Source organism: Candoia aspera, chromosome 9, assembly GCF_035149785.1.
Source record: "Candoia aspera isolate rCanAsp1 chromosome 9, rCanAsp1.hap2, whole genome shotgun sequence".
Taxonomy (NCBI): domain Eukaryota; kingdom Metazoa; phylum Chordata; class Lepidosauria; order Squamata; family Boidae; genus Candoia; species Candoia aspera.
Window position 1 is genome coordinate 11,288,178 of NC_086161.1, and position 446,820 is coordinate 11,734,997.

Genomic DNA, 446,820 nt, shown 5'->3' on the forward strand with positions numbered 1-446,820 from the left:
GGGAAAACCAACTGGCTGGAGATGGACCTGAACCTGGGTCTCCCTGCCAGTCCAACATTTTAACTTGTAGACTATACTAATTCTCAGTGCTGAAGAAATCTTAACTTGGGAAACTGCCTTATGCAAGAATAAGCATCCATGAAGTGGTCAGGAGTTCTGCTCCAGGGAAGGGCAGTGTTTTTTCCTAAGTAATCTGTGAGAAGCTAACTATCAATGGTGAGTGGAGCTCAACCAACCGTTGGGCAGCCAGAACCAAAATGGGTGGGACCGCCTGTTTTTTTTTCCTGCGTTCTTTTTTTCTTCCAGACACCCCCTTTTCCCTTCGCCTTTCAGTGTATCAACCATTTTCACAGTAACTTGTTGAACCCAGCCCTTGAGATTCGTCAACATGGTTTATGGATTAAAGAGGTAGATAATCTCAGCTAATTGTGGGTTATTGATAGACTAAAGGTAAAGGTTTCCCTTGACATTAAGTCCAGTCGTGTCCAACTCTAGGGGGTGGTGCTCATCTCCGTTTCAAAGCTGAAGAGCCGGCGTTTGTCCGTAGACACTTCCGTGGTCATGTGGCTGGTATGACTAAACGGATTGCCGTTACCTGCCCGCCGAAGCGGTACCAATTAATCTACTCACATTGGCATGTTTTCGAACTGCTAGGTTGGCAGGAGCTGGGACTAGCAACGGGAGCTCGCCCCGTCACACGGATTCGAACCTCCGACCTTTCGATCGGCAAGCTCAGCAGCTCAGTGGTTTAACCCGCAGTGCCATCACATCCCATTAATAGACTACGATTACACAAATCATAGCTTTGGGCAGAAGCAGTCTTTATTACTCTTTACTGCTCTTAACAGAAGAGGTGTAGCGGAGAAGCTTGGAAATTAGGCCAAACAATGCCCGTGGCCCCGTGGCTGCAGCTTCTATCTACACTTTTGACCTAGTCTGTTTTGTTGTGGCTGACAAAGTTTCCCTGGGGCCTGGTAGGTTTTCCCCTCAGTGGTTACTCAGTTCATCTTCAGTGATGAGGCCATGAAGTCAGTTCAGAGTTTTGCAGGTGAAACGGGTGCTGAGGTTCTGGCTCTTGATATTTCTCCCTCCATCCAATAACTCCCCAAACCACCAGCTGTTTATTTCACTGTGTGCTAGGTATTATACTGACTTTTTTTTTTTTTTTTTTGGAAGGAGTAGAGTTAAGGATAAAAATGCATCCTTCAGTTACTGGCAAAGGGGACCTTTAGAGTTAAGTTCTACACTAATTTCTCTCTTGAGGATTGCCTTTTCCTACACTTTATTATGTGGCCACATGCTGTAAAGAGCTGCACTCCTGTGGGCTGTGAAATAATTGCAAAGGCTTTTAGGGCACCTATAAGATAGGCCAATGGGGGCCTGGGAGAAGCAATCTCAGTAAGTAATCCCACTGCAGGAAGTACAAATAAAAGTACTTACACACATACACACACACAGACTAACCAGAAAGCCACAAGACTTCCAGTTTTCCTCTTGTGAACACACTGGTAGAGATCATTTCCATCCACTTTGTTTCAGAAAGCGAGCATGGAGTGACGCTCATGGCATCCCATGCCTTCATCTTCTTCCTGTTGAATTCTGGCACAACGCAGCTGTTTGCAAGATGGAAATCTTTGGTTTTCACTTGATATGTAGGCAGATGGAGTTGAATATAGGGTGCTACCTCATGTCTTCAGATTCCCATTGCCTGCTGTGAGTGGCAGGAACTTTCTGGGGTTTTGAGCAGAGGTATTTCCTATCTCCTTATGGTCAACATGCAGTCTGTTTGCTTAGAAATACATCTTGATGCCACATCTTGTCTATTCTGTGTAGCTAGGAGAATCCTATAATGAGTTGCCAGTGGGTACAACTTCTATAGTGAGTTGATGCCATTGGCTCTGCTGGCTTGAGTTAATGGGATTTGATGCCAAATACCTAGGGAGAGCAGCAGCTTGCCTATCCTGCTCTACTTGATGCCAGTTGACTTATGCTGCCCAGGTTTGCTTTCACCTCCTGCTTAGTACTTACAGCAAGGGTGGAAATGTGAGATCTCCAGATATTGATGAGTCTCAACTCCCAGCTGACATAGGCAGTGGTGAGGGAGGTTGGGAACTGTTTCATCAATAAGGAGGCAACGGAATCAACATACGGCAGTCCCCAGATTGCTGAAGTACTGTTGCAGTGCACTTTCTCCTTTAAAAATATGAACTCTGTTCACAAAAGCTGGATGGCTAAGATAGTCTTCAATAGGAAATTGTACTATACACGGGGTGCTTTAGCAAACTGGAACCAAAATAAAACTGTGGAGTTTGAATTCATGCTCCTTTACTGGTAAAACACTTAGAGAAAAATTTTGTGTGAATGATACATATTTAATATATGCATTTTCCTTTCTCTAGAAGTTTGGCATCTGCAGTATTTTAAGTTAATGGGTTTCCTTATTTATTTTCCCTTGATTTGCATGGCAGCCATTTCCCACCAAAGAAAACTTAGTGTTCAATAGGGCTATCGGATCGAGGCTGCAAAAATCCTGATCACCACTTTGTCTCTTTGCTATCATCTAGTTCTTCAGATTTGTGCAGATCTGATAGGGTAACCCTAGCTCAAAATACTTGAGAACAGTGTGGGGCAGTGCTTAAGGTGCTGAACAGATAGCCGGGTTTAAGTCCACCTCCCAGCCATCACAACTCACCAGGTGACTCACTGTCTCAGCCCAAACCACTTTGGTTGTTGTGGGGAGAAGTCGAAAGAGGGAGTGTATGCATGACAAAGCGTTCCTGGAGGAAATGCAAGATAGAATTCCAAGAAATAAACCTGTTTTATATTATGAAAGAAAAATGCACATTGCAATTTTATGCATACTTGTGTTTGGATCCTGGCAAGCTGTAGTTCAGCAGCACATGGAGAGCTGCAGGTTCCCAAGCTATCTTCTAATGTCATGGTCTCCTCCTGTGAATAGCACTGAAGTAGGCTGACCATACGTCCGGTTTTGAATGGGACAGTCCCATTTTTTTAACATTTCCAGACCGTCCCATCGTTTTAATATAAATGTCCATTTTGTCCCGTTTTCTTAAAAACCTTACTTAAAAATTTGAAAGTTCCTGCGAACCTGTCAGAATGCAGTCTGACTTTGAGTGGAAGGAGGGGGAGCTCAGCAGAAATGGCAGGAAAAAAGCCACAGAGCTCAACCCAGTGGGAAACCTAAAAAGAAAAAAACAGGATCAGCTGATAGGCAGTGATCAAAGGGCGAACCGATTGGCTTCTGCCTTGAAACAGTGGGAAGAAAAGAACATAAAAGCACGGCCAGAGGAGGAATGGCTTGTTGCGGACAACCGTTCACTAGGCTCTCCAGCCCAGCCTTGCCTCTTGCAAATGAAGGAATCTGAAGATTCCCACCCCGAGAAACCCAGAGATGTTCCTGACTGCTGATCCAGCCTGTCACCCAGCCCTGCCCCATTTTGCCATCCCAATGTCCCGCTTTTAACCCTGTCCCGTTTTCCCATCCCAGTGTCCCATTTTGTCTCAAGGAAATATTATGCTACACTGAAGTGGCATAAGAGGCAGAGTCCTTTACACCCCCTAATAAAACAGATGCTGTTCTCAGAGTGCGGAGTCCATATAGCATTTTCTAATGATAAAACTAGCTTGCCATCTAGCCCAGCTTATGTGAAAGTCAGTGTATTATCTAGGCTGACCCAGCTGTCTAAGGTCATTTTGCATCTGAATTTGAGAGCTCTACCTACTCTTGGAGAATTTCAGTAGAAAATGTGATAGATGTAAGGAGAGATGGATGAGGGGTGTGTGTGTGTGTGCATGGGAAAGGGGGTGGGTGGGTGGAGAAGAAAGCTCAACAGCATCTAAAGCCAACACAGAGCCTCTCTGCTAAATTGGTCTTCCCTCTAGAGAGCCCAGGTTACCATCCGCTCCAGGCTTCCTTCCCTTTTTACAACAGCACATGAGTGAAATGCGCAGTATATTTGCAAGCGTGTTTTGGCGACCTTTGAGAATACGTGACAGCACAGCTTTGCTAGCTGACTGCAACCTCTGACCCTGAGTCATGGATTAAATTTGTGACATATCTATTATTTCACTGGGGAAATATGTAAAGGTCAAACGACAAATAAAGAGATTTTTCTCTTCCTCCCTCCCACCTTCACAGCTCATTAAGGTGATAACCTGTCAGGCAGCTGAGATGGATCATGTAAGTTTTTGCACCTACCCAGGGTTTAACAAGGTTGTCCCTGGAACTTTCAGGGTGGCAGCAATAGAAGGGCTTTGCCCTCTGCCAATGGACCTTGTTAAGGCTGCTTCCCTGCTGTGTGCTACAGCTTCTAAATGGCACATGCCGTGCTCTGGAGCACCCCCCTCCTTCAGACTATGGCTTCTGTGAACGGCCATAAAAAAACCTGAATCTCTCTTTTCTTGGCAGTAAAACTGAGCTCACCAGGGCACCTGCCTAAAAACCTTGGGAATAGACACATACCCTTGTTATCTCTGAAAGGGGGAGCTGAAATGTAATGGGGCAGCATGGATTCCACTTCAGATGGGCTCTAGATGGAGTCATTGACCACCGCTCTGGGGTCCACAGGGCAACCCAAATATATTTACTCAGAAACAGATCCCACAGATGCCAATGAGACTCTTCTAGTGACATATGGCAATGTAAACATCTGAATTATTCTCCTGGATAGCTGCTGCTCTTTTTATGAAGTTCTGATCTTTGAAGCAGAAGTCTGGATTGGAACCTTGGGGGTAAGTGAAAACATGCTTATGTATCTGTAGACTACATATGATACAGGAGATATAATAGGTAAGGCTGTGCATGCTTTAAAAATACTTGAAGAGCATCAGATCTCACACAAGTACAGCTCCTCTCATTAATATGAGTTAAATGGACCTTCTAAAGCCACAGCATTATTTTTTCAGGCTCATGTGGAAGCCTGAAAAAAACTCAGTCTCCATTAATGAGTAGCAGAGAGATTCACTGTTCATGTGGGGTCTGAAGAACTTCTTCTGAATCATTTTGGGAGAGTGTGGAGCCTTAAATCATTGGCTTCCATGGTTTTGTTTTATCTTGCTGTTAAGAAGGGATTCGGGTTTAAGCTTTGTGGCCAGCTATTCAAGAGACATAGGGCTGCATGCATTGTCTACATTATTTAGCATTCAGAAACATTTTGGATCCCTTGAAGAAGGCACATTAGTTTTAAATGGGGTGTAGGCAAACTTCTAGAGGATGTGAAGCCTATTAATGAGTACTACTATGCTAAACTTGACCTCAGCGCATAAGTAAACAAATTTCCCCAAGCCAGTCAAGGCCAGCAGCAACTGCAGCAAACCACAATGATGCCAAAAAGACATGTATGATGATGTCATCACATAAATGTTACCATGGTGTATTTGTCTTTTTATACAAGTTGCGTATACAGGATGATGTCATCATGCGCCTGTCATCATGTAGCCCCGCCCCCACCCCCTTGCACAATCCCATGGACAAGGCTAGACTCTGCTGTTTGGGCTTCTGAGAGATGTCTCAGCAGAGAGATGAGATTGTTGGAAACCCAGGCCAAGCCTGTTCTCTGGTTACCCTTTTTCATTGTAAGAACTGGTAGTAACTGTTACTGCTGTCTTAAATGGTCCTTGCCCCATTCTGCAAATGTGTGGGTAAGAATGATGGGGAATGTTATTGCGGGCTCTTTTTCTGACCCCCAGACAAAAATGCCACATCTTTATAGAGAAGATAAGTAGATGGGATATCTATGTGCATGTGCTATATAGAGGTTACAAAATGTCTCCTATCTATGACTGGTCAAGAACTTGATCGATCTACCCCCAGTGTGACTATACACAGTACGTAATGTGCTGTAGCCTTTTATCCGTTCCCACTTTCTAAAATCTCATTTGGATTCTGACTGCCTTAACTTTCCCCTTTTTGCAAAAACCATGTCAGTGTTTTTACATTTCCCAGCATGTTCCATGCAGTTTATATTTCTGCTCTCTGTTCCCTGTTCCTTCTTAACCTCCAGGCTCAATTCCTTTTCGTACAAATTATACATCTTTTCCCAAGCCCTAAACCATTTTTATCATTTAAATTCTCTTATTTTTAAGAAAGGATGATAATGTCTTTTCAGTTCTTTTCTACGGAAATAAAGAAGTACCATTCTTCATAGAGTGGCATGGCCCCAGTTTTTAGCATTTCTTACGATCTTCTCAAAACTGTTTCCATTTTAAACTCTTTTTGCAACCTTAGCAATGGCTTGAATTAAAACATGCTCCATGAGCTTTATTCAGTCTCTGATTTCAGATCAGAAAACAGAGCCAAGATAAACCGCAATTGTCTGCATCATTACCCGAGATTACATTCCATTAGGCTAAGTGGAACTTGTTTCTGACTATAATAGGTTCAACTTGCAAAACAGATTGAGTTTTCATAGATCTTCATCCAGATTAATTGCAAGGAACCTAACAAATACGAATTAGTATTATCATTTCAGCAAGTGGCATAAAATAGAAGAAAAAGATAGAAGGAAGAAAGATATCTGTCTTCTGCTTGATGATGATGATGATTAACTTGATACAGCTCTGTGGATCTTTCACTCTTCTGCATTTTCACTCCACTCCAGTCCCAGACAAGTTCTTAGTGGTATGGGGATACCAAGTCATCTTGTCTGCCTCCTGAAGAATCTGTATAACGACCAAGTAGCAACAGTAAGAACAGACCACGGAACAACTGACTGGTTTAGGATTGGGAAAGGAGTACGGCAGGGCTGTATACTCTCACCCTACCTATTCAACTTGTATGCAGAACACATCATGCGACAAGCTGGGCTTGAGGAATCCAAGGCTGGAGTTAAAATCACTGGAAGAAACATTAACAATCTCAGATATGCAGATGATACCACTTTGATGGCTGAAAGCGAAGAGGAACTGAGGAGCCTTATGATGAAGGTGAAAGAAGAAAGTGCAAAAGCTGGCTTGCAGCTAAACCTCAAAAAAACCAAGATTATGGCAACCAGCTTGATTGTTAACTGGCAAATAGAGGGAGAAAATGTAGAAGCAGTGAAAGACTTTGTATTTCTAAGTGCGAAGATTACTGCGGATGCTGACTGCAGCCAGGAAATCAGAAGACGCTTAATCCTTGGGAGAAGAGCAATGACAAATCTTGATAAAATAGTTAAGAGCAGGGACATCACACTGACAACAAAGGCCTGCATAGTTAAAGCAATGGTGTTCCCTGTAGTAACATATGGCTGCGAGAGCTGGACCATAAGGAAGGCTGAGCGAAGGAAGATTGATGCTTTTGAACTGTGGTGTTGGAGGAAAATTCTGAGAGTGCCTTGGACTGCAAGAAGATCAAACCAGTCCATCCTCCAGGAAATAAAGCCAGACTGCTCACTTGAGGGAATGATATTAAAGGCAAAACTGAAATACTTTGGCCACATAATGAGAAGACAGGACACCCTGGAGAAGATGCTGATGCTAGGGAGAGTGGAAGGCAAAAGGAAGAGGGGCCGACCAAGGGCAAGGTGGATGGATGATATTCTAGAGGTGACGGACTCGTCCCTGGGGGAGCTGGGGGTGTTGACGACCAACAGGAAGCTCTGGCGTGGGCTGGTCCATGAAGTCACGAAGAGTCGGAAGCGACTAAACGAATAAACAACAACCAGTCCCAGACAGTAGACTGAGAGCTTCCATCAAACTATTGGCCAATTTCTGAAGGGAATACCTTAGACTCATGGATTGCTGGGATTCTTGCAAAAAGGAAAAAGAAAAAAGCAGAACTACATGGGTCTGGGTCAGATTTCAAAAGTGCTGCTTAAGTTTTTAAGCAAAGGTGCCTGCTCAAGATCATTTTGGAGTTGAGATGTGTCCAAACTATCATGATCTGACTTGTATGTGTAAAATACATTAGCTGACATGAGAACAAGCATTTTGCCAAGAGTCAAACCCAACTCAAGAGGACTTACTTCAATAGAAATTTTAAAATTTAATCCCACAAACTTGAAGTTAGCCTTCACTTCACACTGACCTTGATTCCTTTCCTAGGCACCTTTAAAAGTTATAGCTGCAGATAGTGATGCATGGGCAATAGGCTGGGCTGGCACCTAGTGCAATATTCAGAAGGGATTGATAACAACTACATTGGTGCACAAATGAAAACCTTGTGATTAATTCAGCTGTCAGCATTCCACGCCCACTCATCTATCCACCCCTGCTACTTTGACATAATTTCTCAAGCTCTTGTCATTTTGGAAGGAAAACATCAACCTACAGCTGACAGGTATTGCAAGTTTAACTCAGTTGGGTTTCAGGAGCCTTGCCTTTTGTTCTTGGTTTAATCTTTTTTGTATGGGTTCGGTCAGGTTCTGGCTGAACCACCTTCTGGCTTTAGGGTCCATGCTACACTTGGATTGAGAGCTATGGATTTTGGTTTCTCTGTCTCGCACCCTTCTTCTCTCTTGCGTTCATAAATTTGCTTCATCCAATCCTCATGCTATTCTGAGGATATTATGAAGAAAGATACCCTCAAAATAAAGTGTGAGTGTTTGTGCACGTTTCTGTAAATATACGCCCCTTTCTTTGCAATGTTACCTAAGGTATGCATTTTTGCAAGACGCTTTGCCTAGCTTAATGCATGTTTCTCCATCACTTTCATGGACATAAGCATTTTCGTAGACTTTTTTCCCCCCTGGTAGATCCAAACATTATTTTCACAATGATTGAAGGATGATATTTGAATGATTACCCCGCCCCCCCTTTTTTTTAATCCATTCAATTGTGTCCAGTTCTTGTAGACTGCCTGGACATGTCCCTAAAGACTTTTTGGCAAGGTTTGCAGAAGTGGCTTGCCATTGCGTCCTTCCTAGGGTTGAGAGAAAGTGACTAGCCCAAGGTCACAGATCTGGCTTTGTGCCTAAGGTGGGACTAGAACTCACGGTCTCCTGGTTTCTAGCCTGCTCCAACCTGGGTCTTGGAATGATGCCTACGTGTGGATAAAGACATGGTAATCACAGGGTTAAAGCATCAACGTAACAGTAGGGAAACCTAGTTATTAAATATCAGCTCCATTGGGAAATTGAATAAGTAACTATATCCCTATTCAAGTATTCCCTTCTTGTGTAAGCTCTACCCTCTGTCTTTTTAATAGAAGTTTGCAAGAATTGTCTGTATATAGATACATGCTTTACCCCTGAGCTATGGGTTTAATTTGTACAAATATGTATTCAATTAATGAAATTGCATGCATGAAATGTGGATAATTTCTGTAGAGAACATCACTTTGCCACATGCACTTCTACACATCTAAGGAAACATAACTTGGAATCAAAGGTATTGATGAATATTAGCACATCCATCCGGAAGTCAGTACTGCTGTGAGCATTTTGTGTGGGTACAAAATACTAAATTTCTTAATATGCAGTTTTTGTATTTCTGCTTCCTTGAATATGGTCAACTGGGAGGGGAAGGCTAAATGTTAAACAATGGTTGTCTTTTTGCACAATACATCCCTCCCTTAGTTGATAAGAATCAATACCATTTAGAGATCGTGATCTCGAGCCTGTTGGTGGGGTTTTGGCATTGAGTGTTTTGATTATCTGTAATTCTGCTGGCATGAAAGCTGGGGACTGTGGGAGAAATTTCTGTGGCTCACATTTGAATACAAAACAACCTAATTTTCATTTTCTGAGCTAATATGCAAATTGGAATGCAATTACCTTCCTTCTTCTTCTGTTTTTTGTTTTTTGTTTTCAGTTCTGTGAATTCTGTGATCAAAAACTGCATACCAACAGGCATATATTAGGGGAAAGTACTTAGAAAAAATGTATTATGGAGAAATGAATCCAAAGATATGTTGTAATTCTTCATGCATATAGGAATGTATACCCAATTTTGTGCAGATTTTAAATATAATTGCAAAGTGAAATAGAAATGAACTTTTACTTGAAATAGCACAAACAGTATATAGACTGTCCCTAGCAGAAATATTCAAATAAATGTTTTAGCAATAGATTATCTTCCTAGCTTTTCCAAATACCTGGCCTCTAATGTATCATGTTACAGTTCTTTAAATATGTGGCCTCTTTGGTCATAAAATATCAACTACACTTTTAACCTTACAGTAAAGGTATGAATCATTAATGACCTGTATTCTCATTTAATTTACAATATACTAGCAGATGTGACCTCAGAGATATCTCTGGACATCAGAAAACATTGTCAACTTCAGTATAATCAAGTTTAGATCAAACTGAGGTTAAGTGGGGATAAAGTCAACAGTGCAGAAAAAGCTCACACCTTTTCCCTCTTTCAGTTCTGTTAAGATGGTAGTCAAGTTGTTTGTTATATGAGCTGTGAGCCAAACAATTAGATCAATTTCAGTTCATTAAGGAACTGAAGTCATTCCTGAATTGGTTCATTGGTTTTGCTCAACAGTACTGTGGAAGGTCCCAAAAAGGCAAACAAAATCTCAAAAGAAGTCAAATTTCAGTGATGCTAGAAAGAGAACCATACAATTCAATTATGTCCTATTGCTAGGATACCTCTGATATGAACCATTATAAGAATGGTTCTATGGTATTATTGCAAAGGTAATGAAGAATGGTCTTCATTACCTTTGCAATAAGCGGGCTAATGTAATGATGTAACGATTTAACAATATATAATAGAGGACATGGACAATAGTGCCTAATGCCAAAGGGGTACAATATTTTTCTGCCCATTAGCCACACGTGGTTTTTGAGGACCAAGTTCGAGATGTCTATTACAAGCCACCATGACACCAAAATGCCATTCAGTGCATCATGATCCAAAGTCATGCAATTATGTAGTTCATGACATTGCTTCCCTCCCAGTTTTCCCCTGCACGATTAGTGGAACGCATGCTCCCCAAAATAAGTAGGACTGGATTTAAGATGCATTTCAGGTAATTAAATATCCCTAATTGGATTGTTTCATGGGTATCTAATCATTTCCCATTTCTGCCACTTTAATAATTAGTTTGGGGGCACACTTGGGAAGGGTTCTGGGTGAGCGTGTTCTCCTGTCCTATTGAGTCTGGTTATATTACGGTCAGTGGAGCAGCCAGGGCCACAACTAGGGTCTGTGTCACCCGGGACAAACATGGATTCCACGCCCATTTTGGCGCCTCCCCAGCACTCATTTTGGCACCCCCCCAGCGCAGCGCCCGGGGCACATGCCCCGCTTGCCCCCCCCCCAGTTGTGGCCATGGGGGCAGCTCAGGCCAGATCTCTGAGTGAAGGTCCCAGCCCTGCAGCAGGTAACAGGAACATCTGCCCACAAGACTAGCCCAGCCTAAGAATGCTGATTTCCCTGTATGTTTGGGCAGCAGCAGAAGCAAAATTCCTTTTCCTGGAAATCGGTTTCATTTTTACTTACTCTGTCAGGAAGATAGAAGCACTTGTTCAGTGGAGAATGGCAGTGGGGGAAAGGAAAAGAGACATTAGTCGTGTGCTTTGCAATGGCCACCTTGAGGAATAGGAAACCGTCCCCTTGTTGAGAGTGGGATCAAACATTTTCCAGTACTACCACTGGTGCCTTGCAATGACTTTTCTGCCTTATGCCTTCTTGATACAAGGTGCTGGGGACTGAACGCAGAATCTGTGTTCTGCTAATGGCCTATAGGCCCCCTAGTGCCTTTTGAAGACTCAGAATGTTAACCATATACATACTGCATACCACATCAAATACTTCTGTGCCTTTTTTGGGTGTTGTTCAGCACTGTTCTTTCTTTCCAGTGTCCCCTACTCCTGCCTTCTTCAACCAGATGACCTCCTTATGTTGGATAACAGAAATCTCAGTCTCTCTAAAGCAGTGTTTTTAAACCTTGGCAGCTTTAAGATGTGTGCACTTCAACTCCCAGAATTCCCCAGCCAGCCATGCTGGCTGGGGAATTCTGGGAGTTGAAGTGCACACATCTTAAAGCTGCCAAGGTTTAAAAACACTGCTCTAAAGGCTGAAGCTGGCAAGGTGGGAACCAAAGGTTCTCAGGCCAGACAGAATTGTTATATAAATGCTGGATAGGTGTCTCTAATTCTGAAAGCCAGGTGAAACAAGGCCTCAGGTCAATTGATTTGAACAGGAAGGAGAAGGAGTATTAGGTGTCAAGCCCTGGGGCTAGCAGGCTGGCTGGCAGATGGACAAACAAATAGTCATACCTGTATATATGTATATGTATATGCATATGCATATGCATATGCTTGGTTCCTGTACTCTACAACAGGCAGACCCTCTGCATGTATATGAATTGTTTCTTGTCTGCAATAAAGAAAATTGCCTCTCTATGTTGAGTCAGTGAAGCTTCTGCTATTAGTTAGTTGCTGAATGTAGAGTTGAGTTCCTAATAAATTGAAAAGCCTGATAATCTCCCATCTTAATATTCCCAACTGTCTTCTAACTATATGATTCAATCAATCAACTCTTCTGAGCTATTAAATCAACCATCATTACAGCAAAGGACTGGCACAGGCAGTAGCAAAAACAGTAGGCTTAGTAGTTTCCCAATGTGCATACCAAGTGTTGAATTATCCCCACCTCCAAGATATTTCCTCCTCTGGGGCAGATGTTTTTTTTTTTATTACAATGAGAGAAGCATCTAAAAGTACAATCTGACCTCACTGGGGTGACAGCTGGCTTGAGATTTGCTCTCCAGGCATATGGGTCATACAGGAGACACTTGGTTTGTGCTGTCATTTAAAAGATACCTTTGGAGAAACTAGCTTACTTTCAATAGGTTTACCGGAGGAATCACAAGATATATTCCTTAACCATGGCAGGACTAGAACTCCCAGTCTCCTGGTTTCTAGCCTGATGCCTTAACTACTATACCACATTGGTTCTCTAAGAACTTGTTATTCGGGTGTAAATGGAAACTAGACAAATCCAACATGGTTGTTAGCTATAACCATTAAGTAGGAATGTCAGGGGTAACACTGTATATCACTGAATTCCAATTTCTAATGGTAGGAAGATGTAGTAGTTAGAGTGGCAGATTCTGACCAGATAGAGCCCTGTTTAAATCTTTACTTAGCCATGACATTTTACTGGGCAGTCTTAAGCCAATCATGATTTCTCAGCCTAACCTATTTTGCAGAGTTGTTATAGAGAGAGAACAAGGAACACTTTTTGCTCAAAAGGCAAAACTGTTAGGTACATGAAGAGGAAGCATAGGACAATGTCTGCATTCTCAAAGAACCTAGGAGGGTTCTGCAGAAGTAATGTTGAAAAAGCCTTTGGAATACCAACTATATACTAAAGCTTTTGCCATCTGTCCTTGGACAATCTGAGAACAGGAAAAAATGCAGTCTTAATGGCATTATGCATTTATTCACTCGACTCAGGCAGACAGTACTGAATGCAATGGAGAGGATATCCATCTGTTACTCGCTACATTAAAAATATGCTGTTAGCTAGATAGTGCAGTTGGATCTCATTATCATATTTTACAATATTACCTTCAGCTATGGCTTTGTCAGCTCCACCTATGAAAGCAAGGATAGAGTGTTTGTTATTTAAAACATCTGCATTCTGCCTTTCCCCACAAGAGCTCAGAGGTAGCTAACACAGGCAAAAGGCATATACAAAACCTTGCTTATCAACACAAAGTTTTTCCTCCTTCATTATACTAGAACTTGGAGTTGTGCAACAAAGTTGAATGGCAGTAGACTCAGCCCAGAGAAGCAATTTCTTTATATAGTGGAAAACTAATGGATGAATGCTACTACAAAATGTAATAATGGGTGCCAGTATGGATGGCATTAAATGGAATGTTGAACAATTCAGGGAGAATAAAGTTATCAGAAACAATTGATTATGCCAATGATACATTACTTCCAGTATGCCACTGAAATTCATTTGTTGACATTACCGTACACATGCCCTGTGGCACTGACAGAAGGTTGGACTAGATTCCAATTTCTGTAAAATTCTAATATTCTAGTCACTGCCCCCACAAAGCATTCCTAAACCAGTGTTTTTTCAAACTTGGCAACTTTAAGATGCATGGACTTCAGCTCTCAGAATTCTCCAGCCAGCATGCTTAAAGTTGCCAAGTTTGAAGAACACTGCTCTAAACTAATGAATTTTGAAGGAAAATAGTGACAGGAGCAGCAGGTAGAGTACAGTATGTATGATGAATTCCAAAGTGAAGCAGTTAAGAGACTGATGGGATGCAACAACTACATAGGTCTGGCCTTAGCAGTGATTAAAAATACATTTCCCAAAAGGCCATACAAGCAAGCAAATCAGGATAGCACTTTGTCAGGGATAGGTCCACAAGTGAATGCTTGTCCCTGGCTTGGCAGAGACAATTGGAACCTGGCTTGCCTTGTGTAAGGAATGCCTAAGACCAAATAAAAGACTCAGACTCTAAATCAAGTTTAAGCTCTGGCTTTTATTTAGAATAGAATGCACACCAGTAAAAAGCTGAGAGTGAGGGAAGCGCGCCAAAAGTTGAATTAAATAGTCTTGCGCCAAACAGCGCTCCACCCCCACACTCCCCGGGTGTGCCCCACGAGTTCCACGGAGTGACAGGTCATCAAGACTTGATAGGTGAGAGGTCGTCCAGCCCCATTCGCCCCGGGCATCGCCCTGTTTATCTTCCTGCGAGGTAATGGTCCATTACCGGGCGATTAGACCTCGATATTCCTCGAAAGCCCGGATGCGCCCTTCCGAACCTCGCCCTGATCATTTCTTTGACAATGTCGATTACCGGGTGATGAGACCTTGTTGTTCAATAGATCTCCCAAACCCATTACCTTCTTTGTCTGGTTTATCACCCGCACCTCTCCAGTCATTGACATACATCCGCGCTTTGTCATGCAAGCCATTACGATGTCGCAAACATCGCAACGGCGATCATGACATACCGCCCCCCTGAAGAAAATCAAGCTGAGCGCTTGGAGGGATATGGAACATGGAAGTTGCAGACTAGCTCAGGGGCCTGATTGTCGCGGGCAGTGACCCACTCAGGGTGGGGAAAGTGTTTCCAGCGCACTAAGTATTGGAGAGAGCCACGAAGCTTGCGGGAGTCGAGAACCTCCTTGACTTCGAAATGCTGCTGTCTGTCGATCATGACGGGTGGAGGGGGGGAGTGCATGGAAGCCACCGGGAAGGGTCACTGGCCGGCTTGAGTAAGCTGCAGTGGAACACAGGGTGCAGCCGCTTCAAATTATGAGGTAGATCCAAACACACCGTGACTGGGTTCACAATTTGTGTAACCTGAAAGGGGCCAATAAATTTGGGGGCCAGTTTCTTGGAAGGCTGAGGTGACTTGATAAATTTAGTGGAGAGATAAACCAGGTCCCCTACTCGAAAAGGCGGCTATTGGCACCTGTGCTTGTCAGCCTGAAGTTTGTATGAGGTCTGAGCCTCATTGAGAGCATCCTTAATGATGGGCCAGGAGTCTGCAAGTTTAGAACCCCAATCACAGGCCGCCACTACTGGAGACGGGGGCTGTGGGAGCTCGGGAATGGGGACGAAGTCCCGACCCGACACCACCCCGAAGGGGGTTTGTCCCATGCTTTGATGCACAGCGTTATTGTATGCAACCTCCGCGAAAGGAAGCAAATCCACCCAGTCGTCCTGGTGGTAATTGATGTAGGAGCGGAGGAATTGTTCAAGGGTGGCATTGAGGATCTCAGTAGATCCGTCAGTCTGGGGATGCCAGGAGGTTGACAATTAATTTCAAAAAAGCCCGCCAAAACCGTGAGGTAAATTGTGTGCCCCTATCAGTCACCAAGCAAGAGGGGCAGCTGTGAAGGCGGTACACGTGCACCAAAAAGAGCTTCGCCAGCTGTTGCGCTGACAGGATAGAGGCACAGGGGACAAAATGAGCTTGTTTGGAAAAGTAGTCTTTGACTACCCAAATGACTGTTTTCTTTTGACTGGGCGGTAAATCCACGATGAAATCCATAGAGATTTCATCCCAAGGACGTGAAGGGTTAGCCACGGGCTGCAGCAGCCCCTGGGGTTTACCGGATGGTCGCTTAGACATTGCGCAAACAGGGCAGGATGCCACATACATTTTGACATCCTTCCTCAGCGAGGGCCACCAAAATTGGTGTCGGGTCAAGTGGAGGGATTTGAGGAACCCGAAATGACCAGCCTGTTTGCTGTCATGAGACCGGCTGAGGATAGTTGATCGTTGCGAGTCAGGGACGTATAAACGACCCTCCACCCAGGTGAGGTCTTGTTCCATGGAAACCTTGTCAGGGTTAGCAAGGAGCCAGGGATCAGACTTTAATGCGAGGGCAAAATCTGCACACAACCCACCCAGCATCTGTGGTTGCCTGCGGCCCGGAGCGGGCTGCGCCAGAGTTGTTCACAAGGGGGGGGAGGCTGTTCCCGAGCGTGGCTCCGGGTGACAGTGGCCAAACCCAATTGAGACTCAGAGAGCACAGTCCCCATGATGTCGGAGACAGGCTCCGCGTCCTGGGGCAGTCGGGAAAGTGCATCTGCCAAAAAATTCTTCCCCGGAATAAACTTCAGCTGAAAGTTAAAACGGCTGAAAAATTGAGCCCAGCGAATCTGCTTAGGGCTGAGGCACCTGGGCATGCGGAGCACTTTGAGGTTGCGGTGGTCTGTCCAGACCTCAAAAGGGCAAGTTGCCCCTTCTAAAAGGTGACGCCAAGCCTCCAGTGCCGCTTTCACTGCAAATGCCTCTTTTTCCCAGACATGCCAGCGCCTTTCCATCTCGGAAAATTTCCGGGAGAGATAGGCACAGGGCTTCAAGAGTCCGGCAGAATCCTTTTGTAATAGGATAGCCCCAATTGAAAAATCAGAGGCATCAGCCTGAACGACAAAAGGCCATTCGGGGTCAGGATGGGATAAAATTGGCTCCGCTGTAAAGAGAGCTTTCAGCTGGTCAAAAGCAGCCTGACAGGCGGGAGTCCAATTGAGCACGGCCCCTGGGTTTTTTATCTTGCACGTCTCCCCGATGCCTTTGGTCCGCAAGAAATCAGTCAAGGGCAGGGCAATCTCTGCGAACCCTTTTGCGAAGGATCTGTAGAAATTTGCAAATCCCAGGAAACTTTGGAGCTGGCGCTGGGTACGCGGGCGCTCCCAGCTCAAAACAGCCTGAACCTTTGCAGGATCCATTTCGATGCCCTTATCTGAAATCTTGTAGCCTAAGTAATCCAGGCGCGACTTATGGAATTTGCACTTGGAAAGCTTAGCATAAAGTTTAGTGTGCCGGAGCTTGGTGAGAACCTGTCTTACCAATCTTTCATGTTCTCTCTCAGTTTTGGAGAATATCAGGACATCGTCCAGATAAACCAGTACTCCTTTAAACAAATGGTCATGCAGAACCTCATTAATTAGTTGCATGAAAACCCCCGGGGCCCCTGCAAGACCAAAAGGCAGTACCTTATACTGGAAGGAGCCCAAGGGACAGTTAAAAGCTGTTTTCCATTTGTCCCCCTCCCTGATGCAAATGCAGTAATACACCTTGCGGAGGTCAAGTTTGGAAAAAACCTTTCCAGTCGACAAGTGTGCCGACATATCTTTGATGAGGGGGAGGGGGTACTTGTTTGACAAGGAGGCTGAATTTAACCCACGATAGTCTGTACACAGTCTTAGGGTACCGTCCTTCTTCTCGCGGAACAGAACAGGCGCTCCAACTGGCGAGTTTGCTGGTTCGATGAAGCTCCGAGCGAGGTTTTTATCGAGGAAGTCCTGCAATGCCGCCAATTCCTTTTGTGTCATTGGGTAAATTTTTGACTTAGGCAATGGGACATGAGGGAGCAGTTCAATGGCACAGTCCATCTTGCGATGGGGTAACTGGCCCGCCTGCTCCTCACCGAAGACGTCAGTGAAGTCTGCGTATTGTTCCGGCAACCCCTCCATGGGGGAAGCGTGAACTTGAGGGTCGACAATCTCAGCCCTCCCTACAGTCAAAGTGAGGGATTTCCCTTTAGCAGGTGCCTGGTAGAACCCATCCTCAAACGTTATTGTATGGGTCCTCCAGTTAATGTAGGGATTGTGGCGAGTTAGCCAGGGGATTTCCAGAACCACTATAGGCTTGCCCACCAGGGTGACCATGAATTCTATGGTTTCCCTGTGCGTGCCTATTTGTAGGGTAACATTCCCTGTACCCTGGGTGGCCGCCCCCCCCCCCACCGTGGAACCATCGAGTTGCTGGAAGATCAGCGGCTTCAGGAGAGGGAAACAGGGTAAATTTAGCGCAGCGACTAGGTTGGGGTGGATCAGGCATCTGGAACACCCGGAGTCCACCAAAGCCCCGACTTCGATGGTCTTGGAGCAGTAGCTCAGTTCAATTTTTACGGCCAGGATGGGACAGTCTGCACTCACCCTGGTGGTATCGCGCCCATTCTCCACCACCTGCCCAGTGGCGCTGTTTAGGACAGGTGGAAGGCGTTTTCCACCGGCTGCTCCGGGGCGGCCAACCCGTCCCCCACGAGGTAGATGTCCTCTTCTTCGTCCGGGGTCGCTAGTGCCCCTGTCAGCCATTGGGGAGGGTTGGGTGGTTTCTGCGGAGCCTTCTGCGTCAGTCTACGTGGGCGATCTGCTGTCCTAGCCTTGTGGCATTCTGCCGCACGGTGACCTGCCTTACCGCACTTGATGCATTGCCCACGGGCAAAGCGACGTTGTCTTTCGGCGTCCCATGTTGGGCCCGACTGTGGCACTGGCCCTTTCCCACTGGGAGGAAGCCTGTCTCTCTTAGCCACCAGCATGAAGGTGCGCTGGGCATGTTCAGCCTTCCTGGCAAGACAGATCCAGTCATGCAGTGAGTCCGGATTGTCTCTGTACAGTGCCCATTGCAACACCTCTTGATTGAGGCCATCCTTAAACATATCGATCAGGGTGGCCTCTGACCATTCAGGGACCTTCCCTGCCAAGACCTTAAATTCTAGGGCATAATCTGCGACTGATTTCTGCCCCTGATTAAGTTCTTTCAGAGCGCCTTTAGCCCTCTCTTTCGCCAGGCGGTCTTCAAAGTACCACTTTAAGGTGGTCAGGAAGGTGTGAAAGGTAGCCAGGGCTGGGGCTCCGGACTCTGACATTTGTATGTACCAGTCCACGGCTCTGCCCTTAAGTTTTGTGTCAATAGCCGAGATTTTAGCCCCTTCCGATGCAAAACAATGTCCGTATAGCTGGATGTAGTTTGTTGCATTAGTTAAAAAGAATGACAGGTTCGTGGGGTCGCCATCAAATTTTACTGGAAAGTCTTTAGCGATCCCACCAACTGGAGAAACCCCAACCTGTGAGTGAGTAGGGGTAATCCCCACCGGAATAAAACCATGGGGCCCTGGGAAAAAGTCCTGCACCTGGCCCCTTCCTCCCGGGGCCGGCAATAGGGTGGGTGGGATGCTGAGACCCCTCCCTGCGCCCTGCGCAGCAGCACTCTTTGTGAGCTCACTCACCACAGTTGACATGGATCGCAGCATGTGTTCTAATGATTGCACCTTGGACTCCAGAGCCCTGATCCTGTCCGGTGTGACGGGATCATCCATCCTCGGTGCTGCCGGTTGTTGCCCGATCGGCAGTCCTGTGAATTCCCTCTCAGGCGTCTGGGGGCATTGGAGTCTCCAAGTGGTGTGGGATGTCCCCGGCCGGGGGTCCACTACGCCGTCCCACCTGAAGTGTTGTTGACTCATGACTCCCTCTTCCATCGGGGCCCTCCACTCTGGGCTGGGGCTCCAGGCTCCAAACTGGGGTGCGGTGTGGGTAGGGAGGGGGCTCGTGTCCCATCTCAGGAACGCCGATTCCAGAAGCTGTCTGGTCGCCTCCCCCACTCGCGTTGAGTCCTTCGCGTCTCTGCTCTGAAGCACCGACTCTAGGATCGTCCCCGGTTCAGTCATCGCTAGTTGCTTCTCTTGCAAAAAAAAATTTCCTAGTAGAGGCTAGCGAGGTTCGTTCTTAAAAGACTCTCAGCTTTATGTAAGGAATGCCTAAGACCAAATAAAAGACTCAGACTCTAAATCAAGTTTAAGCTCTGGCTTTTATTTAGAATAGAATGCACACCAGTAAAAAGCTGAGAGTGAGGGAAGCGCGCCAAAAGTTGAATTAAATAGTCTCGCGCCAAACAGCGCTCCACCCCCACACTCCCCGGGTGTGCCCCACGAGTTCCATGGAGTGACAGGTCATCAAGACTTGATAGGTGAGAGGTCGTCCAGCCCCATTCGCCCCGGGCATTGCCCTGTTTATCTTCCTGCGAGGTAATGGTCCATTACCAGGCGATTAGACCTCGATATTCCTCGAAAGCCCAGACGCGCCCTTCCGAACCTCACCCTGATCATTTCTTTGACAATGGTGTCAATGGTCGATTACTGGGCGATGAGACCTTGTTGTTCAATAGATCTCCCAAACCCATTACCTTCTTTGTCTGGTTTATCACCCGCACCTCTCCAGTCATTGACATGCATCCGCGCTTTGTCATGCGAGCCGTTACGATGTCGCAAACATTGCAATGGCGATCATGACACCTTGCAGCTATGCTACAGTCTTTTCAGATGTCACCCTCAGAAGATTTCAGGCAAATTGCATAGCACAGAGGCAAACCATCTTTTATATTATGTTTTGGGTGGCACAGCAGGCAAGCTACCACTGAAACAGACAGGGATGACCCTTCTGCTTTTGGGGATTAATGGTTGGTTGTCCTGTTATTTTACAGGTGGAAAAACCAACAACAGACTTTTGATGTGGTTTCGCAGGTCACATGTGGCTCACGGGCTGCAGATTGCTCTTTCCTGATACAATATGACAACCTTCCAGAACAACCTGAAGATACTACTGATTTTCTTGTTCGTTCATTTGTCTGAAATTTTCATAACCTGGCTTGTTTTCCTGTCTGGCTGTCACTGAAGATCCCTGCACCCAGCATGAGTTTTTCTGAGCAATAGCAATAGCAATAGCAACAGCAGGATCACTACCTAATTTCATTCCCAAGCATTTGATTTGCTTTCCTGTACTTCAGGATTCTGTTCATTCCCTCTGGAAAGGCCTTTGGTGGCTGTGTTCTCCTTTGCCTGTTTGCTATTTTCCTGCAAGGTTAAATGCTGTTCTGATTTGGCTCAGAACCCTTGCTGAATATCAAACTGCTGTTATTTGAACAACTGCATATTTATTATCCTGCCAAGACAGCACACATGGGAGGAAGGGAGTCTGTTGCAGGATTTCCTAGAGAGAGGACAGAGGGTCATGAGGAAGAACCAGGATTGTGGACATCCAACAAAACCATCTGCAGGAAATGTGATGGGTGGGGAACTTGGGTGCGCCCCCCCTTGATATATGGGGCTATAGACTGTGTCCTTATCACCTGGAGAGCAACAGAGGTGAATTGTAGCTCAGGAGCAAAAATCTCAGCTTGCCTTGCATTCAACCAGCCATTGCTGATGCTTCTCTTTTGCATGCAGAAAACAGCCTTTTCCCCCTTATTCTTTTGCACACCATACATTGCCAATGCATACTATAAGAGACCAGCTCAGTACATAGCAAAGTTATGTGACCAGATAGATAGCTTGGTTCAGTTTCTATTTTATAAGCACAAATTGTCCCAAATGATAGTGCCACACTGCTGTAGTATAGATGTCAGGAAAAATCTGTGCTTCCTCTTCTAATGAAGTTGGTGCAGAGTGAGTTTGCCCAGACTTCTAAGGAGGCTCTGCGTGTGTGTGTGTGTGTGTGTGTTTTCTTTTGCTAGCAAATATCCCTATAAATAAAAAGCATACCTTGAGGGTTTATTATTCCACGTATAAAAAGCCTAAAAGGAAAAGGAAGTTGACATAAAGCAATTATCTTCACTATTAAAGGGATTTATTTCAATGTGTAAATATTTTCTACCAGTGTTAACAACTCTCCCGGGAAAGGTTTGTGGGGACGCTGGAATCACTGCCAAGTTCTTGCTTACTGATAATAATTCAGATATTTATCTCAAGGCTAGATCATGAATCCTAGATGAGGCTATCAAAATCTCATTTGTTATGTGCCCATAACCCCTTGCTTTCCATTCACTTTGTGGGGTACTCATGCTGATTCATCCACAAAAGCAATTTGCATCGTTTCACAAAGTTACTGGTTGCCTGCAGGCATCTGGCTGACAAACCCAAGGATTAAAATGTGTGGGGTGAGCACTCGCATGCAAAACTGAGCCCCCCAAACCTTTGCAGCTGGTGCCTCTTTAGATCTGTGCCAGAGAATATCAATGTCTGCAGAGAAGTTGCATGAATCCAGATGATATTTTGAACTCCCTTGCTTCGGGTTCTGCTTGTAAGGCATACTGCCCATTGACCAAATAGCCCCAAAATTGTATGAATGGATGAGAAACTTAACTCCTCAGACATGGACCATGGAACTGGAGTCAGTGACTAGAAAAAAATAGAATTAATAATCTCCAGCTCACTTGCATGTACAAGTCCTGGCATTATTCTGAAATGCTGAAAGTTGTTTTGATTCTTCTGTATATGTTCATTCCTTCTTCCTTCTCTTTCTCCTATTGTTGCTGCTGGCATACAGATTTACTATTTTTTTTAAAATAAAATAATACAAAACCTTGTCATACCTGTTTTCCAGGGAAACTTGAGGGATTCAGACTTGGTAAAGTCTGATGCCAGCTGACTGATTGCCAGTTGACTGCAATGTGGGTAACCTCTACAGCTACAGGAGATGCACCAAAACATCTAGAAATCAGTTAAAAATGGAAACAAATGTATTTACATTTTTCCTTGCATTATTTTTTTAAAACAAATGTTTAGTACGGAGATTCAGCAGAATGGACTAAAGTGAATATATGTAAATGTGAGCAAGGACTGAAAACAGATTGATTTTGCTCTCTATTACTGTTTTACTAAGAGCCAAAGAAGGCTGACTAGCAGCAGCTTGTTTTTGTCAAACTACCTTCAACTCTGGAGGAAAAATTCCCTCTACTAGGAGCTTCAACTGCATCATCTGTGTACTTAACGTAAGTCTTCCCAACCTGGTGCCCTTTAGGAATATTGGATGGCATCAGGTGGAGAAAGCTGGTCTACATATTCTCTCCTCGACTCCCCCTTCCCTTCCTGGAGCTTATCTCATAATAAGAAGCCTTTTCACTTATGAAATAGCTTGGAGGCACCAGAATGAATGAAATATATATTCTTTTCTAAAGTGGCAAGCTGAGAGTGTTTTATCTCCACAGTCCAGGAAACATAGCTGTGAATGTACTAAATTAAAGGGATAGCATTTGCAGGAAGCATTGCCCAGAACCAAGCCAGATGCCCTACTGGGAGCAGGGCAAAAACTGGCAATTTTTGGCAAAATCCATCAAAATTATAAACGCAGGGAGCTTTGGTGGATGAGGGTATGCTGCTGACTATACTCAGCAAGTCCTTCTTGAGATTAGATGGTAGGCAAATGAAGTGAAGGGTACTCTATCCTATCATCTATTTATTTTAAGAGTCCACATTTTCTTTAGCACGTCTATGGGCCGTTCAGGTTATCAATAATAATTAACAGTGGCTTAAGCTGGTTTATCTGTTTGGGTTTGTATGAAAGCAGCACTGACCTCCAGTTCATAGGGATAAAATGATAGGAGCTCTTAGGAGATGGTTGCTGGGGAAAAAAAATCTATTGGATTTCGTAAATTCCATTTGGTGGCTTTTGGCAGAACCCTTTAGAAAGCTTTAAGCCTACCGTTGAGTGGTCCCCATTGTTTTGCCTCTTTATGAAGTCTTATCTGTGTACCTTTTGGTCCAGCTCCTCCATCTAAAAGTTCTGCTTTTTTCTTTCATACTTGCACTTCATCAATCTCCATCCCAGCCGCCACAGTAGATTTGCTCTGTTGTCAGCAGCTGTTGTTGCATTATCACTTCCAAGGCTAAAATCCTTTTGTTTAACCCTATTTTAGGCAAGGTTGGAATTAAAACAAACAAAAAACCCGCTCCCTGTTTTTTGAAGGATAGTCTCTGATCTGACCCTCTTTCTTCTTGCTTTCAGAGGTTGAAGTGTGAGCAACGTCACTAGTTTTATTATTTATTTACAGAGTTTCTGATTGTTCGGGAGCAAAGCTGGGTGGATTGCCTGAACATGGTAAAGCCATAAGATATATAAAAGTATAACTAAACCACAGAGCATCCATAATTTGTTCTGTTATGTATTAGGATGGTGTGCATTAGGCAGAAGCTTTCGCCTTGATTCCTAAGTATCTCTTGCTCCCCTTGAATCTTGGCTTGCATCTCCAGAACCCCATTCATTTAGTATGAGCTGGACGTTGTTGGCATTTGTATTCCCACTATCTTGCTTTTTCATCAGACCAATTATTTAGGAATCCTGATTTCCATTTCACACATCGGGGTACAGGTTTCTTTCCCCTCCTCCCCTCCCAAAACCATTTACACAAAGGAATTTTGGAACTGGTCTGAGACTATTAACAGCCAATAATTGGACTGCTTTATCATATGGCTGCTGAAAACTGAATTACCTTTCTTGGTGGTGTGTATATATAGTGGTGGAGCGAGGGAGTTGAAGCCTCTGGGTGGATAATTGATTTTGCTTCTGGGCTGTGCAGTTCACTTGTTGATATGCTACCATAGACCCTGGAGTATTTTGCAATATTATTCTCCAATCCCTATTAAGAGCTACACCTGCAGACCGAGCAAGAGAGAGAAAATTTCTCTTTCCAGAAGGATTCATAAAGAAATTCTTGTACTTGCTTCCTTTGAAGGAAAAATAACATTCCTTACATAAAAGTCCTTATAGCCTAAGGAAAAAAAGGGAATGGAATTATAAGACTGGCCTCTCAGAACTTTCAGATTTCTGAAATTGATCCTTCTATGTATTTCTCTTGGACCATGCACTCTTCGTATTTAATTGGAGCTACATATTGCCCTCTTGGTGATTCTGCCTACAACAAGCTTGGGGGAATCTGTCATCCTGGGATCAGAAGATTGTCATGAGAGGCAGCCAGGAGCCAACAATGCTTTACCTGTACAACATGGAAGGCAGAACTGCCCCTCCAGAGTCCTCTGAGGAAGCAGAGGACAGAAAGATAGTGGTATTTTGACCTGTGTGGGGTCATCCTGAGAAACAGAGTGGAGAAAACCCTTAAGTTCTTTCAGAAGGAAAAGGACTGGAAATAGCACCTGGAAAACAGGATTGCTTGAATACTCATTTGAATCCTGGTCATTCTTGGTGCAATACACTTCCAGGACCATCTGATTTCTTCCAGTTTCACAGTGAGCTGGCCATGGTTCTGTATTCTTTATAATCCAACTATGGAGCCTCACCAAAAGCTCCTGGGTCTTGGCCTGACACTGGTGATACCTTTGGACTTCAGGACTCAAGTCCTGCATCACCTACCACCACCAGTTGCTTTCCTCCAGTTGATCTACCTAAAATCTTTTCTCAGCTCTCCCTAGAATAGCCTCACTGTGCTATTTTCAGACCTCACTTTCCTTCTGACTTCTTCATATTATTATTATTGTTATTGTTATTTGTCTTGGCTGATGTTCATCTCTTGTATGTCACCCTATTAATATCTGACATTCATTCATATTCCCTTTCCTTCTTCCACCACACCTTTAATGCAGAAATTAAATCAGGTCTGTCCAAACACTAATCTCAGAGCTTCTGTCACATAAATGTTTCGCATCTACCCACCCCACTCCTGCCCCAGCCTCCCTCAGTCCAATCCAAGTTTCTACTTTGCCATTGCCTTTTAGGTGATTTTCAATCCATATTTGCTGCTCTCTGAGCCAATTACACTTTTAGTTACAATTTTAATGAGGCACCGTATCAGGTGCTTTAGTAAGGCCAAAATATAACACAGGCACAGCATTCCTCGTGCCACTTAACTTCATGCTTCATTCCAAAATCTCAATTATATTGTTCTGACAAGACAATCCTTCATAAGAATCCTTGGATGGACCTTTTTCCCCCCTCCCAAGGAGTTTAAAGTGGTTTGAGAAAGAAAATGCTGCTCATGGTGCATACATTTATCACACTTTCACCTCTGTGTTAGGCAAGTCTGGTCCCCCAAAATGGTAAAATGTCTTTCATCAGAAGAGTGAACTGAACAAAACCACAACATCCACACTCCATGAAAACCAAAATCACCTAAGATGTGCCTTGCTGCTTGGTCAAACTGGAAGCCTATCAAGTTTAGCATCTTCTCTTTTTTTACAGCAGCAGAAGTAGAATCCTTCCCATGTTTGCTGCTATCTTCATAATTATTTGCCCTCCTTCCTGCTAATGCACTTAAAACTATTCTGTGCTATAGTTAGATTTCCACTTGCTAACTCTAAGCCACAGTTTACAAGCCATAATGGCCAAACTAGAAGCCAACAAGCCACGCTGTGGCTTAAAAGCTTGGATGAACCAGGCTATCACATTAAGCCACAGCACAGTTTGAACATGATGTGTTCATCATCATAAAGGGTTTAGGAAGTTCATGAGTGCAAAAATGCTACAGCTATTTAGCTCTTAGAATGGTCATCATAAGTTCAGCTACAACGTGTTTTCTTTCTTCAGATGAAGGTAAGGAATGGTGAGCATGCCTCCACAAGATGGCCAGACCCCAAAGAGGAAATCCACTTAGATTTCCCGTGCTCTGTCCTCAGAGAAGAATCTGGCACTGAGTATGATGTATTTGTGTGGTTCCTTTCTGGGTATGGGTTGGCAAACTTTGTAGGATGAGGCTGTGTTTAATTCATAAGGGGGCCTGGCCAAGAGAGGGCTTGGCCTCCTGTAGGCAGCAGGAAGAAACAAACTATAGCCAAAAAACCACATCAGTTGCTTGGCAGAAAGCAGATGGTGTGAGAAATGACTTGGGCTTCTTGATGCCAACTGAAAGCCAGAGGGCTGTTAGGATAGGAGCAGAGGGCAGAAGTCTGCACCACCCTTCAGCAGCATAAGGAGGAAAGCTCCCAAATGTAGCAGGGAAAGCTGTGAACTTGGCAAAATAGTGCATATCATTATATAAGGAAGGAGAAGCAAGAAGTCTCACAGCTGAAAGCAAATCTAGGCTTGGCCTCACAGCAATTCTATAAGCACAGGAACCACAAAAGAAAGGAAGTGTGACCGAGGGAAGCAGGTGAACTTTCCTTTCCTACCCTAATATAGGCATTTTTTTACCTCCCCCCCCAAAAAAAAAGAAAAGAAAAAAAAGAATGCCCATGTTTTTGAACCAGAAATAGGATCATCACATCGGAAGAAATGAGGACTCTGAAGAATGAATTGTCGGATGGAAACGGAAGCCCAGCAGATGCAAATGACATCTGTTTGCTTAAATATAGAGCTCACAAAATTCCAAGGTGACCCCAGAGGAATCTCCCAGGTGTCTTCTCTTAGGCCCCTCTTCCTCCTCATTCATCAGCCATTTGCTTTGGAAATAGATGCGCCTTTGATCCTGAAGAGCTTAGGGTCAAAAGAGACACCGTTGATCCTCTATGTTGCAAGGCATTCATACTATAGCTACCGTGTTTTCCACATGCTTGATTGCCTGCAACAGGCAGACTTTGGACCATGGAAGAGAAGCTACAGGCCGAAACACTGATGCTGCTGCTCTGACTCCCCACCTCCATGGAAATGCGGCAAGCAGGCAGGGAGTTGGACCAGGGATCGCATTACTTCCTACTGCTCTGGAATCCTGAATTGCAGCTTTTAAAATTGTCTCCCCCTCCCCCACCAATCCCTCCGGTCCAAAGGCCGTTTCTCCTTCCGGGTCACAGTTGGGAAGACAAAGGCTGCTTTTCACCAGATTACATCAGTCCGTATCGATTGTCCCACTGCTTTATTACCTCATAACTCACCAGGGAGAAAATTACTTTGCTGCAGATTATGCAGCACTTCAAATTCCTGTGTGTGGGGAGTGGAATATAAATGCTGCTTCTGGCAGCACATGGCTGCATGGGGGATAAGCCGAGTAGCCATCCTTGGAGCTGGCGGACAGGTGGTTTTCCATCAGCCGCTGTTGCCCTCAGGCAACTCCCTACAGCAGTGTCAGTCAAACACCAGGTGCCGCATGAGAGCAGGTGGGGACTGGCCTGTCCAGGCCAGGTTAAATACAAGAAGCCGCCTTGCAGCAGCTCAAGTCGAGCAAATTTGCCCATTTAATTTAGCATGACCCAGCTCTCTGGAAAAGGCTCTAATGCTGGGAAAGGTGGAAGGAAGGAGAAGGGGATGACCAACAGCAAGGGGGATGGGCTCGGTTACAGTGGCTATGGGTGCACCATTGGAAGACCTGAAAGACCAGGTTAGGGGTAGATTGTCATGGAGAAAATCTATGTCATCACTGAAAGTGGACCCCAACTTAATGGCAATCAATCAATCAATGCCAGGACAGGCAGTCTTTTGAAACTGGAAGCTGCCTTTTTAACAAATGAAGTTTTCAACACCCACCAGCTGCAGGGAACATTAATGGAGATGCACTAGCATCATTGTGAAGTGTTGTGGATCTGGAATGTCTAACCCATTTTTAGTGATTTGCTTTTATGCATATCCACAGGGAGGGAGTTGGGTGATGTTTAAACCTATTGGAAGTTCAACGCACCTACTTCTTTTTATTTTCCATCGAAGAGTGGCCAGAAATCACAGCATCATAACTCACTTGTTTGTTTCTGAATTTGATGAGTGCTATCTTAGGGGAGGCTGAGGGATTAGCGAGAGACAGAGAGAGAGAAGGGCTGCCGATGGGCCTCCAGTTACGGATCATCAAGCCCTGATCTGCAGTGACTGGTAGTGGCTTTCCACAATCCATCCTCAGCTACTCTTAAAAAGAAAGAAAATGGTGAAGATGCCAAGGACTGAACCTGTTGTAACCATGGTTTGAAGGTTTCTCTGCCTTCTCTACCTAACAGAACTGCAGGAAGTGTTAGGATCAGCCAACTGGCAGCAGATTGTCTGTGCAGGTATGCATACAGTCCACGGGTTCGGAGTGTGTGTACATGTCCAACACATATATAAACATGCACATTCTCAGCATTTGCGTCACTCATCATTTTGGCCATGTTGCATTTTCTTTGCTTGTTCCTAACCCCCTGACAGAGCCACTTCTTTCCCCAAACTCAGGGCACCCATCATTTTCTGACACTGCTTAGTTTGGTTGAGCTGCCTGAATAGGGAATAGGCAGCCTTGCGGTCTTACCCCAAAAAAGTAGCATAATAATAAATGAGACTATTAAAGCTATCTGATAAGCTGGCAGGCTTCTTAAGTATCTAATAAATCTTTGCTGGAGAAACAAAGGTGAGCAAGCAGGGAGAAGGTCACTGTTGTGGGGTAGGTGTTTTCAGCTGTACTATGGTTTTGGAATTTAAAACAGGAGCTGAAGGAGGAGAGCCAAATTGTTTGGGATAGGACCCAAAGACAGACTAGGGTCATAGCAAGACTGTAATGCAACCTAAACCATGGGTAGGCCATCTGTTTTCTGTCTGCCTTCCTTTGGGAATCATCTGTTGGGGAGGATGTATGTCAGCCTTGTGCAGTAGTCCAGACAGGAAGCACGCCCAGGTAAGCTAATTCTACTTTATTGTAAGATTACATTAACAGAATCTTGCAAGTCTGAAAGTAAATACTGTCCATGAGAGGGAAGGTGAGAATTGAACATGGTTCCTGCTCTTTGGAACATCATCCCCCTAGAGACCAGATTAGCCCCAGCCCCATTGGCCTTTCATAAGACCTTGAAGACATGGTTACATCACTGGGCAGGAGGGGTTGGAATATATGGCAGAGCCCATAAGATGATTATGTTAATATCAGGTTTTGAGGTTTGTTTCTAGTTTTATCCTGGATGCTGATCGTGTATTTGTTGTTAGGCCATTTAGGCTATATTTTTCCATTGTTGTTAGCTGCTCAGAGTCCCAACAATGAGATGGGTGGCCATATAAATTGAAATAAGCAAAGAAAGAAAGAAAGAAAGAACCATCATTCTTGCATGCAGCTGAGCACATCACTGTTTCTAGGTAGAACTCCACTGATCATGTGCCTCCACAGATGCAGCTGTGTGGTGCTTTAGTATTCAAACAGACGTGACCCCACGGACAGGTTGGATCTCTGTGCAAGCAGCTCATCCTGAATAGAGGCAGTAACTTTCTTTTGGCAGCTCTTGATGCTTCTTTCTCCTTTTCATTTAATACAGGTAAGGATGATAAATCAGTGCCCAGAGAGCGACAATAAACTGAAGCTCAGCCCAGACAAGGTGACCCAGTTCCCAATAATTCACTTGTCCCAAGGGTAAACTGTGGTGCTGAAATAACATAATCATAGATTTAGTTTGGGCAAATCCTGCTTTTGCTAAACACAAGGCTTGGGTTCTTCTGTTGAAAAGCACGTTATTTTGATTCAGTTCTGACAGGAACCCCACATGAATGGGCCGTAGCCTAGACTGAAAGAGCCAGAGACAAAAGGCAGATGGAGTTACAGATGTGGCATTTGTTCTTACATTGGGAAGGAAGAAGGACTTCACCAACTTGCATAAGCTTTGCTCCATCTTGTTGGCAAGGTGGGAGGGTTTCGCAGAACAAGTTGAAAACCTTAATAATAGTACATAGTGTGTTCGTAAAAGAGGAATGGGCCCCTGTAAAGTCTGAAAAAGAGAACTGAATGTTGTGGAAATCTTTATTTGGTCCACAGATAACTTGGCTAAAAGTTGGCCAGCTGTAGCTCTACTAGACTTCTGTTACAGATTCTGAGATTTGACTTCTGGAAACTCTCATGGAAGGAACCAAGCCTGAGCTATTTTAAAACTCACACTAAAGTAATTGTAGCAAAGTTATGTATGAAATACTGTTAACCTATTCATTGTTTCAGCCATTTGTTTTACCAATGTAGAACATGACATTAAAGCTTGGCTGCCTAGGTGAATGCAACATATGATGTGAGGGTGAGGACATTTTGAATGAAAAAGAGGCACTTCTGTGAGATCGACAGCTATATAAGATGGATGGATGGATGGATGGATGGATGGATGGATGGATGGATGGAGGACTTGAACCAAGGCATGAAAAGGGAAGAATTCAGTGTAACTTAAGATAGAACATCATAATGCTAAATGCTGGTCAACAGTGGAAAAGACTGTTCTGCAGACTCTCCTTCTCTGTAGCTACTTCCAAGGATGCTGTAGCTGCCTTAGTCCAGGGGTTAGGCTAAACGACTCTCAGTTTATCCCAACTCCAAAAGATTATAAAAATAAAAACAATCAGAGAAAGACAACCCATTGACATGCAGCCATCCAAAGTTGTTTATCTCTTGCTGCTTCTACAAAATATACCCTTGGGGGTGGGGGGGGAATGTGGAGAGAAAATAGGATAACTCCAAGGATTGGATCAGCTGCTGTGTGTCTGACTGTGTGTGTGTGTGTAAAACATGCAAACAATTCTGCACTCTTTCAGTGTTGTTTTGAAGATTAGGCTGCTGCTATGTCATTACTTTGATTTAGCATGCATTCAGAGGTCTCCAGGTGATATAGTGAAATGATTTGACACTCAAAAGTACCAACATCTGCTTTGTTTGACCTTGCTACTGCAGTTAATTAACTTGTTTTGAGATAAGGCGAGCTGCAGCTCTGCTAGTAAAGGCAGACTTACCGTATTTCTCCACTATATGTGGGGTGAGGGGATGACACTTCGGCTGCAATCCAATAAATGCAAAGAATCCCCACAGGGTTCAGTCAACTTAGATTCAAACAGGATTCTCCTGTCAGCAAGGTGAAGGGTCTGCATATTGACATTGCTCTGCTGAGTTCACACCTTACATTAAGCCAACGATTTGTTTGATCCATATTTTGTTGACTAAGCCATCATGTCTGGGTTTAAACATTGCACAATGCCATAAACTATGGTTTACAAAACTGCAGTGCTTCGGTTCATACAGTGCACCATGTACAAATCAAGTGAACTCTATTACGATGTAGGTGTCATGGGTGAATGCAACCAGACGGTATTGCTCGGATATGATTACTCCCCCAATATTTAATAATTTACCAAGTCATCTTGTATGCCTCCTGAGGAATCTGTATAATGACCAAGTAGCAACAGTAAGAACAGACCACGGAACAACGGACTGGTTTAAGATTGGGAAAGGAGTGCGGCAGGGCTGTATACTCTCACCCTACCTATTCAACTTGTACGCAGAACACATCATGCGACATGCTGGGCTTGAGGAATCCAAGGCTGGAGTTAAAATCGCTGGAAGAAACATTAACAATCTCAGATATGCAGATGATACCACTTTGATGGCTGAAAGCGAGGAGGAACTGAGGAGCCTTATGATGAAAGTGAAAGAAGGAAGTGCAAAAGCTGGCTTGCAGCTAAACCTCAAAAAACCAAGATTATGGCAACCAGCTTGATTGATATCTGGCAAATAGAGGGAGAAAACATAGAGGCAGTGAAAGACTTTGTATTTCTAAGTGCAAAGATTACTGCAGATGCTGACTGCAGTCAGGAAATCAGAAGACGCTTAATCCTTGGGAGAAGAGCAATGACAAACCTCAATAAAATAGTCAAGAGCAGAGACATCACACTGACAACAAAGGCCCGCATAGTTAAAGCAATGGTGTTCCCTGTAGTAACATATGGCTGCGAGAGCTGGACCATAAGGAAAGCTGAGCGAAGGAAGATCGATGCTTTTGAACTGTGGTGTTGGAGGAGAATTCTGAGAGTGCCTTGGACTGCAAGAAGATCCAACCAGTCCATCCTCCAGGAAATAAGGCCAGACTGCTCACTTGAGGGAATGATATTAAAGGCAAAACTGAAGGACTTTGGCCACATAATGAGAAAGAAGACAGGATACCCTGGAGAAGATGCTAATGCTAGGAAGAGTGGAAGGCAAAAGGAAGAGGGGCCGACCAAGGGCAAGGTGGATGGATGACATTCTAGAGGTGATGGACTCGTCCCTGGGGGAGCTGGGGGTGTTGACGACCGACAGGAAGCTCTGACATGGGCTGGTCCATGAAGTCACGAAGAGTTGGAAGAGATTGAACGAATAAACAACATTTAATAATTGTCCTGTTCCATTATGGAATGGCAATTTTTGTACAGGATGTGGGAGCTTCAAGTTGCACACTCTTGCAGTAGGTAAAACTTGACTTGCAGGACACTGTTTATTCCTGAAACCTTCTTCTTTAATGTGTATCTTGCTTGAGTTTTTGCTGAAACTCAGATATTTAACCCCTTTGGATTAAAGCTTTTGGGTACCTGCAGCTCCTCAGTTTGGACACAGAGGGCAGTCTCCACTTGATGGTCTTTCAGTTGACCCTAAATTCCACTCACATCTCTCTTCCCTTCCCACTCCCCTTTTTGCATTTGGAGAAATGCAGTTAATTCTCCATGGGAACAAGAATCTGGTGAAGACAGATTATTGATCAGAGCCAGCCGGCTCAGCTTGCCTCAGGGACTCAACTAGAAATTGGGGTTGTGTGCATTCCCTGTCTTCTTTCACAACTATCTCTATGGAGGATACACAAATCCTGAACTCCAAGTCTATGGTTAACTAGAGACAAATAAAAAAGAAATATGGAAAGCAAATGTTTTAGCAAAGAATTTGGCTCCAAGGCCGATTGGCTACATCTCAAACAGAGAAGTTAAAACAAAAATCAGAAGTCCAAAGATCATGAGGTAGCTTAGAAGAACCAAAGAAGTCTTTTGGGGAAATGTTCAGATGAAGGATTCTTATTTTGTGTTTGAATTTTTAATAAATATATCCAAGAACAGAAACCATACAACCATGGCTGTTTTGAATTTAGGTAAATACTTTTGCAAACTATTTTTTTAAATGCTGGGTTTCTTGTAATTTATGTGTACCTTCTTGGAAGTAAGTCTCACTGATTCCAATATTAATTTCACATAATTTAGAGTGAAAATATATTTTTATATATAGTTCTGTGTCATCCTTGTTGCCATTTTTCAGAAAGACTAGAATTATTTGCCAAGTCTTGACCTAGGTGGGAATTAATTTAACAATCTTGAAATTAAACCTCTTGTGTTGATTTCAGTCTTGCATCCTCTCTCTTTTTAAACTAGTCTGATAGGGCCAGGCAATGTGTTTTATATTTATATAGCAAGAGCCTACACATAAAGCATAATTAATATGGAATACTGAATTTCACTTTTCCTTAAGAACATCAAAATAGAAGTGTCTTGCTGGATCATCAAAAGCTAAATCTTTCGTAAGAATTCCAGAAATTTTGGAGGATACCGGGGGATCCCTCAGTGGACAGTGTTCAACCTTCATTCTTCATATTGGCATGCATATCATAGGAAAAAAAAGCCATACTGTTTTTTGTTTTGTTTTAATCTTTTAGAACTAATTTTGGAAAGCTCTACAAAGACTTTTGCCAAATCTTTCTGCTCTTGGATCTGTTTCAAGCTGCCACTGCTGCCAAGTCTTGTACATTTTATTTGCAAGCCTGAAATAATTCATTTTTCTTCTTTTTCCATTTTTTTCTTTTTCTTAATATTCACTGGGTTGTGTTATTTCAAACCATTTCATATTTCATATTTTCCAAGGTAATGTTTAAGCCTCCTAGCTACATAAAAAATAAATCTTTCAACAGGAACCAAAAAATGCAATCTGAGAAAAACCCAGGGCTAAACAGAATATTTGTTTCAGAAATGTGTCCATGTACGTGTATGTATGTGGATGCACATACAGAGAAAACTACTATATAAGCCAATTCTGTGAACATTTCTGGCATTGACTCACTATTTGCAATGCTAAGTTATCAGCAAGGCCGATTCTCTCGAGATAGTTAGGCAGGGGATTTTTCCTGTTCAGCCTTTTCTTTCATCCTCTTCTTTTAGAAAAGCAAATCAGCAATTATGTCATGTAGCCCAAATCTACACACATAGAAGTAAATTTCATGGGCTGTTAGAATTATTCCTATTGTGGTGTGAATTTTTTTTTAATTTATTAAATTTATACCCTCCTGTTCCCTAGGGGCATAGGAAACCACATCCAAGTTATTCCACAATAATTTGATCAGGAGATTCAGGGTGTCCACAGGATATGGTTAAAAAACAAAACAAAACAAAAATCAATATGGTGCCCAGAATGGTGCAATTGAAATTCTGCCCATTTTCAGATGCATTGCACTAAGACATTCTGTGCATGATGGTGCATACTCCATGGAACGGTGCATAGAATGGGAGGTACAAACCATTTTAATAGTTTAAGCAGGAGAAGTCAGTCCAGCAAGGGCACCAGCTTCTGATGGAGAAAGGTTAAAACTAGCCAGACCACAAATCTCTGTTCCAGAATGATTGGACATTAAATTAAAATCTCAGGAGCTCCACCTGAAACCTATTTTTGTAGTGGATTGCTAGAAGCCCCAGCAAAGATTTAGAAGTTTTTATCTGAGAATTATCAGTCTGCAAACAGAAGTCAGTTACCAGGAACTTGGAAGCTAATGCTGGATATAAGCACTCTGATTCTTTCATAATCTGTTCTGCTTCCCACGGTTCTGATGGTCTATTACAGTGTTTCTCAACGTTGGCAACTTTGAGATGTCTGGACTTCAACTGGAGTTTGTTTTTTTATTTATTTATTCAATTTATATAGCTGCCCATCTCAAACCAGTGACTCTGGGCAGCTAACAATAAAGTTGAAGTCCAGACATCTCAAAGTTGCCAACGTTGAGAAACACTGGTCTATTAAATGGAGAAGAAGGTGGGTACAGTTAATATGAAAAAGTTGGTGGGATTTACTAGCAGGGGAGAAGAATGGGTTTGGGAATGGATGAAGCATTTGCATGAGATGACTGGGATCTAAAAAGAAAGTTGTGGGACCAGACTGCTGCCACTTTTCTGGATAAAGTACAACATGGCTGTTCAGTTTATGCATCCTGTTGCTGGCAAATAGCAGCTGCTTATCAGCACATAAGCTGCTGTGAAGTCTAGTTATTTTCACCCTTTTTATAAAAGTACTTGCTAGGAAGGTAAAGAACAACACTAATTACAAACAAAGGGCTTTCCTTTTTTATTTGGGGGTTCTTAGTGTTCTTTGAGCTTACTTGTTTTCCTGCAGATATTTCATTACCAAGCTAAGTAACATCATCAGTGCATTAGAGGGTGCAGTTGCTGGTAGATATATAGTAGATATATAGTAGCTGTCATGATCACTGTTGCGATGCTTGTGACATCGCAACGGCTCGCATGACAATACAGGGAAATGGGTCCCTGGCGGATTAAGGCAAAAGGCAACCATGAAACAAAAAAAAAGCAACAGGTGCTGGAAACTAAGTAACAACCAAAGCCGGCGGTGCGGAAGACAAAGATACAAAGTTGCCAAAAGGTAATTGACAAAACAACAGGAGAGGTGTGCCCAGGCTGTCAAAGGGATTAAGAGCCTGATCTCCCGGCAATGAATCATTACCGTTCAGGAAGGCGATCAAGGCGACGCCCGGGGCACAGGGGGGCTAAACGACCTCTCACCTGACAAGGACGAAACCGGTGGGACTCGTGGGAAGCACCTGGAATAAGGTGGGGTGGAGCGCTGACCAGCACGGGCTATTTAAATCCCGTTCCGGCGCGCTCCCCTCACTCTCAGCTTTTTAAAGGCATGCACTCTGTTTTCTCAATAAAGCCAGAACCTAAGCCTACGCTAGCATCTGTGTCTTTACTGGTTAGCAGGCAGAGCCTGACATAAAGCTGAGAGTCACAAAAACGAACCTCACCAGTCTCCACTGGGGAAAAATTTTTTCCCTGGGAGAAAAACACCGTCGATGACGGAACCGGGGAAGACCATGGAGTCGGCGCTTCACACCGGAGGTGCGAAGGACGCCACACAAGAGGGGGAGATGACCCAACAGCTGCTAGAGTCGGCGGACCCGAGATGGGACACGGGCTCCCTCCCTGCTCACACCGCACCCCAGTTCCAGACCTGGAGCTCCAGCCCAGATTGGAGAGCCCCGATGGAAGACGAAGTCGGGGGCCAACAACTCTTCACATGGGACGGCGGAGCAGGACCCTGGACGGGGACATCCTACACCACCTGGAGACTCCACTACCCCCAAATGCCCAAGCAAGGAGTCGCAGGACTGCCGATCAGGCAGCAACAGGCAGCACCGAGGACGGACGACCCTGGCATACCGGACAGGGTCAGCACCCTGGAAGCCAAGGTATGAGCCCTGGAACACATGCTCCAGTCCATGGCATCGGTGGTGAGCGAGCTCACAAAGACTGCTGCTGCACAGGGGGCAAGAGGGGATCGGGGCACCCTACCCACCCCATTGACAACCACAAGAGGAAGGGGCCAAGCACGGGACTCTTTTGCAGGGCTTCATGGTCCCAGCCTGGTGGGAGTCATCCCTAACCACCCACAGGTGGGGGTCTTGCAAGTTGGGGGATTTGCCAAGGACTTCCCTGTAAAGTTTGACGGAGACCCCACGAACCTGTCATTCTTCCTCACGAACACCAGGAACTACATGGCCCAGTACGGACATTGCTTCGGGACGGAAGCATCCAAAATCTTGGCAGTGGCCACAAAACTCAAAGGCAGGGCTGCGGACTGGTACGTCCAGATGTCCGAGTCCGGAGCCCCAGCCCTGGCCACTTTTCACGACTTCCTGGCCACGCTGAAACAATACTTCGAGGACCCCCTGGCAAAGGAAAGGGCCAAGAGTACCCTCAAAGGACTTCGCCAAGGGAAAAAAGCAGTGGCTGACTTGAGTTCAAGGTCCTAGCAGGCAAAATCCCGGAATGGTCTGAGGCCACCTTGATCGACATGTTCAAGGATGGCCTCAACTGCGAGGTGCTACAATGGGCACTCTATAGGGATGACCCAGACTCCCTACATGGGTGGATTTGTCTGGCCAGAAAGGCAGAGCACGCCCAGCGCACTTTCATGCTAGCAACCGCAAACGACAGGACCCCTCCCAGCATGAGAGGACCAGTCCCACAGTTGGGCCCGACCTGGGATGCAGAGCGACAATGGAGGTTTGCCCGTGGGCAATGTGCCAGGTGTGGGAAGACAGGCCACCAGGCAGCGGACTGCTTCAAAGACAGGACGACGGATCGCCCGCCCAGACCAACACAGATGGTGCCGCACAAGCCACCCAACCCTCCCAGATGGCTGACAGGAGCGCTAGTGACCCCGGACGAGGAAGTGGACACCTACCTCACAGGGGACATGGTTGACGCCCAGGAGCAGCCAGCGGGAAACGCCTCCCACCTGCCCTAAGCAGCACCACCGGGCAGGTGGTAAAGAAGGGGCGCGACAACCCCAGGGTGAGTGAAGATTGCTCCATCCTGGCAGGGCAAATAGAACTCACTTATGGCTCTAGAGCCATCATGGTCGAAGCTCTGGTGGACTCTGGGTGCTCCAGAAATCTGATCCACCCAGACATTGTCGCCGCACTCAAACTGCCCTGCTCCCCCCTCCCTAAACCGCTGGTGTTCCAACAACTCGATGGCTCTACAGCGGGGGGGGGGGGACCGGCCACCCAGGGTACAAGAAAGGTCACCCTGAAAATGGGCACCCACAGGGAGTCCATAGACTTTGTGGTAACCCCGGTGGGGAAGCCCATCGTGGTGCTGGGGATCCCCTGGCTAGCACGCCACAACCCCTGCATAAATTGGAGGACCCGCTCTATCACGTTCGAAGACGGGGTCTACCAAGCACCAACAAAGGAGAAATCCTCCGCTCTGACCGTGGGGAGGGCAGAGACCGTCAACCAACCCCCCCCCCCCCCCCAGAAGGACTGCCGGAGCAATACTTGGACTTCGCAAACGTCTTCGGAGAAGAGGAGGTGGACCAATTACCCCCCCCACCGCAAGACAGACTGTGCAATCGAACTGCTCCTGGACGTCCCATTACCCAAACCCAAAATCTACCCCATGACCCAGAGGGAATTGGCGCTGCGAGAATTTTTGGACAAAATCCTCTCCAGGGGCTTCATCGAACTGGCAAACTCACCGGTTGGAGTGCCCATCCTATTCCGAGAAAAGAAGGATGGCACCCTGAGACTATGCACAGATTACCGCAGATTAAATTCCGCCTCCCTATCCAACAAATACCCCCTTCCCCTTGTAAAAGACATGCTGGCACACCTGTCAAAGGGAAGGGTGTTTTCCAAACTCGACCTCTGCGAGGCGTACTACAGAATTCGCATCAGGGAGGGGGATGAGTGGAAAACAGTGTTCAACTGTCCCTTGGGCTCCTTCCAGTACAAGGTACTGCCTTTCGGTCTTGCGGGGGCCCTGGGGGTCTTCATGCAACTCATCAACGAGGTACTGCATGAGCATCTGTTCAAGGGCGTACTAGTTTACCTGGACGATGTCCTAATCTACACAAGGACTCAGAGGGAACACGAGAGATTAGTGAGACAGGTTCTCACTAAGCTCTGGGAAGCCAAACTCTACGCTAAGCTGTCCAAGTGCGAATTCCACAAGTCATGCTTGGACTACTTAGGGTACAGAATCTCTGACAAGGGCATAGAGATGGACCCCGCGAAGGTTCAGGCAGTTTTGAGCTGGGAACGCCCACGCACCAGGCGCCAGCTTCAAAGCTTCCTTGGGTTCACGAACTTCTATAGGTCCTTTGCGAGGGGGTTCGCGGAAATTGCCCTGCCCTTAACCGATTTACTAAAGACCAAAGGCATCGGGGAGATGCGCAAGGTCAAAAACCCAGGGGCCATGCTTAATTGGACTCCCGCCTGTCAAACCGCTTTTGACAGGTTAAAAGCGCTGTTCACAGCAGAGCCCATTCTATCCCACCCGGACCCCGAACGGCCTTTTGTGGTGCAGGTGGACGCCTCTGACTTCTCAGTTGGGGCCATCCTGCTGCAAAAGGATTCCACAGGAATCCTGAAGCCATGCGCCTATCTCTCTAGGAAATTCTCAGAGACAGAGAGGCGCTGGCACATGTGGGAAAAGGAAGCCTTTGCGGTTAAAGCAGCACTGGAGGCTTGGTGTCACCTTTTGGAAGGGGCGACTTGCCTGTTCGAGGTCTGGACAGACCACCACAATCTCGAGGCACTCTGTACGCCCCGGCACCTCAGCCCCAAACAGATATGCTGGGCTCAGTTCTTCAGCCAGTTCAAATTCCAGCTGAAGTTCATCCCAGGGAAAAAGAATTTCCTGGCAGACGCACTCTCCCGACTACCCCAGGATGCGGAGCCTATCTCCAACATCGTAGGGACTGTGCTCTCTGATTCCCAGCTGGGTCTGGCAGCTGTCACCCAGGGACGTGCTTGGGGACAGCCTGCCCCCCCCTTACAAGCAACTCCAGTGCAACCCGCCCCCAGGCGCAGGCAACCCCAAATGCCAGGTGGGTTATGGGCAGATTTTATAACAGCGATAAAATCTGACCCCTGGCTCCTCGCCAACCCTAACAAAGTCACTATGGAACAGGACCTCACATGGGCGGAGGGAAGGTTATACGTCCCTGACTCACAAAGGCAGACGATCCTCAGCAGATCGCATGACAGCAAACAGGCTGGTCACTTCAGGTTCCTGAAAGCCCTACACCTAACTCGGAGACAGTTTTGGTGGCCCTCGCTGAGGAAGGACGTCAAAACGTATGTGGCGTCCTGCCCGGTGTGCACAATGGCCAAGCGACCGGCTGGCAAACCCCAGGGGCTGCTGCAACCCGTGGCTGAACTCTCCCACCCTTGGGATGAAATCTCAATGGATTTCATTGTAGACTTACTGCCTAGCCAAAAGAAAATGGTCATTTGGGTAGTCAAAGACTACTTCTCCAAACAAGCCCATTTCATCCCCTGCTCCTCGATCCCGCCAGCACAACAGCTGGCGAAACTGTTCCTAGTACACGTGTACCGCCTACACAGCTGCCCCTCCCGCTTGGTGACTGATAGAGGCACACAATTTACCTCGAGGTTTTGGCGGGCTTTTTTGAAACTGATAGGTACCCAGCAAGCCCTGTCAACCTCCTGGCATCCCCAGATGGATGGATCTACAGAGATCCTTAATGCCACACTGGAGCAATTCCTCCGCTCCTACATAAACTACCACCAGGGCGACTGGGTGGACCTACTCCCGTTTGCAGAGGTCGCATACAACAACGCGATACACCAAAGCACGGGACAAACCCCCTTTGGGGTGGTGTCAGGTTGGGAGTTCATCCCCATCCCTGAACTACCTCAGCCCCTGTCCCCAGCAGTGGCTGCCTGTGATTGGGGTGCGAAACTCGCAGATCCCTGGCCGGTCATCAAGGACGCACTTAAAGAGGCACAAACCTCATACAAACTGCAAGTGGACAAACACCGGTGCCAACAACCAATGTTTCGGGTAGGGGACCTGGTCTACCTATCCACCAGATTCATCAAATCACCGCAACCATCTAAGAAACTGGCCCCCAAATTTATTGGGCCATTCCAGGTGACACAAATCGTGAACCCAGTCATGGTGCGCTTGGACCTGCCCCATAATTTAAAGAGGCTGCACCCAGTGTTCCACTGCAGCTTACTCAAGCCGGCAAGTGACCCCTCCCGGTGGCACCCACGCACGCCCCCCCCCCCCCAGTGATGATAGACGGACAGCAACACTTCAAAGTGAAGGAGGTACTTGACTCCCACAAGCTGCGGGGCTCCTTCCAATACCTAGTCAAATGGAAACACTTCCCACACCCTGAGTGGGTTGCTGCCCGTGACATCCAGGCTCCCGACCTGGTCCGCAACTTCCATACCGCCTATCCCTCCAAACCCGCGGCTTGACTTTCCAAAGGGGGGCAGTATGTCATGATCACCGTTGCGATGCTTGTGACATCGCAACGGCTCGCATGACAATACAGGGAAATGGGTCCCTGGCGGATTAAGGCAAAAGGCAACCATGAAACAAAAAGAAAGCAACAGGTGCTGGAAACTAAGTAACAACCAAAGCCGGCAGCGCAGAAGACAAAGATACAAAGTTGCCAAAAGGTAATTGACAAAACAACAGGAGAGGCACGCCCGGGCTGTCAAAGGGATTAAGAGCCTGATCTCCCGGCAATGAATCATTACCGTTCAGGAAGGCGATCGAGGCGACGCCCGGGGCACAGGGGGGCTAAACAACCTCTCACCTGACAAGGACGAAACCGGTGGGACTCATGGGATGCACCTGGAATAAGTTGGGGTGGAGCGCTGGCCGGCATGGGCTATTTAAATCCCATTCCGGCGCACTCCCCTCACTCTCAGCTTTTTAAAGGCATGCACTCTGTTTTCTCAATAAAGCCAGAACCTAAGCCTATGCTAGCGTCTGTGTCTTTACTGGTTAGCAGGCAGAGCCTGACAGTAGCTTGCTTTGCCAGTCTTGGTTGGGGTGTGGTTTCTTCGCTGATAGTTCCTTGGTTGGGTATTGTTTCTGCCCTGATTGTTTATCTGGTGCTGTTTCCTGTTTAACTGGGTGTTGGTTGCTAGGGACAATGCAAGATTATGGCACAAATGTGGTTGGATTTGTCCATGTGCTTAGATGTGTCTGTTCCTTAATCTCTCAACACATAGACAAATCCAACCACACTTTCAACTGGGAAACTGTTGATATTCTAGACCAAGCCAAATCCAAAAATGCTAAGGAATTCTTGGAAGCTGGGTGTTCAGACAAATCAGCCATAATAGATACATAAAGATAAATCCCATCCACATACCATTTAAAAGATGCAACCAAAATTTCAAGAGAGGAAACAAACAGTCCAGAACCATCCTCTCTACTACCCAACACCCAGATGAGCAAGACACACAGGCAAACTCCATTCCCCCATACACTGATGATGTTACCTAGTCTGGTAATGAAACATCTGCATGGAAACAAGCAAGCCCAGAGAACAGGAAAAACCCAACAGTTTAACCCAGAGCTACATATATTTTCTACTATTGGAAATTTTTATTTTGCATTTAATTGACCAGATTGGCAGTTTGATTGTAGCCTTTTAGCATTTTAGGATTAGAGAGTGATATTGACTGTAGACATAAGCAAGATAGATATAGGCTTGGAAGATGGATGGTTTTAATGGTACCTATTTGACTATTAGAATCTAATTTGACTTTGCAGTTATAATTCACCCTGGGTTTAAAATCTACCTAAGAGAGATGTTTAGCAAAGCAGCCAGTTGGCATTGCCAGGAATAGAATAAATAAGTAAAAAAAATCTTCCAATAGAGAAGAGAAAAGCATTGCAATCTATAGTTTCCTATTTTCTTTGCCGTGATCTTCAAATCACTTTTGGACTGAAGCCGGGGTCATTGATGGGACCGCTCCAGGACCAAAGCTATGCATTTTTGGCAGTGTGCTGAAATAGAGAAAGCAATCTTTTTGCATATTACATTTTTCAATCTTTTCCATGACAAGAAGCTTCAGATTCTGCTGCTGTTTGTCAGCACGGTGGGTTATCACTTTTTCTTATTTTCCCCATCCTGAATATTGTTAGAGATATTATAGAGGTATAGGGTCAAATGGTATTATCCTAAGAAGCTTGGAAAGGAAATCCAGTAAACCACCATCACTTGTCTAATCCTACAAAAATCCTTGGTGCTTACTCACTGCTAGTGGCTGGTTGAAACTAACCCCTTTATAAATCCATGCCAGACCATGGTTTATAAACCATGTAGAAGGGGTAGGCATTTTTGTTTTCTTTCCTGAAAAAAGAGGCAGGTGGTTGGTATCCTGAACTTCGGCTCACACCATAGCTTTCCCTGTATCTAATCTTGGTGTCCTCACCAAATAAAAGAATGAAGGAGGCCAAGAAAGATTGGCTCAGCTTTCTCAAGCAAAGGCGGGGGTGAAAGCGTTGCTTGTCAGATGGGAAGGAATGGAAACAGCAGGAAGAGACAGCGTATCTCCAGGCTTTCAGGAGACGATTGCAATCAAGGGAAAATGTGTCGTGTTTGACAGTTTCCCTTTAAAATGGCTCAATTAAGGAAGAATCTGGAAAGACCTCTGGATGCCTCTTCTATAATTAGAGAAGTATTACCCCCCTCCCCCTAGAACATTAGGCTTGTCATCTTGAGTTCTGAAGGGCCAGCTGCAATGGAGGGAGTACAAGGGGTGCTGAGTAAGAACGCAAAGTAAAGAAGCACAGCATGAAGATTCACCTCATTAGTTCCGGTTGTTTTCCATCTGCAGTAAGTGTTTGGCTCACAAATGGTGCGAAGTCATGGTTTGTTTAACTATGTTTTTGTGACTCAGTGGCAATTGACTGGTTTTGCCCAACAGGCTAAAAGCAATGAAAGTGGATTAGGCTTGGCCTTTTTTTTTGTCTGAGCCCAGCTTGTAGATTTGGGTCGCACAGCAATGATGAGTCTGAATTGAGTACGGAAAAGCAAGGACGTCAGCCTGGCAGCTAAATGCAGATTAGTCTGCGCTATCATGTTTCCCATAGCTACCTATGGTTGTGAAATTTGGACCATGAAAAAACTAGATAGGAAAATCTACTTGGTCAAGCTGTGGTGTTGGAGAAGGCTCCTGCGCATTCCTTGGTCAGCAAGGGTGACAAATAAGTATTAGAGCATATAAAACCAGACATATCGCTGGTGGGCAAAATCACAAAACTCCGCCTTACTTATTTCAGCCATGTCATGCAATCAAACTTGCTGGAAAAGGCAGTTATGCTCAAATGGTCAGCGGTAAAAGGAAGCGAGGTTGCCAGAAAACATGATGGCTAGACACCATCAAAGTCGACACCAGCCAGAGCATTAAACAACTAAAAGAAGCTATACAAGATTGGAAAAAAGTAGAGGGAACTGGACCATGGAATCGCCGAGAATCGGCACAATTGAACAGATAGCATCATCATCAGTCTGCCCCAGGGAACTACCAGGAACTTTTTAAAAGTTATATATTTACTGTTGTTGTTGATAGTACCTGAAATCCACCCTGCCAACAGCTGCCTCTGCACCTAATGCTAAGCTATTGCTTGCTTTAACTATGATTTGCTAAATTAGTTACGTTGGTTACTTTTGTACTAATCCCAAATCCCACAAATGGCACTGATTGGGTTCACATAGGCTCTGGACTCACACAACACACTAAGTGACAATGTGCTTTCTTTGCTTAGGCCTTAATGGATTATGTGGACCCTGCCAATGAGGTTTTTAAACCAGGACTTGTAGTTGAGTATGTTAGTTGAACCAGGCACTGCCAATCCTGCCATGGAGCAACAGCTTGCCCGAGAACTGTAGCAAAGCTCCAGGCTCTCTCACCTCTGTGATTCTAAGGACATCACTGTTTGTTCTTCACGCCTACCCATATCGCTGCTCCATATACATTCCGACAAAGATGCCACATTCGGTTCTCTATGGTGAAATCCATAGAGATTCTCCTTAGTTCAAAAACTGTCACAGCAGTGAATGGGCCTTTATGGATTCTCTCCCTGATAAAATACATCACCTCAACAGCATTTGCAGGGGTGTGGAAAAGCAGACGGGTGGTCCTTTATGAATAGCCGGGGAACCATTGGAACCAGCAAAACCTTCCAGTAATCGTAGCTTAAGTACAATCTTCAGGAGGGATTGTCTAAACTGCACCCATGTTATTTGGCTCATGCCAAGAAAGCTTTAAATTAAATTCAGGTGGAGCTGAATTGAAAAGTCCAGTACAGTTTCCACTCATCTCAAACAAGCCAAGTAGTGACATCATGCTGCAGCAATTTTTTTTTAAAGAAAAAGAGGGGAGGAGTTAATCTAAAAGGGGATATTAATTTACCTACACTTCTCTACAGAATGGCAGAAAGAGCTAAAGAAGTGAAGCTCAGAGAGGGGATGATGAGGATCTACTGAGCATAACTGTTTGGAGTCCCATAATTAGAATGTCAAAAATCGATGGCTGAGATTTACACCGGCTGATGCAGCAGAGGAGTAGCAGAGCAGGGTGCTGTTTCAATGGAATGAGCTAAGGCAGCGATATATTTTCATTCTGAAGATGATGCAAAACAATCGGGCACATAGAACTTGGATCTAAGGAGGAAATTATAGACGGGACCATCTCCAGACCCCGTTGACTGAGGATGAGTGATGAGGCGGAAATTTCCCAAGACAGCTAAGTGAGGAATTCAGAAATCACTCAATGCTTGTTCTCACAAGTGTCTTTAATTGGCTTGAAATGAACCAAAATATGCAAAATCAAAAGAGTTTGAAAGAGCTGAGATAAAAAGGCAGTGTGTATGTTCAGAATGTAGAAAACCCACCTGGATGAGAAATTGTCCTGCTGAAGGAGGGATGGCATTTAAAAATCTGGTTTGCTGGCACTAAGTTCACAAACTAGCAGACCCTTGACCCTTCTTGAAGTTGGGGGGAGCGGTTCTCCAGTGTGCTATCGGAGGAAAACACCCTCTAGAGTGCATAATGAGTGCTTGCACCAACAGAACAGATGTGGATCTGTTGTGAGGGGAAACCACCATATCAAAACGGCAGCTTGAGAGATCTGCTGTCTGCAGAATTAGAACATTGCTTGATGCCCCCAAACCTGGGCAAATGGAGTAGTTTTGATAGTTGTAGATGGACAGATGTGACTATTTGAATTAAAATGAAATCTCTCCAAAGTGATCACAAAGGTTAAGAAGAAAGGAGTACTCACATGGCGATTTCACTAAGCATCTCTATTCAGATTCCACCTTGTGGCGGGTAGCTGTTTGGCAGTTAGCTCTATTAACACGCAGTACCTTGTGGTAGCCCATTTAGTGGAAAAACCTGAATATTATCAGCCTGCAAACTCTTACTGTGTACAAACCTCCCTCAACCAGCTTTATCCTAACTTTGTTTCTTTTGCGTTCCTATCCTCAAACTTCTGGGAAGCTCAAGAAAGGTTGCATTATCTTGCTCTAAATAACTAATATTCCTTCTCAGAGTGCTAGATACAGACAACCTCTGGCTGGTGATTTCTCTAAATCTCCATTCTTTTTCATAGGAACTTTCATTTCATACTAGAAGGGCAGTGCTGATCCAATCTGACAGACAGAAACTTTATTTCGGTCATTGACCAATAAAAATACATTCAGTAAAACAAACAGAGCAAAGTCTGTCAGTCTGATTCAATCTGTATATGGGTGTGTGGGGTATTGTATGCCCAATTACATCTCCATTGGATATACTGCTTTTCCCTCATGCCCTAATTCACTTACACAGAGGAAGAAGACAAGGCAGGTACCTGCAGGGGTATCTGCACGGTATGGTAAAAAAGTCAAGGTGGTGGCCATGGCGACACGAAGAGCCATCATGGCCACCATCCTGATTTTTTTTTATCATACCAAGTAGACGCCCCTGCAGATACCTCTGCTTCTGTAGACAACCGTTCAGGCAGACTGGATGAGAACACAAACTTTGCAAACTGATCTGCAAACGAAAACCTTAGCAGGCTTGCTCAATTTTGCTTCATACTTATTTATTACCAAATTTAAATATTATCACTGTGAGGGTCTTGGGTAGCCTTCACAGCAAACCATATTGCTGGTTTATTATTATTGGCTGCTGTTTTAATTTTATTTTAATATTTACTGCTTACTGAATGAACTATATCTTAGACCAGTGTTTCTCAATCTTGGCCACTTCAAGATGGGTGGACTTCAATTGAAGTCCACCCAACTTGAAGTGGCCAAGATTGAGAAACACTGTATTAGACAGTTGACTTCTGACTTTAAAAACAGTGAATTGACAAGGCGTTGGGTGGTTAGAGGACCTTACCTTTGATTTCCCCAACATTAGCTCAGAGCAAGTCTTCAGCTGGAGAGTAAGAGAGCAGTGGTTAAGAGGAGCAATGAAACTGACATTATTTGGGGCAATGTCAGTTCCAGGGAATCTCAGTAAAGCAGCTTCTGGGGATCCTGTCCCTTCACAGTATTGTCTGTTGTGTATTTCAAAGAACAATCTCCTATATAGTCTGAAAATGTGATGTTCCTTTTCTAGTTAATAAAGAATGGGAGCAGTCAGGAGGGAAAGGCTTCATAACTGAAAAAAGCAACTTTAATCAGTCAACATTAGCAGGAGGTAGTATGTCACATTATTGCCTTGTGAGAGCACCACCAAAATCAGACTAACTAATACAACATAATCTGAAGGCTACCCATGAATTCTGAAAACAGAATTTGCTTAGAAAGGCAGTCTGGGATTTGTTTTTAACAATAGAGAGTGTGTTAGAGATGTTATTATTACATAAAAAGTGTATATATTAAATTGAGTTAATGCATCTTGATGTATTTTAATTAAGTGTTGTTTTATTTGGATATAACATGACATGTATATTAAAGTCATACAATCTGCTTGGCACCAGAGCAAGCTTGCAACATTGTCAACACTACTGTACAGACATCTGGGCCTAGACATCCATTTGGATGTTTTACAACTACCTGGAGTGACACTGCTCAGAGCACTGAGGTGGGAGGAATAAATTAAGCAGCTCTGTTAGAATGGGGAGGTCCAACCATTCCCTAAGATGCAGATTCCAGCCATGCATTCTTTGCAGTCTCTCACTGGATCCTGGATCTAAGGAGATGCCAAGTGATGCTGACCTTACTGAGGCCAACCAGCATGAGCCACCACAAAGATGATGAGACAAGGTTCATGACGATGTCAAGATCATGAGAATCAACATTTTTTTTCTACAAGTATCTACACTGGGGGTGGGGGTGGGGAATGATTTGCTCTGACAATAGACCCATAGACAAAGTCAGAGCAATCTCTATGCTATTGGTAGGGAGAGCAGGAAGCTCCTAGAAATGAGAATGACAGTGGAGTGCAGACCTTGTTTATCATCTAATGTTGGAAATGGAGTAAGGCTATTAAATTCAGAACATAAAATTAACTGCACTATTATCTCAATTGCTCTTTCCAAAGAGGGATAATAATGCATTGTACTACAATGATGGGGTGTCTGTGGCCCTCCAACTTCCAGCATCTTTCCCATTAGCCATGCAGCTTGGTGGTGCTGGAAACTGCTGCATGGTCCTTATTCCTGTTTACAGTGTGAGGATGCATGTGCCCTGCTCTTAATCTTCCCAGTTTTTTTTCTAATAGCTCATTAATAGGTCATCAGTTGAGTATTGGGGAGCAGATCCATTAACAGGAGCAACCTAGACTTTTGATGAAGCTGATTGAAAAACTTCTTCCCTGAGGTCCTGGGATGCAATCATTAGTCAATGCAGACTCTACCAAATGAGATGGATACCTATTCTGACCTGGCATAAGGTGGCTTCCTGTGATTCCATCTCCTTAGAGATGTAACAGCAGCAAAAAATTATGGTGCCTTGCTGTCTGCAAATGGGAAGTTAATGGCAAATCTTCCCATAACACAGTGTGATTCTAATAAGAGCTAGAGAGGTTAAGAAGAACTATATAGCCTTTGAGGAAGGACAGCTGGTTAAGTAACATTCTTCTTGGAACCCAACTCACATTATGTTTCTTTTGAATACTGTGATTTGCTTCATTTTTGTTGCAAGAAGAGAGAAAATAAACTTCAACAGCAGGGGGCAGTTTAGGTTATTTTATCTGCATTAACATAAACAGATATAGTTCAGGTTCAAATCATAGTTTGTTGAATGAAGCACCATGGCTAGGTTTCATCCTGAATTTCTGATGCTCAAGATTTTAGGATTGTTTCTAGGATCTTCACTGGTGAGATTATCTGCCGTTTCCTCTCCTGCTCAAAGCTTCTTGTCTGAACTCTGGTCTCAGTTTTATTCAATTGACCGCAAGGGGTTCATTTTTGGCACTGCTCCCTGGCCATTCCTGGAAGAGAAGGAAGCTGTTGCCAGCTATCCCTCTTAGGTGAGGAATGTGAGGTGTGGGACAAGTCGACAGGGAGAAAATATTTCCCATTACATACAACAATATTTGGGATCCTTCAGTGTAATTCCCCAACAAGTAAAAAGAGTGACATGGACATAATATAAGCTTCCTCAACTTGATGCCTTCTGATTGTATTGAATTGCACCTCCCATTCACTCCAGATTATCAAGGGGGCATCTGGCTGGGAAGGGATAGATAATTTGCTCCCCCAAAAGGTGGTGCCATTTACTATGTCAGGAAGGACTTCTAAACATTCTCCATCTTATTTGTGGGCAGAGAAGCTTCTCCTGAGTGGAATTTAGAAGTGGATTATCCCCACCATTGTTTTTTTTAGATAAAGACAACATGTTTATACTTGTGTTTCATGTAAAAGAGTATTTATAACCAAGTGTGTACCTAAGTCTCCCTCTTCTGATTATAACATATTGTTTAAAAAAATTAAAAGTAAAAGTTGCTATAGCGTACAGGGTCAGTCCATCAGGATCCATCAGGATGGCTCTGTAGAGCCATGTGAATCCAAGTTATGACCTTGGGTGAGATGTTTTCTGGATTTTTACATGAAAACCCTTTGATCTGCTCTAGATGGACTTCCATCTCAGTTACCCCACTGACTCTGAAGACCCAGGAAGTATTTTTTTCATTCTTTACCAGTGCAACAAGATCTAGTATTGTCCCAGGAGATGGGAATGTGTTGTAAAGACTCCTTTTATTTGGAAAGGTGTGTCAGGTAACAAAAAGACAAAATCTCAGAACATAGAAAAATGCTTTCTGGGAAATTCAGCTCAGCTCTAATTTAGGGGGCTTTCAACTTTTAGACAAGCTAAAGCATGCTGATGATAGAAATGAGCTTACTTTTTCTTTTCCATCTCCAAGAAAATCTTGGTGGATTCTCCACCCATGTTAAGATCAGTTGGAAGATAATGATGGGATAACCTCAATATCCTTGCTGTTAGCATTTCTTATGAACAAGTCTCTGACTTTCATTCATTTGGAGATTTGAACAAGTGAGGCCCCTAGATTTTAATGCTGAAATCATTCCTCCTTCCAACTTGGGGTTGGTGCTCTTGGTTAATTTAGTAAAATATTTGCATTTTTATCACTTTCTCAGCTTAACTGATGCACATTAATTCTGTGCAAGTTTCCCCCCCCCAATTGTCTGAATAGTTTATAATTATTTGGCCAAAAGCCTTCTGCTGAGAGAACCTTGTATTATGAAAAAGACCATTTCCGCCTTGATCTATTTTAGTCCTTCCCAGAGGAAAAAGAGAAAAAGAAAAATTGCTTCCTGGAGGAGCTTGTGGCTTGTGACTCAGTGGCAGAATTAGAAGAATGGGTGAAGAATCTGTCTGATTTCTTCAGCTGACAAATACTCAAGTCTGTGGACATTGCAACAGATTTTGCCTTTGCCACTTTTCATTCACAGCTATTCTGTTCCTGACTGTTTCATTTAGAACTGGAATGGCAAGCAGCGAAGAACTTAGGCAGAAATAGTTCTTCTTATCACAGTTTCAGAAACTGGAAATCTGTATGATTAGTATTTATCAGTGGGTGGCAATCTAAGTCTGTGTTAGACCCTGTTATAAAAAGAGGCATGAAAGATGGATGTGTCACTTTGCAGAAGAAAGGACCAAGCCTGCTGAGCCTCTTCCGAGGGGTGAAAGGTCATGAAGAGGTGGTGACATGTTTAAAAAGTGATAGCATTGGTTTAAAAAGGATCAATCAAGTGTATCCTGCCCCCTTCTTTCTATTTTGAAAGATGATATCTACGCAAATGCTGATCTGATTTCAATAAGACTACAGTTTGAAGAGAATGAGGTTGAGATGGAAAAGAGAAGAGCAATCTTTAGACCATTACTCTACAATCTAGCTCTTTCCAGTGAAATGGACTACAGATCCTATTTCTCTCAGCCAACGCTTCCCTTGCCTCTAATAGTTGAGGCAATATAGGAACTGATGTTCAACCAATCTGCAGGACTGCCTGTCTCCCATTATTTTTGCCTGTCCCATAAGATCTGACAGGATTAGCATGCTCTGGATGTCCTCAATTAAACAGTGCCATCTGATGGGACTCAAGAACTGTCCCTCCTGTTCATTGCACCTGGCCTGTGGAACAGAATACCTGAAATTTGGATGATCACAAACCTGATGGCCTTCCATAAGGCATTACAAATAGGCTTTTCATCTGGGCATTGGGCTACGAAGTTAAGTGAGCCCATTTGGGGGTTACTGATGAGATTACTTGTACTCATCCAACTGTGATCATTTCTGGGTTCTGGTTGTTTTTATTGTTGTTTTCATTTGTTGTTTGTTGCTCAGAGTTGTATGCTGGCGGGCAGCCATATAAATTAAATAACTAAATCCATAAACCTGGGGACACAACAGGTATACGAAAGCCTCCATAGCAGACTCTCACAAAAAGGACCTGAGCCAACCATAATCTCTGCAGAATCATGTGACAGATTGTGTCATTTTGGGGAACTCAAGGAAGGGAATTGCATTTCTGGATATCTCCTCCTAGATGTACACAGAAAACTAGGCAACTTGTTAAAATGAGCCACTTTCATGATTTTCAGCATGCAGTGAGATGTTTATATTCAAACATGCAATTGCCTTCCTACTCTTTGGAGTGGCCCAGCTCAGCAAGTCATCAATTCTACCAATCATATGACCTTGCCTTCAACTGATGAATGGGAAAACATGAGTGATTTACTCTTTATTTAGAGCAGTATGAAAGACAACATCATTCATTGATGGATGTACAGCCTAGTCCTGTGTGCATCTGCTCCCAAATAAGTCCCACTTAGTTCAGGAGGGATTTCCTCCCTTTTAAAAACTCACCAGTACATTTTTTTGCATGTTCTTTCAAAATAAAGTACTATTATGGGACTGGTTCCCAGGAAGGTGTGAATACTTATATACACTCATTTGAGAATAAACATGTAATGGATTTCTGGGTAGCTATCCCTCTGATTACATTGGTGAAATGCATATTGGCAAGTTTCTAGGATAGCAGTGTCAATCTGCTAATAAGTACCAGTTACTCACTTCCTCCTATTTGCACACCCAGTCAAGTCAATTAAATTGACAGGCAGACATTTTTGGTTTGGTTTGGTTTTGCATTTGTTTAGTGGATGTTTCTCAGATTATTGCAGGTGGCAGAGTACAAGGAAGAAAAAGAATGACTGTTTTGCATTCCTTGAAGCTCCCTCTGCTCTCAATTTAGGACAATGGTACAAAATTAGCTACCAGCTATGTTACCTGGATTCTGATGAGAGTCTAGAATGCATCTATTGGGAATACTAATAGGAGAGATTTCTTTCAAATCAAGCAGACATTTTACTCTTGTGTGATTCCCCCCACCCTCATGATTTCTATCTCTTTCCATTTTTCCTAGTATTATGGTCTGACAGTTGAGCTTTAGGGGGTGGGTGAGTGGGTGAGTGTGTGCGCGCATGTTTAATTTGTGTATGTCCACGGCATGGCACTGCCACATTTATTATGTTAAAAGGGGGTCTTGTTTATTGATATGCAAATGTCAAGTGTGACGAGGGAGAAGGCAGCTGCTATTGCTTTTTAATTACCTAGGTGGTGAAGGGTGTGGGGTCCTAGGCTTGCCATTAATGAGCTGTGACAGAAGTTTGCAGATGACGACGCCTACCATTTCACCAGCTTTTCCTCAACTAGCAAATGAGCAGCTTTGCTCTGGTTTCATTTCGTTTTTTTAAAGCACAAAATGGTTTTGGATCAGGGTTAGGACATCAATGCTTACTCTGGAAGTATGCCAGCACAGAGAGTGGGCAGGGCCAAAAGTAGCAATAAGTGGAGCCAGAAACATGGACAAGGACACACCCACTTGGGGAAGAATAGATGGTTCTTGGCTAGAGTTCTGGCCTGATTTATGCAAGATAATGCATGGGGGACATATGTAAAACAAAAATAAAAAGGCAGGGCTTCAATTGTGTGCAGTGCATCAATCATGGCTACCATCTTTTTTTTTTTTTTTAACACACACACACTCACCAGTACATTTTTTTGCATGTTCTTTCAAAATAAAGTACTATTATGGGACTGGTTCCCAGGAAGGTGTGCATGCTTATAGACACTCATTTGAGAATAAACATGTCGTGGATTTCTGGGTAGCTATCCCTCTGATTACATTGGTGAAATGCATCTTGGCAAGTTTCTAGGATAGAAACACACACACAGTGGAGATCCCTGATGGAAGATTTTTGGAATTAGACTATACACACAACTCTAGACCTGGAAGTTGTGCATCTCTAGTGTAGGTAATTGTTGCACTAAGATCTTCCCAATTATTGAAATAGGTTCAGAAAGCAGTAAAGTAAGCTTTCCCCTTAGAGAAGCAAAGACTGGGATGTGTGCGTGAGTCATGCTTGTTTGCTCAAGCCACAGCCAAGTGAAAACGCAAGCCATATTGTTTTGTACAACGAATGCCCGAAGCTGCATTACAGCATGCCTTTCTAGTAGTCTAGGTCAATGCTGGTCTGTCCTGCAAGAGTAGTACCCTGTCAGGGAGTCAATGTAATGGTATGTGGGAATGACCTTGGGAGATGGGGTGAAGAGATGCTGCCTAGGGAATGGTCAGATAAGAGACAGCATAGCCTGCAGCTGCATAGTGGGAAGAGTGAGAGGCTCAGAAGGGACCTTCCTTAAGTTCTCGGGCTGTAAAGGTGAAGGTGGAAGAATTATACTTTCAGACTTGCAAGATTCTGTTAATCTGCAATAAAGTAGAATTAGTCTATCTGGTCTTTTACAATAAAGTAGAATTATCTGGTCGCATTTCCTGTCTGGTCTATCTGGTAAGGCTGACAGTCAGGGAGAGACATCTCCCAGCCCTGAGACAGAGATGCTTTTTTGCAAGGATAGTCAAGGGAGATTTAGTGGATGGAAAGATACCATGAAACAAGGGCACCCAGGTAACACCTCTTTTAATCTGTCCTGCCTCTGAGCAAGAGGGAATGCCAACAATTCAAGATCTTGTTGACTCATTACTTTAGAGGTGGAAGATCTGCCTTTCTCCAGAAGCTGATCATCAATAACTCTCAGCAGGCCTTCAACAAAGCACTGTTGGAATAGCCTACGCCCTACTGCAGGTGGTATCCCTTCACTCAGGCCAGGTTCTGTAAGCATCCTGTGGTCTCTGGAGCAATGTGGCATCTGGTTGGTGATCTCCTTCAGTAGGGCAACACCTCTTCCTGATCCTTCTTCAGGGTCTGGAGTCTGTTAACACTTGCATGGATTGCATGAAAAAGAAAGTGGATTCCTGGCACGCCTGTTGAATTCCTGCTTCCACTTTTGTCAGAGATCCCAAGAGTCCCAAGATGGCATTTTTCAAACACAATGTCCTGTTTCCCTCAAGGATCTCCGTCTTGCTCTGCGGGCTACACCAGCCATTCCCTCCTCTCTGTTGACCAGCACAACAATGTCCAATACAAGGGACAGTCGGGGGCTCCCGGACCTCCCAATGTGCAAGAGGGTGTGTGTGTGCGTGCATGTGTGTGTCTCTGTGTGTTGGGTAGTTCGCTGAAGTCCACGTAGGTGGGCCGGCGCAAGGCTTTCAAACGCGACAACGTACCCTGCGTGGAGAGCCAGCTTGCGTGGAAGATGCCGAGAGGACAAGACAAGCCTCAGACGATGGGCCTCGGCGTTATAATCGGAACCGGAGAATGCCGGTTGCCAATCGCCACCTGCATCCGACCGAGAGTTGCACTGCGAAGTTCCTCGGTGGGAACTCTTGCTGCTGGCTGCCCACGGGGACCGAGGAAAAAACTCAAAGCGCGCCGCCGCGGTTTGGCAACCAAACCCAGCCAGCCTTTTACCCTGCCGTCCCCCGCCCACCCACCCCCCCGGGCTGGCGCCAACTCCTCCCCGTGCCCGGCCTCCAGCCGAGGCAAGTCGGTGTCTCTTTAAGCTGGAGAGAGGGAGAGGGGAGGGAGGAAGGGACCAGCCGGCTGACAATGGGCCGGGGCAGCTGAGTTGGAGCAAATTCCGTGGCGACCGCGGCTTCCCAGCGCCAGCAGCTCCGAGCGAGCGGGTTGGCACCTCCGCTCGAGCGTCGCCTCGGCGGGACTTGCTCCCGGCGTGCGCTCGGAGATGAAGGCGCGCTGGCGCTGAGTTAAGCGGCGAGCCTGCCGGGAGCGCGGCTCTGGGAAGCTTCGCTCTCCTCCCTCCTGGAAGCCGAGCGAGCGCCGCCGCCGCCTCTCGCGCTCCTGCCGCCACGACTGGGGTCTCGGAGGCAGGACCTGGGAGCCAGCCCAGCCCAGCCGCCGCCCCGCGCCCTCCGCCCGCTGCGAAGAAGTGGATCCTGTTTTCCCTCTGCCGGATGCGTCCCTGGCGGAGCCATGCGGCGGAGGCTCCCGCTTTGGCTCCGGAGCTTGCTGTGCCTCTGGCCGGTTTTGGTGGGACCCACTGCAGGTAAGAGGCGGCTTCTCCCCCGGCTCGCCTGCTCCCGCGCCCATCCCCTTTCCCCCGGAGAAGCCCTGGGGCGCAGGGAGGCTGTTTGCTGGCCTTTCGGGACCGAGCTGGGCGGGGAAGCGCGCACCGCCTCTGGGCGCAGCGGGCGGAGGGTGCGGGGTGGGGGGCCTTGCGGGGCATCCTTTGAGGAGGGAGCCCGAACCCGGGGGAGCAAGAGTTGCGGAGTTTGGTGGCTCTTTCAGGGATTGCGTCGGAGCGAGCGAAGTCTTTGGCGAAGCACGCCGGATCTGTGCGGAGCTGAGCGAATGGTGGGAGGCTGCCTCGCGGGTCCCACCGCGTGTTGCAAAGGTTGTGGCGGTTTCCCAGGGGGAGAGCATCCAACAAAAGGAGATATTATCTTGTATGCGTGCAAGGGGAGCGCCCTCGCTTTGCTTCCGCCGCTCTCTCCGTTCCACCTTAGCCTTGGCCGGCTCGAGCGCAGCTCAGGACCTCCTTCAACCCCGATCCAAGCACAGGGGGGCTTGCTTCGCGAGTTGCCCCCCCAGCCCCTCTACGGCTCGCTATGCTGCAGCTTGACAAGTAACACGTGTCTAAATAACCCGGAAGGGGGGGAGGCGGGAGGTGGGCAATGCCATACTGTATGCAGTTGGTCTCCAGCACGAACGCGGTGCATGCCGCGAACCCAGGCAGCTCGTGGCTGGCCTGGCGGTCTCGCTCCTCGCCTGAAGCGGGCATCGTGCGAGAGGGGCCCGATCCTTTGGGGAAAGGTCCCGCGGGGCAGCTGCTGACCCCTCCCCCTGGCCTTTCACCCTGAGCCAAGCACCTGGCCCCCATTCGCAGGGTCCTCCCAGCCTCAGCCAGAGGCTCTTCTGCTTTGCCGTCTTCGTGACGGGAACAGATGGGCCCGAGAGGGATGAGAAAAGGGAACATGGGGGTGGGGTGGGGGTTGCCTGGGAGAAGCTAGTTGCAGAGGCGAGCCAGTCAGCAGGAAGGAAACTGACCCTTCGGGCCGCTGACAACGGAAGACTACGGGCCTCCCTCGGCCTGTGTGTTCATCCAGCCCCTCTCCGTGAGTTTAAGAGCGCTTTCTGGTTCTTAGACAAGTGCGCGCCTTATAATTGTCCGGGTATGTTCTTAATTTGCTTCCCTCCTCCTGAATGATCTCAGCAGCCGTTTCAGCAGGAAGTCAAACTCCGCACGACAGGCCCGCTAAAAATCTGGCCGCTAGAGGAGGCAGGAGGATGCTCTTCAGAAAAGGATGCGGCAGAAGCCGTTAAAGGTCTGCTCTCAAGGGCTGGAGATGGAAGACAATTGCGGGTGTGTTGTTGCGAGCAAAAAAGAGCGTAGAAGGCGCAGCACTGGGTCAAGTAAAAATAGAAGTAGTTCCTCCTACGTGAGGAGCTGTGAGCTAAAGAAAACCAAAGGGCTTTGACTGGTGGTGGTTGTGAGTGTTGGGTTTTTTGGTGACTTTCTGGGCGGGAGGGGGAGCGCTCTGCTGTTTTGAATTTGGGCACATGTTTTGGGAGGATTCCTTCCAGATTTTGGGAAGGATCAAATGGAGTTCCAGCTTTCCAACTCAGTCTGATCAATCTGGGGTTTATCACCAAGAATCTGTTTCGAGGGAGAGGTTTTTTCTTTTTCTTTTGGCTGGGCTGCAACCTGAATGTCACAGGCCATTTGGCTGGGTGGGGAAAATTCATGAGGTTTTAGAATGTTATATTTGCAGGATATTCCCCCCCCCCCCTTTTCCATTTTAACTGAAATAGTCCTACCTTAATGGAAAGGTAAAGTGCAGCAGCGATTGCTGTCTTGGTAGGAGTGGTGTAGCCTGAGTGCACAGCAGTGCCATTAGGGACAGAGGTCCTGATCAAGGGGTATGATACTGTACTGTGTGGTGAATCAGCAAGTATTGTACACCTCTTGCTGTTTTCCCTGCCAGTGCTCTGCCTTTTTTGGTGCATTGAGCTTTGGAAGAATGTTTTCACCTGAACGTGGCTGTTGGAGAATTAGAGCAACAGGGAAGCAGGATAGATGCACTTTGGAAGTGTGCGGGGAGTAATGAGGCTGATGTTTCATAGCATGCTGACAGCAAGTGCCCTGAATAGGATTTGAGGGGACCCAGAGGTCAGGAATAGCATTGCTGAGTAGCCAGGAGCGTGTACCAGTCACCCAGGTCCACACATAATCACCGAAGGGGTTACCACCCTGAAATGGACATAGTTTTCCTTCTTTTCTTTAGTTGAATTAAAGCCTATTCAGAAAAAAAATTCAGAGACTGATGCAAAGTTTAACGTACTTCTGCAAAGCCAAAAACATCCATCCATCTGACTTTCTGTAAGAAGATAGCCTTGGAAACAAGATTTACAGGCAACGTTCTGGCTTTGAGAGAACATAGAAGATACTAACTTGGGGGCATTAGAAACTCGAGCTGCAAGCTTATTTATTCATGAGGTGTGCAGCCCACTTTTCCTCTAGGAGCTCAGGATGATAACATATCCTCCAGTAGTGTTTCCCTGCACAAGCTTGTTCTGCAGCACACTAGCTTCCCAGTTATGTATTTTTAATCAAAGCGGGGGACAGAGACAGAAAGACAGAGAGAGAAGAGGGACTCAAAGGCTCGCAGTCCCACTTAGAAGTATCAGCAGGCTGATTGGTTCACATGCACATCAGGCAGTCCATTCCTGAAGAAGAGGCCTCCAATGGGAGGAGATGGGCGGGGATAAATTAGATAGATAAATAAATAAAATAAAATGGTAACCTGAGGTTTCAAAATCTTCAGTCAGTCCTAGTTCCTGATTGTCAGCCAAGCATCCTAATAAGGAATGTGTAGTTACAAATCCAGAATGTGTTGTAGGAACATGCGTTTAAATACGCACTTAAAAGAGGACCCTACTTAAATTGTGACATACAAAGAGGCTCTCCAAGGGATGTTCTTCATGCATTTGTTCTTGACTTGTGGCCTGCTGCATCACTTTATTAGGGGAATTATGAGATGAGTTTATGGAGAAGAGACCTCCCAACACCTATCTGTCATGACCGCTGTCTTTGAACACTGAGATTTAGTTTAACTATCTCTGAATACCAGTTGCTAAGTAGGGTAAAAAGTGTGATGGTGCATGTGCCTGCATGTACACAGGACCTGTTACTGATATAACCGGTGGGTGCTTGCTAGGAAATTCTGGAAGTTGAAGTCCATACATCTTAAAGTTACCAAGTTAAAAAACCCCACTGTTTTAGACTTTATGGAGGCATTTGCTGGTCCACTGCTGGAGAGGGGAGAAGAAACAGTCTTCCCCAGTCTTGGCACATGCAGATTAGCTGGACTCCAGCTCCCCTCAGCCCCTGACAATCTGATCAACATACTGATGATTGGTGTTTTGTGCTGTTTCTAACCTAATCAGATTGTGGTACCCTGTTTGAGAAGTTTGCCTGGCATTTGAAATATTTAATTATGATTATCATTTTTGGTGGGAGAGAGATGGAAGGGCTGAGTTTAGATGAGGTAGTATCTACAGAGCTTTTGTTAAGCACAAGTATCCTCCCCAAGATCTGTATGGTTCCCACCTTGATGAGGTTCTGAAAGTCCCTGAAAACCTGGCAGTTCTCCCAGGCCTTGGGGTTGGGTGGTGGTTGAGCTAAGTAAGTTTTATTCAGTGTTGTGCCATGCTGGTGACAGATAGTCTGGCTTCCCAGCTCATTTTTTCCAAGCGTGTGTGTGTATATACACACTTACACTTAAACAAACACATTGATCCATCTATATCCAAGTTAGGCTGATCCAAATCTCTAGAGGTTTGACTGCATCTGTACACTTTTTTAATTTTGCCAGAGGTGGCAATATCAGCGGTCTCTGACAAATCCACTCTATTTGTAAAATGGGAAGATTGCTTTTTTAGAAGCTGCCCTGAGAGGAGAAGAATAATAGAAAGGCAGAGAAGAAAGGAAGGTGTTGAAGAGAGAATATGAAACATGAGAGGATATTGAGAGAGGAATACTTGAAGTGTGTCTCCAGCTGACAGCCCTACGGCCTTTGTCCCCTCCCCTCCCCAATTTTGCACATAAGGATTTGGGCCATTCTGAAACGGATGTTGAGTGTGTGTACAACACACTGAGTCACACATCTTTTGGCCTAGCAGGTTGTGCAAACTGAGCCCATATGTTTGGTGGCACAGTGTGTGATGCAAACTCAGAAAACAGGACTCATTTGAATAAACCATTGACAAGTTAATCATTAGTGAGCCTGTTTATGTGTCTGCAGAGAAACAGAAAAACGGAATGGCGTGTTTTCGTCATACCCTGTTCAGGCACCTCTGTGGTTTGGTTTGCTTGTTATCTGAACACTGAATCTCCAAGTTGCTGGAGCAAATATCTTTTCATCCTTCCCAAATACTTCAGCCTATCCACCTCCTTTCCCTGTGAAACTGCTGAGACAATTAAGGGCAGACAGTGCTTGACTTGTTACCCACTAAGCTGGTATGTCCCCTCACCCCCACTTTTTTTTTATTTTTGCATCTCAGTTTTTGGCAGAGACTTTGCTTTTCAATTTCACATGGCAGCAGATGATGCTGGTGGGAGGTGAGGAGGAGGAAAGAAATGGCACCAGTGGAAACCTTGAGAGTTGCTGGCTGCTCCTGTTGGCATCACATCCTTGGAGAATGCTGTGATCCTTGTAAGGACAAATTCTAGGTCAGTTCCTGCCAACCAAAGAAGGGCTGGGACCATCGAAACAGGGCTCACTCATGCTGGCACCTGGGGAACTGCTGCACTTTAAGGTAGTGCTTGCAGAAACATCTTCTTGAGTCCCTTTTGTCTCAATGAGTTTGATGAAGGAGATGTTGCTTTTGAACTTTCAAAGGACAAGAGGACTTCAGTGGGTGGCTTGGGTAAGAAGAAGACATTCTCATAGATAGAAGGTCACGGTCTTACATTGTTTAAGTAGTGACGTGGGCAATGGAAACATGGGGATGCCATGTCTTCCATGTCTCAGTCCTCTCTCCAACAGTCCAAAGCCTCCCTACCCTCCTACCCTTCCATTGAACCCCAAGGACACTCTTACAGGGAGCTCCTCTTCCCATGGCGCTTTTTCAGATGGGAAAGCTTGGCAGCTGAGAAGGCTTCAAAGTGAAGGAAAAACATATAACAGAAAACAGCACCAGCAGTAGCTCCTTCCATTGCCTCCAGCCACAAAGTCAGTATCTCCAAGAACAATTTGAAATGAATTATCAAGCACCCTAAGAATTAGGTAACAGAGCAGAAACTTCTTTTTCAGGGGAAGAGAACTGGGATTGCAGTTGATGACTTACATTTATTGGATGAAACCTATGTATTTAGAACTATTAAACAGAGACGTTTGGATTTAGAATATCATAAATTTAGACCTGCTCAACTCCGTGTTTGTTCACCTGCTATGTTAGGAATAGAAAATCATCTGGGTAAGATGGTACATTATTTGCATGATCTTAAGGCCCCATCTCAGCGTAGGGCCTTCTTTTTGGCTAGAGTAAACTCTTTTCCTTCCGAGGTACTTTTCGGAAGGTACAAACACATTCCCAATCATGAAAGGCTCTGTTCCTGCGGCAGTTCTGATATAATTCATCACATAATTTTTGACTGCCATTTAATTGAGTTCCTTCATTATGATTTACTTTTAAAACCTTTAACAGGTAAATATCTCCTAAATATTGTATTTTCCTGTCAATATCTACTGAGAGATGTGGTACCTGAAACTACCAGAATTGTTGCTAAATTCTTGGATGAAGTACCTAAAAGTAAACATAAACAAATCTCTCAATGAGTATGGCTTTCCCTTTGGTTAATATCATGATATGTCAATGTGTTTTGTATTTTTTCATTCCTTTTAATGCCAATAAAGGTTTTGTATTGTATTGGGAAGAAAATTTCTGAGAAATTGCAAGGCAGATTTTGGCATTGCATTTCTTTGTTGCCATAGGCATTAAATTGGGTATACAAAATATACTCCACCCATGTATGCAGTAGGCAAATCTCTCAAGTATGCACTGTCAGTCTTTTACAGCATTCATGCAAATGGGTTGAATGAGTTTGAAAGGTAGAAGTCCCAAAAACTTTCTAAGGGCTTCCCAGAGCCCTTCCAAAAATTGCTATCGAATGGTCATTTTTAATATGACAGAAGGGCAAGATGATAAACTACATGGAGAGTAATCATATTCACCAAGCTTGTTTGGTTCTGGGCTAGGAACCAGGAGTCTGTGAGTTCTAGTCCCGCCTTAGGCTTGAAAGCCGGCTGGGTGACCTTGGGCCAGTTACTCTCTCTCAGCCCAACTCGGTGCAATATAGACTAGCCTCCTCGTGGTGCACCCCGGGCAATGTGACTTGTCACGGATAAATAGTCTACACACCTGGCCGCTGGACCTCACAAGGATTTCCCAGCAAGAAAAAAAGCAGCATGAACACCAAACTGCTATGCCATAAGATTAAAAAAAAAAAAGTTCGTTCAGAAAGAAAAAATCAAACGTAGATCTTTTCTGGCTGTGCCCACTCCTTCACTGTGGCCCAGTTTACTGATTGAAGAGTGGCATGCCATTTAAAGACCAGGAAATTGCCATCCTAAGAAAGTTCTGTCCGACTACTGCAGAAGAACAAGCCAGGGCTCAAGATTCTTCGTAGACGTTCTGGCCTCCACCTTCTCTGAAGAAGCGCTTTACTCAGCAGAGCTGCAGAAGTCTGGTAAAGCTTAATCCCTGCCCTTCTTCCATGTTTTGCCATCAGCTTTACTTGCAGGAAGATACCATCATGATATCCCATTCACTGAGTGCATCTGTTGCTGTGGAGTGGGCAAGGTTGGGGCATGTCTTCTTACACTGCCTGTATTACAGAGATCCTTGTTTCACTCTTATTATTACATGTATTTTTTTAATGAAAACACCAGAACGCTCTGGTGAATTTTAAGTATCATTCCTTTTATAAAATCAGAAACTTGGCTAAGTTTTGTGTTGTTGTTTGTAGACTGCATGAAGAGTGGTTCAACAGTTCAGAGTTAGTACTATGGAATTGTACTTTTTTTTTTTTAATGACTGATGCTGAAACAGTGGCTGTGCTCTCACACGTTCTGCTAACCCAGGATTTGTTAAAGCATTTGTTGGTTCACACGTCAAGCAGCATTATCATGGATGAGTTCACACATCGCGATAACCTGAAACCAAACAAAACTCATGTTCCACCCTCACACCCTGCTTGGTGTAGCAACAGGTCTTGCTTGGAGCCTGCCAAGCGTTAAACTGAGGAAGTTTTTCATGTGAACGTGTTGAAAGGTTCCAATCCCTGTTCCGCCATGCAAGAGGGCAGCCTTGGATGCAACGTCTTCTTCAGTCTTGCATGTTTAGCTTGGTGAGATAAGAACTGTAACATAGTTTGTACTCCAGAGAGTTATAAAAATAGCAGTTCTGGAATGTCCATGGGGTTATGTCATGAAAAACAAATGTGTTTTGTTTCCTCTAAGGCGAAAGATCTGTAGCACTTTGTCTTTGTCCCTCCAAATAAGGTTCCTGGATTGACTGATTGATTGCAGTGTCCTTAATTGATCTTGAATTTTGGAGCAGGGACACAACCGTCCTTTTCTCCCTGTCCATCATATAAAGAAGTCTTGTCACCTGGGTGCTGAGCTAGTCATCTGTGTACCAGGCTCAGTGGAAATTTGCAAAGATGAGATGCGTGATACAGAAGAATGACAAAAATAACGGTTTGGACATTGCTTCAGAAAGACTACTTACTCATCCACTTAGGAAAGCTTTAATTCCCTGCATAGATATTCCTTGCATACACATACAGATTTTGGGAATGGCTTAAGGTATGGAGCAATTATCTAACAGTTTTTTTTTTTATTTATAAGGCCACTCAACTCTATAATGATTCAGGGTAGTGTGCAGTAAGATCAGTCCTAAAATGCAATGAAAAACCCAAATGTCCAGATGAAAAGCTGTCATTAAAAGACAGTCAAATATGTAGGACCTTCCACCCACTTTAACCCAAGGCCTGGGGAAAAGCCAGGTTTTCAGAGTTCTTTTGAACATGGCTAGGGTGGGGGGTCAAATGTATCTTGGGAGGGAGATGATGTTCCAGAGGGCAGGTGCTGCAACAGAAGTAGCACACTTCCTAGGTCCCATTAGGTGGTATTGCTTAATGGATAGGACCTGGAGCACACCAACGATGTCCAGGAAAAGCTGTGCAAAACAGATGGTCCTTTCGATAAGCAGTTGAGAAAGCTGTGGCAGACTTTTGGCTCTTGATGAGTTGTTTAAAGGCTCAGCCTTACAGTCTTGTTTGTTGATGGCATCTCCACTTTATTTCACTTTCACCCCAAGTCCTCAAGGCAGCATCCATCCTTAACCCACCCACTGGTATAATCTCCCTGAAACCCTGGGAGACAAGGCTACACAAAAAGAGAAAAGAAAAGGAGGCTTAGAAATGATTCCTGTTTGCACGGTCATATTTTTAGCTGCTATTTGTAAGGTAGTGATTTTAAACACAATCTTCATAAGCCACTCCCTGGAACCTTGTTTTGAAGGACAGCCTGTAAAACGTAAAAAAGTAATCAAATAAAGATAAATTATTGTGACTGGTTCAAAATAATCCAGTGAGTGTAGATCTGAACCTGGTCTCTGTGTTCCTAGTGAACACCTATGTCCCTAAGGATTTCCTTTTAGGGAACCTCCATTTCATTTGTTCTTTGAGAAAGAAATGAGGGCAATGGCATTTTTTGCTCACCCCATAGATCAAACGTCTTGGGGAGGGGACAGATTTTTTTGGCATCCTGTTGCAGCAGGAGCATCTTTCTTTCTTTAATTTCCCCAGAATGCTCTGAAAGCATTCTATAGGCATGGCAATTTTAGGAAAGAGAATGGTGGTAGGAAGAAGATCATTAGCCATAATATTGCAGGAAATAGACTAGGGAAACAAGTGAAAAGCAGCTGGAAGATAGTAAAAAAGCAAACATCACAACAGTAATGAAAAGAAAGCTGAGTTCCAAACGAGAAGAGATGTTCACAAATAAAGGGATAAAAGATGTCTTCAATAATAATCATGAATAGAATAAGGTGCCTCTTTCTCTCTGCTCCTCCTGTCCCCTTTTTTCTTTGACTTATCCTTGTTTTCTACTCCTTTGCTGGGCAGGGAAGACAGCCATCAGATATACACCTTACACTAAACCATAATGTAGTTTGGTTCAGGTTCAGTTGTTGGAGAAGCTCGACCGTTCAAGATCATAAACTATAGCTTAGCCTGTCAATTGAGGTTCATTTAATAAATCACGTTTAAGCAAACTATGGTTTAGCAGGCTATGTTAAATCAGCCTGAGACTTAAGAACTAGGTGCTTTGGGGTGTTCAGATGGGAAACCGAAAGAAGACCCAGAAATATTTGCAAAATTTGTCCCTTGGACTAGCAATCTGTTTGTAGCCTTCATTCTTGGGGTGGTGGGAATGTCTGTAAATCAGGCATTGAACCAGCTCCATTCTGCATGTGTGAGCTTTACGTTCTCTCTGAATGTGTTCAGTGTAAGTTTTCTGCACAGATACAGTAGTTTGAAGAATAGATTCCCCCGTTTGAGATAAGTCTTCCCATGTGTAATATAAGTTTATATTCTGCTAGTTGGCAAAAATTGGTCCTTGTCTTAAATCTAGGGCTTTCTTTTCTTTTTGAAAGAATTTTTAAAAATACAATAATAAACATGAGTTTTTTTTATCCTGCCTTTATTATTTTTATAAATAACGCAAGGTGGGGAATACTCCTTGGAAATATTCAGCCTCTCTTTCCATCTACTACCTTCCTTCTACTACCTTTCTTCCATATGTCTGTACCTGGTAGGAGAACCTTGCCTTGGATAAGAATGGTAGTACCTGGGGAAGGATGTAAAATGAAACAAAACCCCCACAGGCACTGTTCTTATCTTGAGATAAGTATTTATAAATTATTCTTAGCCCCATATTAAACAGATGGCAACTCCTGATCTTGGCTGATCTTGAAAAAGCTACACAGGGTTGGGGTTCAGTCTGTTCTTATTCCAGTCTATTCTTATCAAGTTATCTGCAGCTTCCATTCAACATGCAATACACTCTTCTAGCTTTTTTTTTTTTTAATTTCTGGGGCCAGAACATATCCCATCCCATTCTGCTGTTGAAGAACAGTTCTGCCTAGTCACCATTCATTTTATTTACACACACACACACACACACACTGTATATATATGAATAATCTATATGAATAAGTATATAAATGAAACCATGGCTTTGACAACTGATGGATTAGCTAAAAAAGGCACGGCAAGCAAACTGATTTGGTCTTAATTCAATTTTGATCAACAATTCAAGTTTTGCTGTTACAGCCGATCAGCATCTTTCTTCTATCAGGCCAAGGGGGGGATTCACCAAGGCTGTGGGCTAATCTTAGTCACCTCTCTGACCTGCAGAGGTGGTTGATCAAGGGAAGGGCTCCATTTGGGTTTGGGGAAGGTGTTTATTTCTTTGTTCCACCATGTGGGAAGTGGCTGCCATTGTCAACCTCCTTTCTTTTCTCCTGCGGGTAAATCTGAGAAGGATAAATTTGCAACTGAATTCCCAAGCCCTGTTAGGAGACCCCCAAAAAGTGGTTTATTGTCTCTATTTTTGTTTTACTTTTTTTCCCCAAAACCAAAGGAGAATACCACTCCTTCTTTGCCTTGGGAGGCTCAAGACAGATTAGCTGTTTTGTTTTATTTTTTTAAGGGGGTCCTTTTGAGACTGCCATCTATAGCAACAGTGGGAGGCACAATCAGAATGTCAAATGTCAGAGAAGGGGGATCCGGAATGCTGAAGCCCCCAAATAAATGGCAATTTACGTGAGGGACCCTAAACATGGGGGAAAACAGCGGACAATGAGTAATTGGGTGCTTCCTTTGTGGTGAAATAAGCTGCTAGGATTCCATTCCTGAGTTTAACATGAAATGTTGAAAGGGCAGATGGGATTTTTAGTGTCTTCACAGAGTGCAGTTCTTCTCTCTCTCTCTTTCTTGAAAAACCATGCATGTTGTCTTTTTGCTCAGCCCAGCCATCAGTTCTGCTTTCTGTAAGATACAGATACACTCTTGCTTAAAATACTTAACTGAATCACACAGTCTGATCAAGCAAAATGTAAAAGCAGTGTCAGCAGGAAATAGAGCCAGTGGCTTGGCCAGGAGCTAGAGGAGGAGAATAAAAATGACTTTGCAATAATTGGAGTGGTATAACGTGAACAGCTTTTTACTTGCAAACTGCCTAGGCCTTCAGTGTGAAGCAGTGCCCATTTCCAGGTGCAGTTTTTATTTGCAGACAGAATCAGCCATGGCCAGTCAAGGGGTGAATGTTCAAGTGCCTGTGATACATTTTTATAAACATCTTCTAAAAATAACATTTGGATTTCAACCCATTCATGAGGGATAAGCATGTTCTTGACTGATAATGTTTATTTCATTTTGGAACGAATCAGCGAAGGATAACTGGCCACACTGAGAAGAGATGCAGACATCTCTCAGGGTTAGTGAGTGTTTGGGGACCCAAATACTTTTAAATTGAGGCTGGTTGCAGCATTAAATCTGTGCAGAGAAAGCAGACAGCTGCAGAACCCTTGAAATTATTCCTCCTGGAGAGTTGATGGAACTTGGGAAGAAAGGTTTTTCAAAATATGCTGGGATAATAGCAGGGGAAGAGAAAAAACTCATCTGACCAGATCAGAAAATGTCCAGTTTAAATTTAGCTGTTAACCATCACACTGTAACTTGGGGATGATGTCTCACAGGTAGCGTGTCTGTGACAGTAGCCAGGAACCCAGTGATCCAGCTAACCAATTCTACAAAGAATCAGTAAACAGGTTACAAGCAAAACCTATGCTACCCAATACAGTAGAGTTCCTCTACAGTAGAGGTTATAGTAAAGGATGCCTCTGAGAACAAGCAGAGGGCTTTGCTATCATCACTGAGAAGTTTTTAGAAAGCCTAAGAGGGCAGCTTTCTAATGTGGAATCAGCACTTAACACTTACTAAGCCGTTTCTCTTGCTCATACAAGCATGACCTGACAATATCCTGACAGAGTCATACTTCACCTCTTCTCTGACTTCTGGGACTCCACAGACACTCCATTCCCACTTACAAACCAATTGTCATGCTGTCCAGAAGGCTGCCTCTTAAAAACAAATAAATAAAATGAGTTGAGTCAAAGCCCAGTTACTTTATTTCGGTCATTGGCCAGCTTTACATGACAGAACACATAGGAATAAAATCAACTAAAACAGAAATAAAAACAAAACGAAATTCTATCTATCTATCTATCTATCTATCTATCTATCTATCTATCTATCTATCTATCTATCATCTATCTAGAGAGAGAGAGAGAGAATGAGAATTCAGCCAGCACAGGTGAAACATTCTTAGCTCAGATAAACCACTTTGAACCCAGAGACTACAAGCATTAGGGCTTCAATGAAGAACCGTCATAAATATAGCTAGAGACGGATAGACAGGAGGGTTAACAGTTACTGTTATTACAACACTTGGAACAAGTTCAATCAAGTCAAAGCTGTTCTTAGAGAGGTCCTGTTGAATCTTGCTGGGTATTAAACAAAACCTGGTGACTTTATAGGAGAGTGCTTCACTCTGATCAGCGAAAATATAATTGAGATAAAAAAAAGTCAGCACAGTCTGGATATTGAGTAATTGAAAAAGAATCAGGTGATAGTCTCAGGATTCGGCATATTGTACTACCCTTGTGAGATACAATTGAACCCTGACTGCAGCCTTCACTTCTTGTGTCCTCTCAGTTCTTCTTCCTTTTATAGATTCCATGCTACTTGAGCCTAGTCTTCATACTGTTGTCTTTGCAATACCTAATACATTGATGGCTGGCATATAAACATCAAATGGTGATGCAGAAATGCTTGTGCTACCCCTAGGCTTTGGGATACATTCTTCCAAGAGTTGTGTTGGTCCCCTGGAGTCTTTTCTTTTAGAAGAGCAGCCAAGATGCATCACTTTCACCAAGTTCTTAATGGTGAATTAAGAGAGGGATTGATTTTAATGTGTTTTTGGATTTTTAAAATTTTTTGGCACTCTTATGTTTTATTGATTGGCGGGAGCCAGTTGGTATAGTGCAGTGTTTCTCAACCTTGGCAACTTGAAGATGTGTGAATTCGGGGAGTTGAATTCCACACGTCTTCAAGTTGCCAAGGTTGAGAAGCACTGGTGTAGCGGTTAAGGCATCAGGCTAGAAACCAGGAGACCGTGAGTTCTAGGCCCACCTTAGGTACAAAGCCAGCTGGGTGACCTTGGGCCAGTCCTTCTCTTTCAGCCCTAGGAAGGAGGCAAGGGCAAACCACTTCCGAAAAACCTTCCCAAGAAAACAGGGACTTGTCCAGGCAGTCGGCAGGAGTCAAAAATTGACTCGAAGGCACGCACACTCAAATTGTATTGATTGCTGGCTGCCTTGAGTGCTCACATTGAATAGAAAAGTGCAATAGAAGTAATATACAATAAAATAGGTCCATATCTAGGTTCTAAGACACCTTCGTCTGCCCAGAACAAAATGCAGAATGTGGCTGGGTTTACATTATCATACTAAGCCATAATGGTGCTCGCTTGATTTAGACTTGGGTTTATTTATTTGTTACTTCAATTTATGTGGCCACCCATCTCAAATTCATGACCCTGCTAACAATAATTTACACACACACATTTTAAAAATGCAAACCCAATCAGCAGCTGACTATGATTTAGCTTTTATTCAGTAGACCATGGATAAGGAAGCTATGACTTATCATAATATATAAAGCCATCTCATAGCACTGGGTGAAGAATTTGGCATTATGAGGATCTCAGGAATTTTTTTTCCCATAAGAAAAGTATCAATTTCCTAAGAAAAATATCAGCAGCATAGGTATGGAAATGCAGCAGAAATATTTGGTGCACTTTCATAAAACCATTTCTGGGGGTGGGGTTCCAATTCTGTCTATGTCTACTCAGAAAGTGGTTCCCTTGAGATCAGGGGGGCTTTCCTTCAAGTGAGTCATTATAGGACTGCAATCTGAATTAGACTTTCAGAAGATGCAACTTCAGTGTCTAGTTTCTCTCTCTCTCTCTCTCTCTCTCTCCCCTGCCCCAATTAGGCAGTGTGGAATAAATTATGCAGAAGGTGCAAATGAACTCAATTTCCATAATTTATACAACTTGCAGACAATGACAGCCAAAGATGTTTGGGTGCCTGAAGCAAGAAATCAAGCACTGCATACCCTCTGAACCCCTATATACATAAATAATGTATTAATAATAGGGCTAATCGATCAATTAATTGATTCCCTTAGTGCACTGATTTATACTGGGCACGATTAAAAATGAGAATTGTTCCACTACAAAGGCCGCTATATTTGTTTTCATATGGTGCACCTCTGTGTTTAGCAGGCATCTTCAGTGTAAATGAAAATACTACTACTTAGGATAAGCAGTTCTTTCTCCAGAGAAAAGATGGGATGACCAAGTAGGGGCAGGATTCTCCTATGGAGAAACTTCTCTGCCTTAGGCTTTGTTCACACACCATTCAAAGTCAGGACTTATTTTAAGTATGCTTCATAGAATGTACTCTAATGGTCTGATTAATATATCACACTAACTTCAAAAAATGATTTAAACAAGGCTCAACTAACTCAAATAAATAAATATGATGGCTTAGGGTAATGCATAAATCTTATTTTTTGTTCTAACTCAGCATTACCCTGTTCTTGTAATGATTGCCTATCCCAACAGACTCAGTCTCACCAGCGGTTTCTGAATAAAACTGATTTATTGAAAGGATAGTATGCATATACAAAGAAAGCTGAGAATAGGCAAAAGCGTGCCAAATACAAACTAAAAACCCTCGCCTCTAACCCGATCCCGCCCCTTACCCCAGCATCGCAACCACCCCCTCCCAAGTGTTGATAAACGTCACACATCGGCCTGGGAAAGCAACCTTGAATACATGTCATAACCCAAACACACATTCCTTCAGAGCAGCACAGAGATAACAGCCTGGCAGGGCTGAAATTCCCCACCCCGCGGATGATAGACACGGATCAGAAACATGACATGCGAAACGTTACGATGTATGCAAACCATTGGAACGATGAACATGACATACCGCCCCCCTTAAAGAAACTAAGCAAAATTAAGGAGCAGGCTTATCAGGATAAGCAGCATGGAAATGGGTAACCAGAATAGGGGAGTGAACATCGTGGGCAGCAACCCACTCAGGATGAGGGAAATGCTTCCAGCGAACAAGGTATTGTAAAACAGAACGACATTGTCGGGAATCAAGGATTTCTCTGACTTCAAAGTGTTGCTGACCATCAATCATGATAGGTGCAGGAGGGGAAGGTTGTGGATGCCAGCGGGTTGATTCGTTGAAAGGCTTAAGCAGGCTGCAATGAAACACAGGGTGCAAACGTTTAAGATTTTTAGGCAAATCTAATTTAAAAGTAACAGGATTAATTTGAGCAACGATAGAAAAAGGACCAATAAATTTAGGTGCCAACTTTTTGGAAGGCTGTGTGGATTTGATGAATTTGGTGGAAAGATAGACTTTATCACCAACTCGAAAAGATGGTAGGGATGACCGCTTAGAATCGGCATGACGTTTATAAGTGGCTTGGGCATCTGTAAGTGCTTGTTGTATTTTCGGCCAGGAGTCTCCCAGGCGTGCTGCCCAATCAGCAGGTGAAGAGGGAGGGGATGTTGGTTGAGGCAGCTCCGGGATCGGAACAAAGTCACGGCCAAAAACTGTATGGAAAGGCACTTGGCCAGTGCTTTGATGAACAGCATTGTTGTACGCAACTTCTGCAAAAGGTAGAAGGTCAACCCAATTATCTTGTTGATAATTAACAAAAGCACGCAAATACTGTTCAAGTGTAGAATTAACTGCTTCCGTATTTCCATCAGTCTCCGGATGCGACGCCGTAGACAATGCCTGTTTAGTGCCCAGTAATTTCATAAATTTCCTCCAAAATCGGGACGTGAATTGTGTGCCCCTGTCAGTCACCAAACAGGAGGGGCATCTGTGAATTTTGTACACGTGTACAATGAAGAGGCGGGCCAGCTGCTGCGCAGATGGGATGGAGGTACACGGGATGAAATGGGCTTGCTTAGAGAAAAAATCTTTTACCACCCAAATTACAGTTTTTCTCTGGCTAGGAGGTAAATCAATGATGAAGTCCATAGAAATTTCCTCCCAGGGGCGGGAGGGATTAGCCACAGGTTGCAACAAGCCCTGGGGCTTTCCCACTTTTCGTCTAGAAGCAGCACATACTGGGCAGGAACTAATATAGTCTTTAATGTTGCGCCTGAGCATTGGCCACCAAAACTGGCGTCTAACCAAATGAAGGGTCTTCAAAAACCCAAAATGCCCAGCCAATTTGTCGTCATGGGATTGTGAGAGGATGGTTTTGCGTAAAGCCTCAGGCACATAGAGACGATCATGTTTCCATGCAAAACCCTGTTTAAAAGTAACATCGTTAAGGTTTGCTTGCAACCAAGTGTCAGATTTCAGTTCGGAAAGAAACTGTTGTTGCAAGTCTGAGGGAACAGGCAAGCGCTTTGTGCGAGGTGAAATTGAAGCGTCTGTTTGCTGCGCACGAGTTTGGCTGCGAGTCACAGCTAGCAGACTCATTTGGGGCTCTGTCCAGAGAGTTCCCACTATGTCGGGCACAGCAGTGGCATCCTGAGGCTGGCGCGATAGTGCATCAGCCAGAAAGTTTTTTTTTTCCTGGAATAAATTTTAGTTTAAAGTCAAAACGACTAAAGAACTGAGCCCATCTAATTTGCTTTGGGTTGAGTTTATGAGACGCAGTCAGTGCTTCAAGGTTTTTATGATCAGTCCAAACCTCGAAAGGGTGGGCAGCCCCCTCCAATAAGTGACGCCAGCTTTCCAAAGCAGTTTTAACAGCAAAAGCCTATTTTCCCCAAACGTGCCACCTCCTTTCTGTCTCTGAGAATTTACGGGAGAGGTAGGCACATGGCTTTAACCATCCGAACTTGTCCTTTTGTAATAACAGAGCTCCAATAGAGAAATCAGAAGCATCCACCTGCACTACAAATGGTTTGTCAAGATCAGGATGCTGTAGAATAGGTTCGGACGTAAATAGTTGTTTAAGGGTTTCAAAAGCCATTTGGCATGCGGGTGTCCATTTTAGTAGCGCTCCCGGATTTTTCGCCCTCTGTGTATCCCCCAAACCTTTTGTTTTGAGTAACTCAGTGAGGGGTAGCGCTATTTCCGCGAACCCCTGGATGAACGGCCGATAGAAATTCGCGAATCCAAGGAGACTTTGTAGCTGCCTACGCATGCGTGGTGGCTCCCATGCCAACATGGCTTCAATTTTAGCGGGATCCATTTCAATTCCTTTATCTGAAATTCTATAGCCCAAATAATCAATTTGCGATTTATGAAATGCACATTTAGACAGTTTAGCATACAATTCCGCATTTCTCAGTTTGCTCAGTACTTGTCTGACTAGATTAACATGCTCTTCCATAGTTTCGGTATATATTAAAACATCATCCAAATACACCAACACCCCTTTAAATAGGTGGTCATGCAAGACCTCATTGATCAGTTGCATAAAAACTCCTGGTGCTCCCGCCAATCCAAATGGTAGTACTTTATATTGAAAAGCACCCAAAGGACAATTAAAAGCAGTTTTCCATTCATCCCCCTCCCGTATGCGAATACGGAAATACGCCTCCCTCAAGTCCAACTTAGAGAATATTTTTCCCTTTGCCAGATGTGTTAGCATATCTTTTATTAGGGGCAAAGGATATTTATTTAATATTGATACTGCATTGAGCCCACGGAAATCTGTACACAGTCTCAAAGTGCCATCTTTCTTTGGTCGAAACAATACAGGTGCGCCCACCGGAGAGCTGGCTGGTTCAATAAAACCTCTAGCTAGATTTTTGTCAATGAACTCTCGTAGTGTTGCCAGCTCCTTCTGGGTCATAGAATAAATTTTGGGACTAGGCAATTTCACATTAGGAACAAATTCTATGGCACAGTCAGTTTTGCGATGAGGCGGCAGCCGGTCCGCCTCCTTTTCACCAAACACATCTGCAAAGTCCTGGTATTGCTCTGACAGCCCTTCCAGCGGCTCGAGGACCTGCAGAGAAGTTGTTGCTGCCCGTCCCACCTTGCTGTCATCTAGTTGGTCCTTATTAGGGGCTTTATAAAATCCATCTGCAAACGTCACCATTCTATGCACCCAGTTTATAAGGGGATTTTGCTGTACAAACCAAGGCATCCCTAAGATGACCAAAGGTCCCCCTACCGGTGCCACAATAAACGGTAATTTTTCCCAATGGCTGCCCATTTGCAATGCAACCATCCCTGTAGAGTGGGTAACTGGTTTCCCCCCTGCCGTGGTCCCATCCAACTGGGTAAAGATCATCGGCCGCTTTAAAGGAAATGTGGGTAACTCCAACGCAGTTACCACGTCGGGGTGCATCAAGGACCGTGAACACCCTGAATCGATCATGGCCCACAATTCTATAGTTCTGGTGCTGGACCCCAACTTCACTTTAACGGTCAGGGTAGGGAAATTCCCACTCACCGAAACATGGTCGCGCCCATCTTCTTCTTCTTCCACCTGCCCCATGGCGCCCTTCAAAGCAGGTGGCTGGCGTTTTCCGCCGGCTCCTCGATCTCCAGTCCCCTCTCTTCTCCAAAGAAGGGGATGCCTTCAAGCTCCACCTCAGCCAGTACGGCTTTCATCTTCCTTGGTAGGGATGGTGACTTCCCAGCTGGTTTAGCTGGGCGATCCTCGGTTCTTCTTTTTGGGCACGCCGCCACTCGGTGTCCTTCCTTCCCGCAGCGCAGACATTGCCCCTTGGCAAAGCGACGTTCCCTCTCCTCCTCCCATGAACGCTGGCTGGGTCGTCCTGAAGAGATTGGGGCGTGGGTGCTTTTGATTGTTTTGCCTTGTTTTACTGCCTTGCAATGCGCGAAGGTTTCCAGAGCATTTTCAGTACTGCCTGCTAGTTGAATCCACCCATACAAAGTCTTTGGGTCATCACGCCCCAGAGCCCACCGAAGAACCTCAGTTTCCAACCCATCTTTAAACATCTCCACTAGGGTAGACTGGGACCAATCCTCAACTTTTCCGGCCAGTGCTTTGAATTCTAACGTGTAATCTGCCACTGAAAGTGACCCTTGGGCAAGATTCTTCAGAGCCCGTTTCGCTCTTTCTTGTGCCAAAGGGTCTTCAAAGTGTTGTTTTAGCGCCCACAGGAACTCCTCGAAGTCTTCTAACTCTGGGGCCTCTGCTTGGCACAGCTGGATGTACCAATCCGCCGCCCTCCCCTTTAGCTTATTTGCAATGGCATTGATTTTCCCCCTTTCAGAGCGAAAGCTCTGCTCCCAGTCCTCCATATAGCTATTAGCATTGGTAAGGAAGAAAGACAGCTTTGTAGGGTCGCCATCTGTCATGAGTAAGGATGGCGAGCAGGGGGCTCCCTTCCAGACTGTTAAGCGCATGCGTAGCACTGAGGAATTGGTGAGCCATTCCAAGAGGCACAGATTGGGACCGCCTTAACCTGCGGGGTTTATATGGCTGGGTTTTTCCCACGCTTGTTCAGTTTGTTAGGATTACTGTTATGTACTAGCAATAAACATTAGAGAACAGTTCCTTATCTCAGAGTGTTTCCTGGGAGTCAGGACACCATCAAACTTCACTGAAAAAGGGGGTGGGGGTCTCGCCGCCTCCAGAGGTTCAGATTTTTCAGTAAAGTCTAGGGTTCTCCTCCCTTTTGCTGACTGTCGGAACCGGGCTCTACTTCTTTTCCGCGGAGATGGGGGTGGTGACTCAGGGTTGGCACTCTGGTCCCTAGCGTCTCTTCATCTTCCCTCAGCAGACCCCGACTTTCTACGGCTTTCCTTTAGCATAACCACTAAGGATTCCAGTTTCTCCTCTAAAGCCTTCATACGCGCGGGGGTGACCGATTCTTCGGGCTCACCGGTTACCACTACCACTGTGGGTGACAACGGAGGTCCTGGTTTCCAGACCTCTTCTGCCTCCCCTACAGCGGAGTCCTCGTCCCCAGTTCTATAGTCGGCCCCTGAAGTGCCCGTCATTTCCGACGTTACCAGCTGCTCGCCAGTTTGTAGACCCAGCTGTTCTCGGCGCGCCGCCCTCTCTGCGCGGGAGCTCCGGGCCACCTTCGCTGCCATGGTGTCCGGCTCCTCTTCAATCCACTCGGCTTCTCGTAGTAAAGACATCGCTAGCGCTCCCTGTCACAGGTAACCTGGTTAGGGGCTAGCAGGTTAAGTTTTTGATGATTCTCAGCTTTATGTAATGATTGCCTATCCCAACAGACTCAGTCTCACCAGCGGTTTCTGAATAAAACTGATTTATTGAAAGAATAGTATGCATATACAAAGAAAGCTGAGAATAGGCAAAAGCGTGCCAAATACAAACTAAAAACCCTCGCCTCTAACCCGATCCCGCCCCTTACCCCAGCATCGCAACCACCCCCTCCCAAGTGTTGGTAAACGTCACACATCGGCCTGGGAAAGCAACCTTGAATACATGTCATAACCCAAACACACATTCCTTCAGAGCAGCACAGAGATAACAGCCTGGCAGGGCTGAAATTCCCCACCCCGCGGATGATAGACACGGATCAGAAACATGACATGCGAAACGTTACGATGTATGCAAACCATTGGAATGATGAACATGACAGTTCTGCTTAATAGTAGCTCTTCAAGGATGCATTCAAAGCCAGAACCCTTGCATTACTTCCTACCTGTTTGCTGCCCCTGTGATACAGTGTCTCTGTTAATTCTTTTGTTTTAAGAGGCCATTTTAATGAATAAAGCAGAATGCTGAGATTGAGTTTGTGTCAGTTCCAAAGTATTTCTTCCAAATCATTTTTCAAGCTCTAAAAGTAATCCCCTATCTAGGTATCTAACTAGTCTGGCTTTGGTTGAGTGATTATTGCTTTGGTTACCATTGTTTCTGGGCACTGAATTTCTCAAGGTACATTTGGTTGGCCAGATAGTGAGTGAGATGTATAAATCTGAGAGAGACTCCTTTGCCTCTTACAACTACCAGATGTCTGAAGGATTCTTTAAAAAAAAGAATCTTGTTTTCTTCCAGTAGCTAGAGGGAAGGGAGGATATTGGATTTCTCATACCTGTGGAAAATAAAGATTCTCAGATTGGGGTTCAACAATGTCTCTTCCCTAGAAGGTAATTTAATAGTTTGAAGAAGTAGAGAGACATCTTTTTTATTTCCCTCCCATATATGATGGGTGGGTCTCTGTGGTATTAACATATCCAGACTTCATTGTTGACACTTGAGACTTTGTTTTTTTTTAAGCTTGCAAGTGAGGAGATGCATCACCCAACCAACATTGCGAACCATTAGCAGCCATGTACATCATCTGTCACAATGCTGAATAGCATCTTGAATCTGGATTAGAACTCTGTAGAATTATGAATCAGACTGAGTTGGGTAGAGGTGAAATTAGTTGAATGTGGTTTCAGTCATCAGTGAAGCTGATATTTAAATTATACCTAATGCCCCAATTGTCACAATCCTCAACAAAATATCTTGGGCAGGATGCTAAATTAGAAAATACATATGCCAGATTTGAACTGAGAAGCAGGCTTTGCAGCTATGACCCCAGCACTCTGCCAACTAATGAAAGTCCTGTTACATAGTGATGGAGAAAATGCTTTGCATGCAGGAGATCCTGGGTGTAATCTAGGGAATGGATCTTAGGCAGTAAGAAAGACCTCTGTCTTAGAACATGGAAATAGACAAGGTTAGGCTAGACCAGATGCATTTAAGTAATTTTTTAATGTTTTTAGTGCATAAGTAGCTTTAGCACCCCAGTCACCTCAAAAGAGCATCAGTGATGAAGTCTTGTGTTAAGACTGCTCTTCTCAGTTAGACTGTAGCAAAGCATCTGAGTAAGATACTTCCAGTGGTCTCCCATCCATGTACTCCATTTTGCTGCTTATTTCTTACACTCAACTTCAGGAGAAGCAGCATTGCCAAAGGCTTCCAGGAATTGATGGTTGGATGCCCTGTTGAGACATGGGCCTTGGCAAGTGCCTGATGAAGGTCAATGGTTGACACTACCCCAGGTGTCTGTTTTATTGGAAGCCAGCTGAGTGCCTCTCAAGAGCCTTGTTTTAGCACAGCTTTTGTTGTTTACAATGGTAGGGCTTCCATTAATCTTCCTTAAAAATGTTCCAAACCTCTGCAGGTGCTTGTGTCAACCAAACAGGGATCCTGCTAATTTGCTCATGTGTGGCTAATTTAAACCTTGCCCTGTCATCTCTCTCTGTGGTGTTGGAAAATAAATGTTGGGATGCTTGTCTGCAAAGAGCCAATGGGCTGCAGAGTTTAAACAAACAGGCACCACCAAGTTCCTCATTTTAGCTTTGAGCTCTCCTTTCAACTCTCCTTTTTGTGGTGACTGCTGTGTTATTTCAGCCGGGGGCATCTCATGATGAGTAGAAACTGCTAGTTTTGCACACCAGTTGTATGAATTTGCCTGAAGACAGCACATTGCAGCTAACATGGAAGCCCACAGCTCTTTAGACCTCCCATATAAAATCCAGTTTTGCATTTGTGCAAAACAGCATCAAGACTACTGTTAGAATATGGAGTATAGACCTAGCATTGAATCTTCTTTTGGTGTGGGGGAAGGGAGAATAAATGCCACCCAAACTGGATGCTACTGAGAAAAAGTTAAATCAAGCTCACAAACTGAGGGCCTGCCAGTCAGTGTTTTCCCCCATCCCCAAGGCCATCATCAGGAATGATGGGAATTGTAACTCAAGACATTGGAAGAGCTGTGTTTTCCCTGCCTTGAGCTAAAAGAGTGAGTTTGAAGTCTGGAAAACAGAAAGTGCCAGATTTCCCCCCCCCCAAAACAGCCTCATCCTATTTATAGCTTTCACAATCTGGATGTCTTGGTTCAAAGCGTGAGATAGAAAATTTAGGTGCCAAAACTGTTTCTTGGGAAATAAGCTTGTGTACACTTCAAAACACCTTACACAGGTTAACTGTTGTAACTCCAAAGCATGTTATTCATAAAATGGGGGTGGGGTAGAGAAAGCAAAGGAATAAGGAGGATATCTCTAAGAATAAAAAGAGAATGATGGGAAGGAGTAAATAGCATTGTGCCAACTACATGTGGCTTTTTACAATTAAAACTGAGGGCTCCTTTTAAGAAAAAATCTGTATAGGCAATGAAGCAAGTGCACCTCCTGCTGAACCAGGAAGCTACTATATTAAGTGATTTGCATGTTCCATTTTTCTCTTGCTGCCCAAGATATTTTCTCCCTCTCTTATTCATATGTACCCCCTGGTTATAACATGCTGTGGAATGACGGCCACCAGGTTTCTACAACAGGCTGCACAATGGAAGCAATTTCCCGCAATCCAGAACAACTCCACCAATGAATGTGCATTCTCTCAGCTGCTGCACCACAGATTCTTGGAAAACAAAGTGATGCTCTGCGGGGAAATTGTTCTTTTCTGCTGTGATAACTCTGGCTGATTTGCAGGGCCAGACATGACAAGCCTGCCAGATGTCTATCGCCTGAGACAGAGTGCTGAGATCTGCTTAAAAGCAGCCCAGGGAACCCTATATCAGAGGCAGTGCCTTTTTGGAAAGGGATTTTCTAGGAGCAGAGAAAAGGCTAGATCAGGAGCTGCCCCACATATATTTTCTGGGTCAATTACTCTGAAGTGTCACAGGCTCTTTTTGAGGAAGGAAGGAAGGAAGGAAGGAAGGAAGGAAGGAAGGAAGGAAGGAAGGAAGGAAGGAAGGAAGGAAGGAAGGAAGGAAGGAAGGAAGGAAGGAAGGAAGGAAGGAAGGAAGGAAGGAAGGAAGGAAGGAAGGAAGGAAGGAAGGAAGGAAGGAAGGAAGGAAGGAATCCTAGATTCTTTGATTCTTCTTTGTAGTCAACTCAAGAAGAAAGCATCTGCAGATTGATATAGCCACCCAGAGTCACTGTGTGTGAATTGGGCAGCCATATAAATTTTAATCATCATCATCATCATCATCATCATCATCATCATCATCATCAACAACAACAACATCCCAAGCTTTTCAGAAGTATAAAATATGTGTGGTGGGTACTGAAACAGCAACCGAGCATGACCAGTAAACCCCAAATGCTGGTTGACTATTGACGCTCAGTTGTGTCTTCCAACGCCTTGTTTTCACTTTGAAGAATCTGCTGCCAGAGGCAGCTATGTTATGGTGCAGAATAAAGTCATCTTTGATGAAGTTGGCAGCAGCAAAATGGTGGGGGGGGGGGAGGGCAAAGTCTGATAAGGGAGTGGTAGGCATCCTGCCAAATGCTTACAAGGAAGAGGCCTGTGTTCCCATGATCTCTCAGGGCATTTCCCTCTTTGACAAGGGAGACATTTTCATTTTTTCTGCTGTTTGGGAAGATGCAGTTTATTCCCATAGTTTCTGTCTCGTCCATGGCATTTACCCACTTTTTACAAATCTTAATCCTGCTTTGTTCAGACATAAATCTGCTGTTCGTAATTATACTTAGAGAGGTGGAAGCCTTTCGCCCCTCCTTCCACCACTTTCCTCCCTAATTCTCCATGTTTTTCTTTTTATCCTGGGAGTCATGGAATGTTTCTTGTAGCAAGAAATGAACTGTGTTGTGAATACTTTGGATATCATTGAAATTAACGGCTGCTTACGTGTACGTCTCAGAAAGACCTATGGCAGATATTTCTAATAAGATGTTGCACATCTGCATTGCATCTTTGGAGCTCTCAGAGAACATGCTGGTGGTTTAAGGCTGGGTTTGCAAGAGTTTTGAAGACAGTGTGGTAGGGAAGCCACCAGCATCCTCATGAAAATCTTGTTTCAGCATGTGCAAGGAGGATGTCTGTTGGGTTTTCAGGCGTGAAATAACTTTGCTCAGTCTTCAATGAAGAGGCAAGCTTGTTGGCATCTTAAGAGGGGGAGTGAGCCAGCCAGCTAGAATGTACTAAAAAAAACATCTGGAGGTGTAAGGAAGGGATGCATGGGAGCGGATGAGAAAATAATGAAATCCAAGCATTAGGCTTGGATATCACCGATATCTACACCCACTGCACTTGTTGAGCAGAGCTAAGTCACCAGCATTCATACATGTTCTTTACTGATCTTGTACGTTAGCTAAATGCAAGAATTCTGTATCTCACCAAAACAAATGTTATTGAGATATTCTCCTTTGGGTAAAAAAAATCAGCCAAATCATTTCCATCAAATTGAAAGAGAATGACTTTGAAAATGCAGAAGAAACTTAGCTCAGCACTAACTTGAACCTGGAGGCTTTGTTTCCATTTCTTCTTGGGCCTCTCACCCCATCTCGCAGAAGGACGGAGTGCGCTGTTTTAGCAGCTTCACAGTGGAAGGGAAAAAAATGCTTTGAGTAAATATTTAGTCTTGTCCCCAAAACTAATATCACAAACGCAAAGGCTATGCTTAGGAGAGTTGTTGCTGCCCACCCCCGAGCTTTCCAGCTGGAGGCTCGCATGTATCTTCTGCCCTTGAGAAGGCGTAGCAACAGGCAGCGTCTGCTCCTGCCAGCTGGGATTCTTCTCCCTGATGGCTCTTGAGATGCAATGCCTGGCGAGGTTTGGCAGTCTGACCTGCATGTCAAAGAAGCTGGCTTGGTTTCTTAACATGGGGACAGTTGAATCCATTAACTTCAATGTCTCATTTTCCCCCATATTCAGTTTATTCTGTCCCGTGGCTATATCTGTTTGCACCTTTTTTCCTTTTACAGGCAACCCAGATATTTAGATGTGGTTTTCAGATATGGCTTTCTACATCCCATTTTCTTAATATATGCACTTCCATACCAAAGTTTGCCTTACATAAATATTTTTCCAAGCAGTTTTTGCTTAATCCAATGTTGTTTTATGCTGTTTTATGCCATGTGTGCATTTTTTGCATTCTTTCCTTCCAATTTATATACATTTTCCCCCTTTTAGATTGCTGAATATGCTTCAGAAGGATAACTGGACATGGTGCATTGACTGAGGAAGTGAGACCTTGATGACAGGAGCAAAATGCAAACTGAACAAAATTTTCCAGATGCAACTGCAATTCTTTCCAGGGCATGCCCAAGACATTTTTGTGGTCTAGCAAAGATGTGGTTCTTCATGGTTCTCTTTACATAAGTTGACTGATAGTTGGGGCAACTGGCTACTTTGCAGGGCAGGGAGGAGCAGGACTAGACAGGCTACATGACATCAACAGAAAGGATTGGCTGTGAGTTCAGGACAGATGTCCCTATCATCTTTATCCTTGTTACCCCAGGGGTACTATAGCTGGTCATTTCATTTAGCCCAGGGGTAGAGCTAGCCCTATTATTTTTCATAGGGGAGACATTGTAGCTCAGGAGCTAAATTCATGCTTTGTATGCAGAAAGTCTCATCTTCAGTCCTGAAATGCACATACAGTATTTTATATATACTGCCTGAGACTCTGGAAATCGGCTGCAGGTCAAAGTAGACAACTTGAAGTTAGACAAACAAATAGACTGAGCAGATGTAAAAGAGCTTTGTTTTTCCTCATAATGATCTATATATGACCCTAGAGCCTATGTACTGTAGAATATAGGAATGAAAATATCTATCATCTATCCCTACCTACCTACCTACCTACCTACCTACCTACCTACCTACCTACTGGCATTTTCTCCATACTGTTTTGAGTTGACAAACTATTGACAAACTAATTCTTGTCCTGGCTTTGGGATTCAGAGACATGTTAACAGAACAGTTCTGTCTGGCATGAGAATCTTTGCTTCCTATCTTTGCTTCCTATTCTTGCCGTTCCTACATACATTCATACCTGAATGAAAATACATAAACAAATACAAGAAAGAACATGAAAAAAGAGTAAAAGAATATAATACAGATAAATGAACCAGAGATTTAAAATGTCATGATGGTTATAGCTTTCAGTTATGAATAATTAGATATATTCTATCTAATTATATGCAGATATATGTCCTGTTAGCAGATTAAAAATCACTATTGAATTTAAGCTAAAAATGAATACTGTAGCCAAGACCAAAGTCAGGAAGGGTATTCCCATAGCTTAGTTAGCCATTCATCCATTGAAGTTATATATTTTAAGGCTCATAAGTTAAGCAATTAGAATCAATTTATCCTATTTTTGAACAAGGGCCTGGAAAGGATTAAGGCTTATAACAATAGTTTTGTCTCTTAAACACCCCACAAACCAAAAAAGGGGTCTGAAAATATTGTCTCCTGCCTCAATGTGGACATGTCCCTGTTCATGCCTTCTGTGCACCTCCCAGGCTAAAAACAGCTGCTCACACCTGGTGCCCAGAACAAATGTCCAGGATTCTTTTCTGCATAAGCAAGCAACAATTAAAAGGGAGGTCATCATGCTGTCCTGGTGGGAGGATCTTGAGATGTGTGAGATCACTGTTATGATAGGTAAACTAATCAATACTCATAGCCCTTATCAGAGTTTAGGATTTCAGGGCTATTGATCACTTGAGCCTGCAGATAACACTTCTCCCTTATGTCTCAAATGAGGGCCTCTTTTGTCTGTGTGTGTATGTCTATCCCAGGCTCAGCTGGGATTCTGGCTTTTAAGCTTTGGCTAGGGTCAAGGGGTTTCTCTTCTTTCTGCACAAATTAGGCATTAAATCTTGGATTAATGGCAAATGGAAACGTATGCTCCTTCCCAGATCATTTATGGGAATAAAGATACTCAGTATTCAAAGTTTGGCCTAGTACCTCACTGGTGGCATGTTTGGGATCTTTGGCACAATTTTATTTTGTTGATTGAGTGATTCATATGGTTTCTCTGGCAGATGTACAAAATAAAAAACAAATATGATCAACAAATTAAGGCATACCAACTATAAAATCCTGGCTTTAAAATAGATTTCTGTGAGACTTTCTCTTTGCCTTCTCTTTGTTCAACATAATAACATAGAGCGGGATTGTCCTAGCATATTAAGGAAATGGCGTGGTGGGTTTCTTCTTTTTTGTGAAGTTTTAATGTCTATTAATTGTTTTGATGTAAATTAGTCTATATCATGTATCACCCTTTAGTCAGGGGAAGGGGAAAAGTGATGATTTTCCCATAGCTGTAACCAGTAAAAATTGGGATGTAAGATGATGATGGTCCTAAGGCCAAATGTGAAGTCATTTGGAAATGGGAGATCTATGTGAAAATTAAAGCTCCAGGTTGTGGGTGGTATGCATCCACATTGCAGCAGATAGACCAAGATAAAGAGTAGCAAAATATCAGTGTGTTTTCCCATTCACAGCCTAGGCAGCCTGACCCCAAATTTCCCTTTCCTTTTGCTAAGATGTTGGTATTTCATCTACCAATCAATAGATTGGATAAATGAATTAATTTTTGAATTAATTTCTTTCAAAAGGTGCAAAACTTAGGGCAGAAGTTGTTGCTGTTGTTGTTGATGTTAAAGCCTCTTGGTGCCTGCTGTGAAGCATCAGTTTTCATCTAGAAATATGCTTTCCCTTTCCCCTGAAAGTGAGGTATCATTTCCCATTGATCAGTCAGAACAGTGAGTTGGCAAGATGTCTTTAATAAAGACATGATCTTTAGGATCTTTATCATAGCCTTTGTGAAAGATTTATGATCTTTATCTTTATTATCACTTCTTGCCCTGATTTTCACTTTGTAAGTCCTGGGAAAATTCTGTTTGTCTTTCTGAGGCTAGATTCACTGACCTTGAGGAGTTTAATGGGTCAAAATATGTGGAACCTCAGCTTCAAAGTCATAGGTCAAATCACATCTTTTCTTGGTGGTCAATGAGGACATAAAATTGCCAGAGCAGATCTCAAATAGACAGCTAAAGTCCATGCCTCTTAATCTTGTGATTGGCCAGGTCTTAACATTCTAACTGTGTTAAGATAGGAGAATGGATTTGTATAAAACCTTCAGGGCCAAGAAGGATTCAGAAATAAAAATATCCATTAGTGATTTGGTATCAAGTCAACAGAAATCTGTGTCTATTTATAATAATGCTAGAAGCATGTTTTCTTTTGTCCTTTAAAAAAGACTTGGAATATCTTGGATAGTTCTCATGTTTTAAGAGACCCCCAAAGTATTAAGTTATGTCAATAATACAGGCATCTGTTTCTGAAAGATGATCAAACTTGAAATCTTCACCCCACCCAAGCCTAATGCCAGGCAGAAACCGAATATCTCAGCCACCACTGCTGCTTTGCAGAGTACTTATAAACTGAATTCCCCAGTTATTTCAATTTGGATAATTCAGTAATTCAGTTGAGTCACTTTCAGATGGATTCTCTGAAGTGAATATTTGCACAACTCTGCTCTTTTATCAATTTCAGAAATAGCGACAACAAAAGGAAGGTAAACAGCAACCACATACATTCAGAATTCCATATTCAGACCATTTTTCATGACTTATTTCTGAAATTAACTTTCTGGAAGTGCCAAAAAGCCTTTCAGGCCCTGAAAGGCATTCTCTTTGGTAAAACATACATTTTACAGTATATCTATATGTAGACACTGTAATATAGAAACATGCGAAAAAGGGAGCTTGTTCATTGTACAGTACTGTTGACCCTTTTGTGATTTTATAACTCTTTAGATATGGGGGTGGGGTTGTTCCAATATAAGATTTGTGTGGTTAATTTCCCTGCCCCCTCCTTATGCTGGCTAGATGTTATAGGACTTGAAGAAGGACTTCTTTTGGGTTTGGGTGTAGACAACCCAAGAGAAGTGTTGGGATTCATGGCAGTTGGTGCAGGAATGAAAATGACTGCTCACAGCTGCACAGGCTTGATCTAGCCGTTTCTGGAGAACATTCACAGAAGGTTGGTGAAGGACCACCAGGTTAGGAAAAGCTGGGATCAGCCAATGGGGCCATTAGCATGACCTTTTCATTATTCCCTTTGAGTTCGGCGTAGGTATCTCAGTAAACACACACACACACAACACACACACAGCAGCAACAACAGTTGGGCTAATTCATTATATAGTTTGATTGATTTGGATTTAGCATATTAAGTGAACCCAGCCACAAACATCAAGACAATCCTTGTATGGGAGTGGGGAAGTACTGTCATCCAAATACTGCTTGGTACAGTAAATTCAAAACTAGAACTTTTGCCTGCAGGTGCCTTTCCAATCTCTGTCTGAAGAGTCCACAACCAATCTAGAAGACTGTTTCATTACCAAATTACTCCTATGTTCAGGAATTCTTGTACTATTTAGTCAAAATGTATTATCCGGTAAGTTAAGCCCATAAGATCTTCACCTATTCTCAGATGTAGCAAATAGTAAGTGTTTGCTTTTCTATGTCATGGGTCTTTAGATATTTGAAGAAGGATGTCATGTTTACTCTCAATCTTCTCCAGGCTAAAAATAGTCCAATTGAAACATTCTTTATAGAACTCTTTTTCCACACCATTGAGCATTGTCATTGCTCTTTTATACAGCTGTATCCTATCTTGTTCCTATATATTAGATTTGCACGTGTGTGCCTGTTCGAAGGCCATCATGTTTATCCTTCCTGCATTTCATACCATGAGCTTGGGGCTGGTTTTCCACCTTCTCAAGATCATTTGGAATGTTATCAAGTAATAATTTACCTACATTTGCTTATAGCTAGGACAATTGATAAGTGAATCTTGTAAATTGAAAGAAGTGAAAGATGGAATCTGACCAGGTGTGGGGGAGGAGAAACTGCACAGCTCTGGCATTTAAGACCATGATTCCTCAGTTGGTTCCCTAATAACTTGCCCTTCCTTGTTTTAAGCCCTTCCTGCTTTTGCCCTGAGTTAATCGTTTCTTTTTCTACTTTTTGAACCTCAGGTTCTCGTCCTCGCCTTGAGGATTCATCTCCACGGATAATAGAGCATCCGTCTGACCTCATTGTATCCAAGGGAGAGCCAGCAACACTCAACTGCAAAGCCGAAGGGCGCCCCACTCCCATCATTGAGTGGTACAAAGATGGTGAACGAGTGGAGACAGACAAAGAAGATCCCCGGTCTCATCGCATGCTGCTGCCCAGCGGCTCACTCTTCTTCCTGCGTATCGTGCATGGACGAAGGAGTAAACCAGATGAAGGAGTATATGTCTGTGTTGCTAGAAACTACCTGGGTGAGGCTGTCAGCAGGAATGCCTCCCTGGAGGTAGCCAGTAAGTAGAATTTTGAGCTGGGGCTGTCTGAAAATGATGGCCAGAAGTTTGATTTATTTGACGTCCTGCTTTGCTAACCTGTCATGGACAAGGAGCTGTGTGGCTAGTGAGGAATTATCTTGAACTTGGGTGTGCACCTGATCTGGATTTTGAGATGAATAATCTTGTGGCAGTATTCACCCATATTTAGTAGGTTACTTAGTTGCAGCATTGCTATTTCCCATTTCATTAGAAGGAAGCCACATAATATATCAGGCTGTTACAACAGAGCATTTTGGGAACTGGGTGAATTTTTGTTTTAAAAAAAAGTTAAGTTGCAAATGTTCACTATAGTGGAGCAGATAGCCATTGAAGAGGTCTAGGCTTTGAAAAATGCATTTGTAGAAATTTACTCATGTGCAAAAATACAAGAGGGATCTATAAAATGTTGCACGTAGTCTCACCCAGCAGGAGAATTACTCTTCAATTTTTCTGGCAGTCGGTCAATATTCTTCTATAGCAAACATCTTCTTCTCCCCTTCTCTTTTCTGTTTTCTCCCAGAAGTGTCACTCAACATTCCATAGCTGTTTAATCTTCACTGAACCATTCAGCTCTCGTGGGTTGGTGTTAGAAAGATATAAATATAAAAATTTTCAAATATCTTTCTATCTTTCTATCTAGCCTGCAAACCTTGAAGCTGAGCTTGACAGTATCTCTTTGTGTTTCAATGCCACGTGAACCCATCATATGCATTTTTTATATTTATTTCTGGTTTGACATGGGATTTGCTGTAGCGTCTAAGGGTTTGATCTGGTCTACTGTTGTGTAGTTTCAGCAGTAATATAGCTTTGGGTACTCCCAGACTACTCACTGGGCCTGGGACCTCAGCAACCTGGAAATTACCTTTTAAACATTAGCACAGCCCAACAGCAGATCAAAGGTTAAACCATGACCATCTAATTATAATCTTTGCACAGGTTGCTTGAAATACAATAGCATCCTTCTCTAGCATGGATATCCTTCAGATGTCTGGACTTTAGTTTCCAGATTTTCCAGTCATTGCTGAGAATTTGGAAATGGAAATCTATGAATCCAAAGGGCACCAAGGTTGGGAAGAATAATCAAGTCTTGAAAAGTTCAATCTTGGTATCAGGACTAACATTGGTGCCTGCCTTTATTTAGTTTTACTTCAGTTTGGCTTGACTCCTTTCTGTCTGCTTAGCTCATGTACAGTATTTACATGCTATCCAATGGTCTCCTCCCCAAATATGTATCCTCTAGATAGGTTGGGATTACAGATCCTGGTATTCCCAGGCTGCCTGTAATTGCAACATAGGTGCAAGGTACAGGCCCGCAACTAGGGTCTGTGTCACCCAGGAAAAACATGGATTCTGCACCCATTTTGGCACCCCTGTGCTCATTATGGCGCCCCCCCAGCACGGCGCCCGGGGCCACTTGCTCCCCCCTAGTTGCGGCCCTGGGAAGGCACTAAGTTGGGGCTATTTTCCGTTCTTGAGGATCATGTAATGCTGTTGCCTTTCAGTAGAAGTTTGAATCTGTTGCTATCTTGCTTGCATGAGTTTTGGACAGGGAACGAAGGAAAGATGTTAGCTTGGTCTAGCCAAAATCAGAGTCTCCCCTCTGCCACGAGGCAATTTTCATCTATCTTCCGGATGCGTTTCTTTACTGATTTATTGTTAGAGGGCTATATGGAAGTTTGACGGCCTGGGAGGCAAGATGTTCTAGTATTGCTAGGTGCTTATTGGCTTTGTTCTTGGTGACGGTATTAGGGTTTTTTTCTTGTGTTTCATTGATATTGTATTTCACACTGTTTTTCAAGTGTTGTTAGCTGCCTGGGAACAACCTGCGAGGCGAACAGTCATATTAGACAGTTTAGTTAATTAATGTTGCTTGTGCACCTTCTATGTGATAGCTTACTTGGACCTGTACTTTGATGAGTTGCTGAGATTCAGTCCTAGTGTCTCTCCTTCCTCGCTGAAACTCAGCTGAACTGAAAATAAGGAACTGAAAGCTCAGGACAATTCGTTGGAGTCTGTTGTGTGCCATAAAGAAGCATGCCTTTTCTTTTTTTAAAAAGGAGCTTTGCCCAAGATGGGGCAGCCTGTGGCTAGCATGCATCCCAAGCTCCCTTTCCATGGCCTGTGGTACCCCTCCTCCCTGAGATAACATCTCTGAAATCGAGTGGCAAAGAGCTGCGTCCTACCAGCATGATTTTCTGCAATTTTTAGCAAAAAGAAGATAAAATGCATTAACTCTAAAAAAATGAGGATAAAGGGCTGAAAATTTCACCAGCCCCCTCCAGAGATAATACCATGATGCTATCATGATTATGCTAGCTCTCAGACACTCCAAAAATTGATTCTTAGTGGGGAAAAAAATCAGTGCAGCCCCTGGCTACAAAAACTTCATTCTGCAGTTCTTCCTGCCGCTGTGGGTATGTGGGGGAAGAACCATGTCTGGGAGGACTAGCTCCCCATCCTTTTCAAAATAGTTTTCTTTTCAGTTGTGTGCTATAAAACATCTGGCTAGAGATGCGTGAGTGACTGTGTTTTCTGTTCCACTATTCATCTCTCTTTTGTTCTCTTCTCTTGCTCCAGTTTCCTTCAAACACCCCCTCCCCCACAGGCTGCACCAATCCACGTTGATTAAAACTAAGAAGGCCCAAACTACAAAGAAAACAGAAGTGTTTCCACTAATCTCATTCATTGTGGGGATTTGGAGCTGTTTGCTTAGCAATATGAGTTAAACAAACGGTCAGATGAGAAATAAGATGAAACCAGATACAAATTCAGTCCACCTTGCACTGCCTCTTTTCCTTCTTCATGGACCACTTTGACCTGGATGGATTTGGGGTAGATACTCCAGTTGATTTCCTTCCTATCATGATGCCCCAGTTTGTTGCCTTGAAATTGCAACTACTAAGATGTTTCCCTTCCAATCTGCATATCCTGTGGAGGCTTTATGATTTTGTCTGCACCTTTCCAGATGGTTTGAACTCCTGCTCCCAGAATTCTTTTGCATTTGCAAGCTGGCTAGGACTGCGGGTTCCAAACATCCAGAAGACATCAAGTATTATATCTCAGATGTAGCCTTTTTCCCCCTCAAGTAATTAAAGTTTATAATTACAATTGTAAAACTAATACAAACTAAAAGAAAGAAAAATAGAAAGAAAGAGTGCAAAGGAAAAAAATAAGAAAGAGAAAGAAGAGAAAGAAAGGGGAAAAAGTAAGAATAATGTAAAGAAAAAGAAAGGAAATATATGAAGTGACTCCCAACCTTCATCACAACAAGTATAAACAATTTTAGTAGCTTTGTACCTCCTTTTAAATTATAACAAATGATCTCTTCTTCCCATATCTCATCTCTTAATTGTAAACAAATCCATAAAGCATCATCATTTCAGTCCTGGTGTCAGCAAAAGTCCATTAAGGGTTACCAGAAATAACAACATACCTATTTTAATCTTGGTCAAATAAACCAACTTTATATTCCTTCCTTCTACTTCTAAGAATCTTAATCTTTAGTCCATTCAAATAACGTTGTAGAACTTGATTTCTTTTCATATCTTCTTTGTCCCATCTCATGAGATTTTTCAAAGCTTTAACAAGTCTCTTTTGTAAGTCCAATACAGAAAAATTATCCAGGTCACTCTGTTGGTTTATTGTTTGTATGTCCCTTTTAATTATTTAAACAACAGCCAGTTTCTTTTGTATATCCAGTGTAGCATCTTTTTCCATGTCATTCTTGTAGCCTGTCATTTGTAAATCCACTTTCCACTCAGTCTCTGTCTTCTTGGGGAAGGTTGCTGTAAAGTATGGGTTATTCCTGGTCAGAAGGGACATTAGGTAAAGGTAAAGGTTTCCCTTGACGTAAAGTCCAGTCGAGTCCGACTCTAGGGGGCGGTGCTCATCTCCGTTTCTAAGCCTTGGAGCCGGCGTTGTCATAGACACTTCCGGGTCATGTGGCCAGCATGACGACACGGAACACCATTACCTTCCCGCCGAAGCGGTACCTATTGATCTACCCACATTTGCATGTTTTCGAACTGCTAGGTGAGCAGGAGCTGGGATTAACAACGGGAGCTCACCCAGCCGCGCGGTTTTGAACCGCCGACCTTCCGATCGACAGCTCAGCGGTTTAACCCGCAGCGCCACCGCGTCCCTAGAAGGGATATTAACATGGGCAAAATATATGCTTCTAAGAGTTTTGTTTGAATGTTAGAAAAATAAATCTAAGAAAATAAGATGAGCCCTGTTGCCTTAGCACAAAGGCCTCTCTTGACAGGCATCCTGATTTCTTACAGTGGTTAAGCAGATGCATCTAGGAAAACGCCATGCAAGACCTCAGGACCATAGACCCCTCCTGCTGCTGATTCCAGTAACTGATATTGAGATACATCTTGAAGTCGTATGTAGCAGGGCTGGCCTGGTAGGTTGGAGTTGTCTTGTGGGCATCTGGACACCAGTGGTACCCTGCTACCCACAGCTGCTACACTGCCAACTCCTGGCATATAACCATCATGGTTAATAGCCTCTGGGAGCTTCACTTGCTATCGATTTGTCCAATCCTGTTTTGAACCTTGTTAAGTTGCCAGCCATCGTTACATCTTGCAATACCTATTTTATACTTTGGCTATGTACTGTGTAGAAAAATTCTTCCTCTTGCCTTCCCTTTTAGTTTTACTGGATGGCACCACTCTGCCCCAATCCTAGTTTGAGGTAAGAGTTAGAGAATATTTCATTTAACCCTGGAAATGTTTTAGGACAAAAGTGCAATGAGAATCAACACTGTGCACCTTAACCAGGTCTTTGGTGCATCCTGCAGCACTGGCTCCGCTTCCCAAAAGTGGTCCACTAGGCATCTTGCATGGGTTGCCCAGTACTATACCAGCAAGCGAAGGTTTTTCATTTTGTTCTGGTCACATTCTAACAAATGTAAACTGAGAACAAACACTCAGTTCAGAAGTCCATTCAGTTCTTCTTATAAACTCTTTCTGGCAACTTGTCCAACTGCATTCCTAGCCAGCTTCTTCAGCATGTATGGGTGCCTTAGGGATGGGGGTAAAATCCAGGTTTGTTATTTATCTGCCCTGACCTCAAAACCCATCTCCGGCAAGGCTATCCAAGGTGCTCTCAGCCCATTGTCTTGCTAATGGTTTTATGGAGACAAAGATCTACAAACAAACCTTGTGAAAAGCATTCAGGCCTGCTGAAAGTGACACAAGAAGAATGATGGCCTCGTCGGAGACAAGGCCAAATGCCACAAGCAAGGGAAATGAAAGGCTAGTTCTGCCAAGCGCTTGGAGTCACTAATATTTACAGGCATCTCCTGAGCTGAACTTAGCATATGGCCAAGCTACAAAAGGTGTGCATGTGTGTCTACGTGTGTGTTTCTGTGCTGGAGGAACCTTAGGCTGCAAACTGTCAGTGGGGTTGATAAAAGGTTACGGCCAAAATAAAGCTATAAATGCTGTGAACAGTTTTCTGTTGGGTAATGTACGGTAGAAAAGAGGGACAGGTTTTCCAAAGGTTAAGGTGGGGCCTCTCAAACTTTGTAGAATTTTCTAACATGTTGCAAGTGTGAAAAGCAGCCAGTCTCTGAGAAAATGTTCTCATTCAAAATTTCAACTTGCTTCACATTGAATGAAACAGTCATTCAGATTGGCAGATAGAGGATGCAGTGGACTATGAGAAGGTGACAGGAAGAAATCTTTGGCTGGATTTGCATGTTGGGCTCAGATCAAATATGTATGGATTTTGTAGATTCTCAGTTTTGCAAATCCAATCGTAGTTTATTCAACACACCCTGCTTCATCAAACCATGTTTTAGCATGGTGTCTAAATTTAGTCTTTCAGGTATTCTGAGTCTGCATAAGGATGAGATGAACACATGCAAGGGAGCACAGTCCAGTTCCCTCTTTATACATTTGCACAAAAGACCGAACGGGAATTTTGTATCGGTGCTCTGCACTTGCCAATGGCAACAGATTGTTGACATGTAAAGGACAAATTCTTCTATTCTATATAACTAAGGAAGTAGGTTACTTACAGAAGGTCATATGGTGAAACTGGGTGACTGTTATTCTCAGCGACAATCCTGCCTCTTTGAACACTGACTGTGGATTGTGTGTTTCCATATTTGGAAAGATCTGCTTTATCTTTATGGAGCTGTCCCTGTCATACAGGTTGTCTCACAATCTGGAGAAGTTGCTTAGTCTTAAAATGGCTTTCACAGTAGGTACAGCAAATCACCGAACATTTATTAACTAAAAACCATCTCATCCTCCATTCTGCAGCACAATTTATTCTTAGCTTTTTCATGTTCCTGAGTACTCCACAAAAATTTCATTATTCCTCTGGACCATGCTGATCTGGCCATTCTGAGGGTGGCTGGTCTGGGAGTAAATCTTGGAAGATTTGCTGTCGCACCTCTACTGAATGGCCAGATCAGCATGCTCTGGAAGAAAAGTAGAACACTTTGAAGTTTTGGGGAATGTTCTGTTCCTGGCCTAGAACAATTTGCACATCCCTACTTGGACAAATAACAGACAAGCGATTATTTCCAAATAGCATTCTCTATGCTTTATCTAACAGACTTTCTAGGATGGAAAAATTGCTTTGAGCAAAAAGCCTGCATAATTCGATAGCTCTTCCCTTACTATGCCTGGCAGTATCCATTGATTGAAAACCCTGATCTGATCTGTTATGGTGTAGAATGCAAAGCTTTAGGATCCACTTGTTCTGCTATGAAGGCCACACTGGAAATCAATAGAAATTGGGTTGCTTGACCCTCTTGATACATAACTATTTGCATAAAGTTTCCTTTGCTGTGCATTAACTTTGCAAATGCTCCATGACCACAGCTTAGACTATTACATCTTAGCAGCTGGGTGGTAGCTGCACAGAAAAATCATCTGTCTTTAGCATTTTTCAAGTGGGTGCTGAGCTCTCCAACAGCTCATTTTGCACCCTGAGGGGTCCAGCCAACATGTTTGCTGATATATCATATTTGCTTGAATGTCTGTAGAATTCTGGCAGACAACATCTCTGCTGCTGGGCTGACCCAGCTCTTGGAAGGCAGCTCTGCAGGCATGCAGTGAAAATTCCAAGGGGTTGTTCTGCACATTCCTTGCATCCAGCAGATTTTCTTGTTCATCAGGCAGGTGTTCGTCTTCCATTTCTACTCCAAGAAATGAGCAAGGGGGCTCCTGAGCTAAAGAACGGCTATGAAATAATCACACGCAACAAAAGTAGTTGCTAGTAGCCACACTTAGCATTTGTTCAGGTAGATTACAAAAGGCTAAGAGAGGGGAGGTATGAAGTGGACTGAGTGGAGGCCCAGTATGCATAGGGACTGCTCCAGGATTTTCAAGGGTGATGTAATGGTATGTGGGAATGACCTTGGGAGACTGGGCCCAGAGATGCTGCCTAGGGAACAGTCATCTGAGACTGCATAGCTGACAGCTGGATAGTGGGTGGGTCAAGAGACTCAAAAAAGACCCTCCCTAATTTCTCAAGGATAAAGGAGATGGCAGGAGAATTGTACTGCAAGACTTGCAAGATTCTGTTAATGCAACCTTACAATAAAGTAGAATTAGCTGATCTGGTCATGTTTCCTGTCTGGTCTACCTGGTAAGACTGAAACGTAGGCAATGGGGAAGGTACTTAGGGGTAAAATTTTATTTATTTAGTTTTTTAACTCTATCAGTCTTATTTTAGGGTTTAATCACGCTTTCCCCATGTCCTCATTTCAAAATGGCAGGAAACTATGCTGCCTATTTTGATTTCTTTTAATAATTTTTTTTGGAGTGTGTTATCCTACGTAATAAAAAATCTTAGAGCAGTGCGCACAGTTAAAATAAAGGCAAAAGAAGTATTAAGATACAGGCTGATAGAATTACTCTAAATGGAAGCCCCACAATATAAAAGCATAGTTATTAAAAAAGAAGAGAGGGGGAGGAACACTGAATATTCATACCTAGCGCTTACTCCATGGAGGGCCTGGGTGAAGGGATGGGGTCTTCAACTTTTAAGAGTGGGCACCTCCTGTGTTTGGAAGCTCCTGGCAACATTTGGCAGGGCACTCAGAAAGAGCTCTGGAGACCAAGAAAAAAAGACCAGAAGTCACCTGCAGTTACCTCTTTAATCCATTCCTGATATAAATCGGTTCCTGATTTAAAGAAATATCAATTAACTTTTCAAATCAAATTAAAAAAACAGGATCTGGGTCACAGCTCCACAATTTGGGCATGGCCATGGACAAGACTCTCTGATGGCTAAATTAAAATCTGGTGATTACATTGGGTTGAACTCTAGGTGCCCAAGGCTTGGATGCAAGGACACCATGTTGTTGCTTACCAAAGCAGAGGACTGTCCCTTGTAAAATACATCTTATTGAATCACGGAGTTTTCATGGAGATGCTCAAGGAGTAGCTGAGCTTTGCAGGTAAAAAGGCAAGAGGCTGAAAAATCTCCAATTACTTATTTTGGTTTAAATGCCTAACAGTGGAGCATGCTGTTAACCCAATGCTGCTTCCGTGCTTGGAGCCTCCCCATCTTTTAGTTGCATCATAGCTGTTGCTTTTAATGAAAGACTCTGAAGCATCACGTTGTGTTCATGTGAGGGATTTAAAGGAGGCAAGGTCAAAGAGGAGCTCCCCGTGGGGGGGAACGGGCCTTTAAATCAAGAGAAGAAGAGGTTGAGCGAGCAGCATCTTGAAGGTGGAGTTGAGGGACGTGAACAGAATGGCCTTTTGTTGGTGTCTGAGGTGGATTATTGGCAATGGTTAAAAGCTTCATCTCCCTTTGCTTTCCCCCCATTCCTCCTGTTTGTGTACTTCAGAAAAGGGAGGGAGAACAGTTTGGCTTGTAGCAATTAGTAAGCAGCCTGACCTCTGTCTTCCCCTCCTATCCTATCCTTCTTCTGGCCCCAATGGATTTTCTGCTACTTTTCCATTAAATGATGGATTCAGCTCCAGGTAAATAGTGAAAGCATCCTCCATTAGAAAGGAGGGAGCAGGTTTTCTGCTGGGCTGCAGGTAGCATCCTAAGGTGATGGTGATGAATGGAATGGGCCCATTTTCAGAATTTGCTGAATGGTTTTGCTGGCATGAATTAAAGACTAATGCCCAGTTGAAATGCCATAAGTGGCAGCTAGAACAGGCCATGAGTATTTTTAGGCCCAGAGGGAGAGGGCAATGTGACCAGATTTGCTGCAGCAATCTACTCAAAAGCTGTGTTGCTGTAACATTGCTTTCCTTGTGTTGAGCAGTTTAGGACTAGGATCACTCTTACTATCATCAAGGTCCCCCCCCCCCCCCAGGCTTTGAATGTGAAAATTAAGAGCAGTATTCCAGGAAAGCCATGGCTGCAATGACTTTTATAGATCCATGATTTAACTCTATTTTAATGGATTCCTTTAATGGGAAAATAAAGCAGGTGTGGTGGCACCCTTGTCTGGTGGGAGACTTCAGGAGGTCATCAGATATGGTGCTGCTGTGTGCTGCCATCATCAGGTCCCACCCCTGTATTTCTACTGCCCTACCCTGTGTACTTTTCTATCAAAACAAATACAAGAACTGATATTCAGAAGTGGCCTCATTCATGGGATTGGCACTGCTGGGGAAGACCCTTTGGAGCTCATGGTTCCTTGGCAGCTTCCCAGCCATGCAGCCTGTTAACCTTCCCAGGTAGACCAGACAGGAAACACAACCAGATGAGCTAATTCTACCTTATTGTAAGTCTGCATTAACAGAATCTTGCAAGTATGAAAGTACAAATCTCCACCATCTCCTTTACAGCCCAAGAAGTTAGAGAGGGTCCCTTCTGAGCCTCTTCACCCATTATGCAGCTGCGGGCTATGCCCTCTCTTATCTGACTGTTCCCTAGGCAGCATCTCTTCGCCCCATCTCTCAAGGTCTTTTTCACATACTATTACATTGCCTCAGTATGCCTCCATCAGGAGAAAGCTCCAAGAAGAAAATAGCATTTGTCAGAACCACTTGGGTGTCTCCTGTCCTATACCTTGTTTCCAGAAGCTTGTCTACTTCATAGAATCAAAGAATTGCAGAATTGGAAGGAACTATTGTGTCTAACCCCCTACTGTTCAGTGCCTGAATTTCAATTAAAGCACAAGTGGCTATATCCAGCCTCTGCTTGAACACATCCACTAAAGGGAAGTTCAACATCTCTTTCAATAATTGGTTCCAGTGTCAAATTGCTCTTACTGTAAGGGAGTTTTTCTTAACAATCAGCAGGAATCTGCTTTCTGGTAAGTTCTGTATCCTGCACTTTTTGTGGGAGAGGGGAGGTGCCTTCAAGTCCTTGGAGACTGGACTAGTCCCTGCAGTTTTTTTGGCAAGATTTTGGAAGTGGTTTGCCCTTGCCACCTCCTTCCTAGGGCTGAGAGAGAGTAACCCAGCTGGCTTCATGCCTAAGACAGGACTAGAACTCACAGTCTCCCAGTTTCTAGCCTGGTATCTTAATCACTACACCAAACTGGCTCTCATCCTGAACTTTAGGACAACAGAAAAAAGAGTGTTCACCTTTTTGTGGGTGACATCCCATCAAATATTTGAAGAATGATATTACATCCCCTTGACGCTTCTCTTGTTAATGCTGAGTATACTTCCCTCGATTTCCCCTCATAGAATTTCATTTCCAGTCCCATGATCATTCCTCTTGTCCTTCTCTGGAGCATTCCCATTTGTCTGCATCCTTCTTAAACTGATGCCCAGAACTGGCCCCTGCCTAATCACACTATTTCCAGGAGAGGACCCAAGCAACCCGTAATACAAGAACAGCATTTTGCTTCTAATTAGAGCTTCAGTCTTGGGTATGCTTTCCTCAAATCTTTGAGGAGCAACTGCTTTCATAGATGAGACTGGGGTTGAGACCATCACTCTTGGAGGTCTTCTGGAGACAGAAATATGTCCAAGGCTCTGAAAACTGACTGACAGCTCCGTTTAGAGCCAAGCTGCAGCACGGGTAACATCTTGGAACATTAGTCAGCCACCTCTAAACTGGAATTATTTATTGATTTTTGTGTCACTTCTCAGTCCATTACCCAGACAGGATGCATTTATGTGATTTGGAAAAGGGGGCAGCTGCTGGATAAACAAACTGGTAACATATTTCTTGCCAGCCTGTAGTTCCTAGTTCTCAACACGGAGCTATGCCAGAAGCTGAAATGATGAGAGAGGGGCTTTCATATAATGATCCGTGGACACCTCTCATTTCTTTGCCACAGTGTAGGCCAAAATGAACTTCCCATCCCAAGCTGGGTGAGGCTGAAGATTCTTGTTCGGCACCTTGGATGGCTTTCCGCCCTGGGGGAGTTTGGATGCTCCTTTGAGGAAACACGGAGAGCCCTGTATTTATGGGATAAGTTTAGCATCCAGCGGACTTCATGTCTGTCAAGCTTGTGGGTCTGGAATGTTGGTGTGGGGAGCTGCCTGAAAAACAACAATCCTCAAGTAAACATGCCATCTCTCTTGTTCCTCCATTTGCAAGAGAACATTTTGGCAAGAATGCCTGTCTAGTAGAGGCGTTTATCTGAGTCTTGTAATCAGTCTGGCTTCCTTGCTTAGGAGTGATTGTCTCCCTTTTTGTGGAGAGTGATGGGTTGTTTCTTCTCCTTACCTTCCAGTTATGGTGACCCCCCTCCCCAGAGATAAAGTGCACCCCCTCCAAAGAAGGAAGTCATGCGATTGTCATTTGTGGGTTCTCCCTCCCTCCGACTTGGTCTCTGTAAGCCATGTAGAGAATAGGAAGATAAACCTTTTGTCCAGGTTAGAGCCATTCAAACCTAGGAAACCAGTGATATCTAAGAGGGGAAATTAAGTCATTTTCTAAGTAATGGGAGTCATTTGGCATTACCCTTTCAATTTTTTCTTGGTTCTGGTGGGAAGTTAAATGGAATGACATTTCTTTTAATTTGGGAAAAGATTGGTTTGATTTTGAAGGGGGAGATCAAGTTGCAAAAAAAAAATTTTTTTTTTCCTTGCAGGCCCCAAGTGAAAAGAAGGAGAAGGGGGGGGGGGGGGAATGAGCTTTTGTGTGAATTTTGACTTCTGGTCTTTAAGGCTTCCTCTTTGGGTGTTTTTCTGTATTTGAGATTTGTGGTCAAAATCTATCATCCTCGTCTCAGGATTTGTTTGTTGGTTTAAAAAGAAACCTGTGTAAATAAAATGAAATGTAGGTTCTGCACACCAAGCAGTTCGAAAACATGCAAATGTGAGTAGATTAATTGGTACCGCTTCGGCGGGAAGGTAACGGCGTTCCGTGAGTCATGCTGGCCACATGACCCGGAAGTGTCCTATGGACAACGCCGGCTCCAAGGCTTAGAAACGGAGATGAGCACTGCCCCCTAGAGTCGGACACGACTGGACTTTACGTCAAGGGAAACCTTTACCTTTACCTTAGGTTCTTCACACACAGATTTTTTTTTAATTCACCTTTTCTAGCAAGGTGGAAAAAAATCCCAAAATATGAAAGATGGTATCTTGGAAATAACTGACATTTGAGGAGTTTAAAATCCATTTTTAGGTGCTGGGGGGGGGGGCAGGGGGAAGGAGCTATTTCAAGTACAAAGATAGTTTATCCACCCAGGATAGCTTTGACTTTGTGGCTTTTAGTGAGTCTCACATTCAGGGTGAAAGAAGATTCTTTGCCAGGGTGGAGGAGTTGGGGAGGGACACAACAGTTTGGTCACAAGCTGGAAGTTTATATTCCTCTTCTCTTCACCTTCCAGATTGCAGAGAGGGACAATCAAGTCTTTTAGAGACAAAAAACCCTCCCAAATTTTCTTCTGCAGAAGATCAGTGGGGAAGAGGAATATGGAACTTTGTGGGGTTTTTTTTTTAAAAAAACAACAACATAAAGCTATTTTGCCATGGTCCTGGATAGATGCAAATAATGACTTGTTTTAAAAGATCCTTACCTTGGAATTTCATGACACATGGAAAGCTGGAGAGAAAACTAGGAGGGAAAACTTCATGGCATGAAGTTAGACTTATAGCTAAGTATGCATATTGCACTAAGCTGTGGTTTATTTTAAAAGTAGTACACTAAAAAAAAACCCCAATCATGCAAAGTCATAAGTCATGATTTGCAAACCACAATAGCAGGGTTTCTACAGCACACAAAGCTCAAAATAACAAATCCCCTTTTGCCTTAAGGCAATCTATGGACCAAATCATGGAGTGGAGTTCACATCTAGTGTAAGGCAAGTTTTTAAATCTGGTTTGTTCAGCAAATCATCATGGCCTCATTTGTTCAGAATACTATCGTGGTATGGTGGATTCACACACCATGCTAAGCCAAAACCAAGACACAATATGGTTTAGTGAGATGCATAAATAGTCATAGAGGGAAGGCACTTTGTAAACAACCTAAAGAACCTTGTGAATGCAAGCTATTTCTGGGATCTTCGTGCTTTCAAATAAGCCAGAAGATCTCTTTCCTGCTGCTGTGTATACTCTGACGTAGCATCACCACATGGGATTCTCAGAAGTGAGAGGCCATCTGAATCGGGATGGAGGTTGATATTTGATGCTTTCAAAGAAGGTCTGAAGGTTTGCCTCATCTCGGTTTCCCTACCTTTTTCCAATCTTTTCAGATTACGGCAGGGGTGGAAACGCAGAGAATCACCACTTTTGTCTTTCCAAGCATAGGCAGAACACCTGTTTCTCAGATAAAAACACAAGCAGCAATAAAGATAAAGCAACTGGCAAACCAGGCTTGGCAAAAAAACTTGACAGTTTTTATGAGGTGGTTTTCAATAGCCTAAGATTTAAGCACAGTTCATACGAGCTTCATCTGACTTTTGATGTGCCTACTGATTCTTTTTTTTTTTGCTTCTAGCACAAAACAACTACTTCTGTTTAAAGAGAGTATATACTAGAAAGGCATCCTTCAAACACACACAGGGGCCAGTGAATATTTTTTTAAACTATGAATGTTTTAAAAGGGGCTGATCTGTCCCTATCATACTTTTAAATATGGAATCTAAAAGTCTAGCCACTTTTGTTAAGTGGGTGTGCTTGTATAGAGGCATATGTGTGTATCTTTGTACAGTATGTGTCCACTTATAAATACATGAGATCTTTTGTTATTCTATTCAGTGTATTTTTGCTTAGTTGAAGAAATCTTTAAAAAGATGCTTTACAATAAACTTGCCTTGTTTGTTTGTTTTTAACTGTCCATCCTTGGCTAAATGATGACAACGGCAAGGCCTAAAGGGTCTCCTGGAGCCTTTGTCACCATATTTTGGAAGGCAGCGTTGACTGTCCTTGAGGAGTAAGTCTGGCAGACTGGTGACCTGGTTTTTGAGGAGACAACTGAAATAGGGGATTTTTCTCTGTCTCGTGTATTTCTTTTTTTAAACTCTATCAGTCTACGCTTTCAGGTCAGCCCTAGCAATTGGTAGTAACTCTTGAGCAAAGCAGCTAACTTACTTTTTCTGAACATATCGCCCAGCTCCTTTTTGGATCTGCCACCCTGCCGCCTTTGGGCATGTTCCTGGAAGACGTTAAAGCATTTCTGAGTCCCACTGATTTCCATGGGACGGATTTACGTATTTTCTTATTCAGTAGAGTTGCCTTTCCAAATCTATTGTCCCCAAGAAATGGTGCAATCACAAATCCCAACACTCCAGCAAGAGTTAGCACAACTCCTGGTCTTTTGGTCCCTTCCCGTCTGGAGAAAAAGCAGTTTGGGGAACGTTGCGGTAGGATGAGGCAACCTGCTTGATGGTACCATGAAAAATGAGAATAAACAAACTTAGGGACTAGTATCCAGATGGTGCTAGTCTGAAACCTTATTGTCAGCCTTACCAGGTAGATGAGACAGGAAACACGACCAGATAAGCTGATTCTACTTTATTGTAAAGCTACATTAACAGAAGTCTGAAAGTACAATTCTCCCGCCATCTCCTTTACAGCCCAAGAAACTAGGAAGGGTCCTTTCTGAGCCTCTTGCCCACCCACTATCTAGCTGTGGGCTATGCTGTCCCTTATCTGACCATTCCCTTGGCAGTGTCTCTTTGCCCAGTCTCCCAAGGTCTTTCCCACATGCCATTACACCTATGGAGCACTTGTATGAATAAGGATCTGGTATGCCAAAAAGATCCAGAAGAGATTTAAACTTGTATCTTCATTACCAACTTCTTGCCTTCCTAGTCATTTGGTGGAAGATTGTAGCTGGTCCTTCTCTTCCTGAATAGTCTCCTGGAAACAAAGCCTCCTGTCAGCTGTACAACTATTCTCCAGAAACTCTGGATTATTAGTTGGGTCTGCTGATCTATTTGCTTCTGAAATCCTAAAGTGAATCAAAATAGTGGTTCAAAATATGGTTGAAGAGATCATTGATAGAAGGAAGCTTAGACATATTAAAGGAGGGTCTGCAGTAGATTTCTGAATCATTCTCCATTGTACTAGGACTGTCCATGCTTCCAAGTCTCTTTTTTCAGATGTCTCCCTGGGAATCCAGATTAGATATATTTTATAGCACAATGATAGGGAATCTGCCCCTCCAGATTTTGATGAACTGCAGTTCCCAGCACCCAGCACCATGGCCGCTTGGGTTGGTCTGCTCCAGCTGCAATTCAGCAACATCTGGAGGGGCACAAGTTCCCCACTTTTCAGTGGGAACTTGATTTGTCTGTTGTACAAATCATGCTTGCTAAATAGAGGTGCTAATTTAATCAAACAATACCTTGGCATGTCAGGCAGGCATATGGTTAGTAAACAGTTATCCACACTGCCCTATTAAGTGTCCCAAATAATTTGATAAGACATCTGTACTCAATTACAGTAGAATGCAAGTGGTGGTATTTAATTTTTCTCCCTCTAATTGGGAAATACATTGAAGATTGCTGGTTTTCTGCATGGTTGCAAATGTATACTATGATGTGCACATCACAGAAAAGCACTACTCTGTAGCTACATTTATAAAAAAATAAAGCCTTCAAGTAGCTAAAACTTAAATGATGTGCCTGCAAGACAGATGGGTAGACACATTAAACTTTTTAAAACACTTCAAACGGGCGTGCTGGATTTTGGATCCCACACTGCCATAGCGAGGGAGCCATGCATATAAAACAAATGTATCAGTTTTCATAACCCGGCAGGTTTCATTGCTGTGGGCTGTTCTCTATTCCCCCCAGCTGCTTTGCGGATGCCATGTTCTCCAAGTGGGAAGATTGCCTCGGGCTTCCATGTGCTGTGTCAAATTGACATGGAACTGCTTGTATCTTACTGTTTGCTCTGATTCCAGATGCTTCCTGCCCCCGCTCTCCTGTGGCTCTTAACAAGGTAGAAATGCTCCTAGGCTTGATACGCACATCATACAGATTCTGTGATGTGTTGTGGGACCTTCTAAAATTGCTGGCTGCAGCGCATCCTCCTCTCTTCTCACGGCACAAAAGCCACTAATAAAATCCTTCTGACCTTTTTGGGTTCTTCCTGCATGTGCTACTAATTAGATTCAAGCACAAGGCCTGGCTGGTATAGCCTTTGTTTTCCCTTGATGGTTAAGTGCTGTTTTATAGGCACAGAGCAGTGGAAGATTCCAGTTCCAAGCATGATATTGAGGTTGCTTCTTAAGTATGCAACAGAGTCAACATTCTGCTGTTTGGGCTGATTGCCTCCTCTGCTTCTAAATGAAAAGCCAGACATTTAATTTACCCCTGACAAGTTGCACCGCTGTTGGGTAACGTCTGCCTCATTGAAGCAATGTTTTCAATTATTTGTCCCAGCTGTGGCCCCATGTGTGGCAGGTGGGGAGAGATATCACACAGTGGGACCATGTTTATTGGCCGAAGCGTGGAGAACCAGTCCATGCCAATGGGATGGCACTTCTGTTGGTGCATTTAATTTCTCCTTTCCAAAGCTGGCAGGGCTTCTAAGGTAAGCACTGAGATGCTTTCCCTTTGTTGCAGACGAGCTGCTGGATTTTCCTTTTACGTAGTCATTATCCCAGGCAAATTAGTGAGCTGTGACCCAACAGATGAAAGCTGCAGGGCCCAAGTGGAGAGCTATAGTGAGACATATGAGCTTGCAGGGCCTGGTGTAGCCTATTGAGCATCTTGACACATCTTCCAATTGCTGGTTCATCATCAGGACAATGATGGAAGAGGCCTGGATGGTCCAGCTCTGTCCCGTGAGATGGAAGATGGCTGGTGCTATATGATTTGTCTTCTGCTGTGTCTTTTTGTTAGCAGTCCTGCTCTGGGGCTTCCACTGTTACATCCCCATCTCACCTTGGGAGACAATTCCACAGTCTAATGCACTTTGCTGTCAAGAATTTTTCACTCACATTCAGCATAATTTTCCCATTTCCTAGGTGATGCTTTATGTCACTGTCTCTACTTTCCATTTCATGTCCCTCTGAATCTGTCTCACTGTCATGGCAGGTTCATCTTTCTATTATTTCTTTTCTCCCCTCTTTGAGAATCAGCCTTCTGCAATTCATACTACTTTTACTGTTGGAGACATTCTCCCCTGTGCAATTAATACTTCCACCACTACCATTTCTTTTTCTTCCAGTAATGGTGGACATGTTTTGAAACAGGCATGTCAACATAACACATTTGCCTCCTGAACATGAGATTGGGGAAAGTGGTCATTTAAAAGAAGACAAGCAATTTGTCATATGCTAAAGAATGTACAAAGGGAAAGGAGAAGAAAAAATAAAAATCTACTTTTTCTAGGATGGAGATCACAAGTAATCTTTGTTGTTGTTGTTCAGTCGTTAAGTCATGTGCGACTCTTCGTGGCCCCATGGACCACAGCACGCCAGGCCTTCCTGTCCTCCACTGTCTCCTGGAGTTTACTCAAATTCATGTTCATTGCATCGGTGATGCCATCTAACCACCTCATCCTCTGCCATCCCCTTCTCCTTTTGCCTTCAGTCTTTCCCAGCACCAGGGTCTTTTCCAGTGAGTCCTCTCTTCGCATTAGATGGCCAAAGTATTTGAGCTTCAGCTTCAGCGTCTGTCCTTCCAATGAGCAGTCAGGGTTGATTTCCTGTAGGATTGACTGGTTTGACCTCCTTGCAGTCCAAGGGACTCTTAAGAGTCTTCTCCAGCAGCACAGTTCAAAAACATCAATTCTTCGGCGCTCAGCCTTCCTTACGGTCCAGCTCTCACAGCCATATATCACTACTGGGAAATCCATAGCTTTGATTATATGGGCCTTTGTCAGCAAGGTGATGTCTCTGCTTTTTAATATGCTGTCTAGGTTTTCCATAGCTTTCCTCTCAAGGAGCAAGCATCTTTTAATTTCATGGCTGCAGTCACCGTCTGCGGCGATCTTGTCATATGCTAAAGAATGTACAATGGGAGAGGAGAACAACAACAAAGAAATCTACTTTTTCCAGGATGGAGGTCACAAGTGATCTTATAAGGCAGCAACAGTTCCATGAGATCTATTTCCATCTGCAAATTCCAAAGAAGAGAAGTTGCATGGTTCTGCCTGTCTTAGTAACATCCAGGCAAAATTACATCAGATGCAATTACTCTTTCTCTTAATTCTTCCCTGTTCCCATCAGGCCTCTGAGGCATCAGGCTTCTTCCATACCCTCCATCAAACGGACGCTCATTTATACATTACTGAGAACATGATGGTTGTAATCGCTTCTCTTTTCCAAGGTTGTCTCCATAGCATTGTGAGAAATATCAATATTTTTAGCAAAAGCTGCCTTGCTAGAAGATGTCACCAACACATATTAACCATATGGACAGAAACAGTATAATTGACTCATGTCACTCTGAGTTCAGTCACAGAGATGCAGCTAGTGTTGTGTCAACTGTTCTACTTTAGGTAACATGAGAGCCGGTCTGGTCTAGTGGTTGAGGCGCTGGACGAGAAACCAGGAGACCGAGAGTTCTAGTCCTGCCTTAGGCATGGAAGCCGGCTGGGTGGCCTTGGGCCAGTTCCTCTCTCTCAGCCCAAGAGCCAATCAGGCATAGTAGGAGAGTCCTAGTCCTGCCTTGGGCATGAAAGCCGGCTGGGTGACCCTGGCCCATCCCTCTCTTTCAGCCCAACCCAGCTCACAGGGTTGCTGTTGTGGGGAAAATAGGAGGAGGAGGGAGTACTAGGTATGTTTGCCACCCTGAGTTATTTATTTAAAAAGGCGGGATAGAAAATATAAACAAACAAACAAACAAATAACATGTAAATATAGCCTACATATTTGATCTTTTTTTTAAAAAAAGAAAATCATATTCTATATAAACAAGAAAAAAAAAATTCCTTCCCTTCCACTTTCTACAAAGGGAAGTGCTAGAACAGGGATGGGCAATCCATGGACCACATAAAGCCATGCCACTTTTTTTTTCTTTAGTGGTCCCCAGAACCTTCTGAAATTGTGCTCTGAAATTTGATTGCAGACTGCTGAAAAACAGAGATGCAAGTTCTCTGGTAGAAAACAAAACTAAGTGGGTACAGCTTTCGAAAGATTTAATGAAAGTACATTAAAAAACCAAAGTAACTCTTCCCAAATACCTCTCCTAACAATTATGGCCCCACCCTTCTCTGTGACCTCCTCACATCATTGTCCTACGCATTCTGGGCTTGGATGCCTCCCCCCAAAATTGCTTGACTCTGCCGTAAAGGAAAGGCTGTTGTGCAGTGATAGCACAATCTTTGCAGGTAGAAGATGGAAAGGAGCTTGATCACACAGAGCATCACTATCAGATAAAAGTGATGCCTGGAAACTGTACAAATGGTTAAGAACTTATGAAGGATAAGGTTTTCATTAAATATTAGTCATGATGGCTGTATATTAAGTTTTGATTCAGAAGCAGTGGAATGGTCCGGTTGCAATCATGCCCTGTGTCCAGATTTCCCATCAGTATCTGGTTGGCCACAATAGGAATGGAATGCCAGACTGGATAGGTTTTCACTCTGATCCAGCATGTCTTCCCTTAAATTCTCAACCTAGTGAATCGCTAATCTATGATTCTTCTGAGTGCCTTATTTCTCCAACAGGCCTTCAAGCTCTGGAGCAGCCATTATCTAAGCAATTAGAGTATCAGTTTAATGAGCTCACTGATGCAATTCCCAGAACATTCAGTGAGGACCAAGGTCTGATTTGGCAAAACCCTTAGAGGCATAAAAGAAATAAGCCAGACCTAGCATTGCAAAGATGTCTGGTCTGTTCTTCCTTCTGTGATATCCAGGTCTGTCAGCTTCTGGAGGATCAAAGCAACTGGATAGATGTCAGTTACCATCATGTTAGCTGGCAGCATCCTAAAGTAGCATTTTTGGTTTGGAGTGGATTTTAAAAGTTTTTTTTTAATGGTAAATTGTAACAGGCTTGGAAAATTCTATTAGATTAGCTAGGAAAGGGAAGGAGAAACATTAAATTTTCTTTGGATATCTCCAAATGGCAGATACGGAGCACAGTCCTAAAGTAAATCCCACTGATTTTCCACAGTATTCACTCCAGAAAGAGTATTCACCTGGGACGAGGTGCCATGGTGTGTTGTGCAAAAGCTTACTTTTGAGTGGATATATGCAGATTTTGCAAAAGCAATGTGGTTTAACAATCATGCTTAAAAAGAATCTGGGAATAAAACTTCAGAACAGGGTGATAGTTATGAAGCTCTAAAATTAGCCCTTCACCTTCCTAAGCTACAAAATCCTTGGATTCTTAGGAGAAAGCTGTAAGCTTTGATCTTTATAAATAGAGTTGGTGTCTCTGTTTATGTATGTATATGTATGTTTTTCACAACACAACAGTTAAAGACTCAGTGGCTTCTACTAAGTTTGGTTAGCTAGAATGTTCGTTTGTTGTAGCTTGTGAACCCAGACTATTTTCTTTATGATGTGGTGTATCAGGGGAAACCAGAAAATGAATTAATTCAGTAACCAAGTTAGGCATGTTATCTGAAACTAGCTTTGCAGTGCAGTTTAGGATTTGTTAGGTAACTGGCTTGCTGAATGATATGAACTGATTTTCTCTCCCTACCCTCTATGTCTGCTGGTTCTAAATTCATCCTGTGTGCTGGTTGTAAGAAAGATTTCAGCTACATGTGGCAACAGTAGATGATAGATCCAAAGCACAAAGCATTGGGATAAAGAAGTGGGGTAAATATTCACAGAGCGCCAGTTGGATCTAGCCAGGAGCCCAACCTTTTTTGGCAGTGAATCCAACAAGTCCTCTGCCTCTCCTATGGCATACTTAACTCGAAATCCCTAAACATTGGAGGGCCTTTACTCTGGCACAGTGTCATGCCCTCCCCTCAGCTGTACTTGAAGACCGATTGTAATGGTATGTGAGGAAGACCTTGAGAGACAGGGTGAAGAGATGCTGCCTAGGGAATGGTCAGATAAGAGAGGGCATAGCCCACAGCTGCATAATGGGTGGAGAAAGAGGCTCAGAAGGGACCTCCCTGGCTTCCCAGGCTGTAAAGGAGATGGTGGGAGATTTGTACTTTCAGACTTGCAAGATTCTGTTAATGTAGCCTTACAATAAAGTAGAATTATCTCATCTGGCTGTGTTTCCTGTCCGGTCTACTTGGGAAAGCTGACACTGATACAGGAAGATTCCTCACCCAGAGACACAATGCCCCTGTGACTCTGGACACACAGAAACAACAGAACTTGTCTTCTCCAGTGCCTGTATTACAGAGACGTTCGTACTAGCCTTATCTCACCATTACTGCGTAAATACCCAGGGCGCGCAGGACAATTCTACAACTCCCTGCTGCTTTCAGATACCAGCTCTGCTACAACATACAATGTTGCCAGGTTCTGCCCAGCAGTGCTTAAAATTTGTCAGATGATGACCTGTGCCATAAACTAGACTTAATGAGCATCTAGTTCACCACCCTAGTGCTCTGTAATTAGATATGGTCTTCCACATACTAACCTTTATACTCCCCTACACCCTATACCACTCCTACCCCTCCTTTTAGATTCTTTTAGACTCTTATTTTTATATATACTATCTGTTGGAATACATATGTTTTTATATCTTTTAGCTTTCAATAATTGTTTTAAAATTTTCTTTAGACTCTCATGTATCTTCTGTGCTTTTTAATTGACTGTACGCCACCCTGCTTATGCTAGTCCATGGCCATAATTAAGGTTTGATTTGACTTGGGATAAATATTGTTAATTGTTACAAATGATACGTTGTTTTGGAGCAAAAAAGAGGAGTACAAAGACAGCCAGGTTATTTGCTTAGTAGGTGGGAAAAAACCAACGATGTGAATTTTGGTTAGGTTAAGGGCTGATCCAACTGGAACGTCTTGCTTTCAGTTCCATGTTAGTTAAGGAATTCTGGCTATTGTGCTCCTGGATTATCTGGAAAGCTGTGCTGGACTAAGCAGTTAAGGTTTATTTACCTTCCTGGACTGAGGTCACCTAGCATCCCACATCAAATTAATGCAAATGAAACTTTCCAGATTTGGTCTCCATCACATTAATAAGGTTGTGGTTTAAGGCAAAAAGGGAGTAAGTGTGGCTTTCTCTTTGCAAATATGAAGGGAATCTTTCCTGCCATTAGAGCACTTCAAGCTAGTTTCAAATTATGCTAAGTCTGTTACTTTCCTTTGCAATGACAGAAAAAAAGGCTCATCTTGTGCATTGTTAAAATTTGGGCGGGCAAATATTCCCTTAAGACCACTTGGAGCTGCGAGGCTCAAAGAAATGGGTTGTAAAATGTAACAGAAGGAACGCTGCACACGGTGGTATTCAGCGGTGGCCCAAGCACCAGTTTTAGCTCTCGTGTGCTGGTATAAATGTGTATCTGCTCTCTGGGGAGGATAAGCTTTTCTGATTAAAAGCATTGTCCTTCCCTAATGGTGCTTTTCTTGGTAAGAAGATTTGCTAAGATGGCAGTCGATTATTTTGTGCAATTTGAGATTGGGCAACTTTTGGGTTGCTGATATATGACTGTTTTTGTTTTTTTTACTCTTGCTATTTGTTCTGGCCACTGAGAGCCACAGGGGAAATAGCAGGGATGTTTGGTCTATTTCCTTGTGACTTCTTTTCGAAAAGGCAGAAATCACACTGCGGATAATTAACAGCTTGCTATTAAATTTTGGCAGCAGGATCGCAGGAAAGCCTAGGTTTTTGGCCAAAAGTAAAAGAAAAAAAAAGAGGGGAGGGGGAAGCTAGGGGCTGCAGGTGATTGGCATTTGAAATTCATTTCTAGACCTGAGGACAGGGAAGTCAAGCAGCATCTTTCTGGATCAGCACAGGTTAGAGAACATATATTTGTTTCTGAGCCACTTAAGTACCCTTTTTGCATCCCATTTAGGTCATTTTTAAAGTGAAAAGCATTCCTGAAGAGCAAATAATAGAATGATAACATTGGAAGAGACTTGGGACTTATTTAGTTCAACTCCTTACTTCATGCAGCATTTCATAAGGATCTGTGGCCACAGGTCGTAATAGATAGTGGTCTCTGGAACATTCCAGTCTCCTCCAGAACCATGCTGATCTGGTTGCTCCTAGGGTGGTCCGGCAAGTTTCCAGAAGTCAGTCTTCTGAACTGGAAGCAATTTGTGATGGATGTATCCGGAACACAAACCGCTTTGGTTCAGAAGATTAACTTCTGGGAACCTGTCAGACCACCCCGGAACAGCTAGATCAGCATTGTCTATAGGAGGAACAGAAAGTTCCAGAGTCTTCTATCCTTTTCCTGGAACGGTTTTGTTTGCACACGCCTAGTCTATAAGCTTTCTGAGAGAGAGGGAGGGAGGGAGGGAGGGAGGGGGAGAGAGAGAGAGAGATTTTCTCAGGAATTATGTATCTTTTCTGTTCTCCTGGGCAATAGTTTACAAGCATCCCCAAATGTTTTAAGATGAATTGGCTAGTGACATCTTGAAGGCATATTTTTCTAGGGAACAAGTGAACATCTGTCATATACTTAGTTTTAGGTCACCATGTGAAAATTTCAACCAAGATTATCACTAAAGCCCTAAGAAATGATTGTCTTGTAACCATTCAGGATTCCCCGTGAAGACTTATTAGATCAGAAGGGCACAGCCTGAAGCCTCTGAGTCAAAAGTGGCTGTTGAAAGCCCTCAGTGGTGTTCCCATAGACTCCAGAAGCAATTGCCAAATTGTACTCTTTAGCCTGTCAGAAAAGGGAACGAATTAAACACATCAATTATATTTAATTTGAATTAAATTTGAATGTAGCTGAAATTAAATCCAAGTTAGTTTCAGTCTTGGCCTACTCACTACTTTTTGGAATCAGTTCCCGCTGAAAAACCAAATGTGGATCTCAGTTCAGAAAAAGCTTATGGCTGCATTTGCTGATTCAAAGGAAGCTGGCCATGGAAACAAACTTTTAGGAGCAGAGTACCCTGCTTTAGAAGAATTTTGCAAAGCATGTCAGTCTCTTAATCTAGTCCTCACAGTTGGAAATCTGAATAAACTGCAAACTCTTGCATTGTAGTTCTCACAATTAGGGAGATGGCAAACATCTTGCAGAGGAAAGGGCAAAATATCTTTTAACTCATGGAATCTGACTGTTCCCCATCCAAAGCTTCTAAAATAACGATATGAACATAATTTTTATAACTTCATCTGAAGCGGTTACAATAGCACTTAAGCTGCAATGTTGTCATTTTTCTGAGCCTGGTGGAGCGAAACCAGCCCCTGCATTACTGCTGGCTTACTCTCTCAATGAGATTATCTAAAGAGACTCCATATTCCTATCTAATTCCCTAACAAACAATACAAAGTGGTATGAGTCTGGTTGCCGCAGCTGGGACTCCAGCTACGAAGACTTTGCCCAGCTTAGAAAGTGCGTTTGGCAAGAAGGACTTCTGTAACTGATGTCAAAAGGCAGGTTCAAGTTAGTGACCTTGTTATCAGCTCTGCCTGTAATTGCAGTTAAATGCAGCAGTGATCTGGCAAACGGTAGCCAATGGTCTCAGCAGCAACCCTTGCTGGTGCCAGAAATTGATGTTGAGTGTCTGTTTACTTACACATGTCTTTAATTTCTCATGCAATCTTGCTCCAAGGCAGCTTAGGGCAGTAGAGTACATGATGGGGGCACATCATCCTTTTTTATTTTCTCAACAAGTCTGTGAGACTGTTTAGTCTGAATTGAACAATTGGCCTAAGAGAATTTCAGGCTAAGGGGGATTTGAGCTTCAGTCTCTACAATCTTAAACTGAATATATGCATCACACTAAGCCATAATGAGATGTGGCTTGCTCCTGCTTATTGTGTGATGTGAGCCAAGCGAGTATTGGTTTGGATTATGATTTAGCATATTGTATGGACCCAGCCAATTGTGGATTGTACAATAAACTATAGTTAGACAAACCATGGCTCAATATGATCTATTAATCCTGTCTTAATACAGTCCTTTAAAACAGTCTTCTCCAACCTAGAGCTTTGCAGATATGTTGACTTCAACTCTCAGAATTCCCAACCAGGATATATAACCTCACACATCACCGCATTGGAAATGAACAAATCTGTCCATTTCAGTTTAATTCAGTTTCTTATTTTCCCATCCCTAAACTCATTCCCTCCTCTGTATCAGTTTGTGACTTTAAAAAGAAAGGTATATGATCATTTCTCTGTACATTCTTAATATGAACATCCTTCTCTGAAATATTTTTTTGCAAATGATTTCCTTAAATAAGATCCCTTTTTGTCGTAATGTTCATGAATGTATACTTTTGGAGATGGACTTTGTCTCAATTTCTGCATTTTATAGATTTTTTTTTTTAATTGAAGATTCACATCACAGAAGTGTGGTGTGACTGTGCTTTGATTCAAGGAGTGTACATTAGATAAATTCAGATGGCATTATAGTCCAAAATGCCTGGTAAAGTAATTATGGATAATATAGAGAGAAGACTTTATATTACGCAGGTGTTGACATCTCTGAAAAACACAGAACTCTCCTAACTGTTTGTGTAAGAGAGAACAATAAGTTTGAGGTTTCCAAATTATCTTTTTTCTGAACCTTTTGATTTGCTTTTGGAAGAAAAACCAACCATTTTTAAACTCACATGGAGAGAAGAGCACAAAATTAAGGAAGCCCATTCTTACCCATAGCATAGGTAAGAACCTTACATTTTATCTTGGAAATGTTGAGTGTGTTCAAGGCACAAAGAAAATTCTGAGCTTGGAGACATATTGCACATGTGTGTCAAGGGTGCCCTTGTCCAAGCACTAGTTAGCTGGGGAAAGACAGAAGAAATTAGTGTGGCAGTTCACAGACTGTGGCCTTTTCATAATTTAAGGCCCTAATGAAGGGGAAATTGTTCTTTACTGTTTAGGAACAAAGGAGGTGTTCTAATATCACAGGAAGGCATTGCCTAAGGACTCTGGACTACTTGTGAACCCCAGAAGCGATGCCTATGTCCTTTATTAGAGTGCCTTTAGAAGTTGCCACCAACTTAGTCAACCTTACCTTTTGCCATAGCCTGGCTTGAAGTTTGCAGTATAGCTTCCAGTGTGCCAATCAAAATTCAACCTTAAATCTGGGAAGTACTGCATACCATTGCTACCCAAATCAAACTGTTGGGTCATTCAACTCAATATTGTCTGTAATGTTTCCAGGAGCTGTCATGGATTGCATTTGGGTCTTTCTGAATGAAAGGCAGGAGCATCCTCTCTTTTCTAAAGAAATGCATTCACAGGCTGTCTTCCCCACCCCATCCCCATTCAGAGGAAAGCGATTTGTGCAGTGTATCTCATGATCCCTGAGGGAAGGGATGTCCTGGGACAGAGGGTTTTTCCAGGCCGAGTAATTCCAGAAGATCCATGGCCCCTCCCCTACCTTGGGAGCATTTGCACCTCCGGTGCCAATGCCGGAGAGATGGCAAGCAAACTATTGCCAGCTTGGGTCTGGCAAGTTTCCAGATGCAGAGCTAATGCCTTTTGCAGCTGGTGGCTGCTCTTCTTAAGTACCCATCCAGCAAACATCCCTGTCCCTGATGCATTGTCCATCTTGGACCTATCCCCTATTCTTTCCATTCCATCTTAGGCTTGCAGCCTTTCTGGCCTTTTGGGAAGGGCCACTGGCCAACTGCAAGCCTTTTCTTCTCAGAAACATCTGGTCAGATTGATAACACAGCAGAGCTGCTCCTATTGATGGTCTGTAGCCCTCCTTTCCAAATCCCTTGCAGTAGGTCAGGATGTTTGGGTGGGAGAGGCACCAATCTCAGCTTAGAGTGGATCACAGGCTCTTGCTCAAGGTCATTAGGAAGCTGCCAGGAGCATTTGCACATGATATGTAGGAGAATCCATTTCTCTTTCAGCATCTCTCCTACAATGGAAAAAGGGTTTTGTTGTAGGGTAGCATTTGCCAGTTTTCCTCTGGGCTCAGAAATTATCAGGTCACCTCCAGAAGGATGCCACCTTCCTAGCACCTGCTGACCTTTTTCTGAAATGAGCTGTGCAGACCAAATGGAGGTGGAACATGACTCTTTTCAGAACAATTCTTTCATTGCAATAACCCAAGCACACTATGGGCAAAAAGGAGGTTGTCCCAGAAGCACTACCTTTGCTTCTGCTGATGCTTTCGCTGTGACAGTTTTTTGAGAGGTGGTGCCACTTTATCTGAAATCCTTGGTTGAATTATTCCCAATATCTGTGTTGTGGATGCAGAAGCAGCTGCAGGGATAACCTGGTGGGACATGGACTGTCTAGTGTTTGACTGCTGAAATTGTTTTGCTATGAAATATCAAATACATTTAGTCAAGGACCTTCTGGATCCTGCTAAACATCTGTATCTATAGATGGTAACTAATGTTAATGCTTAACTTGCTGCTGAACTCATTTGATGTGTGCATTGATGTATTATCTTAGATAAATGTTACAACTAGCAAAACTAATTAAACAAAAAAACAAACAAGCCAGGCTATTAAATACACCACATGTGTGAATTAAACAAATTTCAGCCCAGTAAACTAGCTGTCTCCAGATGTTCAGACAGCAGGATTGCATCTATATGAGTGTGCATGTGCATGTTGATGGATGCATAGATGGCTGTTGTTTCTCCCTGGGCATCTCTATGCTTTATATAGGCCATGTTCCGCAGCTAGGAAAGCTTTGCTATGTCCTGTGTCCACTTTATTGGACTGGACATTGGGGAAGATACATCTCGGTAACCAACATTTCCGTTACACATGTCTTCAAAATCAGTTGTCCGTTTTAAAAAAGTAGTTTGATAACAAAACTAAGATGCATAGTTTGGTCTAAATTTGTGTGGTCCTTGGATTAATTCCAAAGCTCCACGTCAGGAGAGGACTTCAGACTTCTAACATGTCTGACTGGACAGTACAATGATAGAAAGTGGGTAGAGCTACTGCTTTCCTAAGTATTGGAGGGAGGTCTTAGTTTTTTTCAAATTGTTAGGTTTTTTTGTAGGACTTGCGCTGTACATTCAGCATTTTCCTTGCCTCAAAATGACAAGGAGTTGTGCTACCAGTTTGCAGCAGTAGCAATCAGTGGAGGCTCCAGGGCTTCATAGAGGCAGGATGGTCTTCCGGTTGCACATCCATGGTTTAAAACATCAGAAGTCCTTTACTAGATTAGATGAAAGGCCCATCTAGTCCAGTATTCACTGTGGCTATAGGGAAGCTCATTAGGGCATGCTGGATTGTCATCCTGGCACTGTAGTTCCAACACCTCTGCAGGGCATGAGGTTGGCTTGTGTTAAAACAGCAGGCAGATTCCTCCCCTTATTTTGAAATGAAAAATGCAGCTAATTGAAGTATTGTCCTTCCAGGCATCAGGTGAGCTGGATTTTCCCACGTATTTCTAATATTTGTTCATCGGAATAATTCAGGTCTGTTCCTGCCTCTGGTTAATTGGAATATTGATTTTCTTCCCCCACCCCTAAAAATAACACTTGCTAATCTTCCTCCTCCTCCTCCTCCCATTTTCCCATTATTGCAGGGTCTGCTTTTCGGATCCTGAAACGCCACTTTGCCCGATTGTCTGCATCCTCAGGGCACAGACCCTTGATTTGCATGTCCTTATTGATGGTGTCTTGCCATCTCTGTTTTGGTCACCCACATGGCCGCCAGCCATCGATTTTAAGATGGCAAACTATTTTGGCGACAGTGGAAGATTCCGCTCTAAGGACATGTCCATACCAATGAAGCCGGCTTTCTCTCATCTTCTCTGTAATTAATGACACGCCTAGTTGTTGTCAGATGGCATCATTTGTGACGTGATCGAGCAGGGAGATGCCTGATATCCAAGGGAGCTATGCATTTCCATAACATGGAGGTGGCTCTCTATACCCTTTGTTGCTGCCCAACACTTGGTTCCATACGGTGCCACAGGGCAAACGATGGTCTTATAGATCTTAGATTTGAGACAGCTTGGTATTTGTTTGTCACAAAGCACACCGGTGAGTTCTCACCAGCGCAACCAGCTTAACCAACTTGCTAATCATGAGAATTTAATCATATTCAGGCTTGAGGACAGGAGGGTGCTCAGACCCAGCAGCCAGACAGGAGCACATGGGAGACACAGCCCAGCCTTTGTCTTGAAATCTGTCACAGGAAAGCATTTACTTCTGCAACATCAGCAGTCCCTTCCTGGAGTCATCACCTCCTCTTTCAAAAGCTTGGGTTGCCTCCCACACTTATGGCAAAGCAATTATGGCCAGTTGGAAGCTAATAATATCACAAGGCAGATGCTTTCAGGATCTGATAGAATCCAGCCTTGTCAGTAAGCCCACAGAAGTTACTAGCTAGTCCATGTAAATAAATGCATAAAGAAATAAAACATTTCCCCAGTTTTGACTGAGTAGTAGATTTTTTTTTACTGAGCAGAAATGTAATTTCTGTGCATACTTCAGAGCAAATCTGAAGAAGAGGGGGGCGGCAGTGAAGTGATTATGTCCTCAGGGGTAGGACGGACTGAAACGTTCGCTCCTTTCTTTTTGAGAAAGAGATTGGGGGAGTTAGAAGCTAAAAGGGGGGAAGTGCTGCTGAGAATTGGTGGGTTAGCTGCAGAATTTTGGCTGTGCAATCTTCAGTTGCCACATTAGAAGGGCAAGAAAAATGGGTAACCCTGATCAGGGAATAAAAAGGCAGGATAGAATATCTCTCATTTTTTGCTGATGGGGAGATAAACTAAAAAAAAAAAATCTTCCCCAATCTTCCCAGGTTCAATTGAAAACTTGAACTGGAGTAGACTGCAGTCTGTAGGGCCCTGTCTCTTAGTCTGGTGCTTCACCAGACATACAGGTAGTCCTCACTTAACAGCCATTCATTTAGTGATGGTTTGGACTTATGACAGTGCTGGAAAAAATGACTTATAACCAGTCCCCATGCTTAGGACCATCACAACATCCCCACGGCCATGTGATCACGGTTTGGGTGCTTGGTAACTGGTTTGCACTTATGACCATCGCAGCATCCCATGCTCACATGATCGCCATTGTCAACCTTCCCGGCTGGCTTCTGGCAAGCAAAATCAATGGGGAACTGTGTGATTTGCTCAATGACCACGTGGTTTGCTTAATGCCTGCAGTGATTCACTTAACAACAACTGCAAAAAAGGTTGTAAAGTTGGGTCAGATTTGCTTAATGACCGCTTTGCTTAGCAGCTGAAATTCCAGTCCCAATTGTGGTTGTTAAGTGAGGAGAACCTATCATCTGCATTTTCATTTCTTGAACATTAAGGCTTCTTCCGCTTTGCACAGAAAGGGCTACTTGCCCCTGCATGGGAGGGGCCCCTGGTTGCCAACTTCCTCTCCACTGTGCTGCTGACAGATTTCAGTAGAGTTAAACATACTCTGTGTTTTGAACACCCTCTTCTGAATCCAGCTCCAGCAGCTTGTCCTCCAGTTGGTTAGCTCTAAAGGAATGCCACTGTTTGTGTGCAGCGTATTGATGGCCATGGCTGCTAATTAAAGGGTTGTTTCCCTCAAGGAAGTGAGCTGAGTTTCTGTCTTTTTTTAGCAAAGGCATGCAGAGTTCCCTTGGGGCAAAGGTTCCATCTGCTGAAGCTCCACACTAATGAAGCCCTATTTCTGTAACAGTATTACATATTGATCTGTATGTAATATTTGTGCATCAGGTGACCTTTGTTTGACAGCCTACCTTCTGCCTGCCCCAAGCAGGAACCCACTGACAAAGGGCCCTTTCTAGACAGCAGGGCAAAAGGGGTTTCAGACAGGACTCTGAGTGTTGCCCCTAGGCAGGAGGGAAATGCCACTGATTGTGCTAGCACAGTACTGGCACATCACCCTTCCAGATGTCTCTTCAGGCGCTATGCTATGCAAACTCTGACGCTGCCTGTTTGCAGCTGGAGTTTGATGAACAAATAGGTATCATCATGAAAAAGCATTGTGTTTGAGAGACAGTTAAATGTGTGTTACTTCGAAATTGAGCTGTGACTAGAATCTCTTGGAGTATGTGCAGAAAACCACTTTTAGTCAAGAACAGCTGGGAATACTGAATGAAACAGATTGTAGGAACAGTGCAAGATGAGTCTCCTTTTTCTGTTGCCCATTTTGCCCCGCAGAATGTCTCTGGAGAGCTACCTCTGTTGCATCCTTCCAAGTGCAGCTTTCCTATAAATAACTTGCTCCAGGAACAAAATGTTAGGCCTTTGAAATGTTGCTGAGCTGCAACCTAGCATTCCTCCTTATTTGTCACTGGCTAGGCCTGCTGGGAATTGTAGCTGGAAGGCCAGGCATTGTTCTGTCTGCCTCCATAACTAAACTTGTAACCAAATCTAATTGAACCAGAGGGGCATAGAAATGGACGGATCACTGTAGATTACTGGTGCATCTCCCTCAGCCTTGTTGACTCAATATATCAAAAGAAGAAAGCAACTGTGTATGTACTATATTAGCATAAAACAAGTAACATTTGAAAGTGGGAATAAACATCTTAAGTGCCACGCTCATGAAAATTCCATGGTCTTTAACTGTAGTAAAAAAAATCTAGTTAAAAATGTAGTCTCAAAGAGAATCTACTGACATATGCATGTGCATTGGAGGTCTATAATCCATATGACATTTGCAGGGCCACACAAGTGTGCTAGCCCTGGATCACGAACTCAGAAACAAGTTGGGGTGATAAATAAATCTTCCAAGTTGGGGTGATAAATAGTTCCAGGTGTCTCTCAGTTTAAGCTCTGCATTTGGACTGTCACATAAATTCCATTGCTGATGACTCTGAGAAGTAGACTTTGGGCTTCAGCAGAGAAAATGGAGGCACCAAATGAGCCTTCTTCTCCAGCCAGCTATTCAGTCCTCAGATGTTTAACTTCCAGAAGACTGCAGTGATTGCAGAAAAGAGTGGCAGTTTTTTATGAGAGATGGAGTGCCCAAAAAATCTGTTTGTCAAGTTTGAAACTCTGGTACAGCTGTTTGTCCTGTTTGTACCAGGATAACCAATATCCTAGTTTAGCGGTGGTTGACAGATATAGTTCTGAATCCAAGCCAAAAATCTGGATCAGAACCTGTAATTGTTGGCATGGAGCTGACAGATTTCCACAATATTAGAAAAGACAGAATATTCTTCTCTAATATTGAAATTGTTGCTGAATCAGAAGCTAAATGTGCCACAACTTTGCCATCCCTTTTTACCTTGAATCCTCTTCTCAAGCACATTGATGGTATCAAGAAAGTTTAAGTGTTGCCCCACCTACCCTGCTTCCCCAAGTGATGGACCTTCAAGAAGAGCCATCTCTGCCTTATTCTCCTAATTCATCAGCGTATTTACAGATGAAGGGGCAAAGTCTTGCCTGCAATATGACAGTCTTGGGAAGTCTTGTTGAATGTAGTAAAGAAATTTTCATTATTTTTCATTAGTTCTCCAGCTGTATTTGTTAGATACCCATGAAAATTACTCCACCTTATTTAGACTGTACTTCTGATGACCCCATTTTTTAGATTGTAATTCTTTAGAAGAACATCAGGAAGAGTAGGTTAAGCATCTCTTTCCTCTGCCCCATTCCATTCCCCTAGAGTGTGCCAGTTCCTTTCCTTTTTCTCCAATCAGTTCAGTGGTGCATCCCATAATTGAAAGCTAGTGTCCATTGAGGAAGACACCTGGCACTCAGTCAGGTTTGAAGCGATTAAATGGAGCTATGAGGCAGAGGAAGCCTGCTGAGTGAAGCCGGGCTGCCACGATAGCTAGAGATAGACATTTGTCGACATGTCTGTCCACAGGGATCACTTTGTGAAACATCAAAGGTGAAACTGGAAATCATTAGCACTGGGGTCATATCCTCCACAGTGGGGGAGGAAAGCAAGGGAGGTCATAGAGACTCATTTAAGAGAAAAGAATTAGGGGGTGGGGAAAGAGTCCTGCAAGAATGCAGTCAGACTTTCAAGAAAGATAGAAGGGAAATGCTCTCAGTTCATGAGCTGGGCCAGGAATCTTTCGATGTACTGGTCTAATTTCTCATTTGGACATTGTTCCAATATATGAAGGTGTCACCCATTCCCCTACCCTGTTTCCAAAAGAATGGATGTGGTGATTTAATGAGGGGTGGGGGTTCACATGTGCAGCTATTCTTATCTGGACCAGCTGACCAAGAAACACAAACCAATGAACATCAGGTGTCTTAAGTGAAAAAATAATGGGAACTGCAAAGAGGAGAAAGGGGTGACCCAAGCTACTGTCTTCTGTCTTTCAAATGCCTCTGGGTCCTGGGTTGCTACACTGGGACATCATTTAGGGAGGGACAGTCATGGTGGTAGCTGCAGCCACTCTGCTTAGAGCTTCTCCTTTGAAGTCCTGGTCCTTAGATTTTATGTAGAAGTTCAGTCCTGGGTTCAATCCCAGTTGGTCCCAGCATCTGTCTAGCCATGCTGGATGTGGATGACAAGGATATCTGTTGAAGATCCTGAAATGCTGCTGTCAGATTTTTTTTTTATCATATGGCATAGCAATTTGGTGTCCATGCTGCTTTTTCTTGCTGGGAAATGCTTGTGAGGTCCAGCAGCCAGATGTGTAGACTATTTAGACATGACAAGTCACGTTGCCCGGGGTGCACCACGAGGAGGCTACTCTCCATTGCACCGAGTTGGGCTGAGGGAAAGTGACTGGCCCAAAGTCACCCAGCCGGCTTTCATGCCTAAGGTGGGACTAGAATTCACAGACTCCTGGTTTCTAGCCCAGAACATTAACCACTAGACCAAACTGGCTCTGGCTGCTGTCAGTCGCTGGCTGTATCAGTGGTAGGCAACTTGGGGCCCCTAAACTCTCTCTAAACATAGTAAAAAAATTCAGCTGTACTATTGTTGGAAATTAGTGGTGCATTTTCCCCAAAATACACAAATCCTCCAGGGTCAGCCACACCGCCCACCCCCAAGAACCTAGGGGAAATCTTAGCAAAATGCCAGCTCAGCCACTGGACATAATACCGGTGTGGATCTGGTAAATGGGGTAGAGTAACAATGCAAAGAAATTCCTGGTGCATTCCTTCCTCCTCTGGCTCCTATGACTTGTTTACCAAGGGAACTCATCTGTTTAACCACCTCCCTTTTTTTTTTAATTTTTGTATTTAGTAGAAAAAAGAACCTTTGGGACGCCATGTCATGAGTGGTTAAAATCATCGTAATGTACCCAGAGTTGCAAGGCCTTGTGGGTAATTGGCAGGGCCCAATTAGGAACAGGGATAATGCATTTTTAATGAGAAGAGCAAAGGTGACACTGAAGGAAGTACAGGATTCTTTCCTGCCTGATGCACTTCTTGCCGGCTAGGCAAAACCCAATTCATTCATAGCACTATATATTTTGGATTGTGTAGAATTTACTGGAGATCGTTTGAGAGACAGCTTTTTGCCAAACAGCCATTGGTTTATAAGGCCATTTTCAGCATGTTTACTGTGATAATAAACCATTCTTTGAAGGTGCCATTTGAATCCTGTTTCTAAAGCATGCAGGAACTACTTTAGATGCTGGAGTAAACCCTAATGTGAATTTGTTTGGTTTTGATTCATGTAATGTATGAATCCAACCTTTGCAGTCTCCAAACCATGCTTTATGGCTTAGGGTGTCATGCAAATGCAACCCATTGTGGTTTATTCAGTACACTATGGTTAAGCAACCCATAGAATAGGGCAGGGATGGGCAAATGCTCTGTATCAAGGGCTGCATTTGAGATGGGGGTGCTAAGGATGACAATGTGAGTTGGCTGGTTTGGGGGGAGAATTAAGGAATTCTCTAATTAATCTGTGTTAGGCCTTACAGCACAGCTCCATCAGTTTCTTCATCTCGGAATGGTATTAAAAGCCATACTCACGGAGTGCTTATCAGTGGGTTCTCGTAAAAATAGAGTGAAGTACCAAGTGGGGCATCTCCGAGTTTGGTCCTGGGGTCCAGCATTTTTCAACATTTTCATTAATGACCTAGATGAGGAGGTGGAGGGAACGCTTACCAGATTTGCAAGTGAGACAGCCTTGGGTGGAACAGCTAATACTCTAGAAAACTGTACAACATTCAGAATGATCTTGATAGTTGAGCAAAATGGACAGAAATTAAGAGAAGGGAGTTTAATAGGTAAAGATGCCCTCCAGTTGAGCTCAGTTCCTGCTAACTCTAAGAAGACAACTATCCAATCTTCCGGCAACAGTAAGTTGCCTGCTATTGCCTTCTTCCAGGATGATGAGTCCCCAGTCTGGCCTACAGCCCTGAAATTCCTTTGTGGTCTCATCCCAGTATGAAAGAGACCTGTTTCTGCTTAGCTTCTGAGAGCTTCAGATGCTGTCACCTATTAAAACAATTTAACATAGACGAATGGAAAGTTCTCCTCTTAGGAAAGATAAATTACAGTAGATTCATAGGGATAGGGTGGGGGCTGATGTGCAATATCATGTGAACAAATGATCTTGCTCTTGTAGTTCACCACAAATCTTAAACCACCACAGATCTTAAACCACACAAATCAGTGTGACCTGGCTTTAAAAAGGCAGAAGCTATTTCAGGCTGTCAGTAGAAATATCATTTCGAAACCATGGAAAGTAACAGTTCCATTATCTGATCAGTCTCATCCTACATGGAACATTGTGTCCCATCCTGGGCCTCACATTGTTAAAAAGATTCCTATAAAACAGAAACCTGTACAAAAAATGGTAATAAGAAGGTCAGGAGACTGGAAACTCAGTTTTTTGAAGAGGCGTTAAGAACAACTGGCTTAGCTGTGAGAAAAGACTTGTTTTTATTTATTTTATTTATTTATCTAATTTATCCCTGCCCATCTCCTCTTATCGGAGGCCTCTGGGTGGTTTTTAAGTATCTGAAGGGGTTTTACCCAGAAGATTCCTAAGGTATTGGGAATTTTCCTAGAAACTGGAAACTACATTCTGTAAGGAGACATTGAGACATGTCTTGAGGAAAAATGACTGTAAAATTGGATGTGAAAGCACTTTTAAGTGGTGGCACAGAGAAAGTCAAGATCTCTTCTCTCTTGTCCCACAATGTAGGACAAGGAATAATGGTCTTCCTTGTCCTACATTGGTCCTAATGTAATAATGGTTGCAAATAGACAGGTTCTGGTTGAATGTTATGAAAAGCTCCCTAACTATAAGAGCAAGTTGGTATGGGAATCCATGATTAAAAGAGATTATGAACTTCCCTTCATTGGATTATTCAAGTGGAAGCTTGAGAGTCATCAGCCAGGGATGCTTTAAATTAGGTAAGTAAGGGGCTGAACTCTATGATCTCAACGTCCCCTTCCAACTCTGTGATGCTTTGATACTATGCTGTTTTCAGCACTCATGATCAGAGGAGAATCCAAGGGCCACAAAAGGGGAGTTGGCCACTCTCAATCCTGGCAACACAGATTGTCCACCCTGGCTTAATGCCCAGTGTGAATCAAGAGTCTTCTCTTTTTGTCATTCTTCTTTAAAAATCAGAGTTTGTTTTTGTTCCTAGAAAGTGCCAATGCACTCTTCATCTCCCCCCCCCCAATTTCCACTCCCATTCCCCTCTCCCAAGCACTCTGTCATCAAAGAAACATGAGCAGAAAAATCACCCCTTCCCTGAAAGGCCAGCTGGCCAATCACTTTCTGAAAAGAGACTCTGAATAGGCTTGATTACAAGAGCCAAGAAGCATTTCCCCCTTCTCTAAAAACAAGCAAAACAAAACGAAATGAAACAAAGGACATCATTACCAAGAAGCCCAACAAGGCTAATCGATATTTTACATACATTTTACTGCAGCTCAGGGATCCGTGCTGTGACTCTCCTGTATCCGACATCTTCACTCCAAAGAGCTTTTGTGCATGCTTGAAGAGCTTGGTGACATGGACTAAGCATGCTGACAATGGCATGCCAATTCAATTGTCCTTTTCCCCAACGTATATGCCCAGTGAGACTATGTAGGCCTATTGGTTTCCCTCTTGGGCATAATGTTCTTTGTATTACCTTTCTAACACTGTTCCTGAGAAGCCTCCATATACTGACTCCTAGAAGAATGGATTTGTTTCTTTAAGATTTGAATTGTCTTGATGATTTGGGAAGATCACCTAGCCACTTGTAATTTAAAAGCTACCATCTCCTTCATACCCTTCATCGATCCATTCATTTAATCATTTTTACCTTACTTTCTTTCCATGATGAGAATTCAGTGCAGTATACCTTGGGTATCCAGACTCAGATCCACTTAATTTCAGCGAAGTGGTTAATCAGGGCAGTTGCACTGATGACTTATGCATGACTTGCTAATACTGCAAATCTGTGACCACAGATCAACATAGCAGACCATTAATATAAAATAGAAGGATCATTAAAGAAACTAGAGAGCAACACCAGCTTGGTTTCCAACCTCCACATCTTAGGTACTGATGTTTGTAGGGAGGGAATGATAACACTTAAGATGTGGATGGCCCAGGGAAAATCATGTGACCTTGAGTGCTAGATCAGTAATGAAGATCAGCAAATTCCTTTAATTATACACTGAATATGACATGTAAAAGGGAAAGCTTTATTAGTTTAACCTCTTTTCAGTTAGCAGAGTGCATAAATATATGTACACAACCCTGTTTGCCTTTTGAGGCTCTGTCTTCCTTCTACCTAGGAAGTTTGCAGGTAGAGTTCTGAAGATCACAGCAACCAGACTGGCTCAGGTTAAATGTTGCTTCCTCTGCACAACTCACTTCCTAGTTGCAAGCTGGGCTCATAGCAAAGCTTGGTCATATTGCAAATGCCATGAGACCCCCAGTAACCAACTCCCACCCCCCATTAGATCATCCCATTGAGTCAGGACAGCATCTATTTCAACAGCCAATTAGCAAGCTTGTGCTAATCACTTGGGGGCCTTGTTAGGAAATTTGATTAGTACTTCACATAATTGACCCTATTACAAATGAAGAAAGAAAACCTCCTTTCACATACCCTTTCATTAAGCGGAGCAGCAGCTTTGTGTAGAATTTAGTTCTGCTTATCACTGCCAGTCAGATCCCAGAACAAAAGCATCCTGATTCATCATATTGAGAGGGGGAGGTGGGAAACAGATATGTTGAATCTTCATTCCTTAAAGTCTGCATCTGGAAAAGTAAGGTTCATTTCATCACAATATAGCCCTGGAGAAAGCTTGAGCTTCCCAGATTGCAAGCATACTGTATATCATAATATTATATGCCTTTCTCACTCTTCCATCAAGAAACTTAAACGTTTAGAGCCTCCTCTACTGTGATTTGCTCTAAAACTCACCCTGTCAGGTAAGCTAGTTTGAGAGACAGTGGCTGTGTTTGTGTATTGTGCTAAGCCATAGTTTGTTAAATAAGCTGTAGGTCCACATAATGCTAAGCCATAAATCATGGTTTATAAGCTGTAATGATAGGGTTCCCACATCATTCTAAGCCCAAAGCTGAGCCAAGTGCCATATGTGAATTTAGCCAGTGGAGCAATACATCGTACTTCTCAGGTTTAATCTCATGATTGCCATTAGGTAGCTTTATCTGTTTTCCTAATCTCTTGGCCTCAGTCTTCTTCCGCTGCACTTCTGAATTGGGGGGAGGGATAATAATGCTTATTTTAGAAGATTATGTACAGCTTGCAAGAAGATGAAGGGTATGAAGCCCATGAAAGGCTCAACAATTAAATAAATGCTAAATTAACAATTTAATTCCTCTTGTCCTACTCTGTATTCTCTCATTTCAGGCTATGCCCCATAATGGTTGAGCTGCCTGAAAAAAATAACCACAAGGGCAAGCGAACCTCCAAGTGATTGTCTTAAAAGAATGTGTTTAGCTCTAATTGCCTGACTGGTTTTCTCTTTGGAGGGGCTTCATTCAACTGCAAAGAGGCATTATTCACCTGAAACTCTTTGGAAGCACCTTCTGATATAGAGCAATAACATTTTTTAAAATTGTGTTGGGCATTCAGCTGTCTCCTTAGCATTTCCCCTTCCTTTCTTGCTTGTTTTTTTTAATCTGTTGCTTATGAAATTATTCCTCATGCAATTTATAATGGAAATAATGCTCTCAGAGCCTAGCAGTGATGACCAACGTCAGTAATTCAAAAGAGGGAGAGAGAAAAAAATAGGACAAACTACAATGGTGCCATTACTGTCTCAAAAGACAGGGGAACTCTTCTGTAACTTTCCCAAGTAGGGTATAAGTGGGGTCCATATAGGTAGTCTCGCTTAACGACCACAATTGAGACCGGAATTTTGGTTGCTAAGCAAAGTGGTCATTAAGTGAATCTGACTCGATTTTACGACCTTTTTGTGGCAGTCATTAAGTGAATCACTGCAGTCGATAAGCGAATCACGCAGTTCCCCATTGATTGTGCTTGTCAGAAGCCAGCCAGGAAGGTCAAAAATGGCAATCACGTGACCACAGGATGCTGCGACAGTCATAAATGTGAACCAGTTGCCAAGTGCCCAAATCATGATCACATGACCGCGGGGATGCTACAACAGTCATAAGTGTGAGCACTGGTTGTAAGTTGGTTTTTTCAGCACTGTTGTAAGTCTGATTCATCACTAAACAAATAGTCATTAAGTGAGGACCACCTGTATGCATGGTCCTCAGTTACAGCCATCAAGTGTTCTCCCAAATACCTAAAGAAGGCTAATCAGGCAGCATGTAATGATTTATTTGGCATAAGTGTAAAATAGGGCTTCCACATTATGAAGCAGAATATTAGAGAAGGAGACATTATTAGTTCTGTGTTCTGATTTTGCCTTTGGTACACGCATCTAATGGGCTACATGGGGAAAGAACAGCTCAGCCTCTTTCCAGCCATGTCAGCTCTGTTCCTTCCCAAATCTATTTTGCCCTGTTTCTCCATCAGTGAACAATTTTTTAACAGTTGCATAAAAATAGTATAGTCTGCTTTCTCATAAGAAAAGTATTCATAAATGCATTTTACCTAAATGTGTATCTCTCACACCTGCACACGTACATGAAATTTGGGTCACATACCTGCCTTGTGAAATTTTTGAAAGGGCGATAACCCAGTGATCTTCCAATCTCCTGATTCGTCATGTGGGAAGGTGGGTATGGACATTTCACAGCAGAATTGGCCAAAATCCAGGAATCACTATGGAACGGGAATGCTTTGGTCTATCGGGAAGAGTTCACCTTTGGATCCAGGTTGCTGATTTTTCCTTTAACTCCTAGGTCAGCTTTCCATCAAGCCCAACAGCAGAATCAGGGCAGACCAAGAGGCAGGAAAATAAATGCAATGCACACTGTCTCTCTATCGCTCTTCGTCATGTTCTACAATGTTCTCAGGAGTCTTTTGATTCATTCAGCAGAAGCCACATGAGCATTAATCATGGTGGAAAGGTCTTTCTTTTTGCTGTGACACTGAAGTGATGCTAGCCCTTGAGATCATTGGTAATTTGGGGTAATGAACAATTATAACTTGACAGGGAAAATTTTACTGTCATAGGATAACCGTATGGATTGCTCATGTTTTGAATAATACCACTGTCATTCGTAGTTCACCACAGAGCTAGATAGGATGGCAATTTAGCGGGATGTTCAAAGAAGTCAAACAAGGGACCATGCAGTACAGATACCAAGTGGATGTATTTTTCTAAAAATGCACACTCTCCTGCTAGTGAGTTATATAGGTAAAATGCTAGGAGTTATATAACTGAAGGGGCAAGATTGTGGAGCTACTTTGCTGCTTGTTGATTTGTATATAGGCATTTTTCACTGCCTATATCAGGATCAAGGAGTGTTTTATTTATTTGTTTGCTTATTTTAAATTTATTAAATTTATACACAGCCCATCTCACTATAAAAAGTGAATCTGCGCGGCTTACAAATAAAAGCTGTAAAACCATTATAAAAATAGAAAAAGTACAAAAAATAGAAGAAGATAAAAGAGAGCGTCTTAAGCCACCAACCACCCCAGGGCTGCCCATCACTCTTGGACCCCCAAGCTACTGTAGTTGGCAGAGCCAGGTCTTGACGCTCTTCCTGAAGGCCAGAAGAGTGGGGGCCAACCTCACCTCTGGGGGCAAGATGTTCTACAGGATGGGGGCAACAGCAGAAAAGGCTCTCCTCCTTGACTCTGCAAGTCGGAATTCTTTAGCCGACGGGGTCCACAACATGCCCTTCCTGAAGCTTAAATCTTGTTACAAAGGCAGGAACAAAATTTGCGAGGAGCTACCAGCAAAAAGTAGTTTGATTGGAATTGGCACAAGGCACTGTAGTCTAGAAAAGGTCATTCACAGATTCCCTTTTATTGTTATTTCAAAATAGCATGGGAATTAATTTTTAATGGGTCAGAAATGTTGTGCTGTACAACCCTCTTGACCTTTAATATGCAAAGTGTAAGGTGTGAAATCCTGCTTTTCAGAACCTCCTAATCCTTGCTGGATGATGAAGGAGAACAAGTTTTATTCTCTTGAATGTATTCTAGGAGGATATTGTAATTTTCAGTGCTGGGTATTATAATGCTAAGGTCACTGCCATTCTTCTACAAAATGCTGAGGATGTAAATCCATAAATGAAGAACTTTGTGTCATACTACTCAGAAGGAAAACAGGTTAAGCCTGCATTTTTATAAACCTTTTCTAAAATTATGTTCCATTCTATTTAATAGAACAGTGAATAGAATAGAATTGATCTCCATGAAATTGCTCTGCAGAGTGGTGGGTTAAAATATGTACTAGCCATGGCAAGCTGCCAAGAGCATGTGTGGACTTCTGAATGTTAGGCAGAATACAAACAACACATTTCAGAACAAAATACTGTCCTTTGGCTATGCAGTCCCTTCTGAAGCATATTGAGATGTTTCTCCAAACTCAAAGATGTCTGCGTGGCCAACGTTGCCTAAAATGACCTCAGTCAGAGAAATAGTAACCAGAAGGTCACTCTAGGCATTGCCACCACTGGGAAAAAAAAGGTTAATAAATCAGTAAAAATCCTGGTATAGGTAGTATAAAAATGCACACAGTCTAGTAGCATGGAAAGCAGATTTCTCCTGCATCCCTAATCTGCCAAGGATTAGACAAAGCTGAAATCTGTTAGTGGATGGTTATATAGAAGCCCCATTTTCTGGGGCACTTATCACTGAATTTCGGTTACTGGATGACAGCACAGGATAGCTACCACTTTCCTGCACCGCTTTCTGGAGGTCTCTTTTTGGCCATTACACTGTACAGGATAATAGACTAGATTAGCTCTGTTAACCTGGAATCTACCAGATGTTTTAGATTGCCAATCCTATCCACTCCAGTCATCTCATGCGTGGGACAAGGCATTATGGAACAGCTGAAAACATCTGGATATATTTAGTGGACATTTGGTCAGATCCAACAGAATTCACCTTTTATTCATCCTCTGCATCAATTAGTGGGTTGCCACTAAATATTAGTGGTGTTATTTGAGGGAAATAACACCACTAATGTCACAAAGGACCTGTGTGCTGTATACGGTCCACCAGCCCAGCCAGTTATATGGAACTGAATATGTAGAATAGGGAGTAAGATTTGATCTGAGCAGATCCAAGTTAAAATGAGGTTTCATGGACTGATGACTTCCCCTGCCACTAGTGTGGCCATTCTGAGAAAAAAAGTGGATTCATGAAGCCAAGTCCTCCATGGATGACTGCCCTTTGTGGGGGACACTGCAGCAGCATCAATCTTCATTCTTCCTGCCTTGAATGTAATTGGCAAATGCTGATCATGAGCAGATGGAGCTAGCGGCATCTCTCATAATTCTGAATCCCACCCCCCATCCTCTCTTCACCCAAGAAGAGTCTCATCATTAAGGAAGCCTGCAACCCATTCACATCTTAAGATGCACCCACACCATCATATATGTGAATTTGCTAATTCATAAATCTATGTTGACACCCATGCTGCCGCACTGATTCTTGATTAACTGGAGAAGAACTGACTTGATGAAATCTGAGCTGCTGATTATGAGCACTGGAGACTTTCAAGCAATGTCATTGCTTCTGCGCTATAATCCAGAAGGATTATTCCAGAGCGATGGTCTCAGTTGTCATGTGCATTTCTTTGGAACACAGTTTGCCTAAATTTAGACTAAAATAGAGTTTCCAGATAAGCCACTGTTGTGATTTCTATCCCAAATAATTTTTCCTGAATGGTAGAAAAGTAAAAGGTTGCAAAGAAGAAAGAAATCCCCTTTTGCAGAAAATATGAAAAGTCATGTTATCTACTGGAACTTGGTGCTGTAGAGGCAATACTGTGGTAAGTTTTCATGGCCTGAATTTAGACTACCTGAAAGCATCTGCACTAAGCAGGAGTTGAACTCAATGGCCTAAATGGCCACTTTGGACTCTAATTTTCTACCTACCTGGATGGATGGATGGATGGATGGATGGATGGGTGGATGGATAGACGGACAGACGGATGGACTGGTTATGTGCCAACAAGTCATTTTCAACTCCTAGCAACCACATAGGTAGATTTTCTCCATGACAATCTACCCCTAACCTTGTCTTCCAATAGTGCACTCATCACCAATGTAACTGTGTCCATCCAGCTTGCTGCTGGTTGTCCTTTTTTCCAATTTCCTTCCAACTTTCCCAGAATTAGAGCCTTCTCCAGAGAGCTAGGTCTTCGCATACTGTGTCCAAAGTAGGATCATTTGAGCCTGTCATTTGTGTCTTGAGTGAGAACTCTGGATTGATTTGTTCAATGATGCATTGGTTTGTTTTCATGGCTGTCCACAGTATTCTCAAGAATCTTCTCCAACACCAAAGTTCAAAAGTGTTAATATACTTCCTATCCTGCTTCTTCAAAGTCCAACTTTCACTTCCATCATTACCAGGAACCTTTGGCTAAATCCAACAGGATCTCTTAGAGATCTGAAATATAGAAGGACTTTTACAACAGAACCAGCTATATCACAGGAAGGAAAGTTTGAAGGCTATTGGGCAGAAAGCAAAAAAGATTCTATTTAAACCATGGGTGCATAACTCATGACCCCAGGACCATAGACCATACTCAAATCCTTGACAGCCCACAAGGCCCTCCAAAAGTCACCACCAAATTGTCACAAATTAATGTGACAGAACAGAAGAATCATGAAACACAGAGAAGCATTACAGTTGCCCAAATCTGTTTTATTTCAGTTAGGTCACACTTGATTGATGAATGATTGATTATGTGCCATCAAGTCATTTTTGACTTCTAGCGACCACAGAGATAGATTTTCTCCATGAAGGTCCCATTTAGTCCTTGAATTATATTTTGTTCTAATACCACCTATTCATTGGAATGTGGCCCTTGGCCTGAAAAGATTGTGTACCCACCACTGAGGCTATTTTTTTTAGAAAAAGAAAAGGTTTCACCACCACTGCCCATTTCCCAAATCTGTAATAGCTGGTCAGTGCCATAACTGGTTCAGCTCCCACCCTTCCTGGATTACAAGTGTGATTTGATGTGATAGAAGGTTCTTCCAATCATGTACAGCACACCTACCCTGCACACAGAGGGACACGGATTCTAGGCCTAATTCCTTCAGCCTAATTCCAAATCTTCTCATGTCAGGGGGTTGGGAGGAGAAAACCCCCACCTGCAGCCTGAAGCTGTACAATCACCCCTTTACTGCCTCATCTGTTACTATTACAGTATGAATGCCAATAGTTGGTTTCCCTCAACATCCCTTTCATCTGAGGGCCTTCAGTACAATCAACTGCGGTAATTACCCCTTCACCCACAATCCCTCCCTGGGTGGCAAGTGGATCCTTTTGTACTCAGTGCAAAGCAGTTGTTTGAAAAAGGGTAATGGTGCCTATTTACTGGGGACAGTTCCCTGAGAAGAACAAAGACTTGCCTCTAGTGGCCTATGGCAGATGTTGCAGGGTCCACATGAGGCCAGCAGTCACCTGACCTCTGCTGAGGAGAAGCTGTAAACTAGCCCATGGAGATGGAGGGGGAGATCCAGCCCCTTAGCCACCCTGCTTTCCAAAGAACTCGATCTGTTTTTTTAAAATGCAAAGTCAAAATACGAGTTGAAAAGTAGGCAATTAATTGCTCCCAAGTGTCACCCACTCGTTCTCCACTGCAACGCTCTGGATCACATCATTAACTTGTCAGCACTTCCAAACTGTGAATTTTCCACATGCAGTAGAATTCAAAAAGCCAGTCTGTATGTGCCTGACAAAACATGCCTGATTTCTTTCAATATAAGATGAAGGGTGAACAGACAGGAAGAGGTGAGGAAGAGATGAGAGCAGGGGGCAGCAAAAGAACAGAGGGAGGGAGGGAGGGAGGGCATTGCTGGCTTGCACTGAAGGAAATTACTACAAAAAGAGGTTTTTTGTTTTTTTTTTAAGCTTTTTCAGAGGATTTTGAGAAACCTGATTCTAGTAGCTCTGCAGAATGAAAAGCCCCACCAACACTGTGGGTATACTCATACCTCAAGAAAAATTAAGCCTGTGTTTTGAACTCTGAGTTCTGCTGAAGCTTTAGGCGGTTGACCTCCCAGTTTAAGTTATAAAGGTTGGAGTAAAGACTATTTTAGCTTTGCAAGAGCAACTGGGATCAACTGCCATGTAAAGAGTCCTTCCATTTTGGAGTATCTCCTCACTTTCTTGTTACAATAAAAGAAGGATGGACGGGTTGTGCTCCATTTCCCGTTCTGTCTCCCCCACCCCCACCCGCACTACTGGCTTCAGACTGAATGCAGCTTTGAGAGCCCCATCTAGGCTGCCTTCAAGCTCAGCCAGCTGACTTCAAGGCCATTCTCTATGCACCAGGTCTGACAGGCTGGAGGAGCCCCAAACCAGTAGCCCGAGCTTCTGTTGCTTTAAAAGAGGGGGCGGCTGCCTTTCCCCACTGCTGCCTGTCTGTCTGTCTTCCTGCCTCTGCCAGTATTCTTCCCCTTGGGAAGAATTAGGGCAAAGAGGGACACAGGAGGGGGTGGTGCTTTCAGACCCGCCAAAAGCATGGTGCCCAAAAGTCCTCTCACTCATGGCAATGTAACTAGAGGGAACAGTAGCAGAGGCTTAGTGAACTCTTGTTGAGATTTATGTACTGCAAGTGTCTACAAGAAATGCTCATATTTGTGCATGTCCAATAGACCAGTCCCAAGATTTTAAATCTTTTGGGGTGAGCAGCAGTACATTTGCACAATACCCAGTTGAAGCAGAAGCTGCAGACTTGGGCACAAGTGCGACAGTTGAATGGATTATCTAATAAATATGGAGGTTATTTGGATAATTCACCTTGATATCCTTTCACGCTTTCCTGTAAGCGCGCACTCCTTAAATAACGGGCACGATAGCATTATTTATGTAGCTCCACATTGCTTTACCGACTGATATAATGGCAAGTTTGCCCTACAGGGTTCTGCCTTCTAAATGCCAGCAATCAATTTGACAGGCTAAAAGGTAGGCAGAAGTCTGGGACAGCGACAGGAGATGGGTGATCTATGGCAAAAGGCATCCAATGGCTTAATCACACCCTGTTGCTTTGGGGAAAGCTGCTTACGCTGCAGAAGGAAGGAGGTTGTGCAAAATGTAGATAAGGAAAACTGGGAAGGGAACTTGCTATTGGTAGAATCTGGATGGAGAACCTCACTTGAACAGCGATGCATGTGTAATGTGTTAATGTAGAGGCGATGTGCTAGTATGAACCACATTGATCGTTCATGGGCCATCTGCATCATTTGCATAGAAGATGGAATGGGATCTCATTTACCAACACAAAATGGGGCAGAGAGGACAGAAAAGGCCCACCATGTTATCCTGAGGGGGCAGGGGCAATATTTTCCACCTTGAGAGCCAGCATAGAGTCTGCATGTGCACTTACACAAACATTCATGTGCACGTGGACATATATCCTTGCTGTCACACAGATGTTCAGGTGCAGTTAAGATCATTCCCTTCCTGTACTACAGAGCAAGGTCACTGGGAGGAAATAGGAAGCAATGAGGTATCTGTACTGTAGGCTACTGGTTTCCCACATCTCTTTGGGGTCTACTAGGCTCCCCATCCTCCTGTTTTTTCTGAGTCATCATCATGATCACCATCATTATCATCATCAGCTTCCAACATTTTCGTTTTCCAAGAACACCACTGAACTTCACAAAGCTCCCCTCTTGGCCATTTTTCAAAATTAAAGATGGGGAATTTTTGTGCCAGCAGCGCAGGAAATTAGTGGCTCTAAACTTGTGAGATTCTCTTCTCTGAAAATGTTAAAGAGAACTTTTTTTAAATGACTTTCTTTTAAAAGATGCTGCTGGTTTCTTCACTGCTGTCTGATGCCATTTGCTTTTAAGATGGTGTAATGTGGTTTTCATGGGGGAATTATCCTGTTAGTGCAGTGGCATTTTCTAAAAAAATTTACACGGTCTTGAAGGGACAATTGTGCTTTACAAGGTGGGATGTAAATCTGGTGATAAAATAAAATAAATGCTGGGTCACTGTCTGCATTTGATTGCCTCTCCAAGTATCACTGACGCCACAGCAATTCAAGAAAATTGGCAAGGGGTTATTGACGACAGCGAGTGAAAGATTCAGCTGTGCAATTTCTATTTTAATTCTCCCCCTCTTTCACCATGAATTTGAATGTTAGCATTCACTTCTTTCTTCCCAACTGTCAGAAGCTTTTAGAATTGCTGCTGGCACAAAAGCTTTTTCCTTAATTACTGCCTCTGGATTTAGCTCTTTGCCTTAACATATAATCAGATGTGTTAAAGGTAATTTTATTTCACTAATATTAAAATAATTTCAAAATGCAGTTTTTATGCATGCTGATGTACGGTTTCTCCATTCGAATTCTAGCTGCCTAGAAACCGTGGTTTAAAAGTTTTAATTATTCAAGGAAATAAAATGCATTTTCAACCTGAAAGAAAGGAAACAAAAAGAGAGATAAATACATGCAAATGTATGAAGGATATATAGTGGCTTAAGTAGGTAGTGTATCATCTTCCCTTGGTTAGTGACAAATATATACCCTGGTGGCTACATTCAGTTTGTTACTAGCCAAATTGGCCAGTTTTGAAAGGCTGTTCCATTCCCAAGGGAGCCCCTCATTTTTTCTTTTGAAAATGGAGCTTAATTCAGTGGGCCAGATTCAAACAAAGTAAAGAAGCTTTTCTATTGCCATCACTGCTATTAAGGTGTTAGACCAGGCTTCCCCAGCCTGGCATCCTTCAATGTGTTGAACTGAAACACCTGTGGTACCCGGGGATTAAGGATGTCCTAATCTAACACATTCAGAAGGAGGAATGAAAACAAGTTGGGGAAGTGTGCATTAACAGCTGGTTCGCTCCATGCTTGGATAGGCAAAACTTAATTCACTGGATAATCAACTGCACAGTGAACAAATAATACAGAACCAGGAATGGCACAAGGGTTTGCAACAGTTGTTTGCAACAACTTGAGGCCCCAAGATCCCAGATTCATTTTTTATGACCTGTACAGCCAAGGATGTCCACGGGGGAGGTTAAAAAAGAGTCAACCTAGCACCCATGCAGAGCCCTATGCCCTTCTTAGGTATGTCACACAAAAACAGATGAGCTTCAACCACACCATTGCAGCCACCATCTTAACATTTTTGACCCCTGCAGGTGCCCTTGCCCAAAGATCAGTGTCAGGTTTCCTATCAGTGTGAGGTGAAAAGACACGCAACATTGGTATAACGTTCCCTTATAAATGAATGTATGTATAATGGCCCCATTTCTTGGCTATACTAACATCTATGCACTGTTGACTTGGCAACCATATATATTTATTTTGTACCGTTTAATTGTTTTTAATTGTTTTAACTGTTTTATGGTTTTTATGATTGTAAGCTGCCCAGAGTCATTTGTTGAGATGGGTGGCTATAGAAATTAAATAAATAAACAAACAAATCCTTGAATATGCTCCTCATAGTTAAAAGAAACCAAGGCAACTCACACTTCTCCACACAACTCAAGGAAACCACACAGATTCCTCTCCCAGACTATTGTGTCCACTGTGGTCCTTAGTGTCTCACAGTCTGTCTGGGGTGATCCTCAGTTTAGGTTTAGTTTAGGGATACCTCGTTATCTTCAGATGGCTGCATGCATTTTAGGATTTCATAGATTTTAGGATTTCAATTCTGATAGCCCAGTGGTGAGGTTTGGTTTGGTTTGATTTGATTGTTAACCATTTGGAAGGAATCTCTTAGGAAAATAAACTAACAGAAGCTATGCAGAGACAAATAAATTGTATTTTTAAAGGATGGGATGGTTAAGACACGGTGAAAAGAGACATAGCTGCTTGATCAGTTCAGGAGAGAAAAGCAAGTTTTGTGCTCTCTCACCCTCTCTCTCTCTGAACTTAGTGCAAAGGATGTTCTAAGTCTAACGTAGGTTTAATGCACTAAATCAGAGCCTTTGCTGGTGCAGTGATATAGCATTATGGGCTTGCCCTCATTAAGCAACCAGTCCCTTTGTGCCCTACTGCAGTTTGCAGGAGCTACAGATATCCCTTCTCTAATGCTGTCCACTTGCTAAGGCACCCAGGGACATGTTCAGAAAAAATGTGTCTGTAGTTCTGAATTTTCTCCCCTTGGCAGGCTGGTGAAGCTGAAGCAGTTTACAGGAACTGGGCCAGATTGTTTTATGCGAGAGATGGGTGCCAGGCAAAGGAGTTAATCTAACCAAGGACAATTTCTTCTTTGCTTTTGTTGTTTGAAAGTTGCTACATTGTTTTCTTTGAAAGTCCACACTTCAAACAAGTCAAAGTCAAACACAACTTGCTTTAGGGGGGAAAAACCTTGGGGTTTGTGTGTAGCTTGAAACATTCGGTATGGGAAAATGGCCAAAGAGGGGTTTGGAAAAACTTTCAGGCTTCATGAATGAAAGTATGAATGAACATCCAAAAGATCACCAATTTTCATCAGATTCTGGCAATTTCTCACCCTTGAGATTTCAGGTTCTCTTGCCCGAAATCTCATCAGATTGGCAGGTTTTTGAGATTTCCACCTTGCAACTTTTAAGAATTTCATTTGGAGCATTCTGAGATGCCTTCTAGGGTATCCCTGGCATCCTAAAACCTATGGGTGCTATCTTACTAACCTCTGCAGTAACCTGGAGAACAGTTATTGCATTCTTCATGTTCCCTTGCAAGAACGCAATCATTTTTGTTATTAGAATAACCATATGGGATTTATTTGCCCATTAATTCTGACAGGGCTCACCAGCATCAACGACAAATTATCTGGTTCTTGACATCAAGGCCTGAACAAGTATTTCATATGCAAAGCTCTCCCCTGAAGCCAACATCTTGGTACTATCTTCACTGAACAAAATTAGCTTTGCTATTGGACAGACATGTCTAGGCTTGTTTGTGACACTGCAACACTACAGGCCACGTATGTATAAGTTACAGTGGAAGACCCACCATCAAGAACTGAACTTGGCTTGCTAAATCTCTGGATCAGAACAGTACTAGGCCCAGAGCTGTGTGCATGTTCTGCTTGAAGCTAATCTCTACATCCTGCTCTGAATCAACTGATACTCCAAGTAAAGATGCAACATTTTTTTTATTAGCAGTGATGAAATCACGATCTACTTGTCTAATCAAGCAGAATATAGTTGAATGTACAGGGGATGCATTTAGCAATCTTTTAAAACTATCTGAGTTTATATTTCAGGACTGTAGTTCTTCATCTCTATCGTTCCCTTGAGGAATTTTGTAATCTCAACTTCTGTAAAACATTAGTAACAATTGAAAACAATAATCCTGAGGCTAACCCTGGTAAGCCTTGACATTTATCTAACTGTCCTGAACGCTGGCGCCAGGCTTGGAATGCAGGAGAAACCATATCAGAATGAGAAAAAGGTGCTGTGTACAAAGCAGAAATTGACGCTGTATTCTTTGCATTTAACACAGAAAATATTTGGCATTGTGTATTACTGTGCAGTGGGAATATCCTTCCCTGTCACTGTGTGTGCCTTTTGGAACAGCAGGATCCATGTGGCCCTGATCCTGCAATCCTTTAGGAGGGCCTTCTTCTTCCCTTAGGTGCTCGGCCAGGATGATGTGTGAACCTGCTCTCTGTTGTGTAGTATTCTGAATCTTTTTCCCCAGGGTGATTTCTTTTACTGTTGTGATATTTATATTTGTCACTATCTCTTGTTTTTAACTCTCTGTGAGCTGCCCAGGATCATTTGGCAAGCGGGTGGCCTTAGAAATTGAATAAATAAATAGAAATGGATGAAATGGTAAATAAAAGAAGTCCCAGATGACTTTGTTTCCCCTTGGTTGATGTGTGAACAAGGGTCCCATTTTGAATAGGGATCTCCCACTAGCCCAGATGGTCCATTCATCTGTCTTCCTTCTGGCTGCTTCTACTCCAGCCTCATCAGTCTCCTGAATAATCTTATTCCACTCTGGGGCAGGAGAGGGACTAAATCTATCACCAAACAGCCTTCGGGAGACTTGTGCTATAGGGAGACAGACCCAATTTAACACTTCATTAAGAATTTGCCAGCCATTGATCTAGATTATCAGGGTTACTGCCAGTTAATTGCATCTTCCTATACTTATTAATTATATTTGGAGAGCAAGAGAGAGGTGCTCAGCGCCTGGCTGCTATATTTAGAAAAATCTCCAGTGGGGATCTAATTATGGAACAAAGCATCCATTGGTGCTGGCTTAACCATGAACTCTTCGTCTTTTTTTTTTCTTTGAAACAAGGGTTAACCACTAAGAAAACTCCACTCTTGTGTGTTTGTGTGTGTGTGTGTTTGTGTGTGTGTGTGTGCACGTGCACCTTTGAGTCAGTGTTGACTAGTGGCAACTGCCTGGACAAAGTCCCTGCAGTTTTCTTGGCAAGAATTGGGAAGTGATTTGCCCTTGCCTCCTTCCTAGGGCTGAGAGGGAGTGGCTGGCCCAAGGTCACCCAGCTGGCTTTGTGCCTACAGCAGGACTAGAACTCCCGGTCTCCTTGTTTCTAGCCTGGTGCCTTCACCACTACCCTAGACCGGCTCTCAGAAAACTCCGCTACTGTTCAAGAAAGCACAGCAATAAGCTACTGAGAAATAGCTGCACACTTTTTCAGTAGCTTATTTTTGTTTTCTCACAATTTTTGTTTTCAGTAGAAAACATCAAAGACAGAAAAATTGGCAGGAAGTCTCAGTGTATTAATTGTCCCCCCAAAATATCAAACCCTAAAATAAAAAAAGCAGACATAATTCTGAAATCTTTTCCCTGACTCTTCTGAAGGTATCACTGTACCACCAGTCTACCCCCTGAAGGCCACAGTAGGTAGGTAGGTAGGTATGTCAGCCTTGGTCACCAAAGGTCATCCTGCATTGGCAGTCCTAACCAGCACTTTGAGTTATGCCAACAAACAGACCAGCCTCCTAAATCCACAGTTGGGCTATAGTATTTTTGGCCAGCTGGAGTTTTTGAAAACTTTTCAGAAGTAGCCTTGCACCAGGAGCACTGCAGCTGTTCCATTGTGAAGTTCCCTATTCAGACATTGGAAAACACTGCAAGCAATTTACTATACGCAGATTCTTAATCTGTTGAAGTTTATTCCTGTTAGGACTAACTGGTGGTTGCCACCATTTACTACTGTTTCAAGGTTGCAACGTTTAGGTATCACAGGAACAGACAAAATGAAGGTATAAATCAGGGACTGACAACTGAGCAGTGAAAAGAAGGCTAGAAGATTTTCTGCAGAAGAATAAAGCCGTTTCGTTTGCTTATCTATGAGCTGTGGGAAATTCCAGGCAGCCTTCGTTAATTATTTTTGGTTCTGTGTTGAGATCACCCAAATCGTCCAGGTTTCCTATAAACGGCTTTTAAAGAAAAAGTAATATGACCAGAATAGGAAGTGCGAAAACCAAGAAAGTTAAGTAATCTGCCTCTAAAATCAGAATTTTTCTCTAAAACTGGGGCTTTAAGCTGTCTCTCACATAAAATGAAAAGCTAGCTACAAGAGAAACCAAAGAGGAACTAGAAATGAGTTCTACAGTTGTACAGTTGTTGTGAACTTATTATTGCATTCCGGATCTAGAATTGTGGATATATTTTTTAAAGAAGTTAATTTCTAGTATTGGACAAGCATGCAAAGTGACATTTTGTTCCTCTGTGATTAAGTAAAACCAAGTAGGGAAGGAAGGAGGGAATGTTACCTAAATAGATAATGCCTCCAAGTCAGGCTCAACTCTCGGTGATTTCATGAATATATCTTTGTAATTTTTATGGCTTTCATATGCAAATGGTTTGCCATTGCTTTCTTCCAGGATGCATTTGAATTGTCCCATCTAGTCTACAGCCCTGGAAACTGCTGGTTGAATTCTGTCAAAATACTAATCAGGTCCAACCCTGCTTAGCTTCAAATCTGGAAAAGGTCATCCAGGTGCTGTGATTTGCTCAGATCTGTGATATATGGCTCTTAGCAGAATTGCCACCCTTCTTATTTGACTTCCCTGTCCAATGTGTTAATCATTCTCAGACAGGTAATCAGAGTGGCCATGCCAGTTGGGGGAACTTGTGACCATAGGCTGAATGCACCCTAGAGTAGTAGTAGCTTCTGCTTCTGATGCTAATTCCTCTGTCTGTGATGAGGTTCTTCTCTCTTTAAATTCTCTCTGACATGGGAAGGGAGACAGAGGTATGTTCAGTTTTGACAAAGTGAACTGGCTGAAAATTAACAACGCATCCCCAGTTGATTGGACCAAACTAAAGTGCATCTTCCTCTAGCCCAGTTTTGCCAAGTATAATGGACAGCAGTTCTCTGGGACTTTCACATGTCTGGTGACAGAGAGGGACTAAAGTGCTACAGCACCTGCACTGCATTCAGGGTGTGATTGATCCAGTCGGTTATGTCTCTGATTAAAAGGATTGCCTGTGACAGGAAAGGCCTTGAAGGTTTTTTGCCAATTAAAGTAAATCATGGGTAAGCAACCTGGCATCTTACAGAAGATTGGATTTTAACAGACATCAACCCTGGTCAGTATAGCCAGGGCTTTGGGGAGTTAAATTTTGAAACATCCTGGAGAAAAGAGTACTTGGCCAGATGAACCAATTATCTGATTGAGAATAGTGTAGTTTATCAGTTCAGCAGTCAGATCTTGGCTGAATTCTTAAACCCAACTCTGGTTCCTTATGTCGGTTTTGGCTCCAGGGAGAATCCACACTTTCTCCCTTCTGAACAGTTCCCTGGCACTGTTTTCTGCTAGGAAAGAAGGTTGACCAATGATTGGACCCATTCCTATTCTAAAGACCACTTAGTAGTAATGATGGCAGTGTAAGTGGTAACTAATTGCTGGCACATGGTACCTCTGTTGCCATGCAGGATCTGGGAACTATGACCTCAAGGGACAGGTTGCTTAACTAATATTGTAAGCATTTTACTATGTCACTGCGTCCAGTTCCCTCCAAAGGCATCCATTTTGACAAAGCTCTTGGGTTGTAGGCATAAATATTTAATAAGCAATATATCTGTATTTTATTGCTCATTACCAGCAAGATTATTTCAGTATATTACACTTAGGTATGAATATTTATGGTGTATTACTCGGCTCAAAGTTAAATGGCTTATTGACACTCCATTAATGCCGAGTAAGCATACTCTCTTTTTTCCTCCCCCTCCTTATGCTTCCCTCCCTCCTCCTTCTCTCCTTCTTCTAAAGTGTTGAAAGATGGAGCATATGTTTCAGAAAGTAGACAAGATCCAGACACTTCTCTCTCTCTTTCTCCCTCTCTCTCTGATGGCAGAGTTGGGATGAAGCAAAGGCCAATGTAGGGCATTTACCTGAGAAATAGAGAGATTTGAGGATTATCCCAAAGGGATATGAAGATTTTGTCAAATGTTCAGGTTCAGGTTTAGCATCACAGGTTACTCTGAGCAAGCATGCCTCTTTTTTGGGGTATCTGTTTCAGCCTTAATAGCATGGCACAGAAGGCAAATTGGTGTTCCAAAAAATACAAAGACAGGCCAGAATCGGCTTCTCACAGTAACCCAATCCAGTGCTTCCAGAAAGCCAATCGATGTAGCCTGAAAACCAAGGGCTTCCTGCATGGAAACCAATATTTTTTGTTGCACTGCCCTTGAATGTGGAAGTTTCATTTATTTATTTGGCTAATAGCTTTGGCTAGGTCTCTCCCCCATGAATTTATGTAACCTCCTTTCAAAAGCTATCTAAACTATGAATCCCACCACATATCTTGTTGTAGAGAAATGCTTAAGATACATTTTCTTTTATTGATTCCAAATCTTTGGCCTGCCATTCCTTGGGTGATCTGTAAACCTGGCCATTAGAAATTGTGTTCAGTTACATACAACATCCCAAGAGGAAAATTTCTTCTGCCGTTCCATTTTGCATGATGGTATGCCCCATTTCTCCTCTTTTTTCTCAGTTGAATTGAACAAAGTGAATCCCAGATAGTGCAGGCTTTGGCTAGGCCTTTTGTTCATGTTTATCTTTTGCAGCTATCAGGCTAATGATGTTTCATTTTGAAAACAATGCTTGGGAGATAGAGTGCAATGCCAGAAGTCAATTTCATACTTGACATCCTAGTTGTGGTCAGGCACCCTCATTCTGATCAGCTCAAGGTACCTCTTTTAAACAGGAAGCTATTTCATTTTCATCTCTATAGGATGGACTGAGGGACGTGGTGGCGCTGCGGGTTAAACCGCTGAGCTGCTGAGCTTGCCAATCGGAAGGTCGGCGGTTCAAATCCGCGTGATGGGGTGAGCTCCCGTTGCTAGTCCCAGCTCCTGCCAACCTAGCAGTTCAAAAACATGCAAATGTGAGTAGATTAATAGGTACCACTTTGGCGGGCAGGTAACGGCGTTCCATTTAATCATACCGGCCACATGACCACGGAAGTGTCTACGGACAAACGCCGGCTCTTTGGCTTTGAAACGGAGATGAGCACTGCCCCCTAGAGTCAGACATGACTGGACTTAGTGTCAAGGGAAACCTTTACCTTTAGGATGGACTGAGCTTGCTTTCTCACAGCCCATCCTCCAAGTACATAGATAATTCTGCACTGGGTGTATTATTAAAATGTCATCTTGCTCATCTATTCAGGGAATGCAAGGGTCACACCTCTAGCAGATGTGAAGAGTTATACCCGTTGCTCCTTTTCCAGACAAGAACCATGACTGGCCACAATCATTCTCATATGAACTTTGATTTCTGTACATCTCATTCAGGTGTCAACTAGACACATGGGCACAACATATGTGTCTGGACCACAACTCTGCTATGTAGTGGAGAAACGCTGCACACACAAACTCACGCATTCTTTCATTGCTGTCAGGGGGAGGGGAGGGATCATTTAACACCAACCTCTGATATAAAGACAAGAGATTTCTTCTAAACACTGTAAAAGTAAGCTTACTGCAGAATATTCCCAAAATATTCATTGAAAGAGTAGACTTGTATCTTAGCTAAAGCTAAAAACAAAGTTCTAAAGTAGTTTATTTAGTTCAGAATGGTGCATTGGAGAACTAGGAAAGGTTTCATAAAAAAATCTTTCCTACCTCACCTTTTTTGCTGCCACTGACACCTGAATGAGATGTACAGATATAAAATTTCATATGAGAATGATCTTGGCAAGTCATGGCCCCTTATTTGTGATTCAGGCAGAATTATGTTCTCTGATATTGTTGGTGACATCATTAAGTCCTTTACCTTTTGTTTTACCCCAGTTCTCCAGTGCCCAGTTTAACAGCTTGATGTTCTAACCACACTATTTAGCCAATAAAATGTTGCAGTGTAATAATATCTCAGGTCAAATGACTGTATGGGTAAGGAGTTGCAGGTAGCACCTAACAGCACTTTGAGAGAGGGCTTAACACTGACAAAGCTTAGAAGGGTCTTTAAAAATAAGTACTCCTCTTCTACTTTGCATCCCATAGTCAAGGTGACATTGTGCTTCAGCCATACAGTAGCTTAAAATGGAATCTTTCATGTTTCAGCTTTCTAATTGGTTATGGGCTCTTTAGTGTCAACTCTAAGCTCTTGGTTATGGGCTCTTTAGTGTCAACTCTTAGCAACCACATGGAAAGATTTCCTCAAGGAGGATCCTGTCCCCAACCTGGTCCTTCAGGTCTTCCAATGGTGCCCCTATCGCCCCTGTAATTGAGTCCGTCCTTTAGACAGTTGCTGCTAATTCAAACCAACTGGCTTTGCTTCCACCCTTTTCCTGTTTTCAGGGGATCACTTCCCCAGGGGCCTCGGGATCAGTACATGGATGAATAGTCATGTGTCCAAAGCACAAGGCAAACCCTCTGGAATCATAAAGTCAGGCGAAATGAAATGTTGTTTCTGCTGTTGCTCTTTTGCTGGCTGCAGCTACTCTGGTGTGTTTTACAAGTCGAGGAAATCTCTGCAATGCCATAAATAGCCTCTGACAGGCAGTTGTGCAATAAAACCCTGACATTTCCCTGTAATGGTTATAAAATGCTGAATTATTTTGGCAAGCAGCGGCTGATTAGGGAACAACTCTGAGAAGGAATAATTAGTCATGCAGTGGTAAATACATGAGGCAGCCTAAGGGGTGGTGGATTTGCAGGGTCCTTAATAATTCAGATGAGGCAGAAAGAGGCTGAGCAAAAAAGCCCAGATTTCACCTGTGAAAAGGCACAAGCCTGTCTGGCTTTGTTTTATCCGCAGGTTGTCATGAGATGCTGGTCCTTCTAAATCTTGATGCTGGTGCTTTGCTTTTTTAATGTCTTCCATATCTCTTTCATTGCCTTCCAAAGCAACCAATTCACAATACAGGATTTTGGGATTTTGTTTTGGGAATTGTTTTAGAGGAAAGATGCTGGCAGCCCTTACTTGGTTTACAAGGGGGCTCAGTGATCATCTCAAGAGGAGGTGAATTTTAGAAGGCCCCCTATTCTTTCCTCTCTCATTGCTGCTGGGGAGCTAAAACTCTGACACCCATGGGAGACTCTTTTATAGAAGGTCTCCAGCAGACATGCTTTTTATCCAACAAACTCTTGTGTGTGTGTGTGTGTCAGCCCCTTCTGCAATACAGTGACAAAACTTCTCTTGCTTTGCGTGTTTCTTTCTTATCCCCCTGGCCAAGGAAAAGTTCACGAATGGAGATTGTTTTGGAAATATACAGAGCTATTTCCTCATTTGGGAGAAAATAATACAGCATCTCCTGTTCCTTTGGTCTAAGAAACACCAATCAAATACTCTTACCCTTAACTTTGACACCACTATTTTATTAATGTTCCATTAATAATAAAATTAATCTGCATGGGAACTATATCCCATCAGTGTATTGACAGTCCCATTCCTGGAACACTCAATATACACTCCAACTGGTCCCACTGATACGATTTTCTCTTTTTTACAATCTGGGTTCCCCCCACCTTCTTTTCTGCAGTGCCAAGTATAGTATGTTTCAAACTTGTGGTATTTTCAGCTTCAAGTGTGAAACGTTGCTAGGGGAAGATGCACACTACTTATATAAGTGGCTTTTGATAGAGATTGAAACAGGCTAAAAGGGATTAAGATGGGGTCATCAGCTTGTGAAACTGACAATGGAATAGCAAAGACAACTAACATTGACAATAGAATTGATTGAATTCATAAATTCAATTGAGAATTGATAAATTGAAATTGACAATAGACTAGAATAGAAAAGGCAACTAACCAGGGGTTGAGGGTGGGGGGAGACGTCCTGATATCTGCTTCCCCCAAGAGATTGGCAATCAGGAAAGAATTTCTTTCTTTTCTTGAATTGTGTCACATCGTTATTAGATGGCAGGGCTGAATGGATCAAGTTGTGAGCCTATGCATATTCCCAGACAGACCATTGGATTTCACATCCCTTCCTACTTTCCCTGCAGTAATGAAATGTGTGCCTTGAGTTTATTAAGTTATAACCAATGCAGATTTTTCCTTTTCTCTTTCCCACGTACTTATTGGGCAGCAATTGAGATTTGGAACCCCATGTGCCAAAAAGCTTCCAGAGTAGACCTTCTTGCCCAGGCATGCAAGTTTGCCCTGGGGAAGGCAATTGTCAGGCTCTATTCAGGTTTTTTGCAAGCCACATTGCTTTGGAAAAAGTGTCCAAAGAGATTAGGCTTGCTTAGGAAAATTGCCATATTGCACTTGGCAAAGGTGAGGCGTATTTTGCTTGCAAACTCTCATGCATCCCTCTAGGCCATATGGCAAAGCTGGCCCTATTGGGGCATATACCGGATAGCAGAGGGAGCAGCTGTTAAGTTGAGTGCTGTTTCCAGCGTGGGAGTTGTTAGTTCCTGCTGCCCTTAAAGCTGGGTCCAGATAGCAGTGAGGAAATGAGGTGGAGGGAGGTATGAAATAAATACCACAGTGATGGAAAGCAGTGGGGTCAGTTCTTTGCAATAGGGCAGGAAGGCCTGTTTTGGTGAAGAGATTTGGAAAACGGGCATTTCAATGAGATCCAGATCCTGTTTTCTCAAAATTTATAATTTGCTAGCTTTCTGGGTTAGCCAAGATGCCTGTGTACTTCTTTTCCACCATACAGTATTTTTTAAAGAATGCTTCATGCTGTCTTTTATGGGCAAAAGAGCTTCTTGGAGGATGCAAAGCAGGAATATTTGTTTGTTTGTTTGTTTCATTTGTCCCTGCCCATCTCCATGTGTTTCCTTGGCTCCTACCTCAATCTCTCTGCTGCTAGTCTCATCCCTTGTTCACGGCCTTCCTTTTTCTTGCAGTCTTAAGAGATGACTTCCGGCAGGCTCCCAGTGATGTGGTGGTAGCGGCTGGTGAGCCAGCAGTGATGGAGTGCATCCCGCCAAGAGGCCATCCGGAGCCCACCATTTCCTGGAAGAAGAACAGCATCCGCATCAGTGACAAGGAAGAGCGCATCACGGTGAGATTGAGAATCTCTGCTTTTTGTACACACATTGCATATCAGGATTGAAAAACTTAGGAAAATGCCTTGGGTCAATGGGCCAAGCTGAGATTATTTATCTTCTGGTCCATGACACCATTCCTGAGCTCTCACTCCTCCTAATCAACTAACTTCCCACCAGCAGTGTTATGTAAACTGCTTATTGGAGGATTAACCAGGCTTCCAACACCCACATATGAGATTAAGAAACAGGTCCCATGAAAACAACGCTTCCCTAGGCAGTTGCTGTGTGGTATTTTATCCTCAGAAGGGAACAGTAAAAGAGGAACAAATGGACAGGTATGGGTAGGCGAAGCCTCAACCTGCCCTGGAGGCATTACCCCAAGTTGTCCCATCATAGGGTTGTTTTTTTTTAATATTCCCTTTGGATGGGAAAAAAAATTAAAAGCAGAAGGAAGTCACTACGTCCCAGCCTGCTTTGTGGCAACTGGGAGATCTAAAAGCATGGCCACAGGATGACTACCTCTTTCCCACCTAGCATGCTCTGGTCCTTTCCATTAACCAATGTCATCTTGTTGGATCCTAGAGTTGTGCCTTCTTGGTGGCAGTGCCTGCCCTATGGAACAGCTTCCCCTTGGAAATCCAGATAGCCCCTACACTGTTAGGCTTTTGCAGCACTTCGAAGACCTGGCCATTTCCCTAGGCATTTGGGCCAGGAGGTTAGGTGAACTCTGCTGTTGCTGATGTGTTTTCTTTTTGTGGGAGTTACTGTTGTGGCACCCAAGGGTGAGTTTGATCACTAGTAGAAGGGCTGACTAGGTCACTCATGACACGCAAGCAAGGCCAGAGTGCCAGTCGCTATCAAAATATCGGCCTAGAACAGGCCTGTGGATGGAGACCTTAGAGCCTTTTCTTGGCCTTCTTTTTTTAGATCCGAGGTGGGAAGTTGATGATGTCCAACACCAGAAAGAGTGATGCTGGAATGTACATCTGTGTGGCCACCAATATGGTAGGCGAACGGGATAGCGAACCTGCAGAACTGGTGGTTTTTGGTACGTAGAAGCAGGGTTCTGGTGGATTCTACTGGAGCAGAGGAACAAGCTGAGTTTCCTTGGGTCCAACTAGAAGAAGTTCTTCCATGGGAGAACTGTATTTTTTTTTTAAGTTTAGAAGTTGTAGGGTAGAAATGAGGGAAATGGAAGAAGTTAATTCTTTTCACTTAACTTGGGGAAGAGAGAGGTTGAAAACTGTATTATCTTAGAGCAAACTGTTTGAGGAGGTGCCTGCTGGCAGTGTGTAGGACTAACAGGTAGGGCTATCACCAAAATTGGATTGAGCTACTTTTCCAATCTTTTTGCAAGTTTCTTTTTTCCTGGACTTTCCATTTTCTTTTCTACCTATTGGACCACAGGAGAAGAGTCAGATTGCTCTTTGCAAGATAACTGAGCTGAGTACTGGGACTGTGCAAAGATTTGTGCAGGCAATTCACTCAAATCACCCTCTTGATCAAATTGGCAAATCTGGTTGATCTGTTGAATCAGGTGCTTTGAGATCAATTTGATGCGCATTTGTGCAAGTCCAAGTGCATCTCTTTTTTTCCAAATTGAATGAATGATTGAAATCAATTTGATTCAGTGCCCCAGAGTGATGGCTTGGATTGAATTGACTCAACTCATCCCACTGTATTAACAATTTGAATCCAATCTTGGGTGGTTCACATGCCACTACAGATTGCTTGCAGCAGGATTAGGAAATTAAGTTGAGGTAGCCCCAGGGCCATTAGTCATTCACTGTCTCCTACTCAAAATCTTTTTTCCCAGTACCGCAAACATGCTTTAGTCATCCCTCTTTCTTTCCCCTAGTCTCAATCGCATCTGCTTTAATTATAATGGAGAAGGCCAAGCCAAGCTTCTGAGATCTCAGCAGTAGTTCTAAAATAGCAGATGGCTCCATACCCTGTTCTTGTCCTTTGCCTTTGAAACACTTTATGATCCTGACAGAACGGCCCACTTTCATCAAGAGGCCCATAAATCAGGTGGTCCTCGCCGAAGACACCGTGAATTTCCACTGTGAGGTGCAGGGGGACCCAGTACCAACATCCCGGTGGCGAAAAGAGGAAGGAGAACTTCCTCGAGGGAGGTAAGTGGCAACTGGAAGTTCTCAGCCCATAGTTAGGATTCTTCCTGTGCTGAAATCTGCCTTGTAATTTTCTTCCCCTGAAAAGAGCATCCTGTTTTTCTACCTTATTATCACACTGCTTAAGCATTTCTTTCTGATTTTTCTGGATGGCTTTTTGAGCAGAGCTGATTGTTGGGAGTAGTGGATGGGGCTACTGTTGTTTGTTTTGCCTTGTTATCAATCTTTCTGTCACTTGAAGCCTCCCTGGCTGAATGTAACGTTCAGTGAGAATGGCTATGGGAGACAGGACAAAGAACCGCAGACTAGACTGCCATCATGCAAAAGGTATCTCAGCCCACAGAAGGAAAAGGGCAATGGGAAGCATCTCAGAAGGAATCCTCCCTAGTTTTCTGGAAACTAAAAGGAAAGGAGGGGAGAAATGCTTTCAGTCTTGCAAGATTCTTTTACTGTAACCTTACAATAAAGGTAGTGTTAGTACTCGTGGTTCTTGTCTGATCTACCTTGAAGATCTGACCCTGCCTGCCCTTCCCTGTCTGAAAAAGACATGGGAGGAATTCCTTCACAATGTCTTTCCTAGGAGAAGTCAGGGAGGCTGTGGACTGCAGGAGAGAAGATCGTACAGGGCACCAGAGGTTCCTCAGGCACACCTCTTGGCACCATGTAACTCAGCAAAATTCAGGAACACCTTCAACTAGAACGATCCGACTGCTTTTTTCTTTAAAAAAAAAATCAGAAGCAAATTCATCAACCTGAATAGGAATTGGGAGAAAAAAATGTGGGAGAACTTGTAAGGATTGCAGTTGATGGCCTTTTCCTTAGCACTTACCAAACGGCGTCATTGGCATCATTCGTTTTCCCAGTTGTACAAGGAGAGCCATCAGGCCCTTTGCATTTTAAAATGACAAGCGCAAGAAATGACAAGCAGTAACAATAATAGCTGACAACAATTTCCAGATTCAAATGAAGGAGTCTTTTGCCATGCTACAGAGCCTGCAAAGGTCAGTCGATTACTGTCAAAGCGTTAGTGTTGAAATGGGACCATTGTTCAGATACCCTTGTCTTGATTTCAGGGTGACAAAGAGCTTAATCCCCTGGATAATCGTGCATGAGGCACAACAGAGCTGACAGTAAATATCATTACAGGCAATTGCACTAGTTGCTGTGCAGTTAGACAGACCTCTTTTTCCCCCCTTCTGAATGTACTAATAAGAAAACAGAACACATTTTTGGAGACAGGGAATGGAGAATAAGTTTACTAATGAGAAGAAAGACTAGGTTTCCTGTATTGGTAACCATAGAAAGTCACTTAACATGATTAAATTAGATAACACAACATGGGGACAGCTTGATTTTTCATGCAACCAAGAATCCAAGGGAAGGTGGTAGTTGATAAGAATAATTGTTTGGATTTTGCTCTCTAGTTCTTTTTTTCTGTTTCTTTTTTTGGTTGCTGGAAGCAGTAGAATATGTAGCTCACATGCATGAGAAGGAACACATTCAAGCTCTTTGCTCAATAGAAGAGTTCACCATTCATATGTACCAGACCTAGCTTGCAGATAGTCTTCCAGAACTGACATGCAGAGCTATAGCTTGGAAGAAACTTTATAGAGTTGGGTTTTACATGCACAAAGTCCAAGGTTCAATGTCTGGTGTATTTATTTTAAAGGATCTTACGTAACTTGGGTTTTAGGAATGAACTGGGCTGAGATCTTGAGGAATCAGTTCCAGTCAGTGACAGTCACTCTTAGAAATACAGAAAAGTTGGTCGCTGCAGTCATTACAAGTGCAAGCCATTGTTTTTAGAAGCTATCATTTGTCCCAAGCAATGGAAGGGAGAAGGTACAAAAAGATTTCTCATGTACAAAAAGAGAGAAGAGAGAATTTCATTGTTCAAAATCCATGAAGTCTTGTTCTCCAAACATCAGACAATAGTTTAGTGCTATACTTCTGTCAATCCAGGGAGATTTAGTTGTCTTTTCTGCAAGTGGTTTTCTCAGGGCAAGGTCAGTTCCAGAACCGTTCCAGTTAAGAAAGGTTTGTTCTACTGCTGAGAGTATTTTGCTCCTGGGGAAAAAACAACAACAAAAAGGAATCCACTTGCCAGACAGAACCAGTTTTTTTTAATCTAGAGTTCTTGAGCCCTCATCTCAGATGCCCGGGAGACCACTGCGGTTATCCTGTGGTGAGGGGGGAAGGCATTCAGGCAGCCACCCTCCTAAGCGACACTGTGTTATATTGACTGATGCCGTTGCTTCTGTAATGAGTTTAAAATGTGAGTGTAATGGAAATGAAATGTTTGTGACATTATGTTGAAAAATGAATTTGATACTAGGCTGTTTATCGTAATGATAGCTGCTGTGGGATCATCTGTATACAAAAAAATATATACAGTACCGCCTCTACGACAACCCCGACTGCTACTGGTTTTACATGCTGAAGCCTCAAATTTAAAACTGGTTTGAGGGACAACTTCCTGCTAAGCCAGCCTGTTACCCTTTTTTTAAAAAAATTAAATTAGTACTGAAAAAAATTTACAGAATAAAAACATTTAAAGGAAAAATAAAATAAAGGAAAGTAAAAGAAGAGTGGTGAGAAAAGAATAAAGAATGGAAAGAGAAAGAGAAAGAGAAAGAAAGACAAAATATAAAGAAATGGCTTCTGATCTTCTTTAGAGTTGTTAAAAATGCCAATTTTATCCTGTCTCTAAGGTTACATCATAACTCCCTTCTTTCCATAATTACCTTTCTAATCATTAAACCTAAAAATCACAAATACATTTTTTTTCCATTTTCAACAAAAAGTCCATAAAGTGTTTCCAGTCATTGACAAATGCAGTTGTTGTCTTTTCTCTAATTAACCAAGTCAATTTTGCTATCTCTGCAAATTCTGTCATCTTCACCACCATTCCTCCATTGTGGGTATTTCAGTCTTTCCACCTTTGGGCATATAATAATCTTGCTGCAGTTACCAGGTACAAAAACAACTGTCCAGCCAGCCTGTTATCCTAATATAAACCTCTTAATCCATGTTTTCTCAGTTATCCAGCCTGGATTTTGAGTTCCTTGGAAGGAAGGACAACCTGTGTTCACACAATATACTTAATCAGATCAGTTGAAGAGGTAGCAGATGCATTTGCATAATCTGCTGGACTTGCTTTGGTTGAGGTTGGAGAGGGGTGTGTGTGTGTGGTTTAGCTTATTGTGCAAACCACCCCTTTTGGTTTATAGTTCAGGGTAGATCTCATAAAATGGGTCAGTTCAGAACCCAGATCAGACATGGGGTCTGGAATGTAGCAAGTCTGTACTATTGGGTAGATTCAGGCACTGTTCTGAGTTATAATGTAAGTTGGTGAGTTTTGTTTTATTACTTATTTACTTATTCAATGTATATACGTGACTTCAGAAAGTCACACAAACCAAGCTGTTGAGATTTCTAAATGATGGTTCATGGTTAAGGCCATTGTGTGAGCCCAACCCATGGTGGCTTATTCCAGAAACTTAACACAGCCATTGACATCCTTTTTTCCTTCAAACCAAGATCCGAGGTCCAGAATGATAATACCTTGCACATCAGCCGAGTGAATGCAGAAGATGAGGGTACTTATACTTGTGTGGCTGAGAACAGCGTGGGCAAATCTGAGGCTTCGGGATCCCTCAGTGTGCATGGTAAGTAGGTGTGAGCAGACTGCAGAGTCTGGCTGCTGAAGAACTATGGACAAAGCAGATCAACGTGGGGATGGGTCATGCGGTCCTTGGTGTAGCCAAGGCAGCTTTGTTTGGCTTGATGCTTAGCAGTTCTGATCAATCAAGGCAGATACCAAGAGCTGATGGCAACAGAAAGATTGTAAAGCAGGGATGGGTGTTCACATGCACTCCAGACATCTGGGACTACAGCTTCCAAGCTGTAGTCAGAAGAAATGGTGTTGTAGTCTAAACATCCAGAAAGCATCCAGTTAATGACAGTTCCAGAAGTGGACACAGGAACACGTTGCATATATTTCTTGTAGAGCGTCCCCTTTTTTTCCTCCATCCAAAATAAATTATATGTTTCTTTTGGGGCCCAGCTCTTTTTCCCCCCAACTACAGAGCTGTGTTAAGATTATGCCCCTAAAATTTGACAACAGACTGCAAAATAACAAGGTTAGAATGTTCCAGGCTTTTTTTTTAAATAAATAAAACAGCTGCATTCAGCTTCTGATAAACACAGAGTAAAGTTTGCTTTACAAAACAACAACAACAACAACAACCTGGGAGCAGGAGTTAAATATTCTGGGCCCTTCTCATCCTAAGACATCACCTTATCACTGAAATGCCCCCTAGAACAGCTGGGAAAGCCCACACACAAAGCCCAGCCATAAAAAGATGGTCTGCCTCTGCATCTTGGTTAAAGAAATATGCAGCTGCTTAGAAAGGTGGTCTACGGTCACACCGTTCACTTATTTAATAGAAACAAGCCACCATGTTATTAAAAACCAAACTAAACCTTTAAAATATATGCACAACAAAATTCCTGGCCAATTGCTAAAGATTGAAAGTAAACCTAAAGAGTCAGCTCCTTTTCTTAGTAATAACTCTGACCTCAAAAACTCACCCTAAACAGGGAGGTGTTGTGATAGTAGTAAGGGAGTCTCAAGGTCTGCTTATCTCCAAGAAGAAGGGACTCTGTGACCTTAAAATGCTTTGAGCACATCTATCCTTTCTCATTTATTGCAACAATTTGTATGCCATAGCTTGCAACATCCAAGCATACGTTGCATATTATAAAATCAGAAAAAATGCCTAGCTCACTCTGCTAGGGTCAACTACTGAGGTCTGAAGGCCATGCAGAAAAAGGTTGTTTTTGCCCCATTCTTAAATGACCATATGGGTACCATCTTGCAGGGCCGCAACTGGGGAGGGGCAAGCGGGGCATGTGCCCCTGGTGCCACACGGGGGGGGGGGGGGCAAAATGACAAATAGTATTTGTTTCCTGAATGTTTGTCGCGGGGTGGGGGGCACGGAATCCAAGTTTGCCCCAGGTGACACAGACCCTAGTTGCCACACTGCCATCTTGACCTTGGTAGGCAAAGTATTCCACAGTGAAGGGGCTGCTAGTGAGAGGGCCAGCTTATGGGTCCCTGTCCTCTGAATCTCTCATGGGTTGGACAGCTACCCTATCCTTCTCGGTTAGATGGCATTGGATGGGCACATTCCCCCTGGAGCAAGTGGTCCTGAAGGTAATGAGGACGCAAGCTCTCAAGGGTTTTGTGGGTGAGCACTGGCACCTTGAATTGGGGACTTTCTATTGATTTGACAACCAGAAGAGTGCCAGTCTGGCTTCTGATACCTTTATCCTCTAATTCTTTAAGCATTCATGTCAGCCTTATTTAATCAAACGCATCTCATACTTTTTTTATTTTTGTTTTTCTCATATGTTCTCTTTGGTCCAGTTGGCCCATTCTGTAAGTATCCATTTCATCACATATCATTGCTGCATGCTGGTATGGGTTAGGGTACATGATCAGGTTTTTGCATGCTTCTTTTCCTTTCAAGCCACAGTGGGAACAGATTGATTTTTATGGATGACGAGGTGGGCCCCAAATTATCTTTCCTGCTGTCCAGATGAACTAATTGACTCATAATCTTTGAAGCAAATTAGAAAATAAGATATTGTGGGTACAATCCAGTACATATTCTTTCAAAAGTTTGGGTTCTGAACATGTGGGAGATTTACTCTCAGGTAATGGCACATAAAATCACAGCCTGATCATGCAATCAATTGTCTCTACTCACTGAGTAGTCCCATGATTTCAAGGAGACATTCAAGTAAGTGTGTATAATATTGCAGTCACAGTTTCTTAATTTCTTTGGGATGCCAGAGTTCAACCATAATCTTACCTAGATCATATTTTCATCATTCTGTTTCTTAAAGTGTTTGTGCTTTGTGGGTTTACAAATAAAGGACATGGAATGGCTTCTTCTTATGGATGATGGAAAAAGAGATGCATGATCAGGCCTGTTTTGTAGGGCTAATATTGAAATTTGTCTAGAGGCACTAACCTGAAGTGATACCTAGCAATGATACAAGTATTTATGATGGTCAAGATCCTAGCTTACAAAGGAGCAAAGAGAGGAACTTGTAAGTTAACAACATTTCCCTCTGTTTCCCTCCAGAGGGAAAGCACAGAAATAGAATTCACAGAACAACTTTGCTTCCAAAGCAAACAACAACTGCACTGATAAATAATCCCATGCATTAAGCTAATCAAACGTTTACATTGTTACTGTTCTATCTTCCATGAATATTAGCTTACCTTCTTGGATTTTTCCATAGCCAGCAGATCAGGACCAAAAGGTCGCATTATATCAAGCTGATGTCAACCGTATAATCTGCTAAGTCATTTTGGCATCAATGGGGACGTGTGTGTTTGAATAGGCAAAGATTGAAGGAGGGTGACTGCTACTTCCCCACTATCACTTCGATCTGAATTCTCAGTGAAAAAACTGTGCAAACCATTCTCAGTTTTCTATTGATCATTGTGGCCGTTAAAAGAAAACTAGAAAGCCATTAGGACAACAAGGTGCAGTTTATTGGCCTATGTTGTGGCAATCGATTTAAGAGAGAATGCGCCAAGGGAAGTTTCAGCTCATATTTAACTTCATTATTCAATGTAAAAAGATTCACAACAAGATTCTCCTTTATTCTTCTTCACCTTATTCTTCCAATTTGCTACCTAACTCTAAGCACTACATTTTTCACTCTCAATTTCCCTCAACTCTAATGTTCATGTTTCAGCCTTTCCTTTGGAGGACGGGGGTCTTAACATACTGCCCAACTATCTATCCCAATGTTTTTCAAACTTGGCAACTTTAAGATGCATGGACTTCAAGAATTCCCAGAATTCCCCATCCAGCATGCTTTAAGATGTGTGGACTTCAACTCCCAGAATTCCCCACCCAGCGTGCTGACTAGGGGAATCTGAGAGTTGAAGTCCACAAATCATAAAGTTGCCAAGTTTGAAAAACACTGATCTATCCTAACCTTATCCCAAGTAGCAGCCATTGCATTACAACAGGGTTTCTCAATCAGGGTTCCATGGAAGCCTAGGGTTCTGCGAGCGGTCACTAGGGGTTCCCTGGGAGATCACGATTTATTTAAAAAATTATTTCAAATTCAGGCAACTTCATATTAAAGTTTCGTTCTTTATTTTTAGTTTAAGAACACTGTTAACGTATATTCAGGCCTACACATGAAACAAATACAATAATTTTGTAACTTCTAGCCTATATTTGAGCCTGAATTTGCAGGGGTTCCCTGAGGCCTGAAAGGTATTTCAAGGGTTCCTCCAGGGTCAAAAAGTTGAGAAAGGCTGCATTACAAGCTCATCTTGTAAATAAGTTAGAAAAGGAGAATCAGGTACATAAGTAAACATATATCCTTCCCTCACATTAAGTTCTTTAAGCACAGACTTAGACCTAACATGTCAGCCAAACCCAGATGAACCAGCATTTGGGGTGTATAGAAGCTAGCATTTATCATCAGCAACAAGTCATGGTTTTTGGAATAGTGGCTGCTCTAAGTTTCAACATAAGCCAATGACTTTGGCTAAAGATCAATGCATGATAGACAGGGCTTGTAAAATAACAACATGTATGCATTTATTAATCAGCCCTGTGACTTAGCATGTTCTGCAAACAGCTTATAAACATTCAGTAATATGCACATGGGGAATTCAACACAGTTTGCAAACTTAACTGTCTTCTCAAGAAATCTTCCAGTATACATTGCAGCTGCACATTTATATCTAGAATTGAACAATACTGCCTCTGTTGCTCAATTCTTCTCTCCAAGGTATTTTCATGAAGCATATTATTCAGAAAGTTTACAGATTGCATTTCAACAAAAGATTCTCCCAGCAGTGTGGGTAATTTAAAAAAGCAGCAGCAGCTAACCAATCCATTTCAGTGACTTTCTAATATAACATGGGGTGGGCTTTCACAGATGGATATTCCATCCTGAATTATGGATCAGCTGTTCAGTGCAAGTTTTGATGCTTTGGAGGAGGCACAATAACATCAATGACCAGGCCAAGAGAACAAGATTGTACCTGTAATATAGACCTAATAAAAGCATCGCTTCCTCCTGTCTTTTCTCCTCCCTGTTTCTTCTGTGTTGAATATGAGATTGTAAACCCCTCAAGACAGGAACTTGCTTACTGACAGACTTGTAAAAATGGTTACTTTTATTGCACGGTTCAATTTTTCTCAGAAACCAAGCACTTAGCTGAAAAAGGTTTCAACAGGCTTGTAGAAATCTCTTTGGTGAAATTGCACAAGGAAGAACGTGTTTGCTGTCAAATGAAACTGTTGCACTGGGGCTTAAGATGGGCCTGCCAGCCTCCCATGTATCTGTGGCTTGCAGATCCCTAACAGGCTAAGTAGAAGCTGGGTCTTCTGTTGCTTCTGATGGCTGGCTGATGGTTGGCAAGCCTCCTCATCAGGTGCCTATTGTTTGGAGCTAATAAATCACCCCACAAGAAAGCAGGATTCGTTCTTGTAGCCATGCAGATAAGGAGCTGAAAGGTGAACAAGAAATGCTGGAGGAAGAATATCCCCCCCACCATATCTTTGGCTGTGTACCCAGCAAGGCCGTTCAATTTCCTGCTTTGGGGAGGGAGACAGCAGGAAGGGGGAGGTCTTGTTTTGCCATTGTCTCTTATCTCCATGCTGGATTTGTGGGCAACAGGAACATTTCCTCAGGCACACAAGGTCAATCTTGCCCTTGTTTTATCTTTCCTCTTTGAAGCAAGGAAGTATCAAGGAAGACAAGGCAGAGGCAGTGCTGGGGGGCAGTAATGAATTTCCTGAGTCACCATATCCCTTCCATCATCCAGCCTTGACTAGGCTTTGAAGTAACTGGGGCGGCTGTGTCTTGCTGCATGTATAATTTGGGAAGGGGGCTTTCCCAGCAATCATTAACCAAAGAGCCAAATTAACAAAAGCCCCCCCCTTCCCTCCCATTTGCATTTTGATTTGATTATACAGCAGGTGGCACCAGCAAGCTATTGCTCTGAAAGGTCAGAGGTCCCTTAACTTGCATCCAGGCACATGTTAGAGCAAATGGCCCTTGACCAGCCATCCCTTGCTGCAGCATCCTGAGACCGTTGATCTCTGCTGTGCTAACAGAATGACCCTCAGCTGAGCTACCAATAGAAAGGGTCCGCCTAGTTTCACAAATACATCCTCGTGCACTGATTGCTTGAGCATGGCTGTTGGGGACAAAGGCTGACCTTCAGCAAAGCGATGGGACTGCTGAAAAGGCTGGAGCATTCTTTGCATTGCCACCCACCCTCTCCAAGATTTATGACTGTCAAGACAAGAGGCTGCTTCCAAACGCAGTGAGGAGCGAAATACGACCCAGAGGCTCAAGTTATAAAACTGTAGACAGTTGCATCGGTGGGCCTTGACCCCAGGCTTTGATGGTTTGGAGACGATTGGGTTACCTGCATGATCCTGCCAGGCATTCAGATGTCAGGATGATAAAATCAAGACAGGAAATATCCCAAACATCTGGTTGCTCCAAAGCTCTAATAAAATCTTATGTTGGCATCTTGGAATTATAATTTACTTTTTCCTACTCCAGGTTTGTGGAATAAGATGTCAAAAAACTGCTAATTAGTGAAGGATACTGCATTATTAAAAAGTGAAATAGTAAAAGAAAAATGTGATTGGCAGTGTCTTGAGCTGCTTTACCACTGAAGTGGGATGGCTGAGATCTTACTCTTACACACACATGAGTACACAGAGATTTAAAAATAGAAAGCCCTTCTGTAGAATTCTCTTGGAATATTCCCCACCATCTCTTTTCCCATTTTGCTACATCCAGATCAGTGTTTCTCAGCCTTGGCTACTTTAAGCTGTGTGGGCTTCAACTTCCAGAATTCCCCAGCCAGCATTTCTGGCTGGGGAATTTTGGAAGCTGAAGTCCACACAGCTCAAAGTTGCTAAGGTTGAGAAACACTGATCTAGGGACTTGAGAAAAAAATAAGATTTTCCCTTGAAGTCCTATAATATATGGTAGAGAAAGAGATGTCACCTGTCTATGCTGAATTAGAATTCCCATAGTCTTTCCATTGGCCATGCTGACTGAGGCTATCAGGGGATGCAGACAGAAACTAGCCCTACTTCAGCTCTAACCATAACAAAGTAAGTAATAGACAAGCTGTTCTGGAGAGGAAATGCTTAAAGCAGGATGCTATCACCCCAAAGGCCAAGTCTGCTAACCACCTGGCTGCTTTGGGGACATGTGTTGAGTTCTTCCAAAAAAGAATTCCACTGGATGACTTCACTATAAGATGAGTTGATCAGGGGTCCTGTGTTTCTTCAGATACTCATGTCTTTGATTGGGTAGTTGTTTGATCCCTATGGTCACTTACACCAGTATTTCTGAAATAGAGTAATTTCTCTTTTTTTCTTGCCTAGGATCAAACACACCACAAAGCTTAGTTTAAGGGAACTAGTTGAAGAGATGAAAGCAACCCAGCCCTTCAGCCTTACTTCCCATTTAAATTCTATCTGCACATATTCCATTCTACCTCCCTGCCAAACATTTCTCCTGTCAATCAATAACTATTAACTATCAGCAGGGTTTTCCCCCACCCCTTTTCTTTCTATGGAAGTTGTCCAAGGGAAGATGACTGTGGACAAGGAGGGGACCAACCAAGCATACTGTTTCTCTGATGCTCACACATCTCTCCTGATTAACGTGTGGATAGCCTAGCAATCTATAACTTCATTAAGGAGAGGCTTGCAGTGCTCAGCATGACAATGGCACACCTGAAGGTGGTGGGGGGTTTTTTAGTAGCATCTAATGCCCCATAAATACTTTATGGCTCTGCAAGAGGGGATAAGAACCTTCTGTCTTCCACTTCTTGGTAGTATGGGGGGGGGGGAGGAGAGAGGTGGTAAGGCAAGTGATTAGCATTTGTAAAACCTGACTGTCATTTGTCTTGCACTGAGAGCTGAGATGGGGGAAGGTTTGAAAAGAGCCAGAAGTGCTCAGAAAGAGAGGCATTTACATCCGAGACATTATTCATGGTTGGGTGGTTGATTTAGCTGACTTGTTCCTTTCTTGGCCTCCCTCAGTCTCCTTAAATGCCTTCTTCTACTGCAAATTGATATTCTTTGCATGCATGTATAGGATGGTTATTTTAAAAAAGAAAATCTCAGTGTTCTCTAAAAGTGTTCTCCTTTGTTTGGCCTTCTTTTTTTCCCCCTTTAAACTCTCTTTGGTACCTCCCAATGCTTTGAATCACCCCCTTTTCTTCCCTTGTAAATGCCTCTAGCTGTTTTCCTGGGATGCGCATAGCTGCTGGTTGTCAGACCATTGATCCTGCTACTTTAGGATTATCAGCATCTGGAATGGGCAAAATGGAGAGAGGGATTAGCCCAGACAGGTTCTCAGAATACTGAGTTCCCATGACAAAGGAAATAATTCAGTGTTAGAGCCATGGCTTCACAAAAAGGAAGTCCAGGTTCAATCCTCAGTATCTCTAGATACATCTAGGAAAGAATCTAGCCTGGATTTGACTGTATTGGGACTATAGCTCTGAGAATTCTGGATCTGCCCTCCCAGCACATCTGGAGGACTTTTGGCTGATGTTGACTACATTGAGCTAGTCCATGTAGGTCACTAATGAGCCAGTGGTTGGATTTGATATAAGGGAGCTTTCAGTGTTCCTAAGCAAAAAAGGCTACCTCAATCCTTCACTGCCCCCTCAGGGTTTTTTGATTTGCCTTGTTAGCTTTTCAGTGCAAACATTGCTAAATAGATGTCACTCTAACTGACCCATTTTTAATTCTTTCTTCCACCTCTTTTTTTTGTCTATAGTCCCACCTCAGTTAGTGACCCGTCCTCGGGACCAGATTGTGACCCAAGGCCGCACTGTGACTTTTCAGTGTGAAACCAAAGGAAACCCACCACCAGCTGTGTTCTGGCAGAAGGAAGGGAGCCAGGTGAGTTCATGGTGTGGGTTTGGGTATATAGGTGTGAGAGAGTGTACATGTGACTGCATTTTGACCCTGTTCACACATCATACTTAACAGGATCATGTGGGGGGGCATGAAGTTGTGCAAGCTTCAAAATACAGTTAATTGACCCAACCAGTTTTGGGGGAGTAAATTAAATCACCCAGTTAACTAATTTGATATTTGAATTTTAAACTGTTTTATTGTGGACTGCCCAGGGTACCCCATGTGAGGGAGATGGGCAGTGATAAAAATATGATAAATAAATAAAATAAATAATTCTCTGCTTCCAGTATAGTGTGAACTACCTGAAGGTTAAATGTCCCTTCTAATAGCTGTGATCAAGTTGAAATTGTAGAAAGGGTTTAATGAAAATGGGCCTCTGTAGACATTTGATTCCTGTGGTTTTTCAGTTTTCCTCCCCCTGGGGCCACAAGGGGAGTACTAAAGGGTCATATAGTCTTCTAACCCTATCTGTGGGGATGCTGGTCCTGAGTATAACAGGATCAAAAAACAAAACAAGCCAGAAAATGGGATGGGAAATGACACTCCTACAGTTGCCTTTGTGGCAGTTGGGATGACCAAAACTGTGGCCACCACTTGACCACTCAGAACCTCCCAGTTGCATGATGCTGATACCCAGAGTTGAGATAATTCATGGGGAATGGGGACCGGGGCTTTGTTAGCGTGCCTTAATGTTGTTTGTTTATTAAATTTATTTCTTACATTTCCTCCTGTAGCTCAAGTTAGCAGTCAGTCCTCCCACTATTTTCCACAATTCCTCTATTGGGAAAATTGGACCAAGAAATAATGACATGCCTAAAATTATCCAGTGAGCTTCCATGACCAAGGGTAGATTTTCATACAGAACTAAGATGCAGTACAGTAGGAAAAATTCTGGAGTCAGATGCAGGAAAGTTGAATGGATCATCTGAGACGAGTAAGGCAACTAGAAGATGGGAGACTTGGGACCCAAAGTTCACATGCAGTTCTTAGTTTAATTTCATATTTCCCCAAAAGTCATGCTACCTATTGAGATGGATCAGCATAGAGAGGAAGAGAGAATGTTGAAGTGTTATGAATTCCTGCAGTGTTGCAAACTCGTTGGTTTTTGTCTCTCACTCCATTATTGCCAGCATGCATCCGTGATAGGTTGTCCCTAATGGATGTGGCCCTTAAGCAAAAACAATTCCTTGTCTTGACTCTAAAGTCCACAGCAGTGTTTCTCCATGACAGAAATAGCTTGGGTAGCATTAGCTGATGTTTGCATCTTTATGGAAATGAAGACAAAGAAGATTGTTTTTACATGAACTATGGATTGTAGAAATATTTTGTGGGCTAGAAAAAAGAAATTCAGAAAAAGTACATACTCTAGGTTGTAGGATCTATGTGGTCTAGAATCCCAAATTTCACTGGTATAAAATAGTGGCAGGTGGGGTGAGTTGAGCAGTACTAAAAACAAAACCATTTACTTCCAGTATGCCTTGAGCCATATTCTGGGATGTGCTATGAGATAAACTATAAAATCCAGCCTGCACCTCAGGATCAGATTAGGTAGTACATTACATACACACTTGTATTTAACATGTTTAGTTTGTCACCAATCACATCTGCAGTGGCTGCTTGTAACTGTACATGCCGTATTAAACATTGGGAGCCAGAAATCCATGTCAACAGACCATGTCGCAACCAGCTGTCTTCCAGTCTACAATCTTCTACCTATCTTTTTCTAAAGGATTTGAATGTCTTCCCATTTCTTTTGGCATCAGGATTGTTGACAAGAATAGTCCAGAGAAGTAAACAGCACGATCTTATGCAGGTCTTCTCAGAGAGTTGGCTTACCGGAAACCATAATAGCTACCGTATCCATTTTATTTTGGTAAAAAATTGGTGTTACAGTTTTCTTAACTCAGTGAGTTTTGCATTGATTGATACTGCCCAGATTTTAGGTAAAATAACAGAAGCAGAGGATTTGAGAAGAAATGCTTAATAATTCCTAAAATGGTGGTGTTTCTTTTGTATCCTGGGCTGCCAATAGGAGCTAAGATTTTGCCTTACTTTTATTTGTAGCAAGCCAAAGTTGCTCATGTCATCCAGATGTATGGGATGACACACCTCTTGGGAGATCCAGTCTCTTGGAATGAACAATTGGAGTTTCTAAGATGCCTTTAAATAGCGCTGAGCTATTACTGTGTCAGTTACTTGCATCCTAAGAGTATTAGTGATAGAAAGGAAGGGGGAAGGAAAAGCAAGAAACGGTAGTGCCATCAGGGAGGGGAGTGAATTGTTTGCTATAGAGCAGGGGTTGAAACTCATTCAGCAAAGCAAATGTCATATTCACAGAATCATAGCATTTTAGCATTAGGGGGATTTCTTTGCTGGTCTTGGAGATCATCTGGTGAGTTCAGTGTTGGAATCCCTGACAGAAAGCTAACCACTTGGACTCTTTTTCTGCCCCGTATAGAGAATGGGTGGGCTTACAGTAGCTCTTCCCTGGCAAAACACAACCTCCTAGGTTAGAACCTAAGTAAAAGTGGGAGGAGACATTGGGAAGCCTCTGAATGCTGGTTGTTTCTCTGGCAAGTTCTCCAACTTGACACGTTTAGGCCTGCTTGCTCTGTGTAGGCAACAGTGGGAGTGGAGGAGAATTATGAATGCCATGTCACATGCCTAAGCATTGTAGTGCACTTCAAACCTGTTAAGCAGCCATGATTTCCTACCCTAGGAATGAGGCACAACAAGTCTTAACCTCATGAACTCTGTCTCCATCTCAGTCTTCATGCCTGCAAAGAAGTTGTCAAACTTTTCCCTTCCCGTTTTAAACAAGCTACACTTCCTTGTGGCATCCATTCTCAAGGAACAGTAGTTTGTTTAAATAAGAGGCAGTGAGAACAAGTGAAGATTCCCCCCCCCATAGTTTTAGGCCCTGATTTGTTCTTAAACAAGATACAGCTCGCTGTATTTAGGCAACTTGGATATCTATGCTTGGTTCCAAAAGCGATACTTCTTGTCTGTTCTTGTGAGAGGAGAGAAGACAGAACGTGCAAGTTCAAGGCCATAGTTTCCTCTTCTGCCTGAACTGATGAGGGGGAAATGTTGATGTAGGAATTCAATTTGCAGCAGCTTCCTAGCAGTGACTATAATTCCCAAAGAAGAATAGGTCTCAGGTTGGGCTGCCCACTTTCAAAAACTGTTAAAATGCAATTTCTTCAGTACCTCTTGAGATTGACTTCTTATTTATGCTTGGTCCCATTACAGTCTCAGTAGAGGATGGATTAGAATTAAAAGGATGCTCAAAGAAAGTTATATTGGAATACTGTGATAACTCCCAGCCATTTCTCTTATGTGGAACCTTCCTTTTTCTGCTCCTTTGGTGCAGGTCCTTCTTTTTCCCAGCCAGCCCCCTCAACCTACAGGCCGCTTTTCTGTAGCTCCAAGTGGTGAGATGACAATTGTGGATGTGCAGACCTCAGATTCAGGCTACTACATGTGCCAGGCCATTAGTGTGGCAGGAAGCATCCTTGCCAAAGCGCTCCTGGAGGTGGAAGATGGTAAGTGTCCTAGGAATGCGAAGCTGTATTATTTTCTTTTCTGTCAAGAAGGAGGGACAATATATAAGTTACTCCAGTCACAGAGAAGCTCCAGAAAATGTTTTCTTAACAGTAGTGGAGGGATTAGACAGGGCAGGCAATTCTTAGAAATTGCAATATGCTCCATATTAAGGATGTAAGGAACAGTCTCAAGGAACTTGGGTTAGATGATGTCCCAAGGTCCCTTTCTAATCAAAAGTTTGATGGTACTTCATGGCCCTGTTCACACAAGAAACTCAGCAGATCAATGTGTTGTGTGAACCCTAACCCAACTCAGTTAATTAATCCCAACAATTAACCTAGAAGGGGATAGTTTTAGCCCAAACAGCTCCAGAGATTTTTGGGGCTAAACCAGCCTTCTCCAGTCAACCATATTGTACAAATTATTTACTGGAGGTAGAGCTTCCCTTCCAGCTTTTAAGATAGGAACGATGCCAAAACTGAAGCTGGGAAAATGGAGTTTCTTTGGGTACTCCATCCCTGTCTCCTACTACTCCCTCTTCACAGGAGTGGGTGGAAAGAGGGAAAGGGACATCCTCCCTTGACTGCCCTTTGCAACAGCTGGGAGGATTCAGAAAATAGCTGCTTTCCAGCTAAGTGGCTTGCAATCAGGCACTATCGGTATAAGGGGTAAGTCACTTACCCAGGGGAGCAGAAGACTTGGTCAGCCATGTCTACCAAACATGGCCTATCTCTTCTGGGTGGCAAGTAATTTAGCAATGCTTTGATCCCATTTCTTTTACCTTTCAGCAGGCAGGAAAAAGTGACACCTCCCCCCCACACACACACACACACCCTAAAGAGAATTGTGCATATGTGTGTGACAAGGAGAGGCTGGAAGAAGGGGCTGATGGATAAACCACAAATATTACAAATAGTTTGTAAATGATCCCCCAAATGACAGATAGGAAACTGATGCCCTCCAGATGTTTTGGATTTATTTCCCGTCACTGCCAATAGCATTGCGTATAATTTCAACCCTGCCTGAAGAACTCCAGGCCAGGAAGAAACTAGATGGTGGGCATTTTCCGTCCAGTGAAAAATGGGGCGGCTATTTCTCCAGTCTTGCACATTCTTCCTGGTGGCATTTCATTTCATGGGCTGCAGGGAATTGTTAATGTTTTCTCCCCAAACCCCAGAAGGATCTTTCTTCCGCCTCCCCTCCTTCAGCTTTCTGCAGTTAATTTTATATTGTGAGAGTTTCCTTGGCAATGTTCAGATGCCAGGAAAAACAAGCTGGTCTGGATCAGAGAACCTCTCACTTTTATTGCTAGAAATAAAACTACCGGAAAGAAAGATGGGGGAGGATGAGAGAGATAAGAGCTGAATAGGCAGGTTTCTTTCTGTCACCGCTCTCTCTGGCAATTGCTGTTTTTTTCAGAGCTGCTTTCATAACCCCATTTCTGCTGCCCACCTTCCAAGCAGGTTGGAGTCCAAAGCAAAGGAGTCACTAGTGAAATGTTGTCAAGCTACAAGTCATGTTCACGAGAGGAGGAAGAGAGGCACCTCAGTTCCCTAGCTATTTTTGTAAATAGCACCAAGTGTTCAGAAATAACAGTCTAAATCATATTATGGCTAGGCAGCAAAGGTGAGAAGACAGCATGACACACTTCAAGGCACCAATCGAAGCAAATATTTGTAGCTCAGGGTTGAACTGTGGAGTCCTTGGTGCTCTCTGAGCCTTGTTGTTTTCTTGCAGACGTTTCATTGCCAGACTAGGCAGCATCTTCAGTGTGAAGAGGGAGTGGGAGCAAGGCCCGCTCCCTCTTTGCACTGAAGATGTTGCCTAGTCTGGCAATGAAACGTCTGCAAGAAAACAACAAGGCTCAGAGAGCACCGAGGACTCCACACTTCAAGGGATCACAAGGTTCCATCTAGTCCCTGTTCCCAACCATTGTCCAACCAGAGAACTCCAGAAGCTCACAATGCTACAGTACTTCTGAAACACCTGGATCTGGCTGATGTTGGGAGATGTTGGGTGCTATCATGGCCCAGAGGATCTGTTGCTCCAGCTGGTACCTACTTTATCCATTCCAGCTGCAAACAGGCTTGGCTGAACTATTACCCTGCTGAACCAATGATCTGGAAATGAAAGGTTTCGTACTCACTGTCTTCCCTAGGGCTTCCCTCTCTATACCGATTCTTTATCCTGATCAGAGGCCTCCCTCCGTCCCCCTTTTTTAAAAATGGCAACACCTGACCCATTGGTGGCAGACAATTGGAAGAGATTAAGAAGACAAAGGAGTGGGTAACCTGAAATTCTCATTTAGTTGCAGCATCACCAGCTGGGTTTCTAAGGCAACCGAAAGAGACATATTCCTCCCAAACTGCTCCAGCCCACTATGCAGGAGATGTGGCTCTTTTGTGACACTTGTAAACAAAAAACAACCCCCCCCCCCCACAAAGCAATACTCTCTTTTTTAAAAAGTGTTGAGTGCCCAGAGGCATTCGCGAGTCAACTGAGCCAAGCAGCCAACCAACTCCCTTACCCTTTTCTGTCCCTAGCAAGTGGGGCTGAAGGCTTCAGAATCTGGGCTTGTGCTCGGTCTTGCTGACTGCACCCACACATGTCACCAAATACGTCAAGCAGATTCTCTCCTGCATGGGAGATTTGGCAGGGCAGCCACAGAGAGGGGACCAATGATGAGTCCCCTTCATGCACCACGGGTGCAAGTCCCTCAAGCTGAAAGCTTGGCAGGTGCAACAGATGATGACTGTCCAAAGCCAGCTCCTTTGCCATGATTGATTTTTCTGCCCCCTTCCTTCCTCCCCTTGCGCGCGCTTTCACTGCTGATTGTGACTGGGAAATTCAATTGTGTGTGAACTTTTCGTCGCCCTTTGTCCGTTTGCTGTTTCCTAGTCGATCGAGAGTAATTAGGGCTGTAAATAATGGGCAGAGCAGGTAGTGCGCTGGGCTGGTGGAGTTTGGCCACTTCCTCGGTTGAGTTTCTGGGGAATAGAAAGACACATCTTTATGAAAGCTGGCATGATAAGCTAACTCCAATGTTTTTTTTTTCCTTGAGACCTGCTTCTAAGGAGGGCAGTAGGTCAAGCAAGCTGTTTATGTATTGAGGCAGAGGTTGGCAATATTTTCAAGCCCCAGGTACCAGCATGCAATGTAAGATGATAGCTCTGGTCTCCCCCCCAAATCTGAAATCTCACGAGTTTGCCAGAATTTGCATGATTAAAATCATTGCCCTCGAGATCTCGTGTGAGAAGCCATCATCCCCTAAGACTTGACAATCTCAGAAGATTTCAACTTTTCAATTATTTGGGGGGGCAGCTGTGGGGTATTTTAGGGTACAGTGTGCAACCTGGGACCAAGTAGAAGGGTGTTGTCATACTTCAATCAGAATGAAGGCTTCGGAGGTATAAATATTTACTCATCTTTGCAATTTAGGAAATCATCAGGTTGGGAGGGGGGAAAGCTGCTTAATCTGGTCTTTTATGTTTTCTTTAGTGGCAGGGAATCAAAGCTAAGCCTACCTCTTAATTGTGGCATTAATCACAATGACAGCAAAGTATAAGGACTGCCACATCAAAAGAGGGCATTTGCTTTTGAACTTCCCCCTTCACAAGATTACTTTCCAGCCCACACTGGAATGAAAGTGGGCCTGAATGAGAATCACTTTATCTGTCCAGGAAAAGTTTGGCTCAAATTCAAAGGCAAATAATATCTAGTTTCATTCAGTTTGTAAGCTACCTTAGCAATCCTTTAGGGAGCAATAGATGACTTTTAAGTACACAGGATAAATAATTACTATATGATATGGATTTGAGGGCTGTCCGCTGATCTTAAAGCTCTAAGTTTCCCATCTTATTTATTTACTTATTGTTCAAATTTCTATCACCACCCATCTCCTCCAAACAGGTTAATCAATCATCCCCATCTAGTTAATCAATCAATTAAGAGAGAGCCCCCCTCCCCGATAAATGCAAATACACATTTTTCAAGTCACCTTGAAAAACATTGGTAGCCTGATGTAAAAGAGCCATTCCCTGCTGGTTAAGAAACACTTCTAAAACTTTATTACACCAGATGTAATAGTATTTACTTTTCTACTAGTTGTTAGGTAGACTTGGTGCTTTGCAGAGGTATCAATTTACAAGCGAACGTGTTGTAATCCCAGATAATTCATCAACCTCAGACCAGAGGAAAATGTTTATTTATACATATGGTACATACATACATATATGAAACCTAAGACAAACAACATAAGGAATTCAAAGAGCATAAACCCAACACCACATGAAATCCTGCACTAGCCAGATTCCTAGAAGGGGAAGGAGAGAACAGTGTCCCCTCTTCCTGCACAATTTCCCATTAGCATCAGGATAAAGCAGGGCACCATCAGTGCACTAAAGAGCATTATCAGCAGATTGGGAGAAGCCCAGAGCCTGCCAGTTTAGGGGGGTGGGGGAAAGCTGGGGGTGGGGGGAAGGGGGGATCCTAAAGTAGCTCAGTGGAGGCTGAATGTGCTCAGCGGCCATGGAAAACATGCTTGAGGGGGCGGGAATGGGAAATCAGGAAGGGGTGGTATGGAGGAGTGTATGGGTGGCTGAAAGTCTGAGCGTGATCATTCCACATGACTGCATTTTATTTCTGGTCCCATTTCATTTTTCTTTTCCAATCCTGCAGTTCTCGCTCTCTTTAACACTACCCCATCCTTACCATTTACTCCCAGCAAATGTTTGTGTCTGTATGCTGGCCGAAGGAAGTAGGATAATATTTCAGCTTCGATTAATGGCTGTTTCTCTGAGGACAGAGATGCCCTTTTAATCCTTCATGGTCTGGCCAGTAACCCCTTCCTGCCCACCCCAGCTCTCATGTCCCTCCCCTCTCTCTGCCTGCTTGCTTCGGTTCTGCCTGTGTTCAATAGGGTTGTTATTTAGTGTCATTTCTCATACTGTCAGAGCAAGCTCCCTCCAGCACGACTGATCAATGACATTGATCCACCATAAAATTGGCACCGACACCAAGTGCTTGGAGAAGAATGAAGCACTTCTCAACTGGGGCATGGGGGGCTTATTTGGTTAGCCCAGCTGCTGGCTTTCTCCAGTTCATAAGAAGTTCGTTTGCGTCTAAAGTCGTATTTGGTTAAATAGCGCTGGGTCCGTTCTGCCATCAACATCAATTCAGTTGGTGATGACCTCTGGTCAAGTGTTAGCAGTTGGGTTAATACATCAAGCTAAGTCATGACCTGTTTTAACCATAGTCTATCAAGCAAACCATAGTGGGCACTTCACACTGAGCCATAAACCATGGTTTATGATCCACAATGGTTGGGAACATGCTAAGCCAAAGCAACCACATTATGGCTTAACACGAGGTGTGAACCTAGCCAGTAAATGAGGAATCCCCATGGAGAGCGCATGCGGAGAAGAGAAAGCACAATCATGACCAATAGTTTCTTTCCATTTAAACAAAGAGCAGCACATAGCCTGTCTACATGATCTGAGAACTTGTGAGGACCAGCATCCCTGACACCTAGAAACGGCCTGTGCTAAAAGGAGGGAGCAAGTCCAACAGATATGGGTATTTAAGAAGCTGGATTATACTGATTGTAGGCATAGAGACCAGCACTGTTGGCCACAACGTATCTCCCAGGTCTCAAGCAGTGATTTTCTCAGCCTTGCCTGGAGATGCAATACATTGAACCTGGATTTTTTTTTTTTTTGCATGGAAAACATGTACTCTTCCAGCAAGCCATGCATCCAGTGAACACAGATCTGAATATGGCTAATTAAGTGTATTAATTTACCTCTACTGCTAGAAGAGCTGGGTTGTGGGTGACAGCAAAGACTGTGTATCATCCATTGGAGCTAGTATAGTGTAGTGATTAAGGTATTGGACTGGGACCAGGAAGATCCCCACTTGGTCATAAAGTGCTCCAGGTGACTTTGAGCCAGTTGCTCTCTCTCAGTACAAGCCATCTCCCTGGGTTAATTTGGGGGGGAGGGTTAAAAAAAAGGAATGTCCCCATGTATGCCATCTTGATTCTCAGAAAAGATGAAATACAAATGTAACAATGCAGAAGCTGTCCTAATCTGGATTATGATAATATTTTTAATTTTTATTGCTTTCCTGCAGCTTGGGAGAGAGAGAACAGGTTGTCAGAAAGAAACAGGCAGTATTAGATGGATCCTCCCCATCCATGTTTGCCTCTAGCATGTCTTATAGCTTGTTTTAGTCCTGTCCACCAGATCGCCCAACTGATAACCCTTAAGCGAAGAAAGTCCTCAATTGAAAGAAAAGGGGGTTGTCTACTCCGGTGCCGGTTTTCATGAAATCTGGAATCCTTGGAGAATGAAGTGTGAAGGGGACTTAAGAAATGCTTTAATCTGGTGGTGACTAGACAGAATGATGATGACAGAAGGCAAGTTTGATTCTTCTGTTTGATCAGCTTTCAGTACATCACAGTACATGATTAAACAGCTAGGAATATTGCACAAACTTATGTAGCAAAATTAAAAGAGCATGAGAATGTATGTATGTACGTGTATGCACACACACACACAGTATATACTGTATATATATATACACACATACATACATACACAGAGAGAGAGAGAGAGACATACTAATAAAATTCCCTTCTCACCCCTATGTGTGGTATGTCTTCCTTAACCTCAGGTCCTCTACCAGAGGCCTGGGAGTTTGAGGGTTCTGCGCAGTATCTTAGCTGTTCCTAGCACTGCACTCTTCTGGACAGAGAGCTCTGATGTTGCTACTGGGATCTGTTGGAGCCACTCTCCCAGCTTGGGAGTCATGGCCCTGAGTGCTCCTACCACCACTGGGACCACTTTGGCCTTCACTTTCCACGCCAGGAAGGTTGCCTATCTGGTTGAGGCATGGGCTTTGACAAGAATTTAGCAATGCCTGCAATGGTGCCAGGTGTGTTGTAGGTAGGTGGGTCAGAAGAAAGGAAGGACCAGCCAAGAGAAAACCCCAGAAGTGAAAAGAGGATTAGCAGATAAAGTTATGCCTTTTAGGGCTGGAGGCACCCAACTTTGTTTTGAAATGCCACAACCTGACACACACAAATACATTGTTCATACTTGTGTTGTTCATGACATAAGCAATATAGTAAAGTCATAAGAGGGCTCAATATAAACACACCACACAGAGAGAGAGGATCACTCCAACTATATTGGAATGTAGTGTTTAAGATGTTGGAGGGGCACAGGACAAATCCAGGCTCAAGTCGACCTTCAGCCACAGAAGCTGCTGGATGACTTTGGGCTAGTCACACACACACACTCAGCTTTTCTCACAGGTTGGTTGTTGTAGGGCAGAGTTGGAAGAGGGAAAGCTATGCACTCCATTTTCAACTTCTGAAGGAAAGACAGATACAAATCTAATAGAATAAGAGTTCAGTTTTTGTTCGTGTCTGTGCCAAGGTAGTGTGAGAACTGATTCACAGTTCCCATCAGTAATAGGCAGCAAATAAGGACATCCTGGGCCATGTCAGAAGGGTGATTCCTTGATGGACAGACGGCTCAGCTTCTACAGTTCTCTGAAGGCAGAAGCAGACTCCCACTCCACATAGAAAGATCACATAAGAAATGAATGACAAACCAGAAACAAATGTATTTGTATTAGCCCCTGTACCAACATTATGCTGTTTTGGTTTTGTCTTGCATGAAGTAACAACTGATCGCATTCCACCAATCATTCGCCGGGGGCCCACGAATCAAACACTCGCCCTAGACTCTACTGCACTGCTCCAGTGTCATGTAACTGGGAATCCTCTCCCCAGCATCCAGTGGCTGAAAGATGGACAGAGGATTGTGGGCAGCGATCCAAGAATGAGCCTGTTAGACAATGGAACGCTACAGATAACAAATCTGCAGGTACAATACCCTTCCACCTTAGGTAAAATGTGCAGTGTCCTTCCTTCTCCCTTGCAGCAGATCTACCAGAATTTTCTTTGCCTTTTCCCACAGTTTCCCAGCCATGCATGTAAAATGGCTGATGGAAGGACCTCGTTGCATTTTCTCTTTTATCGCAAGGGTGTTTGACTTGAGAAGATTCAGCTTTGCACAGGGGTAACCAATAAGGAAAGGGAAAATGTCCAGGTCACCTCTTCCAGATGCTTTTAACTGGGCTTTGGAAATATAGGGATCTTCTGATGAATGTATAGGATAACAGCCCATTTGTTTCTCTGCAGTGAGATAAAGTCAGTGGGGTGAAATCTGTTCCTTTCAGTTACATACAGGGACATTCCACAAGTACTGTATAGTTGCTTGCTGTTTGGTTTGAGGAGCATAGCTACAAGCACCCTTCTGTTTTTTTCTTCTTCTGATATTTTGCATGTGTAAAAGTAGAGCAAATGGTACTACACTGTGACTTCTACATGGTTATGAGGGCAAAAGGAAATTGTGTAAGAAAGGATCTTAGATGCTGCAACATTTTCTCAAAAACTAAGACTCCATGTCAGTAACTTGAACTTTTCATTCCCCACTGTGGCTCCCCGCCATAAAAAATGGTTGTGAAATCAGCTCCTGTCACGTGGTGACTCAACTTAGGACTGCAGTGACTTACAATGGAAATTCAGGTCCCAATTTTGGTTGTAAGTCAAGGGCTACCTGTAGTGGATTTATAAGTTCCTTCCATATATCCCAAGAGACAGTGCAATATAGAAGAACATGTGTCATGATTTCCAAGGCACCAGAGTCATGGGTCAAATACCATTGGATGATGCCCTGCCCTGCCCTGCCCTGCCCTGCCCTGCCCTGCCCTGCCCTGCCCTGCCCTGGTTCTTTTTGCTTCCATTTCCTTCTGGCTTCCCTTCGTCTCTTGCTTTGCCTCCACTTCTCCTCACCTGCTTCCACTCTTACCTTTAAGAAGTTGATCTCACCAGTAGAAGACTAACTGTCAGGATTCATTCATTGGGCTGTCATAATTTGCTTTATCATGGTTTGCAGAATCAACCAGAATTGACTGGAAAACTCAGTAAGCCAAATCCCCATTCTAGTTCATACAACATGCTAAACCAAATCCAAACCAAAGGAATTACAACTTAGGTACTGTGTAACCCCTGTCTTATGGATGATCTTGATGGATTTCCCACTGGATTCATCCCGCAATCTTCCCAGTGAACCTTCTGACATAACCATGTTGATGCATACAAATCAATATGAGGTTATGCTACTCCCCTTCCCTCCCCCAATTCTAGTATTTTGGAATTAATTTTTTGAATGCTCTGATCTTCCTTCCAGCTCATGACTTGTTATATCTGGGAGAATTCAATCCCTCTAGTGAACAAGCAGCCAGCTAGTAATTGAATGCCACGACCTAGCTAGGAATCAAATTGCTTGCTTTCATAATTGTGCTAAATAGCTTAGTAATGAAATTACTCAATAAAAGAGAGACTGTAATTGCATGGTTCAGAAGTTGAAAAGGAATTCTTAAATACTCCTGAAAGCCAACACAGAGAATGGACCCATAAGCTACTGTGTACTTATTAAGAAATTAATGTAGTTAACAGGCAATAAGCAATATCTTTGTTTTACTGGCTAAAAACAGCTGAATGCAATTTTCTTATCCTTAACAAAGTGAATATCAATAAACAAAGAGCAAAGCCTGCCAAATCAGTCCCTTTGCAATGCAGCTGAATCTGAAAACCACTTTGTAGCTAATTCCATTATGAGCGAAGTTATGACATAACTTTCTGCCAAGCACTCACTTGTAATTAACTCTTTTTAACCAAAGTTCTCCAGCCAGAGTTATTTACTGGCCAGTCACTTTAATCTTTTTGGAAAACCATAATTGTCTCAGGGCAATGATAGTTAAAATCAAACCAATTATATTATTGTTTGTGGTTGATGTTCAAAGCTGAGTTTCTAAACTAGGTATATCCTAGTTCAAAGGGGGACAATGTTTTGCTTCCAGGATTGATTTTTAGGGATGTGGCTTTTTTAAAGAAACAAAATACGTTCTTTGAATAGGCTTAATATGCCTATTTTAAGTGTTAAAGAAAAATCACATTGCAGAAAACTGTGCTTTTGCTGCTGAATTTCAGTAGCGTGTTCCTAAGGAGCTCAGGAAGCTTCAGCAAGAGCTCCCTATAGCCATGAGCCATGACTTGCTCATCCCTATCCTAGATGTTAACAGGGTTTCTAGTTTATAATGCAGGTCATAAACCCTATTCTGTTTTTTTCCAACTATGTTTTAATGCAATGTATGAATCCAGCTGCTGTGGCATTTTAGGCCCAATCAGCAGAAAATCAGGAGAGCCACAATGTAATAATCTGTGTTTGAGCTTGACTCTACCTAGTATATCAGTGATGACATTTAAATAGTTTTGCAAAGAGGGATTCAATTTGTTTTTTGTTTACTTTTGACCCCAAAGTCTTATTAGGCACTTTTCATTGTGGGTCTAATGTTCTTGGGTTGGGACTCAACATTGGTTGCCCTGCTGAATAAAGTATTGGCTAAAATAAGCCTCCTTTGATAGTTCTTTCACCCAGTAGTCCTAACTGATAAATTTACTTCTTGGGAAAAAAAACCATAACCTTGGAGCTGAATTACTGAGCCCTGTTAACACAAATGCTGATGTTGTGAGGACCTTGGAGAGCCATTCTGGAAATAAAACAAAGAGACCTGGACCTGGACCTGGACCTGGACCTGGACCAGCAGGAAGATAGGAGCAAAGCCCCTTATTACTGTTCATGGCAACCATCGTGGTGGACCTTTCTGCTAATTAGTCTTTATTATATTTTTCTCTGTCCTGTGCAGAAGAGCATGCTCATTAACCAGACTCAACACCCTGTCATCTATATACACACCTTCACCAACATGCTGCCCTGCAGACCTGTTGGGAGTGTTAGTCGCTAAATCTTGTAGATACCCTCCCAATACATGTGGAAAGCTGTGATGCAGCCATAGCTCTCAGGCTATTTCTGTAGAAGTGGATTCTAACTGAAAAGCATCCTAACAGTTGACAAGGCAAATGTTTGTCTCTTGCTTGTTTACTTCTTTTCAGAAATTGACTATTTCCCCAGTGATGCATCATATATATTTTGATGCATTACAATCGCATTGGGTTAACAGTTTCAATTTCCCACTGATTTAATGAGTCCAAAGACGCTCAGCACTTTCACATAATCTTCCCCAGTATGTTAATTTATGAATATTTACAATATAGCAGAAGAAGTGTGTTTGTGCATGCCTGTGTGTTTTGTAGATGCGAAGATGCCAAGAGATGCTCATTCCATTGGGAAATTGGGGGCTGTAAACCACACTGCTGTTATAAATGCATTGCAATGGATGTAATGCATCAACATAATTTGATAGCCTAGAACAGATTGATAGTTGGGCAAAAAGTCATTCTGTGCATAAAGGCAAACATGGGGACCACAAAGCATTTGCTTTCATGCTGTTCAGATGGCCCTCTAGAGCCAGATCCTACATATGAAAAAAGATATATCCAGGATGTTCATTCTCTTAGGAAAACCAACAAAGACTCTTGTAGTATTTTGAAGACTATCACACTTATTATGGCTTGAGGACTTGCCACTTTCACCTGTCTAATATCACTGGCTCCAGCCAGCCCATAAACGCATATACTGTACTAAATCAGTTAGTTTTTAAGGCTCAAGCCTTTGATTCTTCTATAACTAGCAGTAGTTTTCCAAAGCTAAAGGCTGAGGCAAATTGCCATCAGTTGCAGACTCTGCCAGTTTTAAAAGCCCAGACACTATGGCACTTTTTTTTCCCACTTGACATTGGCTCCACCCATCATCCAAATGTTGCCACCTAGAGATACTCAAAGAAATGCAACTCTCAACAATGACAACAACAAATATTTCCATTCCTTTTTATCAATGATTCCAAAAATTGAACCTGCAACCTTCTTCTTGTAGAGCAAGTATTCTGCCACTAAGCTGTAGCTCTGAGCATCTGATTTTCCTGCTCCATAATTTGAATCTTGGATTGAGGCATATGCAGTATAAAGCCCAAGGCCACAGACAAGGAACAAATCCATCCTACACTAGCAGATCCTAGGTAAAATTTTCAGAGCTCATAGCATTACTCATTGCATTTCTCCATAACAATTCCAAACTGGGGGAGTCCAATCTGCTCTTTTCTTGCACTGGAGTCAAATCTGGTGACAGGGTAATGTGAAAGTTATTCATGAATTACTTATCAAAACATAGACCAAATGCTAAACATTTGTTTAAAAATTAATGCCAGCAGTCAGCAGGGAGTGAAATATTTCACGTTAGTTTTGTGCTTTCATTGTGTCAGAGTCAGGAGGTTAATGCATCTACTGGGTCCCAGTGCACCTAATAGCATTGTTTGATAGCAGTTGTGGCTCTTTGCCCAGGAAAAAATTAGAACCGTCAGGTGGGTCAGAAGACTAACATGAATTAATGGTCCCCCAGGATGAGTTGTCTTCATGAGGCCATTCTGATACATGGGGGAAAATGGGTCAGTGGTCCTCAAGTCACAGAGCCCACCAAACGAGGACATTAAAGCAATGCCTTCCTTTCATTTCTGTGATCAACACAACTAGCAACAAGTTGCTCACAAACGCTAGTTCTTGGCTTTCACTCATTGCAGGGTTGGGAGGGACCGTAGCTTAGTGGTAATACACATGCTTTACACACCGAAGCTTCTGACTATGAAACTCCAGTCCTGAAGCTCAAGTATAAGCAAGAGGTATGGAGAGAGATCCTGGAGAATTGCTGCCAATCAGAGTGGGCGACTGGGGGCTAGCTGGAGAAGGAGTTTCACTTAGGATCAGGCAGACTCCTCTGTTGTGTTTGTGTTCATCAGTTTTGGCAACTGCAACCTTAACATTGTCAGAAAGTACCAGGTTGATGAAGGCTGTCTCAATATCAGCGAAGACTCATATAAGAGGTCCAATATCTAACTGTAGGAATGGCTTGGTTGTGCAAGGTCTCTACTCTTCTGATTTTATGCACTAGGCAGAGTTTTTCTTTTTCCCAAGCTTTTGTAAAAGTTAGGCTTTTTTCTTTTCTCTTCATCTGTCACTGTATTTTGCATTTGTAGGCTTCATTAACTGTTCCATTTTAATTTAATTTTGACTGAATTTTTAAAATTTAATATCGAACCATTGTTGTTGTCGTTTATTATATGTTAGCTCTTCCAGCTATATTCATACTTGAAGGATCTCACATTTTAAATATAAATAAAGTAGTCTGGCAAGAGAGCTAAGAATATTGCAGAAGGGAGATGGAGGGGAAAATATGAAAGATAACTGTCAGGTAATGAATATAAGTACCCCCGTGTTGCATATTGATAGAAGGAGGCCAAAATAATAGTTGCTCCAAATTATCTGGAATGTTGGCAGTTCCATGGGGGTGGGGGGGCAGTCAAAATCTGCAAGATTGGCAGGTACAGTGTCACAATTGAAAAACCTTCACCTTTACATGTACAAAAGGGGTGAGACTTCAGTCATGGCAACGCGCCTGCCATCTTGCAGATTTTGGCACACACCCACGGACACTGCTGCCTTTCAGATTATCTGTGCATTTGAATGTTAAAATTCCAGTGTGGACAGATGTGTATGGGGAACAGTGGTCCTGCTCCCTATCTGCTGGAAAAGCATAGTGCTAGAGTCATTTATGAGTCATTGGCCCCTCTGCAAGCATATTCTTATGACACCTTAACCCAGGGTTTCTCAGCCAGAGTTCCATGGAAGCCTAGGGTTCTGCAAGAGGTCACTAGCGGTTCCCTGAGAGATCACGATTTATTTAAAAAATTATTTCACATTCAGGCAACTTCACATTAAAGAGTAAGTTTCATTCTTTGTTTTTAGTTTAAGAACCCTGTCAATGCATCTATACAGGCCTACCCATGAAACGAATATAATAACTTTGTAACTTCTGGCCTATATTTGAGCCTGAATGTGCAGGGGTTCCCCGAGGCCTGAAAAATATTTCAAGGGTTCCTCCAGGGTCAAAAGGCTGAGAAAGGCTGCCCTAACCATTGCATTTATATGTGTGCTTTGCAACAGCACTTCAGAGAGCAAACACATAGTGCAGAAGGGGTCATGGAGATGTACCAGAACATTAGAGCTTGTCTCATGCCAGCCAGCTTCCAGCAAACCCATACTTTCCTCAAAGCCATAGGAAGAAATAGTATAGTAGTGGTAGTATACATCTATATACTATAGAATACATGGTAATATACATCTATATACTATAGGATATAGTGGTAGTATACATATAGGATACATGCTCCCTGAAGGCGAGAAAGTTCTGAACTCCTACAGTTGCAGTGAGCAGAAAGGAATAACAGCCTCTCTCCTTGGCATGTTTCAGATCGCAGACTCTGGGCTGTATGTTTGCATTGCTACAAGCTCAACCGGTGAAACCAGGTGGAGTGGCTTTCTGGCAGTGCAAGGTCAGTCATTTGGAAGAAATCTTGAGTGGAGATGGATAGGAGTGTGGTTTACTTGGCACTTCATATTTGTTATGCTTGTATTGAGATGCAGGGGTATGGAAGGGGGTGGCTTCAGAAGCACTGAAAATTATACCTCAGCAGCCTGGCTAGCAGGAGGCCTGAAGTTCTAGGAGGTGGACCAAGAAAGTTCATACTTCAGTGCACAGACAGTTATACCTTAATCATATTAAGGTGTTCCAGTTCATGCATTTTTGCTTGGGGCCACAGGGTGCACAAGGCTAAATTCAGCCCACCTCTGATATAAAGGCCCTCCATAGTTGATTTGATCAGTGCTCCTTGAAAGCCTTCCTGCTAGTGTTGTCTTCATCTGCCACATTTGTTTTCCCAGAGAATGGAGCAGATCTCCAGATGCAGCTTCCAGAGCCAAGCCTGCTTCCAGGTCCACCTTCTGCTCCCCTGGTCACTGATGTCACCAAGAACAGCGTTGCTTTGATTTGGAAGCCAAACCCTGGGAATGGGGGTGCCGCTATCAGTTCATACATTATTGAAGCATTCAGGTAACTCACGGGTTTCTTGAAAGTTGTTTCTCCAAATATTGCTGGGCACCAAACAGACAATTGGGCAGTTTTAGAATGAAAAAGAGTTAATCCATTGGTTCAAGGCTGGACAATCTACAGCCCTTGGCCTAATTACATATCATCTGTGGTATGATTTCACAAATTCTGCTAATGATTGGTTCAGACCTCCAGCAAGACCAATCTGTTCCTCCCTAGCAGATCACTGGATAAGAAGTGGGAAGGGAGGGAGAAGGGGAAAAGTGGTGGGGAGGGTGGGGGAATGGAAAGGGCTGATGGGAAAAAGACAATTTTAGCTTTGCTCTGCTGGCTTCAGCCATGGCATGCTGCAATGTGATCTTAGGCAATAAAATGCTTCTCCATCCCTGGCTTAGCACATGGGTCAAGCAATCTTATGCATCCTGTTGGGCCAGCCCCCACTTGACAGAGATGATGAAACGGAGTCAGGATTTTGCTTTGCTCTGGTCAACAAAAGAACAGGAGATTGAGCTGCAAAGATGGGACAATGGGGAGAAATGACTGCTTTCCTTATTCTTTATCATGCTATTGCCCTGTGCCAGAATTAGAATCCTCATTGCAAAAGTCTGAACCTTGCTGAACTGTAAATTTAGTTTAGGCTTTTTGTAGCTCTGCTCACTCCACCCAGCACACCATCAAAATATTCAAAATATAATATTCATTCCCCTGAATATTACTCACTCCTGTTTAGTGGGTGGAGTTTACCATACCATCAAGAAGCACAAACCAAGTTAGGCTGGGTATCCCTGTTCTATTCTCCAAGAATGGCAATTGCTACATTTCACTTGATAAAGAAGACTTAATGTGATAAAGATCTGAGCTGTTTTTCTTTCTTTCTTTCTTTTTCCTGATTCACCAGCTGTGTTTGAAGCTAGGTTTTCAGAGGGCAAGAGAGCATATCCAGGCAGCTGTGTAAATTTTTTGCTGTCAGTACATTCCAAGACCATCAGTTTCCTCCTCTGCTAAATCCATATTAAGCTTCTGTTTGTGATTCCTGCCCACAGCACACCACCACATGCCCTATTCAGATTCTGCCTCCCTGCAGCTGAGTTGCCAAGGGACGCTGGTATCAAGGAAAACTCCTCTTTTTCATGTGGTTTGCAAATCTTACCTAACAGAGCCATCTGTTCTGGATGGGGAGTTTTGGGGGGAAGCGCAGGTGGCTGAACAAGTCAGTTACAGTGAGAGGTTTGGCAAACTGGGAGGTACCTGGCTGCATCATAAATCACTGCACAAACTGGCCATGCTTGAATGGGAGTATGCATGTAGGGACATGGAAATACAGGATTAGGGAACAGCGTGGCATCTGCTACAAGTCACCTTTAACATGGACTTGAGTATCTGTGTGTTTAGACTAGGATTCAGAGCCAGTCTGAATTCTGAGCTATCCCATTCTGAGCCTTGAAAATGTCCTGGTATTACATTCCGGTTCATCTCTTTCTGACTTCCAGCATGGGACATATCACTCCATTTTTCCCACATCCCATTTAAAGGCTACAGAAAATTGGACCTCCTAGAAGCAGAGTTAAGGGGCTCAAGAACAGACTTTCTGATTGCAGGGAGAATAGGTTGTGCTAAGGGCCATGTCCCTGTTTACATCTGTACCTGAGCCAAAAACCTGTCAATCAGAATTGCATTGAATTCTGGATCCTAAAAACTCAAGGCAGGCAGCAATTCTGACAGTATTTTCTGAACCTTAAAATTCAGTGGTTAAGTCAGATGGAATCCTGAATGTGTCTACCACTCCCTTGTGTCTACAAAAGGCTGTGCTTATAACTGCAAACTCATTTTGTAGTTGTTGAGATCTCTTAAGGCTAGCAGGGACACTCTCTGGCAAAACTGGTCTCTTTCTAATGTCATCCATCATGGTCCCTCATCAGGGAAGAGTGCCATGTTTGTAGCAAGCAGCTAAAAGCCACCTGCCCTTTCCATTTTCCCATAATGCTTTGATCCTTTGTTTCTTTGGTTGGTGCAATTGAGGAATCTAAAATGGCAGGTGGTTTCCCAAGGCCTACTGGGGCAACTCCACAGCCAGAGAAACAGGCAAGTCTTCATGAGCCTTTGGAGGTTGCATGGGCCCAAATAGTTGTCCAAGAATGCCAGAAGCTGTCAATGGTCTTAATGCACCACTAATTTCCTGCATTTCATGAAAAGAAAGGATGGGGGCCCAACTCTTGGTGTATATCAAGAGTTAAAGACCTACCCATTATTGTTGTTTTTAATCTGCTTTTACTTACTTGGTTTTTGTTTGTTTGGCTGGTTATGTTTTTGAATTCTGTTATGTTCTTTGTTATATTGTGAGCTGAGAGAGTTGTTTGGAGTCAGGCAGTACCTAAATAGAATTAATAAAAATTAATTTAACGAAATTAAACTAAGTTACTATTACTAAGTAATAGTAATTACTATTACTAAGTCACAATTGCTAGTTGATCTCAAAGTGAGCTGCAGGACATTGTAGGTACATACACCTTGCTCTGCTAGGCAACCTCTTTCCTTCTGAACTTTGCTAAACCAGGCTGTTCTTCCTAGAGGCCAAGGGCATACCATGAATCTTGTGCTGCCCCTTTCTTCCTTTTTGAACTCTGTCCTACTGTAGTCAGTCTTCAGGCAGTACATGGCAAACTGTGGCAGATGACGTCAAGCTCGAAAAGCACACAGTCAGTGGCTTGAACCCAAACACCATTTACCTCTTCCTTGTACGAGCTGTCAACTCCTACGGCCTCAGTGATCCTAGCCCGGTCTCAGAGCCAGTTCGTACCCAAGGTGAGTTTCCCAGGTGCCAATATGTTGAATGACTGGTTGATCTGACATGAGCTTGGTTAATGCAATGTACTAAGCCACAATGTCATTCGTTTGGGTTTGGCTTTGCATGGGAGGAAGATCCAGCCATGAGGTTTTGCATAAGCATGCATGTTGTGTGAATCCAGGTAATTATGAGGGGTTTTAGAAAATTATGGCTAAAACTAACCCTGGCTTGATGTGTGTGTGAAGCAAGCCAGATAGTAACACCAATGGAAGTTTATGATAGGGATTAAGAGATTGACCAATTAAGGCCCCAGTTTAGTTCCACTGTTATTGCCATAGGCTTTACTCCACATGTGAAATAGAAAAATAAAAGAACTATTTATTTCATGGTTGTTACAAGGAATCAGAAGCTGTGCAAATGCAGTGGTTGATTACATACATAGAACTTTTTTCTTATGTTCATTCTCCAATCCTCCAAGTAATTGTAGAGAGGCAGCAAATCTATTCAAATGATAGATGTCCTCAGCACCCTTCTTTAGTCCTCAGCACCCTTATGCCTTTCAGAACACTTTATGAGAAATCCCTCTAGGGACCTGTAGTTGGGAAGAGTCTGTGGTTTATAATCTGCAGTTCTACATCTATAGCTCTACAAGCCTTCTATAGAAAACTCAATTGGCCTAGCACAGATTGAACTCTTCTACAAAATGCGTGTTTGTGGCCCTTAAGGTTATTTAGTATCCAGTAAAACTTAGAAACAAACTTCATGGGCATATGTATATCTATAGCTTGGTGATCATTGTTCTGTTTTCTGTTCCTGATATTTTATGATGGTCTTGTTGCAAATAGCATCATTCAGTATGGGGTTTGTGGTTTTTTGGTAGATGTGAGTCCCACCAGACAAGGAGTTGACCATCGGCAGGTGCAACGGGAACTTGGAGATGTGGTTGTTCAGCTCCAGGATCCCATTGTCCTTACTTCCACCACCATCCAAGTGACCTGGACTGTGAGTGCTAATAAGCTCATACCCTTTCTTGAAACAAGATCATATAGCATGCAAGACGTGATGGAGGCTTAAGAGGGGACTAGGCAATCTCATGGAGGGTAAAGCAATTTAAGGCTTCTAGCCATAATGGTTATATGCTTCTTCAATTTACTAGGGAACAATACCAGGGAAAAGGTCATTACCACCACATCTTTCCTGTAGGCTTCCCAGAAGCATCTGGTAGGCTGAATGACCCACAGATTTTTTTCTGATCCATCATGGACCTTCATATGCATTCAACTACATTAAAACAATTGGTAGTGCTAACCAAATTCTTTGTCAGTTGAGCTTACAGCAGCATTACCTTGCCCCTGCTTTGGAACTTTTTAAAATGAAACATAGATGTAAAATGGAAGAAGAAAATACTGCATTCTCCCAAGGATTTGCTGCTGATAGCCACTATTTATTGCTTTTTTGCACAATTATCCCACATCAGTGGGGATCAGGTTGCATTAAAACAGCCTTACCAAAACCTTCAAACATGTTGCATTATAAGTCCCCAAATCCCCAGCTAGCCTAACTGTTGTTCCTAATGGCTGTAAATTCTAAGGATTGTTGCCCAACCAATAAGAATACCAGCTTAAAGAAGGCTGCAATAAAGGACTTGAGGAGGCCCAAATGTTAGAGAGAAACATTTTCTAGCAAAATAAATTCAACAATAGCTGTTGATGTCAAGCTATAAGGAACAGGAGATTACTTTACGGGCACAGTGGAATGGGGCAGAAGTACATCAGAACCAGTAGCAAGAAGTTTGGGAAGCAAACAGAAGAAATGTGAGGTTAGGCAGGAAAACAAGCAATCCAGGCAATAGGTGTCATACCCATACTGTCAATGATATATCTTTATTTCATTCAGGTGGATCGCCAAGCTCAGTTCATTCAAGGTTATCGGGTAATGTACCGGCCCAAGAACAGTGCTTGGCTGGTGCAGGATGTGAAGTCACCCGCTGAACGGAACACCATCTTAGTAGACCTGCACAAAGGCCAGCAGTATGAGGTCAAGATCCGTCCATATTTTGATGAATTCCAGGGCATGGATAGTGAGGTGCTACTGGTGCGCACCCCAGAAGAAGGTTTGTAGGGAAGGGAAGCTGCTGTCTCTAAGCCTGAGTCATCCCCACCTTCACATAGTCAAACTTCTTGGTTTCAATGGTCATGTGGATATTGGGGTTTGCTCTTTATTTCAACATTAGCATTTTGGTATCTTGGTATTTCTGGCTGTGTTCTGTATCATCATCATTTTTTTGTGTCTAGCCCAGCACTGCAAGAACTATAGACTTCTTTTTGATAGAGAAGTGAGTTCTGAATGCTAGGTTGATTGTTAGGCAGAAATAAGGTAAGAAATTAATTCCCAGCAAACCATTTCATGACTGCTGATTGCTAGCATTGGTACAGTGGATTAGGAGAACTCTGAGCTGGTTTTGTAAAATACAGTGTATCATACAGAATTAAAATTCTCACGATCACTTCATTTATTATTAATAATTAAACATTTGCCTCCTGATTGAAAAGTGATTGATCAAATGCTGGCCCTTGGATTTAATTATCCTCAGAGTGGCTTACAAGACACTAAAATGATCACTTTCCATATGTTGCCTTTCCAGGTCCCACCCAAAGTGTCCTCCTTTTAAAGGGCAAAGAAAATTGACAATTTGATCTTAATTTTTAAGAGAACCAAAGTATGTGGTCTTGTTTTATAAAGTTAGCATGCATTGATGAAGCAGCTGTATCTTCTGCCTAATAGGGTCATAAGACGTACCCTGCTTTTCCCAGGTAGATCCCCTCTAGATTTCTACAGGAAGCCCATAATCAGGGGAAAAGAGAACCCAGCTCAAGGTGGTGGTGGCAGCGGTGGTTTTAATGGATTGGAATTGGCCGGGTTAACACAACGCACTAAATAAATCACAGCTGATAAACCACAGTGGCTGGGTTCACAGAATATGCTGAGATTGTTCAGTCATTCAATCACTTCAGGCTCCCAAAAGACATCATTTCACCAGGATTATCAGTGAGGAACTGCACTTTTAGTTCTAACGCCTTATACCCAGTCTCCTGGTCTTCTATTCACTTTTTTTCAATTGAGTTTGATTTTTCCAAGCATCAGAGCCTTCTTTAATAACTCTTGCCTTTGCTTTACTTGTCCAGTATTTATGCCTTCGTTTCATTATTGGTGCTTCTGTGTATACTCCGGTTTTGCTTCATCTAGTATTGAATTATTTGTTCTTCTTGCAATCCAAGAAGAAGAAATAATTCATTTCCCCAACAATCTTCTTCATCACCACAATTCAGAAGTGTGCATTTTTCATTCAGCTTTTCTGATAGTCTACCTTTCATAGCTATGTGTTATAACTGGGAAAATAATGACAATATGTACTTTAGTTGCAAGCGTGACATCTCCACAGTTAATATGTTATTTAGATGTGTTATTGTCTTTCTTCTAAGGAGCCGACAACTCTCTATTTCATGGCTACAATCACCATCCCTTAGTTGGACAAATTTCCTTCTGTCTCTCTGTAGCCTTTTGTTTCTTCAGCTATTTCCAATATATCAGCAGGCAGCTATTTCACCCTCTTTTGCCTTTTACATTTCATTTCTCTGGCTTTATCTTTGGTGATGTCACAAGTTTTCATCCAGAGTTCTCCAAGCACTCTATTTATCAACTCTAATCCATTAAATATATGCTTTGCCTTCACTGTATAATCGTATGGAATATTGCTGAGATAATATCTTGTCTGCCTGATGAATTAAGTTGAAAGGAAGAGTTCATGTTCTGAGCCGCAGGCAGTACCAGATCTTGTTTTTGCTGATTGAATAGATCTTCTCCATCTCAGCTTGCAGAGTATGTAGTAAATTTGATTTTGGTGTTGTCCGTTGACTAATGTCCATGTGTAGAGTAATCTTTTAGGCTGTTGGAAGAAGGTATTTTCTGTAAACATCGAATTTTCTTAGCAGAACTCTATTAGTCTGTCTCCTGCTTTATTTTGTATTTTGTTGTTTATTCGTTCAGTCGCTTCCAACTCTTTGTGACTTCATGGACCAGCCCACGCCAGAGCTTCCTGTCGGTCGTCAACACCCCCAGCTCCCCCAGGGACGAGTCCGTCACCTCTAGAATATCATCCATCCATCCTGCCCTTAGTCGGCCCCTCTTCCTTTTGCCTTCCACTCTCCCTAACATCAGCATCTTCTCCAGGGTGTCCTGTCTTCTCATTGTGTGGCCAAAATATTTCAGTTTTGCCTTTAATATCATTCCCTCAAGTGAGCAGTCTGGCTTGATTTCCTGGAGGATGGACTGGTTTGATCTTCTTGCAGTCCAAGGCACTCTCAGAATTTTCCTCCAACACCACAGTTCAAAAGCATCGATCTTCCTTCTCTCAGCCTTCCTTATGGTCCAGCTCTCGCAGCCATACGTTACTACAGGGAACACCATTGCTTTAACTATGCGGGCCTTTGTTGTCAGCATGATGTCTCTGCTCTTAACTATTTTATTGAGTTTTTTATATTTATATTTTTATATTTATATTTGTATTTGTATACTGAAGCCAAATTATCCCATTATTGCAGATGCTATTTAGTTCCAATTTTAGCATTCCAATCTCCTACGATGCTTTTTTAAAAAAATGTTAAGGACAAGAAAGTGCTGCAAGATGCTACAGAACTGTTCAATTTCTGCTTCCTCCGTATCTGGGGTTGAAACATAAGGCTTGGATCACTGTAATGTTGATTGAGTGGCTTGCCTTAAACTTAACTTTTGTGGCGTTGTAGCCAAGCACTGACTTTGACACCCTGTTGTTAATAATGATGGCTACTCCATTTCTTCCCTGGATTTCTTGTCTGCAGGAACAGATCAGATGCTCTTTAGCTTTATGCTTAGCAAAAACCAAGCACATACATATCAAAACTTGGTGTTATGTAAGAACTCAGCCAGCATGTCCTGACACTGTTTGGTGTGGTTGCTCAACTCAAAGTAGCAGCTAACTTTCTCAGACAACTCTGAGCAAGAAATTCCTTTTCCTTCCTCTTCCCCAGCTCCTAGTGCTCCTCCTCAAGCAGTTTCTGTAGTGACAGTGGGAACCAGCAACAGTACTAGTATAAGTGTATCCTGGGAGCCACCTCCAGCTGGAGAACAAAATGGGATCATCCAAGATTATCGGGTAAGATGGATTCTCTGAATATCTTTGGCAACTTCTGCAATATGTGACACCCCCAAAATGATGGATCTGAAGTCCTTTGGACTTCTGATGGTCATGAAAGCTGGAGTATGGAATCATAAGGTTAGAATGTACTTTGTAGATTGCCTTGCCCAACTTCCTGCCCAGTGCACAAATTTTCTACTGTGGTAGATACTACAATCCGGTGATGTGCAGCTTGTTTTTTTTGCAGGGTAAGTTTTCTTCAGCCATTAGTTACTATGGTCTCCTCCTTCTCCTGTGGCAGGTTTGGTGTCTGGGAAATGAGTCTCGCTATCACATTAATAAGACAGTGGATGGCACAATGCGTTCAACAATCTTGCTGGGGCTAGTCCCTGGCATGATCTACCGCACAGAGGTTGCTGCTGCCACTAGTGCTGGCATCGGAGTGAGGAGTGCCCCAGTCACCATACAGATCAGTGAGTATGCAGGACTCCTTCATATGTCCACAGGTGGAAAAAAAGGGGATCTATTCCCATACAATCTGCCCAACCATGTGGGTGACCTGGGGAGGCTCTGCAGCACATCCTAGCATCTTCAAAGATACAGCTGTTATAGGAATGAGAGAGGGCCTTTTCAGTGGTGGGCTCTGTTAATATGTTTTCTACTACAGATTAAGGTTACTATGGTAACTAATCATTTTGGCTGGGTGAAGAGGTTGAATTTAATTGTCCTCTTTTCAGATGTTAATTTTTGCACCTGTGGGGAAGAACTTGCCTGGACTTGTTTTAGTTTCAGTTTCCCTTCTGTGTAGGCATGTAGAGAGTTAAGCAGCTCTCACTAAGAGCCTGTAAATATGTTTGCTTTCTGTAAATAAAATTATTTTTATAGAAATGCCTGGTGTGTGACTTTTCTGCTCTCTCCTGGGCCAAAGGCTTTCCTAGCAATCTGCCAACAGTCTCTAGGAAACTGATTTATTACAGTGAAGATGACAATTACTGCTATTACTTCCACCACTATTACCATCATGTTTTTAGATGGTTTGGGTGGTATCCAAGTCTTCTTAAATATGTTTATTCAAAAATAAACCACCCTGAAATTTCTCCCTTGCAGTTGTTTCATAGCTTTAGTTCTAAAACAGGAGATGGATGAGGATAAAAATATAAGAAGAAAGATAAAGTGCAATGGGATGTAAGGAATTATCAGACACATTTGCCACATCAGTAGGACAAGAGAATAGCAGTTCCTTATTTTAGAACAGTAGAAGTAGAGACCCATATGATTGAGTGCTCCTTCATGCAAACACTTTCCCCACCAGATAGAAAATTAGTAAGAAACAAGGCTCTTTCCTTGGTATGCTAACTCTACATGTAGGAAAACTGCAATCTTCAACCTGGTTACCCATCTTCACTGTGTAATTAACCTAGTTCAAGCATTGTACTTCTTCTGACTGCAAATGCCTTTGTCTTCCATGTTTGCTTCAGAGCCCTTACCAGACCAGGATACTGTCCCTGTGAACAGTGGGGATAGTGTGAGCCTTGCTGAGCAGATCACGGATGTAGTGAAGCAGCCAGCTTTCATTGCTGGCATCGGAGGAGCCTGCTGGGTCATTCTCATGTGCTTCAGCGTGTGGATCTATTGTCGCCGGAAGAAAAGGAAGGAGATGAGCCACTATACAGGTGAGATAGGCTAGTCTTTACTGCCAACTCCCCACTCTAGCATTCTTAAGGAAGGATGTGGGTTGGCTGTCTTTACTAGGTCCTTTGTCCTGTCCTTGACTAGAAGCCTAAAAAGCAAAATGGAGCATTTCAGAACCATGGAGAGCTCCAAGGGAATCACTTGCTCCAAAGATGAAGTTGAACCCTTTTATGCCCTGGAGGCTGGACCACCCCTCCTAAACATCTGCCCTTTTTTGAGAAGGGGAAGGCCTTGTCAAACAAGTAGGCTTCTTGCTAACTGCCTCCAGCTTCCCCTTCTGTTCTCACAGGATTCCTTTCAAATTCTTTTCCTGTGTTAATGGGCCAACATAGAGATTTGAGCAGTGCTGGAGGAAAATGTAGCCTTTGTGAATGGGACACAAAGCCCATTTTGGGGTTTCCTGTCTCAAAGGCTCTCCTCCTCTTTGGTGGGTTCCCTTTAACCGGGATTTGGAATGTATGCCATTCTGCATGCAGTGCATCTGCTGTACCACAGACCTAAACTGCCCCACATCACTTTACTTTAGTCTGCCTGCCCATCCTTGCTTAGCCCAGCAGTGACTTTCTCTGAACTGCCTCACTCTTTGCTTGCTTCTCTTTTCAGCTTCCTTTGCATACACACCAGCAGGTAAGGCTTTTTGCCCCCTCCCCTTCATATTGCTTTGTCCTGAGTACCACCAATCCACCCCTTGTCCTGTTCTTGAAAGGAGCGTCCCCGACAGTGTGCTGTTTTCTCTTGCAGTTTCTTTCCCCCACACAGATGGCCCAGCACGTGTCGGCAGCAGCAGGTGAGTGCGGAGGCCTTGGACTAACAGGAAGTATTCTCCCATAAGCTTTACTGGTTCTTAGTAGTAGAACCCGTGTTTCTGCTTGATCAGGGCAAAATCTCGGAAGTTAAAGCTACTGCAACATTTAATCAGTTAATTGATTGGATTGATCAGTTCAAATCCTTTGATCAACTAAATCCTGATAATCAAGGAACTTCTAAGTAGTAATAAAAATTGCACAGGGCAAGCATGTTCTGAGAAGGCAAAGCTCCTCCCTCTACTTTTATCTCATATTGGAGGAAATGTTGAAACAATGATAACTCATCATATAAGTCAGGGTTTTGTTTTGGTTTTTTTGGCAGTCAGTCAGTCAATCTTTATTTCAACCCCCTCTGTATTTTTCAATGAAATAGCCGAAATGCATGAAATCGCTCCAGGGTACCATGTTTTATTCTATACCAAATTTCATGTATCTGTTTCAAACACTTCACCCTGGGAGGAGATTAAAAAATTAATCACAAAACAGAGCAGCATGTTGGAATATGTTAATCCCTCAAATACCAAGGAATATATAAATGATTGCTCTTGAACATTACAAGAGTTAAATTATTTATTAATTAAGAAATCAAGCAAGCAATTATATAACTCCAGCCTTTTTCAGCCAAAGTGTTTTCCTGGTATGTTGGGCTATAATACTCATCTCCCCAGGACACCAGTTTGGGAAAGCTGAACTTCAACAGCAAAGTTAAAAATACTATGTAAACCAAACTCCAAAATTAAATGTTGTACATTTCTTAACAAAAAATTTTTGATGCTTTGGACAAAAAAAATGCAACCCTTCCTTTAATGTGTTGCTTGTTGCAACCTGCATTCGCATGATCTAAAACCACTGAAAGTGCCTTCTTCACCTCATAACTGATTTCAATTAAAAGAAAATGTATGCAAATTGGAACCATTTTTAATCAATTAATTAAGTAAAGCATGCACACTTCCTCAGATTTTTTTTTTAACGCCAGCAACAGGACTAATATTAGTCACCAAATAATTGTGACTTTTCTGTCTCTCCTCTAGCCGGCCTGGCATGCTGGCCATGGCCACTAGTGCCTCCAGCTACCCATGGCTGGCAGACTCATGGCCAGCCCCAAACTTGCTGCGGAACGGGAAGACAAAGGACCCTGGAATGTCCTGTTGCACAGGAAACCATAACGTCACAGAAAGATACTACAATGGTAAGAGTCCCATAGCTTCCGCTGCTCTCTCAGAAACAAGGGAAGTCTAGAACTGGCTAGCAAAAGGCAAATATATGTAGCCAGCTAGATGATAATGGGGAGAACAGGGTGGACAGGCTCCTGTAAGAAGATTAAGCTTAATCTTTTAGAGGAAGGGGCTGAGAGCAACTCCCACCCAGGAGAAGAACTGAGACAGGGTTTTGAAAATAAGGACCCGGTTTTCCCTTTTTCATTAAGTACAAGCAAAAGGTAGTCTGCAAAACCCACAGAGCTTAGAGGTGTTTAGAATTCAGGCCTGCTGAATCTGCTTCAGCTAAACCAGAAACCTTGGTAAGGCTCACAACATCTCTCCTTGTTTGTAGATGCTGGGATTTCTAATTACATCGCTCAGACAGAGAAGTTTGGGACAGGGGTATCAGATGGCCCCATCTACAGTACCATTGACCCTGCCAGTGATGACATGAGGACCTTCAATGGGGCATTTTCACAGCACACCACCCCGTATGCCACAACACCAGTGGTACCATATGGAGCAACACATCTACACTCACCTGATGAAGAGGAGGGCCAGTGGAACAATGAACCTGGCATCTCTAGCATCCAGTATGCCCAGCCCGACCGGGGCAGGGTGGAGAGTGGTAGGGACCATAAGCCTACAAGAAGCTAGACCACAGACATATAATGTTCCTCCAAATGTTTTATAGTACAAGTCTAATTAAGACCTAGCCAGCATAGCCAATAGCTAGAAATTATGGAAACTGTAGCCCACACTATCCGTGGTCTAGAGACCGTTTTTTTCTCCCCTGAGTGTATCTAGCCTCAACTTGCAATGTTGTCATCTTGTCTTGAGAAGAACACGCTTGACATTTCCTAGAAAAAGATAATCTAGCATTGATGGTTATATGATACAATATGTATGTCATAAGCATGCATAACCTCTTGTTCAGGAGAAGCCCAAATTGCTGCAGGAAGATTAGGAGAGCTGCAAAGCTTAACAAACAGAGGATTAGGTTGCCAATTTAAGAAAACATGCAGGTTCATTAATTTTAATAAGAGCTGTTCCTTTGGAGATATGTATAGGTTTGCAACCAAAGTCTTTTACTGTATTTGAAGGTCTAACTTCTCTCTCTCTGTAGTTGCTAAACCTGGGAAACAGAAATCAATGGGGAAGCCAGTGAAAACACCATCCCTCAACTGGACAGAAGTGCTTCCCCCACCACCATCTGCCAATGAACTGAGCCAATATGTGGAGGAGGAGGAAGAGGAAGAGGAACTAGAACTCACGTAAGTGCCACTGCAGGACTGGGAAATCACAGTATTTTACTGTATTTTCCATGCTGAAAGAACTGGCACCGAATAGTAGATTTCATGCTCATATTAGTCCATATGAGTTTGGACCTGAAGTTTGACCAGCTTTTTCTAATAATGCATTTTCCTGTAGTGCAGACTGCCATAATGTCCTGCTTTTGAACAGAACAACATGAGGGGGAAAATACTTAATTAATACTGGCAATAGTTCCACGCAGGGTATCCTCGACTGACTCAAAAATAAACTTTTAGGCTTTAGAGCCCTTAAAAGCCCCTCCATCAATGACTTTCTTCTCCCCTATAAACTTACCTATTCAATAGAACTACAAGGAGCATGTGCTCCATTAGGATACTGGTCAAGTATTGGGGGTCCAATATGATCACTTTATTGGTTGAGTTCATTCAACATACTCAACCAGCTCATTGAAAGGGCTAGGAAATGCACTAAGCTGTATTTTGTTTTGTCTTGCTTTGATTGTAGCTTAGTGTATTGAGTGAATATGGTCAGTTTATGGTTCATTGTTTAGCATGAGCCCAAATGAATTAATTTACTAACTAGATTAAGCATGTTATATAGTCTGCTCATAGCCATATAGTTTGCTGACCTGCTTGCTTCATGCATCAATGAACCCACAACATGCTTTGTTTGGTTTGGGCTTAGCACGATATATGAATAAGCCATGTATGTAGAACAGAGGTGTAATGGCTTATTATTATGTATGAACAAGCATATGATGGCTTGCTTAATAAACCATGGTTAAAATAAATCATGGCTTAGGACAATGCATGAACCTTGCTACTGTTCATAGGTCAGAGGTGGAGGAATGGTGTCCACCTTTGCCAGAGAGGACCTACTTAATGGAGAACATCCAGGAAGAAGAATGTCCTCCTCCTCCACCTCGCAACGATGCCCCTTCTCCTGCAAATTCCTATGGACAGCAGTCCACAGCCACTCTGACTCCCTCACCGCGGGAAGAGATGAGAGCTTCAGAGGATATTCCCAGGCTGCACCAGTTTGAGATTCCACATCTGCCCAGGTATGAGCTTGCCAAGTCTGCAGTCCAGTCTTACAATGTTACTGTAGTGTGGCCCTTAAAGTTTGATGTCCTCCTAATGAATATTGGCCTCAATTATATACCCATGTACAAAGGTTTCATCACTGTGCTGGGTACTACCATCTTGCCTGTTTTAACCCTCTGGATGGTGCTGCCCTGGTCACAGAAAACTTCACTCCCCTGACCTGTGTGACAGTCTTGTATATAACTGAGGGTGGCTATCATCATCTTTTAATAGTCTCTTCTGCAGGCTAAACATAGGCCAGTCTAGTGATGCCCAAATAAGTTGATCAGCACTTGAAACAGCTGTATTCTGTGCCACACTTGGTTCTGAGCTCAAAATACTTCCAAAATCTATAAACTGCCTATTTTGCACTTGAAATGGCTGTTGCACCTATAAAATGGGGTGTGTCCAATTTTTATGCAGTTCATGCAGCTTTTCCTCATAGGACTTAGGCTCCAGTCTCCTCATCCATGGTTCATCCTTCTCTGGAAAGTTGACATTGGCCAATAGCTTCAAATCAAGGTGCCAAGGACTGCTTTTTACATATAAATTCATACTGTCTCATTTTGCCAGAAAACATTGAATTTCTAAGCATGAGTATTTGGTACAATGGAAAGTGATCACAACTCCTACTGCAGAGAGAGGATGTAATCCTGATTGTGCTTAAGCATACTACTTGAAGTCCAAAGCTATGCATATTATCAGATACCTTCCCCGTGAAAGTGCTACATTTAAGTGATTAGGGAATTTGGCATCCTGAAAACCTGTCCATTTAATCTGATGCTCCTTTGCTTTCCAGGCGGTTACCCAATGGGTCAGGTCCCTTGCCAAGGCCCTCAAGTCCTCCTTTGACCCAGTCTAATCCAAATCTAAATGTGCCTGAAGAGAGGCCAGAAGGCATGCTTCTCAGGCAAAGTCATCGACGTAACCTGAGCCAGACACCAGCACACAGTGCAGAGAATGTGGATTCCCCAGGTCAAAGTGAGTTCATTTTCTCAGTCCCTCTTCCAAGGTGCCCCATAACATCTCGGGAATAGTGATGGGCATGGCATCCACTTTGAACAGAATGTCAAGGAGTTTTCCTTGTAACTAGCTTCCTGTTACAGAAAGAGCAAAACACTTGTATTGATTGCTTTGCAGAAGATTAATTCCCTCTGAGACTTCTGAGAGTCTTCATGGTGCAGTGCTTAGACTATCATCTTGGGAAGACCAGGTTCTAAATCCCCTTGTAGTCAATGTCATGAAGATCATTGCTTACTTCACAGGTTATTGGGAGGATACAAGGTGAAGGGGTTGGAGCATGTATGTTGGCTTGAACCTGGAGGAAATCAAACAATGACTGAGTTCACCCAACACCCTAAGCCACACTCCAACGTACTTCATGATGGTTTAGCATAATGTGCATATTTTACCAATGTTTTTAATCCATTTAGCAGAAGTAAGTAATTCTGAGCTTTGCCAGTAACTCGGTGGGGAAAGCTAAGTTATTACTGAGACTGACTGATGTTGGGTTTTACTGACAGGCAAGCCCCATCTCAGCCTTGGTGATGTTTTGCTTCCTCTGGGGCAGAAAACAAAAGGTAAAAAGAAATCCAAGTCCAGCCACTACCGCCGAGAGAAAAAACAAGGCGGTAAGTGCCCAGCTTATGCTAGGTTGTGTTTATCCTTTTCTGTTCTCTTGATTCCTGGTGACTGCCCGGACAAGTCCATACTGTTTTCTTGGCAATGCTTTTGGAAGGGGTTTGCCCTTGCCTCCTCCTTCCCATGGCTGAGAGAGAGTGACTGGCCCAAAGTCACCCAACTGACTTGGTGCCTAAGGCAGGACTCAAATTCAGTCTCCTGGTTTCTAGCCTCAGATCTTTAACCACTATACCAAACTAGCTCAATGCATTTAATTATAGCATCATCTTAATTCCATTACCTAATGTAGCCAGTTCCTCCATGAGCTTGTTTTGAGTGTACCAAGAAACAGCCACTCACATCTGGAAAGCATCTTTTCTTTCCACCCCCTTTTATAGAACCTTGCTCACACAATTGTTTTCAAGGGAGCATTTAAGTTTTCCTTTCTCATATCTCAAGGAAGCCACACGTTGCAAGTATCCAATTGGCACACCACCAGGGGTGACCAATGAAGCAATTTACTAAGCAGAATAACTACTTATTTAAAAGTTTAACAAGCCACCATTTAGGGCTGGGGAGAACAACACAGTGCCCCAGGATGGTAAAGTACCCGCTAAATCCTCAAGAACTGCCCTGGTTTTGTTTCATGATGTTTATTGTGTATGCAAGCATGTATGCCCTTGTCACAATTGCTAGATCTTGAGGTTCTCGCAATGCTCACGTGAGACTTCCAGTTTGGTTTGTTATGTTTATTGAGCACTCAGGCCATTGCATGAGATCACATCATGATACCCATGGCCAACAGGTATTGTCAAATCCTACTTACAGAAGATATTAAAGCCTCTCACCTACAAGCATCAGGGAGCATCTGTGGGGCAGGAGTCATTTTGGTTTCCTCCAAGTCTATGTGTGCTTGCTGATTGTCTAGCCACCCCAGTGCATGGGTGGACTTCCGAAGTCAGCAATGACAGCTAGTCAAGTGACAAACTATATATTTGCAGATGTTGTTCCTGCTTCCCCCACTTCCTTCCAGTTCTTGCAGATAACAGCAAGGAGTTCTTCTCTTCTAGTAAGTTTGCTTCAGCAACTGAAGTACTTTCAGCTATGAAGCTAATTCTCCAAGTGCCATGTTCAGAGTATAATACATACCATCCTGAGATTTTCAGGTTCCTAGGGCTGCCAGTGTGAATGCACTAACACGAATATTTTGAATACATTGGAGTAGTGCCTGAAGAAATTTCAGGGGCTTCATAGAAAACCAGAGTGGATGCTTTATCATCAGTTCTGCTTGCAGATCTCCCACCACCACCCTTGCCACCACCTGCAGAAGATCTCAGCAGCTCTGTTCCAGACAGTGCCCCACGTCTAGACTGTGACCCTTCTTTAGAGAAAGACCTCAGTGGTTCCTCAGCCATGGACCGGAAAGTTGCCCATCGCACGATAGCTGGCCAGCTCTACCAACAGCACCGAGATGGTAATGTTGAGACCCTTCTCATATTGTGGACTCATTTTGAGATTGCTTATTGATCTGGAGTCAAGGGCCAGCAATATGAATTCTCATTCACCTAGGGCTTTCTGGAACACTGTGCTTTTGAAGGAAGATGACTACAGGGAGCTCCTTGAAGATTCAAGGAGAATGGCATGTAGTGCTTTTCTGCTGCAGTTACTATAGATGGGTCAAGAATGGGACTTGGCAAATAGAATTGTGATTGGTTGTTGTTTTTTAAAAAATGGAAATCGGTTTGTTTTTTCCACTTGAAAAACTTAGTGCTTCTGCTTATTTAATGTATATTCCACCTTTCAACCGAATGAGTCTCAAAGCAGATTGCAATAGATTTCAGCATTAAAGAGGTACACAGCAAATTACACTGCTGTTAGTCATTTGGGCGGTGGACAGTTTTACTGTTTATTTCAGTTTTGCAATATGACAGAATTTGAATGCCTACTTTATACCACCCCGCCCCCCTGCCATATTAATCTGGATGCAGGACCCTGGGAAATAATTTCTAAGATGTCTGGCTTCCACATTAAGAACTCAGGTACCCAAATAAAACTACACTTCCCAGAGTTCCTAGTGCCTAAATTGCTATTTTTGAGAAACTCAGAGAGAAGGAGGTGTGTTAGTTCAGATTATAATCTAAAGTAGTAAACAATTCCTGGGGAAAACAGCCATGCAGGTGACCATAACACGCAGAGGTTTCTATAGTAAATCACTCTTCTCACCACTAGCTCTTTCACTTTTTGGCACTTCCAGAAGACCGAATTATGGAGATTAGAGGCCTCCTTCAAGATCCACAACTTCTATTTGAAATAGGACTTTGCTGAACTATGTAGTTGACAAGGACCATTGTATGCTGTAGGATCTATATTTATTTATCAAATTTTATCACTGCCCATCTCCCCCCAGAGGAGGGACTCCATAGCCTGGTTCCCTGTACTGAGTCCAGAATTTTATTTATCTATTTATTAAATTTATCCCTGCCCATCTCCTCCCACCATTTTCCTGCACTCTGGACTGAATTTCTGCCAAGACAGATTCTTGGAAGTTGCTGCATTATTCTCACATTTGTTTTTGTAAGTCAAGGAATTAGGGGCAATTTGAGATGATCAGAGGTATGGATATTGTTCACTCAAGGACTTAAAATGAATCAATGTAAGCCCAAGTGTTATTTCATGAGTTTGAGTGTGCTCACACACTTCTACTTACTTGGAAAAAAAATAATTGATGCAGGAGATGATGACGATGATGATTTTTATCCCATCCTTGCTTCAGCAACTGTGTAGACTGTAAAATATCAGTTGTGTGTATAGACTGTTGCTTTTTCTGGTTTGTTTTTAACTCCTTTGTTTGGTGTCTCCTGGCAGAAGAAGAAATTGTTCCATACAGCAAGCCCAGCTTTCTCTCCCGAAGCCAGGTGTCAAGCAATTGCTCTACAACAGGAAGTTCTTCTTCCAGGGGATCCACAGCATCCAGAGGCCATGGATCAGGACGCAGCCGAACAACAGGGGACCGCAATGAGGTGATTGCGCAGGGCTTCCTATTACCCTATTTCCCCTTTTCTTTTACATGGTTGTATGAGGGGTAGAGGTCTCTTGTTTGGGGAGAAGGGCTGACACAGAGCTGCTACAGCCATCAAGACTTCAAGAACAACTGAAAAATGCTTGATGTGTATCAGAACCACAGGACCTGGGAAGAGTGTAACTCTTTGCTCCACGCTGAATCTGGTCTGGTCTCCTAGATTGCCCATTTGATATGGAGCTGACAATCCAAGTATTAGGGTAGCTCACAGTGCCTGCATTGCACAACCAGCTAACCATACACCATGAGTAGCAAAGTACACTAAGATAAAGCAAACCATTATATTTTTGTGTGTTGTGCTAAACAGACCAGCATGTTTTATAAACCATGATTTATCGTTTTGGTTTTGCACCAGTATAGCAAGCTTGTGAGGTCATAAGCTGCCCAAATAATATTCCTCCTGAGATCCCTAGGTCATAGCATCTAAGGGAGCTTTATCCAGGCAAGCTTTTAACCCTATCATATCCTTATTATGCTAGAGGCTTGACCCAGATCCCCTTCAACTTTTGTATTTTGGAGCAGTTGCACTGGGGAGCCTAGTCATGGCCAGCTTGACTTTGAGAGATAATCATCAAATTAAGTGAGTTTAGAGAAAAGTTAGGTAGGTGAAGCAGGGAATTGACAGATTGGGGGGGGAAATCAAACAACATTGAAATTTTTGAGATATGGGTGAGCCAAAACATTTGCAGGTTAGTCATCACATGCATGCCTATACATCCACAGAGAGCACAGAACTTCTGCCCATTCCCTCAGTTGCTTCCTCCTTCCCAGGAAATCACAGAAGGTTGCTAGTGTTCTGTTGCTCTCAGTTTTGAGATGCCAGTAATCTATGCACCTCCCCATAAGCTGCTAGGAAACACCAGATGGGCTCAGTTACTGGCAGCCAGCTGATGTGCTGATCAACCAGGCAGTGAGAAAAGTGGGCAGAGTTCCAGAAGTGTGGTCTACAGGTGGCCCATCTATGTTCTAGGCTGCCTGGGGTGATGGGCTTCCAGAAGGAAATAAGCAGCCACTTTTTTAAAAAAAACTTGGATCATGAGATACTGAAAGGGCAAACAACTACAGGAACAGGCTTACTAACGTGTTCCCCTCTTTGTGTTTTCAGGAGAAAAGATGAAACCAAACCCCACTGGCATGAGCAAAGCAAGGTTACGAATTTGGCATCTGTAGACTTGGGGCCTGGTGGTTTTCTGTGCATCTAATTTATGATCCTTCCAAAGGAGCAGTATGGCTGGCTCCTTGTAAATAAGTTTGTTTTCCTGGAGGCTGACAGTCCCTGAGAGCCAAGGAAGCTGTATTTATAAATCAAGACAAAGAGACATTCAAGCCTTGAGCCTCTGTGGGCCTGTTTTTGGAGAGGCTGGGCGTTTTTGAGACTGGAAGATTGGCGCCACTAGCCAGCGGTAGGCAAGAAGCTGGGAGATGGTGGCAGGAAATGAAGTTGACCTTCAGACATTCAGCTCATGTTGGGCCCTGAAACCAGCCCATCAGACCAAGCACATACTCAGATGCTGCCCAGGTGCTTAGCCCTGCCTGCCATAACACAGGGCTCAATAGGGATTTCTTTGGTAGCTAATGGATCCTTTTGTAAAATGGCCAATAAAGCTATTTGTTAACCCAAGTCTTGCTGAACAACCTGTGCTTTTTTCCTTGGTGATGCAAACACACCCTCATGGATACTACAGTAACACAGGTAGCTTGGCCCATTCTACCTGCCTTTAAAGAAAAAAAAAAGACGAAGTACCAGAAGCTACAGTGTTCTAACTTTATGGAATAGCACAAAACTGCAGCAACTTTCTGAGGACCAGAAATATGAAACAGAAGGACGGGGCCAAGCTCAGTTTGGCTAAACCATGAAGCCATAAACCTTGGTTTACAAAAACCACGCAGTGGGCTGAGTTCAAGCAACACATTAAGCCCAAACAAACTCTGTCACGTTATGGCTGAGCACAATGCATGAACTCCTCATGGCCATAAGCGCCTGCTCCTGACTCAAAACTATGCCTGTAACTTAGCTGGCCGAAAGGCCTTCCTATATGGAACAAAGTTCAGAATACAATGAACCACATACCCAATTAAAGTCAGCACATTAGCAAGCAAAATCAGTGCCAGGACTCAGCCAAGCAGCAAGATCCAAGAGGCACCAAGAGAAGAGCTAGGCAGATAAAGCTGTACTAGGGCAGAACCCTAAAATTCAGACATTGTTCCAACAACCCAAAAACCTGAGCAGAAGAATCAGTCTATTCACAAACAGGATTGTCCCCAGCCAGTCCTTTTATTCTAGAGGCATTCTCTTAAGTTTGCATCCACATAGGAACCCTAAGCCTATGTTCATTTCCTGTTTTTCTTTGAAGGGATGTGATCAGTTCAAGTGATTTGATGTTGCGCATTGAGAACACCCCCAGATGGCAAACTGAGCAGATATCTTGGTCATGGCCTTCCCCAGTTTGGTGAGATATTACTGTAGATTGCAGTAACCAAGTCTACATTTCCCTTGTGTATGTAGGAACGAGCACACGCAAACTGGTGTGCAAGATGCCAGAGAACTGGGCTACCGAAAAACCTGGGAATGATTTGTTCAGGGAAGTGATATTTGCAATTTATCCTCCTGCTGGGAGTATGTGACCCCCTGGTTCCTTCTGCTCTTAGTGATGAATGAGCTTATGGTCAGGAAATCAAGGAGAAATTTTGTTCAGGAAACTGCATGACCGCTTTTCAAGGAGGATGAGGTTTATGGTCTGCAGAGATGGGGTTCGGTTGCCAATAGCACCACTGCACCATTTCCAGCACACCGTTGCAGAGGATGTATCTATCTAGGGGTAAATGAACAATTATTGCCTCCTTCTCTTCTGGTGGGAGATCAAGTTAAGCCTTGAACTTCTTTCCTACATCCACCACTCCTCAAGTTATTCTGTCATGCCTTCAAAGAAGTCTATTGCAACTGGGCCATAAAGCAGGAGTGGAAGACAAGCTCATTCAGTAGGATTTATGAGTTTGTTTCCTTTGCATCAAGGCTTACTTTAATAGGCAACGCTACAACAACATCTTTGATGCAGGGCTGCACAGCTGAGGAACAGGCATCATTTAGAACAAAGCAAAGCTGTGATGCAAATCAAGCAATGCAGTTTGTTCTTCTGAAAACTTGAATGATGAGATGAAAATCCAAAGTTCAGAAAACAAGCTGAGGGCCACAAACAGTATATGTCACTATTTCCAGAATACAATATGAAAAATTAGTAACATTCATGAACAGGATAGACAGAGAGGCTGCGCTCAGTATTTATCCATGCAGTCCAGGACAAGTTCAAATCCTGCATGACGTGAAAATTCTCTGGCTGACCATAAGCTAGAAATTCTCTTTCTATAGCTGACCTACTTCTCAGTCCCTGCACAATCCTGTTCCCCACTCTTCCAAATATATGCATTCAGGATATGCATAATTGCAATGGGACTCATGGGAGTCCCTTGCCATTTTATTGCAATCAGCCATTCATATAAATTGTGCGGGGTGTAAGTCAGACACACAATCTCCACTTGTCCTGCCAGCCTGGGCTGGGTCAAGACTGAGCACCCTCCAGCCCAACCAGCTTCTGATCCCACAGAGCTGATTCAACAAAAGAAGTGAGTGACTTCATCCACTTTTATGGCAGCTGTCCCCAAAGTTACAGTCAAATCTCCTGAGCTCATAGATCTTCCTGCCTGCAGATGCTAAACTCATCACTGCAAACCATATGAGGCTTCTGTTCAGAGATGGAAGGGATGTTTATGTAATATATTGAAGGAAATGGGGCCTCAGCCACACTTAACAAACACAAAAGGTTTGGGTTTCCACGTTCCCTGCTTAGCAGCTGTCTATGTTTATTTAACCCCTCTTTGACAGGAAACCCCCCGCCCCCGGAGTTCCCTGATTAAACCAGAAGGGGCCACAAATGTAGCCAAGCTGCTTAGGATGCCTGGCAAAAGGCCACATAGAGCTTTGCCTTATATGACTCTGAATCTCAACTGCACCAGGAAGCAGCTGTTACGAGCTCTTCCTCCAATGTGGGCAAGGGTGCATTTCTTCCTTCAAGCAAAGGCAAGAGTGGTTTGGAAGGGTGGCACCCAGGCTTAATGGCACAGGAGGGCAAATCCAACTGCTAAAAATACTCACCTTGATTATCTTTCTTTCCCAAAGCTTCTCTTCCCTGTTTCTAGAAAATGGTTGACCATGCCTTGATCCAAATTTACTGAAGTGGTAGGAAGGGATTGTGTCAGCCTTGCAAGGTAGTCCTGACAAGAACCATGCCCAGATGAACTCATTCTACTCTAGTGTAAGGTTACATTAACAATCTTCCAAGTCTGAAAGTACATTTCTCCCCCATTGCCTTTACAGCCCAAGAAACTAGGGAGGGTCCCTTCCGTGATTTCCCATGCCCACATTCCTGGTGAGGGCTCAGCTGCCTCTTATCTGACCATTGCCCTGGCTGCAGCAATTCCCCCTGTCTGCCAAGGTCATTCCCACCTACCATTGCAGATTGTTTGGTTCATGCTTCATGTTAAGCTGCTTGATTAAGCAAGGTAGAGGGAGAGCCATTCAAGTCTGTGGTAACCAAAAATCAGGAGGAGTCTGGAAGCATTGTTTCAGATGTATCCCTTCCACTAAAATTTGTTAGTCTGAAAAGGTGCCATTGTTGGCTTTTGATTAAGCATGATGTCTTGAACAAGCTAGGGACTGCATTTGCATATTGCCTAAGCACTGGCATGTTTATCTGAGGTTTGTTATACCCTGTAATTAGCTAGGCTGATATGATGATGGTGAATTTTAACCATGCTTTGCACAGCTCAGTAGTTAGGGTTGCAGGATACCAAAAAGCAACCAAACTCCACACGAAACCGCAAGTTTCTACAGAAGTGCTATTCCACTTAGTGATGGTTCTTTCTCCTGTTCAAACTAATCAGATTTCTCCATGGTTTACTTTTGATTCTTCAGTCTGTGGCCATCAGCAAGGGTCTTTTTAACACACATACATACACATACACATACACATGGTAATTCTGAAGACTTGATAGCCAAATCTACAGAAAGCTAAAAGTTTAGTGTTTGTTTATTTATTTATTTATTTATTTATTATTATTATTATTATATATCATGAAAGTTAGCATCTTGTGTTTGGAAAACTGATCTGAGTCCATGGAACATATTACAAGCAGTAATAATTTATGAATTCAAATAAAGCCCTTTTTAGTAAGAGTCCATGTTAGTTATGGGACCTTCTACTCCTCCTCTGCCTGGCCTGTCCATGCTGCTCCAGTTTTAGCCTGAGAAGTTTGGTAGCATCGTGAGGAATGAAATGGATGAATGAATGAACCTTCCAGAAGCCAATGAGATGCTGCAGGAGAGGGCTGATTACTAAGCAAATCATGCTGGGACTCCAAAAGATAAAAAATGTTCACCAAACCTTATGCCCAGTTTTGCCAGTGTTTTGCTGATGTTCTGAAATACCAATTCTAATTAGCTCATTATAAGAAGTAAAAGCTTAACTCATAAAATTGTCACTGCCATAAAATTATCCATCCTTCTTGAACTATGCCCAGGCACTTAATTCCCTGACCCATCTGGTTCACTGAGTGCAGTGGGGCTGACTGGGATGCAAAACTCTGGAGGCCAACTTTCACTCTGACTTGACTTCAAGCCTGGGGAAAGATGAAGGAGCAGAGATCTGAAGTTCATCTCAAGATGCTGTGGGTGAAAAACAAGAGCAAAAGCAGTGGACACCCAGTCCCACCCCCGCTGCCAGTATTAAGGTTTCTGAAGAATTAATATGAGAAAAACTCTGGTGATCAGACCAACAGCAGTGCTCCTCCAGTAACCTATTTCTCTGTTGCCCAATCAAATACCTCCAGAAATCTGCAGGTAGGAAAGAATGGAATAATCTGGAATGGGACAGAGCTGGCCCAAATCCTGAATAGGCTAACTGCATATGACAACACTTCTTTTGTCAACAACCTTCTTTATATCTCAGCTTCATTGGTCTACCAAAAAGTAGACTATGTTTGTTTTGATTGTCCTCCTGTCTTATAAAAGAAGAACTTAAGAGTTCTGCATGATACAGTTTAGTATTTTTTTTTGTCCTCTTGGCCACATCCATTTTTTTAAAGTGTTCCCAAATCCCAGCATGAAATTTGAGGGCACCCCATAGCCTGAAAGTTATATATCTATGCAAGCCATTTGGAGACAGTGGCAGCTGGGGTACTCAAACCAGACTTTAAAAACTCACAATGTTGGCAATCAACCATTAAGAAACAGATCAGAACCTTATTATTATTATCATCATCATCATCATCATCATCATCATCATCTTTTTTGCACAGTCAGCCAGATGTTTAGACTGGATCTGGCATTTTTATCCATCTATCGAGTCCATCCCAAGGACCTGGGATAGGCAGATGTTACTTGATGATGTTAAAGGTACCTTCACAGGATGTATTATTTATTACTATTATTATTATTATTATTACTACTACTATTATTACTATAACTACTATTATTAACAGAAAAGTCTTTTCAATCAATGACCCAGATGGTGGCATAGATGGATGGATCCTAGGAAAGAAGCTGACAATGAAAAACTCATTGCTTCATTATCCTAACTTTAACCTCTAACTCTGACCTCCAAGACAACTATGATGGTCAGGCATCCATAGAATTTCAAACTGTCCAGTAACAGCAGAACACAGCTATTCTGACCATTTTTCTCTGGCTCCTTCCCTAACATTCCAGTTGTGTTGTATTCCTACTTCCATCATCCCAGATCAGCATGACCAAAGTAGATGCCGCCACTTCCAGGAGTTGACAGCCATGTTAAATTGTCTGTTTGTGAAGAAAATATTGGCTATTTTATTTTAATATCAAAGTTCAGGTTTCCTAGAATTCCTACAGATATTTTGTCTTGGCCTTCCCCAACCTGTTCCCATCTAGGTGGACTATAGCCCCCATCTTCCCCAGCTGATACCACCAAATGAAGCTAGCAGTCTAAGAATTATGGGATGTGTATTACAATGTGCCTGGAGGTCACCAGGCTGAGGAAGACAATTTTAGCTTTAGAGTAAATATAAAATGCAGTCAGCAGAATTGGGCAGGGCTAAGTAAGATCTCTTTGGAGGCTGAAGTTCAACCTGGTGTTAGCAAGGAAGCTGTGGCTCAAATGCTGGCAAACCTAGGCCTCTGCCAGCAAAAGATAAGGGGAAAACATGTGAGAAAGTGGCTTAGAGTTTGAGGCTCACTAGTCTCATGGTAGCTTCTTGCAGAGTAAATATGCATGGGAGGATGTGTCATCATTTAAGCTAATCACCAAACTAGCCAGCCAGATGTGATGCTGGCTGGTTACATCTTCTATTCACCCTATAAACAATGTTATGCTAGAACTGTTGGAAGGAGGCTGGTGAAAAGATTGCCAAAGACTCTGCTTCCACACAAGGCCTTTGGGGCAGAGTCAAGGGGGACATCTGCTTTGGGCACCACACATGGAAGAAGTCTACCCAAAACATATAGTTCAATATTTGAAATGGTCAGAGAGGGCAATACTTATCACTCAGGGCTGTAAAACTAGTCTGTTAAAATATAGTCCAAAGGGTCCTTTCCGCACCAATTTCCATTTCCTAGACCATTGGCTACAATGGCAAAAAAAAAAAAAAAACCACCTATGGAGACCTAAGATGTAGCAAGAAGCAGGGGCTTAAATCAGCCTCCTGCTCCTAGACATCTCAGAATTTTAACCAAGGTGGCCTAAGCAGTCACAAGGAATAAGCATAATGACTGAGAATGAAAGAAAGGGACACCTGTCAGTCCATGTCTAGCATGATGAAACTTAACAAACCAACAAGAGAATGCACTCATAGCACCCTGTTCCCAATAAGGAAAATCAGGGGTGCCATGTAGTGGAAAACTGGCCTTTGAACCCCTTCCTCACCATCAGATCATGCTCTGTGCTGCTCTGTCACTGCTCTCCCTCTTTCTGTTTTGTGAAGTCAATGTGTCCACAGCCACTTCCTCTTTTCCTTTCAAAACAGTCAAGGTTTCTGACCTAAGGTCCAGGGACTAACCAGAACAGTCTGAACAACACTGATCATTCAGTCTGTGTAGCTGATAGAGTTGGACACAGAGGTCCCTGTTATGGGGGGCGGGGGGGGAAACCTTCTCTGTTAATGGAAATGGGGTGGGGGAGATCTGAACAGTCAGAAAAAGAGGTTTATTCTAGCTCACTGACATACCAGTGGGAGGAAGACCGGCATTGGACAAAGCCAAAGACACCCCTATAACAATCCAAAGAGGGCATATCAGAACCTGGTTGTAGTGCACACAAAGTCTATTTATCTCCAGCAGGTTTTTGTTCTCTGTTGACCAATGAGATCCATTGCTTAGAAATACATCTTTTCTCAGCTAAGCCAGAATAAACCTCCAAAACCAAGATGTAGGAATGGCTTGGTTCAAGAGGAAGCATCCTTTTGATTGTCATGAAAAGAGTCAGTCCTTAAAAGTTGACAGCATTTTAATAGGCTCTTCTGCTCCCAGTAACACAGGAGCTCTTACCTGCAGCATCATGTCAGTTTCGCACCAAGAGCAGGAATAGATGGATTGAGTCTTTGAATCATTCCACTGGGGACATCAGAGGACACACATTCAGGGTTTACAACAGAGCTAACGAAAACAGTGGTTGCTTTAGTATAGAAATGGAAGCAATACTTTTCCATTTTTGTACTTTTTTTTTACTGGTGGCATCCAACATCCATGTCAGGACCAAAATCCAGGACTCACTCCAAAGGAATTTGGGCAAAAGGAAACAGTGTCGACATCATTATTACCAAATCTTAGAGAGTTGTGGTCTCAATACGTTTGGAGAGGGTTGGAAATCCTGGTCAATAATAACTGGAAGCAGCTCACCCAAACTTCAGATGGGGGTCTTTCTTGATCCTACCTGAAGTAACACCTGCACTTTGGATCTTCGACACACAGAGTATGTGCTATACCATGGAGCTACAACCCTTCTTGCTCTGACAATGATTAGTCCGTAGTATTACAAACATTCTGTAGTAATAGTTTACAAACGTTCTTTACTCAGCCATTTCATGGCATGAATAAACAAGGTTACCTAATGCCTCTTTTGTATTAGATTCTGGGCCTCACAAAGCTGCTTCTGAAATCATGTCTACATGCAAAACAAGGTTGAACTACAGAATTAATTACCATGGGCTGCAGTGATGGCCACTGCCAAGATCATTTTTAAAAGGGGCTAGACAAATCATTGAAGAAGAGGGCTATCAAAAGTTATTGGACTTGATGGATGTTCACTAGCTCTGATATCAAAAGCAGCAGATCTTAAATACCATCTGTTGAGGAGTAACAGTGGAAGTGAGGGCAATTGTCCTCTTGTTGATGCTTGCCAGCCTCTTGAATTGATCTGGTTAGCCATTGTGGGACCCAAAATGTTGGACCAAATGGTCTTTGGCTCTATCCAGCAGGGTTCTTCAATACCTATGGATGAGTCATTTGCTCTGGTCTATAAAGCATCCTTCAACTATATTTTATGGAATACTAGCGTGTAGCTGAAAAGCAGCCATCCTTCTAATGCCAAATGAAGCTCTGATCCAAAGTGGTCATGGCAGAGAGCAAAGGCCGGGCTAGATATTTCCATCAGACAAGGCATTCACTAATTGAATCTCTCTTTCCTGCTCACTGAGGCGCAAAGGTGTGGGAGGTTGAAAGGCCCCCATCACTCAGTCAGAGCATTGGAAATCAATAGGTCATTCCCCCCTCCTCCACTGCAGCTTGTTATAAACTTGAAGCAGCCAAGAGCTGCAGGTTCTGGATGACATTCATTGAGTCCTTGGTTATTTGGACACACAGAGACCCACACAAGCACAAATGACAGGAAAAGTTAAATTCCTTCCTTCAAAAGCAGATGACTTTGAGCAAAACTACCCCCCCCCAAAAAAACAGGAGTGATAATGACTAAAACATATCTCAGAGTAACATATTTCAATTGGTTCTACAGTAAGTGCAACATTGCAGAACTGGGTCAGGTAAGATAAACCTGTTGCACCTGACCAACCAAACTTACATGCCTTTTGTAACAGAAGAACTGGTGGGAGGTTGACAGGTATAGCAGCTTGCTAAGTCACAGCTTGGCATGAATTTGAAACCACCACAGCCATCATACTTTTACCTGAAAAAGTTTTAAGTGCTTCAGAATCTCCCATCCCCAAGCTGACCGCTCTTGCACAACATATGCTAGGTACACCCTCACGCAAAAAAAGTAGTGATAAAGTTAAAGAATGCAACTGCTGCTGTCTGCTATCCTAGGTAGATTAGGATTACATCCTACTCTGTTTGGATTTAGAATCTCCTGCTCCTATGCCTAGAGCTCCTTTCCAATTGATCAGGAACCCTGGGCTTGAAGTAATATTTGCCTAATATCAAATATATTTAACTAATCAGACTGATATGTCCTTATCTGCATTCCCAGCTGGAATGCAAAAGAAAGCATGTACCATTTTAAATGCCTAGGTCCAAATCCAAGTGACTTCTGTCATGAATTAGAGTTGCCACCTCTCCCTCCCTCCCTCCCTCCCTCCCTTCCTGACCAGTTCCTCAATTTTAACAGTAAGCAGGTGCAACTTATTCTTTTCCATGCCAAGAAGAGCTAGCTGGGTCTATTGGATTTGGCCAAGAAAGAAGGGTGAAAATGGAGTCTGGTTTGTTCTAAGGTAATGGTAAAGGTAAAGGTTTCCCTTGACGTAAAGTCCAGTCGTGTCCGACTCTAGGGGGCGGTGCTCATCTCCGTTTCTAAGCCTTGGAGCCGGCGTTGTCATAGACACTTCCGGGTCATGTGGCCAGCATGACGACTCGGAACGCCGTTACCTTCCCGCCGAAGCGGTACCTATTGATCTACTCACATTTGCATGTTTTCGAACTGCTAGGTTGGCAGGAGCTGGGACGAGCAACAGGAGCTCACCCCGCCGCGCGGTTTCGAACCGCCGACCTTCCGATCAGCAGCTCAGCGGTTTAACCCACAGCGCCACCGCGTCCCTTAGTGGTTTGTTCTAAAAATCAAATCAAAAATAGGATAGAAAGAACATGAGCATTTTTCTTTCTAAAAAGTTGAATGAAGGAGTAGGTGACTTGTCCATTTCTACAGATGATTGGCAGGGACCACTTCTTTCCTGAATTAGACTCCTAGCACTGAAAAGAACTCAAAATTCATCAAATTCCAAACACCAGACTCCAGCCAAAGCAGGAAAGCTACTCCTTTAGCATTCCTGGTGGGTGGCACTCCACCTTGGGGCAGCAACACTTGCCATTCACTCCCTGTAAGGTGGAAGTAGTGACCAGCTGGGCTTCTTCTGGTGCAGCTATCTTTCCTTTTCCTAGCTTAGGAGCAGCCTCCCAGTTCTCAGCTGGTTGCATATACTTGGCTTCCATCTCCTCCACCCAATCGGTGCTCCATTCCCACACAGGAAGGGGCTGCGATCCAAGCCTCTGCTGCACTTCTTCTGAGCTCCTCACGGAAGCCTGAGGATGCAGGAGGCCATCCAGAGGAGACACGGGAGGCAAGAAATCTGCAAGGAAGGAGAGAACAGGCACATGATCACCACCCATTTCTAGGCACCAGGGGTAAGAAGTGGAGCTTCCAAGAACCCAAACAAATTGTGAAAACTGCAATATGAAGCCAGGCCATTTGGATTAGGATGGAGAGAGCCAAGCCCAAACCCTCACTCCACCATTAAGCTTATGGATTGATTGAGAACAAGCTACTATCTCTCAGCTCAGGCAGCCTCACTGGGTTATTGCGAGAGCAAAATTAGTATGTCCACCACCTTGAGCTTCTGGAGGACATAAAAGCAACAAATAACTATAATGGCCCATTATAGCTCAGGCAAAGCTTCAACTGTCTGTTGTAAGGGCACCCAGGGGAAACACATCATGTGTACAGAAATAGGCACTATTTTGTTCAGCCTTCCACAATCCAGTGACCTCAGGACTGCATGTCCCAACATTCCCAGCCAGAGATGCTTTAGAACAATCACAGTGTTTGACAAGAACACTCTAGCTAATTTGCAAGGTTGATCAGGATTCTTGGAATAACTCCTGGAATGGGGAAAGTGCTAAATATATGGAGTATTTTGGACTACTACAAATAGTTCCTCTATTTCTGAGAAGTGTTTCATACAGAACATAAATTTATGTCGGCAAAGAGGTTGGGTAGAAAAAACAACTGCAAAGTATCTTGAGTCTCTATAATGGATTCCAAATGGATATATGTGTGCATTTCAGGGAAATGATCAACAGGGTAAAACTCAAGTCACAATTAATTTATAGCTAGGAAATTACAGACGCCCAAGGCTTTCAGTTCATCCTTCCATTCCACTGATGGCTTTCTGTCTGCAGCTGAACACCAGTTGGATACCATCATGTATTATTATTTGTTTCATTTTCCTTTGTTTGGGCTTTGCTTAAACATGTGAACCAATCCATTGTTAATATATAGATGGGAAGATAATGGTGCACTTTTCTGCATTTTGCAGTGCAGTTCTTGGCCCAGAAGGAAAAAAAAACATGCAAATTTGTGTTTTCAGGGAAAGGTGTTTTTAGGAAAAGTTATCTTAGATTTAGACATATTTCCCCCCATTATTTTTCAATTTACAAAGAGATGGGGCAACAAGACAAAAGAGACTAAAAAGGAACGCTTGAAATTGCAATGGGCCAAAAATAGAATGATCTTATATCTTCTGGAAATGCAGCTATTTCAGGCAATCTAGTCTGAATGCTTTATGTAATGTGGTCCTGGATAAAGAAGAGACACTGAAAGGCTGAACCCATTATTTTCCCCTGGGAATTTCAAGATGCCCTGATCCTGAATCCCTTTGTGTTTTGCACTGCAGGGGCTGGAATAAAAAATACAGGAATCCAGTTGTGAGGTAGAGAGGGCTGTATGGATCAAGCAACTTAAGACTGGATGACACAGAGGGATCTGGCTGAGTAACTGACAGAGCCTGGAAAAGCTTCAAAGGAATCAATTAGAGAAGGTGGAAATCTCATCTTTGCCTTTGAGGGAAGGTGGATAGGAGCAGCCATCTGGCTGTTTTGCTCCAGGATTGCATATTTGTGCCTGGAAGCCTTTGTGCTGGTGCTGCTGCTGCTGCTTCTGAAATTTGCCCCCACTTTTTTTTCCCCCTTTCCCTTTTTTGGCTTGCTTGCTCGCTCCATCAATTTTGCCATGTTCAGCTCTCAAAGTTTGCTAGAAGGAGTGAAAAAACTCAAAACAAAAGCCTTATTCTAACAACAATGGAGAATTACTGCAGTGATAAATCAAGCTCTGCTTTCCTGGCTGCTTGTCTTATTATCAGGAACAGAGATCGAATGGAAGTGCCCAAACCTGAACAGAAGATACCATATAAATCAATTCTTCTGTCCCCTCTAGAGCACAAAAACCTCACTCCATGCCTGAATTTCACTGCCCCAGAGAGCATCTTTGGGGAGGTCAAGGGAACATGCTGACTCTGCTCCCTCACTTGTAGGATTTATCAGCTGGCTGGGGAAGAGGGTCCTGGTTTCACCTGCCAAGATCTTGTGCCACAAAGTTAACCGACAATGAATGATGTTGCAACATCTGGCAAAGGTGTCAGTCTATCACCCAGAAAGCCCATCAACCAGCCCAAGTAATTTTATTTAACTGAACAGAACTAAGGTGCCTTGGAATGTTTTGCTTCTCAACAAGTTGCAAGACTTGAGCGTTTATAGCACAAGAGAAGTCATTTGCCTCGCTGTATTTGTTGATAATCCAGCCTTAGTGATTCATGCTGGGTAGGAACAGAGAAAGCTAGTTTTCTGCTGGGTTCCTTTATCCTAATATCATTGTTACTGACAGATAAGATTCTTCAGATTTTAAGGCAGGAGATTTTTCTTAGATCCCTCTGGATGCAAAGCAGGTGCCCTACCATCAAGCCATTCTTCTCCAATTCTTCATTCGGCTCTTGTTTTCTGTTACCTTTAACTTCTTTGAAAAAATACGTAAGTGCCATGCAGGAAACTTCTAAAAATGTTTTCTACTGGTTCTTATTCCATTAGATGAAAGTGAACTTGCTTTTGACATTTCTTTCAAAGGAAAAGAGACTGTCAGTGAAATTCTCATGACTGGAATTTAGCAATGAAATGGACAAGGAATGAAATGCCCTGTTTTTCAATGGTCAATCAGCCACCCCGGTTTCCCATTAAATCCAAAGGGAAAATATCATTAATGGCCTCTTCCCAGAGTTTTTGTTTTGCTGGATCTTTTTGTTTTTTTTAGATTTAGGGAGCTTCAGACAACAGGAAGATGGAGCCACACTACAGGAGCATCCTCCACCGTCTCCAACAATAATGTCAGCTCAAAAATATCACCAAGAGAAATTCAGAAGAAATTCTCAAAGACTCTGAGACTAAGAAAGGAAACAGGCTTTCTCAGGCACACAATTAGCACAGTATAAAATTAAAAGCTGAATGCTATGATTGGAACTTGAGTTGGAAGAGTGCAGAAGGCATTCTGAAATCCCAGATGACCAAGGAGATCTTCTACATAGACCCACTGTCTTTGCAATGGGGGGAAAGTATATTTCTCTTGTCCTGCAATGGAGCATAGTTAACATCCAAACATAGTTTTGGGTTCCAACAAATGTGATCAAGGGAAGGGACAGATGCCATTACCTGTCAAAACTCTGTCAGCTTCCTTCTTTGTCAGCCCAAAGCAAAAACTGTCCACTGCCACAGCCAGTGCTTGAGCAAAATTGGCATCCAAGAGGAAGGAACCATCTGAAGAGCTGACCAGGCTGCAGCGAGTGCTGGTGCCATTGTCCTCTGAGACAGAACCCCACCCATTCACCAAGGAGCCTCCAAGGGATGCCTCATCTTCACTCAGGCTGGATGAGGGAGTCTGGCAGGAACTGCGGAAGAATTGGGTGGATGAACAGGGGCCTTCCACCATGTTGGGGTCATCATCTTCATCCAACACATCATTTTCCAGCAGCTCAATGGCCAGAGGAGCACAGATATAGCCATAGGTATGGGGTGGAAAGAAGACCTGGGAAGTAGTAGAGCCACTGTCATCTGGCTCCCTTGAGAGAAAGAGGACAATGCTGGCATTAGAACCTGAATAATAATAGTAATAATAATAATAACAACAACAACAACAGAGAAGCTGAAGAAACAATGGACCACCTAGTTAGCTGCTGCAAGAAGATTGCATAGACTGACTACAAACAGCGGCATGAAAAATTTGCAACAATTGTGCATTGGAATATCTGCAAGAAATACCACTTGCCTGCAAGCAAGTACTGGTGGGACCACAAAATAGACAAAGTAATAGAAAATGAAGAAGCTAAAGTGATCTGGGACTTTAGAATTCAAACAGACAAGCACCTGCCACACAACCCCCCAGACTTAACCATTGTTGATAAGAAAGAAAAAAAAGTCTGGAGAGTGGACATTGCAATACCTGGAGACAACAGAACAGAAAAGAACTGAAGAAAAATCACAAAATACAAAGACCTGCAAATAGAACAACTGTGGCAAAAGAAAGCAAAGGTAGTACAGGCCTCAAATTGCCCTTAGGAGCCACCAATAGTATTGGCGCCTTGGGTGCAATTCCCAAACATCTGGAGCACCCCTTGAACACCATCGGCATTGACAAAATCACCATCAGTCAATTTCAAAAGGCAGCTTTACTTGGAACAGCTTACATCCTGCAATGATACCTTTAATATTATTAAACAACATCTGCCTATCCCAGGTCATTGGGAAGGACTCAATAGGTGAACAAAAATGCCAAATCCAGCCTAGACATCTGGCTGACTGTGCAACCAACCATAACAGCAGCAGCAGCAACTACAACAGCTGCAGCAGCAAATGAACAAAATTAGGACAAAAGAGTTCGGCATCTGATGAGCAAAGGAACTCAGTGTATTTTGGCATTGATTACAGTTTCTAAAAATGGCAAGAGAATCGTGACTGGGACTGTAGCAAATGGCGAGAGTGGAATTGCAAATGTTCATTCTTGTAGCACCCCAAGGAAAACAAGCTCAAACTGCTATTTGCCTTGGGTGTAATTCCCTCTCCTCCCCACTGCACCAATGGGGCACTCCTCCCCACCCCCAAAGGAAACAGCGGTTTCAGAATGTAGTCCCTACTTCTGAAAATTATAGCTGGAATGAGACCAGTGCTCAGAGATGTCCACAAGCTGGGGTGAAAAAAGTTAAGATGGCAGCCATGAAAGTGCAATTGAAGCTCCACCCACTTTTAAGTGCATCATAAAATGGATGGAACTTTGATCACATCACCATGGATGACATCATAACTTCTCTGACCACACCATGAGGACTTCCCTGGCAATGCTATTGGTTTCCCTCTCAGCTAAACCTATGGAAGAAACTTATTTCTCAGCTTTTGTTCTGTGACAGCAAATAGAATGGTGGCTACTAAGAGCTATTTGAGGCCAGGAAGAATCTTTCCCAGAGCATGACAATTACAGGAACCTGGAATTGGGCCCCAAATTCCCATTTTTCCAATGATGTGGAAAAAAGGGAAATTGTACTGCTTTCCTTCTTTTTTTTCTAAACGGAACAGGAGAATAGAAGCAGGTGAAGTTATTCTAAGTAGGGGACAGAGTTCTGGCACTTCCAGACATGGCCAATGGATGTGTCCAAAAATGTCATGTCTTCTTCTGTCCCATTTTCTCTCCAACAGCCTACAGCCTTCCATTAAATAAGGATATGAGGGGATTCCTCCCTGGGGGCTTCTCAGTCTGGGAAGAGGGTGCCAGGAGAAGGACGCCATTGATGGAATGACCTGAAATGGGGGGAGGAAGTGCCAGTAGTGACCACCACCTCAGACTCAGAAGAAGCTCAAAAACACCTCCACAAATGTGAAGGAAATTACATACCCTATCAAGAATGGTTCCCATACATACAACACATCACGGAGCATGGCAAATATAATCACTTACAGTTTGGCTTCTAAGCTGGCCTATATGTCTATAAATATTGCAAATTAGCAAATGTATAAAAAGGGGAAGTCATAAACCTAGTAGTTTTTTTAATTCTTTTTTCCTTTTTCTTTTTTCTCTTTTTCTCCTTTTTAGTATTTTAACTCTTGTTAAAGTTACTCGGTTCATCTATTTTTTTCCTTTCATTAACATGTGTGTGTGTGTGTGTGTAATAATACAATGGAGACTTTAATATTAAGTAATTAGCTTAAGATTGAAAGCTTTATTATATAACAAATACTTTGATGCAAGTTGCAGCAGTTTTATATATATATATATATACACACACACACACACATACACTCAGCTTTGAATGAAAAAGCCAGATAATTTTAATGCTTGGTATATTGATATCCTAAACTGTAATTAATATTGATAGAATATTTTGTCTTTCTTCTCTATTTTCACTGCTCCAAATTATCTAAGTAATAGAATGTCAATAATCTCTAAGTACGGGGATATTCTATAAACATCACTGTATAGAAATAAGACAATGTATCAAGATTTATAATAACACAATAAAAAGAAAATAAATAAATAAAGTAAGCACCCTGGGAATGCATCAGACAAACAAATGCCCCTTTTGCAGAGGAAGGTAACCAAATTAGAGGACAGATCTCAGCTTGGAAATATTATACTCATATCCATCTTTGATGGTGGTCATCACCAGGGAAAGAGGACTGTTCAATTATTGTTCTATCTTGCATCTTTTCCACCCCCAGTTTTGACACTGTCAATCAAAAGGATTCCTAGCACACATACCCACCGACCCCCCAGTTTCAGACAGGGTAAGGGGTGCAGCAGTGAAGGGAAGCATATGGAACAATCTCCCTCCTTCCCATTTCACCACTGGTTGCCTTCAGTCAGTGGTGAAGAATGAACAGACTACCATTCTGTGGGATGAGTTGTTTGGATTCATTCTGTCATAACTGCAAGGATTAAACAATAGAAAACTTAAGAAAAGAAAATCAGTTGTGTGTGTGTCTCCTGTCAAACTGCCCAGCCATTTTCTCCCATGCAAGCCCATCTGAACTGAGTGGATGAGGTTTGTGTGTGTGTTTGATTTTGCTTATCTACAAAAATGGAATGAAACATTACAGTGCTGATGGATAGCCTTAAGAGTAACCGGCAGTCTCTGCTACTTTTATTTCTTTTATACATACCATGACTTTCTACCAACAAACACTGCTCAAAACTCATGCCATAAAGAAAGTGTTCTCCTGCCTAAGTACTTCGTGGATAAAATCTTCCTTTTTTCTTAAAAACTATACCCTTTTTTCTATGGATCCTGGGAGCAAACCCTCCCAAGAAATGCTGCTATTAAACGCCTTGTTGGAAAAGTAATACATAATGGTTTTTATTATATTCCTCTCTTAGCCATCTTCATTTTTTTGTTGGTCCCTCTGGTCAGTCCTGCCCAATAAATAACTGGTAGGCTGAGAAGGAAGAACACTTTCTTTCTCTGCAAGCACCTGATCTTTTTCAAGATTTTGAAGAATGTCGTCATCTTTGCAAGAACCTGTTTAACAAGCACATTTGTATTCATTATTTCTACCCCAAAACTAGGAGAACGCAAGCCAAGAGGCTTAGCCCAGTTTCAAGAACTTCTTTCTTTAAAGTTCAGTTCAGAACTCTGGTCAAAACTTTCTCTCTCTTCCTTTCTGCTTAGGAAAAAGAGAGAGAAGACATGGTCCGGAGGAATAAAAAGATGGTGTCAGAGAGAAAATAGGTGTCCCTTTCTCACTTTTAGCTCTGGACCCTTCTGCTGGTTTAAACACTCCCTACTCTATAGCCTCCAACAGAAAGAAAGCAGCACTTTCTTTCTCATCCCCAAATTTTGCTCATCTTTGCAGAGATCAAACTATTCAATTAATCTGGCACACACTGTTGCCTGCAATGGCTAACCAGATGCTTCCAGAAACCAACCACTAGGTGGTTTTAAATGTGGTATGAAGTAGATGTTGACTTTTTGGTAGATCTTCAAAAGATCAGGACAGCTTTATGACTCCTAAGTGTCTAACGGCAACGGCAAGAAAAGGGCTTCCTTAGATTGTATGAATGACATACATACAATGATGAAACGAAGAAAACATGAGGTAAGCAAGTATGGATTTTGTTTTACTGGGAAAGGACGATCTATTGCATTTAATTCAGTTTCTGGAAAAAAATAACTGGATTCTGGCTTTTTTCTAAGGGTCTTTCTTTTGCAACAGACTGAGAATGGTAGATCTCAAGATCCAAGCAAAAAAGCAAAACAAAGCTAACCCCCACACCCCAGGTCTAAAGTCTGTCCACCCTGATTCACTCAACTGTCTTTAAATACATTATCCTGTCACTTTTGGAACCTAATGAAAATCCCCAAAGGGGATATGCTGTACCTTATAACCATTGTGGCTTGCCACTCTATGCATCTTTCCTGATTTCCAAAAGGCTTCCCTATTCCAGGCAGGGAAAGAAAGTTTCTAAGTTTAGGAAATGCAGCAGTGATGTGCATTGTTAAAGGGTTTGCCTGTGGCCATCCCCTTGCTGGGAATTAGACCTTTCTACGAAGCGTGCATGACATCCCAAGCAAATACAAATAGTCCCGTACTAGAGGTTGGCCACAGACCTCCCTGGAAATAGTACTGCTGTTTTCTAAAGAAAGATGTAGGTGAAGCTGCTGGCTCTGCAGCCAGAAAGGAAAACCAACATTACAGAGGGTTGTTTTGGCTAGCGACCATGCGAGTCTTCATGTCTGGACACTTCATCAGCTGAGTTAAAATACAAGGTCACTGAAAACGTTAAGTTAAGAAGATGGATGCCACTTAAACAAGGGCAATTTGTGCGTCATTTCATTTATTTATTTATAAAATGTACAGGGCCACCCTTCTTAAGTAAATAACTCTGGGAGGCTAACAATCAATACACTAGAAAAAAAAACTATATGATAAACCCCTACAAAAAAACAAAAAAATGCAGTTAAAAGAATAGCCATAATACAGCCATAGCCATAATAATAACAAAGACCCTGTGCAACTAACTTACCTCACAAGAAGACACATATTGGGCTCCACTAATGCCTGGGATAATCCATAGTTGAATCCGTATTTCTGTTCTTTATTTCTACTCTTCAGTCTCATTCACCCCATAATTGGCTCACCATCCTGGTAAGGAAACCTGATGGACTTCCATTCACAGTACTTCGCTTATGGAGTGGGGTAAGGCAGACTTACAGGGTCCCATCCCCACTACCTTTCTTTGACAGGGAAGTGTATCATTTCACTTACTTTGAAATGTGGTACAGGTGGGGGCCTTCCCTGAAGTAAAGCCCCCTGAATATTTGCCCCAGAGTTCTACCCAGAAAGAAAGAGCACGCAGCTCTTTCCACTCTGACCTAGGAGTTCTTCAATCTTAGACTCCAGCTCTAACAAAAATCCCTCAAAATCCAAGTTCAAAGCTGGTTTAAAAGTTGTTCGTGGAGGTTCTGATTATCAGTAGAAGAAAAATCAACAGATGAAGTCTGGTGACCTTCCTGGGGAGGCATTCACATGGCAGCTAAACTCTCTCCTCTCCCTGTCTTATATACCTATAGAGTACAATACATGTATGAATAACTGTCTGCTGGCTTTTTCACCACTCCATAACCACAGCTCAGATCTAAGGCATGGGAAACATTTTGTCAGCAGAGCTGAATACAACTAACTCCAGATCAAACACTGCAGTCAACCCACATCCTGCTATTTCAGAAATAGCAGTCTAGCATTAAAAGAGGGTGTGGCAAATACTCCAGAAAGCCCACCTCAGAGGTGAGAGAAACCACAAAGGCTTCTGAGACTGGGGCTTCCCTTCAGAACAAAAAGGGGCAAACAAGATGGTGCAGAAAGAGCAGACTACAATTTAATCTGCCTGCTTTAGGTCTCAGTGCTTGGCCATATGAAATTCTTCAGGCCTAAGGACTTTGGGGTGAGGGACCTAGCAGCAGGTTTTTGCAACTCATTAAAAAAATGTGGAATAGGAAGAACGTGTTAAAATAAAACATTAGCTTTCTTATCTAGCAGTTGTATTTTAGAGACAAAAATCAGCCTTTTTGAAAATCAGTCTTTCTCAACTTTTTGACCCTGGAGGAACCCTTGAAATATCTTTCAGGCCTCAGGGAATCCCTGCATATTCAGGCTCAGATATGGGCCAAAAGTTACAAAATTATTAAATTTGTTTCATGGGTAGGCCTGTATATATGCATTAACAGTGTTCTTAAACTAAAAATGAAGAATGAAATTTACCTCTTTAATGTGATGTGGCCTGAATTTGAAATAATTTTTTAAAGGAATCATGATCTCCCAGGGAACCCCTAGTGACCTCTTGCAGGACCCTAGGGTGCCACAGAACCTTGGCTGAGAAACCCTGATATGGAATGGAATGGAATGGAAAAACATCTCTGAGCATTCTTGATCAAACACCCCTTTTTTGTGAGTGCTCTGGAACTTCTGTTCCAAGTGGATTGCATGCCTCCAGTGTAGAAAGAACACCTAGCACAAGAATTCCAACAAACTCTGGCTTCATAATGGCTTGGATTTCAGAACTCTATTACTTTTAAATCCAGCTCTGCCAACTTACATGTATGCTTTTGGATGGCAGTATCTGCTCACCTTGTACATTCATAAGCAGGCAGATGAGCACAAAAGCATTGTCTCAGATGCCTCTGTCATCCAAGAGAAATGCATCTAAAGCAGCCCATTTCCTACAACTGTGTAGAAGGAATGTAAAACTCTATGGGTAGGGGATGGGGTGGGAGGTCATAGTGGCAATAACTAATAGAAGGTCTTTTAGTAGTTGCAGTTCTATTAAATTGCAGAGGCTGTAGCAGACCACTAAAACATGTGTTTTGCAACAAAGCTAAGTGAAGCATCTGAGTAACCTTCAAATGCTTAGACTACAACTCTAACAAGACTTTGTTTCCCACAGACTTCGCTTAGTTTGTCCCTGCAGAAGGCAGGGTTTTGTATTTGCCTTGCCAAAGCTAAAATAACTCTGCCACTTCAGTCACAAAGGAAGTATACAGTACTTGTACATTTTTTCCATGCCTCAAGAGGAGATGTGGCTTGGAACTGGAAGGCAATGCCACTCGCACCCTGGGCCAGCTGAAGCTTGTTAAACATTGCCGAGAACATATTACGTTGGCAGGCAGAGAGCCCGCCTAGGCTTTAAAAAGGGCTGTAATTATCTTTGTGGAATCTATGTGCTTCCCATAAAATATGCTACTACATGTCCCAGCCCCAATTACCAAAGTGTAAGGAGTCAGTCTTATGGGACAAGCTGTCCTCAAACCACCAAAGCAGCAGTTATGGGACATCAGTTAGAGCAGTTGGCAAGCTGAATGTTAACACAGTTTCTCCTAGTCCAGGGTACCTAGGAGGTTTTGGATCTCCATGGATTCCTTGCCTATCTACAAAGCGGAGAGAAAGAAGCATGGACCCAGACCGGGCTGTGGCCAACATTCACAGATTATCCTGAAGCCACAAAGCCAGATGCACCGGTGTAATGAAATGTGAGAATGACCTTGGAAGATGGGGGGAAGAGATGCTGCCTAGGGAACAGTCAGATAAATGGGGACAACCCCACAACTGAGTAATGGGCAGAGAAAGAAACTTAGAAAAGATCCACCCTAACTTGGCAGGCGATAAAAGAGATGGCAGAAGATTTGTACTTTCAGACTTGTAAGATTCTGTTAATGTAGCCTTACAATAAAGTAGAATTAGCTCATCTGGGCGTGTTTCCTGTCTGGTCTACTTGGGAGGCTGACATCAGTCTTGCAAGTGTGAAAGTACAAATCTCCCATCATTGCTCAGTTCTCCATTTTTTTCTGAGTATACCTAAATACACATATTAGGTGGAATCTGCATATAGGCATGTTAACAGAAAATTTTATTTTACTCAAAAAAAGAGAACATATTGGGCAAAATACATACATTAAAATAAACCTGCACCAGAAAACGTGCCATCTTTTATGTGCACTTGTTTTAACATGAAGCTCTTGAAGCAAAAATTCAAATTTAGGGTTAGATGATTAGGATTAGATGACTCAAATTTAGGATTAGATGAAGAGGACTCTGAGGGAACCCTAAATCTAAAAGATCTGTCAAACCCTATGTCTCAGAATGCAATGAGGGACATATTCAAGGGACTGACTGCTTATGTCTCTTCTCACATAAATTCTTCTTACCAAACTCTGAACTGTGAGCTGGGTAGATGTTTACCTTTGACAATCAGTTTCCTTGCTGAGTTCTAGATATTCTGCCACCTCTTCTGGGGTTAGAACCGTCTCCTGGTCATCACTGAGAGATGCAGGGGTTGAGGTTGCAGAAAGCTGGTTGTAAGGCAACGTGGGGAAGGGCTGATTTTCATCCAGGGATTCTTTGACTGTCTTCAGGGAATCCTTGTCCAGCTGCTGGTGCATGAAGTCCACTGGGGGGTCAAGGTAGCAGGTACAGGTGCACCTGAGAAACAGGCAACAACCACAGATAGGCAACAGGTGACTGGCAAATAATTTCTCTCCTTAAAAAAAAAACACGGTAAAAAAGCTACTCAAAATATGAGAAAGCAGCCTGTTTCTCTAGGCTTCTAGCTAATTTTGTTCTGAGGGATGGACATGCATGTTCTGGTGCATATGACTGGAAATCGTGGGATTAGTGGTCTTCATTTACACAACTGGGGGGTTCCAGGGAAGGCTGATCTTGGAGTCCAGATCCTTGCACTTGTCAAGTCCACACACATATGAGCATCTGAGTCTTTGGGGGAACAAAAATTGTACTGCTGGCTTTAACTTTCTAATCACAGTCCCCTGGCTTCAGTCCCTGAAAAAGCCCATGAAAAAGATCAATTATCTTCCCCACTATCACTATTTGGTGGATACAACTGGAATGTTGGCAGCATATTGTAAGTACTCTCACAAAATGGCTACCATGGGTGGGCTTACTATGGTGAACATGGCCAGTTAGGAAAGACCCATGTACCAGGAGGCAGACTGGCAAGGATGGTGCCCAATACTTCTTCCCAGCTCCCTGAAAGATCTTCCCACCACCCCACAACTTAATCTTCTCTTTTTTGCTAGGCAAGTAGAGAGATTTGCAAATAAAGGCCTGGGCTGTCATTTCCACCAGTTTTATTTTCTATAAATCCAGTGAGGGGACCATGACCATTCTTGGAAATGAGGATGATGTTGGAGGCTAGCCCTTTGCATTGCAGCATGCCAGTTTCCCATATAATTATATTTTTTTTTAATTAAAAAAACTAAATTAAAAAGAAAAGCCAAGTGGTGTAAGGAACCTGGGGGCCCCAAGAGAGATGCTACTGGCACCCGAGGATTCCATTAGCCTGCCCCAATTTCATGCCAGCAGTACTAGCCACTTGGAATGAAACACCCCTCTGTCCATATCAGGGGTTGCACCACCACTTGCAAAGCCATCCCTCGGCCCTTCTGTCTACCTTCCTCCACCCTCAAACAGCACCCCCAGTTAGCAACAGCCTTTGTCATCTGCATGTCGATACATTGTGCCTGCCACCTTAAACAAACCTTAAACAAACACCTTAAAAATAGCATTCCTGTGTGAAGTGTCATAGTTCAGTGTCTGATTAGAGGTTCCAGGTGTTGCAACTGTGCATCTCAAAGAACTTAAAATGATACTTTTTGATATGCATTCCTTGGACAGAGCAAACTAGGAGCGCATTTCACACTGATATTGTTAGGAATGGCTTTCAGAGCTTAATGTCACATCTTGCTGGCCCCCAAATGATTCCCAGAGACAATGAAGATCATAGGGGCAGCACAGACACAAGTGGGATGCTGTTATTATCTAGAAGTCATCTCCTTGTTGAAACAAACAAAACAAATATGCCATTTAGTTGAGCAGGCACACTAGACAGCACAACATCCATTCAAATTTCACATACAGCTGCCAATTTATTTTCTACTGGACATCACACAGATACCCACTCAACAAAACAATTCTTAGAGAAAATAAAAATGGGACTGCTTTTTCCTTAAGACATCTCTCTTTGCCCAAGCCCTTCACTAGATATTTGTTTGTCTTGAGTTTAGTATCATTATATGGATGCTTCTATTGGATTTTATATAATTGCTTAACTCATGCTTTATGTTTTTACTTGGTACATCACGAAGGATTTATTTTAACCATAAGTGACTTAGAAAGATTTTTAAATCAATAAATAAAATTAAGTAACTGCATTTCCTCTCTGCCACAAAATGCCACATTGTCAGGAAACCAGAGGAGACAGGGCAGAGTCACTAAGATGCAGCAGCATGTTCACTTCTAAAGCAAGGCAGCTTTAGAAAGAAAAGCAGTCAAAATAGTCTGTGATGCTTCTGTTCAGGTACCCTTTCTGTACATCAGAAACGTAGCCTTTAGGTTCTCATATCCCCATTCCCCAACCCCCTAAGATTATAGGCTCTTGAATAAGAAGAAGTAAAAGAAAAAAGAAAATCCCATCATTCAGTCTGTCTTAACAGCCTATGTGTTGTCGTCTAAAGAACAGTAGATAAAGTCTCCTAGGAACTGAGCTGGACTCTTGGTAATGACATGAATATGCCTATGTCATTTTCATGGCAATAATATGGAAGTAGCTTGCCATTTCCTACACTATAGACCTAGTGTAGCATGGTGGATCTTGATTGTTTCATTTGGGATTAAATATTCACCTGGAAATCAATCTAAATTCATCATTGGAAGAGAGATGGGCATCACAGAATTTATTTATTTATTTGTTTGTTTGTTTGTTTATTTTCTATCCTGCCTTTATTATTTTTATAAATAATTCAAGGAGGGGAACGTACCTAGTACTCCTTCCTCCTCCTTTTTTTCCCACAACAACAACCCTGTGAGGTGAGTTGGGCTGAGAGAGAGGGACTGGCCCAAGGTCACCCAGCCGGCTTTCATGCCTAAGGCGGGACTAGAACTTACAGTCTCCTGGTTTCTAGCCCATTGCCATAAACACTAGACATGTAAGACAGACCATCATGCCTTGTAAACAGGAATTGTAAGAGAGAAGCAAGATGTTAGTCATGTAGGCTTACTCTGTTTAACCTATACAATCCTAGTCAAATGTATGGGCATTGAGATTCACTGATGTGCTCTAAAGTTTAACTCCATGCTCAAGCAAGTAAAGAAGTTTTGCCTGCTGAGCAAAAGGGGCAAGCATTTTAGGAACAATGAGATCTACTTCTTTTTCTCTTATTTAAGTATATCTGTAGTCTTGGGATTGTCTGAACTGGTGGAAAAGCTTTCTTTTTCTTGGCTTGTTACACTTACCAACCTTTCCTTTTCCATGACCAGAAAGCAAAATATGTGATATGCGCATGAGCACATGTCAAAGACAAAAGAAAGCACAGGAAATGTACCTCAGCCATTTCTGTTATGCAAATCCTACCCTGGTCAAGTTTGCAATCAAATGAATTTTCAATAGAGTTCTCAATTATTGTGTAATTGCCCATAAATTTAGAATGACACCAAAATTATTTCATGCAAGATACAAGGACAACGTTTTCTCTTCATAAATGGGAGATTCAAAGGGGCAGCAAAAAGGATGGAGTCAGCTGATATTTCACTAATGGATTGATTTACTTTCCTGGAATGATAATTGCCCATTTACTTAAATAGCTGGGCACTTGTACAGAGGCCTGCCCTGTTCAGTGAGAAATGCTCCCTTCTAGTAAGGCATGGATTCATCCCATGATTTGTAGCTTTTTAAGTGCAAAATAGGAAGACAGAATAGTTGGAATTCATTTTCCATCCACATTTGCTCTGCCACCCTGATGATCCATCATATGGGTGCCATGAATAATATGCAAAGTATGTACATCTGCTTACTTGGTGCTGGAGGAAGTAGCAGGCAATTTATTCTAGCATCTGGCACAACCAGAAGATGAGTCAGCTTGTAATGAACTCTTGAGATTGCTGCAGGGTACCTCTTCACCAAAAGGTAGGTGAGAAGCAGAAGAAATCCTCAGGCATGGCTCAGCTCCTGTTCTACAGGTGGTTGCAAGTCAGCCACCATCTTGTTAGCTCTGAGACCTGAGCTTCTTCCAAGTATTTTGAGCAAAACAATGGAGCTGAAGTATTGGGTCATGACTGATCGGGGGGAAAACATGTTTCAAAAAAATGATATCTTCTCAGTTGAACTCAAGATGGTTTTTTAAATTAATTTTGGTACTTGGTTTAAAAAACACAATCAGTAATATCCAGGATACTTTCTCAGAGTCTTTATTAATTATTGTGATTTCTACACTGCTCCAGTCTGAGGGTAGAGATAACCCAACACCTCCAAGGCTTATATCTTCCTAGCCTTATGTACCAGGCAGAAAGAGGGTTGCAGAAAGAGGCCCTGAGATTAAGATAAACAAACCAAAACACTCAAATCCCATCTTACTCTTGCTTGGTGCTGGAATCTTGGAGAGCTTGAAAACCGGGTGGAACAGGAGGAGGAGGTGGCAGTGAACTGGCATTCTGTGAACTGCACAGCAAGAACTTGGAGGAGCTGTATGTTTTTAGCACCTTTTTTGCCCTCCCTAAGAAGGAACATAAAGAAAAGAAATGGTCAACGAATTGCAACTTTCCCACCACTCTCATATCATCTATATGTTTTAAGTGGCTCAATCAATTAGTTTCCTGGCTGGTAGCCAGATAAAAACAAATCCTTCCATTTTAGTCTTTTCAAATCATCATCATCATCATCATCATCACTATTATTTCAGTTTATAGGGCCATCTTATCAAAATGATTTAAAGCAGTGTACAATGGCTTAAAAACAATTTTGAAAAAGAGTAACAGTATAGGAAGAAGAGGAAGAGGAAGAGGAAGAAGAGGAGAAGGGGGGGAAGAAGAAGAAGTTGGGAAATACACACACAAACAAAATCAAATAGCAACCATTTAAACAGTGTGTGTATTCCTGCAACCCAGGGCCTGCTGGAAAAGCCACGTTTTTTACACTTTCCTGCAGATCATCAGTATCGGGGACAAATAGGCTTTGGAAATTATTCGTGTCTGCTAAACACAAGAGGACAACTTTGGGGGAGGGAAAAAAATCCAGTGGTAAAGCATGTATTTTCCATGTAGAAGGTCCCAGATTCAATCCACTATTGAAACGATCTAGCAGAAAGACTCCACCCAAAACTTTAGCTGCTCCCAAGCCAAGGAGCTGGTAGTCGATTCAATGGGACAATTCAAAAGGAACCTATGATCCAGCAGCCCCTGCCATTAGGAGTGCTGATCAGGGCTGCTGAACACTGTAGCTCAAATTGTATTGTTATCTATCAGATTAACATCCCATCTTCCCTCCAGGAGCTCCAGGCATCATACCTAGCATTCCCTCCTCCATATTTTTCCCCATGGAAATCTGTGAAGTCAGTTGGTTTAATGGTATGTGGGAATGACCTTGGGAGATGGGGAAGAGATGCTGTCTAGGGAGTGATCGGATAAGAGAAGGCATAGCCCACAGCTGCACAACAGAAAGAGAAAGAAGCTCAGAAGGGACCTCCCTGACTTCTCAGGCTGTAGAAGAGATGGTGGGAGATGTGTACTATCAGACTTGCAAGATTCTGTTAATGCAGCCTTACAATAAAATAGAATTAGCTCATCTGGTCATGTTTCCTGTCTGATCTACCTGGGAAAGCTGACAGTTTGGCCGAGAGAAGCTTCTGAAGGCTTTGGGCTACCCACTGGACTCCCAACTGCCGAGGCATGTTCACATTCAACCAATCTTTGGATGAAAGCACACTTTAAACCAATACCCTTAATTTCTGCAGCATTACCACATGAACTAGGCTTAACTGGTTTAACTAAGCCTAACCACACTTAGCCTGTTGTACAAATATATCTGCAGCACCTTCCCCTAGATGGCAATGGGCTTTACTTCATAATGGGGGTAGGAGGGGAGAGCTCTGCTGCATTTGGGGCTTTTCATGCTCATTGTGCTAAGTAGCTCTGAATGTCAGCTCTAACAGATTCAACTATGTACAACAAAAATATCTCTCTCTCTCTCTCTCTCTCTCTCTCTCCCTCTCCCTCTCCCTCTATTTCTCTCTGTCATACACATGTCAGGCATTTGCTCCTCCTGGAAGCAACAGACCCATTGCCTTTTCCAAGCTCAGATGATTATCTGTTTAAAAAGATCATACAGAAATGGCCAATATTCCAGAACCCATTTCTTATCCCTTAAAGCCAAATGACCAAGGATCAACTGACCACTCTAGATTAACCAGCAAATCCACTCATTTTCCGCCAGTTGAACAACAATCATACTGAGATGCCTCAAATTTCAGATGGGAAACTCATTATGATCCCTGAGATCCCAACTCAGAAAAGGAGCTTGCAGACAGAAGACTTTTGTTCCATCGTTTATTGAAATGCAGGTGAGCAATCTGCTTTCTGTTTTCTTATTTGGATAAGCACTTGACTTGGTTTGCTCTTTCTTCCCATTTCCAGAAAAAGAGAGATTAGCCAGCTTGTAGAAAACTGCAAACACATTTCCCCTGAAAGTCTCATTAAATAGCCAGCCCCTCTGGATGGCTAGATCCAATCCAGATTAGGACAAACTTAATGTGGCCGTCAGAGAAAGGGGAAGACAGGCCCAGATAAATGCTAACTACCTGACAGAATCTCTTTGGACAAACTGATCAGGCACTTAGTTTCCTGCAGTGATGTGGAAAAGATTAAAGCTATAACACTTTACAGCAGGGGTCCCCAACCCCCAGGCCGCTGACCAGTACCGGTCCGTGGCCTGTTAGGAACCGGGCCGCACAGTAGGAGGTGAGTGGTGGGCGAGCAAGTGAATTTACAGCCTGAGTGTTTACAGCTGCTCCCCATCACTCGCATTACTGCTTGAGCTCTGCCTCCTGTCAGAGAAAGCAAGCCCATTGGCTGCTATCTCCAAACGGTGCAAAGAAAAAAGAATAAAAGGTTGGGAAAAAGAGGAAGCGCTTGAATCATCCCGAAACCATTGCTGCCACCCCAGTCCGTGGAAAAATTGTCTTCCACAAAACCCGTCCCTGGTGCCAAAAAGGTTGGGAACCGCTGCTTTACAGCATCTATCACAGGCTGGTTTCTCCAATTAGGTGCCTTCTGCAGGTCACAACTCTAAAGAGGGTGCCCTTAGAGGCTCAAGGGATGGGGGGAAATATAGTACAGGCTATAACTTATCTGCCCATGCTTGCTTGTTGTTTGCTGAGGCAGACACCTCCTATGATTTTAAGCCAGGGGATTCTCCTCTCAGACCACTCCTGTCACAAATCAGGCCTGGGCTTTCAATTCTGGGCTTCAGCATATAACTGGTGCTAAAGAAGTTTGAACAGGAGGAAGGAGAGGAAAAGAATGGGAGTCTTGCCTGGTGAAGATTTTCTTTGCTTGTGACATTTAGGCTGAAATCACACATGCATTTTTAAACTGCTTTAATTAGCACTCCTACACGTCAATTAAGGTGTGTTGCCACTGTTTACAAGTTCTGTTATCCCTGTTTTAGAAGTCTGTGGGAGGAGATATTCCCTTGGCTATCCTACACCAGATGCTGACCCCAGATGCTTCATTACCTGCCCACCCCCACTTGCTAGACCCTGATGCAATCCCTTGAGTATTTCTCAGATTGGTGTTAACTGCTGCTGTCTTCCCTGTCTACCTTTCTATGGTCACTTAAGTGGACAAGGTCATGGGAAAGCACTGTCAATTTCACTGGACAAGAAAGAAGCAGCATGGTGGTAGAAGTCTGAATCAATGACAAAGTCTGACAATGTTCCCCAAACATGGCTGGGGAGTTTGGAGCACGCTTTAGGCTGAGTCGGATTACCAATCCATCTATGCTCAGCACTTGTCCACACTGACAGGCAACTGTTCTCCAGAGTTTCAGACTGGAGCTTTTCCAGTTGTTCCTAGAGAAGCAGACTGAAGTTGGGACTTTTCCCAGGTGCTGTAGCACTGAGTTGCCTCAGATTACAAATGCAAAAACAGCAACCACAACCCCAGCAGAACCTGAACAACTACAACAGTAAAGAGCAAAATAAAACATACTGAAGAGAAAAAGAAACCTGCTCATGGAGGGCTCCATAAAATAAAAGATATAGGGAGGTTGGAATTACACTGGAAACTGACCTTCTGTAACCATTATTGCATGATCTCCCTTTCCAAAGTGTCCAGAAATTTCAAGTGACAAAAGACAGAGCAGCCAGCTGCTAGCAGGAACAAGGCATGGAGATCCTAGGATGCCACAGTGAAAGATCTGCACAACTTTATCAGTTGCTTCCTAAGCATTATTCAAGCCAGTGGTATTAGCCTTTAAACTCTAAATGATTTAATGGCCAACTATCTAAGGGATTGCCTCTCCTATTATGAACCTGACTGGCCATTTAGATATGCAGAGGTCCCTCTGATGGTGTCCTCCCTGTCACAGGCTAATTTATCTCATCTGCAGAAGATAGTGCAAAAGAGGATCTTCTCCTGTGTCCTTCCCAGGCTATGGATCACACCCTCTCGTTCAGTTCATATCTGGTCCCTGCTCTCTTTTCGTTAAAAGGGAAACCAAGAACAAGCTCTTCCACCCAGGTCTCCAAAGGAACATGATTTTATTCCTCCAAAGGAATAAAAATTTTATATAAAATTTACTGTTTTTATATATTTCTAAGCTCAGGTATGTTTTTATGCTATGGGCCTGGAAGGGTTGCTTCATCTGCAAGTCCTCTTGAGTGTTCTTTTCCAAGAAAAAAGGTGTCCTATCAATCTTATAAGTAAATGCATTTGTGAATACAAAACTGAGACTTCTTCTTCGCTTGCTTATCACCAGCAGGAAATAAAGTTTGAAATATGTTAAGTGGCATGTGTGAATCCAGTCTTTCAGGTGAGCTGCTAGTATCAGAGCAATGATTTTGTTCACTCTGCTGCTTCTGGTTGGAATTTTGATTTGGCACCAGGTTAGTCAATGAAGAACTTTCATCTCTTTGTGGCTGCACTTGGAACTCATCAACAGAGACATTTTTAATCTGCCCATCGCAAGGGTGGTTTGGTGGGTCAGTAAAGGAGACAGCCTTTTTGTAATGGTCCTAGGCTTATGGAGTGTGCATCTGGGAAGGGTTCATCAGCTTTGTTTCAGCTTTTTCAAGAAAACTCTGAAGTTTCTATCATTCTTGTTGGCTTTTGAACTGCTGATTTTATTATATACTGTAATTATCCTGACTTGACTTTTTGGGTTTCACCCTTACATGCACCTGAAACTTAATTTGGATTTGCCATTGTCTTCTTCCAGGATCTATATCTATATCTACCTTTCCAGTCTATGGCTGAGAGAGAGTCACAAACCCAAGGCCATCCAGCTGGCTTTTATGCCTAAGGTGGGACTAGAACCTGGATCTCCCCACTCCTATTCCAGCACCTTAACCATCGCACCACACTGCTCACAACCTGAAGGTAGTAAAGTGCAGGGAAAACTTTATTGCTTGATTTTCCTGCAGATATAAACTGGCCTTTCATCAGAACATTTGAGCATTCTATCAGCACACACAGTACAAACTACCACCACCATCACCACGACCCCTTGTAATGCCCTTTCATGAGTCACACCACCCAATCCCTTTCTCCCAGAATGTTCAATTTAGCCAGACTGGCTGTTCCTTGAAGACGCTACCTCAGGAATAAGGATATATGGACACGGGGCACTTGGGAAAGGTGTGGTGGAGGCCTTGTGCATAGTTTACAAGGAGAATCCTCATCAGCAGTGATGCTGCTGCCTCATTAAGCATTTGAAAGGGCTTCAGACTGGCCTCTCGGTTGGAGAGCCAGCCTGTCGGCTCGAGGCTCATCTGGCAATGAGAATCCCATAATAAAGCAATGGCAGCAATGCTCAGAAGTACACAAGGACTAGCATATATTTACCACCAGAGCAGACTATATAAACACACTGTTCAAATACTATCTAATAGTCTTATCTTTAGCTGTAGAGATTTTTAAAGCTGAACTACTGAGAATCAGGCCAGTATTTAAACACCACAGTTCAGCAAACACTAAAGGAGAAGATATCTTGGCTCTGTCAGAGTATACAAGCTTTGCATTGAGTTCTGTTGACCTAGTCCTTGGCATTTTTGCCTCCTGGTCATTTTCTTTTGATGTGGGAGGAAAAGGAAAGCCTTCCTTCCTTCCTTCCTTCCTTCCTTCCTTCCTTCCTTCCTTCCTTCCTTCCTTCCTTCCTTCGGAGAACTGATTCTCATGGATGACCTACAAGTCACTGGCACTTATTTATGAGCTGTTTGAGGGATTTAGGTAGATGTCATGATGTTCACTGCACAATTAACCACCAAGCATTCTTCAGCCATCCTGCCTTTCTACACTTCCATTAAATGAGCATCTTTCATGAAGAGTTTTTCCAGTCAGATAGCAGAGGGCAGCAAGGGAGACAATGGGCTGATGTGGAAGGAAGGAAGGAAGGAAGGGAGGGAGGGAGGGAATTCTTGAATCACCTTGCAACAGTAAAACCAGCACAAAAACACAACCCAAAGAAAATCTGAGATTGAGGTGGAGAAACAGAAACCCCTTTCATATCCTCTAACACACACTGTCAAAGACTCAGAGAAAAAAAGTTGCCTCTGGCAGCCCTGAATTAACCATTAAGCAAAATAAACACATGCTTAGGGCACCAAGGGAAGGGAGGCACCACAGAGATTTTTCCCTTAGCTATCATGCCCTTAACTCTTTCACTGCCATGCTCAGCTTTAGTTTTTCAGCATTTATTGAGTCTTAATGTCTGGTCAGTTAAGCAATGGAATGGCTAAGGGGCAGCATTGTTGGGCTATGCTTAGGGCATCGATTGGCCTGAATCCCACCCTGTGCCAAGGTTCAAAGATTGTCATGATATTGGTCTACAAAATGGCAGCAATAGAATTTGTCGAATTTGTGGGATCATAGAACACATCTCACAAGAGAAGAAGCAGCTTCTCTACAGGCAAAATCTCATGGCAATATAAAGGCCTGAATGCACACAGAGCACCAGAAGAAATAAAAACATTCAATGAACCTGAGTTTAATTGATTTCTCCCTCCTCCCCATCCAAAAGAAGGATTAAAGAGAAAAAAGCCTTTCTATTAAAATATTTCCAGCTAAATCTAAGGTGGCCTTCCTATTTAAAATAGGTAAATAATTTGGGGAAAAGCTTAGGCTTCACTGGATGTCGAATGATGCTCTGCTGCTCTCTACTGGAGTATAAAGAGAGATGGAAATGAGGTCAGAAATTAGTCTGGTAAGAAGAACACTTACAAAAATGAGAAACGAGATGGCATTGTTTTAAAAGTCTACCAGATCTATTGTCCCATATCTTTACCTGGACTAGCCAACAGTTTTGTATACTTCCAGAATTTTAAATCAGGTTGCAAGGCACTAAAGGCAGAGATGAAAAGCAAAAGTATGCCAAATACGAGTTTTTTTATATCATTTCTTATTTTTCCCACTTAAATTTGGTTTGTCCCATGTTCACATCAGTGTGAGAAGGTTTTTTAAAGTCATATTTTAAAATACCATGCATATATGCATTTTCTTACCCCATACCCATGCATGCCCACACACATACACACCCCGATTTTCTAGAACAGTGCATTATTGAATGTCATTAAGACTAACATCAGTTACTGGGTAACTTAGAAATAAAGTTAATTGTTATAATATATGCATTGTGGTACATCATCTTGCAATATCAAGGGTTTTTTTAACCCCCTTTTTTAAGCTGGAAAACTGCGCCCCCAAATTTAGGGGAAATGTTTGGAAAGATAGTCGGGTTTCAGTTTGCACTAGATTCCCTAACAAAAGCTAGGTTAGTGACTCTGTTGCACCAACCAGAAATATTGCTCATTGTATTGGCCTTGTCTCTGAGTAGCTTTCCTCTGAAAATATGTGAAAAGTAGTCCTTTTCACAGTAACATGCCCGCATCTGGAATACAAATTTCTTTCCATTTTTCCAGAAGGCGTACGTGAAAATGAAATATTAAAGACAATATTAAGGGCATGTCATACTTTCTCTTTGAGCAGATTGGTTTGGGAAATATCTGCTGCATCTCTTCTCTCCTATTTTCCACCACAGCTAGGCTTGTGTTATTAAAAATGTTACCATTATTTTAGCAGATGGGAAGGGGGAATGGGTGATAGAAAGGGGATAAGTAATTGCGTGTGAGCGCAAAGATGACAGTAACTCAGCAAAGCCAACCCAAATCACAGCTGTTTGGATTTAGGTGTTCAAAGAGATCTCACCTGGAAGAACCAAGAGGCTGTTCTGTCCCTAAGGGTCAGAGAGCAATCACATGAGCCAAGGACCACATTAAATGCATTGTCCTCAGTCCCCACTATATCCATGTTGCTTCTTCCCATGTATAATTCAGGAAGAGGACTCTGTTTACCCTTCCATCCTACTGAGACCAAGTCAGACAAATCATGACCATTTGACTTCAATGGAGATGTCTTAGAAATCAAATACTGGATTCCAGTCTAACAAAATTATCTACAACCTATTGTTTCTTTGCCCCAAACTGTAAAGCAACAGTTTCTTCTCCTACCATGGACTCTTTGATGCTTTCCAGAACTGACAGCACTGCTTGGGCTACTATGGTTGCTCCAGTCTGCTGAGAATCCAGATGGGGACATGGGTGTGCTGTGCACCTGCTGCAGCTCTGCAAGAGAGAGAGATTTTAATGACGGTGTGTGCATGTCAGATCAACCTGAATTCATGCTGTTTTAACTTTACAAAGATATATGAGCAAATGTACTCTGGAACACTCTGTTTACCATTTCAAGCAATATCCCAGAGTATGCTACCTTATCTAAACCAAGGATCACACTTGGCCATTGAGTATCAGATTAAAAAAGAAAGAAGTTAGGATAGATAGATTTAGAGATAGAGATAGATGACAGATAGATATTCCAGTGAATTAATATTAAATGTTATCAGTAGAATTATTTTCAGCCCAGTTTCCTTTTCTGTTTTTAATGACAATTTTTAATGACAATTTAATGAGAACCTTTGAGATCTTTGGGCATGCACTCAAGGTTTTCATGGGCCACATGTAGCCCTGGGACATCCAGTTGTATATTTCTGCATTATTCAACTAAAAAAAAGGAAAGGCTCCCTCAAGTTCAGCTCAACTGCCAATGAGTTCCACAGAGTTTTCTAGGCAACAATAATGAAAGGTTTCTCATTGCTTTCTTCCAGAGTGTTTTATTGACTTCCTGATGAGTAGATTAATAGGTACTGCTTCGGCGGGCAGGTAACAGCGTTCTGTGTAGTCATACCAGCCACATGACCATGGAGGAAGAGTCTATGGACAAACGCCGGCTCTTCAGCTTTGAAACGGAGATGAGCACCACCCCCTAGAGTCAGACATGACTGGACTTAATCTCAAGGGAAACCTTTACCTTTAACAGTAATGAAGGAAGATTATGAAGGTTAACTATAATCTTCTAGCCAAAGGAACAAGCCCTAGGCCAAAACCAACTACAACTGGAGCAAACATTGGGACTGCCAGAATAAGCATCCAGAAATCCTTTATATCTGCTGCCTTCCATGATCAACCATTAGCCAATTTAGAATGATCCCGAACCTCTGGTTATTTCTTGTCCAGGAAGATACTCCACGCCATAACTCTGATGGATCAGATGAAGCTGCTGCCCATGAATCTGAAGATTTGGGGCTCACACCTGGTGATAGTCAGCACTTTCCAGTGAGAGGAGCATGAGCTACTTCAGTCAAAATGTATATGGTCCACAACAGATGGGAAAAAGACTTCAATGAAGTGCAATAAATGGGCAGCCTAGTCAGCTCTTACAAACACATTCCTGCAAAATGTCAGATGGTATGCATTCCATGGTCCCACCAAAGGACTACAGAGACTCTGAGCATGAGAAGTGGGGAATTGTTTCTGTACAAACAAGTAAGTATGTTCCTGAGTAAGGCATGCACCTTAATGGATCCTATGTGTGCCCAAATCTTGCTTCCTTGGATCCAGAAAACCATAGCAGGTGGCTAAAGGGTCTGATCTAAATGCAGAGATGACTGTGATGGCCAAAGCTGCAACAGGCTCCCCAGATAGGAATGCTCTTTGAGCTGCCAAGTTCATTTCCAAGTAACTCAGCCCTTGCTGTGTCCTTAACAGAGTGGGTACTTCGCTCTGCATTGCTCCTGGCAATTAGCAGCTGCAGCAAGCAAATTAGGTTTTCTATTACATTCCACAAAAGCCATGGCATTAAATCTGTACCTGAACTTTGGAGATAATTCAATTAAGTCCCCTTGCAAAGAGTGGGGAGAGATACTACAACCAAGTGGAGCTGTTCTTTCCATCTCCGGGCTGCCTGAAGAAATTTGCTTGACATTTAGATCTGCACCCTTTTTCCTTTCATGATTTTGAAAGTGGAGGCAACAATCAGTGAAAGTGCCCATGACTTTTTGTGTTGGACAAGTCTTCTCACAGACTCATAATGGGTTAAACAAGTTCAAGGACAGGAAGCAGATAACAGGACTTTGTGCAATGGAGAGATGTATAAAGTGTGGGCACCCCTCCCACAAAGATCTGCATTGGTACCAATGCTTTTTCACTTGTTTAGAGCTAGGCAGCTCAAGTAATTAACTTGCTGATGATATCAACTTATTTGGGGTAGTAAAAGGAAGACAAAGACTGCAGAGAGCTCCCAAAGGGATTGAAAATGGCTGATTGGTACAATGCAATGCAAAGTGATGCACATTTGGGGGGAAAAAAATCTCAATTTCAGATTTATACTAATGTAGTCTAAGCTGGCAACAGCAGCTGGAGAGAAAAAGAGATCTTGGAGCCACAGTGGATAGGTAATGCAGATGTCAATCCAGCAGATAGCCTCAGTGAAAAAAACTGACACATTTCACCCTAGGAATCCTTAAGCAGGTAATTGAGCAGAGAATTATCATAGTAATGGCCTTCTATAATACTATGGTGAGATTGCAGTTGGAATGACTTTTCTGGTCCTTGCACCCCAAAAGAGAATATTGTAGAGCCCAAAAGGGTACAGAAAAGGACCATTAAAATTCATTTGGGGCTAGAGCTGGTCTTCCATGAGGTGTTCTACTGTAGCATTAGGTTTCCAGATCAGAAAGAAGTTGACTATATATAAATTCATACATGGCACAGAAAGATGGATAGAGATGAGTATTCTTCTTATACCCACAAGATTAGAACCTGGGATCTTCTCCTGAGCTTGAACTTGCAGGATTTGGACTGCTTTTTAAAAAAAACAAACGTATTTATTTATATACTGCTTCAACCATTACAGTTTATCAGAGGCGCTGATGGGCATCAGTTTTGATTTCTTTAAAAGGGAGCTTTTGACAGAGATTTATCAATAGCCAGAGACTGCTTTAGATAAGTGCACATTATCTCCCGAGTCAAAGCGACATATCCTACATATTCATCGCAGATGAGAAATAACAGAAGTTTCTATGTCCTCTCATTTCTTGCTTTTTGAACTCATCTAGTCAGTCACTGTGTGACACTGGACAAAATAAACTTCTGATCTGACCTAACAGGCATGTTCATACTCTCAGTTGTAAAATGGCTCAATAATTAAAGTTCCTCACAAGAATCTCTCTCTCCAGAGAAACATGTCCACAGGTGGAGCAGGGCTTACTTTGGACAGTAGGTTGCCCAGAAACATTGTAGAAACATCTTTTAAAAAATCATTGATTGGAGATATTAGGATCTAGGAGCTTCAGCTGGGGGCCAGAAGTTTGAATTACACAATTGATTTGTTCCATTTCAGGTATGGTTGCCAAGCAATTTCTCTGGCAGAACTCCTATGACTTTACTTTTTTTTTCATCTGTTCAATTGTGTCTGATTCTTGGAGACTGCCTGGACAAGTCCCTGCAGTCTTCTTGACAAGGTTTTTCAGAAGTGGTTTGCCATTGCCTCCTTCCTGGGGCTGATCGAGAGCGACTGGCCCAAGGTCATCCAGCTTTGTGCCTCAGGCATGACTAGAACTCACGGTCTCCCAGTTTCTAGCCTGGTGCCTTCACCACTACACCAAATGGGCTCTCATGCCTTTACTAGCTGCATTAAAAAGTGCCTCTCACTCCTACTGCTGCCTCTGCATTCTGGGACAAGTGCCCCCTGCTTGACTGCTGACTCTTATGCAGCTGATAGCAACCCTGCTTTCACAGCTCCATTTATTGTGATTCTGTACCAGAGTATCAGTTATTTTGGGCATGGGGTTGGCCTTACCCTTTTTGCCATTTTTGGTCCAGGATTCTCTGATGATAAGATTAGGGGAGAAGGAGCCAGCTGCCTTCCATGGCCCTTGTGCCCTTCCTTGGCCACTGGCATGATCAGGCCTCAGGTTCTGGCTGCAGTGAGGCATGAGTTCACCAGCTGGTGCTAACTCCATACTTTGTAAGTTGGGATTGGAAAGGTACGGCAGAGAACTGTAGAAGGTCTTAAGGTCTTTTGCTGGAAGGTCCATGCGAAGAGCTCCATACAGGCTACTATTCCTGCTATCAGGCACCAAAGGAACAGTCTGAAGACGTGATCCTTGACTCTGCCTATCAAAGGACACTGCTGTGGGGATGAAGACACAAAAGGCAAAAATAAATGCATGTGATTTTCTGACCTTACAGTCAAATCCCTACAGTAGAGGTACGGAACTATTCATTTGCAGGGTTGATAAGGCCCATTAAAATATAACTGCTCCATGTAAGCCAGGCAGAAACCTTGTTTTCTTGAAAACCATATACCTCAAATTCCTTCATTTCTATTAGGAAGGTGCTGTGTGCAAGAGGAGTTGCAAAATTATCATGTCCCACCTCTTCCACATCCTTTGTGGACAAAAGTTCTCCCTCCTCCACTTTGAGGGACTCTGCAGAAAGAACACAGAGGAAGATGCTTTTCCCACCCTGCATCAGCATCCAGCCCATAGGGGCATTCTGGGGAGAAGCCCAGACCTTGTGCAAGATTTAGCTCCCCCACCCTGCTCTAGATCCAATTTCAGTAGGACAATTTTTGCATGGAGTGTTGTGGAAAACTATTACCCAACTACCATAAAAGGTAGTTGCCTTGCACACTAATTCTGTTAATGGCTTTATGCTGCTTTTCTTGAATTTTGTATGCATGTCCTTTGATTTTATCTGGAGTTCCATAAACTACCTCAGAAGCTTATTTAAACAGTGGGGCAATATAATAAAGATAGTCACAAGACTTTCAACTTGGCCATGAATGATGAAGAAGAAAATGTGTACTAGATTTGTGGAATTCTTGGCTGTCTTTGGATTCCATCCACAGAAGTTGGCTACTGAGGCTGCTGCTGGTACTGTAATTCTTGGAGCCAGATGTGGATTTCCATGTATTTGAAAGCCAAGGAGAATCGCTGGAGTCTACCCTGTAGTCAAGAGGAGAACACACATAACTGCACTCACACAGTTCTGGATGATAGCTGTGAGAGTTAGTTCTTGCACAGCCAAAAGAAAATAGGCTAATATCAGGTCAGTCTGTTACCGAAATAAGAGACATATGGAAACCAGGTTTCCCATCCAAAAGAGAGAACTGTCTAGCACATTGCATAGCATGGGAGAAGAAAGAGGCACAAAAATTAAACACTGATTTTCCTTTAAATAGGACAGTCACTTGATAAACGGCAGTTGCTGGAATTCTATCACAATGGCATCTTAGCTTTTCTGTGGTAAAACTACTTTTCAGAAGTTTCTGGATTCTTCTGCATTTGTTTAACTGATTCCACTCTAACCTGCCAGGGAGAAGCCTGACAAGAGGATGAATCATGAAATTAAAAGGCATCTCTTCATCAGTAGTTTGGCCATAAATGTCTGCAACGTGTCTTTATTTATGCCCAGGAGACTACTCAGCTATAAAAAGTATATGACATCTGTTTTAACCCTCAGGTTACATTGGATAATGACAAGAGTTTTCTAGTTATATTATTCAGGAGAATTCTCATAATTTTATGCTGGCCTCACTTTACAAAAACAGAACAAAAAGAAAGAAATTAGACCACTATCTTTTCCCAAAACCAGTGCTGACAATAACTCATTCCAGCCCTTCCTCTTGATTGCTATCATTCATTCCTTGACCTTTAACCCTGAGGATAGATACTTAGAAGGAAACAAACATCCTGAATCCCTAAACTTCCAGGCGGCTACCCCTTACCTATGTTTGATGATGGCATCATCACTTGCATTCCTGTACAATCCTGAGAAGAAGAAAGCGTACAGTAAGATGCAGTGGTTCCATTGTTCTTCCTAACAGTCTGCTTACAACGTGTGTGTCATGGCTCACAACAGCACTCTCTGCTATTCAGAATAAAGTCTCTTTTTGGGAATAAACAACATTTTATCTGCAGACCAACCATACATTTGCTCCAGTGGCACCTCTTATGCAGAAAGGGCTGCTTATTCAAGGAACGCCAGAAAACAACCAGCATTGGTGGGGCATTTGATCCTTTCTTTGTACACCAGCTTCCCCACTACAGATAATCCTCCAACACTTCTAAAAGGCTTTTTTCCTTCTTCTTCTATGGTTCCAAAGGCATCTACAGAAACGCTAAGTCTTTGACTGACCTCTGTGAGCACTGAAATGTGTTGTGTGAACACAGCCAAAGGGCAGCCTCCCTTACCTTCTCCAAGGGCATACTGTCGTCCTCCACCAAATTGCCTGGCTTGTTGCTGGCAGACATAAACTGCCAGCACCATCAGCATGATCCAAAGTGCCGAACCCATGCTGGCAATGAAGACAGGTTGGCGCACTACTTCTAGCATGTAGTTAGTGGACAAAAAGTCTGGGGTCTTTGCCATCTTCCCCACCATGGAGTCTGGAATGAAATCAGTTCAGGTGATGGAGTATGTAACACTGAAGATGTACAGAAAAAAGTGTGGGCTCTAGGACCCTCAACATACTTGCTGAAGATTAGCTGCTCATATACATGCAAGAACACTCCAGTTGGAAGCAGTTGGCACAGCTGGAAAAACATGATGACACTGGAAAACTGATGCCAGTGTAGGTAATGGTGGAGGAGGTTAACTTCAGTTTTTTTTTAAAAAAATATCCTCAAAAATCTAGAGAAAAAAGACAATTCCCACCTAAAGAACAAGATAGCTGGCATATTTCACATTAGCATCACATCTGCCATTGCACCAAAGTATTATAATGTGGCCTCTGCCACTAAAAGGGTGCCCCACTGTATAGACCAGAGTTTCTCAACCTTGGCAACTTTAAGATATGTGGACTTCAACTCCCAGAATTCCCCAGCACACTGGCTGGGGAATTCTGGGAGTTGAAGTCCACATATCTTAAAGTTGCCAAGGTTGAGAAACTCTGGTATAGACACTACTGTAAAATGACTACTTGTTTTATTGTAAAGCAAGAAAAGTGCAAGGAGACAATATCCAAAATGCAGTTACATATGTCTCAAGGAATGATAAAATAGCCAGTTCTGACCTGCAGTGCCACATACAGGATTGCTAGTTACTCCAACACCTGCTCCATTGATTGCTGCTACCTTCACACAGTATTTTTGCCCACTTGGAAGTCCTATTGTTTCCAGACTATGTGTATCTCCATCTACTGTCCTATTAAATCCCTGGTGAGTTTCATTGCCAAGGAACCAGACCTGAAGAAGAAACAAGAGACAAAGGTAGCTATTCTGCATCACACAAAGCAGTGTATTTTCTGCAAAACAAAAGAAAGACATGGTTCTTAAATCTCTGGGAGACCAAAAGTTGCTGAAACAAAGTGTCCAGCAGCTCCATCCAGTCTGACCAAGGGTGAGGGATTCAGGGTGTTGTAGCTCACCAGCTTCTGGAGTGCCACAAGTTCCTTCCCTCTTAGCACATGGAAGCAAAACTAAAATAACAAGCCAATGGATTACTTAGCAAAATCCTTAAAAGATAATGTCATCATGAACCTGTTTTACATGTATTATATGCAAAGGAAAAAGAAACAAAACAACACAACAAAGCTTGCTTTCCCTCCTACAAAGACCTCCATGGTCCATCAAACAAATCTTCCAACCCTCCACACCTGAAAATCTTTCACATACTCCTTCCCTGAGGCTGATTCCATTCTTCAGCATCTCCTTGGTATTCAATAACTAAGCTCCGTACCTGGTAACCCTTAATGATGCCATTGTGTGTGTCGAGTGGAGGTGGCTCCCAGTGGATGATCACAGTGCCGTTCCCACCTCGGGACACAGTGATACTGATGATTTGTGGAGCAGCACTTGGCACTGAGGAAAAGAGACAAGACTAGTTGAAAAGGTTTAGCAGCAGGAAGACCACCTATTCCCTAAGCTGCTTGGGAACACAGGACTCTTCCATCAGTCACTTCATGTCTATTCTAACACCCCTTGTCTCTTCAACCACCCAATGCTTCTCCAATAGATCAAGATCTAGTGATTAAGGTGAAGAAATTTTGTATCAACATTGCCCATAAGAAGAAGAAACTCCCCCTCCCCCCCCAAAAAAAGCTGTGCTACATCAACTCAAGGCCACCTGAAGAAAAACACAACAAATTGAAAACAGGAGAAAGAAAAACAACAGGAGACAGAAAACAAGAAGAAAAAGAAAGAGGATGGCCCCGCAGCTTTGAACTGGGGGCTCTGATTTCTTTCCAAAACATTAGCACAGTTTTTACACTAAAAATGGTTTCTGTTCAGGAAATTAAATTAACAACATGGGTCAGAAAAATGGTGACAAGCTTTTGTACCTTCCTCTGGGATGCACAGCTGTCTCAGATTGCTGTCTATGCCATGGATCTTCCCCAAATATGGTCGCACCTTGAACTCATACTTGTAACCTCTCTCAAGTCCTGGGATAATAGTCTGCTGGTCTCCTGGGACACTCCATTCAGCCCAGTGTGCTTTTGGAGGCAGTAGAGGACGATAGAACACTATGTAAGCGTCTACGTGCTGGGAAGTGAGGGTAACCTTCAAGGCAATACAGTAGATTGGAAATGAGCTTTAGTGAGTAAGTTTCAGTTCCTAGAAATCAGGCATATTGTCAGGGTGATGTGTGTTTGTTTTCCTTCTGGATCAGAAGAAAATGGGCTTGTACAGGCAAAGGAGGCCTCTGTGGAACAAGAAACAATGGTAGCAAAATGGGAACCATCTAGAAATAAACCAGGATCTTCATCCTAGTTTTAAATTCTGAAACTTTTGGAATGTTAGCCCAAAGCTTTGAATTTAAAATTTGGTTTGGGACCAATACTTGTGGACACACGCAGACAGCCAGGCTGAAAAATGCCAGATTCAATACAATGTTTTTAAACCCTTTTGAAATCAACAATCATGATGAGGAACACTTTAAAAAACAAAAAAAAGTGAAATTGAGAATATCAACTGAATTATTGCAAGCAAGAGCTACGAGGATTTGCACAATAAAGATTGCAATTATTGTTGCTGTTTTGGGTTCTAACTGGTCCCTGAAGTGGTTTAATCTGATTGGAGAAGCTTCTATCCAGCCAAGCAGCACTTTTTCTGAATTTCATTCTTTTCGAAACTTGATTCCTGTGAATCCAAGACCATATACTTCTCTCTCTTTTTTTTCCTTCCTGATTTTTAGATATTGCTCTAGAATTGTTTATTTATCATGTTTGTTTGCCTTGGGCTGCATCATCCTTCTTTGGAGCCATTGCTCTGCTTCTCATCTCTAACCCTCTGACACTTACAGCCCAAACATGATTGAACCCTGCCATTAGTTTATTGTTACTCTAAATGTACTCACCAACCTAAGAATAGTTGGAAACCATTTTATCGCTAGAAACTGATATGTCAATTAAACTCATTTTAATCATAACCTAACTACTTGCCATACATCTCCTAATTTGCCTACAAATAGTCTCCTAATGTAACCTACAAGAGGGGTGAAAGCCCTACAATCTTCCCCAAAGTGGGAATATTCCAGATATATGGCTTTCAGTTCCTGAGTTCCCATAACCAGTATGATCATTGCTAAGAACTCTTGGGAGCTGAAGTCCTCACATCTAGAAGGCACCCAGGTTGAAGAAGGCTGCTCTAGCTCACTGGTGAGGACCATCAACAACATCTGGATTTTGATCTAGTACCACTTTCTCAAGTCACCCTTTGTTCTTCTAACTCACCTTCCATTGCAGATGGGCTGCTGGAGCAGAGGGGACAACAGTCACATTTACTAGACAAACTCTGATATCCATCAGCTCCTTTGGAACATCTTTTGGCCTGTCCACTTCCCTCTGCCTGGTATCTAGTGGATCTAAAGGCCAGAAAAGAAACCCAAAACATTATATGTGGTGAACCTCAACTTTAAAGTACTTGAAGGATGGTGATACCAATGCTTCCCTTGCATTTGGATGTGATCTGGCCTTATTCTAGGGGACAGTGGACACCCTAGAACAATATGAGGCCTTTAATCTAATTTCATATGGTCCATTACCTAATTTCAACACCCTCCCCACCCCACCACTCCCCACTCTTGTAAGAGCTGTCGCTCTGTCCTCCTCTTCCTCAGGCCACAGGCTGTTGGAAAGCAAATATCCCCCCCACAGTCCCACTCATTACGCAGCTTCTAACAGATCACCCTTAAGAGATTCTGTCACTGCCTATCCCTGCTGTAGAGGAATTAATTGGGGAGGTAAGTCATCATTCAGTGGGTCATCTGAAAAAATAATGTTAGCTTTTTATTGCAGCTGAAAATAATCTTTTTTCTGGGTTTTCTATGATACATGCTGTTCCAAGGACAAGACAATGGGGTTGGGAAAGTTTGTGGGAAGGAAAACTGCTGGCATTTACTCCGCAAAGGCACTCCTTTTCTTTCTTGCTGGTCTTGTAGAGAAAGTTGCTCACCTTCCACTGTTAAAGATGTCCTGGCAAAGATGGTTCCTCCATGGCTGTGAGCAGTACAAATGTATTTCCCAGCATCACACATTGTCAAATGGTGAATCTGAAGGACATTTTCTTGGTCTACTTCATACCTGTGAGGAAAGGTCCAGAACTGGCCACAGTGACCTTATTCACATAACAAGATATAAGCCAAATAAATTCTCCCCCATGCCTAGGAATACTTTAAAAAAAAAATTGATAGTGCATTGTGGGACAATATTATTTGGGTCATCGTGAATCTGTTACCTATCAAACTTCACTGGCACCTTCCAAGACATACTAATACGTGATATGAAGTGGAAGGGGGAAAAAAAACCTTCCATCTCTTTATTCATGCTTGCATAAGCCAATGGAGAGAAGTTAGATCTATCAAGGAGTTAGGCTTCCTTAAAAGAAATCTGGAAAGCCATACAACAGCCTATTGCTTGCATTTAGTTAAAAAACCTCCCTTAACACCCTTATTTTGGCTGCTATGACTTTTTGTTTGCTTATTTGTTCTTTATTGTAGATAGCTGTATTGGCTGATCTTCTTAAACATCTCTGAACTTCTTACAAAGAAACAGCAGGGATATATGAAATGGAAGTAAAAATAATAAATACTGGGAGGCAAGCCACTCAGCATTGCTCTCTCCAGCGAAGCTCATTTGCTGATGTATCTCACAACTCAATTTACCTTTCAGAATTCTTCTGAGAATAAAGTAGGAAAGGGAAAACCCCTGAACTTCTTGAGGGAAAGAGAAGGAGAAGGAGAAGGAGAAGGAGAAGGAGAAGGAGAAGGGCAACAGGAAGCAAGGAAACTGAGTATAAACATTCCTGCCTAAGACAGTCTTTTACCCCATGAACCTATTGGACAATATAGTTAGATGCTCCAAGCGCAAAGTCTGAGAAATAAATCCAGCCATGGAGGTGGATTCTGAAGAGCGATTCTACATTCACTGATCTTATCGACAACACTAAAGCTGAATAGGAAAATTGGAAACACGTCTTCAGAATCTGGAAATTTGTACTTGCCTCCCTGGGGGGAGCTCTCCATTTTCTTTATACCACTGGGCAACAAGTTGTGGGTCTCCACGGATTCCACAGATGAACCTCACAGTACTGCCAACACTGGCTACAACATCACTGGGTCGCCGAGTGAATGCTGGCTTTTCTACAATGGAATAAACAGTTCATTTCCTCAATCCCATTTTGGCAGGCCAATGGCTACCAATTTTATTCACTGCCCTCTTAAGGAGGTGTTTATACATTGTTCTAAACTATCTTGCATAATTGCCCTCCAAGTGCAAAACAAAGCCTAGATGAACTCTAATCGTTCTGGACTTTCTTACCCAAGACAGTGACCATGGCCGCTCTGCTCACTTGCTCTCCTGCTTGATTGGCAGCCAGACAAATATACGCTCCTGCATCACTCTTCAGAGCATGGGCTACCAGAAGCTTTTCTTTGGAGAGCTGCAGAAATGGAGGGGAAGAAAAGGAAATGTTGGAATGCCAGAGGAGACAATGACCTTGCTGGACAGCTGAAGAAAAGAACCTCTCCATTTTTCTCTACCTTGGAGGAGGAAAGTTTATTCAAAGATGATTTAGCAATATCTCTCTATATTTTCAAAATAAGAGGAGCACAGTCTTTAAGTTAAGGGAGCACAATCTCCAAAGTTAGCTCTGCAGCCTGTCCAAAAATTGCCTTTGTCTTAACATGTAGGGTGAACCAGGCTATTGCCTTAAACCATAATTATAGTTTGTTAAAAGGTAAAGGTAAAGGTTTCCCTTGACATGAAGTCCAGTCGTGTCCGACTCTAGGGGGCGGCGCTCATCTCCGTTTCAAAGCCGAAGAGCCGGCGTTTGTCCGTAGACACTTCCGTGGTCATGTGGCCGGCATGACTGAACGGAACGCCGTTACCTGTCTGCCAAAGCGGTACCTATTAATCTACTCACATTTGCATGTTTTTGAACTGCTAGGTTGGCAGGAGCTGGGACTGGCAATGGGAGCTCACCCCGTCACGCGGATTCGAACCGCCAACCTTCTGATTGGCAAGCTCAGCAGCTCAGCGGTTTAACCCGCAGCGCCACCATGTCCCTTAATTATAGTTTGTTAGGGCATAGCTTATTACATAAACAAAGCCGTGGTGTTTTGTTAACTTGTGTTTATATTATACATGATGTGTTATTGCATCCCCTTAAACCCCATTGATTTTTATAGATCTACTGTAATTGAGACTGTCAATCACTATTAATTTGTCCCACTGATTTCAAGACTCCTGCTCAAAGCTACCTAAATCTGGATATTGCCCAAAATAATTGGTTTGGCTACCTCATAATGACTATTTTCCGCATTTATGGGCACTCCGTTCTTCTTCCATGAGATGGTGGGTTCAGGATGTCCCATCGGAGGCACACATTCCAACAACCACTGTTCCCCAGTTACTACCATCAAGTCACTGGGATGAAGTTGGAACTTCTCTTCCAGGGCTACATAGAAACATAAACATCCAAAAACAATCTTTGATAGGAGGATTTTCATCCCCCCACCCCATTTTTAGGACATTCTCAGAAACGTGTGGAAGAATAACGATTTTGGCATCAGCAGCAAAGTAACTAGAACAGTGAAATAGCCTTCCGAGACTATTATTGGATGCCAGAATTGAGTCTTATCAGTAGAGAATGATGCCACAGAGAATGATCGCATCCAGTGAACTTCATCTTTTTAAACTTTTTTTAAAAAATAAAATGGCAAAAATGTAACATCAACTATCACAAGATTATTTTGGTACCAAAAACCAGATCCATGGTGCAGAGCCATCTTATTTTAATTGTGATATAATTCCTACCTGTCTCTTGATAGAAGGTCTTGAGGTTTTTATACATTTGACGGATCTGTGGTATGTAGACAGTGCTTGGATTTACACATAATAATTAATCATGGTTTGTACTGAGCATATCTTATCGAGTAAGCTACTGTGAAATATGTGAACCCAGAAATTTTGGAAATATGGTTCATGGCTGGGCATTTACATACACCAGGCCATTAAGGCTTGTTTAGCAAACCACGGCTTAGCACAGTTAAGGTGCCATCAACTGATTTTGTCCTTAACATTGAGGTGAACCTTTCTGGAGAGATAAATTCCTTTCAATTAACACTTTAAAAAAGACCATCTCGCTAGAGGTCATCCCCACAACATCCTGCGGCAATGAAATAAGAGCTGGTGTAGCCGTTGATAGGGAAATGCTTTAGTTGCTTCGTCTCCCTTAAAGATAATAATTGCCTTGACAGCCTGAACTAGGAAGGCAATCTGAAAGCAAAACCCTGCAGAGAGGAAAAACAGAGAACTCTTTATCCTTTGCTGTTCATCTTTTCAATTTTGCCTGTTTCCTGCATTTGTTCCTCCTGGAGGATGTGAATCTTTTGTGATACAATCAAAGCTCCAGGAGATGAGTCAAATGCTTACATGTAGAGTTCCTACCTTAGGATGTTATTCTTCCTAGATATTTTTAGACTGCTCCAACAGGAAGTCTCTAACATTATTTTAATTAAAAGACAGGTTAAATGGGAAGCTAGTACACTGAAAAGCAAAGCAGGAATTTCCAGCATCATCTTTATGTTCAAGAATTCCTTTGGCCCCCACATAAATCTCATAGGTATTTTTAGAAAATAACTGAGTGCTTGCATCAGTCCAGGTTTGATTTGGAGGAGCATTATGGTGTTCAGGAAAAAAAGGGTACGTTGGATTTCTAGAGGGCATTCTAGGAAGCTGAAGGGCTAGGAACTGCTCTTCAAGGTATCAGGCAGAAGTCTTTGCACCCATAAGCTACTGATTCTTCTAACATAGTGCTTCCAAATCTCGGTAAAATACCCAAAATTGGGCAAAAATGGTTTTTCTTTGGATAACCACACACAAACCCATTACCCAATCACAACAGGGACATTAAATTGACTCAAAGTGTTTCACCTACACTGGGTCAAAAAGACTTTCTGATAAGCAGTTTTGGGCAATGAAGGGAAAAGGTTGAGAAGCTCTGCTCTACCAGGACAATTTAGGACAGGGCTGTAAACTTCTGGGGGCAAAGCCAAATCTCTGCATTTGAGTAACAATTCCACAAAAAAGTCAAGACTCCAAGATTTAGTCAAGGAATCAATCAAATCAAATATTTGGACCAGCTAAAAAGTGGCACATTTAAAAAAAAAAAGTCTGGGTACATGAAACAGTGTTCTCATATCTGCAATCTGAAATGTTAAAGCCTAGAATTCTCACTCCCATCCCCGTTTTCACACATAAGTAAGTAGCCAATTTGCTCAGAGGCAGATTCACGCTTCTAGCAAAATGCCAAAACAACATCTACTTCCCTGCTGATTTTGTTTGGAAGGGAGGCATCAAGAAGGAAGCTGGAAGGAGAAAAATGCTGTCTTCTCTGCCTCCTGGAGCACCTGTTTGGCATCCTTTCCTGGCTTGGCCTGACAGCCAGCCAGGGAGGGCAGCTCACTGCAAGAATGTACTGAAAAGGCAGCCCCATCTGGCATACTTGATTTAGCCTGGCCAGCAGAAGCATCTCCCAAGCCATCTTTACTTGTATGAATATTTATAGCTGACAAACACCACGGAGAGCCTTCGCGATGGACCACAGGAGCTGAAGGGAATCTGATCAGTAATGAAGTGTTAATTGGAGAATCTCCAGGCCTGCTTATTAAAGAGGACTTCTGATTGCATTAATAATTTGAGCTGCACAACCCTACAAGGGAGACATTTTAGACGCAAAGGTGGAGGGGCTGTTGTGGACCAGGGGTAGGCATGGGCTGTGCGGCATCCAGCTCATATCACATATACAGTTGCATTAAAGCAAAAAAGGTATGATAGCTTAGTGCAGAGAGGGGGGAGGATACATCCCAAACCCTGTGTTCCAATTACTCTCTTAATTGTTATTTTCTGTCAACTGAGTTATCCTCTTATTATTTTGATGCATTGCTTACTCTCTCCCCGAGGCCTGTGCATAATTTATTTATTTCTACAGAAATTGCTCCTCGTTTTCTTCATTCCAAGTTGGGGGACCCACAACGTGGCTTATAAAATGTAAGGTACATTTTCTAAAATGACAGTGATAAATAAAATAGCAGAATTTTATTAGCTGAACAAAAAGACTAAAAAGCAACGTCCACAAAAGAAAACATGGAGAGGCGAAATTAATTCCATTGAACAGCCGAATCCAACATTCATTTAATTTTGTGTGGAACGCAAAGAGGATGGAAAGTCATCCCTTGGAGCAGAGAGTTCCACATACAGGGCATGGGCCTGAAAAGCATCTTCCTATGGATTAACAATGACTCAGAAGGGAAATGCAAATGAGATGCAAAACTGAACAAAGTAACCATATTTTAATCAGCCAGCTCCCAAGCTCTTTAGGAATTGAAATAGCTTTAATGGCTTGTCTTAGGGCTACAAAGTTAACATGTTCCCACAAGCACAGAACCCTCCTGGCTGCAGACTGGTAGAGCTAAACCGAGAACAGAGAGATGCTGGCTGTATAATTTGGGGTTGTTGTTCTTAATGGCTTGACCACCTTTCTCCCCAAGTTGGAGAAGTAGTAGGGGGCTGAAATGGGCTTTAGGTTCCATGTACCTTCTGCCTGGTTCTAATCTCTTTTAGGACTTTTGGATCTCAAGAACTCTGGAGGTTGGAAAAAACCAGCCATGCACACTTGGGGAGAGCAGGGCCAAAATCCATATCTTAGGACAGACTTCTGCCTCAGGAAACACTGAGGTTGAAGATGGCAACTTGAATAGAACAGAACAGAATTTTTATTGCAGTCAATAACCAGTCCCTAAAATACTTGGATACATAAAATGAAGATTAGCTAGCTAGATGAATAGATTTGTCAGTCAGACTGCTGTGCATCTTACATATCACATGGCAGAATTTGGCCACTCTTAAAGAGATAGAGTCATTTGAATCTGACAGTAAGAGTTTAAACAGAACTGATCCGAGTGACCAGGATATTTAATTAAGTGGGGAATTAGCAGCTCACAGCAAGTGTCAGCATGAAATGGACGGTATAGTAAGGCAGGTTTTATGGTTTTGATGGCTCCTTCATCAAATGGGCAAAGTCTGGATTCCAATGGAATCTCTTAGTATCTCCCCCTAAAACCCCTGATGGAAATGTGTTGAACTGTACTAGATTTAGGGCCCGCCTTAGTTTAGGAACACTGAATTGGTTTAAGTATCTAGTGGGTCTATAGGGGATGTGAGGGCTACTTAAAAATACGTCTTTGGGGAGGGACATCAAGTCTGTTTGAAGGCCGGTGTCCGTGAGATGCTTCTTGATTGCCTCTACTGTACATGAGCATGAGCACTTGGGTTAAGGAAAAGCCCAAAAGTTCCAGTTTCTTATATATTGCTGTGGCCCAGGAAGAAATGAATTTGTCAGAGAGAACCTGAAGTGAATGGCCAACCACTGCAGCTGATACAAAGAAGTTGCTTCGCCCTGGCTAAAACAGTACAGAAAGGACAGTAACATCTCTCCGTCTTGAACAGGCTCAAAGAAACAAACTCAGCACAGAGCACTGAGCTGTGATGTAAACAAAGCTTCTTACTGAACATTCATTCATTCATTCATTCATTCATTCATTCATTCATTCATTTGATTTGCATAGCCACCAATCTCAAACCAGTGACTCTGGGTGGCAAACAATCTCAAAAACAATTAAAACAGTTAAAACACAGTACAAAAAATGAAATTAAATACAATAGCAGCCATGAGATACTAAAATCCATTGGTGAAAGCACAACCAAAAAATGAGGCTCTTCACACAGTCAGGGCCCCGGGCCCAGGCACAAAGCCAGGTCTTCAAGGCCTTCCAAAAAGGCAGTAGGGTCGGGGTCATCCTAATCTCAGGAGGGAGGTTGTTCCAGAGGGCAGGCACTACAGCAGAAAAGGCATGTCTCCTGGTCCCAGGCAGCCAACATTCCTTGGCTGATGGGACCCGGAGCATGCCCATCCTGCCAGACCAGATTGGACGGGTGGAAACAACTGGGAGAAGACAGTCCTTCAGGTAACCAATCCCGAGCCATGAAGGGCTTTAAGGGTGACAACCAGAACCTTTAATTGCACCTGGAAACACACCAGCAACCAATGCAGCTCCCGAAGCAGTGGTGTTACATGTGCCGAATAGCTGACACTGTTTACAACCTGGACAGCTGCATTCTATACCAGCTGAAGCTTCCGAATGCTCTTCAAGGGCAGCCCCATGTAGAGTGTGTTGCAGTAGTCCAATATTACTAAGGTAAAGGTAAAGGTTTCCCTTGAGATTAAGTCCAGTCGTGTCCGACTCTAGGGGGCGGTGCTCATCTCCGTTTCAAAGCTGAAGAGCCGGCGTTTGTCCATAGACACTTCCTCCATGGTCATGTGGCCGGCATGACTACACGGAACGCCGTTACCTGCCCACCGAAGCGGTACCTATTAATCTACTCACATTTGCATGTTTTTGAACTGCTAGGTTGGCAGGAGCTGGGACTAGCAACAGGAGCTCACCCTGTCACGCAGATTCGAAGCGCCAACCTTCTGATCAGCCAGCTCAGCAGCTCAGCGGTTTAACCCACAGCGCCAATATTACTACTATTACAAATTCTCCAGGATCACCCAGTGCCTTACCTTCTAAATAAAGTGATGCATTTTTACTCATGGCTATACCCAGATGATTTCTGGCCAGACAATGATATACACCCTCATCTGATTTTCCCTTCTCCTGGCTGAGGCGGAGGAAGAAGAGGGACCCATCTAGTAGAAGGATAGGCTGGACAGTAGCATCATCTTTGCTGGTTTTCACATACTTTCCATTGCGATACCATTCAATTGTGGGAGCTGGATTTCCAGCAGCACGACAGTTCAGGGTAGCAGGCTGGTCCTTACGAACAACAAGGTTGGAGGGGTGATCAACAATCTGTGGTGCAAATTCCATGGAGCGAGACTTTGAACCTGAAGGAATGAGAAAGGAAAGAGGAAGCAGAAACATGTTCATTGATTTTTTTTCCCCCAGTCAATCTTCTCCTCTCACCTTGCTCTACTTCCTTCTGTCAGTGTTACTAGCACCATCTCATCTATGCTATGACTTTGCAACTACTAGAGTTTCATTGTGGTGGCAGGATTAGATTGGGGGTCTAGCTGGGAAGACCTGGGGCACATTTCCATTTCTTACTAATCTTCAGTTCTTCCTCCTTTAGTATGTCAGTGACAATGACAATGACGGAGACCATTTTAAAACCTTGTAAAGCAGTTGCTGATCAGAGGTAAGAGCTTTTATCTGGAGATTTGATAGTGGAGTGTGGAGGACAGGAGACAGGACCTCTCTAAGGAATTTATAGACCCGTGTATCTTCATGTACCCATAACTTATTTATTATGATGAAGCCAGACTGCTGCTTACCTAACTTGCTTCACAGGGATATTATGAAGTTTAATGTTGGAAGATCATGGATGCACTCTTGAGTAAAATGGAGAAAAGTGGGATACACTTATAATAAATCTACAGATCAAGTCCTGAGATAACAACTGTGTTTTCAGTGTTGTAAAGTATAAATGTTGTTAAACCACAACTTTAAAAAGTCCATATCTTTAGCCTTCAAGCATCAGGATTTAATGAGAGCTGGTAAAAGCTCTCTCCATCTTCCATCACTTCAATCAACTACATACAATGGTGTTCTATGAATCTGAATCCCCAGAGAATCCAACTCATTGTTATAACACATGGTAATTCCTTTGGAACTTCCTGTGCAAAACTTCCTGACATTGTCACTTGGAGGAGACCAAGAGTCGTGGACCACCAGCCACAATGAAAAGTCTCATGGGTCTTTTAGATACAATAGGCTCTCACTGTTCCTCTATTCCAGGTGCAGCTATTTTTCGTCAGTCTTGACCTGATAAAAATTGTCTCTAAGCCTATCACAGCTCTTAAAATGACCTCTTTTTAAAAATACGACCTCTTTTTTAAAAAGGATGCATTTGCTTTTCTTTCTCAGCAATAGTACTGTGCGAAGAAAATAGTAGCTCAGTTTGCCAAAAGTACAGGACAACCCAGACAACCCAGAAATACCAGCTCTAACTTTATTGTAATGTTACATTAACAGAATCTTGCAAGTCTGAAAGTACATCTCTCCCCCTTCACAGTCCAGAAACTGGGGAGGGTCCCTTCTGAGACATTTGCCACATCCACATTCCTTCTATGGACTCAGCTGCTGTTTGTCTGACCATTGTCTAGTCTGCAGCTCTTCCTCCTATCTCCCACGGTCATTCCCACATACCATTACAGATAAGTGAGAAGAGCAAATGAGTTGGAGTTTTCATGAAACCAGAATAAATCAAAGTGGGGGAAGAATGCAGCAGGTAAACTAGCTGGGCCAATTCAATAAAGTTAGCTGCCTGAGATAAAAACCAAGGTGGGGCCCTATCTCCAGTCCATGAACAAAGCCAACTGGAGACAAACAATGAATCAGAATCCCCATCCCACCTATCCTCGTAGGCAGTTTCAGTTAAAGGACAGGAAAATAATGTGGAACAAAATGTGCTGTCTTTCAATGAAATAAAACAATGAAGTTCCAGAGAAATAGACAAAGCCAATCATTGCTGCCCCACTCCAGTTTCTAAGACAAATGTCTGCACCTCTATCTGCCAAATGATCGAGCTGGCAATGTGAAACAGACTGCAGCTAAGTTGATATAATTTCGGTTTGATGTATTGTATGAATCTAAACTGTAGTTCATGGATCTGTGTAATACGCAAACCTGGCCAAAAAACATAATTGTTCAAAAACCATGTGTTAAGCAAACCACCATTTTGCAACCACTGGTCCTCTTCTGTGAAACAATGTTGCAAGCATTGATTTCACTGGTTGTAAAAGTGCTGAAATCTAAGCTAACTTGCCTTATGAAGGTTAGATTTTTCTAATGCTCAAGATATAAAAAACTTGTTTTTTCTGGTAGAAAAGAAACAGCAGATGGCAAGGAGCTGCCATCTCTTCTTCCTGCTGAGCTCCGGATTATGGATTGCAAGGATCCAGATGCCACAAATATATAACGCCCCAAATAAAGCAAATCAGAACACAAAGCATCCAACATGGCTCAGAATGATAGATTTGGAACTGAAATTATTCTACTTCATACCTATGACAGCATAAAACCCTTCGAAACCTAAGGTACCTGGAAACATCATGCCATAATATGAATTGCATCAAGGGAGAAAACGTCTCATGGCAGTGTTATTAGAATGCTAGAACTACAAGTAAATTTAATAGCTACTGGGAGTAACTCAGCAATCCATACTTCCTAAATTCCAGACTATAGTATTCAGAAAAAGTTTGGGACTCAATAAGCCTTCTTCTCTGGCTAATAGCAAAATCTTAAACACCCTGACTCAGAAGCAGGGATAGAGAGGACTTCTTTCTGCAGACACATGAGATTCCACCCAGCATATCTGTCCACTCACCTTCCATTAATAGAAACGATGCCCAAATCAAGAGGCTTGAAGGCTCAATGTTCCTTCGTCTTGACATGGTTGCCTAGTTGTTGTTGTACAGCTCCAGAGAACCTGGCACCCAAAGAGAGTTACTGGACCAGACACTGCTCACAGCTGCACCATTGTACCACCAGAGCATTTAGGCTGTTTAGTCCAACGCACATCACATGCACAAAACAGTTCATCCACTACAAACAGCTTTCCTCAAGCTGACTTCCTCCCACTTAATTGTGTCCATGTATGTATATTTTTCCTTTCTGGTCACAGGATACAGGAAAGGGGTGGTTCTGGGTGGGAATTTCAGCTGCAGCCCTTTTCCAACTTCAGTTTGAAAGTACAGCTGCTTAAAAATCACACTTTTGCACCAAAAAATGGGTCTACGCACCAGCTTTCTCATGTCTTCTGGCTTCAAAGTGGGATTCTATCCTCTTCTTAAACAATAACTTTTCTTCAACCAGATTTTTTTTACTCTAGGCTCTATCCCTTCCTATTTCCTTTCCTTCAATTATATCTACTTCAACCTTGCCTTGTGCATATAGACCACACAATACTCTGAAAATACAAATATTTTTGTAGTACAGTGGGTGCTAACCATCAAACTAAATGCTTTGCCAATGCAAAAATCCAAACTATAATGCCATACTCTCCTCCCCCAAATCTGGATTCTTATTTTACTATAAGTATAATAGGGATTTATACTAAACATGTGATGAGACTAAGGCAGTGGTTGGTGGCACTCAGAGACACCATAATGTCCAGGATTTGATTATATAGAACTTACTTATCTCTAAATTGTAGTGCCTTCTACATTTCAAAAGGTTAATATGTATTTACTTTTGTACAGTAGTTGGGTATACACACTATAAGGTACGATTACATGATAATGTCAGCTGCCTGAAAAAATTGCTCATTCTGAAACTATAAAATGTGAAGCTTACTTCTCATAGGTCAGTAAGATGTTCATCAAGTTATAATCACACTTTTTAAGAACTGTATGAAAATATGAGGATATATTTTAAGCATTCTGTGCACTGCCTTTAATTCCAGACCAACATTTTCCTTTGCAAGACATAGACTGCCCTAGGGATGTCTGTAGCATAGGGTCATAAAATCAAGAAGGGGTCCACAATGGTGCATTTGAGGTTCCACCTCTCTTTTATGTGTGCAACATACACACACACACACACACAAACCAGACAGAGCTTTGTTTGCACCATTCTGTCTGCCATATTGACTTTTTTGACCATACCCTGTGGATACCTCCAGACTGCACCAGGTCCACAGAGATTTTAAACACATTGGCTTCTTGGTTTTGTTTTTTGTGCCCCACTAAAAGGTCTAAGCTCTAATATAATGCCTTAGAAAAAGCCAGAGTTTGCCAGGAATATACAGCTGAATAATAGCTGGATGCTGCAAGTGAGGCAGGAAGTATATTTGAAACAAACAACCAGAGACAGAGAGGAAAAAAAAAACAGGCTTAAGAAATAACAAATTAACCCCCAAAAGCTAAAATCAGACATTTGTAGCATCATGGATAAAGACTCAAAGCAAGCATCCAGGTGGCCTTTCCTATCAGGTGAACAGCCAAAAGGCACTGAATTGCAAGTAGTGGCAATTTACTAATGTACAAAAATTGTGTTTTTTTAATTTCACTTTATTTATAGCTCAGCCATATACCAGCTGCCCAAACAATATATGCTCCAAAGGATTGGAAACTAATTAAAAGTATGCATGGTGTGGGGAAAAAATGGTTTGTATAGAAGTTTCATATTAGGATAACCTAAACTGTGGCCTCCACTATAGAAATAGCAATTGCAGATAATTTGGCTGCTGTTCTACATATTTCTGCAGACCCATCAGTCGAAAGGAAGTAAGTTTTATCCACACAGACCAGCCAGGAGAGTTTAACAGCAGGTCTGAGTGCCAAGCTCCATAAAATGGGGAGCATGCTAAAAATAGTGATTCCAATTTCTTTTTATTTCTCTATCACTTTGACGCTCTCTTTGCACATGCAGACCCCTTAGAATGAGATACCGTGGGTTACTCCGCATTCTTAAATTGCAATAGGCATCCACTTCTGGTGTTAGGAATCTAGTTTCCTCCATCTGCATAATAGAGGAATGTCAAAAAATACGTATGTTATTTCAATTTGAGGACAGCTCTCTTAAACCCAAATTGAACCAAGTGTTGAACTGAAAACAGAGTCAAGTTCCAAGCCTTTTTTTTTCAAGGTGATTAGAAGCTGTCCACAAGTCCAGAGGAGTTCCATCCAAGTTCAATTTTGCCCCAAAGTTTAGGCAACAAAGTCTCATGTGAGCCCTTATAGAGGCAAGTCCTGATTCCAAGTGTAACAAGGAACTGGGTACCTTCCAAGGCACTTGGACTATAGATCTTTAAAGTTTTGATTGGACCACTTCAAGGCATCTTGGGTTTTATAAGAACAAGCCTTATAATGCATAGGACTAATTACTTTGGCTTCATAGCTGTTTATACTAGCAGGCATGTAATTACTGCCTTTGGTATCTACAAAATGCAGAACTGCATGGTTGGTCCTATGGGCATGACCAGTGACAGCTTTTGATTGTTCCCTCCAGACAAAGAGGGTTGAAAAGTAATTTAAAAGTAGTGTTAATAACTAACATGCCAGTGAAGAATTTCAGACTTAGGTTCCAACTCCAAGCCCTGGTTCATTAGGGCACAGGCTATAGCTAAAGCCAAATTAGTCAGTTTATAGGGCTTATGGAGCTAATAATGGTAAGCATCTGTGGGAATTAGCTTTTGAGCTGAAAAAGTCTTATAAATCCCATGCTAAGGATGGGCCTTGTTAGACAATTGGGATAAACTAGCTCAAATATTCAAAAATAAGAATTTCTAAGCCTCTGACTCATCTGGGCTGGCAAGATTGATCCCTCCTGAGGTTTGGGTTGAATACTTCCATGAGTTAAGTATTTGATCTTATTTGAGTTATCTTCAGGTTAAATTCCAGACTGGCCTTCAATGCCTCTCACTGAGATTCATAAACTATGCATTCAGCTGAAAAATGATAAAAGGACTGGGAGGGGAATGGGTGGGACTTGATCCCAGCCAAACATTTAAAATTGAATCTTGATTGGTGGCTGCAGTAGTATTTACTCACGATGGTCATGATTTCCATATTCCTGAGAGCTAGTCTTGGTCAGTAACAGTTTCTTTAAAAAAAAGAGCTAAATCTAATCCAGCAAATTACTGCCCAATTAGTTGCCTACATATAGTTAATAAACTGTTTGCTAGACATCTGTACTGGAAACTGACTGACTCAGGATAAGATTTTGATTGTTGCAAATTAGATGCAAATTTATTCTTTCAATTTATTCAAATGTTGCATGATAACATATATATATCTTTTTGCATATATATATATATATATATTTGAGAAGGAACAGTGGGCCTCTAGTCATGTTAATAATCCTATGAATTTCAGACCAAAATATGGCAGTGATTGGAAGTTTGAACTATTCTGAATCCTCATGTTGTAAAATAATTACCATGAAAAAGACCTAAAGCAATATTTGCTCATCACAAGCTTGCAATAATCAAAGAATAGCCATATTATCATATATTAATGCAGTATGTTTTTTTTTAAAAATGCTTAAAACTCAAATGGGTTGACATCAAGAGGCATCTGATATAAAGTTGCTGCAAAATGGAGGAAAACACAACAGTCCCCTACTTGTATTTCCAAGAATCATGGGACTACCAGAGGAAAGAAGAACCAATGCAGTGGGTGGTTAAGGTGTTGGACCAGGATTTGAGGAAGCCAGGTTGAAGTATACCTTTACCCCTAGAAGCTCACTGAGTGACTGAGTTTGACCAACATACTTCACAAGATGAAAATTTTGGAAGATGGAATGTTATATGCATTACCTTGAACCCCTAGAGGAAGGTATAAGTCTAAAACATAGAAAAAGGGGGCATAAATAAGGAAAGAGCAGACAAAAGCCAGCTGTTTCTTCTGTGCTGTGGAAAAATCCATATAGTTGTTACACAAGAACATTTTTCCCTGTAAAATAGATGTCTATATTTCTTCTTTATTTTCAGAATCCTTGAGAATTTCTTTCACATTTTCCTAGCTCAGGTTTTAGGAGTGACTTTATTGCTGAAGATGGCAGAGGATGCTACTGCTGCATTATGGTTTTATGTGACTCATCTTTTCATGACTTGGAAGCCTCCCTTCACTTCCCTGTCTGAAAATTCCCTATGAAAAGGGATTCTTCCTTCCCAATGTCTTTCCTTGGGATTTAATTGAAGTGTGGGAATCCTACGAGGCTGCAATTGGCTAGAGAAATATTTGTTGAAGGAAGACAGCCCTTGACCACATTGTAATAAAACATGCATAAGGATACCACACTTTGCTCTAGAAAATTTCACCAATCTTATCCTATCCTTTAAATGAAAATTCAAAAGCAAATTTGCTTTTCAATTGGAAGAACGAAGAGTTTTTCTGCATAGCAGTAGTAAGTAATACCAATAAGCATTGCAGCGTTGGTGTGGAGAGATGATCTGGGAGAATTCTAAGATCCATCAGTAACCTGGAAGACTTCCTTAGACCTTTTGGGCTGGAGATTCTTCATCTTCATTGCATACATTTAATAAAGAATCCATATTTCTAACACAGAGATGCACAGAACAAGACTGTTAGCAGTCATTCACAAAACTAACACAGTAAAAAAAGAATAAAACCAATGGGATGAACCCAGACTTGCTGTTCTATGAACACGTAGGTGAATCAGGGGTCTCCCTGAAGAAAATCAGGTCCTTTTGTAACTGTAAGAATGGGAAACAGTTTCTGCCAAATTCCCATGCAATCCTGAGAACCACCTCCCATTCCCACCTCCCAGAGTACCTATCCCAACCATCCAGAGCGGATTTGGAAAACATAGCAATTGCCAAAAATTGCCATCTGCAGCCATGTGCACTTGTAGCCATAGGTCCCGTCTAGTTCATATGCTTTTGTTCCATACAGATGTTCTGCTATTTAATCACAGGCTCCAGAGTTTAAATCTTGACTTTTCTATGTGCAAACCATACGTTCTGCCAGTGAGCTATTGACCCTCAGAGGAATAAGTCAAAAGAATAATTTCCCACACACAAATTGCCTCTACAACAGTAAAAAAGATGATGCATTCAGACAGATCTTTTGGGAAAATACCAAACAATCATGGCCAGGTTCACTGCTCATGGATTCCAAAACAGCACAGTAACAGGACCAACATTCCACAATTATCAAAACTGGATAATATAGTTGTTCAACCCTGAGTAACAGTGCCAAGGCAACCTGATTGAAATACAGCATGAGTCTTAAATACAAAAATTCTAATAATCAAGCTATGAATTAGGCTACAGGTGCCCAATAGAAAGTCTGAACTACAATTCCCATAGCACCTTTCAATTGGCCATCTTGGCTGGAGCTGAAATCTTGAACAACTGGAGAGCATCACTACTTATCTCCTGAACTGAATATTAGACTCCTTGTGGCAATGACTGATTGGATCATCCTAGAATAATTCAGACAGGAAACAAAGTCAGTTGCAGCCTTAAATGGATAAAAAAGGATATTCTTCCACAGAACTAAGTGATGAAGCAGAAACTTTGGAAATGAGACTCTTAAATTATAGTTCTATTATACTTTCTGGAACTTTTTATTTTTCTGCCAAGGGTAGATCCTTCTGGAACAGATTGAGATTCTAATGCAGCTAGATTTCTGTCTCCTATTATTAATGTAAGAATATATAAAGATCCCTGGTGGATCAGGTTGAATATTTATCAATATCAATATCAATATTTATCAGTATCAATATTATTCAACCTTATTCCTAGAATTGCCAGCCAAATGTTTTAGGGAGCCTACAAGCTTTATCAGCAACAGCGTAGAAGTCCACTATTTGACAGGTTCTTTCATTCTTGTTTAACTATTATTTATTCATGTGTTTATCTATGTATGAATGTATAAATTACTTCAGTCAGCTATAAAGAACCTAAGAAGAGACAGCAGAATCTTTGAAGATGCCCATCAAGAATTAATCTCTAGACAGGAAGCTAAGTAGGTACACAGGTGACTTGTTCAAAGTAATGTTTATTGCATTTATATTTACATTTCTGCAATGATTTCAAAATGCAGCTATTATGGGAAGCTATGTCCTTTTTTTGTTCTGTGTGAATGACTACCATATCCATAACATTTTACATCCTCTAACAGCATGGAACTTCTCTGCTCAAGAGCTAGAAGTTACACATAGATTGTTTCTCTAAGAGAATCTGCACAATATATGAAGAAACAGATTTGACTGGGTGATTATAACACTTATTAAATCATGGCTCGTTGGAGGCTGCAGTGTCCACATGAAGCCATGAGATGGCACTTTGGAGTCAGCCCATAAACCACAGCAACACTGTGAAAGCAAATCCCCAGGATACTGTCCTGTCTCACTACTTCTCTATGAAATGGCTCAGCTTCCATTGAAGCTTCTATAAGGGCCATGAAACCTACAGACAGTAGACCAAAATATTTGTCTACTTGATATGTGTGTGCTCAGACAGTAATAGGGATTAACTCCTCCCAGTAGGTCCTGGGAGGCATGATATCTAGTACTTCAGTCTAGAGCCAATGTAGTAAAGGAGTCAGGATGCTGACCAGAAGACTCAGGTTTAAGTCCATGCTTAACTCACCAGGATGGCTTTGGGACGGTCATTTGTCCTCAGCCTTCTGAAAGGATAAAATGAGAGGTGGCCCTAGAAATGTCTTCCTGAGCTTCTTGCAGATAGGGCCAGAAATAAATGTAAGAAAGAAACCATCCTAATTAGACAGTATTGACTGCCTTATTTTCCGTATGTTCTGTTGATTTCCCTAGGAACTTAAAACTGAACTAAGTCTGGGCCCTTCCTCTCTCTCTCTCTCTCTCTCTCTCTCTCTCTCTCTCTCTCTATCTATCTATCTATCTATCTTTCTATCTATCTATCAAATTTCATCCCTGCCCATCTCCCCCCAGAAGAGGGACTCTGGGCAGTATTTATTGCAAGGTAGGAATATACAAAGAATGCACCCACCCGAAAGAATAGTAAATGATTATTTATTTGGCAAATTAATAGCGCTCCCCCAAAAAAGAACAGAACCACCATAGGTTCAGCAAGAATAGCCAAGGAAAAGGAAACATTACAAAGTAAATATAAAAATAAATCTGTATCTTCACTGACTTTCGAAGTAGAGATGTGACTGCAGACCCTTTCCTTCCAAACCATTCCTATCCTCCTACTACCTTTCTGGCCATTATGTTATAAGGGGATTATAAACTGGACATTGTTTCTGTGGCTGTTTTGTTGAAAAGCATTTGTTAATTCTTTCTTTCTTTAAATGCACTGAGTCTGAGACTGAACAGCAGCACTCATATCCAACATTTCACCAAGAAGGTTAAGGTTAAAGAACAGTTAAGGCAATTCTAGGTTCTCTACAAAAACCCAGAAAAAGGCATTTTCAGGCAATTGATCAAAGCCACTTTTGATGTCTGTGAGCTGAGACCTGGCACCAGTACTTGTATTTGTTATGTATTAAGAGGATTTCTATGCCTCTTTTCTTCCAGTTGGCCTATACTGCAGTGGACTTGCCATTTCTTCACTGGACAGTTTCCTCCATACAAGACCTTCTTCCCACGGGAGCAATTGTACTTGAACTCCCCACACTGTTCTTTCTGAATCCACCTATTCTTCTCATGCCCTGTCTTCTCTGCCTCTTCCTTTAGCCTCTGCCCCGAAAGTCTCACGAACCACACAAATAATGCAGTAGGACAACTAAGACATGCAAGCAATATGAAGAGTGTCATTAAAAAAAATAAATCATCATTTCCTCTTTTCTGGCTCCATAAGCATTTTCTTTAGTGGAAAGTTCTTAGACTTTGATTTAAAAAGGCTTGAGCCCTACCAAGCAAGGTCCGTTCATACAACTTAATTCTGCAAGTTGCCACACCGAACTTCACTCTCCATGGCCCTGTGATATCGGCTCATCGCCAACATCTTTGTTTTTAGCAGCCACAAGCTGACTGAGATGCACATAGGTAACTGCAGCTGCTTCAGCTCCCCGTCCCCAACACCACAGTGCATTTCCTGGGATGCTTCAGACTGTTGGACTGCCCCCATTGCTTCCATGAGCAGGCTGAAACTGGGGTGGGTCTGAAAGCCAAGTAGGAAGGCAGTCTGGGGCTTTTGGAAGTCAAAGTCCCATCTGGTTTAGGAGTGGGGTGGTGGATCTCTTACCTCTTAGCCTGTGTCTAGGAAGAGAGCTGTGCCGTAGCTGCCAGTTCTGCTTGCTTGGTCCCTGCAGGGCCTTCTTTGCTTGTTCTGACAGGCAGGTGCAGTGGCATTGACATACCTGAGCCCCCCAAACCCAGGGGAGGGCCATAAAACTCAGCAGGAGCATCCCAGCCAGCATCCTGTGGAGGAAAAGGCAACAAGGGAGAGATGGCTCCAGGGGGGGAAAAGCCCAACAACTTCCCACTAGTAGCATTCAGAGAATGCAAAGAAACTCTTGTTGGAATGCCCAAGAAGTCCCAGGGGCAGGTGATACACCCCTCCTTCTCTCCTTCGGCCTGAACAATGCTCCCTTCTGCTTAGCTCAAGTCCTCTGTTTGGGAAATTATTTGGAATTTGTTATTAAGCATGTTTTCCAACTGCTTTTGTATTTTCCCCCCTTCTTTTTTAACTTGGCAAACAATGGGGGAGGAAAGCATATAGGCACCATGCTGTGAGCAGACTGCCTCTCTGCACCATCTGTGACATCAGAAAGCAGGGAGGGGGCATCTGCCCCAGGTTTTCTCTTTTGGTCGCTCTCCCCCCATCCAGCCCTTCCCACAATATTGTGAAGAACTAAATTAAATGATCACAGACGAAAAGAGAAACATTCTTTGTGGTTTCCCTCTGGATGGCCAGACATTTCTCATTTCAACCCCCCACCTTTCCCCCCTCCCCCCATAAACTTTGTGTTGGTTTTTTTTTTTTTTAAAAAGAAAACCCTTCCATGAAAAATGCCCTCGCTTTCTTCCTCTCCTCTCTTTGGGAACAGGCAAGGAAAAAGTTGATTTCCAGCCATCCCAGCCAGGGGAGATTGACTGCATAAAAGACGGCTCACCGCTTTGGGAGGGGAGGGGGAGAGAAAAGACTGTTTTCAAACAAAATTGACCATCTCTTGATAGATTTAACCGCCTGTCGGCTAACTCTTTGTCAACCTGGTGGAGAAACAGTGTGCCCTGAAGGGGGCCTGGAACATTTTCATTTGTCACAAAGGCACACAGTCTTTGGGATGGTTACAATTACATTTATTGCATGACTGCCAATTATTTCATCATTTCAGGGTAGGAAACTGCTATGCATCCATTGTTATTGACATTGCTGTTACTGTACCTAGTTTTCCCCAATGCTTCCTCCCTTTCTTCTTATGACTTGCTTTCTCAGATTTTTTTTTATTGATTCAAAACAAATTTAACCAACTTAATTGGCCTAAAGAAATTTGTTCCCATTGAACTCAAATGCACAAGCCATTTATCATTCTTACTCTTTCTTAGCTGTGTGGCTCACTCCCATGTCTGCCTGCCCACCCACTTTAGCAACTTTCTATTAACAGGCCTTTCTCACCCCCACCTACCGCTGCCAAACTCACCCGTCTGGGCTGTCTAATTATGTTTTTACCAGGGGGTGACTCAACTGTCCTTCCCCGTGAACAAGTTATGATCATTTCTTCTTCCTTCCTCTGGTTTAGTGTTTGTTATTAATGTTGGGAAATAAGAACTTAAGGAGAACCCTGCAACTGATTTTGGCTGATCTTACAGTTAAATAGTGTCAGATATGGTTCATACTTGGATGGAAGACCAATGAATAACAGAGTTGTAGGCTAGGCTGGGATATTATTTATTTACTTACAATATTTATCACCTGCCCCAGTCCCAAAAGACTCTGAAACATTAAGAGAAGTCAATGGCAAATCGCTTTTGTACCGTAGCCAAGAAAACTACATGTGCATCCATGAAGTCACCTGAAGTCATGCTGTCCACTCAAGGATCTTTTCTTCACTGAACTGGACCAGAAGTCTACCTCACCTAGCATCCTTATTACCATAGGGTCTAAGCAGAGTTCTTTAGAAAGTTCATCAGTGGCCCCTAGCTCAATAGGCCAAAGGCCAAGCTTAAATCCTTCAAAACCTGCCCTAAGTATAATATTTGAAATATGAAATGTCGACTGGTTGGCTAAAGGGGATTTAGAAAGAATTACTTCACATACTACTTCAGAACTTAAATGGAAAGTTCTGTTACATTTGAGAGCCCTTCTCCATCTGGGCTTTTGCCCTGCAGTTCTACCGTGAAAACAGTGGTGTTTGATGCACAACCCTTCAAAGAAATGTAGTCTTGTGAGAAGGTGAAGTAGCAAGACATATCAGCAATTCACTTTTGTATAAGTCTACCAGTGTCCAAAAGGATTGTTGGGCTCTGTTCCTCACAAATCCATTATTAGATCTTAAAGACTGATCTTGGTCTATCAATCCCAAGTCAGTTATCACTCCTTACCTTCACTACCGATTTTTACTGTGCTTTTTTGCAGTCCTCAATAGTTGTTGACATTGTAAGATGATTTCTACCAGGCATAAGGCAAGTTTCTGAACAGCCTTATCATTACTAATCAGAGCCAAAGAAGGATTCTCAATGATGCAAAGATGGCCATCCTAGAGATGTGGCTATTTCTTTAGAGATCCTATGCACACTGTGTTAAAGGCTTGCTGTCCCCTCCGAGATCCCAAAAACCTGACAGATGTGGGGACTGGGATTGTAGCCATGGACATGAAATGACCCCTTCCTTTTATATCACATCTCCTAGTCCAGCTGGGTTGTGTCTAGTAGAAAGATCAACATAAAGGTCAGGATTTAGCAGCTCCAGGTCACTGCCAGGGGCCTGCCAGGATGCAGAGAAGCTGGCATTTTAAAGAGGCACCCATGTACCCCAGTAAAGATTAAGTGCTTTAGTCCTTGTTTTTCTTAGGGTCATGTCAGGGTCAACCTAATGGTTGCAAAAGCAAAGCTGGGTGAGAAGAGAGTCTTTGGAAGTTAGATCAGATGTTGCTCAGGCCCTGCCCAGATCACTTCTGACTGAATGCAAATCTTCCAATTGCAGCACAATCACCAAGAACTTATAGGTAGGTAGATAGCGAAGGGAACAGGACCCCTGGCCTTCTTACAGACCTTCTGCCCCTTTTGTGAATTATTGTTTGCTTTTGTCCCTTCTAATAGCTCACCAGTCCCTTTATTTGAGGCTAAAGAAACATAGATCAGTTTTAACCCGGTCCATTTCATATTTGCATTAATAAGGTAGTGTTCTGATCTCTTCCTTCGCAGTCACCGCTTTCCACAATAGCCAGAGGTTTTTTTCTGTAAGTTTCCCAGAAACATTCTTCTCCCACCAGTTAAAAAAAAACAAAATGACTTCTTCAAGGATCTGCATTTTTAAAAAGGTAAATATACCAATTTTTAAGGTTCCATTATGCACTTTCTGAATGCAACTTTGAGAGAGAGGCGTTGCTTCTGAATGATTTTTTCGTGTGAAGAAATTATCTTGATTTGAATTCTTGTCTGGAGAAAGGTGGATGTTAGCAGATTTTCTTCACTGCTTCTGGCTGCGCAGCAGGAGCAAAGTTTGTTCTCAAAACCACTCCGATAATAATCTGCACCCACCTGCTTTTAATATCCCTCCTAGGGGCAGTTTAGGAGAATAAAACATCATATTTCTTGAATTACTGGAAAAAGTTTATGCAAGACAAAGTTGTCTGTGCTCACATATACATAGATAATTAGCCCTAATTTACCACCATCTTGGCTGTTTTATCATAGTGCAGTATTTTTGCCAAAGGATGCAGCTATGCTGGAATAAATAAGCAAGCATTAGTGACATTTATTTTGATTATTTATAACAATAAATACAAGATTGTTGTTGTTGTTTATTCGTTTAGTCACTTCCGACTCTTCGTGACTTCATGGACCAGCCCACGCCAGAGCTTCCTGTCGGTCGTCAACACCCCCAGCTTCCCCAGGGACAAGTCCGTCACCTCTAGAATGTCATCCATCCATCTTGCCCTTGGTCGGCCCCTCTTCCTTTTGCCCTCCACTCTCCCCAGCATCAGCATCTTCTCCAGGGTGTCCTGTCTTCTCATTATGTGGCCAAAGTATTTCAGTTTTGCCTTTAAAATACAAGATTACATATATTTAATAGAATTAAGATTGTTAATCTATTTATATCTACACAGGAGAAACTAACGAACTCATTTGGACTTGTAAATATACCAAGATGCATTACCCAAGAAAACAGTTTTATTCAGTTTTTAATTGACTACCTATTTTAGTACTTAAAAAAAAAAAAAAGCTAGTTAGCTTGTAAGGCTTCATCAGTAGCTTTTTAATCAAACAGATGGAAACATAAGTAAAATTATGAGAGCCACTTTGGCCTAGTGGTTAAGGTGCTGGGCTAGAAACCAGGAGACTGTGAGTTCTAGTCCCGCCTTAGGTATGAAAGCCGGCTGGGTGATCTTGGGCCAGTCACTCCCTCTCAGCCCAAGAGCCAATCAGGCGTGGTAGGAGAGTTCTAGTCCTGGCTTAGGCATGAAAGCCGGCTGGGTGACCTCGGGCCAGTCCCTCTCTCTCAGCCCAACTCACCTCACAGGGTTGTTGTTATGGGGAAAAGAGGAGGAGGAAGGAGGATTAGGTATGTTTACCGCCTTGAGTTATTTATAAAAGTAATAAAGGCGGGATAGAAAATAAATTAAATTAAAAATTAAAAACTGGGAATACCACGGCTGTTAGCAAACAGCTGAGTCTGCAGCATGGGGGACTCATGGGTGTCCCTTCTAAGGGGCAAGGTGAGATAGATGGCAACATGTCATCATGACAATGACACAACTAACATACTTGGAAGTAGTCAGTTCCATCATTTGCCTGATGATGGCATGACACATGTTTTCATTTAGACATCATGGTGGCTTGACATGGATGCCACTGCAATGGCTCTTGCTTTATAAGCTCTCACTTCTGAAGCAGAAATGCTGAAATTGTGATGGACTTCAGTAACATGCTGATTCTCAGGAAGGAAGGAGCACATTCTAAGGAGGGGAGCAAGATAAGAGAAAACACAGTCCAAAGGTGGAACGTGGGAAGACTAAAAGGTTCAGAATAGCCCCACCTTAGAGCCTTCCCATGTTATTTCCCCTTAGGTGAGGGAGAGTAGCTTTGGTCTGGCAAGATTCTGTCTATGCAGTGTGAGCAAATAAAGAACTGAAGTTTGGCTGGATTGATTCTTTGTCGTTCTTGGGATGACCCGACATCAATGATGCTTGGCTCTTGTTCACTGAACTGTGCTTTTGACAAGTTTTGCTCTCTATTATATACCTGCACCTCCTGAACTTGGCTAACCTAGAAAGCTACGCAGGATCAGGGGGGACTAACTGGGAATTCCTGGTCTGCTAGCTAGGCTAGGAAATTAAAAATTATTTTGGAAGAAGGGAATGAAAGTTGTGTAACACTGCCAAGAAAAGTGCATGGGTATAGACATCAAAAATACATCAGAAATTGATTCAGTGGTCTCCCTGCTTGGGTGAGCCTTGGTTTTGGATGGTCTGCAGACTCTGTTGTAAATCACTGCTGTCTTGCATTCCTAGCTAGGACAACTAGTCTAGTGACAAAGATGGGGAAGCACATGAATGGCTCGCCTGCTACTCTGTTCTCCTCCTCATGCTATTGAATTATTTCTTCCTCATGCTGGGCAAGGAAAAGACCCACAACTGTAGCCTCTTCCCATCTTTGGGATCCAGCTATGTGGGGGTGCTTTGTTCCTCAACAGAAGGACAGGAGAAATAATACTGATTGCATGTTAATAACGGAGCAGCCAGTCAGGAGGGTGTTTGAAATGGGCTGCTAAGTTACAGAAGAAAGTTGTGTTAAGGTTAAGGCTATGTTAATGTGTTCAGCATCCATTCCAGATTGGTACAAACCTCTTTGTGATGTATGAGCATCTTGAATTTGGGGGTAATGTATTTCAAGATAGCTTCTTCACTGTACTGATAATGTTGTTATTATTGCATGACAAGAAAATTATTTGAAAAACTTGAAAAGTATGGTTCCTTTGCAGGATGCAAGGCCTTATTTAATAATGCACAATGCAGCTATTTTCTGTACTAAAAGAAGGCCCGTTGAGCCTCTCCCCCCTCCCAAGGATTTACAGTCTTTGTGTGAGTGTTACCACTTTTGCATGCTACTAATCAAAGCATTTACATTTCTTTGGCCTCCAGTTGAATAGTAGAATAGCCTTGGCTTGCTTGCTTGCTTGCTTTATTTATTTATTTGCTACCCCTTAGTCCCTCCCTCCTAACTTCTTTATAGTTTCACTTACTACATTCCCTTTCTGTAATCCATCTCTGAAGTTGGCATTTCATTACAGGGTGGTGTTTGGTGGTGGTGGTGGTTGTTTTTAGCATTTCTGAATGTTGATGTTGTTATAGCCGGTCATCAGACATCTACTATTTCCCTATGATCTAGTAGAAAAGTAGACTAAGAGACTAATGTCCTCATTTCTTCAGCATTTATAGGCCCTCATAGGCCAAATTAGAATGCACAGATGCATATTCTGAATGAGAGAATTGTGTTCATCTTTTACAGTATAATGGCATTAATCAATCTTCCTTCAACTTTTGTACTGAGTATAAGTATTTCCTACCCAGGAAGGCAGAACGTATTGGCATATGCCAGGAGGGCTGGTGGGGGTGGGTAGGAAATGGGCAAATAAAAAATTATGCATCATGACATTACAAGGCAAACTCCAATATTTTTGCATTTGTGGCATGCCACAAGAGGTGGAACTTCACTTGCAATGTTGAGATGCTTTTTGTCATTTTGATGAAATTTCACCTTGCTGTGTGTACTTGCAGCAAATCATTTCATATTTCTTCCTTGTGACTGAATTCACACATGATGCTAAACTAATCTTCCCCAACCTCCAAAGTGTAGTCTTCAACTCCCCCAGAATTCTTCAGCAAACACGACCCATTTTGGGGAGTTAAAGCCCCAAAAGTCTGGCTCACACAGCATGCTAAGCTGAAGTCAGGATTTTGTTTTAGCATGGTGCATCGACACAGCTACTGATTTAGATGAGTAGCCATGATAATGGCACAATTTTCAAGAACAGCTCTTAAGACTATTCCCTCCAATGCTTCAGCTATCTCCTTGGAACTATCTTCCTGCTGTGATTACACCCACAGTATCACACCAGCACATGGGTCAGAGTGTTCTCCTTCTCTGATAAAAATGTCTTGGACAACTTGGATGGAAGATTCCTTCCATCCAGTGGAAGAGCTCTGGGGTTTGGAATTCAATCACAATGATTAAAAATATGTTTTGCTTGAACTTGATTTCATCTTGGTTGAATGGTGAGCCTTACACATGTGTATTTGAACATGAAGTCAATTCATGTTTTTCTATTTCCCCTTGCACATATTTCTCCTTGCATCTCTTGGGCACCATTATTGCTGGCAGTGGAACAGTGTTTCAACAGGCAAACAATTCTTGGAGGAATTAATATTGATAGATTCTGAAGGCCAGAAGCCAAGCAGTAGATATAGGCTGGGTTCACACATCATACTTCACCATTGATTGCTTAACTATTATTTGTCAGTTAATTATTTAGTAATGAAACCACAGTTTGCTGGATCAGCACATCAAGCTAAGCTTTAAACTATAGTGACTACATACTCATTTTTGGCAAATAATAAAAATAAAATAGAGAATTTAAAAGCTCCCTATTTACATACTGCATATATTTTATTTGCAGGGACACGGTGATGCTGCGGGTTAAACCGCTGAGCTGCTGAGCTTGCCGATCGGAAGGTCGGCGGTTCGAATCCGCGTGACGGGGGGAGCTCCCGTTGCTAGTCCCAGCTCCTGCCAACCTAGCAGTTCGAAAACATGCAAATGTGAGTAGATTAATAGGTACCGCTTCGGCGGGCAGGTAACGGCGTTCTGTGTAGTCATGCTGGCCACATGACCACGGAAGTGTCTATGGACGAACGCCGGCTCTTCGGCTTTGAAACGGAGATGAGCACCGCCCCCTAGAGTCGGACACGACTGGACTTAATGTCAAGGGAAACCTTTACCCTTTACTATGCATAGGTTCATGGGTGGCACTAAACCAAAACAAATGAATCAATTAATGGCTTAGCATGAATGAATTTGGTGTATTGCTAAATCATGGTTCGGCATGTGGAAGCACGGCACATCTTCTCAAGTTCCCCATCCCTACACATCTGACCTTCATTCTCCTCTTACGCTCCCTGCTTTAATTAGGTATTTCCTCATTGGGTCAAACCACTTTTGCCAATATATTATACTAACGAAACATGGTATGGCCTGGCATTAGGGTCAAACTAGCTGCAGTCGCTTGGCACACTAAACCACAACCTAGCCAGTCCCACTTTAGCCATCATGTTGGGCAAGCCAAGTCTGTGCGGTTAGCCAATGGCTCTCTGTAAACCTCCCAAAATGGATTAACTGAGTAACGCATGGTTCAGTTACTCATCAGGAAAGGCATCGTGTGAATGTCGCCCCTTTGGAAAGGGAACATATGAGCAAGCACTGAAATGCCATTCACCAAATCTTCCCCCTATTTGTTTCTGTTTTTCAGGATAAAAGATCATAATTTATCCAGAATTGGCCCCAATGAGGACCGAGAAAGGAAATTCTGTAGCAAATAAGAGCAACCAGCAAATGCATCTGTCTCCAGAGCTGGATCTTGGCACATGGCCATTGTAACAGCCGATTTGTTGGCCCCCTCTCTTTTTCACCTGTGAACCCCAGCCCAGTGGGGGCTGCCCAGACACACTCCTGCCTAGCAGGCAGGTAGTCCAGGCACAACTGCAACCAGCGTGGGCCTTTTTTCCTGCCCAAGTGACCTTTAAATTGGCCCCTAATCATCCCCACAGGAGGACAGGCCTCTTTGAAGACTTCCTGAGGAGATGCTTTCTCCCCACCCCCATCTCCAGCGAGGAAGCCTTTGTCAGGCTTGGTTTGCATTCGGAGAGGCTTTGACAGCAACAAAGTGGGAAATGGAGCACATCAGGGCTGGTACTAAAAAATAAATTTAAAAGAGAGAGAGAGAGAGACAGAGAGCTCGATTTCCCAGCCCACCCCCTACCTCTTCCCTGCAGGTGAGCAGTGTTGATGGGCATGTCTTTCTGTGAGTCTGGTGGTCCCTTCTGCTCTACCTCATCTCTTGGCAGCCTGCACATCATCCCCGTAGCAACCACCTTTCCCCTATAGCCCCCCCCAACCCCACCCCCAGTCCCTTGCTTCTCCTGCTCTCTCGCATCCCCTTGGTTGCCAGCTTCCCCCTGTGAAAGGAAAGATAGAGTCCAAAGTTGTTTCCCCAAGTTAGTTAAATCAGAAAGTACAACTCATTTGTAGGACCGACCCCATGAAAGGGGAGGACGTCAAAGAAAAAGACCAGGCATGGGGAGAGGAGGGGGTGTTATTGTTGCGTGGCACTGAGGATGGAGAAGGAGAAGGGGGGAGAGAGAAGAGAGAGGGAAGAAAATAAAGCAGCAAGATTGGAGCTGGATTCTGCTTGACTGCCGCTCAATGGAAGTGGCCCAGGCTACAAGAAAAGGGGGCTTCTCTTTGTCACACATTCCCAGCTGGTCTTAGACAAAAGGGGAGCTGCTCAGAACCCCCACTCTAATACCAATCTAGCCCGGCTTTGTTCCAGCTATTTTCCCACTCAGGGAGAAATGATTTGGGGAGGGGGGAAGAGAGAGAGGAGTGGTGGTGGGTTGCTTTTCAACATATTTAATGGAAGAAGGAATAGGCATTAGAAATGGCCCCAAGCTTCAGGATTGGTGGTATTGGTCCTCCAGCTGACCTTATCCTGCATTCTGGTACTGGTTTCTGACCCTCTTCTTAATGTGACGATCAAAAGCTCTGTGCAGTCCCCAAGTTTGCGGCTGCTTCTCCGCAACGGTGCTGGCGTAAGGGAAAATAGCTTGGATCTCTCTGATGTCCCTTTCTGGGCTGGCTACAGGTCTGAGCAGGCTTCCAATAAAGATCTAGATCATTGGAGACTTGGCTTGCTTTGGTGGCAAGTGGACCCTGTGGTGGTGAGGGAGGAAGCTTGGCAATTGTTCAAGAAAGTGGTACTGATGTTGAGTCTGACCCCTCATACTGAAGGTCACTCCCATGGTTGCCTTCCTTTGTGGCTGCTTGCCCATCATTCTAATCACGGTTGAATCCAAGCATGCATGATACAGTTACTTCCCCTTCTTATGCTAAGCTATGCTTTGCCTAACACAATTTGTTGAAAAAGGCCCAGGTGATTGCTGTATGCCATTCTGTGGTTTGTAAACATCATCTAAAACCAAACAAACCACATTATAATCTAGTGTGATGGGTGAAATATATCCTTCTGTTGGTTCAGAAATGTAATATGCCTCCTATTTTCATTTGCTGACCTAGTAAATCTCATAACCAAGTCATAACTGCATTGGTGTGTTTCTCCATGAAGTTATCAAGCTGATAAAAATGGAACATTAGTTCCTATGCTACCAGCTAGATTTAACAAATACAAATCCTGGTCTTAAAGTAGTGCTGACAAAGCTGTAATGAGGTTTGTTTGGTCTGGGCTCAACCTGTTTTGAAGTCCAATCATTGTGGATGGTACGCCATCCAGAACCCCACAAGATCACAGGCTGAAATTTAGTAGGCAACTGGAAATTTTGGGGACCATGTGTGTTTTACAGTGTAAGGCATACTGTAAATAGATGTCTTCAAGAACTCCCTCCAACACCCACAAAATGGGCAGTGTCATGTTCGCCGTTTCAATGTCTTTGATACATCGTAACGTTTCGCATGTCATTAGCTGGATGCGTGTTTCATCTTTCTCGGGAGGATGGGAGTAGTTATCTTTTGGCTTTGCTCTGGAATGCATTCGCATTATCTACTGCGCTCAAGGTTACTTTCCCAGGCTAGCAACTCTGACGATTGCTAGCACCTGTGCCGGGCGGGGCTGTTACGAGGGAGGCGGGGTACATTGGCACCAAGGGTTTAAGTTTGTATTTGGCGCGCATTCTCAGCTTTCTCTGTATTTGCCTTTAGTTCATTAATAAATCAGATTTCATATAGCAGCCTCTTGTGAGTCTGAGTATTTGGGCTAGGGCAATCATTACAGGCAGTGGGGGAGGTGGAGGTTTTGATCTCAACCAATCTGATGGCATTGTTGTGGTTTGCAAACCCACAGAATCAGATACATTAAATGAACCATTGGTAAATGTGTTGCAGAGGCAAAGCTACTTGAACCAAACCTTCCGATTGGTGGCCTTTCTAATTTCAGAATTTCCGCACCAGGTCCCTTTTGACCCACCCTCCTCTTGTATTGATTTTACTTTTAATCTTCTTCTTCTGTGCTGCAATCTGGTCATTACTTTTTCCAAAAATGCTGTTTTTCTTTTCTTTTTTTCCCCATTTACCTGCTCTCTCGACTGGTTGTTTGCATTTCATTTTACCCTTGGTAAATACGCCGTTTTGGAAGCCTGTTTTTACTCAGAGAGCTGTGACTGGCAGGAGAGGAATAAATTTTAGAAATAAATAAATAAAGCAACCAACCAACCCGCAAGCATTCTTCCTCCTCCCCTTCTCCATTCCTCCATCTCTACCTCTAAATCGTATAGGCTGGAACTAATAGGATTGACTCTGTTTCATTAATTCCCTTTCATGTACTCTGAGGGGATTTCCACCACACGTAACACCATCTTTCCCCACATTTATCATGGATTAAGAAATGCAGTGAGCTAATGGGAATGGCCGATGCACTCTTCAAGTGAGGCACAGGACAGGAGGCACTTGAGTTGGGGGGGGGAGGCAAAGATTAAATACCGCACCCCCTTCTTCCTCCTCCTTCCCCACCCCCATATTCTTTTCCCTTGTGCAACAACAGCCTTTTCATCAGTTTTAAAATCCCCTTATTGCAGCAAGCGGAAATTCTAATGAGGTGAAGAGCAAGTGAAATATTGGAATCTATAGCTAAACATGTAGGGAGGGCAGAAGTGAGCAGTGATACGTATCCCAAGTGATTTCCGGTATAGGATCAAACCAAAAAATTCTCCTCTGAGAATCTTATTCTGGGCCAAGGGCCATCTTTGGTCACCAAATAACATCCCTGGATCGGATGCCTTCTAAAAACTAGTGGGTGGTGCAAAGAGATATTTGATTTCCTCTACATGAAAACTTATTTAAAATTAAATTTTGTGAATATAATTCTTGCCAGTCATGTATTTAATCATTTGCCCTCTTTTCACACTAAAATGTATTTTTGTTAACAATTGTAAAACTCTTTAAGGGCTTCACCCACAGCTTTTAGAAGGTAAAAATGTCATTCTGGGATCCTAACCTCCAAGTCTATTCAACTTACATACCATTTCGGTATACAGTTTTTTCTTACATCACTTTTTATTACTTTTTATACAGCATTCCCTCAAATACATTGATCTGAATCAAGTCTCCTGAACATACTGGGTTATTATAGGCTTTTCTAATCCAAGGGCAGCAAGAACAGAATTTCTTTGTTACTGTTGTTTCTTCTGCATCCATTTGATTGGAACAGGGAATTTTGAGGCAAAAAAAAAAACAGCAATCTGTTTATTTTAGGTCAAATATTCAAATGTTTGATCCCTCCTTATGATCTGTATTCCACATATGACAATTTTGGTTCCCAAACACCCAGAGAAGGCAATTGTTAACTGTTGGAGACAAGTAGTGACTGATGGCTAATATATAATGATATTTTAGACTTGAAAATATTTAATTATCTCTTTCTGATGGATTATTTGCAATTGCACTGAGAGCAGACAGCTTATAAAATATCATACTTAAGACCAATCAAAATCACCTACTAACAGATCCAAAGCTGCATCCCCCCCACCCCCATATATATATATATATATATATATATATATATATATATATTTGTCTATACATTACTATACTATAGGTTTGTCCTGCACATCACCCAACCTTTAAATTCAATCACTGTATTCCAAATTCACATTCTAAATTGGATGGGGAAAGTCTGCAAGATCACAGCCAGCACTTTTCTCCTAAATGATCTGAGGCTTATAATTGTCTCATGTAAATATGCTAACTAAAAAGGGACACCGTGGCGCTGCGGGTTAAACCGCTGAGCTGCTGAGCTTGCCAATCGGAAGGTCAGCGGTTCGAATCCGCATGACGGGGTGAGCTCCCGCTGCTAGTCCCAGCTCCTGCCAACCTAGCAGTTCAAAAACATGCCAATGTGAGTAGATTAATAGGTACCGCTTCGGTGGGCAGGTAACGGCGTTCTAGTCATGCCAGCCACATGACCACGGACGTGTCTACGGACAAACGCCGGCTCTTCGGCTTTGAAATGGAGATGAGCACCACCCCCTAGAGTCGGACACGACTGGACTTAATGTCAAGGGAAACCTTTACCTTTACCTTAAATATGCTAACTAGTAATTCTGGGAACTGAAATTTAATTCAACATTTCTAGAGGGCTTTGGGGAAGGCTGGCCTAGTTTAAGTATAATCCACTTGGGATCATCTGACTGTGGAGCAGAGATAGATCTATATTCTACTGTCTGTAGTCAAGCTGTCTCTTCTAATGCTGCTTTCTCCAGTTCAATAATACAGAGTCAAAACTTGAATTACAATGTAGAGAATTATGTCAAATGCTGCTCACAACAGACGGGTGTTGTTAGATACTTTGGACTTGGCTGGCCTGTAGGACCCTTGATTTTGCAAAGGTTTTGTCACCACCACTCAAGCTCCTTCTGTAGGATTCACTCATTTGCAAATCCATTCTGCAACATCAGAGTATATTACAAGCCTTGCTGGATCATAATCACAGGTCTGCCCAACAGCCCCACTTTCAAATTTTCCTAAGAATCAGCAACATCAGTTTATACAACAGTGCCACCTAGTGTCTTCAAATAAGCTTGTGACAAATAAGTACCTCCTAGGCAACTTTCCAGAACCCCATGTCTTCTAGACGTGTTGGAATTCCAAGGACATCCAGAGAGCAGTAAACTAGGAAAGGCTGGTGTGTTTAAAGCGATACACCAGGTATCTTTTCGTAGTCAAATTATGGAGGGAGGGAGGGGAGAAAATGAGCAAATCTGATAAAATATTTCATGTGCCTTATGAACATGGTTCAGGTGAAGAAAAATATAAGTTTCGGTTAATGTTTAAGACATCTCACAAAGCTTTGTGATGCTGGCTGCAATAGATGACTGTCTAGTTGATAATGAACTACATCCTTTATAGGGAAAATTATTTATAGTTGTAATCCTAAACCTCCTTAGCTGTTCATCTGACTGAACTGAATGTGACTTGCATATGAATAAAAGATTGCACTCCAAACCTATCTTCTTCACTGTCAAAAGTAACAACTGTGTTAGTGTCTGCAGCATATAGTAGTACCTTCAAGGCTAATTAACTGATTGTATAGCCTGAAGTTTCATAGATTAGCGCCTGGCCTGCTTTCATAGGCAATCATTTCTAACAAGGGCACCTAAGTGTGTGTGTGTGTATGTGAATATTGACATTGTGTGCAAATAGTTACACGTGCTATCTTGACTTTTTTGACTTCCCCATGGATGTTGCTAGTTCCTGACCATGACAATGCCAAAATGATTAAACATGCATTGCAACATTACAATGCAAGCTCTTTCCTTTGCATCATCTAAGGGGCAGAGTTTGTGTTGTTATATGGCAACATGTTTCATAATTTGCCCCCCCTGCCCTCCACTTTCTCGGAGGATGCCTATGCCTGCTTGATTGGCTACATGGAATGCAATGCTATAATTTGGCATAATTATATTTATAATTATTTTGTAAGTTTATTTTAGAATTAAATAAACGGCAATTGTCTGAGTTCACATAACAAACTAAGCAAAACAATCCTATAGTATAGTTTGATATGGAATACAGGTTGCTCTGTTGATTCAGATATGGATTTCCCCCTATTTTCACTTACTGGCCTAGAATATCACTTGACTATTACTGATCTGGTATGTGCAAGATACCAGTTGCTAACTTTGAAGGCTGCAGGTTGACTGGGGAAAGGAGTCATGCATCATGTCATCTCAGCAGGATTTGGTGTCAGTTTTTAGTGACCACATAGATAAACCTTCTCCAGGTGATTGGGCCCTTCAAGTCTCCCAACAATGCACCCACAGCTACTACAACTGAGTCCATCCACTTTGCTACTGCCCATCTTTTCCTCTTCCTTCCACCTTTCTGACCATTATGCACTTCTCAAGGGGGCTAACATGTCCAAAACATGGAAGTGTACAGCTACACAAAATGGTGCTGTGAGCAATGTTTGGTATATGGAATGAAACAATCATAGAACCCCTTTATTTACATGCTGAAATTTGAACAGATCCTACTTTAATCTCTATTCTCCATATTCAGTGAATTGTATGAAGGTGTTAATCTCTCTTTTCTACACACTAAAAGGTAATTGGAAGGAAGTGAACAGCAGTAAAAAAAATAAAGCATCCACTCCCTATTGCTGCTTTTACTTTCCTGAACATAGCTTATTGAAATTACTTTTCATTTTCAAAGCTTTCTTGGGAAAATATTACATGTCTAATGTGACCTTTACAGCTACATGGGATTCCCCTCTCCTATGCATTTTTAAAATTTTAGTAAAGAGTTCTTACAGACATTTGCTTCACTAAAGTTGAATCAAAATTTAACTTTTCATCTGCAAAGCATCCACCAGCTTAGTATTTCCTTCAAGCTAATGTCAGCATCCTGGTACTTCCTGCTGAGGTACTGTTGATGCTGAAAGAAATAAGCCAAGTCTGCAGATTAAGACCTGTCTTTGATCCTGATTCTGGTTTACCAGTTCTAGCAGATCAATGCCTCCTGTTTTGCTATGAGCAGAAAGTAGTTGCCAGTAAAGTCTTGGTACAAGAATTAATATATAAATGCCTTAAACCACTGATCTAGATTTATATTGTCTATGCTAACTACCAACAGTTCTCTAAGTCTTAAATTAATCCTTTGACATATATGGTGCTGATTTTGGTGGTCCAACTCAAATGGAACCACGGTCAGGCATGTCCCTCAGCTTTTCTTACACTCTAAAATAATTGCCTTTTGCCTTTACTAAGCAGTTATCACACAGTGAAGAGTTCTGATTATCCTGCTAGGATGAAGGGGGCCAAGGTTCAAATCTCTAAGGGGTGACTTCAGTTGAGCTGTTCTGCATATAAGCCCAACTCACCTCATACAACTGTTCTCACAAGATTTTTAAAAAGTAAATCATATTTCTGTGATTTAAGATTTTGGAAGAAGGGCAAAATTTTAAAAATATTAAATAATCATAGCTTATCCTATTCACATTTATTGGAATGAAGGCCAGGTTGAATGATGTAAAACCTAAACCCTGCAAAATACAGGACAATACCTTCTAGCAAGTCAGATTGTTTATCCCAATCATCCATACTGTCTGTTTCGATCTACAGCACTCATAGACTCTGGTGGAAGTCTTTCCCACAGCTCTCAGCTACTTGGCACCAGGAGATATCAGAGACTGGATGCAGGACCTTTTATGTATGTTGCAACTTCTTCAATCAGTGTATGCATCAGAAGTAGTTAAGATCGCCTTTGCAAGTTCACCAGAGTTAATATTTGGGTCAAGAGGATTGATCAAGCAAGGAACTTCTCTTCTACAGTTCAGGAAAAAGTAGAAGTGTTTTCTTAACATTTGTATTCTTCTGAATGAGGGGAGGATATACGTGCAAGCTTCTCATAATGTCTTCCTTTAGTAGGGATGGACAACTTAAACCTCCAGTGTTGCACCTGGAGTCTCCAGCTGGTATGGCTCTGGGAGTCCCCCATGGCCAGAATTGCCAATAATCCCTAACCCTAACCCTGGGACTTGGTGGCGCTGCGGGTTAAACCGCTGAGCTGCTGAGCTGGCTGATTAGAAGGTCGGCAGTTCAAATCCGCATGACGGGGGAGCTCCCGTTGCTAGTCCCAGCTCCTGCCAACCTAGCAGTTCGAAAACATGCCAATGTGAATAGATTAATAGGTACTGCTTCGGTGGGCAGGTAACAGCGTTCCGTGTAGTCATGCCGGCCACATGACCACGGAAGTGTCTACGGACAAACGCCGGCTCTTCGGCTTTGAAACGGAGATGAGCACCGCCCCCTAGAGTCGGACACGACTGGACTTAATGTCAAGGGAAACCTTTACCTTTACCTTTACTAACCCTAACCCTAACCCTATAATCACTGCCCAAGTCCCCTATCATTTCAAAGCAGAAACACATGATTAGAGGAAGCTGAAAAATAGACTTAATATAGTTTTGTTTCTTTCCAAGTAAAAACTCCTAGTCCCGCTTCCCAAATGGGCAAATGACAGAAAAACGTGGTCCCTGGAATTTCTTCCACCCATTTTTCATCATAACACTATAACCCAGTGTTTCTCAACCTTGGCAACTTTAAGACGTGTGGACTTCAACTCCCAGAATTCCCCAGCCAGCCATGGCTGGGGAATTCTGGGAGTTGAAGTCCACACGTCTTAAAGTTGCCAAGGTTGAGAAACACTGCTGTAACCCTTGCCATCTTACAGGTTTTAGTAGCAGCATTTGTCTATCACATCTGCCTGTAGTTTGTAATTGCTATTAGCTAGAAATAAATTATGGGGAACTTCAGATGCCATCATGGAAGTCCAAGCCTTTATAAAGAAGGGTTAAATTTAGGGCAAGGCTGACCACACTAAAGTCAACTGCTATTCTTCAAGACTTTCTGTTGGGTGCAGCCTCCCAGTTCTCCTACCTGTTAGCAGTACATTCAGAAGTCTCACAATGTTTGGATGGAATCACCAGGTTTATGGCAACTAGTTGGTCATCACCATTTTTGCAAACGAAAAAAAAGCCGAAGTAATAATGGTATGCTGCTTGATGGATGTTACGGATAGCAAGTTAGTGCCCTTTAAAACACACAAAAATTGGAGCATCAAGTCTACCACAATTACTTAAAGCAAGTCCAACCAGTCAGTGAAACACTGTGGGGTTCACTTTTTATCTATAAGCAGAATCCAGAGTTCCTCAGTTTACTAGGCAAAACTCGCTGGCACATGAAAAAAATGCCTAGAGTTGACTTACTGCTACCCCAGAAACATTCACAGGCAAGGGAAACTGTCTCTATATACACAGGCACATATATACATTCGGCCAGCTGTCTTTAAGCATTGATTTCCATGGTGTTGGGCTCCCCCTGATGCTCTCGGATGAGATGAGCTCCAGCAGTCCGAACCAAGCGAGTGGTGCTTGGGGCCCGCCCAGGTGAGCTGGGGGGCCTGGTGGGGGAGATGTGTGTTCTGGAAGTGACTGGAGACCTGGCTGGGGAACGATGATGTCTACGGGCAGCCCAAACAGGCAGTCCAGGTGATCTTCCTGGAGGAGGCGGAGAGCTGGAGTAACTGGGTGGTGAAGGTTGAACAGCTTCTCTGGAATCAGGGAGGGATTCCTCTTCAGCTACAGGAGAATCCTTTGGAAAACAGGAAAATACAGGAAGCTCCAGTCAGAAATAATGAATAGGCTCTAACTACCCTCATGCATGCTGATAACTGTTAGAAAAAACAGATGAAGTTCATTGATTATTGTTTAAACAATGCATTCATCTGTGTTCCATGTTCCCAAATTCCTGCTGAAATGTTCCTACTAGCTCCTTTTAAGAGGAAAAGTAGCGTGTAACTACAGTACTACTTCATTATTATTATGGTTGGTTGCACAGTCAGCCAGATGTTTAGACTGGATTTGGCATTTCAAGGTGCTGGTTATCACTTTTAAAACTCTACGTGGTACAGGGCCAGGTTATTTCTGCCTCTCCACGAAAGCATCTGCAATCCCACTAGGTCAGATAAGGTGGGTGCATTCCAGGTCCCATCCCTTAAATCTTCTCATCTGATGGGAGCTCACAGGTGCACCTTTTCTGTAGCCACCCCAGCCCTTTGGAATAAACTCCCACTTGAGATTTGAGGGGTCTCTACACTTTTAGCCTTCCAGGAGGCTGTGAAGTCCTGGCTCTTCCCCAACTATTGGGCTAGGATGGGGCTGACTCCAGAGATCAATAGTTTGGTTGGTCTAGCACCTGATGGGAAGGGTTGTTCTATTATTATTCCATTGTTTTTATTGGTTGTTGTGAGCTGCTTAGGATCACTAGGTGAGATAGGTGGTCATATAAGTTCAATAAATAAATAAATAAATAAATCTATTAAAGATTCCTTGAAGTAGGAGGCTTGTTGTTGTTTATTCGTTTAGTCGCCTCCGACTCTTCGTGACTTCATGGACCAGCCCACGCCAGAGCCCCCTGTCGGTCGTCAACACCCCCAGCTCCCCCAGGGACGAGTCCGTCACCTCTAGAATATCATCCATCCATCTTGCCCTTGGTCGGCCCCTCTTCCTTTTGCCCTCCACTCTCCCTAGCATCAGCATCTTCTCCAGGGTGTCCTGTCTTCTCATGATGTGGCCAAAGTATTTCAGTTTTGCCTTTAATATCATTCCCTCAAGTGAGCAGTCTGGCTTTATTTCCTGGAGGATGGACTGGTTGGATCTTCTTGCAGTCCAAGGCACTCTCAGAATTTTCCTCCAACACCACAGTTCAAAAGCATCGATCTTCCTTCGCTCAGCCTTCCTTATGGTCCAGCTCTCGCTAGGAGGCTAGTTCATTATATTATTTATATTGCTATTAGGAAAACAAGGTTATCCCCGATAACAAAGAGAGATCAGCCACAATCTTCCTCCAGGTCCACAATAATTCTGGAAGATGTCACGTTCTAATACTGAATCTTTCAGCAAGCCTGTCCATACTCTCTGTATGAAGTTTCTCTGTTGACATGTGAGTTGAAAGCATTCCCCAAACCACAAAACTTGAAATATACCTTGTCCTTCAGGATATACAAAGCCACTGGATTCTTGCGTTCGTGTTCTCCACTTCTAGGAACAACCTCAACTGCAAGAATGAAAATTGGTATTGTTTTTAGGATCTTTTTAATGTGTAAAAACAATTCCTGTGAACAAGCTGGGAAGGTGCCCGTGATAGGTAGCCATAAGGGCCTTGTTGCTAAAAGACCAAGTTCTACCACTGCTTTAATGTTTCCATGGGCTGTAGATCTTTCCTGAGACATCTTTTTCCAGCTCTGCTAATCTATCTATCTATCTATCTATCTATCTATCTATCTATCTATCTATCTATCTATCTATCTATCTGTGGTTGTGACTGATATGCACTTCTACTTACCAAGACTGAATCTGCAGTCAAGTAGCTTGCCTTGACCTCTTCTGGCTTATGGTGCTCTTATTGACCCAATTTGATGTACTTAACTGGATTATTTCAATTGAATTTGTCCAAAATAGCCTGTCTCTTCCATTGCTTTTTCAGCAGCTTAAACACAGTGCCTCCAAATTAAAACAAGACTCCATTTTTAAGTCTCATTCCTAAGAGCTATTGATAGGCCAACTTATACTCTATAAATTTGTGTAATCATTAAAAAGTTCTGTAAATTAAGAATCCTTGTCACAATTTAGGGCCCAGCCTGACATTAATAAGATGGGCTGTCAAGAATATGGTGACTAGGAATTCTGGAAATTGTGTTCCCACACATCTGGAGGGCACCAGCCTGGAAAGCCTGTCCTAGAAGATCCCAAACTGAGATGGGAAGAATTATTTTACCATCATGTTTTAAATGTTCTTCATTTTGGTCCAGGTATTCTGAGGAACTTTGCTTCTCTAATTTCCTTTTGTTCCTGCAACAACAACAACAAAAAAACACGCAAGAGCTTGTCTTAGTGATTTTGCTTGGTTATGGTAAAGGCATCTTGATAGCCCATTGATCAATGGACAACTTGCAGTTCCGTCTCAAATGTTACCTTCCAACAGAACTGAGCAAAATGTGTTCAATGTTATTATATGCTGTACTCTGCCCAGATTGCTCAATGTATCACCAACCAGAAACGCCAACAAACATGGATATTATAGGTCTTTTTCTTGATGAAGCAACATAGATTTGGGGAGCAATTAATACAAGGTAAAAAAAATTAAGAAAATCTCTCATACACATATATGTTTTCCACTAGTTCCCAATATTTGATGATATATCCTATACTGTAAATAAAACACTGGAAAAAAAATGAGAAAAATCACTGTGCTATGTGCAGGTAGCCAAAGATCTTACCTTCTTGTGTTTTGTCAGAGCCTCTAGACAACATTTTTGGAGGCTCATGGAGAAGGTCTCATTAAGCTAAAACTGTAGGAATTGAGATATAAGAATTATGGATTCTTTTTAAGGACAACTCAAGTATTATTAATCTCAGCATTTGTGGTATGCAGAGACTAACAGTCTGTCCTGGATCATCCAAGAGTGGGTCTAATCTACCATGCTTTGTAATTCTCCAGAGTTTTGGAGAAGTAAGTAGGATCTAGAGTTTATAACAAAATCCCTAGACACAAACATCTATGCCCGTGTGACTCTGGAGAGACAGAGATAGTTCAGCATGTGCGTCTTGATTATGATTATTACAGAGACTCTCCAGAATGCCATCTAGCACCATCATCCAAAAATAGACATGAAACTGCTGTTGCAAGATATAACAAGGAGTGTTGCCATCTATTGTCAAGCTGTAATGAAGACATGAGAATTGCTGATTTCTCAGCTAGTTTTAGTTTCTTTTTACAATTCCTATTTTAACAATTTAAGCTACTTCTCATTAACTGAAATTTATTATATAGAGCTCTGATCTTTTATCATAATAAAGGATTTGATTTGATCCAGAGTTTCACTAACATTCATTATCAGGGAACAGTTTCACATCCGTCCACTCTATTCCAGGGGAAAAGAAGGTGGGCTAAATTATCCCTTTCCACTTCAGGATCTGGGATTTGTTCTAGTCAGATGTCCACCCTTAGAAAGCACATGGTTGCCCATATTTGAAGCTGTTGTAGAGATAAGAGAAGTGACAAAGCTAGCAACAAATGGTGATTCTGATTCACCAATCAGAAATGGGTGAAAATGACTTTCATTCAAAAATGAAATGGGTCTCTGGACCCCAAATTGGCTTCCCTTGTTTTGTTGATTCTTCAACATGATTAGTTCAATAGGATTGACTTATTAAATATGCATTGGTCTGCACTGCTAAATGCCTTCTAAATGCATGCTTTTGCTTTCTTAATAGAGTATTTGTTGCAAGGCAAATAAACCAATAATTTCCTTTTGCTGGGAAAGATAGACAGATGGGTGCTTTTCAACATGATGGAAATAGTTTTGAAAATATTATCGTCTCAGATCGGTTCAAGTACAGCACTGGCCAGCTTGGACACCACCCCACCAGAGCTAGCACAGTTTCACCAAGGCTACAATAAAGCAAAAATTAAGCCATCTGCTATTAGAGAATGACTTGTCTTAAAACGTGTTTCATTTCATGTGGGAAGAATGAGAAGACATTGGTGGTTGTAGATAATGCCCAGATCCATTTTTCCCAATAGGGACATTATGTTTAAGTTATAGATAATGTGCATTCAAGTTCATACTTCTTGGAAGGTTTCCAGCAGGCACAGACGGTCACTAAGGTAACCAGAAGGAAAATTCCCCCAGTGGACAGGATTATATAGAGGGAGCTCCTTCCTGTGAAAAGACAAAAATTGTTTTAGAGATGTAATTAATTAAATGAAAAGGGTAACACTTGAGATTGGCCTAAGTCTCAAGGTTTAAGCTAAAAGGTTGTGGCTTTATGCTAAATTTCAGATCTCTGAGGGAAAAGGGAAGATTATAAGGAAGATGTTTGATGAAAGCTTCTGCTTTTACATTTATAGATATACTGTACAGACGATTATCAGGCTGGACCGCTGAGAACTAAAACCTTCCTTCCTTCCTTCCTTCCTTCCTTCCTTCCTTCCTTCCTTCCTTCCTTCCTTCCTTCCTTCCTTCCTTCCTTCCTTCCTTCCTTCCTTCCTTCCTTCCTTCCTTCCTTCCTTCCTTCCTTCCTTCCTTCCTTCCTTCCTTCCTTCCTTCCTTCCCTTTATAAGCTGCTATTCTTCCAAAGGAGAGCCAGTGTGGTCTACTGGTTAAGGCACCAGGCTAGAAACCGGGGGGTGGTGAGTTCTAGTCCCACCTTGGGCACAAAGCCAGCTGCGTGACCTTGGGCCAGTCCCTCTCTCTCAGCCCTAAGGAGGAGGCAAGGGCAAACCACTTCTGAAATCTTGCCAAGAAAACTGCAGGGACTTGTCCAGGTAGTCACCAGGAGTCAACACTGACTCAAAGGCATGTATGTATGTATATATATATATATATATATATATTCATATTCCGAGGAGGAAAAGCAGCCATCTTGCAGTCCCCACCCTACATGTCTTCACCCTTTATTTTCACAGTGAACAGTTTTCAGGAATGCTGGCGTTTTGCTTTAATTACAGTCTACAGGACTACATAATTCTGAGTCCAGGGATTTATTTTGTATGCTACATTCAGGGGCATCGGAGGGCAGGGGGAGAATTTAAAAAGGCAAGATGGCAGGTGTGACCATGTGATCGAAGCCCTACCCCTTTAAAATGTGTGTTGCACACATGTAAAAAAGGAGTGGGGCTTTGACTGCATGGTCACACCTACCACATTTTATTTATTTATTTATTTATTTATTTATTTATTTATTAAATTTATGTCACTGCCCATCTCCCCCAATGGGGAGTCACCACACTGACTTTTTTAACACTTCTCCCGCAGATGACTGTGGCCAAAATAAATGACATCCTTACTCCTTCATGCAAAACTCTATTCGTGTTTCTCTCACGTTTTCTTCCTTGGACAAATGACATATATGGGGATTAGTCACTAGAATAGGTTTATTATCAATGTCGAGGAACAGCTGAGAACCAGAAACCATCACCATTTAACTGCTAATTGCCCAGAAATCTACCAACAGATCTAAATCCCGTTTTTTACTCCCATCTGGGCTAGATGGGGAGAAGACCACATTCCCACAATAAGACCTTCCTAGCTGAGTAGGGATTTATACCTAAGTCTTCCTATTCCTAGTCCAGTGTTTCTCAGCCTTGGCAATTTTAAGATATGTGGACTTCAACTCCCAGAATTCCCTAACAGCATGGCTGGCTGGGGAATTCTGGGAGTTGAAGTCCACATATCTTAAAATTGCCAAGGTTGAGAAACATTGTCCTAGTCTGAAACTCTAATGTCCACACCCCCTAGTCCTTAATCTTCCTCTACCCCAGTTAAGCTCCTCCTTCACCTTCATCTTCCAAGTATAATAAAGTCTAGGATCCTCCCAACAATGCTAAACTGGATTTTTTTTAAAAAACTACAAGCATGAGGAGCCAGGGGAGAAGATTTTGCTCAGAACTCTGGCCCAAGGCTGTGCGACCTGGGAATCAGTTGGAAAATCTGTTCTGCATGCTCACTTGGAAGTGTGGCACACCATACCGATAATCAACAGAAGGGCAGGTGGGAAGGGAGAAGTGACTCTTTTCCACTGCTGCCATCCTGAGGAACTCATACATACGTGCCTTTATTATGGTCATTGACCAGAATACAACTATCAGCAGCAGATGGAACAAAATAAAACAGTTCGTTGCTAGATCAATAATGCAATCGAAGCATGTCTGGTTTTACAGTGCAACAAAATTTGGAACTGGAATCTTATCAGTCTGATAATAACAACTGAGAAATATTCCTGTTCTGGAGCTGCTGCTGTATTTTTGGCAGGGGGAATAGGGACTCGTTTGAAGCAATGCCCTGAAATGAACATGCCAAGGCTCTGCCTAGATATAGAAATCTCAGTGTCAGTGTAGCCAAATTGCATTTTACTGTTGGGGTCTCGGCTGTAGCACCTTTCTATTACATGGCAAGGGAAGTCTTCCAAAAATAATATGTTTCCTTCAGGAACTGGAAGTTCACACCATGCAAGGATTCAGTGAAAGGCATTATGCAATGTGCACCATCCAGGGCCATCTGGCTACAGCCTGTACAACTCTGGTCTTACCCTTGATTTATAACTGCCTCCTGAATTTTACTTAGAGGCAATATTTCACACCCTTGTTTTAGGGAATCCATGGAGACCTGGCTGCCTTCTTTGGTATTACCTGCCTACTGCCAGCTAAAAGCCCGCAAAACATCTCCATTCTGCTGAGCTCCCCCTTATTTTGTAGGATACTGTCAAGGGGGGTTGTGCCTGGGTTAGGTGAAGCTCTTGAACCAAAGGGTGTTTTGTTTTGTTTTGTTTTGTTTTGTTTTGTTTTGTTTTGTTTTGTTTTGTTTTGTTTTGTTTTGTTTTGTTTTGTTTTGTTTTGTTTTGTTTTGTTTTGTTTTGTTTTGTTTTGTTTTGTCTGGAAAAGGAACTACCTTGTATGGGGAATAATAGTTTCCTAACCCTAGGAACAAGAACAAGAAAAGGAAGTTGTGGAAAGTTGAGCGGGCCACTTATTTTAATTATCCATGGAAGCTGCAGTGAATGCAGCAAACCACGATGCCAAAATGATGGCACCCATGCAGTGATGTCATAATGTACATGCCACCATTAAATGCTTGTACCAGCTCTTTGAGGTCATCAGGAAGCAGACACCGCATGAACTACTAGACCTTTATTGTTACAGGATACAATAACAGAATCTTGAACGTCTGACAGAGATCCTCTTCCCTCCTACACAAAAAAGAATCAAGGCAAGGCAACCGTGCATTTTTTCCTCACCCCCTCCTGTCTATCTGGGCTAAACTGATGTTTACACAGCAGTAGCTGCATTTCCTCTTCAAGGTCAGCTCCACACTCCATATGTAAGTCACAGCATTTCAGTGATGACATCATTGCACAAACTTTGGCACCTGCCCTTCCTTGCCCTCTCCGCAGACACCCATGCATGTATGTGTGGATTTCAGGCACTCCTCCTCCCGCACTAAAGCAATAAAGCGTAGGAATGGTCATGGGATGTAACTTGGGAGAAGAATGCAAAGTGGGCAATAAAATAAACTCTCCCTTGAGTCAAACCTGATTCCTGTTAACCATGCAGACACATCCATGTTGTTTTCTTGGCAAAAATACCAAAGTGATTTGCTAATACCATTGTTGGGAATGTTTTTCTGATTGGGATTTCCCCATGGCTTACTAACCAAGAATTTGCTTAGCTTTTTTGAAATCCACCAAAGTTGGTTAAGTGCTGCCACCTCCTGGCTTCCCCTGTTTTATCTCTTTAGATTTATAGTCTACTATAACCTTTATTCTTCCTGCTGCATCCCCTTCCTCTTCCTCATTACTCTATTATTTTCAAATTGCAACTACCTTTTCAAAGGCTTTCAAGATAGTGAACATATCAAAAAATAAAAACTACACTCACAGAGAGCTATTAAACAGTCAAACTCCAGTTCAAAATAATAAATAGCACTTACAGTAATCATCAGTGAGAGCCAGTTTGATCTAGTAGTTAAGGCACAAGGCTAGAAAACGGGAGACCGTGAGTTCTAGTCCTGCCTTAGGCATGAATCCAGCTGGGTGACCTTGGGCCAGTCCCTCTCTCTCAGCCCTAAGGAGGAGGCAATGGCAAACCACTTCTAAAAAACCTTGCCAAGACAACTGCAGGGACTAGTCCAGACACCCACCAGGAGTCAAAACTGACTTGAAGGCAGCCCCAACCCCAATCTAGTGGGTCTACCTTGCTCTGTGAGCCCAAGGCATAGGGTGCCATGTGGCATATCACAAGCTCACCATCATTATCATACTTTTTTATATAAAGCTTCTTATGCTGCCATGTGTAGAAGTTTGTGAATCCCATACTTACTGTACACTGTCAGTTTTATGGGAATACTTCGCCCACTGCTGATGGGGTTCTCTACCAGGCAGCTGTAAGTGTCATCATCAGACATCAGGACCCGAGTGATGGTCAGTACCTTCTGGTCATGGGACAGGATCAGCCGAGAGTCATTGATGAGGGCCTTGTTGTCCTTCAGCCATGTATAGGTGGGCTTCGTGCCATTCTCGTGGGAACAATTGAGCGAGAAATATTCGCTGAGCTCCAGCACAGTTGAGGAGGCCAAGGCAACATGAGGCTTTGAAACTGGAACTAGAATGAACAAAGAAGAGAAATGGCACCTTGTTGGTCTTTAGGACACAGAGAGTGCAGGAGGAAGGGGGTTGGTGGGGAAAATGTCTAATGAAATCATTCAGGCTTTTCTGCTTCCCTTACAGATTCTTCACAAATCACAAAGAGAAAGACAATCAATCACAAGGCCATTGTTTAATTGACCTTAATTATATATAGACTGCTGAGCATAAAGTGACTCCAGATGGATCTTTTACAATTAAGCCCAAGTCAGCAGCAGGATCTAATCTATGAGACAAAGTAGTATGGGGTCTCCGGCCTTTCTCTCAGCTTGCATGTGCTGGAAATAATTTTCATGATACTTTCGCTGTACCAGTTCCTTGAACAGATATTCTGAAATAACTGTTTTAGCATTTCCCAAACCACGCAACTTCAACGACGGGAGACTCCATTTTAAATATTTGCAAGTAGAAGTTATACCAGTCCTGATCTGAACTGATACAGTGATGTGGGTGAGGAAGGGTTTAAACTCCTTGACACCTCTTTGAGGTAGGCAAGGTGAGGAAACAAGAATTGCTAGGAGTTTTACAATGCATTTTAATGCAGTTAGGGTACTTTAACAGAATCTTGAAAGCCTGTCAAAGGCCCTCTCTACCTTGACTTACACCTAACACAATCAAGGCAGAATTGTTTGAAGTTTCTCACCCTTCTACTTTTTGAAGACTCAAATATCTTTTCGGTAATGGCTCAGTATTCTCCTTCCCTTTTTCTGAGTCAAACCTACGTTCCATTGCCCGCCCACCCCAAACACACACATGTCAACAGTAAATCCCCGAACAAACTATACATTCAGACAGTTGCTCATGCCCTAGTCATGTTGTGGCCTGACTACTGAAACACACTCTACATGGGGCTGCCACCCAACTGGTCCAAAACAGCAGCACAAGCAGCGATGGGCATGTTTCAATATGCCCATGTCACACCTCTGCTTTGCAAGCTGCACCGGTTGTCAGTTTCCTTCTGGGTGTGATTCAAAGTGCTGGTTGTTACCTATAAAGTGCTACATGGCATAGGACCTGGTTACTTGAGGGACCATCTGCCACTTCAATCTTGCTCTGGGTTCCTTTGATTCAACAAAGTCACCTATCGGGACCCCGGAACTGCACCTTCTCTGTAGCAGCGGCTGCCCTCTGGAATGAGGTTCCCCCCAAGATCTGGATGGCCCCCACTCTGCTGTTGTTCAGAAGAGCAGTGAAGACCTGGCTCTTCACTCAGGCCTTTGGTGAGGGAGAGGGAGACCCCTTGCTTCATTCCATCTGGTCTGTCGCACTTGCCATCTTTTATTGATTTTATTGTAATTTCTTTGTTGGGAGCTGCCCAGAGTCATTGGGAGTCAGGCAGCAGTACATGGGAGGAGGAGGAGGAGGAGGAGGAGGAGGAGGAGGAGGGAGGAGGAGGAGGAGGAGTCTGTTTGAGGACCTCCCAATTTTGGGGGGTTATTTTAAAATATCTGTGGTGGGGTTTTGAATTCCTCAGAACATGAGCCACTGTACCAAAAACAGGGGAGAAAATTTATCAGAGAAAATGGCATAGAAACATTAGGCTAAATGTCTAATCCTACTCCCACTCCTTGAGGGTTTAGCAAAAGCCATGCCATTATATTCAGAAGAGGACCAAGCCAATGGATCAGGCATTTTAAAGCTCATGGGACCGAGCCCCTGGACCAGCCCTGAAAGACTGGATGTGAGCCCTATCACACCCAACCTTCATACAGGGGACCCTAACCTGGACATGGAGGCAAGGCCTCCCTCCCAGCCACAGCAACATAGGCAGCAATGGGTGGAAAGCTGGAACCTTGACAGATGAAGAATGGTTGCCAGCAAGAAAAGTTTCTGATGAGATCTGTTTTGCCGAACTGCTTAGCACCTGGGTAACGAGTGCAGAAGATCTGAGTATTCAAGGCTGCCCCAGAAAGTGGGTTCCTGGCTGAACAAGATTATTGAAGCTGGGTGATCTTGAGTTCTACCTGTCTGAATTCTTTTCTTTCTGGATTGGAAGCTGATAATTCTAACTTTATCATCCCTTGATGCTAGCCGTGGATAGCTTGCTGGAATCTTGAATACTACCACTGCCTGCCCCATGCATCTGATAGAAGGCTAAGCACTATTTTATGGCTTTAGGACCAAGCACGAAAGTAAGTGGACTGATTTAAATTAGCTGTGTTTACTCATTAGTGAAGCCTTGTTGGGCTGTCAAACTGAGCCTCTATCTTGAGTCAGTTTTTCTTCCCCCTACTGGTTTTAAGCCTTCAGAAAGTAAAGTCACAAATCTCTTGTATGTTGCTTGGTCCCAGGAATATTAAATAAGGATGTATGTAAGGCAGTATGTAATTTAAAGCAGTCTTCTCTCATCAGAGGCCTTCCAGAGTGTTGAGACTTCAATACTCCAAGATTATTCTTGCGTGACAGTTCCTGGGAATTGAAATCCCAGCATCTCTAGATTGGGCAAAGCTGGCTTTCTTTATTATTAAATTTATAGGCTGCCTGATTCCAACCCACCTCTGACTTTAAAAAAAAAAATAGAGGATAGGAACTATAGGTGGTGATGCTGCCCAGTTTAAATTTGGGGTAGATATCTGGAGCCCTGTTCCACAGAATGAAGAAGAGTGATCCAGCATGTTGCAGGCTAACTTCTCCCATTGACAAGAGAAGACGTAAACCAGTAAATCCAGCATCCGAAGAATATCTGCTGGTTAGCAGCTTCAAGAAGAAAAATAAACAAATCTACAGTAGTTTTTCCAAGACCAACCTACCATCCACTGTAAGATTAATGTTCATCTCGCCTGTAAAAGTGTCATCAGTGATGGAGACTTCCACCTCGTAGATCCCCTCATCAGATAACTTCAACTCATTGATCAGTAGAGAGCCATTCTCAAAGATTCTTATCCGGTCTCTATATTCTCGGCGCAGGTTACCGATGATCCCTGTGCCGATGGACTGCACCACGGTCACAGCCTTGTCACGTTTCACTTGCCATTTGATCACGGGCTTGTCATGGCTTGTGCTGGTGTATTTCACAGAGAGCAGGGCAGGCTTGCCGACCGTACCATGAACCAGTAATGCCGGGCTGGTGATATTGACTCCCTCTATCAGCTCTAATGGGGAAAAAGAAACAAACATGTAACTGATATTAAAAAGGGATGACTCATTTGAAGCAGCTAACCTACATGAATACAGGGATTCATGCTGCTAGTCAAGACAATATCCAGAGCTGATAATTATAATCAAGAGCCTCTAGTCTGGTTCTTCAAAGTAAAGAGCCTCAACCTGGCTTTCAAATTAAAACATTTTTTTTCCTAATATACTATCGCAATACTCATCACCAACATCCAAAGCAGGATTTCTACCATATTTATTCTTTCCACTCCAATGAAATGTTGGAAAAAACATTTGTAAAGGGGCTCAGTATTTGGTGTCTGTCCATCTTCTGAAAAGTGAATAGAATGGGGCCAAATTTGGCATGGGGGGGAAAGCCATCAAAAGAAAGGCCAGGTTTGAAAATGAGCCAATTGAGCCAATGTATGCAGAATTTTTTCCCCCAGTGCAATTGTAAAGGAGAGGCTTTTTCTTCCTGGTTTAAGAATATAATCAATGTTCTTGTTAACTACATTAAAAAAACAGCATGGTGTACTGGTTATAGTGGGGTCAGCCCTTTGAGGTAGTTCAGACAAGAAACCAAAACCATGTGTACTAACACTACTTTTATTGTAAGGTGACAGCAACAGAACCTTGCACATCTGAAAACTCTTTTCCTTGTTCTTGCTTTTACTTCCCAGAGAATTAGGGAGGGTCCCTTCTAAGATGATTCCCACACCCTCATTCTTTCGGTGGGCCGAGATACCTCTTGTCTGACCGTTGTTTATGTTGCAGCCCCTCCTCCTCCTCCCCAAGGTTATAGTCACAGAGCTTTATAAGTAGCCACACTTTAGGTCAATTGGACCATAGCTCTCATCCCTGATCAGTAAGGCGATGCTGAATGTGGATGATGGAGCTGCAGTCCAACATACCTGGAGGGCATCTCGCTGGGAAAAGAGGGTTGAGTTGTAAGGAACCATTACACTTCTATCCTGCAAATGGGTACCCCTTGATCTAAGTGCATATCCTGACATAAAACTGGAGTTCCTTGTGCTGGGCTAGAAACCAGGAGTCTGTGAGTTCTAGTCCCACCTGAGGCATGAAAGCCAGCTGAGTGATCTTGGGCCAGTCCCTCTCTCAGCCCAGCTCACCTCACAGTATTGCTGTTGTGGGGAAAATAGGAGGAGGAAGGAGTATTAGGTATGTTCCCTGCCTTGAATTATTTACAAAAATTATAAAGGCAGGATAAAAATTATAAATAAATACATAAAATATTTCATTTAAAAACCAAAGCACCAATTTAACTAGAATCTTACTGAGTCCAATATCAGATGAATAGAGCTTTTTTGTGTGGGTGTCACTATATGGGGTTAAGGATCTTTGTTATCAATGCAAAGGAGAAAAAGAGCAATGATGAGGTCTACCAGGTCATTGGATGATTAATTACACTCAATAGAAAATAAAGGTTTAGGTTGCAGTCATGTGCACAATTCAAGGGTAAACACCAATGAATGCTATAGGTTCTGGCTGGCATTGCATGATGTGTTCATTACAGCATGCTTGTTTAATTATAAACTATGTGTTTCATTCCAGTTCTGGTAATGTAACTGGCTAATTAACAGGGGTTTCTATAGCTGAAACCCCTAATGAGACCTTGCAGCAAAAAGCCAGAAGGGCTGAAAGCTAGATTGTGCTGATGGGTGCAGCACAATTAATTCACTGTGCCTAAATGTAACATAATTTAAGCCCTGTTCAGACACTTGCCAGAATTCACCTTCTTAGTTTCTGGGAGAGATACAATCAAGAGAGAGCCGGAAAATATAACATGGTTGACCTTTCCTTTCCTTAGCACCCAGAAGAGTGAGACTGTGAAATGCTGTGACAATGTCACAGGGTTGGCTCGTAAGTGTGCCTTTATATAAAGGAATGGGTTCACTGACATTTAGGCTAGCATCAGAACGATAACAAGTGGATGGATGAGTATGACAGAATGACTGCCAAAAAGACTTGCTCAGAAATTTTGCATCCAGCAACCAGGATCCAAAGAATTCTATATGCCTGGAACTTTTCCTGCAAATATTTCACATTGTTTGGAAATACAGACTTGTATACAGTACATGCTTTTCTGGAGCTCCCATTCATTTCAATAGGCTTTGGTAAAGACTGAGCTGGATTACACTTCATGTGTCCTGCAGGAAAAGTCAGCAGTGGGTGGATTTCCTTCAAACTAAATTACGAACAGGTTATTAGATCCATTTTCCATCCCCACCACTTGCTGAATCTTTTTTAGAATGTGGACCCCATCGTGCTTCTGCTGATATCATCTGAAATGTAGGAGGTACTTATGAGTCTTTGAAGTTCATCCCATTTACCCAACATCACAGATCAGGATATAATTAAGGAAACACTTTGGGGGGCACTTCACTATGAACACCAAACTGAAGAAGTTAGAGGTAGAAGTGAAAAGGAGGAAACATTTAACTGAAAGTACAGAAACCATGAAAAGTCTCTGTGTTGATTTGCCGGGATACCACAGGACTGGAAAGATTGCCCTAAATTAATATATTTTTTGATACTAGGCAAAACTTTTTCAATTTCTCATGTTTTAATGTTACATGGAGGGGAATGGGGGAGAGAGATTCTGTTGTTTTAAGTTAGGTCTTCAGTCCAACATAGTTCAGTGTGGATCTCTTGAGGTTTCAAAAGATGACTCCAAAGACTACATTTCTATAGATGGAATCAGGGACACAGGGTATGTGCACACATGGTGGGGGAGGCAGCAAACCAAGATACATCCTTTTGACCACAGTGTTGGGACAGAACACCCATTTAGTGTCCTATGTGCCATTTTTGGAACAACTTCAGCTGCCCAAGGGTCAATACGTGGCAGACAGAAGTATGGATCATACCGATGACAATCAAGTCCTAAATTAGGAACTATGCACATAGCATGGAAAGGACTAAATTAATCCGAAAATCATGAGATCTATTAATACACAAACCTCTGCTGTTTTATCTCGCATTCTTAGTTCAGTGCAAACAGAAGGGAAATCCTTTGCTCAAAAGAATGATGTAGTTAAAGAAAATGAATGGAAACTTGCATTTCTGATTTTTAATTTATTTCCTTGCAGTATCATGGTGAGTTTCAGAGCAGATCTCCTTTTTTCCTTTCTGTAAAAGCACCAATGTGCAAGGATCAGGAAAAGGCACAGGGACGAAAAAAGCAATTGGGATGAGGACAAGAAATGTCAAAAAGTGGAGCGGGGTGGGAGAAACAACCAAAGCAGTGTCCTCTCCTTCATGCTGCTTTTCTTTTATTCAGATCTATTTGATTTTTTTAGAAAAGGAAAAAAGGAGCCTGGGATTCCCTGAAGGCAAGACACTCAAGTACTAGGATAGCTTTTTGAGATCAGTCTAGCTGGGTGCTAGGCTGAAATGTTTAAAAATATACTAAACCAGCGGCAAGCCATTTCTGTAACACTTTCTCCAAAAAAACCCCTGCATGGATGAAGTAGTCACCAGAGTTCAGCTCAGCTCAAGAGCATTTTTAGCTTTTTACTATTCCCTGGCATGCATACATTTCTAGACACTTTCCCGCATTCTCACCATTTGCTTATTTATATTTATTTTATTAGATGTATATGGCCACCCATGTCGCCAAGCTTGTATGTAACTTAAGCAAGCGTTGCCCCATATTCATGTTCCATGGTTGCACAAGAACAGCAGGAAAGTTAAACAAACGCTGGTACACAAGAACATCTGGGCTCCAGAGTGTTTCACAGGTACCTGCCAAGAACAGTCACCTGCAGAAAGGTCTCCCCTTTTGCTTTACCTGGCTATGGAGGATTGATTGTGTTGTGGTCAAAATAACACACAAAGGAAATGAACAGACCAGAGAGGGTTCAAACCATTGTTCGTTAATCCAAAGCTAGCTGGTTAGACTGAGTCATTGGTCTCTTGCACCCAGAAATGCCAAGAACAAGCATTACAATGCTAGACTGGTCTTGCACAGAATATTAATCAAGAGCAATTTTGATTACATTTTAACTAGTACATTATAATTAGTAAGGATGACATTGGTACTTTTATGGAGTAATAATGAATGTGTTCCTTGATAGCAACATAGTAGCCTTTGGATTATACAAACTACACAAATATATCAATTATATCAATATAATTATCAAAATATATCAATATATCAATTTTTCTACCAAGCAGTATGATACTTATCACCAGGAATGAGAAGATAAGGGATATACAGCAGTGCCCATCCTTGACTTTTCTGTTCCTGAGGCTTGAATTTTACAACCAACTAGTGGTAACCTCGTGGCAACCTCGTGGCTGCCATTTTGACTTTTTTGACCATTCCCTGTGGATACCCCTGATCAGTTAGCTATGATGCTTCTTAAACCACTGCATTAAGCCAGATTTTCAGGCTGTAACACGAGTTCCAGAAATCTAACAGGAAAAAAGACTTCACTAAGGAGCTCCTTTTGCCTTTAGAAATACACAATTTTAGCTATTGCTGAGTGCATAAATAAGCCAGAAGTAAGATCAACTACTCTCAACTGTTTCAACAACTTAATATACAGGTAGTCTTCACTTAACAACCTTCGTTTAGGGACTTATGACAGAGCTGAAAAAAAGACTTGCAACTGGTCCTCGCACTTACAACCGTTGCAGTGTCCTGCAGTCATGTGATCACAGTTTGGGTGTTTGGCAACAGATTTGCATTTATGACTGTCACAGCATCACGTGATCACATGATCGCCATTTTCAACTTTGCCAACTGGCTTCTGGCAAGCAAAATTGATGGGTAACTGTGTGATTCGCTTAACAACCACTGCAAAAAAGGTCATAAAATTGGGTTGGATTCACTTAATGACCATTTAACTTAGCAACCAAAATTCTGGTCTCAGTTATGGTTGTTAAGCAAGGACTACCTGTAATAGTTGTTCCTGTCTCCTGAGTAGCACCACCAGCCCACTTCTCTTGCTAGGAGGTGTATAATGACCAGGGCAGCCAGAGCTCTGGTATCTGTCCCGTAACACCTGCTTCTGTCTAATTTGAAGTCTATTGAATTATTTATTAATAGTATTTTTTTTTTCTTCCATTCAGCTAAAAATGGAGTAGCTTATATACAATCAGGGAAAAAGTCAGGCCATATTTATAAGCTTAGAGTATAAGTTTGTCATAGGAGGGAAAGGGAATAGTGATGTCATGGAAAAAAATCCCAATTTTAAAGATCAGTTCTTAAATGACCCTCAACTGGATTGCAGCCACTTTCTGTTCTTTGCCTTGTCCCCTACAATTCTATCTCTCAGCCCATCTTTAAGTACCTTCTGCATCTCAGCTCTGTGCTTTGTCTTCCATTCATTTCCTCCATCCTGGTGCCCTCCGTTGGCCAACTTGGTCGTGTGTTACGAGAGTTGATGTCCCTGCCCATCTGGAGGGTGCCCCGTTGGGAAACCTAGCTTAGGCTGCTGGAGGAGGGGAGGATGAAGTAACTGGGTGGTCCTGCCTCACTGCAGGTGGGCTGAACCAGTTCCTAGATGTTCCTTTGAGGGGATTCTTCTAGGGTTGGGACACTATGAATAGAATCAGGAGTGTTTGTTTGTTGAAAGAGGTTTGGGAACTGTTGGCAGTCGTTCAAGCTGACTGTTTTGAAAGCTGGGGACTTCTAGTACATTTTGTATCCTGGGCAAAGTTGCTCCTTGCTGGAAACAGGGAGGGGGTGTTGGTCTCCTAGGCATCAGATCCAGCATTGGGGGGCAGACTCGAGACTGCCAGGAGCCAAGGACAAAGCTTTTGGTTGTTGGGCTTAGCTCCTTCCTGGCTCCAGTTTAAAAGGCTATAGTATAAGGAACAGCAGCATTTCTGATTCATCAAGGGCTTGGCAACATCACCTGCCAAACAAAGGGAGCAGAGGCAGCCGAGGTTTTCCGGCCTCAGATAAGGATGCTTCTAGTTTGGCCTGGCTTCAACAGAGCCCAAAATGTCCTTAGCGATGCACCTGCTCATGACTTTTAGCAGCTGCTGCTGAGAATGTAGCTGGAGTATTAAATTTGCTAAATTAGAATTAGCCAAACCAGATGAAATCTATCTCAAAGAAATAGGCAACCTTTTTGATCCAATGAATGCATTTGGAATTTTGAGAGCACATCAGATCAAAATGGTTGCTAAGTTGGGTACAGCCCTGCACAAAGTCACCTTGTCCAAAAGGATGACATTTCTTTTAGTCCTCTTTTCTCTGTTGGGGAGGGAAGGGGCCTATATTTCAAAACATAGCACTGGGCTAGAGCTACGCACTCATCGTTCCTACTATTTTAGGAATGCCTGAGGACCCCATATAGGTTTTAGAGGTGTTGAGACTGTTGAGATCCACTTCACTTCAAGTATGGGTTTTTCAAGTCGATATTCTTCAACCCTAGGCAACCCGAGTCCATCTACATTACTGTAGTGGTGAATACACACAATCCAGACAAGTTGCTTTTCCATGTATTTTTCTTAGGGCACATTTCATATGGACATTTCCCCACAATCATATGCTGGTTAAATAAAAACAAGGTTGCATTCCAAGAGAAGACAGGAATGCCCCCAAATTAAAACAAGTAATTCAACCTAACAACCCAGGTTGAAAGGAGATATTAATCTGCATAAAATTAATGTGATAACTTTTATGTCTTAGCTACCTGGCTCAGAATAATTACCGTACTAAAAATAGAAATGTACTACACAGCTGATGGCTATATCTAGCTGACCTTGACTAAGCCTTCACAAAAGCTAAGAAGGGTTGGGCCTGATTAATACATGGATGGGAGACCACCAGCAAATCCCAGAGCTATAGGCTAGACTAGGGAGTCAAAAAAGACTGGGAAGTCAGAAGACAAAAAATTGCATGGACATGGCCATGAAATCACTGGGAGTCCAGCTTGAAGCAAGGGAGCCTTTTTTTTTTTACATCTCCTATAATACAGTAGCTGTTGCTGCATCTCCTATCCAAATAATAACCATTAATAGACCACTCTGTACATCTGAGATACATTTTACAACTAGATTTTCATATCATGAGCCAGGCACTGAGGTCTCTTGTTGAGATTTTCCTCTGTATATCCTGATCACCAAAAAATGTAGCCCTTAATTGGGGACAGGGTCTTTTTTACTGGTATTATTGGTGGTGGTGGTAGTAGTAATAATAGTACTGTGATTTTATTGAACTCTCTCCCTTGAAAAGCTCACCTGGATGCCCAAATTATCTTTTCTGATAGCCAGATGATGATCTGCCTGGTTTATCAAGCTTTATCTGAGGGGTTTGTTTTGTTTTTGACTTATTTTAATTGTTTCTTGATGTTTTATGTTTGATTATTCCGCTTGTTGCGCTAGATATTTTATTTTATTCTGTATTTTACCCCCCTTCCAAGGACATATTAGGCTGAAAGGAAATATGCAGATATAGAAATGAAATATCCTGACTTGTTTTCTGTGTCGATCTGTTGATCTAAGAACCATGCCACAAACAAACTCCACAGTTTCTAAATCCAAAATGTGATCCCACCTGAGACCTGCTTGAAAATTTCCCAGCTTCTTTACCTGCCCCCCCCCCCCACAGTCCAGCCAACTACACCCATTCATGCCTTCATAGGAACAAACATATCTAGCATTTTGAAGAGCAAAAGCCACAAATCCTACGCATTAACTTGGCAGCCTGGAAGACCAGGTGTGTAACAAGCTCTGTGAACTCCTTTTAGGAACCCCTCCACTGTAGTTCCTAAAACATGGTTTATGGCTGTGTGTTGAGTGATTGCAGCAAATGATGGCTTAATGAATATTGGGGCTTTCTGAAATAATATAATTGATTGACACCCCCCACCCCCACCCATATTTCTCTTGTCTTGGGACTGCCAGACAACTTTGAGGTTTTTGAATTAGTTTGGGAGAAAAACAGTCCAGATATAATTATGCAGTGTAGTTGCTGGACTCGGACTACGCAGGCACAGGAGCTAATTTACACTCAGCTATAGAAATGCTCTTGCTGACTTTGGACCAGCCCCTTTCTCTCTCAGCCCAAGCTATTCCTCTGGTCATGTTGGGTACAAAAGGGAGGGGGAACCCTTGGCTAATTGCTAAATCTGAAGTTACTTTCTCCTTGCAATCACCAGAAAGTTAGACTTGAAGCTCAGAGGGCCATCACCACTAAGTATTCATTAAGTCACCATTTGCTGCATTCACACAACACACAGCCATAAACCATGTTTTAGGAAATACAGTGGCAGCATTCATGCAACATGTTAACCCAAACCAAGAAAGCCACATAATGGCTTTAGTACAATGCATCAATTAGTGGCAACTTTCAGGAAATCATGATACTCAGTACACATTTAGGCTACCCTGTGTCTGCCTTCCCTCTTCTTTCTCTAGCATAGTCACAAGGAAGAACTGTTTGCTTCCATTTATGACAACATACAGCTTGTGGGGAGTTCCTAACTTGCCTAATCATAGCTAGTGCTATCTATGATTCACCTCACAAAACCATGTTACGATTGAATGAACTGTTTCAATATCTAATTAAGATGAACCATCATTTAGATATAAAATGTAATGTTCAGATTTCTTTCATTCAAATAGGAAATGGCTGATTCCTCTCCCGAGCATCAGATGTAGAAAGAATAGAGGAAATACGTAAGCCTGAAAGGAAGGAAATGTGCATTAAACAATCTGGTGTGGGTTTTTTTTCTGTGTCCAAGATAGGAGAGATTCCTAAATTATAGATGTGGCAATAACTGAGAGCAACATAATTACCTTTAAAGGAACTATGCAAGAAATCAGCTTTCCCAAGCTGGTGCCTTCCACATTCCCATCATCTCCAGCCAATGATCTCAACCAGGAAAGTCTGCAATAGATTATTTAGTATAGGAGCTACCATCTCCATGTTAACCTTTCACATACCAATTCTAAGTAGATTACTTGGAAGACTACTGCTTAAAAAGTATGTTGCACAGAAATATGTTCACTATAGGCTTCCGGTGGGAATGGTGGACTGAATGGCTGCGCCCACGGGTTCCGCGGGCAGAGCTGACAACGCAGTAACTTTTTTCAGGCTCGGGCAGGTTTTTCAGAAGCCCAGAAATGTTCTCCAGATCAAGGAGAACACCTGGAATCATCCCATCTGTCCTCCGGATGGCCGCTTGCAGCCAGAAGATCGCAAACAGCGTTTCGCTATCGACTGGTAAGAGCCAGCTGGGAGGCGGGGACATCAGCACTTTCCAAGCCACGTTGCAGCCTTAAAGGGACACTAAGACCGGCCACCCCATTTCTAAATCACCAATTTGTGTTTTTTTTAAGTATATGTACCCCAAGAGAGGCTTTCTACAGCAAGGAGAAGCTGGTTCTCTTGGTGCTTAATGTTACTTCTGGGATTACTTTTTATTTTTTTTTTAAGTTTTGGATTTCATTTTACATTATCTTTTGGAGATGAGAAAGATGTTTAGGAGGTTTATATGAATTTTTTTTCTTTATTTTAATGTAAGGGGGAAGAGTAACTGTACTTAGTGATTTTTATTATGTGTTAAAGTGGAATGATTGATAGGAATAATGTGGTGTTTTGGTTTAATATAGAGTAAGAGATTTATTATGGAAAAATTTTGTATACCCTTGCTGTTAAAAGTCAGAAGCCACATCTTTTTGTAAATTTGAATTTTTTTTTTGTTTGTTTCTGCACTTTTAGTTGTTTTCTTTCTTTGTAGTTTTTTGTTTTTCTGTAGTTTCTACTCTTCTCTTGAAACTTAATAAAATTTATTGTTAAAAAAAAGAAATATGTTCACTGTACAATTGGGAATCTTACAGCTATCTGCTCTACAGCAACTTAATCTCAATGGAACATATTCCATAATCCAGGATGTGCAAATCACAAAATCAACAATGCAACTCTGTGCACAATTGCTCAGAAACTGCACTACCACTGAACTCAATAAAGCTGACGTCCAAGTAAGCATGCACAGTTCCTACACAAATTGATTCAAAAGAAAATTCTACTAAATTCACTGAGACTTGCTTCAAGTGTATACACAGATACACACAGGAGATGTAAATGCCATTGAGTTCTATCCTTTTATTTGTGTCAACATCCTTTCTGTTTCTGTAAACACTGCCAGCTTAGCTTGCAAAATCAAACTGCCTTGTTCTAAAAACTCACCTGAGCAGAACCAGTACTCAAGATGCATTAATTCAAAGACTTCCCTGGATTTTAGAGATGCACAGGTCTAATCTATTCGGTAAAGGACGGTTTATTAAATCCTTTTTTGAAACAACACTGACATGCATGTAAAGTCATCTTATTTCAGTGCCAGAGAGAGTTTATTACATGAAGGGACAGAGTAGGTGTTCAAACCAGCCTCACCTCTCTGCCTAGGAGCTGGGCAGTTCACACCCAGGCATTCAGCATTCAAACAGAACCCTTCACCGCTTCCACAGGAGCGTTGGCTCAATCCTTAACTCAAATACACTTTGCCCAAATGTTTTGAAGAATGCTAGTTTCCTACCTGCATAGTAGATTGCAAAAAGGCAAACGATATGTACGAAAACCGGAGTGCTGAGAACTCTGGACAAAGCTTCTCTTTCTCCCTTCATTTTGGGTTTAGTTTTAGATCCTTCTCACACACAATTAACATGTTTTGTCCACTCCAGGCACGTCTCTTAGTACGGCTTGGAGTTGTTCTGCCACCACTGAACTCTGCCAAGTCCTCTTTCAATAGACAGAGCCCTATGTGTTGTGGTGGATTGTTGTGGAAGGGTGTTGTTGGATTTTATGTTTTTACCCTTTCTCTTTTCTTTGGGTCAGACCTAAGACTTGGTGAGCTTGGATTCTCAGTGCCAAGGGATTAGCTAATCATATTTAAACACAACACAGACTGTATTTCTAACTTTCAAAGGCAACATCACAGGAAAGTCCTGATTTAAATCTGTAGAGAGACCCAGAGTCTCAAAATTTCTGATCGTGGCTGGTAGCAGATTTCCCCAATGCAGATTCCTCTAGATTTATGAAAATATATCCCTACTACATTCCCAACCAGGATGAAGTTATATAGCCCCACATATGTTGGGAAGGAACACACCAGAGAAGGCTAGGCTGTAGCCTCTCTTATTTTTCAAAGGTACTTAATGCATGCCACATTGTAGCAACAATACAGTATGTGACAAAATAATTGATTGTTTTGCATTTTCTGACATAAAAATGCAAGTGTGTTTGTTACAGCCACAGTTCTCTTTCCTACATAGTTTTTACTGTTTTTCAGCAAACCTGCTCCATCCAATCATATCAACAGGAAAGGAGGAGGAGAATAATTATTTTTCATGCAAAAAAAAAAGTGGGGATTTGCAAGAAATGTGGTTTTCCAGTAAAGCCATCTCCTAACCCCACAAAAATGCATAAGACATTAGCTCATGTCTGTACTATTTACTCTGAAGATTTATATCCCATCTTTCTTAGACTGAATTATCTTCAAGAAACATAATAGATGGCAATGCTCACACACCAGCTTCAAATCTCATTCAGCCTAGTAACTATTAAGTCCCCTTGGCCAATAGATTTATTTCTGTATTTAAAGATATCTATCTTGAGTGAAGAGAGCCAGTTTAGTGTAGCGGTTAAGGCATCAGGCTAGAAACTGGGAGATTGTGAGTTCTAGCTGCCTTGGGCACAAAGCCAGCTGGTGACCTTGTGCCAGTCACTCAGCCCTAGGAAGGAGGCAATGGCACTTCCAAAAAATCTTGCCAAATCTTGACATTATTCAGCACACAAACCAAATTGCCAGTTCTATCATCTGTCATTTTTGACAAAGAACTCACCTCTGAAATGACAAAAATACAGATGACACCATGGACTTTCCCCAAGTTGACATTATTCAGATATTTCAGATGTGTTGACGTAACACCAATAACAGTGTTTTTCAACCTTGGCAATTTTAAGATGTGTGGACTTCACCACTTCCAAAAAATCTTGCCAAGAAAGCTGCAGGGACTTTTCCAGGCAGCCTCCAAGAATCGGACATGATTGAACAGATTAAAAAAAAAATCTTGAGTGGAACCCCTAAAGACAAACTCCTATAGTCCAGACTAAGGGTTCTAAAATCTTGTGAAGGAGAAAATAACACCAGCGGGGCATCCTTATTCCCAACCTTGCCACTAAGTGATCCTTAAGTCAGTTTCTAATGCAAATCATCTCTCTTCCCACCCCCACAACAAAAAGCATCTTTATCCAGACACACAAACAACCCTTCATCCTCCAACAGGTAGGTAATGCCAGAACAGATCCCTGCATGTTCTCGTTCTCTAGTTAATGAGTGGGGACATGTGGGTTCGCCTCCATGGGAAACAGGAACTGTAGCCTCCCAAGGTTTTGAGATAAGAGGTCATTTTCTTTCTTTATTCCAATATCAAGCTAAGTTTTTTGAAACCTGTTTGTAGTGATCTATATGTAGACTAATAAGGCTGCCAGTATGACCCATCTTTGCTACTTAGATTGGGCCACAAAAATCTTGTAGGGCTTCAGTATTTGGAACTGGGAATTCATTAGCACACAAACCAAATTGCCAGTTCTATCATCTGTCATTTTTGACAAAGAACTCACCTCTGAAATGACAAAAATACAGATGACACCATGGACTTTCCCCAAGTTGACATTATTCAGATATTTCAGATGTGTTGACGTAACACCAATAACAGTGTTTTTCAACCTTGGCAATTTTAAGATGTGTGGACTTCAACTCCCAGAATTCCCCAGGCTGGGGAATTCTGAGAGTTGAAGTCCACACATCTTAAAATTGCCAAGGTTGAGAAACACTGACCTAGAATCTCTTTCTCCTGGCCCCCATCTTCCAGTCAGCATGGTCACTGAAGTACAGGGAGACATATGCTCTGTTTTCTAAAACACTTCCAAAAGTTGCTACCATAGTATAATTTTTGAAAGGGCCAGAGAGGAAAATTCTTAAACACAAGAAGAGAAATATCAGCCATAGTTGAACAATCAATTTTGTTTTAATTACGTTTAAATGTAAAATAAATTAAGGTATCCTGGCTTCACCCATGTTTTTGTGGGGCCTCTGACATTCTATTTAAAGGCTTTTTACTCAGCCTGCAATGTTTTGCACACATACCCCAGAACAAGGATGAGGAAAACTAGATTTATCCTGGTCTTTATTTCAAAGGAATGAATTCAGGCTGAAAAAGTGGATTTGGCGTAAGAAACGATTATGCTGCCCAGCACTAACACCTACATATTTCCACATACACTGGCAAATTGAGTCTAGATGTGCCTTAAAAAGAAAATAATGTTCATACCAGCAAAATAAAAACAGCTAGCTTGGAGAAGTTATTAGAAGTAGTGTATGCCAACTCCAGTTTTAGATGTTTTACAGTGTCAAGCAGTTGCAAACTAGCTAGCCAACAGAATCACCTTAATATAGTTGTCTCCTCTCTTAAGCCTTTTCTATTGCCAGCAATGGCTCTGTGGTCCTTAATCCTACATCTTCCTAAGAAGGCCAGCATTCCAGGTTTGGGGTGCCAATTAGACTCCTTTTGTTGTGCCCAAACTTTTGAATGAGGCATGGTTACCAGATAGTGCCAATGGCTGAAATGAACTCAGCACTTAGATGATTGTGGCTTTGTTGCCGTTTATAAAATTCAATGTTTACTGTTCAAGTGAAAAGGCCAATTGTTCAAAATTAGCTGATTAAGGGAGAAGAAAGTGTTGGCGGTATCAGCAAATCAGCATGGCTCATTAGCATGTGGATGAGTTCATTTTGGGATGCAAATAAAGGGAAGGATTTGTTTTCTTTTTGAAGTTATTTTTAAGCCTTTTGCTTAGACAAAATGGCCAGTGTACTCCTGCCTTCCAATCCAGTAATTTTTAAATGCAAACCTGGAGAGTTTTATCCCTGGAAAATTTGGGTGGAGAGGCAGGCCAAGATTCTGAACCTGTAAAATATTTTGAAGGAAGCTCCTCCTTGATCAGATTCAGAAGGCTATGCAGACTGGGTAACCAGTGACCTGAAACTTCAAGTACTAATCATGAATTTCTTCAATGGATCAATGTTGGTACAGATCCAGCACAGAGAAACCGCAAAAGGAATGATGGAGGAATTATTTAAACTCTTTGGGGAAGGAGATTTATGAAAGTTATAATTATTCTAGCTGGGGCAACCAAATCTTGGCCGCATTGCAAAACTCAGATGACCCCTGGAGGGCAACAAATAGACGTTTTCTGAATCTCTCTACCCTCATCTAGCGGCCACCTATATTTTTGCAGCCCTTCCTAAGCCATACTCAACTCTCCCTGCGCATTCGGGCTGCCCAGCCTATCAGCTCTGCTGTAACAACTTCAACATTCAAAGTGGGCTGCTTCCTTTAATTTAAACCAAGGCAGCTGATTGGCGGAACGAATGCTTGGTGGGCGCAGCCTTGAGTTAAAGGGCAGGGTCAACCGCTCAAAAGGTCCCTCCCCCCAAGGTGAGGCCAAAGCGTGTAAAATAATGCTGACCAATCACACGGCTGGGTCGGGCTTGCCGTGACGTCATCGCCGCTTCTCCGCCCGGATTGGTGCCCGGTGGAAGACAGGGTGGGGCCATCACGCGGTTGATGGCGTGCGATTTTCAAACGACAGTTGGAGAAGGAAGCGAAACGGGCGGTTCTGGGGGTGAGAGAAGTGATGTGAGTGCGCGCGCATAAGTGGAGGGAGCTGGTTGCCATGGCAGCGTCGGTAGGGGTCAAGCAGTACCGCTGTTAAAGCTCGCGGGAGGAGGGGTTGCCATGGTAGCGGCTGAGTCCAAGCGAGGCGGGGAAGCTGCGGGACGAAACTCGTCCGCTGCGATGGCGTGAACTCACCCCTTTCCTGCACGGGCTGTTTCCGACAGGTGCGAAGGTTCCCCGCGGGCCGCGCAGGCAGCTCAGGGGCCTGGGGCTGGAATGTGGGGCAGCGGGTGCCGTAGGGGGTGATGGCGACTCTTCCGCAGCCTCACAAAAACGGCCTATAACAGTGTTTCTCAACCTTGGCAACTTGAAGACGTGTGGACTTCAGCTTGGCTGGCTGGGGAATTCTGGGAGTTGAAGTCCACACGTCTTCAAGTTGCCAAGGTTGAGAAACACTGGCTTACAGTATAAAAAAGGTTAGGAGGAAGCAGATTAAGGAGACCTTGGACGGGTGGTTTGGGGGCCAAAGGGAGGTAGTTGAGGTCTTCCCGCATGAAGCCCCAAAGCAATAATTTCAGTGATTTCATGTGACACCCAAAGCTGCTCCTGTACTTACCTGACTACCTTTGCTTATATACTGTGCCTCAACTTTTAATAAAGTTCTGTGAAGCAAAAGTCACATTTAATACTAAGAATTGTGCAGATGTTTACTATTTTATTTACATGTTTATAAACAAGCATGCACATGTTCAAACAAATGAGCAATGCATCTATGCAGAATTTGTATTTGTTTTAAAATGTTATATCCCATCTTTTTGCTGTAGAGCACAACGTGGGAAATGCATATACGTACATACAAGCACACATACACCCCTCCCCATTGAGTGAGAGCTTTTCGCCACAATGGATTGTATATCTATTTATAATGATAGTTTGCATTGTAAATTAGGTTTTATGGTTTTAATTTTTTTATTTTGTTGTAAACTGCCCAGAGTCCCCCTTTGGGGGGAGATGGGTGGTGACAGAAATTTGAAATATAAATAAATAAAATAACAAAAATAAGGATCATATTTAGCTCTGTTCCATACAGGCCGTTGCTCTTTAAATCTCTGCTGAAAACAACAGGAGAAAACTACCGTGCCTTCTCTCCCCCATCCCCACTTTTTTGTCCAGCCAGTTAGACCTGATTCTGTTTCAATTACAGCTTTTAAGGATAGTTCATGCGATGAGACTGTTAGATTTATGAGTGATGAATGAAGTTAAGCAAACAGAAGAGATTATGTGGATATGGAGATCTCTTAGAAAGGGTTCTATCTCTTAGAAAGGATTGTCAAGCTTAAACCCCATGCCTACTGTTTTCCGTTTTATAGCACTCTGATCTGCAGCAATAATCAGATGATCGTGTTCCCAGGTCACAAGAAGCTTCACCTGCTGGCTTTGAAACTAGAGTGCTGCTAGGGAGACAGAAACAGGGTATGACAGCTTTTATTTTTTAGTAAGTGTGTGTTCCTAATTTAATACCAGAAGCTGCCTTTAAAGGATTCAGGTACATAAACTGAACTAGGCTTTTTTCTTATAAACAAATGCTTATTGAGCTTGATAGTGTCTTTCCATAGAGGCTTCCTCCAGAAACCCTAGCCTTATTGCTGCCCTGTTGCTGGGATGGTGCCGCCTAAGAAGGGGCTACAACAACATGGTTACCAGAAAATTGCAGAGACAAAAGTGAGGCCTCAGTCACAGGCAGTCAACTGGAATGTATTAGCAGGAAGAACTCAGTGTATAGTACCTGTTGGGGCCTGGGTGGAGAGTGCCCAAGATGATGGAGAAGAAGAGAGCCCAGCTTTTGTGAGTATTAAGCATCAGGTTACGTAAATTAATATCAAAAATTCAGATTTAATGCCGACTGTTAAGCCATCTGGTTCACTTTCTGTTCCAACTAACAGCGGTTCGATGAAATCCCAGACGTTTCTAAAATGAGGTCTTGGAGACTGAATCTAAAACTTGTTCAAATTGGTATCTAACAGTTATTTCTGTTCTGATGTATTCTGTGATGGCAGTATACTTTTGAATGGTAAACATCAAAACAACTCATAGCTTTCAGTCTGTGATTCACTCTTTCCCTCTTAATTAAGCTAAATGGGGTGCCTGTGGCCCTGTAGTTGCTGTTGGACTCCAATTCCTGTCATCTCTGATTAGGCCATGCTGGTTAGGACCCAGAGATACTGGAATCGAACATCTGGAAGGCCACCAATTGCTGTTCTGTTTTAATTAGAATCCTTGTCCATCATTGTGTTAGTGCTGCAAATCAAAAGTATATGCTTAGTGTGTATCTTCAGTACTAATTGGACCTACCTATACAAAGTGATCCTAAGAATGCTTTCATGAAGACAAGTGTGTTGTATTACCAAATTTTAATAAGCAGTAGGAGCAAGCTTGGTATCTATTTTGAAGTTTGGTTCAGTGATGATCTGCTTATCTCAGTCTTAATGCTGATTATTTCTTTAGGCTACAGCTATTCAGATTGAGAAAGAATACAAAGAACAACAAAAACAAAAAGAGAAAACATTGAAACGTTTTCAGGAGGAGGTAAAACACAGGGTGAACCAACGTATGAATCTAAAGAGGAAACAACAGTTGAAGACATCTTATGAAGCAGTAAGATTCTATTTCTGTTAATGATGTATGTGGATTTCTTCTTGAAAACTGAATTTCTGTGCAATAAAAGAAGCATTAATCTAGTTTGGGGACTAATGTTATAGTAATGTGCCAAATTGTTTATTTTCTTATAAATAAATGCAATTGTTTATTTTAACATAAATGACATTGGAAAAATTTTGAGTGGTTTGGGTTTTGAATTGTAAGAGATATCTGCACCACTCCTTTGTTCTGCAGGCCATCTAATTACATGTTTCAACTGTTGCTGTTAAGCCTTTCTAGAGATTATTTTAGCTCATACTTACTGCAGCCTAATCTCAGGTAGCCCTTTCCCAGATAGTTAGGAAAACTATTTATTACTAGAATCCATCTGTCAATAAAGTGATACTTCAAGGATTATTTTCAATAGTATGCATCTGTTTCAGTTTAAAACTACTGATTTCTTTGTGCAGTATATCTTGGCTTTCTAATCTTTTGATACCTGCTTCTTTCGCATTATCATCCTAAGCTTTGATGCAGCTAGTACTTGTACTATTTTTCTCCTTTCACAGGCCCTGAAAGAAAGCTCTGTTATTATAGGGTTTTCAGATTCTGCATTGCGGTTGACCCCCAAGAAAAATACATGCCTGTACAGATACAACACAGATTCTGCCATTGGCAGTTCTGATGATAAAATCATCCGAGTACAGCAAGCAAGTTACATACCGGAGCAGTTCTCAGAGCAAGCTGAAACTGTAATTTTTTTTTTTCTGTTTGCAGTTATCTGATTTAATATATTAATGACAAGTAAACTTTGTTTATAATGTGTATTATTTGCTGCTTTGTATAAATGTCTTCTTTCAGGTAAGGAAAACAGTGCAACAGGTCCGTCACAAACTGGCTTCTCGAAAAGCTGTTTCAGAAGGAAATGAACCTTCAGAATTTCCAGGAGGTGCTTCACAGAGTCCTCCAAGAAGACAGGTCACTACCATAGAAATGCTTATAATTTCATACATGCTGAGAACTGCATTACCAGTCTGGCTGTAAAGCAGAGAATTAAATTTCCATTCATTTCATTTTTCTTAAAACAATAAATTGAGGCATGGTAGGAAAATTGGGCATTGATCAAGAAGGCAACTGCAAGCCCTGAGCACCATGTTGCCTACCGCCAATTATAAAGCACAATTGAAGCTTCGGTCTACTTTTGAATAGATACACTGGCTGGGAATTCTAGCAACTGCAGTCTCAACTCAGCTGGAAATCATTAGGGTAGAGAAGGATCTTCCTTGCATGGGAGATTACCAAAATACTTATACAACTTTGGAAGGACAAATCTCTGTGTGACTTGCAGAAAGCTAAATAAACAGATGTCTGTCATTAGACTTGACACTTGATCTTCTATCATGTTGCCAAAACCTAGGCAGGATTCAAATGAGTTCTTACGGTATTTGAGTGTTTATTTAGACATCTATATACTGTTTGTTTGTGTGTTTTTTAAATCAATGTTCCCTCCAGAAGTTGAGTTAGCATCCTTTCCGGGTGCCAGGCATTATTTATAATTAGCTGACTACTCCCAATTTTTAAAAGAAATCTTGTCCAAGAATGCACAAATTCTTGAATGTTCTTGCTAGATGTGTCTATCTTATGAGTTATTTGATATTTTTATAATTTTTGAAGACTGCAATAGCAGTCTAGGGTTATTGCTGACTCCCAGCTTTTATATGAATGCTTTGGATACAATATCTTTTTTTTTTTTTTTTTTTTTTAGAATTCAGAACCTTTCAATACAACTGTTGTAAGCACAGAAGAGGCTGATATTGGAGAACTTCCTCTTAAGGGATACCATGATCTTCCAGCAGAACTTCAAGAACAGGAGGGAAGGAATTGGGACAACACAGTAGAATTTCAAAAAGTAAGACTTCTCAGCTATGGGACTTGTAACTAACATCTAGTTCAACTAACCTGAATTATGTTAAACACTTTGGCAGAATATTGGCTTTATTATTCTCTTGTTATCTTCCTTGAGAAACTATATTATTGAAATGGAGAGCTACTCTTCTTCTTTAACTCTGAATTCTTGAACTGAACACTATTTGTTGTTTATTCATTTAGTCGCTTCCAACTCTTCGTGACTTCATGGACCAGCCCACACCAGAGCCTCCTGTCGGTCGTCAACACCCCCAGCTCCCCCAGGGACGAGTCCGTCACCTCTAGAATATCATCCATCCATCTTGCCCTTGGTCGGCCCCTCTTCCTTTTGCCCTCCACTCTCCCTAGCATCAGCATCTTCTCCAGGGTGTCCTGTCTTCTCATTATGTGGCCAAAGTATTTCAGTTTGGCCTTTAATATCGTTCCCTCAAGTGAGCAGTCTGGCTTAATTTCCTGGAGGATGGACTGGTTTGATCTTCTTGCAGTCCAAGGCACTCTCAGAATTTTCCTCCAACACCACAGTTCAAAAGCATCAATCTTCCTTCTCTCAGCCTTCCTTATGGTCCAGCTCTCGCAGCCATATGTTACTACGGGGAACATCATTGCTTTAACTATGCGGACCTTTGTTGTCAGTGTGATGTCTCTGCTCTTAACTATTTTATCGAGATTTGTCATTGCTCTTCTCCCAAGGATTAAGCGTCTTCTGATTTCCTGACTGCAGTCAGCATCTGCAGTAATCTTTGCACCTAGGAATACAAAGTCTTTCACTGATTTATTTATTTATATTTATTATTTATCATATTTTTATCACTGCCCATCTCCCCCACACGGGGGACCCTGTGTGGTTCACAATAAAACAATTTAAAATTCAATAAAAGCATAAATAATACCAGTAATCAATAAATATATAAAATACAGTCAAATCCAAGTAACGGCAGATCTAATTCAGCCCATAAGGTGATAAGACCAGTCCCAGGCAGGACTAGAGAACCAACCGGCCCCAAGAATGGCTCTTCCTCTCCCCACTCCAAGCATGGTGGCAAAACCAGGTCTTCAATTGTTTAATGCTTTCTATTTTAGTACAGACAGGTAGCTCAAGGTTCAAGCAATATATGGGCAGCTCCTCGGCTATCTAACAACTTTCAGTTTTTTCATTCCTAACAAAGCAGGTCCCAGAAATGTAATTTGGACTTCTATTGATACATTGCAGAGGTTCTCTTTGTATGTATGAATTGTTCTTTTGTCCTGTCAACAATGTATGATTGTATATTGTTGTTATACTCCATTTTTATATGGTAAATATTGGGTAAATATTTTATGGTGGCTGTCCTTGCAGCATAATGAAGTGCACCATGGCTAGGGCTGGGTTACAAGAGGTTTCCTGAATTTACCCCCTCCATATACAGTATGATGGGATTGCCACCAAAGTTTCTATAGTTGTGTTCTTAACAATATGGAGGACACTTTTTGGGGAAAAGCTGACCTGGAGGTTGGGGGGAGTGTTCCGTCTTGCTCTCCATGCTACTTCTCATATAAATAAAACTGTTGGGGTGCTGTCCAGAGATTAGGGATTTGTTACAGCATAGCTCATCATCAAAACCAAGAAAGCTGTTCTCATATTGGCAACAGACTTAATATCAGTAATAGGATGTGGGATTTGATATTTCTTAGCTTGATAGCATGTGTATGTTAAAATTTGCACTGTGCATAATTTGCAAGAAGAAACATCTTGCGAAATATATGAGAAAAAAACCATATATTAAGGTTTCAATGGTAGCCTTTTATGATGGCATGTATGACTGTTTCAGAGGCTTACTTACTCTCTTTATTTGTATTTCCATTCTTCCAGGTAAACTCTGAGATCTTGAAAGGTAGTAGTCCAGCTGGTACTGAGGCTCAGGCTGTTCAGATGCTCTGGCCTGGGATAGAGAAGGAACAATCAAAGAAGCAGGTATACAGTCCTCCATTAATTCACCTTATTCAGTGCTATGATGACTGAAAAGGGGATTCTTTGATAAGGCACATAATTATGCATCTCATTGCTGATCCCTGAATAAAGATGAGAATTGTTTGTTTCTATCTACAGATGCTGTAGGTGGCAGCATCTAGCCAGCCTTGGTTGATCTCAGAAGTTAAGCAAAATCAACATAGGTCAACCTGGATAGGCTGTCTGAGAATTCCAAGGCTGTTAGTGAGACTGGGCAGTGCAAATTTGTTTATTTATTTGTCTGTCTGTCTGTCTGTCTGTGAAAACGGCAGTGGTTTTTGTAACACTGCCAAGATTTCCTGTGTGCAGTTGCTAGGAGTAGATTTGAGAGTATCTTTACTTAATTGTGCTCTAATTTGTTGGAGGAACTGCTCCAATAAATTATAATGATATAACCCTATAATCTGTAATCATTGATGAAACTTCCTAATTATGGAATGCTGAAAAGAGCAAGGACTAACAAGTTTTTCTTAAACTGTAAGATAACACAGAGATACCAGATGTCCCAGTTCATGCATGTGAACAAGTATGTGAAAAACACATCCCAAGAATATCGGCAAAGACAATGGCCAATACTTCATTTTTTAAAATAGGCCAGATTTAACATCTACATTTTTGATCCCTAACTTGTATAATATACATGTTCCTTGGTTGGTGGGAAAGAGATAAAATTTTACAGTTTCTTGTATTAATAAAGCTAGAGATAAATTGTATATTATGTGCCAATTTTAAAGACAAATTTGAGAAACTTGGCAAAAATTTAAAAACATAGTTCCTTCCCACTGACTTGCAATCTAATAGTCAGGATTCACATGAGATAGAGAAGGAACTGAAAAATATGCTGGTTCATCATGCATTAATTCTTCATCTAATTATTTCATAAGGATATAAATGTAATCACTGAGAACACAACCAAATGACAGGTGGTCCAGGTTAAATCAGTGGTGTGGGCTATGTTGTATTTATCTTTGCCTTTGCTGTAGTCATGAAGAAGAGTAAGTCAAAGTTTTCTCTGTGGTATCTATGGAGTAGCACCATCTACTGTTAGGATCAGCCAAAACTCTTCTTTTTCTGTAGCACCAAAGCCAGTATCTGAGATACAGACGCCTCTTCATGGATATTGAAAGAGAGCAAGTGAAGGAGCAGCAAAGACAGAGGGAGTGGCAGAGGAAAATGGACAAGTACACATTCAGTAGATGACCATACTTTTTGCCTATAATTTCTTGAATGTAAAAAAAGATAGTTAACATGCCTTTGCATAAGTAGGTGATTCTGAATTTAACTAAAGTTCTCAACTTAATGAAAACGTTAGTCTTTCTAATTCAACAGTCTTACTACTACTGCGTTCAGTTTTTCTTTTTTCTTAGCCTATTTGGGAAGATAAAATGAATCAGTTCAACTTGTGCTATGAAAGCAGAAGATACAAAATAATACTGCTCTATGCTTTGGAAAGAAAAATCAGTCTGGATGAAGTACTGGGTTGCAGCCGCTCACCATTGTTGTTTTCTAAAAATGTCCTTGCAGAGCTCAGAGGTGTTCTTGGAAATAAAGATAAGGCTGGTACTTTACTGTTTAGCATGCTAGCTTCTCATTTCATTAATTTTAATGGCCTGGAGAGTACCAGAAGTACTGACAACTGGCAACACATCTGGTATGACCTATAGCTTTCCCTTTCCTATCATAGTTATGGGGCCTTGGTGCAATATCTCACTTGAACCACACTAAAATGAAGTCAGTAAAAATGGTGTCAAACTATGCCATTGTCATTTTTTTAAAAGCACAACTGGACTCCAGAGGAAATTTCTTTTATTGGATATATTTTGAAAAATAAAGTGGCAAAAGAATCTTAGGTCACCTGGACAAGTTGTACATTGAAGCAGTAGATTCACTTTTTCATAACACGTGAGGAATCTCATACTTGGCAGAACCTTTCTATATAGGAGAGAATGTTCTCTTTTATGATAAGTACATGGTTAACTTGACCTTGCTCCCATAGGATTTTACTAGTGAAAACTTTATAATGATGCAGTAAAGTCTGTACAAATATTGAATTTTAAAGGGATTGCCTAAGGGGGAAAAACAGCAGAATTAAATACCTACTTGTTTTCCTAAGTGGTATGGCTTTCTAAAGCAAATATTTTTCCTTTTAAATTCTTGTGTTTTTCTCTTGATTTGAACAGCTTTTGATTTAGTAAGCTGGCAGCAGCTACACAGTTGCCTTCTCTGATTTGGGCTAAAGGTCTGTTTCATCCACTGTTCTGTTTTATGCAATGACTTACCAGACCCCTGTAGGAAGCCTAGAAATGGCATAAAAGCAATAACCCATTTGTGCCCTGGTCACTAATATTTGGGAATATCCTTCTTCTGAATATGGCTGTTTCCATTAATTTTGTGATTAAATACTATTGTGATAGACCAATCCTTCATGATCATGACTGATCTTTTATGATTTTATTATGAAAGCTTAAAGTTGTACCACTCCTGTATACAGAAAGCTCTAGCTGGAATACCTTTTTTGTCAGTGTTTATTGTTAGAAACCTCTTTTTTCTCCACAAGTTTTGTTCTGCGTGCTCCCCTAGCTGCTCTTTTACACTAGCTATTGTTTGGAGGCTTTTTGTTCTGATGTTTAGCTGGTTAAAAGGCAAACAGTTACAGGTGAGAAAAAAAGTTGTAATGTAGATCATACAGTCAAGTACAGTATACCATGCAGAAACATGCTAAATAAGATGCAGAGCTGGTTGATAGGTTTTCAGTCTTTGCGGAAACTCAATTAATGGTAATATGCTTTTAACCAGATTTTACGGTCTTCCCTTTATTTCATATAGAAATTTAACAGCAGTTTAACAGAATGGACAGTTGTGTTCCTCTAACTTTTGATTCTGTACTCCAATAATGTGACCTTTAGAATGATTGGATAAAATTCTGTCTGCCACAGAATTAAGAAAGAAAAGGAATATCAGCGCCGTGCAGAGGAACAGAGGATACAGGAAGTGCAGCGAGCAAAAGAAGAAAGGACACAGGAGATAGCTTCACAAAAAAATGCTAACCCCAGGGAAAAAACTCGTGAGAAACTGCAACAACTGAAACTGGGAGACCCAGGAGAAAAGAAAAAGCCAGTGGAAAGAGTACAAAAAAATAAAGAATATTCTAGGTGAGTTAAAGTATCAGTGGAAATTCTGAATCCAAAAAACATGCATTTACAAGCACTGCTGGGCCAGACCAAACATTCACCTAGTCCAGCTCCTGACAAAGCCTAAAAGCAAAGGTGCTTCTTTGTCTCTAATACCTGTTTGGGAGATTACTGATGGGGAGCACCACCAGGACAACCAAAGACAGCTGAACGTCTCCAGGTGCTGAGTATTTCTAAGAGTTCCATCAAGTTGCTGTACCAACAAACATACCAGTGCCTGGTCAAAACAGTTGCAGATGCTTCCAACCAACCTTTTTAGTTGGACCTGCTCCAGGATATCACAATAAGTTGGTTGATAGTTGTGGGACTTGTCAGGTGCGACAGCACAACCTGATTGTATTCAAGCAGAATATCCAGAAGCCACCTGAGGCCCCATATCCACTGTAGAACATGAATGCAAGAAGTATTTAGAGAAATGCCTGTTTCTGTATGAGCCCATCTACTTACTGATACCACCTGCAGCTACCTTCTGTGGGCATCTGGATGATTAGAAGTAAGGAAGGTATCAGTAACAGAGAGGACTTTTAGAGTTTTGTGCCCAATTGTGGATGGCCTTCCGGAATTCTTCCAAGCATTTTAGATACACAGTAAAGCCTGGTTTAAAAAACCAGTGGGGTAGAGGGAATGTATGTTATTTCTGAATGCCCATTAAATTGCATATAACATCATGATGAAAATACAATGGGAGTTTCACCTATTGTATCAAGATCTGTTACATTGTATTGCTGATTCTTAGGCGATTTGTATTCTTATCTTACACTAGTTATATTAGGTTTTATTACCTTTCCTGTAACTTTATGTGATTGAAGATGTCCCAAGTAATTGATATAGAGTAATTTTAAAAAACAACAACAACTCTTATTTCAGGAACTTATGTTAATTTGCACACCAATTGAAAATAACACTTTATGAATCTTGGAGACTTGATTCTAGTCCATAAAAGCTCATGTCCCAATAAACCTAAATGACCTTATAGCTCCTGGTTTAGTTTGCTTGTTTGCTGCAAGAAAAAGGTAAATAGTTGAAAAATATTGAACAGGTTTCTGGGTCAACCCAGAAAGTTGGTTCTGGAACTAAGGCATTGAAATTATCGCTGAACAGAAAAAAAATGTGTTTTCCAGATACGTGGAAGCATTACGAGCCCAGATGCGAGAGAAGATCAACATGTATAATATACACTTGCCTCCCTTGTGCTTCTGTGGGTCAGATTTCTGGGACACTCATCCTGATAGCTGTGCCAACAACTGTATGTTCTATAAAAACCACAAAGGTATCAGATCTGTGCAAGTCCCCATTGCTCCTTTATTTTCACTACCAGTCTCCTCATTTGGATTTTACTCACAGCGTATTCTAAAACAGCTGGTGCAATGGAGAAGGCAACTCAGTGCACCACCAGTGACATCACTGTCCATGACAGATGTGCAAACTGACATTGAGTGAGATATTACTACTTCTAATCTGCTATAACCCTGGGAAGGTATTGTTAACTACAGTTTGAGTGAAGTATCTTTCTCCACACTTCTCTGCAGTGCTCGATTTAAGATTTGAAACAAATTCTGTCTCTGCCGCAGCTTGAGAGCATTTGAGTTCTGTGAGTGGGAGAGCTCTGAGTCTAAGTCACAATCAGCAGGAACCAGCAAAGAAACATTGGCATTTAAATACTACATAAACAATTGACCAGACAGATTCTAAATCTGTAGGTGTACACTGTAAACAAAGATACCAAGATTGCCTGCTGTTGCATTTTTCATTCAGAGCTTAAAGCAATATTTGTCTTTTCAAAGCTTCTGAAATAAAGAAAGTGAAGAAGGTGGGATGCTGTAGTTCACAGTGGAACTTTCATTCTTTGCCTGTCCCCAGCTGTATCTTCTGTTTGGTCATACAAAATCCCTGCTGCTCCATACAGTAGTAAATTGTTTAATTACTGTGAAACCAGCAGAGATTCTCTTCCTTGTAGAAACTCCTTTGTATAAAGAAAGGCTATATTCCTTACTTTAATTCCTGACTTGTGAATAATGGAAAGACTTTGAACAATGATTCTTGCGGACAAGTGATGCAGCATAAAAAAACCCCAATGCTTTACTGTATCAACTGATTGCAGTTAGTTAAGCACTGCCATGCTGAGTCAGGTCAAAGGTCTGTTCAGACCAGCATCCTGTTGCTGACTGACCAACAAGATGTGATTGGGAAAAACAAAAGCAATGAAAATGAAAGCCCCACCCCAGCTGCTACCCTGCCATAAAATCTGGTGTACATCGGCATTTAGGAAAGCCATTCTATAAACTTATTTTCGTTTACTATATTTTCATTTTTTAAAAACCATGACTAAACCTGTGGTTGTACCTTGTGGCAGTGAAATCCATAAACATAGTTTGAATTGCTTTTATACTAAATCTGTAGCCTGTACTATTGTAGAGACAAAGTGTTTGTTTATTCGCCAAGTGGCACGTAATTGTAGAAACTCCATCATGCTTTCCCCTGTTTGAGGCTTTAAAACAGTAAATATCCTAATAAAGCTATCTTCTTTTTCAGCATATGCTCGAGCTCTGCAAACTGTCATCTCATCTTGTGATATTTTGGACAAGGGCTCAAACACAAGACTCTCGGTCCGTACGTTTGCTGCTGTACATGCTCGTTCTAAGAATTCTTGACAGAGAATTCTGGAATTGGTGCCTCCTTCCCAACCCTGGTCTGTGAAAGTAGGTGACTATGACTCATCACTTCTGAATTTTGCCCCAGGTTGGATTAAAATAAATAAATTCGGAAGAGAGGCCTTCCCACATGGTATTTCTTTCCTTTTCTGAGACTAATACTCTGTGTTTTGTTTTCTACAAGATACTGATTTGTCAAAAACTTTGAATCCTTTGCTATTTGTTCATGGGTGGAAAGAGTTCTTGGATCAGCTTTGTGCCCAGCCAGACCTCTATCTGTCAGCCTGCAAGACTTGTTGTACCCAAAGTTTAGTTGGGTTTGGCCTTTGGAGATAGGATGTATTATTAAGGTACTCTTGTGTTGAATTTTAAACCAAGACACCCCACTTCCTCCAGGACTTGGAAGTCTAAATTGTAAGACCTTGGTCTTGCAGAAAAGTTTTGAGTGATTACTTCAAAACAACAGAACTACAGTTAATCATGACAATGCTTAGTAAATGTCAAGACCTGATGAAGGAATATTCACACTTAAGAAACTGGGAATGTAATAACCCAATTTCTAGAATAAAATAAATGAGCCTCTTGTACAGAACATTTTTTTTAAAATTTGATGTTGGCTGTACTTTGGGAGTCTTGTATTTGCACATGGTAACTAAGACTGTTGAAATGATGCACCCTTCTATGCATTTTTATTATAATTTGGATACATATTTGAACAAGTAATGCTTCTAAACCCTTTATGTTGTAAAAAGTGAAACTTTAAAGCTGAGTCCTTGGTGCTTATTGACAGAGGAGATAGTTATGAGATGTCAGCTTGTTTGATTTTCAATCTTTCCAGATATAAATGTTAGGTAACATGCAGAAAGACAGTTCTTTGCTCCTGACATATTCCAATAAAAGTGTTTTATATTTTATATCCAAGTGCCTACTGTCAGTTCTCCTTATCTGTTGTGAATTCTGGGAATAATGATATATGAAAAATATTTTATGATAAACTATGTCTGCTTATTCCTAGTAAATTGACTTGCTTCTAAAAATGATGTATAAATAGAAAGGGAGGGGACTATAACACACAGTTAAATTTTAAGTGTCTGTGTCTCTTTCCCGCAATATGTGATGGTATAAAAATATTGTGTGTAATTTGAGATGGTATATTCTGTCTTGTTTCACCCAGATTTTTAAATAACAAAATGGTATTGACTTAACAATATTCCAAGTTTCATTACATTTGAGTAAAACCGCTCCCAAGTTATACTCTAGGTATCACTGTAGTTGGTGATGTTGGTTACCTTTTCAGACTCCTGAAAAAACAAAACAAGTATTAAATTCTCAATAGTGAAAATGCTTGCTACTGTTCTTTTCTCTTCAGCAGATGTAGTAGACTTACAGAGTTAGTATGCAGGCTTAAGATTTCTTAAAATATTCAGATTATTTTCCACTGATAAAATAGGAAAATAATGTAAACTTTTAAATCCATATAAATCTTGGCATATAAGCTTTATCCTTGGATTTTCTTTAGATGGTAGTATCAAAACAGGATCATTAATTCAAACAGATATAAATATAGAAGTTAAAAATCTTGTTTCAGTCCTGGGCATATTTAAAAGTTAATGGTTATAGCAAGCTCTTTACGTCTTTTCAGATAGTTAATTTCCAAGGACAGTCTCGTCTTGTAACTTTAGCACCATTTTAAAGCTCAATAACATTCTAGATGGGTGGAAAAAATTACATCTGTACTTATTTATCTTGGTGTTTTCCTACTAAAGGTTTGCACTCTGGCATAGATTATATTTTACAAAAGTAGTGTTGGAAACTTACATCTTCACCTGAGTTTCTGTCATGGAATTAGACTGCTATGTCATTAAATTATGTTCTTTGTATGTTAGCACAAAGTGTTAGTAAGAATGTAAAAAAATATGATCTTGTATTAAAATAACTACACTTCAGCTACAATAAAAAGCGAATACAAGCTAAAACAAGAATGTGATATCAAATACAAAGTAGTAACAAAAATGTGGTATCAGCATTTTTGTGGTCTGCCAGTACAAAAAATATCATTTTCATTCAGCAAATTCCTATCAATCTCAGGCAAGTTTGTTTGTTTGTTTGTTTATCAAATTTATCACCGCCCATCTCCCTTCAAGGAGGGACTCTGGGTGGTTGTCTTTGTTACTGTCTTTCATAGAAAATAATTTTCTAATACATGATCTGATTTTGATTAGTTTTGGAAATGGTTCCACTTCTTTTTCAAAACTGGCTCTTATAAACTGCTTAGATAATAAGCAACTTTTTTCCCCTTATCTGAATTTCCATTTCAGAGGTTGTAAGTGAAAGAAAGACCAGTTGCTTTTCTAATATTCTTACCATTGTTCTACTAGAGGTTTCGTGCTGCTGGAGATTAACAGCACGTTGTGCTTAAGCAAGTCTGGCGCTGACCATGGATGCTGGTAATCATGGTATGCCAAGTTTGCTGATTGTGCTCCATTTCAGTCATTATGTCCACCGCCCTTGGGGTAGCTATGGTAACTGCAAAAGTATCCACAGGGGAGTAGAGAGGGGCAAATGACAAAAACTTAGTGATAACAAGCTCTGCCCATTTGCTATATGTGTTGCGACGTCAGACAATATATGAAAGGGGTGGGGCTTTTGGTAATAGACCCCTGTCTAGCTAGCTAACATTTTCTGATTTTTCAATATTTCTTGAAGGTTTGTATTGAATGATGAGCACCATCAGAGCCACCACAGGCAAGGTGGGGGAAAGCTTGAGGCTTCAGTCATCCCCTTTGTATCCTCCTTTCTCTCTAAATTTGCTGCAGGTGAAGAAAACAGTTGATAGCATTTTGTAGCTACTTTATTTATGAATTATAGTTAAACACTCCTTTTTAGTTCAGACATCACTCTAAAGTTAACAGGTCATACGAGTCAAGTCTTATCTGCTGATGTGTTCAGGCATAGGAAGGCGTATACATGTGTAATTCTGTGACTTGAGCTGCACGAAACATCTAGATTGTCTTGGGCTAATATGTGTACAGTATGGAGAAAAAAAACCTTGTGTTTCTCTGCCTGGTCAACAAGGCAATAATTTCTACCTTTGGGATCCAATTTCATTCAGACTGCTGTGGATCCTGAGCCAAAAAATGTGCAGTATGAATTCAGATAAGGCCAGCCTTTACACTAGACTGAGTTGAAAGCATGAGCTGGATCACCCAAGGAACAAGACATAATGTGCTTAGGTTGGGTTTAGTGTGTTCTGTGAATCCAGCCATTGTTTTTTGCAAGCTACAACTTACGGCACGGTGTTCTGAGGGAACCTTTTTTTATTGTATTTATATTGTATTTTTATCTTTTTCAGCTACTGGATAGCTCATGCTATAGAGTATGGGATTTATTGGCTGGGTGTTTTTTTTCCCCCAAGAAATGGGCCTCTCCTCTGTCTCACCTTGCCTGAAATAACCTTTCTGGGTATTTATTTATTTTATTTAAAAGTTTTATATGGCTGCCCATCTTAACCAACTTTGGGTGGCTCTCAACAGTAAAACCAGTAGCTATAAAACAACCATAAAACAATCAAACAGTAAAACAATCAAACAGAAAGTCTGCGCCTTAATCATCCACTTAGGATGCCCCACAGCAAGCTCCAATTACCCTCATTCCATTCTTTCTATTCTATCCTATCCTGTCCCAGCAAGGTAAAAAGCCAGGTCTTGATTGCCTTCTGAAAGACTAAAAGTGTGGGGGTCTGCCGAGGTAGGGCCAAAGCAGTCTGTGCTTTTCTTCAGTTGTGCAGAGGGTCAATTAATTGTGTGATGATGTTGATAAAAGTTAGGTCTTAATCTGCTAATGAGAATGAAGTGTAGCCATACAGCTATAAAAATGTTCCATAGGAGTAAGAATAATTTATGGGGGACTTGGGATGCCTTTGGCTATGTTGATGGAAACTAGTGTTTTGGCAATCTGCTTGCAGTTTGATTGAAATACTTTTACCTCTAGAAGCAGACAAATGTGGACATACAGTATCTTGCAAAGTCTAATTGGCTTCACCCTTAGGAATGCTCCTGGATAAAGGAGCAAGAGCTATGAACACATTTGCACAGTGATAACTGGCTCTGTGGAAAAGGCAGATCTGGCTATGTTTGTTCCCTAATGACCTCTGTAATATACATACTTCACATATAAGTAACATGAAGTTCTATGTATTGCCATTAGCAATACTGGTCCCAGTGTTTCCTACTCCATTGCCAAGCCATAATCACAGTAATGGTCATATTGATGATCTTCATTGCCTGCATATCTTTATGATTTAATAGATAGATAGATCTACCTGATAAATGTATCAATTTATTTAGACCATGAGAGAGGTTGTTTTCTGCATCTCATAATAGCTTGGGGATGACACAACAGAGGGACTTTACTCCAGTACCTTCTACATTATGGAGTTCCCTCCCCAAGAACCCTGATGCTACTTAAAATTCATGCTGGTTTTGTATCTCAAATTTAAGCAGTTTGTTTTACTCATTAGTTAAATACTACTAACCCATAGATCGTAGTTTGCAAGCAACAATTAGGGCCAACAGAGATATTCAACTATGCCCCTTCCTAGATTACTCAATAGTTATAAATAAGTATACTTTCCAATGCACCATTTGTAAGCCAAAGGTTAGGGCTCAGGAGAATGTTTGTTGTTTATTCATTCAGTCGCTTCCAACTCTTTGTGACTTCATGGATCAGCCCACACCAGAGCTTCCTGTTGGTCGTCAATACCCCTAGTTCCCCCAGGGACGAGTCCGTCACCTCTAGAATATCATCCATCCACCTTGCCCTTGGTCGGCCCCTCTTCCTTTTGCCTTCCACTCTCCCTAGCATCAGCATCTTCTCCAGGGTGTCCTGTCTTCTCATTATGTGGCCAAAGTACTTCAGTTTTGCCTTTAACATCATTCCCTCAAGTGAGCAGTCTGGCTTTATTTCCTGGAGTATCAGGAGAATGCACAAGTCCAATTATTTTTATAATTTCTAGATCACTCTGGCTAACAAGGAAAACATGCATTTCTATTTTAAACAGATAAAGTTGAAGTCATGTTCACATCAATCTCAACTCCTGGTAATTTCATCAATTCATTAACGTAGGGTATTTGGGGTTTGTGTGTGTGTGTGTGTGTAATAAAACAAGTATTTTGTCATTTCCTTCTTCTAAGATGTTTCCCTGTTTTTACTTCCTAGTCTAGCCTACAACCCTGGCATTAGCTAGTAGTCCCCCATCTAAGTCCTAGCTAACTCTGACCCTCTTAGCTTTTAAAAAAACTGAAGTTGGTTAGGTGCTACCTAGCTTGGTGTTTTCTACAGACAGGTAAGCTTATAATAATCAGTGACTAGCTACTATCCAATTATCAGTTCTGTTCTTCACATTAAAGACACACAAACCCAAAGTATTCCCATTCACTGTTCAAAATAGAGAAAATGCTATTCTAAATACTTCTAAAATACCATAATAGATCCAGAATCATTCAAAAAGATGAAGTCTGTCTTAATTCTTTGCTACTGTGATTAAAATTTGAAGTTTCCTGATTAATTTATCAAAATGGTAAATAAGATTTTGTAAGTTTCACCTTGAAGTAGCAACTGTAATAACTATAGCTGATGAGCCATTGGCTATCCAAATGTGAGACCCTGGACTATCACATCAATGAAATAAAGGATGACTCTCTGTATAGAAAGGTGTCTTTACTTTAAAACATAAGTCAGAAAAAAAGATCTTTTGCAGAGAAAGTAAGATGTCCGTTTTTGCTGGGAAAGCATGTTTTTTCCCAGCAGCTTTCCCCCTTCAGATATTATTAAATAATTGTTATATGAATAAATTGCCAAAAATTATATGCCACCTACTCTTCTACTTCCAGGCAGCTTACAATGTACGAAATAAAACATTCATAAAATCAATAAATAATAAAACTGCAAATAAACCTGTAGCTGCCATTAAAAATATCCTAATGTTCTCTTGAGAACTGCTTTCATCTTCTGAAACATCAGGGAAAGAACACACCCAATCTCTGGAGACAAACTGTTCCAGAGAGAAGGGGCTACTACTGAGAAAGTCCAGCTTCAGTTTAGGAGGATTTTTATGCAAATGTATTTGCTAATCCTAACCAGGGCCTCCCACATAAGCAAATCATTGACCCATTAGCCTTTAAAAAATTTTCTCCCGGGCCTCCAGTGTCAGTATCAGAAATCAAATCTATTATTCAATCTCTGAAACCCAGTAAGGCATCTGGAGAAGATTTTCTACCCCCAGAACTCTGCAGGACACATTGACTGGTGGGCCCCAACACAGGTTGCATCCCAGTTGAATGGGAAGTCGCCATTACAGTCCCCATATATAAAAAAGGAGACAAGGGTGACCCCAAAAATTACAGATCTGTAAGCCTTCTTGGAATCATGGCCAAGATCTATTTAAAACACCTTTTGAGTGAAATAGAGGATTGGGTGATGGGAAAAAAATCTCTTAGTGGAAGCACAAGCTGGATTTAGACCAGAGCGTTCCACAATAGACAGTTATTTTATTTTACACCATCTCAAAACAAAACAAGTAATTAAAGGCAAGAAACTGTTTACCACTTTCATAAATCTCAGTGTGGCTTTTGATTCCAACAATAGAAATATTATGTGGAAGAAATTGGCCACCTTAAACATGGAACCCAGACTCTTACTCCTGGCTAAGGCTCTCTACTCAAACACCAACTTGAAAGTTTGTACTGGTGTAAATGGTTCACGAGTATATCTCCGATAAAAGTGTTAGGGTTGTATTCTAGCTCCAATGCTTTTTAACCTCTCTGTCAACAATATCCAGGATTCCTGTATGCTCCAGACACTCATATGCCATAGATCTATGATGAATTTATTAATATTCTTTTATATGCTGACGATAAGGTTCTAATGGCACATTCTCAAACAGGTCTGAGAAGGCTGTTGCGAAAGCTAAATACCTACTGCATTCTCAATTCTTTAAACTTCAATAAAAGCAAATCTAAAGTGATGGTATTTAGCAAAAGAAGCATGAAATATAACTGGCAGCTGGATTAGGAGCGGCCTTTACCAACAAAGGGTGATGGGCAGATCATTTTAAAAGTTCGCTGAGGGCTGAGGAAAGTACCAAAAAAATAATATAAATCATTTAATTACAATTACCCAGGTACCCCCATATTGAAAGTATTTAGGGCAAAAATAGTCCCAATGCTGACCTATGGTGTGGAACTGTGGGGCCTTACAAAAGCTACCTCACTTGAACAAGTTCAGACCAATTTTTTAAGAAGCATACTGGGAACTTCGCTCCATACACAGCCACTCAACAATCAAAGTTTTTACCTATTATCAGAGTATCCATTCAATGGACCCTGATAGGCTACCCAAAATAGGTTTAGCAGAATAGATAAGTATGGTTCAGCCCACCTCCTGTTGACTTACCAAAGTTATTTTACAGCATGGGTTTTCCACCCAAAATTGACTCTCAACTGCTTCCCAGGCAAAGGAAACTTTAAACAGAGTCCTAGATATCAATGCCCAAACAGACATGGAGTTATTGTCAAAAAATAGATCTTTAAACTAGTTGGCTAAGAACAAAACCGCTTTCCAAACCAAAAAATACCTGTCAATGCATTTGATCCAGTTCCTAGGAAATGCCTATTTTAGAGCAAGACTTGACTTGTGGGATTCCATGGCCAAATCTGGGTTCTCCCATCACTTGCTGTATCATGAGAAAACGTGTATATGCGCTGCCCCAGCCATCAAAGGTACTGCTCATGTTTTATTTGATTGTCAACTCTATGCCCCTTTTAGGCTTAGATAATTAAAATCCCTACTTGAAAAAACAGCCCACTGGGACCTGAATCACAGATTGCCCTATTTCCTCCTGGGCTCTAACCTATACATTGTTAGCAAAACTGCTAAGTTTATAGACAAGGCAGTTTGGCTAAGTATCCATTACATTGAACAGACTGGGGTATCATGTAAAGGCAATGTATTTATCTGAACATTGATACTTTGTATTCAGCACATTTTATTATTGTATTTTCTTTTACTTATTTTATCTTGGAAACAGACCTTGTGTTTTATCTCTATTTTATTTTTTTAATATGGTCATAAGACTAATCAATCAATAAATTATCCACGAGAAAGTCAATTCCTGGGTTGCAGCCCCCAATTTCTTTCAGGATGGATACTTGGAGCATCTTCTCCCTGTTAGATCATATAGGTCATGTAGATTCTACAAGAAGATGACAGTCCTGAAGATGACAAGGGCCCAAGCCATAAAGAAATTAGAGCTACAGCACATATCAATGGCGGGAGCATTCAGTCAGCAGGATCTAAGTTGTTTACGAGCTTTAGTGTAATGGTGCTGACTTTGATGCAGTTAACTGCCTTGAGTTTCCATTGCGGCAAAAAGAGATAAATTACAAATTGGAGTTGGTAGACAAATACATAGACCCTGGAAAACACTGAACATACATCAGATTAATCTAATGCAATCCTCCTGTGTTTGTTGTTAGTCCAGGAACAGGCAATCTCACATTTATTCTGCCTTTGCATAAACATTGGGAAAATACCCCTTCCCTTTAAATAACAGCATCTAAAGATTTTTAAAAAAACAATTACAATGCAAGTTTTTCCCACCGCACTTTATGGAGCTTGATTTTCTGTTGCCTTGCACTTGTGTCTCGCCCAACACAAACCAAAAAAAATCTATATCTCTAATAGTGTCCTTTAATGCTAATTATTAGCCGATAACTCATGAGTCGCTTGCGTCAGCGAGAGCAACAAAGCCCTCATAAAGCATTTGAGGCATGCGGTGACACTTTTTGCATAGAGTCTCGCCCTTTGCAAGTCATACCCTTCTTTCTGGAGTGGTAACCAATCCCCAGATAACAGAGGAGAGGAACTTTAACGTGGGCTGGAACAGGGTCAACTTTTAATGGAAAGTAATGAATTTATAACGTTCCAAGAGGTCACCTGCTTAGCACACGTTTGGCATAGGATATTCCCAGTAATTGGTCCTACAGGCCTTTCTGAATGGGGGTGAGGTATGCATGGATTCATGCTGACTCTTGCCACCATAAATCAAGGGTCATGGTGAAAACAGCTCCTCAAATGTGTCCCCACTCATTTCTCTCTCTGGTTTATTTTTAAACCAACCATCTATTAGCCACCAGGAGGCATAGTTAGACAAATCACAGGCTACAGAATGAGCTGATGATTTTTACTGTGGCTGCAGAAGCCCATTCTTTGAACTTGCACAAGAAGAGGGGAAAATAATGAACTAATGTTTCTAACACTTTTTAATATACGCAGTGCTGTTTGGCGCATCTCATTGTCGTCCTATATTGAAAATAATATGTGGACTTAGTTGCAGCTTTCTGCTGCTCACGTGCAGCATACAGGAAGATAATCGATGTATCTGTGTTGGGATCTCAAACCTTCCAGTTTGCACAAGTTCTCTTTTCCAAAGACGGCCTATACTTTTGGGGCAAAGTAAAGCAAACAGTAAAATTATTAAGTGAGAGTAAGGTAAAAGTAAAACCTCCAAGTTGACCTCAATCCTTGGTGCCTCGCAGGCCCATCCATTCAGTACTCTCAGCAGCAAGGCAAAAGTGACTTGTCACTGCTTTTTTGAGGAAGAGCTTTTTTCCCCCCTTTCAATTTCATAATCTGTCTTTGACCCTGATATTCCCTAGTGGTCTCCCATCCAAGTACTAAATATTTAGTTTCTGTCCCTATATAAGGTCAGATATTGCCCCTTAAACTGGAACGCCAGGAATGCTATATTTATATTTAATTTTTTGTCTTGTTTTAATTGTTTGATTGTTTTTATTATTGTTAGCTGCCCAGAGTCACTGGTCTGAGATGGGCAGGTATATAAACTGAATGAATGAATGAATAAATAATAAATTCATAGCTACTTAAGTTATCACATAATAAACATGCATTCTCACTTTCTTTCATTTTCTCTAGCTGATACACAGTTTAGGGCTACTCTCTCAGCACTGCTGAAAACAACTTCTTTAAGATTTCTTCCTTCCTAGACAACTGTTTAGCGTAAAAAACTAGTGGCTGATTTTCCTTTTTCTTCTTTATCTTTTCTCCCCGCGCTATCTTTCATTTTCTGTTTTTAGATTGTAAGGCTCAGTGGTTGTGGGAATGCTGACGAGTGAGGAGGAGATGGAAAATGGGCAGTTTCAGTTAGAAGGAAAGGTCGGGTTATGCGGAGGGTTCTCCTAAGCCAATCTTTCTCAAACTAATACCCTTCCATGTACAGCCTGAAGACTGTTGATCTTCTACAGTTTGTGAGCTAGGGGTACCCCCTCTTTCCTGATACAGACCAGGTCCTGGTTCAGACAGAGGAAGATAATTAGTTTTTTCCCTCTTTGGGGTATAATCACAAATTTGAGCTTGCCAGTTCAAAGATGGTTGGACTGCTTCACCTTCATATCACCAATATGAGGGAAGTGTACTTAAAATACAAGGAAGGGGCTCATGAATCCGCCTTCTGCGACATTTCTTATAGATCTTTTAACAGATACCGTTTATTTGGTTCAGACATGGCAGGGACAGGAACAATTGTTTATCAAACTGTGCAGTGGCTCCTGTGTGATGAAACTGTGAAAACCTGCATTGCTGGAAAGAAAAGCACAATGACAAACTATGCTGAAAGCTATATTATCTCATAATGTTAGTGAGAATTATGCTAACGGATTTTATGAGTGCGATTCCCTTAGGCCTCTGGGGCAATGAGGAACAGTTTCATTGCATTATATAACTTCTTGCCATCACAAGAACTAGTTTACTTAAAAGAGTTGCAGACCTGGAGGAAAGTATAGTTATAAAATGTAATACACGTTATTTTATTTGATTGAATAAACATAGTTACAAAATTACAATGTTTCAACAGCTCTGAATATTCAGTGCCTTTATACCAAAGGGTATATTTTAACAGCCAAAGAACATGCAATGTTTTTTCTGCATATTTTAAAGGAAAAAATATCTCTCCTCCTTAGATGTAACAATGTGTGGGTGGGTAAAAATTTGTAAGAACATAGATATTCTGTCATTTATCAAGCTCCAGCACTGGGTTTGACTAAGTTCACATGTCATGCTAAAAATAATATGGTTTGCTTGAATTCGGCTTAATGGGATGTGTAAACCCACCCATTGTACCATGCATTTTAATGTCTTACTGGTTTTTAAAAATTGCTTTAAACATTTTTAGCACTTTATTTTATTTATTTAAACAATTTATATGGCCGTGTAACTCACGGAGGTGACTCTGGGTGATTAACGGTAATCAAACAAAATCAACAGCAATCAGAACAATTAAAAACAACTACAATAACAATACATACTACGTGAGAGATCCAAATAAATCCCTTCCTACAAAGAGACAGATGGCAAACAACTAACCAAGAGGGCTCGCTAACTTTCCAATGTTTTAAGAAACATTGTAATCCACTCAGAGAATATTGATTACTGGGTACATTTGAAATACAGTAATAAACAGGATCTTGTTTCTTTGGTAATCCGTAGTTAAAATAAACTCCAGTTGAAGGCAAGGTGTGAATCCATTCTATTTGGAAGAATGTATAGGGATGCGGTGGCGCTGCGGGTTAAACTGCTGAGCTGCTGAGCTTGCCGATCGGAAGGTTGGCGGTTCGAATCTGCATGACGGGGTGAGCTCCCGTTGCTAGTCCCAGCTCCTGCCAACCTAGCAGTTCGAAAACATGCCAATGTGAGTAGATTAATAGGTACCGCTTCGGCGGGCAGGTAACGGCGTTCTGTGTAGTCATGCCGGCCACATGACCATGGAAGTGTCTACGGACAAACGCCGGCTCTTCGGCTTTGAAACGGAGATGAACACCGCCCCCTAGAGTCAGACACGACTGGACTTAATGTCAAGGGAAACCTTTACCTTTACCTTTACTATAGTTTCCTGAAAGAGCAGGTTCCTATTTGGGGATTATGTCTTAATTCTAAACCATCCCTGGATTTTCAAGTGGTAGCAGTGACAAGGAATGTCACTAGAACTATTGTGGCACAGTCTGCTGAAGCATTATATATAAACATCATATCTAATCTGCTGTATAGAGTTGATACTTATATTGATCACCAGGAGGCAGTATTTGTCCAGTTTCATCTTATTTCAAACTCTTCAGATGTGCGTAGCCACAGATGTTAATATGGGGTTCAGACCTTCACCATAGCCATAGACTAGATTCCTTGTCGAAGGTCTGAACCCTATAGTAAAATCCGTGGGTCCATATTCAGAAAAGGAGCTGGATCGTCTGTTCTCTGTATTCATTATAAAACAAACGGAAAGGAAATGAAGGTTTCTTTTGGGATGTGTACATATATATTCCTATGTTCTCATAGGAATGCAGGCCATTGACTCATTCTGTTTTATTTGTAACATTAGACAACGTTGTTTTTAGTGCGATTTACAGATCTCAGTAGTAAGACAGTTTCTACTTTCATACCCAGCACATATAAGAGAAAAGGGGTGAGGAAAGAGGAAAGAGGAGAGAGAAAGGGGGGGGGGAAGTAACCTCTGGTACCAGGTTTTCTCTACGGAAGTGCTCCAGCCACCAGCATGAAGGAAGGCTCTAATTATCCTTAACAGGATAGGGTATGCCAGAATTATATATCAGTTAAAGAAATCTTATCTCTACAATATAATATCCTAAGATTAAAGGTTTTCTGGATATACCAAAGCATAGATGGAACTTAATTACATTTTTTTTAAGTATAGGGGATTTCTGTGATCCTTGAGCACAATTAGTCCAGATGCTGGTTGATTCTCATTTTAAATAGTGACCTGAAATATTGAGCAGCAGAATCTGGCAGTACTCCAGACCCTTCGTTTTCCCCTTGATTTTTTTTTCCCTTTAGAAGCAAGACATGAAATGGAAAGTTACTTTTATAGTCTAAAAATCTATAAATCCTGGAGAACATTCATAGCATTCTGATTCAAAAGTATGCATATGGTGATGCTAGAAAATGAATGTGCCCACATCTGAAAGACTTCTAAATTTGTAATGTACGAGTAACAGGTCAAATGCATTTTCCATTGCATTGTCTATTCTGTTTTTCATCTGCAAGAATAGAATTTCCAAGAACAAGCAATTTACATTTATTTTCAGTGCCAAAATAAATATTGTTATTGGTGATCTTTGCAGTGCCGTTAGCTCCAAAAACGAATGTGTCTTGTTACACAGAAATTCTCTGCTTTAAAATTCTGTATTCACTACCATGTTAGCTACATAGAAAAGTGCTTCATGCGCCATCAAGCATTTGGTCTTTCTAGCCTAGTGTTGCCTACACTGGCTGGCAGCAGATTTTCAGGGTTTAGAGCAAGAGTTTTTCTAGCCCTATCTGGAAATGTTGAGGGCTGAACTGGGACCTTTGCATGAAAAACAGGTGGTCTGTTACGGAGCTTTGTAGTCTTTCCTACGTAGTCTCTAAATTTCTGTATTGTCGCGCAGCTCTTAAAGATTATTTTACGGCTTTGGGTTTAGTTTCTGTCACTGGAAGAGAAGCCAACACTCTCAGGTGGAGTGGCTAATATCTTATTTAGACCAGGACTAAGAGAACAGGTCTTAAGTGCTATAAATGCTCACTCCAGATGTATTTGTCTTCATATCTCATTAGATCCAGATAGCATGATCAAAGCTTGGAGAGAGTTCCTTTAGAACAGAACCTAATTGCTTCTATTTTCAGTTTCTTTAGGGTCTGTCCAAGGAAAGGGAGGGATGAGGGGAGAGTTTCATATTCTAGCCTAATAATCCCATATGGATTACTGTAACACGCTATACATGGGGCTGCCCTTGAAGAGCGTTCAGAAGCTTCAGTTGTTGCAAAATGCAGTGGCGTGCAAAACTTACGTATGCACCTAGATCTGTGCACATTACATCTCTACTCTGCGAGCTGCATCAGCTACCAATTTGCTTCCAGGTTCAAGGTGCTGGTGATGACCTATGAAGCCCTTTGTGGCATAGGGCCAGGCTATGTGGGACCGCCTCTCCCCAGTTACATCTACCTGTCCCATCAGGTCCAGCAGAAGGGGCATGTTGTGGGTTCCATCTGCAAGAGTGCCACCTGATGGGACCCAGGAGGAGAGCTTTTTCTGCCACTCTACCCACCCTATGGAACATCGTTCCCCCCAAGTTCAGACTGGACCCAACCTCTGGAAAGGCCTGAAGACATGGCCTGGGGATCCAGTAATGTGGGTATGGAGTCTGTAAGGTGGTTATCCTGTTCTTGAATTGGCTGTGCTCTCCCATTGACTGTATGGTATTGTTTTAATTGTTTTAATGTTTGTATGATTATTTTTTGGTTTCTTGGTATTGTTTGTGTTTTAATCTTGTAAGCCACCCAGAGTCATGTATGTGAGATTGGCAGCTATATAAATCAAATGAATAAATCAAATAAATAAATCCAAATCTCACTTATTCCAGGAATAAATAACTTTTCAGGAACCTGAGGCACATACTATTACAGATAACATTACAGCAGGCAAGGACATAATCATATCACCAGAATTGGGCAGCACTTGGATTTCACAGCCATTTTTTTTCCATATTCTCTTACTTTTCTAGGACTTAAACTACTGTGTGTATATTTTGTCTTTCGCTCAAATTTGGCAGGAAATCATGCCACTGTTGATCATAAAGGGCTGTACCAAAAGGGGTTTGCTGTAGTGAAGGAATCGTCTCAACGAGTAAAATTCCTTTTTGTCCATTTCTGTTTTCTGTGGTTTCTGCCATCCTTTTATTTCACTCCTCCTGAACTTAAGTTTAACTAAATTAAACTTTTAGAGCTTAGATTAGACTGTCTGATCCATCAGTAATCTCATAACATTGAAATAGAATTTTGCAACTGATTCGATTGCAGTAGCTACCTAGGGATAAGCTTACATCCAGAGAGAAGAGAAGTACGATAACTAGTTGGCCTACTAATGTTCCTCCAGAAACACGTTATCATTTACCTCTTACTCCAGCTGCCAGTTTATGATTTAGATATTAGATGCTGTATCTTGAATAGAATTATGTAAATAATACAGTGCCTGAAAGACAGGCTTAAAATTGCCTTGCTGGCCTATAATTGCATATAAAACTCTGCATATCTAAAGTTTTAAAAACAGAGGGAAGAACTTGGAGGAGAGAGATCCATGAAAAAGCTGAAATCAAATCATAACTTACGGTGGATTTGTTCTTAGCTAGGATGGATAGCCTTTATGCAATTTGAGAGCTGTTCAGTGGGGTGGGCTGAATAATATTTTGGAGGCTGTGTAAGGGGATATATCACATGAGCCCTGGGCAATTCTAAATCTACACCCTCAGAACCCACTCCCACCCAAACCCTTTGTTTTTTAAATATGTGTATCCTGTTTTAAGGTGGTTTTTTTTCTTTAGTTTTACATACACTAGATCCACATCAGACATATTTGCCTGCATGGATGTGATCCAAAGCACATACCTTTGCTTTTTGTATTATTGAATGGGCACTGATATTGTAAATTCTGGACATTTAAAAGGCAACCACGTGTTAGTCAAATGAACAAAGTGTTTTGTTTTGTTTTGTTTTGTTTTGTTTTGTTTTGTTTTGTTTTGTTTTGTTTTGTTTGTTTTTGCAACATATCTTTCCATTATTTAGTAGCCTCCCTGGCTTACCATACAGCCCAATGTGGAAAGGCTGAATGGGAGGAGTTCCCATCTGATGTCTAAGGGTTGAATGGAAATGCAGGAACTGGGTGGAAAGGTCTGTAGACCATTGAAGAGAAAATTCTACAATGAAAGATGGGACGCTAACCCACATCTTCGTCAGGCTCTGGCACAAGTTACAGGTAGCACATTTTAGTTATACAAGAACCTTTGATTCAGTAGCTAAACTTTGCCCTAACCTTGTTCTTAATCAACTTTTATGAGCATCCTTATCAAAAGCTTTTTGGAGTCCCAGGTAAACTACAGGTACTAACTCACCTTTGGCTGCTCTGGATTCTGTTTTCAAATAAATGTCTCAGAAGCTAAAGGCCAGGAATAGTGGATTTGTCAAGATTGGACTGAATCTGCAATAGAATGCTGTGTCATTTAAATTATAAACATTCTTTAAATTATAAGGGCAAACTCTAAATTTGGAGTTACATATTAGCACATGCAATTTGCTAAGAAGCCCTGACTAGATGCCCAACAAAAGCCAATCCTAGAAAAGCTACAGGAGAGATATAAGACTATAGACCAAAGAGATAAGAAAAAGGATAACAAATAATAAAACATAGTAAAAATACTCAAATGCCCTGAGCAAGGAATCAAATATTGTTGGATGATTCAGTTTTGTTCTGATGTCATCTAGGACTTCAAATTTAACATACCAGGAGTTTGTCAACAAACTTCATTGAGAGGTACAAGAGCATCAAGTCCTAATCTCCCCTTCTAGGAAGCTTGCCCCTAAAATTCCTCTCATTGTTTTATTTATAAATATCTAAACACTCTAATTATCTCATTCATTCGATTTAACCCACACAGGGATCGTGGACATGCGGGTACAGGCTGCACTGGTGAACAGAAGAACACACCAGCTATGTGGGACACACATAGTTTTATTTCCATGGATACAGGCACACCCTGTGTTACTGTGTCCTTCCCATAGTTTTGAAGAATTCAGAATTAACAGACAAACTGGATCGATGCCTCTTTAATTCCATCTCTTGGTTGCCGCAAGAATAGTCTTAAATAGCTATTATGTAATATTTGCCTGCATGGAAAGCTTCCTTCCAATCTAATCCTATTGTTTTAGAATGCCTTTGGCTTTTTCCTTAACATTAATTGATGGAGAGAGAAACGCAAGCAAAGAGCTCATTAATTAAACACAAGATTGGAGTAATATCCAGAAATTCAAAATAAGACTCTAGATTTGATTCTTATGCATCTAGTAAACCTGCTTTGAGTTGTAAAAGAGCACAGATATCTCAGGAATTCTTAAAGGTTTTTATCAGTATAAACAAGATACCTTCCTAATTCCCCAAATTATTTGCCCCTCCAAAGCTGAGCTAAAAAGATAAGCCTTAAAAATTGTAATCACAGTTCAAATATGGTAGGCATTTAATGGTACTCAATAGCTGCAGTCAAACTTTGCAGATATCGCAGTAGCAAGCTTGTAATAAGGTATGTAAATTATCATTACTTTAAATACTGTCTATTAGTATTAGGTGGCAAACGGAATATTAATTCTTTTACCTGCTGCAGCTTGAAAATCCATTAACCGCCCAAACATTTTCTTGTTCCTAGGAAACGTTATAAATGCAATCATTTGTTAAGATTGGAGATTATTGTACCAACTGTCCATATTCAATGTTGAGCTAATAATCAAAGCTGAATAAAGGTTGAGATAATATTGTAACAACATCTACATAAGATGTATTGAAACAGGACACTTCCCCAAAAATTTGGAAGAGCTGGCAGAATAATACCTTTTTGTCTTTTCACTTTTTAAAGGAAAGGTTTCAAAAGTATAGAACCTTACTGGACTATTCAGTTAATAGAAATTGCTATTAAGATGACCACATCTTGTACAAGTATTTTCATACAGTGTTGTAGCAACAATAACAATAATAATCTGGGAAAATTAGAAATACTGTAGCATGTTTAGCCCACAATGTCTCTATCAAAAAGAGAATATGAACATAGTAGAGTCTTGACCTTACCCAAGTCCAGTTTGTTCTAATGTTTCTATGTCCTCTGTTTCAATATCACACAGTTTAGTTTATATACACATAGTAGAATGTGTGCAGATCATAGTAAGTAACCAACTGATGGTAATTCCCAGGATAGAATCTTGCTCACATGGGTGTGTATATGTATGTGCATGTTTTGTGACATCTATCACAAGACTCCAGTTAGAAAAAAAAATCTGTGTTTTTATCAGTTTATGAGAAAAGATCTGCAATAGCAGGGACACACAATTTGATACAAGAATTTAACACAGAAAACATAAAGTCAGCTAACCATAAAGTCTTCCTCTAACTGAGTTCAGCTCTGGTTACTACTTGGACAAATTATTGTTGTTTTGCTGGCAACCACCTGAAAGCATCTTGCCGTTATCGTCTTCTAATACATTGTTCAACTTCCCAGTCTAGCCCACAGCCCTGAGTTTTCCTGATAGTCTTCCAGAGACTAACCTGTCCAACACTGCTTAGACCTTCTCTTTTTTACCATCAGCCAAGTGATACTACCTGTTGTCTAATTGCCTAGTAATATTGACAACTTCATCTACGCCCAGTAGCCATTCAGGAGAGATAAGCTCGTTGAGATAAGGCTTCTGTAGCAATTAAAACTTGTTTGGATTTGCAACCAGTTTACAACCTGTAACACTCTTTCAAACAAAGTTGATACTATAAAATGTGTCCTATTTATTTTTTTAATAATTATGTATAATTAACTTTTAAAAATAAGCTATGATTCCAGATAAGTTTGAGAGTCACTTTCCCTGTACAGCTTCTTTAAACAAATTTTGGTGGTAAAGCATTCATTATCAAATCAGCCAGTTTAACTCTTGGAATTACTAGAATATAGTAAATTATAAACTGGAACTGGAAGATTACTTTTTAATTTGTTGGCAATTAACTGGTAATGCTACCACGGCTGAAGGAGCTATTGCTAATATAAATCCAACATATCTTTAGAAGTCAAAATTTCTTTTTTTAAATCAACAGCCATTGAAAATTATCATTTAATGCGTTACTGGGCAATCTAAGTCAAGGGTCATTGACCAGGTTTCCTAGACTGAGAGAGATAGCATTAATGGTTAATTATCACTTTCTGACATAAAGCCTATCTGAAATGTTTGGATAAAGAGAATTATCTTAGCTGAAATGACACATAATATAGTAGCCTAGAACAAAATAGATAAATACATTCCCTGGATTGACTTCTAGCGACAGAATGGTTCAGACTTACTAAAATCAAATCCCATATTTTTTGCCAACCCTGTAAGAAACACCATCAATGAAATTACTAATACAAAGTATTTCATTTACTTAGTGTTAGCCCCTATCTGGTCATTGAACTGTCTGCTTATAATTAGGAAGATTTTCAGATAGTTTCTAATTCTAAACAATAGTTTTGAAAGGCCCCCTGTAATTTTGATAATTAGCAAAGGAACATGGAGGGGTACACATGTTAACTAAAATGAAACACTTGTGAAATTCTACATATAATGCCACAGCAAAGTGTTCATAGGAACCAAAAGAAATCCTTTCAATTTTGTGCTAATCAGAAGTTCTTTCCAAGCCCTTTGTGTAGGGGAAGCATTAAAAAAAAAAGATCCAGTAGTCTCAACATCTACTACAGATGTTTCTTAGAATTAAATGTGTATTAAAGTACTCTTAAGAACCTTCAGAAAGTGTTATTGACTAGTACATCAAGAATGACTAGTACTTAATGGTCAGCTTGAAATACAGGTGCTGTTAACATGTTAGTAAACACACAGCTGAAATAAAACTTTCTTGATGAGAATATTTGGTATTTTCAAAATTAGCAAAACATTTTGAATGGCAAAACGTTATTAAATATATTTTTCTAGAATGGCAGCTAAGCTGGTGCTTCACTGCATGATATTGAATCAAATGATATACAGTAAATTCATTTGATTTAGATGTTCTAGTTGCAGATGCCTGTTTCTTCCCCAGATCCATGATTCTTTTTCAAAGGAAGCATCTTCTGGTTTAATCTCAACTTCTGTGTTGCAAATCTTGGTGAAATTTTAAACATATTCAAATTATTGCTTTTTATCCTCAATACCTGTGAGATAAACATGCATTTCTGAAATAGGTAAAACTTTTGAAGTGTCTACATGACCCTGAATTACTTTGCTTTGCTGAGCACCCAATTCTTTAATCTCCACTTAAATAACATGGGAAATCTCTCAAGACTCCTTAATCTGCCACAGTGTTCATTTCTGGAAAACACAGAGATAAAATAAACCAGTTTGCAAAATAATTTTTATCGGTAAAAAGGGAAGAAGCCATTTTGTTAAAACACAAGAGCTATACTTTACTTTCCTCTGTTGGTTTAGTTTGCAAACAAGCATATCTATTGAAATTGGGAGAGCAAAACAGTTTTTTATACACATCAGTTTTACACAGAGATAAGAAATGCTCTGTAAGCTTCCTTCAGACTGGTGTTCCCAAGGAATCTGAGTCCTTTTAGTTATTCTTCCCTATCTTCTCTTCAGTATTAATCCATAAAAACATTTATTTGTATAGTCTTTGCTTAAGAGGATTATCTGTTAGTTTCATAAATTCTCAAGCTTACCAAAAACCAGTTTATTAGCATCTCTTCAGAAATTGTAGGATTTCAGTCATTCTCCAAGATAGTAAAGTCTCTTATCAGCTCGGTATATGGGGAAGATGATTGCTTTTATTCATTTTATTCATTTATGTATTATTATATCCAGGTAATTCATTTGGATTTCTGAGCAGGTGAATATTTGTAAAATATTGTGCAACTAGTTCTCTTTCTGTTCATTCTATTTCTTTTCAAGAAAACTAGATCAAATTCTATCAGTTCAACTGCTACGTTCCAATTTTCTACAATAAATCCAAAATTCCCAAATCTAGCTGCAAAAGACAAACACTGATTCTCAGTCTCTGAATTCCCAGTGTTACTGATAGATGAAGCCTATCAGTTAATGCATTTGCACTCAAAAACAATTTCGCCAAGCTCAAAAGGACCCATCTTCAAGAGTGATGAGAAACTGCCTTCTGATCTCACACCAGAGAAGGAGCAATTTCAAGTAACTTTCTTCCCCTTTTCTGCAAGAAAGAACAGTGGGCTGCAACCCCCAGCTGTGCCCTAACCTTGATCTTCCCAAATTCAAGCTGATGCTTGCCAGGTTTGTTGGTCTAACTTCCAGCATTGCCAGCAACATGGCAGCCTCTAGAAAGCACCAGGTTGTGGAATGTTGATTAGGAAGAACCAAAAATGCTAAGTTAATCAGCCAAGGTTAGCTAGGTGCTGCCACCTGGCAAGTCATGCTAGAATCAGTTGCGGAATCTGAACCGTGGACAAATTCATCAATTTCACTTTCAAGTTCTCATTTGAAAGAGAACTGTCTTAACTTGGATTGTTGTCAATTTATGTATCTTTAAATTCTCACAACATTCCTAAGCATGATTATGCTTATATATCCTAGTACATAGATTTGTACACACAATTCAGTGAGCTATAGTTTCTCTGTTCATTCTCCAGAAGGAAATATATTCTTTTTTCAAAGATAATACTACGAGGACCACCTTTTCAGATTGAAATCTCAACTTCCATGTTGCAATATTTGATGGAATTTTAAACATATCCAATTAAAAGTCCAGCTTTTGAGTAAGTAAAAACATATTTCAAGTAAGTTTATATAACCCTGATTTACTTTGCTTCATGAGCACTTGAAATGTTTACTTTCCACTTGAACAAAATAAGAAATTTCTCAAGACTCTTTAAGCTCCTTGACTTGTTCTGCTGATGTCTGTATTTGCTGAAAAATCCGAGACAAAATAAACCAGTCTGCAAAACAGTTATTATCTGTAGAAAGAGAAGGAGCCATTCTGTCCAGGTATGGGAATTCTTTACTTTCCCCAACTGATTCATTTTGAAAACAAACATTCTATCGGAAATAGGGAGAGCGCACATATGCACAATTCATTAATTTAATTTGAATGGCTGCCTCTTGACATATGACTCTGGGTGAAGACCAACAAATTGATAAAACCATCAACAAGTAACAAGAACCAACTGAAACTTCTAAATAAGCAACCTCTATGTGGGTTTATTATTTTTATTTAATTCAATTTTGCGGCTGCTCAATTACTCTGGATGGCTGACAATTAAAAGGAAACAACATGTAAAAAAAAGAATATAGGCAACCGTAAGACCAACTTCATATCCCCCCTTCAGAAAACCCTCCCATACTATACAGATTTGACCACCATCCTATCCCAAGACTTGGGAGAACAAGCAATTTTTTAACAGTTTACAGATAGTAAGATAGAAGCAGTATGAACCTCTTGTGGGGGATGTCATTCCAGGGGGCAGGGGCCACCACTGAGAAGGTTTCATCAGCAGGACTAAAAGTGCGCCCGCTCTGCCTGACCTCGCTGACGAGCGGAAATATGGCAGCAGGCAGTCCCTCAAATAGTGTCATGAGTAAGGATGGCGAGCAGGGGGCTCCCACCCAGACTGTCAAGCGCATGCGTAGCACTGAGGAACTGTTCAGCCATTCAAAGAGACACAGATCGGGACCGCCTTAACCCTTGGGGGTTATATGTCTGGATTTTTCCCACGCTTCTTCAGTTTGTTAGGATTCTTGTTAAGTACTAGTAATAAATATTAGAGACCAGTTCATTGTCTCAGTGTGTTTCCTGGTAGTTAGGACAAATAGCCATTTATACGCAATTAGCATCACCTTGGATTGCACCCAGAAGCAGGTAACCAATACATCTCATAAAGCAGTAGGGACAGATGCTCATACTATGACATGCCTGTTACTGACACATTGCTGTGTTCTGGACCAGCTGTAACTTCTGAGTAGTCTTCAAGGGCAGTCCCATGTAGAACGTATTACAGTAATCCAATCATGAGATGACAAAAGCATGAGTGACTGTTTGGAGGGCCAATTAACTTTAACTAATTAATTAATCTCCCAATTAACCTTCTGGTAAGTGCTCATAATGAGGTAGTCTATGGAAAACTAAAGAATGCATATTCTATTCCAAGGTGGTCATATGTGTTAAACCTGTCCTTTATTCCCACCTTTCTGCAGGACTGACTAAATATTTGCAGATAGCTTATCAAGAACAGAATGAAGTGCAGTTCCCTTTATCTCCAGATAACATTATCAAGATTGGAATGGAATGCCTCTAGGCTATTGGAGAAGATGTTAGGACATGGAAGATGGCATGTGCATTAGGATTATAAATAAAACATGATAGTGGGATAAGTCAGAATAATGGAGAAAATGTTCAGTATGGAGCCAGGAAAAAGACTGCACATGTTGTAGCGATACTTAGTGTGTTATGGTATTCACATTCACTGAATTCAGACAGGCTACCCAATATTTTATTTATTTATTTATTTATATTGCAAATTTCCATCACCTCTCATCTTCCCCGAAAAGGGGGCTCTTCCTTGGCAGTTCAACAGCCCACAAAACCAATAAAACATTGGTCCTGTCCAGACTGGGCATTCCAAGAACTAAAGGATTCCTTCTCATCACACAACTCTCCAAGTTTCAGTAGAGGCTCATCCATGGAGAAAAGAAGCAGAGAGGCCATTGTCTCCAAGTCCTTTCCCACTCCTTCAGCCCTCACTATTACCTTGCAGGCTGCTTTCAAGGGTCCTCTAGGATTCCCGAGCAGTTTTTTCAAAAGTCACGAGAGACCCATGGGCTACCACAGAGAAATCACAGAAGTCACCTTGCCATCCCCTTCTTCCAGCATGAACAGTACTAGTGCTGACCTGGTCCCAACCCATTTCTCCAAATCCAAAAACAACAATGACATAATTGCAAAAAAAAAAAAAAAAGTCACACAAATTATTTAAATGGCCTGGGTGAATCAAATGGCTTCTGCTGGTGCTGAAAAGAAAGACCCATGTGGGCTTCTTTTGGAAGGGTATTTCATGGCAAAGCTGTCGCTAGGGGGAAAAATGTTTCCTCACAGCAATTAATCAACCGCCACTTTGCAGAGGAATTTGCAACAGGTCTTCTAAAGAAAGTCTCAGTGTTCATGTTGGCAATCATCCAGGCAATTTTTCAAATAGGTTTGGGAAGTTGCACCTAGAAAGATGAAATGTCATTGAGAGACCCTTTCAACATTATAATGAATCATGTAAGAATCCCCAAATATTGCTAATAAACCAGTAACTTATTATTAAAGTATTAATACTGAGATTAAGCATGAGATTGTGCAAAATTACTTTGAACAAAGATGCCTTACAGCATCAAAAAGATAAGAAAATGTGGTCTTTTATGGGCTGGATACAGAAATTGTTTTATAGATTTACTAGAAGCTCTTTGAATTATGTTGATCTGTGTGCTAAATGGGAGGGTTCATAGTATTTGTTTTTTTAAAGACTAATGTGTAAAAAATGTGGGTGGGTGGAAAATTGATTTTTTTAAAAGTAATTGTTATTTTACATAAACACTCTTGTAGAGTCTTCTCCAACTTTGTGTCCACCAGATGTGGGATTTCCAGAATTCCCAGAAAGCCAGTCTGGGCGGGTATTTGGGGAGCTTCAATCCTCATCACATCAGACACCAGGTGGAAGAAAGCTACTGTACCAGATAAGCGTGGAGGTGGAATTGCTTTTAAGTTGCCACACAGATGGGAGAGAAATGAAATTTACAAAAAGGTCATCGAGATACAATTGTAGGGGAGTGAGTGATTATCATTCCATTCAAATACAAAAATCAAGTATTTTAAATTCAGAGAAAGCTAATGCAATTATTCATTAGTTACATTTTGTTCTGTTCTTTTCTTTCCGAAGATGAAAGGAGGGCAGGGAAAATCCAAATATCTATGAATGTATTTTTTATTTCCTGCCTTTTCTAAATCCTATCAAATGAGTAAAATTTACCATAGGAACTGAATTCCATGCTCTTCCTATGCAAGCTGTCCAACCCAAAGAAACATCATTTTTCCATTTAGATTCTATTTTAGTTTCTGTTGCTGGAAAGGTTAATCATGTGCTTATTATTCTTCTGTCCTATAAGATCATTGATAAAGCTTAAAACAGAATTTAAAGGATTAAGGAAAAAATTGGCATACTATTTTCTTTATTATCTTAAGCTGCATTTTCTCCAAAAAACTAGCCCTTGGGTCAATTAAAGGGGGAAAATCAAAACAGTAGCATAAATACTTGAATAACTCTAACAGAAAGTAAGTGGTGAGTTAACTTTCAGTTTTCACTGAACTCTTCCTCTAGATCAGTGCTTTTCATGCTGGCTGGTTTTCAAGACATGCTGGCTGGGGAATTCTGGGAGTTGAAAGCCACCCATCTTAAAGTTGCCAAGTTTGAAAACACTAATCTAGATGGGTATTAAATCAAAGGGCTGGGAGACCCAGCAAAGGGCCATCTCCAAGATCTGATAGTCCAATCCGAGAAGTTCTTTGCAGATGACACCAGGCTGGAATTCCTTGCCCATTTCATTGGAAGTAAGCTTTATTAAACTCAATAGGGCTTACTTCTGACTACACAACAGGGTTGAGTAGTCTGTGGCATCAGGACTTCTGGCAGATCTTGAATCCTGCTTTCCTGCAGCCCCTGAAAGTCCTTCAAACTGCCCCACCACATTTTCATTCCCCTTTTGAATAGGGATAGGCAAAACTCACCAGGGAACACTGGGGCATTTTTTTTCTTCTGGATAACACCAGTCCAGCCAGTTCAGAGGCAGTCCAGTAGCTTTTGTTGCTCTTGGTAGTTCAGATGTGATCTGGGCCAAGAAGAAAAACTGCCCCTTCCAATGTTGCCTAGAACACTGCTTACCCGGAATGACAAATAGTTGCACCCAACTACTTCTGAGACACACAACTGTACAGTTAAATTGGCTTAAGGTAGATTTTTATAAAGTAACCCCCACCCCCATGTTGTCACTAAAAGGTATCCACCATAAAATCCTGCACCTCCCTCTGCACAATTATTCAGCCCCAACTATTCTAAATGCAAATCTCATCCACCAAACATATGGCCACCTCGGTGGAATGAATTGAAAATGAATTTATGCCAGATGCTAAAGATATCCATTGTATTCAAGCCATCACCAATAGCATCTCACCTTGTCTTGATATCTTTCTTCATCTCAGTCATAAAAATCCAGCTGTATACAATGACATATTTCACCTATTTATGCATTTTTATTTTGTTGAGACTTGTCTCAAGTGTCCTTGTAAGATACCAAAGGCTAAAATCTATTTAGTTGCCCTAACTAGGTGAACTCTAGGCATCAATCCAAAAATAAAATTAAGATGAACCACAGATAAAATAGACACTTCGCTTTTCCAGTTTTGAAAGTGGTGGTTCTTGATTTGTCCTCACATTCCCCTGAAATGCCTTTGTTTGTAAGGCACTGAAATCACCCCCAGTAGCATTCTTGGGAATTATAAATGTTGTATTCAAACAAGTCAGGAAGACATACTTTTGGGAAAGGCTGGTTTACATATTTAATGGGAGTAAGTCCCATTAAGCTCAAGGAGGCAAATGTACTGCATTGCACTGTAGATCTGATGTGTCCACACAGAGGTCAAATGTGGACTATAGAGAGAGAAACCATTCAAAGCAATAATCAGCATGCATTGTAATTAGCCCCCGTTTATCTCATCTCAGCTTTGCACAGAGATGTCAGTGTACACCACCTGCTATTCTCTAGATCAGTGTTTCTTACCCATGGCTGGCTGGGGAATTCTGGGAGTTGAAGTCCACACGTCTTTAAGTTGCCAAGGCTGAGAAACTCTGCTCTAGGTCTTAGGTGATATGAGTGGATGCAGAAAGTCAAATCTCTTGGGGACAACTCGGCTCCTGGTGACTTCATGGACATCTCCACCCACTTAGTTTACCTGGCAACAGTATGGAAGCGGAGTGCCATTGCTTTCTTCCAAGGTGTGTTTCAACTGCCAGTCTAGCCTCCAACCTTGCGATGCCCAGATAGTGTCCCACCCAAGTACCAATCTGGTTTGACCTTGCTCAGTTTCTAAGCCCAGAGAATGGCCAAGGTCTACCTCCATGTTAAAATATTATATGTATCTTTAACAGATTACAGCTCCACTTGATTTACAATGTCCCCAAAGTGCTTACAGAGAAAGGTGGCCAACAATTTCACCAATCCAGCAGACCTGTTATTTCATTCTGAGCATTGGCAGCCTGGAGCACCATTCTTTGGAGGAAAAAAAAAGCAGCACAGATCCAACCCTCACAAACAGCACCAAAACCCATTTCCATCAGAGGCAAGTGTGTGTGTATGTATGCACATAATGCCAACCGGGGTTTTTGGTGCAGGAAACCACCACCACAACCCACCTGTGTTAGTGTTTGATATAACCTAAGGGAGCCAGTGTGAGGTAGTAGGACGCTGGGGTAGGAGTGGAGAGATCCGCACCCAACTGTGGAAGTTCATTGGATGACTTGGGGCCCATCCGGATCTCTCAGCCCAGCTCCCACCCGGGGTGGTCGGGGGATAAGGTCATTGGCCCTTAAGGTGGTTTTGAAAAAGCTTCTCTTTCCACCCGCGTGTTCGTGTTTTAATCACGTCTCAAAGCGGCAATCCTCCGGCCAACGTGATGACTTAAAAAATTATCGTTCCTGTATGTTTTCAATTGCTATTGGGGTTTGGTACCCATGGACTTCCGTGGCGCTGGACTAACCACCGAATCAAGAGAAGTCCCGTGGTGACCCCACCTTCAAAGGCTCCACTCAACCAGGTGATGCTGGCGACCCAGCCTACCCGGAGCAAAACGGCCACCAGGCTCCGCGGGCAGAAGGCGGTGGCGTCTTCGGTCCTCCTGCCCAGGTGGAAGCCCAGCGCCGCCAGCCCCGAGGAAAAGTTTGGCGGCGGCGCACGGGCTGCTCACCCCGAAACGTGACTCGGGCTCGGCCAGCGGCCCGGGAGGGGAGGGGAGGGAGGCGCAGCACAGGCGGGCAGTTCCCCCTCTCGCCCCGGCCCGCCCGCGTCGGGGCGGGGAAGCGGCCTTGAATCACCGGCGTGTGCCCGGCGGCTGGCCTCCGTCGGGGCATTTAAATGCCAGCCGGGACCCAGCCCGAGGCAGCGCCAGCCGCCACCCACGCCGGAACTAAGCAGGAGTCGGCCCGATCGCCCGCATCCCGCTCCGAGAGAACCGCGCGCGGCCGCTACCCGCGCCAGCCACCAGCCAGCCGGCCGGCCGGCTCTTGCTTCGCCCCGCTCCTCGCCCGGGCCCCCATCAGCGACCATGCGGGCCATCCCTGCGCCGGGCATCCGCTTCCTGCGCTCCTTCTCCAGGGACAGCTGGTAAGAAGGGGCCCGCGCGGGGAGGGCTCGCCGCTGGCCGCCGGAGCGCGCCCCGAGTCTTCGGGCCCCGGCAGCACGGTCGAAGCTCGCCGCCGGTTTCTCGGCGGGGGTGGGGGTGGGGGGTGGCGCCAGCCGGCGAGCGTCGGAGCAGGGGAGGGAGGCAGGCTGGCGGGCCCCCTCGTCCTCTGCTGGGCCTGCCGTGGTCGCCCGGCCCGAGTCATCCCGCTCTCTTTTGTCCCCGGCTCGAACAAAGGGCTGCTCGCGGGAACCGAGCCCGTCTGCGTGCAGCTGCGAGGCGGGAGCGAAGAGCCTAGGGCGGGCCGCGTGCAGCTCAGCAGCGGGCACGTGCCAGAGATGCCCGGCCGGCTCGCCCCGGGCCACGTCGGCGGGCGCGGGGGCAGCTGCGCGGCTGAGAGCCGGCAGAGGAGCTGCGGGCGTAGGCGAGGGGGACGGGCGGGCAAGCCTGCGGCTCCCTGGCTCTGCTTCCCCTACCCTTGTCCTTAAGAATTCTGAGATCCAGAACCTCCCCGTTAAGGATCCACTCATGCCCTTAGAATGAAAGGATCTGGAATCCAAGGCAGCTTGCAGTCTCTCTAGAGGAGAATCCATTCCTGGGTATCCTGTGGTTTCTTCTTTGGGGTACAATGGGGAGAGAATCAGAAGTCCTTACTTTCACTCTGAGATCCATTCAGTGGGTCCAGCTAGGAGTCAGCTGCCCTGAGTTCAAGGTTCTGCCTTGGAATAGGGCAGTTTCTTGTGGCTCTGTGGAATCAGACTAGGGCAGTGTGGAGTTACTACAATTTTGGTAGGCGTATTATTATTGTTACATCATATAATATTATTGAAAGGCAACCAGTTGGCTATCTGGCATCTGCTTTCACATGCTTTTTCTCTTGGAGAGAAAAAAATAGGGCAGCCTTTCCTAATCTAGGTCTCCAAGGTGAGTTGGGACTAGTCCTCAAAGGTCCAGGTATCTTCCAGGCTGGGAACTGTGGGAGTTCCAGTCCCAATACACCAGATGGGCAACCATGGATCAGTGCTAGAATAGATGCAAGGCTCCATGTTCAATCCCTGCCATGTCCAAGGCAAATAGTGATGCCAGCTTCCATGGAAACCATAATCTGCCATAATGCAAAAGTTCCAACAGCAGAAGTTGAGCTGCAGTGTTCACTAGGAGCCAGATGGATGGGTTTGAATCTTCCCTAATGGTATTCCTTAAGGGGCAACATGCATTCTGTGTGGAAATTAACTCCATATCTCATTTATTGAATATGCAGCCCATATTGTTAACTTCTTTGTCTACAGCAGGAGTGGGGAATCTCCTAGCCCAAGAGACAGTCCCTTCTTTTTGGGGGGACCTCTTTGTGGCCCTTACTTTTTCTTCACTCACTGCTAGCTGAGCGGCAGGAAAACCGTGGAATGGTAGGGAACGCAAGGTCTGTGCTACATCAGGTTTTATAGGAAAGATCTGCAACCAGATCGTAAAATTCATGTTAGTGTTTTCCTTCAGAATATAAGAGAGTTGCCTTTTCAGTATGTCGTTTCTCACATGTTTGGAAATGATTCCAAATGACTGGGTGGGTGCAAATCATTATGCTGAAAAGGTCCCCAAGTGAGCAGCAATTGAATCTTGTGGATAAGGATTGTTTTGCTCCGTGATCCTAAATGATTTTTTATTTCCATTCAGATCTGTCTTGACCTGATTAACATCTTTGCTGGTTTGTCCACAAAGCATAAGAAGTACCATTCTGTCTTGCTTTCATGTTCTTGGCAACAATAATGCCCATTCTTTCTTCCCTCGTTACCTTTTTGCCATTTCCAACAGCATGGCATCAAAACCTATCTTTACTTAGTTCCCCTGAGTGCCTAAAACTTCTATAAAATCAACTCTGTTTGCTATTCCTGGGTCAGCTAAGTTTTACCTAGTTTCTGCAGGTGTCACAAGGAAAATACATTCTGGGTTTGTGTGCCCTGGACTGGAAGAGGTTATTGTGGTTTATTTGATTGAGCTTGGGGATATTACATTAGTTGTCTGAAGATATCACATCTCTCCATTTGATTACCCCAAACACAGTGATGATGATCTGTATCAGTAAGCAATTGAAATGGAAATTATACTTGTCTTCTGAGACTGAATTGTTCCAGGTTTGCCTACATGCCGCAGTTCTGAGTTGTGTAGGCTGACCATACATCCCATTTTGAATGGGACAGTCCCGTTTTTTTAACATTTCCCGACCGTCCCGTTGTTTTCATATAAATGTCAATTCTGTCCCATTTTTTAAAAACGTTGCAGCTGTTATTGGGAAAAGCGGGAAAAAATTGAAATTGAAATTGAAAAGGAGGCTGACTTACCCACTGGCAGTAGTTCTCAATCCGGCGGGAAACCTACAGCGGGAACCGCAGGAACAGCTGATTGGCGGTGAGCAAGAGGAAGAGTCGCTGCCGCCAATCAGTGCAGTGGAAGATGGTCGGAAAAGCGCGCCCAGCAGAAAAGAAGCTGATTGGCTCTCAGGCCAAAATGGCGGGAAGAAAATAAAATAAAAGGGCGCGCCAGAGAGGAACAGGTTGTCGGGAACAACCGTTCACTAGATTCCTCCATTCCTGTCCTCCCGTCCCAGCTCGCCGCCACCCTCAGCCCTCCTGCAACCTCTCTGCTTAACACCACCCTGCACCAGCCTCTCTGGACCCAACCATTGCCACACCTCCCCCTCCTGCACCTTCCCAGCTTACTGTACATAACTTTTTTTATCATCTTTTTCGTGAATATGGAATATTACCTAAGTTTGACCCCTTCCCATTTTGCCATCCCAATGTCCTGTTTTTTTTCTCAAGGAAATATGGTCAGCCTAGAGTTGTGTGTTTACAAGATTGACAAGTCCCTCCTCTAGCGTTTCTGAACAGCAGCGTGGAGCAATCAGGCCATGTTTCCCTGGTGCTGTTTATAGAGTGAATAGATCACGCTTCTAATGAGAAATCCCAGACAAAACATTGAAAAAGGAATCGCTCAGACATTTGTGGTAGATTTTTCTAAGGGAGCAACTGTTGCTAACTTGAGTATGCATTTGTAGAGAGGGCATCCATTTGATCTCACACTCTCTCGTTGTCAACAGATCTAGCACCCACACACCAGTAAGAGAGCAGGTTGTGCTTGTAAGACTTGGGCATGGCCTTCTCCAAACAATGAAGCCATACATAATCAAACTTGTTTATATTAGGATATATTTTTAAAATCCATTCAATTGTGTCTGATTCTTGGAGGCTGCCTGGACAAGCCCCTGCAGTTTTCTCAGCAAAATTTTTCAGAAGAAGTTTTCCATTGCTTCCTTCCTAGGGCTGAGAGACAGTGACTGGCCCAAGGTCACCTAGCTGGTTTTGTGCCTAAGGCGGGACTAGAACTCACAGTCTTCCAGTTTCTAGCCTGATGCCTTAACCACTACACCAAACTGGCTCTCATATTAGGAATTAGGAACATGCTAAATAAAACCTTGCTAGATCTGATTAATGGTCTACCTACAAATTCAGCAACCTGTCTCCTATGCTAACAAACCAAATACCCCTGAGAAGCCCACAGACAATGATCTCCCATCATTTTTCCCCAGTGACCATCATTTAGAGTCAAAATGTCTTTCTGATCCTAAAGGTAGCATAACATCCTTAAGACTAGAAACCATTGATACACGAGTGTCCAAAAGCAGGAATGGAAGGAACTGATCAGCCCTTCCAAAGCCAAGAATTACATAGTGCCCAAAGTTTGTTAGTCTTATAAAAAAAAATCTTCTACATGAAGATCTTACTCCAAAGATCGTCTGCCATGATGACCTATCATTTCATTTCAGAGACCGGATTCCTTTCAGGCAGTCTGCATTCTTTCTCTATGCATTGGTATAGTTTATTTGGTGCAGACTAAATTCCATTGTCATTGTTGGCTGCTGTCATCCTTACTACTTGCAACTTCTGCTTTGGAATCCTCTAAAGAGATTAGTAAGCAAGCAAGTTGCAAGGAGCATATACCTTGCACATCTTTATAATTTTGTTGCCACAGGGTTAAACAGTTATCTTGTAGAGAATTCCTTAAGCGTGTCATCGTGTAACCCATTGTTCAGATTTTGAGCCGGTAATGCAGGAATTATTTTTATATAAATATTCATTTGGAGGGAGCCACAACTCCTGTTCCCAGAAACATGAGGCAGATATGCGATCAACAGCCACTGAGCCACACCGTCAACAGGGAATAACAGCTAACAGCACTGAAACTTCGTTGGGAATTCCATCTACCTGCCCCTCCCATTTGCGTCATCCTAGACCTTCCTGGCTCAAATTGGATTTTCAAGATCACTGCCAATCTTAAGCATTTAGATCCCTCACATCTTATCAGTATATTCACATGCGCTGCTCTTAAGCAAGACTTGATGATGTGTGGAAGCTGAATTAGACCAAAGGTCTATTTTCCTTCAGATCCTGTTTTGCACAGTGCCCAACCAGAAGCTCTAAGCAGGCGGCAAAGGCAATAACTCTGCAGGCTATTCCTCCTTTTCTCCCTTTGTGAGTGCTGCCAACACAATGGTGAGACCCAGTTCTGTCTTTCTTGTGCTTGACTCAGTTGCTCCAGGCATGAAATGACTCATTTAATAGACAATTTGGCTTTATTTTTAGCAGTTGTTCTCGGTGCTCCAATTAATGGGAAAAGGAAGGTTAGGAAATTTGGTGGTTGTTGTTGCGATTACTTTCCCCCATCTGCCAAAATTTCCAGCAAAACTGCTGGAAACCGATGGGAATTCTGTGAGCTCAAGTTCAACACCCTTGAATAGTGGCAACTTGTAGATTCATTCCCATACTTTTAATATCTGCAATGAATTATTTGAGTCCTACTTCGTCCTGTTCTTCAGAGGATGTCCACAGATACTGTAGGTCCGTTCCTAACCAGTGACCCCAAAATGACAAAACTTGTGTGGCGATGCCACATGCAAGTGCCTAAGGACAGAGTTTGTATTGCAACACGTGTTTCATCAGCTGCTCCTTCTTCCCCCCGTCTGCAATGCGTATGGCCCCACTGCAGTAGAGCACGTGAAGAAAAGCCAGCTTTGATTTTTCTAGCTAAATTTGATCTTCTCCATTTTTTCAGGACCAACTAAAAGCAATCTGGCACAGTTCTTGTCCCAACCTAGATCCATTCAATTAACTTGGGCTGTAACTCCATCACACCCTCATCTCTTAATTAACCTATTAACCTAATGGGGATGAGGAAAGCTAGTGTGTGATGCAGTTATTCTGGTTTCTAGAAGGCCCACTAGCCTACCTTTGCCTTACAGAAAGCTGCATAATTAGACTGTCAATTGCAAAAGAGCTCGTGTCTGTTAAAGAAAACTCTGGCCATCTGTACCCACTAACTGAAGGCAACACGTGGTTTGCCTGGCTTATGCTTAGTGCTGTGTGAACCCAGTTGTTGTGCTTTGTAAGGTGTTGCAGTGTGTTGTATGAATGGACAGTTCTGGCTTATTCAACCAAATATGGTTAAAGTTATCATGTCTTGGGACAACTGTCTCCCCAGCCTATTAATCCATTTTATCAACTCCAAGCAGCAGTAGCTTCAGGCTCTCAAACCATCTTTTTATTATTTTTCATTAAATCTTTTCAACTGGAGATACCAGCAACTGAGCAACCAGCCTCTCCCTTCTGCTCAAGAATCTCTACCTTAAATATCATGAATAGCTAAAGAGAATATCACAATAAGCATATTAAGCAACACAAATGACCTAATTGCCAAAGGCACAATTGGAAAGAGATATAATAAGGTTTCAGAGAGATTCCTGTACATCCTTGTATTCCTGCTTATTTCCTCATTCCCACCCAACTATAATGACATTTCCATAGCTCACATTTTCTGCCAAGTGCCAGTTACTGCTGTCCTCACATAACACAGATTTGAGCAAAAAGAAGTTAAAGGTCAGCAGCACAGGATGAATTACTCTGTTTTTTAAGTCTACAGCAGTGTTTCTCAACCTCGGCCACCTTAAGATGGGTGGACTTCAACTCCCAGAAATCCCCAGCACCTTAGCTGGCTGAGGAATTCTGGGAGTTGAAGTCCACCCATCTTAAGGTGGTTGAGGCTGAGAAACACTGGTCTACAGACTTTCAAAGGCATGAGCTCAGTGATACATAAAGATAGTCATTTCCCCAAATAATGGCTAAAGGTGTGTACAGTTGAATGAAAAGCAACAAATTATTTTTTTCTTCTTGGATATTACCTATCAAGTAAGACCTCTGATAAATCTTCAAGTTATGCATTACAAAGATCACATCTCATGTCACAAGTCTTTTGGCAGCTCTGCACCGGAGAAACAGCAAAGTGACATATCTTAGAGAAGTAGCATTTTCAAGCATTGAATGGGTCATGCATTATATTAAGCCATAGTTTTCTTAAAGCTGGTTGGTTAAATAAACCACAGTTGTTGATTCACAAAGCTCGCTGACCTGTAAGTAACAGTTTACAAATCACAGTGGTTTCACTGGCATGTTCAGTCAAAACCAAAAAACCACATGATGGTCTAGCTTGCTGTGTGAATTCAGTTACTGCCTCTCAATTTCCCATGCTTCTAATGGCCTACTTTGATATTCCTCCTAAGGAAAAGGTACTGCTAGCCTGCTTCTTAAAGTAGCTTGCCAGCAAAATTTGCTCTTAAGGATCCCATCTATTATATACAGACGGATGAATAATTTTTTATCATGCCTTGTCAGCTTCTTGTGCATTCAGTCAGAAGTCCACTGAAAATTTACAGTGCACCTAAAAATGTGCAAATTTTGCCTGTGTCATATTCACCAACATAGACATTTTATGCCTATATTTCCCTAAAATACTATTTTTTTACACATCTCCTCCTTCATGCAATGCTCCATAATATAAAGGTTCTTATAATACAGAGTGATGCATTTTAGGAAAACATTTACCATAATCTTATTAGAATGCTGTTTTAATTTGTTTCTGCCTTTTGGAGATGTTCCATATTTGGCTGCTATTATACGTTTATTATCAGCCACTGATTTTGCATTTTAAGCTTTTGTGGGTTGTGTTTTAAGCCTTTAAGGACGTTTTTCATTGTTTCATGTATTATTTCTCTTGATACCTGTCTCATGTTCCAAGGACACAAGGAAGGTTATAGAAATTTTACAATTAATTAAATTAAATACCATACTACTTTTCTTATCAAATTATCAGGCAATTTAAGATGAATTTTTGAAATGATACTCAGTTTCAAATACATCTATTTACTGGAAGAAAGAAGATCTCTTTTCAAAATGGGAAAATCTTATCTGTAGCTTTGTTCCTATAAAGCGTAATGAATGTGTTCGTGACCTCTATATAAAGTTATATAGAAGCTCTTATAGTTCTATAAGTAGCCCAGACAAGAAGCACAACCAGGAGCACTAGCTCTATCTTTATTGTAAGGTTACATTAACAGAATCTTGTAAGACTGAAAGCATTTCTCCCCTCCTTTCCTTTTACTCTCCAGAACACTAGGGAAGGTCCCTTCAAAAACCCTTCCCATGTCTCCTCTCCTTCTATAGGCTGAGATATCTTTTACCTGCCAGTTGACCAGTCTGCGGCTCTTCCTCCTGTCTCCCAAGGTCATTCCCACAGACCATTACAGACTGTTGGTGCACGTGCTTCAAACAACTGAATTTTTTAAAAAGCTTCCTCTGCAATCAAGGAGCTCCTTTTTTAAAAAGCTGTTTCTCTTCATTACAGTGGCATCTCTTTTCCCCCCAGTTAGTTGAACACAACTGGCAATGCTGTATGGCAAGATTATAGGAAAAAGAGAGGAAAATAGACCTCAAGGGATTCCATCAACAGTCCCCCTGTCAGTAGGTATTTATGCAGTATTTAAGAGTGCAGAAAAATACTTGGCACACAGAGGATCTGAAGTTCTGAAATAAAGTTTTGGCCATGCTATGAAATTATGAATGGAGCATTGCTGTTGGTGCTTCTGACAACCATTGCCAGAGGCAGCAGGATGGCCCAGTAAAGGTGACCTAGATTCCTACAAGGCTTATATGAGTAAATAACAAAGGGAGAACCAAACTAGCCAGGAATAATTTTGAACCTGGAACTATTAAAAAGATGGCCTAAACAGATCTTCTCCCAGATTCCAGGCAAGTAGTAATAGAAAGGCCATCATCTGTAGGAAGCATGGCCATTGCTGGAGATGATGGGATTTGAGATCAATTCTTTTGGAGGGCACCAGGTTGGGTCATCACCCATCCAGCAAGACGCTGGACTATTTCAGTGCTGACTGCTGTAGTGGATGTTTTGAGAGCCGAGTCTTCATTTGCATTTTCAGCACGGTTTATTAAGCTGTGGGGTTTTAATAATTTCCTGGCATGAAGTTATAGTACGGGTATAGCAACTTTGTTTTCATGGGGGGCCTGCATGTGACCTTTAAGTGCCATCCAGGGGCTGTAGCCTCTCAAAGTAGAGAGGGACAGGATAAAAACTAAATTTGATTTCATTTCATTGGTGTTCACATATAAATACAATTGAAGTAATTAAATACTGCCCATACAATTGCATCCTATGCATTTAATAATTTTCCTCTTCAGTCAGAATAACAGTTATCAGTTGGGCGTGACTTCTGGAGGCTCTGAGGCTTTGTGTGAAGGTATAGATGGTGGAGGGGTATCAACTTCATTGCTACACAAGACCCACATCCTTCCTGAGCCAGATCTCTTGCTCTGTACAGAGTTGTCTGGTTTTTTTTAATTTTCAGAATCTATTTTAATACCTCAATTTGGCTTCAAAGCAGAACTGAAAGCAATAGGAACAAGAAGAAAGAGATCCAAGATTGTAATTTCCTGAGAAGACCAAGTAGGATTAATCCCCCCAACACAGAAACAAGAGACACTCTTAAATGTGTAGTGAATCCAATGCGGTCATAAGCTGCCCGCTGCTCCAACAATTTGGACTTTGAATGAACTGAGCACTATAAACTGTCAGGATCAGTATTAAGATCCAGAAGTCTTTCATAAACACAGTGGCTATGTAAATGAGAGGCACTTCCACATCTTAAAACACAATTTTCAGAGCAAAGCAAAACAAAACAACAGTATGATCCAGAGCAGAGGATCATTTAAATGCAGGAAGCTGACTTCTGCTTTCCCATTTGTCCTTCCACTTGAAAAGATCCCATTGCCACTCTCTGGTGAAGAAACAACTCCGCACAATTTTTTTGCATATTGCTGTGAAGCTCCTCTGAGTCTGACTTTCAGAGATTCTCTTGGTTATCTTGCTGAAAAAGTTGATAAGGAAGTGCTCACAAGAGGCTGAGATCTGTTTTCTCCGAGAACGGAGGAACAAGCCACTTCCTGCTTCTGCAGAAGACCAAAACGAACTTTCCTTGCATGGTTTAACTTCCATCGTCGCTCCCCATGTGACTCTGAAAATATGCTTACTTGCTTTGCAGAATGGAAATGTTCCAGGGGAAGAGAATATCTGTAGCTCAGGGTTGAACCATGGAATCCTTGCTGTTCTCTCAGCTTGGTTAACCAAGGACCTCACAGTGGAAAGATTGCGTTGCTCCTTCTGTAAAGAAACAGGAAGTGGCAGACAAGTTGGCTTGCGGACTGTTTAATCTCTCCTCTTTACGTGCAGAGCAATTTTTGAGCTCATTTACATGGACTCAGTCACACTGAAGGATAAGCCAGGGATTCTTATTTAACCCCTATGTCTGAATCCAGCAGTAGTGAAGGAAGCAATTTAAATACAAACCGTATCTCTGTCCTATCCAAAGAAGAAACACATATTTTGGGGTGGTTCTGCCTGTGGTGCTATGCTGAGCATTCCAGATTTCTTATCCTTAGAAGGGAGAAAATCTAAGAAAGGGCATTTAGTTATTCCCCCCACCCCCCAAAAAAAAACTTTTAAAAATTTCCCCTGCTTCTGTCATGGCAAGGCTACCAAATCTTTTATCATTGTAAGGAAGTCACACTGTGGCTAGCAAGATTGTAAGTAAGGGAATTTGTGTGCTGGACAATTTTCATCCAGTCTCCCACCTCCCCTTTTTAGGGAAGGTGGTTGAGAAGGTGGTGGCGTTACAACTCCAGAGGGTCCTGGAGGAAACGGATTATCTGGACCCCTTTCAGTCAGGTTTCAGGCCAGGATATGGGACAGAAACTGCATTGTTCGCACTTATGGATGATCTCTGGCGGGAGTGGGATGGAGGCAGTGCATCTATCCTTGCTCTCCTTGACCTATCAGCGGCTTTCGATACCATCGACCATGGTATCCTTTTGGGACGGCTCAGGGAGTTGGGGGTGGGCGGCGTAGTTCTGCGCTGGTTCACCTCCTTCTTCCAGGGCCGGTCCCAGTCAGTGGTGATAGGAGAGGAGAGATCCGGCCCTCGACCCCTCCATTGTGGGGTGCCGCAGGGTTTGGTTCTCTCTCCTCTCTTGTTTAACATCTACATGAAACCACTGGGTGAGATCATCTGTCACCATGGGTTGAGGTATCATCAGTATGCTGATGATACCCAATTATACATCTCTATCCCGGGTGAGGTAAGTGATGCAGTGACTGCCCTTTCTCAGTGCCTGGGGGCTGTGGGGGTCTGGATGGGGAACAACAGGCTTCAACTGAACCCTGGTAAAACGGAGTGGCTGTGGGTTGATGGGGCTTCATCTTCCGGGAAACTGTCATCTTTAGTTCTGGATAGGGTGGCGCTGCCCCAGACAGACTCAGTGCGTAATCTGGGGGTTCTCCTGGACTCACGACTCCTGCTCAAAGAGCAGGTGGCAGTTGTGGCCAGGAGGGCCTTTGCGCAACTTCGGATTGTGCGCCAGTTACGCCCGTTCCTGGATCGTGAAGCCCTCCAAACAGTCACTCACGCCCTGGTTATCTCCCATACTGCAATGCGCTCTACATGAGGCTACCCCTGAAGAGTATCCGGAAGCTTCAACTGGTTCAAAATGCAGCCGGGCGGGCTATTTTTGGTGCACCTAGGTGGGCACATATAACACCGTTGCTGTGCGAGCTGCACTGGGTGCCAGTTTGCTTCTGGGTCCAATTCAAGGTGTTGGTTATTACCTTTAAAGCCCTACGTGGCATGGGGCCAGGTTACCTGAGGGACCGTCTCATCCCCATTACATTGACCCACCCCACCCGATCATCCAGAAAGGGCATGTTACGGACCCTGTCCATAAGAGAATTTCATCTGGCGGGGTCCAGGAAGCGGGCCTTCTCTGTGGTGGCCCCCGCTCTCTGGAATATCTTGCCCCCAGAAGTGAGGCAGACCCCTTCACTCCTGACCTTCTGGAAGGCCCTGAACACCTGGTTTTGCCGTCTCGCCTGGGTCGGGAAAGTGAATAACCATTCTTGGGGATGGCTTGCACCCTAGAGTCCCTCCCACCAGCCTGGATTTTACATTTCTCTGGGATTTTATTATTTATTGTGTTTTATCATAATTGTTTTAGGTGATTTTAATGTTTATGTTTTATGTGGGATTTTATTGTAAACCACCCAGAGTCCCTCTTCTGGGGGAGATGGGCGGTAGCTAAATTTGAGTAATAAATAAATAAATAAATAAATAAGGGAAGTGACAAGGATGCTGATCTATATTTGTAGATGTGGCTTTATTTGAGGACGTTCAAAACTTGGAATGCTGTGTAGTTTGTTTTCAGCCAGTTGTGATTTAAATAAACCTGAGATAAATTGTTTTGTGTCAAAAAGTGGCTGTAAGGAAAGACATTCCAGGGCAAGTTATAAGCAAACTGTGGACCTCTGATGTTGAATTCTAAAGAATTGGCTTATGGACCATGTTTTTTGTGAGGTGGGGTGGGAGAATCAAGGCCCTGTAGGCTGGATGTGCGAGCCTGGCAGGCCAGATTAACAGCATGGGCCAGAGATTCCCAACCTCATTCTTGTTGGTAGCTGTGGACTTAATTATTTCATAGGAAGATGGATTAAGCAAAGTCAGGCCTTTGGTTCCCCAGTGTCAAAATGCTGAGCGAGTGGTTGGTAAACTATAGAAAGGTTCCTCAAGAATAATTGGCAATATCAAGGGTCTTGAAAATGGCATGTTCTTGCACCCTGAACTTTGCCTGTGGTGCACAATTGAAGGAAAATCCAGGGCCTGCTTCAGGGCAGCAAAGATGCATTAGAAGTTAGATCATGAACAGTTTCCAATTCCCAATAGGAACAGCAAATAACGTGTCCCCTGTTTTTTAGCAACTTAGCTCTAGACTTTCACTTGCATACGATGCCTGGGATGCTTTGGAGAGCAGTAGAGGCACCCTAAATTGCCATATTGAATCTGGACCCAAGCTATCTTACTATTATAGCAATTTAGGCAGCTAGTTAAACCTTAATCCTCCACATGCCTCTGCTAAGGAATACTTGCATCAGACCAGTGTTTCTCAACCTTGGCAACTTTAAAATGTGTGGACTTCAACTCCCAGAATTCCCCAGCCAGCCTAGCTAGCTGGGGAATTCTGGGAGTTGAAATCCACATCTTAAAGTTGCCAAGGTTATGAAATGCTGCATTAGACACTCTGGAGAACCTTGGCCATGTCCTTTATTGGTGCCCAACATTCAAGGGGCCAAGGGCCGCAATTTTGAGTGGAGAGCTGAAAGCCAGACTCCAAAAAGTAGGTGGAGTCAGGACAAAGAATTGGGGAAGATGAAGACAAACATTTAATACTTATTCTCCCTTCTGTCCCATTAAAAATTATGATTTGGCAGACCAAGTCTTAGGAGACCCACAATTTATACACTCCTGCCCTCTGTGAATTGAGGCAGCCTTATTATGAAGTATTCATTGATTTCCATCCTTCTGTAATCTGCCCCTCTTCCTCATGTATGTTGTTTTGTAGGTATCGGGGATTGATTCTGGTGCTGACATTCCTGTGCTACACAACTTTTCATCTCTCACGGAAACCCATTAGCATTGTAAAGGTAGGAATAAATAAAACCCAGAGTGCAAGACTGTTTTAGGCATGCAAGGATGGGAGACTTTTGGATGAAGACCTTTACTGTATTTGCCAACAATCTTCACTGAATAGATCAGTGTTTCTCAATCTTGGCAACTTTAAGGTGTGTGGACTTCAACTCCCAGAATTCCCCAGCCAGTGATACTGGCTGGGGAATTCTGGGAGTTGAAGTCCACACACCTTAAAGTTGCTAAAGTTGAGAAACACTGGAATAGAGTATGTATTACTTTCAAGTAAGTATTCAGCAGTGCCTCCCCTTTCTCTCTTGTCTCATTTTCCAGATTATAAACTCCTTGTTAACAGATTTGTCCTAAAAGTCATGCCAATGTCATAATAAAGCTGATATTACTACAGATTATGACCATGATTATGATCATGATCATCTGGTGTCTGTCTTTTTCTTTGGTCAGAGCGAACTGCATCATAACTGTTCTTCACGGAGATCCAGTTCAAACAATGAGTCCAACAGCACCACGTGGTGTGACTGGAAGCCTTTTGGTAAGATATTCTTGGTATCTGTTTCCCATCAAAACCAGAATCACCTTGGGTCATCAAATTGCTATAGGACAGGAAGGCTGGATATGTAGAGACTAAAGCGCTGGGAAATAGGGAGGGCTTGTAGCTCAGGGGAGAGCATCTTTTCTGCATTCTGTCCAATCCTGGTACTTCCAGATAGGCTGGGGAGGAAGAGAAGCCCTGTTCTTCCTTGGCTGGTGGTATTTGCTACTCCTTGTCTTTTCAGTATAATTTTCAAAGCTATTATTCCTCCTGCCTGAAAACCTGGAGAGGTGTTTTGCATTCTAAGGTTTCTTCCTAGCAACTTTTGCTTTGGGGCTGTAGCAGAAAGCCTTTATAGCCACCTTAAGCACTGATCCCAGTAGAGTCCACTTAACAAAACAGGGCCTTCCAAGTGTTCTGATGCAATGACTTATCTGAGCCTTGACTGCTTTATAATATTGTTGAGAGCCACATAAAATGAGCTCTCTTTATGTGACTTTGGGTGGCTGGAAATTAGCGAGCATTTCATTTTTTTGTAATTACAATCACTTTCATGTCATCAGCAATTTGAGCACCTTCACAGAGTTGTTTAGGCCAGAAAGGAGGAGGTTGCCGCCTGCAAGGAACATACAATCTCAAACAGATCACTTGATACAAAGCTTTCTTCTGGTGCTGCTCACCCAGGGCTTCGGAAGCAGCGGATTTGAGTCATTCTCATCAATTTGGGCCCCACCTTAATATTGCGCAGGATTTGAAGTGAGGATTGATTATTGCTTTTCATCCAATCAAGTAGTACTATAATCAAATGGAATCTGAAAGCAAATCCTATAAAACTAAACTACAGCCCCAAGAATGTTAAAATCCTGAATCTTTAAAAGGGCTCATCATCTTCTGATCCCTTTTAACTGGAAAGGTTGGTGATTGACCTGATGTCTTTCAGCAGCCAAGTGTTTATCGCTGACTCCAGAGTGGGGGAAGTCAGATACAAATCAATCTGCTTAAAAGCTTGTTTGAAGTTGGGAATGAGACTTTAGAAGACAAAGCCAAGGACCACATGGACTCTATTGATGCATTTCTTCATGGGAATTCTATCCTATCTTTTCGCCAATGCTTTGGGAAGCAAGCATTGTTCCTAGGGTTTTCCTTTATTTTTTTCCCCCTCCAAATACCACTTTTTCAAGTTCTGAAAACTGTGTAAATTGCTTCTTTAGCTGTTTGGTGGAAGACCCTGAACTCACTCCATGCTCTATCTTTTTCCAGATCAGGATAACTATAAGGAGCTGTTTGGAGCCCTGGATAATGCTTTCTTGATTGCTTATGCTATTGGGATGTATATCAGGTATGTATTCCTACATACATGGCCAACATGGAGTTAGGCTTTCTTCTTTCAGGGGAAGCAGCACTCTGCAAAACACAGAAAAGCAGTAAGGAGTAGTAAGACAAAGGAATCAAGGCATGAGATAAGAAAAAAGAAAAAGAAAGTTTCCACCAGCACCATTCATTGTACATCTCAAGTTTGTTTTTCACTGCAGACCTCATTGGGCATCTGGTTCCTCTGCACAATTAGAATCAAGGTGGGAATATCAGAGTCCCCTCTGTTATGATGGAGTCAACTTAGATGTTGGAACTATGGTAGCAAAGTACATCCTTGATCTCTTCCTCAATAAGGCTGCAGTTTTGCTGGGATTAGGGAGAGGGAGAACAGATCTGTAAGGATCTGAACTATGCAACTGGCTGATTTCCTAGTCACATGACATCTCCATCTGTGATTCAAAATGATAGGATCCAGTAAGTAAGAACTGGACTGAGTCTCCCAGTCTGGTTTACTGGGACTGGGGAAGCTGTTTCAGCTGTTGCCAATGCCGTAGAAGAAAGGTGTTGGTAGTATGCAGAAGTTGTAGGATGAAAGCTCTCACTTTGGACCCCCCTGTTGTTAAATGCTCACATAGTAAGCAAAGGAGATGTAGGCATTCCTAAGGGGTGACAAGGGACTAAACATGCATTGAGACATTGTGACAGGGTGGGGCTTGTCTTGTGATGTCATGACACATGTTTCATCATTTTGGCATCACTGTGGTTAGGAACGGATGGCTCTGAAAGTAGAGAGACAGACAGATACACACATAATCAGGAAAGGCAGATGGACGAGTTTTCTAATTCCAGGGAACTTTAAAAAACAAGAAGCAGGAAAGAGGGGTGTCTGTTTTCTTCTTATACTTTGAAATGATGTCACCTGTTTTACTGTCCCAGCATCCAGGTGTTGTTTAGAACTGCAAGGGGAAAAACAAGGATGCTGCTAGATTAGAGAAGCTAGTTAGTCCTATTCCTGTTTCATCTAATGGACCAGCCCAACCACGTGCCCTCTAGGTGGGTGTCACATTGAGGAAGGCAGCAGTGGGCAGTCCAATGCTTCTGGGAATTGATTTCTGACCCTTTCTTATTGTTGCTTTCCAGCAACTGCTGCACAACCACATTTTACCTGTAGAGTCTGGAGGCTGTCTGCACTCAGGATGGTGTTTTCCTTCATAAGGACATCTGTGTTGGACTTGGCTTTAGCAAGGCAGTTTCTTACTGATAGTTCCACCATTTCTTTTGGCGTCATTTGTAGTCAACATTGGCTCTTGGTTGACTTTTACTGATAGGACCTTTCCATAATCAACAGCTTCAACAATTTGTCATGGAGAGTGTCAGCCACTGGGCACCTTCACTTGGCAGCTCAAGTTGATGGTTTCAAAACAGCCAGTCATCCACGAGGTGCTCTTAGGACATATCTATAATGTTTGATTACTCTGGCAAAACATACAACTACAGGCCACATTCAGGAACAATCAACTCACTTCTCAACCCTGCAGGAAAGTAGTTCAGAGATAGAGAATTCCCTTAACTGGGGTTACAATAGCTGGCAGATAAGAAATCGGCTAATGGAGAGCCTGAAATGTCAACAGGACTCTTGTCCAGATGATGGATTCTGTTTACTGAAAACTAAACAGATTTTTTGGTCTCCTAAGTAGTTATTAAAGAGCTTCAAGGGGTTATTTGCAAGGCTGTTGATACGTCACAATTGTGTAGGCAGGTTAAAGAGAAGGTTCTTCAGCTTAGAGATGGAAGGCCTGCATTGTATACAACGAACTCAGTTCCATTCTCAGCAGCTGCAGTACAAATTGGGCTGTGTTTTTTATGTTCGTTTTGTCTGAAAACATCTTTTGGGGTCTCCCTCCATCTCCCCTCCCTCCCTCCCTTCTCTCCACTTTAATTTGTGTGTACAAGGCCAGTTCTTTCACGCCAAAGCCAAAACTGCTTTGCTTTAGTTCTGAAGAGATAGAAAGAAAGCACAGGCGAAGTTAGGGCATGTGGTTAAGAGATTTTAGACAAATCTGCATAAGAATGATGTGCGCAACAAGCTTCTGCATGCAGAAACAATATCACTTTGGGTAACTAATGCCTGGGACATTAAAGGAGGGGTGGAGAGCCAGCCTCACACAAACAAAGCCAGGGGTCAGCAATGTCTGGGTTCACACCTCATCTTGTGTTCATGGCTTCCTAAAGATGACACAGTTGAATACAGTAAATTCCCCTATCATTCAAAACCCAAATCCAAGTCTTAGAGCCAACATACCTCGGTTCATACATCATGCTAAGCCAAGATCAGATGAATCATGCGATGGCTTAGTGTAATAGGTAAACCCAACTTTTTTGGTTTGTAAAACAATGTTGCTCCCAATAATGTAAGAACTAGGTCTCTATGGGTTTTCAATAAATACGATTAAAATAAGTCATGGCATTGCATGAAGTGTCAATCCAATCTCTGTATGGCCCAGATCTGATGATTCCCAAAGCCCCCTCCACTCCAGGATTCTATAATTTTGCATTGATATGAGAGAAGAAACTGTGGTTTAACAAGCTGTCTGTTCCATTCTTCCACAGTGGGATTTTTGGTGAGCGTCTTCCACTGCGCTACTACCTCTCTGGAGGCATGTTGCTGAGTGGCTTGTTTACTTCCTTATTTGGACTGGGCTACTACTGGAATATCCATCAATTATGGTACTTTGTGTTTGTACAGGTATGGACATCAATCACATCTGCTAACCAAGTTATCTCCACGTTTTATATGGGAATGGGCAGGCTGTGGTCAGCCCTACTAAAATTGTGCAGCAGCACCTGGAGGCATTTCTCATTCAAGGTTCTCCATTCATGCCTTCTCTGCCTTCTACCATTTAAAAAGCACAAGGTAACCAAGGGTCTCTGCTTCAATTTCCCATCAGGAGCTAAAACAAGTGTAGCATTCAAGACACAGTCTTCTTTTTTTGGTACTGTCTTTTTCGGTACTGTCTCCTACCAGAGATTGGTGGCCATCAGTGTTATCATTCTTACGAAGTCCTTTTGCATCTTCTGATCATCCAAAGCAGTGTTTTTCAAACTTGGCAGCTTTAAGATGTGTGGACTTCAATTCTCAAAACTCTGGCTGGGGAAGGTGAAGTCCACACATCTTAAAGTTGCCAAAGTTTGAAAAACACTGATCTAAAGACTGCCAGAAACAGAAGACTTTTGGATACAGACCCATGGATGATTTTCCTGGGAAAACAGTGGTTTGCCCTTGACCTTCCAGGGCATGGTTAGAATCTAAAGTGGTGGGTCCTAGTACAGATTAAGAAAGCCAGCAGGAGTCATAGTTCAGAGGGGCCCCATTTCCAATCTGTTCACTTCCTTCTTCTTCCCTTGCTTGTTCCATCTGACAGCTGCTGGCTTGCCTCCCTGTATGTCAGCCCTCCAAGGCAGACCAGCCTAGGAAACCAACATTACGAATGCTAATATTATGTTATTATATGGTTTCAGTAACAGAATCTTGCAAGTCTAAATGTGCTTCCCTCCTCTCTCCTTTATCTTCATGAGAACTAGGGAGGGTCATGTCTGAGACACTTTCTCTATTTTTTGCCCAGGACTCAGATTCCTTTTATCTGACTGTTGTCTTGGTTGAGACTCTTCTTCTTGTTCCTCAAGGTTATTCCTTCTTCCCATTACAATGATGCCCTCATTTGCCTCCATCTATCTGGGCCTCATCCTGGATTGCATGGCCCCAAGACCTGTGCCAACATGCACAGCCTCAAGGGGGCCAGTGAAGAGAACTGCTGCTGATGCTGCTGATGCCCAGCATGGCAAGGTCCCCAAAGCTCCCTTTATTTGTAAAGCTTGGCAGGCAGACACTGTAGTAGGTTATCTTAGAGTTGATAAAGGCCAATGGCATTGAAAACCCAGCCCAAACCAACAAATCCTATTGAGGCTGAGCATGGATAGGTGACCCCAACCTCAAATAAGTCCTTTTTAGGCATGGAATTGTCACACTTCCCCTCTGGCCTTCCTGGTTCCATGTGCTCGGTCATGGCTTTGTCCTGTTCACATGGGCTTTTCCCCATTCCTGCTGTGCCATAGGAAACCTGTTTTTGATGTTCACCTCTGTGGGTTTAGCAGCCACATGCGTTACAGGCTGGACAAACAGAAGGCAGATGTATTTAGCCCCTGGAAGTTGTTTGGGAAGGGACAGCGTCTGTTTTTCCATCCCAGACCAATCTGTGTGCATGAGACACTGCAGTCAAATAGGAGGGTATCAAGTTCACCCCAGATGAGGTGTTTCCAGATGGTGCCTGAGCATCCAAGTCCCATGTTTATCTATAACTAAAAATCAATGATTCAGGAACGTTCCTTCTATGAACCCTCCTGTTTGTGAGAGCGGTGACCCTGTGGCTTTTCTCTGTGTTTATCTGCCCGCTTTGGTTTTTTTTTTAAATGGAACTTTGATAAGTTGTGATCAAAGCCAATGAGGAACTCTTCCTCCGCTTCCTCCTTAACGGATTTTTTTCAAGTTAGGGAAAATAAAAGTTCTCTATTTAGGGAGGAAAAAAAGAACCAAAGAAATAATGAGAGAGCAGTGGAAGATGGTGATGGTATCTGCATTTCCTCTAAAATCATAAAGGAAGATTTACACATGATTTTTTAATCATGTGTAACCATTCCAGGCATGGGAGGAAAAAAAATTCCCTGCGCAGTAAAACCTTGAATGAAGTCATCCACTTCGCCTAGCCCAATTCAGGATAGTAGCTGTGTGGCAAAACACATGGTTTGCATGCAGCCCATATTTAAAATACTTCTGGTGTCCCATAACCAGTGTTTCCATTGAGTTACAGCTGAGACCATTGTCCTTGAATAACTCCTGTTTCACTCTGTGGATGTGGGCCAGGTTTTGCCACTTATCAGCATAAACACTGTAGCTGAAACGATCAGGAAGTCAGGCCAACAGCTGGTTGCCCTCCCCCTTAAATACTCCAAATGCTGCCTATTTATTATTATTTATTACATGCATAAGGCCATCTGATCCCATTGTGGCTCTGGACAGCATGCAACATTAACACCATTCAAATTTTTAATCCAAAAATATAAACCAAAGAACAACCAGCTTCCAGGCTTGCAGGCTTCCCCGCAAACTCTAAAATAGCCCTATATACCCCACAAGCTACCCAACACCCATGTGAACCCAAGGCCTGGAAGAAGATGGTGGTTTTAAGAACTCTTTGGAACAAGATCCAATGAATCTCATGGAGGTGGGGGGAATGCTCTTCCAGAGGGCGGGCCTTGCAACAGAGAAGTCATGCTTCCCAGACCTGTGAGGTGATGATATTTTTCTGCCTCCAAGACAACTTTGAAATGGGAAGAGGCAGAAGTTTTTTTTCTCATTGAGCTCTGGAAGAAGAGGATGGAGGGTTTTGTGCATGATCCAAGGACTAGGCCATCCATATTGTACATTTTCAAAAGGCCACCATGTGCAAGAAACCCCTGCCCATTTATGAATAGCCTCTGGTTTCTGTTGCTGCATGGAAGCGAGAGGCAACAAGGAGCTGAGGATTTGGCAATGGCAGCAGCTGGAGGCTTGGAGGGGGCCAGCGTTAGATAAAGGCTCAGTGAGAAAGAAGGGAAGGACTTTTGCCACTCACTGGAAAAGAGTCCCTGCTGAGTCACCCAACCGCAGCTGTTGAGGGAGGAAGAGGAGGGAAAATGCTGCAGCCACCACACAGCAGTGACTATGCCGGCTCTCCACACATTGTGCCAAGGCCTGTAACTGGCTTCATTGGGCTGATGACTGCCTAGAAGTCCCTGGAGAGCCCTGTGCTGGCCATGCAGTGGCCTTGAGCAAGCTCCGTTTCCAGCCAGGTGGAGCTCTTAGGAAAAAAAATTGGTTTATATAAACCAGACCAAACCAGCTAAATAACACCCAGATCTAACTTCCCATCTGGGGCAGTAGAGCAAGAGGACAGTGGCAAAATCTAATTGGTGCTTTGGAAACCTGCCCACCTCCTACCTGTTTTCTAGATCTCCTGCCTTTTCTTCAGGAGATCAAAGTGGCATCTACAGCACTCTTCCTCCACTTTTTGTCCCCAGAACATCGCCATGTGGGCTGTGACAGAGTGACCAGCTCCTTGCTATTTTTGTAGTCTATTAAACAAAAAGTCCCAAGTTTTTCCATCCCGTTGCCAGAAACTCCCTTAGTGATTTGCCATGATTACATGTTTCCACTCTCCCATTTTTCATCTAGCTACTTAACTAGCTATTCAGCGCAGAAATGGTCACTTTTAAGGTCACTTTTTGAAAAATTGCCCACCTTTGCTTTCCCCATGCTCCCTTTTGCTCCCCTCCAACAGCATTTCTGGTGGCACATTATATAACTTCCTAACTTCCTTATTATACAATAATCAGTGTGTTAATCCTTAGGATGTCCCAAGATTGTTAGGATTTTCTTTTTTCTTTGCAAAAGAGAACAAACCTCCCTCTGTAGAACGAGTATGTTGTTAATGTGTGTGTGTTTGTGTGTGCACATGTAAAAAGTATGTACTTCGGCCAGCTAACTGACTTTCCTTCTCATGCCCTCTACTAGATTCTGAACGGCTTGGCTCAGACAACTGGTTGGCCATCGGTGGTGACGTGTGTCGGCAACTGGTTTGGAAAGGGGAAGTGAGTCTGATTTCATAATGCCTTGCAGATTGAATTGTTGTTTTCTTTCGAATCTCAGTTGCTTCATCTTCATCCCTAGAGGAAGTCTTTGATTGGTTCACACACTGACAGGAAATGCAACCCTATGCTGTTAAATGGGGCAGTGGTTTGATTGATTATCTGGTATCTTCTGATGTTTAGCATGCCAGCTGCGAGACTTCTGCCCTAAAGGAGAGCTGCCCTGTTTGATCTCTGCAACAACTCTGTAAGCTGATTCAGATGACTGATCACAGTTCACTGAAAGCCAGCTGATAAGCTTCATTGTTGGGCAGTGATTTGAACCTGGATTGCTCCAATCCAAACAGAACTGCATGTTATCCACTGTACCACATGGCTTTCAAAAGGGCTTCAGGGCTGCCCAGTGTTTTTTGGCTCAGAGCTGCATTTGGTCTTTCAATGCTATATAGGCACAATCAGGATAAAGATGGAGCTGGGGCCAGAACACAAATTAAACAATATTTAATTTAATTCACTTTTCACTTTTCTTTTAATTTAATTTAATTTAATGCAAAGTGAATATGATTGCCAGAGTTCATCAGAAGTGGCATAATCCTTGGGGCATCAGGATGTATACTTGTGATGCAGTAGTTAGAGGAAAGGTGAGCAGATTGGTGCCATGCAGATGCTTGGGGCATCAGTTCTTATCAGCTCCAGCCAGAATGGTCAGCGGTAAGAGATTATGGAAGCCATCAGCCAAAAGTTCTAGCAAGTTTACCTGTAGATTGGTCAAACTGCCAGAGAGACCTCATGACATCGGTTCACACAAAATGCTGAGCCATAACATGTGGGTTCCCATCTCTCTCTGAGAACTAAGCCAGAAAAGCCCGAAATTTACAATATGGTTGTCATCATGTGATGCAAGCATGAAAAGGTGGAGATTGTGCTGTGATGTCACAGCACGTTTCATCATTATGGTTAGGAATGGACACCTAGAATGTAATAAGCAGAGCCGGCCAGTCACTACCTCTGAGCCTTTATAATGATAAAGCTGGGCCTTGTAGACCCTTTAGTGAGACTCCAGCAAGTAGATCTCTCCCTGTTAATAAACACTGATGATCACATAGCCTGGTTGCCTTGAGTCATTATCTAAATGGCCTCGGTATTGCCTTGGCATAATATTGCAAGCCCCAAAGTGCAGTTCAGACTTGTTTGATGACGATGAATAATGCATTGATATGTCTGAATGGGACAACTAGGGTTCCCAATCAGTCATCCAAGCAGAATGAGAAATTATATTTAAAGTGGCGTGTTGCCCTTGGCTTAGTGGAGTATCTGAATTGTAAGGTAAGTAGAGAATCCTCGCCTAAAGCTAACTCATCATTGGTGAATGGAGCCGGATGCTTAGAGAGGCAAACCACCCTAAATATGGTTTGCTTGTCACATGGAAACCATGTTCTTTTTAATTCTGAACTGCAACTTGGGCAGACTGGCTAGACTGAGCCCTAGTAGAAGCATTGGTTAAGCCATTTTGGCTTTTGTCTCTTCCCAGGCGAGGTTTAATCATGGGCATCTGGAATTCACACACATCTGTCGGAAACATCTTGGGGTCCTTGATTGCTGGCATCTGGGTTTCAGAGGCATGGGGGCTGTCGTTCATTGTACCTGGAATCATTATAGCCATGATGGGTGTCATCTGCTTCCTGTTCCTCATTGAATGTAAGTCTTGCATGAAGAATAGGCTCTCTTTGCTTTGGCTGTTCGGAGATGGACAGTGACAGTGGCCTGCCCTTGGAGAATTGTTGCTGGCATCAGAAGATTTGCTTAGTTTTTTAAATACACTGTGCCCAGTGGGAAGTATTGCTTTCGCTCGGATTAAGCTTTATCATAAGAGTGCTTTGTGATATTGTGATGAAGGCCATTCAGAGTGGTGTTAACATTCCTTGTCCTCACTCTGGCATCTTCTGAATAAAAGATAACTTTGAATGGTGGCCTATTGTATCCAAGGTAGTCTATTGTAACCAAGTTCCTCCCTACTCCCAAAGTGAAAATTATATGGGATGGTGTTAAAACCCTTGCTTTTTCCCCTTGCCAGAGAATGGTCCTAAATTTTTTTTTCAGCCCAAATGATGTATGCTTGTCTGCTGCGTTAAGTATCTTACTTTGACCCAGGAGGAATATATAGTTCAAATTAGTAAGTCATCTATTTAGAACTTTAGGATTTTTGCTAGAGAAATGATGGGTAAACAATACTTAATATAAATATGTGTAAAGAATAGCAATGATCACGTTTTGGATCATGCAAGTCACAACCGTCAAAATGAGCACTAAGCAGCATCCTGATGATGCGCGAATGAGCTCAGCTCCTTGAATGGGGCATCTGTAATGCTCCTTTTTCCAAGGCCATGTTTATTTAAGTGGAGGTCACCACCTAGTGGCAGGTAACCAAATCAGAGCTTTCTTCCTCAGCAAATACAAGTGTAATTCGTGTGATTCTTCACTGTTGTTTAGTATTTATCATTCCTTTACCAGCCGCCTGTACATCTATACCTATTTGCAGCCCCTAAATTAGAGTCTGTTGGGGAAATCACTAACTCTGAAGTTTTCACCTCCTTCAAGATGAAATATTGCTGTTTTGTCTCCCTATCTTTCAGATCCAGAAGATGTTGACTGCAGCCCACCGCTTCACCATGTAAGTTTTATCTGGGAATAAGTTCCATTAAATGTAATAAAACTTAACTTCTGAATCCACACTTCTGAGATAATACTGTTTGTTTGTGGGTTGTTTTTTTTTAAATTTTGCAGAGGGTTTCTTATTTTTGCTTTGAAGCGTGATGCCTTTTGGTAGATAAGGAAAATCGTGTTTCTTTTCTTTCTTTTTGCTATGGACTAGCAGCTTGCCCAGTTTTGATTGTTTTGATTTACATGTTAGCCTTTTGTGCACAGCTTTGGGGACATATCACCAAAAGCATTGTTAGAAAAAAAAATCAATGTTAAAGAGCCTGTGGGGTGAATGGTGCCAATTCAGAGTCGGCAACTCAGTGTCCATGATTTTGGACAATTAAAGGAAAACCATTAAAGGAAAATTTAGGGTGGTGCCTTTCTCACTGATGAGAGTTTGCATCTGGAAAGGAAGTAAGCCTTCGGGGTCATTTAATGACTGGGTATCTCTGGTTATAACTGGGATCACAGGGCGTTGTTCGAAGGAAAGCTTGACTGCCAGGAGCACCAGATCTCTTTCAGGAGACCCAGATGGGCTATATTGGCCATTTGTGGTGGAAGCATTTGAGTCCAAGCTGGTTGAGGCATATGGTGTTGTTGTTTTTTTACAGGAGACCAGTTCAGATGAGAAAGGCCTGGAGGCAGGACATTCCATCAGTGATGGGAGCCTGAATGTTAGCAACAGCCGAGAAAACATCATTGACATGGTGGAAAATGCCAAAGACTCTGTGGAGGATCGAGAAGCCATCAGCTTCACTGGTGCCCTCAAGATACCTGTGAGTACATGCCCTGCAGGCAGCCTTGACCAGGAAGCTGTAAAAGACTCCAGCTGGCTAGAGGAAAGGTTAAAAAATGGATGTCCAACTTGCAACAAAGGGGATGGCCATCTAGACACCAGTTAGAATCCACAATGACATCAAAGTGACATCAGTGTGTGCAAATGATGTAGTTAAATCATCTGCATGATGATGCCATGACCTGGGTGATGTCATTTGCTCCCTCACCAACACCTATGGATGATAGTCTGATTTTGGTCTAAACAGAGTGCAGGGAAGGGCCATGCTTAGCCTTTCTCTCCACATACAGACTCAGATCTCAATCATTCTCCTCTTCCTTGGACTTACTCCTAGCAGGCAACCAATTGAAAAGGATCATGCTTGCGTATTTAGCACAGTGGATCTAACAGCAACTGAAGTGTGTGTGATTTGGAGCCAAATGGGAAATTCACATAAGCTAAATTACACTTAGCAAACTTCTCTTTGGGGTTGACTGCAGCTCAGAGGAGGGAGGGTTAAATGGGATGGAGGCAGAAAGGTTGGATCACTTCTCCTCTGTGGTTGTGCCCTGAACTAAATTAGAGCTGCTCTTAACAAAAATAAATGAATCAAAGAATTGCCCACAAGACTAATTTGGTTTTTATCCATGTTTTGCTGCTCAACTTAAAATTCAATACTTTCACAGCTGCATTTAAGGGTGGTGATACAGGAAACTGGGAAGTTAGATCATTGATCTTCTCTCCTACATCAGATCTTGCTCTTTCTGTCTCCCAGCTGGTTTTGGATATTTTCTGTTGACTAATCCTTCTCTATTTCTCTCTCACCATTGCAGGGAGTGATTGAATTTTCCTTCTGCCTCTTGTTTGCCAAACTAGTCAGCTACACCTTTCTCTATTGGTTGCCCCTCTACATCGTGAATGTTGGTGAGTCAGGAGAAAGTTACTTCTGATCTCCAAATTACAATACCTGTACAGGTAGTTTTGATCTATTTAAGCAACTTTGATTTGTGACGTTTCCAAGGACTGTTTTGGCACATAGCTGTCCAACACATCCAATTCCAGCAGTTGCATGCCAGCTAAATTTAGTAGCGCAACCACAGAAGGTTTAAAACTGTTGTGTCAACTCTCAACCAGGATTAACAGGTTAAAAAACAAAGAAAAAGATACAGGCTCTATCTCCTAGCACTGAAAGTTCCAGAATCGACCCACAAATGTCACATGGTCTTGCTCATTCTGCATCATCACTTTGCCTCCTGCAGTCCTAACCCCTCCCTGTAAAAAGTTATGCATGGTCTCTGATTGGTGAAATGTCACCCGACATGTTGATAGAACATGGAACAAGAAAAGTAAACAGAAAGCCAAGAATGTTCTGATGCCATGTGGATCCTTGTGTGCTAAAGGTTTTCAAGACAACTATTTTGGAACACACAGAGCTTCTTTAGATCAAAATAAGTTAGAGATTTATCCAGACTACTATTGTCAAGGGTGATTGGCCATGTTTCTTCAAGTTACCAGCAATGATCTTCCCAATACTGTTAATTAAGGGTTAGGGTTAGGGTCACGGTTAGGGTTAGGGTCCTTTTTTAATTTTTAATTTTGGGAATTTGAGGGATTGGGTTCTTCTGCATGAAATGCATTGTGGCTGTGTGGGTCTTCAGATCCAAAAAGGAAAAGGGGCTTTAGAGTATGTAGGGTTGTACACATAGCACTTGTCAGACTTGGCTGCTTTAAGGATTCGCCAAGAGGTGCTCTGTGTGTCCCTGCCTATTCCAAAACACCTTTTCCATTTTGAATCCTATATACTGCACAGCCCAGCCAAGCATGTTCTCTGTCATTGGTCATTGACTATCACTCCTTCATGTCTCCTCCTCTCCCTTTTCTGTTGTTTTTGCAGCTCACTTAAGTGCAAAAGAAGCTGGAGATATGTCAACTTTGTTTGATGCTGGTGGCATTATAGGTTTGTTGGATTGATTTTCAATGGAGCTTTCTTTGCATTTCTGCATCAGAGTCTAGGAAAGGAGGTGGGGTTGGGGCCATGAGTTGCCAATCTAGAGCAGGCATGGGTAGGAAGTAATTTGCAGTCTTTGTGTGGATTCCTCAGTGATTTGCAGATCACGAAGCATTTTTGGACTCCAAAGCAGCAATCCTCAAAGTCCTTTCCTGCATTTAAATTTAGATAGTTGAAATGAAAATAGGGCTACCCGGGCTGGAAAAATCTGGATGAACACTAGATGACAGCCAACAGTTGCACTTTCATTATGTCTTTGCTGCCATCTCCATTTTTGCAGCCCAGATCTGGTAGCTTTAATGGAAAGTAGCTGGAAGGAGGAAAAGGTGGAATGAGTTTGTGAAACTGGCCTGGGAGCTCAGTTCTTCTCTGGAAAACAAAGTTCTGGACTGACTGTAGGCTCAGCACCTGCCTTCCCACCAACTCTTAGCTTTTGGATCCTTACTGTGACCGTGGTGCAGAAAGAGAAAACATGGCTTTTTGTCATGCAGGGGGCATCGTGGCTGGTCTCGTCTCAGACTACACTGGTGGCAGGGCCACCACATGCTGTGCAATGCTCATCCTGGCAGCTCCCATGGTGAGTATTCCCATCACCTTCAGGTTCATGACTTCTATATCACTGAAGGTCATTTGGGAGGAGTAACTATATAAGAAGGTTGTTAGCTTCATGCAGTGTTCTGGTTGCCTACTGATGGAAAAGCCAACGTTGAATGAAATACAGTTTTCACCTGGTTCAGGCAGTTTTCATACATTGTAATCTGGTTTGTACATGGTTCCATCTCATCATATGTTTAACCAAATAAACCCAAGTTGGCTGGGATTGTACAACAAGCTAAGCACAATTCAAATGACATTGGCCTATATTTTAGAGGTAGGTAGCCTTTCCTAAGCTCCTGTCCTGTTTCTATGCCAGAGATAGTCAACCTTACGTTGTCTTGCTATTTTGGAGTATGGTTCCCACAATCCCTTGCCTTTGGCCATGCTGGCTCAAATTGATGGAAAGTCCAAGGAAGTGCCAGACATTTTATGAAGATGGTATTCTCAAAAATAATTGCCAATATAAAAAGGGTGAATTGCCACCACCCATTTGAGGAGGAGGATGTGTTCCAGGTTCTTGGTGTGTTTTTCAGTATGTCAGCTGTTCAATGTATATTTGAACAATTTTTTTAAAAATTCTAAGAATAGGTATCCTGCTTTTGAACTACTGAAATAAGCCACATCATATTTTTGTCTGAAAGTACAGATTTTTATTAATTATATTATACTGAAACAAAACCAAGTATTTAAGAAGACTGACTTTTGGATGCTGAATTCATTTACAGTAGTATTTGTAGCTATTTTATCTGGAAGTTGAGTTACACAATGTTTAATTGCCTCACCAAAAAGTTTTAAGAAGGAAAAAAAGAGTGCTGGGTAAATGGAACATTTTCTTCTTCTTTCCTTGCCCCCCCCTTTTTTTTTTGACACCTCTCCATCTCAATTTTGCTCTTTCATGCCCTTCTGCTGGGAAGTTTAGTGCTCTGGCTAAATAAATAGTTTGAATGTGCAAGCAGGAAAGTAATTATATATATAAAGCAATGTATATATATTGTAATAATATACAGTATATATAAAGCAGCTGTGAATTGCCTCTCTTGTGGTTAGATTAACAGCCTCAGGATATTGTTCCTAAACAGCAATAGAAATAATATAATTATCTCCTTTCAGCTGACACACCCTCACTTTTCTTGATATTTCTGTCCTGCAATTACTCCAAGGAGCCTAAGGCAGTGGACATAATTTTCCTCCATCCCCATTCTATCCTCCCAATAACTGTGATGTTAGGCTGTGCTTTAAGGATGGTGGCTGGTCCAAAATCCAGATGGTGAACTTTAAGACAAAGTGGAGATTTTGACCTGTAGCTCCTCTGCCCTAGACAATACCCTCACCATTTTATTTCTCCAATCTGCGGTTCTCCAGATGTTTGAACCTTTGGCTTCCATCATCTCACATGAACCCAGCAACTGATGGTAACTGAAGTTCAAACATCTCAAGGCCATCAAAGTGGGGAAATCTGCTCTAACTGCTTCCCATGGTGGTTTTTGTCCTTAAAAATGACAGCTACAAACACCCTTTTTTTTCCAAACTCACTATCTTAATGTATCTGACTTTCAAGATGTAGATAGTTGAAATAAGAATACTTTGGGTCCACTAACAGAACAAAGACCTCCTATATAGATGTTGCTTAAGCATTTTTAATTGTTGGGTAGGATTTCTTTCTGAATAATAAAAGAGGGACTGAACTCCAGTGGCAGAGGCAAAGGTTAATAGAGATCCAAGTGCTTCTCTGCATAACTGTGCAAATAACAATGCTGATCTCTACAAAGGTTGGTAATTCTTAATTATTGCTTTGCTTTTTGTTCCAGCTCTTTTTGTACAACTATGCTGGGCAAAATGGACTAGGCACATCCATAGGTAAGAATGCATTCCTTTCTGGAGATTTTTGCTAGAAATGCATGTTAACTTCCTAAAAGAAAATTGGGACCAGTTCTCACATTACATTGACCTGGAGAGCATGATTTATTGTTGGATCCAGGCAGCCTTTTTGTTTGGGGAAAAATAAATAGGCCTGAACATTTCCCCAGACAAATCTAGAGGTGGAAATAGAATTGCACGTCAAACGATATTGTTCCCCATTTCATAGGCAAGCTTTTGAACAAGATATTTACTGCAAAATGTGATGAATGGAAATATATAGAATATACCGTTTTACTCATGATTATCTACCTCCACCAGGACTGTGCCTCAAAATTTATGAAATTATGGTTGGAGGAGGCTTTAGAGGGCATAAAACAGGTTTGGGGACCATGTGAACCCTTGGGACCTTAGGTGGCCCATCTGTGCCACACAGACTTTTATCCCAGAGCAAAGCACCTTCGGACTTTGCCCTAGGAGGTAGCATATTAATAAAATATAGAAGTAATTGAAGCACTTGCAAGCTTAGGCAAACAATAGCCTACACTCCAGGCCAGCTCAGTTGTTTAACTAGATCTGTTCAATACCTAGCTGGAAAATAACCTGATTAGGTTGTAGAGCCGATATTCTCTCTTTTTTCCTTTAGCGATGCTCCTTATCTGTGGTGGCCTTGTTAATGGACCATATGCTCTCATTACGACAGCCGTATCAGCTGATTTGGTAAGGATGAACTTGTCTTTATTCATTCTTGCAACTTTTTGGCTTACCACCTGAGTATCAATGTCAACACTGGCTTTATATGTAACATGCAACTTTTAATTAACTCAAGTGCAGTTTTGCAGCTCTGCATGTATGGGTTTGTGGATTTTTATTTCAGTCACTCCAGGAGGGAGGCAATATTTTGCACAACTTAATTAATTGAATAAAAATAGTAGTAGAACTCTGCATCAGTGCGATAGGTAGTTCAGCCGTCATTTGGTATCAGATGTGGACACCCCCTGCCTCCTGATAGACATAGTTGTGCATAGACACCTTGCATCTTCATCTGCTTTAAAATTCCTGGGCTTGAACAGACTCAGTGGAATAAGATTTCACATACACAGCACAGTGGTTTATGTGTTTGGGTACAGCTAAGAAATTTCCATCCAGTATAAACACAACATTTTGGCTGAGTGAACATCAGGAGGAAGAAAATTCTTGGCTTAAAGCAACCCATAGCAATTGAAACTTGGAAGGGATTTGAATCTTGGAAGAGATCTGATTCAAAGCAGTTCCACTTATCCACCAGATATTCTGAAAAGGTTTTCTGATTACGAAATTCTCCTGCAGGCCAACCCTTCTCCATAGCAACTGTTCATGTAAAGAAATCTTTAGTCTGAGTGTTTTTGGTTAAGACTGATAAATTTCTAGCTGAGGATTTTCTTTGTAGCAAGAATTGCTATCATTACTAGGATCTATACAAAATAATCGTTTTTCTATCGAAAAATAAAGGAACATAGAAATTTTACTATGTAATAAATAAATGACCAGGCTTTGGCAAACTTTTCAAGCCCTGAGTCCTTCTTGTGGGATTCAGAAGGCATTCCTTTGCCAGTCCCTGAAATAAACAGAACTTAAGCAGTTTCACACCCACTGGCAAATCATATGGAATATTGAGAGGATGGAATTTAAGATATTTCTACCTCCTGTGGAACATCTTGCCCCCGGAGGTGAGGTTGGCCCCCACTCTTCTGGCCTTCAGGAAGAGCGTCAAGACCTGGCTCTGCCAACTACAGTAGCTTGGGGGTCCAAGGGTGATGGGCAGTCCTGGGGGTGGTTGGTGGCTTAAGATGCTCTTTCTGTCTTTGAGTTTCTCTCTTTTATCTTCTATTTTTTATACTTTTATAATGGTTTTATAATTTTTATTTGTAAGCCGCCCAGAGTCACTTTTATAGTGAGGTGGACGGTGTATAAATTCAATAATAAACAAACAAACAATAAATAAATATTTCTCAGCTCTGTCAAATTGCATGTGTACCCCACTAACCGTAATCTGTGCCAGCACTATTTGTCCTTTATATTTGTTAGTTTATTCATCTTCTCTTATCCACTCCAGGGTACTCATGAAAGTCTCCAGGGAAATGCAAAAGCTCTTTCCACAGTCACAGCCATCATTGATGGAACTGGATCTGTAGGTAAGTAGCTAGATGGTTGCCAGTCTAATCCATGATTGTGTTTTAAGAAATTTGCTTGGGCAGAGATCTCAGTAAAAGTGTGGGTTTTCTCTTTTTTCCCTGTCTCCAAGGATCATTACAATGGGAAGTGGATGGTAACCCTGTCCAAGGTTTTTTGCTTCAGACCTTGCTAGTACAGTAGGATCCATTTGGAGCCTAAATCCACTCTATGAATGGATGACACAAATTCCACACTGCCTAGTGCCAGAAACATTCAAATATCTGCACATGCAGGGATGTGTGTACACATGCATACTCATACCCCTTTCCTGCATTTGTGGCTGCATCTGAAAGAATGACTTCTTGGACACATTAACTTGTATAGTTCATGTCATGAGTACTGATGGCGAGCAGGAGGGGGCCTCTATCCAGGGGGGGAAACGCAAGCGTAGTACTGAGGAATTAAGCAGCCATTCAAAGAGACACAGATCAGACCCACCTTAACTTTTGGGGTTTATCTGTCTGGGTTTTCCCACGCTTCTTCAGTTTGTTAGGATTTTCAGTCTTATGTAGCAGTAATAAACACTAGAGACCTACCCCTCGTCTCAGCATGATTCCTGACTATTAGGACAGTTCAATCTCTCAATAACTCTCCACATTAGGAATTGCTGTCATGATTATATATCACCCAGCTGCTTCCCAAAGACATCTCATTGTCCATTGTTTGCTTCAGAATTCTAGCTCAGGGCCTTGTTCAGGCCTGGCAGTTTATGTCAAGGTCTGCAACCACATGCTTGTTGCCCCATTTCCCACCCTTGCCCTCCCTGGGTACAGTTACTGATCAAGGACTCCCAACTCCACTGTCCTGGAAGGTGTGGGCCATTGACCTGACATGAGCTGGACCTTCATCTGGGCCCCTTGCTTGCTGATCCTTTGCATGGTTTCCATTTTCAGGTGCTGCTCTTGGACCCTTGCTAGCAGGTCTGATCTCCAGCTCTGGCTGGGACAATGTCTTTTACATGTTGATTTCAGCCGATGTTTTGGCTTGTCTAGTAAGTACCTTCCATGGAGTATTCTGCTCCCACTTAGCAATCCATTAAATTTAATTATAGTTTAATTAAATGGGGATGGTGAACACTGGGGGGAGCTTATGGAGCACCAAACAATTGCTCAGAAAGGGGCAGCCTGTAGGGTACTCACCATTGGCCATGCTGGCCGGGGCTGCTACTTCAGCACCATCTGAAAGGCTGTGGATTCTCCAGACCTGCACTTGTGAAAAAACAAATGTTTTGCTCGCAGATCATTGCAGGTTCACTTGGAACATCTCTGTTTGAAAAGTTGCTGCCACTTAAGTATTGGAATAGAGAGATTATCATTTTAAGAAAGCACTTCGTATTAGATTTCCAGGCAGGATCTTCACTTAATCACATCAACACATCTGAGTTTTGTTTTTAACTAAGAGGTATATTCCTGCTATGAATGGATGCTAGTGACTATGAGTGGCTAAGTATGGTTTGGCCCACTTAATTATTTTGCCTATCTTAGGTCCATTTTGTCCAGTTTTTGCATTAGTTTGTCCTTAATATCTCCCCCACAAACCCTTGCACAAAAAGATATATGAATTATGTACACAATTTTCTTCATACGTTCTTTTTATTTATAAGCTGAGTTACCTAATGGTGATGGATTTCCATACATTAGGATCAAAAGTATTAGAGTTTTCTGTGAATTCTCTCCAACTGCACTTTTAAAAACAAACAAATTGGAGAACTGCATCACAACATTTGGAAAGGTGCAATATTAAAAGATAATGTATGGTTTGAGAAGCACGAATGTATTAAGTTTATATTAAAATGAAATTGAATAGATGTAACCCCACCGTAAACCCTTGCACAGGCCTACAAAATTCATGGAAAAGGTAATTTTGAGTATGTCTTCTGCTTCCAGCTTCTTTCACGAGTGGTATTCAAAGAAATGCGAGGATGGTGTGGCTGCTATACAAGAAAAAGAGGGTAGGTGTTTGAAAAAGCCACATTCCAGAAGATGTCGATAACCTGTATTCCAATCCCTTGGAAAAGATCTAGTACATAGTTCCCCAGATTTTTCAGGTTTATAAACCTCACTCTTGATTAATTTTCCTGAAATGTCTTGGCTATGGGAACTGGCATGCTGAATTTTAGAGAATAAAGCTAGTAGCCTTTTGGCCTATGCATAAGGAGAAACAGCATCTGCTTCTAAACTTGCAACGCTTGTATATGTTCTGTTGGAATGTGTGGCATGATCTTGAATGTATATCCTTATGCTAAATGTTACAATGGACACATGCTTCAAAAGTCCAGAGTAGGAATGTATTCTTCAGGTAGTTTTTGCTTAGGCTGTAACCATATTGGTTGTGCTGATCATTTGTTTTGTTGTGCATTTACAGCACAATCTGATATATGTTTATTTGGAATTGGTTCATTCCTAGGTATTATACATAGGATTCAGTCTTAAATACTGACTACAGCTTTGAGTTTAGTACTGAGACACATCCTTGCAAATGTGTGTAGTTGCTTTTTATTTTTATTGGAAGTAGAGTTAAGAAGTAATTTATCCTAGGATGCTGGGTGAGGAAAGCTATGGATGATGTCTTTGTGAGCTGCCCAGAATTGGTTGGAGCCGGGCAGCATCAAAATCGAATGGATGAATGAATGGATGGATGGATGGATGGATGGATGGATGAATGAATGAATGAATGATGTCCTGAGAATACATACAATATTTCATAATCTTAGGATCGGAGGTGTATTTATTGAAGTTGAATGATCATATTCCAGCTTATTAAGTAGAGATGTATGAGTATTTTGGCCAAGCACATGGTCTCTTCCAGTAGTGCAAGTGAGCCAACCACCCAGGTCCTTTTCCACTAGCTTCAGTTTCCTGTTTCCTCCAAACTGGCAAATTATGGCCAGCAGCTTCACAATAAGACAGAATATAAAACCATGGTTTGAAGTTGTAATATTCTAAGTTATTCCAAAGTTGTTAACCATAATTTTACATTTGCTTCTATTTCTAAAGCAAGAAGAAAGTTTTTCCATATCTTAGCAAAAGGCTCGTCTTAGCTTATTAAGCCAAAATTTGGTTGCTTGAACTTTCTCACTCTCAACCTTACCATGAAGAATATCCTGTCATATTGAAGGTGTACAAAAGAGCTAAGTGGAGTTTTACCCATGAGATGTGTGTGTGTGCCTTCAAGTCAGTTTTTCACTCCTGGTGATTGCCTGGACAAGTCCCTGCAGTTTTCTTGGCAAGATTTCAGAAGTGGTTTGCCATTGCCTCTTTCCTAGGGCTGAGAGACAGAGAGACTGGCCCAAGGTCACCCAGCTGGCTTCGTGCCCAAGGTGGGACTAGAACTTGTGGTCTCCCGGTTGCTAGCCTGGTGTCTTAACCATTACACTAACCTGGCTCTCTAGCCATGAGATAGATAGACAAAAATCTCCCCTCCCCAAACCAGGGATATCCCCTTAACCAATACTAATAGTAACCTTCTCCATGTATCATTATAGCTCTTGCTTGGCATTAACTCACCCAGTAGTGTTGGATGCAAAATAGTTTACGGTGTGTGAGTATGTTCATTGCTTCTCTTTTCCTATTTAATGGAGAAAAAGTGTGCAAATCTCAGTGTATGATTCCTTGCCCCCAAAATTTTCCTTCTCCTTTCTGGCATCTGTGAGGTCAATGCACAGTTGTGGAGGGAAGTTGGACAGTATTCAACACACTAATTCTGTGAACAAAATAAGCTTTTGGTGGCCTGCTTGTATTTAAAAAAAATGCAAAGGACAAGCTAGAATGGCAGGAAGATGTGCCAAGATTTGGAGGGTTCTGGCATAGACAGTGCTGAGTTAAATGAGGAAAGAGTTTGACCAGTTAGAAAGCAACATTCAGTGTTCTTAGCAAGAAAACCATGGCCAACCCTGAAATAACATGCACATTTGATAATAGTTTTTCCCCCAACAATGTAATGATGTTAGATGTGCTACTGTATTTTCAGCACAAGTCTGAACATGTTGAGTTCAGCATGGAATTCACTTGAATAGATAACAATTTTCAGGTAGTTTGTTTTGCTAAACCATCCCTCCCTGTAAAACTTGTTGTTCTACAGATGTACTAAGCTTCAGTTTCCATAAATCTTAGCCAGTATGCTGGCTGGGGGATGAGTGTTAAAAGTCCAATGGTTGGAGGGCATGAATTTGGGGAAGGATACTCTAAGCCATGCCTGTAGCATAATATTCACAGATGCTGGTCTCCTTCTTTACTAAACCCCTTAATTAGTTCACCCAGAGATGAATTAATGAATTCAATGAATTTCAACCTGAGGAAACTTCACAGCAAGACATCTTGGGAAACAATCAGCATTACCATGGACAAGGCTTTGTCTACACAATCATCAGTGGTTCCATGATTATGCTTTGTGTGCTAACAAATCACCTAACAAAGAATGTTGATTTTTTATTGTCTGTGTGTGTAATTGAGATGAATAAATTGAATTGTGTAAGCAATTGAGATGAATAAATTTAAAGCAGTGGTTCTCAGAATTGAGTCTCCCAAGAAAGGCATGGACCATGGGAAATAATGTCCTCGTTGGATTAGATATTTAGACACAGCCAACCTAATTATCAGACTTCCCAATCATGTACGTGTTCCATTCTTGCTTGACCTTCAATCTTCATGCAGAATAGAAATATTACAGAATATTTTCTATCCTAGGGGACACTAAGGAACTTCAAAAACCTACTGCATCTTTCTAGGGGCATCTGCTGCCCTATATCCTGACCTCCAAATCATGTTAATATTCAGGGGCTCAAGCCAGACAGCCAAGTGTCTTCCATTCTAGTCCTGTTCCCTATTTTTACTTAATAATCTGTGGCTACTGAGCATGTTTGGAGATTTGGAGGTGGGTTGCAATTCCCTTGTAAAGGGGAGAAGGAAGGAAGGAAGGAAGGAAGGAAGGAAGGAAGGAAGGAAGGAAGGAAGGAAGGAAGGGAGAAAGATTTTTGCATGCATCAGGATTGCTCAAAAGTGATATTGCTTTGGCTCATGCTTGTTTGTTTCTTATATTTTTATACTGCCAGACTTAAAAAAAAAAAAAAACCACCCAGCAGCTTCCATCAGACTTCTGCCAACACTCATTCCCTGAGTCTGTTACTAGAAACAGGGATGGCTATATCGCGCCTCCTTTTTTCTTTTTTTAACTCTGACTTTTGTCCTTAGCCTGGGAGCAGCTGTTTTAAAGCTATTCTTTAAATCAGGGCACAACTACTCAATAAGCCCTGTTTCTGGTTTAAAGGTAATCCACAAGCAAGGCATGGGGGCATGGTGACTCAGTGGTCAAGACATCAGGCTTGTCAATCAGGAGGTTGCAAGCCTGGCGGTTCAAGACCTGAGCGCCGTGCAACGGAGTGAGCTCTTCCACTCACCCCAGCTCTTGCCAACCTAGTAATTCAAAAGCACGCAAATGCGGGTAGATAAATAGGTACCACTTCAGCAGGAATGTAACAGTATTCCATGACTGTCATGCTGGCCACATGACTGCGGAAGTGTCTTTGGACAACACTGGCTCTTCGGCCATGAAACAGAGATGAGCACCTAGTGTCGGACATAACTAAACAGGAACCTTTACCTTTACAAGCAAGGCATCACCAAAAAAAAAGGTCCCTCTTTTGGGGGAGATGGGCGGTGGCTAAATGTGATTAATAAATAAAATAAATAAAATAAATAAATAAAAAGACCCCGCATTTGAGGATCACTTGCCTAAGAAGGCCAATAGTTGCAGCTCAAGACCTCAGCCTTGGCAAACAGGCAAGTCCCTATAAGACGTCGCTTGGGGGAATGTGCATGGAACAGACAGAGGTCAATGGGAGATGCCCTTCTGTGGGGATAGTTAGCACGACCTTTGAGAACCACTGCTTTAAAAGCATGGAGCCCTGCTGAATATCTTCTGCACGCTCTTCCCCATCTTGCTCCAAGAAACTTGGGTCCACTTTATGTTGATTATATTTACAGGTCAGTCACCATTTTTTGAACAGGCATGCTCTGGGGCCATAAATCCCGGTAAGTCCATGTTTCAAGCCCCTGGTGTACCTTGATAGGTCTCTTGGTTTTGGGTGTCTTTGTTTCCAAGAGTTAAAGATGTTCTGAGCCTTCAGAATAAGCGGGACTCTTATTTCTTGAGTATCTGGTGGTGGAGAAAAATCAAGATCTGAGAAGGTGGAGAAAGAGCCCTATACAGTGGTTAGTGTTCTTGGCTTTCTGCACTCTTTTCTTAGCAAAGGAAGAACTTATCATAAAACTTCTGATATGTTCTTTTCTTGCCTCTTGAATGCTAACCCTAAAATGCTGGTGTGACTCTTGAGTAGGATGTGTGAGTGGCAATATTTCGCCTTGTTTGGGATCCTGAGAGGTTCTCTTTCACATATGAATTTAATGTCTGAATGGAGATTTTAAATCCAGGTCTTTTCATGCCAATACCACCACTACCACCACCACCACCACCATCATCATCATCATACCATTGGCATATGTAATGAAATGTTAGTGTGGACTGCTCCTTCTGTTCAGGGCCCAACTAGATATGCCCTTTTCCTGGATTGTCCATTCAGTTGTCCCTCCTATTCCGTTTCATCCCTCTGTCAACAAGCGTTTGTGGCCATTGGGTACTTCCTGACTTCACTGACATTACTCCTCTTCAATTTTTTCTGCAAAGAATTTTTGTATATGCATGTCATTCTGCAAATTTTGGGGTGTCCCCAGGCCCGATGATTCCTGATGATATCCCTGCAGTTTTGGCTAGATAAGAACCATAACTTGCACTCTGAATTTATGATTAGTTTGCATTACTGCTACTACTGTTGTTATTATTACTATCATCAGTATTATGTCATTTAAATAGATCTATGTGGTCGCTAGGAGTCAAAAATGACTTGATGGCACATAATCAATCAATCAATCAATCAATCAATCTCTCATTATTATTCCTTTAACTAAAGTCTTTTAAGAGAAGCACATAATACAGTTCCAATGAAATCCAAAATAAGTTTAAAATTACCGATTGACCCAACATGGGGAATTTAAACCATGCAGTTCATGGCATCCCTACATCCCAAACCCTTTGTCCATATTCTAAAAGGATGCTGCAAATCAAGTCCACCTGGGAAGAACTTCAGATACCTGTCTTGGTCCCACCTTAAAAGTGTCTGAAATGAAAGCCATCGTTCTGCACACTGGTGCTTTCTGAGCTGATGGCATTTCTAATTATATCTCCTTGTGTGTTGCAGCTTTAAAGAATTTTAATGTGGCCTGCCTGACCAGAGAAGCCCATCGAGGCAAGAAGGAAGAGCATTGCCAAGAGGGACCGGTTTGTTGCCAACCAGCCAACTCATGTGGGAGGAATTAATGAAGCTCAAATGTGCTCCAGGGACAAAACTCTCTTGCAAAACACTAGCCAGGTCACTGGCTGCACTCTTATTGTTTAAAATGATCGACGGTGGGAACTAGGAAAAATGATGCAACAGGAGAAAAAGAATGGGCATATCTGGAATCCACGTCGCGTCCCCAGACCTTTGTTTTTCTATCAGTTGCTAGCTGCATCCCATTTTTTTACCACTATTTTTTTACTATTAAAATGGAGAACCGGTCCAGGGTTCATTTCTCTACCTGGAGGAAGAAAAGGCTTTGGATCTCTCTTGTTGCCTCTACCACAGTCCTAGTTTTCTTCTCTGGAGATGGTTTTATTTTATGCAAAACCACTACCAAGTCTTTAATTTGAATTACAAGAATGATACAGGGAAAAGAGGTTTCCTCTTAAGCCAAACTCTTTTTTACTAAACGTTTTATGTTAATGATAGATATTTCTACTACAAGGACTACCGCATGAAGCTAGATGCAAAATAATACCATGGGCAGAGGCAATCGCATGGTGGCCACAGAATGGAGCTGATCACCCATAAGCCATCCTTAAACCCAGTAAGCAAAACTCATGTTCTATAGGTGAATAAAATTTGGGAGGGAAAGGTTAGTGATTTGCTCAAAGTGAGGCATGGCAAGCATTTTTTGTTGAACCTGCAGACTTAAGGGACTTCTTGGCAGAAGGAAATGGCAGGCCACTTCCACACCACTGCAGGAAGATTCAAAATCAACCTGTTGTCTATTCCTGTTTTATGTCCCCTACAATCCTTGAAATATATCCAACTGGAAAGCCAAATGAGAGGCTAATGCAATTATTTCTTCTTACTGAAAGATCTGGGAGGCCTCTTTACAAGAAATGTTGAATGTTCCACCCTCCCTTGCTTGCAGTTATAACTGTGGTAGAGTTCTGGGACCAACTGGGTCTAATTTGGACAGGCAGGAATAAAAATCACCCATTGTAATGGTTGCCTATTCTAAAACACCATCAGACTCATGAGTAGGAATTCAGAGATATCTGACTTATTAAAGAATAGTATGCAGGATCACAGAGAAAGCTGAGAATGATGAAAGCGCGCCAAATTCAAACTAAAAACCCTCGGTGCAAATGAAATCCCTCCCCCCATAGAATCTTGTCAAGTTCACAATCCCAGGTGCTCCTAACGGTTTCTGATGGTCTGTGGGAAAAGTCCTTGAACAGAGAAAATAACCCAAACACATTCCATTGTACTGATTTCACATACAGAGCTTGGTACAAGGTCCCACAGCAGCTCCCTCCCAAACAGAAACGCGCGTCAGCGCCATGGCATGTGAAACGTTACAATGTATAAACTACATTGAATCAGTGAACATGACATACTGCCCCCCCCCCAAATGAAGAATACATTAAGCAGCAGGCTTCAAAGGATAAGCAAGGTGGAAACGGTTAACTAAATCAGGAGCGTTAACATGGTGGGCAGACACCCATTCAGGATGAGGAAAGTGTTTCCATCGGACCAGATACTGTAGGGTGCCTCGAAGCTTGCAAGAATCAACAATGTCCTTGACTTCAAAGTGTTGTTGGCTGTCAATCATAATTGGAGCAGGAGGAGGAGGTTGAGGGTACCAACGCGGTGAGTGGTGCACAGGCTTAAGCAAGCTGCAATGGAAAACAGGGTGCAAGCGTTTCAAATTGTGAGGCAGTTCCAATTTAACAGTAACTGGATTGACAAGATGAACAACAGGAAAAGGACCAATGAATTTGGGAGCAAGTTTTTTAGAGGGTTGAGGTGATTTGATAAATTTAGTAGATAGATACACCTGATCCCCAACTTTGAAGTCGTGTTGTAAAGAATGATGCTCATCAGCTTGAGACTTATAAGCAGCCTGGGCATCAGCCAAAGCTTGTTGAATTACTGGCCAGGAATCAGACAGTTTAACAGCCCAGTCAGATGCAGAACATGTTTGGGAAGGGGGCTGTGGCAGCTCAGGGATGGGAACAAAGTCGTGACCAGAAACCACGCGAAAAGTGGTTTGTCTGGTACTTTGATGCACAGCATTGTTGTAAGCAACTTCAGCAAAAGGTAACAACTCCACCCAATCGTCCTGATGGTAGTTAATGTATGCTCTAAGAAACTGTTCAAGAGTGGCATTTAAAATCTCAGTAGAACCATCAGTCTGTGGATGGGACAATGTGGACAGTGCTTGTTTAGTGCCAATCAATTTTAAAAATGATGTCCAAAATTGGGAAGTAAACTGTGTGCCGCGGTCAGAAATTAAATGGGAGAGGCTACCGTGGAGGCAGTAGATGTGGTGGAGAAATAGGCGCACTAATTGGGCTGCCGGGATGGATGCACATGGAATGAAATGAGCTTTAGAGAAAAAATCCTTTATAACCCAAATGACAGTTTTCTTCTGACTGGAAGGTAGGTCCACAATGAAATCCATAGAAATCTCATCCCAGGGGTGGGATGGGCTGGCCACTGGCTGTAGAAGCCCCTGTGGTTTCCCCCCTTTTCGTTTTGATATGGCACAAACAGGACAGGAAGCAACATAGTCTTTTACATCATGTCTTAAGGGGTTGGCCACCAAAATTGACAGCGAACCAAATGCAAGGTTTTAACAAAACCAAAGTGTCCGGCAAGTTTATCATCATGGGAACGCTGCAAAACATCAGCTCTTAAAGTTTCAGGTACATAAAGGCGGTGTTCCACCCACGCCAGACCGTTTTCAAAAGAAACATTGTCTCTATTAGCTAGCAACCAAGTGTCAGATTTCAGTGCCTGGAGAAAGTCCTTCTGTAACTGACAAGGAACTTGCACTTTCCGCTTCCCAGACTAGGCTGGGGGCGGGGTTGCCTGCGCACGGGTCTGGCTCAGAGTGACAATAACCAAGCCCAGTTGTGGTTCAGTGAGAACAGTCCCAACCACATCTGCCACCTGGTCAAGGTCCTGAGGTAAACGTGATAAAGCATCGGCCAGAAAGTTTTTCTTTCCCGGAATAAATGTTAACTGGAAGTTAAAGCGACTGAAAAACTGAGCCCAGCGAATCTGTTTAGGGCTGAGACATCGTGGGGTGCAGAGGGCTTCCAAATTCCTGTGATCGGTCCAAACCTCAAAAGGGCATTTAGCACTTTCAAGGAGATGGCGCCAGGTTTCTAAAGCTGATTTTACAGCAAACGCCTCCTTTTCCCAAACATGCCAATGGCATTCTGTTTCAGAAAATTTCCTGGATAGATAAGCGCAGGGTTTTAAGTGATTTTCTGAATCCCTTTGTAACAAAATAGCCCCAATAGAGGAGTCAGAAGCATCATCTTGGACCACAAAGGGGCGTTCAGGATCAGGGTGCTGTAGAATAGGCTCAGCAGTGAAAAGGGTTTTTAATTTCTCAAATGCTGCCTGGCATTCAGGCATCCAATTCAGCACTGCCCCAGGGTTTTTTACTTTGCGTGTCTCCCCCAAGCCCTTGGTACGGAATAAATCAGTGAGGGGCAGAGCAATCTCAGCGAACCCCTGGATAAATTGCCGATAGAAATTACTGAACCCTAGGAAACTTTGTAATTGCCTCCAGGTGCGGGGACGTTCCCAACTTAGAATCGCCTGAATTTTTGCAGGGTCCATTTCTATACCCTGGTCAGACACTCGATAGCCCAGATAGTCAAGTTGGGTTTTGTGAAACTCACATTTGGAAAGTTTGGCATAGAGTTTGGCATCTCTAAATTTGCGTAACACCTGTCTGAGGAGGTGTTCACGTTCCTCCTCGGTTTCAGTGTAAATGAGAACATCATCTAAATAAACCAGGATCCCTTTAAACAAATGATCATGTAATACTTCATTGATCAATTGCATGAAGACTCCAGGCACCCCTGCCAACCCAAAAGGGAGGACTTTGTACTGAAACGATCTTAGTGGGCAATTAAAAGCAGTTTTCCACTCATCCCCAGCTCTTATGCGAATGCGGAAGTAGGCTTCGTGAAGATCGAGCTTGGAGAAAATCTTGCCCTTTGACAAATGAGCTAACATGTCCTTCATGAGGGGCAGAGGGTACTTGTTGACAATAGAGACGGAATTTAACCCTCGATAGTCCGTACAGAGTCGAAGCGTGCCATCTTAGACTTAGGTGTGAAGGAATGCAACAATTAGATCTCTGTGGAGTCCTTGTTCTGCTTTTGTTAAATATTCTCATTTAATTTAATGGAAAAGAATTTTTCCCCTGTGGAGAAGCAATTGTAGAGAAATTCTCATAGGGAGTTGGTACAGGGTGCTTTCATTTAATTCAGTTATAAATTGGCCAGGGATGTGCTTTGTCTTTCATTAAGTAATCATCTTCTCAATGGGCTGCAGCTTCTGTTGCATCTATTTCTTCTAACCAGCCCCTTCCAACTCTGTGATTCTTCTCCGAATCACAGCGGAAGGCCTCATGAAGGGCATTTCTTCCTCCCTTCTGAATCAGGTCTTTTTTGCAGATTAGAGAGTGAAGGTAACCAAGGAAGCTGCAGAGGGATCAAAAGAGCAGTTATCTTACGCAACTCAGAATAGAGTAAGCTCAAAACTGCCAAGTTAAATTGGAAAGTATTTCAGCCAAATAAGATAATGAATTTCATTAGCAAAAGCTTATGCGTAACAACTCATGATAGGCTTTAGGCTGATACAAAGCTCTGGGTAGTTTATGTAACGCTTACCATCTTATATGTAGAAGAACTTGCTAGAGATGAAATCTTGTGATGCACTAGTTCCATTCATGTAACAAGTAAAGAGTCACCATGAATTTTATTTACCCTGTAGCCTATTTTGTGTAGGTTTGTTGTGGCATGAGAATAATGGCCAGCTCCAAAGCAGAGCAGACACATTCCTTAACCTGTCTCTGTATTTCAATTTCTATCTCTGTGGTCTGATTCAAAGATCATACTAAGCCTGTAGTTTATTTGGTTTTGACACATCATTTTAAGTGAATTCAGGCATTGTACTCACTTCAGAAGCCATGGTTAAACAAATAGTGACTTAGTGTGACTAAGACTGGAGCCATCTCAGCAGCTTGATTTCTCCAATGAGCAGTTCCATCCACAATTTATAACATGGTACTGGTGAATTCAAAACACTCCCTGGATTTGCCTGTTAACTATCTAACTACCATTCTCTTTTTGCTCTGAATGTCTGTTTAGCTCCTTAAATACTTACCATGGAATATCCCCAGTGGGGGACAAGAACATTTGTTATACATCATATACATTTTATAAGAGAAGGTGTCTTGAATGGAGAGTTGGAACAGCTGAAATACCATACATTTTCTGCATGATGGCTGCCACCCTATTAGGGTGAATCTAAATACTCCCCACCCCATCAATCTACAGTTAAGAGTGCAATCCAGAAGACATCTAGGCCACCTAAGCCAAGTAGCCTCAACCTCTACAATGGTTGAAAAAGTGGGCCGGGAAGAAAGTAACATTCGATGTTTGGCTTTGATCAAGTCCAGAACTACAACTGGTAATTAGTAAATATACTGTAACACGTGGATAATAATCAGCTTGTTCTTCAAATGAGAGCTATGTCTTTATGTACAGTTTTAAGGTACTACATGGACTGGAAAGAAAGAAAACTTTTCAAGGACTCCTTTACATAAAAGAATCCAAACTCCTCTGAGAAATTTTGTTAGCTAACGTTGCAGTCAAAGCCAGCAGCTTCCCTGTGTTATTATTAAACATGATGGGTGCCAAGTGCAGTGTTTGTGTATAGCACAAACTTAAAACATAATTGACTTCACCTCCTTGGAACTTAGCACACAGAGGAACATTTGTACTTGATGTTATTTTATTAAGAGCTGATTCCACCAGTAAAGACAAAGAGTGGGGAAGAGAAGGAAGAGGGCCGCAAAGCAAATTGTAAGATCAAATTCTGGGTCCTGCCCAATACCTACGTTTATTTCATTCATTCATTTATATCCTGTTTTTTTTCCCCAATGAGAGTAAGGGGTGTGTGGGGGAGGTTCCCAGGGAATTTTTCCATTGAAGCCTTTGTTGGGCCCAAGATCACTGAATGCACCATTGAAATTATGGAACTTCTAAGTTGACATACTACAATTTAACAGTAAGGCTATAGTCCTGTAACTTAGTAGCTTGGGGTAGGAGTGGGTACTTCATTAAACATAATTGGACTTCATTCCAAATAGATGGTATCTATTGATATTGGAATATCAAAGGCAGACAAGTATTAACTGGGTCCTAAAACAAGGATAGATCTACATCATGTGGGTTTGGAACCAGGGTTGGAGGGGTTTAATGCTTGGTTCGATGTTTTAAGCCTATTCTTAAGTATAAAGAATTTTAATCTATTTTCTGTCTAAAACCATTGGCAATGTGGTCAGAGAAGGCTCTGGGAATGTTAAAAAAGAGTTATCCTATTTAAGGAACAGGCTTATACTGTTAAGGTGTAATTTATTTGAAGTAAATACCACTGAATAGAAAATGGACTGTTGGGTTTCTCTGATATCTGAGAAAAACCTCTGACTTTGTAGGCAGAAAACTTTGATCGAATTCTGTTATATGTCCACCAAATTCTGGTTCAAAAAGGGTGTGGGGGGAACTTTTGGAGCTGAAGGATCCTTCCGAACTTTCCACAACTCTTGACCCAGGAGAAAATTGTACATCTTTTTTGAAAAAATGGCAGCGAGCACCACTTTTGCCCTGTCTGTCTCCTTAAATCTTCAAAGCCAGTTTGGCCTAGTGGTTAAGGTGCTGGGCTAGAAACCAGGAGGCTGTGAGTTCTAGTCCCGCCTTAGGCATGAATGCCAGCTAGGTGACTATGGGCCAGTCACTCTCTCTCAGCCCAACTCACCTCACAGGGTTATTGTTGTGGGGAAAACAGGAGGAGGAAGGAGTATTAGGGATGTTCGCCACCTTGAGTTATTTATAAAAATAATAAAGGGATAAAATAAATAAATAAAATAAATGATAAATAAAGCCATCAAGGAAGGCCCTACAATACCTCATGGAATGCCAATATTGAGTACTCTGGATGATCAGTCAAATTGCTCCTGTTCAAACTACAGGTCTTACAAATTACAGTACATCAGGGAAAAGAAATTTGGAAAATGGATATTGGATTGGTATTCCTACCCAATCTCACTAGGTGGCACTGCTGTTATGAGAACTATCTCAAGAGCTTCTGTGGACCTTCCAGTGTTGTCAAGTGAATGCAATTCGAAGTAACAAACACATCTGAAAAAAAATTAAACAATAATTCATTATGCACTGTGTGAAGCGTTCTTTTGTCTTTCTCAAATTTACTGTGAATAGAATTTCATTGTGTGCCCCCAGATCCTAGCCTTATAAAAGAACATATAAAATGTTTCATTCCTTACTTATTTCCAAAAATACTTTTCTAAATCTTGATCAGATTTCATACTCTTTTCATCTACATTAGATAATGCCAAGCATAGTAATCTTGACAAAGGACTTGCCCCTGGATCATTCATGATTGGCCTTGTCTGCACCTCTTCCACCTCTACAATTTGTTATTTCTTCCCTTCTCAGTTATAAATTTATGGTTCCTAAAAGATATGCAGGTCAGTTCTAGTTTTACATACATTCAACTAAATTAAGCTGCAGAAACAACAGATTCACAAAATGGCCTAATTTTGATCCTCTAGAAACATGCACCCTAAGCACAGAAAATGTATCGGCAACCAGAATGAAGAATTTCTTTTCCTGAGGATAAATCATTCAAAATGGATACATTTAAAGAAAATTATTATGCCAGTTGATCAGGGTTGAGGATATTAGCAAGGAAAATTGTGAAAACTTACATAGAGGTACCTCATGTGATAGTTCTCCAAAAGTGCATTTTTTTGGAGAAACTTTCTGTAGGACTCAGGGCTAGTTTTCCCCAACCATTGCTCCCTTCAGATATGACCAAATGAAAAGTGTCAATGGATGACTGGGTGGAGTGGAAGTGTCCATGGATAGATGACTTGTTGAATGACCTGCATGTCCAGTTGCTTCTGTCTGGCTTCGTTCACCATATGAGAAAGAGTCCCTCAGATTTTCTGCATCTGTCCTTGCCTCTTGCTTTCTGCTAGGTGCTATGTTTTTGTAGCTCAGTGGTTTACTTGAATTTGTAGTTTTAATGTAATGTGTACAAATGTGAATGGATTTTCAAAAAGCTCCCTCACTGGAGTTCAGGAAAACTGGGGATACTGCAAAATTTGTAGAAGAACAAATTTCAGGGGGAAGAAATGAAGACTGGGGGGCCAACAGTAGGCCAGTGAGGACCCAGCATCATGGTCTAGTCCTGCTGCTTCTTCCAGTTCAAAAATGAAAGAAAGGTCTGTCTTCATTCATTCCATCTATTTCTTTGGACTGCAGAACGCAAATGATGCCGGAACAACCGAAGCTATAAGGTATGCTTACGTGCATTCACACTTGCCTACTGCCAAGGATACACTTGGAGAACAGATTGCTGACAAATTCCAAAGGAGGAGACCTGCTGTTACAGCAAATGCAAGAAAGAATAATGTGGCCTCTTAAAGAGTTAATAGAAAGTGCCTTTTGCATTTGTAGGCTAGAGCTCGATTCATCAGATATAGAGGAGAGAAAATGGGTTAAGTGATGCCCCAGAACTATAAAACCTGTACAATCTGATAGTTCTATGCAAAACTGAACGGGATGCAGCATACAGTGATCACTCTTCTATCACGATCACTCTTCTATTTCTTAAACTTCCCGATGTTCATTAAATGTCCAAAGTATATAGAAACTCGTCCAAACTATATAGAATCAAATTTGCTGCTAATTTTAGCCTAACCATTTTTCATCATCTCTTGAGCCTTGTGGGCAATCCCATGAGACTTGCCCTTGTCTCTGTGGGTTCCAGAATTCACATGACACCCTCCTGAAAAATTCTTGCTTGGGATGTTGAATCATTCTAGGTAACTTTGATTAATGGGGCTTTCTGACAGGTCCTTGCATTCCAAAGTAATGGAAGCCAGGGCTTCCTCGGGGGAGCCAGGATTTCTGGCTATAAAGAATGTAGCTGCCTGTTAAAGGCATCAAGACCTCTTCGGCTGGCTTTTTTTTATGGACAGTTTTATGTCAGCTTCTGTACAACCCATTATGCTCTCAGCAATCCCCGATTAACTTTTGCAACTTTGTTTTCTGTCCTGCTTGGCTCTTCCTCTCAGCTGTCTGCTCTGCTCATCTTGCTTTACGGGAGCTTCCTTTGGATCCCCCGAAGTGTATTTTCAGCTCCCTTGATTTCTCCTGTATGGAATGGTGTATGCCGGACATTAAGAATTCTTCAACCATCTCTTTGTATATATTGAAAGTGTTTCTCCTCTTGCCCATTAATTTACAGTGGTGAGTGATAATGGAGATCTAGAGGACACCTACTTCTTAACAGTAAAAAAAGGCAGCAGAGGTGAAGAATGCAGGTTTTGGTTTAAAATGGAAACGACAAAGATCTGCTTTAACCTGAGACATGCTGATCTCCTGTAGATTGCAGCTCCACCTGGAGAAGTAGAGGATTGAACCTGGGACCTCTGGCATGCAAAGCTGATGTTCTGCCACTGAGCTACGGCCCTCATGAAGTGATCACTGCAATACAGTTTCCCCACCCCCCTTCACTGCCTGTCCCTTTCATGTAAAGGATGCACTCTCTTACATAGAATGAGGTTAATACGCAGAATCCTGAAGCTTTGGGGCACTATGGTTTCATTCTCTGTCTTCAGAGATTTGCAGATGTTCAGTGCAGACTTTTCAGGATAGTCCCCAGAACAAAGAATATTACTATATCCTTGTAACCATACTGACATCTGCAACATGATTACAATGCAGGCTGAGCATTTGTTTATTTACTTAAAGGATTTATACAGCTGCCCAACTTCCAAAAACGCGACTCTAGGCAGCATACAAGAGTAAAAACAAAATTATATTATCACCAGCAACAAAACAACAGAAAATCAACCAATACAACAAACTCATAGTTGGGGCACACCAACTTCTACTCACCTCCTGAGATGCGCTCTTCTAACATCCTTGGCCCAATGCCCAAGGGACTGGATCACCATAAACAACACTGCCAGCTGGCAATCAATAAATACAGTAAGAGTGGAGGAATAATTACTTTATTGCCACAAGGTAATCCTTAAGGAAGGCTCTTACCTGTGCTTGCTCAGACATGTCCTTCAACTTTCTCCAGCAGTATTCCAGGAAGTTATGTTCTGGAGGCCCTCTGTAAACCAGGAGACCCATCCGGATCCACAAACAGAGAAATCCTCACAGGCACAATCTGATCCAAGGCCCTAGTTGCCCTCTCATTCCAAGCAGTAACCAAGGGTTGGTCAGACTGTGCATCAGAGCCTCAGGGGCAGGCCCAAATTCCCTCTGGAACTCTACAAGGTACATTAGGTGCCCGGAGCAGAACAATCAAATAGGTGCATCTTCACTGTACCCTTTCAGAATAAAAGAATGCTGAAAACGGCACCAGCTACGAACTGTTGTAGTCAATGGTAAGCTCCTGCACAACAGTAAGGCAAGGTTTAACAGTGATTTATTAAACCATATTTGGGTGGATTCACACAATGTATTAAGCCACAAAAAGCAAATCAGATTAGAGCTTAGCACAGAGCTTAGTGTATGCCTAAAATTGTGTGTCTGTCTCAAAACTTCCAAGCTTATATGCTCGGAAGCCCTTCTCAAGTTTGCTTATTCCCCTGTGTTTGAGGACTGAAATGTTAAACTTCCTCCTAGTCCAGCCAAATATTAGTCATGAAACAGTCAGCTATTTCTCAGTTTCTTCTTTCTCACTTATAGAATCTTAGTTTCTATTCAATTAGGAAATATTTTTAATTCCTTTTTATTTTTACTGATACATTTTTGTTTGTTTCTTTAAACACATGCAGAGACCTTTAAATTCTTCTCAATCTTTTTTTTTAAAATAAAAATAAAAACACTGATTTTTTTTTAATCTAATCACTTGTCCCCAGCAGCAGCAGCTTAAAAATACCCCCAAGTATTAGAAGACTTGTGATAAAACCATAAATGTTGCCTGCATAAAGGAAGAGGCCCCTCCAGGCTTTCTCCTTGCCGGGAGTTGTCTCCCTCCTCAAAGCCAGTGGCAAAGACTTCCTCCATGCTGTAATTTGCATAAAACCAATTTCTTAAAATCTTTAATTAAAATCTTTGCAGTTTAAATTTGCCAGGTAAAATGGAAGGACGGTTTTCCTCCATTGCGGGAAGCTGCTGATATCTTTCACAGCAGGTTGTTCAGATCCTTTATCCCTGACCTTACCCTTCATCATATGTTCCTTTCCTCTCCATTTGGTATATCTCTCTTTGGTTTTCATTTCTGCTCCCTTGCTTTGTCCTCTTACCAGCTCAGGCATCCATCTGTTACCTGATGAAATTTCCTGGATAGACACGAACCCTGGCTGATGGCAAGATTTCTTAAAACTGGAATTCTTGATTTTTGGAACTGACTGTACACAATCCCCTGTAATTCCCTTCTGATAACCATTTCGAGGTTACATTCCACCCCTTCGTTGTGCTTGGGATTTTTTAAAGCGAAAGGATTCTTATTTCCATCTGCCAAGTGTCCTGCAAACTTTAAAATAATTAAACCTGAAGTATAAAAAGTTGAGTGAAAAAAGGAAGCATCTTGCAAAATCCTCTAGGCCAGTGTTTCTCAACTTTGGCAAGCTTAAGATGTGTGGACTTCCACTCCCAGAATTCCCCAGCCAGCATTAAGGGAACTGGTCCACACAGACTTGGCAAGGTTGAGAAATACTGCTCTAGACTTAACCTCTCAAAGCTCCCAAAAATTAACTTATTTTAAGAGGTACTTAGAAGACAAGACAGCACTTAATATCTGAACAGAAGATAGTCCCAAAAAACAGCACCCACATTGAAAAGATCCTACGACCATGGTTAGCTCCTACCTAAATTACCTTAGAAGGCTGTATTTGTTGGACTAAGTATTGGAAGATTATCTTAAGAAACAGGCAGATGCAAAAAGCAGCCGCCACCATCTCCAGGCCTACGATAAGCAGGGAGAGGTGGCCACCTTAGGCAACTGATTGCAGATGTTATGCAAGAGCTCCTTATTGCTTTTCATTTAATTATTTTATTGCTATGAATGCATTTTTATTTTCTTCTCAATATGTATTCTTATTGTGAGATATGAATACCAAGCAACCTCTATGCTACAAGAGGACAATTTGGCATGCATGTAAAGATTATAAATCTCCACTGTGCATCCAAACTAAATTATACCTGTTTTCTGGAAGGATGTAATGTTACTGAACGATGGAGAAAAATCCATCCTGCCTTGCCCAAGGTAGGTGTTCTAACTGGCCAAGGTTCCTTTCAGATGTAAATCTCCTTGGGCTGCCAATCCAAAGTTTTTCTGCTTAAATAATGGATTTTATTTTTATTATCTTGGTAAGAAGCAAAATGTGGGGGGAAGTGAGATGAAAAGCATTACATCTGGAAGCCCCCTAAAATTCTATGGAAAAAGGCAGGATGGTTACATGCTAAAAAGCTTCTCTGGAGGCATCCCAATAGGCCAGGAAGAGAACAGGGATTCTTGATTTTGTTACAGGGGTGGGAGGTTGAACGTATCTAATATCCCATCCACTGAAATACTGGAACAATAGAAACAGGAAACAGATGCCTGCTTGGTGATATTCTGAATTGAAGAAGAAAGCAGACTCAGCTCTTGCAGCATTCTGGTCCCATTGGTCTCAATAACTGCTCAGAAGCCAAGGTGAAACAAGGCAGCACAAGCGAGGATGGAGTATCAGAATGAAAGAGTGTTAATGCCTTGCTGCTATTCCCACATATCTTTCAAGAGGGAGACACAGAGCTGCTTTTAGTAGTAAGTCCAATTCCTGAATTTTTTTGTTCACTAGTTGGCTCAGCATTCTCCTGGCCTCTCTCTCTGCAAGTTGCCAGGATAAGCTTTGAGCCACAGCTGTTATTTACTGGAAGAAGGCAGCCTGAGCATATTAACACCTTGGGGGAGGGGGGGAGGCATTCTCAAGTCCTGGCTGACTTTAGCTCAGGTGACTACAGGTCCTTTGTGCTATCACCGATCCTCAGATGGCCAGTGGTGCTGCACAAGCCCATCTCCCCTTCACTCACGAAACCAGAGGTTTAAATGAGGCAGGGCCCAGTGATGGTTGCCAGTGAAAAGTCTAGCTCTGCAGTTATGCCTGTCTCAGCAATGGAAAGGGGGGATTTGCTTGCTGAAAGCAGTGGATTCAGTATTCCACTCTGCAAATCAGGAAGACCAAGATTCTACAACCCAGTGATTGCCTTTAGCCATGCCAATCCACTGCATCTCACCTAGGGAACAACCAGGCAGTCCTAATCTCTTTCTGCCCATCACCTCTCTGGCAGCCTTATTTTCTATGAGTGCACTGATTAAAGTGGATAGGGGAGATGGGGGACCGTTGGCAAAATCCACGAACTACATATCCTTCCTCCATTTGGGACCTTGATCCCTCTTCCCATCCCTTCTGCAAACAGTAGCTAAAGGATTAGGCCCACCCAAAATTGGATCTAGATGTGGCTTTGGTAAAAAGACTTTTCTAGCAGGGTCTCCTTATAACTGGAATACTCTGCCAAGGTGAAGTACTGAAAAAAGCTAAGCAGGACCTGGGTCAGTATTTGAAAGGGTAATTCAGAAGTTTGCACTGCATGCTAGTGCCAAGATGCCTAGATGAACAGGTCTAGGTAATCCACAGGATTTGAACTTGGCTTGAGGGATTCTTTCCCTTTACTTCTGGACCCAGATATAGAATGAAACACATTTCCAGCTGTATTAGAGAACGCTTTATATGTTACCATTACCAAGGAATCCCCAGCAGTGCTTTATGTAGCAAGTGGGCCAGTCCTATGCTGAGAAAATAAAAGCAAACCAATCAGGATATTACACTGGAAACCTTCAGAAATCAATGGAGCATTTCTGTCTCCCCAGACACTCTTTCTCGGACCATAGGCTTGTGAGACTTAAAACAGAGCTGCTTGACAAATTGCAGCAGGAGGCTGCAGAATTAACACATTTAATTAAGCCTCTCAGGGCTCAGACCAGCGGTATACGCTGTTCAAACAAACAGGGAAGGAAAAAGCTGAGCCACCACTCTAAACACTGTAGGCTGGAAAGATTGTAACAGTGTGTTTTCCTTTGAGGTCTTGTGAATAGGTCAATGAGATGAGATTTCCCATCAGGACAATCTTTTCCCCACATCAGTGAGAGCTCCTGGTTAGGGTAAGCACTTATCCAAAAAGGACAAAAGAAACCACAGATACAGAAATGAGCTACTGTTTGCATTGACCTCACACAGTGGCAAAGCATGTGACGAGGTGCGCTATCACGGATGCCCAACCTAACATCAAGCATTGAGTACAGCATACATCTTCCTGATCCTTTGGGTATTGCCCCCCCCCCCAGCTTTTTTCAAATGTGGTGACTAAATTAACACATACCAAATCAAAGGTAGCTTCTGTCCTAGATGGAGTCATCTTTTTACCCCCGCTCCTGCCGTTATTTCAGGATGTAGAACTGCTCAGCCACATATGGCCCTAGGCCCGAATGAAGCTGCCTCTTCAGAGTTATTTCTTCATGGACAAAGTTTGCTCCCCTTTATGCTTTTTCAGTCCTAAAATTATGCAGGTTGGACAGCCCTTTTAATAGAGGGCAGCTGCATGTGGAGCTAAAGCCTCCAACGATGCCATTGGTACCGTAATATTATAGGTCATTAAACAGGCTTATGCATTCCGGAAGTCCAATATTGAAACTATAATTAATAACCAATCAATACAATTGATTAAATAATATTTAAGACTTATGGTATGTAGGGCGATCAAACAATAAGCAGTTGACAAGTATAAGGCATTCATCTCCCCCAAATATTTGGGGCTAATAGCATTTAAGCCAATCAAATAAGCAACAGTTAATAACCAGTGGAGAATTTAATACATTCAATGTAATGACAGAAAGAAAGAGTTCAAAGAAAGATGGGGAAGCAGATTATGAGAAGTGATTCACTTCAATAGAGCATACAAAGAGTTCATCCTTAGATGGGAAAAGCAGAAAAATAAATCTAAAATAAATAATAAAGATGTAACATTAAAGCTTCTTGGCACACCAAAGCAGCTAGCTTTTCAACCTTTACTCTGTAGAAATGAAAGCAAGTTTATACTTTGTCACTAAGATCACTGCCATTTTGGTCTGTAAAAATACTGTTTTAAAAAAATGAAATCAGAAGAACCAGGGTCTCCATATTTTGTAATGTCTTGCCACCTCCCCCCCACCAGGTTTTTATGGCTTTCCAAGTCATCTGATGCCAATTAATACGTGATATGGAAACACCACTAATCTATTTCAGGAAGCTGCCCCTGCTGGGTTTTTAAGTATTCCTTAGTTGGCCAATTACTTTCCCACTTATTTCTCTTGTTAAAAAGGAGGTTCAGCTATTTTAAAATTATTCTGTCAGGTTTTTTTTTAATTATTATTATTATTATTCATTCCCAAGGCAAGTATCTAACGAAGTTGGGAAATCTTATCTACAATCTTGTTAGAAAGAGCCCATGACCATCTCCCATACTTCTTTCATTAAGGAAAGAGAGGTAAAAGAGGTCTCTTCTCCATTTCAAGTTTATTAGCTTTACGCCCTATTAAAATTATTCTGTGATTAATGCCAGCAAAATGGGGGATCTCGGTCCAAGGACACTGAGCTTGCCTGAGGAGGATGAATGAACAAGAACCTAGACCATCAGAGCAAAGGCACTCACCCTGAAGAGGTAAGGGGAATATTGGGATAAAGATCTGATCTGTGTCTGCAATATCCTTAAAAATGCATACAGCAGAAATGTCATGCATAATGGCATACAATGGTAACAAACCTATAGAGGCAGTATCATGACTATTGAGCCACCATTAATGTAATTCCACCATTCTGCAGTTTCATGATGCAAATGTTATTTATTTATTCATTCATTCCATTTGTGTACCATCTAATGTCACAGTGACTTCTGGTGATTTATAATCATAATCATAAAAACAACTAAAGCATTCATGATAAGTAATGATCAACAAAACCAACTGAACATCCATAATAATGTAATATCAAAAGTCAAATAATGGTAATATAGCTTTGCTTCTAAGTTTGGCTTCAACATTCTGTAGTAAAGCAGCCCTTATGCTTATGATCATGACTGTGAAATCATGTGACACAGCTTATAATCTGGTAAGTACTGGTATTTTTTTTCTTACTGATGCATTTTTATCTTTTTATTATGTATTTTTTTGCACATTTTAATATTAGCTAACTTTTGAGTACTATTTTTAGTGGAAAGGCAGCATATTAATTTAATTTAATTTAATTTAACATGTAAAATACCGTTATGCCTCAGCCCACTGATTTCAATCAGTGTACGTATTCAATGCCAGCCTGCTCATGCTGGTTAGGGATAATGAGAATTGGTCCAACACATGGGGATGACACTAGAATGTATGTGGTCCTGGACATTTCATTCATGAAGAATAATTGCAATTAATATGAATGGAATTTTACAAATATATTCATGCAAGACGCACTGATAATGTAACATGTGAAATCCAGAGTCCAATAGGGGACATCGAACTGCAAGTATGGATGTGCATCTGACATTTCTGTCTCACCTATTACGTCATTATGTTCTTCTTGTGAATATGGGCAGATACAAAACTGAATACTGCCTCTGCGAAACAAATCTGTGAGATGTAACCCCCAGAACAAATATGATATGGATTGCTCTCTCTATACTTTAGCAACAATGATCGTCTGTTGGTGAAGAAAAATGATGTTTCTTTTTTGTCCACCTGGAACAATTTGGCCAAGGGACTTCTCAGAGGGACTCATTAGCATCTCTCACCTGTATCAGGAAGGAGGGGTAGACAATAAATAAGCCCTTGGGGATCCATTAAATTAAATCCAATAAATACAGAAAGTACTAAAAAGAAATTCACAAGCAAGGTTTCTCTATACAGAGCCTGGAGGAAAACAAACTGGTTACAAACTAGATTGACATTTAATCGTTTAATGTGAATGCATTTTTATTTATTTAATACACTGCTCTGGCAAAAGGGCAGTTACCAATGCTGTAACAAATCTTGTGTGAGATTCAATCAGCATTATCTGAACTGTTTTACAAACACAACTTTGTACAAATACATTTTCAGTTAACCGAAGGTAGGGAACAAAAGGAAATACAAACTTAGAACTCATGCTACATCTGGTTGTACTTATTCTACTGTATTTGAAATTGTTCATATCTTGAGAAACTCAAGATACCATATGATACAAATTTTGTATATTTTAAGCATCTGTGAACAAACATTCTGATTAATGGAATTAAATCTCGTATCTTCAGTCACAGGAGTTGGAAACGTTCTTGTGGCCAAAGTACCATCAAACACTAGCAGTGAATTATTTTAGGTGCTGGATCTCATTGGTTTGGCATATACAGGTTGCAGAAGATGGTGAGTCAGAAGCAAAAACAGGCATCCCAGGAAAACCACACTTAAAATGGAGACCAGGATGAAACGGCCAATGAAGAAGGTGTCTACAATCTGGGAATATAACACAGTAAGTTACAACTGTGGCAGAAGACCTCTTCAGCATTAGATGTCATTCAATTGAAAGAATGCTACTTCTTGCACCAGTTTTGGCACATGCTAAGGCTCCCCTACATATTTTCTTGTCACCTGAGATGAGTTGCTTGGTGGCTGAGAGCACGGCTGTTTCATTTGTGGCACCCCGCTTCCAGAATCACCTCTTTAGGGAGGCTCACTTGATATTATTGCTCGAGCTTTTCTGTGCTGGTTGGATTTTATCCTCCCAGACTTTTAACAGCTAGTCTTTTTTTAAAAAAAATATTATAGGGTGAGATTATTTTGCTACATTGCTTTGATTTTGTATTATTTTTCAAACTAAAATACTGACTAAAACACAACTGGAATACAGTATATAATCAGGCAGAACAGACAAAATGTTCGAAGACCCATCGGTCCTGCAGTCTCTTCTCACTGTGGCCGATCATATCCCACTGGGAACCCACAAGCAGGACATCTTGCTTGAGTCTCCCAGTGACTTTTTGCTCGCTTCCTAACACTAAATTCAGTCTCATAAGTTTTGGGGAGGGTTATGTTGCTAACAGATGGAATTTGGAGTTCTTTTACATAATTTTTTTCCAACGTTTGGTTGGGTTGGAAAGAAAAAAGAACAAATGAACAAAGAATGAATAAACACACTGAGGAAACATCCAAGGTGAAAATAGTTTCAGACTCCAATACAGGTACATGTTTGTGCTCTGGCTACCCTTAACTGCACCTTGCCTGCGTGGGTCACTCAGAGCTCTGACAGTAAATGTGGACAATCTGTCCTAAAAATGCAGAGGTACTGTATTTACAAGCCAGAGCAGAGGGAATAAAAGGAATTAAAACTTTTGTCTGCACACAAAAGAACCCTCCTCCCCCAATATGAAGAGTACGGAATAAGATCCAGTTTTCCTTACCCCTGCAATGACAGAAGCAATACAAAATCATCTTTCCAGCTCCTGGGCCTCCATGGCCCACTGTGTTTACAGTGAAGGCAAGTTTCACAAAACAAGATTAATGCAAGTTTGACCTCTTCCTGGCTACAGGACAAACCTCCCATGGGTGATATGTTTGCTCATCCAACAAGCTTTACTTTTTAATTAGCCAATTAGCAGATTTTGGGTGCTGAAAGCTCTGTGCAGGCATTGTTGATATTCTATTGTGCTTAACCTCTTACTAAGGTTAACTCTAAAGATCCCCTGAATGAACTCTTCTGTAGTACTGTACTGCCCTGTCTCTCAAGCCCACATAGCCTGCAATTCTGCTGCCCAGTTTCCACTGCTACTCCTAATTCTGAAAACCAAGGAGATGTATGAAGGGTAAAATAATTCTTGTTTCTAACTGAACCAGAGGTTCCACCTGTGGTCTGTCTTGAACTTCATCTAGCAGTCAATAGCGATTGGCCAGTCTCCAATATCAAAAATGGGTGAGACTGGATGAGTGTTTATTCTGAATATATAACAGGATTAGACCTAGGAAACATGGAACAATCTAAACAAAACAAACAAACAAAAAACACACAGAACTTTTACAGATGCTTTCCCTTCAGAAATGATATCTACCTCCCTTGTGGTGAAGGGCAGCATTGGCAGTCCTATAAACTGAGGCTAAAAAGGGATAAAAAGCCCTTCAGAAGAAAGCTCCGGCTAAGACAATCCTGTGTGTTGCTCAAGGATGTTGATGGCAGAGCTGTGCAGGAGGGTGGTCAAGGAAGGAGCACGACAGGAAGCTCCATCATCAAGGAGACAAGGACCAAAGGGCTTCAGAATGAATACAGAATTTAAATAATTAGGTCTGAGAAATCTCCGGGAAGGAGGAATCAATTTCCTCTGAAGTTGATCTGACAGAGCGACACACAGCTCTTAATAGAAATTCAGCTGCTTTGGAGGGTTAATCTAGCAGCAGGTAAAAGCCGAGAGGAACGTTTGATTATTGGTGAAATCTGCTGGAAGCATCAGCTGTACTACTAAAAGTGTGATTCATTGGAAACAGGTAGGACTATACTTGCCCCTAAAGAAAGGGATTGGGGGTGGGTGGGGAACAGTGTGCTCTAATAAGGTAAAAGCACCGGCCAAGGGTCTGCACCTAGAGAAATAAAAACAGTTCCCAAGATTAAAGAAGACAAGTTGTGTTCATCACAATTAAAGTTCACATCTTTACGGCCAACTAATTGCAGAGCATTCTTTGCAAAAGATGCTGGGTCTTATTTCTACATAAAAAATAGTTTTAAAAAATCTGAATCTCAGACAGTCAAAAACTTTTCAGGGTGGAAGTTTTTAAAAAAACCAAAAGTAATGTAGAAAAACAGGCTGGGGTTCTTATCTGCTTTTTTTTTTTTAAAGAGAAACTGAGGAATCCTTTGGATCAAAGATTCTGCTTGATGCATGTTGTGTAATAAAGCATCATTTTCCTATTTAATTGTAGGATTAGGTATCGGAGACTATGAGAGGCAGAAAAGTTATTAGGTGAAGAGGCAGGTAAGCGAGAGTCCCATAAAAGGAATAGCATTGGCTTAAGATTTCCCACCACGGAGAACGGTGAAAAAACGGTGAAAAATAGTTTTCAGATTACACAGGGTTATTAGTGGTTATAAAAAGCTATGAAAAGAGGCATTCATTAAGAATTTTTTTGTGATATTTGGTGAAAACAATACTAGCAGAACTTGCTGCAAATTACAGCAAAGACTGCTGGCTTTAAAAGAAGTTAAAACAAACCCACACTGGATCTCTCCAATAATAAATATTAGCCATGATGGCTAAATGAAATCTTTATGTTCAGAGGCAATATTCAATTGAGTTGAATATTGTCAATTGTTGGCAAGCAAAGCTAACACAAGTCTTTGCTTTCATATCCTTTGAATATGCTGCCTAGGGTCATTTAATTAGTCTTTATGGGAGACAACGTACTGGATAAAATGGTGTTTTGGGTTAATTATGACTTTCCTTACAAACAGTGGAATAAAACAGTTGTATGAAAAGCTAAACAGGACAAGTCAAACACAAGCTGGTTTAGACATTTATACATTTTTTTTCTTTAAGGGGAAGGAGCAAGTACTTAGTCATTTTTATGTTTGCTGATGGATTGATTTCTAGAAATAATGTGATCTTGGTTTGATATAGAATAAGGGATTGATTACGGAAATTGCTATATATTCTTGTTGAAAGTTGGAAGTCACTTTTTATGTCATTTTTTTCTTATGTTTCTTTTTTAGTTTTTTTTCTTTTTGTAGTTTTTATCTTTGCTTTAAACTTAATAAAATTCTTATTAAAAAACACAGGGAAGAAACACTGGCTGGTTTCAAATAAGCACTATATTTTAATGTAGTCTGTTTGGCTTTGGTTTAGCATGGTGTGTAAACCCAGCTATTCTAATTTACAAACAGTTCTTTATGCTTGGCACAATGTGCAAACCCCGAGCACTGCAACTTGTTAAGCAAACCATGGCTGATCATGATGTGCACCACTGTATTTCACTTTTTAGTGCGCTATCAGTGGTTCAGAATATTAGGACAAAACAGGACACTGGAAAATCAGTATTTCAAATGACCACACCAGAAGTGCTGATGACCCCCACCAGAAGTGCATTTAATTATCCCTATTTATCGAATCAAATATATGTGCAAGTCCATATTAACAAAAAAGTACAAGGTTAGGTGTTATTAGTCTGTCCCACACCAGGATTATAAGCGGAAAGAACAGAATTTCAGCGACAGGAAGCAGGAAATTCTATGAATCCAAATCTTAGCTTCAGAATACAAATGTAATTGTTTGGCACTACTGAAGAATCTTTTCATCAAAACAAGAAAAGAGCTGGAGCAGAAATGAGACAATTTCTCCAAGAGTTTAACAAGCAGTTATAACTGAAGTTTCCTTTTAAGGTGCAAAAGATTCCTAGAAAAGCAAGGCATTTTCTGTATCTAACAGGGGAAAAAAATAACCCAACATGGAATAACCCAACATGGAAGCCCATTCCCTTTGCAAACAAACCTCAGTGTAAAAGCATTTCCTCTCACAGGGCTGCTTAAGGTACCTAATTTGGTGAGTAATTTAAGTATTCCTTTTGAGATTTCTCTTTCCAGCTTAAACACTTTATTTTTATAGCTGATTTTTTTCCATATCTAGGGGTAAAGACCATCTAGTTTCAGTAAGAAACATTAAAAAAAAAAACTCCAGTCCCAGTCTTAGAACAGCAACAACAAAACTTCAGTCTGGAATTAGATGTCTCCAATATCCAACAGAATAAAAGAACCTTAATTTAGCCTAGTATTGTTTCCTGTTCAGGCGGTGGCTCACCAAGTATTTTCTATCACCTCTTAGCCCAATCTTTTCTCCTCATTGTACCTGAAGTTGCCAAATACCTTTTACCTCAGAATGAAAAACCTAGGGTGCCAGAACCCCTTCAAAAGTTACCACTACATTTTGTAATTTTTAATGTGTTAGAGGGAAATTATTATTAAATACTTGTCAGGTAATCTTATTAAATAAATTTGTTCATATTAAAGTTACATTAAGTTCAGATTTTGCTCTGACCCCAAGCATACTGAGTCTGTATCAATCCACTGCATGTATCTCAGAGTTGGTGGTATGCAGGGCAACAATATGCTGACTTGCAAGGTAGCCTCTAGATTAGAGACACAGTTTATATAGAACAGTGCTTGGGCAAAACTAAGCTTCGGAATACTGTCCAAAATGTGCCAAAACTGACTGGTATTCTCCTTAAAGGAATGCTGAATCTGGCCTGGATGCAATTAAAGCTAGTAACCCAGTCTACACCCTACCTTTCTTGAACTCCTTGTCCATTCATCATGGCTTTGGTCAGCCAAAACTTTCACATGATGTCATGATCAATGAATGAGGTCAATATCAATGTGTCCATCCAGTGATGAATGATCAGTGTACGGAAGACTGTGGCTTCAAAAATGAGGAATAAATGGTAAGCAGTATGAATTAATGAATGGAATGAAAGAGAAAACCACTCTGCATCTGTGAAACTGAGAAAAGGGAAGAATGTAATAGATCTGAATGAAGGGGTCTGATCTTATGGAGTGGAATTGATGGTTACAAGCAGTGAAGGTACAGGTTTAATTAAGAATGAAAGAACTAAAAGATATGTCAGAAACTACAAACTGATATATTCTGGGTTGTTGTGGTGTCTACGAAGGTAATAATTTTAGGAAGGCCTTGAAGACATGGCTGTGCCACCAGGCTTGGGTGTCTGGTGGTAGCGGCAAGCCTCTCTAATGGTTATACTGAATTGGATGTACCTGCTGACTGTGATTATGTTTTGTGTTTAATTGGGTTTTTAATAGTGGTTTTAGTATGGTTGTATGTTTGTTGTTTTTATTTATATTTTTTTATTGTTCTTGCTGTTGTTTTTAATTGTTGTGAGCCACCCAGAGTCACATATGTGAGATGGGCAGCTATACAAATTGAATGAATGAATGAATGAACGAGAATCCATAGTTTGGTGACAGATGCATAATACACTTAAGTGACTGGTAATGATGGAAGAACCAGAGCTGAGTTGTGGAACAAAAGATGCAACAATTTGAATAAATACAATCAAGGGGCATACTAAAGATGGAAAAATGGATAGATACATTAGGGTCAAGAATGAACAGAGGCTACACGAATATGAACTGAATACAAAGGTAAGTAACCAGCATGAAAGAAAAATGTAGACATGGTTGGATCATATGGATGTGTACTTAGATGTGTGCTTCACCAACAAACTACAATCCATCCAACCCATACTGCAGATAGAACCTTCTACGAGCAAAAATGTGAACTGAACTCTTCCCCATTCTCCACATATTTCCTGGCTATTTGGACTATCAAAAGTTCTCATTACCCAAAAAAGAAATCCGTACAGATAAACTGGGAGAAAACAAAATAATGGAAGCAAACGAATGCAAGAGTAATAGGAGGTGGGACATTCTGACGTGCACTGCAAACTGAGCCTCTGACTAATCTCAGCCAAACCACAGTACCCCTGATACAGCTTGATTTTTTCCTGCTATGTATCATTATATCAAACATAATCTGTTATCTTTTTAAAAATATATCCTGAAGAACATTAACATTGTTACACTTCCTATAAAATATTGCCTGAATGCATTTTGTTTGTGGTATATTTATTTCCATTTACAAATCTTGGTAATTACAACTCTTACAATGGTACTGTAATCTTGCTTGATTCTCAACTATGTTCACACAAAAGGAATCCATCATTACTGCTTGGCAAATGTACATCTTCGAGAGAGATCCTTCAAATACAGCTACATATAAAGTAGGATGTTATATGTGGAGACAAGCTGGATCAAATTTCAGACTCATAAACCACCAGCCAGTATAGGATGTTCATACCCTGTTTCAACATGCCTCATTCCCTTTTTGATTTCTTTGGGTAAGAAATAGCAGCTTTTTAGATGCAAAAGTTGCTTGACAAGTCACTGTAACCGATGGGAATCCTCTACTGCTGGCCTCTGACCACCAAAATAGTTTGGGTTTAGAGAACAGGAATTCAGATATCTATACCAGACAATTTGATCTTTTAGTTAAACTCTAAAAATATCCTTCATGTGGAGTCCTTGGTGCTCTCTGAGCCTTGTTGTTTTCTTGCAGACCTTTCATTGCCAGACTAGGCAACATCTTCAGTGCGAACAGGGAGATGAATGAATGAAACGTCTGCAAGAAAACAACAAGGCTCAGAGAGCACCAAGGACTCCACAGTTCAACCCTGAGCCACAAATATTCGCTTTGATTAATATCCTTCATTTTTAATGTCTGATCAGACCTCTTTATTTTCGGGTGAGCAAAAGAAACAACTTTCAAGTACTTCTGATTTCGCTCAAACAACTCATTATGATTCGCTACTTCATTTTCCTTCTTTACCCCCAGATAACTTGCTCCAAACTAGCATCCAGCCAACCTTGCTCTCTTAGCCTGCTATAAGTTCATCTTGAATCCAAAGTATTCGCCTCTCTTAGCCTGAGTCTTTGATATCCAACCGTCAAGCCCAGCCCAGAGCTTCTCATCGCTCTCGGCAGCACTAGCATTCTAACCCTTGTTCTTCCTTTCATCACCTCCAGCAAAGCCTCTCTTGTTCTGACAGCAGTTGAGAAACAGGCAATTAACTCTCTGCTTGGGGTGATGTATTTCATTGAGACTCTACTTAGTCCATGTGCTCCATCAGCTCAAAAACTGTGTTTGTCTTGGTTTCATCAACAGCTGAGACATAACACGTTGATACCACGTGCAAGGTTTTCGGATACTTTTACCTTAATTTCTGTAGCTGGCGCTGGAAACTTGCTGGCGCGAGGAAAAAGCAACAAGGTTAAAGTGATGATCACAGCAGCAAAGAAAACCAGAATGACTGAAAACCTAGAGAAATAGAAAGTTATTGCAAAAATCACCACAGGATTTGAATACCAGCATTACTTACTTGGTATATAACCTACATTCGTCATTGTTCATAAGCTAGAAATTAGATATACATCTTTACATCTTGTAATTAAAAAGGAAAGAAAGTAAATTCTGGGGTTCCCATCTTCTCCTCTACCAGCCATGTCATAACATCTTCTGTGGACCCTAGAACTACATTAGTAAGCAGAACGAGGGCCATCAGGTCCAGAAAGGGAAACGGAAGAAGCCATGGAAAGTGCCTGGCATCAGGTTATAAACGGATAACCTCACACACAATATATAAAATCAAAAATGTATTTATTATACTTCTAATCAGCCCAGTTACCGAAATTCTCCAAATGAATTACAATGTCACCATTTCCAACTATTTGTTAGCAAATTAAGGGCCTAGTCATATCACAAAGATTTTAAAGACTACAACCTAATGGTAAAATTTACAGGAAGAAGTGCAATTATTCCAGTGAAGATGCTCTGAATTGATTTGGGGAGGATTTGTCTCCTCTCTGCAGAAATATTAACAGAGAAACAACAAGGCTGTAAAAAAAAAAATTTATTTATTTAGAAATCTGCATCCCTTTGATAACACTTCTCTTTTAAAAAAGGAATTCCAAAAAGTTGTCTAATAATAATTTATGGCATACCATTAGAAGCTAGAAAATGAATTTACATGTCTTATTATATTAAGTTCAAGATATCTGATTGTCAATTTTCATTTCATGCAACTTTTCAGAGTACCCTTTAACAATATTCTCTCCTGCAAAAATCATATACTCATACAAACACAGTATTTTTGAAAACAAAGTACAAAACATTTCACAAAAGTTTCTTATGCTTTCATCCCATCCCTTTCATCCCTTAACAGGCAAACACTACTAAAGGGGTATATATTAAACTTCTGATTAAAAAAAGGAACACCATGGTTCTTTAAAGTTTAGTAGTCACCTTCAGGCATTACAAGAAGTGGTTAATTCAACCACTTCCTAGCCTTGTACGTCGTGAGATACTTACAACAACAGTAAACAGCTCTAGTTTGGCTGTTACTGTAGTGCTAAATATGCATGACCAATGCGAGAACGCTCCACTCACTTGAGAAAAAACTGACCCATTATTAAGCAACCACTAATTACAGGCTGCACACTCTCACTGGAATAGCCTCTCCAGATACTCACAGAACAGTTCACTAGCAAGTCAGAATGAGGGGGGAAACGCTAGCGCAGGATGCTACATAGCTACAGCACAGAGTGAAGATGTTTGAAATTGTGCAAAAGCTTTCCTACTTCAAAGAAAGCTTGAAATGTGACAGCAATACAAAGAAACAATGCCAAACATGATTAAGAAAATGCACAGAGGACAACATGAGCATTAATGAGAATCAGCAGGTGCAAAAGCAAGAGAGGAATGATTCTGTTGAAAGGATTAAATCACCTCTGTACCCAGGTCAGCAGGTCAATAGTCAACATGGTCAAGCTGGAGCATTCTGCTTAGGGTTGGACCAGAGACCTGCACAGCGAGGCGGGCTACATAAAATCTCCTTGTTAGAGCCAGACTGTTATACACCACAGCACTTTGCTGCGGCAAACTCAAGAGCATGGAAATATGCTCAACAGTGGAAAGAAATAGAACTTGGTGAACGAGCAGGAGAAGAAATGCTGGGGAAGCTTCCTGGAGACTGGATCATGCTCTGCATATCTAAGAGCTACTGCCCTGACAGGTAAACATACTCAGGGATAAACATTTGGAAGCTGATATAGCTAACACCCCAGAGAGTTAAATGATCTAATAAAAAACATAACCTTACCGCAGCTTGGGTTACCAGCGTTCATCACCATGAAAGTCTCTCTTTGTTAACACTTATCTCCTTTTTATTAGATAAGTGTTAGGATAGGAGAGTTGTTGTATACGAAATGGGCGGCAGAGAAATTTGACAAATAAATAAATAAAATAAATAATTCCGGTAAGAATCTGCAGCAGCAGGTCACCCAGCATCTGCATGAAAATCTCCTCTGGAGTAGGACTGCTTTCTCAAGATTTGCCTAAAATCCATATGAGGCGTAGCTTCCCCTCCATTTATCTTGCCAGTACTAGAGATCTTACCTAGCAAGTCCAGAAGCTCTAGATAACAAAATGCACAGCAGTAAAGCCAAGACCCACACCAGGGCCAAGATGAACACTCCAGGCCCCACTCCAAGTACTGTACCGGTCATCTTTTTTTCTGAAAAGTAAAGAAAAAGCAAAGGGAGCTTCTGTAAACCTGTTATTATTATTAAATATATTTAAATTGTTTGTGATAAAAAACCTCAAAGACATTTACGAAATATAAAAATACACATAAAAATTAAAAACAGTAAATAATACACACACACTTACTCTCTAAAAAGGAGGGGAAAAGGAAAACAAAGGCAGAGCCAACCCCCCTCCTCCTTTTATCTGATACTTTTGATACAGAAAAGGTCTGGTAGAGAGATAATACCCTCTCTCTCTCAGATCTGGGATGCAACGTCTGCAAAGCCATGATTCTTCAATAAGACACAGTGGCCACGATTTGTTACTTTAGGGCTATTCAATGAAAATTATTAGAAAATTAATTTAGGAAAATCTCTGCTACACATAGGATAATGCCCTCTGCTTGGACGTCCTTAAACCATAATTAGCTTAATTCATTCAAGAGGATAGACCAGTCAATTCCTCTATGAGAAAAGAACCTCCGTTATCAGAGGCAGAATGCTAGGGCGGGGTTAAGAGCAATGAAGGAAGATGGCTGCGTTTATGCTCTTCTACCGGGTTTCATAGATACATTTGTCTGGCCACTACATTAGAAGAATGTGCTGGGCAGGAATAGACTTTTGATTGAATCCAGTTGGATTCTTACATTTTTCTCAGTGCCAAATTTGTAACACAGGAATAATTTGGACCTACCTGTTAAACAGTCTTGCAGCTTCTTTTTCGGTCTGCATCAGAACCCCTCCGCTTTCAAAGCTGCATGGCAACCTTGGTGGGAAACAAACCAATAGATGCCACTCTTCCGTGTTGCTTCATTTACTTATGTGCTGTGCTACTATTCCCCTTTCTCCAGGAAGCACTAGGTAACATAGATGGTTCACATGCCTGCATAAAGTTCTCCCAGGCATTGTAAAATAGGTTAATCAGAAAGTTAGTAACACCATGGTTGAAAGGGTGGGAAGAAAAGGTGAAGCAGAACTATCAGATCTGGGCTGCAAAAATCCAGTAATCATTAGATGGCAGCAAAGAGAACATGTGGACTTTTGCGGCCCAAATCTGATAGTCCAGGCGAAAGAGAAGCTCAGTGTTGTATTCTCACAACCCTTCTTCCGCTGTTAACTTATGAATCATTCTCAAATGAATTTGCACAGTACACTGTATGGTTAAGACTAAACAACGGCTGGATTCACACAGTATGTTGCACTTAACCTGGTGTATCCGACTCTGTATGTTTTAAATCAGTGTTTCTCGATCTGCCCAAAAGGCATTCAGTAGTTTAGGGCACTGAAACTTTAATCGAGTCTTTCAAACTTAACCATAAGTGATAAATGTAATAAAGAAATGGCTGTCTGCATATAAATAATATATAATGAATTATATCTATCTATCTAATATAAGAAGTGGCACTTTTGTTTCTCCCGGGTTCTTTAACAAACTGATGGACAGGACTCTAACGGAAAAAACTGAGAACTGTTTCAGACTACAACTCCCATAAGCCCCAACCAACACGGCCAACATCCAAGAACTAAGGGACTTGTGGCTTAAATCATTGATAGGGCACTTCATTGTCTCTTCCTGCTTTTCACCCTGGCACGAAAGGGAAAATACTTCAATTCTCCCTCTCGTCCCCTCCCCAAACCAGTCAAAGTGGCCTTCACAGTATAAACAGGATTAAAAGGTTAAAGGAATAATTACTGTAATTCTAGCAGGGAGATGCCATCATGGTCAAAGCTTCCCCGGTGGAATTCCTGCCTGCTCTAAGGCAGACTAAAAACATCCCCCCAAGAGTGCCTCTTCTGGGGGGAGATGGGCGGTGGCAAAATTTGAAAAATAAGTAAATAAAATAAATAAAATGTTTACTAAGGATCGAACCACGAGACAGAAATAAAAACAAGAACGAGAAAAGGCCGTCCACGCGTGGCCGGACCTACCCCAAAACTCCTTTCCCTTCGCAAGCATGCAATGCTTAACCAATCCCGGGAAAGCTTTGAAGGCGATATCTCTCGGGAGAGCCAATAAACATTGGCCTTGCTCCTTCACTCTTGGATCGGATTGGCGGTCGCTCGGGGCAACCCGCAGCCTCGCTGAGAGACGAATGCGCCTCCTCGTCGCGAATGTGCCTGCGGATTGGTTCAGAGGAGGCTCCTCTACACCAATCGCCTTTGCCTGCTTGGAGTGTCGTCATGGTCCCTTTTCCCACTATAACTGGGACGCTGCTGTTTTGAGGTTCTGTGCTGGGGAAGCTCTTTGCTTGGTTTCTATCGTGGGGCAACGTGAAAGGGTCTCCCCAACTCCCTCTCTTTCTCTCTCTTTAATCAGAAAAGTTACTCATAGACTTATGTCCTTCCCTTTTGCCCACCAAATTAAAGAAACAGAACAAGCACAATTTAATGGAACTGAAATATGTGCAGTTTTTAACGTGCTAACTGTTAAGCACTCAGGATTAGGTAAAATAATAAAAAAAGCACCAAGCCTGGCAAGTCAAAATTAAGCACCTGCAGGAACTGTCTGCGGTAACAGTTCTTTCCAATTGATGTAGATACTATCGGTATAATATTTAAGGTGCTTAACAAACCATACGAAAATCAGCAACATGAATAGGTGGTAGCATCTAGCCAAACTGGCTTATCTTGGAAAAAGTCTCTCCTTTTAATCAATTATCTTTTTCCAACCCACTTTGCTAAGAACTTGTGTCTATGTGTTAAAAACGTTATAAGAGGAAAACATCTCATGCTTGTTGTGCTTGCTTATTTTCAACATTAGGGGAACATCTAAAATAGAAATACTTGTAATAACAATTTGAGAAAGTTGCCATCTGTTCTTTCTTTTCCCACTTCAGATTTGTGTAAGGAATTGCTATCCTTCTGGTTTCTTTTAAACTTCATCGGAAGACATTAAATCAGACATGATCATGGCGGTTGCTTGCATTTTGTATGATATAACACCTTCAGCCGAAAAGAAAAAAAAGAATTACCTTTCATCTTCTTGGATTTACTTATCACTTGTCACTATTCATATGGGAAATATGTGCTACCTTTTGGTGCAGAGGGGAACAATAGTGGGAGCCCAATTTGGGGCTTCTTATAGGAACCTGAGACTAGTCATTTGGGATATAGGATGCTGGACCTTTGATATGATCCAGATGAATGCCAGAACCAGAATCAATGACAGCATAGAGATGGAAGGCATGGAACATGGATAGTTGAATCATTAGCATCCATATATTAGCAGCTGCAATCCAAGCTATGATCTGGCAGCAGATGAGCAAAAGAAAACCACTGATTTATTTCATATAGAGAATCTCATGTGGAGCAGAGTGGTAGGTGGCAGTATTGCAACCGAAACTCTCCCCGCGACCTGAGTTTGATCCCAGCAGAAGCTGGATTCTTGGCAAGCTGGCTAAGGTCAACTCAGCCTTCCATCCTTCCTTCCGAGGTCAGTAAAACGAGTACCCAGCTTGCTGGGGAAGGTGACAACTGGGGAAGGCAATGGCAAACCAACCCGCTATAGTCTGCCAAGAAAAGATTGCAAAAGCGGCATCCCCCCCCAGAGGGTCAGACAAGACTCGGTGCTTGCACAGGGGACATTTCACCTTTCACCATTCCATATAGAAAGAACCAGAATGTAGCAATAATCTATTATTTTATGCCTTGATTTCTAAACTGCCCACTAAATACCCTCTGATCCCTGGGCAGGTAAAACTATTAAGAACATACAATAAACCAATGAAAGAGCAGCATTATACAAATAAAAGTAATAACATTTATGACAACAAATCAAGAGATGAAAATTTCAATAAAACCCATATTCAATAAAACCAATAAAACAAATGAACTGCTCTTGAGAGGGCAATCAGAATTCAGGATGCTAATGCTGAAGAGGCCCTTTATTATACTTGTATTCATTTTCCTAGGGTGCTTGGGAAAGGTCCTCAAATGAATATCTTTGAATTTGTTTAGGTAAATACAATATCGGAGGAAATTCTTCAGAAAATCTGACTTAAAACCATTTAGAGTTTTGTCAGTAATACTGAGATGTATGGTAAAACTGAGGAACCCCTTTTCATACCCCAAATCATTAAAGACCCACATTTCTTCTTTCACCCAAATTACAGTAAAGAAGAACACAGAGAAGGAAAAGAATTTGATAAATTTGTAAAAGCGTTTCAGCTATGAAGGGGAACTCACTACATATTCCAGATTAGCAACTTCCTTCCTGAGCGATCACTTAAAAGTGAAATCATTCCACAGATAAACTTTCCCATTAATGCGGCTTTCCTCTTGATTTGGCTGCCAAAATCATTGGAACATAAACTGATAGATCATCATCTCATCTTTAGGGGGTGGGGCTGTAGTTCAAGGGTAGACCATGTTTTTTATACTGTGTGCAGAAATTCATTAGTTCAGCCGTTGCCATTTCTGATTTTATAAACGTCAAGTAGCAGATAATTGGAATGACTGCTGAAGAACCAAGGTGTTGAAATTAAACAGCGAGCTAGGAAGCAAACCGCCCCATCCAGTATATAGCAACCTCCTGGTGCCTTCATTAAATTGCAAAATAAATACTTAATTTATTGTATCTGTTTTTTCCCCCCCATCTTCATGGTCACATTTATATGGTTACATTCTTGGTGTCAAAACTTTAAAAGTTAGTATATATCATTCAAGCATAATGTCAGTAAAGAGAATATCCTGAGCTTAAATATACATCCTGCATACTTAGAGCCTGCCCATGTCTGAAAAGATATGGCACCAAGCCGGGGTGTGGGGTGGGGAGAGGAATGCTGGGAAGAGGAGGAGGAAGAAATGCAAGCAAAATTAATAATGATTATGAGACCCCCATCATTAGGGGGAGTTGCATCTCTTCAAGAGAGATCCTGCACTGAAAATTGGCTGTTGACAGTTCCACTGCAACAGAAAACCTGTGTAAGAGTCTCGCATGTTACTAGTTTCTTTGCAACACAAACAGCTTGGGTAAATGTGTTTCAACTCCAGACTGAGTTGCAGTTTTATTCTCTGAGGTTGTTTCGTTGGGTGATAAAGCACCATCTGAATTTGTTTGTTTTTCCAACATTGCATGAAGCTTTCCAGGGCCTCTCTGATGTACTTGGAAGCCAACTTCTGTTTTACTTTATGTATCATGGTAGGCCATGGCATGTTGCATAAACCACAACAAGCTATGCTTATGATTTAGTGCTATGTGTGAACCTAACCACATAGTTTGTTGAAGATGAATGGCTTAGTGTAAGGTGTGAAGCTAGCCATTTATAATTTATTCAACAAGCTATAGTCAAATAAAACACACCTTAGTTCAAAATCTTAGCCAATTCAACTGGGAGTGGGACTTGTTTGACCTTTGCTGCTGCTGCTGCTGCTTTTTTTTAAAAGATTTTCTATCCTGCCTTCATTATTTTTATAAATAACTCAAAGTGGGGAACATACCTAGTACTCCTTCCTCCTCCTATTTTCCCCACAACAACAACCCTGTGAGGTGAGTTGGGCTGAGAAAGAGTGACTGGCCCAAGGTCACCCAGCTGGCTTTCAGGCCTTGCTTCTTGCTGCAAGTTGAATTTGTATCTAGCATGCACACATGCAGCCCCTATTCTGACAAGACCTCTTCATTGGGCTAAGACTACTAAATGGGATAGAAGACCAGCATATATGTGATGATGATGATGATGATGATGATGATCTGCCATTCTTTCTTTGAGAGAGCCCAACCAGTGTTTGATCATACCCATTCTGTTACCATTAAGTTGCTTCCTCATGTGCCTTCCAACCATTCCCTGAATTTGGTGTTAGTGCGGTGGAGGTGAAGTAGACTCCTTCCAGATCTGTGTAATTCACTTAATCTAAAACTGCCAAATATCCATTTAACCATGAACAATTTATACTCCCTGCTGGGTGGATCTGCCAGTACTTCATAAGAAATGCCCTGAGGGACTGACTGCCTCATAAATGCTACTATTAAGACAGCTTCAAGAATAAGTCTTTACTTTGTGAAAATGAAAGATTATTTTGACCTTTTTCAAATTTACACAGGCAATGAATTTCTCTGTTGGATATATAGTTCTTTTAATTTAAAGATCTATTCCCCAAAATGGAGGATGTCAAGTTTCTGAGTATCAGATCTTGAGTTTTATTGCAGTTTTCTGAACCCCACTCCAACTCTCTTTTATCATCTCCCATTAAAATAAAAACCTTGTTATAACAATTGAATGAGCAACTAAGCTCCCAACTATTCCCACAAATTGTTCCTGCTAATCCATACAGAAATTTGCTTCAGCATTAGTCCTGTTCAGGCTATAGGCTTGCATACAGAACTGAATAGATGAGCAGTGATGAGCCATCCCTAAACTCCCCAAATTGTATTGTGACAACAGATGCAGAGCTAAGGAAGATGATCTTGACAGTGATACTAGCTACATTACCAAAGCGATGAGGACCAGAACATATCCCAAGTCCACAACAAGGAGATAGTGATCATAAGCAGCTCAGACAGACCGCTCCCTAATTCACAGGAGTATAAAAAAGGGGAGAAAGTACAGCACAATCAGACTTACAAGATTCTGTTATTACAACCAATCTCAAGTAGTAAAAGTAGTTTTAGCCTTCCTGTGGAATTGACTGTTTGGTCTGATCTATCTAGTGGGACTGAAAACAGTACACAGAGAGTCATCCATGGGTATCATGTGAATATCCACAGTGTGGAGTCTTTGCAACCATGCAGTGGTTTTCACATTACCCTGGATATATGTGAAGTCTCCCCTACAATCATGCTGTATTCATGGAGAACCAGCTTCTCAGTGGTATCGTCTAGTCAGCGACATCCAACTTACAGTGATGTTTGACTGAGAAAGGATCTGTTCACCACTCTCATGAACTCTACATCGAAAGGTATCAGCTGGATAAGGCTTACTGATACATAGATAGTTGTTCAAAGTGATTTGCATGCTTAATTTTTAGTTTAAGTGAGAAAACTAGGAATGTTTAGCCTTGACAAAAGATAGTGATATTGTAGAGGAGGACAGAGATGGCCTTGAAGAAGGAATTTAAGCATCAACTTAGCCCAAAAAGATAGGAGTAGAAGAAGAAACTCAAGATTGCCCCTCCTTGATTGTCTTTAGTATGAGAGGGGAAGGAAAATCTCTAACAGGCCTTCAAGATTCTGTTATTGTTCACTATAACAAGAAGGTAGAGTTACAGTAGTTCTTGTGGTGTCTGTTTCCTGATCTTGACTTCCTTGAAGGGATGACAGGAGTGGGGGAAAAGTGTGATAGCATACTTCAAATACCTGAACAGATCTCACACAGAAGGTGGTCATGGTCTGTCCTATATAATTCCAGAGTGAAAGACATGGAATAATGATCTGAAATTACAGGACAGCAGATTCAAGATGATTGTTAGGAAAAACTCCCTAACAGTAAGTGCAATTCAAGAATCAAATCAAGAAAGGTGGTGACTTCTCTTCACTGGATATATTCAGGAAGAAATTGAACTGATGTTTTAAACTCAATTCCTGTGCTGAAGAGGAGTGGGACTTGATCTAACCAGCCCCTTCCACCTCTCTGAATCCATTTTTGTTTTACTCTTTCTTTTGCTGCACAAGGCCTAAATATATCTGAAGGTGCTCAAAACTTCATCACCACATTGTAAAGAACGAAACTCAGTGCTACTATTGAGGTGCAATTCTTCTATGTTTCTCTTTTTTACTTCTTATGTTGTGGTCATAATCAAATGCTGAGATTGTAGAATACCTGTAGAGCAGAAGTAGAATAATAAAATAATTAAAGCTGGGCATCTTTTTCTTGAAATCACAACAGCTGATGTTACATCTAAATAGAAGCCTTATGCTGTCAGAAAATAGGAGACAGTGATGCCAATTTTAACAAAGCGAATAAATACAGCATTAACACATATACGTGTGTTGGCTTCTTAAAATGGCATTTCACAGTTGTTTTTTCCATGCCTTTCCAGATTGCAACATATTATGTGATTTATCTACAGCACTGAATTCATAATATTTTGAGCCATAGAATATTTCACTTTCCCCTTAACTACTTAACAGCTACTGCAGCATCAGTACAGTGACCTCCACAGAAGTAATTGTTTTATGTGTATATTTAACAAATCAAGCTTTATTTTTATCTATTATCTATCTATGCAACATGTCCTAATATTAATTTACTGTATGCTTAACCTTTCCCAATTTATTAGATATCTAGAAATTAAACGGTGAAGACTTTTTTCCAGATAAATTCCATGTTTTAGGGCATTTTAGATTAGAGGCTAATTATCTTTTTCTCTCCTGGGATATATAGTTCTTAGTAAAAAAAAAAAAAATCTTACAAAGGAATTTTTTTCTAAGGTCAAAGACAATTCCAGGTAATAGATAGCTTTTATATCTTCAAAAGTGGAGACCAGCTAAATAATAGGACTCACTTAAAATACAAGCTGTTCAGAACAGACAACCATTGTTTTTGTTTTTTTTAAATCCCTGAAGACTTAAAAATTTCCCTGGGGAATCTGAAACCATCACAGCACCTAATACAATAATCAATTCTGGAGAACGCAAAGATGTTCATGCTAGTTTCTGACATTTTGATAAGCCAGATAAAGGAATTGCTGTAATGTAGAGTTTGAAATTCAAGAGAGAGAGATCATACTAGATTGTAACTGACAATCCTTTTGAAGGAGAAAAAGCTGGAGAAGGAAGGACAATAATAAGAATTCTCACTGCAGGTCATATCCTTGTAATTGCTTCTTAGATATTGATCTCAGAGCAAAACCCATCAAGAGGTTATTGTTACTATTATCTACCACTGATTTCCCCATAAGGAAGGCTAGTAAAGATCTTCAGATCACAAAATCACAGTGCTAGAAGGAATACTGGACATCAAGTCCAGTCCTGTTCTAAGTAAGGACCTCTATTTATCAGGACATCCCTGATAAATACCCATCCAGTTTTTGGACATTTCACTATACTGTACTTTTAGTGAAGAATAACCCATTCTCCCAAGACTACCTGCTCTGTTCTAAACAGCTTGTACTTTACCCGTTCCCTATTATTTAGCTAAAATCTTCTTCCTTTAATTACCACTCAATAGTTCTAACAAAGAAGTCTATTCCATCCTCAGTATAATGACCCTTCAGAAGATCTGAAGGTAGTCATCATCTTCAGGTCAGGTCGGGATTTAGCACCAACCTGAGAATGTAGAACCTTAAGCCCATGCAGTCTCCATCTGTCTCTCTCCCATTCTGCTGCGGGTGTGCAAACGTATAATCACAATCAGCACAAGGTGATCAAAGAGCTGGTTTAATACTCTGCAAAGGATGCTTTAATTAACTGAAATTGTATGGAAAGAAAGTGAGTTGAACAAAAATAGCAAATTGCATTGTTACTGTCTAAGCAGTTTGCATTTAGAGGAGCAGCATCTGATGCCAGACAAGTAAAATGGAGAGAAGGAGAGGAAATATCATTGTGTCAGATGCTGAAAAGTTCTGTTCTTGTTCCTTTTTTTGTTTGTTTGTTTGGTTGTTTAATACATCTCTATAATCTGAGTTGGGTTGCCTGCCCTCCCCCCCGAATAACTTTAACAAAATGAGGCAAGAGAGCCAGAAATAAAATTGGGAGCCTTCTGGCAGTTCTCATTGTGTTTTAACGAAAATCGTTTTGATATTGGGGTGGGAACGTGGAAAGGAGTTCATTGTAAATGCTCAAAGTCAAGCTAAGAGTTCTTTGCTGTTACTTCTAGGCCTGATTTCTTTGTTCTTGCCACTTATCACAAGATCTTGAGGAATGAGCATGTGCCAGCCATTTATTATAGACCATCAGGGAAAAACTGCAGTAAGGGAATAGGCAGGAGAAACCAGGTTTCTGAAAACATTGTAGATGAGATCTAACAAATAGCTCCCAGACCATCCACAGCATACTCAGGGTGCTGAAACAGCATTGATAAACCATTTTTCTTACAACCTGCACTGATGAATCCTTAACGGAAAGCAGGGGATGGCCAGTAGATGTTCCAGATGTCCTTCAACTACAGCTCCCAGCATTCCCCATCATCGGCTAAGACTGCTGGGAATGAAAGTTGGGCAAGGTCTGGAGGCTGTAGGTCGCAGGCTGTAAGAACAAGATTTACAATTCCAAAAGACACAACCCATAATAGCAAAATGGCTGTTGTTGGATTGGGCTACTCTATGGTCAAAATAATTGGCATGAAGAGCCTGGCTAATCATAGTACTTGCATTCAACCAGTGAAGCTAAAAGGAAAGTTACTAGTCCAAGAACCTAAGTATATACACATGTACACACACCGTGAAAAAATAAATTAAAATAGCTGAAAAAGTTACGGCTCGCATCAAGCAGGGAACATGATGGATGAAAAAAGGAGGTTGTTTATGGGTGCCACTGACAACAAAGGCCCGCATAGTTAAAGCAATGGTGTTCCCTGTAGTAACGTATGGCTGCGAGAGCTGGACCATAAGGAAGGCTGAGAGAAGGAAGATCGATGCCTTTGAACTGTGGTGTTGGAGGAAAATTCTGAGAGTGCCTTGGACTGCAAGAAGATCAAACCAGTCCATCCTCCAGGAAATAAAGCCAGACTGCTCACTTGAGGGAATGATATTAAAGGCAAAACTGAAATACTTTGGCCACATAATGAGAAGACAGGACACCCTGGAGAAGATGCTGATGCTAGGGAGAGTGGAGGGCAAAAGGAAGAGGGGCCGACCAAGGGCAAGGTGGATGGATGATATTCTAAAGGTGACGGACTCGTCCCTGGGGGAGCTGGGGGTGTTGATGACTGACAGGAAGCTCTGGCGTGGGCTGGTCCATGAAGTCACGAAGAGTCGGAAGCGACTGAACGAATAAACAACAACAATTACGGGTGCCACATTGAGGAATTTACAAGTTTAATGAAAAAGATGGGGTTTAGATCTGAAGGAAAGAATAGAGGTGGGAACAAAAGTGTCATAGAAAGCAATCCCATGCTTGAGGCTGGGGGAAAAAGGTACAAGAGTTGATCAACACTTCCAGAGAGCATTGAAATACCACTTTTCAGGATCTGACATGACTAAGATTTCACCTTCTTTCTTAGCACTTCTAACGTGCTCTTGGACAAGTCCAATGCAGTCCCACATAAGTCCTTTGTGTCCCTTTGGGATCATTACCAGCCAGCACTGTCTGATCTCACAACTGTTGTTTTTTTTTGGAGTGAATTTATTTCTATCTCTGCCCCAGCTTATTTAAAACCACAGCAAAGCAGGTATTCTTTTTTAAATAATTTCAGCTCTGCAGAGTTTATGCATGGTCTATTTTCTCACTGGTATTGACTGATTTTGTTGCCATTGTAACAAAAGATAACACTTTACTCAGTACATAAGTAACTAGTAGAATTCATTACCGTAGGAGGTAGTGATGGTTACTAAACCTGGGATGACTGAAAAAGGAAATGGGATGAATTGTGGAAGCTAGGCTTGTGAGGACTATTAGTTTTGGAAAATTAGTGTTTCCTCTAGATTGTGGGTAGCATGCCACCAAATACCAGCTGCAAGGGAACAATAGCAAGAGAGGAGGAGGTCTTCATTTCCTGCTTGCGAGCACCTTAGAGGCATGTGTTGGCCACTATGAGAAACAGAATGCTACATTTACACAGCCTTGGCTGATCACACAAGGGCTATTCTTACGTTCTTATGATTGGAACCCTTGCCCCAAGCTACCTCTCAAGTGAGGCATTCATAACAGCCTACAAACGGAGTTTGTGATCCTGGAGAAAGCGTCTGACTGCAAAACTAACAACATGTTATGATTTCACTTTCACAGCTCACAGGGGCCTTTAAACCCCATAGAGGAATGGTAGTTTAGAGGCTCTGTAGGATTTTAATGCGTTGTTTACAGTTTTAATAATTGACTTTCCCATGCATAGCTGCCCATCATGGCAATTTCACAGATCCTTTTTGCAAACCACCAGATGAGTATACATTGATACATGTACTGAAAAATGTAGAAGGAGATGTTGCTAGAAATTTCTTTTATTCCATGTTTGTACAGAGATTTGTGTTACTCAAGGATCAGCAGTAGCTTGGGGATGGATCATTGTCTGATGACATTCTTCACATTCTTCTACTGGTTGGCCAGTAGGAACTTTTATTGGTTTGTGGTATTCTGTGAATGATCTCTGAGCTGTTTGATCAGCAAAAGAGAGTTACAGGTCAGTTGCAAAGTTCTTTGAGAAGAATGGGGAGTGGAAATACTGATGGTGTGGAGCTAACCATGGCTAACTGAAATCGGAAATAACCTTGGTTCATTGAATTGTCAAATCGTGCGTTCTCTGTCATGGCACCTACCCTATGGAACAGCATTCTCCTTGAGATCTGGATGGCTCCAGTCCAGACAATCTTCCAGAAAACCTTGAAGCCATGGATTTTCCTGTAGGTGTCGAGGCCAGGTTGTTAGTTAAGGCCAGCACATATAGGATTTTGACAGTGAGACAGTTTTTAGGGGCCTTGGTTACACTGTACTAGTTTTTAATGATATGTTGTGTCTTATCTTTTTGGTATCGTGAGCTGCCTAGAGTCACGAGGTTGAGATGGGCGGCCATATAAATTCTATGTCGATCAATCTACATATGATGCTGACTGCTTCACTTGTAGTTGTGAGAATCTGCGAAACACTGTAAATTATCATTGCTTTGGGAATGAAATCAGGATTAAGAGCAAGCACATGGGAGTAAAGAGGACTTTGCTCTTTGATTAGCTGCCAGAATCCCAGTGAATATTAGAAGTGTAAATCTGCATGGCAACTTCTCTGTTGATTTTTTTTTTTTTTTAGTTTCAGGCTAAAATAGCCTTTTTTTCCTTCCAGACATTTTAATGGTGTTGAATGTAAATGGAAGAAGAAGGAGAAGGAGAAGGAGAAGGAGAAGGAGAAGAAGAGGAGGAGGAGGAGGGGGATATTAAATTTATATGCTGCCTGACTCCCAGCGACTCTGGGTGGCATATAAATTTAATAAATTTAAATAAGTTTAAAACAGAAAAACAGCAGAAGATAAAAGAACAACAAGTTCTTTGCAAGAAAATAAACCCAGAGGGGAACAAAAAAGAAGAAAGGGGCGTCAGTCCTCTCCAAAGGCCTGGAGCCAGAATTATAATGATATAAAGTTTTTTCTAGATATTTTCATGAGTTTTTCCTGTGCGATGTATTAATGATTCCTGCTCTTTTTTTCTTGTTTCTTGTTCACTTTATTTAATCTTTTAAAATTCCTTTATTTAAACTTTTAATAATTTTAACCATCCAGACAACTCCAACTGATTAGTATTGTTATAATAATTATTTTTACTACAGTATTTCAAGTTCATTCTTTCCCTTGTGTGAAGACATATGTGAATTTAAATAGCTATTCTGGATAAATTCAGTGGGCACCATTATTCCAACCTTAAGGAGTTTATTGAGAAACTGATGGGGGGAAAGTAGCAAGAATAATTCAAAGTCAGGTTTGGATATCCAAAGATTCAAACCAAAAGTTTCAAGAGCAAAGAACGAAAGCCATCTAACCAGCTGGACTAATTGATCAATTTTGCTTTCTCTTACATCTGAAGTTTGGCCATCCAAGTTATTTCCATCCAAGTTATAAAGAAGTTTGCAGACGTGGACTAGTGTTGCAAGAACTGGGGAAAGGAACAGTGGAATCAAATCAGTTTGGTTTGTGCATTGTATAGGCTTCTCCAGCCTGATATGTTTTGGAAGTGTTAGGAGGCCAGCTCTGAAAATTGCCCCATGAAGATTGGGGAATTTTGAGAATTGTGTTTCAGATCATCTGAAGGAACTACCAGATTGAGAAAAGCTGAGGTTGTGAATGCTGCCACTGATCAGATGATTTCAGACCACAGCTCCCATCATCCACGAACACTGGGGATATGGTTGGGCTGAGAGCAGTCCAACATCTGTAGGGCCAATGATTCTCCATCCCATTTTATGATCCCCAAAAGGAATACATGGTATCTTCCAAACTTTTTTTGCACAAAGATATAACTTTGGAATTTATAGTTGCAGTAGTTCTGGCTTGATCATCAAATATTAGAACGAGAAGAAACAAGCACTGATGCAAATAAAGAAATATTCTGCCACTGATTTAAAGACTAGTGAATTGCTAAATATTTTTATTAGCTGCTTGCTGGAACTAATTTCACGCCCTGTAGATATGGTGCTTAACTGGAAGTAGCGTTAAATTATTCCCTTGTAAAGACAGACCCCTCTTTGCCACTGCGAAGCAACCACGAGGTGGCAGACTGGCCCTCCAACTCTCAAGGAGGCAGCCTAAAATCAGAGGTCTATATGGCCCACTTTCTCCCAGAATTAAAGCAGAGGGCTCTGGTAGAGGGAGAGGCAGAGAAAAGAGCTGCACCCCCCTCTTTCCACAAAGGAAACCTTTAATTTGGCACAAATTATAAATTCTAAGTCATTCTATTTTCCCCTTATTGCTTTCTCCAAAGTGTTTTCCTCCTCCAGAGTTCACCACCTGCAGCAAGAGACATCACATTAATATTCAGCTGTTTTCTCATGGATTCCTCCTATTTCTCTCCTGTCTCCCACTAAGGCAAGGTTGGAGGAACCTGGGGCTCTTGAGATGTTGGTGAATGACAAATTCCAGCCCCAACTCCAATCAGCATGCTCAGTAGTGAGGAATGATAAAGATCATCGTTCAGCAACATCTCAAGGGCCACCGATTTCAACTCCTTTTCTTAGAACACCAGATAATACACAATCGGCATTCTTGTTTTAATCTCCTAATAGCTTTGTATTGTAGCCATTACCAAGGGAATGATGCAAAGATGTGAATCCAGCCCAGGCTTTCCTGGGAACGTTCATATAAACTAATTAATATGTCCGTTGGATGCTCAGAAAGAAGTGGAGGCAGAAACTGTCGGAATGCAGTGATAGGCCATACCCGGTGACTGGCTGTGGGATATTATTGAGGAAAGGCACACTGAGTTAATCCAGCCAACATGGAACCTTCTTCTGACATTGGCTGTTTTCACAATCACTGTACAGTCAATATGCAGAATTCACATAACTCTTTTAAAAACATATATTATTAAATTGAAATGGAGATGAGCAAACAAGAAGTATTGATTTCAGCATATTCTAATAATACAAGCATAAATTAGAATTACTGGAGGAAACCTGCAGATTTATTGTAGAAGGAAGGGAAAGGAAGGGAATGGAAGAGAAGGGAAGGGAAAAAGTGAGGAGAGGAGTAAAAAAATATATACTAGGAAATATATAATTATAATCTAAGCAACTTAATGAGAGCCTGTTTGGTGTAGTGGCTAAGGCATCAGGCTAGAAACCAGAAAACTGTGAGTTCTAGTCCCACCTTGGGCACAAAGCCAGCTGGGTGACTTTGGACCAGTCACTCTCTCAGCCCTAGCAAGGAGGCAATGGCAAACCACTTCTGAAAAACCTCGCCAAGAAAACTGCAGGGATTTGTCCAGGAGTCTCTGAGAATCAGACACGATTGAACAGATTAAAAAAAAAAGCAACTTAATATAGACTCTCTGCATGTATGGTGGGGAATGCACTAGAAACATCTGACCTGAACCAGGCAAGTCCTCAATGGATGCTGGGGTATTCAGAATTTTTGGTCAACACATTTTGGAATGTCAAACCACATTGGGGATGCTCATGCCCAACGGCTGCCAAGGACCGGGTTGGTCCATTCACCAAACAGCAGCCCTGCAGCAAATCGCAAAATGCCTGGTCATGAAACAGTCACTGATGAGTCACCAATTTCTCCAGCCACAAAACACCCAGTTACCACAAGCCCAAACGGTGGGCATGCTTCCTACCACCACCTCTCTTGCCCCTGAGCCTGCTTCCTACCTTCCCCTTTGCCTTTTTCTTTCTCTTTCATTTCTTAGACAGATGGACACACTTAGGCGATCCTGAACTGTAACGAAAATGAAAATGATGCTAAAGGCTGTCACTTTGCTTTGAAACATGTCAGTTTCTCCTATTCCTCTTCTTTCTCCATCATCACGATCACCATCTTCTTTCAGATGGTCAGAAAGATTAGTGGGCACTGAGAAATGTGTCATCCTAATTGTGGGATGCTTTTCCTAGTGAAGTTTGCCTGGCACCTTATTTGTTGCTTTTTCAGACAAAAATATGCTTGTGGTCCCAGGTCTTTTAAAATCTCTCCAGCTTGCTGTTTTACTCCTTGCGCCCTGACCTGCCAATATTGGCCAACTGCACTTCTGTCCTGCATTTTTATTACATAGTTGGATTTTTTTTTTTTGCTAGTTTGTATTTTTAATCAGTTCTGCAGGATATGTAGAGAATACGCCAGTCTGGCGTCTGATAATTATAAATAATAAATAAAATGCATGAATTATAAACATGTTAAAGTTAATTAAAATGGGGGAAGCATCTGAGGCATCAGTGACATTTGCCCTAAGCTTCCCATATATATTTTTTTAAAAAACTGGCCAGACATTTGGCCAATCCTAGATATTTATGTCTAGCCACTGCTTTAACTTGCCTTTCCACAACACCCAAGGATAGCATCTTCCAGAGCATTATGGGAAATAAATGTGAGCTGATTTTAACTAGCCCAAGGGTAGTTAAATCAGCTACCATTTATTTCCCATACAGTATGGCTGTTTTCCACCCCCCCTGCCAAGTTAGCCATCGGAACCCCCTCATTTTAACCAGTCCCCTTCAAACATCGAGATGGACCTGTTTCAGTTTTACTGCTGACATCATCATCTTTCCATGTTGGTTGTTTGGTGCTTTCAGTGACCAGCTCATGACCAGCTAATGTTCAAACACAGCATGTAAGCAAAAATAAAACCGATTATTAATTGTGATAGAGAAAAATTCCATCACATTTATTTTTGACAGTGGACACAGTGACGGCTCAGCTTTTCCTCACTAGTTTTCCTTCAGATTTGTATTTGTTCTCTAACTGGCCCAGAGATAAGATTTTGCTCTTTTCTAAGGCAAACAACAAGGAAAAGAAAGTTCAAATAATATAACAGTTTGGTAATGGCTCCTCTGGGGATAAGTATATTTCCCCCTTTCTCACAGGAGCACATTTTGTATTATCTTTCTCTTGCTGATGGCGGAAATCAATTTTAATAGAACTGACAGGAAATGAGGATGTAAAACTTCAAATAGAACAAATCCTGCAAGGTTCAGAAATAATAAAATGAGATATGAAGTCTTTTTTAAAAAAAAATGTCTAAAAAATCTGCTATGTTCAAGCGCCTAGCCTTCTAGAAAGATCTGACACAATAGCTTTTGCTGACAAAGTGTCTCCAATAGTTTAGCAAGAATATTATATAATAATAATGTACTGCATGGTTGAAATATAAGAATAAAAACATAAATTGGAAGCAACTTTCTAGGACAAGGATAGTAATTTCATACTTGGGGAAGGTTATATGTTTGTGCGAGTACATGTATAGTAAGAAAGATCACTTGATTTGTATATGAATAATAAGAAATATCATTGGATCCATTATTCTGCTTTTGAGTCACATTGTTAGATACTGCAAGAGAAACCTTGCATGATTTTATTCTGCAAATTTTGCATCCTATCACCCTCAACCCCCATAGCCTTGGAATTTAGACTGAATTTTGTAATTCTGTTATTTCCAATGTCTGATCCAAATATTCCAGCCACAGTTTGGATTTCTGCCATGTTTTTTATACAGCCAGTTTCAAATCATACTTACATCAGTGTGTATTATGATCCCTTAATATATAAAGGGGGGGGAGCAGGGAAAGCATGAAAATTAATGGAGTAGATTAATTTCAGAGCAAATCAAAATTAGTTACCTGCAATTCGGTAATGTTAAGTCCATCTGAAAAAAAGAACAGTATTCTTTAAGCACTGTCATTTCCTTCATATCATTTGGGGGGATTAACTGCAACATGTATGTATGTGATCAATGGTTTATAGTGTTTCAAGACACCATATATTAGGGCTTAGTAAGGACATGAAGAAGGGCATGATTCAGGTTCAGTTTCGATGTCTTATTATTGGATGTACTCAGATATTAGATTTACAAGAATGCCTCCCCACTTGCACATTTGATACTCAGAGTCAGAGAGAACGGAATGGGCTTGCAGCCAGAGATTTTGTGGTGAAGGCTTATGGGGGCGGAGAAGCACTGAATCACTGAAGATGTGCCAGAAGATAAATACAGGTATCCCAATCCTCTTGAAAGTAATTTGATTACATTTCTTCTCGGTGAGCAATTCGGTAGAATGCTGCCTGCACAATTTCCTGTCAGTGTTTTCCCAAGAAAAACAGCAAGGACATTTTTTGTTCCTGCTCTCTCTTTCTCACCATGAAAGCCACAACTTGATGGAGTAGGCCAGAATATCCATGAAGGAGTAGGCCAACCCCAGCCACAGCCCTTGGTCAGGAATACTAGATAGGAGAGGCGGCCGATCTGTGGCCTTACAACTCCGTTGCGCCTTCAACTCAACCTCAAAAATTCGCTGCAAGAGATTAGTTCAGTCCACTGGCAAGAGATGACTTTCCTTCCTTGCAGTCTGCACTTTGGAGAAGGTTAAGAGGCTATCAGGGAGAGAATGGGTGTCCCCACCCTTTTTTTATCTCTGTCCTATCCACAGCTTGCTACAGCCCTGCCTACCAAGTTGCCTCAACTGATTACCCGTAAGGGAAATGCAGTCTTTGACAGACAAAGTAAAAGGTCCCTAACTCTGCAATATAGCAAGAACAGAAGAGTGGTCTTCTGCAGATTAGTCCACTTGTCTGTCTCTTCCATTCTTGCAGGTGTCAGATCTTTTTTTTTTTCTCCTCAATTTCCTGCTACATAATCCTTGTACCTGGAGATGCAAGGAGTGGAACTGGTGGTTTCAATATATTAGAACATGTGCTCATACGTTTCCCTGAAAAGCATAATTTGTCTGGTCAAGGCTTCTAGGCCCTTTGGATTTGAGATCGATGATAGGCAACTTGGACTCTCCCAATGTTTGGGACTGCAACTTTTGAAGAATAATTGATTGATTTGTTATAGCCATCCACACCAGTAGACTCTGGGCAGCTTATAAAATCCAAGGACAATAAAAACTGTTAAAACTGTTTAAAACATACAACAACACAGAAAGCCCAGGCTAAAACCACCATAACAATAACAGAAAACCACATCGGGGGCCCCACAGACATATTAACCCCAGCCAAAGCCAAGCATTAAGGGCTTTTTGGAATCCCAGGAGAGAGAGTGCCTTCTGTATCTTTGGGGGGATGTTGTTCCAGAGGGTGGGGCCATGATAGAATGTAACTGAAGTATAACTGAAACCCTTGATCATTGGCCTGGCTAGTAAGGAGTCTTGACATTAGTAGTCCCAACATATGGAAAAGACTGTGTTGCCTACTTCTTTTGGTCACAGATGTTTTTCCTAGGCTGGTCAGTCAAGAATCCCATCTGGAAGTGTCTTATCCATAGTCTACATTATCTCTTAGGAGGACAACCCATTTCCCTTCCTTCCCCACATTTCAGAATATGTGTTACACCTCCTGACCATCACTGATTTTAAATAATGGCTGGGTTCACCTCTGACACTAAGCTATGGTTTATTTATCCTCAGTTTGTGGGCTTAGTTCACTAACTACATTAAGTCATGAAACATGGTTTATAAACCACAGCATCTGTGTTCAACAGCACATTAAGCCCAAACTGGACAAAACACATTACTGTTCAGCAGGTTAAGTAAACCAGGCTGCTGAAGAACCCAGGCTGGATGGGAACTTTGCAAGGGGCAATCCATCACATCTCAAATGCACCAGGTTGTGGAAATCTGGAGTATATATTATTATAATTAAATTTATCTCTGTAGCAGCAATGTATCCACTACCTGCATTTCTAAGCAGACATTCCATTTTCCAGTATTTTTATGTTTACTTGAAAATAACAAAGAGAAAGAGGAACTTTCGCCTACATGTATTCTTTCCTGGCAAGTCTCAATCAGATTCAACACAGCTGGATTGAAAATGCTCCCCCACACAAACACACACATGAACACATGTACAACTCTGTTTCTCCCTCTACCTCTTGGTTCCCTGCTGTAGAAAAAACCCCATGCCCCACATTCAGGACAAACATGGCCAGATGGCCCAAACTGAGTTCTAAGAGAAGCCATGCAGTCGTTGATAATGAAACTCAAATTCTCCACTGTAAAGTGGGTAATCATCATTAGTTCCTTTGGTATTCCTCATAATAACATTAATCATGAAACCCTCATTATATTTTAATAGGGCTGCCATATGTTAATTCACAGCAATTCTATTGCAGTTTGGCATTAGCTAATGCCCACTTATTGGAAAGTGATTCATAAGTCTGTTTTAGAATAAAGCTTACGAATTGGATCTGGTTAAAGAGGGAAAAAAGAATGTTTTCCTAAATATTAGGAGTCATTTGTTCCATGTAAGCAAAAGAAGACATAGAATAAAGTACAAAGGCAATTAAGCTAGTACTGTCATAATTGTGTGTCATCCCATATGACACTGTCTTATGAGTCCAAGCTACCGCTCAGCTGTAGCCACCATTGTCAAGTGGGGCAAAGCCTCAGTATGCAAAGAAATGGATGAATAAGGGAGATAGTGAAAATAGGTTTGGGGTAACTATTAGTTGAAGGTAAAATCTCAGTTTCTCACTTTTTCATTTATGTCCAGTCCAGTTTCTTTCAGTCTCTCATTTTTGTGAGTTACGTCAAATTCGCTTTTTCAGTTTCTCATTTGTGAGGTTAGAGTTTTTATTTAAAAAATTAATTCAAATGTTATGCATTGCACACTCCTGCAGACATATTTGCAATTCCTTCTCTTAATGGGCTCTGTTTTAGAAACATTCCTAACAAAATGCATTTTCTAGGGCCAAATTAAATGAATTCATATTCAAATGTGAACTAAAAGAATTTCCCCTACATGTCAGCACTGTTGAGAAGAAAATGGTAACATTCAGGTGAACAGCTGAGGTCCAGAAGCAGTAGCATCAAAGCTGCCCAGCATAGTAACTGGAGAAGCAGGAGAGACACCAATAAAAGCTCAGCTAGTTTACATGTAGCCATGGTTTACTGTCATAGTCTTCTGATGTGGAATAGACATTGGGAGAAGCCTAGTTACACCTTTCAGAGTCATGAATTTTATTAAAAGGCATAAACTTTCATCAGCTACAACTCCCTCCCTCTGAGCATTTTAGTCTCCAAGAACCCTCCACTACAGATCTCAAAGTAGCCATTTTGGAAAAAAGAAAGTTTACCAGCATGATTGAGTGAGACATTGCTGAATTCACATATATTAAATGGTTTCAGCCTAACTCAGGAGGTTGCAACCAACACAGTGGATTTTTCACACTTTGCAATTGTTATTGACAAGAGCCTTGCAGTCTGTCTCACATGTAACCTGTGTTTGCATAACCAACCTGCCTTCTCCTCCTTTCCCTCTACCTCTTCCCAATGTAAATCCTACATCAGTCTAGCTGTTCTATGCATCTGATGAAGTGAGCTACAGCTACAGCTCACTTACAGACAGTCCTCTACCTACACACTTTTGAGTTACGAACTTTCACTGATACGAACATACCTGTCTACAACTCCAGCCTAGAAGGTCCTGGAAGGCAGGAGAAGGCAGGAAAGGGTTAGTTTATGGCATGCCACATATGTATGCTTGGCTGGACTTACAAACAAAATGGACTTACGAATAGCCTCTTGGAACATAACCTGTTTGTAAGTAGAAGACTGTCTGTATTCCTTTTATAAAATGTGTTGGTCTGAAAAGACACTACCAGATTCCTTCTGATCTTGGCTACTATAGACTAACACAGCTCTCCTCCTACTGGGTGGAGCAAAGAGGTTGGTACTCTGGGTGACATGCCACCCATGATCCTCACCATCCACAATCACTGAAGTTCATTGTCAGTAGTATCATGCCACTGGTGATACTATCTTTACCACTTCTTCCCACTTCCCAACTTTCCTCCACCTTCTCAGCAATGTAAAACTGATCCATCTGATCTTTGCTGGAGACATATGAGGTGACTGAATAGTGTGATGCAGCGAGTGCAATTACATGAAAAATAGAACTATTGTTGAATCGTCCAAGTCGATAGTCCTCTTGAAAAAGGGCTCCTTGGTTGTGGGACAGCTCATCATGTGACAGCATAGGGTACTAAACTGGTATCTGTTGAATGATATTCAGTGCAAACATTTAGTCTTACCCTGCTTATGCATCAAAAAAGTGAATTAAGAATAGACAAATCCAATGAATCCTTGCAGATAATTAAATGCATCCCTGCAGTTTCTTAATGCAAAGACAGACAAGTCACACCAGAGGCCACGCTCTTAAAGTCAAAATTCAATCATACAAACTTGCAAGGATATAATTTAAACTGGGATAACAAAATTACCCAAACCTAGTAACTAAAACTACTAAAAATGCAGTTTATAGTCCATCTGTCTTTTTGCTTCAGGGAGCCAGTATTAAATTTATTGCTAAATAAAACAAATAAGCTTCACAAAAGTTGGTGCCGAAATCTGCATACTCATAAGAGAATTAGCAGAACTCTCTTGTTATGATGGCTGATTCTCAATTTGCATCTTTAAAGAGTTGTGACCACATCTAGGCTTTGGAATGGTCTTATGGCTTTGGAGTCCTGCATGATTACCTTTTGAACAGGTGCTGTATGTGAGCAGGATTCTGCAATAAGGCCTGGGGGTAATGGTAAGAGAACAAGAATCAGTAGGGATAAAATATTGTCCCAGCCAAAATTGAATGCCATTTACCTTTGGGAAATAATCACATTTATATCACTACTATACATATATATTAGAAAGCCTGCAGCTGATAAATAGGTTTTTTTTTGTTCCATTTAGCATGTGTAATTCAGCCTCCATCATCTTTGCACTGTAGAAGTTCTAGGACTGCCAGCTTTTCCTAGCATGGTGTGTATGTGTGTGTTTGTAGCTTAACAATTTATTCTCTACCAACCCACTTTCTTCAATTCATTGTCTCTTGCTTACTCTGTCTTCTTCTTTCAGCACCCTACTGCCTATGGGCTTTCTACACTGAGAATGCCTTTGATCCCAGCAAAACCAACAATGTCCTTCCCCAAAATTCTAATTATCACCTGAGATGCACTGATCAAGTGAACAATGGGTGATTGCTTCATAGGGATGATGATACTTGGTCACTGTTTTAGTGATTAACCCTGATAAGCATTAGTAGCATTGGTATTAATAGTAGATAAGCATTAATAGTAGATAAGCATTATTATTAATAGCAATAGGAGTTGTAGAAATAGCAGTAGATAAGCTATATTATTATTGGTAATAGTAATAGTAGCAAATGTTATTAGTAGTGGTAATAGTAATTGTAGTTGTACTGTAGTAATAGCAGTAGATAAATATTAGTTGTAGTAGCGATAATAGTAGTAGTATTGATACTGTGTTTGTCAGTCACTCCGGTGCTTCGCTGCCCAAAGCCGTAGGAGGTAGAAACAACATAGAAGGCAATTGGGGAAAACACACTACTCTATTTTTCCTATATTTCCACAAGTTAAAAGACAAAAGATTTACTTCTGACAGAACAGCAGCCAATAATTTATGGAAGTGCCTGAGATATATGGTGATATGGATGCCAATTCTTTGAGCAGTAAGAACCGTTTCTGTTTCTTTGGAATGAAATATAAGAAGCTTTTGGCATTTTGTGATAAGTGACTTATTTATGGGTGTGTTTGTTTCAGCATTCCAGCAGTGGTCTGCTGTCCTATGGAATTTCTGAGAGCATCTCTTGTGCTCTACTGTAGATCTGTTTGCAGAGCTCCATGTTTCAACTCACCCTGTCTAGTCTCAGTCTGAAGCCACTGGAGTCAAGAATAAGAAGGGTATTTGGTATTACTGAGTTGTTTATATATTGACTAGATACTTTTTAACTTAACACAAACTAGAAATTCTGGTGACATCAATAATGTTTCTGACTCTTTTCATGTAAATGTATAATTTTAAATTATTTGCGCATGCGCATCTCTCTCTCTCTCTCTCTCTCTCTCTCTCTCCAGATTCATAAAATAATAATCAGCTTCACATCTGACCTCCCAATAAATGGATTCATTGCCCAGAAGTAGGCAACATGATACCCTTCAGATGCTTTGGACTACATAATCAATCATCACTGGAACTGGCCATTTGGGCTGGGGCTGATGGAACAGAAGTCCAGGACTGCCTATCTCTTAAGCCCTAAGATACATTCTTTCAAGTTACTGCATCATTTGGTTTAATGATTGGGCAAAAGACAATTCTTTTTATCAGTATAAATATATTCATTTATATTGAATATAACTTCATTTATATAAAGCATTCTTCCTCTTCCAAATACCTAAATGGGTACTTCCACAACAATAATTTTAAAACTGTGTGCTTTTGCAAGTAGATTGTTCAATAATTTATTCCTTTTCCATCGTATGTATATTTAACAAGCTTTTTCTGTTTATGTACACATAAACCTGTAAGCATTAATTTCCCATTGCAGCCTGACATAGTTCTGTTAGAGAAATTGCACACCAACAATAATATAATCTTATAAACAGAATTTAATTATTTATCTCAAAAGTAGTGAAATTACTTCACAATCAAACTCAGTGGATTTTTCTGTAATTTGTTTTCTCCCCTAAGCTTGTTATGTAAAAGTGTAAATGTTACAAATTATCTGGGCTAATTCACTTGTGGAGTGCTTAATATTTTAACAAACTTAGGGCAAACTTTTTGTCTTGTCACCATTATAAGAGCTATTAAAAACGTCATTTAGAATGAATTATTAGCACATAGAAATTATGCTTTTCCCCAGAATATCTTTTTCACATTGTGTAACAGAAGCAGTGATCAGTTTTTTTCAGAGAGGAAGAAGAAACCACAGGAAATACCAATTGGATATAGAAAAATTATGTCTGATCCATGAATACAAAGGCAAGGATGTGCCTGAAAATATCTTGAGAAAGGATGGGCACACTTCCCAATTTTGCTTGTGCTCAATTCTCGATGTTCTATAACTAAATTTTGCTTTGGTCTCATTAGGGCATCAATTCGTGACTTTGGATCCAACCTTCCCCAAAGCCTTAATGAAAACTGTATGCAAGTTTATGGTGTGCTATTTCCCTGTGCATAAATTTCCTGATATGATGCATTTTGATCCTTCTTTTGCTGTAATAGAAGAATGTTATTTTGCTCACTTCTCCTAAAGTCTGGCAATTTAATTCATAAAGAAAAGATAACATAAAGTTATGGAGAAGAAAAATAGGATTTCTACCTATAAGTAAAGAAAGAAAGGGATATAGGTTAGTGGCATAAATCCTTGGCACTGAGACTTATTAATAAATGTTGGTCATTAAAGTTACACCATACTATGTTACACGATATATATTCATGCATTCAGAAGTTGAATCCCTACGTTATTTGTTGATGGACATTGTGCCTTCAGCCTCTTATCAAGTGGTCATTTCTACTATGTCATCTTTTATACTTTGAAAGTGGACTGTTTTTTCTAGACTGTTTAGCCTTTTGCCTTAATTGTAACTTTGGGATTAATTTCATATTATTAATAGAATTTATTCATATTATAACTTAAGCAGGCATTTAAGAGTAGTATAATTTTATCTATATTTCATTGAGCTTTCCATCTTCCCCCTCCCACTTAATTTATGTACTCTGTATTTTAAGCCTTATGATTATTCTCTTACGCTGTGTTATGGCAGTATATATATTATGACAAGTATATATATTTATATAACCACGTTACATGTGGTTATAACATTGTTAATCATGTATCGGGTTTTTTATGATGTAGTTGTTCTGTGTTATACCATGGTTACTGCAGTACAGCTGTTATGAGTGATGCTGATTCTGACTTGTTCAGAAGATGCTGGAGTCAATCAACAGCATTTCCAGGTATGACTAGGAAAGCTTTGTGACTGAAGTCCAGAAGTGGGTAACTGTTACGGATCAGACAAGGATAAAGTTTTATGGCCAAAGGTTATTATTCTTTCTTGATTTGCAGAACTGCTGGGATGTGGTGTTTATGTAGTGATATTGTAGGACTTATATTTTCAAGATGTGGGGTAGCAACCAGGGTGAGTTATTCAATCAGAATAGGTGCATTAAATCTACCAGAATTCTAAACATCTGTTTTGGGACTTATTTTATTATCCTGCAAAAAAAGAATGCTTTGTTATTGAATTTCAGTGCTGTGATCTTGGGGAGAGAGGGGTGTCCTAAAATAGGGCCAAAAGCACATGCAGTTCATGAGACATGGGTTGTCCACCTCTGATACAAGAGGCATACTTACCAGAAAAGCACTTCATCTCTTATTTCAGAGAAGTAGCTTCAGAAAAAGAACATTGGGTGGAGAATCTTCATGTTCTTAGTTGTTGGGGAGCTCTATCAATCTACTGCTGAACTACATTGTGGGCTGAAGGAATGAATTTGTATTTTCAGAAAGATAGTCAAGTTCCAGACGCACATAATTGTGTTGTCTTGTCATCTGGGGGGAGACATGCAGAAATATTTAAATGATTTCTTTTGTTATGGCTTTGCTTCTTGCTTTCATTTCTCTTCTAAGAATAATATGTAAACATTCCTGTTGACCTAGATATGAAGATAGACATTTTATGTTTTGCCTTACTTATTTCTCCTACTCCAATTATACTACCACCAAAAGCCAAAATTTCCCTTCCCTTCCCTTCCCTTCCCTTCCTGGAACTAAATCTGGCTGAAACAACTTAGCAATGAAGGCAATTTTTATAGCTTCTTGTCTCCCATTGCTCTTGTAGAATAATAATGAGCATGTGAAGACCATCCTGTTTTTTGATTTACAAGACACTCTGAGATCTCTACTGTATGTTGAGCCCAGAACAGGAAAAAAAAATTATAAATCATTAGTCCCCTCAAAATCTCCAAAGGCATTCTGACAGGGAGGGAGAAACCAAGTTGCTCCAAGTGATTCCTCCAACAATGTTTGTCATGCTGACATGCTGTGCTGATAGCAATCTGGCTGTGTCTTGCAAAGAAATCTTCTCCATCTGTCTCATTGTCTGAATAACATCCCTTTGATTTATAGCACTGTGGATTGGTACAGTAGCAAGGAGGCTGTGTCAGAGCTTAGGGACTGTAGTGTCAGGACTCAGTGACCCGTTTCTTCACAGTCCTCAGGAAAAGATAAAAACCTTGTTAGCTTGCAACTAGCATCCTTCTTAGCCTGCCTCTCTCTATTCAATCCACCATATCCATGTGTACAAATCCGTTCTAGGGTAACACTGAATAATAGATGCTTTATCACAAGGGTGGACAACTCATCACTTATATGTCATATTCTCAGCCTTTCTTCTGTGGTTCCCAAAGGTTGTGCCAGATCACGTTGCTGAAATTAGTTAAGTGATTTTGGAAGGGTTTGGTTTGGTGGAAATCATAAGCAAAATAGCTGTGCCAAGCCCCTACTAGACGTAACACATGCATTTTACATTTTCAAAATGCCTGAAACTAAAAAAGACCAATAATTTCAGCTCTGTCCCTTACAAAGAACATCACTGCATTGCAGCCATAACCTCCCACCTGCAAAACCTGGGGGAAAAAAGCATTAGAGCATCTGCTCCAACACTTCCTGTTACAGATGGCCCTAGTTTTCAGAGTCTTGGTAGATCAGGGACACACCTGTTTTAAGCCTTAAAGTGATTTCTTGCCTTTGGCTAAAGCATTGTGCCAATTCAGAGATACGGGGTTTTTCTGGGTTATGGCTTATAATTTTACTTATTGTGTAAACTAGTCAGTTGTAGCTTAGCCGACAAACTGTGGTTAAGTGCAAGGTCAGAAAAGGGTGTCTCTCTTCTGTCAAAGAGACAGATAGGTGATAAGGGTGGGAGCAATGCCTCCAGTATCTGGGACCCAAATCCTACTGATGATCCCCTCTTTTAAGTTGTCCCTAGTAGCAAACTGCAGCCTATGTTGCAGGACAGATCTAGCATGATCTCAGTGGTGCACAGCCACCAGTCTCTTTCCTGCTTCCTACCAGGCCACTTGGAGAAGTATTGGGGTGGGGTGGGGAGATAAAAAATGTCAAAATGACATTTGCAGCTATGCCATTGAAGCCCTGCAATGCATGTAAAAAAAGGGTGGAGCCTTGATTGCACAGTTGCAGCCATCTTGACTTTTTTGACAGCCCCTCTGGTGAATGCTCCGATGGCTGAGAATACTATACACACAAACTGCAATGCCTGAGTTGCAAGTCGCATAGTACACCTAAGCCAAACAAACCACATTATGGTTTAATGTGCTAATCTAGCCAAAATCCAGCTTGCAGATGTTAATTACTTTAATATATTACATTATATATTTGCAAAACGACATCGTTCTTCCCTCACACTCCACTGGGTTCTTTGTGAGTGATCTGAGGGGAAAAAAAGCTGCTTTAAAAATGTAGATGGATAGTCCCACAGCCCCAGTACCAAGTATGTTAAATATACAAAACAAGCTATTTTGCATGGAAGTATACTCACATATATGTACAGTATTATCTGCAGTCTTTTTCCCCCAGGAATGCAGATACACTTGGATACGGGGTGGAAGCAATTTATGAATGAACTCAGTAAAGGTGGCGCAGGCTGGAAATATTCCAATCCGTTGATCCCTATCTGGGAGCAAATTTCTTGAATTCAGCAGAGCCTGTTTCCGAGTAGAACTGTGCGCAATTGCACAATAAAACAATTCAATTTATTAATGACCGGCTCTTGAGAACCACCATCTAAAAGAACTCTCTGTTGGATGGTTAGCTTATTTCTAAACCCATTATATCTTTTATTTGCCTGCCTCCAACTGAGACCCACTCTATTACTGTCAGTAATTCTCACACGTAATCTAATGCCCAAAGGCACTGCCTCCCAAGTTTAAAAATATTGGTCGATATCATTATTGCAGTTGCCCAGTAAAATGTCATGACACTCCGGAGCGATCATTGACAGCAAGCTCCCATAAAGCTGATATAGGGCTCAATCCTTCAAACAACACCCATCCTGAGACAGTGGAAAACACACATACACAGAAAGAGAAAGAGAGAAAGGAAGAAAACCCCAAAACAGCTGAAGTTCACACTGCACTTTGCAAGTACAGCTCCTCAGCAAAAACTTTGCTTGCTGTGCCTTCTTGAACCAATTCTCCTGAGTGGATTGATCAGATTTCCCCCCAGATCCTTCAGCCATATGTCAGCCATCCCTCCCTAGTGTATGGCATGATCATCTCATCTACTCTGACTCTTTGAGAAAACGATGAGCATTCTTTGAGTAAGGTTGCATAAGGTTGAATGGGATTCCTGGATTCTACCTCCTGTAAAGATCAAACACATGCATTTTTGTCTGGTAAGTTTAGAAAGTCCTCCTCCATCTGCACAGTACGTTAGGTAGAGATCTTGCATTACACAGGATCAGAAGAAATGGAGCATACATCTACAATTTCTGCATGATGATGGAAGAACAGCAAAACATTGAGGTGAGGTATTGGGCATGCTGTGCAAATTAATGACAGAGCAATAATTTGAGACCCAATTCTTGAAAGCAGTTGGGGACCCATATTAAAAAGATTAGTCTAGGGTAAAACTCTTCCTTGACATCTGAAATGGTCGCCAATCCATGAACACATCTGGCTTTAGCAGGCTTGTATGATTATTCCTACATCAAAAATGTGTTTTTTAAAAAAACTAGATTTTAGAGAGAAGGTGCCTAGTCAATGCTGTATTAATGTGTAAGAATTATTATTATAATCATTGCAAGAACCATTATACATGGTTGATGTAGGGGTATAGTGCAGCATAATGGGTTTCTAATGTAAAAAAATGAAAATAAGAGTGCAAGGGAAAGAAAAACTTCAACATCTCTCTCACATACTAATCAAAGCTACTTTAACAAATATATTCCTATATTAAGTAATTCATTTATTCATATTTAAGTCAGGTTATTTTAACATGAAGAAAACCCTCAAAATTAATCATACAAACTTGTATATGCAATCTAAATGTCTAAATATTCCTCTAATCAAAACTCCTGGCAATGAAATGCTGGTCCAAATGTATGGGGTGGTATAGTGCTAATACAGTTGGCCTGAGGAAGCCTGAGTTGCAATCCACCATGGAACATAATGGTTTATCTCACTTTAATTCTGGAATAAGAAACCATCAATGTGGATAGTAAGTACTCCCATCTTAATTTCCTGTTGTGGGAAACCAACAGCTGCAGAGCCTGAAGGGTGGGGTGGGGGATCTGAATCTCCCCCTCAAGGCCAGTGTCTTATCTCTGATCTTGGAGAGAGGAATTCAAGTAACCCTATGACCCCCTATGGAATGTTGTCCGGGAGCCGTAACTTTACAGCTGAAATAACCTATAAGCTGGACAGTCTTAAAACTGTTATGACACAAAACCAGGGATCTTTGAACATAGAAGTTAGCAGCTCTGAGAAGGAGGAGGAATCAACCTCTGGTCTTTTTTCAGTGACTTTATGGATCCTAGAGATTTCAAATGCATTTCCTAACCTCAAATGCATTTGAAATCCCTAGGATCCACTGAGTCACTGCATCATGTAACCTCAAATGACAGCCAGTTTGGTGTAGTGGTGAAAGTACAGGCTAGAAACCAGGAGGCTATGAGTTCTACTCCCCCCTTGGGCACAAAGCCAGCTGGGTGACCTTGGGCCAGTTCCCCCCTCTCAGCCCTAGGAAGGAGATAATGGCAAACCGCTTCTGAAAAGCCTTGCCAAGAAGACTGCAGTGACTTGTCCAGGCAGTCTCCGAGAATTGGACATGATTGAATGAATTAAAAACAACAACAATCTAAAATAGCATCCCTTCCAGTAGGACCTTCCAGGGTTTTCATTCCACCAGGAGGGAGGGAGGGAGGGAGGGAGGACAGAGGAAGTAGAACTATAAAAGTCCTCCAGATGCAGATGTAGTTCTGGAGTAACTTGTCTTTCTTAGTTGCAGGAGAGCTCTCCTTGGTACTGATCCTCTTTTCTCTTTCAGGTTCTTCTATGGCTATTAGGTTGATTTTCTATTTTTTGTGATTCTTTCGGGTTCCCTTCTGAACAAATATGTCAGTGTACATCAGGCAACAGGTCTGTGTTTGTACCACCTACCATGCCAGGGAATCCTGCCATGCTTTCTGTAAAGCTTTCTCATTTGGAGTGTATTATATTTGGGGATGCGGTCCCCACAAGAAAAGGTCAACAATGTTATGCTCTTATCCAAGTCTGCAGATAGCTGCCCAAACTCCTGGAAATAGCCAAAATAGAAACAACTTCTGGATTCTTGGCCCACAAACGATTGCTTGTCTCTCTCTCCCCCACTCCTTCTGTTATCTTTTGCTGCCTTCCTCCTCTTTCTGCATTTTTTAATAAAAAATCATAAATTGAGCCATATGGTGCTACTGCTATTTAAATGGAACTTACTTCAGAAATTTGCCAAAAAGCCTCATGGTAAGTAAAGCCCTATTGATATGAATCTGTATTAACTGTATTGAGAAATAAACTGCCACTTTCTTAAGGGCACAAAGGCCATGTTGGCATGTCATCCACATGCTAAAATGAACCACAGTTTAAAATAATAATAACTAATAATCATAATATATTACATTTATATGCTGCCGGACTCCCAGTGACTCTGGGTGGTTTACTTGAATAAACCACTTTTCTGAGTACACATAAGGATCTTAGCCACAAACTAAACATGCTAGATAGTTTGCATAACACACTAAGCCAAAACCTTAGAAGCCATGTTAAGCTTGGTGTGTTGTCAGAACTCAGCCTTTGAAACCTTGACATTTTGGAAGG

At 42.0% G+C, this 446,820-nt stretch overlaps 6 protein-coding genes across 10 annotated transcripts; 3 read left to right on the forward strand and 3 right to left on the reverse strand.

Moving 5' to 3' along the window:
* Positions 1–55,598: 55,598 nt before the first annotated feature.
* ROBO3 (roundabout guidance receptor 3) lies at positions 55,599–200,439 on the forward strand. The gene is made up of 28 exons (XM_063310891.1): positions 55,599–56,080; positions 86,970–87,296; positions 147,305–147,462; positions 148,376–148,496; positions 149,445–149,583; positions 153,121–153,248; positions 161,452–161,576; positions 164,968–165,139; positions 172,827–173,032; positions 179,474–179,555; positions 179,944–180,112; positions 182,745–182,911; positions 183,775–183,896; positions 184,791–185,007; positions 187,961–188,085; positions 188,369–188,540; positions 189,546–189,740; positions 190,363–190,386; positions 190,501–190,546; positions 191,597–191,754; positions 192,117–192,392; positions 192,891–193,038; positions 193,872–194,099; positions 194,921–195,102; positions 195,645–195,752; positions 197,036–197,215; positions 198,607–198,761; positions 199,926–200,439. Exons 1-28 carry the CDS (start codon positions 56,008–56,010, stop codon positions 199,935–199,937), a joined length of 4,215 nt encoding a protein of 1,404 aa, XP_063166961.1. The 5' UTR covers positions 55,599–56,007; the 3' UTR covers positions 199,938–200,439.
* A 9,457-nt stretch (positions 200,440–209,896) lies between these two features.
* On the reverse strand, positions 209,897–255,450 carry ROBO4 (roundabout guidance receptor 4). The gene is made up of 19 exons (XM_063311128.1): positions 255,213–255,450; positions 252,388–252,711; positions 247,061–247,218; positions 246,081–246,201; positions 245,764–245,902; positions 244,717–244,844; positions 243,996–244,126; positions 242,604–242,823; positions 242,003–242,124; positions 241,338–241,509; positions 240,517–240,711; positions 240,051–240,093; positions 239,129–239,268; positions 238,119–238,451; positions 234,434–234,547; positions 226,291–226,429; positions 222,105–222,344; positions 213,540–213,946; positions 209,897–210,415 (listed from the first exon to the last, which is right to left on the reverse strand). The coding sequence occupies exons 1-19, from the start codon at positions 255,277–255,279 to the stop codon at positions 210,099–210,101; spliced, it is 3,510 nt and encodes a 1,169-aa protein (XP_063167198.1). The 5' UTR covers positions 255,280–255,450; the 3' UTR covers positions 209,897–210,098.
* A 26,033-nt stretch (positions 255,451–281,483) lies between these two features.
* On the reverse strand, positions 281,484–304,192 carry HEPACAM (hepatic and glial cell adhesion molecule). Its single transcript, XM_063311122.1, has 7 exons — positions 304,097–304,192; positions 293,237–293,578; positions 290,164–290,445; positions 285,916–286,009; positions 284,062–284,135; positions 283,271–283,341; positions 281,484–281,877 (listed from the first exon to the last, which is right to left on the reverse strand). Exons 1-7 carry the CDS (start codon positions 304,182–304,184, stop codon positions 281,572–281,574), a joined length of 1,257 nt encoding a protein of 418 aa, XP_063167192.1. The 5' UTR covers positions 304,185–304,192; the 3' UTR covers positions 281,484–281,571.
* A 3,999-nt stretch (positions 304,193–308,191) lies between these two features.
* CCDC15 (coiled-coil domain containing 15) lies at positions 308,192–321,546 on the forward strand. 4 transcript variants are annotated; one of them, XM_063311009.1, is made up of 12 exons: positions 308,221–308,247; positions 309,611–309,735; positions 309,857–310,085; positions 310,746–310,895; positions 311,447–311,629; positions 311,739–311,855; positions 312,643–312,786; positions 314,653–314,754; positions 315,868–315,971; positions 317,727–317,942; positions 319,103–319,251; positions 320,514–321,546. In XM_063311009.1, the coding sequence occupies exons 3-12, from the start codon at positions 309,903–309,905 to the stop codon at positions 320,630–320,632; spliced, it is 1,467 nt and encodes a 488-aa protein (XP_063167079.1). In that variant the 5' UTR covers positions 308,221–308,247; positions 309,611–309,735; positions 309,857–309,902; the 3' UTR covers positions 320,633–321,546. The 4 variants fall into 4 exon arrangements, with proteins under 4 accessions (XP_063167080.1, XP_063167082.1, XP_063167079.1 ...); XM_063311010.1 differs by lacking the exon at positions 309,611–309,735 and having other exon boundaries at positions 308,192–308,256; XM_063311012.1 differs by lacking the exon at positions 309,611–309,735 and having other exon boundaries at positions 308,192–308,247.
* Positions 321,547–348,322: 26,776 nt separating this feature from the next.
* On the forward strand, positions 348,323–388,482 carry SLC37A2 (solute carrier family 37 member 2). Of its 2 annotated transcripts, XR_010068468.1 has the most exons (20): positions 348,323–348,685; positions 361,544–361,625; positions 362,071–362,158; positions 363,419–363,497; positions 366,083–366,218; positions 370,080–370,156; positions 371,685–371,851; positions 372,787–372,824; positions 373,465–373,629; positions 374,462–374,552; positions 375,523–375,585; positions 376,128–376,213; positions 378,042–378,090; positions 378,737–378,810; positions 380,186–380,264; positions 381,198–381,295; positions 382,191–382,255; positions 383,789–383,844; positions 386,286–386,333; positions 387,557–388,482. XR_010068468.1 is itself a non-coding variant. In XM_063311078.1 (18 exons), the coding sequence occupies exons 1-18, from the start codon at positions 348,627–348,629 to the stop codon at positions 387,570–387,572; spliced, it is 1,512 nt and encodes a 503-aa protein (XP_063167148.1). In that variant the 5' UTR covers positions 348,323–348,626; the 3' UTR covers positions 387,573–388,482. The 2 variants fall into 2 exon arrangements, 1 of the variants encoding a protein (XP_063167148.1); XM_063311078.1 differs by lacking the exons at positions 383,789–383,844; positions 386,286–386,333.
* Positions 388,483–404,053: 15,571 nt separating this feature from the next.
* On the reverse strand, positions 404,054–415,932 carry TMEM218 (transmembrane protein 218). Its single transcript, XM_063311205.1, has 4 exons — positions 415,636–415,932; positions 414,814–414,931; positions 412,575–412,677; positions 404,054–405,268 (listed from the first exon to the last, which is right to left on the reverse strand). The coding sequence occupies exons 2-4, from the start codon at positions 414,921–414,923 to the stop codon at positions 405,131–405,133; spliced, it is 351 nt and encodes a 116-aa protein (XP_063167275.1). The 5' UTR covers positions 414,924–414,931; positions 415,636–415,932; the 3' UTR covers positions 404,054–405,130.
* Positions 415,933–446,820: the final 30,888 nt, after the last annotated feature.

What these genes read in the sequence shown, in the direction of transcription:
- CCDC15 (XM_063311010.1), top strand. Translation starts at nt 309,903, where the DNA reads ATGGTGCCGCCTAAGAAGGGGCTACAACAACATGGTTACCAGAAAATT. An exon ending in AGGAACAATCAAAGAAGCAG is followed by an intron (nt 314,755 to 315,867) that starts GTATACAGTCCT and finishes CTTTTTCTGTAG; the next exon opens with CACCAAAGCCAGTATCTGAG. An exon ending in AAAAATAAAGAATATTCTAG is followed by an intron (nt 317,943 to 319,102) that starts GTGAGTTAAAGT and finishes TGTGTTTTCCAG; the next exon opens with ATACGTGGAAGCATTACGAG.
- HEPACAM (XM_063311122.1), bottom strand. Translation starts at nt 304,184, where the DNA reads ATGAAGGGAGAAAGAGAAGCTTTGTCCAGAGTTCTCAGCACTCCGGTT. An exon ending in TGCTGGAAACCTTCCAAGAA is followed by an intron (nt 284,136 to 285,915) that starts GTATGAACTTGA and finishes TTGTTGTTGCAG; the next exon opens with GAACAAAAGGAAATTAGAGA. An exon ending in AGAACATTTAAAACATGATG is followed by an intron (nt 283,342 to 284,061) that starts GTAAAATAATTC and finishes TCATTCTTGCAG; the next exon opens with TTGAGGTTGTTCCTAGAAGT.
- ROBO4 (XM_063311128.1), bottom strand. Translation starts at nt 255,279, where the DNA reads ATGTCAAGACGAAGGAACATTGAGCCTTCAAGCCTCTTGATTTGGGCA. An exon ending in GATGCCATCATCAAACATAG is followed by an intron (nt 239,269 to 240,050) that starts GTAAGGGGTAGC and finishes TCTTGACTACAG; the next exon opens with GGTAGACTCCAGCGATTCTC. An exon ending in CCAAGAATTCCACAAATCTA is followed by an intron (nt 238,452 to 239,128) that starts GTACACATTTTC and finishes TCATCCCCACAG; the next exon opens with CAGTGTCCTTTGATAGGCAG.
- SLC37A2 (XM_063311078.1), top strand. Translation starts at nt 348,627, where the DNA reads ATGCGGGCCATCCCTGCGCCGGGCATCCGCTTCCTGCGCTCCTTCTCC. An exon ending in CTGGTGCCCTCAAGATACCT is followed by an intron (nt 373,630 to 374,461) that starts GTGAGTACATGC and finishes TCACCATTGCAG; the next exon opens with GGAGTGATTGAATTTTCCTT. An exon ending in CCGATGTTTTGGCTTGTCTA is followed by an intron (nt 381,296 to 382,190) that starts GTAAGTACCTTC and finishes TTCTGCTTCCAG; the next exon opens with CTTCTTTCACGAGTGGTATT.
- ROBO3 (XM_063310891.1), top strand. Translation starts at nt 56,008, where the DNA reads ATGCGGCGGAGGCTCCCGCTTTGGCTCCGGAGCTTGCTGTGCCTCTGG. An exon ending in TGGCTTTCTGGCAGTGCAAG is followed by an intron (nt 179,556 to 179,943) that starts GTCAGTCATTTG and finishes TTGTTTTCCCAG; the next exon opens with AGAATGGAGCAGATCTCCAG. An exon ending in GGATCATCCAAGATTATCGG is followed by an intron (nt 188,086 to 188,368) that starts GTAAGATGGATT and finishes CTCCTGTGGCAG; the next exon opens with GTTTGGTGTCTGGGAAATGA.
- TMEM218 (XM_063311205.1), bottom strand. Translation starts at nt 414,923, where the DNA reads ATGACCGGTACAGTACTTGGAGTGGGGCCTGGAGTGTTCATCTTGGCC. An exon ending in AGAGCTTCTGGACTTGCTAG is followed by an intron (nt 412,678 to 414,813) that starts GTAAGATCTCTA and finishes CTATTTCTCTAG; the next exon opens with GTTTTCAGTCATTCTGGTTT. An exon ending in CGCCAGCTACAGAAATTAAG is followed by an intron (nt 405,269 to 412,574) that starts GTAAAAGTATCC and finishes TTATATTCCCAG; the next exon opens with ATTGTAGACACCTTCTTCAT.